We start from the raw sequence: 524,785 nt of genomic DNA, 5'->3' as shown, positions 1-524,785 counted from the left end.
TGGTACTTGCTGCTGTTAAGGGTAGCATTTTCAAAATGCTATACACTTAAAAATAACTTGGCATTCCATGTGGAGACTGGTACATATTTGATGTAAACTTTGAGAGTTTCTCAATACAACACTTTTGTTGTGTCCATATTCTTTAAAAGGTTACAAGGCATTTAGTATCCTTGTCTGTCAGAAAAAAACAAACAAACAACTAGGAATGTTTTTCTTCAGATTATATAAGATCTTTTAAAAGGTGATAATATGAAAAATATTTGCTTAAAAATTAAAGATTTATGAAATTGTGAAAACATAGCAGAATAAATGAAATAGATGTGTTATCTGTGGGGTGATAGTTGTTCACCATTTATGAACAGTCATTTTTTACAGAAAGATCACAGAGGAAAGAGTTACTACACAGCTTCAGCTGCATGTGTGGTACCTTGCAGTAAGTCACCCATGTTTCATGCAAGTAGCTGAGCACAATTATGTGTAATACTCATAGTTGTTAGATGGTTTGTTGTGCAACAGTAATTGCTTCAGACAGGTAGAGCCAAGTTACATCACTTCTAAGCAGATACAACTTTACCTGTCAAAGGTTTTCTCTGAATAATTGTCTTCATGTGGCAAATTACACATCAGATAGTATTTTAAATCGTTTTGAAGTCACTAGTTGCTTAGTTCCAAAGGTTCCTGTGGGTAAGGGTTATTTAACATTTTTTCTGATGAAATTTGCCATTTTTTCCTTTAGTATTTTTATTTTTACAGTCCAACAGTGCAGTTCTAATTAGTGTTTTGTTCATATTAGACATTTCATTTTACTTGTAAATTCTGATTGAGACCATTGCTAAGGCATTTTGTTACCTGCTAATCATTTAGAGTAGCTACATTCAAGCACAGGATTCAAAAACCAAATTTATTGTTGTATTGGTATCAAGAATAGTAAATCAGCTGGGCTTTAGATAAATGATTTATTATTAAATTTAAAACCTAATAGGTTTGAGTGTTCTGCATGTAGTTTACACTGGTTTGTTTTCCACTTAATTAGAAGCCTTACATTTCATCTTATTAATAATGAAAGTCCTCTTGTCAAATTGTGTAAGATCATGTTGAACTAATATGTATATTTTAGAGGCAGAATAAAATTTCCCCTTGTAGCCTTTCATATTATTTCATTGCATTATGCAAAAATTACATTCTGCTTTTAATTTTGCTACTGTGAAATAAGAAAACTTCTACTCATCTTTATTTCCTGCCTGAGAAAGTCCTGGTTTCAAGACCTGTGACGAAGATAGTTCAATTGCTGAAGCCCACTGTTTACAATGAAACATTAACTGTAAACAGAAATTCAGAATACCAGGCCAACTGAGCTTTATAAATGTAATGAATGTGAGTATAAAAGATAATAATCAGTCAGTAATCAAATCTAAATTTATATCCTGTCATATCAGTCCTTGTTGCAGTGGTTCAACAGTTCAGAAAGGGAGCAGGCTTAAACATGCCAAAGGAGACCAGATCTGTACTTCATTTGTCTTTTAGAGCAAAGTACACATTTCCCATGATACCACAGCATTTTCATCTGCAGAGACCTAAAATACCAATAGACTAAAATGTCAGCCACACAAGCCTTTGCTCATTAATGCCTTCACCAGAAAATGTCTGGCATTCTTAAGAAATCAGGGAGATACAGAATGTAGAATTCATTCATATTAAAAAAAAAGAGAAAAGCCATATAATCAGCTGTTTCAAAAAGCTCCAAATCAGTCAGCTAGGCTAAAAGGTCATGAATATGTAGCTAGATCTTAGTAAGCCTCGGTGGCAAATCATCACACAAGCTTGCTGCGGTTTCCCGAGATTGTATAAAACACTCAGGAGCACACAAGCCAGGCCAGTAGGCCAAGTAATGGCATTAACCATTCAGCCTGCACCATCTGTTACATGTACAGCCAAGCCGGCAGTTTGGATAGAGTCGTTCTATATGGCTCCTAATTTCCAGGCACTGGGTTTTTGAACTGGACTTCTTCACACCAGGCTTGCCAGCAAATACAAGCTACCCTCATCCACAGCACCACCATTCACTGCCAAGTGGTAGCATTGACTGGGACGTGACAGGTGTTTGCAGAGTCCTGAGCATACGTGTCAATAGAGCAAGGCAAGGGTGTGATGGTGTTTGTTGGTCTAAGCGTGGGACTGGGTATCGGGAGGTTTGATGCAGCCTGGCTTTGTAGCCAGTGGATTTACTTGGCCCTTATTTTCATTGCCAGAATTCCCATTTTCACAGAATCACAGAATATGCTTTCTGTTGGAAGGGATCCACCAAGATCATCAAGTCCAGATCTTAGCCCTGCACAGGACCATCCCCAAGAGTCACACCATGTGCCTGAGAGTAGCACCCAAACAGCTTGGTGCTGTGACCACTTCCCTGAGGAGCCTCTTTCTTCCATGTCACTGATATACCCAGGCACTAAATGACCTGTCATGCTAATAAATTAATCAGTAAAACAGATGCACATCTTTTCTTTCACTGAAAGATAGTATAAAATACTCTGTAAAGAATTACTATATAGAAATTGCTACATGTGGTATTACATGCATAAGAATGCTTTTCTACTTATGCTTAAACATGCCAAATATGTGTGCTGAATACCTTAGTTATGCAGTCCTTCAGTGATTCTTGCTATCAGCAAGAGTCACTGAAGGATCAGGATAAAGCTTAAGAAGATTTTTAAGTTTTCAGTGGGATCAGTTTCCCCATGTGACTGAATTGGAACCTAGATGAGTGCCAGTGCACTGGGGGGAGTGGAAGTGCACAGCTGGAGCTGGCAATCCCCTGGCAATCTGCGCTTAGCTCAGCTAAATATGACACTGAAATCACTACCTGAGAAAGCTGTTCTGAACGTGGGGGCATTTTACATTGCTGACTGTTGCCTGTTGGAATCTAACCAACCACTTCTCACCTTATTTTGAACAAATTGTTTTATAAATTGTTAGAAGTGAAATCCATAGGTGCAGGCAGAAATTAATCTAAAAACTTTTGAAACACCAGAGAGAATAATTTTAATGGGACAGAAATCACTACTTTGTTCTGACATAACGCATCTTTTAAACAAATCCATTGAAAAAATTCATAGCAGTGTAATAATTTAAAATTCTGTCCTTTTAATACAGTTGATGTTCCCCAGAACACTTGTGCCACAGCAGGACCCCCTTCAAGGTTGTAGGTTGTCCTTGTTATCTGACATGAGAGCCCCTGTGGAAGGATTGCCACTGCTGGTACTTGCGCCCCTTTGAGAGGAAGAGTGATTGTGCATGAACACGTGGGAACAACAGCACCACTAGGATGCTGAGAAAGAGCAGTTGCTGAAGGGAGTTCAGAAGCAGGTGTTTCCAGACAATGTGTAAAGATCCAAGGATGCTGGTACCTAAACCACTGCACATCTTGAACACAGATCTGCTCCTCCACTTCCCTTTTGGCTTTTCCATGAAATGGGGGGATCTGCCCTAAGGCAAGCCTTTCCAAGCCAAAAACGTTTCAAGGAATTGTTCTTCTCTGAGTGCGTATCCTACTCTCTCCAATTATGCGTAATATTTCACTGAAAGCTTTCTCACAAGGCAGACACGTGGCATAAGATCTACTGTATCAACAGCCTGAAATATAAAATACACCTAAATCATTCATTGTCATTCTGGACAAACCAAATTAAGCATCCCCAGAAAATGCTGCAATCAGAAGAACAAAAATGATTCAATGCATTTTTAGTCCATGTAACCACTCAATGACAAACATTTCTGCCTTGTACAAAGGTACAAATGCTGTCATTTATGCGAGGGGTAGATCTGAAAAAATGCTAATGCATCGTGGTGGTCTGCAGTTAAGATCTTCAGCCTTCACTTGTATCCACTAACTCCATTTGTCAGCGGATTTCTCAGCAAGTTATTCCACGTGATCTTTTCTGGATTATTTTCAGGACACAATGTGGAGTTCTGCTTTTCACTTTAATTACTGTATTTTTGTAAGTGCATGTTGAAACATTTAACAGATACTAATTTTGGTATATAGTCCTGAGTCAAGGGAGTATATTGATGTTCCTAACCTAACCCTGAAATGAGCCAGGGAAGATGAAGATGAAGCCTGGAAAGCTCTTTGCAGTTCAAGCCACTGCTGCTCACCAGTTTAAGGGAGGAGACAAATACATCAATCCTAATTTAATGGGAGAATTTTCAGGTAGACAGTAATTGAGTTGGAATTTGGCCAAAGCCTTGGGGTTAAAGAACCTACTGTTATGAAATGTGTTAGAGGATTTTAATGAATACAAACAACTGAGATCACAGTCTCTTCTGCAAGGGGCAGCAAAAAATGCTTGATTGCCTTCAGAAATACTCTGCTGCCTCTAATGAGGCTGGGGCACTGAAAAAAATATGCCACCTTCTGATACAGCAGGACCATTTTCTTACCCATAAAGATCTCAATGTGTTGACCTGTAGGAGGAGTAGCTGGCTCATGTATTTTTAGTAATAGCTCCCACATCAGTACTGGGAAATAGCCACTAAGCAAGTAAAGAAATCCTTAACTAAATGGAATTGACTTACATTAGATTCAGCTAAGTTGTTTGTTTTTTTTTCTCTTTTTAGTCTCAAGAATCCTGATGATTTGCAGAATAATTTCAAACAAGCTTATTAAGCTCTTCAGATAGACTGTACGAGAGGAAGGTCTCCAGACTTACTGGTTTCCATAGATATCTATTTCCATTTCCATACGTTCTTTTGGATTTCCTACATATATGTATTTCTAAATATAGCTAACGGTTGGAAAAAGAAGCATGACTGGAAGAGTCCTTGACAGTCTAAAGATGAGGGGAAATTGATGCTTTACAGATACTGGAATTGTTTGCCTTTGAAGCTCTCCAGGTGAAAAGAGTTGTGTCAGCCAGCTGAAGCCCAAATGTAAGTTACTGTATGCACAGAGAGGATTGCATTTTGTTATTTTAAACAACTTTTAGTGCGTGATACTTTATCAGCTGAATCATAGAAGTCTCTTTAAAAGCAACAGCCTCTAAAATGCGTATGAAGGTATTTACTTCAGAGATTAAAGAAAAAATATGCAAGTCAGACTTTACAGTTAAATCCTTCAATATGGGATTCGAAACACTGATGCATTATGCTGCCTTGCACCGGGACAGCCCCCAAAAGCAGCAGTGACAGGTAGCTATCTTGGTCACTTTCACTGATGAGAATGAGTAAAGAGCAAATCCAATCATTTAGGTTTTGTAATGCTACTTGTTAAAGCTCAATTCTTGCTAAACTAGCAGAGATAATGCTTTGGTTTTTTCCTTATTTAAGAGTGCATTTACTTTTGGTTTTCATCTGACAGTGGGTGTGCAGTTCCTAGCACAGTGACATGGAATGACCTGATGGACCAAGTATCTCCAGGTACTTTGTAATTATTAAAAGCTGTAACGTTTACACCTGTGTGTATGGAATGGCTAAAGTGGTGCCAGGTGAATCAGACTTAGGCTGCAGAGTATAGTGGACCTATATAGAGCGTGAACCCTGATTCCAAAATCCCCATTAAAATTTATGTATTTAACTTTGGGCTTCTATCAAAGTGAGTGCTTCCTCTGCACAAGCATACTTTGAAACACAGTGTGTGTTCTGTATTACCCAGATTAGATTTTGGGAGGTAAAATCAACTTTATTTAAAAACATACACAGTATGTAAACTGAATAAATAACTCAATTTTAGTGTCCTGCCTGAGATTCCCTGCATTCCCCTAATGCTTTCCTCTCCAGTCTCTGTACTTAGAGACAGCAAAACCTGGGCAAGTGGTTAATTCTTTCAAGATGACATGGACTTGGAATCCAATTAAATATTATTCTTGCTTTTTTATTTGATTTTTGGTTTGGATTATTCAAGAGTATTTATCCTTCTCTCTTGGAATAATTTTGCTTTTGGAATAATTTCAGACAACAAACATACTCCAAGGTTTAACTTACTGTGACCCACTCTGGCTCCCAGAATAACTTCTCCTACCAATTTATTTCTCAACCGTTGGCTATGCTCTGCTGTTCCTTAACTCCTTTTATGCCCCTCAGATTAGGAATTGCTGCTGAGATATTTTCTTGAGGACCTTTTATTTCTGATTTACTGTGTGCTTCTCTAAGTAAAGGAATTGCTCTCATGGTTGTAAAGTAGTAGGAAGCTGCTGATGCTTTTTGAGAGCAGAACCACACACAGGAGACCCGTATAATTTGCTTTGTAATTGAACGGTACTTTTTCCAGCATCCAAATTTCTGGCTGTTGGGATTTCTTTTTGAAGATGATATATCCTTCAGAGGTTGTGATCTATTTCTATTAAAGACAACTAGGATGGATTTCCCAAGCTCCTAATAATAAATTGCTCAAGCAGACTCTTGCCAGCGAATCTCCCTGAGAGTTCTGCGTAATCCTCCAGTAACCTTGTGCAAACTTGTCCCAGGCTGTACCAGAAACTTGGCACCTTGCTTCTGGCTGTCCCCAAGTTGGGCTGGTGCCCCTCAAGAGCTGTACCCTGCGCCGTTGCTGCGAGCTTGTTTTTGTCTTTGGACTGATTGGATCTTTCTTCTTGAGAGCAGGTTGTGCCAGCTTTATTCAGGCTGAGCAGTCCCCACTGCGCTCAGTGAAACTATTCATGGAGTGAGGTGAGCTTGAGGAACTGTTCAATGGGAGCTGGGCTGGCACCATCTGGTCCTTAGAAGCAGAGAGAGGGAAGTCTTTTCCTCCTTTTGTGAAAAGCGGAGAGCATGTGTAACTGAGAGGGACCATGAACAGGAATGTGTCAAGCAGAAGTAGACATGGGAAGGAAAAGACTCTTTGATTCATTATCATGGAACAGCAGCTAAGCTGGAGCTAAAAAATACTTCAGAGATTTAACATGAGTTCTTAATTTTTTTTTAGAGTTCAAATTGCAATTTCATTGCAATGACAAAAATGATTCAACTGAATAATTGAACCAAATCTGATCATTATTCAGGGTTTTTTGTGGTTTGATTGATGAACTGATATTAAAGCTTAAAAATCTCTCTCCTTTTATCAAAAAAATTCACTGTTCTGCTCCAGAGTGCATGCTTGAGAAGAGCTGGTTATATAGTGTCTTTGCCATTGCTGCTGGAGATGAAGGTGAAAGTGTATATGGACATTGGAGCTCACTCAGTATACTGTACAAAACTTGAAAATATAAAGGAATACACAAGTGTTTCTCTATATAGTCATTTTTCTGGTTTTTGAAATTTGGGGAACAGTGCATTTCATTGAAACCACGAGTATTTCTGCACAGGTTTGTTTAAACTAAAGCAATTGCCTGTCCCCAGCCATTACTCATACCAGTCAGAAAACTTCCCAGGACTTAGCTTAGGCATCTCCCCAGTCCCTGGAGCTTAGATAAAGTTCAGGACACACCATATGGATAAACAAGAGGGTTGACACAGCTGTTCAGTAGCTGTGAGGAGGTTTTGAAGCAGGCCAGCAGGAACAGCTTTGGGTAATTGCCATTGCACCAGATCCTGCTCTTAAAGTGCTGTCCCTCCCACACATGACACTGTCTTCCTTTCTGGACTTTGTAGGCTACCCAGGTCTGTGACAGAGGAAAGTTAATTCTCTTCATCAGTGTGGGGCCCAGCATTTTGTTACCTGTGCTACTTTTGCCTGTGTAGAGGAGGGGGCAATTTACCTGCAGGGAGCTGGGTTGCTCTAACTGGAGTTACTAACACCTCTGTGTTCCCCTTCTCCACACACACCTCCCGCCAGGAGCATGCACAGGAGACTCTACCAGGACACACATGGTTCTTCCTGCTCCCTGGGAACATGGTCCACATTGGACTGCACTGTCCTTATAAACAGTCCCTGCTCCTGGTAGTAAAAGCACTCCTGAAAAATGAAGTGTTAACACAGACCAACTGCCGGTGGAGGAAGAGCCACTGGTGTGAATCAGAGAGCTGCGAGTCCCAGCCTCCATGAGGACACATACCTCTCAACAGGTCTCTAATTGAAAACTGATGCTCAGAACAACTCCGAGCTTTTTTTAAGCTACTGTTCAAGTAAAAGGAATAATCACTTTCTGTAGCACCAGCTAAATAATTGAACGCAGAGCTTAGCAGAATATTATCAGTCCAAGGACAGTGATTGAATAATTATTTTATATAAGTATGTAGAGATTACTTTTCCCTTAGCTATTAAATCAATAGATTGGACTTAAAAACTGAATTTAAATTGTTTTATATTTTTTTAAACTTAGTATTTTAGGGTCTGCATTGTAAACTAAAACATAAATAAAACCTTTTCAATTTAGGTAAAGTTGATTTGTCTGCTTGCTTTTATAGATCCTAAGTGTTGAAGTCTGAAAACGGGGACACAGGCAAGGAGACTGAGAAATGAATGGGCAAAGTCATGTAAGTAAGAATTGATCTGAATGTCAAAATTCTCCAAAAAAAATTCAGTCAAATATGAACTTCTGCATCAAAACATGATATGGTCTCTTAAAACTGCAGCTTATGATACTACACCAGAAAGCCTGTCTCTGGGGAGATACTGCTGGAGCACAGAGGGGAATGACTAATCCATCCCTGCCAAAAGTATCTCCTACTGATTACAGGGCATATGTGCTACCCTGTTGCTTTATGAGCTACACTGTGCATGAAAAAAGGATGCTCAACAGCACTGCTATCATAATTTTATAATAATTTTATTATTTAGACATTTCTCTTTTTTTAAGGCATTTTATGTGCATTGCAAGTATTTATTATGGAAGGAAAACATTTTTAAACATGTTTTTAAATCAACCCCCCGTGTCCCACAGAAAGGTGGGCTTTCTCCATTCTCTTTCCTTCCCAGCTCCTCACCACAGTCATGCCACATTGTTGCAGCTGGGAGACCTTTATCCTGTAACTAAACTTATTTTTCCTAACCTTTACAAAATGTGTGAGAGTGATTCCTTGTATCTGTCCCTTGGAAGGTTCTTCCTGCAGGTGCCTCAACCCAGGCAGCAGGTTGGGCTATTTTCCCTTGTCCAGGTTTTGCAGAGCAGTGAGGGGGAGAAGCAGTGGTGCCTGAGCAGGATCAGATCCTGGCCATGCTCATGTGGCTGTGGCTGCTCTGGCTGCTTCGGGAGGATTCTGGAAAGCATGAAAAGCTGAGCACCACAGGAGGCTGAGAAAGGGTGTAGACAAAGTGATTACAGTGATTCTTGACTTGTGGATCTCTAAATGTTTTCTATCATGTGCTTGGCTTTATCCCTATGCATCTCCTTCCCCTCAGCAGCCACCACATCCCAGCTGATCCCTCCTTCCTGTCACTAAAATGAGCAGCCGTGTGATTATGAATATTAAAATTCACCCATTAACACTGTGGTGAGGTGGGGCTCAAGGAGCTCCTACCTCCCAGCCTGCTGTGCCACCCTGCCAGCAGATTCGAGAAGGATAAACCACACTGGTTTATCCTGGTTTCCTTCCCAACCCTGACAGCTGGTTATAACTGGTTGAGTGATGGCTGGAGTTCAGCACAATTCAAATGTCTCAGACAGTCTATACAAACATCTTTGCTTACTTAGAGGTCCTGTTGGAAGCTGTGTCTGTTGGACACTTAGTGAATTACAGGCTTTAGAAACTACCTGGCAATGCTGGAGACCTTGAACTAGACACAAAACTTCCACTAATGCAACCTTTAGAGTCTTAAGTAGGTACTTGGCTGCCAATTGCTTTCAGGCACACTGTAAAGGGACTTTCTGAAAAAAAAAAAACCTGACTCTGGACCAGCATCCCCATTTGTTTCATCTCGATTTGGAGGGGTTAAATAGGAATTTGCAAAGGAAATGAACAAGGGGACCAGCTTCTTTCATTTAAAAGGCTTGTCTAAGTAGAACCAAGCAACAAAGGAACTCTGTGTAAGGTTTGCAATTTTTGTCACTCTTGTCTAACCAGATTTACATCGTCAAAAACAAAACAAACAAACAAATCCCCCAAACCAACATGAGAGAGCGTGAGCGATTTAGAGCGTGTGCCTTACAAGTGATACAGAATATGCATTTATGATTCAAAATTTTAAACAGCTGAGAAATAAATATGCAAAGTAGATTGTTCTGTTTGCAGATGGTAATCCTGCCGCTCTGATTTTGCTCAGCTGCCTGATTTTTCAATGTCTGCATTCCTGGTTCCTGGGATTCCTGATTAAGAAATAAAATATGAGTCACGGTGCATGGTTACCTTCTGTGCATCTGAAAGGCTAACTCGGTGACTGAAAACAGATTATCAGAGGCTGATCTTGCCCTGCTGAATTCGATGCAGTGTCGGGGGATTGGGGAAAAAAAAGAAAAAAATCCCTCCTCCACTCTGCCCTTCATTTTTACAGCTGTAGGATAAAGGTTCCTGCCAGCTCTTGTAGATCGGCTTGTAGCAGATCGTCTGCCCGGCGCAGCTCTCCCGGAGGTCTCTGCGGGTGGGGACGGCCGGCGGGCAGCACGCTCCTCGGCAAGGTGAGGCACATCCCTTTCCCTCCCTCTCCCAAGGATGACTCAGTCGGTTATTAAAGATTTCCAGCTTCCAGCTAAAAATGGCATCAGCAGCGGTGCCCCAGAGGGAAGAAGGGAAGACGTGAGAGATGGGTTCTGTTCCTGTCTCCGAGCCCTAACACACACACAGGCACACACACACTCACACACACAGGCACACAAACACGCAGAGCTGATGTGCAGCTCATCTGGGAAAAGTTTATTTTGCAATAAGAGGGTTTAGTATTTTGCTAAAGGCTTTTGCAAAGACTGGATCCAATTTTCAGAGCCTGTTGCCAATATTTGTGAGTCATTTCCTTGGAATCCTACCTTTGGTGTTTATTTCCCTTAGAAGGAAACTTGTAAAAGAATAATAATAGCTCTCATTCTTCGTGGAAAGTAGCACACAGCAAAGTGGGAGACAACTCGCTCTTTGTTCCAAAACACTTTTGTATTAGTCTTGTTTACTTTCTTCAGCAAACAAAAAGTGAAGAAGGCAATATAATTAACTCCATAAACCATCTCATTTACGGTGCCAATGACATGCATGTGCTGCTGCACCGAAGCTAAAGTTAAGTGGGGAAGCGGTTTTAATTGGTACCTCACTTACAGAACAAGTGATGAGAACTGCCTGGTGATTTGGGAAGTCTTATGTAACAGCAGGGCTTTGCTTTTTTCTCAGCCCCGTCTGAGTGCTGGGACTCCTTTTTCCCTCTGACTTCAGTCCCAATTACAACACCGAGCACCTATTCAGTGTCAAAACCCATCACAAAGGTTAACTAATCTGAAATACTGTTACAGTTTGCAGCGATAGGAGCATCTTTCGCGCTCAGGATGTTGAAGCATTTTGCAAACTAAACTCCCACTGAGCTAAGCGGATCCTGGACGGAGCTTTGGATGTCGAGCAGGGCCACGCAGCCACCAGCGGGGTGGAGGCAGAGAGCATATGAGACATTTTGGCTAAGAACACTGGAAAAAATATTTATGCTTACTGAAATGAATACCATGGGGCTTTATTGTTCTCCCAGATCAGGCAGGCAAAGCAGCCTTTGGGGGATGGTTGCAGTAAACTTAATGGTACCTTTTCTCTTATCTTCCAGAGCCCTATGGAAAAAAAGGAAAGAAAAAAAAAAAAAAGGCAATTCTGCTTGTATGTTTATATATTTGCATAAATTCTGGTGTGAAATTTAACTATTAGAACTACCATTTAAAAGTTCATTGCATATTGTCTACTGAGGGTTCTGATAGGTGACATGTACCTACAAAGAAATAAGAGAAGAAGCACCTTTTCTGTCAGTATAGTAACCTCCTCTAGGTCTGCTTCACAGCCACCAGAAGCAGGACAAAATCACAACTGTTAAAAATTTAAAGGAACATTTTCTTTTATTTTTTTTTTTCTCTGAAACCCAAGGGACTCCAGCATTTTGGTCCAGAGTAACTCCATAAAGTGTTTCTGGGAAAAATTCAACTGAAAAGTATGTAAAGGGAAAAAATTAGCTTGTGGGAATTAGGAAAGTTAGAGAAATATTTGCTCAGAATTCTGTCTTGAGAAAGAGACACTTGAGCATCTGGTGTTGTATAATCTAAATTAGGGCAGAAGTTAAGTGATGGTACCTTTGAAACACTTCTGTGAAAGAGCTGCATCTTGATACAGAAATCAATTCCTGATTTCACATTAATTCCTTTTCCACCAAACAGTAAGTCCAGCTCTAGAAAAAGAAGGGGAAAAAAAAAAAAAAAGAAAGCAATATCAAAAAACAGTGGATTCCTTGAAATTCCCTGAAGTGAGGGCCAAGAAATACAGGGAAAAACACTAGACTTGGCAGGTCTATAGTTTATCTATACCTCCAAAGGATGAAAAGCTGAATTGACCCTGTTGGCACACCGACCTGTTGTTCTACCAGTCTAGTTATTTCAGTCAGCCTTAACCCTTTCATTTCACCCTTGTATCATGCTTCTGTTAGATGGTGTTATGCATTTCTGGTAGGAGGCACAGCTGAAGAAACAGAAAATCATCATTGCCTGGGGCTCACACACTCTTGCTGCCGCCTGTCCTCATTCCCCTCTTACCTCTGCCACCTCCCTGCTGTCTCTGGCTTTTGTGGTTCAGTATCTCCCTCACCGCAGATCAGGGACTGCTCTGCACTGCTCTTCACTGGTACAGTTCTCCTCAGCTATTTTATATCAACAAGAGAAGGAAAAAAATCTCCCTGTTTGCTCCCAACCATTGTCTGTCTCTTAGAAGTCCAATTTTCAATTTAAATCCAGCATGGTCAATTCTAGAGGCCTTTTCACTTCTTGCAGCCTTGCTGCTCATCCTGTCTCCAGAGCCCTGAGCGCAGGGATCATCTTTGACCCTTTGCTTTCATTTAATGTGACTGGGCTGTCCCAGTGTGCTGCGATTCAGTGTCCCCAGCATTTACCCTTCTTTATTCATAGCATTACTACAACTTTATGCATATCTATCCAGACAATAAACTTTTTAATCAAGGCCCTCATTATCTCCCATCTCTGTTTGTAGCTTCCTCCTCCTTGAACCTTTGACTTATCAGGCAGTTTAATCTATTTAAACACAAGCTACTAACATCCTCTTCCCTGTCTGCTGCTGTGGTCAGAGCCAAGCCACCTCCTGCTTTTTCTCCTTATTTGCCTCCATCTAGTCTTTTATTTTCACATGTGAGGTTGTGACAGTTCCGCCATAGCTGTCATCAGTCCACCATTGTCTCTACAGCATGGCTCTGCTCTCTTTGCCAGTAATGCTGGCGTCCTCATGCCTTTATCTGCTGCTCCCAGGGGAGCCTTTATGCCCTCTTCCATGACGCTCTTGTCCGCAGGATGCCCTGCCTCCCTCAGCTCAATTGGTGATGGCAAACTTTGTTGCATCAACCATAAGGAGTAGATAGTTTGCAATGAGGTTAGCCTGGAATTGTTTACAGGTGATGTGGTTGTGGTTTTTGTTTTTAAGGGAGGTACATCAGTCTGGGTATCTGATTGTGCCTTTCCCCTTCCTCTCACCAGCTGTCACTTGCTTTCTTCCATGGTGGGTCTGCACAGCCTCTGTGCAGTGGGATTCCTGATTGCTTCTGCATTGTAAATTTTCTGTAACACCAGAACAGTAACAGCTACCAAAACTATGGCAATTTTGTTTTCTAAGCACTGCAATCCAGATGTTAACAATGGTATAGTACAGCTAAGAACTGCTATTCTCTCCCCAAGTCATGTTGTTGTGCAATGGAAGCACTCCACGATATATGATTAAGGACTGAAACCACTGCAGCACTTGGGTACAAACCCAGGAGTTAAACAAGGAATAGCCATCTTATGTTTGTTCCCCTTGTTTTTATTGGTCTTGGTGAGACCTGCAGCTTTATAGTCATGGGCATTTTTTATTTAAGTTTGGATTTTCAGAGACATTCTGGAACTGTATAAAAAGCCCCTTTCTCTGACATCGGCATCAGGCTTGTTATAATGTGAATGGCATCATTACAGTTCTCTCATTAACATCATAATGGCTCTGGAGGAATTGGGATTGAAAACCCCAGCAAATGGAGTAGCGTGGCAATGTATAGTAGTCTTACTGTGTGAAACTGAGTATGGAAAAAGTTTGACATTTTAACCTTCAGGCTGCTATAGATGCCCCGGGGTGTCCTCACACTACACACATTTGGCTGACAAAATGGAAAAATTGTGGTAGCCTAAGGATGGAGGGCTGGGTTCAATAAAAAACTGCGCCTGGCTTCCATGCCACTGAAGCCCACACAAGGCTCCCAAATGGATTTTTCAAAATTGAATCCAGCCCTAAGTGTCAACCTTTTGCTGTAATTTTGTATAGTAAATGTATTGTGTGCTCAAATGTACATCTTTCATCCTTTATTTCCAGAGGTGCTAATGGAAATGTAACAATATGTGTGCTGTTCTGCAAAGTCTCATTGAAACCAATGGGATTTTGGATGAAATCCCTCCATTGCATAAGATAATGTAATGCAAACGGGTTGGGCTTAAGGCTGGAGGACGATGAGATTTAGTTCTATTTCTGGCTCTGACACTGATTTGCTGTGTGACTTCTGGCAAGATACTCAGGAATCGATTTTGCCACCCTTAACAGGGAAAAACAGCGGGCTGCCTCTTCAGGAGCCAGAGGTCCCGTTTGTGGAGTTAGGTCCGATGGTGCTTTCTCAGTAAACACTGAGTTACAGTTCTGCCATGTCCAACTTTACCTTCAAGGAGGCTGACTTTTCCCATGTGTTGAAGTGCTTGTAGCTCCCTTCCCACTCATTTGCAGCAGCTGGAAATCGGTGCTTCTGAACATCCAAGGGGAGCAAATAGCATGCCCAGAGTCACGAGCCCTTTTAAAAGCCTGGTTCTCAGCTTCTGTGTGATAAAGCAACTCCTCTGCTATAAAATGGGACCTATTTTGTAGCTAAGTGCCACCGGTAAAGCTTTGTAACACATGCTGAGACCTACAAGCATGGTTCGGGGCTTTGGTTTTCTGGTGGTTGGTTGTTGTTTTTTTTGTTTTTTGGTTTTTTTCCTCCCAGGAAAACTCTACAATTTATGCCTTGGTTTTATACGGTTTGGAAACACGGAGAATGTGCATGGACAGTAGCTGTTTATGGAAGTGAACTGGCTTGCCTCTATTCATTTTGCATGTTGTAAATAGCAGAAGCAGTTCATTTACTTTACTGGCTGTCCAGAGAGCTCAGTTTTTCAAGATAAATTAGCAGCACTGTGCAGAAGGCATCCCAACGCTTCCTTCCTTCCTTCCTGCATGTTTCTGCTTGAGCATAGCAAGACCTATTTGTGATGAAATATGGTAAAAAAAAAAGATGCACAGCTGAAATCTCTGATTCTCGTTACAAAAAAAAAAAAAAATCCACAAAGAGAGGCTGAATTCATTACAAGCAAAGAAACCCTGACTTTCCCAAAGCAGCAGTGAGTTTCTTCCAACCTTTATTCTCTCAGGACAAGCACTGAGTGTTGACATCATGCCAACGTGAGAAGATTGATGTATCCCTGTGAATGATTCCTCAGTGCAGATAAATGAGAAGAGTCCGTTGGTGCTTTCTAATGATGGCGTAATCTTTTCAGACACAAAATATATGACTTTTTAGCTGCTTCTTGGGCCAATTTTTGGCCCTGCTGTTAGGTCAGCAGACTGACCCACTTGTTTTGACCATTCCTTTCATGTATTGGTACTCAGCTGGTAACAAAAGGTGTGGGGAATAAATAATATATATTGTCTATCTGTGTCAGGGATAACTTCCAGTGGACCAGTCCAGTGGCTTGCCATTCTCTGTGTTGTTTCTTGGCCCAGGAAAAGTAAGATAGCATTAAGGGGCAACTGCAAGAAAGTGACTGAGGGCTATATGCAGTGCTTTAACAGTACATTAACTCTGAGGAAGGGTCAGTCCAATCGCAGTGAGGTCTGGTGGCCTGTACTCAGGCAAACTGCTTGGGGACTCAGCTGACTGTCCCTTCGCCTCCCATTTTTGCCTCAGCGAGCAGACCCATGCATGCATGCATCTAAGACACAGACAGTGCACGCTGGAAGCCGTTTCTTGATAAAGTAGTAGTCTTTTGCATTCTTCCAGGATTTAAGAAAACAACTGGCAGATGTGAAGGATTTATTTTTCCTCCCTCTTCTGCTGCGGTTTATTTTTTCCTCTTGTTTGAGAGCGCTCAGCTGCTAACACAAACAATTGCTGAAATTCCACCTGCCCACCTGCGGCCCCTCCTTCCCGCCGCCTGCTCGGGCCCTCGTCTTCCTTCGGGAGGGCTGCGCCGAGGAGAAACTACATCCCGCTTTCTTAGAGAGAGGAGGAGGAAGGGGAGGGAGGAGCCGGGCTGTGTCTGGGCGCATTGTTCCGCGCTCCTCTGCCAAGAAGTAGGTGACTATGATGAACTCATCCCTCGCCCCTCGCAGAAAGTTTGCCGCCTTCTCCCCCTCCTCCCCTCCCCTCCCGTCCGCTGGCGCGGCAGGAGGCAGCTCGCAGCCCGGAGCTGGCCCTGGAGTCCCCGCTCCTGCTTAATATTCCGCCCGCTCCGCCGATGTTGTGCTTGGCTCCGGTGGGACCGCAACTCACGGCGTGAAACCGGAGCCAATTTTCTGTCTTAGTCTCGCAGTGTTTTGACTGGAGGCAGATCCAGTTCAGTCCGATCGGGGCTAGTGGAAACAACTACCTAAGTCTCCGCTGTCTGTGTCGTTTGGGAGGGAAGAAAGAAGAAAGGAACGCGATCCCGGACTGCTGGGCGCGCTCTCTCTCACACACACAGGCTCACACGCACACCCCACCGCACACACACACACGCACCGCCGACACACGCACCCAGACAGGCAGACTCGCACCCCCTCCGGTGCCGAGCGCGCCGTGCCAGCCCCGCCGGGAGGAAATGGGAAGCCAGTGAGCGGATCCGTGCCGGTGTGTGAGCGCCGCCGGGGCCGGGGCCGGGGCGGCGGGGGCAGCGGGAGCGGGGCCGGGGGCGGCGCGGGGTGAGCGCGCACCAACTCCCGGTGCTGGGGACCCCGCGCCCTTTGTGGCAGAGGGCTCCGCTCATTTTCCTGCCGCAGGAAGGGGGGAAAGAAAACGTGTGTCTATGTGATACCGACATGCGTATGTTTTCAATATACGTGTGCGCGGAGGTCTGGCTGCCGGGGGCGCGGGGGCGGGACGCCGCGGGGCGGGGGCAGGTGGCGGGGCGGTGGGCGCTCACCGCGCTGCTTCGCTTCCAGGTGCCGGCGCCCGCGATGACCCTGGTGCTGCCCATGCAGCGGCTGGGCCGCCCCATCGCCGCCGAGGGAGCCGCCGACCTCGCCGCCTACCGCGCCCTCTGGGAGCCGCCCTGCTGCGGCCGCCCCGGCCCCGCCGCCCCTCCGGCCGCGGCCCCGGCCCCCGGGCCCCCAGCCGCAGGTAGGCACGGCTCCGCCGCGGGGAGAACGGGGCGGCCACCGGGGGCACGAAGGTCTGGCTGCGGAGGGAGGCGCGGCGGCGGCGGGCGGAGGGCGGGAGGTCTCCCGCGGGCGAGCGGGGCCGCAGGTGCGCGGGGTCCGCCGGGCGCCGCCGCACCGGCATCCTCGGAGCGATGGAGGTGGAAAGTTCTCCGGCAGCCGAGCGCCCTGCGGCGGCCCCGGCTCCCCGCGCCGCCCGTCACATCGGTCCCCGGGCGGCTGGCGGGAGATGTGTTATTCAGGCGAGGGTTTATTTCTGATCGCTGCGAATAGATGCGAAAATATGCGGCGGAGTTCTCCTGTAGCGCTAAGGGAAATGAAAAAGTATTTTGTTTGGAGAACCTCCGGCAAACCGCATGTCATTTGTCATATCTGATTTATTACCCACAGGATCACATTACAGGGGAATTTCAAATCCTGTAACAACATCCAAGATCACATACTTTAAAAGGAAATATGTGGAAGAAGAGGATTTTCATCCACCACTCAGCAGCTGTACACATAAAGTATGTTTTCTAATAGTCGTTATTTTTACTCCGAGTTTCAGATGCTTAGTAACACTCAATTGACCCATTTCCAGAAGGCTGAAATACTCTGCTGAAATTTAGGAGAGTGATCCAGCTGCTTGCTCAGAAGCAAATACTTGCCACTTCTTCACATTATTGTTGTATTGTCATCGAATTGCTTAAGAAGCAAAGGCTTTTCTTCATTTATAACAACTGTAAATGGAAATGCTGAGAATAACTTTTTTTCAGACTATTTTGTTCTTAGCTAGTTTATGTCATGCTTTCAGAAACAGCTCTCTAACAGTATTTGAACAGCAGAAAGGAAGAACATAAGTAAAAGATTCCCCACTCATTCAAAACTTTTTTTTCCTGGGGAGAAAATAGTAAGAGGTTCCATCACACCCCCATGGGCTACAGATCCTCTAGAAAAGCAGAGTGACTTGGAAAGCGAGTGCAAGTTCCTTCGGTGTTTAATCCTGTTTATTAAAAAAAAAAAATAAAAAGAACAGATTAGTAGATGAAAGAATATTTTTTAATGAAAGTTTTCAAGGAAGAGATTAGAACAAATGTTTCCCAGGCTAACAAATACATAAATTTAAATCTAGCTTTTTTTTTTGTGAGAGATTTTATGCTCTTCTTCTTTAAGGGCTCAGTCCTGTTTGGAGTGGAACACCTGGGGTGAAGTGCTTAGGGATAGCTCGTGCCATGAGACACCATCCTAACTTTGTTGGATTGTACCTGGCCCATGGTGGTCCACTGCTACTCATGTTTTATTGGTGATAGAGGAGGGGTTTCTGCAGAGCAGAAGTGAGCAGTAGTGCTGAGTTCAGTTCCCAAGGACTTTAGAGTACCTCAAGGCTACAAGTAAGAGTTATCTGCAAATGGTACCTGGACTGGGAAAGTGAAAAATTCCCCCACTGTTAATTTCAGAAAGCATCCAGTCTGCTGCCAGAGCAGTGAATAAACACCAAGGGTGTTGAAAAATGTGATCTGGTTAGTGAGCATGTCTCACGCGTCTCATCACTCTCCAATTCCAGACAGTTTTGGGTTTTTTTACTAGATTGTTGGATTTTTGTTTCAGTGATTAATTTCCTTGCAAAGAGGAGGAGGAGTAGTTTCTTAGCCCTTTCAAACAGCAATAAAAAAACAGTTGCAGAGGTATTGGTAAACTAGGCCCAACCACAATTTTGTTCTGTTATAAAGATGTATCACCTCAGAAACCCTGTGTCACCAATTTCTTCTGTTTGGCCCAAATACATTTTCTGCTTTGCAGCCCTAAGCTCTGGCGGAGGGAGGACACCCCCCAAGGTTTCTTTGAATTTCTTACATGCTTATACCTTCGCTGCCCAGTAACGAGTTATGTGCTGAGGTTACTTGTCCTGTAGAGGTTATGATGGTAGGGCCCAGAGTTGTTCTCCAGAGGACTACTGGCAAATACGTAGTAGAAAGCCTTTGACAGCTTGTACCTACTGGTGTCCCTCCAGGATGTATCTCCAGGAGAATCCCAGTTCAAGGCTTATTGGTTTGCTCCAGGCTTTTATAGCTTCGCTGATTGTTGCTGCAGTGGGTATAAAGGAATTAACCTATAGGCTTAATATAATTTAAAATGAGTCATTTATTATAGAAAATTACTCCCTCTAACAAAGAGCTTCAGCTGTGAACTTGCAAGAAATTATGGCCAATTTTTGTTTTTGTGAGGCACTGTGCTGCTTCTAAGCCTCGCAGACATGGCCAGGCTGTGGAAAGAGCTGGAGGGCTGAGGAGAGCTGAATGGATGTGAAAAGCAGCTGTGCTCCAAGCTCTTTTAGTCCTCATAGCTACGACTTCCACTCTGCAAAAATGCTGTAACCATGTGGGAAAGGGAAGAATGATCAAGCCACAGATGGGGGGGGATTTAGAGCAGTCTCTCTTTGTGCTGTGCTGCTCTCCTCCTACGCAAAACAAATTCTTGCTAAAAATGAAAATTAGTTAATACTGCTTACGGTAGCATGCGTTGCCCCCTCTCTTATTTTGATTCCCAGGGTAGCGATTACAATGCAGAATCTGGGGCCTCCTGGGGGCAGTAACCTGCTCACGCTGCCAGTGCTGAGAAAGGGAGTCCTGGAAGGACCATGGAAGGGAGAACAAATCTGTGGGCGTCGAGCCAGGATTTCTGCAAATTCCTATCCTCTCTCCATTTCCTGACCTTGTCCCTGCCTATCTGTGTTCCCACCGGTCCCACAGAGCACAGGGTGTAGTACACAGGCCAACAGCTGCTCTCCAGATGCTGTGATGCTTTGAGATGGGTTTCTCCCTGCCTCCCTCTGTGCCTCCTTCCCTGCATGCACTTTTGTACACAAGAGCAGTGTAAGAGAGCCTGGCAAGTGGAGACCTCCTGGCTGGAGGGCCCCTTCCACTGGCAGCGGATGAAATGCTCCAACACTTGCTGCATGAGGCGATGGCTGCTGGCTGTGTCTTGCAAACCTTGATGCTGCAGGAGGGACCCTCGCTTGGCTTCAGAGCTGTGTAGAAGCCCCACAGGGGATGGTGGAATCGGGTCCATTTGAAACAAAAATCCCTCAGCCATTACTGGAGCGAAACTGCACAACAGTTTTATGTTCTAACCCCAAATGTAATTGAAGAACCAGATGTGTGCATCTGGATTTCACTTTCCCACCCTGGATTCGTGCCCTGCAATTGCCTTTGTGGTGTAATGCTCAGTTACTTACCTCCTAAACCTGGGTGAATGCTGTGGCCAAGAAAAAGCAGGTCCCCAGCCACATGGGTGTGCAAAATGGAACACCAGCCCTAGGTTCCTCAGAAAGAGAATAGTAAAGTAGTGACACAGAGGGAGTACTTTGCTTCATTGTCTTTCTCCTTGTCTAGAACAAAACCAGTTGCCTTCATCTCCATATCTTGTATCTTTTGCATTTTCAGACAATCTCCGTGTTTGAGGAGCGGGCCCATATTCTTTACATGTCTTTGGAAAAGCTGAAATTCATTGACGATCCTGAAGTCTACCTGCGGAGATCCGTCCTCATCAACAATCTAATGAAGAGAATTCATGGAGAGATCATCATGCAGAACAACTGGTGCTTCTCTGCCTGCTCCTTCAGTGGCGCCTCACCACAAGAGTGGTTTGTGCCTCAGGACTGTCCATACAGAAAACGCCTTCGGATGGCAAAGGAGGAGTATGAGAAGCTCCACATGTGCTGCTTCTATCAAGAATGTGGCAGTCACTATTTAAATCTACCCTACTCTGTTAATGCTGGTACAGAAAATACTTCCTCCTCTTCCTCCTCCTCCTCTTCCTCCTCTTCCCCCCCCATTTCTTTGCCAAGCTGTTCCCAGCAGGTGGATTATGATGTTGGCAGTGCACCTTCTTACAGAAGTGATGACCAGATACCTGCTAATGAAATATTCATCACTAATGGCAGGTCTCACAGTAATCAGGAAAAGGCAAAATTTAATGAGGAGAAAGGAGGTAATGAACCTGAGCAGGAGAGTGTTGCCCTAAACTGTGAACCTGTAAGAGGCACCCATGCTCTCGAATGTAGAGGCAAATTTTATGACTATTTTGAGACTGGATGTAATGACAAGAGCAACGTAAGCGAATCTTGGAAAAAATCCTTAAGGAAAAAGGAATCTTTACCAAGTAATAAAATGTGCTGCAACAAAGGAAGTAAAATATGAGGCATCTTTCTTGCTCTGTTGAAGCATGCACAGCACGTTCTTTCTCTATCAAATTTTTATTTTGAATGGGTTTTTTATAGTTTTCTACAAATGGTACAATCATGCCACAGACATGGCGTGTAGTTCTAAGTGACTGGAGAGCAGATTGCGTAAAATACTCTGTGATCTGCATCAGCGGGCTATTTATAAATACGGTGACTTCATAAAGGACGCAGTTGCATTACTGCTGAGTCTGGTGTAGCTATGGTGTAGCTTTCGTTACTGAAAATGCCAATCAGCCAGATGGGGAAAACATACCGTTTTATATATCCCTGCCCCCAAGAAGTCTGCCATTAATTAAGAAGAACCTCCATTATGTTTACCAAGGAATTAGAAGTCTGGTAAACAAATTGATGCTACCAGCAAGGATGATGTGCTCCTTGTAACTCGGTGTTCGTTCTGGCAAAGGACTGTCTTCATGGACTAGGAATAAACCATCCTTATGTTTTGTACTGATACTCTTGAATTCTGGATTCAGCGTCTTGTTCAACTGACAAAATAGGACATAGCATAAAGAAGTAACCTGTTTATGGGATCTTAATCAGAATCAAACATGCAGCTCCAGTACTTGCGTGTTTTCACCTCGGCTGTAATAACTAATGAGGCTTGTTGTTATACAGGGCAGATTTTTTTTTGGTGCCTTATGTTTTGTCTTAATTTTTGCCAGCGTGAAAATTAAGTATGAATCAGTGATACAGCAGGGATTTAACCTAAACAGAGATTAAAAAAAACCCCACAGGGTGGATCAATATTATTAGAAACCTTTAACCTTTGAAGTACTGAGTTCAACTTCCTATTCAAACATCTCTGTTCTTCCTTTTTGATGCTCAATTGCTTTTTGATTTGCTATCCTTAGGAAGGGATTTAAGAAACAATAGAGAGATGTCTCTTGTAAACAAGCATTCGATGCTTGAGTGTTTCTATGGCAACTGTCTGTTGCTGGGCTCTTTTTTTTTTCCTTCTTCGTATAATGAAGTTCATGAACCAGTGGCATGTTTTATACTTTATTCTGTTTTGCATAATTTCTCTCTTTTAGATTGCAAAAGCATGCGGGAGTTTTCTATGACTTTTGCTGTTGATTTAGAAAAGGACAAGAAAAGAAGGCAAGAAGCACAATGTTAATTAATAATGTGACGATAAACATGGTTTTATCTGAATGAATGTAAGGGGTTTAATTTTAAAAAAGAAAATTTTGGAGAAATGAGCTGAGATTTCAGTGGCTGAGTTTAACATTTAGTCATCCCAAGGTAGACGGTTTGCAAACATGTGCTGTTTAAAATGCCCAGAAGACATTAGTCGGGGTTGGACCGAGAATGAGTCTTAGATCCACCAAATTAATTAGTTCCCACAGTCCCTATAACAACTGGCAGGATGTGCTCAGCAAAATAGCCACATCCAAGCCACAGCTGACTCATAAATAGCTGGCTGTTCCCACAGCATCATGCACTGAAGCGACATGTCCTCTTTCTTCTTGTCCAAAGGGTGGAAGGGTGGAAACCACCTCTCTGCTGGGGGAACAGCCAGCACAGCACAGGGCATGAGGATCACTGGGGGGACCTCCTGCCCTGGGTTTCAGCCTGAATCCTCCGGGGCCATGGTTATTTTGGGTAGCGTGTGCACCCTGCAGTCACGTTTGCAAACTGGATGGTCTTCTATCAGAAAGACCAGTGGTCACAGGAAAAAACTCCCCCCCCTTTCCAGCTAAAGTGACCACAAAAGAGAGCAGGATGTCAATTAGTGATAACCTTTATGAAGGCAGGTGAGTTTAAGCTGATAAGTTTGTAAGGGTAATCATTGTGAAGAGTGACAAATAAAGAAAGTATAAGTCCCACCTGATTTCTCCAAGACAGAAGCTTTTTTATTAATAATAATAATATTAAATATAGATCTCATTCATACAGTGTATGAGTAGGATCATAATTTAGACATTTGTCCACAAGGACCAATTTTTAAAAAAACCTGATTTTTCTTGTGTTATACCCAGATAGTCTAGTAATGTCTGCTCTTTTCCAATATTTGATAAACGCTTGATGTTTTAAGCTTAAATATTAGATGCTTGTATACTAATGTGTTGTTGTAGTAAAGTGAAATTTCCTTGATATATATTTATTAAAATGACCAAAATTCATTTTAATTTTACATCTCCAGTGGCTACTGGGTCCTTTCCCCCATATTCCCCTCCCTCACCAAAGAAAATGCCATTTAATCAAACTGCTCACTGCTGAAGAGGCAACATGGCAGTTGACTGTGCCCCTCAGGCTGGGTCCGTGAGGGAGCTCAGCCTTCTTGGGGTTTCAGGAGCCTTTAGGACAGTCTGAAGGTGCACTGAGAAGCAACAGATTCTCTGCAGACTTGCACGTTCAGCCAAGGAAAACACCTGGCCAAATGCTGCCCAAACCACAAATCACCTAACACTTTTGGGGGGGCTGAAAGCTTTCTGACCCTAAGGGGCTCCTTGGTCTTCAAGAACAAGCCTGCACACATAACCTGTCGCAGAGGCTTCTCAGTTGAATTTGCACAAGCTAGGGTGATGGATCAGCAGAACTCTGTCTACTCTGTCCTCTCTAATGGCTTCTTTAGTTCCAGGGACATGTAAAAATTAACCTGTTACAGCTCTGGACAGTCTTACTGTCATAAAGGTTGGCCTGTGGATAAGTGATCTTCTTCTGGACCCTGCCTCACAAAATACTAGCAAATCCTGAAGGTATATGTGTTGGACTCAGGAGTCCAGTGAGTTATCCTGTTTGCCTCAGAAGAGACAGAGGTATTTCATGTTAGAAAAGGGAGTGGGAAACACCCTTGTCCAATTGCCAGAAATGCAATAGACCTTGATAGGATTTCCAGCCTGGGCTAGGCTGAATGGATTTCCTGGCTTAAATTTGGGTTGATTTATGGCATGTGAAGACTGTAAACCTGATAGGCCTTTTCCCCACTGTGCACATCAGTACTAAGGACATTTTGCTAGTATCACAGATTTTCAAGAAATAGGTCTTTTATAAGATTATACTAATGTCTTTCATCTGAATGTCCCACACATAGCTGCTAAATGAATGTTCCTGAACTTGATCCTGGCTTATCTGCCAGGAAGAACTGGACAAAAAGCTTTTCTTTGGGGAGATTGCTTTACTCTCTATCATAAGACACATGATGGTTCTAGAGTGTGAGATTGTAAAGTTTTTGCCTTTCAGCACATGAAAAACAGCAACAGAAAAAGATGTTTCTGTTGTCATATCTATTTTACTGTCGCTAGGAACAGAAGTGTTATCTTCAGAATCCAGGTAGTACATTTCTCTTGAAAACGCACAGTTCATTTGAATTGAAAAAACTGTGTTCCTTTTTCAAAGCACGTGGCATAATATCATTGTGCTTCATACATACTCACTGTTTTTGGTAAAATTCTACTATTTTTACTGTATTAGCTAATCTGTTCAAACAGCTTAACATGGTTACTTAAGCATCCCCAGCACTCAGACAGCCTCAGCTGGCACCGATGTGCAGTGCCAGCATAGCAGCTGGTTCCAGAGAGAAAACAGACACAGGCTGAGCCGCAGAAATGAAGTGCTTCTTTCAATCCTGAAGGTGTTACACCCCAAAGCAAAGTTGTGGTAGAGACTTTTTTCACATTTTGTCTTCCTGTGCTCTCTCCATCCTCCTTTTGCATCCCTCATCTACCATCTGTCCTTTCACTGATGACCGTGACACACTGCCAGGGTGGTTTGGTGGGTGTCAATTCCTTTTGGGTTTGTGCAGGAGAAGCAGGGAGTTGGTTCAGAGCCACTGCATGAGCTAAAACTTAAACAAACTAACCAGGGTGCAATGTGTCTCACCTGCTTCGTGGCCCCTCTGGAGGCTCATGCCAGTTGTGACACTCCCCCCACCCAAATGACTTTTCCAGCTGCTGTGGTAGTGATCTGGTGATTAGAGGGCTATGGCCAAAGCAGAGATGTGAAGGTGATTTCTAGCCTGCATTTGATTTGAGTCCTTTAATTGCCTTCTTGAGCTAAAGGTGTAGTCAGAGGTAAAGCAAATGCAATTGCTGCTTACTCATGCCAGGAACCTTGATAAAAGAAGTATCTTGAGTTTTATCACAAAAAAAAGCCAAAAAAACCCCCCAAACAAACCAACCAACCAACCAACCAAAAAAAAAAAAAAAACACAAAAAACAAACCAAAACACAAAACAAATCAAGCAAAAAACAACCAAAAACCCCACAAAACCCCCCTGAAAACCCCAACCAAAAAACACAAACAGCCCCCCCCCCCAAACAAAAAACAAACAAAAACCCCACAAAAAAAACCAGTCAGTCACATCAGAGAAAGGTTTAAACTACTGTGGGGTATAGGATTTCATTTGGTGTTTTATTCAGTGAATATAACCCTGGTGTGGAAGCCTCCCAGAGGGACCTGACCTTTTTCATTGTCCATCCCTTGCTTTGTAACCTCGAAGAAAGGGGCTGCCCTTGCTTTCTGGAGGTCACCATTTGGGCTTCTCAGTACTGGTATGAGTTTTTCCACAGCTGCACAAAGCACCCCAGAGGCTTTTCCTGGCAGGGTGTGCAGAGCCTGCTAAACGATCGTAGCCAGGAAAGCGTTGCAAAGGATCCTGCTGGAAATGTTAGGAGATGCGAATCTTCCACAAGGCATCCCGTGTAACAGCCAAGCCGTGCAGTCATGACTGCTTGGAATACACAGTAATTTCCTGTGTTTTTTCTATCTCACTTAAACTTCTCTGACAGATGGGGAAAGATGACTAAACCAAGGGAGTTTACAAAAGTTCGTCTTGTGGTGTTTGCAAACTGTCTCTGTGAGGTCCATTTTCTCTAATGTAAACACAGCCGTGGCTGGGTGCCCAGTGCCTTCCCAGCAGTTAATCCTACTCAGTTTAAGGCTGCTAATATGAGGTGTACCCGGCCAGCCAGGTCCACACTGAGGGGCTGAATATGAACCAGCCCAGAGTTGAGGAGTGTGAGGGTGAGACCTTCACTCTCTAGGCTCTACACAGAGAGCATAAAGCAAAGATCAGACCAAATTTACTATTACGGGCCAGAGGCTTTCCAAGAGGCCTTGGGTCAGGTGTGGAAGGTTAGATTAAACTCCAGGGCAGTAATCATGTGAAAGCTGTTGCCTTTGGGGCTGTAGTTGGCTTGTTGTTGCTCTTCCTAGTCTTTAAGTCATAGGAACAGAGCCCACCTTGGGGAAGGTGGGGTTTCAGTTTCTTGGCTTTGCAGAAGTGGTGCAGACTGCAAGGTATGCAAAGCTTTTTCACCAGATCCAGGTAGGAAAGTATGTTTACTTCTTTTAATCTCTGCGCTCAAGTTCCCCCTTTGAGGAATGCAAGGAGTGTGAGGAGAAGCCATAAAGGGTAGTTTGTGTACACTCAGAAGTATGCAAGATGAGCAGAAAAACGCAAACACCAACAAAACCCCCAAAGCAGGGATGCACTGATTTTGAAAAGAAACTTAGGTTCTGTAGCTAGTAATTCTTCTTGATTAATACAGCATCATTCTCCAATTTACCAGAGAGAGCATCTAATCTGTCATACTGGGATTGTAGAAAGGAGATAAATGGTCTGCCTGCTCAAGGTCAGTCCATTTACTGCTACCTCCTGCAGCGGTACTTTCCCTGTGGAATACCCCACCAGGCACATCTTTATGGTGGTCTGTGTCTGCTCCTGAAACAACTAAAGGCCCTGGCCATCGCAGAGGATGATGATGGAGTGGCAACAGTTAGTTGTTGTGTCTCCTCCATGAGATACTGGTGTGTAGCCATCACAGCTGCAAGTCTCCACCAAGCTCAGAGGGACCCCACAACAGCCCTTCTACCATCCCCTCAGTGCCTTATATTCCTAATACAGCATTTTCACTTGTGAACTGTGACTAAACTGCTCTCTAGCAGTTTTCTGACTACTGTTTCAGAGAACTTTTGCAGCTGAGTGATGGGCAATGAGACCCTTGGCTTGCATGAGGTAATGCCGTGCTACTGATTTTTGGAGAAATTGGGCCTCTCTTCCACCCCATACTGTGTGGGACTGGCTGTTCTGTATTTAACCCTTTTGTTAGGAAAAACCCCTGAGAGTGGGAGTTCAAGCTGAGGACTGGGTTGTTTTCAATCCAGTTTTATTCTCTAATTCCAAAATAGTTTCTGTCTCTTGGTATATGTGTAAAGTCTGTGCTCTATTCCTTCATCAACCCTAAAAACCCATGTACTTTTTTTTTTTTTCCTGTCCATCCATTGCTCTTTCAGGGTGAAATCCTCTGTACTTTCGTCTATGAGTAGGCCCCACAAACCAGCCACATCCTCTTAGCCATATGACTGCCATGAGGACATTTATTCCTTTGAATAAAGGAGGTAGTGTGGTTTTGGCTCAAAGTGTAGTTGTCCTTTGTCTTACAAACCATCAGATAATGCACAGAAATCTAGGTGTTGCTACCCTTTAAGTGTAATGTGACCCTCTAACTTTCAATGTTGTTTTCTTCAAACATCTTCTGTGAGTCTCAACAATTATGGCCAAAGCTACCTGCATTTTCCCCATTTCTGTTGTGTTTGCAGTGAGAATTAAGGTGCATAGTGTTAATGCAATCTTTCACTGAAGAATCACTGCAATACTGAAACTTCAAAATAACCTGTATAGTCATCACAGTCATGAAGAAAATCTTAAAATATGAGTAGGGCATAAGCTACTGCCAGATCATTTTCTATGTTCTGCATGCAGGCTGAGACAAGGACTTTCATTGCATCAATTTATCTACCCATTGAAAGTGCCCATTTGCTAATTCTGAGGCTTAAAGATGACTGTGTAATGTCAGCGTTTGAGGTATTTCACTGGTGACCATTATAAATAAAGCATTCAGCTAATGAGTTGGCCTCCCTTCTCAGTGGTCTTCTGAGCCTCTCTAGCTGCTGGTGGCCCCTACAATACCTTTCCAGCTGCTAAAGATCCTTTTCCCCCTTTGAATATTTTCATGTGCTATCAATATTTCTAGGCTCTAGAAACACAGGGACAAGAAAAATTGTCTTTTAACTGAATATCAACATAAATAATGGAAAGGCAACCAGGCTGATAACTTTATTCTTTTAATTGTGAATATAGGAAACTTTTTTTTTTTTTAAATTATCATTTGGGAACTTAATTTTCGTTTAAATAATGCAGCCCTAGCATTTTTGGCTGTCATGGATCTGACACCTATGTACTAAAAATCCTTCACGATCACACAGCACTACCCTGGTGGATGCCAAAATCAGAACCTCGGCGGAGCCTCTGAGGTTTGTCTGGATGTTTTCCCACACTGCCTCATTTTTCCCTTTTGCTCAGAAGTGCTGAGAAGATGCATGTGGAGGGGGAGGATACCCAAGAGAAAAATGTAAATCATGGCAACCTGACTGTCAAGAGGGTATCACTTTTTAATTCCTAGCTCATGTTCCCAGTGACAGTGGAGCTGCAATATTAAATTGTTTTATTTTACCTCTCGGCCTGGTTTATAGGCGCTGGAAGAGTCACAGCCCTGGCCCCCTGAGCACAGAGGTAAGGGACCTTGCAACAGAAAGCCTGCCTGGAGGTTTTGTTCCCCTTTGATAGGTCGGGCTGGCTTTCACTGCAGGAGCAGCTGGAAAGAAATAATTAGCATAACAAAGAGCTATATTATAGTATTGCATTGTGCATGTGGAGCCTTCAGATACCTTCACATATTCGGTTGTGCGCTACATAAATCTGATTTCCAGCTACAGCTGGAAAAACACACACAAAAAAAAATAGATTCTCCCAACCCTTAAAGTGAAAACAATTTGAATACTCTAACTGCAAATATAGAACCCCGGAATGTTTTGGGGTAAGTGCTGTAAGTGCCGTCATCTGAACCCCGGTGCCAGTGGCTGTCAGTGTGGCTGTTTGGAATTTGTGGCCAAGGAGAGCAGCTCTCCCTGGTGCAGATGAAAGGTGCTGAGGGGGATGCAAGGTGAATTCTTCCTAATGTATGGGAACTGATGGACTTGGATGCACAGGGCATGCAGGTTTGGGTGATGGCCCAAGCTCCTCAGCAGCCACTTTCTGCCGCGCATGGCCCAGAGCTGGTGGGTTACCAAGGAGATGGCTGTGGGTGCAAGCACTTCATGTTTTGCTCTGTTTTCATTGTTAGCAAACTGCAAAGCCGCACTGTGGGAGCACTGGTGATTTGCACAGATTTAACAGGGGGTTACAAAGCCTGCAGAAAGCTCCTCTACCTGCCCAGGTGCCTCCTCTGTGAGCTCCCAGATGTGGAACTCTCCTCTCCTGCCTCACTCACAGCAGAGCTGTCCCATGTGTCTGTCCCTGCCCCATGACAGAGCCTGGATGGAGCCTGATATGGCCTGGGGTGTTTGCAAAACCTGTGGTCCCTTCCCTGGTTGGTGTGAAATAAGCTTACATGCACCATGCCCTCCCAGCTGCCCACTCACTGCAGTGTACCTCTCTCCTCCCTTCCCTCCCCCCTCTCTTTTGGCTGTTTTTTTTTTGCTGAGGAAAATTACCCAGCCTGGGAGCTAGAAGAAATGCAGAGAATGGAGTAAAGGGAGCAAAAATAACCCAGGGAAGGTTTTTCAAAGCTGATCCTCCCCTGGGTCCAATGTCTGTCAGACGTGCTTGCAGCATGCAGCTGCATCATGCTGTCAGAAAGAGGGATTTAAAATCTAACCTGCATATGCAACTTATTCTCTTCCTCCCTTGTATTGAGAGTTCCTGGCAGGGCAGGAGAGTAAATCCCAGCTTAGGAGGGTGGCTCTGTCAACCCTGCAGGCAGCCTATATTGCAGCAGTATTGTATTGTAAGCTCCGTCATCCATAGTGGTGATTTCTGCCAAACCTGAATATACTTCACCCAGATATTTGTATTCGGCATAACCTCATGAAGCAAGGAGATGTAAGCTGAGCAAAGAGCATGGAAGATCCTAGGACTCTGTCCTGGTTGTGCATGAGACAGGGAGGCTGCTGTGCCTCCAACAGAGGCTAGGGAAGAGCTGAAGGTAGGCTTTGAGGAAGGACAGAACCAGGGCAGTGCAGTAGCATTCTATGGTTCTTAAATGGTTGTGGTAGTTTTAGGAAGCCATAACTTGTAAGCAGTTACTAAAAACACAGCATTCTTTAGGCTTTATGCTTAAGATAATTATAATAAAATTTATCAGAGAAAAAAAATTGTCAAAACTAATGAGACTTTTTACATTTAAAACACACTGACATTGTGTTGTGCTTTCCTTCACAAGTAATGTCTAAAATAAGAGTTGTAGTTGAAAGAGATTTATGAGGAAAAATTACACAGATCTATTCTTTTGTTTACTTTGTGCACTTGACAGCCCTGAACACAGTCGGGTTCTCCTCTTTGCCTGTACAGTCTGTCAGTCAGTTTTCTGACATTTGTTTGAGCCTTTCACATAGTAGCATAGAAGACAGAACTAGTTTTTATAAGGAAAATATGTCTGTGGAAACACAACGGGTGCTGATGGATTCAGTGGCAGGGAGTGTCACTGGGTGATGCTTTACCTTCATTCATTTCTGGAAAAGAAAATTCAACAGACTGGGTTTTTGTGTAGTTTTTTATTTTGTTTTGGGGGTTTTGTTCGTTTGTTGTTGTTGTTTCTGTTTGTTTGGTTTTTTTTTTAACAGCAGAGAATGCTGCTTTGCAGCCCAAGAGCATAAAACACCACACATAGGCACTGCTGAAATCTTAAAAAGCAAGAGTTGAAAAAGCAAGAATCTCATCTAAGTTGCTGTAGGTTTGGGAGTGTGGGGCAGTGCCAGCCCATGGGGCTTTAGCCCGGTCCTCATGGTGCACAGTCGCAGACCCTGGGACAGTCTTCTTTGTCCATCGTAAACACAGTGCATCCCATGTGTGAAAAATTTCTTTTCTAGGATCTGCAATAGGACTTGCTTTGAGTCATGTAGAGGTATATCAGGTCTGTTGTCTCTCAGCCTGTTTCTAGCACTTCAGAAACTGGGTTGTTCCTTTCTATAACAACCATGTAGCTTCATCAGCCACATCCATCTACAGTGTCCATTTCCTGCGGCTCACACTGGAAAAACAGGCTCTATGAGTTCTCTCATCCTAATTTCACTCTTTCATAAGAATTGTGGTCAATTTAAGCAAAACATGCCCGACTGAGCAGAGGATGGGCATGTAATTGCTCTGGTACACCTCCGGTGGTATCAGTAATCTGGCACAGGGGCAGACCCTTTGGGCAAGGCTTGTCAGAGGAGTTCTGCTGGGCCACATACCATACCAGGACACCCACGTAGTTGTTATTTCCTTCCCCTCACAGAGATGAACTGAAGAAACAGAAATCAAGCAGGATTGAAAAGTTTTTGAGGTCAGTGAGAACAGTTGGCTGCAGCGCTTTAAACCCTTGATGCTTGCCAGACCCACTGTACTTCCTTCAGGCCAATACTGCAGAGGTCTGTAAGACATGAAAAACCTTCCTTGAGAAATTAGAGAAGATTAAAAAGACCAGAGAATTCTGTGTGTGGACTTTTGGTAGATATATATATCTTTATGCAGCTTCTCACACCTTCAAGGATTGGCAAATATTTGAAACTGTGTGAAGGACTTCCATGCCAGCCCTGCATGTGGCTAAGTGGTCTTCTCTGACTGTCCATTTGTCCTGGCATGTATTCTGGGATCTGACTTACCTGTGACGTGCAGATTCTGCTTGAAAGTTCTGTTCCTGTTTGAGTGAGACTTACTGGGGAAGAAACAGATGCCTTATGGCTCTCATATGGTTCTCTGGAGAAGAGCTGCAGTCTTGCTAAGGCTCCCAGAAGTGTGTCTACACAGCATCTAAAGGTGGCTCTGACAGGAAATGCATCTTTGACACAGTCCTCTGCTGCAGGTGACCCTATGGGTCAGCCCTCCTGCCCCTGCTCTGCTCCTCCTGAAGTCTCTCTGTTGGCTGTTAAGGGACACTTCCCATGCCTTTGAACCTGGGAAACTGGAGGTGATTCATCATGTCTGAACTACAACCTTAACACTTTTTCTTTTTTTGCTTTACATCAACACTTCTTTGACTCAAATTCTTTCAGACTCCACATCCTTGGACAAGAACTGCTGCCAGACCTTCTGCTTTGAAGCAGAGGAGAAATACCTCCAAAATTTCCCTACTTAGTGCCAGAATATGGAGGAAGTCTGCCACAGTGCATGCCCCAATCCTGCTTTGGGGGAATCACTTAGAGCTGTTCCTGTTTTGACAGAGCTCATTTACCTCTCCCTGACTGCTGTAATCTCTTAAGAGTGCAATTGAGGTTGTTAATGAGAGTACCTTCATAAAGAATTTCCATATGCAAATTCCCAGTCTGAACTTTACTACAACAAAGTCTGTGTTGTTGGAATATATTTCTCTGCACCCACAATCATTGTCTTTTATTCTCTGTGCTCCATACTCTCCTCTACCTGCTCCGAGCTGCTTTCCACAAGCTGGAAGTTGTGAGCGTGAGATTAATTTCACCCTTCAGTAAGCAGGGAATTCAGAAAATTTAGAAGTGCTAGGATCAACACCAGGCATTCACATTTGTGATGGCTCTCGGAGTTAAAGCTGCGTGTGAAGGTGCTACACTGTCATTGTCTCTAAATGGGAACCTGAAACCTCTCCGAAGGCTCTGGTGTGCCGGAGGGAGGAGGGAGGCTGGGCGTAGCTTGTCCCAGGACACGCACATGTGTGCACACATTCACCGGGCTGTTTCCTGGAGCCCTGGCCTTGTTCTGTCTTGTCTCTGGGCTCTTTAAAGCAAGGGTCATTAGGACTGTTCGCTCTGGCATTTGTTCATCCTACATCCTTCTCTGTATTAGACAATGTCTACCTTTACAATGTTTGATCCTGATCCAGCATAAAATATTCCATTAACATGACTTGAAGAGAGGAATGTATTTTCCCCGGTCTCGGTCTGTTGAAGTTAGTGGCAGTGCACTGCTTTGTACATTACGACCGAATCAAATTTCCTTTCATCGGCACCAGCTGCAGCACTTTATGCCTAAACCCAGGATGCAGAATAAAAAAACCTAGGGGTCTAAGTCAAGAGCAGGAACTGACCTAAAGCCATCGTGCAGCCTCAGGTCGATTCTGCATCTATCTCCTGCCATACTAAGCTGTCAAAGACAATTATATCGAAAAAGCCTTTCTTGTATCTTTACATCTCATTAATTGGTTAGTCCTGCTCTCTGTCATGCTGGCACCTCATGAAGAGTCAAAAGTGGGAGAAGGCAATGACATGATGGGTCAAACAACAGAAATTCAATGTCATTTAGCCTAAGAAAGACTAGACTGTTTAATGAAGGTTGGAGAGGGCATAGCATATATGGAAATGTGCTATTTACTCTCTGCTGATCTTGATCATGGGAAATGAAACCAGAAAAACAGATGTGAGTTTATGAAGTGACATAAGGGCGGAAAACAGCAACACAAAGACACCAGTGGGAAAGAGGACTATTTAAGACAGCTCTTGGCTATAGAATGGAGCAAGGTGAAATTATATATCAGGTAAACATCAGCAAGATCTGCTTAAGTGTTGAATAGCCTCGAGAAAGAAACTTGGGAGAGCCTTTGCTTGAGCCACTCAGAACTAGCCTGAACAAGGCGCTGGGAGAGAGACACGACAGAGAACAACTCTACAACTGCCATAGGGCTGCAATGATCTAATAGTTCTTTCCCATCCTTAATCTCTGTGATCCTACAGTTAATCATCACATATTCATTGTGAAATCTCTGCTCAGACCATTTGTTGAGCCTCTGTCTAACTAGTGAAAGTTTAACCTCTCTAGAAAAGGACAAACATAAGAGTTTTACTCCGAAATTATACCCGCCAGTGGGCTTGGAGCCATGATTTTGCAGGCAGAAATTTGGATCTGGGTCCAAACTTTGTGTCTCTACAATGGGCAGATGTCAAACACAGCTTCTTTGTTTCTGCCTTGTGCTACTGTAGAAGCTGCTGCCAAGAAATATAGATAGTTAATCAGAGACAGGTTCTTTTCCAGAGCAGTGACAGCAACTAGTAATTGCAAAGAGCTTTGGACCTTTGAATCCAAGGATCAGCATGGAGGTTGTTTTTTCCTTACATTATTTTTCCCTTGCATGCTACCCCACCACTTCTTTACAAGTGCAGAAGATGGGACTCGGGTGCAGTGAAGACAGAGGCTCCCAGGAGAGTCCAGACTATTTCGAGCTACAGGAAATGCTATCTCTGATTTGCTACCTGCAAAGTAGTGAAGGGGCAAGGGCAGCTGTGATCCAGAAATCTGTTTTTGTCACTCTGAAAGATGGTTATGGATCTGTTACCAGATTTGATACTACGTAGGCTTGTACAGCAATTATTTCTGCAATTTCTTCTACATCACACTGCTTGTTATAGACTTTTAGAATATCCCAGAAAGAAGTTTGAGTTTTGGGCTTATGGGTTCCCAAGCAATGAACTGTCAGATGAGCTGGGGCCTGTTGCTCTTCCTCAGCTATGGAGCAGGTCCAAAGGAAAGCAAATGGCACTGGTGTTTTCACTCTTGATCAAAGGCTTGTTGCTGAATGTTGCCTGTAAACTGGAGAATGTGGTGATGGCAAAAGGGCCACAAACAGTGGAATGGTAGGACATAGGGAAGGAAATGTGCTGTAACTGGATCATGAATTGAATATTTCTCTGAAATTTGCTGCCTTCCTTCTCTGACTCATGGACAAGTGAATTCTCATTAGAGTTTCCATTTCTCTCCTTTATTTAACCACCAGTTTCACACCACTATTCCTCTGTTTTTCTTTAACCTGGTCTTCTCCCTGATAGTGCTTTTCTATACAAATGGAAAAGCAGCCACAGAAGCAAAGAGGCCTGCCCTGTTCTTAACTTAACCAAAACTTTCTGAACATCTTTATTAATAATTCCCTTTTCATTACCACATTACCAGAGGGTCCTAACAAACAAATTGGGTCATTCTGACTTCCCTTACGAATCTTGTATTCCATGTTTACTACATGCAGCACAGATAAAAAAGCCACGTTTTTGCATAAAAGTTGATACATTGTGCTTTCCACAATGGACATGACAGGGTATGGTTCAAGAATGTACTAATGTCTTGATGGTTTTTTTGCATCCAGCTTATGAACATTAGTAACATGAACAAGTTCCTGGGTATGAATAGATGAACTTCTCATAGGATTTTTTACAGTGTCAACCATGGGAAGAAGGTGAAGCTGTAGGAACTGGAGGGAAGCAATTTTGCTTATAAAGACTGTCATTCTGAATTCAGATGGTTTTGTTTTTGCACAGAAACTTCATGCTCTGAAGTTTGCAAGTGAGTTTGGTATGTGGGTTCATTTTCTCCCCAGTGTTGCTTTTTGGGTGTAAAGGCAAGGCTTGGAGGAGCAGTTTTGAGGCTTTGAGGCAGTTGTGTCTTGGGAGACAGTGCAATGCTGGTAATACTGTCCACCCTCCTCAGCCCCAGACTCATGGCTGGTGGCTCCAGGAGGAAGAAGCAGCAATTGGTTATCCATGAGCTGTTTCAGGAGAGGTATTGCATATCATTCTGCAGCTTCTGCAGATTGATTATCTGATAAAAGGCTAGAAAGCAGCTCTGCAAAAAAAAAGAAGAAAGAAAAAAAAAAAGAGCTTTGTCTTACCCAGCCTTAATGATAGCCTGGAACACTTACTGGAGAGGTCAGACAACCCATTAAAAACCCCACAATTCAGTTATGCCTCGGAACAGAGTAAACTAAGATCAGCAATAAAGCAGCTTTTATACAAGTTTGGAGAATGCTGTAACATGCCAGGGTATTTTGCTAGTAGTGCCTTTTGGGGCTGTGTTATGGCAAGTTAAATTTTGCATGGGCTGTGGCCAGAGATGATCTTCCTTTTGCATTTCTTCTTTTTCCATTAATAAATTTTCTGCTGCTTGCCTGGCATTCTTAAGCAGTGGAATTGGAAGTCAGGTTAAAGGAGTCCTAGGTAGAAAGGGCAGAGGAATGCACTAGCATAATAGTGCTGCATTTGCCAACAGATACACTGGTTAGAAAAAGTTATGAGCTAAACCAGACCCAATATTTTGTACTGGCTTTCTTAGTGGCCCCAAAAAGAGATGCCCTTATACCATCTTTCCAATTATGATGCATCTTACTGATACCATTCCTGATTTCTTTCATGATCCTTCTTTTCAATAATATACTTCTCTTGTAATGCTTCAGGAAATATCCTATCATACTTGAGAATGCTGTCTCTGGGCAGGAGGTTGGTATAGCCTTCCCCTTGCACTCAACTCACTTCCAAACCCACAAATTCAACCTCGTGATGAGTGCATGTTGAAGTAGAGCTCTGTGTCCAGGGCAATCCTCAGATAGTGGCCCAATTCATCAGGAAGCATCAGCAGCACCAAGTCTGGACTGCATTGTCAGGGCAACTCTGTTCTCTTGTCCTCGCTTTATCTTCTGTCTCCCCTGTGGTTGGTCCAGTTTATGATCATGGTGGGTTGACTGTGATCAGCTGTCAGACCCCACCCAGCCATCCTCTCACTCCACCTCCTCAACAGGTCAGGGAGAGAAAATGAGATGAGGAAAAGCTCCTGAGTCAAGATAGCGACAGGAGTATCACTTACCAGTTACTGCTACAGGCGTAGTAGACTTGACTTGGGGACAATTAATTTCTAATATATTAAAATAAACTGGATAGTGAGAAAAAACCCCTGACAAAACAGTTCCTTCACTCCCTCGTTTTTTTAGGCACAACTTTATTCCCAACTTGTTCACCTCTTCCCCCCTCCCCTACCAGATGGTGCAGGGGGTTGGAAATGGAGGCTATGGCCAGTCCGTAACAGTTCCTCTGTGACACTCCTTGCTCCTCATGCTGTTTCCCTGCGCCAGTGTGGGTCTTCTCTGTGACCTGGAGTCCTGCACAGGTGTCTCTACAGAGGAATCTCTGCTTCAGCAGCTGCAGCATCTTCTTCTCAGACCTGAGTGTCTGCAGGGAACCTTATAGTTTTCCTCACATGCTTTCCCTGAGGTGCCATCAGCTTGGCTATGGAGCTCAGCTGTGCCCTGGCATGGGTCCACTGGAGCCTGATGGAACCATATGTGTCTGGCATGGGGAACACTGGCCTTTCCTCACAGAGGCTGACCCTGCAACTCCTGTGCCAGCACCTTACCATGGACACCCAGTGGAGGTGACTTTCACTACCATGGTGAGGAAGTCCCTTCTGAGGGGCTGAAGTCCAGCTGTGGCTCTCTGTAACCCAGTGGTGATGTGTTGTGGATGCCTGGGGGTGTCTGCTGCTGCCTCCAGTGGGTGCTGCCAAGGTAGCTGTGGTCGGAGACACCAGGCATGCCATGTGGCATGTGCCAGAGCAGACACTGCCAGGCAAGCTTGTGGCAGAGGCAGCCAGAGGTATGGCAACCAGATGTCAATGGAGGAGGGAGAAGGATGTTTGAGGGGACCTTTGTCACCTGTGTGTGTGGAAAGGGCCAGAAATCTTCCTTCTGAAGTCTCAGCTTGCCACCCAGGCAATCCCTCTCTGGCACTCACTGCTGGTCAAGCGTTGCCCACGCTGTTGCATCCCAGGGAATGTGACACTCAGTGGGGATTTATCAGCGCTGAGGGGAAGGAGGGGAGGGGTTTTTTTTCCCCTGGGCTGAAGAGACAGCAGCAAGAGAGAAGCTCTTGAACAGGAGAAGCATTTCAGGGAAAGGCAGGGAGGAGGCATGTGCGGCAGAGGAAGGCTGGGACTGAGGCATTTTGGATTTCCTGAAGCTGTGGGATGTGGGAAGCGCTGTGGGTGACAGACTTGGACGGAGGTGAGGAAACGGCCCAGCACGGGGTAGGCACCGGCCCAAGGAGGAGCGTTGGCTGCCCTGCTGCGGGAAGGGGCCCTCCCCGGCTCTGGGCGGCCGCGGGCAAGGCGTGCCTCAGCTATCAGGGCCGGCAAAGCTGGCACCGAGCTTTGCTGGCTCTGCGGGGCTGGTTCCACCATCCCACATGTCAGGGCCCAGACAGCCTCTCAGCCCCTTTGCAGCCCAGTGCAGCCTGGCTGCAGGACGGGGGGCTCCCAGCCTCCCGCCACAGTCTATGTGCACACCTGGGTGATGCTGCTTTCCCAGCTGCAGGAGCCAAAAGCACTAACTAACTGCTCACCAGCGTGTCTTCTGGCTGTGTTTTATGTAAGAAACACAGAGCTTTAGCTTTTTTTTCCTTTCTAATCAAGGATTCATCAAGACAGCTGCAGTTGAGCATGGTATAAAGTTACATGCTAGCATGGGCTGATGTTGGAGTTTTGCAGATGGTTGTGTTTTGTAACAGATACCGACATGAACCAAACTCTCAGTTCCAAATACCTCCCAGCTTTTAGATCTGGATCCTGTATGTTCAGAACACTTCTACTTAATCATTACTAAAGTAGAATATTAAAAATGGCATCAAAATGTGGCCATGAGCTAGAGATTTTGTTGGTGCGGTTTAACCTTTGCAGTTGCAGAGCCAAAGCTTTGCATAAAGGAGAAATTCTAGGGTAAACGTAAATAACACACACTTCTGGAGGATTAGCTGTCTCCTGTCCAGAAATGCCACACCTTGTAATTAAAGAAGAGGCTGTTAGTATGCGACATAGGAATGCAGAGGGTGTGGACCATCTCAGATTTACAGGCTATCAAGTTTATGAAAGAGACTAAATGCTGTTTAGTGTTACAAAGGTGGTAAGACCTTTGTTCAGCATTGCCCCCAAAACCTGGCAAGCCTCTGATGGGAAAACACTTTGCAAGTAAGATCTTGCTGGAAAAAGGAAAAATTCAGTAGGGAAACTCCAGCAGCTTCTGAAATGACTGCTTTTCTTCATGCACTGCAACAGGATAATGATGTATAGGCTGAATGTCAGTGTGTGTGTGCAAGTTGCCTACTGTGAACTGGAAAGTTTGACTAAGTATTTTAATTTAACTTTACAAGTATCCATTAAAATAAAAGTACGTGAGTGAACTTTAGTGCCAAAATAAGTGCAACAAAAGCATTTCAGTATGTGAAAAACAGTATCTGTGATGAAGATCTGAATGCAAGCACAGGGCTGAGGAAATAATTTTGGTCATGTCCTTTCTAGTGAGTTGCTATACCTCAGAATATTTATAGCTTTGTAGAATAATGAATATTAACACTTGTCATGTCACATCCAAAGTGTCATGTTAAAAAAGGGATTTGAACTCTAGAGATTATTGCAGCGAAAATTATGACAACATTTGGCTCTATGAAAGAAAGGCTTTGAGTTAACCATAAAAGGCTCAAAATAGAAAGGTTTTTTGTTGTGGTTTGTTTTTTGGTTGGTTGGTTGGTTTTTGTTTTTCCAGACCACCATGGTGACACTGTGCTTCCCACCATTATGTCCACATCTGGTAAGGCTGCCTCCAAGACTCTTTACAGGGCTACAGGTTGTAACATCTGTCATTAAATCTGGAAAGTTTTATAGCAGATTTGGATTTTATAATTGGACTAGAGAAGAAAATCAAGTGCATTAACAGTGTACCAGGAGATAACCAGAGTCCTGCTTTTGCATAGCTGTGTTCACTAGAAGTTTGCATCAGGTCTCCTGCAATGAAGGCAAACCAAAGAGACTTGATTGCCTGATATTTCTGCCTGGTGGATATGATGTCTTCTTCATTCTTGCATGGGTGAAAATTCCACTTTTCTGAAAGAATCGCAGAAATTCCTTTCTCTCAAGGCAATTACTTTTAATGGGATAAAGAAATGTTAGCTATAGTGCTCTGAGCAAAGGGGCAAGCAGCTGATAGATAGCTGGAGACTGGAGGGGCACCATTGTAATTCAAAGCTTGACCTTCAGTTGGACGGTGTTTCCCTTACACGCTGGGACTGGATTTGGTGGTGTCATTACAGACACACCATTGTGAAGCCAGATTTTGCCCAGCTGCTACACGGGCACAAAGAGCTGAGAAAGCTGCAGGGAGCCTCTTAGTTTTGTGTTCCTGGACTGCGTCCAACCTACCATCAAAGGTTGCTCATTCCTTGAAAAAGCACAGGACTTGTTCCATCTCCCAGCAATGCCATGACTGAAAGGTATTCCGAGAGAGTTGGGAAGGGTATTTCCAATGTCCCGGTTTGTGGGACAGTGTATTATTCAAGGTGGTCTGGAAAGGGAAATCTGGAGTGACAGAGAAGATAAGCATTGCCTGTATGGGAGGGTGTGGAAAACCATCTCTCAGGGACAAGCTGTAAGGCATGATAGAGCTTTTAATGAGTGAGCTGTCGTCAAATGTGTAGTAATCTTTAGCAGTGTGTTTCAGTATGCCTTTGATTTTTATGTGCATTTGCAAAAACTCCCAAAACTCATCTATAAGCTGGCCTGCCTCTGACCAGCACAGTTCTTTGTTTGTGTGTGCAAGTTTGCAGCAAATACACTCTAATTCTTATGTAAAAATTCCATGGGAAAATCCAGGAATGACTGCATAACTGATTTGGTATGGCACTGGGCTTTAATTGTTTTCAGATTTCGGTTTGCAAGGCCAAGAAACCAGAACCCCAAATAATGTTTCGTTTCTATCCCTTTGCAAACTGAGTCTCTGTGGAATGCACAACTGTAGCACTCAGCCCTGTATATAGAAAAGCACTTCCAGTGTCCTGCAGATGTCTGCTCAGTAGCTTCCATATGGCAAATTACTTGTTATTGGACCAGACTCTGCTCATGCTTGTGCAATTCTGTTGCAGTTGGCGAGGAGCTAAGGCAATCACAGCTTGATCTGGCCCGTTGGGTCAAATAAACTCTGCATACTCGAGTAGGGGTTTCAAGTTGAATAATGTTGCTGGAATAATTTCCATCCCTCGCTCAGGCTGGTGCAGGCCTGCCTTCCAGAGCACTTGAAAGGATTATGGGTTCAGTAATAGGTTAAGGGTTTTCTGCTACCTGAGTGCTGGGCTAGGGTGGAAACTTTTGAATATTCCTGGCACCAGAGAAGCCTTTCTTGGCCCAATGCAATAAACTGGTGGTCTTAGTGAGGCAAAGGACCAGATAATTATAGAAACAGAATCTTCCTCCAGAAACTGTTCTCCCTGTCAAGGCTGAAATATTTTGGCAGGGGCAGCTTCCTCAGTGTGTCTCAAGCACTATATTTTTTGTGGCTTAAGAGAACACTGAATTCACTCAGGCTTTTGAGCCACCTAACTCCATTCTGTTTTACATTTATAATATTTTCCATGTTTTTTGTTTGTTTTGTTTGTTTGTTTGTTTGCTTTTTGTTTTTGTTTTTGTTTTTTGTGTGTGTGTGGGTTTTTTTGTGTTGGTTTTTTTTTGTTTTTTTTTTTTTTTTTTTTTTGTGAGACTTCTGTGTGTATTTCTGCAATGAAGACCAAAATTTGAATTTAGACTCTGCAACCCAGTTTTGTCAGTACTGGTGTCTGCACAGCCTGGCTCCATGCCCACTTGGTTTCATGCTGGTGGCACTAAGATATGATACATTTTGTGTTGGTACTGAGTGACGGCTGGAAATTGGTTCTTACTCTCAAAATCTCATTTTGAGGTATTTTTGATGTAAATGTGCTGGCTTCAGGTGAGTTGCACTTGCCTGACTCAGGTCAGGCTTAACAAATTCAAGCTCCTGAAAGTCCATCTGATGATACCCTTTTAATCTTTGAAGATCCGTCTTTCTTTATTACAAACTTTGCAGTAATTCAAAGTTTTGTCCATTTAGAAAAGCTGAATTTGACCCAAAGTGTTTAGATAGGTGCTACAGTTAAAGAAGAGTTCAAGCAAGGCATTAGGGCATTGGAGAGATGAGGAAGAAATTCAGTCATCATAACTTGTCCACTTTTGCAATATGTCAGTGGGCACACATAAATAGGAAGGTCAGTTCTTTAGGCTAGCTTGTTTTGGTTTGAAATTTGCAAATTATATTTGTAGCTCAGCTAATTTGCAAATGGCAGGAAACTCCAGTCTAGTTATGAAGAGACACTCGCCATCTGCAGTCTAGCAATACTTGCCGACTATACGTTTAGGACACAGCAGTCTAGGCAACAGTGGTATCACCTGACCCTAATATATCTACTTCTCAGTTTATGGTGTTGTAAGCATGTCAACAGAGCAACCCTCAAATATGGCACATTTTGAAACAAGTAAATTATAGCACTAATCTAATGCCTGATTTTGTTTTTCTGACCTACTTAATTAAAAAAGTGTCTAAAAATGGAAATGCTGTTTAGCTTAACGCGAAGACAGAACTGCCTTTTTTTACTCTCAACATCTGTGTCCAGAAAGGAAGAAAAATCCTGTTTTGACTGGCCTTCCTCCACCAGTCTTTTTTTAATTTTTTTTTTTATTTCTTGTGCAAAGCAAAGTAAGTTACATAAACATTCCACCTCTTTCCATAAATTGGCTGCAGTTTCTGAACAATAGGGTTACTGTGAAGAGAAGAAAACCACAGACACACCCCACAACTGTTGGTCACACAGCCAAAGAGAACTAAAGACGCATTCTTTGAAAGTACCAAAAAGGAAATCCATGGTCTTAAGGCAAGACCTTTTATGTTATGTTTGGAAATGTTTCTCATTTCTCTCTTTCATTCCCCACCCCCGCTTCTTCTTTAGCTTTCTTCGTTCAACATGTTTGAGGGAGTGAAATGACTCTAGACAGAACTTTATTCTTTGTCGAGATGTGTTGATAGTATTTGTCAGTACTCACTAACCTGAGACAGGATAGTGAAAGAAAACTGAAAAGTGGGATTTTAGAAAGAGGAAGGAAAACATGTTACTAATAATGCCTTTGAGGATTCCTCAGTATAAAAAAATACTTCACTTACAAGAAGAGAAAGGCTAAGGCAGAAATCTCTGTTTAAAGCTGATAGTTCTCAGTTGTAAAAGTAATAATTCTTTGCAGAGAACAATAACTCTGGAGAAGCAATTGTTTGTCTCTCTGAAGTATCTCAACATGCTTTCCAAATGGGAATTCATTGCCATCATAGCCTGTGTTTCCCAGCTGGGCAAGACAACACACTAGGAGGTTAGATGGCCCTGTCAGAGTCACGCTACAGCAATAAATACCCCCTGAATTACTCTCCTCTGCTGTATCCACCAGCCTGTACAGCCTTCTAAACACAGAATACCAAGTGGTTTGGCACAGTCTGTTGATATTCCCTCTTGGAGGCTCTGGGATTATGATCTCAGTGAAGGCAAAGTTGCTGCTGATCTTACTGGGAGTTAAGCAGGCGTAAAGTCAGCAGAATCCCGCAGGCACCAGGAATGCACAACAAAGCGATGCCTATAAATCAGCGGCAAGGTGTCTTCTCACCTGCTGCTCGCTGGGACGTGCTGTGGATAGAGCAGCAGCCCTGCAGCTGCAAAACCCAGCTGCTCTCCAGCCAGCAAGAGGGCACAGTGCAGTTCTTGGCTCGCCTTCGCGGCAGCCCACACTTGAGTCTCCCACTCGGCAGACCCAGCCAGGCTTCAGCATCCCCCCTGCTCTCCTGAGGGCAGCCAGGGCTCCCTGCTGCACTCCAGCCCTGCCATCACAGCCCTCCCCAGCGGGGACACTTCCCCTTGTGCCCCTGTCTCTCGCTCCAGAGCAAGTCAGAGGCAACGTTCAAAGAATCTGCAAGAAGTGTGCAAGTGTTTCTGAGTGCGTCTCTGTATGTTATGGAAGGTGCTTTCTGCAGGAAAGCAGCTATACCATGTAAGGAAGAAAACAATTAAAATAGCTGTTCTGCCAAGGTACTGACACATTTTGACAGGATTGGGCCCCCCTAAAGTACGCAGTATACATAAGCTGCTTCCAGGCCTCCAGTTTAAGACAGAACACAAACGAAAGAGGAAAGAAAAATGAAGAATTATAATCCCTTGCATGCTATTAAATCCAGATATATGCAGATGCTGACTGGTTTTAGACCCTGCAGTGACCAGTAGGTGCAGTATGCAGCATGTAGACTGAAAAAGGTTAAATTTTCCCTTTTGCCTGCCAAATAATTTCTCTACTCCATACTCCACCCTTGGTGTCCAATTTTCCAATCCCTGAGTCACTGTCTGAAGTCAAAACAACCAGCTGGGCCTCACTGAACCTTTCACTGTGGGAAAGCTCAGCTCAAAATGGTTGTATTGTTTCTCTGTAATCTTATCTTCACTGTTTAATATCCTCAGCAATTCACAGAATTTTCAGGATTGTGTTTTGGCCATATGGGAAATGCTGACCTAGACGGTGCAAAGTTTTTGCTCTTACGTTATAAGAGAAAATATTATGAAAAAGTAAATTATCCATTTATTATCTCTGTTGATATAACTTCCCTACCACTTTGAACAGAAAGCTGCAGCATTGTGCTACACACACCTTTTTTCAGAATAATTCCTTAAGCAGAATCTGATGACCTGCTAAGATGAAAGATATTGCACTTCAAATCTCCCTGTTATAAAGAATATGTCATAGTAGTAATATGCTAATGAAGTAGTAGAAGTAAAGGAGTTTGTCCCAAGATTTTCAAACCGCTTAAAAAAATTACTCATGGGCAAAGCATGCAGTATCTATTAATGTCCAAAGATCCTTATATAGGAAAAAAAAGGAAAAAAATTATGTAAGAGTAAGATTACAGGGGCACAGGAAGGAATAATCTGAGAACAAGAAGACAGATATTAATTTTGAGGGTGTTGTTGTGTTGTAGCAACAGTTTCACAAATTCCAAAATTTTTAATATTGAGGTACAGCAAACAAAGACCATAACCAAAAAAAGACACAGGATGATCTCCAAATGTAAGGAAATAGAAAATGTGGCACTCCAGTATGAGTGGTGTGATCCATTTTGAAGGCTGGGAGGAAGGCTCTGTGCATATGTGCTATGTCTTGGGCAAACAAGCGTGCCTCCCATTGAACAGCAATTTTAGTGGTGCTAGCTAGTTTCACAGGTGCACTTGTTGGAGCAGATGTCAAGGCAGGTCTTGTGGGCTGACCTCAGCTTTGGCAAGGAAAACTTGAGGAGAATCTCAGCTGCGAGCGGAAGGCCAGAATTCCTACCTTTGGTGGAGAGGTTTTAATACCAGGCCAATATTGTGACAAGGTCTTGGCAGTCAGTTGCACAGCGAGGACCTGTTCATATACCTGTTGTACAAATTGCTCATGTGTACTTGGCATGGCAGTGGTCAGGCAGGCTGGGAAGCAAAACCAAGACTTTCCACAGCCCAGGTGGAGGGTTGGGGTTGTGCAAACTCCTTAGGGCTTGGTTGCTCTAAGCTATCTGATTTCTTCATTAAGAAATTGTTGTTGATGCAGTATCACTTTACCATCACCTTCCTTATGATGATGATGCAGGGAAATCACGCAATGGAGCAACTCTGAAAATCTCTGGAGCTTCGCAGTCATTACAGGTGAATGAGTACTGCTGGAGAATAAGTCTCAGAGCAGACAGCTGTAGCCTTCTGCTGCTGGACCTTGATACCCAGTCTTTGTCTCTTTTCATCCCATTGCATAGTCTACTCCTATATATGGTCTTCTTTTAGTGGTAAGCACTTTTTGTCTATGGGACATGTAAACATCCCATATAACTTATATTTAACAGTGCACACTTCTAATCTAACCTTGGGAATGGAAGCCCAGGTCTTGAGATATCTGATGACTAGGTGTTGTGTGTTCAGCTTGGAGAATTAGGCTATAAGTACAATGCTTGTACTTGTGTATGTAAATTAGATTCCTGCTGTTAAACATGTGTCTGTGAAAGATTTGGCTCTCACATTTGGGATTCCATCCCCTCGCCTTCCCACCTTAGGGAAAGGAACACATTTTAGAAAAGGTATCACAATATATCCAGATCAAGTTTTTACTATTACCTAGTGTATGTGTAAATCACCACTGACTCATTCCTCTGCTATTCAGTGTTTGCACAGCTCTCTTCCCCACTGATTGTGAGGGGATCCCTCCTCACCAGCCACAAATTCAAAAGATCAATTGTATTACAATTGCATACAAAAAGGAATGTTGCAATTGTGACCACAGCAAATTATACTAAAAGGTCTGTTGCTGATCTGTACAAAGAATGTCAAAGCCCTTGCACAACTATTTGCTTTGGTGTTATTTGCGGCACTGTCCTTGGGCACCACGTGAGGAACATGCAGGCGCCACACAGGCAATACTTGGGCTTTTGGCTTTCTTACGAGCAGTCTGCCAGACAGATCACAGCAATTGTGCAACTGAGAATTCAAGCAGATTAGACATGTGTTTTTAAGTGAAATTGGAAATGAGGAGATCAGTGAAGACAGATGCTGCATTATGCATAAAAATCTGCAACTTGGTTAGACTTGAGTCTCACATGACAATAGGTCCTTATAGTGATCTTAATAGTGGAGAACTTTCCCTTCTGTTGACTTTTCCCACTTCTCCTGGTCTTTGTACTGCAACAGCCCTAAGTTTTTTACTGTCTGAATCCATGCAGGTTTCAGGCCTCAATTCATACAAGGCCTCAAATTCATAACAAGGCTTTATCAGAGAGTGTAATCCTTAAATCAAAGTAGCCCACCATAAAAATCACAGCAACAGGTAAACCCTTGGGACTTGTGTGCTGGCACAGCTGACACAGCGTCACAGCACAAGGGCATGTCCCACCCTGGCGATAACTGGGCACTCTGCAAGTACTAGGAAGGACATCATGTGATGACCTTAGGGCCATCACACTACTGAAAGATATATTTAAGATCATCCCTTCCGGTCAAAGCAGATTTGTGTTTGTAGTGCTTTGCCACTCCTCATTTAAAAAAAAAAAAACAACCAACAAACTGCCTCTCCTGGTGCAAAGTTGCAGCCTGGTAGAGAAATATTCACCTAGGCACAGGTAAACATTCTTATCTTTTCAAAAATTTCTTTAAGTGTTATAGGCTGCAAGCCAGTCTTGAATATCTACCTGAACTCCTGTTACCAAAGCAAGAGATGTACTCACAAGTGAATCAAAACCACTATTTTTAAGCTAAATTATGCACAAAGGTCCTTACATAGTTCAGGGTTCCACTAAATCTTTACTCCCTTTCCTTGTTAGTTGAACCAGGCAAGTTTGTGATGCCCTCAGCTGTACTGTAATCTGCTTGTATTTCTCACTGTGTTCATTTTTCTCACAGGTATGTTATTTTCATTTAAGAGTGTTTATATTTTTACTTGTTTAGCTTTAGCCAGAAATGTCAGCTCTTTCTAGTTGAAGTCCCTAGTCATGCACTTCCACTGTTTTTCCTCATATCAAAACTTAAGATTTGTAAACCTTACTACCTTCTACAGCAACAAAAACATGTTGTATTTTCCAGTAAAATGTCTCAGGTGCCAAGCACAACCCAACTGGCAGCCTGAAGAAACTGTCTACCAAAAAGGTTGGTGAATATGTGCAAACATGAGCTGTTTTCCTAAAGGCACTTGCCAGAGCTCTTCTGACACACCAAGCTCAGAAAAATATTTGGCATCAAGCCCTTCTTCCAGAATTTCTCCATTTGTAGGCAGTGGAAAATGCTTTCTTTTGATGTATTCAGATCTTCTGGGTCAATACATAAGCAAAGCCTTCTATCTTTAGTTCAGCAATAGCTGGCAAACACACCCACTCTTTTAGCTTTTACTCATGATACCATTTTTTGTTCGGTTGGACCATTGCAGTTCCACAATGCTCCCTTAAAAGGATATTTCCTAGGGCAGGAACTGTAGGACTGGTGAGCTCTTTTGGTTTTTTCTTTTCCCTGGAGGTAGTGTGGTCCCCTGCATTTCCAGTTTTCTTTCTGTGACAAGGAATTTAGAGCATTCCATAAAAGAGATTATAAACCTCTGCATAAAAAAACCCTGTGTACTGAACAGGTTCAAAGACTGGAAATGAGGATTTCTGAAAGCCAAGCAGATGTGAAGACTCATGGAGACGAGGGAAGAAATGAACTAAGGTTACTTTTTGTGCCGCTTGGCTGTCTCAGCAATCTGATTGTATTCTTTCATTCTGATGTATTCTTTCTGTTCCTTCCCATCTGGCTTGCAGGTCTTCCTGTAGACTTCCTGTTGAATTTCATCAGTTACCTATTATAAAGTATATCCCACAGCGTGGGCTTTCCCTGTATTGCAATGTGTGAATTTATTAAGTCAGCATGGTACAAATTCTAGAGCAGGTCATGGTATGTCCCCAACAAGCTGGTAAGTAGGTCAACAGAGCAAGCCAAGCCCATATGAAGGCTTCTCCAACTATGCTTTCCAGGTATATCTGCCACCCAGTTCTGAATTATAGCAGAATGTCACTTGGTTTTACAATGCTTTCATGAAAAACCCAGTGTTGGTCTCTGTTAGAAGCCACTGACCCAGCATACAGACTCTCAGATTAGATTGACTAGATAAAACCCAAAAAATATTTGTAACTTTTTGCTAGTTTCATCTCTTGCTAGTCACATTTAAGTCATTACAGCAGTTATGATGAAAAACCCATAGGTTTATTTCTGCAGAAGCCAGGGTGCAACATCAAGTCTTTTATTGCTAGAATCTTTATGCAAAGCAGCTGATCACATTTTTTTCCCCATAATATCCTTATGCTGGCAGAAACAGGCAACCAAGAAATGCAAAAAAAAAAAAAAAAAAAAATTTGGAGTTAAGTTCCGCAGAACAATTACTTAAACAAGCCATTTATAACTCAAGCTACTTTATAGTTAATGTAAATCATATATGGCCATATATCCCACATGCACTGGGGGCAATGTGATTCCATTTCTTAAACGTCAGTTAGTTTATAATTATAGATCTTGAATATTAACAACATCTGTTGGGTTAAGTGATCTTGCAAATATTTCATCAAGATCCTTGATGTTGTAACTGTCCAGCTACTACATAAATGCACCAAGGTCGAAAGGCTTTGCTGCATCATTACAGCATTTAACAAAAACAAGGTTCTTTCTCTGTAGAGAAGGTAAATCTTCATACCTATTCATACCAGCTAATAAGGCTCCCTTGTCAATTAGGGTCTAAAAGATGTAATTTAAAAATTTTATTTGTTGAATTGCTGAAGTTGCCCACAGTTCTCAAATGCTGAAGGTCTGCTAACTTGTGTCATGTTTCTCTACTAAAATGAGTAACCACACAGGCAGGTAGCAACATACTCTACTATACTCTAAAATCTTGGATGAAAACTTGTTCCATGAACCTAATTTCTGGGAACAGCAGAAATAATTACTCAAAATTAGAGTTGTTACTCTGTGCTCTGACTGATAGTAAATTAATAAGAAGTGGTTTTGGTTTCTTTTCCTTTCACTTGTGGCTGATAATGAAATGTAAAGTGTCTTTCTGAAAAGTCTCTTCATAGCTATATAGAACCGTAAGAGATTATGAGATATGATTCTTCCTTCCTGCTTTACACCCACCTATAGTTTCTGGCAGCTGTTTGTCTAATTTGTTCCTAAAATTCTACAAGGATGGAAATTGCACAGAATCCTTTGGTAACCTGTACCAGTACTAAAGTATCCTTTTAGCAACTGCCTGCTCCCTGGTGCAGGTTTGGCTCTTCAATTTGTTCACTCTCCAGACACAGCAGGACACTGGTGACTCATCTTAAAGCATGCAGATAATACATGCTTTTCAGGGAAGGACATACTTGGAGGAACAATCTGTAAAACTGATGTTTCTTCCTTTTTCAATTAAACTGTTTGGCAAAAGTAGGTATTAACTTTGCTTTCCTGTTAAAAAATCTGTTCAGGACTTCTGTGGGAAACTGGTCCCACCCAGCTTGCAGTGACCAGCTGGTTGTCAGTGACTCTAAGTCCTCCCTGGGCCAGCTTATTTTTCACATCATTGCAACTGTCCTCCTTTGAGTGCTTGTGCTGTCTTGAGCACAGGTTGCAGCCAGGCTGTGTGCTTTGTCCCTCCCATGTGCCTGGGCTCAGTGCCCATGAGCTCTGCCCAGATGCGGGGCCAGCTGCGCTTCTCCTAGGGGTGTGCGGATCTTGGATAGGTATGGACAGGATAGCCCCCCCAGACAAAAAAAATTCCATGCAATTCTTAATGGAAAAATAAAATAGAGCATAACAGAAAAAGGAGCCCTACGTGCCTGCCATTTTGTCTAGTAAGAAACAGGGACTGCCTGTTTCACACAGCTCAGTTGGAGTCTGTGTTTCTCATCTGTTTCCCATAGTAGCTCCCTGACAACTACCAGATTCTTAAAAAGAAAGTTACTTTTGTCCCTCTGTTTCTGTTTCAGAGGCCTTTGTTGTACCCTGAGTGTGGAAATGGGGATTTTTGGCTTGAAACTGGAAACTAAACCAAACCAAACCAAAACAAAAGACTTTTCCAGAAATTAAACCACCACAAGTAAAGGATGTCTGGAATTCTTTTATATGGTCTTTATATATGGATTGTTATGTGACCATACTTTAAAACTGTTTTATTTTAATAAGCTGATTTCTTTTTATAGAAAAGGTATACCCAAAACTCTCAATAGGCTAAAATTCATTTAGATATTTCATCACAACTGGCTAAAGTAAATTCAAGTTCCTGCAAAATACTATTTTCCCTGGAGATTTCTTTCTGTTAATGACAGCTAAATAAGTAATAGACAAAACAAGTGCTTCAAATAAGGTTTCTTGGGGATTCTCTCCACAGGCAATATGAAATACAATGGCCTCGGGAATTTCGTGTTAATTCCTCTTAGAATAATCATGATAAAACTGTGGGCCACTTATCAAAGCAGGAATTTCCCTAAGTGCAAATAGATTTCCAGTCATCTCCCAGACAAACTGAAAGCCACAGGGGAGAGAGAGAAAGTAGCTTAGTTGGTGGGCAATATGTGGCCTCCCTTGCCCCCTGCAGCCAATCCATAGGGATGGTCGGGGGCGAAGGTTTCCAGTGGTACCTGAAAGAGTCAGCACCACAAAGATTGGGTTTTGAGATGGCATTTTGGTCACAGCCATTGCAGCTCGATGCAAAGGTGGTCCATAGAGAGGTGTGTCAGCTTCTCCCACAGCAGGCAGCCTGCCCACTGCCAGCACTTTGCAGGCTCTGGCAGAAGGAGAGGGGGCACACTGGGCTGCTTGGAAAAAAGAGATATTTGGTACAAATCTAGGCTGGGAGAGTGTCTCCTGTGAAAAGGGGTAGTGTAATGAGAGAGGAGGGAGTCAATTTTACTGAACAAGCAGCTGGGATAAGGGTGTGATGAAAGAGATTAAATACAAACCAGAGGCCTGGCTGGCAAACTTTGATCCTCCTCAGAGATCTGGTCTGTTTTCTCTGCAGACTCAAGCACTGAAAAGCTTTGTGTAAATGAAGAGCCATTTCCATTTTTCTGGAGATCAGGAATCTGTACAGTATTTGCAGGGAGAGAAACCCCTAAAAACATTTATGTTGCGTGTGTTTGTTTAATTTTGTTTTTCCCAGGGGGGTTACAGTTTCCATTGCTATGTGCTGCATTTAGTGGTTGTGATCTATGGCAGTTGTACAGTTTCACTCCAGCAGAGTTTTATTCAACTGACAGATGATACTTTAACTTAATGGACATGTTTGAAACCTTAGAAGTACTTTTTCCCCTATATCTTAAGTTGACATTACCATGCATATGTGTATCCTGCGTGTCCTGCCATGCATATGCTTTTCCTGTCTCTTCATGCATATCCTGATGATGTGCTATGATAGCACGTTCTAGTAATAGACTGGAATACTAAAGCCAGTTCTTTTTTTTTTTTTTTTTTCCTTCTTTCTCTCTTTCTTAGAAAGAACCGTACTCCATTAGTAAAGATATTGAGTTTAGTCTTTACTTCAGTTGGTCCTTTCAGGCATTTGTCTAATAATATAATCAGTTATTGGATGACATTCCCTTCAGTCAAGGTACATGCTTGCCTTTCTAAATTTAAAGCTTGGTCAGTGAGAACAGTCTCTGGTAGGAATCCATCTAGTTTGTTAAAGGTGTGTGATGTTATCAGCAATTCGGTTTCCTAATTTTCCATGTGCTGCTGTATTGTACAAGGAAAGCAAAGCAGCAGGGGAAGTGTGTATATTAGGGAGGATAAGAGCATAGCAGAAAGCTTCCTCATTCTCAAACAAGTGGGAATTCCTTCTGATAACATGGGATTACAGTGGATTTGCAACTGGGACATTGGGTTTTACTAAGTCAGTGTATCAAAGCTTTTTCTCCCTATTGTCTGCTGGTTCGGTGACGTTTACCTGCTCTATTTCAGATGAGAGATTGGAAGCTGGTGTAGGACTTTGCCTGCCAAATCTTGTAAAGTGACAGCGACTGCAAGGCACAAGGCTAAAGGAAGGGGACTATATGCACACTCTATTTGTACTGTGGAGTAGGGAGGGGCTTTGTGGGGAGATAGAGACCTGTCAGGCACAGCACATGTAGGCAGGATCCAGGCTGTTTATATTTGTGTGGCATAGTGCTCTGAGGTACTCACTCAGCATCATCCATGAGGGAAATTGGGCTAGAGAGCACCCATTCTGACTAGAATTTATGGTGAGATCTTCATGATCCACTCTGTACAAGATGCTCCCTTAGCTTTTTCGGTCTCTGGATCCCAGGACAGAATAGTTCTTTATATCCCATTGCTTAACTCTGCAAAGTTAAACTAAATGAGCAATACAAAATCAAAAGACAAAATGACGTTATTGCTAAGTTGTGCCTTTAATTTCAGACCTACATGCTGTGGCAGGTTGTGACTGCTCTTTTGTCCAACAAAAGATTTAGGAGGCTAAGTAGTGGGCATGTGTCAAGGGCAACAAGGAGCTAGAGGTCAGCGGCATTGATATCACATTCACTTTGCCTCTGTAAGAGAATTAATTAGGCTTCACACAGGCAGAAAAGTGAAGGGTTCAAATGGGAATGAAACCGGAATGAAAGGCAACATTTACTCATGTTTGCTGCAAATCTAATTGAGTAAAAGACAAGCCACGTTCTCTTCCCTTTGAAACTAGGAACAGCTGAGGGAGTCACACCAGAGGTTTGCCTGTTCCAATGTCTCATGCATAATATGGGTTAATAGCAGAGCCCTGGGTAAAAAGTTTAAATACTAGACAAGCATACAGTCTTCTGTTGGTATACCCTCTCAGTTTCTGGCAGTGTGCAGCTAGAGGTTTCTTCAGCCAGAGGCTTTATCCCCATGTCCACACTGAATAGTTTTTCATGGAGTTTCGTAGAGCTTGAAGTCACTTCATTCACAGAGCTGTCTTTACTCTTAAGGATGGGGCACAAAAAGGCTGTAGAAATACAAATGAGCAGTCCACCAAGAGTTGGTACTTACCATTCTGTGTTGTGGAAATGAGTTTCACTTCTTTGGTGTTACTCACGACTCACTTCTTCAGTGTTATTCATGATTCCTACAGAAGTAAGAAGAAAATTGGGCCTTTTTAGTATATTGCTTAATAGGCAATGCATGTGCACACAGCAAAACCTTTAGATTTAGGATGTGTTTTTTTAATCAGAAGCTATTAACCTCCACCTGTTAACTGAAACTTTTTCTTAGAAACTAAACTGAAATTAAAATGTCCTGAGCATATGAAATCTGCAATTGGTGTGAAATGAGGATGAAGTGCACTTTGCATCACTTTCTAAATGGCAGCTTCTGGTACTTCTTCTGACCAAGGTTTCAATGGAAGCAAATATCTGCAATGGAAATGTTTTTTGTAAGTAACCAGAGTACTGGGTATGCATATACAATATTTCTTATCAGAAGTATATCTGTTTAGTTCATTTGTCCTTTCTCAAGGGAGGGACACTGACCAATTTTGATTGAATAGCCAGATAATTCCATCAAGCCAAAAACAAGGAGAAGCAACATTTTGTATTCCTTAATTATGCAAACCTTCCTTTTGGCCACATATTAGACATAATTTTGCATGTACCCAGAAGGAAAATATCAGATAATCTTGCATAGGTCCCAAAGCCCCCATTATCCTGATATGGGTCTTTTCCAGTTCACCCTACAAATGACTTTTAGGGCACTACTTGTACACTGTACATTATTCTGGCACAGGAGCATGTTGTGGTTGTACTTTTGCCCAGTTCCCAGAGATTTCTTTTCAAATCAGATAGTGTGATCAAATTCTACTAAAAATCCTCAGCCTCTGTATTAACATAAGCTCTGCTCAGGTTTGAAATATTATTTAGTCCTTTGTAGAAAAGCAGAATTTTGTAATGCTATGATCTAATGATTTAGACTCACTATTTTAGTAAATCGTAAAAAATTGGCAGTATCCTTTCTTTGGTAATCCTTTCTTGGAAAAACTAAGCTTCTTAATAAATCTCAGTAGTCATGGATGGAAATCCACCAACTGCAACAGTGTTTATTGACCTTTCCAAAATGTTAGATTTAATTAGACTTTCATTAATACAACTGCACACAGATTAGTCAAGTCAGCTCTTTTCCATGTTTGCGCAGAGGAAGTTCCCAACTCCTTTTAGCCTTGACTGTTTTTTTGTTGTGAAAGACATGTTTGCACTTCAGTCTGGAGCATGTCGTGGAAACACCTGGAGCTTACTCAGATACTGGGATGAGTTTAATTGTGGTGGAGATGAGCAGAGGGTTTACCCAACTTCTTGGCAGGCTAGGCTGCAGTTTGACTATGTCCGGCATTTGAGCAAGCTCATCTAAAGCCAGCTTAGCCATCTCTGCACTGCCCTACAGTTGTAGTGCAGATGCACAACTCAGCAGTTTAGTGGTGCTTGATCCTTTGCCCATGTGCTTGTTCAGCCAACCTGCTGAGGGAGCATCTTGCACCAAAGGAAGTGAGTGGGGTCTTCCCTGTATGCTTTTCTGCTTTCTTCCACGCTTTCAGTGTCATACCACAAGCAGCTGTGGTCAGGTCCACTGGTTTTCTCCAGCTATATTATTAGAGCAATGCAGCTATGGAAACATGACTACAAATTTAGGAAGTCTTGCTATTTCTGTCTTATGGTGGACACATGTCTTTCCACATAAAGGGGAGCATGGAGTGAGAATCAGGGAAGAATATCTGATGTTACATCAAACTGAGGTGTTTAAACTTTTAGTTGGATTGACATATTTCTTATGAATACTTACCTATCAAATTACTTATGGTACCTTTTCAGGATTTATTTTTTCTATTAATGACACTGTCTGAAGTTGCAAAAATACTTTTTCATAGTTAAAAATACTGGCTGGAGCCATATGCCCATGTGCCCTAATATCTACAAATTAGTATTTCCACTATGGTTTATTTAATTCTAGCAATGAAGCACATAATGTATTAAGGGCTACCAACACTGATAAAGTACTTTAAATAAATTTTTTGTTCAATTATTTCTTTCATCTGTTCAAAACAAAAGACTGCAGTGCTTTGACAGACATTTTCTTGCTACTGAAAATCTTTATGTCTGCATGTTGGAGAGGATGTGTAAATGTATACAAAGGTAGTTATTAATATATATAGTGCTCAGAATGGAATGTGCAATGGGGAAGTCCATTTGACAGCTCTTTCCCCAGAAGACCATACTCTTAGATGTTCTAGGATTTAAGTTGAAAAATCCACAGAATTTTCTCACCACATTTTGTCACAAATCAACCACGTGAATGTGTGCATACAGTGTAGATCCCTGTGAGCCATTCAGCCTCCCTACATTATTTTCACACACTATGAAACACTCATATAGATTTTCCTAGCTTCTGCCTCAGAGGCTTTATTAGTAGATTAATTGAATCTGTTGATATTTGCAATATCATTCTTCAGACGGTACGTCAGAAAAAATTCCATTAGGAGGGTGTAGTATTTCTGAAATAGGTTACCCAGAGAGGTGCTGAAAGCTGCTCACTTGAAACTTCCCAAGACTTGGCCAGGCAAAGCCATGGCTCGGCTGAAATACTGCCTTCCTTTCCACTGGTTTTCTATTTTCCTAGGCAAAATACTCTGCTTTTCCCTTGATGGTATATATATATATATATATATATATATATATACACACCATAATTTTTAGTATTTTATGTAGTTTAAGACCAGACTTGATGAGTACAACAATTCAGTCTAATCATCTGCATTACACAGACTGCAGAACTTTACCAGGATTTCCTGGTGAAAGCTGTCTTGTAATCAACTGACTGTGTACCCTGTAAGGAAGCAATTCAGTCTTGCTTTAAGGATTTCAGGTAGTAGTGCATGTCCCACTAATGTGGAGGGTTGACCCAATAATTATCCTTACAGCTGCTAATTTGCACTTTATCGCCTTTTGTGCATTGGTTTCTCTGGTATCTGATAAAATCTTCCTCCGCAATGTTTACAATCCAAGTTAAGACATAGTTTAGTACATTTAATCCATAAATAACCCTTATTATAGGACTCTTCAATTTTTTGCCCTATGATTTTAAGGTGGGTACAGGATCCAGGGCTCTGTTATGATCTGTGTTGATACAAGTCTGCAAAAGGATAGCTAAGGGATATTGTTTGTTTACTGCTCTGGTATGAAGCATTAGAGCAGGATTCTTGAAAAAGAATTTCCACATATATATAAGTAGTATAAAATGAGCAAAACACACATATAGATATACATAAAATATGTATATGTAAAATATATACATAAAATACGTGTACATATATATATTTTGCAGAGCCATGGCCTCAGTAGGAACTTTAGGGTACATTCTTTGGAAAAAGATCATCAGCTTAGTTCATTTTCTACTACCTACATTAAGCAAGGTTAAATTGTACTCCTCAGCTATTGACATCCCTTTTTTTAACTAAAAAACTCTTCATAGCAGGGAGCATGACTCTTGTTTACATATGAAATTCTTTGCTGCCCTTTCAGGTGCTACCAGATAGATAAGAATGGTGGTTTGCAGAGAAAAATCTTTAGAAAACAATTACTGATTTTCCTGATTGTAGGTTAGTAAAAATATGCAGTAAAAGTAACAGGAGAGAAAGCATTTCAACATTATAAACAGATTTTTTTCACTCCATGAATGGGGATTTTTTTGTGGGTTTTCTTAATCTGAACCAAGATGTACATAAACGTAATTCCTGATGTGATTCCAATGACACTGCCAAACATTACCATTATGAGGACTACCATGGCCATACCTGAAAACTGGTTAGCTGCACAGTAAATTCACCCCTATATTCCTAAAAGTAGACAGGTTTGTTGAAGGTAACATTCCATACATTTGTTCACCTAACACCTAAGCTACAGGCAGGTCAAACCAAAGGCTACAATACTGGGACCTTTCAAGCTCCCACAAGCCACAACAAACACTTTGACAGGAATCAGCTATGCCTGGACAAACACTGTGATGCTGAGGGAAGGTAAGGACAAATCCACTATGGATGTGGTACCTTGATTGGGGATGGGAGTTACACAGTAGTGTTCAGTGTTGTGTCACTGTACCATGATGAAGTAATGAAAGTTTAATATAATGCTTCTGATTAGTTTTTTCATTGATTAAGTACACTGTCATTTGATACCCTGATGGAGATATTTTTGCAGCGGAGGGATTGAGCCTTGTGAAACCTCAAAGTACTTTCTTTCCATTGTGGGTAGCTCAGTTAAGCTCTTATTAAACTCAGCTTTTTCTAATTTTGTAATTCACCTCCAGACATTTGCTTTTGCTCCAAACACAATATTAGCTGTAGATGTTTGTCTGTGTTTATGGTGTGGGTTGTTTCATTGCTTGTTGTTATTTGGTTATCCTTTTCTACTGTCAGGTATCAATTAAATATTTTATCCTTCTTTGGCTATAAAATAGCTTGCTAATCATCAGATTAATGCTCTTGAATTCAGTATTTAATTGAGGTTTACTAGTGAAAAATACATGTATTTAGATATATTGGAAGTAATGTGTTCTTATTGTAACTTTTGTTTACATACAGCTATCCATAAGCTGTATAAATCTTCTGGCACTGACGACAAAGTTAGTTGAAGCAAATTCACTTCAGTATTATTTCTTAATCCACCAGAACATGCTTCCCTTTCCCTGGAAAAAAAGCCTTTTCAAGTCAGTTGCTGGAAATGTATGAAGTGATGAACTGCAGATAGCAAACTGAGCATTTGTTGGAGTTCATGCTTATTACAACAGTGTTCTGGAAAGTGTTTGTGCTTAGGCTTTTAATAAACTCCCTCTAGAGATCAATTACCATGATTTGTCTAGTTACTATGGATAAGAGGTTTTGGGGGGTTGTTGTTGTTGTTGTTGAAATGGTTTTTTAAACTGAAAGAGTCTGGAATGCTTTTATGCAGGCAGAATAAAAAAAGAATGGGAAGCAGAACACAGTACCTCTAAGGAAAACTAATAACTGAAATAGTAAAAAGACCCTGCAACACTGTCAGGTCTTGTAGGACAATTTTGTCTGTGTGTTTTAGGCTTGTTCACAGGTAGCCCAGAATGTAGGTCAGCAGCAGAAGATGTGTAAGAAGGAGCATAAGCACTGATCAGTTAATACTCTTGACAAAGTTTTCTCACTATAAGGTTTCAGTATAATCAAAACCAGTTTACCATTTGAGGAAAAGCACCATGAAATGGAGTAATGGAATTAGCTTTTATGTTTTTCCAGGAACCTAAACCACATTTCCTGTCACAACTGTATATTATTAATACAAGGCATCTGCTAAGTCAGAGCTGCCCTAAAATGTGTACAAATATAATACGTCTGGTTCAAATCATTATTTTTTTTTTTTAAAGTTTGTGGTGAAAAACTAAAGCAAGATGTTGCCTCAACCCATCATAAAAAAAAGATTATGATTTGGAATACGGCAAGTTTTCAGCATGGTCTCACAGACAGATAATATAATTCTGTTAATTTACCATCCAGGACTGTTACTGCCTGCATTTTATGTCTTGCTTTCCTTTCATTTTGTATTCTGTGGTTGCAGCAATTCGTTTCCAGTCAGAGGGAAATAAGTAGCTATCTTGAAACTCCCTCCCTTTCTCAGCCTGCTGTCATTTAGAACTGGACACGGAAAGTTGTTTGTTTTCTGATTTTTGGGGGACTGGTGGTGGTGAGACATGTCATCTTTTTTCATGTTGTAACCAGCCTTCACAGGCATAAGGCAAAAAGCACAAAGTCTGCTAACGAAATGGGATCATCTCAGGAACATAATGTCCAGAATATAATTTCACAGGGGACTAATGCCCTACCCAGATATTTTTCCACAATACTACCCACTCTGAAAAAAATATATTACTGCATTTCCTTATATATTGCTTCAACATATACCAAGAATGAGTGAGACTTCTTTGAGAACTGGAAGTCTGGCATTGAGTCCTGGACTGTGAATCAGGACAAGAAAACTCAGAAATTCCTGTGTAGCTCCCCCAGCCCAAAGGCCTGTGTGAAGGGGTCTGGATAGTGTCATAGGTATCTGCCTCTGTGTGCTGCTCGTGTCACGTTAGTCTCATCAGTATGAGGAACAGTGGGAGAGTGTATCTGAAATTCCACTTGATTACATTAGATGATCTACCAGAGGCCTCACAGACCAGCATAAACTTCAGCCAAATGTAAGCCAGGATAACCCCAGAGCCCTGTCAAGGAGATCAGTTCCTTTGCAGAGCTGGTCAGCTGATTTTCCAGCCCTCATGGATTTGTTTTTTTGCTGATGCCAACCACATCTTCTTCCTTTTATGCCCATGGTGCCAGTGATGCTTGACCTTGGTCTTCGCTCTGTTCTTTCTGAACAGTTCCCCTTTTTACACCAATTGTGCCATGAAAAAAATTCCCTCAGCAATTTAAAGGATTTGCTCTTATGGAAAAATGAAAACTTATAAAGCAAACAGTGTGAGGAGCCTCTATTCTGTTCTTTTCATTATTGAACTTCATATTTTTTCATCCTTGGTCTGTTGTGATCCTCTGGAGGTGTTATGCCTAATTTAGGGATTTTGAGATTAAATAGACAAAAGTGATAGCTAGTTCATGTCTGTAGTGCTGTGAAAGCTTATACCAGTCGAGCATCTGGATTTGTGTGTGCTAAAAACCCTTTTTGAGACTAATCAAGTGACATTTCACGTTGGAGGGAGTAACATGCTGCTCCAGCTGTACAGCTGGTTTGAGCCCTGAATATTTTGGCTTTAAAATGACAATGGTCCAGAACCCAATAGTGAAAGGAGGATTTTGATAACCTATTTTTCAGATGCAGATTGGAGGATGTGAAAGCCAACCTGGATGTTTTAAGGTTCAAACATCCACTAGGATAAAGATTTTGCAATTAGAACTAATTAATAATTTCCTTGGTTGGTAAACCAAAACCAAATCCTGCTCATACAGTTCAGATTGTGTAAAAAGAAAATATTGTTTGGAATTTACTCTCCAATGGGACTAATTATTCTATATTTCACCCATCACATTATAATCCTCTTCAGAGAAAAGAGAGAAGAAATGTTCTCATTAAATTCTGAAACAGGCATTTTTTCTGACAAGTTGCTCTTTCTTTGAAGAGGCTAATATCCAATGATGGAAATTGTAAAGAATAAATAAAAAAGCTTTGTACAGAATGATTTACTTAAAATTACACTGTCAAAAAGCTTTTCATAATAATTAAAAAAAATTCACAATGTTTGTGATGAAAACACTATTGAAACTGCAACCTGCTTACTCACTTGGTGGTATTTTCATGTTCTTACTTAATGAACACACTCTGTGTTTTGTTATTGTTAGGCTGCCTGGGAGAGTTGATGTGGTAGCATTGATTCTTTCCTCAAAAATGGAAGTCTCAGCTGAGCAAATCAGTTCTATTCAGCAATGAAACAAGAAAACTTTGCATGCTCTCAAGGTTCCATTAATTCGAATGATTTTCTGGCCTGGGGACTAAAAGGTCCCTAGTAGCCACACGTGGTTTTACTCTCATTGTTTGCAGTAGGACCAGATGTTTTGGGTACTCTGTATTTGTGTCAGGGTGAAACTGGATGGGAATGTTCCCCTTGGTAGATGTGTACACACAGTTTTGATTTCCCTGTGAGAGCAGTGTGTTGTTGATATCCACAGGAGAATGGACTTCTTGGGTGAACATGAGTCACCTCTTACAGAGGATAGAGATCAGTTTAACACCTTCAAAATCAAATTTTTCTGGTACTGTGTCAACTCAAATGAGAATTCCCTTAAGAAGGTAGACATGGTCAAATGAGGCTCACGTGGACCATCATGAATCTGAACTTTTTCTCTCAAACAGTAATTTCATCTTTCCTGGAAGCCCATCATATAAGTGTGCCTGATGAAATGCACCTCTTGACTGCCAGATGAAGAAATACCTTTTCCTCAGTTAAAGAATGTCTGTCCAAATGAAGAAAAGCAGATCCACACTTAGCATATCTATTTACATATATGAACCGCTGTAATTTGGACCTGGAACTTCCCTCTCATAACTAGAAAAAACTTGTCTTAGCTGGGAAGTAATTAATCTGGAGAAGTATAGTCTGAAGTAGGGAATAGTTATGTACTCCTCCAGGCCTGCCAAAGTGTTACTGACGGGCAGAAAGTGTTCCAGAGTTCATATCCAATTTTGGTGGTACTGTGCTTGTAGGGTTATACCAGCTATATGAGGGCAGCTGTAAGATTAAAATGTGATTGTACCAGTTTGACCAAAGTCCCCAAAATATATGTCAATGTTTTAAACATACATCCCTGCCCTGCTGCCACTGGCTCCTGCTATCTGCTCTCCCTCAGCTGCAGGACTACTCATTCTACTCCCAGCCTCGTAGTTTGTCTCTCTGGGTACCAGGTCTGGATCCATGGACTGTTGCTGTGTTGTCTGTGAGTTGTTCTGTATTATAGCTAGTATTATCCATCAAAACTGGAATTACTGCTTTTTCTTTTGATCTACATCCCTTTTCAGACTGACTTACTTTTCATGTAATTTTCTAATACAGCTAATATCTGATGTAAGTAAGGTATTAGAACCTCTGGCATGTTGAGATTCTCTTGTTCAGACACTTGACTTGCTACATGGCCAACACAAGCTGTCAGCCAACTCCTAAAACAGTGTAAGAAAAGCACTGCATTTCCCTGGGAAAGTGGCATTGTTCTGTCTTAATTTTTTAAAACTACACTGCACCTATTCTTTGTGCTGTTAAAAAAATGCTGCAGGTCATACCCGCAAAGAAGTATGTGTCCTTCAGCTAAGTCCACATGATTTTTTTTTTTAACACACAAGTTCAGACATGGTTTTCAAGCATGATGAACAGAGAACAATGTCCTGTTTGTGTGGGTGTGTGCACTGTCAAGCAGGCAAGGTTTAAGCGACTGCAGATTTTTGAATGGGAATCAAAAAAGGTCATTTGGAAATGGACAACATTTGCTCCTGCTCAGTTCGTGAATAAACATCTGGGATTCACAGAAGACACTAGAAAAAGATATTAAACAAGATTTTTGCTGGTTTCTTCCACACAAAAAGGAATGCCAAGAATAAAAGTGGTAGCAGAGTAGGGAATTATGAAATTTTTGCTGTGTGCACTTAAGCTGCTTAAAAAAATTACGCTCTTTTTTTTTTTTTTTTCTCCCCTACTCAGAGCCTCAAAAATTGACTAGTTCTAATGAAAAGAAAAGATGGTGATATTATACAGTAGTGGAAAACAAACCAATTTGTTGAAAATTACTGTTGAAAAGTATTCTTCACTAATAGGTCACATTTATTCTCTTGAAACATTGTGCATTTTTTTAAACTCTTCTGAGGCTGTAGTGAATGTTTTTCATCTTTACAATAATGTTTTGGGGAATCACAGATAGCAGACATCTCAGAAGGGGAATGTAAGTACCTTCCTGAAGCAGTTTTTTACCATAATATACTTCTCTACCTATTTTCTCCCCTCTTTAGAAAATACAAAAAATAAAATTACTTGCTTTCAAGCTATAATAACTTAACAGTTTCTTCATTTATGCCCTTCAAGAAGGTATATATCATACTTACAGTTGTTTCATCTGCCTCTTTTCTGTTGATTCCCCCCATTTCAGAAAATGGACATAAATGAGAGTAGTTATTGATGTGAAGAATACTGATGCATTATTTTAACATATTTATTCCACGTAAACATTCATTAGTTAAAATGGAATGCTTTTCTCAAAGCACTTCCCAGCGCATTCTTAAAACACAATTATCCAAATAGACTACTCCAAGAGCAGGCATTGCCTAGGCATTAATAACGTGGTAGTTTGTTGGCAGTCTTACCAGAGTCATTCTCCCAGCTTCTCTTAGTTTGGGAAAGCAAATGTGCCTTGCAGCATGCCCTGGAGAATGAGAAAGTCAGATGATTATTGGCAATAGTTAGTCTTCAGAGGGGAAGCATGAAGTATTGTTCTGAGCACAAGACAAAACCTGGAACTGCCAGTCCTGCCTCTGACTGTGATTCTTTACAAGGTTTTGGATAAACCACTTGGTCTCTTCACCTCAGTTTCTTTATCTGTAAAATAGTGACAATATCAATCATTTTGCTGAGTAATTTTACAAGATGTTGGGGAAGTAATGCTTGGAAAACACTTTGATGATACAAAGGGCATTTTTATTGTGAGATTCAATACAAATAGCTCGTAAGAATGGTGTTCTGCACTCTGTTACGAAGTAATTGGGACAGATTAAATGTTTAAGTTATACCACAGGACCTACAATTGTGTTTTTAGAGCAATCCACAATGGCATTTCCTTAAAAAAAAGCTATAGAAAGTGGAAACCAAAAATGTCCCCACTGTTTCCTCGTGGTAAAAATGTTGCAATAGAAATGATGAAGAGAGATATTGTTCAGAATATTTTACTCAAAATGTCCACAGAGTGTTTCAGCTGAAAACAAACTGACAGCTCAGTGTGGAGAGTGGTACATGGGACGCAGTTGCCTCTGTGTAGGTCAGCAGCAGTCCTGCAGTTCAAGTGTCTTTCTGTTGTGTGGCAAAGTAGACACAGATCAGCTGGCAGCAAGTCTGAAGCAGGACAAAGCAGACCAGTCAATAGCAAAACATAGCACTGAAAGAAAGAGTTTTCTCAAAGACTGTAATTTAAAACAAAAAGCAATTTCAGCCATGACTGGAATGAAAGACCATTAATTTTTAGCCTTATTCTTTAGATATGGGCTGCGACTGTGAATGATGAGGCTAGTTGAGGCAGATCTATTGTCTGACCCTTATTCTAGAAACTCCCTTCTGGAGAAAAGGCTGTGAACAGCCATGTGAATGATGGGCTAATTCCTAAGAAGGACGGGTTTCTAAAACCGAAATTAGGTAAACTGGAAGTACTAACTAAACACTGCCACTTAAAACAACTTAAGGCTAAAATACCATTTCCCTGTTTGACACAAAACATCTTCAGGCACCTGGAGCTCTGCTTCATTTCTTGTGCAGACTCCCTGTATCCTAGGGAGTGCTGTGAAAACTTGTAGAGTGACTCTGAGTTTGGTGTTGGTCCCTCTGTGCCCCCCAAGGACTGCAAGGAATATGCTTGCCCCAGCAGCCAGAGCAGGTCCTCATTTCCACACCCTCAAGGCAGCCAGTACCACTTCCTATTTAAAATACAAATGGTTAGTCCCCTCTGGCATGACCTAAAGCTCAGAGCAAACCTCAGGATGTGAATGTAGCAGGTCTTGGATTCTCTTCAGCCTCAGAGTTTCCACCTGTCTCCATAACAGAAGCAAGCTCAAGAAAAACAATGTGGTGGGGAAAAAGGCTTCTCTATTTTTCCAAGGAAGGGTAAAAAAAGAATGCAGGATACTGGGCTGAAAAAGGAGGAAAAAAATGCAAGTGTGGTGCTGTACCTAGTTTCTGGGACACACATAAAGGAAAGGATTTTTCTGGTTTTTGGTCTTCCATACAATTTTTGGGGGTTGTTTGTTTGTTTGGGTTTTTTTTGCACTAAATCTCAATTAACTGAACTGTGTAAACCACTGTTGAGAGATGATGACTCTCAATTATGTTTCCAGGCAGCCCAGAGGACGATCTGTCTTGTAGGTTTGCATCGTTTGGGCTGGCTCTTTCTCAGTTCATTTGCTATGTCAAGGTGCTGTTTTAAAGAAGTGAATTGTCTTATCATTTTCCAGTACAAAGCTATAAACTTGGACTAAACAAGGCAGGAAGATGGTAGCAGTACATGGTGGATGTGAGGTTTGAAACCTATGCTGAATCTACAGTAGTCAATGAAGACACTGTGCATTAGAAGCAGCACCTTGTCCTGAGGCAGCAGTTTGATGTATTTGCAAATCATGTTGCAGTTATAAGCCACAGTTGGCAATGACCCACTTTTTTATTGTACACAATGTTACTCAGTTGATTTGTGCTAGTTGTGGAGCAAAATTTTGGTGTTTCAAATAGCTGTAAATATTTATGAGTTAAATGCAATTTTTGCTAGTATTTTAGCACCATTATATGAAGAGATTATCCTCAAAGTGTGAGATGTTGTCGGCATTTTGCACAGGGACCAAGAGAGCTTTTGAATTCTTTTTCCTATTGAAAGGCATCATCTCAAGAATAATCTAAAAAGTGTTTAAAGTATGACAGAGCCCTTCTTATCATTTTTATATATTTAAGGCCTATTACATAAATACACAAGGAAAATAAAAGATATCTGCATCCTGAAGTTCATTTTTTTATGATTTGAAAGCCCATCCTGGGGTACTACCATCTCTTCGTGGAAAGGTGAAGCACAAAAGGGAGACAAATTAGAGAGAAGTCAATGCAAAAAGCAAGAAAGTTTCTCCGAGAAAACATAAAAATAATTTGTTTTCTGAAATATCCTTAGAGGAAGGCTCCTCCTAACCTGTAATATAATATTACCTTACTTTTTAAGATGTCATTCATGTACTCAAGTAGGAAATCAGCTCTAAGCTTTTTATTTACAACACAATGTAGAGGCAGGTGCAGACTGATCTAAGTATACATAAGTGTAAATGGAATAGGACCCTGCAGCCAAAAGACCACAAATGCATCAGGTAGCCAAGGAGCATGCATGACTGTGGTCACAAATAAAATTGCACTGACTTGAGTATTCATTGAATTTTTGTTATCTGTGTGGTGATAGAGCTTAGGAGGAACAATTGGCAATCATTGACTAGGGTCCACACAGTCATGGAACAAAAATACAGTCCCTGAAGAGAGGGCAGTCTGTATAATAAGGGAAATACTGGAATTTGTTCATGAAACTAAGATGTGGCAAAATCCATTTGTAAAAGATGTCAGAATCTATCCAATCCACTTAGAAACATTTGTAAGAAATAATATTTCTGCCAGAAAGCTGATATAGAAGACTGATGTCTGTATCTTTTCCTGATTGCTCTGAGGGAGAAGTTCCTGAGTCCTCTGGTTGTTGTGACTGAACAGCTATCTATTTGACTGGGCTTTATTGGCTCCATCTGTGAACAGTAAGATCCACTGAGTCCTTCTAGTTTCACAGACCTTAAAAAGACAAAAAAAAATTTTCTCCCAAATAGAAGTAATCAACCTGGAATATATTCCCCCTCTTTCACAAGGATATCATAAACAATAGGAAGAAAGGGATAAATCAGTAAAATACAGGTGATTGTGATAGCTGAAATGATCCTTTACTGGTTGTTCATATAGTGAAGCAATGTGAAGAGATGGAGAGTTCAGAAAATCTGCTCAGTAGGCAGTGAGAGAGGCCATTCTGTCTGAATATTTTTTGTCAATTATCATATAGTAATCTGATTTTTTTTTCTACATTTATTCAATTCACTGAACTGAGTAAAAAGTCAATGTTTTCAGGAATATAGCTATGGATTAAATATAGATGTGCACAGATAGGAGTAATTTCTTATGCCACTGAAAAAGATGTGTATAATGTGGTATAATAGAATGAAATTTGCATCTGATTTACAATCTCAGTATAACTAAATTTAAAACACCTTTTGGATCTCTTACAGTTTGTCAGCTATTTGCCCTTTTGGAGGTCAGGTGGGAATTTTGCCATTGTTTGTAATAATGTAAATTATAATACAGTAAACTGGCTGTGATCTGCCCTTTTTTTAATGAATTTCATTCTACTGTTACTTAAAAATGGTAAGAAATACCTAAAGTAGGGAGTTTTTTTAAGCTTTCCTTCTTCCATGTTTGTACTGGACTATCTGTTCTGCCTATGGATGACTGAGGTACTGAAATACTGAGGTGCCTGAATACTCCAGGAGTGGATTACCCACTTCCTCGCTAGGAATCACAGGAGGTGTCACTATGAGGACTAAGGTATGTAGGAGCTGACTTACCCCTTCACTCCCATGATTTCACACTTAAAGCCAGACAACTTCAAAGGAGTATTGTGAGAAAAAGAAAAAACCTCACCATTGTGTTTAATAGCTGACTACTTAGAAACTAAGATTCAAACATAATTAACTAAGGCTTAGACATGATCAAGGTAGCACAGGTGAATCTCAGCTCAGCTGCAGCCACCACACACAAGTGGACTCTATCTGTGGTGAGAGCAAGGCTGTATGACCTCTCTTACAATGCTGCTTTCATTGAAGGGAAGAATGGGCAATCAGTAAAGAAGTTCATTAAAAGGCTCTGACCAAGACTCATGGTTTTCAGAGCTTTAGTTAAGAAAGGTAGGTAGTGTTTTGAGGAGGACACCTCTGAGATGTTCAGCTTGAATCCAACAGTGAGCTGCTTAGTTGCAATAGTATAATAATTTACTGTACTTTTTCCAAAAGTAATTTTACGAATCCCCAATCAAAAGCATGATGGTAGTTTTCCAGCCTCGGAGCATGAAGTAAGCCCTCAAAGATGCAAGGAGTTCATTAAGCATACACAGAAATAGTGACTTTGTGCACTGCAGCCTCTCTTTCTAAACAATTTCTACATAAATACAGCTAAAAAAGGTGATGAGGAAAAAAATGCTTGGCTCTTCACAAAAAACCAGTTTCAGGGTTGGGAGTCAGAGGAGAGAGCAACCTGTAAAGATGTAATGCTGTAATATTCACTTTTCATTAAGCCAAGCCAAACAAGCCAAAAAGGGCAAACTTGCATGTTGTCTCCCTGGAGTCCGTAACTCTGTGCCTGAGATCTCCAAAGGGAGGGTTCATGTTAACCTCAGTTGTGTCATATTTAACTTGGCTCTCTTTGTAAATACCACACCTTTTATATTTCTGACTCTCCCCATTTTAATACTGCTGGTTTGCTACGTGGAGATTTCTTGTCCTACTTGTGATTTCTCTGAAATATACATAGCTTATCCTCCTGTCTGCTGCTGAACTTCTAATCTGCAAACTCTCAGTAGGTGCTGATTGTGTCCCATCATTTAGATGTTGCACACAGGGGCATTACTGCATGGTTTCCAGAGGGTGAATGGAAACAAGAGGCTTGAATCAGTGCTGTGAGATCTCAGCCTGTGAAGGAAAGCTCTAGGGCACTGCTTGTAATTCCCAGGGGGACTTTATATTCTGAAAAAGCAGTGAGAAGCCCTATGCTGTAGCCTGCTTGAGGGCTCCACTGCTGGATTCAAATATACTCATTTTGATTTCTTAACCCCATGTGAAACAAATGACTGTTGAAAAAAAAGGGTTTCCTAAAAACATGACCTTTGGTTTATTTTCCCAGCTGCAAAATACCTCAGTTGTCCATCTCATTGCCTTTTACACCCTGCCTTGTCTCATGACCATGATGAGGTCCTAGAAATAACCAGGCTCTACTCAGCCCCAGTGAGGCTATTTCTGGAGTGCTGTGCCCAGTTCTGGGCTCCTCAATAAAAGAGAGACACAGAGCTCTTGGAGTGAGTCCATCAGAGGGCAACAAAGATGATTAGGGGACTGGAGCACCACCCTTATAAGGACAAACTGAGGGAGCTGGGCCTGTTCAGCCTCAAGAACAGGTGACAGAGAGGGGACCTCACCAATGTATATAAGCACCTGGAGGGAGGGTGTCAAGAGGATTGATCCAGGCTCTTCTTGGTGGTGTCAAGCAGTAGGACAAAGAGGCAAGGGGTGGAAACTGATGCACAGGAAGTTCCACCTGAATGTGAGGAAGAACTTCTTTACTGTGTGGGTGGCCAAGCACTGGAACAGATTGTCCAGAGAAGTTGCAGAATCTCCCTCACTGGGAATATTCAAGAACTGCCTGGATGTAATCCTGTGCCATGTGCTCTAGGATGACCATGCTGGAGCAGGGAGGTTGGACCAGGTGACCCACTGTGGTCTCTTCCAACCTTACCCATACTGTGATTTTATGATAAGGAGTTTTGTAGAAGCTCACTTCAGAAGAACTTGCACAGAAAGGCCCCTTTAAAGAGCCTCCTGCTATATCTGTCCTCCTTGGTTCTGGAATTGTTTGCTTAAGCTTCTGATGATCATATCTATAGCTAATCACATAAGAAATGCAAACTTACACCAAATGGCATTTTAACTTTACAGTCAAAACTCAACACTTTCAACCCAGTTGCAATACCATCTTCAGAAGTAATAGAATTTAAAAAGGTAGATATGAACATCTGTTAGAGACAGACTCTCTGCTGGTAATGCTTGAACCAAAGTGCAAGAGGTTGGCACTGCATCCTCCAGTGTTCATTAAGACCATTGGGGGACCAGACACCTTCCTGCTGCCTCCTAGTAGTGATAGATGGACATGGACCTCTCTGGCAGGTTGTTGCCTCTGCATTCTATAGCCAATCTGGAAGGGAGTAAGAGTAGTGGAAACCTCCAAGCTGAAGTGATGCTTTGAATTTGTCCCAGAGAAACCTCTACCATCACAAATCATCATTCTGCCCAAAGTTAATTGTTTTATTTGGCTTTGGAGAAACCTGCCACATGTGTACATAGCATACCACTTTCTTCCCAAAGGGCAGATGTCTTGAAGAGGCTGCCAGGCCTCTCTAGCTGCTGGGATGCAGGGCATGAGACGTGTAAAAAACGTTAGCTCCTTGCTGATCAAATGAGAAGTATTGCTTTATGCTGCTGCTTTTCTAGGGTTTTTGCTCTCAGGTTCCACTGCTGTTTGTCAGTGACTATAACAATAGTAGAATTTTCTTTTCATTCGTGCCATCTAAAATTGTGAGGGCTGTGTCAATACAAGGGTGTTTGTGCCAGTGATGTTTAGCAGCTTAGTTTACAGCTAGTCTTGCAAAGTCATTCACCGAGACTCTTGTCATGTTTTATTGTACAAAATCCTTTGAATAAGAGTGGTGGTGGTGGGGAAATCATTTAATGTAGAAGTCCAGACAGTGAGAACTTTCAACTGGGGCCATTGTCAAGAGTTTGTCAGTGTTTCTGCTTCATGGGCTTAGCAGTGACTCTTGTGGAAGGGTAGCTGCTCCACCAGTCCCAGACCATACATGGGCTTTTAAATGTCACCACGTAACAAGTGACAAAGATGTCCTTTTCAGTGTAAATCGACGTAAAAGGTGTAACTTGTTATACCTCTTCCCTTTTTGAAGCTGCCTTACTGCTCCCACAGGCATACTGTTGGTGTTATGCAGCCATCTAGAGGGCCTGCCGCCTGTGCCAGCTTAACACTGTTGAACAGAAACCACAAAACTGTAGGAAAACACAAACTCTGCTGACCCTTAGTGGCCATAACTTGGCTGCAGTTCTGTGGGAATGTTTTTACAAATTCAGGACTGCTGTTCCGGTGCTGTTATGCAGTGTGTTGTCATATTTTTTGAGCACGAAAGGTACTGACTAACCTGTCAGGGAAAAAAGTTGGGGAAGCACTGTCAGTGGAGATGAGGATCTGGGCACCAGAGAGGAGAATGTACCTAACCTCAGGATTTTATGGCAGTTCCACAGAGCCAATGAAATTCGTACATCTAGGAGTTATCACAACTGACACTGTAAACTGAAGGTGAGACATCCCCTGGCAATGAGAGACAGAAAGAAAAACTGGAAGCAGAAGGCAAAAATTACTAAAGACCACCATGTGGCTCTGATGGACAGATGTGATTGCTGGAGACATTAGGAGATGTATGTCTGGTTCAGATAGGGAAGACAGTTTCTTGTACTGATGAGACTGATAGCATTCCCATACAGCATTACAGGCTTGGGCCAGAGTGCCTGAAAAGTGGCCCAGTAGAAAAAGACCTGGAGGTGCTGGTCGTCAGCCAGCTGAACATGAGCCAGCAGTGTGCCCAGGTGCCTAAGAAGGCCAGTGGCATCCTGGCCTCTATCAGCAATAGTATGCCAACAGGACTAGGGAAGTGATTGTCCACCTGTACTTGGCACTGGCAAGGCTGCATCTTGAGTACTGTGTCCAGTTCTGGGCCCCTCACTTCAAGAAAGACGTTGAGGTGCTGAAGCTGGTGAAGGGTCTGGAGAGTAAGTCCTATGAGGAGCGGCTGAGGAAGCTGGGGCTGTTAGTCTGGAGAAAAGGAGGCTCAGGGGAGACCTTATCACTCTATAATGATCTGTAAGGAGGTTGTAGCAAGGTGGGAGTTGGCCTCTTCTTCCAGGCAACTAGTAATAGGACCAAAGGAAATAGCCTCAAGCTGTGCCAGGGCAGGTTCAGGTTGGACATCAGGAAGAATTTCTTAATGGAAAAAGTGATTAAGCATTGGAACAGACTTCCCAGGAAGGTGGTGGAGTCACCATCCTCAAAAGTGTTCAAGAAACGACTGGATGTGGCACATAGTGCTATAGTTTAGTTGACATGGTGTTGTTCAGTCAAAGATTGGACTTGACCATCTTGGAGGTCTTCTCCAACCTTAATGGTTCTATGATTCTTTGTTTCTATGCCTTGACCTGGAATGTTAGACAGAAGACTGGCTTTCAAAGACCTGGAAACAAAAATTTGAGGAAGCAAATAACACCTCAAACTGATCAGGGGAACTGAAATACTATTTTATAAGAGGTACTGAAAGATCTAGCAAGGTTACATCTGAAAGGATATAAAATGTTTCCCCCATAAAAAAATTACATCACTGATATCAAAACCAGAGAAGGTTAAGAGTCACAGGGTGCCAGATAAAATGAGCATAGATTGCCCAAACTTTTCAGGTTGGAAAATTAACGTGCGTTTAACACTAGGAGTAGTGAGGTTTATTAGCTGTGTCTGCAGTGCCAGGAGGTGGGGACTCTTGCTAAAATGCAGGTAAACCCAGGAGGGAGTTGTCAGCACCAGTACTTCCAGCCCCACGTTCCTGCTCTGGTGATACTGTTCAGGCCTGCTGATTTATCAAATTGTTTCGTGGTAACTGTAAAAACAGTGTCCCTGCGTTAGTGTGCCTTGCACTCTGGCAAGGATGGGGGGGGAAGGCTGTGAGAGGCTGTAGGTGTGTGCACCCTGTAGCGTGTACACCCTGTAGGTGCCTGTGCACCTTGTAGGTGTATGTACACCCTTTGGGTGTGCGCACCCTGTAGCTGCGCGTACGCCCTGTAGCCTGTGCTGGCATTCTATAGCTGTGCGCATACCCTACAGCAGCGCTCACCCCGTGCCGCCGGCAGGGCTGCGGTGCCGCCCGGCGGCCGGGAGCGGTCGAGCAGGGCCGCGGAGCTCCGCCCTCCCTCAGCGGGGCGGGGCAGCCCGTGAAGGGGCCGGGCGGGAGCGGGGCGTGGACTGCCCGTGCTGTGGAGCGGCGGGAGTGGCCGGGCGCGGGGTCAGCGCTCGCCGCGGGGCCGGAGCCTCTGCCCGAGGCCGCGGCTGCCGCTCCTCCCCCTCCCGGCGGCTTAGCCCTCCTCAGGTACAGGGGGAAGCGAGGTCCCCACTCCACTCGCCTCGGTGCCGGGTCGGCGAGAGCAGCCGGGCTCCGGCCCCGGTCCTGTTTGTGCCCCGAAGGTCTGGCCAGGTATGGGCTGTGCTGAGCCCTCGAACCCGGGGCCTCGGCGGCCGGGCAGGGCTCGCCTGCCCTGCCGGCAGAGCGCGGGGGCCCGGGGTCGCAGGGCCCGGTGCGGGCTGCCCCGCTGCTCGGTGCCCGCCCGTCCTCCGCGGGGAAACCTCTCCGGTCCTCTCTTTGCCCGCAGGGAGGCGGCCGACGGGAGCAGCTCCCGTGCCGATGCTGCTGCCGGCCTGGGAATTATGGCTCTACGGGTTCCTCACCGTGGGCTCCCACCTCTACGCGTTCTACGAAGCGCACCAAGTGTCCCGAAGTAAGTGGGGGACGGGGTCGCGCTTGCTCCGGCGGTTCTTCCCGCCCGTAGCTGGCGAGGCTGCTTAGCCTGAGTTCTGCTCTCTACTTAGTTAGTTTTTTGGTTTCTACTTAGTTACTTTGCGAGGAGCGCCTGTGCTCTTCCCAGCTGCCAGCCAGCCCTTTGTGAGGAAGCAGTAGGCAGGTGCCACCTGGGCAGAGAGCTTTGTCCCAGGGCTTTCTTGCCTTTGAGTGCTAGGAACACCCATGGCAATCGTGTCCTGGCAGCTTCCTGTCAAGGAAAGGACGGGGAGACCTCTGAAGCTCAGCTACTCAAATGAGGAAAGTTCAGGCAAGTTGGGTTTGAATTATCTTGTTTTTCCTGGCTAGTCACCTGCAGCCTGTTGCAGGTGGGTGGTTAAGAAGCATCTATGCCTTGTGATGGTGCTTTCCAGGGTCTGAACCTGGTGAGGCCTCAGGACAGCTGGGTGCTCCCTGCCTGGAACTCTGGGTTCTGGGCTTGGAGCAAAGGTTGGGTTGTCTGTGCAGCTGTGGAGTCATTTTGTTTCCAGACACCTGCTTGTGCCTTGTGTTACCTCTTGTTGATAGCTGCTGTGGAGACTTGGTTTGGATTCAGTGGAGCTGTGTAGTGCAGAACCTGTGTGTGAGTGAATTGTATAAGTGGGTCTGTAGGTGGGGTTTTAGATGATTTAAGTACAATTTGTAGATGAAAAGAAGCAGTGTTTCTGCCATGTTGGTATTCTAATGGAAATAAAGGTGGTATTATAAAAGTATAAAAAGCTAGAGAGGCTCATTAGGAAAATATGTACTGCATTTGTTAGGCTTTAATCAGCAAGGTGTTCTACACTAATGACCCAGCTGTCTCTTAAAAGAGCTCAAGGGAAGGAGTGCCAGAAGGGCACTTGCAGAGCGGTGGAGGAAGTGTTAGGTAAGTGCCTACAGGGCTGTCCACCCATGTGTACAGCAGATCTTCTGTAGAGGTGGCAGAATGTGATGGCAGCAGGTTCTGTAGGTGGCATCTCTGAGTGGCTTTTCCCTGCTCTGGCTGTACTGGCCACGCTCAGGTCTGTGTGTCTCTTTTGCTCTGGTGGGAGAAACCGGGCAGTTCTGAAAAAGGGGAATGGAGGGTTAGTGCTGGTTTTATGCAATAGAAGATGGGTCATTCTGTGGTACTGTTCCTGTTGCAAGGGGGAATCAAAGCACAGGTTCTGGGAATTTGCTTTGCCATTGCTATGGGGCAGAGCTGTGGCCTGGTTGGGCAGCTGGTGACATGCCCCTCCCTGGATCTGGGTACCCCCATTGGTGGAGGCAACATGGGAATGTGTTACTCTTGAGCATCAGAGGACCCATCCCTGACTCTCTCTCCTCTGGCTGCTGTGTCCTTAGCAAACGTTTCCTTTTCCCTGCAGAGTATGAAGCTGTGATGGACAGAATGTTTGGGCTGGACCCAGGAACTCTCTTTTGGGGCCTCAAAAAGGTAGGATGGGTGACAGGTACCAGCATCTCTAATTTTGAGGCAATAATATGAACATTGTGTTTTCATACCCATTGCACATCCAAACTTCTGATTTAGCTTCAGAAGTTTGTGGTAACTTGCAGATTTGGATATTTATAGTTAATTTTAGACTCCTTCTGGTGAGGTAAAGGGTTGGCTGGGTGTGTCTAGATCCAAGAATCATAACCAGAGTTTTTTTGCTTTTTTTGATCCCTGACTTAAGTGTCTATCCTTTGCTACATCACTTAATAACCCTCTGTTTTGCTGTTTGGCCTTAAAAGGTTTAATCACCCTTGACACTTCCTGAAGCCTTTCTCCTCTTTTTTTTCCTGTCACTGGGTGATTTGGATAACGTGTAACATCAGTGAGCATATCATTTACTTGGTTGGCCTGTAGTCCAGGATAAATTAAACAGATTTTTGAGTGAAAAGGTCTTAAAGAAATGTGGTTAGTATTAAAAAAAAACACCTAATAAGAAAACAAAAAAACAACTGCACACACCCCCACCCCCTTGCTTGCATTTCTTCAAAAGTCTGTGAGATCAAAAGCAACTAATGTAACTAATATTGAGGATTACTTGTGCAAGACCAGGAATGCATGTGTGTGGAAGCGTTTTGGTGTTTAGGCCTGCCATCACTGCTGGTAAGGGAAGCCATGCTTCAAGAAAGCTGTAAAGCAATTCTTGAACTTCTAGTGAGGCTCTGCATTTGACAGAGGGCTATCCTCTTACCTAATTTAGGTAAAAACCTCATATCACAGGAAACTCCAGATGACCTGACTCCATCTGATTGCAATTAGGCATTGTTAAAACAGGGAGTTAAACTTTTCTTCCGGCAAAATGCCTTTTCACTGAAGTTCTTGATTTTTCAAGGCAGAGCAGAGTTGCTCTCTTAATCCCTCCTGCCTGCTCAGGTTCAGCATCCTTGTTTAGGAGGGGTTTAGGAGTCACAATATTGTCTAAAGCTCTTTTTTTTTTTTGAACTCTGTGCCTTTGGAAATCCAGATGGTGCTGTCTGAGTTCACTGCTTTACTCAATCCAACTGGATTGCTGAAATGATGTTCCTCAAATAGAGAGTTCTGCTGGGTAAAACACACCTAATGTGTTACAGAGGTGTTCTCTTGTCCTGTAAGAACATGCATTTGTGGGCAGATACACATTGTGACCAATTCCTTTCATGCCACAGGACCCCATGGACTTTGAGTGGAGCTACTGGATCGAATGGGGAAGGGAACGTATACTGTGGCTTCTGGCTGGTCACCTGCTGGTATCACAAGTGTCCAGGCTCCTGGTGGAGAAGGTATGCATGGATTTTCTTCACAGCAGGGAGTTTCTGTGACTTTCAGTTTATTCTGGACATGGGAAGCTTGACACTGAGGCCACTGAATGCAGTAAATCTCACTCTGTGGGGTCAATTGTGTGAGTGGGTCTGTAGCAATGCACAGGTTGACTGTGTAGGGCAGTTATCTTAATGTTTGGAGACTTCAGCTGCCAACCCGTGAAAGCCTCTGCCTTGTTGTCAACCATTAAACAGTGTCATTTGACTTGTAGATAAAAGAAGGGTGTAGTTTTTCCTTTCCAAAACTGTAAAGTGATGGCTACTTGGGTTTTGGCGTAACTGTTAGGTGATTGCATGATTATGGGAAATGATCTGTGTGGTGTCACACCTCCTAGTTTGGGGGAGGAAAGGAAGAAGTTATGTTCTCCTGCAAATTAGGGAGACTCTGGATTTCACATGATGCTATTACAGGAACACCTTCCCCTTCACCTTTATGGATACTGTTGGGTTTTTGTGTATTTTCAAATGTGTTCTTAACCTTGTTGATTGTCTTTATCTCTACTGTAGACCCTATGCAGGACTGCACAAGTATTGAGTGCTTTTTTTCTTTCAAAATAACTAAAGGTTGTTAATTTTTCTTTTTCTGACAGTATAAACCATGGTGCTTGATGGTTTATGGAATGGCTGCCTGCTGGTTGTTACTGGGAATCAAGGGTTTTGCTGTCATTTTGTTACATGCAGCTGTTTCCTTTGCTGTGGCTCAGTTTCAGCTGTCACTCCTGACATGGTTGTGCTCCCTTATCTTGCTGTCCACTTTACGCATACCAACTGTGGAAGAAACCAAGGTAACGTGAGGAGGACTAATTAAGCATCAAATTAATTTTGGTTGTGGTTGTCTGTAATAGCATCTACCTTTATGACAGCGTATTGTCCCTTCAGTTAATGTAAGCAGGGTTTGGTTTGAAAAAGTCAGGCAGTAGAGCTGCAGTGACTCGTGCTGTAGCTTCTCCAGTTAGAAAGGTCGTATTTCTTGATCATGGTGGCCAGTGCATTGAGATAGAAATATGTACCTTAATGTGTAAGTGGTATTCAGTAGAACTGGAATATGATAATACTTTACTAGCGCTCTATTAAACACATTTCATATTCTTTGGAACTCTAATCATAGCAATTTGAGGTGCTGCTTTTTAGGGTTGTATATGGGAGTTGCTCAGTCAAGCCTGCCTGTACCTTATTGGTGACTGTGGACTTCTACAGGGAGGGAGACTGTTCCTCTGACACTTTGATTTGTACCAGATGAGTTACTTGCTCACAACTGGTTGATGTGAGCTCAGTTTTGCTCTTTCTCTGGGTAGTACAGATTTTGGAAACACTGTTGCTCAATTCTAAGGAATGTCCTTGTTGCTTTTACTTGGACCAAGGGGAAAAACTGGGCATCTGTTACAAGGTTTGTTTCCAGATGTTTGGGGAAGGGGAGATGAGTGTGTAGGGTCTCTTTATGTGGTGTAGTCAGGTTTGTGCTTGCCCTGAGGAGGAAAGGGCCCACTGCAGTAGGATGTAATCAGCCAAACTACATTTGCTGATGTTTCCAAGTTTATGATGATATGTGTCTGTTGTTGGAAACAAGTGTGACAGTAAGTGTCAAAATCTCAAGGGCTCAGTAACATTTTTTCAGCCTTAAGCTTTCTTAAGAGTGGCTGATTCTTTTCAGATCTAGCATTGTCCCTAGCAGTCCCTTGGCTGTCGGTAGTGTTGTCAACTGATTTGAATATTGTATTACTGGACCAAATCTGAGGGAGATAATGACATTTCTGTAAGAAAAGCTCTCCTGCTGTCATAGTTCTTCACAGCCTAATCTGTTTCTGAAATCAAGTTGTCTCTATGTTGGCTGCAGTATCTGTGGAGGACCTTTCTCCTTCAACAGCCGGTGCTTGTTCATGTGTTTGGTGCTGTTCACTTCAGATTCTTATTCCAGCTGCTGTTAGCTTTAGTTGCTTCTTGCTGATGCTGACCGCAAAAGTTAGGATCTGAGAGGACATCACTGTTTTGCCATACAGAAAATACAGCATTGCACCATCATGATCTGGCTTTCTGTCTTGCAGCGGAAGTGGTACGACACTGAAAATGAGTATTATCTGCTGCTCTTCACTGTGTCAGTCCGCTGCCTCTTCTGCACTAGCTTCAGCCTGGAGTACTGCTGGCATGGACCTACCCAGAAGTCATCCCACTCATTCCCATGGATGCTGGCATATGTGTTTTATTATCCCACATTCCACAACGGACCCCTTATGAATTTTGATGAATTCAGTAAGCAGGTAACAGTGGTTGTTGTTTGGGTGTCTAAAACTATCTTCTACAAAATTTTGAAATCATCGAACAATATTATAGGAATGTGACAATTTTGAGTGCATCATTCATCATTGGGAATTTGGTGATGTCCTGGATAAGACAAACCTTCCTGCCCAAGTTCTTCCACTTCACAGGATGTTTTTGTCTGACATCAGATTCATCCCTTCAGTCAGGGAGCCAGTGACACGCTTTGTTATGTTTGGAAAGTGTTTGTAGTTTTAGCATGCAGCTGCTGGCCTTGATTTTTTTTCTTCTCCGTCAGGTGGAATAAAGTAATGTTTTCAGGATAAGCTTGCTATTAACTCTGAAACAGATTTCAGAGTCACAGAAAACTGATAGTTTGTATTGGAAATTCCTGAAGGCTCCAGTTTCCCCTCATATTGAAGTGAAAACATGATTGTTTACTTGGAGCACTTTGCTTCAACTAGGAAGCTTGTGTAAGACTTACCAATCTTAACAAATGCTTTTCCTAGTCCCTTGCAGGCTGCTTTTCAAGCCTGCTTCTATGTGACAGCGGAAAACTCCATATTTTCTTTCTTTATCGCTTTCCATATTCGTTGGAAAAGGGTTTCAAAGTTTGCAGTGCCTAGCAGTTGATTCAAAGTGAATGATACAGAGTATTTATTGCTGCTATTTGAGAAGACTGCTCACAGAACCCTTTAAATGAAGCTGAGACTGAGATGAGAGTTCCTGCTGAACACACTAGAAAGTGGAAGTTCTGGAGTTGGAGACAGTGAAACTGCCGTATGTCCCAAAGAGTGTACTACCAGTTCTGACAATTGGCATCCATTGCCAGGCAAAAATGAGGCACTGACACTTGATCAGTGGCCTTGCTGAATTTCTGGCTTGAAGCAAGTCATATCATAGCAATTCTAATCATGGGGTTGGAGGCTTGTTGTGCAAATCCCTGTGATAAAATGGTGGTCTTCAAGCTTTCATCTGCTTGGTACAAACAAACCCTCCAAATGAGTGTGCATGTTGGCTGTACTACACGCCTGTGATTGAGGGTCCATGCAGATGAGTTAGTTACTTCTCTTGTATGTGCATTTTTGGTGGCCAGTTAGAGACTGGAGAAGGAAATGTTGCACACAATAATAGATATACAAAATGACTGTATTTTTAGGCAATCCCATGTTTCTGTTGTTTGATCCTATTCTCTTTTCTTGCAGAAAGAAGGTGCAATAATAATATGCCAATGTGTTTATTGTAGTTAGCAGTGTAAGAGTTTGGGGCATCCTGAGAAGCATGTCAACTGCAAACCTTGTCTTATCTGGTATTTAACTTGCACTTCCATTTGCTCATAATGTCATGTAGGTCTTGCTGACTTGGGCAGTGCTACAGGAGAAAAATTAAGAACTGTCTTCAAGTAATCAATTCCCTGGAGTTGTTAAAGTTGGAGGTATTTAAAGAGCAAACAGTCATGGTCTCTGTGTTTGAAAGGGCTGCTGCTTGGAAAACCTTCATAGCTGTGGTTTCTTTAATCTCTTTAGATTATCTCTAGAGGTTAATCAAGTTACAGGAGTTTAAGTCTTGTGTCTGGATTCTGTTCAGGTTAACAGCACTTGACCTTTCCTACAAAAGTTTGGTGCAGTGTGTTTGTGTTTGGCTTCTTGTTGGTTTCTATGGCTTACTGAGATTGAGAATGGAGAAACCAGTTTTTCTCAAGAATATGTCTAGAGGAATTTCCAAATGGTGTAGTCAAAAAGTTCTCAGGATGAGTATTTTGATTAAAACAGTCAGTTATGTGCTGGGTAACCTCTTTGGATTTCTTCTGCAGATGAGGAGACAAGAAGCTTTCAGTGTGAAGAGCAATCTCAGCATCTTAATCGTGGGCATAATTCGTATTTTCTTTTGGTGGGGCCTGGCTGAGCTGATGATTCATCTCATGTATATCCACGCTCTCTACAGTAGTGCTCTGCCTTTGGAATCTGCATCATACTGGGCCTTGGGTGAGTATAGAAACAATAGCAGAAATCTTTCTTCTCTACCACTTCAAGATCCTCAGTCTACTTCTCTTTTATGTCTATCTGTAGATGCTTATGAGTAGTACATTATAGCCAACCACTGTCAGAGAGGTAGGTGCTCTACAGACTCTTAATATAACATGTAGGTGCTTTATAAGCTTAGTTGAATGTTACTGAGCTGCTTCCTAAATTAAAAATGTTCTATACTTTTTTCACTCTAAAGTATGTCTAAACTGTGGTCTAAAGTGTTTCTCCTCCTCGAGTCATAGAAGTGAACACTTAAGAGGTTTTTTTAGTGTGGGGATGGAGGAGGGGAGATGTTAATTATTATTGATCTCCTTCTGATTGATGTTTCTAGTTTATATTCATGTTGAAAAGTAAAAATGACAGAACTCATGAAACTAGTAGAGGGAAGGACTTGGAAATACAGTGATCTGAAAGCAGCAGTCAGTACCTCTCAGTTATGTTTTCCTACTTGGCTTCCCCCACTTCTGCCCTTGCTCAGTCTCCTTGGTATTTCAGTAAAATGCCCAACTGTGAGGAAAAAGTGCTGATAAATGCAGCATAATCCAGCAAGAGCCTTGGGTGATGGTATGTAAACAACTGTCATATGTAGTCCATTTGATTCCTGCCCCCCTTCCCTTCCCTTCCCAGCTCTGTGTATCACCAGGTAGGAGGAACAAAAGAAACTCCAGACCTTAAAACTGGGTTCTGAAAAAGCCTTCGTGATTCCTGAATTGAAGGAGGTGTCTCTTACACCAGGGATATTACACCATAATATAACTCTGGTATGGTCCTGTCCAGCATTTGTTGAAGATTACCTATGAAGAGCAGTGTGTGTTGGAGGATACCTGTGCATTGGACTCTGGTCAGCAGAGGGCAATGTGTGCACTCTGTGCTTATTTGTAGGTACATAAATAAACAATATATATTTCAGTATGATTTTTAGGTATAAAAAAGGGCAAGGGCAAATGGAAAGCAAGAAAGTGAGAGGTTTGCCTCTGTAGTTAATTGTTTGTTCTACTCCTCACTCATTCACTGTTTAGAAAGTGGATTCTGAGTTTTTCTGTTATAAGTGTCAATTCATTGATGAATTAAATCTGTTCACTCCTGGTGTTTGTGTATGTGACAAAAAGCTGGCCACTTGAAAAGGCAGGTGGTGCTACTGAGTTAGGCATGAAATATTCCAACTGTGATGCTACTGGTGGATTCCTCCCTCCTTTCAAGACTACCAATGTTGATTTTAAAGGGGAGCCAGAGGTGAGTTACTTCACAGACAACACTGTAGGCTGTATATTTATTTGATGAGGAAAAAGTGTGTAATCCTGAAAATTAAAATGCATTTTGAACAGATGATTAGAAAAGGTGAAAATACCTCAAAGCAACAGATGGTGAAAACCAGTGTTAAAGCAAGTTTGGACTGTAAAGCTGTCTGACTTCAAGTCAAATGACTATATTTTAATGAGTTGCCTGTGGAGACCTTGCTTTTAGGAGAGGTGTATTCAAAATGTAACCATACTTACTGAGCTTCCTCTTCATATTGAAAGCAGCTGTTTAAAACATACTACAGGGAGATTTTGAAGCAGTTGGTCACTAAAAGTGTTTTTTCTACGTGTTTATCATAGTGATGGGTTGACCTTGGCTGGATGCCAGATACCCATCCAACTGCTCTATCACTGCCTTTCCCAGCCATAAAGGGGAGAGAAAGATGGAAAACAACTCGTAGATTGGGATAAGACAGTTTATTAAAGCAAAAGCTTGTGCATCCAAAAGCAAAGTGAAAAATGACAGGGTTTATTCTCTACTTCCCAATCAGCAGCAATGTCTGGCCACCTTCCCGAGATGCAGGGCTTCAGCACGCACAGGGGTTTCTTAGCAGGCAGCCATTGGAGACAACGAATGCCCCACCCCGCCACCCCAGCCTCTATATCTGAGTTGATGTCATAGGGTATGGAATATCCCCTTGGCTAACCCAAGTCAACTGGGTCTACCTGTGTCCTCTGCCAGAAAGAATACCACAGCACCGACGCTGCGCTCAGGAGTAGCCAAAAAACTGGTGTGCAATCAACACCCCTCCAGCCACCAATGCAAAGCACAGCACTGTGAGGGCTGCCATGGGGCAAACAAACTCCATCCCAGCCAGACCCAACACAATGATAATGATTATAGAGGTCTCCTTAGACTCCAACCAGTGGTAGGCCACTGTTGTGACTTGCTTTAGGGAGCCACTAATATATGAGTAATAAGGGTACTAGTAATACTTACTGGACCCTTATGGATGCTTCTACACCAGTTCTTGTACAGAGCCAAACACCTCTGTTATTTTGCATTCTGTTTTATTAAAACCAGTTACATCAGATAACTGAGTCTTGAGACCAAGAAAGCATCCTGCTGTTGACTCAGGAGGATTAACCACATGCTATATAAGCCTTTCTGCACTGATGGGTTTTGTTCGTTTTGTAGTTTATATTTAACTACAACAGCTTCAAAGAAGCACAGAACATCTACCACAATGCCTGACTGCCGTGATGGTCTGGTAAACTTAGGGGAAAGACTGTGAGGCTGTTCTGCAATTACCAGTTATCAGGGAGGTTATACGTGCTCCTCCATTTTTCTTCCAGGATGACTTTGAACAATGGCCAGTAAATGCCAGTAGTGCAGGTAAAGACAAGAGTGTTGTGAGATTTTGCTCTCAACATCCAAGGGCAATGTCAGTACAACACATGAGTGTGAAGCTATAGTTGTGTTCTACGTCATTGTGTGGTGTTCCTGTGAGGTGAGACAGCAAAGAAATAAAAAAACCCACAAACCCTAAACTAAACACGGACTGACTTACTGTTTTTGTTTAAAAATGCTTATGTACAACATTGTCATTTATGGCCGTGTAAAGCAAAAATGCTAAAGTGACCTAAAGTAACATTGTTGAGGGCACACAGTTATAAAATTAAGAAAAAAATAATAGCTGGGAGAATGTTAATTACCCAGCAGTAGGAGAAGTATTTTCTCTTGTGTGGATGGAATCATAGGCACATGAGTTTATACAAGCAGCAGCATACCGAAGTGGTGCATATATGGTTTTGATGCCTGTGTATTTTACTGTAACAAAGGTGCAAGCTGTCTTCAATATTGCTGTTCACGTGCATTAGCTACCATTAGTATATTCTGTGAATTGTATGTTTTTTTGGTGGTTGTTGTTGTTTTTTTTGTTGTGTTTTTTTTTTTTTTTAAATAATTCTAAAATTTTTAGACTTGTGTGTTTTGGCAACTGAACCAAGGGTCTTCGTAGGTCAAATGTTGTGAGATTCTTTTCTCCATACCCTTTATGAGCCAGTATGTGCGTTACTGTAGCAGCCCTCTTGACCTATAGGTTATGTTACCTCATTCCTTGCATTTCACTTGCAAATGCCTTGTTCTGTGTGTTCTCCTACTTGTCTGAATGTGAGCAGTCGAAGTCAGTGTGGAGCAGAGCTTCTCCCTCTCTACAGGAAATTACCTTCTGTCCCAAATAACCCAGCTGGGTTTTTTGTTTGGTGTCCCTTGGGACACATATTACTATAGTGTCTTAAAGGCACAGAGGGTATTGTAGCCTTGCTTCACCCTTTGCTTCTCAAATGAGTATCCTTCAGTCTCTTCACTGGCTATGTAATTTGGATAGATGAAGCCTATCTCTTGAGTAAATAATGATGTGTGTTGTGGTTTAGGAATGTTATTCTCTATTTTAGTACTCCCATTGAAACAATGTGCTGCTTTCCCTCTCCAATTGGAGATCTAAAAGGCAAAGATCACAGGTTGAGATAAGAACAATTTACTGGAAATGGCAATGGAATAAAAAAATGAACAGTAGTAATATCACAATATTAATAACAAAAGTGTACAAAAGAGAGAGTGCAGAGCTCAACCCAACATCCATGCCACTCCAACTTCTCCATTTGGCTGCAGAACAGCATTGCTCCACTGCTCCATCCACCACACTTGCTCAAGCAGAAGGAGCCCCTTCTCCTCAGAAGTGAGAATCCCTTTCCCCACCCCTGGCACTGACCTGAGGTGGTATAGAATAACTTTGTCTTAGCCATGCCCCCTCCTGGCTACTGCAGAAATTGACTGTGTTCTGTCACAAACCAGGACGTGGCACATGCTTTCCAGCACTTTGTGGTGCTGTGGATGGAAGCATTGCTGTCACTGAAGTATCTGTGCAATCTCTTTAATTGCTGCTTTATGCAGTTTATATTCATAACTGGTATGTTTCAAAGCAATTAACTGAGTGATAAGAGCACTGGGAATTGTGAACAGCTTTGGGAAGAGTGAAGACAGTGTATGTTTAGGTTGTCTAAAGGAAGGACCTTTACTTCTCTCCCAGTGACTCCTGTTTTCCTGGATTACTATTGTCCCTATGTTAACTTGTGCCTGGCAGTTGCCAGTAAAGACAGCTTCTGTGCCTGCCCTGTGGATCAGTATGCTATGGATGTACATAGTCACCAACCTGTCCTGAGAGAGTGCAGGTTGCATCCCTCTGTGCATCAATCCTTTAACGGGTAGAAAGTGTCTTGTTGCACTATGCCTCTTGGATTTTGGGGGGTTTAAAGGAAAAATGGTTGGAGTCCTAACTGGAGGGTCCTCTGAAAAACAGCAGCTTTCTTAAAGCTATTCTTCATGTTATGTAGAGGAACTTCTCTACCAGGAGAGAAAATGGACATTCATTATTTAACCTCTTCAGCTAGAAAGTATAAAGTCTACTGTTAAATTTTTTTCCATGTTAAAGACATTTTACTGGCTTTCTGACCTTGATATGAGAAAAAGCTTGTTGCACCCACATCTTACATGGACTAAATACAATAAGAAAGTACTATGGATCTGTTTTCAGAGTATCCCCTCCCCTACTCAGTACCAAAATCCCCACATGCCAAATAGATGTCAGAATTTCTTCTATCACATATTCTTCCTCATGTTTAAATTATTTCCTTTAGCATTCTGCATGTACTTCTTTAAACTTGCATGTTTATATTGCAGAAAGGTGTGACCATAGTACTGGAGACCTCATGCCATGTGCATTAACAAAAAACTGTATTACATGGGTCTGAAAACAGTATCATTTAAAACTGAACATGCAGGTGTGTTCTGCTTCCTCAGTGGCAAGGAATGTGTTTGGTAGCAAGAATAACAATGTCAGTCTTTGGTACGGAGGAGGAGGAGGTGGTGAGAACTGGCTTTGAGTAGAGGAGCTTTTTGATTTTCCAGTGCTAAGTCTTTTGGGTAGCTTGAGATATAAATGGTTTTCAGTCATCATCCACAGCTCTTTAATCTTCTCTGTATAGGGACAGTGTGAATCTTACCTGGATGTTGGGGAAGGCATTCAGCCATATCCTCCAGATAGTATGAGACAGAGAACACAAAATCCATGTGAAATCTTGCACTTGTTTCTTCAGTGACTCTTGTATTGTCCTGTGCGTTCCTTCAACGCAGTGGGTTCCAGTGGTGTACCTCTCTTTTCCAGCAGAAGATATTACTGCTCTCCAAGACCCCCACCAGACATGATAAGCACCTGACAGCACAGTACTAAGGATTACTCATAGGCTGGGCTTTGGTGCTCTCCTCAGAGTGCCTCATTTTTAAGAACTGCTATTCCTAACACCCCTGTCATTGCAGCAAACCTGGTCTTCAAATAGTTCTCAGCAATGCTGATCTTCTGTGCTAGGAGTTAGATAAAAAGCCATGTGATAACAGGCAATGTAGCTTTACAGAAACCAAATGTGAAGTCCCACACTTGGAACAGAATAAGGAATACAATGCGACTGTATCCAAATGTGTGCCTGTTTGCCATATCTCTATGTCCCTTCAGTTTGTGGAAGGGATGTTAATGCCTCAACACAGAATTAATTTAAACATTTCAGCTGTGCAAGAACAGAACTGCTATTTATTGGTCCCAGGAAGCCATTGTTTGGAGAATGTGAGTGTTTTCCAGAATTCACAAATCATTGTGTCAATGTTCACAAATATTTGTCTGTGGATAGTTAGCTATTGACATATTGAGCAATATTAAGGCATTTGTGCTTTTTTAATGCTGAACATCAAATGCAATGTTTGTAGCAATTCCATGGTTTTGTGTCAGTGCTGCATCTCTTTCTGGTAGCACCAGTCAGATTGTCTGAAAGAGTGGGGTGCTTTCAGAATTAAAAATGACACAGTAGGAAGACCTGTATACTATGTTAATGGAAAGCATGATATATCATTCTTCTCAGTTTTTAAATTTAATTTGGATTAATTTGCTGCCTTTACATTTTACACTGTAAAATGAAGATTTGCAGGCACCAAGAATAAAAGCCACTATGAATTCCAGCAGTCCAGTATCCTGGTGAACTGCAGCATACCAGAGGAATAGCTACACAAGGCCAGATCAGAGGTGGTTCTGTTCTACTGAGTAATATTGGATACAGTATGTAATAAAGCCAGGGAAAAGAAAAAAGAGTAAAAGACAGGTAGATTGGTAAACCTTTTTTTTCAATGTATGTTTTTCAGGCTTCTGTAACTGAATGACAAATTTACTGACATATAATGGGGAGCTCAATAGCATTAGCTGAAAGAGCTTAAATTGAAACAAGTGATTTTTTTTCTTCACTATAGCAATGTAGACTATAAATGGTAAAATTCACTCTGCTGGGGTACATTGTATTATATAGAAACTGAAATGAATGTTGTATGTCACTAGTTCATTTCTTTGTGAAGTTTGATTCTGATAAGGCAGATATTGAAAAACACTGCCTATATTTCCCTTATGAGGTTTCACATTTGTCCTGTGATGGTGATTCAGCACCATCTACTCATCTCTGCTCATGTGAGCAGAGCTTCATGTACGTCTTGCAAGGTATAGGGAATGACGAAAGTCAGAATTCTGCATGAAAATGTATTGTTTAATGCAATTGTTGCACTGGATTAATCCAGGATATTAATAGATAATTGTATATCTGAAAATATATTTGACTAGGAGTCTATATGTGCTTTGTCAGGTGTGTGATGTATAGAAATACATCTGAGATGTACACATGTATTATAGAATGTTGTGAATGCTCTGTGGGTTTAATGTATTGGTCTCAATCATGTGTTGATTTTTTGTTCTAGTGACGTATGCACAAGTTAGCATCAATTAACTGTCATAGTTTTAACTATTAACTAGGCTCTAGTACTTCAAAAGGTTATTTTCATATGAGTGGTTTGTAAATCAGTCTAGAATATGATCTGTTCAAGATGGAACCAAGCGGTTTAATCTGTAAGTGCTGATTCTGTTTTAATTTGTTAGAAGAAAACATGTTACATGAGTTCCTCCTTGGAACTGAGACCTAGTTGTGTAGTCTTTGTAGGTTGGATGTAGGATGCTAGTTTTCATGTGTTTGCAGTTTTTTCTGATAAACTCATAGATAGAAAATGGATTTCTGAGTTCATTTTAAGAAGCGTGCAGTGTTTTGCTATTGAAATGAGGTGTCTGCCCACTATGAAATACTAAGAGTGATCTGAGACTTCTTTCATCCTGCAAGATTATAGGGAGAAACTGATAAAATATTTGGCATCTTGATGTCTGTTTTGAAAACTGGAAATATGAACATAAATCAGAAGTCTTAGTTTTTATTTTCTAAAATATTAAGTAGTTAATTGTTTTAGAGAAAGAAATGTGTGTCTGGGAAAGTAAATTTTTTTCTAATCTCTCCTGCAGGATAAACTTCCAGATAGTATTGTTAATTAACCTACTTCTATGACTACTTTTTTTACTTGTGTGTTGTGGTTTAACTCCAGACAGAGACTGATTACCACACTGGTGCTCACTCCTTTTGCGGTTGGATGGGAAGACAATTGGAAGGATAAAACTGAGCAAACTTATGGGCTGAGCAGTTTAATAGATAAAGCAAAAACTGAATGTGCAAGCAAAGCAAAACAAAGAACTAATTCACTGCTTCCGTGGGCAAACAGGTGTTCAGCCATCTTCAGGAAAGCAGGGCTCCATCATGCACAATGGTTACTTTGGAAGACAAATGCCACCACCACGAACATCCCCTCTTTCTTCTTCCCTCAGCTTTATATGCCGAGCATGAGCATATGGTATGGAGTATCCCTTGGGTCAGTTTGTGTCATCTGTCGTGGCTGTGTCCCCTCCCAAATCATTGTGCCCCACCAGCCTCCTTGCTGGTGGGGTGAGGAGCAGAAAAGACCTTGACTCACTTAGCCCTGCTGAGCTGTAATTAGAACATCCCTGTGTTTTCATCAACTCTATGTTCAGCACAAGTCCAAAACACAGCCCCATACTTGCCACTGTGAAGAAACACACTTTCCACTAGACCTGGTTTCTCAGAGCCCTTGGGAATATTCAATGTAGGTGTCTTTAAGGCATGTGTGTGCTTGAAAAACCTTCCGGTTTTCTTTAACCTGGAAGAAATGTCTATGCCTTGACTGAGAGTCCCTTGACATCTCAGTTTAGTCTTGTGTAAGTAATTTCATTCTGGGATCTTTATGTCAATTCAGCTTTGTCTAAAACTAAGCACTTAGCCTCCAGGAGAAACACTGTGATATTTACTTTTCTGCCACTGCTCCATACACATCAGAATGTTTCTTGCTTCTTGTGTGCTACTGGGATATTTTGAGCTTGATAATATGGCCCCAGATTCTGAGCTGTTATAAATCTCTGCTTCCTATTAGACTTCTACCACTTGTTAGTAACTCTTTTGAAATGTGACTGCATATTCAGAGGGACCCGGATAGGCTGGAGAGTTAGGCTGATTCCAACAGGATGAAGTTCAACAAGGCCAAGTGACGACTCCTACACTGTGGCCACAACAACCCCCTGCAGTGCTACAGGCTGGGGACAGAGTGGCTGGAGAGCAACCAGGTGGAAAGGGATCTGGGAGTGCTGATTGACAGGAAGCTGAACATGAGCCAGCAGTGTGCCCAGGTGGCCAAGAAGGCCAATGGCATTCTGACCTGCATCAAGAACAGTGTGGCCAGCAGGAGCAGGGAAGTGATCCTTCCCCTGTACTCAGCACTGGTGAGGCCACACCTGGAGTGCTGTGTCCAGTTCTGGGCCCCTCAGTTCAGGAAAGACATTGAGGTGCTGGAGCAGGTCCAGAGAAGAGCAACCAGGCTGGTGAAGGGCCTTGAGCACAAGCCCTGTGAGGAGAGGCTGAGGGAGCTGGGGTTGTTTAGTCTGGAGAAGAGGAGGCTCAGGGGTGACCTCATCACTCTCTACAACTACCTGAAAGGAGGTTGTAGCCAGTGGGGGTCGGTCTCTTTTCCCAGTCAATCAGCAATAGGACAAGAGGGCACGAGCTTAAGCTCTGTCAGGGGAGGTTTAGGTTGGATATTAGAAAGTTCTTTACAGAGAGAGTGATCAGGCTTTGGAATGGTCTGCCCAGAGAGGTGGTGAATTCACCGTCCCTGGAGGTTTTTAAGACGAGACTGGATGTGGCACTGAGTGCCATGATCTAGTAATCACAGTGGGGTTGGATCAAGGGTTGGACTTGATGATCTCAGAGGTCTCTTCTAACCCAGTTAATTCTATGATTCTATGATTCCCTGTTTTCTGGTGGAACCTGTCCTAATATTTGACAGAAACAAGCATATACAGTCATTAATGTCATACGGTCAATGTAGCTACAAAAAGGGTACAGTTGTGATGTTGTGCTCATAATAAAACTGCCTTCTGAGTTTCAGTTGACCATGAGTTTTGGTGATGTTTATGGACAGAAAAATGCCGAGTATGGTTTGTAATACCTGGATCCAAGTATTTTGTTGCTTGCTATTTTTTAACTTCTGTCAAAAAAATACCAGGCAGAGTTTTGAGAATATGTAGACTAAAACAAATTAAAACTTGTGAATATTCTAAATTCTAATTATCCTTGAAACAAAGCTCTACGAAACTTAGGAAATGCAGTTTTGCAGTAAATTTAAGGTTAAGGAAAATATTTGAAGGTCTATAAATACAGTTTTAAAGCATAGGAAAACCTAGAATGTTTTGAGGATTGCGAGATGATAAATTGAAAATACCAACTTTTATAAAATAATTTACTTTAATCTGGGATTTCAAACAGCTTGACTTTTGAAGTCTATGGGGTCAAGATTGGGTACTTTAACTATTTTATCCCTTAACACATTTCTACTTAAAAAAAAAAATTATCCTTGACTCTGAATCCTTTGAACTAATGTATTTTGGGGAAAAGATAATTCTGGCAATACTTTTCCCTTAGGTGTGTTTTAATATACACTTAATATAACTTATTTCCAGTTTCAGATAATGGTCATGTGTGAGGAGGAGTTCTTAAGCTTTCTATCAAATGCTAGAGAACAAATTACGTTATAGTGTTAATGATTTTGAGAAACTTGGCATTTATCTTAAATTTGTTTTTGATTTCATGTTTTTAAATCAGGTGAAGCAATGTATTCTGGCTGCTTTGTACTAGAATGGAGCAAATGCAAAGCAACTTAAATATCTTGGGTATGCAAGAAGGTTTAAGGCCTGTGCCTGTTACCAATGCAGCCCAGCTATTGTGTGTGGCTGTGAATCTTGCCCTTGGTTTTCCATGTGTGCCCAGAACTCATACTTTTGGGGTGAATTCAAGACCAGTGAGAACTTAATCTATGTATTTTGACAGGGACCTTTGTGTTGCTGCTATCGTGACTCTTAGAATTGCCACTCGCAGAACAGCTCGTGTGTGCCAGGTAGTGATTGGTTTTGGGATGTCTGTGTTTAAGATAGCACTGCTACTGAGCTGTCAGTTACAGTAATGACAACTTACGTGTGTGTTATTGGAGATGGGTGAAATTTTTTTTCTAAAACTTGCATATTTTTGTATCTGAGAACTCAAAATCTTTCATCTTTGTATTTAAAATCAAATGTATTGATTTTCAAGTCTCAAGAGAGTGAAAGTCTGTTTCCAAATATCTTTCCATCAAGCACAGCCAAAGGATTTTGAATTTTACTACTGCACAGGCAGCTGTGATCTTCATAATTGGTTTGTGTGGGTGTTGGTGTTCAGCTCTCCAATGAAATTTGCCAGAAGAGAAATTAGATGCTTAATGAGATGGGAATTAAAGCAGAAAGTTGATGGTATAGATGATTTAGCAGTAATCTAAAGTGGAGCTAATTGGCTAGTATCTAAATTGTGCTTCTGATTGTTTGTTTCCCTCTGGGGGAAAATGTTATTGAAAAGTAGATGGCTGTTCGCCTGAAGTAAAAAAAAACAACACATAAGCTTCATGTCTTGGTATTTTGTTCTAACATCAATTTTTATCTTGTGTGTCACAACTGTTTTCTATTATGTGCATGGATCATAATATTAAATCTAAAAAGGTTGTAGTAGCAAAATCCTAGTCATGTGTAGGCCAGCAGAAGTTTTGCATTTTACATCATTAGTGCCAGAATTTCACTTTAGTTTGCTATGCAGTAGATGAATTTTTAACGTTTAAGTTTTGGTTGTCATCCATAGTATACTCATTAGTCAGCAGAATGCAAAAGGGATGTTTTGCCACCCAGAAAAGGAAGATTATTTATATATTCATGGACTTGTACTGCTGCAGTCAGAGTGAAAACTTTGTCTCCAAGGAAAACCTGCTGGAAGGATTTAAAATTAGGCTAAATATCTAAAGTACTTCAGTCAAATTAGTTAATATGACTGAGGGAAAGCAGAACACTAGCATGGAGATATAAAAATTGCATTTTTTAGGTTTTTTTCTCTACTGAAGGATAGTAATTTTAGTTTCCCTTCTTTGTGGTGAGATTTTCCTTTTGTCAGTTGTCAGTCAGATGGAAAAGTTCACCAAAGTCGGGTCTTTTAGGAGTGAACTCAACAGTTTCAATAAATGTGTCAGCCTCTGCTTTTTACTGGATTTCTACTTAGTTTATTGGTCAATACCATTTTGTTAAGCAGAAAACATTTAGAATATTAATGTGAATCATATTCCTTCATAATGCATTCAAAGGTTGTTACTTGCATCAGTAATAACTCTGAGAATATGTACGATTTTCACCTCACACCTGTGCAAGATGCTACATTTTGTACCATACCATGAGGCTGAGTTCTGAGCAAATACACTGCCAAAATTTCTCCTTTGGAAATCAGGCAGCTAGAGCACCTTAAGGAGACCTTTGTCCTGTGGGTTTAAAAACTGAAATATGATTTAAGCATTATCCCGAGTGGAGTTCCAGTCTTCTATGCCTTGGCTGCAGCAGAAGGGACCTTGTAGGGGATAGTTTTTGGGGACTCAATCTGACAGGATGTGGGATGTTTGTGGGGCTGTCAGGGTAAGCTGCAATGATAACCATTGTTTATATCTGTTCTGGAGCAAAAAGTGTAGAGTGCTTGGATTTTTATGATTTGTTTGGTTGGTTGGTTTTGTTTGGTTTTTTTGGTTTGTTTTTACAAAGATAAAATTTATTTTCCCTCTGGTACATGTTCATTGCTTATATCATTATGTTCTGATTTTAACTCAACATGAGTCAGTATTTATTTTCTTCATAGCAACACCCACAGTCCAGAGATTTTTGAAGATAGAACTATAGATGCATACTTGTGCCTTCATATTGGAATGATGGTATTATTTTGTGTGTGGACCTAATGTCATAAGTGCACATGCTTTTGTCCTGTGGCTGTTGCAATTTAGCTAGTGAGTATCCCATCAATTGATGATGCTTGCCTTAGTTCTTTGAATAATTGCTGTTTGGAATTAGTCAGTATTAACAGGTTTTAAAAAATATTTCAGGCCTTGTTTAAGGTATGTGTATTTTTTTTTCTTTTAGGTGGCCTGGCTCTAGCTCAAGTACTGTTTTTTTATGTGAAGTACCTGGTTCTATATGGTGTTCCTGCCCTTCTCCTTCAAATGGATGGACTCAAACCTCCAGCTCTGCCTTGCTGTGTGAGCCTGATGCACAGTTTTACTAAAATGTGGAGGTTAGTCCTTATTGCTTTTCAGACAGTTTATTACTGATACATGGCAGTCAGTGTATAAGAACATATGCGTGTGTTCATGTTCACATACGTGTTTGCTTTCATGTGCTTGTGCTTTTTCTCTTAGCCCCATGATTTTTCTTTGGTACTTTTAAAATGAACTTCACTTCAATGGTTACTTTTTTCACTCTGTGGACAGATAAGGCCAAGCATCTCTTTCACCATTTTCATCCTCATAATTTTTTTCCTTCCAGAGAAGGAAGATAAATGCTTGATTGATCACATGAAGAAAGATGTAGCTATAATACTTCAGTATGTAGAGTCATATGGTAGAGGAAGTCTTCAAGACACTAGAGGTACTATGAAAATGGTACTTGTTTATAAAGTAGGATGAATTTCTGGTTCTCTTTTGTTGTTAAGGAAGTTTCAGAAAAATATTTCTCCATAAACCTATGAGTTTTGAATCATGTGGTTGCTTTAAATCAGTGTTCACTGAAGTCTTTTCACTGAAAACTGTCTCCCGAGGGGATTCTGCTTAATATTTAGCTTCTGTGTAGCAGTGGATTCACTTGACTTCTCTCCTCCCTTGTTTTTCTCTGCACTATCCAATATTCTTTCAGTCTGTGGGATTCTGTGCCCCAGACGTCTAAAAACGTTCCTGAAATGATTTAGACTTGTCAGCTTTTAAGTGCAGAGACTCCTCATGTTATGTTAATGCAGAGCCTCTCAGAATGGTGCTCACCGTCTTGTCTCTGACTGCTTTGCAATATGAATAAAACTTTTCATTTTAGTCATAAAAACAGTTGGCCTGCTGTTATCAGTTTTATTGGATGAGATTTTAATTTTGTTTTCAGCTTGAAGCTAGCTGTAACAAGAAAGCTTTATAGTTTATAATAGTTAGCTACTGTAGATCTGTAGTATTCAAAGAAATGCAGCAGGCATAGAGTGCAGAACACAGGTGAACTATTAAAAATTATTTGTGCCACTAACAACTGCCTTGGTTTAAATGCTCTTTCAGGGTTTGAACTTAAGACCTGCAGAGTCAATATAGAAATCTGTCATTTTTACCAGGCACTCTCCTTAGAGTGGCATCTCTTGACCTGCTGGCCCTTGCAAGCAGAGTTGCAAACAGTAGCAGTTTTTCCCTGTTTCCAGTTCTTATTCCAGGGAATCTGTGTGTTGCTCTGGAGTTGCCAAATGAAAATAAACTTCACAAATACCAATGACACTGTTGTGCCAGGTAGTTGTAACAGGCTGTGAAAAGGTAGTCGGCACCTGCAAATATGTGGGGTGTGTCACAGTAAAAACACTGGGTTTCCCTTAAAAAAAATCATAATACCTGTTAGGAAATTGAAGCTAATATCTTAAGTGGAAAACCTAGTATTTCTTTATAAAAGCAAAAAATGTCAAGTGCTGATATTTACCTCTTGCCTAATTATTTAATTCATATCAAACATTCACTATCAGAAGTAAAAAGTTATCTCATAGATTGAACTTGTTTGTTTGCTTTGAGTGTTGAAAAAAGTCAGTTAATATATACCTGATTTGATTTCTTGCTCTCAAAGTCCTGTAGGTAGGAGAGCTCTCTGTAGCTGCTAGTGTTATGGGTCATTCACAATTATCTAAGAAGTTTTGTGAATGCCCTGAATTATGATGCCCTTATGCCTTTACAGTTAAACTCTTCAGTCACACTACCCAGAGGCTTTGGAGTCTTATATGGTATATTGCCACATTGTTACAGCAATGTCGTGTTAGAAGTAGCAATAACATCCTTTATTTCTGAACTGTATTACCCAATAGGACAGGAAGTTAGGAAATTAGGGGTTTAGCATAAAAGCCAGCAAAAAAGGGGGAAAGTAAGTGGCTCATGTTGTGAAGCCTTCAGAAAAGTGACACTGTTTCCTTAAGATGCTAAATAGGTTTTTCTGGTTTGTGAATACTTTAATGTGGATGTTTGTGACAACTTTATTAGAGTGGGTCAAATTTACATGTTAATAATGCAGTGCCTAGTTTTAAGCTGGTAGAGCGAGATGTGTATCAGACTTTGTTTTCATGAAACAGTAGTCTGGTAAAGCTTACTAAAGGCTTCTAATGGCCAGATTGGGAAATGGAGTGTCCGGGAATGATCCAGCTGATACAGAGTACACCACTGTTACCTGGCTGGCATCAGCAACACCGCTCAGGAAAAAAAGCACTTGTGTATGCTTGGCTCACTCTTACCCTTCTTGCTGGTGTCCACTTGGGAATACTGTCAGAAACAGGGTTTTATGCTGGCTAGGCTTTTGAAGACCCGGTTGTTGTTGTTGTTTTTATGTCTCAAAGCTCTTAGCAGTGCAGATCTTGAAGGAGAGAAGGTAGCCTGAAGAGAAAGGCAACATGAATGTCACAATGTAAGGAATGCAAATATGCTACTTAGGAGTCTTCCACCACCACCTGGTGTCCTTTAAGCATAACAAAGCTTTTGATCTGACCCATCCAGACCAATGTCACTTATAATTGGTACATGCTGACATAATTCACTGTGATACAGGAGGTGGAAGAGCTTTCAGTCAGGAAGGTAAGAAAAATACCACAGTGTGTCTAAAGTTTCTCTAGAGCTGAAAAGCAAAGCAGGAATCAAAGGACCAAATCAAGTATTCTCTCTCTCTGTTTATGGTACTAAACAATAAACTAAATTTTGTCCGTTCAGACCTAAAAATTAAAGACTTTAATTAAAAAAGTTATCAACCTTATAGTAGGTTCTCCCTAAGTCATATTTAATGAAGACAGTCTCTCAAGTCAAAAAATTATCAATCTTGTTTGCTGTCTTGAGACAAATACAGGTGTTGAATGTGTTACTGTGGCTTCATTTTACCAGGATATCATTAACTTTCTAAATATGCAGCTGCATAGCTAATAAATGCATGATAAATGTATTGCTATTCAAAACCTTTATTATAGCTGTGAAACAGTCTCTGAGCTCCTGATTTCCAGAGAGGATAGCAGTTCAGTAGCACATGAACTTAGTTTTTAATGTCTGCTTTACCTTAAGTCATAAGGAATTCAAATTTACTTTTTGTCACCAAGGTTAAAAGCAAGGAAGTGGATTCTGGGAGATAACCAGTGTTGCTGGAAACTTGCAAGTGCTTTTAAAGAATTAGCCAAAGCTGATGCCTGCCATACAGCTTTTCAGGTGGGCGTGTGAATTGTGTGGTGCAACTAGAAAAAGTTATGGAAATTTGCAAATTACTTCAATATGGAAAAATATCCTTGTGGAAGAGTAATGGTGTGGAAACTACAGAAACAACAGATAGTACATAACTAAATCCTATATCAGTTTTGACATTTTGGTAAATGACTTTGGCAATTTATTCCACAAAGAAACTTGTCAGTTTGTAAATTAGGACAACAGACCCACTGCTGTTTATGGAAAAAAAATTCGTGCTTCTATTTTTATGTTTCTATGCTTACACTACTGAGTGTGACAAGTGCTCTTCTGCAAAGATGTTGGACACACTGACTGGATATGTTTTGACATGCCGTGGGAACAGCATGGCATAAGAAACCAATTATCTCTGGTCATAGACTGATTTGAAATGTGCAGAAGCACAACACCTCTTGATGAAGATGTAGCGCCTCTCCTGAGAGAGCTGGGATTGTTCAACCAGGAGAAGAGAAGGCTCTAGGGAGACTTCATAGCACCTTCTAAGTTCTTAAAGTGAGGCTTACAAGAAGGAGGGAGAGAAACTTTTTTTACATGGGCAGATAGTGATAGAACAAGAAAGAAAGGCTTTAAAGTGAAAGATGAGAGGTTTAGATTAGATGTTAGGAAGCAATTTTTTACTCAAAGGTAAAGAACTGGTGAGGCACTGGAACAGCTTGCCCAGAGAAGCTGTGGGTGGCCCATCCCTGGAAGTGTTCAAGGACAGGTTGGACAGAGCCCTGACCAACCTGTTAAGAGTGGAAGATGCCCCTGCCCATGACTGAGGAGTTGGGACTAGATGGTCTTTAAAGGTCCATTTCAACCCAAATGGTTCTATGATCTCTTCTTTGTCTTTCCACCTTCAAATTTGCTCATTCCCAAGTATCTTATCCCAAAATAATTTGTAACCCAGTGTTTTTGGGACAAATTGTGCTAAATTTTGATGCATGTTTAATATAAGTTAGTCTCAGGAAGGGCAGAGGCTTTTCAGGAAGGCAGTAGGAAGTAGTGTTCGGAAAGTAAATTTCTCTGTAAACAGAATTTCATCTGGGATAAAGAACATGGAGTTGAAGAAATGCTGACAGAGAAAAATAAAAGATGCAATGATAAAGATCTGTCCATTTTCAAGTACTATGCTATAAATTCTAGATTCCACCTTGTATTTAACACCCTGATACTTGACCAGAGAAGAGTCTGACATGTCAACCCCCCATATTCTTGCATGTTAACAGGTGGACTAGGAGGGCTGTATTTTGGATGTACGGACACATATTCACACTTCTGTATGAACACATTTCAAGTTTATCCCATAGACATTTTGGTGGCATCCAAAAATTGCAAGTGGGTTATGATTTGCAAGAGATTGTTTGCAATTCAGTCTTGTTACCTGCCTCATTATTCCTAAAGCACTGTTTGTCTTACGTGGAAAAAATGTGCAAGGTCTCAGTGAATTGTTCCAGATTATGGATTAGCGTTTTGCTGGGGGCTAATCACATTCTTCGCTATAACCAATCTGTAGAAAATTCATGTACAAATGATATTTTAACTTTATCTGCATCTGTTTCTTCCTCATCCTGATACTTTTTGTCTGCATTTACTGTTGTTCCTGAAACCCTCCTCCCTCTGGAAATGGTTCCTTGTGTATGTCTATCAAAAAGGACTGTACCATGGATTTTTCCCTTAGTTTCAGATTCTTTTCTGGGAAAAGACAAGTCTGATACTGATGTTATGTGTGAGTGTGAGCACAAGAGATCACTGTGACCACTTGCAGTAATTTTGGAATGATGAATAGCATGCAAAAACTTCTCATCTTTTATTTCTGACTTAAACTCCTGATAATATTTTTTCAGTTGCCTATTCTTGGTTTATGGTGAGGACTGGAATAGATTTTTAAGCAAGGAAAATGGATTTTGTGACCTGTAGAGGAAAGGTAATCACTTCAGTGCATTTTCACCCGTGCATTTAAATAAGATCAGAAATGGTGTTTCTGTCAATGCATGATTTGGGAAGCTTGCCCCCTTAAATTCCCAAATAGCCAGTGTCTGGCACAAGTTAATGCAAACATAATTACCTGTAACAATAACAACTTCAGCTGTGCTGCAGATGTGTGTAGTCAGGATGACATCCCTGTCTCTGGGCTTGGAATAATGTGCCTTTACACGTTTAGGGGCTTGTACTGTAACAAACAGGCAAAGGCCCTTTTATTTGGGTGTTGTAGTGCTCTTTTGTTGTGGTGTTTCTGGATAGTCTGATGGATGATCTGAAATTGGAGGTAGCAGATTCTCTCCCTAAATTTCTCCTTTCTGTGGATTTAGTTCTCTGATTATATGTTAGTAATAACAGCAAATTGCTGTTTTTGTTGTGCTTTCATTTGGAGGTAATTGCAGGGCAAAAAGGAAGGATGCTAAATGATAGGTCAAACTCCTTCACATGTCAGGCATCTTCAGGAGTCAGTGAAGTTACCAATCCTTGAAAAATTTACATGGGGGAAGGAGAGGCAGGCAGTCAAAAGAAACTCCACATCTCCATGGCAGTTTGAATAAGGGATTCAGTGTGAATCACCCAAAGCCTGGTAAAACATTTAAATAGCATATCCAGATCTGTGGCTCAGACCTGCTGCCCACCTTGCTGTGTAAAGGGTTGCAGCAGCAGCAGCAACAGCTGCTTTCCAAAGCTGTAGGAAGACTTTTCTGTGGTTCTGTGCCTGGGGAGAGGATGCTGTCTGCAGCTTCGAGCCAGGGATGCTGGACCAAGCCTCCTTGTACTGTGAACAGAGAATCTCATTTTCAATGCTGTAAATGGCCTAGCAGCCAGCTTCAAGAGAATCAGGTATTTTCAGGTGATTTGTGTTTATCCTATAGTTCTAGACAGCTATATTTTTGAAAGCAGTCTGTGGTGGGGAATATGCTGCAGCTTCAACTGAGCGACAAGGAAAGGAAGGACATGCTCATCCATGTTTCCCTTTCTTCTGGAGTTTAGGTGTCTCTTCTGGTATATTTCCACCCTTTGATATCTTCAAAGAAAAAAGTTGTCCAGTGTGTTGTAGACAGTGTATCAGGTAAAATAAAAATGTTTTTTAATTATTTAGTGTCTCACTGGTTTTGATCTGAAAAAACTGTTAATGCTGCAGATTTCTGTTTCAAAACTAAAAGGCATCTTTTCCCCATTCTATATTTTTAGAGACGATATCTTAAACGTGAAAAGAGATTTAAAAGGATAGTTGGACTAAGTCGTGTTGAAATGGCCTAGTGCTTGTGAAGTAAGGGAAAATTGTATTGAAAATTAAGAATAGAATAAATCAATATTGCAAAAATGTGCAGAAGCCTGTGTTTGGAGACTTTAACACTGAAATCATAAGATATGGTTTGTGTCCTGTCTGCATAAGTAGACTGAAATTGAATCCTGTATCGGTAGTAGAGATAACATGCATAAGAACAGTTTCATCATGGCAAGCTTGTGGAAGCTTAGAGTGGTGGCTTATGTGCTTTAAAATGCTTAATGAATATTAGTTTTCATTCTTGAGAAGATTTTTGTGTGCTCTTTGAGAATTCTGCGTGTGAGTCTTGGAAAGGGAAAGGCTTTTTTTCCTTCCATTGGTATGTAGGAACTAAGGTTGAATGTGAGGCAGGCCTCCCTGCGTGTCCTTGCCACCTTCAACCCCTTGGTACCCCTCAGCAGTAAGATTTGGTGTTAAACACATAGCTCCTGTGTGGAGTGGAAGCTGAGGTCTGCGTGGGCTTTTGCAGAGAAGAGCCCTCCTTAGAAAGGCTGTGGAGTTACATGTAGCCTTTAAATGTTGCACCTGCTTGCCAATATCAGACTACCTCAGCTTCTTACCCCAATGCTGGGCATTTAACTGCGGAATTACTGCACATCTTTAGTATTAGAATAGCTTGTTTCTAAAGTTGAAGAATAACACTCTCCCTGATTTACTGTATTTTTTTATTAACTGTTGTGATGCTTGAAGCTGGGTATTGATCTGTGACATACTTTTATGTAGAATGTCACTTGAATATGTGAAAGTCTGTAGTTCTGGACCAGTTAGTTGTTCTCTCACTGATGGAGACAAAAGATTCAACTGCTTTTTTGAAATCAGCTAAATGCTACAGTTGCATGCTACAGTTATCTACTGTACAGCTCAATTTGCTGTTTAAATTAAAGCTTTAAAAGGCTCCTTAAATCTCTTCAGTAGAGAAAAAAAATCTATTTGTTTCTTTAGAGCGTAAAAAAAGGCACAATAATGAAGCACCCTAATCCTTCTTGGATCTAAATTACATAATAGTTCGAATTTTTTTTGTGTAATGACTGTATTGTTACTGTAATTTAAAATTGCTGGGCTTTTTTAACAGTCAAGCTGAGTATCCCTACTGCTAATCATCCGTGATGCCCATTCTTCACCGTAGTTGACATGAACTCTGTGTAGATACAAACTATTACTGCTGTTCACATTTAGCAAACAGCACTCTGTTGGCTCACAAATGCTGTAGAAAATGAGTAATGGCTGTTAATAAACTTGTTTGTTCTGTTTGCAATAAGGAGAGAGATCTCACAGTAATTGGACAATCACACTGTAGTGCAAGAGTCTTATGTGAGAAAGACTGAGGGAGAACTTACCCTGTGGTAGTTTGCCACTAACGGGCATTAGGTTTCATCCACTCTCCATGAGCTACCACAGGCTTTTGAAGAATCGAGGAAGGTATAAAATTAAAGCAATATTTCTTCTGAAGGCTTATAGGAGAGATTAACAGAATACAAATGAGACTTGCTCTGTTTCAGAAAGTGTCTGCTGAACTGTATCACTAATATCCAATGTGATTGGATATATGAGAAACAGAATTAATTTATTTTAAAGCTTCCAAAGTAGGCAGACCTGAGTGTAATCTTACATTAACACTGGCAATGACTGATGCCTGCTGAAAGTTCTGCTTCTCTTTCTGGCCAGGGGATTACAGGGATGAGAGGGAGTCACTGCATAGAATCATTAAAACTTTCCTCAGGCTTTCTGATATATTACAGGTTCTGTGTTTTGAATTTTTTTTTTAATTTTGAAATAAAACAACAAAACATATTAGGTTATGGATCCAATTTGTAGGCTGGAGACCACTAGCATTGCAAAGTGTCTGTATATGGTCCTCAAAAGAACTTTCTCCTTGCAACTGTCTTATTGTAGTTTATTTTTATTATGCATGTCTCCAGCCTGAGATCCCAGCTAATAACTGAAACTGTGCAGCTGAAGCTTTGAGACTTACTGATGTTTTCTGCTTGGAGGTGAAGGTGTGTCTAACAAAATATATACCAAAGTTGGACTGTATCCTACCTTGTACAGGCTGCCCAGAGTCAGTCCACATGTATTTCTGTTTCCATTAACATTAGTGAGGGTTTTGCTGCTGATTTTGATGAGGTCAGGATTTCACTGTGGATTTCCATCACCCTTATGGCTTCAGGAAGCCCTAGCTTCTTCCTGTGATGCTATGCAGTAAATACTTCCCAAGTAAAATGTTTAGTTTTACTTTAAAGTGATCATATAACTACAGAGTGTTCTTTTTGTGAAGTAAGATGAATGTCTGTGCATTGACCATGTTGGTACTGCAGAGCATTACAGCATCAAGCAGAAAACTCCATGAGGAGGTGTCCAGCATAGGCTGAACACAGTGGCAGCTTTGGTTGTTCTGACAATGAAGGAAAGCAAAATGCAACTTGACGTACTGCTGAATCATACCAGGAAGAAACAGAACACAGATTCAAAGTGTTCTATCTAAGCATGAAGTGTTAAAATTCCAGTATGTCCTTAAGCAAGTGTCAGAGAATATGATAAAAAGATATCTTCGTGTATATACAAGTCCTGCTTATTATTACTTTAACAAGAAATTGTTTGTCAAAAATATGATATGAAAGCATTTGACAGTATTCATATTTTTTCTTTCAAATAGCATAGTTTTTTTTTTTTTACTTTTAGCTGTGTTTTTACATTGAAATGAAAGAAAGCGACTAGTTTGCTGCATTGCAGATGGTTAAAATCAAAGCTTGCAAACAAAAGACAATCCATTGAAGCTTGATATCTAGGCTTAGCAAGATCTTAAGATCTTGATGTTTAAAAGAACATTGAATTCACTTAAACAGAAATTTTCTCATTGGGTTGAGAAGGATTTTTTTTCTAGGTTGGATGGTAAGAGTGGAGATGCATATGAAATGAAAGGATTTGTTATTCTTTATCTTGAAAGAATGCCAAAACAGTTCCATATATGTATTTGTTCCCAATTCTGCTACCATATCAGTGGGCAGACTAATATCTATATGTGGGTGGAATTCACCAAGTGTATTGCAGTAATTGAAAGGCTGAAGTGAAAAATGATAGCTCCAAGAACATGCTTGTATGTGGCAAAAGAGTCCCCAGAAAAATGTTACAAGGCGACTTTAAAGGCTCAGTGTCCAGAAGTATATTCCACAGTTTGGGTTATAGATAAATCCGAACAGGTTATTATATTGGATTGCATTGCATTTTTCATCATGCATCTTTCTATCTTCATTTTAAAAACTAGCAACATTAAATAATCTGGGCATTTTAAGTGAATATTTTGAGTTTGCTTGCTGTATTTATTTCTACTGTAAAATCAGTGACAATTGTTGTTTTTCTATTTTAAGTTGTGCATCAACATTATAAATAATGTATGTAGAGTATGGTGGCATTTATACTATTTACAGGACAACTTGTGCTGATTGTCACTGAAGTGACAAACTTTGCTAGAAGGTGCAAGTTTCAGGTAAACCTGTAGAAAACTGTCTGAATCAATGCAAGCTATAGACAGGCAAAGTGTCTTTTAAAAATATGGCTGGCTTTCCCAGATGTTTACTTAATAATGAAGATACAGTGAATCAATAGGTAGCAGTAACTACTTGGAAAATACTTTACTTGGTGTGTGTGCCCCCTCTGGGGGAATTTGCTCTAGCAAAGTTTTATAGTTCATTGAGGCATTAAATAATAGCACTTACAAAATCTGTATATAGACTTTATCTGCTTTCCAGGTAGTAATCTTACTCTTCAGACAAGACTCTTAAAAATTGTTACAGATTTACATTACAGACTTGTGATTACTTGTAATTTGGAAGCATACATCTTTGAGGGATTGCCTGCTGGGAAGGTTGCCACAGGCAGCATTGGAAAAAACATGAGCAGATACAGGAGAATCCAGAAAAGTAGTTTGGAACTGCTAAATAGTGGGGCATCTGTCAGAGGAATTCTTGTGTTTACACAGCCTTTTGTGCATTCCTCCTGTAAGATATTGTTTGAGAATTAGGAACAATGAAGTGACTTCAGCACTGTGTCAGTGAAAGCAGCTGTCACTCAATGACCTCTCAGTCTCCAGTGCAAAATGTTCTGTTGTGGGAGAGGCTCTTGGTCAGCAGCTCACTGGCTAAATGCCACATTTATTTGCAAAGACAGCTAATGGAAGTGCTGGTCTTGCAAACACAGTTCTACAATTAAATAGGGCAGGCTACTCTGAGGATATGGGAATGAGTTAGACTTTCTGTTGTCAAGTTTAGCCATGTTTTAAAAGGAGTGGCAAAGAATCGTTGTTGAAACATTGCAGCAACTACAATGCTATTTTTGAGATGGTGAATATCCAGCGTACTAGAACTATAATAAGTAACCTACTTGTTGGATTTCATCATTGCCATAAATGGCAACTAGGCTAACTGATTCAAAGAGATTTAAGTGCAATTATATTGTTTACTCCAGGGAAATGTGGGGTAGTGCTGCTGCTTGAACTCCTCTCCTGCTAATAGAAGTTAGACTACTTCTTTCTGCATTCAGAAGTGTTTACTGGCAACGCAACTGTTTTCAAGGTGTCTGGGATATTTCTGCCTATTATACTATATAGTCTCTGGGTACCCAGTATCACATTTACCTGTCTTCATCTACATTCATCTACTGATGTTTTATTTATTTACTTTTTTTTTACAAATGGCAAACTATCTGTGTAGATCTACTCCCCTGAAGGTAGGGCCCAAAGTAAGAACCATGCCACTATCTACTTTTGAGTGGTCATGTACTGCCTGCTTGCAGTGGACCTCTTTGCTGAAGTGCATGATTAGCCAAATCTTCCCAGATTATGCTGCACATTGCTTTGTTTCCAGGAGTAGTGTGCAGCCCAGCAGTCCTGGGGAGGAACTGGCAGAAAACAAACAACACTGGTTTCTCTTCAGCACGTGGCTTAAAAATATGGATATAAAAAATCAGGATTGGGCAATTAAAATTTATTGCAATTACTTTGATAAAAATTGTCTCTAGTAGTTAGCTTAACTTTAAATTGATTCTTGTGATCCTGATGTGCCCTGTACTTCTGGTTTTTATATCACTGTAAATCATTAGGCATTGAGGTCTCAACAGTCAAACCTTGGTGTGATGTGGGAGTCCTTTAACCATCATACTGGAATTGTGAATTGTTATCCCTAAAACAGCTAATAAGAAGCAGTTTTCATTGAGGTAAATGTGGGGTTAAGTCCTTAAATATAATAGACTGGCATAACTTGACTGAGTTTAAAAGTTGTATACTAAAAGCTCACACAATTGCTCTTTTGACAAACCAGAGTGTGGACCTCAGTTAAAGGAGGGCACAGCTTTGTGGGAAGTGGGACCGTGAACAATTCAGTGGATGACATGTGCTTATAACTTTTTAATTTCCCCCATCAGCTTTGTACTGAATGCAAATTTGGAGGCAGGTTGTTGCATTATGCATTTAGCTTTCAGAGCAGAAGCTACACGTCTGTGAAATAATTTGGAAAATGTACCTTGAGGAGAGAGATGTATGCTTGCAGGCGGAAGGTCTTTGTTGGTGTAGTGTAGCTGATGATGATGGATTGTATGTATAACCATTTGTTGAATTGTATCAAACTAGATCTTCCATGCTTAACAAAAGCATTGATAGGTGTGTATAGAACTGTGATTCAAAACTACCCTTCAGAGGAATAGAATTAGGGATGTTTTTATAAAAAACAACACCCTATCAAATTGTCTGCAATGTGTAATTATGATTATGAAATTGAGGTTAAATATATCTCCCCTTTGTTGTTCCACTGACTAGTCAAGATTTTGCTCCGTCCAAAGACCGTTACTAATTTAATAAACTAGATTTTACTCACTTCTCACAAATTTTAAATACTATATTGCTACTGACGTTTGAACAGAATAGAGAATCTAACTGGTAAATCACTCGCATTACTATGGGTATCCTTTCTCTTGTTTTAGATTTTAATGAGAACATTTATTTGGAAAAAATTGTGCTCATTACAGGATTTCTGAAAACATTTCTGAAACTTTTATATAACTGAGGCACCCTAAATTGCAAGAACTACCAGATAAATCATGTATTTTGCAGAGAACTATAGGATTTTACAAGCTGTGTGAAGCTCATTTTAAACTATATTGTAATATCATGTAAATATGGATGTATTTTTAATGGCAGAGGTAATTCTGTGTTAATTGTGAGGGACACTCATGCATCATAGGTGGAGTCCTCTGATGTTGATGGGATCGCCATGACATTTTTAATGCCAGTACAGTGTGATTATTTGTTCTCTTTTTTTCATTTAATGAAGGTGCTTATTCCAACCCCAGGTTGCAGTCTTAACATTGTTGTACAAACACTCTTTACCCCTTTTTAACTTTTCCATCAGAGAATAGATGCATCTATCAGATCTGCTGCCACTGCTATTTCATTTTATTTTCACTTTATTTGTAGACTTAACTGCAGTATGTATTTAAATATGAACAAACAGAACTGTCAAAAATGTCTGTAGTAGTTTTTTGTCAAAAAAACCTCCCATAATCCTATCTTCTCAGTATTTTTGCCTTGCACAATGTTTCTGTTCATTAACCAAGATGTATGTACACAGTGTCCATAAATATGTACACAGTAGCCTTAAGTGATACAACCATTTCTTCCATTACAATTTGAAATTGTTCAACCTTGTTGTTCTTGCTTTTGGAACTAATCAATGATACTGTCCTGAGGGATGTTTAAGATGTACGTGCACAGTCAGATGCTGCTGTATATTCTCAAAATTTTGTTGGATATAGCACAGTTGCACTGTTGAGGATCTTGAGTAGACTGTTGAAATGTATCAGCACAAAATCAACTGAGGAATAATGGACCTTGTCTATGTATGCAGAATTATACCTAGTGAGGCTCTGATAATTTTTCTTTTTATTCTAATAAATTGTTTCTATGCATGTTCATTTTTAATACCTATTAAAATATTTAAAAAAAATTTAAAAAATTAATAGCTAAAGCCCAGATGAAAAAACTTATGGAACTTTTTTAATAGCAAGTGCTATGTTTTGGAAAGAGTGAGAAATGAGAGAAGACGTGGCATATCATGATATCTACACAAACTGTCTTGTTTTCCCTCCCTGTCTGAACCCACTCAGCCTTGGCTTTGTCCACCCCAACCTCCTTCAGCTCTTACCATCTCAAGTTAGCAGGACCTTTCAGTTTGCATGCTTGTGGTAAGCAAAGTCCTTTGGCTTTTGGTTCAGTGTCAAAAGCAGTGATATTTTTGTGCTCCACGTCCCTGTCCCTTCTGTACCAGACTGGTTACTGCCATCAGAGAATAACTTGAAGAACTTGAGCAGATGAGCTTGGCTGAAGAAGTGCAGGAGGGCTATTTAGCATATAACTCTCTTCTGAAACTGACAAGTTTCTTCTTCTCCTCATCTCAGCACAAACATACTGAATGCTTGGTCCTAGGAAGAAAAGGTTTTCAGAGCTATAAAAACAGACTGTGGGCAGCTCTGATACTGCAAACTGTCTGTACAACATAAAATATTTTAAAGAGCCAAATTACAGTATGTGTCCAGGCAGGAGGAATGAAGAAAGGTAACTCGATACACTTCATGCAGTTTAATTGCACAGTAATGTAACATTAATGTAAAATAGGGAATGATTTCAGGAAAGGAATGTGAAAAATACAGGTTTAATGATGACCAGCTACATGTTGTTGACATACTGTTTTTCTGTTGCAAGGCAGCTTTTAAGTGAAAAATTTTCTCCTCTTCACCCAGCTGAACCAGTGGAATTTTCTTCCCTGTTAACTCCTAGAATTTCTGCAACTCATTATCTATCTGCTGATATCAGGATGCAGTTAATTATCTGATGATTTCTCTTGCACTTTGAGTTAGAAAGCAGCACACTGCAAGCAGTACTATTAAAATAAGACTGTGTTGTACTCAAATGACCAATTATGGTTTTTGGAATAGAATGCTGAAGAGCTTAGTATATGCCAAAATGTTTTCTGTGTACCTGAAACGTAAACCCATTTCAGAGTGAGTCCAGCACCGGAAATAAGACATTTGCATTTTTCAATTGTGCTGTTATGCACACAGTTAATCTGGGATTATATTGGTAGTCACATAAAACTGACACGTAATTAAGATATTGGGTAAATGTCTCAAATCAGCAGATACCTTCCTGTAGCATCAAGGATTTGCTGGTAGTTGTTCATGAGCTTGGTTCTCCTGAATTGTCTGAGCAGTGGAGGAAATGGAAAATGGAAAGAAACACTGACAGTTACTGTCAATGTATGTTGTTAGTGCTGAAGATTTCAGACATGGTTCTTGTAATCTAATGTGATCTAACTTGTACTTACTGTCAGAAGGCCTCAAAGTCAATTTCCTCACCAAGCTGAGCGGAATGCACTGGCAAGGTCTGCTTCTTGGTATATTGTATATCTATAGGAGACATAAGGGGTTTTTTTGGTTATTCTTTATCATGGAGAGAATTCCCAGCTATCCCTTGTGTTTTAGTGCAGTTCAGAGCAGAAAAGGGGAAAGAAAGATTTCCACAGTAGTTTTGCACAGATCTACTTGCACGTGACAAAATGTGCAGACTTGCTGGTCATCAGGATACTTACATTATTTCCAGTAATAGAATATACACAATTTATGCTTTACGTGGGTTATAATAGTCTGAATGTTAATAGTTTATTGAATAAATACTCCAACAAGGAATTTGTGAGCTTCTTAACATGCATCTAAATCTTACCATATGATGATTGTCTTAAATGTCATGTCATTACAGAAAGGAAATTGTGTATTACACTTTTGCTTCTGGTTTTATCAATTCCACTAAATTTGTATTTCTTTGATATTAATGTTTTGAAATACAGTGTTGGTACAATACCCAAGAGAATAATATTCCTTTAATAATTAAAATATGGTGAATCTTTTCTCTTACAGAAGTTTTGATGTTGGGCTACATCGCTTTCTGGTCAGGTAAGCTAATACTTATTTTGAATTGCAATTCCATATTGTCACGATTTAACCTCAGCTGGCAGCCAAGCACCACACAGCCACATGCTCACTACCCCTGCGGTAGGATGGGGAGAGAATTGGAAGGATAAAACTGAGAGAAGTCATGGGTTGAGATAATGGCAGTTTAATAGGCAATGTAAAAGCTGCATATGCAAGCAAAGCAATACAGGGAATTCCTTCACTGCTTCCCATGGGCAGTCAGGTGTTCAGCTGTTTCCAGGAAAGAAGGACTCCATCATGTGTAAGAGTGATGTGAGGAGACAAACAGCATGACTCTGGACATCCCTCCGCTGCTTTCCTCTTCCCCCAGCTTTAAACACCAAGCATGACACCACGTGGTATGGAATATCCCTTGGGTCAGCTTGGCCCAGCTGGCCTGGCTGTGTCCTCTCCCACCTCCTTGTGCACTCCCAGTCCCCTCATTGGTGAGGTGAGAAGCAAAAAAGGCCTTGACTGTGTGTTAGGGCTGCTCAGCAGTAACAAAAACATCCCTGTGTTTTCATCAACACTGTTTTCAGCACAAATCCAAAACATAGCCCCTTATTAGCCACTATGAAGGAAAGTAACTCTATCGCAGCAAAACCCAGCAAACGTGTTAAAAAGTACTTCTGTTGTTGTAAGTAGAAATGTCCATGTGAATTCAAGACTACTTTATACTTTCTGTGGCAAGATCCTCTCTTGTCTTCTGTTTATATACTAGTTTGAGAAACTTTGTCTTGGATATTGTGACCCATTATCACCCTCTAAGGAATCTCTTCAGGTGTCCTTCAGGAAAACCTTGACTCAGGAAATTTCAGTGACAGTGTTCCACTCATTCCTGAGAAAAATCTTAATTTTTCTTGAACTGAAGAAAAGCTTTAAAAAGTATTTTCCACTGGTAACTCAAGTACTCTCATACCTTCTAATAAGGGCTTGAATTTTGTAGAAAACTGTGAATATGGAGGGGAGTTTGATATTCTCCATAGAAAACTGAATGGATTCAATGCATGGGATGGTCTATGTTCTGAAGATGAATAAGGAAAGTGGAATAATTGTTTTTACTTGCTTACATTAGAAGAATAAAGTGATTAAAGCAGGGCATTTCAACTAGAAAAATGAGGTAAATACATTTGAATGATACACTGAGGAGCTGGTTTTGCTGTTTGGAGTTTTTTTGCAGGGGTAAAATCACAGGTGTTCACCAATACTGTGTTTGCCTTCATTTTTAATAAAATACCTATTATTATCTACTGATCTTTGCAAAGAATTGTAATGTGTGCCATGAAAGGTTAATTTTGCCATGGTCTTTCGGCACTTAGAGAATTAATTAGACTAAAATGTTGAAATACCTATCAGCGAAGAACTCTACCTTGGAAGAATGAACTCAGTATGTATGAGCCAGAGTATGCTGCTTGAGTCCCACCATAAGAATTAGGTGGTGTTAGGTGTTACTTGATTTGGCCTTGCTACTGAACTCATTATTTTAGGCTACTTTGTCATATTTCCTGGGTAAAGACTCTGTTAAGTCTTTACACATGAGTCTTTTGGCCTTAATGCAGTGTTTTTTTGCACCAATTCACAGACTCCCAGATTGATCAATCTTAACAGGTTGATTAATCCTGATTACTTTTTGTTCCTCTGGTCACTCACTTGAAGCATGTATGTTCTAATGTTTTCAGAACCCTTCTACTTGTTGTTGACTGTAGCTAGTAAAAGAAGCATACAGCTCTAGACAGAATCATAAATGCCTAAGGAACATTTCTCTGCCTTAGGCTCAGCATCACTTGTAAGTGTTCTCTTCACTTTGTTTTCTGCTTCTCTAGATTATTAGTACTATGGCTAAATCCAGGAAGAAATGGAAGTATTTATCCAAGGTCTGGGTGCCAATTGGACAATAATACAAAGGGTATAAAAAGTATAAAAGATGTGAGATCACACAAAACCTATGTCACAGGGAAAATCTGGTTTGCTTTCAGGTTACACAGTTAAACTCACTTCTTGATATGTCATAACATTTGAGCAGTATGCTATGTAACATTTGGGTTATTTTGTGTATTTCTTTGCATGGAACATGACAACTTTTAACAGACAGCTCTCTTCATTAAAGCTATAGTGTTAATATTTCTGAATATGTTTGTATTTCAGTGTGGTTTAGAGTTTTTAGATGTATAAGTTCTAGTATTGTTTCTACGAAATTCATTGCATCTATATTGTGACCAGCAGATTTTTTTTTAAATAATCATATAAGAAATTGAAATAATCATTGTCTTATTAAGAAATGGTTTAAAAATATACTACTGTTGTAAAGGAAATACGGTGCACAAGAATGTCTCCCGGGAATGCACACAACTACTTAACCAAGAGCAGAATCATGGTAAGCATTGATGTACTAAGTTTGAGTCCCTGGTAATGGTTCTGCTATAAAATGTTTTCATTTGCTTTATACAAAGAATGTAATAAGATATTATTCTCTCATGTGGCATCATTTTACATCCTGTGGGGACACAGTATTTGAGTTATATGCTCATGCAATCCCAGACTGCAAATAGCCATGGAATTCAAATGACTTGAATGTCATCTTTGACTAATGTATCATTTTTGCAAAGCCAGCTGTATCCTATGCAGTGTGGTGTTCTAACCTTAGCTTTAATATTTCATTTTTAGTCTGTTACCTACCCCTGTTAACTACTTGGGGAAACATCATCTGCCTTCTCTGTAACTGTACTGCTGAGGAGGAAATCTTTTCCCCTTCTTTTGTAGCAGAATGAGTTTTGCTTGTGTTTCCTTAACTAAAAAAAATGTTTGTTTTAGTAGATGTTTTAGTAGATGGTTTTGGACTAGGAGACAGAAGACTTGGTGTTAATCTCTGCTGTTGGTTTACCCTGTGAATTTTAGAAAATTATTGCCTTTTTTTTTGCCTATTTAGACAGTCTAAGCTCCTGAGAACTTGCAGATCATCTCCTTCTGTGTTCATAAAGTATCTGTCATAAATGGTCCTCTTCACAGTTTCAGTTTTCATATGAGATACAAACAGTGGGGAAGGAAAAGCCTGAGCCCCCCAAAAATCAAACAAATCTGAGTTGCAGAAAGTGTTGAAATCTATGAATTGGGATTTGAAATGCTCAAGAGATATTATATTTTTTTAAATATAACAACACTACCCCACCATAGAAGAGGAAACTCACTATGGCACTTTCAGCGATAAAATATGGGGCCAACAAAACTAAAAATAGTCTCTGCCAAAAGGACAATCTGCCTAATTAAATGCTGACTGAAAGAACTAGGACTGTACTGGCCTGGCACAATCAATCAGTGGCTTCCCCACGTGAAGCACGACACAAAGTATCACAACAGAGAGATTTACAACTACAATTTTTTTTTCTTTGTTCTTAGCAAAAAAATAAATAGAAAATAATTTCTGTCAAACTGTGTCTTGAACTGTGGTTCTGACACTGCTTTTAAGATAGCTCAGAAAAGCTGAAAAATCCCATATTTTTAAATGTGTAATTGATAGGTCATACTGTAATGGATAATAATGTGTTGTTTACTGACTTGGGCTGAACTGGATTCTGGGACTAGATTTCTAATCACTGTACTTGATTGCTGAAATCAGATGGCATCACGGAACTACTCTTTGTGAAAGTAAAGTGCAATTAAATATGTGGGGAGTGTGGGTTTTGAAAACTTGTTAGCTATACCATCATGTTTGAAGCAGGGAATCTGAGAATTCATAGGGGAAAGATTAGCACTTCTGTGATGAAAACTGGGGTTTGATAGTACTCATGAAAAATATACTACTGTACTTGGTCATTTACCCACTGTGTTCGCACAAGTATATAAAAGAAACTATTTGTTACTACTTCTATGATCAGCAAAATTATTAATCATGTATTTAAATCACATGAGTGCTATACAAACACAGTAATATTTTTCCAGTGTGACTCCAGGAAAAACAACCTTTTTTCTCCTTAATCTGAACATTCTAAGAATGGGCCAATGGGTGTATTTTCAGTTTAAAATACATAGAAATAGCCTTTGGGCTAGCAGTTTAGAGGGGAAAGAGCAGGAGAGGCTGCCTGTTGCTCTTTGCTCACTGCAACTATTTTATCCAAGCTGAGAACAGGGCATTGGATGAAATAAAACTTGTGAACTTGTGAACTTGTGAGAATATTTACTGTCCTAATGCCAAACAGTGCTTCCTTTAGGGCAGCACTGATGAGGGCAGTGGGGAAGAATGACAGTTCCTGCAGGCAAGATTCTTTTGAAAAATCTCTACACTTCCAGCACTGCTGTGCCTTTGAAAAAGTGTGAATCATACTCATTTCAGTACAGATCTGGCTTTGAAGAGAGCTGCAGGACCATGCACCCCCAGTGTCTCCCAGAGGTGTCCATCTGTTAGCAGTGCTCTCAGCTCACCCCATGGTTTGCAATTACTTTAGCTTATTTAGGTTATTTAAGGTTTAGCTTATTCCCTGGTGCAAAGGTGTTCTGAATACAAAACTTGAAAATCACTCCCTTTTCAAGTTTTCTCAGGTGAGGCATGGCATAGTTTACCTCTAGGATCAAAATCTGCTATGTGTTGTCACATCTCCTGATTTTTAGTTAGGAAAAGGACACCTCTGTGTAAGAGCAAAATGGTTGCATGGTGAAGGAGGGATTATGGTTCTAACGAAGGTAGGATTATGAAAGAAGATACGGAAAAGTCTGTTCATCATCTGGCTCAACTCCTGTCTCAGTTTTCTGTGGAATCCCCTGGGACCCCACATATTCAAGTCATCCCAAGCCAAAGAGATCTATGCCCCTGCTTAAAAAAAAGCCCTTAATCTTTTTTATCACTCTTTATGTTAAAAAAAAACAAACACAAACCACCCAGAAAAAACAAACAACACAAAACCCAAACACAACAAAAAAACCCTACCCAATAACAAAAGCCACCATTTCCGAGCTCCCCCTTTCTCTTTAATGCATACAGCTCTGGGAAAATCACTGTGTGGTGCAGCAGTTCTCTGACTTCATGGCTAGGTAAGCTCAGTGGTGATTTAGACACAGATGGTGTATGAGGTGCAGTGTAAAGCATGGCCCTCTCTTGGGAATTAAATATCAGTGCTAATGCTATACAGGCTCTGCTGCTGCTTTGAGTGTAGCTGCCCATAAAATATATTGATGTTCTAATATACTGTAGCTGGGCTAGGCAGCACAGTATTAATGAGATTCCACTTTTTTTTGCAACAGCATTGGTAAAAGTATTTGGAGAGACATATCTGCTTTGGGAAGTGCTAGCTGTAAAGTCTCTCAAGGATTCATTCTTTCTTCTCTGCTTTGTTAGGAAGTTTGGCTTTTTGGTTCACCCTGTGTCTTGGTCACCTAGTCATCTACAGTGCATGCATGTCATAGAATCATACAGTAGTTTTGGTTCTAAGGGACCATTAAAGATCAGCTGGACTGCCCTGCCCTGGAATGAGCAGAGACTTCTTCATCTTAGTTGGGTTGCTCAGGGCTCTGTCTAACCTGACTTTGAGTGTTTCCAGGCATGAGGCATCTGCTGCCTCTCTGGGCAACTTGTTCCGGTGTTTTATCAACCTTATATCTGTTTGAATCTACAGATGTAATCTTTAGCTTGAAACTATTATGCCTTGTTGAATTGCAGCAGGCCCTACTGAGCAACCTGTCCCCATCTGTCTTGTAAAGCCCCCTTTAAGTATTGAAAGGTCATAATAATAAGGTATCCCTTGAAGCCTTCTCTTCTCTAGGCTGAACAGTTCTGACTCTCACAACAGCATGTACCTAAACTATCCTCTGGAGCTAACCAAAATGTTTCCTTAAGAGCAGAAGTCTGAGTGTGATTTTTGGCATCATTCACACCAATTGGCCTCTTGTTTCCAATAGGGAGCATGGATACAAGTACACCAACTTTGTCTTCCTGTGCCCTATGCAGTCATCTAGTAGTTTCTTAGTAGCTTTGAGACTTCTCTTTTTAGGCTATGCTTTTAGTCAGCATGTAAGCTCAGTCTTTTGCTGATTATGACCGTACTAAAATGACCTCACTTTCCTTCAGACACCTTGAGACAAAATGGGTGCTCTAAGGAGCAATTTCTTTCTGCATTGTGTGAATTTGGCTGGTCTGTTCCAAATGAGGTTAATCCTGACCAGTATTGCCAAAGCTCTAATACTACTCTGCCTGAGAGTCCTGGATGATTGGTTGGAAAAGATACATTTGACTTTTGTATGTTGCCTGTCTGTCTATGGGAGACCCACTTAGTAAACAAGACTCTTTTCTGTAATATAACTTGTGTTATGTCTGTGACAGTTTTATGTCTCTGTCTCTTTTTTTCTCACTTGGCTCAGTGCTGGGACAAAAATGCTGTATTGATTAAACAGAAATATATCTGGATGAAGGAAAACAATATCTATCTTTAATCATGAAAGTAACGTAGAGAGTAAAAACTGCCAAAGATGCAGGTTATATACTGCATCATTCCACTAAAATCTACTGGTACGGTTTTGGGGGAAGAATTCAGCAATGCTGGTACTTAGTTTTCATGTGCAGGTGTGACCACTGTGTGAATATGTGCAACTGCTGTACTTGCATTTCTTTTGGGTCCTTTCTTCCTCTGCTCCCTAGCCTTTAAACTAAGCAAGGACTAGTAGGGCATGAGACTCTAGCAAATACCAATCTTGACTGTCTTGGATCTCTGTACTCGGAGCAGCTCAGATAAAGCCAGTGGAAGTAGCAACAGCAGTGTTTTCAGTCAAGAATGTCCTGATGTGAAACAAGGTTCTAGAGCAGACTAACACAGAAACAGGATGTTTCTATGTTTCAATTACAGAAACATCTCTTTGGGGAAAAAAAGCCCACTGTAATAATGCCTCCTTAGCTGGGGAACTAAGAACAACAAAAGGGGTTGTTTGCCATCTTTTATGAATGCTGTGATGTGCTGGAGAAGGCTTTTGTAGAGACTTACTTGAAATTTTGTGATTAAGTTACTACATACTAAACCAAGTATGTAGTGTTGTTGCTAGTAAACATGATTATAATAATCAGTAGATGTGATATTTGTGTGTCTAATATTGTGTGTCTAATACGTTGTTTTAAGGTTTAAAGTGTTTATTTCATTGCTGTGAAGAGGTAGCGGTATTAACTTAGGAATTTTTTCTTTTACTTTCAATATGGGGCCTTCCTTTAAGTTGCTGCAAAAATCATTTTAAGGTTCTAAAACACAGAAGAGAACAGCAGCCAATCCATCCATAGAGACTTCTGCATTGAGGAGCTGAAAAATATAGCTCTTTTTATAAAATACTGTGGCTACATCCAGCTGCATTGCATATTTTTCTGAGCTCTGCTTTCAGGCATCCTGAAGGTTTTGCAATGTTTGCTGCTGTTGGTGATTTTTTGAAGGGGTCAGCACTGGTCTAATTGTGTTCCTGTTGAAAGCAGTGATAACACTGAAATGATATTAAAAAAACCCCCAAACAATAAGCTGGATAGTGCTTGGAATCGTCTAAAATTTTCCCAGCTACGAGATCAAGCCTTACCATTGCTAAAAGTCCATAACAAAACTCCAGTGGGTTGTGTTGGAAGGCTCGGTGACTCTTCTGTTGTACGTGTACTGGGCGTAAGGATGAACTGTACAAGTGACCATGATGTATAACATCAGTTGGGATGTCTGTTTTAGCGTGGCACAGTGTCCAAAATATCTTGTTTGTTTTAAAACAAAAAAAACCCCAGAACTTGATGAAACAGTAATGAAGACTAGGTGATAAATTACTTCAGAGCAGCTGAGGTTTCTCAAACACCTTCTCAAAATTCAACCTTTTATTTTTTAAAAGAGCAAACAATCTGTTGTTACATAATGAATTAGCATCGAGCATGTTGCAAAAATAAGGCTGGGATTTGTATAAACAAAACTGAGTCTTTATGTAAATGTTCTGTAAATGTGACATTTAACTTAAACTGTTGGAATGGGGAAGTGGGGATTAACAATGTACAGATCTCATCATGTTTATGTGTTGCAACTGTGAATTGAATATTTTTGTTGCAGGGTGTTAGAGTTACTATCTATGAACAAGAAATACACCATTTGTGAAATGTGAAGTATTTAGAAATTCAGTTCAGGCTGCTTTTAAATAATTTTACTGAGTATTTTAATGGAGCTGCATCAAAGGTTGTATTTCAGTGTAATAGAAGAAAGTGCGTGCCCAGCAGTCTTGAACGACCTGAGATTGTAAGGATTCTGGATTTATTCTTTGTGTAATCCTGGAAATTATGTCACAGGAACTTTTTTGTCCTTGATTCTGACTGTAAGTGCCAGAATTTGGCTGGAGTTTACATGTGATTTCAGAGACTTTGCATCTTTTATAGCTGAAGCAACCTGTATTTCAGAGTCACTAAAGTCAATATGTAAGAAATATTACATAAGAAATATTATTTATGTATTACTTCCAGTTCCACCAAGCACTTCTAGTTAAAACTAAACATGTATAAAGTTTCATATGGCTTGGAGTATAAGTTTAGAGAATTCTGCTTAATTTTGTGTTCTTTTTTATTAGAATACTTTTAATGTTGTCTTTTTCTCTTCTACATGTTGTGTTCCATACTTGTACTTTGGCATGCTAAGAGGCATGATTACATCTCCCAGATAGGAGGTTATGGTTGGTATAAACTTCACTTCCGAAGTTATTTCATGTCTTATGTTTTGGATGTGTTTCGGAAAGCCGTGTGCTATTTATATCAGAATTGTTAAGATGTGGATCAGAGCCGGGGGAAAAAATAGGATGAGAAAAACATTCTTCTCTACTCCAGCTGGTAAATTAGTTGTATGCAGCACAGTAAATGAGATCGTAGTCAGGACGCGCCTCGGACTAAACTCCTCAGTCTGCCCCGCTGCTGCTCTGAGCTTACTGTCCGCCCTCCCGCTGGGAAAGGACCGCGTGCGGGAGAAAATAAATCCTTCAGTGCCGGCGGCTTTTACGTTTCTGTCTGCGGCTGATTCGGGGGCGGGGGAAGCCCCGGCAGCCGCGGTGCCGGGGAGGAGGAGGAGGAGGAGGAGCAGCAGCAGGAGCAGCAGCACCGCCCGTCGCTGCTGCCGCCGGGGGGCGCCCTTGCTCCGCCCCCCGCCCGGTCCGGCACCGGCGGCTCCTGGAGCCCGGCGGATGTTTCGGGGAATGACACGGGAGGCCATGGGACTGCCTCTGTGCTTTGTGGAAGACGGTCCCATTCGAGAAAATGCACATTCCGGAGGATGCAATCTCCTCTGCTAAAGTGCCTTGTCTTCCTGAAAGCACCTGTTTAGGCAGCAGCTAGTTCGTATAACGTGGGATTCTAGGAAAAGTGGCTTAGAATAAATTAGACAGAATGATTCCCATCATAGCTGCTCGGAATAACCTGCACAAAATGATTCCTTTCATTCTTGTGGGCATGTGTTATGGAGACTGCAGTGTTCTGAATCATTTCCTGAAGATCATGGCTTTTCGGCTCATCTTTGCACTCAGGGTCAGCTTACCTTATCTTGCGTGGGTCCATAAGTGGTTTTGAGGTGGTTGTGATACCATATGTCAAAGCAGTAACCCCATTACTTTAATCTGAAGTTTTAAGTTCCAATGTTTTCTCAGATGTCTGAATGGTACATCCTTAGATGTGTTACTGAAGTAGGTAGCATTACTGCTTCTTTTATGGCTGTCCAGCAGTTTCAAGCAATGGATACGCTAGTAAACTTTGTTTGTATGCAGTCTGCTTTCAGTCCTTTTCCCTCTATGCTTGAGTACTTTGTTCTGTGTTCTCTGAATAGTCCAGAAGAGTTTATAGAGTTAAGGAAGTCTGTGAGTTTAAACATCTAACTTAGAGCAAGGGGTAAAGAATGAACATGAGAAACAAATCTAAAAGAGGGGAGGAAAGGATGAAACAGGAGGCTTGATAACTTCCATCTAGTTACCCATAGACTGGGTGGTTTCAGAGTTTGTGTATCGAGGTGAAAATACTTTGAGACACCTGAGTGGTGGCATCAGTCCTTGTTAGCAGTGTATCTGTCTGCAACTGTATTGATTTCAGTAGTAAAGCCCAAATAGAGAACTTGACTCAGTTATTTCCATTGCTGATGAAAGCGTTAGTGTGTTCAGAGCTGTAAGCAGGATACTCGGAGAAGGGTAGGGTACATTGTTTAAAAGTGCTGCCTCTGTGGGATGGGAGGCATTTTAGTGAATGTCAAACTGAATAAGATACTCTATTGAAAGCCATATTCTTTCTGTATTAATCCCTAAGTGGTGTGTGGAGTTGCTGAGTGTAAATCACAGGCCAACTGTTAGGGAAGGCTCTGGAATCCATCTGCAGGTGTGGATGCTGCTCTGGCTGCCCAATGGTACTGTGATGTGAGGTGCAATTCCAGTTTCTCTGGACTCTGGGAATTAATTCAGTGAGATCTGAATTTCACCCTGAAGATCTCCATGTTTTTTCTTTTCACAGATGAACTAGGATAATGATCATCCTTTGTAAAGTACTTTCAGATCTATGGATTAAGAATGCTATATAAGAGCTCAGCAATGTTTAGTATAAGCACTTTATGTAACACCAAGAACAGATGATAAAACAGGACAGGAAGTAACTATTGGATTTGGAATTGTTCTATCACAGATATAAATTTAAGATAAAAAGGAAATAACAGGACTTTTAAAAGTCTGTATGTACTCTTACTTGAATGGATTATCAATGTCGATAGGGAACTGTAGTAAAAAACAATCTTTTAAGCAGCTAAGGTAAAATCAAGAAAGCATGTATAAAGTATGTCAGTTAATATCTTTGCAAATATATGTTTTTTATGGTATGCAGTTTAAGGGGAAGCACTCCTTCCTTACCTCCTAAAGAAATTAGGCCATTTGACTCAAAATCTTAGGCAGATTTTCATCTTAGAGGTCACAAGTAAATAAATGGGTAAAATTCATATGTTTTGGAAGGAATGAGGGGTCAAAACCTTCAGGCTTCTATTTATTTTGCTGTCTGAAATAAGAGTAAAATAACATGCTGTAGGCTTCCTAGTCTATCCCAAAAATGTAATTGCAGTTCTGAAGAACGAGCTAAGGTCATGGCATCGAACAGATAATTCCTACTGTTAGCTGTCACACGGTTCTTGCTTCCTTTCTCCTGGAGGAGATTTAGGACTTTCTTGCAAGCCACATAACCAGATACTTGAAAAGTTGACTCCACTTTCCAACCAGCCTCTGCTGTTTTGTTCTATGTGAATAGCAAAATGCCATTTGCATGCCTGAGTTACGTGATATAACCCCAAACTTAAAAAAACCCACTAAATAAAGAAGAATTCCACCTCGACTGAAGTAATCAGGATGTATACTCTGCAATTTTTTGTGAATACTGGTGTTACATAATAAACATTATCTCCTGTAGCTATAGGGATAACAGTATTCCATGTGCTTTCAGAGACAGTTTTGGTAGATTTAGAGATTATTTTAAAATGTATCTAGCATTTTGGTACAATGAATTGCTTTTCAAATCTGGATTAGACTCTTGCTCTGAAAATATTAAGTATTGGACATTTACAACTTCCTAGTGAGGCATGTAAACTACAGTATATATATTTTTCTTTGAGTTCTGCCATACTCATGTAGATGTAAAATATCTTTTATGGATGGATGGATGGATGGATGGATGGATGGAAAAGGGGAGGCAAAAGAGGCCGTGACTTGCTCAGGTAAATTTTCTCATTTGGATGCCCTTTAAGTGTAAGATAAAGTCAGGAGCCAATCTTGGTCCAGAGTAACCTAAGTAGAGTTGACCCTGTGATGGAAAAGAGATTAGCTGATCCCTGCAGAATTCACAGATTGTCTAACAGAATAGTAAATGTGTTCACTGACAGAAATTTTTGCAAGCACACAGCAGCAGCGAAATATAGAAGTTTGCCTGTAAGATGGTAGACAGGCTGATAATGTTTAAGCTACACAACAGTTTCTAGGACACTCTTTGGCTAGGACACAGCAGGAAAAATGTTGCTTCATTAAAAAAAAAAAAGTCTGTCTCTGAATGCTACTTTTGTAGACTGCACTGTACTACTTGTCACCCTCCCTGACAGTGTTTAAAAGACACATAATGTGGTACTTAGGGACATGCTTTAGTGGTGGATTTGGCAGTGTTAGGTTAATGGTTGGACACAATGATCTATCGTTCTACTTTATCATCTTTTGTTGAGATCAGGACTGTAGGACTGCTTTCAGTATTGGAATGAGCTCATTCCTGTGTGATGGATGTGCATACTGGATCTAAGGCCAAGTGCTGCCTCTTAACTGAACGAAGTTGATATCCAAATACCAAGAACTCCGGAATACCTCCAGAATTTTCCATGCTAGGTACTCCATATAGAACTTCTGAGCTTTTGATTGTGAGTCTGGAGTCTTCCCAGTACTAGTGATGTTGCAGTTACTTGTCATTTCTCCCTCAAGCAATAAGAAGCCTAGTTAAAATAAAAATTTATAGGAAAACAAAATAAAAATGACCTGATTTAGATAATGTTTTTTCTGAAAAGTGCTTTTATGCCGAATTAACCTTTCATTTAGGGTGATGACTCAAAATAAGAGGAACTTCTTTTGCATCAGAAGTAAATGATTAAAACTGCAGCTGTTGAAATGGATAAAGCTGGAGAGCAGCCTTTGGTGATCAGTAAGTTTTAGCTGATAGCCAAGAAAAGGGTTTTACTTATAGGTGAGAAACCTGCAATTTTAGCATTGGTTTCAAGGCAAGGCATCCTCTCCTACTGAAAATAAATTACTGATGAAATATTAGCGAGTGAACTTGGGTCAAGGGCTTCTTCTGTGCATGTTCAGGAAGAGTTTGTCCTGTCTCATGTACCTGATAGTGCCAGAAACTGCTAGTCGGCGTGTCTTTTAGGGCTTCACCGGACAGTCAGCTGTTGAAGCAGACATGACATATGGTGGGAGCTTTCCGTAATGTAGATCTTAATAAATATTTCATTTCTTCTTGTTTATAGTGTCTAGTTTATAAAATATGTAAACATCAAAATGGAGATGGCTAAAAAAGTAACCATGGAAACCTGTTTTCTCCTTTTTCTCTCCAGAAATGTGCTTTGAAGATAGTTATGATTTCTTCTCCTTACTGTGATTTGAACTGAACTAACAAAATAACCCATAAAAATTGTGTTTTAAGTTGTTGGTTATCTAGTGACAACCAATAGGCCAGTATTTGTATGATCATTATAGAGAGAAAATTTGCATTTATACTCTTCATTTGGGGTAGCACTGCAAGAATCAAGTACGTGGCTCCAAATAACTGTAGTGCTGGTAGCAAGCCATGACTGGACAAAATATATTTCTGAAGAATGGGAAGTTCTGACTTGCAGTCACTTAGTAGTGTTTATATGGGAGTGTGTTGCATACTTTTTGGATGATGCAGGCTATTGTCAAAATACAGACCGGTTTTGCAGAACTATCATCTCTGAATCTACAGAACTGACAAAATGGAATGTGAAAGGAAATAGTGTTTTGTATTTAAAAATCGTTGGGATTCAGCATTAGAAGAAGAAAGACCAGTGTTGGTTGTAACTTACCTTTCTAATTAATCCCTCGCAAAAATAACAATTGCAGATACAAAATACATATTTTGCTTAATACGAGACAATTTTAAGAAACACATAATTATGTTAAAATTTTATAATCTTCAGATTCATATTTTAATTCTGGACTATTGTTTTTAGATGATTCTATGTTGACATAGCAGTAATTAAGCTTCAACTCAACAGAAAGGGTTAGGAGTCTTCAGTTTCTGTCAAATGAAAAAACTGTTTCAGTAATATAAAACTGAATTTTGTATCTTGTATTAACTTTGTTTCAGTGATTAGATATAATGAGACATCTATTAACTGGATGCTTTTATTACCTCTTACTTAGAGCTGGAGAATAACTTCTAGAATTCTGAAGCATTACTCTGTTTTTTATTACAGTACTGGTTGTGCTGTATTCTGTCTGGTTTTAGTAATTTCTGTTGCCAGGTTTTCCATGACTTCTTTTCCCTGCTTTTATGGGCAACAATCCTAGTTCATTGAGATACCCACCTCTGGAAGATTATCTTCTCTGATTCTGATTCCAGAACTGAAGGTTTGTTAGTGTTCTGAACTGTCTGATCAGAGCTTTGCATGACTCAAGAGCAGAGATCATGGAACAGAAGTTACAATGAATAACTTTGCAATTTCTTAATAATGTTTTTACCTTGTTTTTTGTTTTGTGGTCCTACAGGGCATTGTCCTCTGCAGCTGCCTACAGGAGTTGTAACAGGTAGCAATTAAGACCTGACTACAAGAAATTGTATAGAAGCTATCAGTATTTCATTTCTGAATAAAAAATCAGCCTTAATAGGGACAAAATGTTATATATAGCTGGCAGAAAATGCTCCAACAGACCTATCTTTTGTTATTTGTACTCTTCCTGTGGATGATCAAACTACTTCTTTTGGTTTTTGAGCATTAAAAATTAATAGTTAATTTAAAAATTAAAAGTTAGCATACTTATAACTAAGTAAAAAGTTGTGATTGAATTACCTTTGATTAAATAGTCTGAAATATAAATCCCAAGGAGCAGCTTAGGGCACAAGGGTTGTTCAGTCTGGAGAAAAGAAGGCTCAGGGGAGACCTTATTCCCACATACAACTATCTGAAAGGAAGTTGTGGTGAGGTGGGAGTTTGTCTCTTTTTACAGGTAACTAGTGATAGGACAAGGGGAAAAGGCCTCAGGTTGCATCAGGGGAGGTTCAGGTTGGATGTTAGGAAAAATTTCTCCACTGAAAATGTGGTTAAGCATGGGAACAGGGTCACCAAGGAAGTGGTTGAGTCAGCATCCCTGGAAGTGTTCAAAACACAAGTAGACACAACACTTCACAGTATGGTTTAGTGAAAATGGTGGGTTTTGGCCAAAGGTTGGATTTACTGGTCTTTTCAAACCATAATGGTTCTATGATTCCATGAATTTCTGGGAACAATCTGTGAGTAAGAGTTACGGTATGTGCCAGTAAAACTGCAGATGTGACACAGTGATACATAGATTGCTGAAAGAAGACATGGTCTTATTTGCTTAGTGTTACCAAGTAAAATAATATTTTAGTGCCAGGACTGAAGTTATCCATATTGTGGAACATAACTCCTTTATTGCTTTTTGCATAGTTCTTATAGAAGTGTGTGCAGATCAGAGGCAAAGTGCTCAAAGGGGAGTTTCAAAAAGCGAGAACCTAATACCATGCTTTCCCTTAGTTCCACTCAAAACTATTTTGTGCCTAACATTGCTGTTTTCAATGTATTTTTTTCCTCCTCTTGTGTTGAACTAAGGAAAGATGAAAACTTTATCCACCTCAAACATGGAGCAGTGACACAAGGTTTTACAAAGTGCTGTCATGTGCACAGAACAAATCAACAGGGAAAGCCTGAAATTAATTTTCTCAAATTTCTTTCACCTCAACAAAAGGCTCAGAAAGCAATATTCAGGCAGAAGTGTCTTGCTTCAGCTGATGGTAATTCTGAAGAGTTCAGAAGTAAATTACAAAAATAATGATTGCTTTCATTAAGGTGTTTCAGCTGTGAAAGCAAATGTGTAGGAGTTGCATGTTTTTGCTGGAGCTATGGATGCACAGATCGTTTTGGGGATCAAACTGACAAATTATTTAATCAAAGAAAGCTGACAATCTTTGTACTGGCTAAGATCAATGTCCCTGAGGCAGCTACATCTTGACTGGGTCGTTATTATTTCACTGATGTAGCATGGACTCTCCAGAAACTGTGCACAGTGGTCACAGCATGCCAACTCCTCTCATGTGCCCTAAGGAGTCTCTAGAGGGCAGTAGGTAGGAAACATTGATATTACTTATTTTGTAGATGATAGATATTTAATCATCAGTTCACAGACATTAAAATTGGCATTTTAATTCCAGTTAATATTAATAAAATAACTTTTGAAAAGGTGTAGTAACGTGTGAATAACTGTGCATATGTGTAGGTAAATTTTAGTCCGCTTTCTACTGAATCACAACATTTAGGTTGGAAAAGACCTCCAAGAACAAGTCTAATCTTTGACCAATCATCTCCTTGTCAACCAGACCATAGCACTGATTGCTGTGGTCTGGTTGGACAGTGCCATGTCCAGTCATTTCATAAGCACTTCCATGGATTGTGACTCTACCACTTCCATGGGCAACCCATTCCAGTGCATGACAACCCTTTCTGTGAAGAAATTCTTCCTGATACCTGAACCTCCCCTGAAATTGCTTTTCTGGAATAAAGTGATTTTTTTCTCATCGGTATTAAAGAACAAAGTTATTAATGCCATGATGTTGAGTCAGCATTTTGTGCTTTGTTGGTTTTGTCCTCATAACTTACAGCTTCAGACCTTGACAATACATCTCTTCCAAAAGATCATGGGTTTTTGAGATCAACAGACTTTGTTCTGTTTCTGTATGTTTTAGAGAAATAAAGTTTCTCTTTTTGTTTCTCTGTGAAAAACCATGTGATTTCCTGATCCTGCCCCCAAGAACTGCTGATGCAAAAGTCTGCCCAGCAGTTCATGCAGTAGGTCCTGGTTGGAAAGTTGTCACTAATGCACTCCAGAAGTCTGCTAGATTGCCTGAGGGCTGCTGTGTTGTTCTTCTAGCAGATCTTGGGGTGAAGTCCTCCATGGGGAACGGGTTCTATGAAGATAAGGCTCATTCTGGTTGTTTGAAGAAGGCCTTATCTTCTTCTTCATGACTGGGAGGTCTGTAAGAGATACCTGGTACAGTGACACCCATCCTCGGGTGTCCATGCACTCCAGCAGCTTTCTCACATATTGAGCAAGTCTCTGTCTTGACCTTCCTGTCCTGTCCTTCCTGAAGAGCCTGTATCCGTCCATCGCAGTGCTCCAGTCACGGAATTGCACAGAGGCTTCTGGCTCCTCCTGTTTGTTCCCCACACTGCCTGTATTAGAGCAGAGGTGTTTCAGAGGGCTACCCGAGCATGCTGAATCCCCAGAGCAGGCTAGAGAGCTTTTCCCGTAAGATCATTCCGCATTTATTGCTGTCTTTTGAACAAAATGTCCTGTAAATTATGCCGACATGTATTGTAGTAGTCCTAAAACAAAGAAGTGTTCTAAGTCAGAATTCTTTGTTGCACATGTCTGTTTATTTTTCCAGCATTTTAATTTACGATCATTAAGGAGACATGGAGTTCTTTTCCTTTGTAATCAATTTAGTACTAGCCCTCAAAAAATTATGTTAATGAAGAAAGCCCCCAAATATCTCTGTTTAGTTGTGCATTGGATGCTGAACATGGCTTTCTCTTTTTTGTTGGTTTAGCTTGGTTGTAAATTTCAGAGAGCAGTGTGATTTTTGTGGCAAAATGTCTGATTAACATTTTTCTTAATACAAAGAAATGAAAGGCAGCTTTAGAGAGAGATTTATTTGCATTCTTTTATATGTAATAAATTAGTTTATGATCTTACTAATTTATTCTGGGTTTAATATCATTCCATCTGTGCTTTTTCAAGTTGTTGCTACTAAACAAAAAGGTATCAATTAAATATTTATAAATGAACACTGGCAACCAGTTGTGCAGTGCACAGTTCTGCCTACTTTTTGAGAATTCTCAGGTCAAAGTTGTTAGAGACAGCCAGCAAGGAAGGGAGCATTGACACAGCAGTGCCAGTGGTCTTCCAGTCCTGATAGAAATGGACAGTACATGCTGTCAACCACTAGACCTAGAAGAGAAAGCAGGCAATACAAAATGGGGGAACAGTAAGGGAGAAGGAACAGAGGGCAGAAACTAAGTTTTACTTTTGTCTTACATTAGTACTGGCAGATAGTTCTGCTGGAAAATGCTCCTGTATTTTCAGTAATTTGATGATTAATGATTATCTGTAGCCTTTTCACCTTTGTAGAAGCACTCCTGTCTCACAGCTGACATAACTGGAATCAGGATTGAGTCTATTAGTTCGAAAATCACTGTTTGCCAAACATAGGGACATAAATATTGTTTCTCCTTATTTCTGCACATTTACCTGTACATGACCTGTACAGCTTACGGTTCCAGCTCTGCTGAAGTGCTCAAAAGGGAAAATACTGTTTAGTGACTTTAACTGTTTCTTAAATACTATTAGTTTCTAGTTGATTTAATCTGAAATGTAAACCCACACTGTTTCAGCTTCTCACATCAGGGACAGGAGTACATAAGTTGCCCAAGACAATTCTTTGTTTCTCTGTGGTGTATGTGCTTCTTTCTCTTTGCTGTTTCTGTATGCAAGGAACGGGAAGATAAGATCCTCAACTAATCCTGTCTGACTGAAGGCACTTCATAATTTCATTACACCTGCCCCTTTTCTGATTTGAGGTAAATGTCACTAGAGGAGATTTTTCCTCCATTGCCATGGGGTGAGGAGGAGGAGAAAACAGGACTGCGCGTTATTTCCGTTGCATGTGCAAATGTCTTGGAAGACGTGATCTAAAGGGATTTGGTGCTTCCAAGAGCCAATGGGCTTTGATTCCTCTTCGCTTTACAGAAACCATATCCACAACAAATACTAATAGGCTGAAAATTGCTATCATTTGCTTTTGGTAGCTAAGTCATGCTGCCAAATGGCAAATCATAACACTTCGCATTGGAGAAGCAATGCCTCTGTACTCAGGGGAAGAGTGAAATGGTTGGGAGTAGGAAGACAGTGTGTGGATTGAGTTCTGACAGTGTATCAGGCTGGGCTTCTTGGAGGCAGATGGCATTAAAATGTCAGAACATTAAAATATGCATGTCAGGAATTGGATTGGGCAAGTAAGAGGTAATTATTTCACAGAAATGTCATATTCCTGTGAAACAGATTCTGAGAGGATTTAGGATGGTTGCTGCTGTAATTACCTATGTTAGGCTTATCAACCTGTCTTTCAGCCCTGGCAGGAGACTGCCACAAACCTCTTTAGTTAACAGACTCTCAATTATTTAAATAAAGGTAGAAATGAATGAATGAATTTTCCAATACTACCTTTATGATCTGGAAAGGAAAGCCTTTGCTTGGAAAAGGTATCCAGAAAGTCTCTTTCATTACTCAAGAGTTGCTCTGAAATGGGTGCCTGTTGATCAGTTTAGGTAAGAGTATTCTTCCTCAGCTGATTTCTGGCATCTTTGCACCATTTGTTATTATAGCACAAACATCTATTTTCCTGTTCTTAAAGAAAAAAACCCCAAACATTTCCTGAATAGTGTTCATGGACTTTGCTGTTGGTATTTTGCTAACATCTGTATTCTGCAATCCTGGTAAATGAAAACCAGTGAGTAAGTACCGTGTGCTGAGTCCTAACTGTCTGTGTTTCTGGACGCATTATTTACATATTACCAAAACTAATGGCCCTACTGACTATTGCAGTAATAGGTGTCCGTGTGTGAAGGTAAAAGTACTCTGTAATATGTTGCCTATAGATGCAGTATCTGCTTTACTTAATTGCTTATAGATGTTCTTTTTTCTAACACACTGCACTGAAGGCCATGATTTTGCATCTGAATCTAAACCAGGTTTTTGGCTGTGAGTTCTTGTCTCAAATAGGTGCAATGGGATGGTTTTGTGTCAGGAACACTTGGCTCTTGTGTCCATTTTTCAGTAGTCTGGCTGTTAAAAAATGTAAAAAATCTAAACTGCTGGTGCTTAATTCATTCTACTTATTAGGATGGCTCTTTAGGCCATCTTGTGTGTCTGCTCCCTAAACCCTTGTTTCGAGACAGAAATCCTGTATGGTAAGGCCAGTGCTCTGGCCTGTGTAACCATCTTCTGGACAAAGAAACAGGAAAAGCCATTGGAGTCTCCCTGACCCTGCATTCCCAGCTACTGTGGATGCTCCAGAAGAATTTTACAGAATTCATAAATGGTTTAGGAATTTTTCTACAGACAGGTCTTGTATGATTTGATTAAATTTAGTATAAGGATCTCAATCCATGAGTTACTTGTAACATTTCTCTTCTAAAACTTCTCAATGTATTCTAAAGAAAGTAGCTTCCAAACAATTACTGCATTAGCCCACGTTAGTTTAACTCAGTGTTCATACCAATCACTTCTGCTATTAACTCTATACATAACTGAAGTTGAAATTTGCATAGTCTTTCAGTTCCTTTACAGCTGTTTCTATTAAACTGTCTGGGAAGTCCTCCAATGACCAACTCTCCTTTGGGCATCTGTGCACCCTCTCCTTGTTTGGCCAGCAACTTGCACAAAAAGGGAAGTTCAGTCACTATAATGCAGCAGCCACTGTGAGAAAAGGTGAAGAAACTGATAACATGATCTTTGCCTGCTTCCTAGATCACTGAACTGAATTCAAACTCAGATTTCTCAGGCTTGGCTCTTGACCCTTTTCATGCTATATATCTTTCTTAGAGTTTTCTGGAAAACTGATAATGTATATTATAAATGGAGGTTCCTATTCAGTACCTTGGTCTGGGTTTAGGAACTGTAGGTTCTGTATCCTATTTTTTGATGTGTTTACATAAAACAAATATCTGAAATTCTTAATGTTGGAATAGGTAGGCCATTTCCACTTGGGTGCTTACATAAAATTACAGTTACATAAAATTTTACCCCAGTCATATTTTTCCGGTACAATACCAAAATTTTCCAATATATTATTTGCAGTGTGTACATCTAATGAATAGAATTGAAAAAAATTAAATGCAGTAAGTTTGGACTGTGGAAAAAACCCCAAACATTGCACCATGTTTAGCTAATAGAGAATTTTGGACAGCCAAATATTACCGTCTTATGCTTCTTTGCTGTCAATCTCAAATTTAGCCTGAGATTTTTCACAGGTTTTGAGGCTCTTTGCCTAGAAAATGAAAACTGCTTAGGAAAACTACTGAAAATTGCTGAAAATTACATGTTTGTATTATTACACCTGAACTGACTTTCCTCTTGCAATGTGACCTCTCTTTAAGTTGTTTCTGTGGCTTGTGTTCTGCTGGTCATTGACCTCTCTATGTCTAAAAGTTTTAATTCTTTAGTGTAGCCTTTTCTATTCAATGCCCTTAAGGCTTTGAAATTTTAGGGGCAATGACTAAATTTATTTTGTCTATTTTAAAAAGCATCTATTCATGTTATCTCTGCCTTTCTCTTTTTTTCCATTCTCAGTCAGATGGGTTTTTTTATAACCTTCACAGTTTCTGCCACTCTTAACTTTCAGGGTTGCCCATTCAGCTTGCCTCCTTAGTGCTGCAGTGACCTTATCTAGGCACTGTCTCAGGCTAGTTCTTGATGTTGATGTGGTAAAAAACCAACAGTAGCAAGGATGACAGTTAAATCCAGCTAATTACAATTTCTGCTCCATGTCAATGAGTTCTACTTGGAATTTTCCCCAGTCTGCTTCCTTACTTTCCAAAAGTCTGTCGTCTTAGTCTGTCTTGTTAACTCCTGTGTAGGTAGCTGGAACAGACGTGGCACTAATGGACGCCTACATGGCATTGTGGCTGACCTGAAAGCATTTCTTATATCCCTGTGTTTCTGTGGCATCCTATGGGAAGGGTTCCTGTATCCTGATGACCTGTTCAAGGTTTCTCCAAAAATACCTGTGCTGAGCAATGCATGCACACCCAGTGCATACAGAAACACTGAAAATACAAACTTGTATGTTCATGCAGATTGTTCACTGTTATTTAGTGCAGTGGCTTCTTGTGGGGGGTGCATAATGGGGGCAAGCTCTGCTCGTTTTGTCAACAGAAGGTGATGCACATTTTCTTGCTTTCAGGGTAAGTGTGTTAGATGCAGTTACAAATTATAAACAATTGGCTTTACCCCTGAAAGGGTGACTTTGAGGATGGTTCTTATTATTCCTGCAATGGATTGATTTAGGTTGTTTACAACCTCCTTGTCATCTTTGTTTTTTTCTCTGGTGACATATTATGTTTGTAGGCTGTCATTATGCAATGTTTCATATCTATAGATGGCATCTGTATTTTCATACATAGTTACAGAAGTATAATGGGAAATATAATAAGCAATTTCCTCCTTTGGTGCTGTCAAGTACTAGCTCATATAACTCAAGTGTCAGGGGAGGACAGGACAGGATTTGGAACTGGATTCTAGGGCAGCACTACTTGATTTTGTATAGTGGTTTGTGTTTTGTTACTGATGGCTCTTTATGCCCTGCAGATAGTCTTGAAAGTCTCTAGCTTAGCTATCTTCAGCAGCACAGCGTAGTGTGTCCTTGAAACCTATTGTTACATTTAGAGAGTGCTCTGTCTTTTATAACTTTTGTGGCTGAGAATCTTTCTAGATCGAGTGCCACAGTGTGATGATGTACATGGAATAGTCCAGTTGGCATTGAATACTGAATTCTTTTCACTGCTGTGGGAAACTAGCAGTCTGTATACTTCTGCCCTACTAAGTACTAATCAGGTTCAAATTTTGGGCCCTGTGGGGCTCAGAGACACAAAAAATTTCATCCAAATTAAGGCTATGGTATCATCTTTTAGTCCATAGGCAGAGCAGGGTTCCAAACTTTGTTTAGTTCATTTCCAAATGCACTTTGAAAAGTGTATGCATAGTCTCCCTCTGTGCCATACTGCTATGCTATATTGCACACACATTTTCCCCTCTCTGATAAATGAATAAACCAGAGAGTATCGTGGGTTTGGTTTTGGATTTATTTTTTGTGGTGTTTGTTTGTACTTGTATATATATATATATATGTATATATATACATATACATATATATGTGTGTATATATATGTATATGTGTGTGTATATATGTATATATATATATGGGACTAGGATAAGCATTTTGCAGAACAAGCAAGAACGTTTGACTGTTTTAAATAAAATACAAAACACCAATGCCAGAAACTTACTTTGGAACAAACAGAAATCTTTTGAGTATTGTTTTTAATGGTATCCTGTATCACACATGACATGCAGATAAGAAACTATGTTAAGATGACATTCAGTGTAACTTTCTTGTCTGACAGAACAGAATCTGCATTTTAACCATGACAGTTATGACAAATCTTGTTTACCTTGGTATGTGACTTCATATGGCTTTCCATGTATCTGTTTCATGCACCAATGTATGGGAAGCTTTACTGAATCCTACTGAGAGAATGTGGACCAGCTGAACCCTATTAGATCAGGTTGCATGTTTTAAAGGTATTTTTCTGTGCATTTTAAGTCTGATTGCAGCATGTAATTTATCTGCTTTCAGAATTTAACTTTCCCTTCCTAAGTACACAGAAAAAAGTAATATCTCTTTAGAAAAGTCGAAAAACATGTTAAAAATAATCTTTAGCATCAGACATATCAATGCAGAATTCATACATAAGCTGAAGGGTCTAGAGAATAAAGAACTACTAGCTGTGTTCTTCTATATGTTCTTTCGTCCATGGAAGGATATATATTCATACATTGATAATAATGACACTTTAGACTTAAATCACGTTCTAATTTCTAGGTGCTGCACAGACTTTAATTACTGTCTCACCTTGTTTCCAGTTCAACTCATTCTCATTGAGTCAGAACACATTGTTCTTCGATATGCAATGTTTCAGCATAATCAACTTTCAGCTTGTAAACAGTCTCAAAGCTGATTTTTCTACTGTACAAGCAGTTCTTAAGTTATACATGGCAAGGTCAGTTGCATTTGAATAATTATGATATAATTTGAAAGCATAATTACCATCTGGGCAGTAAAACCATTTCCATCATTATCGGTCAAATGGCAAATTTCTCAGATACACTTAATTTCTGTCTCTCTTTCCTTCACTCCGCTTTAATTTTCATAAATTGAGTCTTGTATTTTAGTTGCATAGGAAGAAAAATGATACTGAAAAGGAACAAAAAAGCATGGTGGGTTATTTCCTTCTGCATTTCATTTCCACATTGAATTCTTTTCATGATCTTTTCTCCATTTCTGCAAACCTGCTGATGAGAACAAGTAGGGTGCTTGCAAATGATGCCAGCACAGTTAGATAGATCCTTGTCTGTATTTGCTTTGAAGCCTATGATTTCAATCACTTAGCTGTTAGGTGAAGCTGATGCAATGTAGTAGGGGTTAAAACTTTGTGTATATATAAAATGGTTTGGTGACTTTGTTTAGTCATGGTTTATCTGTTGTTAATGTCAGAATCACGATAACTTAAGAAAGCCTAGAATTTGAAGGTGAACACGTCAGGCAATTATTTTCTTATTACAATAAGAAAATGGTCATCACCAACATCTTGGTCATGTTTGAAAACTTGAATATTTTGCATGTTTGATCATCCCTTGCCAGCAGCAAACACAAATGAGAGATACTACTTCATGCTCGCCTCTGAACTAGTCAAGTGCTGTCAGTCTAACATTCTTTTCTTTCCTTTTCTCTTTCACATATACATGCAAAAATTCCCATAGAGTTAGTGGAACGATCGGTGGGGTGGGTGCAGACCTTGCTGTGCTCCTTAGAGCTCCTATAAACCCAGTACAGTATTACCTGGTGGCAAGCTACTAAGTCCTTCCCAGAAATGAAACCAAGGTAGCATTTAAAATCTGCTCAGGGCTTACTGGTTTCCTGCCAAAGTGTGAGACGTGGTGAATGTTGAGTCCGTGACACTGGATTTTGTCTTGAGGATGGTAGAACTGCACTTTGCAAGTCATGATGCTGTCCAAGTTTTTCCTTTTCCAGATGCAGGGGTGGGATAGTAGAATACTTTGCACCAAGTGCTATCTCAGTTTCTGTGCATTAGATTTGGTGACTGGTAGTCCTAAGGGGGTTTGGTTTTTGAGAGTGTCCTCCGGTCATGGTAAATAAGAGACAAATTTGCAGTAGTGCAGCAGGGAATATGTTGGAAAAAAATAGTATGTCTATGCAGTCCAGGAGCCTGTGAGAAGCAGAAAAAAGTGGTGTCAGTTACTACTTGTTTGAAAAGAGGGTGAATATATAAATGGAAAGCTCCTTGGATCACTTTAAAAGGTTTGGGTCCTACATATGATGTAAGTACAGCATGTACATACTGTCCAATTAAGCAAGACAGGTTTGTGCCTAACATAGAATCAGTAGAGCTTAGATACAGCATTGGTATGTAATCACATCACTTGTCTTGCTCATTCACATAACAGCTTTCAATGCCAGTAACAGCAGAACAGTGTTTAAACTATAATGATTTTGTCTGAACTGGCAGAATGTTAAATCTAAGTAGCATTATCAACTAGAAAATTTTGAAACACGGACAGGACGGGCTTGTCTCACTTGTCAAGCACTCTGTATAGGCTGCTGTCTGATTTTGGATGATATCTGTGGCCAATCTTCTGCAGTCTGACATGGCTGTTATGGTGTTGTTGACCCTTGTGGGATTATGTACAGAGAAGATAAAATATATGGATTCAGCAAAAGGTTCTTTGCTGCTTTATTTCTTGCTACAAGGAATGTGGAAAGAGAATGCTTTCTTAATTGCTGGATCTCAAAGAGTAGACTAGAAGTGATACTGAAATAATACCAGAATGTTGATTTTTAGTATTACACTTCAGTTTTAACTAAAACAGGACTGAAGTGAATCAGTTACTGTTAACAGATTACACAGTAAACAGGTGATGCAGTTCATTTCTTCATCTTGTTTTCACTCAGTGCAAAACAACCTCAAGAGGCAGGAGTCATGCCTGAATGATGGAAGACTTCTCTGCCTCTTTTTCCAGCAGACTAACATAAAATAAGCAATGTATTTGTGTCATACTGCCAACTAGAGTCTTTCCTGCAATGGTCTGAATGGTATTAGAGTTCTTCAAGCACCAATGGTTGCTACTTTTGTTTTCCTTCTATCTTTCTTGAATAGCCTGTACTTGGACTTTGCAACACAAAAAATATATTTGCTACATATTTTGTTCGCAAAACCAAAGATTGGTAATAAACACATTTTCTCGATCATATTACCTTTCAAAAATTCTAAGTTAAAGTGGAACAGCATGGTGTTTTTTCTTATGGCTATTTTTCTTTAGAAAGTGAAAAAGCATAGTAAAGGTAGCTGAAGGTAGAAGATGGAGAAGAATGCCCTTGCTATTGATTTAAACTCTACCTACTCAGCAAAGTGGGTCATAGAATGACAGCTAGGCTTCCTTCACAGAATATACTTAGATTTAATATTGAACTCTATTAACAGGGTCAAAAATGCTGTGTGATAATTATGAGCAGGTCTTTCTCAGATACAGCTAGCAGAGAAAAGTATCTGTCCTGTGCAAAGATTCTGTTGATCACAGGAGTTATCATTGTGAAGAAATGTGTATTACACAACTAGAATTAGGTCTAAAACTCAATTTACAGTTTAAATTTTGCCTACCTTTACTGTAGTTCATTCTCTGTGCTTGTTACACCAGGAGCTGAAAATCACCTCCTGTTCTGAATGGCAGCAGCCCCCCCTGAAATCCTCAACCTTCTCCCAGCAGTGGATGCTTTAGAGGGTTTAACACCAACTATTATAGTTGGTTTTATGCTGTCCCCTATGGCTTTAAAGGGGTGTTGGAGCTTGCTTAAATGAGTCTGTGATAGGATCCTTTGATTTCCAGCCTTTCTCATCATGCCAGGCTGGAGCAGAAAAGCCATTACCTATTGGGATCTCAGGAGTAGCCCCAGCAGCTTGTGCTTTCCAGCTTAGAGGAGAGGTGATAAGGGAGTGAGGAAACAGCAGCTGTCAGGAGGGATTAGCAGCTGTCCAAGAGGGTTTACCTCGGGAGGTTGTGTCATATGCTCAGCTTGTCCCATAAAGGAACAGAAGAGAGTCTGAAATACAGAGAGGACAGTGTTTGTGTGTTTGTTCTTCAAATAAATTGGAGCTTAACACTGATACTTCACAGCTTAACTGCAATGTTAGTACTGTGCATGTGCTCAGAAAAGGATTTAACTGGCAGGCTTAATGTTAAATACTGTAGTTTAGTTTGCACTGTATTTTCTTAATGGTTTCTCCACCCTATGGAGGTAATTACTTCTCAATCAAAATGCAAGTAAAAATACCAATAGATTGTGGAAGCACAGTAAGAGTTCTCATGCAGGAATGCATAGATGATGAAAACTGGAGAACCAGGTCATAATTATGTACAGTTATTCTTCCCAGAGTATGAGACGAGAAAAGTGTTGTATCTTTCATGTGGTGTCAGGTTTTTATAGAAAAGAATTTTTAATGTAAGAAACTGTTTTTAGCAATAAAATGGAAATCCTTTAATGCATATGCTCTGGAAATGGAACACAGTGAAATAGCATTCAAATAGAAAAAAATAGCTGTCAAGTTCACTCTGCTAAATCCAACCTCCAAACTAAGTTAGTGGTGAAAGAATTTCTTTTGTCCTGCTGCTCTGTTAAATGTGTGCGCTGCTTAATGGTCCCCCCCTGCATCCACAAATCTCACAAAACACACAGGGGTCCAGCATTTGTGTGAATACATACAGAAAAAGAAATATAAACACACAATTACTAAATGCTTTTTTCTTTTGAAGTAGCTGTGAGTTGTAACATCATCCCTGTAACTAATAAAGGTTAAGAAATCGTTCTGATATTTGAAAATATTTGGTTTGGCTAATTTTAGGGGTGGAGCAGAGGATGCTTGGTGTAAAAGGTACTTAGAAATGAAAATAAGCACAGAATCTAGATCCCTATCCGTCTAAAACTGATGAAAAAAAAATCTTACAATAAAATAAAATATAGTCTGGCCTTTTCTTTTAGGAGCAAAGAAGTGGATATTGGCTGTCACTGTACAGGACAGAATAGAGACTGAGGCAATCACAGAATTGCCAGATAATTACAGGAAGAGGATGGAGTTGCTGGTGTGGGACTAGTGGGTATTTAGATGGTAGAAAAAGGTGAGAAGCAAATGAAGGCAGCCAGCATCACTAATAGTCAAGTGGGCAAGCAATTAAAATGAGGAAGTATCATTTTATGGCCACTCAACTTCACATTAATTCTCACTGAACATTAATAAACAGTACTGTAGAGATGGATCATGGTTATCAATCTCTGCAGTGTTAAACAAAACATTTGCAATGTAAACAGAAGAAGTTCCAGGACATTGTGAATGCACTTGACCCCAGATAATTATATTTGACTTTTTGGTATGCGTGAATTCTGTGCATATGGCTCTGCCACTGTAGGAGTTCATAATTGAGAGCCATGAGGTTTAGGTGGGGGAGAATGGGAGAATACTCCTTAACCTGGCTGAGCATTTGTAGTCTAACTTCAGGGCCAAGAGTCAAACCACTGGTGAGGATACATCTAATTCAAGTACCTTTTTGTTGCCTCTTACCTTGTGGTCTCAACCAGGAGCTGATGGATGCTCTATCCCTGCATCCTTCCTTCTGAAGTAGTTTCCCTATCTGTGGAAAGGAAAGATGCTCTTGGAGGCAGGGTTGGCCTCAGCATGGAGGCAGAAAGCATTGGATGATGTTACTCTGTTTGCAGCTCTGCAAGCTGAGTGATAGCTGTGCGAGTGGTGACTTGTGACAGGGAGAAGCTGTTTTCCAGTGAAGGGCTGGTCTCTGCAAGATGGTGGAAAATCAACAACTGAGAGCAGCAGTTGCCTGCTACCACCCAGTTGAGGCTGAAGTCAATGACAAGTGGTCCATCTCCATCCAGTGTCACCTATGGTTTGTGGATGCAGAGCTTTGTGGTTGTGTTTACTGTGGTGGGACATTGTCTGTTTGTGCATGATCTTTCATTTTTGACATATTCCTGCCATCAAGGCAAAACTGCAGTAGGATAGATGGATTTTCTACTGATACTCTCCCAAGGAACTTGCACCCTCTTGCTGAGGGGTATGAGTTATTGAATATTGAAACAGTTTAAACACTCTGTTCAATATTTGGTGAATAATTCAAGCAGTTCTAGAGTTAAACCACAGCTTTCTTACCATGATGTTCTTTAGATTGCTGTCTAACTGACCGATTCATTTCTTCTTGAGGTTTTTCAGGAAAACATGCCAGTTTGGTGTTGCTGATTCTATTTAACTGTTTGAAGCTACCTGATATTTCTTAGTTGGTTAGCACTGAGTCCTAAGGATTGTGAGAGCAATTTGCTATTTCATAGTGTGTTCCCAAGTACCACCAGGGATTTGTTAGGCAGTTCCCAAGCTGGATGAAGTTTTTTTATTTCTCCTTGGTTACCCCCACTTTTGAAGAAATAAAAGGAGTTTGTTTGCTTTTTACAGTCTGTTGAAATTTCAAGAAGCAGAAAACAGGAAAAACAATCACGGATGTCCCAATGTGTAAACCAGATGCTTCCCTGAATACCTTTCAGAGAATTTCATGAAGGCACACTGACTAGAATGCTGCTGACAGACTTAATGGTCTTTAACCTGTTTTCTGTCTTTTCTGACCTCCATTTGTACTTACCAGTTAAAACTAGTTTTGTTGATTTATCGCCTTATGGCTTTTCATGAAGATCACTGCAAAGTCATTATTTTATCAATCATTATTTTTTCTCTCTTTCTAACAAAAAGATTACCCTTAGACAACTGGATAGATATACAGCTCAATGTTGTAGCAGAGTAAGAAAATTTATGGTACACTTTCTACTTAACCTTCCATGATAGTCTAACAGATGATTTTTCCCTGGTAGACATTTACTGTTTCTTTTTCCTTGAACATGCACCTTTTACCCACCACCCCCTCCTGACTTATATGTTTACATTTCCGGCTGTAGCTACAGCATTTCTTTCTCAAGTTTTACCTTTGCATTGGAATACTTTAATGCTGTATGTTTAAAACTTAGTGGTTTGTTTAATTCTGGTACCCTGTTGCTGCTGACTTCACAGGAATTGACATTTTTCACTTAAGCTTTTATCTGTATTGTACCATGTTCCCAACTGCTGTTAGGAGAGTATGTCTTCTTTCTTTACAAATGAGAAAAAAGGAGATCATTGTTATTTAAGGATGCCACTTCAAGAGAAGTAAATATTTTCCTTTACTCTGCTTAATTAAATTTATATCCATTCGCACTTTTTTAACAATTAGGCAATGTTGATTTGGGCTGATAAATGTGGATTGTAGTCTACATAAGAGGAGATTTAATCTGCCGGTGTTTAAAGGATTTTTGACACAGGAGAGTGTGTAGAAGTTCTTTATGGTGGAAGGTACTGTATAATCTTTAGTCATCCCAGCTTTGCCTAGACATCTCAATGCCTTGGCTGTACTTTATAAATAGTCTTTTCCCAGAACTGCAGACAGTATTTTTGAAGAAATGTGAGCTCAGGAGAGGTGACTGAATTACTCAGTTTGGAATAATGTCAGAAGTCCAACTCTCCAAACTTTGTGCACATGCAATTTGGAGGAATATGCATTCCTTAAGCAGATACACTGATGTTAATCAAGTTTCCTACCATATTGAAGCAATGTCTGTTCTGTATTTCTGCTTTTCATTAATTACATGCCTTCATTTTATTTCAGACGTGCAGTTGAAGTACATTTTATTGATGTTGCTTTATAATCTGAAGGTTGTAATGCTTATTGAGTCTTCAGTGACTTTGGAATTTCAGATCTTGAACATTATTCTGGTCTCACAAAAATTTGTATTTCTGATGTACCCAGGTGAAAACCTTCTGACATCTTGGTTTCTGCTTGTCTATAGAGCTATACAGCCCAGTGACACAAAGGTATTGCATGACTTGGTGAACTTGCTGTGTGGTCTGTGGATACTAACAATGCCCTTTGACATGCATGTGTACAAAGGGATATAAAAATGCAAAAGAGTCATCCAGCTCTCCATAAAGGAATCGGCAAAGATTAAACAGTCTTTCTGTTACCTAGCAAATTGCAGAGGGCTGTTTAACTTTATCATCTTGTTTCTAAGCAAAAATGGTTTAATAAGGAAAATAAATAGGTTCTGTTGTAGTGACTGCATTTCATGCACTCCTTTGTCAGAGGTATGCTGGGCAAGGTAGCTGTTAAGTGCATGGTGATGAATGTATTTTAAACATCTGAATTCACACGCTCAGATCAATCTGCATTTTTTTTCGTGTACCTGGCATATTAAGATCAGCAGAATGGCTAAATAACTTGTGCTTACACCTATGGAATTTAAAGCAACTTTCTAAGAGGAGGGAGAAAACATAGTAATTTGTTCTTGGTCATGGAATGGTCAAAGCAACAAATGACACATACTTAACAGTTTTTCACTAACTGAACCACAAACAGTTCAATATGTGCCGTCACACGCGGAGGAAGAATTGGTCTCTGTTGCTTTAGCTGTAGTTGAAAACAGTAAAACGTGCTGTTGTGAATGCACACTTATGATGAGGAGAGATGGCAAATTCAGAGCTCTGAATTTGGAGCTGGGCCCTCCAGTGTAAGTGAGGAGAAGTAAAGAAAACGAGTGAAAACAGTTGATTCGTTTGTTCATGGTGTTGCTTATGCATTTTGTCCAATCATTATTTAGGGCACAGTGAGTAATGCCTTGTGCAGAAAGCAGGACTGCAATCTTTGCATGTCTCTAAGGGATACCCTAGCCACAGACTTGTTTTCTCTTGCATATTCACTCTTTGAATCGCATTTTCTTTTCTGCCTGGTGGCAGCCTGGTAACAGACAGCTGGAGCACTCCTCTGAGAGGCAAGATATGTTGGTCTCACTGGCAAAGAGCCTGATCTCTACCATTTTATAAGCAAAGAGTGACAGTAGTATTAATAGATCCCTCCTCTAGCTGTGTTTTCAAAGGAGAATGTAGCCTGATTGTTGTGCTGCTGAGCCTAGATGTCAGCAGCACATGGGAGGTGTATTATATCAGGAATGAATTGGGCCCCTGAGGGGAATTAAGTTCAGAGCAGCTTCAGGAAGCTCTGCAGGCTCTACACGGGAGGAGGCAGGAGTGCCTGCTTCCCGGCTCCATCTGCCAGCTGGGGACACGGCCCCCTCCCACTCAGTAGCTGAGCTGTAGGCACTTAACTCTGGGCTGTTTTGGCAATAACATCTAGGTTTCTAATGTCAGCAAAAGGTTTGGGGCACTGAACTTAGTGATTTAACCAACGTTTTGGCTCTTTGGCCATCTGGAAGCTCTCCCATTTCCATTGTGATCAAAGGTATCTGACGGGTGGTTTTGCGTTTGACTGCAAACAGGTGGTGGTAGGCAGGGTTTCTTTCTTTCCTACATGCAGCTGGGAGAAAACTAAACACAGCAGTCCATCAGTAATAAAACTTTTTCTATTAAAAGGAAGCATTATGATTTAGATTAAAATTTCATTTGAGATAAATGAATCTCTTTGAAAACATGAGCTTCCTTGGAAGAGTGAATTAAAAATGATTTCTTCGGTATTCCCCAGTTATCTGCCCTTTGCCATTTTTTGTGTTGAATGCGAGGGAAGAAAAGTACTTTAAACAGTTCTTGGTTTTTGAACGGGAAACTTCACACTCAGCCTTTGCTGGGAAACATGCTAGCAACTGGATAGTGAGAAAAAACTCAGGTCACATTTGTAAAACTGAGTGTTCTTGCATATGAATATTCTCATTAATGCTCTGTAACCCAAATGGCTTAATTTCTCATTAAACATTTTTGTGGTAATGTAACAAGTCTTGCCTGCAGCCAACATTAGCTTAAATATTTTAAAGGATCTGAATTTGTCAAGATCTCTCTAAACATTGCATTAAGCTGGTGAGGTGAGAGAATCTTACAGAGCTTAAAAAGCTTTGCCAACAGCCCAGCAGAATTGTTAGATGACATAAAAAATTGACTTTCACAGTAGGAACAAGACTTTCATCTCCTAATGGAAAGTTTGCCAAATAGTATTCCAAATACCTCTGGTTATTTCTTTATTTCAGGTGCAAATAAGTGTGGCTTAGCCTTCAAAGTCATGTTTATGGGAGATGTTTCTGTGATTTAAAACAGATTTATTCATGCAGGACCCAGTCTTGCAGAGACTTACAGGTGTGCTTTATTTATGCACTCTGCCTAGCTCCATCCAAGTCAATGACAGCTTGAAATGACAAAACAGGAATTGTAAGAATTGCCCCAGAAGTAAGAATTTGCAAAACTGGGCCTGAAATCTTTTTATTATGCAGCAGAGATGTGGTTTGAAATCAATAGTCTAAGGTCTTAAAGAGAGGATTAAAAATAAATAAATTAAGGAAGCCCAACCCCAGTTCTAGAGGGAATTCCCCTCTAGTTCTCACCCTGTGTCATGCTACACTTTTCATTTCAATGAAATTTTTTTGTAGTGACAGTTGTTGGGATAATTTAGAAGCAAAATGAATGGTACCTTGACTATTCAGATTTATCCTCAAAATTCTTCGGGGTCACATTCAGCATCGATTTTGCAATTAATAACCCCGAATGTTTTATTGACTTATAATTCTCCAGGCATAACGCTACCCTGACAAAACTTTTCATACATGTCCACAAATGAACACCTCCTTGTACAGAACCTCAAGCGATTTCTGTTGTCAGGATGTAAGATGGAAAGCTATTATTGCTTTTTTAACTTTTACTGCGTTGTCTGTGTAAATGCCCAACTCAAAACACTGTAACAGCAAAACAGTTAACCCTTGAATGCTTTGAAACGTAGAGAGGCATTGGAATTTTAGGCATCTAATGTTCCCTGAAATAAAACACAAAGTCTTCATACATTAATTGTATGTACAAGAAGTTTGCCATTACATGCAAATTAACATTTTTTTTAATATTTCACCTGGTTCTGGATAAGACATTCCAAGACTGATGGCTAAGGAAAGCGGGGGGAGGAAATCATGGACTGCACACATCTTGCTGTATGACCTTACTTCAAGAAGAAATTCAGGCATGTGTTGAAGAAAGCCCCTGGACATAACAACAGTTAAACAGGTGCTTTACTTGCACTTAATTCAAGATTTAAATATGTTTAGAATCACATGCATGTGGAAGTAAGAGCAGTGTATGGAGGCCTCAAGTAATAATAGTCCTTCTGAGGGATTCTTAACTGGTTATACATGCTCCTCTTAGAGGTTTTTTGAAGTTACCAGAATAAACACTTTTTAATGTAGAGTCATTGAAAGAAAAGAAACCGTATGTTTTCCAGGGAATGGTTGTCAGATCTCTTATGATTTTTCTGTAGATTACCACTTCAAGAAAACTAACAAAATGGTTATTGGATTTAAAAGGTATTCTCTGTAAGTAAATGTCACTGTTAAATACCTCAGCTATTATGTTTGTGTTTGCATTACTTTAGGGATTTAGATGGTACCATTTGCATATTTTATCCAATTCTCTAATGTTCACTTTGTGAGTTAAAATCAAGATAAATTGCGTAAATGGAACAGCTTGCTGGCTGTGGATAAGCTGATTTAAACTACTGTACACAGGATGAAATGTAAGGTGCTTTGTTATTTGGAAGACACATACACAGTATGCTTTGTTTGTTAAAGTAACATGTTTCATGGTGTGTAAGTTTTAATTTGAAATTAAAGCGGAGTCCATAGAAATATAGCTAATACTGACATCTTTGTGTTGAGAGGGGAAGGCTAAAAATGTATGTATAGTTGTGTCAGGTGTGGGAGTGTGCGTGCAAATAATTTTGCTATATAACATCCTCTCAAAATTTGTATTTATGTGCTTCAAACTCACCCCAGATGTTTTGAGGTATTTATTACAGGATGTTCTCTTGCCCCTTCTTTTCTCTCCATCTAATGTGCACAATGTTTTCTTCTAACAGTGTACCTTTCCTTGTTGTCCCTAAAGGAGGTCTAGCCAGCCCAGGAATGGTTGGCAAAACCTGACCTGTGACATTCAGAAGTTCCTCTCTGATAATCTACCTAGAAATCTGTTCTTTCACCTTCAAATTTCTCCTTTAAAGTTTTTTAAGAGATTAACTTTTGGTCCCCTAAGTTGATGTTTTATTTTTAAATACTCACCTAGCCTGTGTTTTTTTATACTAAGCATCTCCCACAGGTCTAATCTTCCTGTTTGTAATTTTCATGGATCTTAAGGGAGACCATGTTTGCCTATACTTCTAAAACAACATGGAGGGACATGACCAATTAATACCCTCAGATCTACTTAACTTGAAATCCTTTTCTCTTTGCAGAGTATTTTGTTTCTTCCTTTCAGTTGTCTGCCTTTGGTTCATTGACCACCAAATAAGTGCTGAGTTTTCTTCTCCTGTGTGTCTGTGAGTTAAGATAAATTTTTTGTACAATGGCACCACATTTTTCAGCTAAGTCTGCCTTCCTTGCATGTCTGGAGTAAAGGTGTAATCTGTTTATGAGCTGTTAAGAAACTTGTCTACAAGGGTGTTCCTTTGAGATGTGTTAGGCTACCATGAAGATCCATGGTTACTTTTATGTGCTAGTAGTCCCTGAACTGGGGATTTTGAGCTTCTCCGTGGATTTTCTGTGATTAGAAATTAGAATAGTCTTAAAAGCTGCATGAAAGCTTAAAATGATATATTTATGTAATGCTATTCTACATATCGTGCAGCAGGTCAGCATGCTTTATAAGAACTTCTCTGTTTGTGTAAACCCTGGGTACAGTACAGGGTTCACAGTACAGAGGGACTGGAGGGGTAGATTGAAGGCAGAGAGTAGTATTGGTAAGAAGGAGAAAAGTTAGGAAGCATGCAGATAAAAAAGGCATCAAATTACAGTCGCCATTGCCCCTTAAACTCTCTGTCTCCCTGCCTTCTTCCTTCCCTCCTCACAGATTTTGTTAGCAAACTGCAGGGCAGAACAACTTTACTAATGTACTATAAGAGACTGCTTTTCTTCCCTGTACCACCAAGGGAGAGTGAGCGAGGGGCTGTGTGGGGCTTAGTTGCTGGCCAAGGTTAAACCATAACAAATTGTTAGTTATGAAGTGTGGGTTGTGTTGTAAGTGATAATACAGAAGTAATATTTTTCTCCCACATCTGCCTTAATAATGTATTTTCCTGGTTTATTCTCTGTCACACTCAAGTGTAAGTGTAATCAAATGAGTACTCTTCTGTGTAAACACACAGGAAAAGTATTGAAAAATTAGATTCTGAACTACCAGGATGCTCAAAAATAAGCAAAATGCATTTTTGTAACAAGAGCTCTGTCAGTGGTTCTTTTGCAAGACAATTTTGGTTATGTCAGAGAGCACAGTGTCTGGCATTGAGGCAGGCTCTGCCGCTGGCTGCACACTGAGTTACCTATTGCTTGTATGCAGCCCTGCCAACATAAGTATGTATGGACAAGTACATCACATGGATAGAATGTGCATGGATGAAGAGGTAGCAAAGTTTTTGTCCTTCGTTTGTTCTGTAATGTAATAATGAATTTTTTCACAATGTTTTTCTGTGTAAAAAACACAGGAACTTACAGGATTGTTCTTCACACTGATTGTTAGAAATGACTCAACATCAGTCACTCCTTCATACCCACTTTAAAATTGCCAGTGGGAATGCCCTGACGGGTGGGAGGCAAGACCACACCATCTGAGAGTGGTTACTGCTCTTGTGACAAGGGATGGCAGCCAGCTGCCTTTGCATTTTCTTATAGCATTAGCAGGGAAGGAGAGGGGCATTGCTTTCTGCTTTGCATTTCTCTCCTGGGAAGGGAGGCAGACTCCACAGTACTGGAGGGAAAGGTCAAAGTGTTAGTAAAGATTTTGACTAATTTTGGCTTCTGTCCTTCTTCAGACAGGTTTTCACATAGATAGTGCAAGTGTGTTTTCCATTGCACATTTGGCATGGATTTCACTAGGAGGAACTTTGCTAACCTTGAATATTCATCAGAATTATGAGTTATTGCCACTAAATCATCTAGCTGCTGCTATTAAACACTAAAAATCAGAGAATAGCCTATTTTTCTCTGCACAGTAAACTGAAAGCCCTTCAGGCCAACCTAAACTGAGCTGCAGTTGGAAATGAACAATTGGAAATGAACAGGTTGGTGCTCCTGAGCTGTTCCAGGCAATGCCAGTGCCAGTGGAGGTTGCCTGTGCTGACAAGATGGCTGGAGCCTACAAAACAGTCTCACTGCAGGAAAGGGGACTGTACAGAAATCCAGAGCTACTTCTGCAGTGAAAGCTACCTTTTGTGCCATGGATTTAACACAGGGTCTTTTGAGGTCAGCAGAAGGGTTTCTGTGGGGATTAGAGTCAGGTCTCTGTCACAGAGAATTGTCTTTTCAATAGTGTCTGGGTTACTTTTAAGTGCTGTGTTTCAATAAATGTACAGCAGACAGAGGATGAGCTTTGCTGAGCATGGCAGGGCTGGGCAGTGTCCTATTTTGGCTCCTCTGGGTGAAGCTCTGTGAAACAAAGCACTGCCGTAGGGCCATAGAGGTGTTCCTCTCAGGGATGTGGTTTCCCTACCACGGAGCAGGGCTGCCAGCCCTCCTCCAGCCAGCCTGGAGCAATGGGCCCTGCCTAAAAAATAAACCAATTAGCCTTTAAAAAGGTCTCTCTCATTTCTGTAATCCTTCTCGTAGAAGGAATTTGCTGAAGCAGCAGGATCTGTGGCTCTGCTCTTTTCACCGTCCATGCCACAGTCCTGCAGGGAATTCACCTGGTTACAGACTGTTAAGATGAACATCTCTGCTATGAGATTAATTGATTGCATCTGCAAGTGTCTGTTATTGTCATATTGTTTAAACATAGGAAGGGGAGAGAGAAGAAAAATACAACGTAAATAGAAACTATTGATCTTAATTTCTATTTATTTTCATATGCTTAGTGAAAAAGCACACCTATGCCGAAAAACATTATAAATGTAATCAGATGTTCCCTGTAGCAGGTTGAAGTAAAAATGTGTATTGATGTTATGCTTAAAGAGCATTTGACAGGTTTTTTAAATGATTTTTCTGTTTACCCTTTAATTATGCTCATCACTTTAATTTACCCTGTTACTTATTTTCTTACTTCCTAAGATTAGGAACAAAGTAGTATGTTAATTTCCCTTTTAAATTTTTAAGCTAATATTTTTCTCTGAATGTGAAAACTGATAACCAGAGAGAAAAAATTCACTGCAAAAAATTTCCTTTAATTATCTTAATAAGTAGGAATAGTCTCAAATATGCTGAAGGAGTGGCAGCTGAGGAGAGCTGTCACTGGTAGTTCTCATATAGCACATCTCCTCGCTGGTACCCATGAGCTGGATGGTGACTCCAGTGCCTGATGGGCTTCTTCAAGGTGTTGACAGAAATATGCAACTTCTTCAGATAAATTCTGGCCAGTGGCCATGCTTTACTTAGAAAATGCCAGGAGTGGATTTAGTTCTTTAGGAAGGATAGAAGTGAAATGACCTACAAAACAGCGTCAGCTTTCAGAATCCCATTGCTTCTGGTATTTCTGCTGAAGGAGCACTGCTTTCTGGACACTTATAAGCATCAAGTAATGACTAAGCTTCTGACTCTTGGATTCAATTTAAATACAGAATGCATGCAGAGTGCTTCATATAGGTTTTGGGATTTTTTGGTATATGTGCTCTGAAGGTCATTAGGATGACATGATCCAGAGAGTATAAGACCAAAATAGGAAATATTTTCACTTCCTATAATGTTTAGTGAAATAAATAAAAAGAAAGAAATTACAAACTTCTAAAAATAAACATGTTTGCATGTGCCTCTATTTCTGACAAAAGGAAACCAACCTATGGGTTATGACTATATATAATGCTTTAAATTTTTTGTTAAGAGTTCTGTAATTTAAGTTCACAGGAAGATTACAGGTAATTTCTGTAGTTGACTTAGAACTATTCCAGTTTAAATAACCTGAATATTTGTCATCTGCAATTTTGAGAGTATAGCTTATGCTATGCATTTGCCAGTGGAGAGTTCCCAGGACCACAAAATTGTCTTTTTGCCAAATATTACATGTGTGGATTTCATGAAGTGTGGTCTGTAGCTTTGTGGAAACTAGGGCAAACTCTGTAAGTAGAGCATGTCAGGTAATTATTCAAATTTTTTTTTATGCTAGAAATTAACAAATTTGTTCTGTGGTTGGATGTTTTTCTGAGATTTCAGTGAAATCTCTAACAGAGTTGCTTATCTGTTGTTTGACCTACAGGTACATTTATGTTCCAATGGGAGGATCTCAGTCCAGTTTGCTTGGAATGCTATTTTCTACAGCCCTCACTTTTGCTTTTGTAAGCTATTGGCACGGAGGACAGAGTTATTTGTGGTACTGGGGCGCACTTAATTGGTTTGGAGTAATTGTGGAAAATGGCATCAAGAGGATACTTTCCATTTCACTTATTCAAGATTTAATTGTAAGTTGAATCTCTCTTTATTTCATGTTCTTGTTTCCTGGCTCTGTGCTTATCTGAAGTTGCTGGTTACTAGTTTGGTTTAACCAAGATTAAAAGTCATGAATAACAGATAAAAGAGTTAACACTCCCTTGCCCACCCTCCATTCCAACTGGAATTTTGCACAGTATCAGTAAAGCAAACAGTGGAAATATGCATGGTCTTAAAAGCTTCCTCTGCAGTCCTAGAGTAAGCAAATGCTTGTCACGTAGTATATGGCTGAACAGAAGCCAGTTTTAACATTTGTATTCTGATTTCACTCAGGATGGCCTTAAAATATTCATCTTCACTAAAATTAGGAGTATATATTTCTAACCATGTGTTTCCTGGAGAAATGAGCATGTAGCAGCTGCTTGCATCTGGGAACAAGCTTACACTGGGAAATGTTATGCAGCTAAAGATCCAAGTAAAGAAAGTATTATTTTGCCTTGAAGTCCTCTGATATTTTCACTTTGCTGATACTTTCGACCTTCTTGCTGTTGTTTGCAAAGGACAAAATTGACTTTGACATGCAATCGTATGCAAAAAGCACTATTTTAAATTTTAAAATATTTTTTAAATGACTATTTTTTAATGTTGATGGTCATTTTAATCTGCAGGTTTGCTCTCTACTTAATCCCAAATCTTCTAATAACTGTTTTAAAGAATAAATAATTCATATGCCTTGCTTCCTTCCTGTGATAAGGCACAGAATTTCTACTCCTATATAATGTTGTTTTTGTAGAGACTCACTCTCCATTCTGATAGAATCTTGATGCTCAAGTAATGATGCTTGTTCTCCATCCCAGCCATTTCACTTTTCACTGCCGTAGCATCCCATGTGTGGCAGCTGATGCAACTCAGCAATTTAGGAGCCAATAACAGCCAGTGCTACCTTATATCACCCAATTGTCCATCACTGCAATTTCAGTGATAGTCTGGAAGCAGCTTTTTACCTTCCTAGAGAAGGAGTTTATCAGCTCTGTTAATCTTCCCTCTAGGGTGTAACTGAGCTTCACCATCTGATCAGCTGCATTTGTTTGTCTCTAGACTGGAAGACAACATAGCTTTTTAGGCATCCAGCTGTGTGTGGAAATGTAAGTGTAGGGGCTTTTTATATCTGATGTCACTATAGTAGAAATTTTAAAAGAACTCTTAAGGAATTAAGTGCTTAAATATCACAAAAATTATAATGGCTGTGGCATTATGAAGGTGGGGTTTTATTTGTTGGATTAATTTCTAACACATAGTTCCAATTATAGTTAACTGATTCTGGCACTAGGGTTCTTTTTTGCATAAATGAACTCCCTAACAATGAACCAAGTGCATTTTACTCTCTTTCCTGCTCTTTGTTTTCATCCAGTGTTTTTATTGGCCTGTCTAGTGTCTTCCATGTTTCCTTTGTTGTTCATTTCTGTTTGGAAACATAGCTGTAGACCTTCCTTAGAAGACACTTTCACATCTTACCCTGAAATATTTCTGAAGCCAATATTTTTAATATGAATAGTTTTGGCATCTGAATTGGTGCCTTAGACAGATCTTGCTGCATTCAGTAATGGCTGAGTCATGATTTGCTCTGTACCTTGAAGGTTTCTCTACAATGATGTGAGCTACAGTCTTTGCAAACCACTCCTTATTGCTCTTTCCTCACTCTTCTAACTAACTCCCATTTTCTTCTTGAATGCTGAGACTGGGGAGCAGATGAGTAGTTGGATTTTGACATTTCCTTATCAAGGGGTGGAGTGATATGACATTCTCTGAGATGTACCACATTTGAAAGAAACTGAAAATTTCTTAACACCCTGTATAAATGTCCCCCATGTAATCTGGCTTTCGGAAATATTCCAATAGTCCTGTTTTAGTGAGAGGTGTGCTGCAAGCCTAGTCACTGTGGTGCTGAAGACTCCCTTCTGGGGGCTGAGTTTTTCACTTAAATGTCATCTGTTGACAAGCTGAAATCCTTTGCATTCTTGTGCTTCACTCAGTGCCTGTGTTGGCTTTTGAGGGCTATTTTTGAGAAGGAAAGTTTATTTTTGTCCCCAGAATAGCAGATGAGTTTCTGAAAATATACAAAGCACAGGTTTATGCTTTTTTTTAACTCATTCTGTTTACCAAACCTCCTCATATATTATTGTTAAATGGAGTTACATAGTTCAGTTGAGCAGGAGGTGTTTAATTAATAAAATATATAAAAATCTAGAAGTGTAAGTTAAATTTTAATTCTGCTCTGTTTTTAAGATGGAATTAATGACAAACAATAACAAAAATGATATCAAAACTACCTCCTTCCCCTCCCACACTATATGGTCTCAATTCACTTGCAAAGGGAAAATTTAGAAATATAAATAAAGCACAGTCAAATCTCATCCTTCACTGAATTCTTGTGCTGACTATATATATATAAAGACCCTATATTTATGCAGATTTTATGGTAGTTTCAGTCTCAGCACTTCAAACCTAGTGTAATATGAGGAAATAACACTTTTGTAGCAGTCTGACAGGCTTTTAAATGTCATCTGAGGCATATTGAGCTAGAATGAACAAAGAAACATGGGCATTATTTGTGATAAGTAAAATCAGCATATAAAGAAATATTTACTGAAAACAGTAAATTTCCTGGCCCTAAAAAATTGGTTCTGAAACTTTTAATTTATACTAGTTTCAAACCAGTGCGTGGCTTCCTGATTTCAACTTTAAAAGAGCTGATACTCCTTATGTACTTTTCAACTTACACTGTTCTGAACTTTCATGTTTCAGTAAGTTGTGTTATGAGAAGTTGTCTATGTATCTTTTTTCCCCCTAGAGATTACTTGTTAGTTATCAGTAAATGAGAACTGAATTAATTAATATTGCCTTTTCAGCAAAGCATTACATATAAAACATCAATAAATGCTATGCATCATAAGCTAGGGCTTATCTGGGGACTTTATATTAAACAGGAGAAGTTCCGTTGTGTTTCTATCAGGCTTTTTTTGTTTGGTTTGGTTTTGTTGGTTTGTTTTTGTTTGGTTTTTGTTTTGTTTTATATTTTATTTTTTTCAAGTAATATTTAGGCCTGTATTGAGCAAAGTAGTGCTTTGATTCACTGATTCTATATTAATTCCTTACAGATGAACAGAGACTCCACTGGTAACTCATTGGAAATCAATGATAGAATTTGTATTGACTTTTAAAAAATAATGTGCCAGACTTCTGAAAGAAAATACTAATAGCTATCATTCTTGCAGTGTTTTAAATTTTTTTCCTTAAGGAAAATGAGATACAGATCTATTAAAAAAATTAGATCTTGGTATAAAAATAGATTTAAAATTATTTAAACCTTAGAATAGTTGGCAACACCTTAAAATCAATGAATTTTTGAAAAAGAAATATTTGGAAATCATCCAAGAGGAAGATGTAGCAAGGGGGGATGAAGTTGGCAGATGGATAAAATTAATGTTTTAATCTAAATTGAAACAGCAACATTTATCTTTTTAGTTCTTTCTTAAAGTGAAAACATGTCGTTCAGTTTAGTAAGATTTCTTTTTTTAATTGAGTCGTAAAGGTCTCTCTTTTAATAATCATGCTATGATGAATTTTTAGTTTAAGTTCTTTTTCTATTTGTAGATTTATTTAGTAAGAAGCTAAATATGTCATAAACAATTCATTTTGAGAAATCAACTAATTTTAAGGAAGGCTTGTTTTAAAGCAATTTGTACTATTTTTGTAAGTGTTTTGGTTTTTTTAAAAGTATAAAATACTTTGATTTCTACGTTTTTTATTTATGGCTGTAATGAGGTGCACTAATTAATTCTCTTTCAGTATGATGAAATTTCCTACCCAAACCCTCTTTGCAAAAGGGAAAATATTTTGTATATTTGTATGTTTCTGATTAGTGTGATTAGAATGTTAGGTTATCTTTTTCCTCAGAAGAATGAACTCCATACATTTGTCTCTACAGTTAAAATATCTCTATTGTTTTGGATAACAGACGTGGTACATCTGAAAATTGGTATCCTCAGCTTTGCAGAGAGCAGACTTTTAGATGGCTTTCGGAGTTGAGGTGTGGTGAGGGGGCATAAAAATCTCTACAGTTGTTCCTAATAAGCTATGCATTTTACAGTGGTCCGGCAGAAAGCTGATGTGGAGCATGGAAAGGTTCTGACTGGTGAGCTTGACCTCTGTGGTTCGAAAAGGAACTAGCTGATCTAAACAGCTCATTGCTACTGAAGAGGGAAAGGTTGAATTTCTCTTTCCTCCCTTCCTTGTAGTCTTGCTACTTCCTCCTCCACACACCTTTCTGCTGGAATCTTTGCTGAGCTGACTTAGCTCTTTACCCCAGCAGAAAGCTTTACTTCCTCTGGTTACTTTATTGCTAGATGATTTGACTAATGAAGAGGAATCTGAAAAGCATACGAAGCAATACAATGTAAGAGCCAAAAACCAAGGAAAAGAAGTGGAAGAGAAGGAGCTTGACTACTTGGAACCTCCTCCTCGCAAATGTACCTAAATAGTACAGGGTAGTAGATTGAGCCTCTGTGTTTAAAGGCAGCGGGACAAAGAAATCGATTAGGTTCCACTGCAGTAATTATTCAGCCCTATGTTAGGGCCCAAATTCAGCCTAATCAAGATCAAGATTCCTGTGAATTTCACAGCCACTGATCAAATGTATAACTATTCCTTTAATGACAGAATTTCTTTTTGCATGTATAACTCACTTTGAACTGTTGTGAGATAAGTAAAGTTTCCTTCTGCAGCTGAGGCAAGATCTGACCAAACATTAGGAAGTCATTTGAGACAGATACATTTGTTGATCACCTTGTGAGATAAAATCTTTAATAATATCTCTGCAATAAATAAAGACCCTTCTAAGCTGTTCTTCACTATACACTAGGCTTTGATCTTTGCTTCTTTTGGTGGAAAAAGTATTTATATCACTTATTTACTGTTGTCAAGCCTGTCTGGCCTTTTCTTTTTTACTAATAGTTTTGTTTAATTCATACATATTTTTTGTTGAAACATGATGATTCAATTAAGTGACAAGTGTTGCCAATGATGCTTTCTTCATAACATTTTTATATACTTGCTCTAGACTTCTGTTGAGTTTGTCGCTTGACTCTCTGAGAATGAACAAATTGCCTTCATCAAACTCATATTCTGTAATGCAGAATTGTTTTTTGAGATTAGGTACTACCCATAATGTCAAAACCTAGATCACTGGAAGGGGCTTGCCACCCACTCCGTACCCCCCACCTCAACCTTGAGTTCAGCCATATCATTGCTCTAACCAGAAATCTTTACTATGCAAAGTAGATGTACTCTGGCTCAAAATTGGCAGAAACTTCTCTTCCTAAAGGTGAGGGAAGACTTGTGACAACTGGTCTTTGTATGGCACCTAGAAGCAGCAAGCTGAGTTGTTGAGGTGCTGTTTTGTACCAGGCTGCTGAATGATCATCAAAGGTAAATAGGGGCTGGCTGCTGCATCCTCATCATTCCAGTGACTTCTAGCTATGCCAACAATAATTCTGAGTCAAGAAGTTCTTGCCATGTTTCTCTTTTTGCTTGATTTTATTATTTTCTCTCTTCTTCACCTTCTTGATAGCCTTCATTTGTCTTCACAGAAGTGAATCCCATAACACTTTGAGAGCCCTGCTAAAAATGCACGCGCACAGACACATTTGCATTGGGATACTGGTTTTTTTTTTAACTGGGGGAACTTTTTGCCTAAGACTCAGTCATAAAGACTGAAAACATAGGAGTTGTTTTGTGTGAGGGACAAGCATATGCAATATGATACAGGCTTTTATATGGTGAATGACAAAAATTACTGCAGAAAGATTTGAAAGATATCATTCTGTTGTTTCCTACCTTTTGAGTACAAGCATCCATTTTTTGTTCAATCTCTGCAAAAATTATTATTTTTTAAGCTAACACTGGAGAAACTGTTGCGATTTTCTGCCTGTCTTTAACCATTACTCCTCTGTTTCAGACCACAAGGTCAACTGGGAAGCCCCTTGCGTAGCTGCTAAGTTGTCATAATGAAAACAACATTTCTCCCCACCTACCAGAATTATTTACTCTTTGTTTTGGAGGTGTTGGAAAGTTTTCTGGTGGCCAGTTCATAATGCAGTTTCAAAAGGAAGTTAATCATGCTGTGGTTTGACAAGAAGTCAGACTGATGGTGGTTATGTACTGCTTTGTTACAATTACTTGAATACAGCCTCCCCCTGTAGTTCACCTCAAAAATTTGTCCACGCATTAGATGTCAGCAGTTACAAAAATACAAGTTAAAGCACTGAGGAGTGGTTGCACTCTTGATTTTTCTGCTGTGCCTTGAGCTACAGAAACTTGCCACAGGGGAAGTGAGGTCTGTATTTGTTGGGAGCGTTTATCAGATAGGAATGATTACTGTGTATTATTTATTTGATAATAGTCTCTTGGTGGCAGTGTTGGGGGATCAGGGGGACGTAAGGGCAGGATGAAAATGTAGCACTCATGATTGATGAAGTTAAACCCCTTCCCGACTGGATTACAGTTTAAAAGATAAAAATGTTAAAATGTGGATGAGGGAGCTGAAAGAATCAGAATGAGCATAATGGGAACCAGAAGAACAAAACTAGGGATGCCAAGGACCTGGACACAGAGGAGAATGCGCGTCTCTCTTGGTCAGTCCTCCCTGGTGAAAGCTGAGACACATTTATAGGAGTATGTACGCTGCCATTACACAGTTAAATCCCCTGCTTTAAACATAAAACAGAAAAGAGGATGGTGCATTTCAGTGCTGTTCATTTCACACTTTTTACAAGCTGCCACTTTAAAAAAATAAATGTTTGGGCAGGTTCTTTGATGGTGAAGAGTTAAATGTAGGAGCAAGTATAGAAATTTACTTTTGTGTATGTCAAACTTTCACACATGCATCTGTAAGTGTAGTGGATACATATGAATCGGTAGGAGGCTTTCTTCAAACAGAAGGGGGAGTTGGCTCTTTGCTGAGAGAGGCTATAAATGTAGATCCTTCGGAAAATCTAAAAATGAAATGGTGCTAGTGCAAGACAGCGTTTTGTTGAGTGAATGTTTAGTAAGACATCAATAGAGAAGATGAGTATCTTCTCAAATGCTATATATAGCATTTATTCCTAAATTCAGAATCAAGTTCTATTTGTGAAAATAGACCTTAACTGACAGCTGCTTGATTTTAATTGTGTAGTCCTCTTTTTATAGGAGTGATGTAGGGAATTACAGGTTGTTTGCATCATCCTGTCTCTTGGTAAAATGCTGTCAGTTCCTGCCTTCGTGTGTGAACTTTCCAGGAGCTAATTTTTACCTTTGCTTTGGAAGGAAAGTATATACCTTGAAAAGAAACAGGATATGACCTCAGGCCACAGTTCAGCTTGGGCAGAAGGAAGGGAACAACTGCAAGCAAAGTAAAATGCAAGAAAAATAAAACAAAGTGAAGTAAAGGGGACTGGTTCTGGGTTAGAGTTAGCTGAAGAACAGAGTAAACAAGAATAACTACTGTGATTACTGAAGGGTACAGTGTATGTTGATGGGGAAGTAAATTTATTCTTCTGTTTGGTGTGGCAGTTATTGATGGATAAGATCTGGTAGCACGTCTGGTTCCCTTGCAGACTTGTTCTTTATCTTGTTACTGTTACAGCCCTGGGATTCCACAGTTTCTTTGGGATTATTTCATAAATGAATATTTTGTGCATGTATTCAAAGAGAATTCTTTATTTTTGTTGTGTTTCTGTTCTGTGGTGCAGTCTCTACTCTCACTGTATTGAGCGTCTGTCCCTCAGCTTCAGAGTGCAGGAGTGTGTATCCTATTGAGATGTCAACCTCTCATCAGCTGACTTTCCCCTGCTCCTGCTGATCTTGGAGCCTAACTTCTACTATCATTAATGAGCACACATAGTCCCTCCCTTTGTTTCTGCAGTCTCCCAAACACACTTTTGTCACCATTACCCGCTGACAATGTGTATTAACAAACATAAGATGCCCTATTGCTTGGACCCAACCCATCTTCATTTCTGCTGCTCACTTTAAAAATTAAATAAATTGACATTCTCTTCGGCAGAGCTTTGTCACAATTTTCAGCCTTTCCTCCGTCCCATCTGCTTCCCCAGCTGCTCAGTCACACCCTGCCCTCCATTTTCAGTGCGCCGAACTGTAGATAGATAAAATAGTCGGTAACTGTTAGTCAGGATGTGTTGCTTCCCTTCCCACTGTCCCATCTGCTCCTCGCTCTCTTTCAGCTCTTCACCCATGCTACTGTTTTTATGCTGTCCTGTTATTTTTGGCAAATGGCTGCATTGCGGATGACCCAGATTCAGGGTATGCGTTGAGGTGTTCACTCTTGTGGTTATGTGGTGATTCCTGGGGTTAAGGGTTAGACACTGAAGAGTTGGCTTGTCATTTACCTGAGCACATTTTCTGAAAGGAAGCCCTTTTAATATTGACTGGGTGGTGTCTCTTGCTTCTATAGAAAAGTGTCAAAATTGGGGCAGGGAGGGGCTTATTCTTCAGTTATGGTACAGTGGAGGGTGAAAACCGAAAACTGCACTGGCCAGAGGAACTCCAGCAAGTGATTTGGGTTCTTTTCCAAACCTTTTGCTGATATGCATAAAAGCACCACCCATGCTCTTCCTGTACTGGTCACCTTTACCCGCAAACATTTTACCCATCCATGTACTCTCCCAAAAAATCCTTGTAAACCCTAAGTAACTATTGCAAAGAATTTAGTTTTTGTGACGTAAAGATGAGTCAACATTGTATTAGTTTTTAAGCATAGTTTATCTAATAAAAACCATCAGGAAATAGAAAAGATGGAATTTTACTAAGTGTAGAAAGCACTTACTCTTCTCTCATACTCTAGGAGAAGCATTGAAAGACAACGCAGGTCTAGGTGTTATATTCATGTAGTTAATTTGCTTGAGGAGCCCCTGGTGGTCTAGTGGTAAAGGCGCGGCGCTATCACCGCGGAGACCCGGGTTCGATTCCCGGTCAGGGCCACTCCCGGGCAGGTGGGGCTTGTTAGCCCTTAAAGGCAACCCACCTACGTCCTAAGGACCTTGCTGCCACCGTCCAAGCTCGCTTGGCCCCGGCAGATGAACCTTAGGATTAAAGGGTGGGCTCAGTTCCGCGCACACTGTGTCTCACCTAAAAAATCCAATGCGCAGGCTGGAAGGTGTAAAGACCTTCCCCGGATCTTCGCTCGCGAAGACTGGCCAACAATAATTTGTTTGATTTTTTCAACACAACAAATAGTACAGTTTCTGTATCTTATTTTAAAATTATTATGGATAAGTTGGTTGATAGGTTTAAGTGAGAGAGAATGAAATCTGTAGAACAGATAGTAATACAATATTGTATGTTTAAAAAAAGAAAATTCTTCTGAAGTTGTTGTAGATTATTTTGGCCCTTAAAGATCAAAGGCAGGTGAAAATAGAATAATGTAGTCTCTAATTTTGCAGTTCATAGTATTAAGCATGTTTCACATCACTCTGGCCATAGCATCTTGACAGTCTTATTCCATGGTGCACATGTTCACGGAAGAAATAATTCAAGTGCTTCTTCAATTTTATCATAGGCACTTGTTTTGCCATGTGCTTGAATTATCAATTCTCTGGATGCGTAGCTCAAAAAGATATAAATGTTGTGAATATCTGTTTTACTCCATGAAGATGGACTCTTGTTTAAATTGTGGACAGTTTAATTCATTTACATGTACTTGTTAAAGTATTTTTAGTATAAGCAAAAGCTCAGTAATGTCACTGACTTGATGTTGAATCTGCCTCAGAACAACTATATAAATGAGATGTGTTGCAAATGCAGCATGCTTAGATGTTTTCCATCTTCTGAGCATTTGCTAAGAAGGTACAAGCTAATGTCTCTCAGGGGAGGCTTCTTGCTACTTGACACTCTGTCATCAGGCTGGGTTTGCAGTGTGATAGAAAACATGCACCCCAGTTCCTGAGCCCTCCCCAAACCAGCGTGATGCTTGTGACCTGCTCCCAGAACAAGCTACTGCAGATGGTTTCAGCAGCCCTCTGAATAATGAGCCTTTGGGACATGCCAAAACCCCATGGTGCCACCACTATTGCTAGAAGAAGTTTAGGAATGGTTGCTGTAGGAAAATGTAGGATTGCTTCCCTAATGAAATACTGATGAATATATTTCTGTAAAAGGCTTGAGTGTGATATTTAGTATAGGATTGCCTAGGATTCAATGCTGTACCGAGTTTGGTCTTAGGTGTCTCCTCAACTTCACAGAAACATAGAATGGTTTGGGTTGGAAGGGACCTTAAAGATCATGTGCTTCTAATGCCCCTGTCGTGGGCAGGGACACCTTTCATTAGAGTAGGGTGCTCAGGGTACCATCCAACCTCCCCTGGAACACTTCCGGGGGTGGGGCATCCCTGACTTCTCTGGGCAACCTGTTCCAGTGCCTCCCCACCCTCACAGCCAAGAATTGTTTTCTAATACCTAGTCTAAAGCTGTGCTCTTTCAGTGTGAAGATATTCCCCCTTGTCCTGTCACTACATGTGGCTTGTCCTGTCACTACTAATTTCCACATGGAAGGGAAGATGACTTTTTCTGGTCAGTATTCCCCCAAATATTTTCTCTGTTGTTGGCTAACTAGGAGAGGTAAATGCAAGTTTATCTGGGCCCTCAATTTCATCTTTCCATGCCATTCAGTAATATTGTTGTACACAGTCCTGTAAAAATACATATTTATTGTTGATCAGCTCTGAATCACCTTAGAGAGAAGTTCCTTTAGACTGTGGCTCTCTGAAGCCTCTTCTGCCATCTTTGTATGTTTTGCATATGTGATGTAATTACGTTGCAAAGCACATGAAATAAGTATTTTCTCTCTAACTCAAAATTCCTTTTTCCATATCCTTTACCTTTACTCTTAGTTCTAACCTAAATGATTTGTTCTGCTGTGTGTTGTCCTTCATAAGCTATCTTTCTTGAGAAACAACCATTATACAAACTTCCCACTTCCGACTTGATTTTAGAGGCTAAAGGTGATGTGCATGCGTAACTGGAAAAGGATTTAGGAATGAAAATGTTTGGACCATTCAGTTTCTTTTCATGCCTCTTCCTCCACCACTCTCAAACACATACACAGATTTACTTGTCAAGGTTCCCTACTAAATGATAGTATCATTTATTTTTGTAAGGTGGCTGAGAAGGCTCAGTTGAGAGAGATCTGATGGCAACCAATTTTGCTCTACCCAACAATGTGCAGAGGGAAGTTTTCCCAACATCTGGCAAAAATGTCTGAGGCCGATCTTCATTTACAGCAGGAATAGGTTTGGAATAATAACCCAAACTCCATTCACTTCCAGGAAAGGTAGCCTGAGCCAACCTTTTATTAGTCACCTTCGATGTCATGCTGCATGCCTTTGGGCTGAGTATCCTGATAATATGTCTATTTTTTCTGTAATTTAAATGCTACACTCCTTTTATTTCACAGTGTGTGAGGAGGTTTGGTGAAGTACTGAAGCAAGATGACAAGCAAGATGGAGCATTGAGGGGGGATGCAAATATAAGGGTTTCAACCAGGCAGCCACAGCTTCATTGTAATTTTAACACTAGGTGCTCTTTTACCCCTCTACCTAATGGCCTTATTTCCAACAGGAAAAGAGGAGAGAGACAGCAGTAAAGTCCAGAGAAACACCACAAATCCACAGCAGTTGTTTTTATTGCTGTAATGGAGGATATTGTTAAAAGCATTAAGTGACATAATGAAGTGGATGTGGAGGGTTTTTTTAATTTTGCTTTGGTGTAAACAACTTGCCATACATTCAGAAAAATCTACGTGCTTGTACATATTTAAATCAAAAAATGTTAATATTGCTTATCTAGATCAGCCTCATTTCTTCTTCATGGCTAAATAATGCTTTCAGTGTATTAATCTGCTCACAATAGCTGCTTGGGTACTTCCTATTTAGCTTTTTCTAGATGACTGAGATGTTTAAAGAATGTGGTCTTTTACCTGCATTGCAGCTGAGTAAAAGTGGCATTGACATCAAAGACTGTCAGGAAAATGTGTACTGCTTTTTTGGATCAATGCCTAGCAAAGTTAATGGAAATTAGCTACAGCAAAATCCGGAAAAGGTTCAGTGTTTGTATAAACTGTTTCTGTCTTAAACTGCTCCTTTATACCTTATAAATTGCTAAAGGCTTTTATGGTCTTTACTGCAGTTAACTTGCATTGTTTAACATGCAGCACTTTGTAGCGGGTGATGTACTGTATGTGACAGTTTAATTTATTTTTTTAGTAACTCCATTAAAAAAAAAGTAGAACTTTTTTAGCTATTCATATTGTTTTAGCCATACTGCTTTGGGTTGTAAAACAGGCAGACCTTTCAAACCTACTGAGTCTGATCAGTATGTTGATGGAAAATGCAGTTCAGCACCCCCTGTCTGATGGGTTGTCCATCTCTATCTACAGCTTGAGCAGCAGATTTTTTACCTTTTCTTAATTAAAACTGTTTTCACTTAGAGTTGACAAATAAGCTTGATAGATGGAGGGAGAGTGAAAGATGATGCTCTTTTTGAGCTGCAGGTTAATCAGAATTAATTAGCATAATGCAAGAAGCATCCAAGTTTGGTGACTCAACAACAAAGTTCAAGCTAGCATGATCATAACTTCTCCTTATTCAAACTTGGTTGTTAACATGGATTTAACAGCAAGATTTTGGATGTTTTGCTCTGTGTTCACACACATTCTGAAATGGCTTACATTTCTTGTATGTGGAACCATACATTCAAACTATGCATTTCAGGAAGAGAAAAACTTAAGATGTCCTCTGTGTGTGTGTGAACAGAAGGAGAATGTATTGGAAGTCCTTGGGCAGCTTTGGTGATGCAAAGTACTAGGAAGGGAAGACGTTATTTCACTGAGTAACTGTCTGTATCCGTGAATATTTATACAATTATGTTATATTCTCTACTTTTCTCCTATCGTGCCCTAGTTTTCATGCAAAATTTTCAGAGAAAAATCTCAGTCTCTGTTTTCATACATGACTGTTTTTCATAGTGTTGTATGGAAGATAGACTATTGCTGTATTGTACATACAGCCTGATGCAGAGCTTTCCTTAAACCTTATTTATCCCCGTTTTTGTGCTGAGTCAAACTGACTCATACTAGACACAGCTCTGACTGGGGCTAACATTCAATTTAGCAGAGATTTACTTTGCAGTAATATGTTGAAATTGTATTTTTATCCCTGTAATTGTAATTTATTTGAAGATTTGTCACTAGCAGTAGAAACATTTGTTTTGATGTTTACAGAACTAGCAATTTAATTTTCTAGATCTGTATTTTTAGGCTTGTTTTGAGCATGTGTTTATGTTGTTTCAGGTATCTGAGCATGAATTCTGGTCTGGCTGTAGCTATTAAAGATTAATTACTGCTCTTTTTTTTTTCCTGATGCTGTAGTCACAAGACTTTGTTTTCTTCAACGTCACCATTTATGACGTGCAGGCTGAGCAGCCCCTGAGACTTGCCTTAGTTTTCGTGCCCTGGCAAATACTCATCACTTCACACAAAGCATTCAGTCTTTTGTAGACTTAAGCACTATGTACAGAGGCTTCCAGCCCAAGGCCATGATGAACAAAGTATTTTTCCTTGTGCAGTAATGAGACAATATTTCCTTGTGAAGTCCTGTAATGGTCTTTAAAATTTCTTCTAGCAGCTGAATATTGGATGTAGCTAAAACTCTCAACCTTCTTTTACCATCTTCCTATAGTCTCCATGCTGCACTCACACCTCAGGTGATAATGCCAAATACAGATTAAAAAAAAAAAGTAAACTAGTATGTGGTGGAGAGAGACCTACTTTATTTGTATCATTAGAGCAACAGTACCAAAACCTTTACAATGGATAATTACACTTCTCGAACATGAGCAGTAATGTTTGCACTGACAAAAAAATTTGGGATTGCATCTGTATGTATTTGCTTTTAGATGTATCTATTTAAGAGTCATTGCTATAGTCAGTTCTGATCTGGCTGCAGAATCTTTCAGTGATGTCTTATTAATCAATTAAAGGATTCATGACTTCTGAAGTTGGATGATGATGTTGTGTACTGAAGTGCTTTATTCCATGTTGGAACTATTGGGTAGTATTCTTCCTAGAAGCATGTTGTTACTGTTTGTGTCCCTCAGCGAAACTTCATCAAGGAGAACATTTAATAAGAAAATAATTATGACATTGAATGTGTAGAAATGTGTCCAGTTCTGGACTCCCCACTAAAGAGACGTGGACATACTGGTGTGAGTCCAGCCAAGAGAATGAAGCCTCTGCTGTAAGAGGAGAAGCGGAGAGAGCTGGGACTGTTTAGCAGGGAGAAAAGAAGACTTGAGAATCTTATCCATGTGTATAAAATACCTAATTGTAGGGGAGAAGAAATCAAAGGCAGACTTTTCTCAGTGGTGTTTAGGGACAGGACAAAAGGCAGTGGGCACAGACTGAAATGCAAGAAATTCAATTTAAACCTAAAAAAATCTTTTTTACTGTGAGGGTTTGGCCCAATGACGTTGTGCAGCCTTCATCAGTGGAGATATTCAAAACCTAACCAGACATAGTCCTGAGCAGCCTGCTCCAGCTGACCCTGCTTTGATGGCCTTCCTAGGTAACCTCCAGAGGTCCCTTCCTACCACAACTATGATTTTATCATTTAACACCATTTTTTTATTATAAAGTCTTACTCAAACTAAAATGGCATTGTTGAGAGCTTGTGTTAGATATTTTAAAATCTACTCCATAAGGACTTGAACTTCTGTATAGAAGTACAGAAGTTGTTTGTCATAAGGGCGATGTCTTTTTCTAATGTTTACTTGAAAATTTTCAGGGATTGTTAACTTCATCTGCACCTTTTGTTTTACCCCTCAGGAACGTTTCATCTCGCCAAGAATTCGTCGTCGACTTCATGCTGTCCTAGCATCTGTTAGCACTTCAATGTTGATTTTATCAAATCTAATATTTCTTGGAGGAAATCAAGTTGGAAAAATCTACTGGAACAGGATCTTTATGGAAGGCAAGTTTACTTTTATGTGCTTTCTAGATAATAGAAATTTCCAAATATTACCTTGGGTGGGCTGAGCAAGGTTCTTCTCTCAGTCCACTAACTGGAAGTAACTTTTTTTCCGGTCCTGTTCAAAACAATCAAAAATCTGTCTGACAAAATCTAAATAACTAGGCAGGCTGCATGACTACAAAGACACATTACCATTCTCCCATCAAGTCTACAAAGAAAGTGATCAGACTTCTATGTCAGTGAAATCACTGAAGATTAAATAATAAATGTGTGACAAGTTAGCAAGGTTGGATTTCTTCCCCCCCACTCTGCATTTCATGTACATCAGTAAGAACAGGCATACTAAAGCCAGCCCCATAGATGCTGTGGAAGGTTAGTGGATGAGATCTGCATGATATAGCATAATTGAGCCATTGTTTTTTTCCTGGGAATCTAATGTCAGGATAGGGACCTGCTGACTATTGAGGACGAGTTTGAGGACAGGGGAGCTTGGGTGACAGTATCAGCCTGTGGTGTTGCTCAGTAAGCAGTTAGTGACACTGTGCTGTGAGCTGACACAGGAGACAAATTGAGCTTTATTTTTTCTCGGAGCTCAGTGTAAGTAGGACCAGTTTTCTTTTTAGGTTGTTATTCCTGCCAGAGGCCCATATTGTCAAATAAGGATCTCATGGAGGAATATTTCTTTCTCATGAGGGAAGTACTAATAGGCTTCTGTGCCTAGAAGCATTCTCCTACAAAAACCACACTGTCTATTGCTCCTTCGTGAAGTGTTTTCTCCTCTTGTTCCTTGCAATGGCTTAGAAGTCAGTTCTGGAGATCCAAGGTCCTACTTAAGCATCGCAAAACAAAGAAACTCTTTCATTGTCATTCAAGAGTAAGTTATGTACATGAATGAAATGGTTTATCTTCTGTACTAAAGCAAAAAACCATTCAAACAGCTCAAAGAAAAGTATTTTTTTAGCATAAAATGTATACTAAGCTTTTTGTTAATACTGAACAGGAAAGATGGAGTGAAGTATTAGTTCATGTTTAGTTTTTACTCTTATATCATAAAATATTTGTTCTCTGTTTTCATAAAAGGCTTTATTTTCTCTTACCTTGTTTCCTTCCAATTAATTGGCTAATAGTTTCAGTGGAAAAATTAGCTGAGAGAAAAAGTTTGGAATTAAAGTTAGACATCACTTCTTATCTATTAAAAAAAGGGCACTAGTGAATTGTTCATTTCAGGTTTATAGTTTCATACAAATTATTTTCATAATGGTATTTTTATACTATAAATAAAGAAGTATTCCTTCCTCTTCGGAATGCTGGGGTTTGAAACTGATGAATGACAATGTTTTATTAAGTAGAATGGTATTTAATTAAACCAGATCAATTATTGATTGTTTTTCTATGTTTGGTTTGGTGGTGGTTTTTTTTAATAGGCCTTTGATTTATTGTTCTTGCACTGGAATACATAGTTACTTCAGGATTAGGTACCAGGCATCTAAGACAGGAATAGGAAATTAATTTAGTCATTTGCATCTTTGTTTCCATGATGTGTTAATCAAATTAACTTTGTTTTTAGAATGTGAAAGCCTTTGCTTAGTGCAGCTCATACTCTACTGAAGAAATTTCCGGTGTTTAGCTTTATACGCCTGTGTTCTTAGGTCACTCAGATTACTGTGACCATATTCTTTAGCGGCATTATTGTTCTGACAATTCACATGTACAAACTGAAACATACACTAAGATTTTACTGCATCTGCACACCTACTCCATTGTTGCTCCATTGTGGTTTTCTTACTATGGAACAAGCGGGGCAGCCCCTGGTATCAATACAGACTGGGGGATGAACAGATTGAAAGTGGTCGTGCTGAGAAGAACTTGTGTGTACTGGTGGATGAGAGGCTGGACATGACCCAGCAATGTGCACTGGTAGCCCAGAAAGCCAATTGTGTCCTGGGCTGCATCAAAAGTAGTGTGGCCAGCAGGGTAAGGGAGGGGATGCTGCCCCTCTGTTCTGCTCTGGTGAGACTCCATCTGGAGCACTGCATCCAGCTCTGGGGTCCCCAGCACAGGAAGGAAGGACATTGACCTGTTGGAGCAAGTCCGGAGGAGGCCACCAAGATGATTAGAGGGATGGAGCACTTCTCCTGTAATGAAAGGCTGGGATAATTGGGATTCAGCCTGGAAAAGAGAAGGCTTCAGGGTGACCGAATTGCAACCTTCAGTCCCTGAAGGGAAATTACAAGAAAGATGGAGAGGAACTTTTTAGAAGAGTATGTAGTGACAGCACAACGGGGAATGGTTTTAAACTGAGAGTAGCTTTAGATTAGATAATAGGAAAAAATTCTTTACTATGAGGGTGGTGAGACACTGGAACAGTTTGCCCTGAGAAGTTGTTGATGTCCCACCCCTGGAATGCTCTAGGGCAGGTTGGACGGGCCTTTGAGCAACCTAATTCTAGTGAAATGTGTCCCTGCCCATGGCAGGGGCATTGGAACTAGATGATCTTTAAGGTCCCTTGCAACTTAAGCTGTTATACGATTTCATAATTCTATGATTGAAGGCCAGTCAAATCCGGAAGGACTATTCAGAACTGAAGTCTTCAATTTCTAGTAAATTTAAGTATTGGTCTGTAGGAGACACAACAAAAATCTACATTTGGAGTGTAGAATGCTAAAAGATAAAGTTTAGGAAACCTAAGCAGGGTTTTGCAACACTCTAAAACCAGAGAGAAGACATTTGCATTTGGAGGATGTCTCTACATTCTCAGCAACTCGGGCAGCAGGATTTGAGATTGGTTGATGGAGGTGGAAGAAGGCTCTATACCAACAGTGTGACATAAAATCCCTCTCAGGTAAGGAATAGAGAGCTATGGAAAGAAAGCTGACCGCTCGCACATCAGCTGCAAAGAATAGTCAGTTCATTTCCTTTGTTCAAATCATACAGAATTATGTCTACAAAGATTTATAAGAATAGGAAGAAAATAGAAGATGTCCATTTCACAGTTTGTAAATGTAACTGGCATTTGCAGATCACTAACAAACTTGATCAAGAACATATATGCTAAATGCCAGCGATAAAATGCATCTCAGAGCAGAACTCAGATCTGCAGGTTTAGGTGCAGCATTAGGTGTTGTGTGTGGCATTTTCAGGTCCAGCATGATCCTCAGAATATCAGTATTTTAAAGCCCTAAATGCTCAGTGTATACCACCTTGTAATCAGAAATTAGAAGTTCTGTTGTATAATATCTAAAAACAGTGCTTGAAGAGTAGCTTCCCATTAGCACGTTGCGTGACAGTGACACAAATTTAAAACAACAAACTCTTGAAAGGAAGATTTACTGATGCTTAAGATGTGTGAAATGGGCTTCTAGTTTTGCTGTTTGATTACTTAAGAGGATCTACTGTGTTCTTTTGCAAAGACTGAGTAATATAAACTATCTATACAGTTGTCTGAAAGCAGGGAGGAGAAAACATGGATATGAAAGCAAGTTAAACCCTAGAGCCAACACAGTGCAAGGAGAACCATGCAAGTAAGGTACCTTTATTATCAAAGCTTTGTGGATTGCTTTCTAGGAACAGGATTTAGATGAGGATTCCCAGAATTTCTTGGCTGATATTTGAACTGTTTTGCAGTGCTTTGGCAGTAGTTTTCACAGGTCCTGTACCACTAACAAGGAAATTTGATACCTGAGCATGTCAGGTAACAGTATTTTTAGCATTTATTTGCTTTCATCTTACAAAAAATAGATTGAATTTATCTGGCTTTAAAATTAGTTTCTGTGCATCATTAAAATAGCTATTGCCAAAATTACGAGAGGAGAGGTCTGTGTGTCTCATATGGATAAGTATTTGTTCTTAGTTTTGTTCTCAGACTGTTCAGACCAGCCTTAGTGCTTGTTTCTAAAACCTAACTTGTCCTGATAAGTTATTAGCAAGAATAAAAGGTTCCTACAACAAACATTTGCTTTGACTTTTCTTTAGTAAGATTTTTCTCATGAGGGACAGTGTCATTCTAACAAGAAAATAGCAGAAATGTCTTCTAAATAACAAGACATTTTTAATCCTGTATTCAGAGTAATTAATCGATGCTTCACCTCAAAATGAGAAGCTCCAGTGAGAGGGGTTCTCTTTGAAAGGGCTCAGTGCTCCAACTGGCACTGTGCAGTACTTTTGGTTAAGAGAATTAGTCTAACAAGCATGGACAGAGGCATTAAGCTGGGACGGGACAAACGTATATTGGTTGGTAAAAGTATGAAATTCTTCCTGATCTTTCTCTGGTTAACGAGGAACAGAGTTCAGATCAATGAGGAAAGCACACAGTGCATGTCAGATGTATTTTACATTGAATAGCTGTCTGAAAATTGCACAGCCATCATTTAACTGTAAACCAGTACTTTAGCTATCCATTTAACCTTGCTAAATTGTGAGAAGTGCCTCTCTCGAGTGCAGTTCATCCCACGTACATCTGTCTTAGCATGGGATGAGATGCATTGTCACTCTTCACTACGTTCAGAGGCATTTTGTACAGCCTAGTTTAGATTAGATTGGACACCCAGCATTTGAGAAGGTGTCCTTTAGTAGACATCCAGCAAAGAGTAATTTTCACACTTGGTTAGAAATGATTTACTGCAGGAGTACAGAGCAGCTGGCTGGGCAGAAGTTCTGCAATGAGGGATATCTGACTGTTCTACCAGATTGCAAACTTTGTGCATCAACAGCATCATACCACTTACAACAAAAATAGACCTTATGCCAAGATGCATTGACAGCAGTGCAAAAGACATAAATTAAGCTCTTCATTATGTTCTGAAGGTTAAAGTTAAAATATGTCCACTTTTGGTTGCTGCAGTGTAAAAAAAAATTAAAGCTGTCAGGGAGAAGGAAATGCAGCAACATACTTGGAAGTCTAGGAGCCATGACCCTGAAATAAACAGCGTTGTTTTGTTTTGAGAGGAAATTACTGAGGAGAGAAATAGATACCTAGGAGTTTCTGCAAATAAAATGTTAATAAGTTATTCTGATCACCACTGGGGTCAGGAGAAGGAAAAAACCCTGTAAAATGTAGGAAGGAGTTGGACTTTGATGATCCGTGTGGGTCCTTCCACCTCAGGGTATTCTGTGATTCTATGATTCTGTTCCATTATCTAGGTAAGCTGATGAGCTGCCATCTTTGGGGGACAGTCTCCAGGTAGACTAAAATCTCTCAAGCAATGTAGAAAATAGTGATTTCATTGTGATGTAGAAGGAACCTGTAAATGGCCTCCAGACCCATTTCAAACCCTGTTTTCTCTAAGTGGTTCATCAGCAAATAGAGCTGTTTGCAGCAAAACTAAAACTTATTTCTCTATGTCTAATATTTGTTAACTAGTTTAGGATGGTGAAGCCTTTATTTTGGCTCCAGTTTTCCCTTCAAACTTGCTTGGAAGCAAAATCAGGTTTTATGCTACTCAGAATTCAGTTATTTGATTAGTTTATAGGGAAAAGATTTTATCACCACTGGATGTTTTCCTGACCTACTTTATGGAGGCAGAAAGCCTGGACTTCTTCACGGGTGTGCAGCACAACAATCTCAGAGCATCTTTCACAGGGCATCTTAGGCACTGACTTGCAAATGGGAATTTCCATGATCATGACATACAAGATTCAGAGTGAAGCAAAGAGTTTGGTATGACACATTTGCTGTAGCATGTGTATATGTGGATTTTTTGGCTTGCTTTGACAGAAACAGTAGACCATTGTCTTCTGATCTTAAATTAAAATGATACTGACTGGTAATTACACTGTATCACAGGATTGAAGATTATTCTAATAATCTATATTTGTCTCATTTTGCGTAAATCACTTAATGCATGAATTGAGAATTGAAATGGTATTAACATCTTTGAAGGCATCATCCTTGTTACCTTTAGAAGTTTTGTCCTTGGTTTTGAAAACATTGAAATTAGGTTGTTATTCTATGAAAAGTAATTTGTATATTAGTAGTTGAGATGCCTTTCTATGTTCAACAACCAAATAATTTAAAAATTATGAGTTACCTGTTGTGTAGCTCCACTGCTGTGTGAGATGTCAATAAATAAGAAAAAAAGATGAGAGATTTCTGTATTGTTGTATGTTCTAGTCCGGCTGATGTAAGATAATGTCTTCCCATTAGATATGTTGTTGATCATATGCCTCATTTCCTGCAATAATGAGTGAAGGAAGGAAGTCTTGGGATGATCAGGAGTTCATAAAACAGCATCTCATCCTTCAGAAACTATCTGAGTATTGCTAGTTAGCATAGCTAATAGATTTAACACATTTTAAGGGCTGAAGGATGCTAACAAAAAGAGATGGAGCAAAGGAGTTAGAACTTGTTATTCAACAGGGGCCAGCTGGACTTTTTAACTCTGAGGTGTTGCCAGATAGCATACATTGATGTATTAGGAGCCACATTGCACTTAACAACTTCTGAGATGGGTTGCAACGATATCTGTAAACGATATCTTGCTGTGAAGGCATTTGAAGGTGCAGAAGGAATGAAATCATGTAGCAAAGGAACTCAAAGGAGTCCATAAAACCTGTCATCTGAGGCATCCCCATGAATGTCTTGTAAAGTCTTCATTCAAATTTCTTGGCAGCTGAAAGAAAAGGTTTCAATGATTGACAGATTGACAGAGTTGTCATCATTTGGGTTTTCAGATGGCCCTTGTTTTGGTGTGGAAGTAGAGGTGTAGAGTAGCTGGCATATGGTCTTCCAGCATTCTTGTTCCTCCAGATTTTCACTTTCACTGACAAATCCCACTTGCTGCTGTTACACACAAACTTACTTAAGGTCCTTTTTTCCCAAACATCCATTTATGAATGCTATATTGATGGATTGCATAATTTAGAGAAATATTGCATAGTGGCAGGAGTAGTACTGAAGATGTCACATTTTCCAAATGATTCATTCCTCTTCATGCACAAAGGAAACTTGTTTTCACAATCATTTATGTGACCTTGCTTGGTGGGTGCAGTTCATTGGGATGTGAACTGGCAAAATACCAAGAAAAATGAATTTTGGTCTGCAGTAATAAGGAGGCAGGTTGTTTTTTTTTTTCCCCCTTCACCTCCCAAAGGATGACAGCTGTATAAAAGCAAATATTCACATCTGTTTTGGAGGATTTTCTTTAGAATTGAAACAATAAATTGTATTCTGCCATTGTTTGGGGGATTTTCTTTAGAATTGAAACAATAAAGCATGCTCTGCTATCTTCTGTTGAATCATGTCAGTTTGAGCCTCTATTCGATATGAAAATGGTTGGAGCATTGGTATGTTTAAATTCAACTGTCGCTGTTGAATCTCATTAGGTTACCAGTTGTCTTTCATTTGTCTTTACAGTCTTAGAACCTGATCCTGCAACTATATCAATGCAGAAAGATCCTTCTGTATAGAAAGTTCCAGAACATGTTCAGACACATCTGCTGGGATCAATAGGATTGCAGAGTCAGAATCGGTCACAAAAAACCTATTCTTCTTATGTCTTACTAAAGCCTTTATTTTGCATAGAATGTGTACAAGTGAAAAAAATGCAAGACAGTCCCCACCGTGACTGCATGTGAAGTTCGTTTTTGTCCCTTATGTTGTGTGTGACTTAGCGCACTAAGTAAACTACGTTGCACACAGAAAACAGGGAGTTGTTCCTACATAGTGCTGCCTTCTTGCCAATTTGCAGCTCTTTTTAAAAAAGACAAATTTGCTCCTCAGTGAGCTTTGCTGATCACAGGCAGTGTCCCCAGATTTTCAGTTACTTTGGCAAGGTACATACAACTTTTTAAAAATCATTGTAATGTTGCCAGTGAAGTCTACTATGGTGAGAAGTTGATATAGTGGGTTGGTCAAATCCATCTTACAGATGTAACCTTGCTGGTAGCAACATGCTTAGTGTGGAAGCTGGAATGAATGATGCCACCAAACATGCTTGTTCTGCTGATGTGGCAGCAGTCTGAATGTGTGGACTCTTTATGCCTTAAACGTAAAATGAACATAAAAAATAAAAATAATTTTTGTGTCAAAAAGCTTAAAATTGCTGTGACCACATGACTGCTTGTCAACATGTGATTCAGCTTTGCCTTCTTGTTCCCCTATATTTTTGCCATACATAGCAAAAGCCTCGCAATGACCCAGAGTAACATAGCCTGGTATAGAATACTTGAATTGCTGTTTTATTGGTCTCCGTGTTTATTTGGCAATGCACGTGTAAATGGACTCATGGATGTGGGGGCATCTATGTAAGAGCCATTATTTCAGCTCAGACTTGCAACCATCAAGAAAAGTTCTCTGAAGAATGATGTAATTTCCTTTTCTTCCCACATTCAGAAATTTCCAAGAGTCTTGTAGCTGCTACTTCTTCCTCATCATTGAATCCCATGTCTTTCTTCTGTCAACTCCATTCATTTGTCTTCAGATTTGAACTAGTCCTGATTCACCCTTTTTTTCAAATGCTTTTTGAGAGAACAGGTCCCAAATGCAGAAAGTAACCATCTAAGAGCAGGAACTGGCACACCAGCTGTATTTAGCTTTGCAGTCATTGAGACTTTCATGACAACTTTCTAAGTTGTTCATTTCCTGAAAAGTAATGTTAAAGCAGCGTTGCAGCATTCCACAATTACTGCTGCTTGGAGTCTGCTAGATTAAATTTTCTCAGCTTATAGGAAAAAAAGGCAGGTTTTTTTCCCGAAAGCCAGCCCTGCATATAAGTTTGAGGTCAAGAATTTAAGCAGTGTTCATTCTGGGTCTTGTACCTCTTACCAGCAAAGTCAGAGGTGTTAACAGTTCTTTAGTAAAGATGCATGGGCCACAGAGGAGGCTGATCCTTTTCTAAAACTTGTATTGCTTTGCACAGGAATGAAAAGCAGTAAAGAGCTTATTTTTCTCATTCAGGAAGCCTGAGAGCAGTTTTTACTACATTATAGCACAGCTCTGCTGCATAAGTAGGCAACATTTCTACATTAATGCTGTTTTGCCTGTAATTTTGCTCTAGGTTCACTCACAAAAATAGTTGTCTCAGACTATTTTAGCATCTTTTTTTTTAATCTCTGAATTAATTTATTTTGATGATCTTTAAATAGCTGCTACTTTAAAGAATAGGGAAACTAAACCACAAAAATCATGAAAAGAAATGAGCTGATTTGATTAGGCTTTGTCTCATTCTGTTGACTGTTGGATTTTGGGATAGGGTTTTGGTTTGGTTTTTTTTTTTTTTTGAGAGAGTGAGACGTACATTGTACTTATATTTGATAGAATTTGTAGACTTACACCCTCATGAGTGCTGACAGTTCTGTAAAATGTCTTCTAGTTACTGTCATTCCATCTACTACTGAATTGCACATTGGGGTGTATTTCCTTAGTGCACTTTGTACCAGCCAACAAAAATCTGAAGCTGCGCATAGTTGGAATTTAAGTTCATGCCGAACTTGGAATATAGCAAACTTCACGTGGACTTCGTCAAACCATAGGAGAAATGGCACCATACGATGGAGCAAACAGCTCTGCTTTTCCTAAGGACATGATGCAGAAGTGTGTCTCCTTCCTAAACAGTTGGATTTTTTTCTCAGTGTTGTACCAGTCGTTGATAATCTTGGTGTTTAGTGTGGTACCTGCAGAGTAAGTGAAGCAGGGAAGCATGTGGCTCTAATACTTCTTTCATCTTTTTGGGCACTGTCTTCCCCTGAGAAAATGGAGAGATATCTTTTGTCTCTGACTCCTAAAGCCTCGGTTCTGTCCCCTCCACTGCACTTCTGGGACACTGTGCTCTCTAGTGCTGTCATGGATGTAACCTCTGATGGCCATTGGAATACATGGTTTTGAGGTATGTGGTTCAGGTCAGCCTAAGCTCTGTGAATCCAGATAGAATTAGTATACTAAATGCCACAGTTCCCAGACTTAACTTCAATAATCCTAGAAATATTACAATTTTCTGTTAGTGCATACACACATATGTGTAACATAATGTACCTGAGACATGGGACTGAATAAATGCAAGAAATATTAATGCCTTAAATCCAGTTTTAAAGTCAGAGGTAATGATAAGCATTCACAGTTACTGAATATATATTGAATATATATATATACAGATTACATCTGATGCTTACTGTTCATTCTGTAGTGAAACAATTATAAATTTCAGAGCAGAGAAATCCCTCAAGAATGCTTCTTCCCAGAAATTTATGGATTTCAAATATTAGGATATTTTTTATTTATTACACTGTCTTCCTAGGTTTGAATTTTCACTGTTGGTAGGTTAACTTTAAAAGCCTGTTACAAATGTCTTAGCCGTCCATGCTTTAACAAGATCCCTTTTATTTCTGACAGCTGTTGAGATACCTGACAAAGATTTTCCACAAATCTCTGTCAAGCTGCCAAACCTGTGCATTCCTGTCCATTCTGTGGGTGAGCAATAAATGGTGTGAGTCATTTGTAGTTACAGAATAGCACACCTGTATTTAAGCATCTTAAGCAGAAAATAGGCTCTGTTGTTAGTAACTGATTTAGTTAGTTTGATTTTTTTCTTCTAAAGCTGCTTCCTTATTTTTGCAGCTTGCATCAAAAACTGGTAAATAACATGATGGGGTTTTTGTATGGCTAACATCCATGCTCCAAACCGTGTAAGAACACTGGACTGATGATTTTTATTACTTCTGCTCTCTTTCATGTGGTTTTTATTAGACCCAAAGCTAAGCCTTCTATCAAATATAATAATCCTTCTGCAAATTCTAACTTAGTCTTTGAAACAATCCTGGGAGAAGAATGACTTGTGTATTATGATACAAAGTATCCATAAAAATTCTCCCAATGGTAGGACTTTTATGTCTGAATAAAGATTTATCTTTCATCTTGATTGAACAAAAAAAATCTTTGTACTTGTGTGGAATATTGTTGTGGGAGAGGGTTTTTTACCTCTTCAGAAAAAGAAGCCAAGTGTTATTAAAGTAGTTGCATTGTTCAGAAGGAAAGACATCTTCTTTAGTAGTTCCTAACATGGAAAGAAAACTGTAAGTATACTGTTCCACTACCAACAGGTTCATATGTATCCTGCGGTAAGGAATAGTTTGCAAATAATTGAAGATGTTTTAAACGTTAATCTTGTGACTATAATGCTTTACCAACCTCTGTCTACCATTTAGAGTGAAGGCATCTTTTATTTCACAAGTAGTTTGTATCTAAATAGTTGAAAACCAGCATATCAGAGAATATTAATGTTGTCCCATTTGCTATTACCTTTGTTTTAAAAAACTTGAAACAGTGATCCTTGTTCTAGCATGTCTGTTGTATGCAGCTGGCAATGTTTTATGTATGCCTTTGTTGCTGTGTATAAAAAACTGCCTCAGTTACATTTTTAGTGCAGCAAATAGGAAAATAAAACATACATCTGCAACAAGATAATCTTCAAGATAGGGGCACCATTCATCACAGATGAAGTCCAGTTTGTGGATATCTTATTTTTCCCCTCTAGCATTGAGACGGGTGACAATTTGCTCATTCCTGGCCAAATGTCATGTTTAAATGTTTAAATACAGTCAACCTGTACAAATATGGAAAATGAAATGCTGAAAAACTCTAGAGAACTGCTAATGGCATGTACAGTCTTTCACCTTGGTTTAAGTTCAAATTTTTCCAAGTCAGGAGCGATTAAGAGTTTGTAGCACCTGATAGTTTTTTCCCTGCCTCTCGTATAGAACAGGGAAGAAGAGTTTGGATAAAGTTGCTGTTGCTTAGCATGAACTCAGCAATATTAAGGTGGATCTGCAGTCTGCTCTAGCAGTGGAATAAGCCTGGACACTGAACTCCTGTTCTTGTCAACAGTTTGGCCACTTGAGACCACAGCGATATCATGGAAGCTATGAAAAAAGTTCAGGTTTTGTCACACCCATCTGGATGTGCCAGGAGGAGTATTTGTGTGGCAGTTTGTATATTACTTACGGTAGCAAGAGCAGTCTCACCCTGGCTGATTTTATTCCTAGTCTTACTAAAGATATCCTAGCAGAATGAGGTTTGCTTTTGAAGCATTTTCTTACACAGATTGGTTACCACTTCATCAGAAATAACAGATCCGCATGACTAATACAAGAAAGTGCCCTGTAAGTTGACGCATAGAGCCAAAAGGAGCAACATCAAGATCCTCAGGGGAAAACTGTCACTAAAGCCCTGATGGAAAACCATCAGTATCTGCCCCAAAACCTTTCAACATTATTTGACTCATAATTAAGTGATAGCAGATGACTGTATTTAGCACCTTCTTTGTGTCCATATGCCAGAAGCCGTCACAGTGCTCACTGAGGTGTGTAAACATTATGGTGACCGATATAATACAATCTCCAAAATCTGATTTGGTCAATGTTGCATATTAAATCAGGGACACAAGTAGATGGAGAAATCAGGAGTCACGAATACTATTCATAAAATCCTCCTTCCATGAAAACTTAATGGTTACAATTTGAACTCTGTAATTAATATCTTGTGGCAGAACAGCCATGTGATACGCTGATAGTGACTCATCTTGCCAGCTGAGAAGAGGGGTTTCATGCTAGACATGAAGGGTCTGTCTTCATTTTTCTTGGATGAGCATGCAGGAGAAACAGAGAAAGCAGTATTTGTTGTTTAGATGGGACTAATTTGGGTTTTACAAGCAAGCTTGTAAAGACCCTCAGGAGTCTTAAGTGCAAATATACTTTCAGCATTGTGTCAGACTGTCATGTGGACCAAGTTTTATTACATTGTCACACTTGAAGGTCAGCCATCTTGTGGTAACATGTGTCATGTTAGCATCCAGAACCAGATGCTTGAGGCAAAAATGTGTTAGGAACAGTCCAGATCTGGAGAGTTCAGGACAGCAAAAGCTTTTTTACAGTTAGAACTAGTGCACACCTCAGTCTGAGAAGTGTAAACTGGGAGAGGCAAGGCTGTGCAAACGTGGTCTTTTTGCTTCTCTTTTGGTAGGACTGGGGAAACTCTTGACAGGGATAAAAGCTTCTTGGGCCTCAAAATCTGGTCACTGAGTGTGTTGCTGACTTTGATTACGGTGAATACCCTCAAGGGTAGGGCAGGACATAATTGCTGGGCAATACTGCATGATTGTGTAGGGTTGTACATAATGTTACACCTCCCTGAAACAGCAGGATTTAATTTTCATTATGGAACCGAGGAGGCAGTCATTATTTCTTTATCTTACATATATGTGTTTGGTCTCTGCACTCTTCTGCTGTTGACAAAGGAGTCAGATATTTTGGCTTAACTACAACTAAAGCGTGAGAACAACAAAAGACAAAAAACTAATTAGTGTTCTTTTGACTGCTGTTCTGAAGGAATAGAGCTGCATTCTCAGCTCCTGCTTAAGCTCCAGTGGAGATTAAAAGTAAACAATGGCTATAAGGGAGGATAGAAAAAAGAAAGGAAACAAGGCAGATCCAGCTAAGAAAAAGGTCTGGCCTAAGCATTTCTTCACAATTCAAATTTATGCAAAATAAACTGTAAAGAGAGACCTTCATTGATGCCTACTCTGCCTTTGCAGATTTCCTCGCCTAGGCTCGCACTCTTTGCTTGGAGAAAAGCTCTTGTCCACTTCCTTTTTCTGGGATGGTTTGTGGAGCAAAAAGTCCAGTTGTAAAGTAGCATAAGGAATGTGGATGGTGTGTCATGCCCTGCAAGCTATCAGTGGGATCAGCAGTTTGCTGCAAGACCACATTGTGTTGAATGAATAACTTATATCTACTTAAAAATGTAATGCAGAGCAACGCTTTTAATTTGTGAAAGCAGAGTGCAAATTCACATTTACCCGTGGCTGCTTTTAGCTTGTGTAGCTGGTACTGACACAACTGCCAAGGATAACCCCAGCAAGGCAGCTGACCTTGGCACTGGAGCACAGCCAGTAGAAACTGTAGAGTTATGGGCTCCTTTCTTGGCATTTTGGTTTTGTGGGGTTTTGAGGTTTCTTTGGGGTTTTTCTTAATGCATTGTAAAAGGTTGGGTACAAATCAGCTTCTCTAGCACCAGGAGCAGTTCAGAGCTTCTGGTGAAGATCTGATCCTATGCAATTATTGGTATCTGGAATCTGAGATACTAATATATCCTAGGAAGTGCTGTTCTGACTTTGTATGAATTCTTATTCATCCCCTCTCCTCCAAGTTTTAAAACAGCTTTTGTTACCTTCATTTCTTCTTCAACACTTTCAGTCACCATGGCTGTTCTGGCTGGCTTTGCTGGCAGGTCTCTCTTGATAGCTGACAGTCACCTGGAAAGGACATATCCTGAGGGTGTAGGTTCGTGAGGCCAGAGTTAAGGAAATGCATCAAGGTAGTTTATAATTTAATCCTTTTTAATACATACAGCAGCATGTAACCATGAATTCCAGTTAAGAAATCCAATAGATATCCAAGAACATTTTGTTTGAAAGACCACTTTTTATTGTAAAAGCTTTAGTTAGAGTTAATACTTGATTTTGTTGTAAGTACTGAGAGGCCAAAACACAGAGGGTGCTAATGCACCTTATGAACTGTGTGCGTGCTGACTTTTATTTCAAGTGCAAACATAATCTGTTCTGATTTCTGTTAGTGTAATCTAGGTACCTAGCCTGTGACTTCACCAATTACAGCTGGAAACAGATAGGGTTTTTCTTGTCAAAGTTGTTTCTGTTAAAAGAATTTGGGTGGACAGGAGAGAAAAAGCTCTTTGGACTGTCCAGTAATGAAAGCAATTTTTTGATTGCTGATAGAGGTTCGTGCAGCTGTAAAGCTTTTTCAGTTTCTGCTGAAATTTGTAACCTACAACAGCTGTCAGCAGGCTGAATACTGCAGAATGGAATAGACTCTACTGTAGTTTAATATAGTCCAACTAAGGCCTAGAAAAGATGTAAAGTTCACCTACTCTGCTGTGCTACCTCTGACCATTTGTTCTGTATTACTTTATTTTTAAACCAAAACATACTTATTTATCATGTGCAGGTTGACTTTTTTCTCTGCTAGTCCACCATTTTGAAGTGAAACATCATAAAGTAAAACACCTTTTGGCTACGTTTCTCTTTCATATACCTTAAAAAGAATGCAACACTCTTAGAAAGGGTAAAAAAATATGTCTTTTCCTACAAATAGTGTAATCTGGAATAAAAGCCAAATCATATTCAGTCATCTCAAATTTTTACAAATATATACTGTCCTTAGAAATACATCTTTCTGTATGTTCTTTCTGTAATTCGCTCAACAAATAAACTAACCAACCAGCTAGTGGATTGAGCCCTTATTGTCGTTATTATTGGTAGAGCTGGCTCCAAGAAAAACATACATGAGTTTGACTTCATCAACACCTACATTTTACTGAAATAATGCAAGACATTAGTGACGCTTTTGTTTAGCAGACACTGTACTTGCAAGGCATGAAAGCAAGCACGTTGCCCTTATTTTGTTCTTTTGCTCATATTTTAATCCTCTTAAATCCTTTTTCTGAGTCTTTTCCAAGGAGGACTTAAAAGCTTTACTGTTTGCAAACTCTTTTATTTCTGTAAACTCTTTGTTAGATCATCCCTTTCGACAGTTTTGGCTTTTACTGGTGGTCATTGAAAGGCATCAGAATTCACTCTGGGCTAGAGGATATGTGATGGGTGGCCCATCAGTCTTGGCTGACGGGCAGACTGACAGTGACATTACTCTGCAGTACCTGTCATAAATCAGTGACTGCTTAGGATATCATGAGTTTTGTGGATCATCCCCCTCCCAATCCCAGTATCGCCTTGAACATCTCCTTGATACAGCAGAGTCAGACTAGTTTGGGGACATGAAAGAGCAGAAAACTGCCTGAAGAGGCTGAGTAGCATACAAATGATTAATAAAATGATGTATTTGGCACTACTAGCATCATTTTTTAGATAATGTATTCAGAAGGAAGTAAATCAGTAATGGGGTTTAAGAAGCACAAAAGGAGATTTCAGTATAATGAATTACACTCACAAAGATGTTATTGAGTATGTGTAGATATTGGAGGAGCAGGGAGGACTTTTGTTGAACTGCAAACAGCATACTCAGATTTTTAACTCCGTTGAGCACTGGATCAGTGCAATATCTGTTGAAGATGGCATTAGTGCTTTATATTACTTTCCTCATTCACCCTGTTTCTGTAGGGAACTGAGTAGGTTTCTCCACTGTTTTAGAAATGCTAGAATTTAGTCCTTTGATGGCTCCATGAAGAAGCTGATAATGTCTTGGCTCCTGAAATTATTTATCTCACTTCTTACCAAATTTCCAAATTGTTTTACTGCAGTGAACAGGACCAATGTGAAATCTTCAAGCCAGTATGTCCACGTGTGCAGTGATGCTGCAGAAATGTACTATTTATATTTCATTAAAATCTCTGTGACGTAATTTGGCTCCAGTTGAAGTGGGGTAATTTGAAGTTCAAAGTTTCCATTTCAAGTTCATTTATGAAACCCATGCAGAACTGGTTTGAATACAACTGTCTTCCCACTGACTAAAGAAGGAGGGTAAAATGCTTGCCTGACATCATTTTACCATAGGCTAATTTCAGGTAACGAAGATAAACAAGGTTTATTTTACGAGTGTAGTCAGGTACTTTGATTTCAAGAAGCCCTAATGACAGTTCCAGAGCTTTTGTAAAGAGAGTCTTACATTTCAGTTTATGCTGAACAGTTTAGGAACGGATTTGCTTATGCCACTGTTGCCATCAGTTTTACTGAGCTATAGAGTAGGAGTGCTCACATGGTCATTACTGCGTTTGCTTAATTGACATGAATCGAAACATTCTTTTTCATTAGACCAGTATCAAACTACAGTTTTGTTTAGGAAGAAGCAGAGCATTAAATAGGCATTGAATATTAGCACTGATGTAACTATGATCCAAACAGATACATATGTTTATAAACACACAAAAACTTAAACTGAAAAGTTAAATCTAAAATGGGAGTAGTTGTCAATGGTAAATTCACTGTGCATCTTGCTGTTTCCACTTAACTTATCTGAAATGTTATGGGCATATTCCAAGTTTTCATCTTTTTCCTTTATGACAGTGATTAGTTTTCTGGGGTTTTATCTCTTAATTTGTCATGCTACCAATTTCTGTTTCTTAAAATAATCATTCCGTTGCAATGTTTCTAATTTTGGTGATCCTTACAGCTCATCTGTGTAGAAAAGTAATGGCAAAATTCCAAACTAAGGCATCTTCAATTTAAAGTACCAGAATTACTACAGAATAGCATATTCCTGGTTGATGCCACTGAGCAGACAGCCTCTCCATTCCAACCTCCAGATCATAAATGTAGACTGCTTGTCTGGCAGTTGAGTTGTGGTTTCTTTTAATGTAGCTCTACTAGCATGGCATTTTTCCCTTGAAAAAAAAAAGAAGATAAACCAGCTTGTTGGAGACATGGCATAGAGCTTTTTATCTCAACAAAGAGTTTATACCCTGTAACACTGAAGGACAGGTTATGTCTTAGACAGCCTGGATGCTTCAGCAAGTGAAAAAACAGCTTGACAATGTTAATTTGAGGGAGGGGCAGGTGACTTGCAATTTCTGGGGGCTCTTGAGTGAGTTCTACTAAACCCCATCTATTTTAAAATATTTTCCATTAGAAATAATCATCTTTTTCACTTTAGATAGAGGGCAAGTACATTTTTTTTGTAAAACCAAGTTCTGTTTTGACTTCTGGAGCAATATTGAAGAAGCCCTGTAGCTACACCACAAATCAGTGCCCATGGAATACAGCAGGTAAGTTTGTGTTCTAGTTTTTATCCCCTAGTGTTAAAAATCTCTAGAAGTCTTTTTTTCTTGACAACTCAGATTAAAACTCATAGATGAAACTGAATTGAAGCTGAAATAGAATTTGCATTGAAGGGCAAGATTTCATTCCATAACTTGAAAGAAGAAGAACAGAACAATCAGCCGTACAGCTTTGCATAACAATATGATTATTACTGTGTTGCATTGTTCCAGAACACTGTATTAGCATCTGAATTTTGAGGTGCCTGTCATTTATTCCCTTCCCTTAATGGCAAAGTTTAAGAGGCAAAATTTGCTTTCCTTTTACTTTTGCCACCATCCTGCTATTTGGTATAGTTTTGACCTGCAAAAACTAATTATAGTTCTTTAAGGACACTTAGGAATTCTTCTTCCAAGTTTCTGTTGTTTGCATTTCCCCTAGAATGTCAAGTATAACCTTGTGAGGATAGTTTGACATTTCTGCAGCTGCACTCCATCCCACTATGTTTTGCTCATGACCAGACTTAGTAAATTTCCTATGTTCTTTATCCAGAAAAAGAATAGATTTATTGGACATAATTAGTTTGTTTTAAATCATGGCTGCTTATCACTCTTACCTTTGTCATCACAGAGGTTGTTTGTAGTTTTGTTATCTAAATATTTGTGGCATTCCTTTACTAATTATACATGCCAGCATTTACAGCTGCTCTCCATTAAAATGAGCCTAATAGCTCTGCAGCTACTTTTTCATCGTTTAAGAAAAATTGGTTTGTGGTTTGGAAGGGGGCTCAACTCACTTGGCATCCCTGCAAGTGTATTACATCTCACTATTTGGAAACTCTGAGCTAGTGTCAATGGAGAGGCATTCGGTATGTTAGCAAGGATATGCCTTTTGGATGACAGGCTGGGTCAACCAGAGGAAGGAGGAGTTCTTTTTACTGTTGCCTGTCTTGCTAATCATGAGTGCACCTAAGTAATGCAGGATCTGATGAATGGGGCGGGGGGGTTTGTTGCCTTCATGAGCAAAACATAAAGTTGAGCTATTCAGACTGTCTGACTTAGAGGTGCTCCCCCCAATATAGCTGTCTGCTCATGATATTTATCAGTACAGAGTAAAGAAAGCCCTGCAAATGCAGCTAATTCTGTACACTTCTCAGCATTTTTGCAAAGGTAAATAAATCTGGGAGAGGTATTCTAACAGTGGAGTGGATTGCAGTTATAAATAGTCCCGAAGTTCATGATTGTGAGCTTCATTTACACACCTTTCCTCCCAGTGACAAAATAAATTGAAGGGTGACAGGAAGGTGATGGATGAAGAGTTGATAGATGCAACTGTCCTCTTTCAGCTTCTTTAAAGAAAAGGAAGAATTTTTTTCTGTTACTGTCTTGCACAAAGTCGATATCTTTCCCGAGGACCATGGGAAAGGTAGCACAGAACTCAGCTTTGTATTTGCAGCTCTGGAGCTTGGGGGTCAGTCACTGCTTCATTAGTTCAAATACAGGAGTGATAATTCAGGGCAGAAAGCAGATTAGCTTCTATTAATTACTATAAATCCCTTACAGCATCTTCTGTGGTGGAATTAATAAGCAATTAGTTGCTGCTGGAAGCTACTGAGATTTTAAACATAAAAAAGTACTGATGACTCAGAACTGCATCACGTCAGCTTTGTATGACTGTTGAGGTTCAGGATGACCATGAAATTGTGACAGTGACAAAATCCCACCAGCCATCTAGACAACTGTCATTTCAGACTGGTGTTTGTAAGATCTGAAATAATTTTAATTCTCCTTGATTCCTATTCAGAAACAGTACTGAAACAATGAGTTTGTATTCAAGGGCGTATTTGTTGGCTGTCTGCTGGAACGGTTTTGCTGAATGACTTATTTGGGCTAATGTAATTAAGCTTCTTAGGGCTTCTAGCCAAGCCAAACCCCATACCTGTGTAAGTGCTCTGCAGTGCTCCTGGGCACGCTGCCCTTGTGCTCAGTGCACACAGACTGGCAGGGCAGGGCTGGGTCTGCATCAGCAAGTACCCGCGTGCGGCGGGAGCGGCTCTGTGCAAGCAGCAGCTGACACCAAGGGTCTGCTGATTACAAAATGCTTTTGACAAGAAAATTGAAAATGTTAACACGGTGTAACAGTCTGAAAGTGGAAACTATTGCAGGTGCACATTTGAAATTTCAGGCTTCAGGAGGGAACGCTGAAGGGGATCTTTCTGCTCTCTTCAGCTGTCTAAGGGGGAGGGTGTGGAGAAGACAGGAATAGAGTCATCTTAGAGTTGCATGCTAACAAGAAAAGAGGCAAAAGTGATAAGTTGCTAAAGTAGAATATGCAATTAAATTTTATGGAAAACGACTGGCTTCAGAATTAGGGTATTTAAACACTAGAACAGGTTGGCCAGAGAGGCTGTGGAGTTGAGCTGACAAAACCCTGAGCAACCTAAACTGGTGGTGGTGGCATCTGGAGTAGATGACCTCTAGAGGTCCCTTCTGACCTAAATTATAGTCTGTAGTCCTAGACTACATTCACAAGTCCATAGACAGTATGCTTTCTGAAGAGGTTACTTCAGATTGGATTTGTTGGTTAGCATTGTAGGGTTTTAATTTCAGCAGAGAGAAGTCCAGTTCAGGCAGATTGTGTTGCTCTGTTATGCAAATCAAAGAGCTATAAGCAGAGGCAATCAGAGGATTCACTTCCAAAGCAAACGTTTTGGTTTATTAATTTTTTTTTTTTTAAATAATTTATTAATTATTTTGGTGTTGTTTTTTTTTTTTAAACTCTCCTTTACGCACTTTGTCAGGAACATTCAGCACAAACTAGGTAAGTAACTCTTCTGTAGGCTCAGATCTGTTGTTTAAAATGAATCACAGGTGAAAACTGTTGTTGCAGAACCACTCTTTGTAACAGTCTGGAAGAGTCAGCAGTCTGCAGCAGATTGGAAAAGCTCCAACTCACTTCTCATACTTGTGTTTTCATGCTCTCTGGTGCTGTGATAGATTTTTGGTTTCTGAGATTTCAGTTAAACTTTCAGATTTACTTGAGCTGCTCTAACAGTAAAATGTGGTTGTTTGGTGAGGCTTGCAGCTGAGCATGACAGATAAAAGGCTTATCTTTCTTCTACTGCATTGTTCAACATTTTAAAAAGTTGCTTCTAATTTCAAATGGGAACAATACACAGAGGATTAGCTTTGTCTTAACAAATGCAACAAAACAGTGCAAACGAGATGCAAAGGCACCCAGGCTGAAACTCTTACTGTTTGATGTACTCAAAGACAGGTGCAGTGTAAGGATGTTGATACACAGTTCAATTTTCCTCTCTATTCTGGGCCACATATCTGCTCTTTTGGCTTTTATTTTTGTTTATGTCTCCTTTACTGTTTTCATTCTTATTTTCCTTCTTCCTTTGCACAATCTATTTTCTCATACTCTGTCCCTAGGACTTCTGTTTTGCTATATCCTTATCTGCTTACCCTGCAGGTCTTTCCTCCTTTCCCTTTTTTGTTTTGTTTTTGCTACCTTTTCCCTGATGTCTTCTCTGCCTCAGCATTAGCCATGCCCAATCCCAATTTCTTTTCTACCTGTACTTATTACTGTAGAATTGTCTATTCTCTTCTTTATTCCATTTTCAAGAATGAAAGGGTTTGATTTTGCTTTTGCAGAAAAGTAAAGACCCCAGCAGTTCACTGAAATGGCTGTTTGCAAACAGTAATGATCATACAGACCCCAGGCCTCCTGACTCCAGAATAGCACTGAAACAGGAGCAAGCACATAACTGGCTGCAGGTCCTGGGAGTCTACAGAGACTGAGGGGTCTTTGGAGCAGGGAATTACCTATGAAATGTGTTTTGCTGGGCTTTCCTGACTATGCGCTTGCCACACAGCAAAGAGTTGTGCTGATGCCTCTCTAGGCTTTCTCTTGTGGCTGTCAAGGGTGACCTGTTCCAGGAGTCCTTTCCAAAGCAGGTTTCTCTTCTTTGTCACTTCCAATTGGCCTTATATGAAAAGATGTCTTCTGTCTGACACTGATTGATTCTGGTCAATGACAACCTTTTGAAAGTTTCATTGCTCAACTTCATTTTTGCATGTTAACTTAGTTCTCTAAATCACTGCTTCCCCTCCCTCACAACTTTTCATTATCTGGTACTTTTTGCTTGGAGCAGTTATCTTCATGACAGGTCAGTAGTAGACCTTGAATGAGTTATGGCTTTGACTCCTGAACTTGGTGATTAGAAATATGGAAGCAGAGAAGTACAGTGTGTTCAGCTCCTGGTTTTCTGGCTGTTGTTTCAGCCATTGTGTGGGCTGACTCAGTGTCAGGTCCAAAGACAATACAGTAATATTGAAAGTTGCTAGAATCCTATTGTCAGTAGTGCTTCTCATCTTCTTTGTGAGTTATGTAGCTTTGCATTCCAGAAAACCATCTACTTTTTTACTTGAATTTCACATATTAAAAAGAGAAATTGAAAAAATGTTTTATTTCCCAAGTTTCTTTTTTTTTTCTACAGTAAAATTGATGATAGAATGAACACAATCTACCTGCCTTTTTCATCCTGTCTGCCAGTGATGCATCAAGTTACAGGGGTTGAACTTAGGAGCAGCTTGTGATGGCATCCAGCCAACACACAGTGAGAGAGGCTGCCTCCAGAGTTCTGTTGCTAATTAAATAGCCCATTTCATTGATGGGTATTTATCAGCATTGATGTGTATTCCTGGGGCTTGTTGCACAGAAAGGGTTATAGGGAAGGGAATAAGCTGTACACTATGGTGGGTTGACCCTCATATCCCACCAGGTGCCCACCAAAACAGCTCTGTTGCTTCCCTTTCTTAGCTGGACAAGGAGTAGAAAACAGAACAAAAGGCTTGTTGGTCAAGATAAGGACAAGAGAGATCACTCAGCAATTACTGTCACAGGCAAAGCAGACTCGGAGAAAAATTAATTTATTGCTAATCAAATCAGAGTAGGCTAGTGAGAGATAAACCTTAAAAACACCTTCCCCCCCCCCCACCCCACCCCGTTTGTTCTTCCTGGGCTTCACTCCTGATTTTTCTACCTCCTCCCCACCCAGCAGCACAGAGGGATGAGGAATTGGGGTTGCAGTCAGTTCCTCGCGTTGTCTCTTCTGCTCCTTCCTCCTTGCGGGGAGGACTCCTCCCATTTTTCACCTGCTCCACCATGAGGTCCCTCCCACAGGAGACAGTCTTCCACAAAATTCTCCAATGTGAGTTCTTCGGACAGGGTATCAGCTCTTCAAAAACTGTTCCAGGGTGGGTCCCTTCCATGGGGGCAGTCCTTCAGGAATAGACTGCTCCAGCATGTGTCCCCCATGGGGTCACAAATGCTGTGAGCAAACCTGCTCCAGCATGGACTCCCCTCTCCATGGGTCTACAGGTCCTGCCAGCATCCTGCTCCCCTGAGGCTACACCTGCTCTGGTGTGTGGTCCTCCATGGGCTGCAGGTGAATCTCTGCTCCATCATGGACCTCCATAGGCTGCAGCTGCTTCACCATGGTCTTCACCATGGGCTGCAGGGGAATCTCTGTGCCAGTGGCACCTGCTCCCCCTCCTTCTTCACTGGCCTTGGGGTCTGCAGGGCTCTTGCTCTCCCATATTCTTGCTCTTTCTCTCTGCTGCAATTTTGAAGAATTTTCCCCCATTCTTAACTTTGTGGTCCAAAGGTGCTGCCACTCTCTTGGAACTGGCTGGCCTCGACTCCATCAGACACAGGGGAAGCTTCTTACAGAAGTCACCCCTGTAACCCACTGCTGCCAAAACCTGGCCATGCAAACACAATACATTTGGGTTTGCATCTCGAGCTTGTGCAGACTTACTGTAAGGGCTGAAGCAGTTGTAAGAAGGTGTGAGACAGGCATGAGCTAAATTCAGGTCCTGTTATGACAGGCAGTGGCAACTCCTGATGTTCGTATCAAGCCAGGTGCTGAGGACAAGGAGAGAAGTTGTGGCGTAGTGGAAGGTGCAGGGCCCTCATGTGCTATCAAAGGAAGGAGCTGAGGAAAAGCAAGGACTCTGAGTGTCTCAATACTGTACGTCTGTACTGTTGTAAGTGATGGGGGGAATGCTGTGTTTCTTTGTGCTTAGAATCAGCAGAATGGAAGACAGCTGTGCTGCAGGACTTCAGCAAATGCTGTCACCCTGGAAACATTTCTTTGTCCCTGTCTCAATTGTGTCTTGCCCATGAGATACACGTACACGGTCATGAGGGCTGTTCCATAGTCCTGTGTCTGATAGAGGAAATTAACCTTATAGAAATCCTTCCTTCTTTGTAGAAAAGCAAACAAAAAATGTATTGACAGTGTGCGTGCAGCACATTGAATGCCTTCCTAGACATGGGACTGGCATCGTCATCCTCAAAGGTGACTCAAACTGCAGAAGTTGAAGATAAGGAGAAATGGAATACTTGGAAACACTGGTGATTATTTTAGTGACTGGCACCCAGGCAGAAGAGTAGGATCCATAAAACTCATAGTTCAAAGAGCTACTGGTTTATTACAGAATTCAGAAAGTTGCTGGGTAAAACAGAACAAGGCCACCCGATGTTCAGGATATTGAACCCAAATTATACAGCTGATAAAATGCAAGGAATCGAGGGCTTCACATTTATTAGCACCTAACCAATAAATCTATTCTGAGAGAAAGAGCAGGAGCTGCAGAAGTTTTGTTGCTGAGAGTCACTGAACTGGCTACATGGAAATTAGTGGGATTCTGCTCACACTGCTATTGAGTGACAAATAATCTGTCTTTCATGTAGGCAAAATAAGGCCGTGCTTCATAGTGTTTCTGTGTAATGATGGGCTCCCTACTTCTCTTTACTCTTCTGTATTTGAACTAGTTATAATTATTAGCGACATACATTTGGCAGGCAGCAATGGGCAGGTGGCCATGCCACTTAGCAGAACTGGAGCTTAGGAAGCAGTGACTGCTGTCCTAGCGCTTCTCTGCCAGCTCAGGTGTAGCAGCTGACCCTGCTGAAACCTTTGCTCCCCTAGCATTTGATTTTTTAAAATTTTTTTTATAGTATTTGGCAATGGCTTTCCAATATCATTCAGCACATCTCCTAGTTCTTCTATATTTAAGCAAAATCAGGCGTTGAGAAAAGAGTAGCTGTATCATGATGTACAGAGGAGTTTATCAGCCTGTCTCATACTATTTTCATGATGTCCCTCATTATCTCCTTTACTTCTTGTTGCCATGCAGTTTTATTAAAGGCCAATAGTGAACATAATAGTTTATTAAACCCGGTATTAGTCAAATTTGAAAAAAATGTGGCTAATTACAAATTCACCTGGAAACCTGATGTGATGTAAAGCAGAATTACACAATTCCCTTTCCTCTATTGTTGTTGTTAAGTGTTTTGCCTGCCAAATATACTAGCCTGTTTTTTCTAAAGAACAGCCTCTCCTTTTTCTTTGTTTTAACTTTCCAAAGTAGCTACCTTGTATTTTCAGTGGTGATTCAAAATAGAGACCAATATTGCAGCCATTATTTCAAATGTCTGAAGCTGTCCCTATCTACCTTCCCCTCCTTATCTGAGCAAGCACTAAATGTTAAGTTATAACAATAAATATTAAAGAAAAAATGTTACAAAAGGATTAATTTGGCCACAGATTCAGACAGCCTCATTTTACAATGAACAGCAAACTGGTGTCATTTGGATCTCCTCCTCAACATTGCCAAATGAAAATGTCGAAATACCAAAAGTCTAATCACAAAAAAAATGTGTTAATGCCTTGAAAATAGTTTTAGAGCTTGTTTCATTTGCATGTACTATCATAATTTTGATTTCTTGGCCGTTGACTACGGTCCAGTTGTATTTCAGGTAGCTTTCAACAAATATGATGGCTCAATACAAACTCTAGTTTTAGTGAAAAGCGGATTTTTTTATGCAGCTCTGGCACCTGGGGCTTTTTTAAAATCTAGTTTAGCCAAGATAGGAATTTTGATTGCTATAGCTTCAGCTAGAAGTTGAGTCTTACTGTTTCCTTTTGTCTCCATATTTGAGCTGATTTCCAGCTTAAGAAAGACAATATAAAGTTTAAGGTGGGAATAATCATATCAGGAGGACTCAAATGGACTTGCGGAGGCTGTAGGGGAAATGTATTCCTTTCTACGTGCCAGTGTTAAGTTCTGACTTTTCTGAGTACGTATTTTTTTATGTGCTTCTTAGAGTTATTTTAAGAGCAATAGGGTTTCTTTGTTTTGGATTTGGTTTTGGGGTTTTTTTTAGGACAATTATGACCTGCAAACTTTGCTTTTCCAAAAATGTTTGGGGTTTTTTAATCTGGTCGTTTCATGAGATGACAAAAATTATTTAATGAAGATGGACTCTGGCCATCACCTTTTTTTATCTGATAGGCTGAGAGTTTTAACCCGTTACCTTCCTGCATTTTGCAGATATTACTTATGTGAACTTTCTTTCTTTTTTTTTTTTTTTACCCACTCCTGCAGAGAAGTTCTAATTTCAAAGACTTCACACAGATGTGAATGATTTCTGTTGCCTATCGATACTGTAGTGGAGCCACAAAGGAAATGTGATTTTCTGATTCTGGTTTAATACTTCCTCCTTTTACCCCAGTTTGAATTTTGCAGTTAAAGTAGTATGTGCACAGTATTTCTGGGTATGTATGTATGTATGGGGCATCTACCACCTCTTTGGACAATCTTTTCCAGGGCTTCACCACCCTCACTGTTAAGGGTTTCTTTTTTAGATTAAGTCAATATCTACCTTTGTTTAGTTTAAAACCATTACCCTTTGTTCTGTCAAAACACGTCCTGCTAACAAGTTTGTCCTCTTCTTTCTTATAAGCCCCCTCTAAGTACTGGAAGGCTGCCATAAGGTCTCCCAGGAGGTTTCTCTTCTCCAGGCTGCACAATCGCAGTTCTCTCAGCCTGTCTTCATTGGAGAGGTGCTCCAGCCTTCTGTTCATTTTTGTGGCCTTCCAGGTGGGGTCTCAAAGAGTGGAGTAGAGGGACAGAATCATCTCCCTTGCCCTGCTGGCCATGCTGGTTTTGATCTAGCCCAGGACACCACTGGCTTTCTGGGCTACCAGAGCACGTTGCTGGGTCATGTCCAGCCTCTCATCCACCAGCACCTCCAAGCCCTTCTCAGCAGGGCTGCTTTTGATCTGTTCATCCCCAGCCTGTATTGATGGGGGTTGCCCCGTTCAAGTACAGGACCTTGCGCTTGGCTTTGTTGAATCTCATGAGAATCCCATGGGACCACTTCTTGAGCTCGTCCAGGTTCCTCTGGATGGCATCCTGTCCTTCAGGTGTGTTGATAGCACTCTCTGCAAAGTTGCTGAGAGTGCCCTTGATCTTGCTGTCTTTGTCCATAATGAAGACATTAAAGAGTAGTGGTCCTCCTACATGGAGCCCTGCGGAACACGACTTGCTATGGTCTCCGTCTGGACATACAGCCATTGACCAGTACCCTCTGGATGCAACCATCCAACCAATTCCTCATCTATTGAACAGTCCACCCATCAAAGTTATATGTCTCCAATTTAGAGATAAAGATGCTGTGGCAGACCATGTCAAAGGCCTTTTAGAAGTCCAGAAAAATGACTTTGTAGCTCTTCCTTTGTCCTCTGGTGTAGTCATTCTACCACAGAAGGCCACTGAGTTGGTCAGAAGCAGGACTTGCCCTTGGTGAAGCTGTGCTGACTGTCTAGAATCACCTCCATGTGCCTTAGCAGAGCTTCTTGGAGGATTTTTTCCATGATCTTCCCAGTCACAGAGGTGAGGCTGACAGATTGGTAGTTCCCAGGTTCCGCCTGTCTATCCATTTTACAGATGTATACAATGTTTTCCTTTTTCCAGTCACGAAGGACTTTACCTGGTTGCCATGACTTTTCAGATTATCACCGAGGGTGTTTTGGCAACTTCATCAACCAGTTCCCTAAGACTCTGGGATACATCTCGTCAGGTTCCATAGACTTATGTATGCTCAAGTTCCTTGAGTGGTTATGAACTTGATCTTCTCTTACAGTGGGACGGGCCTTGGTCCCTGCCTTGTGATCTCTAAACTATAAGGGACTATATGGAAAAGTGGTAGAAAATGCTCTCATGCAGAACATTAGGAGCTCTCATTGTATGTGAGACAGAAACTATCCTTTATTCCTCCCTTGATTTTGGTTGCTTATAAGAAAATGCCTGATGCAGTTATGGCACAAGCCACAACCATTCTGAACTCTATATAGGCTGCATAAAAAACCCCAAACCCCTATTCTCATACATGCATAACAAAACTTGCCTTCTGAACCTGTGCTTTTTATATCTTGTGATGACTGTGCTTTTTTGCCAAAGTAGTCTGTGTACAACACAGGAAATGTGACCATATGTTATATTGTTGGGTTCCAATAAGGTTCTCCTTGAGATGAAGTACTTTAAGCATCGATAATGAACGGTGGGAAGTGAATGCACTAAATAAATAAATGGGGTTGTAACAAAATGATGTCATGCAACATCCATATGCGTGTATTTGTGGGAATTCAAAGGAAAGAAATAAGTAAACATGACATCCACAAGCATCTGAAGCTTGTGCCAGATGTCTTATTCTTGGAGTGAAGTCCTACACAAGTCAAGAAAAGCTGTTGAGTTTAATTGAAAGTCGATTCTGGTCTACTTAGCTTGACCTCATGCTCAGTAGAGAGCTCATCAAATAAAGACTACATCTGTGAAAGTAGGAAAAGCTCTGTTGTGTTGTCTTCAGTTTGTGGTTCCCAGTATTTAAATCCCACTGCACTTAATGAGATAAAGGAAAAGAATAGGCAAAGTTTTAGTTTTCTTTAATTCCTACTGGTACCCAAGGAGCTATCTATGCTGCAGAACAGAAGTTCTCTAATCCCTCGAAATGAGAAGTTAGGAAGTCCTCACTGAAGCAGTGAGGGAGCTGTTGCATGCCTGACACCACACATTCAACCTTTGAATAGAAAAGGGGACTTCCAGGGCTGAACTACAGACTGATGTTACAAACAGGGCAAATCAAAATGCCATACAAGTGAGAATGATAGTGAGGTCTGCTTTTCATTATGCACATTATCTGTGTTTTGTGATCATTGCCATTTTCTCCTCCAGAAAGAGAGCTCCAAACCAAAAATCAGATCAGAGCTGTCAAAGGGAATGGGAGCAATGGTAACTTGGGAAGTCTTCCAGGAACAGCAATCTGTATGGACCACAGCATACATGATTTTCTGTAGTGTGATGTTTATATCTTACGTTTCATAGAATCAGAATGGTATGAGTTGGAAGGGACCTTAAAGACCATCTAGGTCCACCCCCTGTGCCATGGGCCAGGACACCTTCTACTAGACCAGGTTGCTCAAAGCCCCATCCACTCTACATCAAAAAACTTGCATCTGGTGCAAAAATTCTTACAGTATTCAGTGAAATGGCTAATTTATATCTTTAATTTTATGGAAGAGGAAACAATGAGTTATTGGAAGGTTTCTGCTCCCTGATGTGACTACTGCAGAGCCAGAAGGAGAACATGAATGGCTTGTTCTGGTTTTCCACTTTGAAGTACTCAAATTCTGCAGGGCAACTTTGAAACAAAGCTAAGAGGGTAGTAGGTGTTTGAGCTCAATTTAAAGTTGCGCATATTTAATCTAGGTCAAGATATGTAGGTACTCTGTTCACAGGTCAGGTAGGTAGATACCTAGTTTGTGCTACTGTGCCTAAAATGACAAGGTTGAATGATGGGAATGAAATTTTTACAGTTTTTGGTGATGTCACCTACAGCAATGGTTTTCAAAGCAGATAGAAAAATATGAGGCTGGTTTAAAAAACTGCAAGATCAGTATCTCCCCTACAGTATACGGAGTGGCAACAGCCACTGGAGTCAGTTCCCATGAAAAGGCAAAGTTACTTCTGTTTGATGTTGGGGGCTCAGCTCTTGGCTTTGTTGATATACCATAGACAGGGAATTACTTTGGGGAGGGCAGTACAGGTGTGGGAGGTTTTCCTTCTGTCACCTAAAATTACCTCCTTAGACCATCACACTTCTTGTGGTGAAACTGCCAGAACAAATAAACCTAATTTAAATGCAGAGATGTGTTTCAAACAATGCTTCATTCAGGAACCCTGCCTGGTTTGCTCCATGTGCTGTGTTGTAAACTTTGCAACCATTTGTTATAGCAAATAGGCAGGATGGCAGGAAGCAGCTTGCTGTGCATTTCTTTCCTGCTTAAATGGCTTGTTGACCTGATAATTAATAAGCAACAGAACATTAGGTTTATTGTAACTTTGCTGGATGGATGGAAAATTATTTATCACTGGAGGTAGTCAGGAAGTACAGTAAATGTGTTATCTGTCAAGACTTTTCACATCTATAGGAATTGTAGCCATTGATGTATAGAACACTCCATAAGAACTGTAATATGCACGTGAATTACTGTTGTGTGGTAATCATACATGGGTTTCCTTATTGTTCTCATTTTCTTCACCTGAACACCAGGTACAATATTATCATGGGGTCTTACAATTGAATAACAAGAAACTTTGGGTTTGATTAGCAAAGTGGTTTCTGTGCATGCACCTCCATAGAGATGCACTTAAACGGAAACAGTGGTTCAGGACTACCCAGAGATGGAGGTATTGCCTACTGAATACTTAAAAGCTAAAAATTCCTGAAATATCCTCAAAGTTTTCTTTACTAATTCTGTTCAGATCTGATTCTGTTTAGACGTGTAACTGTCCAGTGTCTCCTGCACACACACACAGTGCACATACACACAGTGCACAGTATAGGCAGTAGCACGAGGCACACTTACGTTCAGTGGGACACCATGCAACACATATCCTGTGGGCTGGGTCCTACTGCAAACAGCTGGATGCTGAAGAGGGCTGCTGAGCCTGGTGCTGCTGTGGTACGTGTCCTCCAGGAAGATGATGGGGAGCAGGTGCTGCTGACTTACAGGCTGATGAGAGTGCGGATGCTCATCATAAGCAGCTGGCTATGAGTAACGCTGCTGCACAGGAAGCTTTTCTGTGCCTGTGGCTGCCTTTCATAGCAGTTTCTGTTCTTGTTTTCTCTTAAGGTCAGCTCTTCTGTTAAGGTGATCAAAGTGCAGCTTCAAGACAGGAATGAGAAAAGCTTTGGGCGATGAGCACATTGATCGTGCACCTACCTGCACGCTTGTGGATCGCAGCACTGGGCCTGTACTTCAACAATGGGCTGTATCAGCAATTCCCTAATGTGTTGATGAACCCACCTGTTCATCAGAGTTCAGTTCACTGTGCATGTAGGTGATTGCTTATACAGTCAATCACTCCATGCAGTGAAACTGCCTCATATTCTGGAACAAAAGTAAAGCTGGGAGACAGTGCATTGCCTTATTCCTCCCTTTTTGCCATTGCACTGCATCTAGTGGGAGCAAGTTTTAAGTGTTGTCCCCACTGAAAGTACAGTACTAGAGCCTTAAGGTGTGTAAATACAGAAGACCTGTTAAAGCTATAGCACTCTAAACTTATTTTAATGCTTCTTTTTGCTGCTATAGACAAATAAAAGAACTTGGAAGATTTTCAGTCCTTTGTGAGCAATCCTCACTCCCAAGATTTTACTGGGGCATGGACTAGAAAGGGCACAGCTGCAAATTGAAGGCCTTTTCCAGTTCATGCTTACTTAATGCACAGCATTATGAGCGTCACTAATCAGGAATGAAATTCTTGCATTTGAACTGTTTAGTTCTTTGAAGAGGCTCTTTTTAGTTCATCTTTAAAAGCTTGAGGCCATTTCTTCATGGTAGTCTGCTAATGCAAGGACAGTGCTTCTAAAAGCTTGTCACGTTTATTTATATACTTGATGGAAGGAAGCACTGCAAAAGGTTCTCTACTAGGGCTGCAATATAAGAGAGGTGAGTAAGGAATGGCTGTGAAAGAGCTGCATGATCAATCAGATAGGGCATTTGCAACACTTCATCCTCTCTGCTTTGGCAAGTACCGACTGCTTAGCTTCTGGGAGGCATCTTTGCAGCAACACCAAGTGCTTTGTCCTGGATGCAGACAGCAAGATTCGCAGCAGTTAGGAGGTAACACCCCTGAATTTTCTACCTCCTAATAGGCAGTGGGCACTCTTTCCCTTCAAATGGACAATCTTTGGCCAGTGTCCTGTGTTGGGCTTGTCCTAATCCAGCAAAGTCTTTCTTGGAAACTAGAGCAGGACAGGAAATGGTTTTCTTTTCTCAGGGAGGTATTGAGTCTCCAAAAAATTTCCTGTCATAATATGGCATAAAACCAGTCAAGAACCGTTTTTCCTGACCTAGCAGATAGGGTCCAGGGAGATGTGTTTGCCTTGGGTTTAAATTTCATTTAGACTTGATTTTTTAATTGAAAAATAAAACCTTAGCTTGCATTTCAAAACAAAAATTTTGGGGCAGGCATTCCTCTTTTTCCCTTCTATAGGAAATGGTAAAAGGTCCTATTTTATTGGGATTTTTTCTTTTTAAATGAAAGACCACACACAGAAGGTTTGTATAAATTTCACTCCCTGTCTAGAGTTGCAGATTCAGTGTGAGAATATTTTTTGGGTGAGGAAAATTCTCAGCACGTTACTAGTATCTAAATACCTTGTGTTGAATACCAGGACTTTTCAGGGAGCATGTTAAGTTTGAATGTTTCATCCTGTAAGTTGAGCATTGGATTCTTCAAAGGGAGATAAGTTCAGTCAGGATTGCAAAGAATTAGAAGTCTTGGATGGAGACAGTAGACTGCAAAAACAGCAGGTCACCTTTAGTCCTCCAACTGCACTCCTTCAACAATCTTTGCCTCTTTAGCCATTGGCAACCAATTCAGTGTTTTACAGCTCATTGCATTCAGTCTGTAGCAAAATGTAGTAATTTCTAGTAGCTCTGTAGAAGACACAAAATTAGTCATTGTCCCAGTTACAGGTATATAGTGTAATAAAAATATATCTGTCTATAATTGGTTTCTTACAATCTCACATTTGGAAATGCTGCGTATGGCTAGTGTTTCCACTGTGTGCCCTCAGCTCTGACTCAAGTAGCTGGATGATTTCTTGTCTGCTTAAGGCATTAAATGATTGTCTGATGTGGAAGGATTTCAGCAGGGCTGAAGCTCACTGCACTCTCTCTGATTCATACATCTTGTTATCCTCACTTTGCTAATTTTCTGGCAGACAGATGTGTTCTTCTGTTCCTGTCTATGTACAAATATTTAATTAAAAGAGGAAGTGGTAATGCTTCTCAGAGGCAGCTGTTGTCCCTATCTCTAAATGCAAAGAGTCAGTTTAACGATGACTTCAAACTGCCAAAAACCGAACAGTGACCTGGTCAGTAAGTCAAATCTGGCAGCTGGTGCATGTGCAGCAGATCAAGGAAAGATGTATCAGTATTTGTCCATCAGTGCACTTGGTAGCATGGCTGGCTGCAGCCTGCCTCAGGATCACACAGCAGCAGCCAGAGCCTGCTGGAGAGCAAAATGTTCATGAAGGTGTCAGGCTTTCAAAGAAATAAAGAACTTACGCGTGCTGAGAAGCTGGTTGGACTTGAGTTTTAAAGCAGAGGAGTTGTGATCACTCACTGGTGAATGTTTCGGGGAGCAAAATCAGTCTGGTGGCTCTGCTGCAGCCCTCAACTGCCCTCCAGGCCCCTTTGATGAACTAGCACACTCATCACCGTCCTCACTGGCATCGAAGTGCAGTTTTCCTTTACCAAGAAGGTCACTAAACTGTTGCTAATTGTTGCTAAAAACTTCAGGGGTTTCTTTGATGCAGCAGAAGCAGTTTTGGTGTGTTAAGGTGACAGCATTACACCGACTCTGCTGCTTTTCTCATTAAAATATCTCAGCAAAGGATGTTGAACAGCTTCCTTGACCTGTTCATCCCACAAGCATCCAGGAAGGGTATTCAGAAATAGAACATTTAGAAAAAAACCCAGATGGAGTTTTTTTATTTAATAATGAGATCCATTTCTCTAAGTTATAAGCACAACTCAGTGTATTTATATAAGAAAAAGTTTAGTATAATTATCACAGAAAAGACTGAAAATATACAACTGCAGGAAGGAAAGTGTTGGGGTGAAAAAAACCTTCCAGCATTGTCTTCCTGTTTTGATCTTGGATTTTTTGATCTTGGGAATTGTCTCAGTTAAAAGCAGAAGTTACCTAGAAAATCTGTGTATACACTAATTTGTTAACTTGCCAGCAGGTGAACAAGAGCCATAGTTGGAGAATGAATTGTCAGTTCTCTATTAATCTGTTGGTTTTACCAGAATACAATATTCCTGACAGTGACGTAGAAGAATAAAAATTCTTTTCAGGACAGTATATTCCATGCTGTAGATTTAATAAAATAATGAAATAGAACTGAAAGGAAAATGAAGGAAAAGAAAATGAAGAGAGAGAGACAAACCTATACTCATTGAAGACTAACATTGAGGACAAATATATGGAAATCAGTTTCATCATTCTTATTTGTCATTTTTATATGTAGTTTTAAAGGAAAAGTAATTAAAGTAATTGAAGTTATTTCTCTTGGACTGGCATCTATTAAAATCACCTTGAATATGTAATGAATGTGGTTAATATAACAAAAGATCTGAAGGGGGCTCTTACCCTGTCTCTTGCCTTACTGCTTCACCCTGCTGTGTGCTTGAGCATATTTTTTCCTTAATGTGGTAATGAATACACAAAATATTTGTTACAGTTCTTCCTTTAAAGTATAGTGTCTTACTTTAGCAAAGAAGGAAAAGCAAGACTGTTTCACTCTTGAGGTTTGCTCAGCATGTTTTAAAAAGTCAGTAAACATGGTCAAATGCTCTCTTATAACAGAGTGCATTAGCATTATCCATACACATGCACACACTTGAATGGATGTGGTATTATGACAAATTAGATGAAGCATCTGATTTGGAGGTGGAAAAGCTGTTTGTGATCCCAAGAGATGAAATGGTGCAGGCATATGCTCACCTGTTTCAAACTCAGCTGGCAGTGGCTTTCTCCACTAATGAGAAAGCAGCTTGCTCTTGTGCTTTGAACTGTTATTTGTGGTGAGATCTTGTTCCAGGTAACACTGATTAATATCAGGTGGACTTTTCCTTTAAGAACTGGAGAGAGAGCATCCCTAGCTTATTCCGTGCAAAAATAGCTGGTAGGTGGTAATGAGCTTTTGCACAAGCTCATGAGAAAAAAGGAAGAAAAATTCTTGATCCAGCTGCTTCTTTTTCTTTCTTCTCCTTTATCTGATCAAAATCCATGGCATAGCTTTATCTAGACAATGCATGTCTCTCACTTCTGTTTCTGCTCTTTTTTCAGTAGTTCATTTCTAGTGGTGTTAATGAAACTCTGAGTTTAAATAGATGAACTAAAGTAATAAAAAGCTTAACATTGCAAGTGCATAATAACTAGTGATGAGTATAGTATCTTGCTGCTCAAACAGGACAGAAAATCTATTATTCTATTTACACATTAGATTTTTAACAAATCAACTCTAAGACAAGTAACCCCTTGATTTGATGCCTGAAAAAGAGAGAAAAATGATAACTGATTGTATTTGCTGCCATACTTAATAGTATCCACTCGATAAGAGCTCTACTCTTATACATGACTGTAAAGTGTCTGTGAAAATTAAATATCAGGACAATCATGCCTCCAGCAAATATTTTAATAAAAGTGCCTTAAGAGAATGAGAACAGCTGGGATGTTTTATCCTTTTATAATCCTTTCAAATCCACGTAATTTCTCTTCAGTGAGGCAATTTAACTACCAGCGTTCTATTAAGTTTGACATTCCAGTCACACCAGTTGACTGCTTGCAGTAATATTTATTGGTTGCCTCCATTTATTATAAACAGAATTCTCCAGAATTGCTTCAGACCTTCTGCCTGACATGGGAACTCAGGCTTTTGGAAATCAAATGCTGAGATTCAGCTTTCTAGCTAAACTTTTCTTACAAGACAGTTTTCATGCATTTTATGCAGAGAGTGCATTAAGTTATATGAGTTTGGTCAACCAAACATAGTTAGCATTGATTGTGGAGATCCACTTATTATTGAAAAAAACAGTCTCTACTAGGTTTGATTAAAAATAGTTTGAAGCTGTCTTCTTAGAAGTTATTGAGCGCTATGTTTCAATTCTTGGGCTGTTTAGTCAAAATCTAGTTATGAGTTTGAAATTAACTAAACAGGACGTTTGTCTTCCATAAGTGAATTAACAAATATTACATATCACCTCCTAGAAGAGAGTAGAAGTTTCTTCCATGGACAACCTGTTCCAGTGCCTCATCACCTTCACAGGAAAAATTTTTTTTTCCAAATACCTAATCTGAACCTACTCTCTTTCAGTTTAAAGCCATTTCCCCTTGTCCTGTCATTACATGCTCTTGTAAATTGTCTCTCTCCTTTCCTGTAGGCTCTCTTCAGGCACTGGAAGGCCACAACTAGGTCACTTGAAGCCTTCTGTTTTTCAGGCTGAACAATCCTAATTCTCCCAGCCTTTCCTCATAGGAGAGGTGCTCTACTACTTTGTAGTACCTACTTTGTAGGTGATAAGAGGAAAATGAGGAACGTTGGTTTTAGATTCACATTGTGTTTCTAACTTTAAACTACTTTAAAGAAAATCTTCCAGAATATATCCTGAGAAAATAGAAACTGAAAACTAGTTAGGACAAAATGTCCTAATTTTCATTATCCAAATTAAAAATACTTGCATTTATGGTAGAAACAGGGAACAAGTTCACTTTAGATACTTCTTTCACATTATTTATTGCATAGAACTTGAATTGACATCCAGAGCTACGGCTCTTATTTATTCCATTTACTCCATTTATTCCATTTTTACATTCATATAAAATCATTACCTTTTAAATTATTAAACTTTACAACATGATTCAGTAATGCAATATTTCTTATATAAATTACTTGAATAGATTACAAAACAATCATATATTCAGGAAAGTCATCACTGGTTCTTACTAAATTTTAAACAAGTCTGCTTAAAAGGCAAAATGCATTAAGATGTAATTTACATGCTAAAAATTAATTTAAAATAAATTTTTTCATCTCCAGCCAATCATGGTTGCAACTTTTAAAAATAACAGTTCTTTCAGTGTTGGACTATATCTTTCATCTTACCAGCTGTGCTCAAGCTCCTGAGTCTGTTCCTTGTGCCACACCATTTACATCAGGATACATTGATGCCCACTGGTTTTGCTCCATTGCCACCTCCAGTCCCAAGTCTGAACTGCTCCTACTTTGACTCTATGTAAGTCTTCCTCTCCATCACACCTTGTGCCTGCACCTCCTCTTTCACCCTCTAAGATCCCTCACATCTGCCATGGAAGCAAATTCCAGTAAGAGTCTCTGGCTGCTTTCTGCCAACAGACATATGTATTATACATGTTCATTGTCCATTTGGATCCTCTTTCTAAATCCACATTTCACACACAACAATTGCTCAGTTACTTACGGAGTCTGAAAGATTTTTACAGGGAAATCTGTGAGTTTAGGAGTAAGCCCTCAGGGGAAGCTGGTGGAAGTCTCGTGAATGGCATAGTTAAACTGGAATTGCTGACACGGTCGTCCTGACAGAGGAGCATTTTATATTTCCCGAGTCTTTTATTGCAGCATATGTGGGGTCTGTAAAGCACTTTGATGTTGGAGCTGTATTCAAGTGCCAGGCATTATTGTTTTGAATCTTTCAGGTTAAGAGTTCTCGTGGACATGGGGAGGCTGGTTTTTGTTAAGCTTTCTATTTTCTCTTCTTCACACATGGTCTCCTGCTGCATGGACTTGGCTTAAAATTATAAAATGCAGAATTAAGTATTAAAAAGGATTTTGGGAACATCAGTGGGTGGCTGGTGAACAATCTGGATTTACCATGTAAAACCACACATGTAAAATGTTCCTAACATGGAACTGGAAGAACTCTTCTTCCTTGCTCTGTACTGACATGCCATTTGCCAGACTGAAGAGTCTTCCTCCCAAGGTGGGGGCTGAACTAATGCATACCTGAATTCACAAAACTAACAGAAGTTACCTCTTTTTCTCAGTAACTGAAAATACAGTTTCCATTTTGACTGTTACAGTATTGTTGTCATGTAAATTCTTGGGAAATAATCCTGGTTAGAAGTTGCTTTGTACAATTTTGTGATATTTCCTGAAAAACCCTTTTCCCTTTGCTATGAGACATCTTTTAGTTCTGTCTATTTTCCCAGGGCTGTTTGTGTCAATGTATTTCTGTGTTCAACAAAACTTCAAAAGCCTGGAGCTGCTCATTTGAGAGAGTCTGATGGTGATTGCTCCTGCCACTTCCAGAGATCTTTTAAAGTGGAAAGAAGATTGGAAAGATCAGAAGGAAAAATTAGGGTTTAATGGCATTTCCAAGAGCACATTGGAGAAGTAAATCTGAGGTGCTCAGTTGTTTTTAGCTGAATTGTGTTTTGCATACACAGTGAAGGGAAAGCTGAATTCACAAGACTGTATGTCTGCTTTTCCAAGGCTGGCCAGTCTTCTCCACTGCTATTTCCTCATCAGTGACTGATACAAGTGATAAAGAAAATTCCAAAGAGGCTACAGGTTTTGGTTCTTGGAGAATTATTTTTTGTTGTTTGAGTCCTGCTTAGGCATCCTGGGACAGCCTTCCCTTTTGCCATACCAGACCTTTTAGAAACTCTGTGGCTTTCAAACTGCTCCAGTGGGATGAGCTTGAATATAACTATGAGCAGTTTTCCCACCTACTAGATGGGCACTGAACAGGTACTGAATAAGAACTGAGAGGCAGAATAACTTTGAAAGAGTATGTTTATGTTTAACATAAATATTTCTATGCATTTGAACCCTGAGCACTTATTCATGGCAAAATAAGACTGCATGCTCTTAGTTTTTTCTAAAAGTGATATTAGAAAACTGAAGAATAACATTAACATTTCTGTATTACAATAATCCTTTAAAAAATTTCAATCGATGTATTACAAATGCAGTTGGGAGCACCTCAGATTTTTTACTACAAGTCCATTAATTTTTCATTTGCTTTCTGGGGCTTTTTTCTTTAATTTATTTCTACTTTCCCTCAGACCAATTCCTAGAAGCAACCACTCAGCCAAAACACTTCAGGCATCTCCAGGTATGGGGCTGAAGTATATACAACCAGGTTGGCAGGTTTTTTTTGAAAGGCTAGAGGCAAGACTTCGTATTTGGTCAGAGATGAGGAAAAGGAGAAAAGAAGTATAGAGGGTACATAGATTTGTGCCCCAGAGGTGAGGAACAATTGCCTCTCTCAGGATTTGGCCTTTAGTCATATGAGAATTGACCACTCTTCTTATTCAGGAACTCCTGCTAAAGTGAACAAGGACAGTTGTGCTCTTTTGATATGTAAATATTATTTATTTATGGAATCTGGTCTGAAACTGTGTCAGGACTGCAGGACAGAGCCTTAATGTTGGTACATGCTGACACTTCTTTGCATCCTTCTGTCTTGCATGTTAGTGCTTGCAGGTTGTGCACTGTGGTCTAGACAGAGATGCAGCCTGGAGCAGCACCACCAGGCTTCCCCAGGAGCTGAACTGGACTATAAAGGAAACATAACTCTCACTTTGTCCTGCTATCTCTCTGGTTTGGGGGAAGAAGAAATCTTTGCCAGGTGCCTGGGAGGCACATATTACTTGCCTGGTCACATCCTATGCTTGGTGGTCAACTTTGCTCATGATAGTGAGTATTAATGGTAAAAGAGCATGTAACAGAGCTTGGCAGGTTTTGGAGAAGAGTAGTGGGGAGGGTGAAAGGGTGAAACGGTTTCCATTCACAGAATGATTCTGCAGATAGGTAAGGTGGTAGCTGAAAGGTAACCAAATGCTGCAGCGAGAAAGTTGATAGATGGAGAAATTAGAGCAAAATTCATTCAAGTGAAATTTGCAGATTCAGAGCAAACAAAAGTGTCAACTTCTGTTTTTTAAATGCTTTTCATGAAAGTTAGGAGATCTAACACTTTCCAGAAGTTTGGTAGTTATTTGTTATACAAATTCATTTTACAGAAGCCTTTTGATCTGTCTATGCAAAACTGTGCCTTCTTTTTTTTCACTGAAGTACTCAAAAAGCTCTGTTTATTTTCCTGTCCTCTACGTCAACTATTTTACTGGAGAGATACGTAATTTTAATACTCAAGTGTTACTATTTATTAAAATATTAAATGTACACATTTTATCAGATGGGAAGGTGTGAGTGATAGTTTGGAGGGTGGGGCCAGGGAGGATTGTGAGAGAACTATTCATAAATGTGAAGTCCCGAAATAACAGTTGCAAGCAAATGGTATATTTCCAAGCTGAGGTAGGCATCAATATTTCAGCTACTTCCAGGCCAAGTACCTCAGATTATTGAGTTCCCAACTCCCAGCTGAGTTGCTGGGAGTGATTGTCACTGTACAGCAAAGAGCATCATGCTTTGGCAACCCGGTCCTATTTCCTTTAAAATTGGTGGCAAAATTCCCACCATTTTGTCAGTACCAGATTTAAATATCTGGAACTTCTTTTCACACATAAACCCATTTTTTACAAAGACCATAGGATTTAAATCTAGCCTTGTTATGTCATACAAAAATTTTAGTAGGAGCTTATCCTAGATACATTAAACCTTACATTTACAGCAGTCAACCTTGTTTCTTTCACACTCTCATAGCCTAAGAAAACACCATCAAAGGTGTTGTTTTTGAGAAATCTTCTCCAAGCAGTGAGGCTGTCTCACAGAAACCCAGAAAGATAATTTGGGTAAGCTGCACGCTGAATGTTACACAGCCTGCATTCGATACACTTGCTGCTCTATGCTGGGCTGAAGATCTATTGCCTGACTTAAAAAATGAGTTCAAGTTTTGTCACATCAATACTCTGCAGGAAGCTGCTGTTTTCAGCTATTGAGCTGCTTCAGCTTGTAAAGTGGCAGTTGTGTCTTTTATGACACATTGCCTTTTATTCTGGGTCATGATGCAGAACAAAACAAACAAACAAAAAAGAATCTAATGGAGCCAAAAGCTATTTTATACTTGACAGCAGCATATAATGAACTGTACTTCCTGGGGGAAAATTACTAAAGGCTTCCCCTTGGTGCAAGGGACAGAGGTGTGCTCTAGTTGGACAGAAAGCCATAGTAATTAGGCTCTAGTCCACTGCATTTAGGAGAGGTTAGCTGTGAGAGATGCAGAATAACTTCAAGATGCCAAATTTCTCAAGGACTTCCAAAAGAGTGTCTGGAATTGGTCTGGAATTCCTTTGGAGGACCACTTTTCAAAGAGGGAAAAAAACCATGAAGGGATTTCTCTCTAGCTGATGCTTTTTTCTGAGTTCTCAATTCATATGCTTGGGGCCATACTGATGTAGAGGGCACCTTTGCAAGTGCAGCAATATCTACAGGCTGTACCACCAGGACATCTCACATAGCTCCCTGCTTTGTTCCAGTTCAATATAATTCTTGTTTGAGTTGAAAGAGCGTATAGTGGCAGGAATACACTTGTAACTTTTACCAGCAAAATGTTGTAGAACAGGGATTCAACCTCATTGTATTGTTATCTGTGTGCAGCTTAGCTGTAAGGGACACATAGCTTTGCTGTAGCATTTGATACCATCTTGCTGCTTTAGGCTGAACATAAATGCTTTCCCAATTACAGCAACCAGGGTTATAGCCCATTCCTAGTAGCAGCAAGATGATTCTGTTTTTTTAAGACATCCTTTCCTAATGAGCCTGATGGTGGCACTGTCATGGAGCTCTACGCACATCACTGTAAGAGCTAACCTGTCTGATAAGATGCAGATTTTACATCATGATGATGTTGGGAGGGGGGAAAAAAAAAAAAAAAAAGGTAGCACCTGTCTTATTGAGTAAAACCTGTCTCGCATTTAGCAACGTTAGAAAAAATTGCTGAAAAATGTACTGAAACATCTATCCTTATAAACCTACTTTATTTCTAATTGTCACTCTAATTTCTAAGGAGCGAGCAAGCGTGGTTTCTTCTACTTTTGTTTGAATCTGGTCACTTTAAGGTTGCCAGGCTCCTGAGCAGTAAAATACGGCAATAGATATGTGTATCCTCTTGATGTCCTGCATTGTGTTTTTTACCTAAGCATTTGAAGAATTTTGTGATTCCAAAGCTATTTGCTTACAAATAGCCACGGAAAATATAGGCATAGAGAAGTAATAAGTCAGCAGCAGAACTAGATCTTGGCTCTTATGCCTGTTGTCAGTCAGTAGTTCATGATCATTCCTCCCTGCGATGTGCTTTTTCACAGCCCTGCTGTGACACCAAGTTTTTTGGTGTTTGTGAACAGAGCTTGATGGCACAGACAGAAGAGCAAGAAGTGATCATGAAGCAGAAACACAGTAGTGTTGGAAGATCCTTTCAGTTCCTTGGTTTCTGTGCTTCTTGAACTGACAGTAAAGTCTTCAGGGGTAACGGCATGAAAAATCCACTGTATTGTATATAGAAAGGGTTGCCATAAATTAGGCATGTCTCAATTTGTTTGACCTATGCCAGGGTTAGGAAGGTGAAGTCCTTGTTTAAAAAACCATGATCACTCACTAACACAAAGGTGTCTCCTTTTCTTTGCAAGAAGCATTGCTGATCTGTCTCTCAGTGGAGCCGGCTCTTGCATTACAAAGATCTCTTACTTCTTTTTGAAGTAACATTATTGCTGATGAAAGGTTGTGCGACCAGGACAGGAGAAACTAGAGTCAGCATTTACCTGCTTTGACAGTCCAGAAGAAATGTCAAAATGTATCTTTTGAGATGAAATAGCTCTTCCATCCCCCTTTTCTCCTCCAGGAGTGTCTGTCTTAGTGTATATGTCTGTCATGCCAAGGTTAGGGGTACTTTATGTCTTGTCTTGTCTTTATTTGTGTGTTTTTTTCTTCCTCTGAAAATCTGCCTTCACCCTTACTGCCCACTGCTCAGGTAAAGTAAAGTAGTGACATATTTTTCACATGGTCTGAGGTCTTGATGCTTCCTAGCGAATGCTAAAGACAATCTTGAAGCATCTGCAGGATGTGTTTCATTTAGTTTCGGACAGTTGTGGGCCATACTGGAAAGTCTGTTTTACTTCAAACGTTTACTGGATGGAAACCAAATGTAGTCTGTGGAGCAGGGAGAGGACCATTCTCTTCCATTTTGCCATAGGGGAGCATGCAAGCTGTGAGGATACAGAAAGTCTTTGGGGTGTTTATGCAGTGACTCTGACTGAGCCATGGAGCAGCTTCCAAAGGAGGCAGAGAGCTGAGCCCAGCACCAGAGGAAGCTCCAGTGCAAGCCTCCAGCTTAAGCTTTCTGGGGAGAAGTATGTTTCCCTTTGGGAATCTAGTTCAATATAATTACTACCCCAGCAAATGCAATATGTATTGTTGCTATAACATGGTGTGCAGGTGCTAATGTGAGCGTGGCTACTAAGAAAGTAAAAAACAAAGAAGAAAACCCACCATACTGCCTGATGTCACATCTTAAAATGCTGAGTCTACTGCGTCATTGCGAAAAACTAAGGATGAGGTTTAGGATTTTTTGTCTTGATTGCACTTTGCAGTTTCTGTATCTTCCCACTGTCTGTGGTGTTACATAATGTATCTATGATTTCATCTCAGTGCAGGCACAGGAGTATGTAAAGCAGCTGTACAGGTCTGCCTACAGTAAATCTTCCTGTGCTTCTGTTACAATAGTAAGTGCTGACCCATCAACTCTCTTGAAACTGAGACCGTGGCAGTGCTATGCTTAGCCAAGGACTCACAGTTTATGAGCATTTTAATCCTGAAGTTAATTACATCAGAACCTTGTATTACATGTAGTACTTTGACAAATTTGCACTGGTTTTGAGATGACACAAATTACTTCCATGACGGTTCATAGATGATTCCAAATTAATGTATAGTCCGATTAGATCTCCGTTAATCAAAGACAGTGTTTATTTTGTTGAAAATCTTAACATTTACTCAACACTTTTTACAGTTTAACATCATGTGAGTGCTGCAGGAGTAATTTAATTAATAATTCAATTCAGCTTTATGTACTGCTGTCTTCATTAAAGAAGTTGGCTACTGACAGCACTAATATTTAATGTTCTGTTAAGCCTGATTGAGATACAAGATTATGTCCACTTATATCTCCAAGAGGAAGCCAATAAAAGTTTTCTCCATTAGTGAAATTACAGCTATAATTAAGCTGCTGGCCAACCTGTACAAAGCCAACTCTTCACTGTGGACTAATTAAAGTATTCAGTCTGAAACAAAACTGGCATCATTAGCTCTGAAAGAAGGCTCAAAATACTGGACCTGTTTTTATTTGGTAAAGGCCACCCTAGTTAGTACTAACTTCAGTTTACAAATCGATCATTTTTTGGTGGTGTCTTTTGCCACATGACCTTTGGTGTCTGTTCTGCACTTATGGGATACATGTAGGCACCAAAGGCACAAGGCAAGCTGACCTAGCTACTACCCCTGCTGAGGCACACTTCTCTGCAGTTGGGGAAGTTCATGTTGACATACATACTTCGTTTGCTTTTACAACTAAAAATAACCACCTCAGATTTGAAAAGAAATATATTGGTTTTGAATCTTTTTTACAGTGTACTTTTCTAAACAACAAGTGAATACAAGTGAATACGTGTTGTTTTAACAAGAGTGCTCGAGTGTTTTAGTCTCATAATGTACTTGATTAAGACCCTTTGTGGTCTGTGGTAGCATACAGTGCCCATTCTTTGCACATATTCTAAGTGGATTGCTAGATCAGTACTGGGGAGCTGAGGAAGCCTCTCACGGCTTCTTTTTTAGTGAAGAGTTAATTTTTTTCAAATCTGTGATTTTGATTCTTGCTTCCCATCTTTTTCTGTTGCTGTTTCCCTTGTTGAGTTCTCAATCCACCTGTGACATTTCTTCCTTTTTACTGGAGATTGACTTATCACTTTAATGCTTTAGTTTTTCAGAGCCTTCTTCTAGAGTGATGCCAGTGCATTTGAGTCAATCTTCTGCTTCTGTCCCTCTTTGTACTTCCATTTATTGTGTTTTAAGGCATCCAGTAACAGATCCAAAAATGAAGCTACAGCTTCTCAAGTATTCCACCCAACAATTACAACATCTGTTGTAGTTTGGGTTAGGATTTAAAACAAATTAAGCTACATTACTCTCTGAAGAATAAAAAATACTTTATTATTCTAAAGCCATAGAAGTTACAGAGACTTCAGCAAAAGGGAAGGTAAAGATGTTAATAAATTGGTAATGACCTTGGTCCATCTGCCAGGGTAATTTTTCTGCTCTGTAATTGAAATGTATTCAAATGTAATTTAAAGGTCAACAAGGATGCAAGTCAAAGACTTAAGCACAGTTTCTAATCAAAACATTAAGTATTATCTTTGACTTTTATGAACGGCTGAAGGACTCTGCCAAATGGTAAATTTCTCTTATTTAATCAGGCTGCTTTGTTATAACAAAGTTTGACTGCAGCTGTGCTCTTCACTTGAGGCCAGTACTCACTGAAACACTGAAGGACAGAGGAAGGACTTTTATCCATAGTTATGTTGCAGTTCTGCAGTAAAGTGAACATTGAGGCAAATCCCCATGCAAAGTAATTCTTCAAAGGGAAAACAGGGTTATCTGAGCAGCTTTGACCCATATGATGAATATGGTGTGAGCGGATGTGAAGGATGCTAAAACTTGTGTCACAAAATTTGATCCTAAAACCAGAACTTTCAAAATCTATGCCGGGTGTGCTAGTATCCATTAAAAATACTTTTTGAAAGGAATTAGTAAGGTGGAATATGGTGGCTGGACAGCTAGATTGTGCATTTAAGATTTTTAAATAGAGTAAAGAACCAGTAATGTAAACAGGTACTTTTCTCTTTAAATGTCTATTTCCTGTGCAAAATCAGCTGCATTCAGTGACCATGCATAATATTTTGAGACACTCTTCCATGTCACTCAGAGTATTTATTTCAGCATGAGGCATTGATTTTTAGTAATAATTCATGTATAACCAGTGAAAGATCCAACCAAAAATAAAAGGGAAGAAAATGAACCTTCTGTCCTCTCTGTTAGGTATGCTAATTATTGCCAAAGAAATTGTCATTAATCTCCTTGTCAAGATCAGGAGTAATACTGCCTTCAGAAAAAAACCAGCCTATTTCAGCAGGGCAAGCCATATACTCTGTCCCTCCCCCTCCACCCCAACAACAAAAAGTCAATCTTTGGATCTTCTCCAGCTAATCAGTGTAAATTATGGATACCCTGCACTCCATCCTTCTTCAACACTGGCTTCATCCATGCTCAGCCAGCCTCTGTATCCACCATGCTCTCTTCATCAGGCAGGTAACTTCTCCACCTTGGTGTTTTAATTTAAAAATGAGGACTTGAGAAAGGCTTGTTTTGACATGTAGTGATTGTAAGTAAAGATGTTTGATCATGGTCTGGGCCCACTTGAGATGAGGCATTGATTAGTTAGCCCCAAATTGTATTTAATATGACTCACCTCTGTGGCCACACCATTGCACGTGAGCTGCGATCTTCAAAATCAGATCAGATTCAGCTCTGTTGTATCAGATCCTCTGAGCTGATGTGATGGTGCCTAGATTAATTAATTATTCTGATTGTGTGGCTGATCCCGTAAAGAAGGCAGCATGCACCACACACGCTGTTGGAGAGATTTGCCGAGATGATTGTTTAGCAGAGACTGTACATATGGAAATTTGTTCTGTCCCATTTACAAATGGAAATGACTGCTTTGTAGCCAGTTCTCATTATATTTCTCTCCCATGAGATGTGAAATTAGGACTAGGAGAAATCCCACAGTGGTTGGGACTGAAGCTGTCAAGACTACCCCATCAGGAAGGGGGAGCAGGGAGGCAGTGAGGCCGACAGGACCATGCCCCCTCCAATGTGTCTCAGCAAGGGGCAGAGGCAGTGCACTGGCATCAACCAGGGTCAGCCAAAGTGCCAGCCATGGCTTGGCAAGGTGCTGGAGCTGAGGCAGGGTAAAGCTGGGAATTCAAGTTGCTGTCAGGCACAGTGTCCGTACAGTATATGCATAAAAAATACGCTTTTATGTAGTTAAATACAGGGGCAATGTGGAGGCCCCTGTTAAGTCTGGTAGGGTAGTGCCCTCATGTCCCCTGCATCCACATATGGCCCAGCCATCTTCTGGTGAGAGAGTCAAGCAAATCCACCCCTCGCTGCCCTTGAGGCCCACTCCTGACCCTTGGTCTGAGGTTGTACAGCTGACTGCTTTACATCAACATCAACCATGACTGAGGCTGTCTCTCCATTGCACACTTGGGCAAGGAGACAAAAAACTAGTTGAACACCACAGGGTTCATGTATATAAATGGGTCACTACTTTCCCCAGAGAGGTGTAGGTGTGTGTTGGGTTTGAGCAAGAGGTGTGTATTGGTGTTATCAGCAGTCATGTTAAAGATTCACAGCACTGCTTTATAACACTGAATAGCAGAGACCAGGTGGGACAGAGAGTGTAACAACCATGCATTAGATCATGCTACTTGCTAATGTTAGTGGGCCAGAAAAGCACATGGAAAGATTATATCTCCTTGCACTAAGCTGCATATTGTTAAATAAGGCAATTTAAATATAGGCACAAACTTTCTGACAAGGCTTAGTAGTACTGGTTTTTGCTTGGTTATAGTTCTATGTAATGTAAAGGTAATGAGGATTGTCTTTTTTTCCTTCTAGAAAAGGAAATATGCTGCTAAAGATATAACAATAAAAGAAAAGGTATTTTTTTATAAAATCCTATTGCAGTTGCTGGCTTGTTTCTGTACATGCTTTGCTCCACTAGTGCAGCCATCTTACCTGAAAGGAACATTGTGAGTGATCCTATTCAGCAGCTGTTCAGGAAGCTTTCTTAAAACAGGAAAGCAAGGAGAGCAGTTAGGCTGTTAAACAACATTTAAGTCTTTCCATCTGCATTCCTCTAAGCCATCTACAAGGCAAAGATGTGCTTTTGCCCCCAGTAGGAGAAGGGGCTCAAAGGTTGACGGAATCATTTTGATCTTGGTGACCACGCTGGTGGATAGCTCACTCAGATTTGTGCTGATCAAACTTCCTCTCCTTGGGTGGCTGCTTAGTGGCCTGAGACCAGATCCCAGGAAAGTGGAGCAGGGCTTAGGAAATGAGATCTCTTTACTAGGCAATTTTGCATGTTGATGTAGCTGCCTGGGTATTTCTAATCTGTTATTTTCTGACACAAGTGATGAATGGTTTGCTAGCTTTTCCTTCAGATGACCTCTGTGCTCACACAGCTCACATAGGTAGATGTGTATTTTCAGGTACTCTCTGTGTCGCAGAAACCGCACTCCCAATTCACACAGAAGCAGCAAATAAGATATTTCCTCTCCAAACTCACTAATTTTACAAGTAAATTGTCTAATTTTGACCTTGAAGTTGATTAATTATTGATGTCTTTGAAGTAATTTTAAGTTAAGGCTTTTTTCTTTGGTCTTGATGATGGACTAACATAGACTTTTGTTCCCAAAAAAATAAAAATTAATTTAATCTTATCCACAAAGTATCTGTAATTGAACTGTTTTACTGATAATTCCTCTATTTAATTGCTATGACTCTGTGGGCTGCAGTAGGGTCAGGCCAGCTTGCGCAGATGAGAAGTGAAACAATTGTTTTATCAAAAACTGGTCAACCGAGGTCAACCCTGTAGGACCCTTTTGCTCCAGACAACTTGCAACAATTCCATTTCATGGTGATATGCCACCAGTGGGGCTGAGATTGTTTGCCATCAATGTTTTTGTTGGCTCCTGGCCACCTTCAGGCATCACCGTCCTTCCAGGACTGCCTGTCCTAACTCTGCATCAGGCCTTTTCTTTGCCCTTTGGTGATGCTGTGAAAACAAGAGACAACCAGAAGGGAAGTGAGTAACTTCATACAGGCTGAGACCAGCAGTATTCAAAATGTCCTAGTCCTGAATCGATTGCTACGGCTCGGTAAGCCACTGCAAGATTGCCTGGTTACCTTATCTATGTACTTCCATCCCTTAAGATATTTGGATTTCTGTTAAGTGAGAACTCAGTTCAGTGACCTTGCTTGTAGTGTTAGCTTTATACTGATATAGCAATTATCAAAATGCAGTGTTCCTGTAAATTAACACTGTGCTCTCAGCCTTTCCCTTACTACAATAAGCTCTAACAGGTAATACAGTTTTTATTACACAGAGCATTTCAAGTACCAGAGCTCTGCAATAAGGAATTGAAGTTTGTTTGTTGCTAGCGTAGCTGCTTGTAAATACTTGTTAAATTTGTTACACTGTCAGGTTTTTTTCTTATTCTTAATGCTGTGAAGAGAGATGGTAGTACCATCGAATTGCTGCAGTGGTCTGGGAAACGTATGTGTTTTTGAGGAAGACAATGAAAAATTGCAGATTAAAAAGTTGGTTGAAGGTAGGAAGGGGATTGTAAATAATTAATTAATCCTTAATTCTTCATATTTAAAAATTAATTATTTTATAGTCATTTAAGCATCTTATATTCATGACCATTTCAGGATACCTTAGCCAGAAATCAGGTTGGGGAAGGAAATTAAAGTGCTTCACCTTTTTGCCCAAATGTTTTCTTGCTGGTGATTGATGGCATGTGTTTGAATCCCTGGTTTAAATCCTCTTCTTATGAGAGTATATAGCCTTGATTTCTCAAGAGCTCCTTAGCACTAAGAGGCATGAGAAGGAGCTTTGTTGTATGTGAAAAGCCTGACATAGAAACCTAAATCCAAGAACCCCAGTTAGACTGATACAGAAATCTTCCTGAAATTTCAAGCTCTAGTAGAGGGGAAGTTTATTCACCTTTCTGCTCAGCATGTCTTTCTATTTATAACATGGGTATCTCTCAACTCAGTGAGAGGCAGATGCTCACCTCAGGATCCTGCCAGGCAACAGCAATATTCCCAGCTCTGCCTTTGGGCCATTCCTGTTCTCCTGGGGAGTTAACTCTTCATTCTTTTGTTTCATCTTCCAACTGTAATGAAAGAAATAAAAGTAGGCTTGTGGCTCTGGTGTTTTCATTGGTGTATATATAATGATCTCAGAGTATAATTACAAGTGAAAAATGTAACATCTTTGCAAGTGTCATCTTTACATACTTGTTCCTACCATATTCAAGAAGGTTGTGTTGGGAATACCTGAACAGACATTTAATGATGAAGATAGTGCTGCCCTAAGCCAAATATATTACTCTAAAATGTAGGGGTTTTTTGCATTTTACCTTCAAAGAGGTAGCTCTTTTGTCTTGCTTCTCTGGGTGAAGATGCATCTTGGTTTACAATAATGCTTTTAAAAGCTTTTGTCTCTGTTCTAAAAATAATGAGCATTTAGATTTCATATTTTGTGGGCTTTGATTTCATATTACCTATGTGTAGCTCTCAACTAAAGACCTAGGAAGAGAAGGAAGGTTGCTTCTGATTCACCCCTTCATAATCTGAAAGCTAAAGCTGGTTGTTTGGGCTTCTTTTTCTTTCCAATTAGCAGTTGTGGCAGGAAGATTCCAATAGACAGTTTTCATCAGTCTTCCTTACTGTTAATTCAGATTAAGCAGTAGCACAAATATGATTCTTTTGATTTTAGTTGAATTACTCCAGAGTCAACTTGATATGCATGAGACCACAATTACTGCCTAAAATATCAGGCTTTTTTACACTGACTAGCTCTGCTGGGAAAACCAGTAGAGAGTGAATGTTTATTTTAAGAGATGAAGCAGAAGGCATAATTCTTGCGATTTTTTTTTTTTTTTTGCTTTATGCAGGTTTAGAAGTAAAAATGCTTAAGGTAAAATTATTATCAGATAATACCACAAAAACTCACCAAGAAATATAGAGTGAAGTTGCCTGCATCATCCTGCTCACATCATACAGGGGAAATAATTCTTTCAATCTGCATTTTGCAGCATCTGGAGAACTGCTAGTGTCATGGTTAGTTAGCACTTAATGAGGTTCTAGCTCCAAAGACAAAACAGAGAATCCATGCAGGCAAGTGTATCCTGTATGGATACCTGCATCCACAGAGCATTTACAGCAAATAACACAGTACTTATGTTCTTTGCTTTGTTTTTTTTTGGGGTGGGGGGTTCTTTTTGTCTTTCATGTACATACTTAATGCAATGCATATAGTTTTGGCATCACAATTGAATTGTGTTGATGGGTTCTTTATAAAAGCTGTAGCACAGACCTATCTTTTGAGCTCAACCTATGAACTTGTTTATTTGTGCCTTATCTAATTAACAGGGAAAAGTGTGGTCAGCATCCGTAGCCCTGACGTAGATTGCATTGATTTCCTGTTGTTTAAGAAAGTCCTTGTGAGCACACAACTTTCTTCAATGCCATGAAGCATAAAAGTAAAATTATTTTAGCTATGGTAAAGTGTGGTTCCGTGCACAGTAAGAACACAGAAAAGCCAAAACTTTTGTGACTTATTTCTGCTAAATAAAACCTGTTTGCATTATGAAAACTAAGAGACTGTAGCTTTTTGCTTTCAGGAATGCTGATCTGAGTGAGTTTAGTCATCCTGTATTGCAGCTGATGGTTTTGGACTGTTATCTATCCATTTTCAGTTTTTCTCAGCAGTGATAAGTACTGCTCAGAAAGCCACAGATGTAAGCCTTCTTCAGGGTGGTATGATTAAAATTCACATAAATAGAATACCATGTTATACATTTGTTAATGTCTTTAGCTGGAAACTACTTCATGTCTACTGAAGAGGAAGGTTTTGCGGTTACTGCCAGTGTACTGTCTGAGGTTTAGCTCTAGACCTGGAAACTTAGAATTTTGTCCTTCTCAGTCATGTTTTCAGATGCTGCATGGGACAGATCTGAGTTATCCTTACAGTATTTCCCCGCTTTTTCTTTGAAATACTACCTGTTGTACAGTAATGTTTTTTCTGAATATTTGCACCTTTTCCACACCAATAAGCTAAAGTGTCTTCAACACTTGGAAATCTATAGCAATAGGTCAGGTCAGCCCTACCCAATCTCCCAAGCTGGTTCCCCTTGGCTGAGCTGCCCTGCTCTCAAGCTGCACAGCGGATGGAGAGGGAAGATGTGAGAGCAGTTAGCTGGGGGCTGACAATGAAACAAGGTGACATCTTGAATTTACAGACCCCGTGAATCTGTGTGCTGCTTTACATGGGGTGGGAGGATGGAGGTGCCCAGCTGGGACATCGAGAGCTGTGAGAATTTATTGCCTGTCCTTTGCTACATGTGCAATGTGGAGGCTGAAAGCAGCAAAAAGCCCTGGTATGAATCAGGTTATGGCTTTGCTACAACACAGTTGAAAACAGGAAGGGTTTTTTTTTTCCAAATACCTAAAGAATAATTGGGTATCAGACTGCACCGTGTTTGTAATATGTGCTGTTGGATATGCCCTGCTCTAATGGTCAGAGGGGTCCACCTGGAAGTGATAGACACAAAATTAAAATTTTAAAAGGCAGAGTTTATAGTTTCCTTCAAATGTTGGGCTAGATAATAGGGTTCTTTCAACAGATCTTTGGTTTTGAATGTATTATAATTTTTTTTGAAAATGTGGTAGTTTTACTGCTCTATAAAGATTTGACTAATTATAGGTAAGAGATGTCTTGGCCTCAAATACTAGTTTGCTTTGGCTTTTTATTATGCTTGACAAACTGGTGCTTCTTCCTCCTCCTTCCCACCATTGTGTCTCCTTAATTCCACTCTACAGAGGAGTTGCTTCAGTGTCTTGTCACATTTGAACTTTTGTTTAAGGATAAATTTTCCTGAGTGCTAAGTCTTACAGGAACTTAAGCACTTCCAAATCAAAGTCAGAATAAGATGTATGCTCCTGAAGTCAAGCTTTTCAGAGAGATTACTTTTCCTGACTTCAATTGATTTAATAACTACTCTGCACTTGAAGACTTCTGAGTACTGTACAGCCAAGTCACATCTAAAAATAGCATTAAGGTTCAAAAGCCACTAAGGCAGTTTTGAAAAATGCAAAATGTAACTACTGTCCCTTTCTCTTACATCTCACAGGTTGGAAGGAGCAAAGGACTCTTTCCTAGTGTATTGAGGACAATGTGAAACCTGGGTATGCCCAAAACATTGCTGGTGCGATTCTTTTTCGTTACTGGAGGTGATTAGGAAATTTGAAAGAACTTCCTTCTGGATACATGATTAAATGTTGGTTCAAATTATTTGAACTGAGGTAATAAGGACATAACTGATCTTTTGAGACCTGTGATCCAGGGTGTTATTTTTGAGTTGAAAGCTTAGTTTTGGCCCACTCTCATTAAAATCCAGAGCGTGCAGAAACATTACCTCTTCCAGATGTTTGCAAAGTATCCAGAAACATTTTGGAATAAGTGGTAGGAAGTTGAAAGGAAAGAGTAACTCTAAAAGCTGTTCCTGTTGCAGCAAGTGTGTATTAATTCTGTCTTGATCATGTAACGAAGACAAGTCTCCCTTCATTAGGCTGAAAGCTGAGTATGTAATGTGTTAAAATGTGGTTTTAACCAGCAAGACCTCTGGACAGTCCATCACGTGTCTGTGACAGGAATGGTGCCTCATGCCTAGCTGGGACTGAAGACTTCTTTAGGAGGAGGTTGTGTGATAGATGGAGAAGGTGCTGCTGTTCCCTCTCCACAAAATTTGCAGTCCTCTTCACAAAGGAGTTTGATGTTTTGTGGAGCAGCATACATTGCAATAAGCAGAAAATTTGGCCATGATTCTCACCCAGCATTCCTTTGTTAAAAGGGACATACAGCTGTCTTAGAAGAAATTTGTGCAGATAGAGCTCAAAAATATTGCTGGATTTGCAAATAGCATATGAATTTGTCGTTGTATTTACAAATAGCACGTGTTAATGAATACAAATTAATCATCCCATGAAAAAACCACCATGAAAATCTGAGTTGTCTTATGAAACTTGGCCTTCAAGCCTAAAATCAAATTACTGAAACCAGTCAAGAAACTGCAAGATTTAAGGGGGTATGTGACATGTTTTTGAATAAACAAATTTAATTCAGTCATTTCTTAACAGCCTAGTGCTTGATTTGAACCCAACAATGTTTCTAAGAGTACATTTTATGTATGACTTATCTAGAATGCAGGCAGGTACTTTTCCATGCAGAATTTGGAGAGTGTTACAGCATAGGTAAGGATGCAGTGTTTTAGGGTGATAAGGCAAAGCTGGGGAGCCACCAGAAAGAACAGCCCCTTGTCTTGAGAGTAGGAGCAGAATGGGAGTCCTTGGGACAGCGGATCTGAGACCATAAGTACTGTTTGATTGTTCACAAGGATTTGTGAGGAGAAACAAGGTTCCTGTGAACTTACCTTGCGAGGGAGCAGACCATGCTGCTTTGGTTATGGAGATCACATACAAGGATGACACCATAGGCAGAATTTAAAGTTGTGCCCCGATGGATCAACACTGATCTGTGTGTACTCCCTACTTCATCACCTTCTGGAGACAAAGTGCTTCAGACTTTTCAACAGGTTTATTGTATAACCAGTCCTAAAATGGAAGAGATGCATGAAAACAGTTTAAATATCCCCCTCTTGCTTCAGGCTGTCTTTGGACTGCTGCTCAGGTCTGGATGCACTTGTGCAAATCTGCCTTGTGTGGACTGGAGCCAATTTGGGATTGCCTTGGAGCAGAACGTGATGCCTTTGCTTCACTCGCTTGTGCAGCACATGCATTTCCCCACACCCAGCAGCAATGCTCATGGTTCCAGTATGGCAAGGAAGGGCCAGTAAGGCAGAGGTGCTCTCTTACCCTTGCTTGGAGCTACCTCCCACCTGTGCAGCAAGAAATGCTTTCAGATCTGTGCAGCTCCTCCTAGAATAGCTGTAGAAAGATTAAATTTAAAAATTCCCCTTTTCCCTCACCCATGTGGTCACTTTCTCTCCCCCCTTCCTTCTCATCTTCATTAAATTAGGAGAAGATGATGTGCTGAATGCCACCCTGACACCTGTTACTGTTGCAGGAGGATTACCACAAGCCTGATTATAGTGGCTGAGAACCCTATGAACCCAGGTTCTGGGTACTATGGAGGAATCTTATCATAAATCTAAGACATCTAGAAAATATTTCCAGTGCATACTTACGTATACTGACAAGATCTCTAATACAGTGGCTGGGGATAGCAAACAAGTCAGACTAAAGACTACTGTTGACACATTTTCTGTGTGCCAGAGCTTTAAAGTATTTGGAAATTTGCTAGATGTTTGCATTTTCAAAGTGCCCCTTCAAAAGAAGTACAATTCTACACTCAGTCCTTTTTTAATTTTCTGGCTCCATCTGTATAAAGCAGCCACCACAGTATTGCTGCCAGAAGAGGTATGTTTTTATTACATCTATCGACATATTTTCACGTGCAATTTTAGCAGAGACAAAGCACAGCTGGGCTTTAGCTTGCTATCGAAGGTAAAACCCAATCTGCAGTAGCCTAATTTCACTGAAATAAAAACAAGACAATTTTATTGTTAAAAATCCCTTTGGAGATACCTCAGCAATTTTGAAACAAATAATTAAACAAAAAGTATAATTTTGCTTTAGGGTGTTGTGAGGGCAAAGGATTAATATTTGTAAATTTTCTCCATGGAAATTAGTCAGGTTACAAGACTATATTTCACCACAAAGCAAGGCCAGAGCAATTAGAGGTTCATGAAGCAGACACACAGCTGTTCACAGGGCAAAAAACACAACTCTTTCTGAACCTGTTCCAGAGTGAAGTGTGACACTGCCTGAGCTCTTGGAGCAGAGAGGAGGGGTCCCAGCACTTGTGATCCCTGGAAGTGCAGGACCCAGCCTGGGGCTGGGAGCCCTGCTGAGGCCATGGTGTTAAGATAAGGCTCAGCTAGAGGTGAGCACAATTAAACAGTCTCCAGACTGGAATTAGATTGAAGCCTGGACAAAGCCAGCCTGCAAAACACCTTGTAAATATACCTGTGGAAAGAGCTCTTCTTGGAGTATCACGTGATGAGGTTACACCTTCTCTCCATCCCTTCTCCAGGCCAAATGGGAATCTTACATCTGCCAGCGGGTTCCTTCAGACCAGAGTTTTCCCCAGGAAGGAGCGCTGAAGTTTTTCTTTCAGAAGCAAGTGCTGGTAGTTCAAGGACAGCGTGCAGAAAAACAGTCACATGTATAACCAAAATTCTTACGTCAATAATAGCAACAAAAAGCCACCAAAAAACCCTCAAAAACCTTCCTCCCTGTCCCATTCCCACAGACAACACACACCAAAAAACATTGAGGCTTAATACTGAAGGTTTCAACATATAAGATCTAAATTTCATAAATTCTAAAGAGAGGAGGAGAGTGAACAAAGGAAACAGAGGTGCCAGGAAAGGGATCAAGGAAAGCAAAATTATTTACTTGATTACTGATTTTTCAAATTGTTTACAACTCTACAGGAAAGCAATAGACCTTTTGGCTTGTGACCTCCTGCTTACTGCTGTTAGCTGTGAAAAGTTCCAAGTGAAAAGATGGTGACTTTCACCAGAAAAAAATTTGAAATAATAATGAAATGTCATTTCTCCAGGAAAGGTTATATATATTGGAGGAGTGAGTCTTTTTAGTTAAAAGATAATCTGGGCATCAGGCAAATCAGGCAGATAGGGCTGTCTGTTCTGCGCTGACACAATTGTGTTCTTACCCCATTCGCTGTGAGTGGGCTGTAGAGTGCGTACTTAGGCTTTACACCCAGCTGCAGGATATCCAAAACAGCCCTAATCAGAGGTTTCTAGAGGTTTTCCCAGACTCCCTTTGCAGAACAGGTAACTGGACTTGTTCATATTTTTAATAATGGCTGTGCATCCCTTTGTGCCTGGGAAGCACCACAGCCAGCTTAAAGCATCAGGGCTCATTCAGGGAATCTGCTTGATAGACAAACCCACTACAAAGGAGAAGATTGAAACAGACCTTTTTAATTTGACAGGAATAAACCTGGTCTAGTTCCCTGAAAATGGAAAAGACTGGAGCCGGCAGCGGGTCAGGCATCCCTGAACCTTCGACAATCCAGATTTCCCTTTTCAAATTTTGTGGGTTGGCTCTACTTACTTATGAGACTGAGTTGCTAATAAAATTAATTAGGACCATGATAAGTTAGTCATCCCAAGAGCATTTCTACTTGAAGTAATCATTAATTATTCTGACTAGGATTGTCTGTCTTTTCTGGTTCTAGGTTGGCCATGGGCGACACTGACTGTTCTCGGGTTCCTGTACTGCTATTCTCATGTTGGAATTGAATGGGAACAAAAGTATGCTGCAACTTAGGAATGATGCAAACAATTATTTTTAAGGCAGGTTTCTGACTTTTCTACACTGGATATCCTATCTACAGAAGGGTGTGCCGGACCAACACTTCAGTCGTTGTGTTAAAAAAAAACAACAAACCTTATTTAATTGATTCTGGATTCCAAATGCAGAAATTGAACCAGAAACAGTAATGGTGGGGAGAAATTATGAAGCATTTGAATTATATTATTTTTGTAAAACAGCATCTCTGTACACTGGAAGCATGCTTGTCAGAACAGGTATTTTTATATGTTGAAAATTGTTTTAATGTTTTGCTGCCTATTTTGAGATACTGAAGAAAAAAAATTCTTCTACCTTGGAGAATTCAGAAAGCCCAATCTCTCACAGCCGCTGTCTAGGGGCATGGAGGGCTGTGCCCTCCACTTACACTACTCCATGAAGGGCATGATGCTCATCAGTTCTTCTTGATTGCTTTCTGATATAAGTGAGAACATTTTTGCATTCTCACTGGCTACAGTAGTTCTGCCTTAAGCTTCTTTTCTATCTCCTGTAGCAAAGCCAGCTTTTTCTTTTTAATGTCTTAATTTAAAGTATTGCCTTTAAAATAACACCCTTTTTAGGTAATCTTAGGAATAGTTTTATTTCTTTCTTTAAAAAGAGTGAGTAGGGAGGTAGGCCTTTTTTGAAGCTTTTCTTTTTAATCAAATACGCTCTTACAGCTTTAAGTGCTCTCTGCTTTATGTTTAGACCTAAAGTATAAAATATTACCGGTATAATGAGGCAAGACGCACCTTCAGGGGAACTGTTCAGTCTGCCTCTTGTATTGTTCTGTTACAAAAGGAGATAACCCAGGCCTGGGTGAATGGTAAATTTGTTCAGTTTGCTTCATTCTCTGGTGTCCAAGCAATCAGCTCCTGCAATACTGAAGACACTCTAAGAGTAACTTTTTAACACCTTTAGAAGAAAACAGAATGGTCCAATACAGTGACACCAAAATAGCTGGAACTCCATGTGCTTTGCCCAAAGCCAGACCTGTTACAGCAGCATCTTTGCTAAAAGACTGAGTTGCCCAGAGCTGGGAAGGTCCTGCCTACCTGCAAGTGTCTGGGTTGCAGGAGTGCTTCAGCACATGCTGTTTTCTGAGGGAAGGAGAGACCCTTCTCCTGTCTGGCACTTGGGGCGTCTCCTATGCTGTGCTGCTTTAAACTGATGTTGAAGAGCAGCCAGAAGACCTTTAGTCTTTCTAAAGTTAGATATTCCCCCTATGCATGGTAAAAGGCTACCAGTTCTGGAGAGGACTTCTTCCAAAAGCAGCTTCCTCCACCCAAAGCAGAAGGACACGTGTCAAAACTTGTTCCATGCCCCTGGCAGACATTTCAGCCTGTTGGGAGGCACATTTAGTGACCTACTGCATCACTTCTGCAGCTTCAGCAAAGTCTGATATAGCTTATCCATTCAACAAGAAATTCAGTTCCTGAGACAGGCTTCAGTTTATTGCCTGCATTTCTGATGTCTCTGCTGCTCAGAACTCCAGCAGCCTTCTTTTTACCCTCCCTTTATTCCTGAAGAAGTAAGGGCAGAGGCTTCAGCTCTCTGTCCATCCGGAGACAAGCACAGCTCTTGCTGTTTCAAAGCAGAAACTCCAACCCTTTATGATAAGATTCCCCCCTCCTCCCCTGCCATGAGAATGCCATGATTTCCTCTGGAAAACCTTACTAGGAGACATCATGGGCTGTTGAAAATAAGATTTACCTTGAATGCTGCCTGGCCAGAGACGTGGTCCTCCTGATCAACTTCAGACAGTTTCAGGGATTCTGTCAGCTGCAAAGAAGACAGCTTTAACCCTCTAAATTTACTCAGAGGATCTGATATTGGCCTCTGTTTTGGGGTAGCACTGAGCTAAGGGCAAGAACTTTCTCAAACTTTACTCAAACTTCGTACTTAAATGGAATTAGCATTAGAGCAAAAAGTCATGAGTTAGTTCTTCAGTCTTATTGATTACTGTTATTACATGAAACGAGGAGCTACTAACTAATTGGATTCCAATTTGTATGCATGCAAAACTTCCAGCTCCAATATGGAAATGACCTTGAAGGTCATATCATTATTTCTGAACTAAAATTGGTTTGGTTTTTTTTTTTCCAGTGCTTTATATATATATTATAATTTTGTATCTTTTTTCTGTTTATATAAATAAAGCTGAAACGGACTGTTGGCTTGAGAACTGTGTCTTGGAAAGCTGCGGTTTGGTGTAAGAAAATAAAGTGTTCCACTGTCGCGAAGAAACACTGCAATGCACTGAAAGCCTGCAGGATGGGTACCATTGCAGACAGGTCACATTTTTCCTTGCTATGCTGGAACATGCATTCCCTAATGGTGTGAGTTTAAAAAGCGAATACACCTTTTGTAGATGGGCTAAGGTGAGACTTCAGCACTTGAAGCTTCTGAGAAGAATAGCATACAATTAAAATGATGTTTCCCGCTCACAAAGTTCCTTCTCAGTCCTGCTTATCCAGCAGCTGCCAGCATGGGGCACACTCAGTCACACACAGCTCTCTGCCTGAAGCACTACAAACATGCATGGTTAGCTATGCCTTCAGCTTGGAAACACACTCCTCAGCATGACCTGAGAAGTGACCCTTTGTTGTCAGATGGCAGCTGATATAGTTGTGTGGTAGCCCAAAGTGCCATCCTCCAAGCAAGTCCTCTGTGACAGTCTAGAGACGGGAGAGTTTACAGAGACCTAGAAGAGACTGAAGAGACTGAAGCAGCCATCCCACATATGAAAGGAAAAAGTAGGTGAGGGGAAGAGGAGAGAGAGAATTCCAAGCACTGAGGAAAAGCTAGTTAAGGGATGTAGGAAACAGCTGACAAAGACAGAAATTGCCAAGGTAAGACATTGGCCATTTTTGAACCAAAGGGGAGCACTTCTTGTCAGGTGTGGGGGGAACAGCAGACAATGACTTCTACTGCTAAGAGACCCTAAAAGTCACGAAAGTGCAGTGACCAAAAAAAAGAAAAAACTGAAAGCAGTAGCTCTGAAAATGAGCTGGACAGACACGTTAATGGCTACTGACAAAACCAGTACAGAAGTGATTTCAAAAACTGCCTGAGAGACTGGCAAGTATAGCCTGATCTAATTTATGGCTTTAATGGCTACCACAAACCTCTAGTAATCAAGTCTCTTGCGTACACACAAACACATACCCTTCCTCTAGCCCCTCCTTGGCTAACAGAGCCCTCCCAGCCATCCTTATTACTGGGGATGGTAGGATTACGCTAAGTGGCTCTTTCTTTAATTCTGCATTGATTAGTGGGTGAGCAAGGCTTTGCTCACGTATCTCTTTCACATCTGAGGGCTAAAAGCAGCTTAGTTGGAATAACCAGCTTACCACAGGTCAGAAGAAAAACAGTTTAACTGTGAAAACCTGCAGCAATTTTGTTATTTAGTCACAGCAATAATGCAGGGCCTGTCCTTTCTCTTGCGCACCCAATTTCCTTTGTCACTGCTAACCCTTGAGCTGGTCTCAGCTCGCAGTTGCTGAAGGGGGGGCTTGCCTTCCCCTGGTTTGCCGGCAGGATTGTCCTCAAGGAGCTGTGAAGAGCAAGGAGATTGCTATGCATGATGTGTCACAGCTTCTCACGGTGCTTTATAGTTCCCCCCCTCCCCCAAGTAGCACAGCCCATTATTGCTTTGCAAAATAACACTCTTGGCACATGGCCACTTGTTAGTCAAGGCATATATTTTAATCCAGCAGGGACAGCTGAAATACTGCTCTATGCAAAACCTGTGAAGAATGGCTTCTCCTGTTACACCTTTGAGGAACGAGGGGAAATCTGCATTACAATAGATCGTTTCTTGTATTATGGGACCCCTGAGAGCAACCTTCTCTGGTGGGCATCTCTGCTGACCCCCACAGATGCACAGCGCTGTTCTGTGCACGTGCACTGAATTCCAGCGGTTCCACCACTCGCTGCTTGTGGAGTGGTTCCTTTGTTAGTCACACTTAAGAGAAAGAAAAGAAGACGAGAACTATTTTTTTTTTAAAATTTCTGCTTCATGCACAAGCACTCACCTCCAACACAGTACTCAGATGCCAGAGCACCTGAGAATGAGTCCCAGCTGCCCATGCGTGACTCACCTCCACCTGAGCTTACTGGGGAGGGACCAACTCAGCTCAGACATCCCCAGCCTGGGAGCAAGCACTGGCAGCTCCAAGCTTCAGAGGCTTTCAGGGAGGCCACCAATGCCCAGAAGAACAGGAAAAGGAAAAGAAAGTGTCTGATGGATCTGACCCATATACTTCAGACACTGTGCAAGAGATGGAGCTGAAGAGTGTCAAGGCTCGACTTTGAGGCAACCTCTGCACCGCTCTGTTCAGGGCAGTTCCCACAAGCTTCTGCAATGTGAGTCCTCCAGCCAGTGTCAGCATTGCTAGCCCTCAGAACTACTGCTCTGGGATGAAAAAGGCACGTGCACTCTGTACCCAGTACAGATATTGGCAGGATTAAAACTACATGGCAGCATTAGGGAATCAAACACACATGCAGATCCTCAAAATTCTCCTCATTCCTTATGCTGGGAGTCACAAAGGTCTATGTGAGAGCAGGTTAAACTACCATCAGCATGTAACAGGCAAATTTTGACCACAAACTAGGCTGCACCACCTTTTATCATACCTGGGGCAGCTCAGTCTAAGTGTAAGTAGCCCGCGTACCAAAGAGCTCAGATGAAATGGGCTACCTGTGGCCCATGCCTTCCCCAGCAATGGTCAGCCTACAGTTAACAGAACTGCACTACTGTCCACAGGGATTTAAGAAAAGCTTTATATATGGTTGGATAGCTGAAGTGAATCATTGCAGACAGGTGCATCAGCCAACCACTGAAAAATTAAAGTTTACTGAAGAAATAATACAGAAATATAACTTCAGTTATTACCTGTGACATTTAAATTGTATTGGCACTCCCTCTAGATCTTTCTTGACAAAATTAATTAATTTTTATGGACCGCAGCATTTCCATCCCTGTGTTAGAGCATTTGAGTTTCCAAAATTAAGTGGCAAAAATAGAAGAACTGGAAATGATACTAGCAGACCAGAAACAGCTACACTGTTGGTAAATTAATTAAAAGGTAAGTCTTCAGGAAAAAATAGGATCCTGTTGTGGTTTCTTTTTCAGGCTGTTGCTGCAAGGTTTAAGGTTGGTTTGGGGGCTCAGTTATATGGGGGGATTACCTTACAGTAAGCCACTTGTAGAGATAAAAATAAGCATTTATGAGGCAGTTCTTTAAGTGATGTTACTGCTAATTTGTAGTTATGGGCTTCTTTACTCTTGTGGTAATACTTCTGTGCTGAGGTGGTAATTCACGCTGAAATTACAGGCTAATAACTTTCATTTGGTCATATCTCTGCTCCAGACCACTTCAGCCACCTCTCAGCTGCCTTCTACCTGCTCTCAGCATCCTGCCTCAAGGTCACCCCTTGATCAGGCTCAGTTCTCATGACAGTGCTGCAAACACAGTCAGGGCATGGTCTGAGTCTTGCCTTGGAAAGCATCAGCCCAGGACCAGGCTGCCTAATGAGCAATCCAACACTTGCCCAACCCCACTGCTGCCTGCCAGGGCCTCCAGGCAGGTTTTGAGCCCCCAGCATTCCAGATAGTAATACCACAAGATCACCAGGAATCTGTGAGCAAGTGGGTCTTGAGCTCAAAGCTTGTCAACTGTGACATCTCTTGACTCACACTTCACACACCACTGCTGGTGCCATCTGCCCAGAGTTTAGCACCCTTCACTCAGGTTAATTATTCTCAGAGTTCCTCAATCTGATCAAATCCTGCCAAACATCACTTGGTAAAAATACAAGACCTACAAAAGGTCTTCAGTTGCCGAAGATGTCCTGCTTGCCTTGAATGGTTATGCCAACAACCACTGACACCATGAACAACTGCGAGTTGGGTATGAGCCCTGACATAAGCAAAAGGCTTCAAAAAGCATGACAATCATTCAAAATGCAATGCTCCATTCAAAATGGAGGCTCTGAAGTGCCTATTACTTAATGCTGGTTGAGGAAACTTCCAGTTTAAGAAAAATGACATTTTCGTAATAATAAGGTTTCCAAGTTAAATATTTAAAGCTTTAGGGCTGCTGGCAGCCTTAAAGGGCACTCTATGGCACTAGGAGAGACAACCAAGGCAGGATAAAGTATCTCACGGCTCCTTCAGCAGGCAGATGGTGACTCAGTGGGCTAGAGCCCGTTATAACCTCCAGCCAAAGGAGCCTCCTGGGCAGTCAGTCCCATTTGCTCTTGTGCTAGTGTTGTGCTTTCCTTTCCCGCTCCCTCCCTCGTGTCTACCCCTTTGGTAGTAGGTAGGTTGCACCCACCCTCTCGCCCTTTGTTTTCTGAGGCTTTCCTTGGATGCTTACATGAGACACGGATATTTCTCCAGAACTGATTTTCCTGGACAAAGGAAAACCACCAAGACAGGTACCCAGGACTGTACTTTGGCTACATTATATGCTGCTTTCATGTGCTGCCATGACCTTAGACTCTTTTCCCAGGGGTCAGAGCAACCAGCCTGCAGCCTCTGAGCATGCCTGGCTTACAGCTGCTTTATTTGCTGAGAGGCTCCCACCCCCATTTTACAGAGCTATTTACAATTCTTGTTGGCAGAATTGTAATTTCATGCAGTAGTTCACACAGAGTTTCTGTATACTTTCCTAAAGGATGCTTTTCTCTATTCAGCTTTCAGCTGAACTGCTTTAGTTTGTATTTCTGTCTCTCCACTTCCACTAGCCAGGTTCACATGGTTGCATGGCAGTGTTATCATTCTAAAGGAAAACCAAAATAAATACTTTATTTTGACTTGGGGCTACGTACAGATTATCTTAGCTTTCTTTCCAATTTTCACGCCACAGCTGAGAATGTTCAATAAACTTTCTTCTAAAATACCTTCTGCTTGACCGTAAAACTCAGCAAAAAAGGTTGCTGTAGAGGTTTGAAAGCAATCTATTTCTCCTCACTGTAAGCCACTGCTTGCAGGGAGATGTTTCTTGCTGAGCTGTCTTGGTCCTGTCGCTGAGCACACAGTAGCTCCCAGGCTTAACAGTGCACTCAGTGTGCTACTGCTGCTCAGTGTTTCCCCCCCCATGGTAGTCCCTGAGGAGGCCATAATCTGAAGTGTTATGGTGGCTGAAAAAGAGACCATCATCTTCCTTTTATAGAAAATTCACGTGTGTAATAGGTACTCCAGCACAGCTTCTTTCTCCCTGAGTTGTGAAAGTTAGCTGGGAGATTGGGGATGTGGAAGGAAATACCAGTAAAAAAGCACGCCCCCCTCAGATTTGCACACACAAAACTGCAGTGACATTCGCAGGGGCAAATGTGTTTCCCCCAGGGTAGGGATTAACAGCCAAACCCGCACCTTCACCTCATTCCTCATCTGCCTGAACAGAAACATCTTCAAGGACATCTCTATAAGTGAACAAAGCTCAAAAACCCCCAAACCTCTTCAAGATTTCTCAGACAGTCCTGCCTCTATCAGTACCATGTGGGATTTCCAGGGAGAAAGCTTGGGAGTTGGTCATGATGGATGAAGCTGCCAAAATTAAGCTTGTTTTAAACCTACACCTGTGCCATGGGGCAGCTTGAATATGAACTTGGCTGTGCTACATGATTTTCCTACTTAATTAGGAAAGGGGAGAAGGAATGGAAAAAGAAAAAAAAAGTAAAAAGACAAGGCTCAAGCACATGTATTTTGCAGATACGGCTGTGCACAAGCGTCTCCGTATCTGCTTCTGACAGATGACAGGAGTTCAGTTACTCTAATGCTCTCTTTGGATCTCTCACAGTTTTTTACTCATCCTGTCTTTCAAGAACAGGACAGGTTATTCCCACCAGCTTCCACATGCCAACACTGAAGTTGTGGTGAATTAGTACGAAAAATTCGATCTTCTATCTGAAAAATACTTGTATTGGCTGATATTTTTTTATATCCCGTATGCCTATTGCAATTAAACCCCTCACACCATTGGCAGCAATAATAAATACCATAGCAAAGCCACTTCCTTCCCAGCATATTCTGGTTGGATATGCAGCCTTACTAACCACCCTACCTCCCTGGAGCACAAGGCAAGCACAGACAGCAGCTCATCAGCCAAGGTCTCCTCAGCCTTGGTGCCCACTGTGGGTGGGCAGGTTGGAGAGCAGCAACTGTGTCTCACTAGGTGAGGGGGCACGTGGCTCTTGGGCTCATTGCTCTCCCCGAATTTTCGTGGGCTGTCCTGTACGTCGTCCCACACCAGGCAGACACACTGGTGGCACACACCGAACAGAAACAGTTTTGATGTTCCTTTGGTGCTGGGGGAGAAAATAAAACATATTGCTATTGTGCACATGTGTGAGAGGAGGGAGATTAGCTGCAGTTCAGTCCCACTGGTTCTCACAGCACAGAAGAGCTAGTTTATGCTGGTCATCTTTACTCCAATTCAAAAAAGCACCGGAGCTGGAGTGCTTCCAGCCTTAACAGAGATACTAAAATGATCCACAGGGCAATTAAAGAACCTCCATTATCAAATGCAGAATTTAAAACTGTGTAGGCAGCACTCACCTCTCCACAAGCTGCCACACTGCACACTGCCCTGGGAGTCCTTGCTGCTGCCCTGGGGCCACAAAGCCAGCCAGGTAAAGCCACCACGTCCCTGGCAGAGCTCCCCAACAGCTGCCACCCAGGCAAGGAAGAATCCATAGGGCTCCCTGCCATCTGATACTACCAGCAAGGGGCTCCTTTACAGCCCCAAGGAGGCTGTACAGCACTGTACAGGCTCCAACCCCAAGCTTTCCTCGGGATATTCACCTTCAGGCATCTTGTAGGTGGTACGCTTTGCACACTAACTCTTAACCAAACAGAAGCAGCAATACCTGAAGCTATTCCTGAGAAAAGTCAGGAGCCATAGAACACACCCTGTGCTCTAGAAACTATTTGTTCCTGCTATGAATGTGCTCCCAGGTGCAGTGAATGAGGAGCAGGGGCTGGTGCAGGTGAGCTAGGGGCTGCTCACAGCTGCTGGGGCAGCTGCTGCCCAGCTGAGCCCAGGCCTGACGGGTCAGCAAGTGGAACATGAGCCTTTGCAATTTGGCACACAAATCTCAGCAAAGAGTGCTGTAATTAAGAACCTTTGGTTTGAAATGCTGTGGGGCTGCTGAGGGAAGGGAAACTGATGGGGAACATTGTGCAGGCAATGCTACTCCTCTATGCACTCATTGAAGCTTGCAGCATAGCCAGGGAGGCTGCTAAGAGTGCAGGAAATGCCTGAGCAGGGAAAATAACAGATTGTTCAGAAAACAAGCACAACAGCCTCTAGAGACCTCAAAAAAAAACCCCAACATAAAGTACATGCCTTCACTATGGTAATTTTCCCTTTTCTAATAAGTATAGGAAACACTGCAGAATGTTAGGCAAAAGAAAGCTGGATTTTCACACTGGCCAGGGAAGCCATCCTAGTGACAAGAGATCCTGTCACACCACATATGACAGAGGATGCAGAAATGGTGTTAAAAATAGCTCCTCATTGTGCTCCTTGGCTGCTTTGTACAGTTCCGCCTCAACTCTGCAGTCTGAAAGCTTGTGCTTTATTGCTGTTCTTTTGAAGATGAGATTCACAATGCCATGTAGTGTCATAATGCAGGTGACAGGCACATTCACCAGACCCTTGGCTGAGAGGATGGAGAACGAACCACAAAAATGGATGCAAAACTCACGGGGGCCAGGCTGACATCCTGAAGACTAAAACGTCGTATAAACTTCCAGAGTGCCTCCTGGCCTGCAGGAATGGCTGATGACTGTGATCCTGTCACATATGTCTATTCTGACCTGAAAGGATCTCCCCTTCCCATCACCTCTGGTTGTGGATTCCTTCGCTGTGGTAGCCAACAAAATAATACTCATTGCCACCTGTTGCAGTAGTGTCACTGACAGGTGACACAACACTAGGGGCTTCACTCCTGTGGGGCTTGTCTTTGTGTAAGGCCATAGTACTGTCACTTTCTTCTGCAGCAGATGACAGGACAGCAGAAGCTTCTTTGATCTCCCTCTAGTACTGTGGTTGCTGTAAGTTTTGTAATAGTTGTCAGATATTGCAGTAGTGAACATGGTCTAAAATACAGACCAAGTACAGACACATGTACCCCCAGGATATGGAATGACCGTTTCAGACAGGTCACAGGTGATCTTATTCCTGCTCAGCAGATAAGTGGCCCAGACTGGGATCCATGGTGCAGGACACTGCCTGGGGTGCCAGGATATTCACTTTACAGAACACCTGAGTTCAGTTTAAAGTGATGCTGGAAATATAAATCCCAACTGCACTGATATGCAGCAGATAGAAATCTGAGGAAACAACCTGAATTATTTACAAATGGAACAATAAGATCACACTGCTCCACTGATAACACTTCAGTTACAAACCAACAGCAACAAACTGCTAGCCTGAAGTTTTAGAGGGCAATTTAAAACCACCTTGTTGATCTTAAAAGCACATATTCAACACATAGAAAAGTACACCAAACCAACTGTAATGTATAAAATAGTTTATTACTATAATAAATAAAATTAAACTTTTTTTTTTACAAATATTATTTGTGCTTGTTTAAAAATGTTGACTAGGGATATCATTAATGTAGGTGGCTGCATTTGTAACAGAAACATTCCCAGACAGTGTGCATACACACATACACACGCTGTCTATCTACTGGCAGCTGCTTTGCTGACCACAAAAATAGTATCTACTCGTTCTCTTTTTCTAGTCATGCTTCATTGAACAAAGTGACAAATGCAAAGAAAAAGAACCAAGAGTATTTGGTGGATTTCTGAAAGGATAAAAGCAAGTGAAGTACATTGAAAAGCGCCAAAGCAACTGCATTAGCTGCATATCAATCAAGTGTCCATGCAGTGGTTGCTAAATATTGGAACGCAGACAGGTCTCCAACAGATGTACAAATATTGATTGTATGTAGGTACGATAATATAACACATTCATTAGAAAACTTGGTATTTCTTTATATAGCAGTTCATCCTGATACAAGATTATTGAACTTCTTTCATCTACAGCTAAAATGATTCTTTTTCTATGTTAGTGGTCACAGATTTAGTGGGAAGAAGAAAGAAAACCATTAGCCTTTCAGAACAGTTAGTCAAAACCCCGAACTGTTTTGTTAACCTAATGTTATGCATTTAGATCCAGTTACAGAGGTGTTCTGGGATTACACATCAAATATGTTTACACAACACTCAACAATCAGTTTGAAAAAAATTACAGTTGCAGGTAAATTCACATTAGCTTTGTTGAACTGTAAAAAAACACCTTTGAAACCAACACTTTTGCAGTATGATGGGTTGTCTCCCTGATGTACAAAAGTGTTTAGACAATAGCTGTGTCTCTTTACTTTATGAGGGGAGAGGGCTATTGGAGTAATTCATTATCCTAATAAGAAGGCAATCAGTGGAGAAAGAAATGTGATTACCAGCAAGTGATTTCCATTAGATTTAGAAAGCTAATCAAAGTGCTTCATCTTTAGGCAAAACTGTAAATACTAAAGAACATTAAGAAGGAAGGAGAATGGAATCACAGTTTGAATTATATCACTTATGAAAGGGTCTTAAGGCTAAATGCTGGATATATCTTATTGCAAAAAAAGCTTTATTTTTATTTAATTGAATCAATGCTTGCCACAACAATGTGGTCAAAACTATGTTGGGTTGGAGGATACAGTATCCTACTGTGCCTCACCTCAAATTTCTGGAGGTTCCCCTGGATGGGACTCTCTCTAAAACGTTTGTCTTAATGAATCGTAAGTGCAGCTAAAACACAGACTTTGTTATTGCCAATACACTCACAGGAGACTATGTGGAAATGAAGAATTCAGTAGAAGATGCTTTTTACCACCTAACACCAGGACAGGAAAGCAGAGGTGCAGCAACCATGTGTTATGCTGCCCATGAGGAGAAAGATAGGCTCAGCACCTTTGAGGCAGCCCCTGGCACCAGGAAAAATAACTCCATTTATTCCATCATCTCTCTTGCAGAAGCCATGAGAAACACTACCAGGGCATCTTGGCTTCAAAGATACTGTGAGCAACAAATACCGGCTTATGAGCCTTATCCCCACCAACTAGAATACAGTGTTTCTCCAATTTCATGTGGATTTCTCTTCCTGATTATCATGACCCTTTGTCAGATCTTATCTCAGTCACACTATTTACTAGACTCACTGTATGAATTAGAGGCCAACTAGAAAATTCAAAAATCATGGCCTTAAAAGTTCAACAGTTAACAAACAAGACACTAACTAGGACATTCTGTGCATGTCTACTGGGAAGATTTAAGCTCCCTTCTTGAACTGGAATCATAAAATGAGGAACGTGCTTTTGCTTAACAGAAATGCAATCCATAGACTCACTGTACACTGATATTATATATATATGTGTGTATGTACACGCATCTGCACAAGCGTAATCATACACGTCGTTTATATAGTAAAGACAAATTATGTACTGAATTTTTTCACAGATTGGTTAAGAATGACTGAAAATATATCACCAGATAGTCACAGTAAATATCTTGTTCAGGTCATTAAAGGGAAGTACTGTAGAAACAGAACGTCACCTTCCAAGCTGTTAAACAGGGTATTCGCTGGGATTCAGGGCAGCACTGTGAAAGAGATTTAAAGCAAGAATGGTGTTTTCAAACGTATACATGTAATACTGGACAGAAGTAAATGTATTTGAACACGGTAGGGATGAGGGCTGGGGTTTGCTTTTTTAATCCTTTTTTTTTTTTTTTCTGTGCTGCATATTGGTATTCTTTCTCACCATTCAAGCATGTACTTTCAGAAAGTTCCCATTTTACCAAATCATAAACCAGGCTCTTTTTCTCAGCTACCTTCTTTTGACTGAAATTTAATTACACCATATATCAAAATGGAGCACACCATCTCTTTTAGAATGGTGCAGCTTATTTAGCAGGTTGTTAAATGGCAGAAGCACTGTGCCAGAACACAGTTAAAACTGAGGCTTTGGGGTTTTTTCTTATAGTATGTACAAGCATTTGCTTGTGAAGGGGCAGAATCTTATGTTCAGAGAGCCTTCATTTCTAAGCTGGAACGTAATTTAAGTGAAAAGGCTTAACCACCATGTACAGAGGAACAAAAGAAAAAGGAAAGACTGACAAAAAAATGAAAGAACAAGTAACAATTACAATGGGTACACATGCTGTCCAGCCACAGGCATCCAAGTGTAAGGCTCAGTGGAGAAAGACAGATTTGTAACACAGGTGCTTTCAGCCACTCCTTAAAGGAAAAGTGTCGCATCAGCGGTGCCTGGGCACCACAGCGCAGGTCCAAACTAGTCCGTTTCAAAAGGAGTGACTACTCCCAAAGTGGGCATGGCCTCATTCATTTTTTTAACCACTCAGTAGCCCAGGGAATCCAAACATCAATGCTCATCCTAGATAGCATCATTTTTCAAATTGTCTTACAACAAATACAGGTTACTGAGAGATGATGCACTTTCCTACAAGTAGTTTTAGTGCCTAACAGTTCATAAAAATGGGCCTAATCTCAGTTACAGCTGTACAAATCTGAGTGACACTGACCACTGTCAGGGCTGACATGGAGCAGACACTCTGAAGGTGTCATTGTACAGAGTTTCTCTGCAGTTTCATGACCACAACAAAATTGAATTTGGTCATAATCTTCAAAGACATTAAATTTTCAGTGGAATTTGAGAGCGTGTTACAATCTTTGGAGTCTTTACAAATGGATAACAAATGCCTTTATAGGCCATTGCAAGAGTCTGAAAAAAGCCTTAGAAAAGGACTTGGTGCTGTGCCCACCCACTGTCACATGGGGTGTGCAGCAGTTCAGTATCATACTGAGCATCAGGCTACACAAGGAGCACCCTCAGAAAATGGGCAGTTGTCTGCCTTTGTTCACAGGAGTGGATTATTATTATAATTATGGGGCTTCTAGGGCTAGTCCTGTTGAGATTCCAGGCTGGGCAATAGGCAACACCAGAATAACCTTTAGGATATCCCTGAGGGCACACAAAAATATCACCGAGAAATATCAATTCAGTATCAGCAACAAAGGGCCAGGCAACCTGCAATTGCACATTTAACTCTATGTCTGCACTGCAATTCTGGAAATAGTAGGCACATACTTGGGAGGTTGTAAACATTTCCTCCCTCATCCACCTGGGATAAGCTAATGTCCATGTTTATCCAAGTGCAGGTAAATGGATGACACTTTCACAAAGGACTTGCTAAGACTTTTGGCCTTTCAAAAATTTTATGAAGGAAACCAAGTGTCAAGAACATCATGCTGGTGAAAAATTTGCCTCGATCAGGAAACTGATTCCAAGGCAGTCTTTAAAAACTTGCTGGAACTTTGGGAAATCAAATACAAATCCTTGTATATCAGTACACCCAGGGTTTACTTAGGTGGAATTTACTGACTAAGGAGACCAAAAAGAAAAAAAATCATTCAACAGTTTCTAACCGAAACCATGGATGTATGGGTCTCTTACAGCAGCCATGCCATGGCTGTTGCTGGTAACTGCTGTCACTTACAGTGATTAAAGCACCAAACACACAGAATGGCTTTGGTCAAAGAGAGCCTTCCTCAGCACTGCAGGTGTGCAGTGCACAACTGTAAAAGACACCAGCTACCACTGGAAAAACCTAAACATGGAATTGACAATAAATTAAGGAAATGGCATCTTAGTTTCAGAGCAACTCACCTCCCTACTGCCTTTTGCTGTGGGAAGGAAGAAGGTTTATCCCGAGAGTTGTTTCTCAGGAATGTTTCGGTCCCTGGATAAGAATTCACAGTCTGTGGGCACTTCCATATTGAAACAGGGTGTAAGACCCTTGAAAGCCAATCCTAAACCATCTGCCTCTGGACTTGTAAATGGTGGTGCTGCACTTGGAATAATCAGCATCTTTGAGAGCAAGGGCAGTTACTGCAGGAACAGGTATAAATGCACTGACCACATGACCAGAGCTGGTAGCTTTGCACAGCACGGCCTCACCACTGTGCCAGTCATCAGTGGACCTCCCACCTCCCAGGGATTTCTGACACTGCATTGCAGTGTGCAAGCATCAGGCCAGCAGAAATCCTTTAAACTCGTCATTTTCCTTGCCTCTTCCATACACAAACAAAATCTTCCCTCCAAAAAATCATGTGTTTCTTTGTAAATGACTTAGTACCATGGAAAAAGAATGAGACTCAACACATACAGTGTTAAGACCTATTGCCATTAAAAATGAAAACCCATAAAAGTGTGGCACCCTACTTCTGAACTCTAATCAACTGCTAAGCAGTGAACATACCAGATCAGTGAAGTGAATATACTGTGAATATACACCTATATTCCAAGGTAAGAACACAAGTCATGATACCAGCTATGCTACCCTATATGAATAATGAAGAGTAGTTTTGGTAAAGTGCTTCGATCATCCTCCAAAAAAAGTTATGAAAATATAAGTTTTGGAAACATCTCCTTCTTTAAGAAGCAGATCTCTTTGTTTCCTTGCTACAATAGCACTTGCATACAGTAAGAACTGTATTTCTACCTCTACTATCCATTTGCTTTCTAGCTAGATTAGATCAGGAACATTACATCTGGATGTAGAGGAAAATGCCATAATCTAAAACTGTTAAAAATTCTGTGAAAGCCTTTGGCTACAATGAATGTTATCAAAACAGAAACTTCGCAATAATAATTTAACAAGAATTAAAAGAGCAGATTCTTAGCAAAACCAGGACATGAATGCCACAGTATATTTTCATCAGGAGGCAAATCTGCAGGACCTGTTAGTGACGTTCACAACACGTTGTGCAGTGGGCTGCATTCAGGTACGCTGCACACCCAACTCTGGTCTCCAGCAACTGGAGTTAAAAGCAAAAGTAACAAATGTTGAAAGACATCTGAGACAGAAATTAAGTTTCTGAAATCAGTATCCTTGATCCAGTGAATGACAGTGTGGAAGTTCCCATTTATTAACAGATCTGAAATACTGTGGCTATTTTTGAAGATGTTGCTAAATGTAATTGCTAGTAATGTCAGTTTGCAATTAAAAAGTACCATTTTTTTTCATCTTATTAGCCCTTCCTTGACTACACAAAAGAAACTTCAGTACCGAATAGCACACAATCTATTGACGTGGAATACATCTGCTACTGCTCTTTGCATTAGTACAGATAAATGAAAATATACTGTGACATCAAACATGCTGTACAGGTGACTGAGACAGTGACAGCAGCAGCAGCAACAACAAAAAAACAAAACCAAAAAACAAACAACCCACCAAATGCTGAAAATATAAGCACCCTGGCAAGTGCTTATTCACATAGGCAAAACCCGAGCGAAGGACGTAAGGCATGCTCCAAAAACCTCAGAGGTCACCTGGGGCTCACAGGAACGGCTGCTGCTGTCAGAATTCTTATTCCAACATCCCGAGGGAGAGAGAGGGAGTCAGGGGGAATGGGCACAGAGGGAGAAAATAAAAACTTCAGAAACTGTACCCTTGCTGTCAAAAAGGCTTCGAAGTCAGCTGCCATCTTGACATGAGGTTGCAATTCCTGTTACCATACCTTTTTAGACAGAGGGAACATGCTTAGTGAACTGGCCCCTCACTCGTTTTCTAGAAAGGTTAAATGTAAAGTGTTAGGGGGCTGTTCCTTTGTTTATTGGTTTGTTCGTTTTTTAAAAGAAACACCTCAGCTAGCTCCAAACATGTCTTTTTCTGATTCTGGAGACTGGGGCCTTGATATTTCAAACAACTCCTGTGGCGACTGGGAGCTTCTTCTTGAGGTCAATATCCTAAGTATCTCAGCAAGCTGGTTTTCTATATTGGTCATTTTTGTGTTTAAAGCCTTGATGTCCTCTTTCAACTCATGTTTCACTTCTAGCATGGTGGCCTGAAGAGTCTGTTCTGGGATGGGATAAAAGGAGTGCTTGACCTCAGTGAGGACCGGACTGTGGTCCTGGGGGCTTCTCGTCTCCCCAGCGTTATCCAAGCGCAAGTCACTTTTCGTAATGCCACTATCACAAGAGTCTGTCTTCTTCAGGGTAGCTTCTCCCGAAGCTTTAGTTCTCTCTGGTAAAGTCTCCATGGACTCTGCTTTAGAGACCTTGTTCCAATCTTCACCTTTCCCACAGGCTTCCTTGAATTTGGCCCAGCCTTTTCGTCGGGGGTAGTCCCCCGAGGCCTTACACCCTGCATGGTCCAGTGTTGGGGCCTGCAGCTTTGCCTGGTCAGAGGTCCCAGAGGTCGACGCGGGCTGGTAGGACACAGGGGTCGCCGGACTCTCCCGTACAGTCACTATGCTGGCTTTGACCACCGAGCGAGCAGAGGATTGCTCCCCTAGAGCATTGCCCTTTTCCACATCCAGGTCATCCGGATCTCGGCCCCTCTCTGCTGCAAGCCGCGCTTCCTTCTGCTGCCTGAACCTCTGGAACAGCCGGCGAACCGGGTGGTCCGGGGGTAAGATCAGAGGTGCTTCGTTCTTCCTCTTCATCCTCTCCTCCTCTTCACGTTTGACGTCGCTGATTTTCCGGAACACAATCTACAGGGGGAAAGAGATTTCAGTCTGTGATTAACTGCACATTTGTTAAGGGGGAAGAGTTGGAGAAAGAACCATTTGAAAGAATCTGTTTTAACTGAGAAATGCACAACCTCTGCACATTTATAGCAACATTTTCAAATGTCTTATGTTGTGTGGAACTTGGCTTATTTCATTATTTAAGAGCAGGCACAATCTGTCTTATAACACCGGGAAGAAAAAAAGAATAGATTTCTCCAGCTCTGAGAGGTCAGCAAGGCAGTGCCATTGTAAACATAATGATCCAAGGAAGCTCTATTTTTGTTAAAAGTGACTTCTCACATTTGTTTTCCCAACTCCATTCTTTCTAATAGTACAGAGATATTCCCATCAGTCTCATCTCAGAGCTCACTCACCACAAAAGATCTGATATAGTTTCAATGCACCTTGGCCATTCGTGGTGTCAGTACAGCAGAGACTATCCTGGACTCTTCAATGGCAGTTTGCAAAGTGCTTCTTGCCACTCCCTTCCTTCCCACATTCTTCTAGAAGCAAAGTGCAGTTCAGGGATGAGGCAAAGCTCAAGTCAGTCCCACAGCCAAGAGCACAAGGACAATGGGGAATGGGCTTTGCAAGACATGGGGAAGCTGTTCATGATTACCTCAGAAGCTTGAAGAGCTTCACATCTTGATTTATTTCTTTATTTCTACACAAAGGGTAACATTTTTTGCACAAAGAAACATTAATTTTCCATTTACCCTCCTAATTATATCTTCCTGAGCCTTTAGGATAAGCGATCTCTGTAGGAGCAGCCTGTGGGTCTCACAGGACTGATCAAAGCCTCACAGTGTCCCAGTCTGTAGCCAGGCAATGTTTCTTCTTTGTATGCAATGGCAATACATTCTCTTCAAAAACTCCTTGAATTTTACATTGGTATTGATATTTTCCAAGCAAAAAAACCCTCCAGTGTGGCATTAAATGAGAACCAGTAAGTAGTCTTTGTTTGAAAATGAGAGGTCCCCTAAGCTGAAGTTTTCAATAACAGAGTGTAGAAGAGGCAGCCCCTAGCTTCTACTGAACACTGATACCTAATCTCTTTAGCTGCTTTTGGGAAAATCCACTCAAAGACCTTACACTCCTATGCAGAAATAACTTTCAGATTCAAAGCATTATTAGGAAATGTGTAAATAAACCCATCCCTCTGCTGCAGACAGATTTAAATTAAGCTAGAGCTAATAAGCACTGCTTCACTGGCACACACAAAATGAATGTTTCTCCAGACTCCAGTGCTTTTTAACAGTTCTGTCATTGTGAAGCGAGGAAAAAAACATCTTAACAGTGCATCTTTGAAAGGAAGAAGCTGTCACACTTGGCAACATTTCCCAAATACAAAAGAATAAAATTAGCAGGAAGGATATTTTATTTCCAAGCTGCAATTAGAAAACTAAATATGAGATAAGAATAAGAAAACATGGTACTTGACAGTCTTTTTATTTTTTATCCCCTCAGGAAACTCAGTCTGAAGTGAGCTCAGTAGAAAGTGGACAAAGCAGTGTAATCCTTAGAAGTGAAAGAAGAGCACTCTCTGGGAAGGGAGATTCAAGGCAATCCTGCAGGCTAATGGCTTCCCACACACTGGCAGTCTTCCACTTTACCTGACGGACACGTGTCAGCCCAGCATTAGGGCACCTGCCCTGCATGCCCTGCTGGAGCTGAGCGATGCCAGGCGCGGTCTTGGGGGGGTCACTCCAGCAGCATCCTGAGGCTGGCTCTGGGGGCACAAAGCCAGCTACAAGGCAAGTCAATCTGTCTCTGCAAAATTCTGTGTCCCCCAAACCTTCCCTCTCCTGCAGTTTGTGTGTTTGGTCCTGGTGTGGACATCCACATCCTGTGCCAGATGTAGTTAACAGGGCTCGCATCACTTTGTACATGAGCAGGTCATCTCAGTCTGACTTATGGATCAGGACTGTGTGCTTTCCTTAAACGCTTGGAAGGGCTGTATGACGGGCTGGTGCAATGGTCACCCTCACAGGGTTGGCTTGACAGAGATAGAGGCCAGATTGCTCTGCCGCGTCTGTGTCTGAGCCAAGCCCTGCTCCACACAGCCCGTTCAGCACCTTGTGCACTGGGGCACTTCTCACTCTTTAATGCAACATAGATGGGTAACTTATTTACAGAACCTGCCTCTGCTCCAGCACCATGCAGGTGAGAGAGCAATAAGCAAGTCTCAAGCAATCACTTATTAACAGACTGGCCCAACCCATAGTAACCACTGCACCTCAGGCAGCTAGTAGTATGATCCTCCTATTGGAGTACATGATAAACAAATCTATTGGCAAACACAAAAAGGTGAACACTGACAGACAAGCTGTTGGTAGCCCTTATCCATCCACAGCTTCCACTGCTCTCTATGGCACTGCCTGGGTGAACCCACCAGCTATGAGGGAAGGATACCACAGCAGCAACAACCTGCATGAACACAGAAATGCAACCCTCAGGTCTCCCATCCTGCCTGACATCTCTGACACGTATGCATTTATGTGACAAGCTGCACTCACATGGTGCAAATCAAACCTACGCACATTTGCCAGGGGACATCACCTCCAACTCTTGGGTTGGCTCCTTTTAACTCCTAAGACAGTGGATAAATAGCTGTCAGAGAGCAACTTCTGTTTAGGGAGCCCAGGCAAAGCTGTCACTTGTCTCCTTTTTTGCAAGTTCCCCAATGCCATATTTTCTTCAGATAGCTCCATATTTATGTATTAAGGAAAAATGTTATAACTATGCAAATCTCAGAAGTAATTGAATAGACTTTAATTAACTCCATTTTTGAATGTTTCTCTGCCTATTTTAAAGATTAAATGCAAGTCCTTATAAATAAAAATACAAACAAAAATTGTGTTTCCCTTAACATTTGTAAGAAAACGGTCCATTTAAAAATTAAGTTTTTAAACAGCTTAAGCAGCAGCTAGGCTATTCTGAAAATGTTGTTGTTATGCCACCATATGCCACCTGCTCCCACAAGCAGTAAGAGTACAAAGGAAAAGAAAATAGATTTCATTTGTTTTAAGGAAGAGATGTTTGGACCTACACAGACATTTTTATGTGGAATTTGATAGGGCTACACATATGGATCTTAACGAAAGTTAAACCCCAACATATTATGGCAAAGATCCCAAGACAGCTTTTAGAACAGTCCCTCTTTCTCTCTATCCAAGTATTCATTTCTGTCTGGGAAGGGACAGTGCTTTGTACCCTCAAAATCCCCTAGCCCATGTATTATACACTGCAGAAACAGAGGGAACTTTACAAGCTATGTAGTTCTCCATAACATCATGCTCTTCAAGACCTAAGTACACAGAAAAAAATATAGTGGGAGCATTTTAACAGTATGTCAAGAGCAAAATATGAACAAAGAACCAGAATTGAGATGAAATAACATGAAGTTTAAACACCAGGCCTAAAACTGTATATTTCACATGCCCAGTCTCAAATTTCATTTCATAATTCTATTTTTATTAAAAAGACGTTGAATCTTGTGCCTCCAAAAGGAAGCTTCCCAAGATACCAGAAATTTGAGTGTTGTGGAGATATCAGCCTAGGTTTGCCAAAAACTTGAAAAATAGGTCTGTTAGGCACAGATTCTTGCAGCAATCATATAAACACTTAACCAAGACAAGCAGTTCTGATGACACAATAACAATCTTATTTTTATGATAGTGCACTCAGAGAAGTGGAGAAATGTGAGGACACATTCTGGTGCACTCCTGCTCCCATATGTCCCCACAGATGACAGCATGCTCTCTGTGGCCACATTCCTGCCTGTGCATAAGCCCTGTCCATGGAAGAAAGGCTGAATTACATCTGGCATGTTTCCGTTTCCTCAGTAGTAACTAGTTGTGAAGGCTTAAGTAAGTTTTGGGAAAAGACTCTGTCTCTTTTTAATCATTGTGGAATTTTCAAGTTGTATTTGTAGAATCAATGTTTTTAGAGATTAATGTAAAAGTATTAAAAAATTAGGTGGACATATATGAATACTTGAAATACCTTACTTGGTTGTGAAATGTGGAGTGCCCAACAACTGTTACACAAATTTTACTGTGCTCAGCACTGAAACCCAAGCATCATTTAAATAACACAACATGTACATTATTCATGAATATGACTTTCATAATTTCTTTGTGATAAGACCAGAATAACAGATGGCAATGTGACCTCCAGAATAAGGCAGGTCACAGGATTGCTCTGAAGGCATTCCTTGAGGGGAATATTGTTACCACTAGATTACATCTTTTAGAAAAACAACTGGTTTGATGGTAACACAGAATCCACCATTACATCTTGATGAAAGATACCTTTATTTTTTGATTCAAGACTTAGTTTCATAGAATAATAGAATCATAGAATGTCTTGTGTTAGAAGGGACCTTAACGTTTATCTAGTTCCAACTCCTCTGCCACAGGCAGGGATACCTTCCACTAGACCAGGTTGCTCAAAGCCCCATCCGCCTGTCCTTGAAAATTCTGGGGATGGGCCACCCACACCTTCTCTGGGCATCCTGTTCCAGTGTCTCACCACTGTCATAGTAAAGAATTTCTTCCTAATATCTAATCTAAAGCTATCTTCTTTCAGTTGGTAGCCATTCCCCCTTGTGCTGTCAATACATACTCCTGTAAAAAGTCTCTCTGTTGTCTCTCTGTCAGGCTCCCTTCAGCTCCTGGAAGGCCATAATTAGGTCACCCAAAGCCTTCTCTTCTTCATGCTGAACAATCTCTCAGCCTTTTCTCATAGGGGAGGTGCTCCATCCCTCTAATCATTTTGGTGACCCTCCTCCGGACTAGCTCCAACAGGTCTATATCCCTCCTGTGCTGGGGAACCCAGAGATGGATACCAGAATCTCACCAGAGCAGATAGAGGGGCACCCCCTCCCTTGACCTGCTGGCCATGCTGCTTTGGATGCAGCCCAGGACACGACTGGCTTTCTGGGCTGTGGGTGCACATTGCTGGGTAACATCCAGCTGCTCATCCACCAGCACCCCCAAGTTCTTCCCAGCAGGGCTGCTCTTGATCTGTTCATCCCCCAGCATGTATTGATGCCAGGGTATCAATATCAAGGTATCAAGGTCCTGTACCCTGATCTAGGTACAGGACCTTGCACTTAGTCTTGTTAAAGCTCATGAGATTCCCCTGGGCCCACTTCCTGAGCTTGTCCAGGTCCCTCTGGACAGCATCCCACCCTTCAGACGTGTTGACAGCACCTCTCAGTTTGGTGTCATCTGCACATTTGCTGAGTGTGCACTCAATCCATATGTCTATGTCATTAATGAAGATATTAAATAACACTAGTCCCAATACAGACCCCTGAGGGACACCACTTTTCACAATGTCCTCTGGGGATCTGAGCCATTGACCACTACCCTCTGGATGAGACTGTTCAACCAATTCCTTATTCATCTAACAGTCCAGCCACAGAATCCATCTGTCTCCAATTTACAGAGGAGAATATTGTGGGGGACCATGTCAAAGGCTTTACAGAAGTCCAGATAAATTACGTGATCACAGAATACTCTGAGTTGAGGGACCCACGTGGATCATCAAGTCCAATTCTTAAGTGAATGGCCTATATGTGGATCAAACCCACGACCTGGTGTCAATAACACATCATGCTAAAACCACCTGAGCTAATCTCAGGGTCATCTATAATCCTTACCTTGTCCACTGACGTAGTCACTGTACCGCAGAAGGCCACTAGGTTGGTCAGGCAGGAATTGCCCTTGGTGAAGCTGTGCTGTCTGCCCTGAATGCCCACCCTGTCCTCCTTGTGCCTCTGCACAGCTTCTAGGAGGATGTGTTCCATGATCTTCCCAGGTGCAGAGGTGAGGCCGACAGGTCAGTAGTTCCCAGAGTACTCCTTTCTATCCTTTTTTAAAGATGGGTACAGTGCGTTTTCCAGTCATCTGGGACTTCACCTGACTCCCATGACTTTTCAAATATCATGGAGAGTGATGTGGCAACTACATCCACCAATTCCCTCAGGACACTGGGATACATCTCACTGGGTTCCATGGACTTATGTATATTCAGGTTCCTCAGGTGGTCATGAACCAGATCTTACAGGGGGAGGGATTTTGCCCCCCGGTCCCTATCCTGCTGCCCATCCACTCAGGAGGTGTGGGTAAAGAGGCTGCTATTGAAAACTAAGGCAGAAGTTGTTGAGTACCTCAATTTTTTCCTCATCCATTGTGTACCAGTTTTCCAGCGTTGTTTATCAGGGAGGATAAACATTTTGGTTTCTTGCTCTCTCATAAACCTAAACATTCACTTTTAGAAAATGATTCTGGGGTCTTATGCTTAAAATCTCTAAAGGAGTATTACATCAATTCAGTTGTGACTGTGAAGCATTTAGAAAGTAGTTTTACTAATATGAAACAGGTCTTTAGAACTTTTAATTGAACTCTAAACCTTCCAATTTTAACTATTTGCAGATGTTTGAATTATTTCCTACCTTCCAGAATCTTTAATAGGCAGTGCTCAGTGCTTAAATTCTCTCTCTTGTTCAGAGCTAGAATTAAATTGTAGAATTTAATTAAAGAAATCTGCATGCATTCAATACCCAGGCAAAGTCTTGTTGGAGAAAGCCATTAAGGGTTACCAAACAGACAGAACTGGTATCCTGCTCAGGAGTTAAAAGTATTTGAAAGCAGCAAACAAATTTGTAGCAAAGTGCCACATACGAAAGCTTTGTTCTTATTGCCTCCTTCAACATCCCTAGGCAATCCTAAATAATTACATAAATCTGGAACAGATGCATCACTCACTACTGAGGAAACGTTCCCAATGCAAGTGATAGAAGAAACACCAGAGGGAAAGACATCAGAAGAAAATACAATAAAGGTTTGGAAATCTGAACCTTAATCATCTGAGCAGACTGCTCAGCTATTTCAGACAAAGGTTTGCCGTTATTACACCCTTCACTTGTGTATGGGGAGAGGCAGGACCAACAAGCCACCAGTGTGTAGTACTATGTAGATTTGACATCACTTTGGAACTTCCCTAGGTTTGACTGAAACACCTAAAAATGACATGTTGCTTTGGTACAATAGGGAAGCCCACTTGGTGCACACAGGGAATTAAGAACTCCACTGACTGTAGTTGTTCTTGTAATGAGCAGCCCACTGAGGGGTTTCACCACCTCTGAACTGTTAGTTGTTCACGAGCCCAGCTAGAACGATGCTGTCTGCCCAATCAAGGCAAGTCACCTTTCCTCACGCTGTCGAGAAGGTAATCAACAGAAAGGCAAGGCAGAAATACTGCAGCAGCAACCATATTTTTGCCCTGTGTGCCATCACTGCATAATACAGGTTTAAAGACCAGGGAATGCATCATTTAAACACGTTGTGAATATATTTAAAACCTTATCCTGTCAAATGCTAAAAAAGACCTGCCTGCATCTGAAATGGAAAGGATCTTTTGGTCTTGTGCGAAAGCATCCAAATTTCTTTTCAACCTTGATTTGTAAGAACTGATCCAAGACCCACAGGAATAGATAGAAATACAGATTTCATCATGTTTTTGAATCAGACTGTCATCATGGAGTTACAATTATGATGCTCCCAGCCACAAAGCTGCTGCTATTATTAGCTCTGCAAACTTCCCTTCTTTCCCCCTCTATTGCATGCACAAATACTGCAAGATTTGGCAGGTCTTCCTCAACATTAACAGCAAGTAGCATGGCAGCATTTTTCTCTGGTGCTTAATATTTCTCTTTCAGAGGTACAGAACATTCACAGTCTGGAAGTGCCAGATATCATAAACAATTACAAGCTCAAAATTATTTCATACAGTGCTCACAGAAAATGAACTTAAGCGTGAGGAAAACAATCATGAAAAGGCATTTATTATTACACAGTCCATCTAGGATCTGCCAAGAACTGATGAAAATATCTTCAGGCTGATGTTAGGCCGATGAAAATTGGATCCAATCTTCTTCTAATTTTTTTTCTTTTGAGCAAGAAGGGGGGAAAAGGAAAAAGACAGAAGACTTGGCAATAGAAATGGTTTTGACACTGATGTTAAAGAAACCAAAGCTGCATGTGATCAGTGTAGAGTACAATGATGAAAAATCCCTATTGCAGTGTATTAGCAGGTGTCAGGGAAAAAGGTGGAGAAAGAAGACTATGTCTTTTGCAATTATATGAGATGGCTTGTCAGAAAGGAGGGAATTACTGGTTCTACCTTCTTATAAAATGTGGGATCAATATTGCAGGCTTATGAAGCTTCCCACCAATATCTGCAAGGGGTTTCACTTCCATTATCTATTGCCATAAACAATTGCTGGGTTAAATGCCACTCTTGGTAGTACCTCTGGGCTGTAGAGGTGTAGAAGTACACAGGTCACATTTCTGACAGGTGAGAGTGCAGATCCCATTATGCAGCTCAAGTTTCAAGGCACAATCCTCAAAGTCCATATACCTGTTAAAGATCTGATGCAGATCACCCATTGTAATCCCATGTTGTTTTGTCTTTGACCCTGGCCTTCAGCACTGTGCTGAAATGCATTGGTGCATGGGACTTAGGGTCACACAAGGAAAACACAAGTAATAATGTTGTCAATTGCATTAAGTGCTCTCTAGTTTTACTTGTAACAGCAGTAGAATTTGGTTTCTGCTTCTGAAGAGGAATGGTTTCTCTCCAGTTAATGCCACATCCCTCCTGGGCAATCCCAAACATCTCTAGTTTTGATTAATAACCTGAAAATTTGAAGCAAACTAAGGTTCAGGAGGTCCTGGCAGTGGGGCTGTAAAGGTGTGCTGGTACCACGAGTGCTGGTACTGGCAAACTTCAGGTGTGCCTGGGAGACAAAGAGCCCAGGAGCCAACCCTTCTGCTCCTGCAAGAGGTCTTTGTTGTGTGGGCAGTCACCTTGCCCTTCAGCCAGAGACTTACTTTCCAAAAAACTAGACTTTGGGATCATTAAAATACAAGTATTTGGAAGAGACACAATTTCATAATTTCATGAGCATCCATGCTATCCAGCTGAATAGAGGAAAAAAGGTTTTTAGTCTACACAGAACAACATCTGGGCTAAACATTACTGACATGAGCACTATCAGCTTCAGCAGTACTGAAGCTCTTCTCTGTGACAGCCTGCTTTGTAGCCTAATAACAAATTCTAGAAATACCAACTCAAATATTAGTGTTTAATCATGTCACTATTAGTTCTTTAGAAGTTCTGCACAACTCAAGACTTTACTCCTCTATGTCAAACTCCTCATCTTAATCCATGCTTACAGGTTGTGCTAGTGTTGAGTGAAAAGAAAAAGCTTTCGCAAAAATACTACTGAAAATGAGACAGAATTCTGTCCTAAACAATTAGTGAAAATAACAGAGAAATCCTGCCTTATCTGTAACAGACTCACTAGCAGGTTTTGAGGCATCAAGAGATGTCTCTTCCCCCAAAAAGGCTCCAAAACATTGCCATTAGTAAACTTAGACAACTACACAACTAAAACTAAAAACCACACTGGTCAATAGTTCAGATAGACACAATTATAGCTCATTTAGCAACCTTCATGACTAACACAAAAAGAATGCAAGAATAATATGAAAAAAAAATCCTCTAAAATATATATTGCTAAAGATCTACTAGAAATTCATTATTTCTGAGATGAAAAGTAGCTGTAACAAACAAATACCTGATATACAGACAAGAGCTTTCTGGAAATTACGCCAGCTGAGTGGGGGAATGCTACACCCCTGGAGAACTACTATATCCATCAGGATGCAAAATGCTCTGTAGAAATTTCCTTTTTCCAGTAAATGAGGAAAAAAAGTATGTTTATTCTTTTTGACAGCCAAGTGTCAGCAGTTTCTAGCAGCAACTCCTATAAAATACTGTTTTCATGTTTGTTCAGCTGGGTTTGGGTTTTTTTCTCTTTTTTCAGCACACGGAGTATTTTTCTAGCCTTGTGCACACGTCAGACACCCAAACAGTTCATGTAGTGTCATCTTTTATTCCAGATCAACATAATACCTGCATTCTTGGGTAGACAACGCTACCTCAAAAACTGCTTTAAGAAGAGCCCAAGGCACAGCGGGAACTTGCTTCTCTGTCACCTAAATTACAACTATACAAAATGTCATATAATCTGTACAACGTGCCTTCTCAAGAGTCAGAGTCTGTTTCTCCAAGCTCCCTGTGGCTTGCTGCCATTTATTAAGTGCTTCCTGAAAGAAACCAGGCAATTTGTGAGAGTCAAAGATTTGGGATTTTTTTTCCCCACCTCTAACTCAGACATGATTTCACTTGAGATCTGAAATGGATGCAGAGGTTGTAGAGCTGAGAAAAGCAATGATGTGTGGAGGGAACAGCTAAATTATATAGATTGTTTTCTGTGATTACATTTTAGACACTAGCTTGCCATTAAGATAATTTCCTCTTAGCCACTGTCTTCCTTTCATGCACTTTTTTCCCTCTGTTTTCATTTATCTGCTTTCTGTCATTAGGGTTACAGTGATTGACAGGTATTTTACTTTCCAAGAGAGGAATCAAATGTATTTTCAAATGTATTCAAATTAATCAGAGCTTACCGAAAGCTTACGAGTCATTCAGCTACCTTTGAATGCCCACTCACAAACCAATCTACACAAATACAATGCTTACTGTCCCCAAAGTATGAGGCTTGTGCAGCTCTTGAAATTATAAACTGAGAATTATATTATGCTCAGATGAAAATTCCCTGCATAAATTGCCTAAGTAACGTGAACTCTTCTTTACCTGTCTCTCTCTGAGTTAACAGACTTAAAGTTTAGCTATTATATTGAAGAAAAGCAAACTAACCTGCAGCTTTACATAAAAAGAGAATAAATCTACCCAAGTAGGTGGGCCAGTATGGCTGCACAACCCAAATTCCCAGTGCCACTCAAAAGGTCTGTCCTTTTCCTGTTCAAGAGTTTGGATAACATTATGTGAGAAGGAAACAAACTATTATTAACTGAGTGAGAATCGCCAACAAAAAAATACATTGTTCGCTATTTCCCAAAGCAGCTGTCAAATCCCTTCAGCCCTAACTAACAGCCAGGAGCTTAAAACCTTGAAAGGAAGAAAACAGTTGACTGTAGTGAGGTGTTTCAGACCTTTTCATTATGGGCTCTCCTCTAAGCTAGCAGTTCCTAGGAACACATCTCTGCCAGTTTCCCACAGTCCAGTTGCAGCTGGTGATAAATGATGGCCCTGTCTTCCTTGTCAATTGTCAAAACCGAAAGCTGTCTCCCGTCTGCTAAATCCACAGGTGAGCTAATTAAAATAGCCGAGAACTGCCTGATCCCTCCAAGTAGCTTCACAGAGAATCATGTAGAACTGTATTTCTTGATTTTGTTTCAGGTATTTTTCTTCTGTGAAAGCAGACACTTAGATCCCGTGGTAAATATACATCAAATACTGGCAGAGGTAGATGCTTTCTGTCTTATCAGGATATTTCACTCACACCTCTCCAAGAGTTTTACAAAAATTTCTCAATCCTCTGAATAAGGCCAATGCCATTATTTTTATTGATTACTTACATAGCAGCAATGCTTAAGGTTGTGTTAGGCTTTTAGTTTATTCTGTTATATGCAGTTATATTTCAGTTATATTTCAGTTATACTGTTATATTTCAGTTATATGCACACAGCAAAATGCCATTATTCAATGAGGCAAAATTGCCTGTTTCATGGGAAGACATCACAGGCCCAGCCCATATTGCAATGTCTGATGTCAGCCAGACAAGTATTTATCAGCAGTTTGAATTGTTACTTGTGAGTGCCGCCCGTTTCTGTTACAACTGGTGAGAGTTCAACCTGATGAGTTTCAGATAGGAGATCCTCAAAATTTGTCAAGAGAGTTGTGATTTCAGACACACTTAACTTACACATTAATGAATTTCTCCTGAAGAAAACAACTGCTCTAGAAAAGGAAAACAAGGACAATTCTGCACGAGAGCATTGTTTCTTCACAAGCAGACTGAAATACTAATTTTTAAAATATTAATGATCATCTGTATTCAAAGAATGGCAAAGTTAGATCTGAATGTTGAAAACTTCTACATGCCTTTTACCAGGAGTGGTAGGAACTGCAAACTCCAGACTTTCTGACACCATCAAATGAGAGTCTAAAAGCTGCCTTTGACCTTCATTTGTATCACACCTTGCCCACTGCCATACAGATACAGGCAGATATGCATTCACAATGGTTCATTCATCCCCAAATGCCATTTCAATCATCATAAATACAGACTGCATTTGCAACCACTTTTGTTAAAAGGTTTTATTTAGAAAAATTGTGCTTGCAGCTGACTTTTGGACACCACAGTCATGGTGTTGTCTCCCTTCTTTTTCTGAGTAGTTGAGAGTACTCATAAACAACTGAAAGCAAATTCCCATTTCCCCTCTGCCAAAAGGATTTGAACACACCTTTCAGGAGCATGGCTCCAGTCACCAGCCAGCACAAAAACTCCAAAGTGCACAGAGTTGCTGTGAGAGAAGCTCTCCTTCCCCTTCCCTCCCTTGCCAAGGCTGTGTACTGTGATGGGGCAACTGCTGCAAGCGAGACACAGGTCAGGATGGCTGAGGTTACCCCGGGGAGAGGTGCTCTGTCAGTTCAGATACATACACAATAGGTCATTCTGCTTTCTGTGCTCCAGAGCCACTCAAGAGACAGTATTTCCATTTGAGTCAAACAGGATGGGCTTTTAAAAGCAGAGATTGGAACTGAGGTCCCCAAGCTTCCTTCAGGCCAGTGACAGAACTGGTGCTCCAGCCTGGAGACACACACCCTCACCAGGAGATGGGATCCCATGTTCTGAATTCTGCTTTAGTAAACACCCTCACCATTGGCTCAAAACAGAAAGTCTTGGCTGGAGAGGTGATGCCACCTAATCCCAGAATAGCAGTTTTACCATTCTCTTCATCTTCTCAAATCAGTGAGAAAAATGAACTTCACAAACCTGAAAACTATCCCAGTTTTAGCTAGTAGTCCTCCATTTCTGCTTTGCAACTAACCTTTCATTTCCCCAAACTAAAATGTTTAATTTCATCTTACAGACAGTTTTTCATTTAAGCTTTCTCCTCTTCTCCTGTTTTTCCACTTCACTGAGGCAATGCAAACCATTCAGTTTTAATTTGAGAGGCAGGCGGGTTTAAAGAGTTCAGCTGTAGCTTGAGAGGCAGAGCACAGACTGTATGTCGATGTGGCTACATGCTCTTAGGAGATCAATAAAACACTGATTGTTTAACTATCGTGTTTTGCCATCTCTACCTCTTCCATGTTCTAATGTTACATTGGACTAAACTTAAATACCTGGGTGACATCTCCTTGCTTCCTCCTAAGGGATACTGTTAAAACTGTTTTCTCCTTGATCCACTGTTTTGAGATGAGAAAACAGAGAGACATGACACAGAGCTTGCCCTTGAATAAGCTGCCTCTCTTCTACTGGTAATCCCAGGACAGTAAATCTTAACCTTTAAGCATCACTAAAATATGATATATTTTCAGTTTCAGAGTTGTATGAGTATCCAGGAGAAGCCACCACCAAAGCCATATCTCAGGTTAGGAGTGCAGCGAAGCTTTGTAATCTCAGTTTAATTCCTCCTCACACTGCGTCACAGGCTCTTTAGTTCCCTATGTGCATTTATGGTTTATATTTACATAGAACAATCTTCTTCAAAAAAAAAATCTGTTATGACAAGGATTGCATTTGACTACACTGCACAAATTGTTTAACTGTTCAGAATTAAGCAAACGAAACCAAAAATCTCTCTCCCTGACACCATGAGAGCTCTCCTCTCCTTTCTGCTCTTTCTTATGCCTTTGCAAGACATCTAGTCTGCAAGAATTACTAGTCCCAAAACTACTTAAATTTGTCTAGGTGAAAAGATGTATGATCCTATACCACAGGCATAGGCTGAGACATTAAAAACATATATCAAGAAAAGGAAACTATTTCCTTAGCAACTGAAGGGTGCAGCAGACACTTCAGCAGTTAAGTATGTCTAGAAATAATATGAGACTCCAAGAAAAGAGTATTTCAATACAGTGGAAACTGTCATCTGGTGGAGAATTCTATTTTGAGACCAAAAAAAAAAAGACAGTGTTATCCAAGATAATGTTAGTCATGGAACTAAACTCAAGAAAAGAGAACAGCAGGTATGGCTCACTGCATCACTCTGAATCTGAGTAAGCAACGCTTAGATTGACCTGTTATGTGTGCATATCTGACAAAGACCCAGCTGGGCAATTTAAGAGAGAATTCAGAGAAAATAAAAGAGTTTGCACTTGCAGCAAACAATGCTGAAGAACCTTTTCCTGACATTGTTTCAACTAAGAGGCTACAATCCTCAAAAACACAAAGCAGTCATCATTACACAACCAGCATCAGTGACCGAAAGCTGGATTTTGGCAATAGCTTCAGCATCCCACATAAACGAAAAGTACTCTTAATCTTTCACATAATGACATCCTAATCAAATGAACTGCTTTTAGGACTATCTCCCATACTGCATAATAACCCCATTTCTCATGGGAACTCATCCATCAGGTAGGATTTGCCACACAACTTCTGCGCGCCCACTTCCCGACTGCAATCACAGCTCAAGGTCAGGTGGACCTGAGCCATGGTCGTGTCTTTCTAATCACAGACTATCTGGGGGCTGGGAAGGACTAACAGATTTTAGAGGACTCAGAGGCTTGTCAAAGATCCATCTCATCCCCCACCCCTGCTGTCCTCTCAAGTACCTCTGAACTCTCCCAACATGCATCTTTATCACCACTCTACCAACAGTACAAATTTATATCAGGCTTTATCTGTCTCATGCTACTGATGCACAGGGGCCTCACCGCAGAGGTTTTGGCAACAGATTCATAATAAGATGCTACAATGTTTTCAGAGTTTCAGCAGGTTTTTCAAAAGGACCAAACATTTTCTCTCGAGATGAAGCAGCACAACTCAACTCCTACTGCTCCTATCATGGGGACTCCACACTGACCCTGCTGAAGTACGACTATGGCATACACACACAGCTGGGCTCATCTGCACAAAGCAAGTTTCCATTGTTTTAATTTATCCGTTTCCCAACAGTTTGAGTTATTATTATATACAAAGTAAAATCTAGAAAAACTTTAAAGTTCTGACTTCTACCCTTCCCTTCCTGATTTTTATCTAATGCTGGACTTTCTAGCAAATATTTGACTGCAAATGCACAGAAGGGGCAAAGAGATGGTGCATTCATTACATCAGCACACTGGCAAATTTGCTTCATATTCAGATGGAAACCATTTGGCTCAGAAGCATAGTTGCATAGTAAATCAGCTGTAATTTCCATTATTCTCATTGTGCTATAGGGGCATTCAGCCTGAAACGCCTGTTTGGCTGAAGTGGATGGAGCCACCATGCAACAGCCTGGATTCAGCTTTTGTTCTTCAGTGACAGAAGGCTCTAGAAAATGCTGTCAAGGAGGGCTTGGCAATGCTGGCAGAGATCATTTAATCCCCCTGAACTCCGAAACCTGCTCACTTATAACTTGGATCTTATGCCAGCCCTCAGGACAAGAGTCCCCCCGGCAGGATGCCAGCACTGGAGCATCTCTTGATGTGCCACATACTTTCTTTACAAGGAAAAGCTGTCCTCTATCTCAAGTGGTGAGTAATGAGCTGACCCACTGTGCTCCTTGCCTGGGTGGCTGTATCCATGCTCAGAGCAAAGCCCTCAGGATAACCAGACCCACAAGCAGAGGGTGACATGTCAACATGCAGAGTGGTGTCCTTGCTGCAGGGCAACACTGCAGGGAGAGGGGAGACAACATGCTCAAGTGCTCTCACTGCCTCCAAAATGTGGCTGAGAACAGTAAATACACTGCCTGCCTTTGCTCTCTCAAAGACAAGTCTTGCATCAAACGAGGTCAAGAATTAAAATACTTGCCAACTGCCCTCTTCTCTCTCCACTCCCCAAGTTCAGCAGCACAAAAATATTTTTCCACCACACAAAGCTGAACCTGCAAGGCCTCTCTCTCATGGACAGACAGTAGAAAGTGCTGGATATCACCAGTTCCACCTGCAGTCCATTTATCTCTAACACAGTGCCAGACCCGAAACTTCTTAAAAGAGCTTTCCCCCAAAAAAAAAAAAAAGTATTTGACCTCTCAACTCTTAGAAGGCCTTAGAGAAGATTTGTCAGAAATGTCCCTGATATCTGGTGCCTGGATGGGTGTGATGAACAGGGTGGTGGGAGGTCTGCAGGCAGATGTGTGGACCTTGGTAGAACATGAGCTCAGCTGCTAACAGGCATCCCCATGTAGACAGATGCAATAACTTCTACAGCAGCTCCAAAGGTATGAAGTATGTTTCACTCATGATGTTGGACTAAGTGAAAACACTCTTTGAACAAGCGGTGCCCAGGAATCTTTTCAATTTTATTTCCAAATTCACTTCTTTCCCCTCAAACAATCTGTCTTACCCAGTTAGAAAAAGCCCAGTCCAGCTGCTATTAGACATTTCTGCAACAAGAGAGTTTGCCAGATCCAGCATTTCAAACAGATTTTGTCTTTTGTACTCCTTTTACTTAGCATTTGCCATTTCATACATGACTTCTTAGGAAATAAAGCATGTGGTTTATTAATAAAGAGGATTATTCCTAGAACATTAGTTTGCAATTAAAACAGCTAAATTTCAAACTGATGCTCTTCAAAATCATCATCCTTGGAATACTATAAGTTGAAAAGCTGTTGCTTCAGTAAGTCATGCAATTTTCCAGCATTTATCTTAAATATGACCTGTTCTGCAAGCCAGCTGCCCCCAGCACACTCTGACTGGAACTCAGTTTGCTGAAAATAAGAGTTACAACAGCATCATCTGATTTTTCTTGCTTTGCATTTTAATACACTTATATAATCTACATCCAACCTTCCAATCTTGTTCAGGTGCAGAAGATCCTTTTGGTATTAACACTTCTCCCTTGTGAGAGGCCCAGGTTTGCTGTTAAGGGGTGAAGAGCTGGCTGTGAACATCTGGCTGCCTGCTGCTGCTCTGATATGCAGACCCAGAAGGACTCAGCAGAGGCTGCACTGACTGTTAACTCAGTCAAGTTACTTCAGAGGGCATACTGTAATCAGCACACAAACCTCATCTTTGCCCAACTCAAGAGAACAGGATTCCCCAGAAGGAAGGTAGAAGTTTTTCTGTTTTAATAGATGTCTGGCATATCATATTTCATTTGAGTATCTTCTTAAATCCATCATTTTCTGGATACATCTACCATATTGGAGCTTTGAAGAAGCAGTCATCAGGCAGACAACACAGTTTAGATAAACAGGAGAATACTTTTAGCCTGTACCTTGGAGGCAGGGAGAAGCTAGGCTCATCTCTGCATCACATCCAGCTCTGAAAACACTTGGCCCTTGTGCCTGTACTGGTTATTGAAAGTGCATCTTGCCAAGTGATCTCCAGCGCTGGTGCTAAAGCAATGAGTCACTCTCAATTGCCCGAGAATTTCCAAGGCATTTACACGCTTCAGTACAACATGCTGTTCTTGTTCCCAGGAGGCTTCTTCACATTCAAAACCTGTTCAAGGACAAACCTACAAGCAGCTACCAACAGCAAAGCAGTGCTGAGACACCCCAAAAGTTGTTGTTACTGTTGGCTTTGTAGTTGGTTCTATTTTTCACTGTGTCAGAGACTGAGCACTACCCCGTTAGTGCTGCATCCAGAACTTTAGCTGTGCTCACAATCCCTAATGGGAGGCAGAGCAAGGAAGCAACGCAGCTACTCTGCTGCCAGCTTTATGCAGCAATTCACTGACCAATCACCACATCTCAGATGTGACCCGGCTGCTCTGCAGCCTCTAGTTCAAACCCAATGAAATGGGAGTATGATGGCAAGGCTGCTTTGTCTCCCTTCTGGGTAACTCAGGAGACACAAACAAGCCTCCAGAACTGTATGAAAACATTTTGATGACTGTGGTGACACCTGCCAAAGAGATGAAATCAAAACTCGGAACAGACCATGTCATCCTTTCTATACACACAGACCACTAACTCTCCTAGCTGCAGTCTGTCATGATGATGCCATATCTATTTTATAGAGAGGCAACAGAAGACAAAAGAAAATAAATTATTTCTTAAAGGCTACAAGAGAAATCTTTTTGCAGAGGAGAGATGTGGACTAGCATTTCACAAGTCTCAGATTAATACACTATACAAAGGTTCCCCCTTCCTCTTGTAGCCTTGGGACTAACTTTCTCTGCTGCTTATTGATACCAACCACTGCAGAGGTGCTACAGACTGAGATGTCTACAGACTGAGGTACTAATACGATGATCCAGCTACACCTCACTGGATTTGTAGATAGCCACACAATAGAAGTCAAACTCAGAAGTTTTCTGGGTAACCAAAATGGCTCCAAACACAGTCACAATTCACAGACCAAACACCCAAATGGAAACTGGCCTATGTCGTCACTTTGACTGCAGGAACAAATCGGGCAACAAATTTGCAAATGCATCACACACTGCATTGAGATGTGTTTTGCATGTAAGCGAACCAGGACAGGGATACTTTAGACTCTCTGTGGTTGGCTCATCTATTTTTATTGCTTTCTAATCTGCCCTGACCAAAGGCCTGAGGGTCAGGAGTCAGGACTGAGCTGCGCTTGCTGCTGGGAAGGTCAAGCGCTCCTGGGCAGTGCAAGATGCAATGGGAAAATTCACCATCTCTGATGAGGCTATTGCTCCAATTAGGTCTTTTAAAGTCAAATGGTTATAAAAGGAAACTTTAATGCCTGCACAGGTGAGAGTGACAGTTCTACTTTCACCTTTACTTTTTCAAAGCTAAGATAGGGTCTGGACTCAGATGTATGTCTTCCCTCTTCCCACACTTCAATGCCAGATTGAGGCCTAAATTTTGTGTCTAACTATAGCTGATGGCACCCTGTTAGCACTGGTAGTTTTAAGCAACAAGCAGATGTCACTACGCCTCTAACACATTGCTGGACATAGCTTTAAAGCGTCATGATTTTGTTGAAAACATTTCCAGTTTGTATTAGCATTGCAAAACCAAACAAGTAGAAGAGAGACAAAGTTTGAAGTGTTTAACTGATAACAAATTCTGCTTCATAATACGCAGAAAATATGTGCAAAAGGCTCTGAAAATCAAAGCCTGGCCTCAGCTGAAGAGCCATCCATACCATTTCCTTTCCTGGTCACTTTCTATCAATTCTGTAAATATCTGACAACCAAAATGTCTCCTGCACTCTGTCATATATAGGAAATGGTCTCAGAATCAACACAAAAATAACAGTCAAAAGGCAAAAAAACCCAACAAATAAATCAACTAAAGTAAGCATCGAATTTTTACAAGAGGTTTGCTATTAAGGTGAATCACCATAGTTAAACTCCTCCACAGGACAGTTACACCACATCTCTTAACTTTTTAGGTCTTCTCTCCCTAACTAAGAAGATCTTTTTCCTGGATTAGATTTATATTTAAGTCCAGTCTCTAAGTCACTAGAGATGTTTTGGTATGTTTCAAAAGTTCCAGCAGTCACAAAGGGCTATGAGAGCATTCAAAAGTTCCCAATGATGTAATGACATTGAGGGGGAAGACAGAAGGTGTTGTTAAGCCCTTCATTCCAGATGGAAAACTAAGCACTGTCAAAACAGCAAGGTTTCTGCACAAATAAGAACCAGTTAAAAAAATCCAGTAAAATCTGCACTTTAGGATTTGATTCAAATTTTGTAAGCAAAAATAGTCAACCTCATCTTTTTGTGTTTGGTTTTTGGGGGTTTTTTACTACCTATCTAGGCTGTGGAATAAGCTTTAGTCTTTTAAATAGTATCTGTCCACTTCAATATTACCTTTTACCTGGGAATCTTAAGTTGATTCAACTTCATAACAGCTTCTGAGGAAAGGAAAACATTGCTTTTGCTGCCTGGCTGGAGAGTGAAGAGAGTGAATAATCAGCCTAGCCTTTGTACAAGATGCCAGCAGTAGAGAGAAAAGCGATCTTTGTTTTCCCAGCAATATAGGATGTTCAGTGTAAGAATAAATGTTCAGAGGAGTCATAAATGCTTGCAGAACAATTATATACAGTGCATTTAACTACCAGTGCAGTAAACAAATGACTTTGACTTGTGTAACACAACAGGAATAAGTGGTCCCAACTTTTAGTTCACTGCGATCGATTGCTTTCAGGCAAAAATGAAGACATAGTAGTAAAGCATCTCACTGCTATCATCATAATGGAGAAGTTAGTTTATCCAAGGGCATTAATTTGACCATGCTCCACTAGATCTACGTACAGATTAAAAAAATTCACTTCACGTAAATACATATTGATTTCACTCCCACAATGGTGGGCAGGTTCCATGAATTTCCAAAATTGTAAAGAAGCTCATATTGCCAGGTTAAGTTTTGCAGGTAGAACACACTGCACATATATAAAGTATGTAATTTTAGCGGATTGTAGAATTGGTTTAGCTTGGAAGGGGCCTTTAATGGTCACTGAGTTCCAACATCTTTGCCATAGGCAAGAACACCTTCCACTAGACCAGGTTGTTCAGAGTCCCATCCAACCTGGTCTTGAAAATTTCCAGGGATGGAGCATCTACAGCTTCTCCGAGAAACCTATTTCAGTGCCTCACTACTTTATAGTGAAGAATTTCTTAACCTACTGTCTTTCAGTTTAAAGCCATTGCCCCTTGTCCTATCAGTACCCGCCCTTCTAAAAAGTCCCTCTCCAGCTCTCTCATCTGCCTCCTTTAGGTACTGGAATGTGCTCTGAGGTCTCTCTGGAGCCTTCTCTTCTACAGGCTGAACAATCCCACTTTTCTCAGCCTGTCTGCACAGGAGAGGTGTTCCAGCACTCGGATCATTTTAGTGGCCTCCTCTGGACTCACTCCAACAGGTCCATGCCCTTCCTATGCTGGCTGTCCCAGAGCTGCAAGCATATCTTTCAATCACCAGAAGATGATACATGCAGAACCCTGGGAGATTCCAGCAACTGCAAAATCAAAACCAGTTTGATTCTAAAGCCTTAATAAGCTTTAAGAGCTAAATTCTCAATGCAGCTGAGACACCCTCAACCTCCCCTTAGCTCAGTGGCTACACAGTGCTCAGCACCAGCACTGACCTTGAGCATTGCTTGTCAGCCTCTGATCTGAACCCCCCCACACAGCCCTCCCTCACACACACATGCAGGTGCTCTCAGAAATCGACTGCACTGGGGCGAGGCTCAGGCAGACCTGGAGTGTTAAGAAACCTCAAGCTCTGGTTACCTCTGACAAGCCTCCTGTTATGCCATGATCATCAGTTATGAATGCCGTGCCCTCTAGCCCAGGGTTCCTGCGTTATGAGCAGTGCTGGGTTCAGCAGGTGCTATTTCTAACAGGGTCCTGCATGACCTGCTCTATCAGCCTCCAGAATATGCAACATCCAAACCCTGCACAGCCAACAGTGTAATTTACTCATGGAGTTTTCTTCTTGCAGTAGCTTTATCCTTTCCAAAGATTAATGAATTCCCTTTTGCAATGCCCTGTGACATTTTACTGCCCATTTACCCAAAGAGAAGGATTGCATGTCTGCTCCTAGTATGGACTCATGCTTCATAACCAAGCTAGACTCTTTCTTTAATATCAATGCATGCAGTTCATCCTTTAACTTAAATCAATAAAGATCAAAATAGGTTATGACTTCTGTGCATACAGAAAGGTTTGAGACAGTTTGCAAACAGTTGTATGGATTTTGTTGAGCCTGAAGGATGACTTTGTTGAGAGCATGGAAAGTTGCACATTTTCAAATAGTCAGAAAAGGAGGGAAATGTCATCAGCTAATGTCAATGGAAGTACACTTCTCAGGAATGCCAGAAACTACATAGGATTGGGGAAATGATTAAAGCATACTGCAATGCAACACTTACAAAGACACCTCAGTTCATACTCCTTTATATATACAAGAATTTAGGAAGAATCCATCAAACTATACTGTGATCTGTCTTCTAGTAAGATAGGTGTTTGTCTTTTTTTTTTTTTTTTCCCCCTAAGCAGCTCCTTAAGGAAGAAACTGCAGCAGGAAGAAAAGGATTTCCTGAGAATAAGAATTCTATTTTCAAGACACTCTGAAAACACCCAAAAGAAGTAAAACTGTATCTGCATTGACTTTTTTTTTTCGTAATGAGAACGAACCCTAGAAAAATAAGATAATTTTAAAAAACCTCTGCAAAAACCTTTGAATGTTATGGCAGTAGAATTTTTTCTTATCTCTGAGGAAAACTGAGACAGAGAATATTCAAGAAAATGTGGCTTCTGAAATGTCTGGTTTACCAGTTTGATACATTTGCATAGAAGAATGTTAAAAACCCCATGCAACGGAACAGAAACATAAAGAGGCATGAGTCAGCAGTAGGACAGGATCATCTTTCTTTTGATTTAAAAGAGTATGAAGAAACTCTGAAACACAGAAGCATTCAGAAGTAAGCAATTTGAGGAACATTATACTTTTTTCAGTCCATACAACAGGGACTGACTGGACAGAATTAATGGCTGTTTTGCAAAAGCCCTGCAGTTATAGCAAGATGATTCATGCTACAGTGTTCTTATACAGCATATGTGCATGGAAATCTGTATATCATCTTTAAATGTTACAATATATTTACATTGTATGCAAAATTCAGAACAAGAAAGTTCTTCCTACACTGTAAAAATTGTCATTTGTATTCTATTTTAATACAGCTGATATTGAGCAAAGAACAGTCTGAAATGCTCACCCTGGGTAAAGCCACTCTCACCCTGAAAAGAAGGAATTTCCAGCTTTCCAACTCTGCACTATGGAGACGAGATGCCTTAGCTAATGGGGATTTCATTCAAAACAGGCAGCAAGACACCTCTGAGCTCCTGTGATGAGCTGCTGCTACTGCTGACAAGAGTATAATGGAAGGATATCCTGGACAGATACCTCCCAGGTTTTTTTCATCATATAATCACGGGGAATAACTGCAGTCAGCTCATTTCATACACTACAAAGAGGTTATATTTCTGAGACTGGACACACAGAATCCGAAATGTCACAGGTTTGTTCAGTCTCCAGACTGTTTTCAGCCCCATTAGCATTCATAGATTCATACAGTCATAGAATAGTTTGGGTTGGAAAGGGCCTTTAAAGGTAATCCAGTCTGACCCCTGACTGAGAGGCCACGTGCTGCAAGAGGCTTGTAGTTAGAGCCATACTGGATTTCTTAGGATACCTGAGACATAGCACTTACAGGAGTAAGTTCCTTACGAATCAAGCACTTCTGTTGAAGTGTTGTGTACCTTTATAGCATAAGCTTTTAAAGTAAAAAAAAGGTTCAGTGAAACATTAAAAGATTTAAAAATTGCAAGGATCTGACAGCATCTTACAGCGATGTTCAAAAGTTGCTTCCACGCAGTAATTATTCTACCTTTATTCACTGACCCACATCACTTCCTTACTGTGCTGGATGTTAAAGCCAGTGAGAGTACAGCCTTTCCACATTCATGTTTTGCTCAGCCTGAATCCTTAATGTCCCTATTTTACCATCCAAGATAAGTAAAAAAGTCCTACTGGATAGCAGTGCACAACTGAGTAATACTACTGCCTATTAGATTTATCTTTGCTTCCCTCACCTGAGGGATACTTTAAAGCATCAGTCTAGTCTCAGACCTGCAGTGCCAACCTGCTACAAATTTAATGCACTAGGGTTCAATGCAAGCACGCAGCCCAAGCCTGCAGTTTTGACAGATGTAACTCTAGGGAGTGAGAAGTAGTCAGGAACCAACATAACTTATTAACATTTTGTCCCGTGTTTAAAATCCAGTCAAAGCTCGAGAGGAAGGCAAGTACATGCACACAGGTGCTGTTCAGGGTCTCCAGTCCTTCCTCGTCTTCCATGAATGAGCTCCACTTGGGTTGGGCTGCTCCAAAGTATAGACGCAGATGTTAAAAACCTGGCTTTTAAAGTGGGCTACCAGCAATCTCTGTATATTGGTCTGTGTGCCTCTCGCAATGACGAGTAGGCAAATTTACAGACCATGTGTTTTTCACATTTATGTTGGAAGATGCAGTGAAGAAATTGATTGACCTGAAGTGGGACTAAGCAGCAATGGTATGACACATTCTAAATTCAGCAGATTAAAAAAAAACACAATTACTGACCAGAGGAGAAAGATTTTAATACATTAATGCTAATGATAAATAGTAGAACTTGTACTGCATGAGCTACCTCATATGAGAGTGTCCTGGGAGTTTTTAAAAGTGCATTCATTGAGGAGCTTTCTTTGGTTTTGGTTTCGCTCTCGGTTTATTGGGGTTTAGCATCTGTACAAATCAGACTCAAAACCAAAATACAGCACTTGAGAGGCATGTGGATTTATCATGTGCTTGTGGGTTCAGCATCCAAAAGACTGCATTAAAACATTTCTAAGAGATACACATAGGATTTCCTATGCCTTAGATAAAATCTTATTCCGCTACTGTTCAGGTGACTCATGGGAGTACAATGCCAATTTTCTTTATTTCAGTGCTTTGGCATTAGAGCAGGTAAAAGGTACTGCTCAGGCTCAACAAACTGGGGAATAGAGGCCTTACTATACATCCACAAGCAGAATGAGTACAACTTTTAAACTGTTTTTATAACACTGCATTTGATCAATCACAGCTGAAACAAAAGCTCTCCTTCAAAATCTAACAGATGTGGGGTTTTGCATGATTTACCCTCAGTTTACACATAAGATAGAAGACATGCCATTGCAAAAAAAATGGCTGGGAGAGAAGGGACATCACAACTGAAACAATAAGATTATGCCTTGCGTGCATGACCCTTGTGTAAAAATACTTCTGCAAGACACTACCCTGTAAAAAGGTCAGATCTACTGTATTACCATCCTATAAATAATTCAGGGTTATAAAGCTTCTTATCTGATGTTGGAAATTCAGAGGGCACACAAGAGTGCTTTTTGAATAAAGTCTTCATAAACCTTACAGATCAGAGTATAATAAACTGTGCTGCCTTTACCACAACTCTGATGAACGATGCATTATTCCCTTGGCCTACAACATGGCAGGTCCCTAGGACTGTTTACACAAGTTCCCAGTGAAGACACATTGCAAAGCAGTTCAGCCACCCCAGCTCCTGACTCACAGGCTGAGTGCCCAGGCTAGTCTGGGCTCAAGAGCTAGAAAGAAAACATTAATTTGCACGTGGGCTTTTTCATGCTAGACTTCACACGAGCACAAAATAAGAGGTCATTGTTTTCCACAATGAGCTTTGGTCTAAATACTCAGGAGGCAAAGATACACTTTCTATCACTGCAGAGCAAAACCAGATATTTATCAGAAATCAGGCTAATACTGACTCCATACATTGCTGCACCCGAGACTTAAATGTGAATACATTCTGGTAACAGCTCTGTTGCTGCTATCTATACATTGCAATTTTCATGTAATGTTGCATCTTGCTCTATTTCTCTTAGCAGAGAGATTGTTAATAATAGCACCAGAATTTTTTAGTTTTCACAACTATTCAGAATATTTTAGCAAATGGCTCTTCAAGTTGTTGAAGTAGACCTGACATTAAATACCAAAACAACAGCCTTTTTAGAATATTTGTCATCTTCTGACAATTACTAACAAGAATTAAATACTTTCTTTTTCTCCTTACTTACAACTTAGAAAGTTCATTCTGCTTCTGTATAAAACAAAGAAGGAAAGAGATGATTTTGAAAATGACTGGATTTCATTAGCTAAATCAAAGCTAAATGCTTTTTTTCCCCCTAGATGATACTTTAAAATATTTGCAATAAGGCAGAAATATACCCTTAATCTATTTGAACCATTTTGCCTCTTTATATATTTTCTCACTGTTTTTATGGATTAAAAAAAAAATGTAGAAGAAACATCTGTTTAACCTTAAAACATACAATCTGTCCATTGTCTCCTATGGAAAACAGAAACTATATTGATTTTCCACGGTTTTTTTCTCCTCTACAATGGAAAATTGAAAATGACTTCAGCATGCTTAGACCTTAACCTGCATCTGTATGGTCCAGCTGGCAATTCTGTAGGCCAAATTGATTCTTTGGGATTTTTTTCTACCTGTGCAAGTATCTTCTCCCCAGAAGAGATTGGGAACAGCTGCAGAGAATGGCTGGTCAGCACTGACAGATGACTGTCTCTGCCTGTATCTGTTCCTATACCCCAAACTACGGTCACACCATTCACTTGGGTGGCAGGCATGGGGTTATGATGCACCTGAGATGCAGCCCAGCACTAAAGAACAGTTACCAGTAGGAATATGGGGGAGATGGAGGGGAACCAGCATCCATCTTTAACAACTCATGGGGATGGATCTGAAATACTATTGTCTGAATATGCCACTATCATTACTGGTTGTTTAAATATCAGCCCAGTGCATGCTGTGTGCTATACAGGTGTGCAAAAAGAAAAATCCTTGGCTTAAAGGAAGGCATGCTTTCCTGTGTTATATGGCTACTGCAGAGAGACAGCCTTGAACTGTTTCCTCACATCTTTGAGCACACTTGTAGAGAACTAAGCTACCTGCCTGTCTGATCAGGAGCACAAGATGAGGGAGCCAGCCCTCACCTCCTGCTCTGATGAACCAGCCATCCCGCATAAGGGAAAAAAGCCTGCTAGTAAGGGCAAGCAACAAATGTAATGCTTCTCATGGAGGCTGCAAATTACAATTTTCTCAGAACAAAGTGGTGAACTGATTAATTTTTTGGGATGGCAAATCCTTTCTAAGGTGCTGTGAGGACCAGCACAGCTATATACTGCAATTTACAAAAAGATGATGAACTGTGACTGAAGCCCATTCTCCCCGAGTTAAGTCATTCCTACAGGATTGAATCTTACCAGAGACCTACTGCAATCAATCACATCCTTATAGACTAAGAACTACAGAGCGTATGGTGGCAGAGCAGCATCTTGAATGGGAAGAAAAAAAGGAAGAAAAACTACAAGAAAAAATTGTCATGACTTTCTTTTTCTCAGAATTATTATTCCTTTTCCCTTGTTTATCTTGTTCCAAAATTCTTATTTCTCACACAAAACAGGAAAGCAGGTCCCAAATGCATTATATAAGTGCCTTAGTAATATAGTCTTAAAAATTTAAAATGAGTGTTTACAATGTTGTTTTCATTTTATTTTGGCGAGAGAAATAATTAATATTAATGCAGGGAGCACAGTATCAATTTACATTCATTTTGTTAGCTGTTAAATTGCTGTGCATTCCCCACTCATTCTTATTACTCATCACTATTTTCCTGCTCCCGTGGTAGCTGTAGGAGTGAACTCTTGGCTGCTGTCTGTCCACGGCATGTAGCTGTCTCTCAGTCAGCTTTAGAGCGTTAGCAGTCATGCTCTGATAAATCTGTCACGGTAGGAACAGGATTAGGTCTTATGTTACTTTAGCAGGATCAGAACTAAGCCTTGAATCCTTGCATATGTTACACTCACGCGCGCGCCAGCAAGCAAAATACCTTACTCTGTAATACCTCAGCTTTGCACCATTTGTTATGAAGACTATTAGGCAAATCAATCAACAGGAGTCTTGTGTCCTGTGAGTCATGGCAGAGGGGTGGACTCGTGGTTCAAATGAGTGATAGCAAAGGAGCCCCACCAAGGTACCACGGCAGAGCCAAGGTGAGCATGTCTGCCCAGGGCAGGCACAGCAAGGGATGCTGAGCACAAAGCATTGTGCCAGCAGCCTGACCTGTCTCCTTGGCTGCTGCCACACACCAGAGACTGGCTAAACTAAAGGTCATGCAACACCCAGAAAGCAGCTAAAAAGCACTGACCACTGAGAAGAGTTCAGTGGATGGCAGCTGTGGCTACAGCACAGACCAGCTCATGTGAGGCTTTCTCCTCACAATCCCTACACTGAATGCCCACTCTTGCAGTCCCTGGGCAAACCACCTGCCAGGTGCATGGGAAAGGAGCACAAAGGGACAGAGCCTTGTGCATATGTACCCTTAACACATGGTCTGGGGAACAGGAAAGCTTCCTGAGTTTGCATTAGCCCATCTGGTAATCAGTTTTGTCTAAGAGAGACAAACTCTCACTTATCCAGCTGCAAAGATGTTGCCCCTTCCACACACTACAGAAACGGTGTGAGAGCAAGCAGTAAGTACTCTGAGATCCCACAACATAGGACAAAATTTGTCTTGAGGACTTCCATTGAAGTTTCTTGTCATTATTCTTCAAAGACAACTCTGGCTTCAGGTCAGCACAGACTAGGGTGACTCTCAGGTGGGGCAAAATTGCAATTACAACATGAAATAACAAGCAACTGGTTATAGCTACAGGTATCTCTTACTCTACTAAAACAGAGTTATACGGAGATAAATTAAAGCAGCAATATATAAAACAGAAAAGTCTACTTTGTGCAAAACATACAGTAACAGAAGGATGTAATGGGCACATCTATGTCTTTGTTTTCAAAGGAAATCTAATTTTCTGGCATCTTTAAGTACTTCAGAAGGCAAAGGTAAATCCTCTGTCACCCCTAATCAGCTGCAGACACAACTAGAGAATGAGCAATGAATGTAAAATATAGAGCGGTTAACTGCTTAGATGAGTGGACAGTTCACTTGAACATTTGGGAATCATGCTCTTTTTTCAAACCTAACTGATAACAGGTACACAGGCACATGGGAAGACATTGAAGGGAGGCCTCTCTTGCTCTAGATATATGGCTAACATATTAGTTAATAATAATGCTGCGGGGACTTGTAAAAATTAAGATATCGGATTGGTTTGAACTTTGGTGAAACATTACAATATTGGGAAATAACTGTTTCTTCATTATAAGGAACAGTACTATTAATGTATTTTCTAAATTAAAAGGGAGTAAATAGATGGAAGTAGTTATTGTAACCACTATTTAACATTATGCTTTAATTTGTCTTGATCTAATTCCATATTAATGGAATTATTAAAGAAAAATAAACCGTCAGAAAGGGACAGTTTTAGAGTAGGACAGATAAAACTTTTCTAGGCTTCCTGTCCTTTCCCCAAAGCTATTTCTGTTCTTGCTTTAAATCTCACTGAAAGATGTCAGACATGCAAATTCCCTCCTTGCAGTAAAAGGAGGAGCAGAGACCAAAGCTGAGCATCTGCTGTGTTAAGTGGGAGCTCTGCAGCCTCCATAGCTCTCCTTGCTTTCCAACCCCACCTGCCCTGTACCACCCCCCTCTCCTGTGAGCCATTGCTGTAAGAGATGGGTCCTCATCCTTTATTTCTCCTTCTCTCCCATTTAATTCAGTCCTGCATCAGCCTTTTTGGAGCAGAGTCAACTTCTCTGCTGGAAGGTGTACTGCTCTCCTGAATTAGGGAACACCCACCTCCCACATGGCTGTCAGACAAAGCCTTAAATATCCTAGGTACTCTCAGTGAGAAAACACTGAGCAGTTGGCTATCACTGCTATCACAGAAACTGCTACTGAATTGGGGAAGCATTTAGGAAAATCTCAGAGGGTCAGCAGAAAAAGGGCATGCAGAAAAGAGCTCTATCTCATTTATAAATCCCTGGGCTGAGTGTTGCTGTATTTGCTATGTTTTTCTTTAGGGACCTGTACGTGTGAAAAGATAAGTCTATGATATATATGTACCTTTCTCCAGAAGGCACTTCTTCAGGGAAAATGCTCACTGAGCTCAAAGTTAAGAAACTGTGTCTTCATTTACTATCACAGTCCCAAACAACCTTCATTAAAACATTTGTGCAGTTCATCGTGTCAGCTACTGGCTGAACATCTCCTCCTACCTCTTCAGAAAGCACAAAACCCTCATTCCGTTTCTGGTGGAAGCAATATCAGTGTTTGAGTTCAACAAAAGCAAACAACACCCATGTGAACATGCCACCCGTGTAAGCATGCAGCATCTAACCATCTAACCATTAGGTAACACACCTCCTTCAGTGCGTCCCCACAAAAAACCTGAAGCCTGCCCCAGCTTTCTAGTGAACAGTTCTGCAGACACTGGTAAGATGCTTTCCAGACTTCCCACAGAATAGGCAAGCTACTTTTTTCAGATAAGTGGCAGGGGTTTAGATTATGAAAAGGCTTTAGGCACTGCCTCTATACAACAGAAAGGACTATCAGTGTCCTTTTCCACATGCTGGCTTCTCAAAGACATGCTACATAAATGGTATCAACAAATAAGGACTGATTCATTTCCCTTCAAAAAATGAATGAAAAATTCTGATTAAAACCTGTTTCTGCTTCTCACAGACAGCATTTTTGGAACTATCGCACTACTGTGGTAAAGCTGTCCACAGTGAGCTTGCAACAGAAGCAAAACAACAGGAAAGAGTATGTTAGTGAAAAACCCCACAGTAGATAACCTTCCATGACAGGCAATATCCATTTGCGTGAGAAATTGCAGTTATCCCTTTAGTGCAGACCTCAAAGAAGACAAGAAGCCTGGTTGGAGAAAACTGAGTACCTCTTTTTGAAAGGTCTAGAGGAAACATCCACTGACACATACCTCAGCACAGGGTCATTACCTGCCACTGAGACGTCATTCAAATAATTTGATAAATAACTGTATATACGCAATTTCTATTGCATTAGTCAAGCTGACAGCTCTTGCTTAGAAAATATAAATAGGATAGATAACAACAGGATTAGTTCAGTTTCATCTAACTCCACACTGTTAATATCTTTTCATAAAAATGCACTCAGGAGTCTGCCTTGCAATCATCCAGGCATAACTTTGTTATCATGAACTAATTATTATAGACAGTTTTCAATGGCTACACATTTCTGTCTCTAGTAAACAGATTAAATCACTGCAAGATGTCTGCAGCAATAATCATTCAAGACTGTTACAGTGAAAACTCCATTTGCTGGTCTTTTTCTTTAATGCTCTGAATATCATAAGCAACTGATGAGGTTGCCTGCAGGACTACCTGTGAACATTCTAAGAACAGGTCATGGGGAAAAATGCTGATGTCTTTCATGGAAGAACAGGAAATGCATAGCCTTAATTTCATACTTTTTTCCTCACCATGAAAAAACAGTATCTCAGTGCTACAAGATACACCAAATTAAAGAAAGTTCATCATCTCCCTCTACACATGTGATTAGAAAGAACAAGTATGAGTCAATATACAGGACAAAAGAGAGTGGACAGCCCTACAGTAATGCAGCAACAGCATTGCCAGTGATCTATCTACCAATGCACAGTGTTGCAAATGAAAAGCCCAATCTCAATTACAGTTATTTTTCTAGCTGGGCCTCACCACTCCACTATAAATTTACTGGATTTGACACCAGCCACAGAGGCAGAAAGCAGACACACCACCCATCCAAACCTTTTCCAAAGCAATTCTTTGCTTCTGGTGCTTTGGCAGCTCCAACTGACTGACAATAAATCACAGCTGTTGGCTGAGTCAAGGATTGTTTTAAATGCCATTGTCTGTAAAAACTCATACCAATTTACTGGTGCTACGGTCTGATGAATGGAAGACAGCAGTGTTGAAATCCATTTGAGAATGACACCTTTACTGACAGTATTTTGTAAACAACGTAGAGACTGATCTGGGGATCAAAGAGGAGTATGTAAATACTTCGTTACAGCATTTATTTCAGGGATTTTATAAATAAATGTATATGGAAGTATACACATAGAAATTGCAAGTAAAGATCTTGGTTGATTTTTTCAGTCCCTTTGTTCTTTGAAGTAAAATTCAGTGTTGTAGCATAGTACCTCACAGTACTATCACAGCATTTAACTGGAACGGTTATTTTCCACCATTTTCTTTGATTTGCTCCTGGTGACAAGATAAACTTGGTGCAAAGTTCCAGAAATTAGTGATACACATCTGCAGAGCCTCAATTATAGATTTTGCCAGTATTCGAAAAGAAATAAGGAGAAGTGGATTATGTACACAATGAACTAGCAACTTTTTACCTTGGTATTAACCTGAGGGTTAGAACCAGACTGGCTGGATAATCCAAGATACACAAGACTTTCCTAGAGCCACTTTTACGAAGAGGACAAAAAAATAAAAGCAATTGAGTATAATAGAACTTGTTTTTATCACTCAGTTGTCTAGAAATTACCAGGTACATTCATACTACAGTTGAGAAACTATTATCATTAACAACCATATCGATTTCCTCTTACAAAGACATCTTTGAAAAAGATAATTGCCCAGTTTGACTAGACAATTCCCTTTTAACCACATATAGAATTATGTGGCATTACAATCCTCTACTCAACAGCCTCTTCTCTACCTTTGCTATGAGTGAAGATGTAGTAAAGAAGCACTCGGTCCTTTTGTGATCTGTGGTATAATTCAAGCCATGGCAGTGCTTTTCCCTTTACTGCCCTCCCAATGGGACTTAATATTGACTTGGAAGAACAATATGCATTATTTCTGTCTGCTCAAGCTTTGTGTAAACAAACTACATCCATTAAAACTGCATTTGTTAGGCTGACAACCAACTGATGGTTCTGGTTTTGTGATTGTACCCTTCCCTGGAAAAAGGGGCTGTTGCTTTTCTTCTGCTGGTCTTTTAAAAGAGAGGGCTGTGATCTCTGAGGTGCTTTGCTGAAGGGGAAAACTTTGTGTAAGTTATGAGTCCTGCCTGCTCAGATTTCATCAAAAGCTTGGAACAAATGGCAACATTCTGCCATGAGTCCAGTTTCATGATGGAGCAGATATCCAAAGAGAAGCAGGGCTGATCGGGGGTGATGACACAAAAAAAGCACAGAAGCTGTTGATGATCTTGTTGAACTTGTGCCTACACCTTAGTCCTCAGATTAGTCTGTTCTGAATTACCTGAGGGAGGAAGAGCAGCTATCAGGTAAAGATTTGACCCCACCTACGCTAAATCAGCAGACAGTATACTTTCTTCTAGAAGCAAGTTTCAAAGAAATTACAGCTCTCCCTGTGGCTATCTCTTTTTTAGAAATAAAGCTTCTGATGCATGAATGTGAAAGCATAGACCAGCAACAGCATCACTATCTTCAACAAGGATAATTTGCCAGCAACACCTAGACTGTAACTTGAGAAGGAAATAATATATTTAAATTACATTGCAGGTTCAACAGTTCATAACAGATTTCTCTCAATTACTATGAGAAAAGGCTTTTCTCTTAGTTCTTTTATAATGCTTATTTGCCTTTTAACTAGTTTTCCTGCAGGCATATACTAAAAAGCCATAAAAGCGGATTTTTATACTGCAATATCTTAAAAGTTGTGTGTCGGCAGCTACCTTAATGTTATTCTTTATTGAAGTCAGCACCATTAAACTTATCCTTTTATCATTTGTAACGCTCAAATAGCTGATACAACTGCATGAAGATCCAAATACATTTATTTCCAATGCATCCATGGTCGAGCCATTTATTTTGCTTGACTGCTGACAGTCCTACACAGTAATAGAAAACATTTTTGATTAGCTGAAATAAAGCACCCTTCTAGCAAATGAACTCTTGATGAGGGTGTCATTTTCTATCATTCACTGAATCTGTTGAAGTTCTCAATATTTAAAGTTGTTTAGACTGATTGTTCATTTAGGCTGGAATTTTATTCTTCATATCTATTGTACTGCAGTTTATAAATTATTATTTTGATCCTGAATGGAACAACTAGAATGGGGTAATAGAAATGTTTCAGTTGTTGTAGATTCAAGGATTTACCTCATCTGCTTCTCTGTCCGATATGGAGCCAGAAAGATATTACTCTTTAGAGTTTCTGGGATTACATTTTTTACTATTTTAAGCCAACATCTTGATTTCTGCCCTTCTTCTGTATGAAATTTCCTAGTCATCCTCCTATCCATTAGAGTCATTCACTCACTTGGAACGGGAACGCACTTTTCCCCTTCCCTCAGAGGAAAAGGAACATTTCAAACACAAAAAGCAGCAAAGAACTTCCAAAGTCCCCCTTAAAAACTCATGGCCTCTTTCATGCTCTCCCTGGCAAATGTCATCAGTGAGTCCAAAGAATCAGGACCGCATGCTTCAGGGTTGCTGGTGCGTGGTCCTCAGGTCCTCGAGGAACTGAGGTTCCTAGACAGTGGCCCACCATAGGGAACAATGGCAGGAGAGATGCCATTTGTGATTAAGGGATATTTTAGTTTCCCTGGACATTTAATTATCCACAGTCACCTTTTCTTGATTGTGAATTCTATTCACATCAAGCTCCTTGTTGCACTAAATGACTGTCCATTCCCAGCACTAGCAAGCTCCTGCAATGTTCAGCTTCCAAGGCAGAGAGAACACAGATTCTGTGAAATAAATGGAAACAAAGAGCATCCCAGGGGTGCAGGATGGAGGAGGGATAGGATGTTCCCTATCCTGAACAGTTCTGTGCTTTTGCACCTATAACATGACAGCCATGCTTTGAGGAGCACTAACAAGGTCACTGTTAAAAAAGGATTGGGAGCAACATCACTTTTCTTTGCTGGGTCATGCTTTATATATGCTAAATAAAAGCCAATTAATTTTGTAATCAATGGGGAGTTCAATCACAAAACATCTTTGTATCATCTCTTCATCATGAATACTTCTGCATCAATAAAACATTACAGCATACCCTCAAAGTTAGCAAACAAAACCTACCATTTTTTATAAATGTTGTGCTAAGATTTTAGCAGGGCATAATCACCAAGATAAAGACACTGTTACTGTTATGGCAGCTATGGTGTAAATCAGAGATTCCTTTCACAGTGACTTTGCCAGTCACGGGTAAGTGACAAAGAATCATGTAGACTTTTAAATGTCAGCTTTCTTAAAATCTGAACTGGGGTAGTTGCTTCCTCTGGGATATATTTGAAATCCACTGCAATAAAATCATGATTAAAATTAACCAGGAACACAACTCTGCCACAGAACCATAAAATCATAGAATGGTTTGGTTGGAAGAGACCTTAAAGATCATCTAGTTCCAAACCTGCTGCCATGGGCAGGGACACCTTCCACTAGACCAGGTTGCTCCAAGCTCCATCCAGCCTGGGTTTGAACACCTCCAGGGATGGGGCATCCACAATTTCTCTGGGCAACCTGTTGCAGTGCCTCACCACCCTCACAGAAAAGAATATTCCAAACCTACTAATTCTTCTCTCTCAAGAGGAGTTAGAAAAAATTCCTGCATTGCAATACTATAACCTTAACAACAAAGCTTATTCTTACTAAGCTGTTATTTTTACTGTTTGAAATCCAGTAATACCACCATTTAAAAAGAACATAACCTATTTTTTGCATTTTAAAATGCTGCTTTAGATAAATAATTAGGTTATTGTCAAAGGAGAATTAGCCCAGGCTACAGAATAGACTTGGACAGCAATATGGCAAAGACTCAAAACATACTAATTTACCTTTCTATTCTGTAAGAAAAAGATTTCACTTATTTAATGGTCTCAAATTAAAAGAAAACAAACAAAAAGTCCCTTAGCTTATTCTTCTTGTGGTAAGGAATCACATTAGAGGTAGATACAAATCAATGTTCCCTTCTGTTTTCAATGTCCAGGCCAGACAGTCCATTGGCAAGAGGCAGATTTAGCACAGGAGTGTGACTTCAGTGACTTGCAGACACCTCACTATTGTATAATCATGCAGAAGAAGGTGCAGTGGCTTCAGCTCAAATTGCTTATTTATGGAAGCAATTATAAAAAAGAGCAGAATAAGAAAGTTGGTAGAGACGTTTATGCAACAGTTCAGGAGTGATGGATGCAAAAGCACAGGGAGGACATTTGGTGCATAAGTCACTTGACTTGGTGTCTCAAGACTAACAAAAACAAGTACTGAGATACACAGAAAACAATTCTGGAATAAACACTAGAAGTGGAGGGCCTATAGATATCTCAAGCCAAAAACTGTCCCGTAAGTGTGTGTAAACATTTGTACACATAGACCTGTCTGTGTAATAACAGCAAGACTTCAGAGGGCAAAGGAAGGGGCTGGGAAGAAGGGAAATGCCAAACGTACTTTTTGGTCCCTTCTGGCTCTGCCAGTGCTTCTGGCACAGAAATGCTGTGAAACACGGAACAGACTGAGCAGGTTGCAGACTGTGCACCTCACGCATAAATCCCTTCACACAAGCACAATCCTAAGCACCCATGTGATTCCTCCAATAATATGAAATAAACAGAGCAATAAAACAATTATTGTCAGCAGAACTGGGGAACGTAGACTTGGAGTGCAATGACAGCTCTTCCAAGTCCAATCCTGTGCTGTCACAGACAACTGCAGCCTCTCCATTGGCTTAAAAAGTTCTGTCTTGAACTTAATTTGATTTTTTTTTCCTATTTAAAAGGCAATTTCAACATCTTAGCCCTTCTATATTAAGAAACCTGATTTTGAATTCCATCTAAATTTATCCATGATCAGTGTAGATCTATTTGGCATAAGCCTTACTCTTTCTTTAGCAAGTAAATAATGCTCCTTAAGTCCTATTTTATTTCCTCTTGAGGTTCACCACTATAATATTTTATATCAAAAGCAATGCTATGCCATTCTCTGCTTTCAAATTAAAGAAAACATATTTTCAGGAAACTATTTTCCCACCAACACTGAAAGAGTTGGAAGAAAAATATCTCTTAACAGGTCAGCACATTAAAACTAAAGATTACTCATGGATGCCATTTTGACCCTGCAGCAGCACGTGAAGCATCCATTATGGCCAGGAAAATATTTTCAAACAGCCAATTTTGGCAGTGAGGGCAGGCTCCCAGCTGGCAGGGAGGTTGCTCCATATCTGTTAAGAAGGAGTACCCTGTTTCCTATTACTTCGAAATTGTTGGGAATTCTCCATGGTTTCTCCAAGTAGCTTTTGGGGTTTTTTTTTGTTTTCTGTACTATTCTTACTTATTAGTTATAAAAAAATGATCATATTCCTAAGAAAAACTTGCCACAACAACTTTGTTTGTTATTCAAGTAAATACAGTAGGTGGAATTAAAAAAATATTTAAGGCATTTACTGAATTTAAATATATCAGTAAATCTACTGGAATTTCTATTTAGTGCTGTAATCAGGTGCCTGCAAAAGTTAACTGCACATGCATAGATGTATACATAATATAAAATATGTAAAATGTAGGGTTTTTTATGTGAGTGTATGCTTACATCTTTGGAACACGACAACAAAATACATTTCTGTGAAGACCTTCTCACATCCAAAATCTTTAATGAAAGTCCTATGTCTTGTGACTAGATTCATTTTCCTTTCCTCTATTTTATAATCAAGCAGCTGTTTTATAAATAGATGTTATAGCAAATATTATTTTTAAAATATTTTTAATGCTTTTAAAATTACAGCCCAATTTAAATGAAAATAAAATCATTGATTGAAAAGATATTGGTTATATACAAAACAGGATCAATGGAAGACCTTGGAAAGTAAAGCTAAGGTGAGTATAAAATAACCTAGTTGCTTTTTATCTCTTTTCTTCAAAACAGGGAGGAGATCATGATATCAACAATAGCACAGCTTATCATGCAAATAGCTTTGGAATGCACAAGATTAAGAACCAAAAATACCCTGCTTTTTAGGTTTTGTATTACACATTTCCAAATATTTATAACCGTGGGATTCCTAAATGTATGAGTTGGGTTCCTTGCAATTCCTTGTCTCCAGGAATTGTGCCATCAGAATTAAAAACACCAAATGGAGTCTTTTCATGAAACTACAGGAGCTGGCAAGCACTGTTTAATCTTGCTATTTTATTGTGAATTTTAAACTGTAAAGTGTGGATTTGTAATGTTCTAGTTCTTAGAAGCAAATGGTGCCTGTAAATGAAAATACTTTTAATACACAAAAAGAAGGAACTGGCTGTTGGTCTACAATAGTAGGTTGGGTAGCACTTAGAGGTCCTAGTTTAAATATGTGGGTTTAAAATTCTTCACCATCATGTGAAATGAGATTTCTGACCCATCCTGACCCCTTCATCTTATACCATCTGCTCTACCTCTCCTCTCTCACGAAGGCAGCTCTGTCCCCACCTTTGACCTCAGTGAGGCAGAAGAGGTACATGCTGTTGAACATTGGGTAAATGCCCCTTTTTTTCTCCAACTCTTTCAGTGATATATCTCACTTTCCTAAGACTGTAGTAAAAGTAGAAAACCAGTCAGATACAAGCCATTCATAATCTGGAGTCTGTTCACAGAATCAGTACTGGAAAATTAGAAAAAAACAAACCAAAACCAAACCCATGCTTTTTTAATGGGGAGAAACAATATGAGTCCATCAGAAAATGGAAAAGCCATTGAGAATTATCACAGCTTCAGAATCTGAAAAATTCAAAGCAACCAAAGGGCAAGAAGGAAATAGCTTGGGGAGTGTGTCTGCAGATTCATTACACCTCATTCAAGCTACTAAGGCAGCCCCAAGTGGGTTTAGAAAAGGGAAGTGCAACCTTGAAGTTAAAGGTTGTTCAGAGAAAAAAGTATTCTGCATTAGGATTAGATTTCATGCAGCATTCACACCTCAGCAGAACCTGGAGGCAAAACGGCAGCAGGCAACAGAAGCAAACAGGGGAAGGAAGAGCAGTAAATCAGTTAGAGTTTTATGCCATGCCACTGGAGTGCTGCTGTCAGTCTCTGGCTGCCTCACAGTTTATCTGGCAGATCTCAGCCAGGATCAGACTTTTCTAGAATTCCAAGTACGTCTTACCTTTTTTCAAATTTGAATTTTAAAGCCAATGCCAAAAAAGCAAACCGCTTATATTGCAATAAGTTAATTCTATTTTTCTCTACTTTGGGAGGTTCTCAGCACTGAGGCTTTTAAAGTAATATCAAGGAGAATTACAATGATATAAGGAAAATCATGGGCTTCACTGTAGAAAAATGAAGTCAAGTAAGCACCTGAAAAATGAGCTGAGTGTTGAGACACTAAACTGCACAATGAATGGAACAGAGTAAAAGTAGGTTGCTACACAATTTTGAATGCCACAATGAGGCACATTTGGAAAATAAACTAATTAAAGCAATTTCTATTAACGTCAATGACTTCACTTCCACAGGAATTACTCAAGGTTGCTTATCCATTGCCTAAGACTAATCAGTATCTCTCTAATGTATCTAGAAGTCACCATGGAGAATTCTATTTAGAAGACAGACGTGCAAGAAGGGAAGAGGGGCTGGGAGTGGAAGAGGGGGAGCCAGTACTGGAATCACTGCAGTTGTGAGAGAAGGAGGGGCATCAGGGTCAGGCCACAAGGAGTAATGAAGGGTCACTGGCCCCAGGATCTGAAACCTGGAGCATCTGAATAAGGGTGTATCCCAAGGATACTGTGGGGGAAACTATAAAGCATTTCTCAGCCAAAGTCTTACAACCACCTTCCTGATCCCTTCTTGTTGTACAGCAAAATGTCAACAAGCCCATACTCCACCCAGCTCTGCGTGGCAGGGGACCTGACCATTTTACACAGTAAAAACTAATATTCTCCAAAAATGCTTGAAGCATCTTGTTCACTTCATTTCACCCTGTTCCCTGTGTTAAGCAGTCCCCCAAAGCTCCTAGTTTAAGAACAGTAAAAAATAGTCCAGGTCACCATTCATTTTTGTGCCCTTTTTTTCAGTATTGTTGGCAAAATAAGTTTGATTCTAATATTACTGATTGCAACCAAATACAATTAATTCATAACAGATTTAATTTCATAAATAGCTATTTTGCTCTTGCATTATTAGGTGCTTTCAGATGTAATAAATCAATTAATAAACACAGCAAGTGTCTTCTTTTTCAGTGCTGACAAGGTACAAATTTTGTTAATTTTAGATGTCAAAGTCTGTTATTAAACTAGCTGGCACACTCTGCATAATGAACACCCAACAATTACCCTTAATTCTAATTTAATTTTTGCACTATGACACTGCATTTACATTTGGGAGGAAAAAACAAGTTGAAAATTATGCCTGCTATGATCAGTTATCCTGAAAGAAATGAGGGGGGGAAAAAAAAAAAGCAACTTGTTATCATATTCTTTTAATTTCATTATCTATGTTTTAATAATTCTACTTTCTTTTTCTTAACAAACCTTTTTTCCTCACTGGAATGTTCTGATGGGAAATCATAGAACATATAAATTGTAAGCAAGTTGGTTGAAAAATTGGTAAGAACACTAATAAATAGGAAATTTAATTGCAGTGCATGCATAACTATGAAACGTTTGCTTTATTCTGACTGGAAATGTTGATTTGCAAACATTGGGCCAAGTAACATGGCTCTAGAAGGACACTTGTATCTCATAGAAAAATGGGTATTCACATTGTAGCAAGGTAAAATATTTTTTTCTTTGGTATCAGAGGTAGAAAAACTGTAATCCAAGCACTCAAAACTGGAGGGAAAATAAGCAAACTTTCTCTTTTTGTAGGTAAGCCCAGAAGACTTGAAACAACCCATGCTGGGAGAAGAGTGCAAAATGGCATGAAGTTCTACTGAAATGCTTACATTTGAGCCCTTTGTTCTCTGCATCTCAGTTCCCAGATATATTTCAGAAAGCATTTTTGAATTTGCAAAGAGCTGAGGTTGCACTTGGCTGTTAAACTTTCTCCTCTATACTGAAGAACATGTTTCTCTATTAAAGATTTTTAAAAATCACCTCAAAAAGGTTGACACTTAGCTGCAGTATGTTTAGCTTCCCAGCACACAGTAATATGAACAGAAGTATAATCTGATGCTTTTGTTTCTGAAACTCTCAGTGGCATAACTCAGACACAACCAAGAGAAATATGAGACATAAATTTGCCCATCATGAACATTTTATGATCATCTGAATTTTGTGTCATGTAACATGCCACGTACTTTCCAGAATCCAAAAAATTAAATAGTCAGGTATGTTCAAAAACATTGTAAAAAATTTAACTAGTCCAGAATTAATTTGGGCAAGTAGTGAAATAATTTTTTCATTGAGAAGACATAATAATGAGTATGTTGGGGAAAAAACCCCTGCAACTTCAAATAATGTTTTTGTAGTTTGAGAAGATGTTCCCTGTTAGTAATTCCCTTTAAAATTTCTGCCCTACTCCTTGTAAGATTTATGGAAGGAGTCTGGATTGATGGGATTTTAGGTCAAAAGGAAGAATAATTAATATATGTAGCACTGTCTTGAACTTCTAAGTGCTAACTCTAGTATTAAGATTTATTTTGAAGTTACTTTACAAAACTGGTTACTTCCTAATTCTGCTGACCAAAAAACAATTGAACATGGGAAAAGGACACTTTTTTTTCCCTTCCAAATTCTTTTTATGTCAGCATTTCTGTTTGTTTGTTTTCTATAACAAGATAATCCTCAAAAAGATGTTTTCAGCTAGAAATACTTTTTTTTCCCTTTGGAGGCTTCCAAGGAGTTAAGTGACCTTTCAGTCCTTTGTACTTTTGAATCTCTGAAGAAAATGCTGTGTTATAGCTGCAGCTACTGTCACAGATCAGACCAGGTTTGATTTCTGATATCTGCTAATAAAGCACTAACTTCCCAGAAGAGATCACTGCTTTAAATTACACTGTTCATCATCTCACAGATTCTCAAAGTGCTGACTGAGCTCTCAATTTAATGAATGGTGACTTTAAAGTAAAATATGTTTCCAATTTAAAAAAAAAAGGAGTAATAAATGAAGAGGAGGTGCAGCGTCTGTACACTTTAGTTCTCCGGTATGTGCTCTTCACTGTAAGTTGTTCAACAACCTTTGGTTTTTGTTGCCTAAAACATGTTGCCCTAAGCAAAATTGTGTGGAATCATAAGGGAAGGTCACTGCAATGGTGGTTGAGCCACCTTGTCTCTCCATCGAGAAGGAGTGCAGATCCACTGCAGGGAGGAAAGGGGGTTGACTCGGTCCTGCCAGTAAGAAACACAGAGCTATAACACGATCTGGGGAAGCACAGATTTCCATTGCTCCCACCATGGATGAACTGCCCAAAGTGCACACAGCTCCCACATCCACAGTAAGCAGAGTCAAATGGTTGCTAAGCAGGGTCACTACTGACTGCACATTTATGACAAAAGCAACTGAGAGAGCCAACCTTTAAATACAGGTAACTGTGCTCACCAAGGATAAGATTAACAGCAGCAAGGAAACAAATATTTTATGTACATTGATCATCTCACATATTTCGTCATCATGTTATGGAAACTGAAGTCCAAATCTAATTTCAATTCTCTGCTAATACAATTCTGAATGATATAGAGCTGTGATATTCCCACTTCAGCCTTCATATGTACAAAATGAGTTACATTGGCTACCATCTTGATGTTAAAAATAGAAAGGAGAGAGAACTGCCTAACCATCTATTCCATTTCTGAGCCAAGGAAACATTTTTATTTGCTTAGTTTGAGGGTTTTTTTTTTACAGTATATACTTCAGTGATCTACCAAGAATAGATGGGCAATGTGATTTACATTTCTTTTGTCGTACTTTTTAATGAACTAATTAATTCTACCAGCAATGACCTAGATAGTGCTTGAAATTCTTCTTGCTACAGGAAACAATTTACATAAAATAATAAAGCAAAAGAATTTTTTTCTTGTTGAACCTGCACTGAAGTATGACCCACAGAAAATCTTATCATCTAGCATGTTGCAGAGGAACATCTATTCATCTAGGAAATAATTCAGACCCCACAAAGTAACAAGCAAAAGTGCTTGTCCCTTGCCACTATTGCTATTTGTGAAAAAGCAAACTGGGAGAGACCCAATAGTTGCAATCTGCTGGCTTTGAACTACCCACTCATCGCTATTCACACAATTACCAGCCAATATGTGCATTTCTATTTCTCATTTCTCCTTGGAACTCATCTCTGGGCTGAATCATAACCACATGAAAGATGACTTTTCCAAGGCAGCAGCATTTCAAAATTTGGTGTATGCATCAAACGTGGCTTGCTGAGTTTGATCACATTGCTTTTATGAACACTCTCTGAATTACTGCAAGCAACAACCCCACCCTCTCTGCTGTTCCTATAGTCAGTGGATTCTCTGCAAACCACCTCATGGTTAAAAAACTAGAAAGAGTTTGATGAAAATGTACTTTCCAGGAAGTCTGCCAGCCTTCCTCAGCTATAGCAAACAGAGTTGGTTCTATACATTCACTTAATGATGTGCAAAACAAGCCATACAGTCTCAACACATCGTGAAGAAGATACTGGTTATGAAGGTTTCAGGCAATAGTGAAAATGCTTTTTAACTGGAAAAGCAATTCCAGTATTTTAAAAGCAGTGAAATCCAAATGTTCCGGAAGGATAGAAGGACTATATGAAGTTCTTATGAAATATAAAACAAGGTCTGAGCTTTGACATACCTACTCGCACATCCCACCCAGACACCTCATTCTTCTATTGAGAGTTAAGAAAACAGTGACTGAAAGTCAGTCAGGCAGCATAATCCAAAACCAGAATACAACATCCCTCTGTCTTTTCACTCTTTTAAAGAATACAGGCACTACTGTAGAGTATTATTAGGCCTACAGTTGTACTACCCTTGTTCTGGGTTTAAAAACAAGAAGTAAATTAATAAAAACATAAATCTGAAAACAACAGTGGGCTCCAAAATTATTCACTGTTATCCTGCTGACACACAGATTATTTATTTTTAATTTCCACCCAATGAGCTGAAAGCACAACATCTTTCAGAATTTCTTACATGCACATCCAGCATTCAGCAGCTCACTCCTCTGAGTGACTTTGCATTGCCATCTCTTGTTTTTCAAAATGCCTCTGTTGTGTGAAAAATAAATAGCTTCCCTCCTCTACAGCACTATTCACTTAACATTGTTGTGTTAAATAAATATTAATATAAGACGAGACTCAGGTTTTTTATTACAAGTAAGTGCTACCTTACTCTGCAAATATTTCCATTCTCTAACAGAGGAAGGTATTCCTCTGCAGATGGGAAGAAGGTAGAGCCTGACTCAGCCCAGCATCATTTACTCCTCTTCCCCCAGCTCTACTTGGTCCACTCAGTTAAAAGCACAGAAACCTCCTGCCTCCAGGGAGGGAAACAGAAGAAGACAGCCCTGAAAGATACCACACTCAGGTCCAGAGCACACTGACACCCAAACGCATCCACCCTTCTGCCACACCATACCACCACACAGTCCCTCTCTGTCTCTTTTCTTCTTAGAGAAGTGCATCTAAGCAAGACCAGCACACAGCTGGTCCCTGGCCCAGGGACTCCAAAATTTAAAGCCTAACTCCCTTGCTTTTTGAGAAGGGGACAAAATATAGCATGGAGTTATCCAGGCTCGTAGCCACTTACCCACCTAACTAATTCACCTTGCTGCACATTGTCATTTTGTAAAATATTCCTCTTGCTTAAAAGACTCATCTACTATCTCCAGTTGTACCTTGTGGTATTAGAATAAAACACCAAATGTCATGCTGCTCTGTGCCATTTCTCCCCAGTAAAAAAAATTCAAAGCTGCAGCTCATTTTATGCTGCTTGATTTTTGTTTTCTTCCATGACTCTTGTTTACTATTTGTATTTTAATGTATATTGGATTGAAAGACTATATTTTTTAAAAGAAAATGCTTAAAGGTATTTAATCATGTGCCACATTCCATCTAATTCATATACTGAATTTCTACTGAGCTTCCTTCAGTTTGTCTTCCTACAATAACAAGATGCCAGCAAATAAAAGCAATATTTAAGTTCAGCCCACTTATATATAAAAAAGCACATAATTTTCATCTCTGTATCTGCCATTTAGTGCTATTTGCAGATTTTCTTCTCCATTTTTATTACACTAACTGCTCTAGGATTTGTTGACCTTTTTTTTTTTTTTTCTTAATAGAGGGGCTCTAGCTTGCCAGTTTAAGCTTTTTGATATACCTGTGCTGCTTTGGGTTGGAATAGCGTTAATTTTCTTCACAGTGCCTAGTAATGGGCTGTGGTTTGGGTTTGTGCTGAACACAGGGATGTTCTTGTTACTGCTGAGCTGTACCCACAGACATTCAAGGTCTTTTCTGCTCCTCACCCCACCCCACCAGTGAGTGGGCAGGGGGTGCACAAGGAGTTGGGAGGGGACACAGCCAGGACACCTGACTGTCACTGACCCAAGGGCTATCCCACACCATATATAGCATCATGCTCAGCGTGTAAAGCTGGGGGATGAAGAAAGCAGGGGGAGGACATTCAGAGTCATGACATTTGTCTTCCCAAGTGACCGTTAAACATGATGGAGCCCTGCTTTCCTGGGAATGTCTGAACACCTGCCTGCCCATGAAAGTGGGGAATGAAATTCCTTGTATTGCTTTTCTTGTGCATGTGGCTTTTTTTTTTACCTATTAGATTGTCTTTATCTCAACCCACTTCTTAGTTTTACCCTTCCAATTCTCTCCCCCAGTCCACCACGGAGCGGGAGTGAGCGAGTGCCTGTGTGGTGCTTGGCTGCCGGCTGAGGTTAAAACACAACAGTGCTACATCATTGAAGAAACTTTACAAGGAAAAAAAGATGTGACTTACCTTCAGCCTATTTCCTTGGGGCTAATCTCCTAGATGCCCATTGTCCTGAGAGGTGCACTGATGGACCTACAGAGCACAGCCATTTCCCTACATGTACGTGGAGTACTTTTCTTCTCAGTCAGGTTTCTCACACTTCTCTCCATTACAAAGAAAACTGAGCAGTAACAGCTTAACAAATCACTCACTATCAATCCCCATATCACTTTCTCAAATGTTCACCCTCCACGTACCTCCACAATGTTACAAATGGATAAAGTCTGTTGAGAGTCACCAACTAAAAAATTCTCACTACCCTTGTTATGTTTGTTATTGCTATCTAAAACATAATTGAGCATCAGAACAGTTACTCTGCTGTGGAACAGATGTCATAATTTTTCTCTGTCACCTGTTTGTAAACTGAATCTGAGGAAGGACAGTCAGCATTTCCACAGTCAGCATTTCCACAGAGGTTCGTGAACAGATCATGAACCTCTGTTCATGGTGCATATCTATTTTAGACGTCTGATTGTAGACTGGCATAGGAGGACCTGCAGATATGTTCCAGTTTCTCTGATAACAAGGTCCAAGACATCTCAAATTGGACAATCAAAGATTGGGTCACCTTCAAATCAGAAGTATCTGGCCATGAGTTTTCAGGTAATCTCTAGGAACAACACTCCTGTAGTAGGTAGGAGCCAAATAATGTACTCAAATGCTCAGAAATTCAGACTCATCAGAAAACTCATATATCAGAATTAATTAATACTGCAGAGAAGTTTTGATGATTCTGCAGGTTAGCTATAAAAAGAGATTAAAGCTAAGAAAAGGACCTGATGATGTCCTTGTGGTTTCTGAAGTTGACAGTTTGTACGTAAGAAGACTGAAATTGCCTTATGTCCTTATTTGTCTGGAGTTTTGGGTAGCATCGTAATATTAGCAAAATAAATAAATAAAATTAAAAAATAAATATATAAAAACAAAATACTTAAGATGGGGGCTCTTTGTGCTTTATTTTTAACTTTCTAATAAGCAGTCAGACTGAAATTTTCAGAAGTAAACTAATGATTAGCCTGAGACCACGGTTATAACAGTCAGAAAAGGTATGAATACAAATGAGAAACAGCAAAACCAAAAACCCTTCTATCAATATTTGCATAAAGGCTGCAGGGAGACCAACTCCTTCACAGTGAACCTGGTTTTTACAGACCCTGTGCATCCTGGCTAGAAGATGGTGTCTCCCAGCTGGGGTGGAGACAGCCAGCACTGACGGTTTGACCTGGCTCCAACTGTGGAACAGGTGCAGATCTGACAGCTGGGAGGCTGCAAGGCAGAGCAAGGACTGGGAGAGGTGATTCAGTTCTTCAAAAGAGAAAAAAAGGCCCTGCTATTTGCCTTGCACACTCAAAAAAATGATGTTTTATCATGGAAGTAAGTTCCTGAGTAGACCCTTAAAAGATGCATTTTGAGACTGGAAAAATCCTTCATTTTCTTCTCAAAGATTTTTTTGGGGGTTTTTTTGTGGTTTTTTTTCTAATTATAAAGTTTTGTGTTTTAATGCGTTTTGTGGTTTAATTTAACCATTATCAATGAAACACCTGACTTTGAAAATGTGAAAATGATTTCACATCGTTATTTTTTCTCATCATGCTTTATTAGTCAAATTCAGCATGAAGCTGTGAATGACAAGTAGTCTCACATCTACCTTGGGGGTAGGGGAGAGGAAGAGAAGAGAGGGAAGAAGCAGAATAAAGAAAGCTTGGAGGTGTCTACACAGAGCTACAAAATCATTAGTGCCACGTTAGGACAGAAAAGTGTTGCTCACCCTCCCTTCTAATAAAAGAATTCAGTGGTATCAAATGGTATTGGTAGGTTCAAAACAAGAAAGGCAGCTTTTCCCATGCAGCTGGCTACTAACCTTTAGATTTCCTTGCCATGGACCTTAAGAATTTTTTAATTTTAGCTTTAAGAGGACTCAAAAGGTACCAGGACAAAGTCACAGAAGTAAATTGCACAAAGGATTATTAAACACAAACAGACTACTTCTGATCTTTTCCCCTAATTGGTTGAGTGCCAGGAGACAATTCCATCCTGTACTTGTGCTGTCTCCTAGGCAGTACTGCTAGACACTGTCTAACACCGGACACCTGGTTAGGTGGACCTCCAAGAGGAGTAATTTCTATCTGCTTGCATCTCTGCTCTTAAGAAGGTTGAGTAAGTATTTGTTGTAAGATACCATGCCAGCTAGAGCCCCATAACTGCTCTGTTACTATCCTGGACCATGCTCATTTCCCCCCCATTTTACTTAACTGATAGAAAAGCAGGTATCTTCACCAAATAATTCCACTGGCTTTGCAAAACTGCATTCCCCCTAGATGAAGGCAGTTTAGAAACCACAGCACTCAAGTATATTCTCAAAAGATGTGCTGGTAAAAATGCAAGCACAAGCACTCTCATTTATCAGGACAGACTGAATGACTGTATGCACAGTTCTGGAGCACAAATGCACCAAAGCCATGCACACCAGTCCTTGCAGGCAGAAAGGAATATGGAGCAACCCTGGAGCTACCTCCACCACCGAGTGTGAATTACAACACTGTACACCAGGCTTTCATCAGGCACAAGTTTGTATATCTTTAAATTTTTTAGGGTAAATAGTTATTTGCACTCACCGTGTTCAGGCACAATTTACTTTGCATAACTATTACATCAGAAATTCAGCAGACTGACAATATACTTGGGACTTCATAAGAAAGAATACATATTTTCTAAGAACTTAATAGAAGCTTTTAAAAAAGGTAGCCAACATAAAACTCACAGACATCAGTTTCAGCAACAGTGTAAATTAAAAATTCTAAACAGTCTCAATAAGGAAAGAAAGAATCCAAAGTCAGGGATTTAGACCTCACACACACTTTATCTTGACATGCAAAAGGCCTTCTATGATGTCACTCTGTAGCTTTGAAATTCTAATACAACACAAATCCTAGGCAAGAGGTGGATGTAGGCATCATATGCCCCTCTTTGGACTTTACTCCAAATCTGCTCCTTATGTGCAGAAGCCAGAAAGAGATGTGATTTATTTCTAACAGTTTACAGATCTATTCATTCTTACTAAGCTAGCATATTACCTGAAAAGCTACATGCACTCTCCTAAACTTTATCAAAATCCTTCCTTACGTCACTGCCTATAGGCAAGGCACTGCCACCATACAAAGATCTGAGAGAAAAGCAGAAAGATGCTGCAACAGGCACAAAATTTATACAAGTGATTGTTATTTGCACTACAAAAAAAGAGGTTCAACATAACGATGAAAGATTACAAGAGCATCACAATGAGATTTTTGGTAGAATAAGAAAGACTTAGTATTCAATCAGATATCTTCACTGTAATGTGAAAGAATGCAACACAAAGGTGCAGAATCTCACACTATTCAGGCTGACGCACAAGGTTAGAAAGAAAATCACATTTCTATTTTTGGTTTCTGTGACGTTAAGTACATGAGGTGAATGTAAGCCCAACAAGTACCATTTACGGATTGCAAACATTTAGCAGGCTCGCTGACAAACTCTTCATTGTAGCTCTGCGGAGACAACGCCATGAAGGAGACACAACACAGAGTGAGAAGGAAAAGCTGGATTGAGTGAAGTGAGAGAAGAGTCACCAAGGTAGAATGGAAGTTAGCACATTCCCATATGTTGTATCTGAGCCTGTTATCATAGATGTAGCTGGAGGCACTTTCACACTGTGGAGAACAGTGATGAGTAGAAGCTCACCATGGGAAAACCTAGCCAGCCCTTAGTCTGCTCCTGAGGGGCCCTACAGGAAACAGAGTACCACAGTTGGGTATGGCACCAACCAAACTGTCCTTGGAGATTCACAGGTTGGACACATCTGCTCTGGGGAATTGATTTTCAATCTAACAGCAAGAATTTTAAAAAAATATATATTTTAATATAGTGCCTGCACTGGAAGCAGCCAAACTGTGGTGCTTGGAGCTCCTTTACGGTGGCAGAGCTCTGCCTCACTGTCTGAGCTGTACCCAAACCTGGCAGGACACTCCAGTCCCAGCCAGCCCATAGAGAAACCTCTAAAGGGCAGAGTGTCCCACTACGTCTTAAGGCCAAAGTTGAACTGCCACAACAGCACAAGGCACAAGTGAAATTAAATTGCAGTGCCTCACCCTCTGCAAATTTACCATCAGATAAATGACATCACCACAGATTAGTCACTGTGGGTGTATATAATTAAGCCAAGGTCAATCATCTCTACACTGGGCTCTCTAGCTAAGCAGAGGATCGAGATTAAAACAAGACCACAGAGATTTCTATAATTCAGTATTTCAAATGAGAGTTTTTAGTGATCTGTCATTAAAAGACACACTAGGACTGGTAAAAATGGTTACAAATGCAGGTCTACTTTGTAGGTTTAAACTTAGAGCTATTATAGCTTGCTGGAAGTAGTACTTGACTGACAGGCTCTTTTTCAGGATCTAGTTTACAGAGAATCCACCCCAGAAAGTGCCTAAGGACCTGGACTAGGAATCTGGCCATCTGGGGTTAGTACCTGTGCCTGTCGGAGATTTCCCATGTGAACTTGGGCAAGTTCACCTAATGCCAAGGGATGAAAATTAAGAAATAAGTAGAGTAAAATTGTTAATAAGGTTAAGTGAATTTTATTGGCAACTGGACTGTGACAGCCTTGGGAAATCCCACAAGGTACTGAGTTCTTTTGTAACTTCCAACCTGGCAGAAAGAGAGATTAATTCTTCAGCACTGCAAGAGGAATGCATCCTCTGCCTTAACCTGTTTTGCTTCAGACCAGTATCTTTGACGTGCTGACTGCTCCTTGCAGGATGCAATAGGCAAGTCTGAGGGTCTCAATTTGCAAAGAACATTTTACTGTTACTGAACTGAAATCATGAAATACCATCATCGCAACCACTGTCCTCAGCGCTCAGTGGGGGTACAGGTAAGCAGAAACTTTTCAGCACCTTCCAGTAACACTCATCACAGCCCAAGCCCAACCTTTTAAAAGTGAAATCTGGAGTCAGAACAGCGACAGATAAGTAAATAGCCATCACTGGCATATTTTGTGTTCTGGGACAGATCTTTTCAAGTTGAAAAACAAAATAAGCGTATGATGGTTGGCATAGCAAAGTCAATTCAGGAGTAGTCTGTGAGCAACACTTTGACCATCTCAACTGTCTGACAGTTCCTTTCTGATGCTGAGCTTATTTACTCATCTCAATTTATTTTTAATTAGACTATAGATGGATACAATTTCTAATTACTGTAGACTACCAATGCTAATCCTCAATACCATGATCTTTTGTGATAAAACCATATGCAATCTCAACTTTACACTGAATTCCCAAGGAATGCAAAACCTTGTTTAGTTTCCCATTTTCTCCTCAGCTCCATAACTTCCAGGTGTATGTTTAAACTATTTCAGTTCTAGGGGAAAATCCTCATAAAGTCTTCCATTCATTGGTGTGGAATCACTTTGTACCGTAAAGGCAGACTTAACTCTTCCCCAAGGGAGAAGAAAGAGAAAAGGCATGTTGGTCATGTTGCCAGATGGCTAGACAAGAGGCAGACCCTACACTAAAAACATAGTGCAAGAAACTACCCAGAACCAGAGAAATGGAGACAGAGGAATGGCAGCATAACCCACAGCTCACTGCAAGACTCCAGAGAGCTGGCGGACCACAGAGGAGAAAAAGGCAGTAAGGGAAAACAAACCCTTTTTTTTCATAGGGAGAATTAATGGCCAGTCTTCGCAAGCGAAGATCCGGGGAAGGTCTTTACACCTTCCAGCCTGCGCATTGGATTTTTTAGGTGAGACACAGTGTGCGCGGAACTGAGCCCACCCTTTAATCCTAAGGTTCATCTGCTGGGGCCAAGCGAGCTTGGACAGTGGCAGCGAGGTCCTCAGGACGTAGATGGGTTGCCTTTAAGGGCTAACGAGCTCCATCTGCCCGGAAGTGTCCCTGACCGGGAATCGAACTCGGGCCTCGGTGGTGACAGCACCACACCCTTAACCACTAGACCACCAGGGGCTCCATAGGGAGAATTATGTGCAACATAACAGGTGAATCAGTTTGTTGCTGCCAAAAAGGGGAAGACATCACTAACCTGCTTTCCACTCCAGCTCCTTCCTCAACCCTGCTTCCCAGCCACCTCTTGTCCCTTGCTGATACCCAATAGCACTCATCAGACTGGAATTCCTGTGTCACATCCTCTTTCTTTTTGCCATAAAATCAGTGAACTGAATGTGCCTGCAGATGGGGTCTGAACAGTGTCAAATTTATGGACATAAAATTAGGGACAGAAGTATGCAGCTGGAAACAGGGAGGAGGAGACATCAGGGGTTCCTCACTCTCTGCAACTGAGGTCTACTAGATTCAGTCAAATCACCTTATGCAATGTTAAGTTACTTGAAACTAATCAAGCTTCTAGAATATAAATTGTCTTTCAAAAGAAGAACAACCTGAGAAGACTTCTATGTTACTTTTTGCATTAGTGGTATGTTCCAGAATAGCACACAAGAATGCATTTTTAGAAGGTTGCAGCACTACTGGAGTGCACAAAGACTATCCCTCTGAAAAAGAATACAGAAAATCTTTCTACAGTTATGAAATGTAATCCTTTTGTCATTGTTCAGTGGAGATGCAAAGCTGGGTTTTATTGTGAATTACTAACATCTTTATTTCTACATATACAGAAAAGCTCTATTTTTCTCAATACTCACAAAAACTCCTCAGGTATGAGATCTCATAGAAGAAATTGCATTAATGGCTCCTTATCTGTCCCAGAAAAGTGGAATGCCTAACAGGGCAATAAGAATGCTAATAGGTCTCAAGCATTGAAGAAATGATCACAGCTAACGAAGAAGGACTGTTCTAGGAGAAGAAGGCAATTCAGAGAAGACTTCAAAGTGACTTCCTGCAGTTCCCAATACTATTAGGGGATGATAAAAAAGCAACTTGAGTAAAGACAAGACAGATGAAACAAAGAGGGTGAAGATTAAAGTGCTACTAGGAACGGAAAGGACAGAAGTTAAAAGCCAAAAGAACAGTGATTATCTACATTTCTTAATGCACAAAGCACTGGGAGATGCATTGAAAGAGGATGTGTCAGTCACTCCAAGAGACACCACCACTGCCGTGCTTGCACAAGAACCAAGCTCATTACGAGATGGAAGTACCATTAGGAAGAGGAGGGAGGAAGAGCCCACAGGCTTTTTCCTGTTCGGCTCGGCTCGGCCAGTAGGTGTCACAGCAGTCAATGTTATCGGTGCACAGCGACTCCAGGCCACAGAGGTGCTTAGTCTGGAGAGAACGCTAAATTACAGTACTTAAAATAAATTGGGTTTAATTAAAATTTAAAAAAAAAAAAAAAAAGGAAAGGAAAAAAGTATTAGTTATTTCTATGACTTGCTATCAGATGTTTCAAGTATCCCTAAAGAGTTTGGGGAAAAGGCAAACCAAACAGATTGCCAAACGTCAGCAAATACCACAACTCTTACACTTGCACTTAGGGCTTTAGTGAGGCATTAAATACTCCAGGCTGGCACAGGTAAAAAGAACAGAGATGCTTACTGACCCCTCCCCAGTTGTATTAGGCAGCCTAACCGGCACACAAGGCTGAGGTTTGTTCCCAGACATGCCTGGTCTGAGAACTACAAGTAAAAAACGTCAGGCTGTCACAACATGAACATAAAGCCAGAGCAGTACGAGTTGCAGAAGCAAGGGAATTTTAAATCAATTTTTTTAATTCTCTGCTTCAAAAGAAATGGAGAACAAATACATCTAAGAGAGCTCCCTGTGTTTAGCTTCTTTTTTTCCTGGTGTGAATACTCCAGCAGCAAAACTTCAGGCTGAATGTTTTCTTACCCTTCCCCAGCACCAAGGGAAGCAGATGGGCTCTAAATCATGCTCTGATATAGCAAAGAGAAGAAAAGCATATGATGGCATCCCCCATCATGAGTCTGCCTTTATGCTTGCCAGTCAGCTGTGCACATATAAAGCAATCATGACTTTGTTTGGCATTTCCTCTGGAACATATGGTGATTTACTATGCAGTTTCCAGCATGTATTGACACTGTTTTGAATTGCACTTAAATCCTTCTTTACTACACGCACAAACATAAATAAATGTGTTTTATGTTTAGGGTCGTGCCTATCTGATAGCAAAAGAGTCCTACCAACAGCTATACAGCAGCTGCTGGAAGCCCTCCTGTCCCCAGAGACCAGAGGTTTCATTAGGAGGAAACATCTTTGTGTTTTGGGGAAGACCGTGGCAACTTGCTACAAAACAAGACAGTTTTAAACAGACCAACTGTGCCCAGAGGACCCCCACTGCCTGCCTGAGAAAACCAAATGGTTTCTGTTTATCAGTACCAATCCTGGTCTATGCTTTTCTGCCTAGTCCCACTGAGTAGTGGGTTGCATAATGATCCAAAAAAAGATCACTAAAATATGAAAATTATTAGACATGCTTAATAATAATCCCTGCAGCTAAATTTTTCAGAGCAGGCAATTGGTTGGCAGGTTATGCAATTTAGCATCCAAGATGTGAGTCAGACCAAAAAAGAGGGAAGCTATCAGAACGTCAGTTAAAAAAGTCCAACAGATTTAGGCAGTTCTCTCAGTTCACTATCAAGATACATCAACTGCAACAACTGGATCTTCAAAACCTGTGCAACTTTGGAACAAGTAACACTTTTCTCTCTGGTAATTGAACAGACCATCCAATAATTAATCTTCTCATGCAAGAAAATAAACTTTTTTTTTTCTTTTTAAGCAGTATTAATTTGAAGAACTTAAGTTAGATTTAGCAGAGTCTGGGATTTCACTCAAATTTTGTAAAATCTAGAGAAATATCAAACAACGTGATCTGTGAAACATCAAGACTGGAATATTCATTTATTATATGTTTTCCTTAAAACGAAAAAGGGAAGCCCATTGGACTGCTACAGTGCTGTCTGCTGATCTTTACACAGTCATATTTGTAACACTCTCAAAACATTTTAGAGAGGAAACACAGCTCGTCTTTTAAAAGACAGAGGTAATTCTGGTGAACAACCCTTCAGCCCTTCACTCCTAGGGAAAATAACTATACTGCTCACAAGATGCATCTCACAGAGAAATGTAATTAGGTATAATAATAATTAGATGGGGCTCTACTTCACCTTACTTTTAAAAAACTATTACCATGGTGCATAGGCTCTACCTTCTTTAATGCAGACATACTAAAAACCCCTATTAAAATAAACCATTATACTGAATAAACATTCACTTCTCCAAGGAAAAGAGATGAGAAAGAATAAACTGCATATGACAGATGTTCAGATGCTAGTGGTTTTGTTTTATGCTTCACCAGAAGACACTGGGATAACATGGTGATAAAGGTGGAATGAGAGCCTGCATAAATAGGAATAGAACTAGAAAAAGAAAAAAAAAAGAAGATTAAATATTTTAATGGCACAAGACCTAAAACTAACCAGGTGAAAACAGGTTATTAATAGCCTGAAAAAGAGCCTGATAAAGTGTCAGGCAAGCAAGAAGTCTGCCTTTAAATGTTCAGTCGTACAGCACATTAAGCAAACCAGATAAGAAGCACTCGTGATTACTCAAGGCACTTGGGTGAGTGGTTCGCTCACCTGAAGCTCCCACACTTCTGTGAAAAGCTGCTGACTACTGGCTTTGAGATTGGAGAAAACTTACTAAGGCCCAAGACTGGCACAAACAAGAGTGCTTCAAAGTAACACAATCAAAACCTTGATTTCAACAATGGCCTTATCAAAACAGTTAGATTTAACAGTTAAAATTAGGCAATCGTTGTTTTCCAAAGCCCCTGTTCCCTGTTATTTTACAATGCTAAACGGATGCAGATCCCCACTTAAAGGGGTAAGAAAAAGCTTGGGTGTTATGCCTTAAATTACAAACTTTAAATTGTGAGCTTTCTAGAGCTCTGGAACTCGGGCTCTCACAATGTAGAGGGAACATGTTCTCTGGAAAGCACAGGTTTCAAGGGAAATCAAAGTGGGAGCTCCTCCCTCGGTGGCAGCACTAGAATCATAATCAAGGAAATAAAAGGAGCTTGATGGCACCCTAACAAGGATGAGTCAATGTATTTCATGCTTGTCTGCCATCAGGAAAGGCAGAGACTCTTTACCAGTGCCCAATAAAAAGAGCAGTTTAATTTCCAATGTCTAGCAAGCAGCTTGTTCCAAATCTGTTGTTTGCTTCAGTGGAGTATAAAACAAAATCAAAATTAAATCATTTGTCTCTTTTTCAAAATCACTTAGGATGTCTAAAGGCAATTGAAGCTTTTTAATAGTAAACAAAGAATATTTTTATTGCAAAACAATCTTAAACAATTAATATTATGCTATTAAAGTGTTACTTTTTTTCTGCAGTAAGGGGAAGTTACAATATCAGTACCCTAAAGAAAAAATAAAATGGGAAGCTTTCTAATGCAATGATGATTAACATGTCCTAAGACAAGCATGTGTGAACTAAAGAGTCCCTGACCCAGGAATAGCCAAATAGCAACTAACATTAGCTTCCTTTACATTACAAAGGTAATTTCTCTAGCTTATTATTGTTACTATTGTATTAGAAGAGTTTTTTACTATCTCCTCACTCTTGCCTTACTGACCATGCAGAACTGATTCAGAATTTACAAAATTATTTATATTATTTTAAAATAAATTTACAGGAATTTCTTCAATAGAAGTGTTCTTCACTGGTGTCAGATCCATTTCAGGAGGCTCCCAAACATAAGAACTATTCCTACTTGTCTGTTTGTTGTACAATTCCATGAACCATGAAATACCCTGCACTGAACTCTACTAGATTTCAAAGCAAGAGTTTATGCCTTGAACAGTTAGTGCTAGAAACCTCCAATAAGCTCAGAAGAACAGTAATTCTTTGGAAAAATCTTATTTTCCTCCAGAGCAATTAACTTTGACCGTTCTATGGTAAAATTATCAACATATAGTGTCAACTGTGCTTTCCGAACCTTCCTGAGTACTGTGTATGCAAGATAGTCTCAGGCTGGAGCATGAATGTTTTCTTTTTTGCTGCTGCCCAGCCTGGTTCCAGCAGGCTCTAACTGTTCTTCACTGCATCCTTCAGAGGGGACCTGCTGCCACAGATACCACCATCCCTTGGCAGCTAAGTCCATACCACGCACACTCCCACAACACAGTGTACTCTATGGAAGGGGTCCTGCCTAGCTCTGCTACCTGCCAGCATCTCTTCAGCAAGGTGAGGGAAATGGAGAAAGAAATCAGAACCAGGAGAGATCCAGACCTCTGAGAGATCAGCCTTCCGTACCTACTCCTTAGGCTCATCAGGGGCTGTACATGAAAGGCCAACCACCACTGACCTCTAGGTACTTGTCCCAGCAGACCTGTCTGCTCAAGTGGAACAGAACCACCCTTCTCCCTGGTTCCTCAGGCTCTCACAGGCTTCAGAACTATCTCCTGAGAAGGTGCTCTCCCAACTCAGCATATGACGTAGCTCACAGAGAATGAGATACACTGGCTGCCTGAACAGATGCAGCTGGCCCAGGTCACCTTCAAAGGCTGCTCAGAAGGTGTAGGGCTCAACTTCTGCTGGTGAGCAGAACAGAGCAAATCACACATGTAGAGTAAATCTCAAAGGAAAACATGACCTGGCATCATGCTCAGGCAGGGGTAGGCAGCATGCACGCTGTGCCAAGCCAGTCTCAGCACATCCCAAGCACACACACAGTTGCTAAGTGAGTATGGGTAGTTTGAGCAACTGACAGTTGGCACTCCCCCAGCAGCCACGGAGCAGCAGTTTGATCACATGTTTTTTCTCTAAGGTGGGAGGGCTGCAGGATGCAAGCGTTATATCTATTCTGGGCCTTAAAGCAGCTGTGTCACCCATGTTCACATGGGAGGAGCAGGAGCAGCAGGATCAATCACAAACCATGATCACTGATCCATGTGGTGTCGCGGTTGAGGCGGGACACGACACAGAACCCTTGTGGATCCAGAGGCTGGAACACTTTATTGCACGATGTCTGCTGCTTTTATACACTTTTTAGGCTACACATGTCAACTCTCCACTGGTTCCCACATACATAAATATTCTTCCATTGGCCACTAACGGTGTTATATAACTCTGCTTACTGCGCATGTCACGAAACACATTTTGCTGTGTTCAGCACATTTTACCCGGAAAACCATATTGTTACAACTTCCGGGTCCGGGCGTAATTCTCCCCTGAACAAAGGTTCCTGGTAACTTTAATTCTTCCCGAATCCCCCAGGCCAGCTGGGGGAGAGCCACCACAATGTGGAATTAAGATCACTTTTGATGGTCACCATGGCAGAGGCCCCAGCAGCATGACCTGCCCAGTGGGAGAGGTGGGCTTCATATCCATGTCATACAACTTTTGAAGCAGCATTTTTTACGATGAGTGTGGTAAAACACTTGAACAGGTTGCCCAGTGAGGTGGTGGATGCCCCATCCCTGAAAACAACTTGATCTAGTTGAAAAGGTCCCTGTTCACTGCAGGGGGGTCAGACTAGATGACTTTTAAAGGTCCCTTCCCACACACACTATTCTATGATTCTATATTGGTTACCCTTGTTTCAAGGATGCTTTGTGGTAGCAGTAAGACGTGATGCAGAGCGTACCACTGTAATCTCATGTCAGACTTTTTATAAGGCACTACGTTGGGAAGGTTAGACTTGTGTATTAGAGCAACCTTGGATACTAGGTCATCCAGAAAGCTGAAAAAGGACATCAAGCACAATACAGTCACTAAACGATGCTCCTGACTTCATCTCCTTTTTCTGGCTGCTTTAATAGTATTCCTTGGGGATTATGAGAGACAATTTGAGGTTGCCCTTTATTCTTTTTTATTGTGTCCACCTGGTCTAGGAAAACACTGAAACACTGAGCAGTCTGTCCCCAGTCACCAACTGCTGTCCTATAGCCTTGTGGCTCACACAGCACCAGCTGCTCCATTCATCCAGGGTTTTTTTCACCCATCTCCACGGAGAGATACCAGATGCTCCACTCCTCTCCTGCCTCTTTCTTTGTTTAACTTGCTTATCTACTGAGAGGCTCTCTTGGCACATGCAGCATTCAACAGGGGAAGAGGGACAAGCCTGTGTTCCAAGTACCATTTTTCTAGTCTCTCTTGACAACATTGTCCTTGCTTTCGCTCACTCAGTTGCTTCCTTTAGCACACTTTCATGTACTATTAAATACTTTTAGGGTGTCTTATGTTTCAAAGCAGCACAAAATTAGAGTCTGTTTTTCCACTTCCCAAGGCGTAATTCAACATACTACACTACATGCTGCAGACCTTCAAAGGTCTACACAGAAAATCTTGGTTCCATTCTTCATTGTCACTGAGAGCCACAATATAGCAAATCATTTAATCCTCTACAGTTCAGTTTCCCTTCACATAAGGATAATAAATTATTCAATATCTTATTAAGAAAAAAAAAAGAAATATAGCTTGATATGAGATCTTTGGATGAAGTACTCCATTTATATACCTTAAAGTGTTCAGTAAGGAAATTCCAACATGTAATAAAATTACAATATTATTAAAGGTAGTCTGGGAGGGGCCCTATAATTCTACAAAGTGTGCCTTTCTGAACAGCTCTCTGAAGAGAATGATGGGGCTTGGAAAATCTTACTGACTGGAAAATGTGGTGAAACAAGCAATATGCAATATTTAGTGATAGATTTTCAGAGAGCATAAGAAACACCTCTTCAGTATTCTTGAAGTTACGCCTTCACATCACTAAGAAATATGCTAGATATAAAAATAACATAGCAATTACAAATCTAGACAAACTTTCATAAATTTTGGAAATATATTACAAACCAGAAGCCACAAATTCTCCAAACTCCTTTCTTGGCTGCATCTTCATTACAGGATGGTTTGGGTATGAATGATGAAGGTCATTTACAAACTGTTTTGATTGTCAAACACAAATGACCGTTTTCAAGGTTGCTGACAAAGACCATCATAATGCTTTTATGTTAAAGGATATAACTGATCCCAAATGACATCCCAGATAAAAGCTTTTCATTATTACTTTTTCCATTCACTCCAATGAATTTGTCATTGGACTAAATGTGAATCTCCTCTTTCGGAAAGGGTACAAGACAATCACAGAAAGCATGGAAGCCACTCAAACTTTTACCGCTACAAGACTTGCTATCTGAGCAATTTGAAAAATGCAGACAAGGAAAATCAAAGGCTAATGTTTCTAGACTATACCAAATTTCTAATAGCAAAGCCAATATCCATTTCTTAGAGTTAACACATTTTATTCCTCTGCTATTGCTTTGTATCTTAACGTGAGCAAAGATCACAACATCCTCATATTTCCGCTCTAGCCTAAACCATCTGATCAAGTATGGGATGGAAGTCAACAGCAATTTTGCTTTCATTAATCAAGATAAAAAATGGCCATAAATAACATCTTTCCAGTTACTGTGAAGTAACAGCAAAACCTTTAAAAACAACAAATCATACCCTCATCCCCCCCCCCCCCCCCGGTAAAGGAAGACTGCAACATGCCTCACTTCTGCAGCAGTACAAAGAATGCTGGAGTTTATGTGACATTGAAATTTTGTACAAAAAACAGGTATCAACCTGGAAGGTGGGAAACACACATGTATCTATTCTGGTCAACCTGGGTATACAGTTGGCTCTTTTTAAAGAGTAACATCTTAAGAGTTTGTGGGTATTTTGTTTGGGGTTTGGGTTTGCTTTTTTGGTTGGGTTTTTTTTTTAAGAATCAAGGTAAAAAAAAGGTTTCAAAAGGAGAACATAATTCTGTATTTTCACATAAACATAATGCTTACAAAGTACATCATCCAATGAGTTACAAAATTATTGTGACAGAAATTTTCTTGGATTCTCTCATGTCAGCTGTGTAAATGAATCATGAAAAAAATTTGTTGTGTGGTATATTTTTTACAGAGCATAGGGGAGAAATGACCAACTATGAAGTATATCAGAATGGTGAAAGCACATCCTCTGGAGTTTTAAGATGGAGGCATAGTACCTTTAGATGAAATGCAAGGCAAAGCCAGGTTGGGAAATGCTGGGGAACTGGTGTAGATGTGGTTGGCCAAAGCCATGAAGACTTGGAACAATGCACGTATGGAGTGTTTTCTTTCTGTATTTGGAAAAGACCCCAGAAGATGGTGACAAAAATAAGAAACACATAAGCATATGGTAATAAAAGCACATAGTATTCAAGTGCAAATACTACTTTAATTGAGTGTTGGGTTTTCATGTTGAAAATGCTGTACTAATTAAAAATGGATTTAGCAGACTTAGCTCCTGATAAAAATCTGGTGAAAACATTATGCAGTCTCACAGCTGCATAGAGAGACAATGGATTTGGACCTGTGGTTACTGAAGATGTCCAGCTGCATAGCTGTTTGTGGACAGTGTGATTCCCAGTCCAAGTCCTGTATGGACAGCATTTTGGGACACTGAGTATACTCAGAGCAGCCTACCACTGTATGTTCCTTCTTTGATTGAGGGAGATATTACTGAACACAGTGTGTGTATATATATATATATGTCCTTATACACCCATATACATATTTATATATACATAAACACACACAAGATGCTGAAGTTCACACCCCATCTTGTAATGTGATAGGCAAAAGAGAAAATGAATGGGAACCAAAACTAAAGCAATTGCAAGAGGGAGAATTTTAATATTGACAGTGTCTTCAAGTGGAGCTGAGTGCAAGTCCCCTCTGCAGTCTGCTAATTTAGAAAAATTACTGTAAAAACACTTACTACATTCATTTGCATAGGGATTTAATATTCTACATCAGTGTCAGGTAAAACATTTCTGTTCGAAAATCTGAATCCAAACAGGTGTTTGACATAACAGTGCACTTCCTTTTGGGGAATCGTTCACTGCAAGTATAATACCAAATTAAGAGGGATTGATTTGTGATCCTACTCTCAATATATTTCTCAAAGTAAGCCCTAATACGAAGCCACAATCCAACACAATGCCCTCCTTAACACTTTAGCTGAGGCAACAGTCGGTAGCTACAATTAGAGCGGGCAATTGGCAAGTTGCCCTAACAAGTTTTGTTTGCAATTGGTTCATTCCCACGATGGTAAAGCGTACTGGATTTCAAGCTCAAAAACTTCCACAGGGCCACACCTAGTAGTTACTCCACTTCACATCCAGCAATCAAACACTTCAATGTCACTCTGGAACGGGCAGTAGCCTGTAAAGCAGGTTGACATTAAACACCGTATTACCTGGGTGGTCTAGTGGTAAAGGCGCCGCGCTATCACCGCGGAGACCCGGGTTCGATTCCCGGTCAGGGCCACTCCCGGGCAGGTGGGGCTCGTCAGCCCTTAAAGGCAACCCACCTACGTCCTAAGGACCTCGCTGCCACCGTCCAAGCTCGCTTGGCCCCGGCAGATGAACCTTAGGATTAAAGGGTGGGCTCAGTTCCGCGCACACTGTGTCTCACCTAAAAAATCCAATGCGCAGGCTGGAAGGTGGAAAGACCTTCCCCAGATCTTCGCTCGCGAAGACTGGCCATTATTATTATTATTACCTGGGTGACTCTCTTGCAGCAGGCTTGGGACTAAGGAATGTGGTACGCTCCTGGCTATATTCTCCCAGCAAGATCCTTGTTGACAGGCAACTAAAAGGCTGATTCTCAAGGATGGATACAGGAAAAACATCAGTTGTCTGCACACATAAGTTAGTTTTACATAAACACTGTGGGCACCTCCCAGTGTTCAAAGATCAAGATGGGAAACTGCTCTGTTTCAAACAAAATCTTAACAACATTTGTTGCATTTAAGGTGAGATACTTGTTTTATGCCCATCATGGTGCATAGCAAATAGAGTCTTCAGAGGAACTGTGGAGACCTGTCTCAGGTATGCAAAGAGGGAAAGGACTTCCTTTGTCTCACTGTCCAAGGGCTCATAGTTACAGGAAAGGTCAAAAAATTCAAGCCAGAAAACTGAGGACCTGTAGTAGGGTTTGGCCTGGAGCCAGGATGACAGTCTCTACACAACATTAGCAGTAGTCTCCATAATATTTTCTTTTTTTTTTTTTCTTTTTTTTTTTTTTTTTAATAGGGGGCAGTTATTTCAGCATTCATTGGAGAGCCAAAGAAAGGATCAATCAGATCACTTAGATTATAAAGTCTGACTCAAGGACGTAGGTTTGCCACTGTAACTCAGCTTTTATATTGCACAGCCATCTACATTCCCTTGAATGGACTGAGTATTTGGATCTGCAATCCTATGACTTCAGCTTTTAGTGACCACAGAGAAGACCAGAAGGTCAAAGCTGTTATGCCAGGAAATCATACCCTTTTAATATGTTTGTCCTGGACCCAGACCACAGAGATCATTTTTAGAGTTGAAAAAAAAATGATATAGGAGGTTATTAAGTCACTGTTCTGTCTTTTGCTTGGTCAGTAGTGCTCCACAGTGTATGAAGCACCAGGTTATATCAGAAGACACAAACACCAGGCCACAGAGGTTACCAAGGCATTGACATAATTAGTGCAGTTATAATAAATTATAGAACATGGCACATACATGCAAAAAAAGCCTGGGTAACAGCATGCATATATTAGAAAGAGAGCGTTACACTGGAATTAATTGAGAGTTTCAGCAATAGGCCAGTCATGGCACATATATATATATATATATATACATATATATATATAAACACACACACACATACACAGAGAGGGATGGCAGGCAACAATAAAAAAACATAGTTTATTTTCTTACTTAGAAACACAAAGGGATTTTCAGACTCTAGCCACTCAGTCATGGTAAGCAGTAGAACACTAACTTCAAGCTTTGGAGAAAGGGTAGGAATTCTTTGAATTCCCGTGGAACACCCCCTCTTCACAAGTTTGGTGCAAAACTGGACTAAGGCACCTCAGTTGACTTAACTGTGAACAGGTGGTAGTACACTACGCACATACTGAAAATAAGACTAATACACTACACATATTGCACTTCCATTTTTCTAAATCAACAAAATAGTAAGAAAAACATGAGTCGTTCCGACTGTAAAAATACTAGCGAGAATGTCACCGTTTTCACAATGAAAATTAGATTCCCAGACTGTGTAAGAGCAGTTGTCTTTTGGATTATCATCTTCTGTCCCTGGTGGTGGGCCAACATTTAGAATTTCCTCAGTTCCTAGGAAATTCATTTTCTATTTTAAAAAGGCTTGGGGAAGCTATTCTGGGGAATCCTCATTCAATCTGAGTAACCTTTCTCTGTATTAAAATTATTTCTATGCTTTTTAGTCTACGTGGGTGGAGGAGGGTAAAATCAAAGTAATGCATTTTCTTCTGTTGAGATAAACAAGCTGGTGGAGGCGGTTGTGCATGTAAAAATGAGACAAAACCCTTTTTTAATGTTAATTTTCTATTACTCATCTGCAAATAGCTTCACAAAAGCCATATGTGTCTTTGTTGTAATTATTAAAATAGTATGAAAACACATTTTATTCTAATTCATCATCAACCTTGTTAACTGTATTTTTTCATCTGCTTGGAATAGTTTTCCCATATATGGAAAGACTTCATGAACAGTCAACAAATTTTAAAAAGGTCAGACTCTTTTTCTTTTATATTTAAGGCTGTGTATTCTATAGGTCATTGAGGGGAAAAACCCTTTCAAAAACAATTCAAGTGGGTCAAGTCAAATGTGATAAAACAGACAAAGTATCAATTCTGTTTCTGGATTAATGAAGGAAGTGCTTAACCTCAATTTCTGGTTGACCAGAACTTATTCCATTTACCACATTTTTTTTCCAAGTACTGACATATAATTGGAATGTTTTCCATATTTAGAAAACACACTGGGAAACAGTTAAAACTCTGTTTTTTTAAATTCACTCTGTACAAATTTAATTTCTAATTCAGTGATCAGAATGATAGCTAAGTGTTTAGCGACCAGTGTGGGAAAACCTACAATATATAAATCTACAATAGCACAGAACAGGAAATAATCTCTTAATGAAGATGCCTCAAGGCAGTTATGGTTTTAGTATCAGCTTCATAAAAGAATAATATTCTTCCATATAAAGGTGAATTGCAATTCAAAATTCACCTTCACCAGCTCTTCCATCAATTTATTGTATTGACAATTATTAATACCTACTGATGACTAAGTTACTTTTAATAGGACTTACTAGTGAATGGCCTATCAGAATTTCAACAACTTAATATTCCTGTGGGGAAATACACATCTTGTTTTGTATGGTATACTAAGTTACCTCTCTGTAACAATTGTATAGACATTACACTAGAACACCTAAAAGCACGAAAAATTACTCATTATTCATAGTAGGAGAAGGCATCTTAAACACATGATGAATTCATTAAATCAGTTTAGAAGGGATTAGTCATTTAAGAGTAATTTAAAGAAGCATTTTGCTACTTACCCACATAGTTTAATCTAAGTTACAGATAAAATTTACATGAAAACGTATCGTGCGGAATAAAAGCAACAGAACGGTTTTGTTGTCTGTTTTGGGTATATGTGGCAATGATTTGATACCAGAGGTGGTTTCTGTGAGAAGGGACCAGAAGCTGTCCCCATGTTGAACAGAGCAAGTTCTAGTTGGCTCCAAGACGGACCCACCGCAGGCCAGAGTTGAGCCAATCAGTGATGTTAGCAGCACCTCTGTGATAACGTGTTTAAGAAAGAGGAGAAATCACTGCACTTCAGCAGCTGAGAGAGAGAAGTGAGAATATGAGAAAGAAACAACTCTGCAGACACCAAAGACAGAGATTTTCCTGCAACCCATGGTAAAGACTCTAGTGATGAAGGCTGTTCCCCTAGAGCTCATGGAAGCCCATGGTGGAGCACATATCCACCTGCAGGTCATGGAGAGGAGCCCATGAAGGAGCAGGTCTTCTGGCCATGATCTGTGGTTTCCGGGGCAACCCATGCTGGAGCAGGTTGTTTCTGAAGGACTTCCCCCCGTGGAAGGCACGCCTGCTGGAGCAGTTCTTGGAGAACTGCTGCCTGTGGGAAGGACCCACGAAGGGGAAGTTTGTGAAGAACTGTCTCCCAGAAGAGGGACTTCACACTGGTGCAGGGGAAGAGTGTGAAGAGCAAGGAATGGCAGAGACTGAGCATCATGAACTGACCAGAACACCCATTCCCCAAATTCCCCTGCACTGTTCAGGGGAAAGAGACTGAAGAGTTGGGAGTGAATTTGTGCCTGGGAAGAAGAAAAAGAAAGGATGGAGAGAAGGTGTTTTTTAGATTTTTTTTTCTTGTTTGTCACTATCCAACTCTGATTAATTGGTAATAAATTAAATTCATTTCCCCAAGTAAGTTTGTTTTGCCCACCATGGCAACTGATAAGTGATCTTGTCCTTATTTTGACTCATGAGCTTCTCATCTTATTTTTCTTTCCCTGTCCTTTGAGAAGGCTTGGTGGGCACCTGGCAGCCAGCCAAGGTCAATCCACCACAGTGTCTTGAAACCTCTTAGTTAATTATGTCTTCCACTGCACATATACATCCCCACTAGGTAAACTATTTGTAGCCAGATCTTCCTCTGTATAAGCACAGGAATGTACAAGGCTCAAGACCATATACATTAAATAGAACCGAAATAAGTTCAGAATTGGAAAGTTTTGGAAAATAAACTTTAAGATGAATCCTCTGAAAGGTAATGAAGTTACTTCGGGGTGAACACAATCACATATTTCACTGTAGAAACAGGAGCGTTAAATGCTTGCAGTTTGTCAGATCCTCTCCAAGTCTGGGTATTAAGGCTTTACCTGGAGGGGTCCAACAAACTGCAGGGGAGGAGAGGGAAGAAATCCAAGAGCAGATCCTCCTAAGAGCATGGGTTTTCAAATCATTGACAGAGATATCACTAAAATTATCTGCAGAAGATGTGCAAACCTAACAAGATGCAACATGCCCCAGAGCACTTTCAGTACAGAGTGTAAAGCCTATTTGCCTAAAAATCTGTGAGCTAGCTAAACAGTTTTCATTAGATATAGATAAAAGTTAAGATGTTCAAGGCCAGAGAAAAGATGCAAAAATGCGATATGGAATTTACTAATGATGAAACAGAATAAAATACCTTTTGTTGAGGCTGACACAGAGAAACAGTGAATGCAAGAACATTCAACTACTTGAACTGCTTTTAAAAAAGCAGCATGGAAAAGAACAGAATACTTAAATGTTTATCTGCATTTGGACATTTTTTTTTTGAAAATAAAAACTTTGCCTCCTGGACAGCTAATATAGCATAATTCCCAAGTCATCAGCCCTTCTAGACATCTCACTCATGTCCAAGGTTCTCAGTTTTCAGTGCTGCAAGAAGCATGTCAGTCAAGCATCAACCCCATCTTCCCACAGAACTTGTGGGATTATTTTTGGGAGTACAAACACAGGAGAGATAAGTAAGCTGTCATTTAGACCATTATGAAATCTATCATCAAATGGGACAATATTCTAAAATTAAAACCTTTCTCTTCTCAGTGTAAGAAAGCTTTGTTAAAACCTTCCAGCACATCAGAAAGATTCTGGGATAACATTTTGAACTTCTTTCATGAAAAAGAATTGGAAAACTTGCCATGTGGAAAGGCCATGGACTACTCTCTGAAAACATTCTGCTGCCAAAACCCCCTGGGATTTAAAATCAGGTCTTGAAGCACTCCTAGCTGAAATGTATGATTTGAGAGAGGTCCTTTCTCTAGTTAGAGCTTACACTACAAAAAGAAGAAAGATTAATCTAATGTTGAAGAGGAAAGCAAAATTACATTTTAAAATCGCTTTTCAAAAGAGATGATGGGGTCCTGTCCACTGGCACAGTTGGAATACCATAGAATAAACACACCACTACACGTACAAAAGCAAGTAATCTTACATAGGCAAGGAGCGAGTCTATTCTGTTCCAATCACTTTTCTCTCAAGAAATATGTTTTGACTGAGAGCTTTGGCTCTAAATCACTAAATCATGTTTGATTTGTAAAAATGCAGAACATTCTTTGCAATTTCTTTCAGTCTTACAAAATCTCAGTAACATACCTGCATCCTATTGCATTCCTTCTTTTATTTCAGGACACTAATTTCAGCTTCTGGAAAAGCTACTTGTGCTTTCTATCATGATACTCCAAAGTACTCAGAATTAGTAATTTAATCTCTATCCAGTCTAAAATGGCCTACTAGAGAAATCTCAGCTTAATAAATTATGTATAAGAATTCTCTCTTTTCTGTAGTGTGTGCGATCACGTGAGCTATAACATCATTTTCAGCTGCAGAAGAATGAACTGAGAAAATACACTGTGATACAACCCAGTGTAAGTTAATATTGGTCACAAAGCTCATACACATGGAAAGAAGCAACTGCAAAACCAGAACACTTACAAGCGCTGCCAAAGGCCTTTCACATTCCTGAAAAAGGAATGTGAAACTTGCACCTCCTCACAAGCAAAAGACAATGACAAGAAGCTATCATGCAATCCAGTCTGGAGACCCAGTTGGAGGGGAAAACCAGATCTCCATCCAGCCTGTGAATCCTGATGCCCTCCAAACCTGCAATATTTCTTTCATGTAACATATTTTCTGTAAGGGTGTTTGTCACTTGACTATCCCACACCCCCCTGATTCTCTCTGAAATTCCAAAAATTGAAAGAAACATTAAGTTAACCTGCTTCAATTTCACCACACTGTTATAGCAGGAAGTGCTCTGAGAAACCCTCTATCTGCTTCCTTTCAGCTGCAAAGCCCTTGAGTCCAACATACAGCCACCTGCAGCCACAGACTGCACTTCCAGTTTCTTAAGATGGTGGAAAGAGATGCAGCAGATGATTCTCCCCCTGCTCCCATATTAAGATGAAAATTTCAATGACTGGCAGCAGAAAAAGTTAACAAAAGGTCTCCCTTCTCTTCCCCTTTAGGAAAAAGAAGAAGTTTTCCAAGTCTGAGCTCCAGTCAGAGATAACTAGATAGCTAATAATTTCAGGAGGGATTTTAGTCACTTGAGGAAACTGATCAGTTTTAGAAAAGAGGATATTTCACTGGTGTTTGTGAAGAAAGTGAGTGAAAGGAAACTTTTCACAGCACAGACAGGGACAGTAATGACATGACAGGGACAGAGCACTGGAAACTTTTCCCTTGGCCACAAAGTCTTTAAACAGGCAGTAACATTTCATAACTGCAGCCCTGTCCTAGGAAGGGTATAAAGGGGATACTGGACAAAAGTTTCCTGCCCCCCCAGCTCAGCTCAAACCACATTCAGGATAAGCAGGAAGAACACCACAAGGAATAGAGGGAAGTTGCTTTTCACCTAAGTCCAGCTCAAGGATTAGATAAGGTCAAGACCAGTTGACCACTTTTAGTACCTTTCAGCACACCTGCATGTCTGCTTATTTCTGTCACAGACATCAGCACATGGATCCAGAACCTAGTAAGTGAGGGGAACATCTGTAAGGTCACCACTGTTCTCTGGCACCGAAGGGCCTGGGACAGGGAGTCCCATCTCCCCCAGGGATCACTACAGAAGACTCAGCAGCCAAGGAATATGCAAACATGGATCAATGTTAAAGCTCACTTAACCTGAGTGAAACTCGGCTACAAAACACCTTGCACTAAGTAGCGAGACTTAGTACCACAGCCAAGAGAAGGCATATGCACCCTGGAGATGGGAACACCTCAGAGGAATAACCCAGTCTAAAAACATATCCATGAGAAGCTTCTGGGGAGAAAAAAAATCCCCAAAGCTGCTTTTCATGTATTTGGAATTTGTATGAATATATTCGGCATGAATATACAGTATCTACGCTTCAACTGGTTGAACACTTTTGAAGCTAGAGATGAAACTGTTTATGGAAATGAAAAGTGTAATTCTGGTATTTATACTCCAAAGAGTATGCAATACATCACAAATGTAACTCACAGAAGGTACCAGTTCATCTGAATTCTACAAAATTCCATTTGCAGAAATAGACCAGGAGAAGTGTTAGAAGCGACAGGTTGGGGAGCTACTTCTATTAAAAAAATCACAGACAGTTAAACCAGAATAAATTCTAACTCTAAAAAATTGCCCTTTAACGTGCGTTACCTCCAATCTCTGAAATATTGTACCTTCCATGCATTTCCAAAAGCATATACTATTCACAATATTTAACATTTGTATTCTGATTGCAATCAGCCTACTTTCAATAAAATAAATAATGTTACAGCTTGTTAACCTAGAACCATCAAACTCTCGCTTCCATTATCAATCAACATCACTTTTCTGCTGACTGCAACTCAATTAAAATCCAATTATTTGAATAACTGGATGGAAATTGCTATCATAAGATGTACCTTTTTATTAGGAACATTTTGTGTAGAAAATTGACAGCACAGGAATTATGACACTGTGGTTAAAAGATGTTTTGTAACCTGGGCTGGGAAAAGATATGCCGATAAATGTGGAGGAACAGAGTGTCACTTCTGGAGTAGGTATTTGATTCTAAAATTGAAACTTTAGGCTCAGAGCAGATCCAAAATTATTAGACTTTGCTAGCATTGCTATGAGCTTTAAAAAAGTTTGTCTTCCTATTCCTCAAAACTTGTTTTTACCTATGTTAAAAAAAAAAAAGAAAAAAGTATTTATGTATTCTTAGAGCATCTTACCACATTACCCACGGAATTAATTACAAAATATGCCAGTCAGCGATACCAATTCTTTAGGTAATCTCAATGTCAATTTTTTTCATTTATTTTATTTCTTATATTAACTGACACCAGGCAAGTAGCTATGTACCTTAACCTTGTCCTGCAAGAACTCAATGTCATTTGAAAAAAAAAGTCCTATGAGGAAACCCTCAAGTATAACTTGCTTCTTAGTTTTCTTTGATATTGCTCTTAGATGGAAAATAGCATCATACTATTTTCATTTCAGTATGTCAACTCCATAAACAAACAAAAAAATTGTTTAAAAATATCTAGTTGCAAAGTCTAATTTTACAAAACAGACTTAAAAGAATTAAATATTTCTATTTTTTCAGGTGTAGTTGTCTAGGACTTATTGGCACCTGGAAGTTAGGAACAAAAAAATCTCCTATCAAACATATTTCTTTAGTTGATCTCAGGTATCCTTATATCATAATATTTTAAAGCAAGTACAGGCTCTCCAGTGTATTTCTTTTCAATGTAATAGTATTGTCTTCTACCTTGCATCATAAAATCATATCATCTGAATTATACCTACTACAGTTTTAATAAATTTCTGCAGAGGTTGTTCACTGAAGATTACACAGAGGATTTAAAAGGAGCTATTAGATTACGATGACTTGCATTTGACAAAATAACTTGACAAAATAACACAGCAAGGAATGAAATGAGCCAAAAAATCAAGGATAAGAAAAAAGAAACATTGCAGATAAGCACAGTAATTCCAAAATGTGATTGATTCTAAAAGAAGCAACTCTGGATAGAATGTCATGTTCATATTACTTTTCCATTGTGATTACTCTTCTTGACTTTTGCTCCATATATTAGATTTTATATCTCTCCTGTCATTTTCTATGTGATTTCAGGCAGCACCCCTAAAATATTTTTAGCTGCTTTACAAACTAAAGTTGCATTAAGTGGTGAACACTGTTTATCACAGGTCCATGACAGTTTGCAAAATGCTGGAATCTGTCTCTTTCCTTGAAATGTACAATACTTTCACATACACACAGTCTACCTCTCTACAAAGCTAGAACAGGAATAAATGCTTATGGTCTTTTGGCTCTACACACCAGCAGTGCTTTTTAGGCAAGCTCTGAAAAATCTTCTTATAAAGAGAGTCTACAAAAAATGCCAGAATTCAAGTAATTCAGTTTTTTTCATGCAGACAATCCTTAAAAGTGAGATCATTTGTAAGATGTATGTTGAAATCAAAGCTACTTACCCTTTTTCTCAAGTTGTAGGTCAAAATGAGATTTCTAGAGAAGGAGTGGGAAAAGGCTGTGTAGAACTCCAGCACTTTCTGCAAAGCATCTCTCTTAATCACATGAAGATCACAGTAAGTCAAAGCCCTTACATTAGCACAGGACTGGGCGAGGGTAGACTCCTTCCAGAACACATCACCAAAAACGTCTCCTTTGCCTAAACAAAAATAACAGCATTTCTTTCAGTAACAGTACTATTTCCACCAAAAATATAAACCAACAAATATCTCATTTATACAATCAAGCTTCGTCTATTCCATGTGGTCAGAAAATAATTCTGCCTGAAAAAAATAACTTTGAAACATTTTGTTAATAACTTTTTCTGCTATCTTTTTGTTAATTACAATAGCCTAGCAAAATTTCATAAGAATAACTCATAATCAAAAAGTTTTTCATGTGACAAGTCCCCTTTAAATATCAATAAATATCAATTCTTTAAAAATTCTTTAAAAATCAAGAAAAGTGATTAATTTTTGGTTCATGTTCTCTTCTTATCCCTTTCAAAGAGATTAATTAAGATGAAATGCTTTTTCCCTTTCTTCTTTTAACTTTCACGCAAAGGATTTGATTCTTACATCTATGTCGTTGAGTTTTCTTAGTCTGGCTAACAATTACCCACTGTTATGTCAATAAAACCATCTTGTATAAGATGTCAGTGCAGTTACAGGCTGCAGTGAAATAGAGTCCAAAACAAGAAGAGTACAAGTTAGTTATCACCATCATAGCAATGGTCAAACATGAATGTTTAGCTGTTACACACTGGAAGAAAGAAAACAGCCACTTCCTTACAACCTTTCCACGTGCATGTCTTTGTGAGCTTGGGGCAGCCAGTGAAATCCCTGCTGTAGAATACTGCAATGAGGGCATTTGGGCCAGCCTGCGCCCTACAGTGCAGGGCAAGTTTACCAAAACACAGCTGAGGAACAGCTCCCCATAGGGATTTTGCTGGTTATAACCCAGATCAGGCTGGGCAAAAAAGGGAGTGTGTATAGAAAGTTACGAGCCCATTTACAAGAGTAATTTTTTTTTTCTTATTTTCCAACATACACTGCTGAGAGAATAAGAATATTATACTGTTCTTGTTTTGAAATGTGTTTTCCTCTTAAACTTCTGCTGTGTTATATAACCATTGCATATTTCCCTTAAATACAAACAACAAGGAAATACATTCACAATACCTATCAAGTTGAGGTAGGAATGGACCAGATGGTACCTTGTCTTATAGGTAATACTTTGCCCACAGCAATTCTTAAAGCCAAAGCATCAAAATAAATATTAGTTTATTGACTTCAACCAGGCCCTTTTAGGTTTCATTCCTTAAATAAATAGTCATGTATAAAAGGCTATATGAAAGTCAAGACAACTATCATGAGTATAGAGCTCAAGAAAACTTGTAAATTAAACCCAGAATTCCCATCTTAGCCCTTGAGCTGTACTTCCACCCTTACCTAATCTTTCCATTAGATGGTAAAAGTTTCTCTTTGAGGAGAAGCTATCAGCTTGATAGTAAGCTAGTGCAATAAGCTGTTGTTCACACTGATGTGTTCCCAGTCTTCCACAGAAGTCCTGTGCAGCCCACCTGCCATGGACCAGTTTAGTCCCTGATCACTTTGGAGGAGCATAGACTCCGTTTTAATTTTAAATGTGTACATACACTGAAACTACCCTTTCCATTAGTGCATTTTTTCCTCAAAAAATAGGCAAAGACACCATAATGATAACTCTTCTTTCACCTCAAGTCTCCTTACATAGGACAACACCAATATCTGGAGACACTACAAAGGTTGCACATCAATAAGCATGGTGGTAGTCCAATAGCCCAGTACAATAAGTGACTTTTCATTTTAATAGCAATGACTTTTCACAGTTTCAATTACTTAAATGTATGTTTTTTAAATAGGAACATCAAAAATGGCTCAAGAAAAATGCTTTGATGCACTTAAAGTAGATCCTCATCTGAAAAGCTTTTAGACAGACAAATACACAATATATTCCAAACTGAAGTGAAACCATTTTTATGCACCATAAAAACTGATATGCTTCACTGGGTAAAAATGGATTGTTTTCCTTTGGAATAAATCTGCTTTTACTCACAATCTTCCAAGCAATTAACCAAACAACTGTTTTAATTAACGCTCTGGAATCTATCAAGCATTGAAATGGGCCATCACTGACGAGCACTAGTTAGAGCTGGGAGTCCAAGCACAAGGGAGAGGAATTCTAGCTTTGTTCTAGGCATATTTCTTAACATTTCTAGACAAGTTTCCCTACCTTAAAATGAAAATAATCATTTTACTGTCCCACAGTAACATGAAGAATAATTAGTACAATGCAAGGACAAACAGCATGGTGCCGCTATGCCTACCTCAGAAGTCAGTTGTCTTGCTCTTTTTAGAATTTAATTCTGCTTTTCACAAAAAGACAAGCAGAATTAAAGTTGTGTCAGAAAGACACAACTGTGTTGTTCACCTGTGGCAGCAATGACACTTTCCCTTTGCTATTTGTAACTCCTCCCTCCCAAAAAACTCTCCCTCCTGCAGTTTTTTGCCACCCCAGGGAGCCACTTCGCATTAGCAGCAAGAACAGCACAGGAAGGAGCTACGTCTGCTGGGTGCCTACTGAGCCAAACCAGAGAAAAGCAACATATGAATCACAAACTAAGTCAGATCACAGAAGCCTCTGTTTGAAAGAAACAAACAAAAAAAACCCCAAAAAGTTGTACCTGATTTCATTAAAATATTTCCTTGAAGTTAACAATCAATGATTTAGTTGAAAATCAATCCTACATTATATTTTGGTTTCCAAAGCAAGGCACACATACAAACACCACACTGCTTTGATTCTGTCAATTGCATTCCCTAAATGATGCATATCAAAAGTATCAATTTTGATTGTCAGATTCTAAAAAAACCCATCTTTGATATTCATAGAAAAATGGGGCACGGGTTGGGCGGGGGAGGGTAAAGAGCAGTAGAAAGTCTTTATAGCGAGAAGGAATTAAAATTCCACCCAGGAGTACCTGCACTGGATTAGAACAATTGGCCTCTTATACATAGTAAGGAACTGCATACCATCTCCTTTTGTCTATATGTTCTCCACATAGTAAGATCAGTCACTCAGGAAAAAGGAACCAAAAAAAAATGGGGGGCAGATTAAGTGGGTGTTTTATCAAAACCATCTGTAATCAGAAAGCAAGAGGGGCAAGGAGATACTTCTAAGTGTGTCAGAAGGAGGTTGGCAAAGTCTAATGGCTGCATTAGGGAACCTGAGCCAAAAGCCTTTTTTTTACATATAACTCCAGGCTTTATATATTTCACCTTACCTCTGAAGAAAGATTAAAAAGCTAGAGAACTGCAGATGGCATTTGTTTGTCAGTACTTTGCATTTCTCATTCCCAGCATGCTGAATTCCAGACGTTTGCCAAGAACATTATCTGTCAATCACACTTAAAGTGGATGATCTAAGCTTTTACCATCAATCATTTATATTCCCTGCTGAATTTGTGGGCTGAGGACCTTTTCCACCATCAGCTCAGCATGTACTTGAAATCCAAATAGTTTTCTGCCTTTTATATTTGCTTGTTTGTTTTAATTATAATGACAAGTCCCAAAACAAAATTCTTAAATAGTGAATAATTATTTTATAAAACTTTCTGTTTTCATGTTTTTTCTTTCCCAATTTCTTTTCACATCAATTTTGCTATTTATGAAGCAAAAAGATGATTTCTCTGGTACCACTGTAAATTCAGCCTGAGTCAGGCATAAGGTCAAGCCACATTCACTCTGTCTCCTGAAAGCATCATCAGTAATGAAGATGTGGTTATTGCTGCTTAGTCAGGTGTTTTGCTGATTTTGTTTGAGAAAAGAACTACATTCTCATATTACAGCTATACTGTCTTGATACCACAAATCTTGGTTTTTTCACTCCTACAAAGCGGAAGCATTGAAGAGCTCTCAGACAGAAGATATTCCACTCCAAAAAAATCTGATTCATGTGTGGAATATGTGCTTGACTGATAACCTACTCAGTCCACTTTTGGGTTCTGGATGTCTGGAAGTTGTGGTGCAGTTTTGGTGTGATAGCAGCTGGGTGAGAAGATGAGGCCATAGATTCATATGCTGAAGGCCTTCCAAGTCAGTAAGGATTTTGAAGGGATTCATACAAATCCACAGGTTTTCAGTACATCGGACAAAATATTCATGTTAGAATCATCCCTGAATCAATAGTAATTGTTGTTACAGCAGCCAACACCAGAATCTAGGTTGGGTACCTTCCTGATCTGCCTTCATCTGCATGTTTAAATGATAGAATTGGGATCTGACATAGTCTCAGCAGATCCAAAGATAAGCTAAAATGACCAAACAGTGTTCGATGGTACCTCAGTGGCAATGCAGCACTAAGCATATCTTGGAAATCAGGTGTTAGCAAATACTGTTATCTGTGATGCTGCTCCACAGTGGCTGCCACAATGACTTTCCCAGCACAGCTCCCTGGAGCACCCACGCTGGCCTGTGCTCTCAGGATTTGTTTGCCACCTCCAAGCAGTGGGAGACACCAACTGCTATAAAGGCAAACGCTGATTCTCTCTGCATAGTGACTGCTCAGATAAAATGCTGTTGAAATTTAAAAACAAACAAAAAAATTGGCCTGATTTTTTCCTTTTTTCCTTCCTTCCTCCCTTCCCTCCCTCCCCGGAGGAAGAAGCTAGTCCCTGTCACAGGCTCCTACCAATTCTATTCAAGCATAATTCCACTAAGGACAGTGTATTTACCCCTGGTGTTCAAAGCCAGTGATGTGAGACTTGGGTCAAATTCCCTCTGTGATCACCACATGTTTATTTGGCTTCAAGTGAAAATCCTTCCCTCTACTCTCTTCCCTCATCACCTCCTAATCTAAGTAAGGCATGCAATTTAAATTTTACCATTTTACAAAGCAAAGAAAGGTTCAAGAAAATGAGAGGCATTAGAGCAAAAAGAATTTTTCCTCTTGGTGCATTGTTTTAAGGCAACGAATATCTGTCAGGCAATAAAAACAGAGCTACCATTTGGCACTGAGGTAGAGTATTCAGTATCTGTCCTACAGATAAATCGCACAACTTGACAGCCGCTGAATAGCCTGTAGTTTGGTCCTCCAACACAATACAGCTGCCAGGAGATGATGCATGGAAGTGATTTGCTGCTTTGGATTCTCTTAAGATTTCTGAAGTGGAAACTGAGACACATAATGGGAAGTGAATGACCAACTGCAGAGAATATACTATTTTTCATTAGCCAGAGTTTTAATTAATCTATTCCTTACTAAGACCTTAAAAAAAGCCTGAGTATCAATGCCACAGAAACTAAAGTAAGAGTTACAGACAAAACAAACTGAAGTTGCACTTTCAGTGATTTGCCTGGTGCACAAATAGAAACACAGTGTATCTGTTCATGTTGTAAAACACAGCCTGGCAATACTTTGCAGACACTTTACTATACAACTGCATCAATTTTCTCTGTTGAAGCAAATTACTGTACAGACAAAGTAAAAACATTGATTTTAGAGATGAGTAGCAATAATATGTATTAGTTACAGCTAAGATTTGTAGTATTATTATTATTAATGTGTTTGTCTCTGCAAATAGAGCATAGATTATATTTCACTACTTGACTTAATGTGATGAGAAGAAGAATTTTAAATGTCAATTGGGCCCTACCAGGCTTACTCACAGAAAGCTTGGAGGCTTCAGCAGAATCTGATTCATTTATCCTTATTTGTGTTTTAATGGTTACTGTAAAACAGTTATGAATATGTGTCCAGTTTGTACAAACTCAGATGACATGGAAGTTACCAGCTCAAGTAACTGGGGTCACAAATGTATATGAATATATTTGCATTGGTTAACTAATAGAAAAAACACAGCTCAATTTTTGTTGTCATTGCATGTGCTAATTCTCTGCTAATTGCAGAGTGATAATTCTCTGATTAAAGAAATCCTACCTGAGAGGATCAAATTGTATTATCCTCTAAGTTATTTCTCTGATTACTTAGAGACAGGCTTTAGGTTCTAACTATTGCTTCAAACATACACTGAAACCCCCAAATTTTATTGTATTTCAGACAAAAAATGATTCACAAGAAATGAGTGTTTCATGCAGATTTTTAAATTTTTTTTTAACCTGTCTTTTTAGCAAAAATAATTTATTCTTCCTCCTCCAAAATTCTGAAACAGAAACAAAACCCTACCCAAAACAAAAATGAAAATTTATTCAGTGGTTCACCTGCCAGAAGTCAGGGTCTTTATAGAAAGCCGACTTTTTTGCTAAATTGCTAAATTATAATTTTTACCTCTTCATACCTCTGGTTGGAGTATGCACACGAGCACGATGTGCAAGCCTTCCCAATACAGCCTGAGATATCAAGGGACATGCTGGAACAGAGAACCTCATCTCCACCATATCTCAGGGGCAGCTGACAATGTCATGGATCTCTGTTGCCAGTGGCCTCCCAGACAGTAGCATCTTCCAAAGGGGACTTCTTCCACATGTGGTGCTGTCAGACTACTTAAGAGCACATCATGCAAAGCTGCATAAATTTTCAACAATAAAACACAAAACACGCCAATAAGTTCACTACTGGGGCCTCTATTCACAGGGAATCCCCCTCTTCCTCAGTTATTCCAGCAAGCCATTAACTAAGTATTTTAAAAATCTGTTTTTCCAATACCCTATGCTCTCTTAGACCATCTACAGACAGCAGTGGATAAGAGCTTTGCTGATTCAAGCTTTTAATGCTCTATCAGAAGCTAAACATAGAATAACTAATGTCTGGCTGAAGTCTTAAAATTGGCAGCTCCTGATACCAACCCACCCCAGGTGTCAGGAGCACAGGAATATGGAATACTCTCTGTCCAAACTCACCATTTGGAATAAACACATATTCCTACAGAAAAGTTTTAGTGCTGCTCCTACATCCACTGTGAAATTAAAATTTTGTATTAACGTAGACCCTTTTATGCCACAGTATTTTAAAAAGTTTAGCTGGATCTCCATTTTTAATACTTTTGCTAAGTGTGTCTGGATGGGCATTGGGCAAATCAAACTCTGAAAATTGTTCCTTCAGCTGATGTTCATTGAATCACTTCACAGAAACATGCAGTTTGTACGATCTCCTATTATAAGTCAACCTAAAAAAACCACAAACCTTTAAACTATAAATAGAAAAAGCACAATAGAACTCCTGAGGATAAAGATGGATTTTAATTTCAATCATTCCTTTTTGAAAGCACTACTGGTCACGTTACAGTCTTATTCAATAGCACAAACAATGCTGTGACGTTAGATACTGTCAGAAAACTCTAATGCCATCCATAATCCTGCATTTCTTAAGCCTAAGAGCATAGCAGCTTGGTATTTTTAACATAGGGAGGTGTGCCTATGTTGAAAATTCAGGTGAAAAATGAAGCAGAGAAGTAAGGGACTTCTTCAAAGAATTGGAATTAAATAACAGTAGGCCCTAAAATACAGAATTAAGTTTTGAAAATGGGGTAGTACATAAAGCAGCTTAGTTTAGGGAAACCTGAGTTAGCTCAGGTACTAGGGACAGTCTAAAGATAGCAGTCTGGGTTCAGCACAGTTCACTTATCCAACATCTTCAAGTCTGCTGAGAAGCAGTCCTCACATGACTGTGTGGAAGATGCAATGCTTTTCACAGAGAAGGTATAAGGCAGACAATACTTCTGCACTGGTATTTTCCTGCCTCTAAAATAAACCATCCCTGTGGTGCAGTTGCCCTTGCACTTTGCACTGTCCTATCTGGATGCAAATCTGTCCCACCAAAATCTGAATCACTCCTCTTGTGTCTACAACGGAATGAAATGCTTACGGCTAAATGAGTAAAGGTAAAGTAATTGTAAAGAAAACAAACAATTATTCTTATAACATTTCTTTAAGACTGCAATTAGATCAAATTAAATCAGCAGGAATTTCTCCACACAAAGCAAATGGAGCATTTAATATCCTGCTGAAACAAAACATGGCACATCAAGCTCTCCTACAATACCATGTTAAAATCACAGTCTCCAATCTTGTCAACTTTACAGCTTTGTAAATAAGGATAAAAGATCTGTACTTCAGGGTCATACAAATTTCACTTCCTCATCTCATGTGTGAACTTTAATGTAAATCTATGTGCATCCTTTGCACACTCCCTGGCCTCCGCTCCCCCCCAAAAATTCCCATTCTTGACATTGCATTACTGCATACTTTCATACTTATATAATATCTACATTCTGTTATTTCCTTTCAGCTTTGATAGCAGCAAAAAGAATAGCAACAGCAAACTGTTGACCTTGTGGAGAGCAGTGATATTCCTTGCTCACAACAAATTCCTGACTTGATTTCCCTTTCTATCTCATTCACTTTACTTGCCCTTTGTGAAGTCAGGAGGTGGACTCTACAACTCTCATACCTCCCTTCCAACTCAGGATATTCTATGGTGCTACACCAACAGTCAAGAAAAAAGTGTATTCTTTTGAAAGTTTTTAGTTCAAATAAAGATAGCAGGAACATAAATGCAGAACAGCTGTTTTGTGTGGGGTTTTTGTTTTTTCTTTTTAACAAAACCTTCTAGTAAATGTTATTTTTCTCATCCAGTGCTCAGCTCTGAGCTGTGCTTTTCAAGGCTTTGGTTTTTAGTTGTTAAATAAAGGTTTAAAGCTCCCTGTCTTTAATCAAGTCCACAAAACTAACCTCCAGTCCTACCATCCATATACACAAGGCCTCCTTCCAAGAAGTATCAAGACCATTCAGCAGCTATGAACAATTCATATAAGTAAAGATCTGCTGTTCAGTCAGGCCATCTAGCAGTCATTAAATGACAAATCAAAGAATATGACGAGTTGGAAGGGACCCACAAGGATCATTGAGTTCAACCCTGCACAGGACCATACCCATACACCACGTGCCTGAGAACATTGTCCAAGTGCTTCTTGAACTCTGTCCAGCTTGGTGCTGTGACCACTTCCCTGGGGAGCCTGTTCCAGTGCCCAACCACCCTCTGGGTGAAGCATGTTTTCCTAATATCCCCACTAAACATCTGACACAATTTCAGGCCATTCCCTCAGGTTCTGCCACTGGTAACTGCAGAGAAGAGATCAGTGCCTGCCCCTCCTCTTCCCCTCACAAGAAATTGTAACTGCAATGAGGTCTCCCTTCAGTCTCCTCCAGGCTGAACAGACCAAGTGACCTCAGCCACTTCTCGCATGCCTTCCCCTCAAGGCCCTTCACTGTCTTTGTTGCAGCAGTCAGAAAATTTAAAAGACATGACATTGTTTTCCCCACTGCAATCTAGAAAAAAACAGTCTGCCACTCTAATTTGCAAGGATCTTCTTCTTCTTTTCTCTAGCCTTTTTCTGGAATGTTTTCATAAATTTCCAAGATTACCCCTATTGCAGGCAGAAAGGGTTGGAACCAACTTGGGTCACAGAATCACTTGCTTCCTTCAGATTTCCTAGAGAAGAGGGATTTTTCTGCTCAATCCTGGAGTACTATTATGTCAGTCATACCTAACCCAGAATTGATTATTTCCTAGAAAGGTCAAAAGTGGTTTTCTAAGTCATTCAGATATTTGTACATTCACACAGTATAAATCCTTCACTAAGAAGGCCTTCTATCCAGTCCTTCTTTCTATTTCCAGAAAATACTTACAAAAGGATACTTTTGCTACTATTTTCATGAAATTATCTAAGCACACATGCAATTGGAGACATAACACAAGAACTAGCACTTCCTCTAGGAATGATGAGGAGAGATTAAAAAGGTTCAGATTAAATGGCTGGAGGGTGAGGGAAGTGCCCTGTTAGCCCCATGTTGTGAAATGACCCCAGGAATGGCACACATCTGCTCAACTGGACTTCTGACATCAGTTTCTTGTTTACCACAGTTCCAAACAACCTACATTCTCACACTTGACTAATGAAACACATACCTTCACAGTAGAAAAAAACCATAAAAAGTGTAATGAAAGACAGTTTAGGTCTTCAAGCTTCCTTAAATAAAGAAACAACACCTAGCCACGTAGGTTTATTTCATACTCAACCCCTTTTCCCCTGCATATTGCAAAGAAAGTTTCAGTCAGACTTTATGTTCTGTGCCTGGAACTCAATCAATTCAGGAGGAATATTTGATAAATTAAAGAGGTTATTTGATAAATGAAAATGTAGCCAATCTCCTGAGCATGAGTAGATTTTAACTTTTCAAAGACCTGCAACAAGGTCAGGTTTTCAGATGGTCAGAGGCACAGCCTGAAATGTCTGCTCCAAAGCAGGGAAACTGAGCAGAGCTGCTAAATGAGGTACACATAAATGCCTGATTGTTTTTAACAGCAAAAAACCAACCTATTTTCTCTAACCACATTTGGATAAATGGGTAAGTCTTTAAATAAGAGTAGTTCAAAGAGACACTGTCAGTCTCAGGTAGATAAAGCAGCATCGGGCCAAGTGGGAGGGCTTAGAAAAGTTAAAAAAGCAAAGCCAAGTTGAAAACAGTCTCTTAACGGAAGTCCTGCATGGCCTGTGCTTTGCTCAGTTCTCTTCAGGGGCGGGGACTATGTGATAAAATGCTTACATCATCACTTCATCTTATGCATTAACAATGGTGTAAATGGGAAGAACGGGGAAGAATGGGAAAACAGTCGTATTTCATCCAAGCAGCTTCCCACTAGCTAAGTTTCCCTTTTACATAATCCCACTCTCATCCTTACATGTTAAAATAGTAAAACATAGTAATACAGAGGCTTTTCTTGCTAAGTCTTCTTTTTCTAACACATTTATATTGGAATGAATCACAAATAAATCCATCACCTGGCTTAAAGGTTTTTGTTTCTTTGCCACATCAAGTCCAAAGATTGCATTGCATGGACATTGGTAATCTCTGTGCTTTAGCAGAAATTTTGCACAGAATTCAAAAAAAATATGTCTTTCATTGCAACAAATCAAAGTCCATACAAAATGCTTTGATGTCTTTAAATTTGGTGGTTTTTTCAATCTATTTATTTTTGTGTTTGTATTTACATCAAAATAATGGGGAAGGCAATAATATTAGGAGACACACGCAAAAAGAGCACATTTTTTCACTGCTGGTCGATGTGCAATTTCTTCCAACTCAGTATTTGTATTAATCTAAGTCAGTCAAAGTCAGTGCTTTGTTATAAGAACTTAAGCCTGCACTGAGAACATACCTGTCTCTGTGGTATTACACGGAACTGATCTGGAAGGATATTATGCAAGTGTACACAATACACTCCAGGGCTACACAGTATACTGTTATGTGCCAGTCTGCAAGGTTAAATGTTTCAGAACTTGAAAATGTTTCATGTGAATTGGATCCTTAAAGGATTAAATGTAGTTTGCCTTTGGTTTATGTAATGCTGTATAGCAGTCACACAGACTAATTTAGGGATGCAGTTCCTTTCTCTATTGTAAGGAAGATACAGGATACAGATACATTGCAAACTGTGAAGACTGCTTTATTACATGACAGCTAAAGCTGAGCAAATAATTCACCTTGAATCATTTGTGCATTTACTTTTTTCATTTTTGTTTCAAGAATGCCTGAAAGAAGATTACAGTCTCTCCAACATACCTCTTAACTAAAATTACCCTGTAGAAATGCTCACATGGTTTGCTCTTACATGCCTAATGTTCATAGCTATGCTTAGTTGTGACTGACAACAAAACTTATCATAGGCTGTTCAGGCTGAGTGATCAGCAACAATCGTGTTTCTTGTACAATGCGCTTTTTTTTTCCTTGTAGTACCTTGTTTTATCTGGTATACTTTTCATCAAGAGCTTAACAAGTTCAGGTAAATATGAAATTAAACAACAAAACAACAACAACAACCCCCCAAAAGTATTGTTATTCTACAGATAAGAAAACTGAGTACAAAGAAGTTAGGTAGGAAACCCTGGCCCATCTCCTGCAGCATACTTCATTAATGTGGTGGTTAAATTACTCAATGTGAAAGGAGAAGAAAGTCCAACTGATTTAGAATAGCGAAAAACTTAGTTAAACACATAATTTCTTATCAGGATAGAGAAAACTTCAACAGAAGACTTCACAGCCTGGGAGGGGGAAGGTAGACATACCTGTGGAAGGAAAGGAATTTTTTAGTCCAGAAGCAGAAACACAAAAATTGAGGTACATCCAAAAAGAAATCTTACAGAATCACAAAGAGATCCCACTTAATTTTACTTTCCTCTTCACTTACAATATTCACAAAGAAAATGACAGAATTCATCAAGTTTTGTGAATGCCAGAGAAGCTCCTCCAAATGAAAAATAAATAAAAAAAATTAGTTGTGGAGGGAAAAGGATCAATAATTACCATCCCAGGAGAGCAGTAGCAACAAAATACTTCTATTCATCCAGATACCAAGGAATCAGCCTCATTTATCTGCAGCTATCACTCTGCAACTGCAGAGATTAGGTTTCTCAAGTAATCCAGGCTGAGTGTTTTCTAAAGCGAGTGTTATGACAGAATGCAGAAGTTACCAGTAAAGATGAGGAGAACGTTGTTATCTTTAAAGGACATTTTAAAAAAATTCTGTCTCAGTGCTTTTTACCTATTCTCAAATAGAGCAGCAAGATGTTTTGAAGTTTTCTTCTTGCAATGAACCCAGGTGGTGGCTTTAGGGGACACAAACTGAGAGGTTTCAGTTTGTTCTACATTTGCCATGTTAATTCACAAGAGTTCAACACGGCAAAAGGTAGTAAGTTCTTGATGTGCAACTTAGCAAGCAGAAGTTGTTAGTATCATACAGCACTGAACAGCACAGGTGATTCCAGAACAAAAGAGAATCAGTTATCCTCCAACTTTTCACCTTTTTAGTTTCTTATGTGGCACAAAATATTATCAACTTGATTCCCCAGGACACTAAATTCACCCTTTACTATACATGTTTAGAAACAGAGAAAAATCAAACTCAGGATATTTATTAGCTCCCTCATTTTTCAGTAGACATTCCTCTTGGGAGAGCTGAGTGTACGTGTTCAGAAAAAGTAAGATTACCAAGCTCTTTTCTTCTCTTTTTCCTGGTTTCTGTGATTGTCAGGTACTGGATTAAGCCACCATGAGAATTTACCTTATTACAAAAGGGTCTGACAGAATCAAATGATAAGTATCAATTCCTCAGTGCTCCAGCCACAATTCACCTATTGGATTATCCCACTCTTTTCTCTTAGCTTTGCCTCAGAATATTGCTCACATTACTGTTAGCTTCTTTTTAATGCCTCAGCACAAAGCTGCCATTCCAAGTTTGCGCAAATTAGCTCTAAATTTTTTAATTACTAAGACTTTAAAATGGATAAATATTATTTTAACATGAGATCTAAATAAATCTAATTGGAAAATTTCCAGCAAAAGTGGATTATTAACAGGGGGTGGGAGGGAGGCAGGGAAGACAGGCACTTAAAAAAAAAGTTTTATGAGTCCTAAATGGAATTTCTAACAAAAAGAGATGTGTCAAGACAGGGAGAACTTCAAGAATGACTGGGATGCCAGTGCTCAAGTAGAGTTTCCACTGAGAGGAAACAGGGTTAAAGCAATCTAGAGATGAGATGATTGCCCTTCTATTTACCTGTGTGGAACAGGAAGGACAATAAAATATACTTCTCCATGCTGTAGTAAAGATAACTTGACTGAAGCTTTTAAAAGAATGAGAAGAGGTTATAAAAACGCTCCGTGCATCGGTATTTGTGCACACTGCATATTATCAGCTGTGAAACTTACCTAAAATAGCAACGACTTCATCATCCTGGATTACTTCCAAAGACCCTGAAACCACAAAGCAAAGGCTGTCGACGCTCTCTCCAGCGTGGTAGATCAGGTCCCCTGGAGCACAGTGCACTGTCTGAAATTCCATGGCGAGCGCTCGCAGGCACCCATCGCTCGCCAGCCTGAAGGCTGGGTGCTCCTTGAAGACTTTGCGGTTCAGATGCACACAGATATCTGCTCTCATGTCCTTGGGGCATATCTGCAAAACCTGAGAAGGAAATCAGACAATCAATTCCTGTGTGGGGCTTTTATGTGCCTATTACTCCTAGTTTACTACACAAGATTTAAGAACTACTTTCCTCCTTCTTGTAAAATTTCTAATCTCAGTCTGTACATTTATTTTTATATTATTTACACACATAAGCCGTAGTGCTAAGTTAGTCTACTTTATAATGCCTGAAAGAAAATACTCTTTTTATCTCAGCAACATGCTGTGCTGGATATTGAACTACCAGGCGGTCTCAGGTTTTTAAAACAATAAAACTGAGGGCACAGCAGTACAGAAAGTGTTGAAGAAAAGCTTCCTGAAGGATTGTTTCTAGAGGGTAGGTCACTTTTTTGATAGGCAGATTCCACTAAAAGCCTGCTCAAATTATATGCTCCAAGTCATAGAATATTGTCTAGAGGAGAAGCGTGATCGCACATCTCTTTAACACACAAACAAACAAAAAGTTATTTAAAGTTTAATTGACTCATAATATTGAGAACTGCAGGTATTCAAATTTACCCCTCAGTGGCACTAACAAGATTTTGTTTACACCAGAAAGGGATTTCAAGGTATGGTGCTATGTTGGGCAAGCTGATCTTCCAAATGCAATGTTCCTCATGGCAATTCATGATGTGTGCTCCTAAGAGAACACAAACTGATGCTTAGCACAGCGGGTACCAGGTAGGGCCATTTCTAAAGCTTTTAAATATAATAGAGACAGCAGAGTGGAAAGAATACAAAATTACTACCGCATGTACAGATTAAAAGTTCCTGGCAAAACCACTGGAAATACGTAACATGAACAGGGTTTGGAGATGACAAAAACCTTTGGAGGATAATCTATGATGAAGTACATCCAGGACATATTTTTTGAGGAAAAACACTGAATAGTCTAAGTCTGCCTTTAATTTTTTCACTAATAACTATTCCATCCAATTAAGGAACATTCTGGTTGAGCTTCAGAGTTACTCCCACACATTTTCCTAGATGGTAAGAGAGGAGAAGATGAAGTAGCCTTTCCTCAATGGAAATATTCTGGAAAACATAAAGGTAACACTGGAAGCAGTACGGCTATGTCTGCACCTTACAGTGGGGCTCCGTGCAATATCTGAGCAGAGAACCAAGCTCATAATTCATGGCACTGGTTCCAGATATTATACCTGGTACTCCAAAGGTAAATGACTCTAACAGTAATATCATTATCTTTGTCCCACCTCCAAGTAGACCTGTTACTACAGGTACTACTTCCAAAAAGATATATCTCTATAGTACTTAAGTCGTGATCTTTTTTGGGTGCCCCACATAGAGCAGCAGCTAAACCCCCCAATTCTCACTTTTCCAGGCTCACAGAAGTGGGCTGGGGCAGCAAGGCCAACATTTAGCATGGAACACAGGTAAGAGACATAGCTGTTTATTTATCTCATTTATTCTAGCAACAAAAACATTCTGTACTGGCAGATTCTTGACAAATTTTACTACAGGAATTACACACACCCTTTGCAGTTACTTAAATATAGTACACAAAAAGGATTGCTGTAGTAGAAACTGGAATATAAAAGAGAGTATTTAAAATTATGTTCTTATCCAAAACCCTTGGTTTTCCAATCTAAGAGGATGTTAACTCAGTTTCTATTATCCACTTACAGAAGTTGTCTCCAGACTTCACAAAAATTAAAGGGATTAAAGACATTTGAGAGTTACAAATGGCAAAAGACTTTCATTTGTATGGGAGGTAAGAAATATATATTCATGGATTAATTTTAGAATCTTGCAGTAGCTCTTGGTTAAATTTTGTTAAACTGGCATTTTCTAGACTTTATGGTCTTTGCTTTTAGCTGACTATTCACTCCTTAGTATGTCTGCAGTTAACACTAAACTGACAAACTTGTGGCCTACAAAACAGTGACAAGAGCAATTCTGTGCTAAATCCATATTTAAATATTTGCCTCATCTGCAGGAAGCTGCACTGCATTACACAGTAGCACAACTACCACTGTTCTATCTCACAAGCAATACATGTTTTATTCATTGCATGACATCCTAAAAGTTAAACACAGGCATCAAACCAACAGAGCTCAGGCCTGGGAGTTTATGGATTGGCAGAGCCGTTAGTGAGCCTTACACCTGCTGGCTTTTCCTATGCAGATGAAAGTTTGTTCTTGGTTTACCAGCCATCACCAGTGGCAGTTCAGCTATGAACACACCAGCTATTGAAAACAACTCTGTATTAGGCTCTTTGCTGTCCTGACAATTGGAGACTTTTCCCCTGTTATTGAAATAATTATCAAAGGCTACAGTGAGAATTGTTGTGCTTGGTTTGGTTATTCTGCTGTCTTCAAATGCATTCTTAGAGCATTTCTCCCTTTACCAGAGGAAGTCAAGAATGAACTTTAAAGATAACAGAAAAAAACCCATGTTTTACATAGCAATTTTTTCTTCTTGCTTTGTTAAAATGATGACAGTAGCTTGTAATGGGGGGTGAATGAAAGTAGCAGCACTCACTACATAATGTATCCTCAGATGCTCTCTCCATTTTCCCTAAAATGTACGTACCTCAAATCTATAATCCCACACAGCTTCCAAACAGCACTATCCAGCACTAAAGTACCACTTCTTTCTGAAAGCCAGTATGAGAGCCAGTGCTTACAGAGTCATGGTCTTGGATCTAAAAATGGCAGATAAGCTGAAGACATTTCGGAGAGCAAACAGTACCTGCTGTACCTCTTGGTCTCCAGACAGCCCAGTGCAAGGCCACATCTGTTCTACTCCTTCATAATGACACTTTAACAGCTATACAGAAATGACACTATTTGCTCTTTAACTGCATCATCTACAGTTTAGAATACTAAATTAAGCTGCCAGCCAGAAGGATGGTGACCAAAGCATTAGTATATTTTTGTGAAAGATTCACCGCATAAATCACATCTCTTTACAAGCAGAAGAAAAACAGTATCTATCTCCATAAAAGCTGGAAACAAATATAAAAGAGGGAAGTAGTTGCTTTTGTACATTTGTTCTAGCAAAAGGCCATTTGTCATTTTAAGATACAGTGGGAAGTTACTTGTAAATTCAATGAATTAAAATGATAACATTTGCCTCACATAAGGTAGATTTCAAATAATACATTATTAAATACTTCCTGCTTTCATTAATATCTTTAATCTGCACAGAGAATGTTACATTCAAATTCTACAGACATGTTTTCAGGCCCACAGAGCTGCAAACAACCTCACTCAGAAATAATACAAAAAAGTCTCATTTGGAGAAATTGTGAGATTGTTATACAATTCGGAACCTGTTATTTAGTTATTGTCCTTATTTACTGAAAACCAAGCTTTTTTTTCATCATTTTTTTACAATTTCATGCCATATCACTAGCCAAACACACATACTTTTACCACTAGCATATGCCAGTATGACAGAATAGCTGAAATACTGTATTTGAAAGTTTAAAAGTAAGGGAAGCTACTACTTAGAACTATTTAAAGAATATTTGTCTTTTTTACTAAGACAGTACCTCCTGTTTATTTTAATGGAATACTTTCAGGATGTGACTTCTTTCCTCGCAGTTTAATTTACTTACCTTTTCAGTATCTATTCCTCTGGACATTGACCAGGTGGAAACGATGTAATCCATCACACGTTCACTCAGTCCTTTAGGGACCTGGTAGAGCTTTAGAAAGTCCCGGACACTGTTCAGCATTTCATGGTATCTGTTTGTATTAGCATACATTTGCTGAAATATGGTTGTCACATTACCAAAAATGGTGGCATACAGAAGGGCTGTGAGAAAGAAGAAAAGCCATAGAAATAATACATAATTAGCAACAGCGATCAGTCTGTGTTCCACTGTGCTTTATGACTGGAAATGCCAGGTCCTTAAAAAACGCATGCAATATCAGTGCTGTATTAGGAAGGCCTGATGAGCACAAGCATTTTATAGGTCACCTTCAGCATTACCAACTTTTGGAAGGGCAGGTCCTGCATCATGGAGTTGCTGAAAAACAACTATTTGTCTTTATCCATAAAACAATTCAGTAGTACCCAAAACCTTAAGAAACCACAACAGAAGACAGAGGAATTTTAAGACAAATAGCTTGACAGCAAATACTTTAAATTTTCATCTCTGGTTTATAGCGCCTGTGTTGAAATGACATCAGTGACAGATCTCTAAGCTTTAAGTGCATTATCAGAGTAGTAAGCTGAGTCATCATTACCCACCTCAGTGTGACAACGACAATGCATCAAAGCAGAAGATGGAGTATGTAATAAACAGCTACCATGGGTCAGTAATTTATAGATGCAAGTTTAATAGTATATAAAAACTCACATTATGTTTTATATTCTTCAGGCAAAAGAACTGCAAGACCTGAGGCAAGAGCTATAGCCCTCAGAGGTAGACCACTGCACAGCCCTTCTGACTTCAACACAGTTATGGAGCCAGCTGGTTCATCAAGATGGGTTTAAGAATAAATATGAGAAAGAAAAAAAGGCAGTGTTTCCAAGTGCAGAGAGAAGCAAATGAAAACACACAAGATTTGAGAAGATCTGCCTGCTGAAGCCAAAGACAGAAGAGTAGGCTGGTGGCAGCCTCAGTGGTCATGTTTTGGTATCTTTCAGAGGCTGGGGCTGAGGGTCTTCCAGCCAATCCAGCCCTGAACAAAGGGGATGGACAGGGAGCCTCAATGGGAGCTTTCCTTTTGTGAATCAGGCCGGTGATATGTGACAGGCTGGCTGTAGAGGCAGAAGAACAGACAGGCTGCAGATGCCATGATAACCACCAGTGAGTGCTCTGGATTGCTGAGTAAGTTCTTCCTCTTTATCATTTCCTGTCCCCCAAAACAGGCATCAGGTTATCAATATCATATCTCTTCCACTCAAGATAAAAATAAATAACTGAGAAGAGAGTATTTTTCCTTATCTAAATACCCCTTTTTGCTGTTTATTTCCTCCTTCACCACCTATTTAAAAAAAAATCTCCATCCCATTCCTTCCTTTGAGAATGCAGCTATTTATTCAGGTCAGTGTTATAGGTAGATATCCTTAAGGCAACTAAGATGCTTTAGGGTTCTATGACCAACAAAAAACCTTTGATATTGTGCAACAGAAACTTACAGTACTGTCTTTCCCCGATCATCAAGAGATGTAATTTAAATTTAGATTTGCTCAAAGCCTTTAAGCAGCTGATTCTCTACAGAATTCCTTCTTGATGCTGCATGACTTCTTTTCTTTTTATGAGTTTTTATAGAGAAGAGTTTTCCCTTTTTCCAACTACCTCTCTGTACAAATGGGTATAAAAATGTACTGAAAAATGTGCAGACTTAGTTTAAAGACAAGTAAAGAATATGAATAAGGATACAGTGACCAGAAACATATATATTATATCTCTGTTTAACCTTAACTTGTGCCTGAGCGAAACCTTACCAGGAAGTCTGATGCAATGTGTAGGGAAGAATGATAAAATGCTTTAAAGAAGAGATTTACCATAGTAGTTCCCTAGTCCACAAGTTTGTATTAGAACAGCATTACCTTTCCCTAAGTCCTGGTTTGCTCTCTGCTATGCAGATGCAAACACAACCCAACAGGACACTGCAGTAGCACGAGGCAACCACAAATATTGCTCTTCTGCCAGCCAGCACAGCACTGAAATAGGTGACAGATTAGGAAGAGGGTCACAAGCACATCCCTATCTGTAGATTTCTGGGCAACCGTACTTGTGTCCATACAACTCTCTGGCAAACAACGAGACCTGGGGGCTCGGTGCCTTGGCATGTACAGCTCTATGCCAGCAAAGGTAAAATGGAGTTACTGCTCCGTCCCATTAGTTTCATCTAAATGAAGCCTAAAGGAAAAACCAAAATTTGCTTTCTCCATTTTGATTATTATGAGGCAAGCAATTTCCACAGCAAACTGCAGCTCCAGTATGACAATTATCTTGACAAGAAAAGTTATTCCTGCCTAGATTAATTTTTCATTTTTAAAAAATTCTCAAACTTACAATTCTTAACTTATCATTAGCTAACCATTTTATTACTATTAAAGACACATTAAAGCCAAGGATTTTTGCAGCCTAATATTGGGTAGATACATTAGCATATTAAACATTAAACTCTTCTGCATGGAAATAGCTGGCTACGTGCCTTTCCTTCTTTTCAAAGGAATAATGAAATGAACCCACTGCAGTAGACTGCAACCCCAGAATGATTTCAGAAACATACACTCTACTACAGGAAGAAAGTTGGGCTACTTATGACAGAGCAAAATCGCCAACGTATCCTCTCCATGAATGTCAAGATCCCTCAGAAAAGACAGCCCCCACACACACATTAATATTCGTTTCTAACAATAGATAAAAACACATTGTCCCCAACAATGTGGCTACCCACTTACAATGCAGTCTGTGTTACCCCATCTAAACCAGTGTTTGAATAATGTCAAAGATAAAAGCACAGCAATTTCCACAGCAAATTACCCACACAAGTGAATCTTGAAGATCAGACACAGGTTGGAAAGGTCACCCAATCATCTGCTACTTTTAATGATGTAACAAGTAAGAATAGAGACATAAATACAAGTCAGTGCAGGTCTCAGCTACCACAGTAAAAGATCTGGGATCTGATTTTAGAATTATAAGAGGAAGAATTTCTATCTGTAAGAATGAGAGGTTTACAATTACCCCAATTACAGATTTAAGTGTGGCATGTGGTTCCTGAGATGAATCATCAGATTGATGATGATTTGTTCAAAATGCACTCATCCAAAGCCCTCGCATACAGAATGTGTGCATGAGAACTACACAGCAACAAGTGAGACCAACATCAACTAGTGAACAACCTCTTACATCTTGCCCCAAAGGCATGCAGAGCTTTCTGAAACCAAACTGCCTTCACTTTCTGGAAAGCTGATTCAGCTGATCCAGATTCCATCTATCTGCATATAAGTTCCACTTAACAATTAAAAAACCAAACCAAACCCCTCTTACATACTGTGCTAACCTAAATATTATTCAAAGAGCAAGCACCTGAATTTACAAATAGCAGATGATTTAAATGTATGATTGCACTTCTGTTTCATCAACAAGTTCCTAGTTTACAACAAATTATTCAATTCATGGATGGCTGTGAGAAATCACAGCCTTGAAAACCTGTTGCACTACATTACTTCTCACTGAATATGAAACACAATTGTAAATTAACAAAAAAATTGTATGTCTCAAAGGCATTTTTCAAATAACACATTGTGAGGTCACACAAAATTAACATTGATCAGATAAAAATAAAAGCAGAAATTAATAATTGTTTGTATCATATCATAATTATACGAGAAAACCACATTATTTTTAAATGTGCAATTAGAACAATGTAAGAGCTTATAATTGGTTGAGATTAGAGGTCTTGATTAATGGTAATTATGCTTCTTATGGGTAGAGAGCATGCAGTTTAAAGGAAACAGCTGAACTGTTAATTACAATCTGCAAGCAAATACCGAACTGAACAGGTATCTATCAATGAACTCTTTACAGAATTAGTTTTGATAGAATTGTTGTTTGCAGTCTTGCAACTTGAAATCAAAGCATCTAAAGTAAGATCTACTGATTGAATATCTACGTAACCTTCTAGAATTAGTACAGAATTCAAATAGGCTGCCCCATTTTCTATCAAGACAGAGGCAGAATTGTTTAATTTCCTACTTCTTAGGAAGCTTTGTGTATTATAAAGTTTCCTATTTGTAATCTTTCATCTACCTTTTGTTTTTTACTATTACAATGCATGGAGATAACATTTCATTCAGTTGTTAAAGAATAAATGTAAGCAACTTAGCCATAATGTATTAGTTCAATTAATACTAACACTTCATTAATTTTAACAATATATTTACAGAACATTTTCCGTGGTAGAAAACAAATTACAATTGCTACTATCATCTTAGCATGTACACCAATTCCTGAATTTCACAGTTTGGGAAAAAGACATTTTTTAAGTGAAAGTAAATTCCCAGAGGAGCTCTCCCCCATGTTGTCCCAGTAACTGTTAGATCCTGCTCTTCCCACAGCTCCCTATTCTCCTGGACTAAAACAACAAATACGCTGCACCACCTCCCTCTTCCATTCCACCAGTTTCTAATTTGCACCTCAGAAGAAAGGCAGTAGCAATGGCAAAAATCAAACTGGCACACTACTATCAATGGAGCAAGTCCAAAAATCAATCCAACAGTGAAGAGCAAAGCTGAAAGCCTAAATATGCCGTGAGGGACACGCGCATCAAGCTATGTGGCAGAACCACTTGACTTCTAGGACGAAAGATGAGAGACCACATGCAAATTTTATTAAAGTCTTAGTCAAATCCTACTGCAAATCTTCTCACTTTCATCATCACGTTTGCTAAAATCACCCTGCTGACAACAAAACTGGGACACAGAAGGACTACACTGGGCTCCAGCTACAATGGAAATGTAAACCAATGTAAACAATGTACACCAATGTAAACCAATGTAAACAATGGAAACCCTGCAGACGGACAGGACACCAGTGAGGTCACAGCTGACAAAGGCTGAACAACAGAGCATCAGATACATAATCTTTTTTCATCTTCCTATCACAAAAAAACCCAAGAACTGCAATGACATGAAAGTCAGCAACATAAACAAGGGAACAGCTGCTCCAAGAAGCCACTTAAGCAACTACAAAGGACTAGAGTAGTAGAAACATCTGTGCACTTAAAATAGGCTGTCTGCAGTGTGTAAGGGCAGAAAAGGAAGAGTTAAGGACAGCTATGGAACAAACACCAAAACCAGCTCCCACTGCTTCTCTCCTCAGACCCTTTCCTAACTCTACAAAATAAAAGCAGACCGCTACTGCAGTAGCACAGATGAATAACCTCCTGTTATCAACTTGCAGTTTTGCCAGTTTGAGGCTTAATATGGAAGAAGAGAAGAAAGTGTTGGTAAACCACCAAACCCTCCAAAGATGGTGAACTCTGGCATCCCTTAGGATGCTTCAAAACCGAAGGAGTTTTATTTTGATTTGATGTGGTAGCACCCACCCAGCTGGTTGCAGCAATCACAGGTGTTTTGGCTCACAAGAATTTCACAAGGCCAGGCAGCACAACTCTCCAACAGGTTTTGCTTTTGCCTTCAGCATGTTTGGACTGAGATAAACAGCATGGGAAAACACACAGACCAAAACTGATCAGAGCCAAAGTGAATAAAAGCCAATAAAACAAACTTCAGCATCAGCCCTGCAAGAAAGCTCTCCAACACAAACAGCTCTCTCTAAACTGAAGGGCCAAAAGCACTCTGCTCTCTATGAAAGCCTGTATCTTGGATCCAAGACCCTGCTTATGAAAAGAGAGGATGAAGGGCACCCTGCCAGTTCCATACAAAGGAAGAGGGGTAGCTATTACCTCCAGGGCCAAGGCTCCTACCTTTGCACAGCAGCACCTGACTAATTAACAAAATCCCATTAACACTGTAAAATCTGGATTATGACAAATTAAGAAGTGTCCAAAAAAGCAAAATGGTAAGAATCTTGATTCACAAATCTCATAATTCATTTGTTTTAAGACCTACAGTTTAGCATTATATTTACACTGAAAGGCACTAACAGTCATCCAGAGGGGGATTTAATGGCAACAATAGACTTCACTACAGCTGCAAAAAATATCTTTTTTCCAAACATACCAGTCCAGACTCACCAATTGAATACTTTTATCAACACAGGATGATTTCAGCTCAATGTATTCACTAACAGGTTTTACCATGATGAGAATTAATAAAATGCCAAATCTGATTAAATCCTCTGCAATTTGTGAGAAAGGACACTCTTTTACTGTTTTGTAGAATTTTACGGACAATAAAATTTAAATTGTCTAGAAAATTGAAATAGATTTCCATTTCATTTCCCAGCACTAATGAACAGATCACCATTTAAATGACGACTGAGCCATTTAAGGGCATAATTTTTCTTCTACAGTTTATACAGAGTAATGCATGGCCTTTTCAATTACTTGGTTAAAATTAAATCTCCAGATACTGCTTCTAAATTTTTGCTCATTTGCACCAATGTGAAGGCTTTTGCTTTGAAGCTCTTTTTAATCTACCCTCAACTTATCTGAAATTGTTTCCTCCAATTAGAAGCCAACTCTCTTCTTTTTAAAATCTATTACTGAAGTAGAGCTACACATATTGAAAAGAAATAACCCTAACAAACCACAACTAGGAAAAGTTTCCTGTGAAACTACTTACCTACACAGTTTTTATGATTCCTCTGTTCACTATATTTTCTCTGTGACATGTATGATCCTGTCTACAAGGTCTTGCAGGAGGGAAAGCTAGGGAGACTCAAGGAGATCATCTGTTATCCAAACTTTCTAATCCTTTCTCTACAATTCTGATGCATGAGCTGCTGGCTCAGGCCTGTTCTGTTGGCAATTACTGAGCCTTATTTTTTAATAACCAACCTGTGGCTTTTGAGAGTCCGGAACTGGATCTGAATTTTGCACACCAAAGCCATGATCCAGCACTTGTGCATGCAGAATTCTGAACCAAACCATGACTGTTGCAATGCAAGAGTTTGATGGCTAAAGTCACTTGCAGTCTCCAAGCAACATTATCCAGTCTGATTCCTTTTAGTCATTGCTCCAACCTCATTTAATTAAGGTATCTTACATTTGAGTGCAGTCTTTGGAGTAATTCTTTGTCACAAATGATAATTGGATTCAGGTAGCTTCCCTCTACTCCCACCAGAGCACCTATGTGGGAAGTTGATAGCTGGATGCATTTCTTACCAAGTACATTCATATCTGAATCCCTCAGTGAGACCACAAGGAGGAAGGACCCAATGCCTCTCCTGAGCCTGCAGTGTTCTCACTTCTCATTAGGTTTAAAAACTCTACTCAGCTATGCACATAAACATGGGCTTTAACACTACTCCACAGGTGCGAGCACGTATGCCTGTGATGAAAGTTAAGGACACAGTTAGGAGAAATACCAAGAAAATGCATTTCTCTTTGACCACTAACTTTCATCCAATTACTTATAAAAGCTTTTGCTGTCTATGTAGCAAGTACAGCACAGTCTTTTTTTAGGTTTTGTCTTCCCTGAGAACAAAAGAAAAGGTAAAATTTTAATGCCTATAAATTACCACAATATAAAAGCAGAGTGGGATGGAGGTAATATGGTTCCATTGTGAAGTGAACCAGAGGTGGGTGGTAGAGTGCTGGCCTCATCCAGTCAGCTGATGTAAAAATTGCATAATCCTCATCTCATAGATTCCAGACAGAAGTAACTTCTCTGGATTAACTGTATTGTCCCTGGACCAAAAATTAGTTAAACAGAATCCTGAAAACAACATCAAGCTTTTAACTGAAACCTGTGTCTTCAGTAGCTCACCTGGCTTATACTTACCAGCACCCTTCAAGCTGACTTTGCTCCAAGTGGTCGCACTGCAAAACCACCACTGAATTTAAGTGCTTGTGGTAATCATTGAGGAGCTGTCAAGCCTGTTCAGTTGACAGACCAGCCAGCAAGCTTTAAGAGAATGGCTGCATCTGACAGGATGAATGGATACTGGACATAAGGACAACAATTAATTCTCAGTTCAGATCAACTTTGCTGTGAAATTAAGCCCCTAAAGCTATTGCACTTAACCGGATTGTGCTGTACCTGTCTGCTTTGCTTCACCACAGCTCACTCTGAAGCTTCTGATGCAATAACCTCAGCAAGCCAGACTGCTGGAGTGTTGCTACTTCAAAAACCACATCAATACTGTAAGATGTTCTTCAGCTCACAGTGAGTAACCTGCCAGTCCCATCTTGCACGTGAACAACTTTTACTTCTGGGTGCGACAAGTATAAACAAGTTATGTGACTATATTCCATGCAGAGTTTTCAAACACTTCCCAAACGAACATAAAGACAAACTGTTCCCAAACCTTCCCTTTTCTGGTATCATTAAACAGTTACAAATATTTAACAGTGCTCATAATACAAGCAAAAATAATGAAGTTTTGAATTATATTGAGTAAACCAACAAGGTCAGAGATAAAGATAACATTTACAGATGAAGACTAATTTGAAGTGGTTAAAGAATAATTGTCACTGGAATGACTAGGTTTGAGTCATGCTCCTCCCACACACTAATCAGAGGTGTGCTTGCAGACCAAAATCGATAGGTGCACACAGTATGTACAGGAACGTGAAATGGGAATAGCTCATAGACAGTGGCTTCTCTAGGGGAGGCTGCTTTACTGACAATTGAAATGACAGGCTAGTGAAGACACATATGGCTTATCAAAAAAACCCTGGAACAACTGTGTGTTTTTAGTGAGAAACCATGTATGGTGGCATGGGAGAGGAATACTTTCCTTTTGAGTAGTGAAAAGTGTTACAGCCTAACTTTCCGAAATGGGTATTCATTACTGTTCCTATAGCTCCAAATGAAGATGCTTCTCTTCCAGGCTGAGTCTGTTGTTTTATTAAAACTTAGCAGGACTAAAAGCAGCAGTAAACATGCATACAGCTGGGAGTTCCAAACCTCACTTCTGAACAGGATTATATTTATCATTATATTCAGGGGTAGATACTGTTGCATAAGAGATACTGCTAAATTATTTTTGAAGTAAACATTACATGTAAATCATCTGACATCTAAAAAATATCAGGTAGCTGCACTTCATGCTTTGTTGAGTTTGTTAAAAAGTTATCACAAAACGCAAATATATTTGTGCATATACAAACATATACAGTAAAAAATAATGATGCGGTAATATCCCACTGGGACCTTTTCAGAGAACTATTCTGCTTGTGTAGTGCCTACACCAGTGAGGCACACAAGAATGCCATTTGCAGATGCTAAAAAGCTGAAGCTGGCCAACAGAAAGTACAGAGGACTCTCAAAGGTAATGAAATACCTTTGTCAGTAATTTGCAGCTACAAATCTCATCCAATACTTAGGCACACAAAGTTTTTCCTTGCTTAGGGAAGAATGATTTAGGGAAGACTTCAACTATGCTCCCCTGCAATCAGTGTACATCTGGGATACAACAGGCCTGTGTTTCAGGTATTAGTGCAGGAGAAGAGACCTGAACTCACGTCTTCCATTTTCCTGTAGAGTTCCTTCACCTAAAGTTGATTGGGTAGTTTGAGAGAAAGAAAAAGGAGAGGAAAAGAGTTTTTACTGTTACACCTGTTCCAGTCTCTGCAAATACAGCAGGGGTATGATCCCAACTTTTCCACATCCTTAGACCATGAAATAGTTGATTAGAATGGAAGAGGCAGATATATCTGGCATAAACACAGACTGCTCTGCTCTCACCTCCCCACAAAGCAATGCATTTTCTGGCAGGTTTGCTCAGGGATACTTGGCCAGCCACAGTAGGTTGAGAACACCTCCTATCCTAGCATTCCCAAAGATCCTAGGAAAAAGGTAATTTCTAAGATTGGTTTAAGTGATTTTAGAGCCCCTGGTGGTCTAGTGATTAAGGGTGCGGCGCTGTCACCACCGAGGCCCGGGTTCGATTCCCAGTCAGGGACACTCCTGGGCAGATGGAGCTTGTTAGCCCTTAAAGGCAACCCATCTACGTCCTGAGGACCTCGCTGCCACCGTCCAAGCTCGCTTGGTCCCGGCAGATGAACCTTAGGATTAAAGGGTGGGCTCAGTTCCGCGCACACTGTGTCTCACCTAAAAAATCCAATGCGCAGGCTGGAAGGTGTAAAGACCTTCCCCGGATCTTCGCTCGCGAAGACTGGCCATTATACATTATTATTATTAAGTGATTTTACATGTGTATATCAACAAAGTCTTTGGAATCACAGGGACATAAGGTGGCTGTGGCAACTGGTAAAAGTAGCCAAAATGTCAGTTTTAGTAAGTCCTAGCGCATCATCAGGGGTCAAATCTCAGAGTAAACTGTTCATCAGTGAGATCTGGGGCACATAACACGAAAACAATGACTCCTCCTGAACTTAAATCCTGATCTTTGAATTCTAAAATGAAAAGTTTACCCATATCTACACTCTCTGCTGACACAACACTGATCTAGCTTAATCCTGCAGCAGTCCCAAGGCAGTCACTAAGGAACCATTCCACAATAATTGTTGTAGATCATGGATAACTCTCACAACATCAGAGGACTTCCAGAAGAGTTTCTGCAGCTATCACAAGTATTTTCCTTGTTTAAGCACTGCATAACTCGCCTTCTGTATTTCTCTGCCATATACAGGATCACCTGGGCAGCATCTTAAATCTTTCACATCTTAAATTCTCCCTTCCCACCAATAGAGGCAAAAAGATCTTACAGCTCCTTGGAGACAAATAGTAAGATATGGTCAAACAATTGTAAATATATTCCATACCATTTACAAGCATTGAAGTTGTCAAAAGATAAAGAAATAAAAATGCAGGAACTTATTTTAGCACTTAAATTGTGGCAATAATCTGCATTCTTACCTTTTGAAAGATATGTGAGGTAAAGAACCATTTGTTAGCTGTATGTGCTACCATAAATATTCATTTACTGGTCTTAGGCACAAGACAAGGCTAGAATGCTTTTAAATAGCTTGAATTTTTGATATTGTATAGCTACTACTGGCTGACAGATATTAATGATTCTTGACAGAATGCTTATCTTTTATCTCTTGCTGTAATCAATCAGCACAAGAGCAGCAGGCTATTAAAATATTTTTCTGTCATGCTCACTTGACATGCTGTGAATGGTGCACAGCATGAGTATTGGGTTTGGATTTTTAGTTTGTTGCGGGGCTGGGGTTTTTTTGTGGGTTTTGGATTGTTGGCTTCTGTTGTTGGTTTGGTTTGGTTTTTTAATAAGAGAATCTACCTGCAAACCACGCAGCTGGATTCCCTAGATCAGTTTCTCTTGAAGCTGTCCTTAAACATCACTCCTGATGCGGAGTACTCAGGATCCAGTCACCATGATTTCAGCTCCCTCTGAAAAATGTCCATCTGTCTTCCTTCTATCCTGCCTTTCTCCATCTACACATGCACATGCACACTCATTTTTAAAAACCATTTCTCCCTGTCAAATTCTTGTCATCTACATGGCCAAAAATTACTCTTCATACTTCCTTCCAGAAGTTCTGCCCCCCTGTTTTCTCTCACTTCATCCAATTTTCTGTTCAACACCCTGTCTTCCTCCGGCCTTTCAGTAACCTGTCATGGGAGCAGTGATTTAGCAGCCTCTCTGCATCACAGAGCCTGCAAAATTTAAATCAACACCTTAGCAAACCCATCAAAGAGGCTGCCAGACCTTCTTGGCCTCAATAGAGAAGCCTAATGACTAGGAGGGAATAAAAGTTAAATTAGACAGCCAAGAGAATAGGGAGTCTTCAGAGATTAGAGGAGGGGAAGAAGGGGAGGGACAGGGATACAAGCCTAAATATGTAAGAGCAGGGTGGAAGAGCAGAAAAGAACTGCAGGTGAGGTTAAGAATGCAGAACACAAAGCATCAGCCCATAACTGAATGGGTGAAAAGAAATACAGAGAGGGCTTAAACATCCAGTTTTCTGTCCAGGCTTGTCTTACTGATATCAATACCCTCAAAGTTAAAAAGGCACGCCTCAGTAGCACTGTAGAGGGAGGGAATAGCTACACAGTGGTATGGTATGTGCAGAGCACAGTGAAAGTACACATTCTGTACTAGTCAGATGTGAAGAATTAGAGTAGCAAGATAGGCAAAGAAGAGACCGGGAGCAGTTTGCATAAGGCCACATGGGAGAGTGTGTGACAGAGCTGGGAACTGAGCCCAAACCTGCCGGCTAAGGTCCTCTCTCCTCTGCACTCACCCCCACTGGCTTCCACACTATATTTGCAATATTTTTTAGCACTGATGAGATAAGCAGCAGGGTTTTTTCACATTTTGCTTTGCCCTTTGCCTAGCAGCTTATTTCTTTTGCAGGCCATAACATCTGTTTGCTGTGTCCAGAACCTTCTGCAGATTCTAGAGGTCAACAAGCACCAATTCTCTCTGAATGTTTGATAATCAGATCCCAGGAGAAAAGAATAACACTGTCTCTGGGTGAATCTACACTACTCCAGTAAAATGATATTGTACCAAAGGCCTGCTTACTGAAGAAATGGTTTAAGACCTTGTTAACTAAGACCAATAAGTGAAATGCAGCAGTAGAAGGCTGAGCTGTGGCTTTACATGCATCCCTGAAAGCTTTGTTTGAAGAGTGCGTCAGCACTGTGACTGTGATGCAAGACACTTCAGACTGAGCAAGTCAGATCAGAAGAATACAGTGCCAATAATAACAAATACCATGGTGAGAATGTTGTCTTTGCTAGAGGCTAACGAAAATAAATTCATCAATTTTTATATCTTAAAGCAAATACTCTATGCTCTTTATTTGCTTTTCTCCATTATTTCAACACTGAAAGCTTAGGCAATAAGCCAGAAAGATGAAAGAATAAACATTTTAGAACAAGCCAAGGGAACTAGACAACAAATCCAGAGAGATTATTGCAGAGGGCACTAAAGAGAACAAAAACATTGGATCCAAACAGTATCCTTCATACAAAGCCTAAGTAAACAGGTTGTCACAAGCAAGGTGTGAAAGAGAGGGATAAAGTCCTTTGTGCTAATCTGCAGACTGACAGGAAAGAGCTTCAAGAGCTGCTGCACAGTCACAAATCTCTTCACCGCTTTTTCACTTGCCCAAGTTCTCCTCATCACTGTGCCATCAGAGACAGCATCCATCCATCCATCCATCTATCCATCCATCCATCCATCCATCCAGAGATCAGTGCTCTGCAGCTGGGAGGAGAGGAGATAGTGGGATTGTGATTCTTCTGAGCATGTTGCCAACATTTTGAACCCTGAACTTCTTTTCCTCCTCAGCTGTGTGGATCTACCCTATGTGACATTACATTTCTATCCCTAACAAGGTTAAATCCTGAACAATTCTAGAGGCTACACCATTCCATACTTCATATAAGTGTGGTCTGAAAAAGGCACAGAAAAGAGGCAAATTGCTTAGAAAACCATATTTGACTGGAATCACTATGAAGATATTCAAAACTGAATACTGAGGACTGTGTTTTCATATTCCTAATCCAAATGCAGGAGGGAGAAAACACATATGTGTATCACACAAAAAGCAGAAAATTCATGAGGGAAATCTTTTTATACTTCACCCTACACATTTAAGAACATGTTTCCCCTTCCAGACGATGACCACTGTGATCTGAAAATTTCCAGCGCCTAATGGCCAGTCATGACTCCCTCTGCTGGCACTTGGGCACAGTCTCCTCTTCCTCAGCCATAGAAAAGAAGCAATGTCCTTTAGCACTTCCAACAGCAGTGTGATAGTGTGAAAGTGGTATCTTTGAGTGTTCGTTATCACGGGGTTTTTTTCCTTCCTGTATTATACTGCCCTTGTACTTACTGTCTGGTACACTTAGACTTCCAGCAAGACTGAAGGTAGAACAGAATTAGGTTGTAAGGAATATAAAACCTTTACTTGCCTTAATCCATAGTTTCATACTTTATGAAAAAAGGACAACTGCTAATAAAAGTTTTTTTAAAAAAAACCCAAAAAACTTTATCAACATTACAGTAAGAGTGAAAGCATGAAGAAAGCTTTAAATACTAAAAGCTGCAAGCTGGAAGTGTGGGAGCTCATTAAAAAAGCACTGCACAAGAATGCTCAAGGCAAATGCCATTCAAACTTTTTCTACTCCAAAGTTACTTAATCATCACAGAAATCACAAGGGATAAAGCAAAGTATAAAGGAACTGGCTTCCATAGGCTTGCTGCTGTCCAGTCTTTGGGAAAGGTATTCACTGTAAAAGTGCCATCAATTTAAAATTCTCCTTGGTTCTGAGAAGCAATCTTTCTCACCTGAGGCTTGATACTTCAAGATGCAGAGCACACTCAGCTGAAACAAACCCAATGACATGGGGCTTCTGATTGACCCAAAAGACCAGAGCCACAAAACAGGGGCAAACTGAAGTATTCTGCAAGTAGAAATACTTATTTTACACACACACAGAGCCAAATTTATCCTTTTGTGTGTGTCACCAGTTCCAATAATCCAGTATGAAGACAGCATAGTTTCTGCATTAGTACTTTGTCCTCATTCCCTGAGCATTAAAAGCTAAGGTAGTGATGCAGTGTCAGGAAAGTCTGTTTCCATAGAATAAACCTTTACATGGAACTGCCCAGTTTCCCTTTTCACTGCATTTACAGTCACTTAGAGTGTTCTGCACAGACTGGATGAAAACATGCTACAAAATCAGCATGGAAATTTTCATAGGTGTATAAATTATCACAATTGCCACAAGGCTGTGGACAAACCAGTCTGAGGCATGTGCATAAGTACTCAAATTTAAAAGATCTGAGTCATTCTGTAAAAGGAATTGCAGTCTCAGTGTTGCCACAGAAGTCAATACACCAGAGCTGGAGTCTTTTCTCGCTGAAGTATACATTCTTCACTGTTCTTTGTCAGCTGACAATCCTTTCACATGGAGAAAAAAACAGACAACACAATGAGTGGGGAAGAACAGGTGTTTCTTTGCTGACCAAGTCATTCTCTCTGTCATACATTCTTCAAGAAGCATCAGCCAGGCACCCCTCAGCTGACAACCACTGAACCACTCCACTGACTCTTCTGCAATGAAAATTAATAGCCACTGCAATATCTCTGTGCAGAAGATAAAGGGTAAGTGACGAGAATTAAGAGTGCGAGATTTAATCAGTGAATCTCTACCATTATCTACTTCTAAGAACCTAAAGATGCTACATTTCTTTCTACCTTGAAGTAAATTTGAAAAGTGCTTTCCACTGAAGCTCCACATCCTTATTGATTTGCACCAGATTTCTGCAGACTTTCTAAACAGCATAAACACAAAAATTCACTGTTCATTTCAATACAGCTACCCAGGTCAGAAAAAGTACCTTCACTTTGCTATCACGCTGTGCCACTGCTGGTCCTGCCAAAGCTGATTCTGCAGTCCATTATGGCCCAGCTCCCAAATCCTGCTGCTTTACAAGTCAAGAGTTCTCCAAACCAAGCTGTGATGCAAAACAGTTAACTGTAGTGGGGGGGAAAACCCAACATATTAATGCTACAGCAGCAAAGAAAGACTTGGTTTTTCTTTCATGGTCTGTGCATCCAGCAAAGCATCCATAAGCATACCAAAAAGTGCACACATGCACCAAAAGGTAAATTGACATAAACTGGTGCGACAGGCTCTCTCCCATCACCTTGGAGAAGAGTCACACTAGGAAGAATTTCCAAAGAACAGCTGTATAGAAGGTGATCACTTACATTTAAATTTTTACAATAGGGTTGTATCATGAGAAAGTTTAAGATCAAGGGGAAGAAACTTAGCACAGTGTAAGTGCCAACACTTGTGTTGGCATCATACACGCAGTTCTCAACTCTGCTAACCCAAACCATAGGTTTCAGAATGACCCCAGCTGAGGGAAAGCCAGAAAGCAAATGATAAATCAGTTGCTGTCCAGGACAAGACTTTAATTAATGTTATCAAACCCACTGTTAATTGTGGCACACAGACAATCACCAATTAACTCACTAAGGGCCAGTCCCACATAACTAAAAATCAGTGCCTGAAACAAAGCACACACTGCACTCTCTGGCATCACACTGAACGGGAGAGGAACACAGAAAGGAATCTACTGCCCAAAAGCAGACACAAAGGAGGATTCTTTTAAGGATCTCAGCAAAAAAAAAAAAAAAAAAGGATACAGAAAGCTCCAGCTTGTATAAAAAAAAGTAAAAACTCACATGTAGCTGAAAAACAGATATGCTAACAAGCAGTTATGCATAGTAACATAGCTTGGGCAAGGTCTAGCACAGAAACCACTGCAGAAATACATGGCTGTGCTGTTTGAGATGAGCTGGCAACGGCACAGTTACCGAAAACCAGTTTAGTTACCCCAATAGGTACATAGTGTCCACTATTTAAGAGTTCAATCTGTCCATCATGTACCACTTTTACCCAGATGCTCCTAAGTTTCACACATGCCCTGGGCTCCAACAGCACAATTTCTCCACCAGATCCTACTGCTGCCACAACTGGGGGCCAGCCCATGCTGTTTCTTCCAGTGGGTGCTTCCCCATAGCGCGTGCCGGTGGTCAGCCTGCCAGGCTGGGCTGCAGGCACAGACAGTTAAAGGGTGCCAACACATCTTAGTTTGTCCTCAGAGCCGTGACTTTCAGGAGCTAAACATGCCCATCTTTTCTTGAGTCACACTAAAGTCAGGTATCTCCCTGTCGTTTCCATGACTCATTCTCTTGTGTTTCATCCAGAGAAAGCAATACATATAATTTTCATTTCTATTCAGCGCTTCCACTGACATTAAACTACATATATGGCTATTTCAGTAATTGCATAATCTTGCATGTCTTTCAAGTTCAGCATTTTCCAATAGGCCACTATTAAGGGTCCTTACATTGTTGGTACCTTTCTTGAAAGAAGGGTTTTTCTAAGAATTCTCTTCTACGAATATTCTCTTTCAATTTCCAGCCCTGCTATTCTTGTATACCTGCTCTGAACATCAAAATCTTGTTTTTTCAATGGACAAACACCACCCTTGCTCTCAGAAATGGCTGATCTTGATTATCTCAACTTGAAGATTGGAAGATTCAGAAAGTTACAAACATGAGTCAAATGGAAAATAGAGAGAAAATGTGTAGACAACCCTAATTATAGATCTTGCTACATTTTGTTTCTAATGCTATCATGATGGCAGCAGACAGATAATAACAGTAAAATCATAAATGGTAGGAAGGACTCGGAACACAAGCAATAACACAAAGCACATCATCAGCCTGTGGAATGAACAAAGCCATCAGTAAAAAAAGCTTTTTGTTTTTGGTTGTGTTTGTTTTCCCATTCTAATGAGAAGACAGTGGTTCAATCAAGCTGTTTTGAACTGATGATCACAGAATCATTTAGGATGGAAAAGACTTGAAGATCATTGAGTCCAACTGCCGTCCCTGCACTGCAAGGTTCACCGCAGAACCATCCCCCTAAGTGCCACATCTACACATATTTTAAATACCTCCAGGATAGTGACTCTACCAGGGCTGCCTATTCCAAAGCCTGGCCATCCTTTCCAGAAATCTTTCCTAACATCTGATCTAAACCTCCCCTGGTGCAACTTGAGGCTGTTTCCTCTCATCTGTCACACTCCCTAGACTGACCCTCACTGGGCTACAACCTCCTTTCAGGCAGCTGTAGAGAGCTCTAAGGTCTTTCCCGAGCCTCCTTTTCTCCAGGCTAAACAACCCCAGCTGCCTTTGACACTCCTTTTAAGACTTGTGCTCCAGACCCTTTACCAGCTTTGTTGCTGTTCCCTGGATATGCTCCAATACCTTGAGGTCTTTCTTGTAGTGAGAGGCCCAGAATCGAACACAGGATTTGAGGTGCAGCCTCACCAGTGCCAAGTACAGGGAGATTATCACTGCCCTAATCCTGCTGGCCACACTACTGCTGATAAATAGTTATCATAGCTGTTATGCTCTGTTTGCTTGTCTGGTCGTAATTTTTAAAGTCCGCAGTCTGAATGACAGCCTAGCCAGTGTATTCACCACGAAATGACACAACACAGAAGGAGCGCAAAGATCACTCAAGCCATACAGAAACACAGTATGGTTTTGTTGCTGCACAGATATCAGTGCCAACCTTATCAACTGACACTGGGAACACGCAGTCACCTCTCTTGCTAGAGAGACTGTGTATCTGTGAGTTGCAGCTCCTTCCTGACGGGACCAGAAATACTACCACCAGCATTGAAAGTGCAGTTGTTTTCACAAATAAACAGAGGATTTAAGCTGGTAGAATTAGCCTATGCTACTAGACTTCTCTATTTTTGTTTTTCATTCACATTTTAACTTTTACAGTTCCATCTATATTTCCTCTGTTAAGAAATCTGCTTAGGTGACATAGATATTTAGTTATGTACATCCTTAACTCGAAAAATCACATACTATTACATCTGTATTCTCTCCTGTTGTCCAAAGTCAGAGTTTTCCAGAGTTTTACTGGTTGGTCACCAGTACAGATAGATATAATTCTTAATGCCAGGTTCATTGTTTTTTATAGGTGTGATAATGATAAAGGTAATAAATTATAAATCTATTCTGACTCAGAGGCTTAGCAACAAAGTCAGGTTTGCAGTGTACCAAGTGTGGGAAATCTGAAGCTAAAACACAAATTATCAAGCACCTGTGAAAGTATTGGTCAAAATAATTTGCCAAGGGTTAATATAAAAATGATGTGACAGCATGCAAAACAGTCTTCAATTCTGCCAACATGCAATTTTTTGTTTGAACATTCAAAATTGACATATTGGGACACGAAAATCTGCCCCAGTAAGGTGATATGATGAAGAATAAGTGCATTTACAAGTAGAGATTCTGAGTCAACCTCAAAAGACAGCCAACCCTTCAATGAAAGGTGTTTTGCCTTCCTTTACTGCAAAAGTTCTCGAAACACTGGAAGCTCTCAAGGGGTCAAAGTCTTTGCAACTCCACCCAGAACACTTCAAGAACAGCACAGCTTGAGTCAGCAGAAGAGAAGCTGGTGCAAAAGTAAAATCTGATCTTTGGGGTAAACGGGCTTTGTGGATTGTGTGTTATTTTCTTCAGCGGAAACATTTCTGTGCTGCCCTACCTCTCCTAGCGGGCCTGACCATTCAGAACTGGGGCACTAAAGAACCTCTTATCTTCCCTACCCTCCCTGGACATGGGCTCAGCAGAGACTGGGGAGGAAACTTGCTGTTTCCCACTTATAATTACACTAAGTGCTCTTTCTTTCACTTCAGATGAATCTACAGCCTGTTGAACTGGGAGAAGCAAGAAATCCTGCAGCATTTAAAATGGCCTACAACTTAAATAATAATAATAATGGCCAGTCTTCGCGAGCGAAGATCCGGGGAAGGTCTTTACACCTTCCAGCCTGCGCATTGGATTTTTTAGGTGAGACACAGTGTGCGCGGAACTGAGCCCACCCTTTAATCCTAAGGTTCATCTGCCGGGGCCAAGCGAGCTTGGACAGTGGCAACGAGGTCCTTAGGACGTAGATGGGTTGCCTTTTTAAGGGTTAATGAGCTCCATCTGCCCGGGGAGTGTCCCTGACCGGGAATAGAACCCGGGCCGCGGTGGTGACAGCGCCGCGCCCTTACCACTAGACCACCAGGGGCTCCCCTACAACTTAATGGGTATTTGAATCAGCAAGTTGTTTGGGAAAGCAACACTGCCTTACAGGGAGAATGCACTTGGTCCACCAGGCAGCCAGCAACTGACAGCAAAGCCCCGCAAAACTGTTAAAACAGAAGTACTGCTGTGTAGCTACTGAAGGACAAAAGTTTCCTCTTAGCAACCAACCAGCAGGAAATTTGGCTGTGTGGCCTCAGGCAAACATTACTGCCTATTGACCATTTCATGCATTGCTGCATAGAAAATGGTACAAAACCAGATACTTTCCTCTAAAAAGTATAAAGCAGTTCTCTCTGGCAGCATAAGAGTAGAGACAGCAACTAAAGGAGGATAAAGCAACTCTAGCAGCACACACCAACATAGCAGTCTCAGATTTAAGTTCTTTCTTTTCCTCCATCCCTATTGCCTTCTTCTGGTAAGCAGCTCCTTTCACTGCCCATTTACCCAAAATTAATCAAGCTCTTCAGCCATCTCCAATGTTATGTGAAAGCCTGGCCTGCAGATCCTGCTCCCAATGCCTGGTAATACCCAACATCAAAAGCTTACAGGAAACATTTCTCCTTCATGTGCAACCACCAAATGCTTTCAGAGAATTCTTCACCGCTGCTCTCCCCTTTTGACATTGTCTCATATTAAATCTCTGCTAGAGAATACAGCCATGATGTGGCTTATAGAACAGCTGCAGGAAGGAAAACATGTAACAGCTACTAAAAGGACAATATTGGTGTCATCAACACTGATTCTCACATGTTTGTGCAGAGTGTGCAAGGGTAGGAAGTTAGTTCTGTTCCTGATCAGTTCTACCACAGCTACTCCTCCAGTGCATGAAGAGAAGACAAGCTTCACAGCAGACTGTTGTCCTTCCAACAGTTTGCAAAGCATGGTTGCCCTCAGGCTCTTATCTTCCTTGCTTTTCTGAATGTCTCCTCTGGCCCAGTATTTCACTATTGAACTGCCCATTTCACTGTGCTTTGGGCCCTTGCAGTTGTACCAGCACTCTGTGTACTGAATCATTCATACCTTTCAGCTACAGTTGCCTGCTGTATCATATTTTCCATTTCAAACCAAACTGGTAATGACTCAGAGCATTTTCTTCTGTCTGGCTGCCCAACAATACAACACAATGGTCCCATAAAACACTAGTCTTCCCTCCAGTTGTCTGTATTATTGGAGGCTGCATATGAATAAAAGATAACTCCATTCTGGATCTGAACTTCTCTCCCATGAAGGGAGATGTCTTTTGTATTGGCATAATCACAATCTAAAGCTCATACGCTTTGCACAGTACAATAATCAAGCCTGATAAAATCAGTACAGTCAACTGGCCATACTCACCTTGTGCCTCACCATGCACTTTTCCTCACATAAAGAAGTACCTCAATTTCCATTTTCAAGTCTTTGTCTTACTTAAAGCATCATGCTTCAAACCAAGCTCTTTCAGCCACAAGGGTTGAAGAAGAGAAATATTGCTCATCTGTTGGACTACAGGTCTGTAATTAGAATGAGGAAACAACCATCTTAAATATGCACCATGTACATTTCTGTTTATTTTGGGAAACAGTCAAAAAAGAAACTGAAGGGTTTGTAAAGAAAAAAGGAGAAACCTTAGTTTCAACTTCAGGTTCCATTTCTCTCTCTCAGTACCTGTTCTCTCTTTTGTCCACCTACACACACCTCAGCATAAAATAAAAAAAAGCGAGGGAATCACAGTAGCTACATGCTTCCAACTCACACCTGTCAGTGCACTTACTAACAGACCAGAAGCAGCCCAAAAATATAGGGATGCCATCACTGGAAAACAGGAGCATTCATCCACTTGGCAGCTTCAAGTCATACCCCAGAAGGTACTTGGCAGTGTCATATAGATCTCTGCCTCACTGGTACTGCTTTTCTCATACTTTTAAACACAAGTGAAGAGGCTTTGATGGATTTGTCTCTTGTCACAAGGAGTGTGCTGTCTTGTATCATTGAGAAAAAAAAAATAGTTCTGACTCACCTGCCTCTCTCTTTTTTTTCCAGAAAGCTCCCCTTATGGTCAGAGTGTGTATTTCAGTGCAATTTCCAGCATGTACTGGTGACTCATTATGCTCAGGTGCCCCTTGGAAACATCTACACCAATGCAGGCAGCATCGGGAACAAACAGCAGGATCTAGAATGACTAACAGGGAGATGACCTCACTGGGATCATGAAGACATAGTGGGATGGTTCACACAGCCAAAGCCCTGCAACGGATGGACACAGGCTCTTCAGAAGGGCAGGCTGGAGAGTGAGGAAGGAGACTGGCTCTTTATTTAAGACAGCTGCTGGATGCATGGAGCTGTGCATAGGGATGGTTCAGGAGCCAGTAGAGAATTTATGGCTCATGACTAGTGGATAGACCAACACAGGTGCCATTGTGATGGCTACCCACAATAACACCTATATGCATTTTAGCACAGCTTCAAGCTCCAGTCAAAACTGATGCTCTTTTGAGAGGCAGACCCTTCCCCACCTCCCTGCACAAAGTCTAAATACGTAAGAAGGGCAAAGAAGGGAAAATAGGTCATGGAAGGTGATACCACAGGTCAACACCTCAGCTGGGCATGGACTCAGCTCCCCTGCATCACACCACAGGGCACTAGCACTGGACTGCAACACCCCTTCCGGACAGTTTCAGGCACAGCCTCCTGTCACTTAAGTTTCCTGTATACACGAAGGTCCAGAGCACTAGTAGACATTATTTTCTCGGCATGAGCAGATCAGAACAGCATTATAGGCCAAAGGTGGCGCACAGCTAGGTCATCGTCTCCTTTTAGCTGCCCGTAGTCAGTGTGGCGCCTATTTGACACACTGATTTGCTCAAAGTAATTTGTCTATTTCGTAATTCCTCTATGATTACCACAACAGGTTGCTAACTTTATGTGGAACAAACCATCCAGAAAAGTGTTCATTTTCCCCTCACACATTCTGTAGCTGCTATCTCATCATTAACCTGCAGTCAACTTATTTGCAAGGAGTGTGATAAACACAGTTCCTGGAAATTTTAGTTTTGGCATGCTTATTTCCTGATAAAATTGATTTTATAATTTTCTCAGTCTTTCAAAGAAAGGTTCTTATGAAGAAAGAATAAGTAGAATCAAAAATATTAAAAGCAGAAGTAAATCAAGAAATCAAAGCCTATTTGCACCGTTGAAATACAGGAAATCACCTATCTTTCCCCTCCCTCTACATTTAAATGCACCAAACTGAACAAGAAGCCTAAAGCCCAGCAAATGTTTAAGGAACAAGAAGCTCAAAAAATTACATTTTATAAAAACTTCCCTCTGAAAAACCAAAGGGTTAGAATAGGTGAAACTGAATATCTTTTCCAGTTCCTTGTTTCTTATAAATTTCTCATGAAATTCTCTCTGTGAAGAAAAAAATAAAAAATAGGATAAAGCTGCTAATGTGAGATGGCAAAGCTCAGAGTGGTGACAGGCCCAGAAATGAAGGTTTATAGAGGGAAGTGAGAGAAAAGTAGGAGGAAGGAACTAGTAGTCCACTGTAGGAAAGAGAACTGGAAATAGGAGAACAGCCACATGAGATTTAGGGTGCACTTCTGTGAACTATTCTCAGTGGATACTGAGTAATTTCCAACACCAAATCATTGCCAAATCTGTATGTTTGATGCAAAAGGATGCACTCTGACCACACACACAAAGTGCTACAGTAGGCCTGACTATTAGGAGATAGAATTCTTATTTGCCCTCTGAGTGTGAGAGGGATGAAAGATTTTGGAAAAGGAACATTAAGATTAGGTTGGTTCAAAACTGGAGCAAGTGTGCTACTTCATATTTTACAAAAGTTGTACTAAAAGTACAAACTGCCAGTAAGTGATACGACTGTAATAAATAAGCTGATGGTTTTCAGAATTCACTTAATGAACTGACTAGAAGTTCTGAGACTGATTAAGATCTTTGTGGACCAGGACGATCGAAAAACCCTAACACTATTTTCCATGCTTTTCCAGTAAATCTTAATTTTACCAGAAAATAACTTGCAAAAAAACCCTCCAAAAAAACCCCAAAACCAACCTCATTCAAGTTTAAAGACAGCAATTAACTTTTTATCTTAAGTCAAATTTTCTCCCCTTCAGTTTGGCCTCGGAACATGTAGAAGATATCTCCATTTCCCTCTTATTTTGTAGTGAAGATCACCCAGGAACCTTCCATTAACAATGAAGAAGTACTGAATCACAACCCTGAATAATCCCTCTTACCTGCACTTATCAAGCAACCCACTTTTGCTTTTGAGATGGTGACAGGGAAAGGCAAGATTTGCCCATTATCTCACCAGAGGAATTTACTTCCACACCACCTAGTACAGTTACTGGTTTGATTTCAAAGAAGAAGGAAAAAAGCATTCCTAATTCATGTTGAGGTGAGTAAGAACAGTCAGGCCTTAATACCTCTATTATTTCAGTCTTTATAATAAGACACTTAGGACCCTACTGGCTGCTGAAACCCTTGGGTTAGAAGGATAAATTTTCTACTTTTCTTCCAGGCAATAGGACCTATTAGTATATTAGTTATCTCCTTCCACATCTTTCACACCCGTCGCAGCAAGAGTTGCTGTACTGTGGATAAAAGATACTGATATTTTCACTTATAGTCCACATTTTCTCAGGATATCAGAATTTCTTCCATCAGGGTGCTGCTTATGATAGGATATGTCTTCAGATAATAACTCAAGTTCAGATCTAGTTTATTTCAGAGCTCTCAACTTCAAGAAATAAACTGCATATGATCCACAGCAGTATTTGCTTCCTCTAAAGCATTGCCTATCGTTTTTATAAACAGCCAAATCTTGCTTTAAAATGTAAAATCAGCCAAATGCATTAAAACTCACTGATCTGGTAAGCACAACTAATCCTCATTTATTCTCAAGATGTCGTGAGACAGCTCATCTAAATGGTTAGGGACATATAATGTTCTATAAACCACTTAAATATCACAGCTAGGTAACCTGTTTATACTCCAGAATTTTGTAACCTAGAGCAGGCCTGTTTGAATACAGTAGCAATTAGATATTAAAATAACTATATAATTTTTTGAAGCTGATGCAGAAGTGAAAAGTGCTTAGAAGATGCTTCAGAAGTTCTATCATATTCCACATATTAGTTGACAAATGGCACGATGTGTCATATGAGTAGATGTGCTATTTTACTATTTTTTTCTTATGCCTATCTAATTGGATTTTTCCTAGTCAGAAATGCACTTTGAAAAACAGATTATTCTTGTGTAAAACAAAATCTTTGTTCAGGATTTCTATCCTTCAGCAATACAGTTGGCTGCTTAAGGAAAGGCCTCCCAGGACTGCAGAAAGAAAGAAAAATTTGTCATGCTTTTTGTATGCTATATATATTTAGCCAGTTCCACAGGTGGAAATCCAGAACATAGTTCCAACAGATAAACCGTGCTCTTCTAGATTGCACTCGTGTACCTCAGTAATTTAAGAATAAAACTGTAAACTGAATCCCCAGCTTTTCTCTCCTGCATACCAAAGCAAAATATCTCTGGCAGATTCTTGTTTTTTTCTTAGGAAATAAAATATTTATCTTGTATATTATCCTCTGGTTCACCTGCCTGAAATATTCTTTCTTCTTTTTACATTCCTTCGCATCTAGTCCATGTTCTGGATGCACCAGGCTCTTCTTTCTCACAAATTAACTTGAGTTAATTATGTTCTTTCAGATTTTAAAACAAGTTGGTTTGCACACGCTGATGAAAGTTTGATAAAGCCAGCCCACTTCAGTGTTTTAAACCTACTTATAGGAAGAAATGTTAGAAATGGCCTAAAGCAAAATCCTGCACCAACAAGGTGCAGGATTGAAAGACATGAAAGACATGGTATGAAAGACATAGGTGAAAAAGAGAGAACACCCACAGCTGAGATACCCATTTATTTTCTTTATCCTCCTCAATCCTATCAAAAAGTCAAAATTTAGAAACGCTGTGCAACAAAAAGAAAAAAGGCAATTATCTATAATATTACTGTAGTGTGAGCTGGGAAAAACCAAACCATTAACACTTTATAGCTTTCATCTTCTCTCCAATCAAACAGAACTTTTTTTTTCTCCATTTGCATTTACAGTCCTTTCAAAAGTTGTCCAGTGTCTTGGAGAACAATGTTAAACTCTGCAGGAGACCAACTGGATTGTAAGAACCTTGAGAATTAGAAATTTTTAGAAAAATCTCGCTTCAAAAATAGTCCTGATTGGATTTGCACAATACTGACAGAGATTTGGAATAAAATCTTCAGGGACTACTCTAGCAATTAAATTCTAGTATATTCTGAGGTAGGACAATTCTCTAGATCCATTAAGCTCAAGTACAGCCTGAAATTTTTAATCATCAAGGCAAGATGACATACCATGAGATGATTCATAAAGCATATATATGTGATATAGCTCTGAAACATGTTCTTTTTCTCTACAACCAAAAGTACATGGGCAATTTACCCTTGCCCTTTGCAAATTACATCTTGACAGAAATTTAATAGTAATAATTTAAAATAGCTTTAATCTGGTCCTATACTCTTTAAATAACAAGAAAAAGAATACTCATTATTCACTTTTGCATACTAAGAAATAACTCATACAGAGTCAATTTATGTTTCCCCAAACCAGGCCAGGAATCAAAGTACTATCATATTCATATACTCAAAAAACCCCCAATATTTTCTTTCTTCTATAAATATTGAAGTGTGTTGAGATGAGATGACTAAGCCAATATGAATGGGCCACTCCTCATATGGCCATGGTCATTAGCTCACACAGATTTATTACAGCATTAGAACTGGTTTTGTGAACCTGAAAAAACCTTCCAGTCCATCTTAGCCTGGAGATGATGATGTTTGTAAAAATTTGCTATTTACATTAGTGTCACCTAAAGGCTACCCTTTCATTGGCTTTAACACCAGTGTTTTATCACAGAATCACAGAATTGTTCCAATTGGAAAAGACCTCTAAGGTCATTGAGTCCAACTGCCATTCCTGCACTGCCAGGTTCACCACAGAACCATCCCCTTAAGTGCCACATCTACACATCTTTTAAATACCTCCAGGATGGTGACTCTACCACTTCCCTGGAACGCCTGTTCCAAAGCCTGGCCACCCTTTCCAGAAATCTTTCCTAACATCCAATCTAAACCTCCCCCAGTGCAACTTGAGGTTGTTCCTCTCATCTGTCACTTTTTATTAGGGAGAATAGACTGATCCTGGCTACAACTTCTTTCAGGTAGTTGTAAAAAGGGATAAGGTCACCTGTGAATCTCCCTTTCTCCAGGCTAAACAACCCCAGCTGCCTTAGCTGTTCCTTATAAGACTTGTGCTCCAGACCTTTCACCAGCTCTATTGCCCTTCTCTGGCCACACTCCAGTACCTCAATGTTTTTCTTGTAGTGAGAGGCCAAAAACTGAAGAAAGTACTTGAGGAGCAGCCTCATCAGTGCCAAGTACAAGGAGATGATTCTGTCCCTAGCCCTGCTGTCCACACTATTTCTGATACAGACCAGGATGCCACTGGCCCTCTTGGTCACCTGAGCACACTGCTGGCTCATGTTCAGCCACTGTCAACCTCATTCCCACGTCCTTTTCCACTTGGCTGCTTTCCAGGTACTCTGCCCCCAGCCTCTAATGCTGCATGGAGTTGTGACCTGTAGGGGGTTGACTCTGGCTGGACACCTTGTACCCACTAAAGCCACTCTCTCACTCCCCTTTGCAACTGGACAGAGGAGAGAAAGTACAACAAAGGCTTCATGAGTTGAGGTAAGGACAGGGACAGATCACTCACTCACTAATCTCCATCATGGGCAAAGCAGACTCGAAGTAGGGATATGAATTAAATTTATTATACAATCAGAGCAGAAGAATGAGAAGTAAAACAAATCTCAGAAGGACATTCCTCCCACCCCTCCCTCTTTCCAAGTTCTATCTTCTCCCCCTCTCCCAGTGGCACAGGGAGATGGGGAGTGAGGGCTACAGTCATTTTTTCCATGGGGTACAGTCCTTCAGGCATAGGCTGCTCCAGCATGGGTTACCCACAGGGCCACATGTCCTACCAGGAAAACCTGCTCCAGCATGGGCTCCCCTCTCCACAGCCCGCAGGTGGGTCTCTACACCCCCATGGACCATCATGGGCTGCAGGGGCACAGCTGCTTCCCCATGATCTGTGCCACGGGCTGCAGGGGAACCTCAGCTCCGGCACCTGGAGCACTCCTCCCCCTCCTTCTCCACTGACCTTGGTGTCTGCATTGCTGTTCACACGTTCTCACTCTGCTCTTCCCTGGCTGGAATTTTCATCAAAAACTTTTTTTCTCCTTCTAAATATGTTATCACAGAGGTGTTACTGTCATTCCTGATTGGCTTGGCCTTGGCCAGCAGCAGGTTCATCCTGAATCTATCTGGCATTGGCTCTGCAGGACGTGGGGAAGCTTCTGGTAGCTTCTCACCAAAGCTACCCCTGAATGCCTCCTGCTACCAAAACCTGGTCATGCAAATCCAATACATGACCCCAGTGCAGGACCTGGTACTTTACCTTGTTGAACCTCATACCACTGGCCTCAGCTCGTCGACCCAGCCTGTCCAGATCCTTCTGCAGAGCCTTCCTGCCCAGCAATTCAAGACTCCTGTATAGCTTGGTGTCCTCTGCAAACTGACTGAGGGTGCATTTGATCACCTCATCCAGATCATTCAGAAAGATATTAAACAAGACTGGTCCCAGCCCTGGGTTATGTTTCAGTACAAGCAATACTAAAAAAAAGGTGCAGGTGCTGGATGTCCTTATCCAACTTTTTAGAGCTACAGCTCTGGCTTTGGGGATTACTGTGTTGTGAAGTCTGTCAGCACTGCTCACATCTCTCCAGCATGCCCTGTCTGTACTGAATATCAGTGACGTGACTCTGTTTGGCCCAGATGCCCCAGCTCATCAGTGGGTCTGAGAACACCATGACGACCTGGGGCAGCCCCAAGTTTACTGATGAGAAATAACGATGGCTTCACTGAAAACTGCATCCCTCGGGACTCAAACATCTGAAGGACTGTTTATATATCTAAAAAGCCAAAACTAGTGTTGTCTATCCATTTTATTTTTACTTATCACAGTGACTTTGGGGGGTTTGTGGGTTTGGGGGGGTTTTTTTTGTATGGTAGGGATTTTTGCTTGGTTTTTACTAATTTTTTACTCTTTTTTCCCCAATTTTCTTCCAGTCCTACCTCTTTGCTGAAACTTGGTGTAGCACAGAAACATATCTGCAACATTTCTGTTAGTTCATTCTAACAGAGAAAGCATCCAAGCATAATAACATTCAGAAATCCCAAACAATTGCTTAACAATTACAGCAATAAGACAACAGCTTTCTAAATACCACAACTAGCAGCAAACAAGAAGTAATAAAGCATAGCATAGAGGGGTGAAGGAACAGAACTGCAAATTCCACTTCATACTTATTAAAAAGAAATTAAAAAAAATAAAAATCCAGGCCCTTAAATGAGGAATTACTGGTTTTGGTAGTGTTGCTGGAACTAAGCTAGATGAGAATGGAAAGAAATACAAAACTACCAAACTTACAGAAAGCATGCTATCCACAACTTCTGGGGATAGCAAGAGCTCTGTGGCATCTAAGAGATTTTTGTCATCTTTGCTGGGGATGTGACAAAGAGCAGTATCCAAGAGACCACTTTCACAAGGCAAGGTTTCTTTTTCCTTTCCCAGCACGTCCCATAAACCAAAACACTGCACTGGCAATACCCATGAATACAGAAAAAGTTTGAAGTCTCATAGGCCTTTATGCTCAGCCTCTGAATGATAGTCTCAGCAAACTCAGCCAGCACTTGGCATGTGGCTGGCCCTTGGTTTCAGGTTACCAACTTGCAGCAATAACAATTTCAACATGTTCCCCATCCCCTAGAAGGTGTACTAGTGGTACACTTGCTTCTCTTATGATCAGATATGTGTTTAGTAAGTATACAAGTATACACAGCATGGCCACATCCATTTGCTTATCCACTGAAGACTTGCTTTATGAGGGGGAAATCATGCCCCAGGAACATCATCAAACATGATGCTGCAATGCCTCTCTATCTTTTTCAGGTATTTTGGTAACAACAGTCTAGTTTTCATCAGCTCCTAGTTTCCTGTCCTCTGGGGATCGCCAAAACACACTAATTCTCTCTGAGGCTGTGAAAGAGCAACACTGACCCATGTGTCATGATACTTGCCACCAAGATTTTCTTACAGTTCAGAGGGATGGTCACACTACTGGGGAAGATTTCTGTTCCTTTCAGTAAGAGTGCTGTAAATAAAACTGCCTATGTTTTCAAATTTATTTAATGTTATCCTGATTTCTGAGTTGTTTAGGGTGGTTTTTTGTCTAATGAGAAAGAAGCTATTTACAGACAAAGCCGAACAAAGCTGAGACAGCTATTCCATTCTCCCAGGATTGTGTCTACCTTAATCAGAGAAAACAACTAAAGTGCTGAAGGACTGCATGATGCCTGTGTTGCATACCATCAATTAAGATGAGTGGTTTGGGTTTCCAGTCTGTTCTGATTGATGAACTGAGTGGATGACAATTGATTACAGTATGTGAGCATATCCTCAAGTCTGACTTTTTAACTCCTACTTTTGTTCTTTTTCCATGATCCCTCTCAGGGATAGTGTTCACAGGGGAATTTATGATTTACAGAATTACAGAGTGTGCTGAGTTGAAAGGGACCCACAAGGATCATCAAGTCCAACTCTTAGCCCTGCACAGGACCATCCCCAAGAGTCACACCATGTGCCTGAGAGTATCATCCAAAGGCTTCTTGAACTCTGTCAGGCTTGGTGCTGTGACCACTTCCCTGGGGAGCTTGTTACAGTGCCCAACCACCCTCTGGGTGAAGACCCTTTTTCTAATATCCAGCCTAAACCTTCCCTGATAGAACTCCAGGCCATTCCCTCGGGGCCTGTCACTGGTCACCATGGAGAAGAGATCAGTGTCTGCCTCTTCTCCTCATGAGGAAGTTGTAGACTGCAGTGAGGTCTTCCCTCAGTCTCCTCTATTTAGTTCAGCAATCAAACATGTGCCCATTCCTCAATCACCTTCATGTTTTGGATGAGTCAAGCCCTGTAGTTCCAGGAAGCTCCTTCCTAACAAAGGAGAATTTAACATGAACAGGTACCAAAAGCTTGGGATGTTTCAATGTAACTGAGAACACTAACAAAAGGCTCCCAAAATGATGTATTTTGCTCAGTTTCTCATATTTCGAATAGGCAAGCACCCATCAGTATTATGGCATGTTAAAAGTCAAAAATGCAAAACATTTTTAGAACTGTTCATCCCTACTCCACCTGCATGGCAAGGGAATTGCTAACACAGTGCCCAGATACAAAAACTGCAAATGAATGTCCTCTGATTTCTGCTAGTGCTTAGGAAAAATAAACAACACACAACCCAACCTGACAGCATCACTGAACAAAGTATACAAAAACTGTTATTTCAAGGCATATGCCTCCACAGGGAAGAAACTAAAAATTGGAAGAGCTTTTTTTTTTTTCTCCTAAGGTATTAAAAATGGAAAATATATGTCTTTCCACAGACCCAGACAGTGGTTTTAAGCCTGGTTTTATGTAACATCAGCCTCTCTGAAAGATGTCTGCAGACATATTCCCTATTAATTAGCAATTTAGTGGCCATCTGTGAAAAGGGATAAGCAAATATGTTTTGATTCTTTTAAAACAAAGCTGAGGAGTTAATTGCTTTTACTTCCTGTAGTAACACTCATCCTTCTCTCCATATATACACATACACTCAATAAACAAAGTGAGCCAAAACCATGCAGGTCAGTTCACAGATGTGAAGACAGTTTACTTTGCAAAACTATAATTTACCATATGCTCAGAAAAACCTGCTACATAGTGATATGAAGTATGAGCCTCCACAGAAAAAAAATCCTTAAAAGCAGCCACTGGATACTTCATCTCTATTTTAAAATAATTTGTTCTTCCCAAACACGTGTGCATTATTTAAGGTCCAGAATCAAAGGCATTTTTCACCTACCCACGTTCCCCTCTGGTGGAGCTGAGCAACAGACCCTATATCCCCATGGTTATGAGTACACCACAATCCCTCATGAATCTAATTAGGGGTTGCACCTTCCCATATCAAAATTACCAACAGGAAAACACTTTCTCCCTGAAAACTGCAGCCACAATGAAGTCAGTAGGACAGAGTGTGCAGTCATTACATTTGAGAGCACAGGAACACCTCCTTGCAGAAGGTGGCCCTGAAGCAGAGATCAGGGCTGCTGATACAAAGCCATGCTTTCCTATACTCTGTCCCAAGTTTAAATCCAACCAACAGAGTCAGCCCCACAGGCTCAACACCCCCATACAGCTTAATCATCCCTTCCTGGGGTCTATGCACAACTAACATGAAATAACCACTCTTCCTTCTACACACTACATACATTAAACTTTTTACTAGGTCAAAATCTGCACCCAACTCAGACAAAATTCCCAAGACATCTTCACTAACATATCACTACATTTTTAATGTTACCTGGATTTATTATTTACCATAGTGAACGATTGAATAAAAAAAAGGAAATGGAAGTGGTCTTACCTACTTTTTTAAACAGCTATCTGACATCACAACAAAGTACTATTACTAATGGCCAATGGGTCTACAAAGAGTTAATGTAACACAAGTGTATTTCTACCACAGGATCAGCTTCACAGAGGGTGTCAGCAGTGAGCAGAAGGGGATATATCAGCGGCTGAGCAGCAAATAAATCCAGATTTTGTCTTATATTAATTCTATCTCTCTGTGCAGAAGCACACGAAACATACATGGAAGTACACTAGTTATGAACTGCTTATGCTTTGAAATAACTAATATTCTCAACCCTTCTGGCACAAACATCCTGTTTGGGTGTCACCACAATCCTATGCTGACTGTCCTAGAAGCCTTTCAGACAGTTTGCTAGTGGATAAGACAGAAATGCATCTCTTAAAATCACTTGTTTACACAGTAACACCTCTCTGGAAACAGAGAGGCTCAACATACAACACTCCAAGATCAAAGAAAAAAGTATTGTTGCTCTTCACAACTTTCCTCCTCAGAAATTATTCAAGATACTCAGCCAGTAAAGCAGAACAAAACTAAAAGCCAAGTTTGCTAGAAACAAGAACCTGAAAGCCTTGCAAAGCCATGTTCACCACCATCTCCATTTCAAGAAAATCCCAATTTCTATTAAAAAGATCAAAATTTCAAATGGGATCTTGGTAAAGAAATCATTACTGTAAGCTTAGCAGGCCACTACTTACTATTTAAGCCACTAGTTTTTTTACACAGTACTTATTGCTATTCAAAATGAGCAGAGGATAAAACACCCAAAAAGAAGGTACTGTTACAATTTGCTTTCCAGTCACTGAAATCTGTCCCCATCAGGCTGGTGAAAGTTTTACTGTTTAATTACAGGAGGTTAATCAGCTCAAAGGGGAAAAAATAACCCTCCTATGGGAAAATTTCCAGCCTATTTAAACTAAAATTTTGCTAGAATCACTTAGAAATATTAATTCTGACTGTTATACATTTGTTCCCAAATATTGGGGTGTTTTTGATAACGCTATAGTGGCAGTTTTGGAATCTCTTACTCAACTAAATAAAAATGGTAACATCCTCACAGAAAGTGATAGTGTTGTTTCCACTTCATTTAAAAAAAAAAAAAAAGTAAAATTCCTTTACTTATTTCATACGACCATTTCAATACACAGCTACGCATTTTTGCCCAGACTACAGCTAGACGTGTCAAAAACAAGATAAATTCACACAGTCCTTAAAGACTTATCCTCTAGCAGGGAAGAAATTAATGGAGTGATATGCTGTGCTTGGACTTAGCAAATCCCACCTATTTACAACTGAACTTCTAGATAAACACCTAGGCTCCTCTCTGCCTCCTTCATGGCAAGAAAATGCTATTCCCTCTGCTAATGAAAGATAGCAGGAGATAAAATAAAAACAATGTTTATGGCAAAGTATGAATGAGAAATCATATACCCTTTCCTTTTATTAGTGGGCAGTAACACATTAGCAGAATTGATTTGATATTGCTTAGTTCTGATTCTCTGAGGATCTACAGCCCCTATCTATCCCATGCACAAATCTCTGTGATCTGACATCTGCAAAATGAGCACCAATGGAACACATAACCACCAACTGTGCTATAAGTGAGTAGCTCAGCTCATAAAAAACATGTTACTTGGTCATGGCAAATATGATTTTTTCTGAGTGAGGTACAAAAGCTTTACCCAAGAAACTTCTTCTCCATCTCCCCTGTTACACTTGCTTTGCATCTTTCAGGTACCCAGATCAGACTAGATCAGATTAAATTCTTATAAAATCACCCTAGTTCAAGCTCAGATCAATGTTTGGGAGCTTAATTCTACAAAATAAGGTCATTTTAACATAAAATTCTATGGTGGAAGATTGTCTATCAACAGCTAAGCTCTAAATAACTGCAAATGAAACAAACCAGTTTCGTTCCTCCCATCTGGAAGAATGACCACAGCTCAAAACTTCAAAATGTTGAAAGAAATCAAGACCCTACAAACTACAGAGAGGTAAACTCAAAGATTGGATCACTTAGTTGTCATTCCTGCAAACGCATATTGTGAATAGTCCTAATGGTTTTCACATAGGTGTCCACAGGATAAAGATGTTTAGATACACAAACAGTTACAGGGTTAGAAATTGAAGGTTACAGAAATCAAAAGAATTCAAAGCAGATATCTATCAACACTAATTATGCATAAATTCAGTTTCTTTCTGCCACATTGTCATATGAAGAGTTTGGAACAGGTATAACTCCAAAATACTCCCATGTATATTTGTGACTTTATGAAGGTTATGTTCATTCAGTATTCATAGTACTAAATAACAATAGTGAATAATACCAGCTATTCTTGTTGTAGTTAGTGTCATGGTCATAAGCCAATGAACAATACACCAAAGATTAGGATATTTCCTATTAAACTGGTACCTTCATCAGGAAATACATTTAGAAGTCTGTTTTGTACTACACCGCTACATTGTGTAATGCACCTTCTCATGAGCAAACTGCACAATTTCACCCATGTTTTATATAGATTTCTGCTATGGGGGTGTATTATTAGGATGACGGCACTCTAGGCACTGGATAAAGCTAAACGAACAAAATTAGCAATTTTCATAGCTAAAATATCCCAACCCTGATGCAATCAAGGATGCTTGTCTTTATACTTCTTCTCACTAACCTTCAGCCTCCTTAACACTGCACATCATCTCAGTACAAAACTTCAGAGTTGCTATAAAATGACACATCACAACGAAAGGTTCACATTTCTACAACAGGCACTGTGCTGCTAATTGAGTTTCATTATATATTTGGGTTTAATTCCCTGCACAGCAAGGACTGACTTTCTCTTCCTCTAGTTGGAATATTACCATACAGAAGCTTCTGTCTTTGTCCATATAATGATAATCTCTTCCATGGACAAAGTAGATTTTTTTTTTCCTTATTTTGGTTCCAATTCCACCCTTATCTAGAAAAACATGACCTAGTTTAGCAGTGGCCACCATATGGTTCTTAACTCCAAGTAGCTCTCAAGGCACTTTGAGTGCATATCTGCACTGAAATGACAATATGGCCAAAAGCTGGACAGCTTGGCAATATGTATCCATTATAATAAGGAAATGTGAGCCAGAGGTGCCCAAGGACAGCATCACCCCAATTGCTTTAGGATCTGTCTGTATGGTCAGCTCGTAGTGGAGTTTGTGGTTTCTAGAGAGCCCTTGTTCTCTCTCCCTGAAAAGATGATGCTCCCTGAACTCCTCTCACACATCAACCCATTTATCCAATATATACAGTTCTTAGACATACAAAGATTTTGCCACATAGCAAATTTAGGCACAAAGGTTGGTGCATTAATTTTTAACAGTTCAAGCTTTAAACATTTTAAGGTTTACTTACAAGAGAATATTGAAAGGATATGGACAGAATACGCCTTCCAAAACGACTGAAGTTTTGATTGTCACAACAGTACTCCTACTTGAGATTTAAAACTAATTAGTAAGAAAGCGTGTAATACCCATATTGCCATCAAAAATATTTTTAGCTGCATAATATTTGCCATGATTCCAGATGTTCTTATGAAATCGGTATTCATGAGATGCAGCTATTTGGCATTGCGTGTGAGAGAGAGAGAATCTCTAATACTTACAGCCAATCATCATCATAGCAACAGCAAAGATCTTCTCCCCATCTGTAGTCGGAGCGATGTTCCCAAATCCAACGCTGGTGAGGCTGGTCATTGTAAAATACAAGGAGGAGATGTAGACCGAATCTTTGCTTGGTCCGCCTTCCCATTTGCCAAAGCCTGATGTGTTAAAGCGGTAGGGAGTTCCTATTGACGCCCCCAGCTGATACAACCAGCTCTCCGTTCGGATGGTGTTCGTATCCTCATCAATAACTTCATAGTCTCCTATGCTGTACCAGATGCAGGCCAGCCAGTGTGCAGCAAGACCAAACACACACACCAGCAGAACCAAGACTGCTGCTCCGTACTCAATGTAGTGGTCCAGCTTCCGAGCTACACGACCCAGCCGAAGTAGCCTGACCACTTTAAGGGAACTGAAGAGGCTACTGATGCCCTGGAAGGATAAAGCACAGTGACTGTTAGAATTTAACATGAAAGCAACAATATTCCTAACTGTGGTTTCCAAAGACACAAGGTGATCCATAATGAACAGATGGTCACCAGGTAACACCTGAAAACAGAGACTGTGAAATACAAAAAGGTTATTGACCCTTTCCAGGGATGCACACAGGTGCTCTTGTCTTCATCCACTAACATTTTGTGAGTTACTCTCTTAATTCCCTTTGTAGGTTATTTGAATAAGTTTACAAATACATTTGTAAAAACTTCGAAGCACAGGTTGTCTTTTGCACATCCAGTTGTGCATTCCTGTGCAGCACATCAGATATAAAGTCTCAGATAAAACACAGATTGAAATATTTAGCTTAGACATACCAGAAAGATAAATAAGGAAGGCCAAAAATACTGCAAGTACCTAGCAATTTGTAGTTTTTCAGTGTAACAATGTATTTCCTATGACTTCACTTTCCTATAAGAATTCATACACTGATAATCAGTCCTTTGACATTTCTCACATTGACTACACAAAGCTTAACTATTTCAAATATCTCAATAATCCCCAAATCATATCCTTTTAATGGCAGCTTTGGTATCAATGCAGCATTTCTGTGCTGAAAATAACATGGCTCACATAAAACAGAATTAAGTCAGCATGTAGGATTTTGTATTATTAACTTTTATACAGATTTGCACAAGAAGTTAAATTAAAAAATTCAAAGCCATTTGGGGTATGAGAAGCATCTGAGCAGCCTTTCATAAAAATCCTTTTTTTTTTCCCCTACTTCCTCTTACCAATACTGTTTCATACATAGAAGTCTGATTAAAATTTAAACAGACTGGTTTAATGAGTATTTCTGGAAATGCATAATTGCATAGTTCTGGTCACCAGCTTTTACTGGAAGTTTGTTTATTCCTGCATAAATACAACTGCTTCAGTATCTTAGGCTGTTTCAATGCACTAGAAGAGATGTTTTATTAAATAATTACATAAAGCATATTGACTCATGTTCCCCAGGACTCTAGCAATATATTTCTCCTTTATTTCATGAATTTGTCATGATTACGTTGCCTCATTTTCAGAGACAGATGTAATTTGTTACCTGGGAACACACTATCAATTTCTATTAAGTATCTGGACAAGATGTAACAAAACCAGGGGAAGGGAAGTAAAAAAGACAGAAAGAAAAAAAAAAAGAGAGAAAAAAGTAGCCTTCCTTTAAATCAGGTATTTGCAGAGATCTAGAAGAGAGCAAGTAAACTATTCTTTTCGTGACTATTTGTGCCAAACTTTTCAAGTCACTGATGCAAAAATTGCTACACAAAATAAGTTAATTTGCATTTCGCATTCATTCCATACACAGCTTTGTTTTGCAAACATTGGAGCAAAGCCTCTGTGCCAATTCAGAGAACACAACACAAAGGCCTTAATTTCCAGGTGAGGGAAAGCAGGTATTTCTGAACACTCAGTATGGAGAGGAAAAGCAAAGGGGAAAATACAAAAAATTATAAATTATAACCATATTTTAGAATTGGATATGCAAGTCCCTGAGTGACAAGCACATATAGCCTCTACATTCTAAACATTCTGACATAACAACACAGCCTTCTGGCTTTTTCACTTAAGACCGATGCCCATTTCTCCTTTTCCTTTTTACAAACTTCAACAGTAAAACAGTAATTTTTTTTTATATTTTGAGAGGTCTCCAGCAATTGTCTGCTTTTAGCTTCAGTCTCAAAACCAAGCTTTTTAATCACACAGTGCTTCAAAGTCTCAGGAAAGGACAGAAACTTCTCTATCCCAACATTTGAAAGAACAGTTCTATTTTTGTTCAAAAATAGTGGTGCAAAACCTGTTCTTCAAATAAAACTCATCCCTGTGATTAAAAAAAAAGAATGTTGTTTGTCAGTGAGAGTTCTACCAAAGCCAAAAACTAATAACGATTCAGGGAAGACTTAAGAGTTTCGAATTAGGGTAATTCTCAATTAATAAAAACAAACAAACAAACAAAACCCCAACAAAACAAAACACACACACTCAAAAAAAGTTGAGGACTAGAAATATCTGGGGAAAGAAAAAAAAATCATAGAAGGGAACACAAAATAAAATATGCAAAATTAGATTTAAAACATTCAAGGCAAACTACATTGTTTTCAGGGTACTCTTAATTTCCCTTGTGAAATGTACTTTAAAAAATTTGTTAAAAATATTTAAAATGGGATTGAGCTGCATCATTTAGGAGAAAGTGATTCTACCAAATTCTGATCAGAGAGATAGAGAGAACTGGCCTTTTTGTACAAAAAGAACTTGCATATTTGCAGAAAATATGTACTTGATTTGGTTGCACTGAAATGTGCAATTAATATTCAAATTACTTATAAATAATTGTAAGTAAACTTCATCTGACTGCATTGCCAATAAGATTGTAAAAGTTCAGAAAAAGTTATATTAAAAAAATAATTTATTTTTATTTCAGCATTAGCAGTATTTTCACTTCTATTTTCTCAGAGGAAAGGATTTGTCTATTCTGAATGGATCAATATCAAGAGCAACACATGCCCAGATTGTTCATAGAACTCTCAAAAATTTCTAAGTGACAAAATTTCAAATAGGTATAAACAACGGAAACTTAATAGACTGTTTCATAGATGATAAATTAGAAAAAATACAGATGATTCTCCAATACTTTAAAACAGTACTTTTTGACACTAGATTTACCAAGTTATATTTTAATGTATTATTCACTGGAATAGATCTGCTGGATTCAAAGCGGACAATTTTAGATTACCACTCTCCAAAATAAAGCTATACTTTCAGATTACTGTCCATTTTAATGCTCTTATCAGTGCAGATTATTTTTATGCTTTCATCATAGAGATGGCTCCACGATGTCACGCAAGGGAGCCTCAACTCAATTTATTGTTCTTGATGTGTGTCCCACCCTCTTAGCTCTGTTACTCCCATCAGCTTTGAGAGGCAGATGAAAAGACACCCAGATCTCCTTCTTCCCAAAGGATATAGATGAAACTCAGTTCATAAAGAGCTAGAAATTGCACTATGGGTCCCAGACAGGCACCCCCAGATCCTCTGTTCTAAAGGACCACCATAAGGAAAGTCTATGTGGCAGTCAAGGAAAAGACAGGACTATGTAATATCCCATATGTAAGACCTACCTGTGTCTGACTTAGTCTGACACAGTTGCAACTATTAGTGCTGTATCCAACAGAAACTTTCCCTTGGGGCTATGCAAAAGCTAAGAAATCTGTTATATGGCCAGACTAGACACATACTACATTTGTATTATATTTTATTACAGAGAGAACTTACGTAAATGTGCAGCACTTAGCAAAGTATTCAGAAAATGCTGAATTTCACACACAAATGTATTTCAAATTGTATGAAGTTTAACTGAATGGCACTAAAAAAATTCTACTGCTGATACCTTCATGGAGATGTCGATAAATGTTTCATAGGTTGGCAGGTTTACTTTCATTGCCACTGATGGCTGATGTATAAAAATGGAAGACAGTGTAGCGAATCTCCTCCAAACCAAAGGGCAAGCTCAAAGCCCTGAAACCCAGAAGAAATACTCTCTAGTCACTGATGGAGCAAACTTGAATGTCAAAAGCCCTTAAAATAATAAACACAACCACTCCCCCTTCACTCCTCCTACTCAATCTTTGCAGAGGGGAACTGCACCCCAAACACAACAGAAAATCAAACCAGTCTCAGTCCTAGAGGAAAGTAGGACCTGCATTTTACATTCAAAGAGAATGCTTCATAATTTTATCCATGAAATACTGCCAAAAGTAAATTTCCATATATAATTTGTCATTAATTAGACCTACTCATTATAGACCATGCACTTTTACACAGGTTTTCTTCTCTAACTTCTGCTTTTCTGCAAGATCTGATCTACTGTCAGTGCACCCCTTGTCTCACACTGGTGTCTCAGCCATTAAGTAATCTTCTTTCCAAACATGGGATCCAGGATATCTATGCTTAGGCTCTAGCTCTGCATCAGACAACATAAGATTTGTGCCATTACTTCCATATCCAGAAAAAGAGATAGAGGCACTGTGAAGTGTTTTTAAAACACAAGGGAAGGGCTGTAAGCAGAGTAATTATTATTACTTCTGTCATTATGGTCCCCAAGAACAGTAACAGTAGATACTACAGCATTTTGTGCAAATAAAAAACAGTTGCTGCTGTTCATTTGCCATGCAAAATTAAACTAAACTCAATTCATTTAATAATAAAATTTCACCTAGAAAAAGCAAAATACAAATTGTTTGAAGAACAGCAATAAAAATTAAGTGCAGTCCCCCTCCTCCCCAAAAAATAAAAAACAAGGAATAATTCATTTTCTCTTTCAAACAAGATGTAGGATGAACAACTTTAGAAAAGAACTAAAATGCAATGTTCACCTCCTACAGCTGCAGTAACACTAGTACTTTAGTAAAAGATTCAATCTGCATGATGGTACTTAGTTTTTAGGCCATTATTCACTTTCTACATGCACAGAAAGAAAATGCACTTAACCCAAGCATTAAGATTTTTTTTTTTCTAGGCTCAAAGGAAGGATAATTTACTTCCTACTTACTATCTATTTTTAAAAAGAGAAAGATTCAATATTGGCGCAAAGTTTTTCAGCACTTTCCTCTCATATGAAACTGCTAAAGTTCAGGCTTCATCTTAATTAAAGGGAGGTGCAGGAGACTAAAAGCTAACGATTAAAAGAGAGAGAATGAAACAGACCCAAAAAAATAAATTATTTATTCCAAAAAGGGAGGCAATGAACCAAATTTATCACTACCATAAGTGAGGCAAGAGCCGTGGAAAGCACTACCTTCTTTCTTGACATTTGATGCTGAAGTCAGCCATGCCGCACCCCGGCTCTGCCTATCTGCAGTAACATGGCAGCCCTGTCAGGTCATTATTAGGAGTTCTCATTTCTGTCATTTGCCTCTTCTGATTTTCTTAATTAGGTCTGAGAACATGACCTTTCCTACAGATTGCCACATTTAGCAACCAAGAGATGAGATAACGTTATGCACACAGGTTAAAATCAATATCTCAGCCCTATGGATACTGCTGTGGTTTTCTGCACTGAAGAAAACAGATCTCCAGACTCCCAAAGCTTATTTTAGTCAGACATCTGCGAGCTTGGTTAGAATTGAGGGAGAAACAGCAATAATTCATGTATAAGAGCACAGGGTGCAAGAAGAGATGGGAAGGCTGATTTTTCATTTGTAAAACTATGGGCATGTGGGACTTTCATGCGTACATGCACACTCAGAAAACCAACAAAACCAGGAAACAAACTTTTTTTTTTTTTTTACTTTGAGAAGAAAAAACAAGAATAAAGATAACACATAAGTAATCTAAAGAAATCCCAGTTTCCAAAGTAGTAAATAAAAAATTAACCCCTGGTAGACAGCAATCTGCTTTCCAATGCTTCTGATTCAAAGAAGACATCAGTTCCATAAGATTTTTACTCATCTTGAAGAGGCAAAACACCCAAATAAGATTTAGTGTTACTGTCATCTACTACTACTCCATCTTTCCAATTCTGATCCCATCCCTAATACGAAATAGACTACTAGCAACCACTTAACTACTCAAATAAACACCTTCTGTCATCTCATCTGACTTTTTGCCTCAGATCAATACAAGTATGCTGAATGGGGAAAAAAATAGAGTAACTAATCCCTGTCTCTGAGACATTCTTCCCTTTATATGCTATGTAAGGCTAACTCTAACAGCAACTTTTTGAAATAATTCATAATCTAATATGTTCAATTAGCTCTCCTTCTTGGACAAAGGCTATATCACCATACATTTATCACTGAAAACGTAATTCAGCATTTTAATTCTTTAGCCTTATACAGATTGAATAGCTTATGTAGATTACTATTCTCCCTTTAACAGAATGATAAATCATGTCATGCCTTTCAAAGCCATGAAGAAGTAGCCCTGAAATCCAGTAAGATCCTTACTTATCTGTGACTTAGCAAAAAGACTAATCTGAACATCAGGAGTGCAGAAAAAGAGGAGTTAACTGGCATCTTAACAGCCACAGCAGAACCTACAGAGTAGGTGAAGACCAGGCAGGGACACGGCAACACATCCTAGTCTGATATTCTCTTCTGTGAGGAGCTCTCTATCAGCAGGCAGAGCAGATGTCTCTGAGTCAACAAGGTGCATGAACCTGGGCAAGAGCAGGGAAGGTAGCAGATCTTAAATATACTCAACAACTTAAGTAGGTTTATAAAAAAGGAGAGAATTTAACCCTGAATAGCTTAAAAGGCATAAGACCTCTGTAGCACCTATATACAACACCAATACAACTTGGGAAACTGAGGATTTGGGGGGAAGAGACAGCCTGCCCCTTCGTAGAGTAGCATAAAAGAAGCACCTCATTGGTAGCATGGAGGTTAGGTTTTTAAGGAGGGAAGTTAGAGAAATCCATATTTGACTGGGAATAAAATGGGGCATAGGAGGGTGTGGAACAAAGCAGACAAAGAAAAGAAACACCCTCACCCAAATCCTCAAGAAAATGCAAAACAAGTGCTTCTTTGCCTACCTGGTTCGTATCCTGGCTGTCCACTTTACCCCAGGAATCTGCTTTACTTCATTTGCATTTCCCCAAATACTCCTTCCATCTACCTGTATGTTAAGGTATTATTCCTGCTTGGCACAGCCCCCTGGGGCCATGCTGCAGTACAGAGGCACTTTTAGAAGTCAGACAATCAGCCCTCCTTCTCCACCACCACCTTTCCTTTCTATTGTTCTCTCTTTCTTCCACAGTTCAAGGTCCCCAAGATCCCTCTGAAGCTCCAAACACTATAGCCACACCAACAACCCTCCTAGCTATTCTCCAAGGGTCTCTGGCAGGCTACAGCCCACAGCACACACCTCCCATGGGTTTTGTCCTATTTCTCAGGGGCCTCTCACAAAGGGACACACAACCTAGTACAGCTTCTTCATCACCACACCCCCAATCCAAGGCCCATGTTCCAGCCCTCCCACTGCCCCACCTGGGTACAGTAACCCAATTTTCTCCAGAAGCCCCCGTAAGGAGTCACCCCCTCCACAGGGTCTCACTAATCCTTTCTCATCTTCTTTGTCTCATCCAAGAAACAGTTTGCCAACATCTCTGCTATGACTGGATCATACATGATACACAGCTGCTTTGTTATAGACATTACACAGAAAGTAGATTATAACTACTTTATAATTATAATTAGCCATAGAAAAATATTCATTCATTACTAGATTCATCAGTAGACTTACACACAAAACACAGTATTGCCTAATTGGACATATCCAAATAAGAGTGGTGAACTACTGTTGCAAACAGATTTCATATTACTCAGATGTTTACGGTTTAAAAATACTTCAAAAATTATATTTTCCAGTTTGCAAAATTCATCTAACTCAAAATCTTTCTTTATAGGTCCCTGTTTATTCAATAAAACTATAAATATGATAATTTATTCCATTGCCCCTTTTTGCATGCAATGGTAAAAAAAAGTCCAAGGATGTTGCATGCTTTCCAGTGTAGCTACTTCAGTCATTCCTAGATAGCTAATTTGTATAAGCATGAGAGATTATTCCACTAATAAGGTTTAAATTAATCTATTGCAAAAGTAATGCCTCAGAGAGTTGCCAACAATTTGACCAACAACACATTCATTTTTTCCTCTCTTGACTCACTGTTTACTTTCCAGCTACACCATGCTCACTTGGCACTAAATAGCTTAATTTACTTCTATTACTTCTGTATTATGGTTTTTTTCTGGAACTTTTTCTATCCTTGTAAATGTTGTCCTTTCAAAGCTGTATATCTTCGTTGCCTGCATGCTAGCTTCTCTCTTATTCATTCACTTAAGTGAACATTAGATCATTTATATTAAATACATTTTCCCTGATGACCTTTGGCTGTGCATTTATTTCTCTTCTACCTCAGCTAATAAAGTGATATATGGTTTTCAATTTGGCATCAACTAACAATTGATCATAGCGTTCTGTTCAAATACACACAGCAATTACTACTAAAAACTCCCTATTTCAGAGATTTATATGGTGGTGACATGACTGGATTCCACTTCTACCATGAGATTTCACAACAACTGAATCACATGTAATAGGTCAGATTTTTTCCAATATAAATTACATCTTATGGTATTATGGCCAAAAACCACAGTATAAAATTGCTCAAGCTGACACTGCAAAAATATGCTTTGGAATTCAAAGCCTTAAGTTGCACTGTTCTTGAAAAAAATTGTGGAATTTTCTTTAAGCCTGTTTTTTTGTTAAATTTACTGATTGATGTCTGAACACAAAAAGATAACGTTATCCCCCAAAGTATGTGGTATTTCCTTAAGTGAGGAATAATACTAATTACTGTAAAGGATTACTGACAAATGTTATTGTGATCATTCAAATTTGAAAGAGACTAACACCACTGGTTTTTAATAGCTGTGTAAATTTTAGACCAATATTTTCTTTCCTTACTCAAACTAAATTACAGCATGATGTATTGTCTTAACAATAGAAAGTTCAAGCCTAGCATTAAACTGATTCATCAATCAGTGGTATATTTTCTTCTCTTGAAGTTCTATGACAGATAAAGAAAGTAATTAGTATTTAACTACATAATTAGCTTCCCATATATAAAAGCCAGGAGAAACATTTATAACTTTTCTTTCATTTGAATTAACAATAGAAATTTCTCTACAGTTATTAGTTTCTTCGTTTGTTGAATTCTGTTCATGTCTGAATATGAGATGCTGTACTGTCTCTTTGAGCACAGAACTTGAGGTCAGAAGCTTCAGACAGTCTCATATTTAATTATATGGTCATGAACAAAGACACTAACATTTTTTCTTTCCTCTTCCATCTGTAGAATGTGGCTATTCATATTTAAGTGCCTCTTGAATTAATTGTAGTTATTAATAGTTGTATTGATCAATAGTTAATGAATTCAAATTATTTTTGAGGACAAAAATATTCTCAATCATGCAGAGAGGAAACTGGAATTTCAATTATATTGAAAAATGTAAATTGAAAATATACTAATGTTCCAAACTGCAACAAACCCAAAGAATTTTGAAATTGTCTGAAAAACACAGAAGTCACACTTAATTTTGTTTCAAGAAAATATTTTCTAATATATCTTGTACTGGAATAATGAAGTAAATTGCAAAAAAAAAGGTACTTCAAAATAGGAAAAAATCCAATAATAGAATTTTTTTTTAATTTAGTATCTACTTGTCAAAAATATTGATCAACTCTAGTTTCATCTATTATAATTATTCTTATATTAGTGGATCATTTTAAAGATGACAAAAATGGTTTCATCATTAATCTATCAAAAGCTAAGTGATGGGACAGTCCCAAAATTGTCAGGAGCCAAAAAAACCCTCAGTACCCTATTATACAGTTTTTTACTTGTTCAGTGCTCCAGGTCCCGTGTCCCTTGCAAATCAATTAGTCTCCATCACAGTAATTACAGCATTCTTAAAAACAAATTGACTTGTCAAGTTAGTTCCTCCATGACATCCTCAGTGTCTTCAGCGTCCCTTTTTTTAATGGAGAATGACAGCAGATAGAAAAACAAGTGAGGTTCCACCTGCCTCGGTTCCCCTTCACTGTGGGGACTGCAGCAGAGCCAGGATTCTGTTTTCTGCTGTTTAAAACCATATATGGAAAACATCAAAACAGGAAAACAGCAATTCATATTCTTCATCTCATTTTATCAGCACTGTTGACATTGGGTATCATTTCATCTCTGGCAATTTTTTCAATGGTATTCACATTAGGACTTTTAAAAAAATCCCTGCAGCAGCCATGGCCACCTACTAACTCCAGTGTAATGGCTCCAAGGGAATTCCTTTCAGCAAAATTAAAGTGGCACAGAGATAACAATTCAGTTTGGTTTCTTGTAAATTGAGCAGTGCAGCCTCACACCTAACTTAATCCAATTTGAAGTAATACAGTGTGTAATCCAGGGCAAGAGACAGGCAAAATCTAAAGCAGTAAGAAAGGAAGGGAGCTAGCCCAAAAGGGAATGCTCTACACAGCAGAAAAGAAGATATCAGGCAAAGATTTTCTACTTTCAAGATTCCTTGAATGTGGCTTTTATTTTTTTTCCTCTTTAATAAAAGGTTATCTTTCTCTCTACAGGTAGGTCTTGAGTGATCAGCATATACTGTCCTAAACCCCCACCTGATATGCACTATGTTATTCTGTCAGTGAATTTGCTGGCAAATCCCTTCAGGTCCTATAAGCCAGTATGAACCCTTAATAGAAGTATAGCAATTTACACCAGTGGAAACTCTGCTCTAATGACTCTACAATGATTTATACCAGCTAAATGTCAGAACCCACTAAGGGAAATGGAGATGAACAGTCTTGAAAGGACAGCATCAAGAAAAATGTTGGTTATTTTTTTTCCTTGGGCATGATAGCAGAGTAACTAAAACTAACATTGTTATGCTGATTAAGGAGACTGCAGAAGAGCCATAGGAAAACTGAAGTACCAATCTGCTTCTCATTGTTACAAGGCAACACTGAGATGGAGAACCTGGAGAAATTCAACCTCACACAAGTATTCCTCTGCAGAATTTCTACCATGAGTTCAAAAGCACCTGTGCTCAGCTCGAGGGCTGTCATAGCCACTGGTATAGACATTTCCCTCAGGGATGTTCTGTAGGTCACATCACCAGTCTAAAGTTACAAAGTGTTCCTCCAGCAAAATCATCACCAGGTTGCTACTATCTGCAGTGGGTGAGAAAAACTTCCTTCTCATTTTTTGTCTCTTGCATAATTTCTTTCTTTCTTTTTATAATTATTATTATTTATTATTTTTGCTCTTTCAGTCTAAATGTCAGAAACTGACATATGGCCACTGCTTCCATCACTTTATCAGTGGCACAGCAAAGTAATATGGAAAGCCCTGCAGAATAATCTGCAGTCTGGGCCCTCTCTATGACAAACAAGGGCAGGTCTCACAAGGCTTTTTCGCTTGATCTCGTTTGTGTTATCTCAGTCTGTAGCTTGATATAAAATGAAAACTTCTCTTGGGAATTAAATATCAGATAACATCATGGTTTTTTCCACTACATTCAATAGTTTGCCTGCTTGTCCTTGAGCCATTGAGAAAATCACTTTAAGTACTTTAAATTTTATAAAAACCTGAGTAGTCTATTTTTTAAAAAAGTAATGTGGTTTTGGTTTTGCCCATATATTTCACTTGGGCAAATCAAAAGTTTTCTTTTGATAGCTAGGTTGTCCTCTGTAACATGATCATACTTTAAAGGAACTCATAAAATTTAAATTTTGCAGGCTAAAAATTAAATATTAAACCCTGATGAGATATGCATATCATTCTCATTCTCTGGAGTTATTCAAACCCACCTGGATGCAATTCTGTGCAACCTGCTTTGTGTGGATCTGCCTTAGCAGGAGGGCTGGACTAGATGATCTCCAGAGATCCCTTCCAACCCCCTCCATCCTGTCATTCTGCATATTACATCTTTAGGATGTGTAAGAGATAAATTTAGACACATAATTAGTTGATGATACATATTTTATAATATGTAACCAGAAAGCAGACTGCTGGAATCCTATTTAAGATTTTATTAACAATTCATTAATTCTCTGAACTATTTAGGCATGGAACCCTAACATATTTAATTTAGGAATATTTTCTTGGCAGACTGATCCAAAAGAATAAGCAGCAGTAGCATTGTGGTTTTAAGTGTCTGAATGGTCATTCTTTTGCTGGATTGTGATCTGTTCCTAAAGAAATGAGCAAGAATTGAGGAGTCTAGATTCCCAGATTTCTCCCTACCCTTTAATCTAATCATGAAATTACCAAAAAAGCATCTCCAGTTGCTTCACCTTCCTCCAAAACAACTGTTGCCAGACAATGCTGCATGGATCACCAGGTATACACACACAGTGCTTTCTGGTGGTCTAAGATTTGGTGAGTCACTGCCTGCCTCTTATTCACCTGCTATAGTGTACTAGAAGCAGCTGAGAAAAGTGTATTTTACTTCCCAATTGGTCGTGAAGAATTGCCATTAGCAGATGCACCCTATTCAGTCAACAGTGAAAGCAAGAGAAACCTGCCCCAAGAAACTGTCCTGACACACCCGTTCAAGCTATTCATAGTAAGTCAGGCAGAGCAGTTTTCCTTAGTGCTGTACAGAGGTTCTGCTGTCTGCTTCTGTCTGTCCTCCTGAACTCTGAGGATGCAGAATGAAGTAAACACGGATCTCTAGCAGCAAAAACTACAGCCTTTCCCAGTGCAGCTAGAGAATGACACTTCTGCCTAGAATTCATAAGCAAACTTCCATGCATGCTGTGGGTGGCTACGAGAGATATGTGTACAGTAACTCAATATATTTAAAAGCATACATTTCTTTCTTCTCCCTCCCACCTCCCCCCAGCCATTAAGTAATAATTAACGGGTGGAAGTGGAACCAGTATACTGACCTCATCGACATTCTCAAATGCATTGATGACATCATAGGGCAAGCACGAGAGCAGATCGATCACAAACCAGGTCTTCAAGTAATTCATGCGAATCAGTTTGGGGTCAGAGATCACCTCTCCTGCCGGCCCCACAAAGGTCGTATGGAAATTGAGCACAATGTCGACCAAAAAAATGACATCCACAATACTGTCAACTACTAGCCATGCCACGTTGTTCTGTTTGGTTTTAAAGGAGACATTGTAAGGAACCAAAATAGCAGTGTAAAAGGTTAAAATCAAGATGATCCAGTCCCAGGTGGTCTTGAAAACACAATAATGCAAAATTATATGTGGCGGAGTCTTTGGTGCCTCTTGCTTGTACTGTGGGAGGATTTCAGAGCCCAGCTGCAATACCTGTAGTCACAGAGATTTCAGGAGAAAAGGAAAATATGCTTAATTTTTTCATTATATTTTTCACACCGTAAATTCTCAAGCTCAGTACAATAGTTGATAAAAATACATGCCCATTCACTCCTTTTATCACCACAAAATGGTAAGCATGTCAAGATAAGTATTCCATTAAATAGATCAGCATCAAACTAAGAACAGTTGTTTCTTGTGATACTATTAATTATTTTTTGGCACTAAGTCTAATGTGTCAGGTGTCCAAGATAGCTTCTTCGGTGATCCGAATGGGTAAGACAGATAAATGATAGGCAAGAACAGGCAGGAAGGCAGTTGTGAATGGAAATCAATGGTAAAACCAGGAATAATACCATAACTTCTGAGTTGCAATCCAACACCGGGACAGCTGGACCACATTGTTTTGCAGCACTGGCTATTTAACCCCACGCTGTGTCTGAAATAGTCTTATACTACAATCTGTCACGATTGTAGTATAAGTATGGGTCTTTCTTCCTCTTCCTTAGATTGTGCAGGTCCAAAGACGATGGATAATTATAATAAACCTCAATAAACTCATTTTGAACTTCAACTTTTCACTGAGAGAAGTTAAGTATCTAAGCTACCTGATGGTTTAGAATCAAAGAAAGATAGAGGACTTTCTGAATCTTAAGGATTCTAAGACCACTGAGTCCAACCATTAACCTCTTACCACCACATTCCCCAAAAAACCACGTCCCCGAGTACCACATCCACACACCTTCTGAACACTTCCAAGTATGGTGATTCCTCCGCTTCCCTTGGGAAACCTGTTCCAATGCTTGACAACCCTTTCAGCGATGAAATTTTTCCTAATATCTAATCTAAACCTCCCCTGGTTCAACTTGAGGCTGTTTCCTCTGGTGCAGTCACATGTTATCCAGAAGAGAGCAACCTCCCCCTCACTACAACCTTTTTCCAGGCAGTTGTAGAGAGTGATATGGTTCCTCCTGAGCCTCTTTTTCTCCAGGCTAAACAACCCCAGTTCCCTCAGCTGCTCCTCATCAAACTTGTTCTCTAGAGCCTTCATTGCCTTTGTTGTCCTTCTTTGGACATGCTCCAGCACCTCAGTGTCCTTCTTGCAGTGAGGGGCCCAAAACTGAACACGGTATTTGAGGTGACCTGTCGGAGTGTACTGTCCAGTTACAGTGCAATTAGGTCTGAATTCAAAAATGCACGACTGCAAAAGATGATGTTTTAAACCCTGGACCTCAGGCTGAGCATATGCTGACACTGAGTGCTGTTTTGCATAACTGCAATCTTGATCAATGCTGCCCGTTTTCTGTCTGTTGTCTCTACAGTTCTCTCCACTCGTGTGAAAACAGTATTATCATGCATTTAATTCTTGGGAAATAAAGTTTCTTCCACATAGCTATGAACAAGAATGTATTTGTTTATATCTATGGATATACATGAGAGTGAAATCAACATGAAGAAACTGTGTCCAAACAAAGACAAGCTAAATTTTAAAATTAAATTTACCCTGGACGAATTATGGACAAAAACTGAAAGGAAGACGGAGATTTACTAGAGTGAAATGTGTTTGCTAGTGCCAAACACACAGAACCTGGGAAAAAATTTAGGATCATGGCTCCTTTTTCACATTTATTTACACATAGTTCAGAACAATAGGGAGCAGAGAAGGAAATTAAATGGCCATCTTTCTCAGGGAGAAGATCAGACAGCATAGCTGCAATAGAAGGATGTCTAGGATGTCTCCTTTCATTCTTCCTTCCTTATCTTAGCCTTTTTAATGTCAATTATTTAGGCATGGATTTTTATCTGCAGGCTTTTCTGAGTGTCTTTTTTTTTTTTTTTTTCTGAACTGGTTGGCTTTTTTCCAACAGTTTAAGCCAAAGGGGACAAAAGAAAACAACCAGCTACAAAAGTCCTATTTCAACAAAACAGTCCTAGATCAAATTCCCTGCTGCTTTGAACCTCACATAATGACTTAGTCTTGTACACAACAGTGGTCAAACACTGTCAGATCACAGTCCCTTGCACATGTGTAAATGACAATGGGAATTGCAAGCCTGCTGACTTTGAGTCCAGTGTGTTCTCCTGAAGAGAATTAGCACAACCTGCTCACAGAGACCTGCACATTAACACAGAGGCACCAACAGTTTGAACAAAAATTTTAAAAAATAAGAGAACCTAGTATTTTTGTTTCACCGAGTTCCTAGAATGACAGCAAAGAGGAAAAAGGAACATTTCCTCTGTAGACCAAACCAGGAGTCAGACATCTCCCCTGCAGTATTAAGTAGTCTATGACTCCTGACCCTGATTCACGTAGTTTCTTCATATCACCAAAAAAAGGCAAAAAAAAACCCAAATAAAAAACTGCCTTGTGGTGAGAGCAGCTGCAAGCAGCACAACAGAAGTAGTCTCTATTCTCTACAGAAGGCACTGGCCAGTCTATTCAGTCCCCAGAAGTCACAGGTAGTGACTGGAAGAGGCAGAGGTGATGTATTGAGTTAGTATGGGTACACAGTGTCGCTGCCTTCAAGGCTTGTTTGCAATCCCAGTGACAAATGTTAGGACGTCTTTTCTCAACAAAAGCTCTAGCCCACGATCAATATTGCAAATATCTCCTGCCCTCCCTTTTGAACACCACAGCTGTACCCACAATCAGTGGGAAAGCAAAGAGCTACTACTGGCCTTTTTGAGGTCTGCATGAGTAGCAGCTCTAACATAAGATCCTAAGCCTGAAATATGCTGAAATATGGGCAAGGAGAGTCCTCTGCAATACTCACTCACTGGAATAACTGATCAGCAAATCAAGCATCTCTATCACATAGTAACATTTATCACTCAGTTAACTAGATTTCAGTTCAAATGTTGAAATCTTACTACTAGGGAGATGGCACCACCTCATAAATGCAGGATGAAAACATAATTGCTTGGTTTGTAATCACAGGTCTATTACAGCTTATTTTTTTAGCCTCTGTTATTATATGAATAAGTCAAATTTTTTTGCAACCAATCTAATCAGCACAGGAACCTCAACCATGAAACTCTGAAAAAAATATTTTATTTAGTTCTTGTCAGATTGGTTCTCATACATAAATTCATAAGTTCTAGACTGAGAATTTTATAATGCACTCCATTTTGGCCATTGCTCATCTCTTTGTACTCCAAGAACTTGTGGAAATTTTGCATCAACTAAATTATAGGTGCTGGAAAATGTACTAATATATTCTTGTATACCCAAATAATAGGAAAAAGGTAAGAACGCTCTTTTTTGAAATAAAGCAGGGTCTAAATTATGGAGTCCATTATTTTGCTGCAAATGAAAACAAAATAAAGTCAAGCCAGTGGAACTGCGGGGATGTAAGACTGAACTGAAAGCAGAAAAAAACAGACTTCTAGTTTCAACTTGTTAAGAAAATAAACAACTTTGCTACTTCAGTGTTTAAAAATGTCATCATCAAATACAAAGCACTCTCTCCTAGCTTGTTTGAGATTCAAGGGCTACAGCATAGAAAAGTAAAAGGATTGGTGTCTTCTTCCTTTTCTATTTAGAAAGGAAATGTGCTCTAAACTATCTGATTGGCTAGGGACTTTATTATTAAGTCTTTTCAACTTCTGTTACCACACTGGAGTCTGTACCACTGGCCATTTGAAGTAACCAGGGGTCATGGCTTTTACTGTCTCCAGCAGAAGGGTGTACACCCGCACTATGGGAGTGAATCTTGAACGGAGGGGCAGGGACAGGGCAGGACTGGGCATCAAGGAATTACATGGGGATATCAGTCACTCACCAGGTGGAGAAAGCCACTTGCAGGAAGCCTGAAGTGCTTCCAGTCCTCTGGTAGGGTGGGGTGAAGGTGACAAGTTCTAGCCCGGGCTCTCTCCCACTACATCATTTACACGCCCCCTGTAAAACCACTCCACCTTGCTGGCACTGCTAGAGATGAACCATCATATCACAGCTTGGGATGGAAGAAGGGCACTGTCCCAGCTCACACTATGTCTCCCAGAAAAGGTAACTTGCTTTACAGCCTGGCAAAGGTCTTGCAGCATCTGGGACTGCCAGACAAGACCTTTCAAAGGCACCAAATTCCTCATTTCATTGAAGGAAGAGAAACACACCTATAACAAAGCTTAATTATCTCAGAGAGCAAGCATGTGCCTTTAAGCATAAAGCACAACTAAAGAGCTCAGTACTGCACAGAAATCAAGGAATAAGGTCCACAGAGCTTCATGCTAAGGATCTAGGTTTTGTCAGGTCACTTGCACTGGAAGTTATAAGAGCTCCTTTCTCCACTTTTCACAGCAAGGGCCCCACACAATCTATTTCCTCATCATCCTTCCAGACACACACACCACCTCTGGATCATCTGGAGATTAAGAGCTATAAACTCCATTCTTTCGGCACCGTATCTCAAACCCAGGTAGATGCAAAGAAAAGTACCTTCTGCCCTACTCCAAGGTGCTCTTGCTGCACTCCAGCCTCTAGAGAGAGCAGCACTAGCCTGAGACAGGTTTGCTGAAGTAGTAGTGTAGTTACCTGCCCATAGGGACTAACTAGATTCAAACTGCTTGTAAAGGTACTTCTCCTGGAGAGGAAAAAAAGAACCCCAAGAGATTAATATAAAAGTAATCATTAAGAAAACGTATACAACTATATAAACCAATATGCTGAGTTTCCACCCATGTGCACTGTATAATTTCATTATTATACTTTTCAAAATAACTGAAACAGGCTTGGGTTCAGAAGACTTTTCACTATTATACAGTTTTATCATAGTAAAAAAAGTATTTTTTCAGATAGTTATTAATGAAAGTAATATTTCAATTACTTATGATTCATCAGATAATACAGCTGTATTATCTGCATTTATTATTTGTGGTAATGATGCATGATGTTTTAATAGCTTTCTAAAGCTGTGGAATTTTATTTCAAGAGCAGAAATGCCAAATTTCATCATGGTTTTCTCAGAGTTGTGGGGTTTTTGGCAGTGTTTTTGTGGATTTTTTTTAACATAGCAAAATTAAAATTAAAAAAAAATCTCCTAGATTTCTTAAAAAATGGTGAATATATCCTGAACCATGACTCCTAAAAGTGCATCAACAAGTGGTTACAATGACTTAAGATTGCATGCCTGGGGGGAGGTGAAAAAGCCAGCACATACACAAACAATCACTCATTTCCAGCTTAATCTCTTGTTTCTGTGTTTTCAGCTGCACATATTTGCTTTCTCTCACTCTCCTTTTCTTTTGTTTTCACAGGCACCCACACAAATTGCTCCCAAGCTAAGGGCTAGGTGCTAAGCCTCAACTTGGAGTAGATTTTAATGGTAGTGTAAAGTTCCTGGTAAACAAGGTTTGGGGAAAAAAAAAAAAAAAAAGCAGAAGTTCTATTATTAAGCAATGCTGCTAAGCATCATTATAATTTTTCTGCTTTTATTTCTTATAACTATCACATTTTTTTTACTTATGACACAATCTTGTTTACCCAGAACTGCCAGGTAAATGTGCAGAACACATCAGCTAAGACCATAGGTGCAGACGATACACATACTATGCAGTGATCAGGAAGAATCGTTCCTACAATCAGCTCCTTGGTGATTAAGCCACAGAAATGCATTAATTACTTTACAGTCTTATTGCAAAATGTAGCCTCAGAGTTACCTGACAACCCTGTGTTAATTGCATAATTTATTTAAGTAGTTTTCACATGACTGCTATTAGAGAAGTCAGGCTAAGAAAAGCTATTCCTACTGGCAAAAGTCAAAGACTGAAGCTTCACAGACACTGCTATTACCCATGATCTGAGGATGAAACAAAGTAGTTTGTCACTAACACCTTTCTTAAATTATTTCATAAACAATAAAAGAAATCATAAGCTTTTGTGGCATGCTCCTGCTTCATATTTGTACAACACCTTGCTGCACTCAGGTTCTAGGACACAAATGACTCCTCACATATTCAAAAATATAAGTGCTAAAGAACTACAAGCAACACAAATAATATTCCAATAAATGAAGAGCCTTCTCATGAGAACAAGATTGATGGTAAATGTCATAATGAGTTGGAAAAGAAAAAGGATGGATTTTTATTTGAACTTAAAATTTCAAATAGGCTACTGCAGGGATGAAGGGGACAAAAAAGAAAAATATTTGAAAATACAACAGGGAACAGTTGGAGATCCAGTGTTCAATATTATGAAGAGATCTTTCCAGAATAAGAAACCTGGCACCCCATATATCTTCAAAGTAAGAAAAGTGGCCTTGTCTGTATGATTATCTGCACTCTGCTTTTCTCCAGTGTAGTTTTATTGACTTAAATGAAATTACAGCAGAAATTCAACAAACTACCTAACATCACAGTTGGGGCTAATGTTCTTTGTAAAATAATGACTGCAATATTCAGTCAGCAATTAAAAAAACTCATTTCAGACATGTAAACCATGCATTTGCCCTTTATTATTTATAATTAATCAGCTGGCTGTGCCAGTTGGAATACTTGCAAAGATTTGTTGAGCACATGGGCTTGCAAGAAATTTCAGTTACATGTGGTCATTGAGGTCCAGGCTGAGGTTCACTGAGCCAAACAGAATAACCTCAGACCCTTTGCCTTACACTCTACTGACTACATTTTAGCATGAACTAAAATTCAAGGGCAGACATCTAAAGAGACAACAGGATTATTTGATGTTAGCTTAGGCCTTGAGTAGGATTAGGACTATTCCAAATCTTAGGACAAGAAAGCAACCTCAGAGTGGACATGTGCTAGTCTCACAGTATTCCTACATTACAATGTCTGTGTGAATGGCTGCCCCTCCCCTGTGCTAGGATGATCTATGTTATTTCTGTACTTCCAACTTCCATTCTGGAGTTCTGTATTAAACATTGGGTAGGTAAGATACTGTCCATGACAATTTCATCATTATCTGTGATAACAGTACAGGCCTGGACAGGATGTTTTTATTTTGCATAGAAACTAAGGTGTACACAGGCAAATCTGACAGAGTACTAACTATGTGGAGACCTCATGGAACCCATCAATGCCTTACACCTCCAGCTACACAGCAAGATCAAAAATTTTTGACAAGAGTCACAGCTGCTGCCATGGCTTTCACAGCAATAAGCAAAACAGGATTGACATGTTATATTGGCCAAGCTGTCATTAACACCATATATCAAGCCTTTCCCTAAGCTGTTTTTACACCAGGGAGACCCTGCTACTGGCCCAGGAGACAGCTACAGGAAACTTGGGACAGTCTCTCCCCCTCGTGGTGAAAGCCTTCAAACCCTAAGTACTTCAAAGAGCCTTCTCTGACTGGAGCTTTTCTCAAAACTTTGAAAGACTATCTAAATCACAAGGTTTCATTTTCCTGATCTGTCTGCAGTGTTACTTGTGACATCTTACAATTGTTCTGTCTGTAAAGCCAGTAACTCAAACATACATTTTAACCACTTTGTACAGTAAGGCTGGGATCCCACTGAAAAGTAACCAGACATAAATTAATTCAGAGAACAACCATGTCAAGGATTCTCCAGAATTTCCTTGTGTATTAGCTTGAGTTTTTCTCACTCAAATTTTTTGAGTTTTTCTCACCTCAAATTACATAGTTAAATAGTCCAAGATCCTACTAATGTTGAGATCCTCAGAAGAATAAAAACAAGGCAAGAATTATTTTAATAATAGCACCCTTATAAGACTTTGATAAGATATGGAACACAACATGCAATTAGACTACATGAAGTCTGTTGGATCTCTGTTTCCATTCCACTGTCATGGGACACATTTCACAGCACACGTACCGTATTCTGAGCTCCCATGCCTGCCACCAGGCTTCGGATTCCCAGGGCAAGGGGGACACAGACACAACATACCCAAAAAGGCTAAACACATTTCTTTACAGCTTCTTATGGAAATAAAACGTTACCTCAGCAAGTCTCGAATGCTTGTGAACGTTCTCTCCTTTCTGGACGCTCGGAGCGAGCTGCTGCAGGACACCTCGGCTGCTCGTGAGGGCACGAGTCAAGCGAGCAAACTTCCCCCAACCTGCAACAAAATATGCAAGATTATACGCATTACCCAAAAAAAGCTGCAAGGGTGCCATATAAAACCTCTTATAACTAAAGGAAGGTGTGTGTGTGAAGTTCAAACAGAGCAATCTGCTTCAGTACTGACCGCAAGGGACTATAATTTAAGCAAGTACCAGATAAAAGTGAGTCACAAAATAGGTGTCAGCATGGTACTGTAATAAAACCCATTACTGCAGTGGCTTTGTATTCAAGAGTGCTGTTACATGAACTGCATATTTTGCAAGGATAAGTGTCCACTACACAATAATCTTCTATTAAATCCAATCATCAAATTTGGATCTCTCAGCACTGCCGAAGACACTCCAGACTAATCAAGATGTAAGACTAGAGTAACATACTATGAAAATTACAGTTGTCTGTAGCAGAAGTGAATCTGGTCTCAGATGCATCAAGCATAGATCTGGCATAAGCAGAGAAATACACAAAAGATAATAAAAAGCAGAGCAGAAAAGCAAAACAAAATTATTAATTTTATCCTCTCTAAACAAAAGGGGGAATATACTAATAGATTTTCTCAAACTCTAATTATTTAGCAGCTTCTGTCAGAGAAGTCATATGCTGAATTTTAATTCACAATATTTTTTACAAATACCCCCCAAAATAGAAGACCTTGAAAGACAGCCGCAAGAGCTAGCTACAACTATAATCTTTATGGGCAGTACTTTGCCATAACAGAAAATTAGGCAGAGTACACATCTGGGTATTTTTGGTACACTGAAAGGAAAATATTGGTGCATTTAGTCCCAATCTTGAAAAATGACAGCACCACCTGGAAACTATTGAGCAGTCTCATCTCCTACTCCAGCTAAGGATGCTCAGCAATTTGAAGACTCAGTTTATAATAAGAACTTGGTTCTGGTAAAAGTTCCCTCCACAGCTCTCTTGTAGACCCCCTTTCGGGTAGTGGAAAGTGCTATAAGTTCTCCCTGGAGTCTTCTGCTCTCCAGGCTGAATAACCACAAGTTTTTCAGCCTGTCTGCACAGCAGAAGTGTTCCATCTCTCTGAGCATATTTGTGACCCTCCTCTGGACTCACTCAACAGGCCCATGTCCTTCTTATATTGAGGGCCTCTAAGACAAATGCAGTACTCCAGGAGGGGTCACACAAGGTTGGAGTAGAGCAGGAGAATCAGATCTCTCGACTTGCTGGCCACACTGCTTTTGACACATCCCAGGATACAGTTGGCCTTATGAGCTTCAGATGCACATCACCTAGTCATCTTAAGCTTCTCGTCCACCGACAACCCTAAGTCCTTCTCTGCAGGGGTGCTCTCAATCCAGCCCGTAGTTGTGTTTAGGATTGCTGCGACCTAGGATTGCAGGACGCTGCAGCTGGCCAGACCGACGGGGCCCGAGAGGGCTGTGGTCCAAGAGGACATAAGCAATCGCCCCGCCTGCAGCCCCGGCGAGGAAGGGCTGCCGGGGGAGCGGGCGGTCCGGCGGAGTGCGGAACCTGGCGCTGGCCGTGGTGCTGAACCGGAACGAACGGGGCTTGTTTTCAAACGGCAACCCCGGCGACGAACAGAACAGACCACAGAGTTCCAGCTTCACACAGGAACTCGAAATCTGCCTCCCTTGCCAGACATAAAATATTTATAACTCCAGATAAACATAGGCAGTTCCTTTTACTAAGTCAAACCAGACTGATGGGTAGGGCATTTCCCCGGAAGATTCAAAGTTTGGTTCAAAACCTGAGGACAAACTTTCAGTGTGCATTTTCTTCCTAACACTGAATGTTCTACGATTTGGGCTATTCAGATGTAAATAGAGATATGAGGAAAAGGAAGCACCTCACTTGAGCTTTCTTGTACAAAAGCACTGCCAGACAACTCTGTGGCATGATTTGTGGCTATGAGTGCTGAGCACCTTTGTGTACCTGCCCCTCTTCCCAGGAGTCATCTCCTTTTGAAAGGTACAGCCTAACCCATTCCTCTCTCGCCAGCATCCCCAATAAGCATCTCCTCTGCCCTACGTGTTGCAGATCTCACTTGTGGGCACTTAAATGGGGCACAAAAGAATTGTTTTCATGAACATTAGATCTCTCACCCCATACTCCAAATCTGATCTGAAAACAATACAACTGTTTGTTACAGGCAAGAGACTGTGTCAAGAGGCAAAGCTTTTTCACTTGGCTTTTTAAACCAGTGCTGATATGAAAATGGTAGGCTGGGAGTACATACCCAAACCCTCCCTTACATAGGGTACAGCACATGGGAACCCAGTCTGGAGTGGCACATGGCCCCGTGCAATGATATGCCTAAAACCAGTCACAGAATCAATGTGCAAATGCCCCAGCTGTACAAATATAATCATTAGAACAGAAGACCCTCCTCATTGTACTGGTTTTTGGGTTGTTTGGGTTTGTTTGGTGCTGTTTAGTGAAAGAAAAAGAAAAAAATGTGGGAAATTTAACATAAAATTAGAGTAGACCAGTAGACTGTGGAAAAAGAAAACGAAAATGAGAGAGAATGCCAGTACTAATATTATTGAATAATAATTTCTTCTGAAAAGACAGCAGTTGAATTTATTCCAATTTTTCCTCCAGAATCCTAGGGACAGACGCAGCCTACAGCAAGTGAGATATTTGTCCAGTGAAGACAGGTCAAGTAATGGACTTAAGCCACACAACTGAACATAAACACTAAATTTTAAGGGTCATGGATCTATCCAAGACAAGAAACAGTTACAGAATGGTGTAAGAATGTAGTGGTGTCAGTCCTGCTAGAACAGAGGGACCAGATAATACGCATTATGATATGACTTATTCTCATTCAACACAAGAAGTTGTTATATCCTTACATCCATTCTTTTCCTCCAGAAAGAGAGAAAATATAAATTAAATTGAAATATACTGAGCCTATGTGATTCTAATATAAGCATATATGTTCCTCAAACAAGGTAAGAGCTCACATAGCAGAGAAGTCAGCTTGGAGTTCAGGACCCAAACATAAAGCTGAATATCAGCTCCATGGTTGTTCTTGTATGTGCCCATCTTTGATTCTAACCCATTTTTATCATTGTTTAGTCTCCTTTTTCAGTTCTGCAGAAAATATCATTCAGGGATAAAACAATAAGATGACACTAAAACACCTCCAGCTTCAAAAGCCTTCGAGATTAACAGCACTGATTTCAGCGCTCCTGCATTCCATGATGCTCTTTTAGAGGTTTCCACCATTTCTTTGCAAAAAGCTGAATAGAAATTGCTTATGGAAATGCCCAAGACAAGATGCCCACAAGGAGGACAAAAGCTTTGTTTCAGGGGGAAATATTGCATTGAAACGTACTTTCGTGATGTGATATTTAACTCAAACCTTTTCACCATTCAAGCACGAAGTTTCATTTAACAATGGTCTCAAGCTGAAGAAACCAATTTTCTGTACTTTGAGGTGAGCATGATCTGTTGATACTCAACCACAACAACATTTATTATTTATTTGTAGGTAGTTATTTGTTTCCTACCACTCTCCTCAGTTTGATCATGATGACTCGTAAATTTAAACATTAGGAACTGTGGCAGTTGCAGAACACTTGTTATCAAGTCGCTGATCCATGACTTACACAATGCCTGGAATTAGATTAAGGAGCCATTCCCTGCTAGAGAACAAGCTTGTTTGTCCACAGGTCTATTGTTCACACAAATGTGTAAACGTGAGTAAAGCAGAATTCCAGCAGTTCTTGTCTTCACTCAAACCACCTTTGTATTCTTGCACATCAAAGATCCCTGCTTACATCCATCATGCTTCTCTGCAGTGCTCCTTCCCTTTGAAAGCTCGTGACTAGCACTGTATTATTTTTCCATCTGGACTGGGGAAGCATACCAAAGTTTTTAATATACTCATCACTTCTCTTTCATTTGTTTCCTTTTTAAGAAAACATTTCATCCAGATGAAAGCAGAGTATAACTTAATCAAAATATTTCAAACACTGGCTCTGTCCATATAAATACATATTTAAAAACAGAACAAAAAATTAGCAACAAAAAACCCACATACACTCACACAAAACAGAAACAAAAAGGAAAAATAAAAAGGAAATGTGGATTTTCCCCTGAATTAAGATGAAGGAGGCAATCAAAATATTTTTTTGGTGTGTAGCCCTGCTTGTTATGCAAAGGGCAGCTTAGCTGCAAAATTAAATAAAGCATTTTCTGCAGAGGAGATAGCAAATGATAATTGCTACAAAGCACAGGAGGCTACAATATCTAGGAGGCTAATAACCATTCTCCTATATGATTCAGTGATGTTTAATTTTATCATCTTTTTGTATAAAAACAAAGTATCAAAAGCAAAAATTACGACCCAAAGCATCATTTCAAAAGTTTTATAAGGCAGCATAGATGCAGCTGAATATGTTCCCATTGTATTCATACATTCAAAACCTGTTCAGGCAAACTTCTCACAAGCTACTTGGAGGGCAAGCACAGATTCTGTTTGTCTTCAAACATAGTTGATTTCATAAAGTGATGCATTTCACTTTGTACACTATTCTCAGACATCTCATAAGTGGTTTGTTAGATCTCAAACAAAGAGAAACATACAGACAAAATGCATTAATTCTAAATATAGCATATACTCTAAAATTCAGCTAAGAAGGTGACCTACCACTTGACAAGCCAAATTTAGCTATGATACAGCTTGATTTTGCCTACTTCTGTTCAAGTAAACCTAGTTTCCCTGATTTTTTAAAGGGGTAAGCATACAGGAAAGAGTGGAAAGAGGTTGTTTAAAAATATTATATCATCCACATCACGGTCACACTATTTTTAAGTAGTTTTATTTAGAATGTACTATTTTTAAAGCTGCTGCATTTAAAATCAAGCCTTCCATGGCAGTCATAAAATAAACATCTTGTAAATTATCTGAATCAATTAACAAAGACTACAGTGAGAAGCCTACCTCTTACATGACTTCAGAAATATTTTCTTGTTTCATCTATTCCAACATCTAATATTATTAATAAATTAAAAAATAATTAAGATTAAAAATGGTACTGGACCTTCTGTCTCTCTGACTCACCTTCAGATAAAAGATGCCAATTCACTTTTGTGTAGCAAACACCTGTCATTAGAGCTCAACTCTTCTCAATCAAAAAGTCACTACATCATTTGCAGCTGAACAATCAGGCTTGAAATTGCCAGCAGGTGATAGAAAACTAAGACATACCACAGGTAAGCAGGTTTAGCCTGACAGATTATTTGCTCTTTAAATTGATCATGTTCTTGTACTACATAATGTTTTTCTCTACATAGACATAAAAGCATTGGTTTTGAAAAACGTGAATATTTTATATTATGCCACTCTGAAATTGTGCAAATAGCACATATGTTAATAAAATATCTGCTTCTACAGGCAACCTATTACATATGAGTGGTCATATGCATAGAAAACTAACTTCACATGTAAACTTGGTAAAAGCAATAAAATCTGATTGAAGGTGAAAGAAGGAAAAATAGTTGTTTTAGCAAACAGTTTTCTATTGTTTCAGTTAAACAACAAATCTCTAAATTCACAGCTTAAGGTTTTCAGAATGAGAGTTCATTTGTGTTTAGAATATGAGAAACATTCCTTTGAAAATTGCTCTTTCAAAACCAAGATGCAAAATGAGAGCTGCAAAAGAATAGGCCCCCTTCAAAGCTCACATCTGTTAAAACAATGATTCTCAGAAGCAGCTAACACAATTTTACCTTTTTTTAATCTTCCAAAAATGTTTTTCCACTCTGTAAATTCTAGAGCCTACTACAGACAATTGTCTGACATCCATAAGTACCTTTCCTCCTTCTCCCTTCACAGTATACAATTGCACAAAGAGATCTAACATTAAAGTCATGGATATGTATGTAAACTTCTGTTTGACCAATCAGCTTTTCCAAGAAATTGATTATTTAGCCATCAATCACTTATACAATATCACCTTCTTAAATGCACACAACAAAATTTCAAAGCTAGCCTACAGCAACTAACTCACAGAAGAAAGGTGTAGAGTTAAAATAAGGATGAAAATAGAACATGCAGTTTCATTTATATCATGCCTAGTGTGTGTATACAGTGACAGAGAAATCATTACCAGCATGAAACTGCTGCAACTTTATTAATTTTAGGAGATCCAGAAATTATCTTTGGAAGACTCATTTAGTGCACAAGCCCTTCTGTACATAAAGAGATAGCTCAGGGAAGGAGCGCAGAGCTGTGAATCAGTGGCCTCTAAATAATACATCCAGTTCTTCGTTTGCAATCTTTGTTAGTCACTTTACCAGTTTCCATGGGCTAGAGGAAGAAATTTTGCTTATCATTAACTCCTCTGCAACTCCTCCCTTTTATGTAGTTTTAGTGCTTATATTGCTGTAGATATGCAACTGCTGAGAATTACCACGATCACTGCAAGAATAACACGATTTCAAGCAATGACTTTTAAAAAAAATAAAATAAAATTAGCATTCTCTTTTTTAACATAGTTGAAAACAAAAAAGTTACAGTGTTTCTTTGTGTTGAAAGTGAAGGACAAACTGCCTACCTCTACCACATTTGCTGTGAAAGCAAAGAGAAAAGACACAGCTACCACTTGTGACTGGAAGTCCTGCTTATCAACTAAGTGAAACAAAGATCTTCACTACCAGCAAACAAATGAACGCCAGTTTTACTGTATTACTCTGATTTATCTTTGCTGTCAGTCCTCATCAGGATACAGTGAAGACCACTAGGCAGGGAAAAAATTACTGTAGACTCAAAGTTTCTGACAAGGTAAGTTTTTTAGTTTTATTAAAGCAATAAAAGCCCAAACAAATAGCATTAAAACGAGAAAAAAAATTACCCACATAGCCTGGGAGAGGGTATGTTTGTCAAGGTTGTACTTCCTTTTTCATGGTAACAGGTGTTTCCACTTTGAGAAACTATGTTTTTAAAGAATAACATTATGAAAACAAATGTAAATCAGTTCATCTTCACAGTAAGTTTCCTGTTTAATTTAATACTACAAATATTATTAAATACTACAAAAATGCAAACAACAGAAGGACACGAGTCTCTGTAATGCTTCATATGGGTACAAAAGGTCTATTTCTGACAGGATCTGAACCTGAGTGCAAGTTTATGCTGCTGTCACAGCTGAGTTTGCTTTCCAGGTTTCCAGGCCCTAACTCAGTGAAGGGTTAACAGCAGAACACTGCAATGCTACTTCACACACCAGGATGGCTTAAACCTGATTCAACTTCAGATGAGTCTCTTCACATAGGTTAAAGGGAACTAGTCCAGAACTTGAATATAAGGAATCCGACAATAATGGCAGGAAATGTCAAGCCAGGCAGAATGAAATTATTCAGATCTTTGCCAGATTCCGCCAGGTTTAATTCCTCAGTTTTTGCATACAGTTTCATGCACAGTTTGTACAGAGCTGCTTAGCAACATTATGAATCCCCGAAGGCTATGCTGGACTGTGGGTTAATAACATATTTAAAAGGAAGAGCAGTACCTATTTACTAAATAAACTGTGCTTTCTGAAGCACATTAGCAATGACCCTTTCCAGTGCAGGCCAGAGCAAATTCGCTTAAGAAACCAGCAACCACTCCTTGCACAAATGCTGTCCCAAGTGGCACAGCTACATTTAATTCTTTGGCTTTGGTATTTAAAGGACTTCAACTCTTTCAAGACCAGGGCAAACAAACAAAAGCATCATAAATACATAATTGTGAAAAAGACCAACCTTTACATGAATCATCCTCAATGGGCTGCTTGAAAGCCGTTATGTCATTGAAAGTGCAAAGAAATAAAACCACTTTATCCTGCTCATTTCGAATTGGAGCAATTTTCACAAAGAACCATACAGGTGTTCCTGGAAACAAACATATCAAAAAGTTGGTCAATGGTAGGCAGAAAGTAAATGTGCTAGTTCAGATGATTACATCTCATATCAGCCATCTGTAAGTGTTACTTTAATGTTGGGGTTTTTGCAAACACCTATTAGGAAAAATGACAAAACAGATGACAAGAGTGTTATTTAAGTTCTCTGCTCTACCTCTGATTAGTTTTTTAATCTTCAGCAGTCACTCATATTTCTGAACTTCACTTACAAAGTGAGTACTTGAATTTATGAACTGCCTTGTGATCTCCCAAAGGAAGAGTCCCATGTACATGCAAAGGCTGCACACAACAGAATGTTGCTGGTTATGTAAAGGACTTGAGAACAGGCCAACTGTGCCTAGACCATGACCACAATACAGAGTCTCAACCCAAGAGGAAGACCAGTTTTGTTAACCTTATACTTCCCTGCAAACACAGAGCACCATGCCCACAACTCCAGCCTATCTCCACCTTCAAGAGCCAGGCTCTGGGAAATTTGGTCTCGCCTGCAAATCCTCCCATGCAAGGGAAACCCTTTCCAAACTGCCTTCCAGCTTCCCTTGTCATGAGCCTCCTCACAATCACTCTAGTGTGACGCAAGACCCCACTGAATTCAGGAGAGAACAAGTCATTAGGACCAGACCCTGAGCTGTGGATGGGATCCATAAAACTGCACTTTTCTAATTACTGCAATAGATGAACTACTAAAGAAAATTGCTTGAGAGTTCAAAGCCTGCACATCACAGAAAAAGAGGATCCCATATTATGACCCTTCAGACGCTGCTGTCAATTTTCCTTGACATCTCTCCACACAGATCACCTTGAGGAGAGAATCTGTCAGTCAGCCCTGCCTTTCTACATTTCTGGCAGTTTTACTGAGACTGCTGAGAAGACCCTCGTGGTAGCAATGAATTTCCATGTAACAAGGTAGTGTCTACCACTCGTTTCACAGGTTTCACCACACTGATTTTAGTGATACTTGAGTATAAGCTAATTGGAGGGCTCAGAACAAAGCACTTGGTTTCTGTATGCCATAACATGGCTTCCCTGAAGGCACCATTTTTAAGTCTGCAGTCTTAATTTTAGACATAAAAAAATGACTTCTCCAACTGTGAGGTACATGGCAATAGGGAGGCTCCAGCCCCAGGCCTTCGGGAAGCTTGTACATTAGTTTTCAGACTGTCCCTACACCTTCAGTGATGATGAAAAAACTCGTAATTGCTTTTGCAGGCATAAGAAGTAAGAATCAAAGACAGGATTCAGGCTTGCTTGCCATGAACAACATTTTGCTTTTGTGTCCCTTGTAAGCTATGTTTGGAGAGAAGGATCTACACAGCAGGGGACAAAATAACATCAGGATTGGCAGGATTTTGAAAATCTGGGAAAGCCATAATAAAGAGCACCATACAATTTTCGTCACACATGCAGCGAAGTCTGTTTTAGAAAGGGTAGTCTTAGAAGACTATTTCTTTTCTTTCTCAATCACAGGACCCTCCTCTATGCTAATGATCTGATTCTCTTTCACCTCAATTCCTCAGTATTTTAAAATGCACACTATAAGGTATATTTCATGCAGTAGTTTTTAATAACAAGGGTCACTTATGTTTCCTGATTGTCAAAGAAATCTCAGGTATTTCACAAGTTACTGTTCAGCAAAGCAAACAAAGGCAGCTTTTTTTCCAGCTATATTAATATAACACAGGTTGTTGCTTCCAGTGCCTCACCTGGCTGTTTCCCAGCCTCAGTGCTGAGCAATCTTTTCTGGCTACAGAAAGACAGGGCATCTCCAAAATCCATGGACAACTTCCATAAATGAAGCTCAATTCCTAAGGCTCCCACTGTGCCTGCATAGCACAGGCAGTTTCAAACCCTGGCTGAGATTCCATGCCATATGTACAGCTACCTCTATAAACAGCAGGGTATATGATGCATGGAGGCCTCTGCTCAACAAGCAGAGAAATCCAGATGGAATCACTGGTGGCCGTTTCTGAAGTGTGCCTGCATAGCAGAAAGTATTCAAGGGTCAATATATCATTTTTTTTAAGAGTTCACATTCCTGAACAACCCCTTCCGATAAACTATCAGCAAATTAAAATGCAAAGTGCGGAAAAAGATTCAGCAAAGTAACTGTGCCAGTAAAATCATCACTAACTCGCTAATGAGCTTAGAAGACACTGCCACGAAGCAGCCAACAGCAATTTTCTAGACAGCAACACCCTTTATACTACCCTTTTTGTCTATCCCAATTTCTTCTTGCCTACTTGTTTTTCCCATCTTCACATGTGAACTATTCTGAGGCTGATCAAATCTGTCCTGCTTTTACACAGACTCCTTGGTGACTAATTGCTTTTCATTTTACCCACTTCACTCTTCACTAACACTGCAACGTTTTAATTAGCCAAGATCTCCATCTACAGCCTTCCTTTTTGATCTCTATCCACATGCACTTACTTTTTTTGATTAGGGAATTTTTTGCCCCTCCCCAAAACCACTTTGTATTGTTTTGCTTCTTCAAGCTACAGTTGTTCTGCTATGGGCTGCTCACAAAATTAACCTTCATAGCTCAACTACATACTCAGCTTCATCTCTGCTGCTCGCAGCTATAAAAACTTACTGCAGTGCTTTTGAAGATGCTGTACACAACAAAGAAAGAGAAAGGATGCAATTCACCCACTTATTCTGCCTATTTGTCAGGTGCATGCTGTCATTTTCTCTTTATGACTATGCTATAGGATGCTGTTGCAAGATTTTTCTAACATGTTCTGAATGCAGACTTTTCCCAAAAACTTGTTAAGGGCTGCTGCAGGACAAGGAGCTTTTATCAGCAGGGTTTTTACTTTCTGACTCTCTTGACTCCCACTTCTGTGCTGCATTGTTTATAACAATAAAGAAAACAAAACACGTTTTCATCTAGAGCCAAGTGTAGAACTTAGTGATGTGCCCAACAGGCTGAAAGAAAGAGCCCGATATCCTTGACAGCTAAAAGTAGGTGCATTTGCTGAATTACACTATTTGGATACTCTTATAATTTCCAGAGTGCCACAAACAGGGCAGAATGTAAAATCAAGGTGGTATGCATGGTCTGCATGAATCATCTTCCAGTTTGGATCTACACAGTAATATTTGCAACTGCAGAAATAAGCAGATGGAAAACTCTGCCAGGCCATGTATCTGCCTCCACAACATTGTATTTTCCTGCAGTGTATTCCCTAACGTCTTGTCAATCCATTTTGTGAATAAGAGACAAGTGGATATAAATATACAGTCCTGAGGTGAGTGCTCACAGTGCTGGATTACATGAGCTTTCCACAGTGCTCCACAACCAGGAGCTCTTTCAGAGTAGAACTGGGACCTGAACTGTGGGAACACACTGAAAGGCTCAGCCAAGATGTGACCATTCTCAGTTTTTTTCCTGCATGCTGGTTTAATTATCAGAAAAATTTTACTTTTTTAAACATTAAACAGTTTATTTAACTGCTAAACAGGAAAGCTTAAAGTATAAACTACTTATAAATCAGGTCAGAAACTAGAATTTCAATGTTCTACAGGCACCCCTCATGCTCTTGGTGTCAAAGCCAATGTCCCTGCTCAGCCAGGTAACTACTATTGGCAAGAGGCACAAACAAGGCCATTTTAATGAAAAATGTGATTTTCAGATTCAACCTATAGGTTACGCAGGCAGTGGAACTGCAGCATGTTCCAGAGTTCTCACAGCAAAACGAGAGTAACTTCCCAGTTTGCATTGATGTACAGCCACACAGAAAGTGTTTACCAGTGTTTCCAACAATACATCTACTTCCATTTACATTTTGTGTTTAGTCCTGGCAACCTCTCTCCCTGGTAAAGTTCAGCGATAATACCAGTGCACAAACAAAGAAGTAAACACTCGTGAGTTACGTTGGCTTCTGTTAGATTTGGAATCAACAGTGAAAGAATCCAGAGTTTGTCTAATGGCATAGGACCAATCATGCTAGAAAAGAGAATGTCACTTCAAAGCTGCAGGAGAAGCAGCGTGAACAACTGGGAAGAAATAAAAATCTACAAACTATGTCTGACAGTAGCCACAGGACCAGCCTGGCTCATGGTATCAAAGTTATGTAGCTAATCCCAGAATTAACAGGTGCAGCTCTTAATAGTCTTTACTGGCCTGAGCACAGTACTTACAGTACCTTAAAGGCAAGATAATTTTAAGGGCTGTGAGTCAAGTCCCAAGTCTTCTCCAGAATAAAACACAGTAAATGTCTGCACACCTTTCAATTAAAAAATGCCACTTGTAACATAAATACTACTGTTTCTTCCCTAACCTTATTTCCAGTTCTGTGTATTTCAACAGTGATGTGTTAAGCCCCTTGCTAAGCAGGAACACCAGCTATTTAATTTCAGTTGAGGTCCTTCAGAAATTCTTACAGCATCAAAGTGAATGAGAACTTATGGGTCTATTCAAGCTTCTCCCCCTGAGCATGCCATTGATCTCTCCTAAGTTTTCCCTCCTGTCAAATAAAAATAGGTTATAACCAAAATCAAAATCACTGTTTAAATATGCTCTTTGCCCACACCTTGACCCATCTAACCAAAGAGGGCAGCTGTTTTTCAAAACTACAAAAATCACACTGTTTAAATAAACCTGCAACACAAAATTTTCTTTTTCTTTTCACAAACTAAACCAAAATTAATTTACAAATACAATGAAAAAAACATGTTTTGACAACTCAGCTGACATCTTCCCTGCCCCTAATGAATGGGGCAAGTTTCCTCAAAGCACAGCCTCTGCATTACTTGATAATGCCTCAGTCAAGCAGTCATCAGACAGGTACTGCCCTGAAGGTAAACAGTCAAGCAATATGGAAAAGGAAAGGATACAAGCCTGTACCCTGTCTCCACCAATTCCTACCTGCAGTGATGCAGATAGCAGGACTTAAGTTATATAAACAGCATGGCTGGCCATTACAGTTACCCCTTTTGGGGTTCCACTTATGCCCAGGTACTCCCTATGAGACTGTTTCTCTCTGTCTCACACAGTTTGAACAGTTTGTCCAATATCATATGAGAGAGAAGCAGCAGATGAGGTGTGATCAGAAAGACTTCGGCAAGCCACAATATCTGCCCAGATTTTAACTAGGTGCTCAGAGAGGCCTGTGACATTTAACCATGCAAGACAAAGAGCAAAAGTTTCCTAAAGACTCTACCTTTGAGCAGAGAGTGTGTACCAAAAGAAAACACACCAACTCAGTATGCAGCTCACCACTCTGTGCCAACACGAACAGATCTTAAAATACATTCCCAGCACTTTAACCGCTGTTACCTTCAGGTCTCCTGCATCTGGTGCTCGGATGCTCTGGCAGCTAATGCTTCTAAAGGTCAGATCTTTACATGCTAAGATAAGGAAAAATCAATTTTAATCCCCAAAGGTGGAATTGCTTCTCACAAGGGTTCTTCTATGACATTGAAAAAACATAGTAGGAAAAAGCTTCATCACACACTCTTGTACTGCAGTAGTGTTGATATGGTTTACCTGTTTCTAAGTTCTCTGAAGAACAAAATGTGATTATAAGGAAAAGGAGGACACAGTTATGACTTGTAATCTTCTATCCATTTACCTCAGACAAAATATTTAAGGATTACTACTGGTAAGTCTTACTGTTCTGTATATGTTTGAGGAGATGACAGCAGATCTTGCTTGCCAACTCATTTTAAGTTATCAAGATCAATGGGAATTATCAGTTTAATGAATCAAAAATACTTAGATCTGACCTTGCTGAAAGTGAATCTGTGAACTCACACAGATGGATTTCACAGGAGATGCAGGCATGCACACCGCTTGACAAATATGGAGCTAGATTTCAACGGGAGGCCCAGGAGGATACCTGTCACTTGACTCCAACACCTCCATTCTTTCCTGCTTCTGGTCCTATGCTAATGATATGGTTTAGCAAAGTTTTCCATCTGGAGACTCTGCTGGAGGCATAACACACACCATATAAATGGTTTTAAATGTTATTAAGCAGCAACAGTTATGAGAAACTCTCCTTCTAGTGGTGGACAACCACAAGTCTACCACCTTGAAATGAATTTTGCTCCTTATAAGTTAGAATGGGGATGTTTGTTTTTTAACCTCTATAGAAAGCACTGGTCCTAAAAATAAATGCAAGTAGAATCTCCCAAATCACTCTTTTGGGCTTATTTGTCATTCTCTGATGTCTAAAAGCTTTCTAATGCACTGGGGGAGGAAGGTAGGGGGAGATGGTGGTGCACATGTTAAAATAAATTAAAAAAAAATCAAACAAACAAAAATACCATATTCATGGTAATAAATTTGTTTAACATTCAAGCACCCAGAAACCAGGGAAGTGAACCCCAGCACAAACGGAAAGTGAATACCAGCCTTCGGGACTATCACCGTAATTTATCTACTTAGCAAAGAGCTACCGATTAACCAAATTACTTTGCAGTGTGCAAAACAGTTACCTACAGCCAAACCAGTATTCTGGCAAGCATTCTGCTAGCCCCATCTGTAGAAAACCTCTGAGAAAAAAATAAAAAATAAAAAAGGTGTCATAACACTCTCTGCAGCACAGCTGCAGACCATAAGCAATGGGAATGCCTTTACTCAGACAGGGGACACTTGAAGGCTCTTTGTAACTCTTGATGCACTTTAGTTTTGAAGAGTTCACCCCAATTCAGATATTCTTCCACTGAAGTAGATCAAGTACTGCATAGAAAAAGGGGTTAGATTTCAGATGGGCACCACCTCTTCAGAGGCAGACAGAAGTAAGTAAATTTGTATTATTACCAAAAATTTACTTCTTTAATAATGGAAGCAAGTTCATGTAGATCAAGCCTGCTTTTGTACTGCTTGTAACCCAGATCTACATTGTAGATATAAAACTAGACAAGGAACATCCAATTTTAATTTACTCAGCCATTTTTAATCCATGAGGCTGACCATGAAGTGTAAAAACCTAACAAATGGCTGTCAAGGTCTCATAAGAAGTTAGATGTGTAAACTGCATCAATTCAGATAAGGTAAGATATGACTAAGGCTAGATACAAAATATTTTCTAATACATTTGGCTGTACCCTTCCTCAGTGTAAGTTAACATATTTCCACTGATTTCAGACTTAGCAATGTTTTTATTTTCCCATATAAAAATAAACAATACTTCCAGCCTCACTCTCCATTCACATCTAATCAAACAACGGAACTGAAACTCTCATGTGAAATTACTGTCAACCTGTGTGTTGTCATTTTGCAGTCCAAACTAAAGAAAGCTTTTGCTCTGCCTCTTTCCAGGTATGGCCATGAATCCCCACTGAATGCAACTGGATGGTATCAAAGCAACAATGACAAAAATCTGGTGTCTGTGCACCTGCTTGTTCTAATTGCTTCCAATTATCCTGAAGGAGCTCTGCATTTCTGGGAAGCAATTATTCCAGAGAATAGAATAACAATGATTGTCACATATCTGTTAGGTAATCAAGGGCTTAGCCCAAGGAACCATCTTAACATCAAGTTCTGAAAACAGGGAATATAGTCACTTTTGGATGGGGGGAGGACTGGACAAAGAAAGGGAAGGCCAGGGTAGAGACAGTACCCATAAATGCAAATACAATGAAGGCAGAAAATTAACTCAAAACTCCTATTTTGTTTTTCTTTTTTCCTCCAGAAGGACAGAGACTGTATTGTTAAAACAACCAGAATTACATTAAATGTGCAGGCTGTGGAAAATGACCAATTATCGAACAGCTCAAAAATGGAAGAAAAGCTTGCTATTTATCACAACTGTTAGTTTATAAGGAGGTAGTAGACAAGTAAAGAATAAGAAAAATCCATTTCCTGTCTGTTTTACTGGCTAATTTGAAGAAGAAAAATAGAATGAGGAAAGAACAGAGAGACAAAACAGAAGAAACAAACAGCAGGAAAAAAAGATGTCTAACAAAATTCAGGTTCCTTTCCAAAAGCTTCAAACTGAGAGTAGGTTGAAACCAATCCTGTTCATTACCTGAGCTGGCAACTGCCATAGTTGCATGCAGAAGTAAGGTGACCACAAAGGAAAGGCCACTTAGCAGTCTGGGTGCTAAGTGACTGGTAAATATGACAGTATTTTTCTATGATGTGGCCTATTTTGAGAAAAAGCTGCAGGATGTTCCCTTTTTGATATTTTTCAGTTACACCTCTCTAGTGTTATTAGGCAGTCTCTGTAACAGTAGTTAATGTATCTCTAAAGCTACAAATCTAACAAACATTAAGTGCCCTGCGTTTTGTTAAACTTAAAAGCAAACTCTGTGCTTTCCTTTTTCCCATGCCTGTGACCCTCTGTGTACAGAGCAGAATCACTGCAGCTCTGTCTTTTGGCATGTCACACAACACAGCTACTGCACAGCTGGACTTTGTTCTGAGCTGCCTCTCCTCAGGGAAGTGCACAGCAGGGCAGGAAACATTCCTCACTCCGTGGTTACCTTGCTTTAAATCTGCATAAAAGACAGAGAGGCCCCAGGCTCTACTGCAGGCCATATGCTGCAGCAACAACAGAGGAGTAGCTGCACAGTCTCTTGGTGCCAAGTCACTGCTAACTAAGAGAAAATTTCGGACCCTCCTAGATCCCATGACTGCAGCTTATTTACTTGGCTTTAGACGCACAGATGTGAGATGCATATGGTCCCCACAGCCACTAGCTAAGCTAGGAACAGAAATTGGCTTTTAAAAATAGGTAAAGTTTGGAGGTAGGAGGAAAGCAGCACGAAACAAGTCCATTTAGATAGTGCTAACAGCTTTCCAAATTAGTTGAACAAGCAAAACTGTACTCCAGAAGAGTCCTGAGCAATGGCATCATGTTGAAAGTCATGATGCTTTCAAAAGACTGAAAAGAGAAGACGATGACTAAAAGAGAGATTAAACTCAGGGATTTTTTTTTTTCTCTCTGAAAGGTAACAAAAACCAACTCCATGTACTTTGGCATGAACACCTGTTTAAAGAATAGTTTAATTATGATAGAAAACAAGCAGCTCCACATATCCAGAGATCAGCACTAGCATACATAATTATTATCTTTTAGCCTTTATGAAGTGCCTGTGTTTCTCTCACCAAACTCCATCACTACTACCTGGTCATTCCAAAAGAAATATCAATCATTCACACATACAGATAGATTGGATAACATTCCCCCAGAAAACGGATCTAACAAGAAACAAAGCAGCAGTAGTGTTAACTGTGAAAGATGACATCACAGCAGTTTAAGTTATATTTTGTGGTTAAAGTACCCCATGCTTACTAATGTGGAACTGATCAAATTGATCATCACAGCTGTAATGGGAAGAAGCTTCTAGCAGGATGCTTCTGCAAGGTACACTCCCCTGTACACAGGCAGTACCAGTTTCATGATTAGAAGGCAAAACTTTTAAGAGCAAAATAAGTTATAGAATGCAAACTTTCAGCTTATTCCAAAACTACTGAATACTGGCTTTGCTATATCAAGTTTTTAAAAATTGAAAAAGTATGTTCTCTATAGCAGAAACTATTTGCACAAACCTAACTTGTGTATTATCATTGCTGATGGACTCTTCAGTGTTGTCTTAAAGCATCACATACAAATTACTCTAAACGTCAGAACAAATTAGAGAGCTTCCTCTGCCTCCCTGAGTGACTTTCATCTCTAATGTTCTCATTTCTCCCTTCTAGATCAAGTGGCAGAACTGGGGCTCATTTAGCCCTAGATAAAGCACGGTCCTCCAGGCTGAGAGAATCACAGTTTACACTATAATTTAAAGCAACTTTACTCACCTACATTAATGAAAAAAACAATCAATTACTTACTGTTCTTCTTGTACATCAAGATTTCAAAGGAGTTCATCTCATAGTTCTCAAATGTTTGCCGGACCTTGTCAATTGTATCCTTGTCTGTCAGCTCTCCATACATAAAACTGTGAATAAAGAAAGAGGTTCAGTCAGATACTAAACAAAGACACAAAGCAATTTATTTACAGTGTAAAAAGGACCCCGTTAGAAATAGCTCTTATTTGATTTTGTTTCACCTGGAAATCATATTTGACAGATGTAGCCCCAAAAGATAAAAGACAAAACTGGAATAAACAGATTACTTTTCTCCTCAAACAACAAGCACAACACTACAAGCTATTTAACAGAAAATAAATCTGTTCTCAAATACCTGCAGGTGCTGCTTTTTTGCATAACTTCTGCTCTGTGATATCCTGATAACTTGCAAAATCCATCGTTGCTATAGACAATGGGCCAATCCACTATCTGTGCATTACCCAAGACGAAATTAGTATCTGTTTGAAAAAGCACATCAGTCAGACATTAGACAAGGCTATGGTTGCATTAGAGGAAATACTCATTTCAGGACCCAGTATCAATTGCTTCAGTCCCTGAACAATTTTTCCCAGATATTCCCACTGCAATCAACATTATTATTCTTGGTTTTAATTTTAAGTAAATTCTTATTTTTAAAAAAGTATTAATTACTTATACAAGAGTATAAAAGCATAAAAGGATAGGTTTATGCAAATGAAACACATGATGATCAAGCGGGTAAAATTCATCTCTTGACAGAAGACGCATTTCCTCTGTGCCACATGCACTGATCCACCACAATACTCAGTTTGAATGTGAAGGCTTTAACAGTGGCCAAACCAACAAATGAGTAATACTTCTCCTCCCTGAATGCAGACACCATGGCCCCTCTCAATTGCCTTCACTGGGGGCCACACAAACTCAAATACTTCTTGTGTGACGGATACAGCACAGCACTCCCAAAGAGACACGCAGGAACCAAGGTTAGCATTTACACCAGTAGAAGGCACTTTCTGTTTGCAATACAAGCCATAAAGAGTTTCAATCAGTAAGAAAAAAAACTAAGCAGGATTCACACCTCTATTCTCACTAGATCTGCCCATGACACTTTTTTTATGACTGCTACCTCAAAACTACACCTGTGCCAAGACAGACAGCAGCATTGCTGCCTGAGCACTGGCAGGCAGGAGGAGATGGTGGCTCTTCTCCCAACAGCAAAGACCCTCTGGCTTTTGAAAGAAAGGCTGGGCAGTGACATGAGATCAATAGGCCTTCATACCTAAGGGGAGCTTTTAAGGGAGTCCACCTCACTGTCTACTTTTCAGGATCTGCCCCCAACTGCTCAAATATACATAGTCATCATCAATGCCTCCTGCAACCACAAGCAAGACATTTTACCTATTAATTGCAAAGAGTTCTGTTTATTTTAACTTCCCCTTTCAAAATCTTTCACCCCATTGCAAACTTCAAGTGGGTATAAATAAAACATTCCTGTAACTATCTAATTCCATTGCTCAATTCCATAAGCATGACCAAGTACATCTTTATACACTCTTTAGAATGAAACACACCAGTAGTATAACTTCAGGACATTTTAGCTGCTTTGTTTCTCACAACCTCTTTTAAATGCCATGGTTTTTTGCTTTCTTCTTTGGAAGAAACATTTTCTTCCAAAAACATTACATATCTTTTACCCTTTCCTAAGAATAAGCTGTCATTTCTCATGGCTTAAGCAAGTGCTTTTGAATGTCTATTATAAACACTATGTTATACTATCTTAGGATATTTTTAAATTTCATCAGGAAGTACAAAAAGAAATGACAAAAAAGTATGTAAATACAAATGTTAGGCCAGGTCCTGCCATGATCTGAATGGTGTTATTTCATGCATTAATTCCTTCTCACTGTCTCCCTTTCTCAAAAGGTAACTTTCACCTCACTTCATTTCCGAAAGAGTTTCCATTAAGCATTTGCCTGCCATTCACTTAAACCTCACTGTCTTCAGATAAATAATCTCTTTTTGTTTTTATTGAAGGCTACAGTAGGGCACATTTTTGATGGCCATCACTGTGTTAATCCTGCTTTCATCTAGCCTTGCAATGCTTCTGTGAGGTACAACAGTGCTTTTGCCCCCTTTTTACAGGTAAAAGCAAAGACCTAATCCATAAGGGGATTTAAGTACCAAATGGTGAGACTGCAACAGTCTAGCCCCTAAATGCCTGGCTATCAAAGACTTTGTAGCTGGATGCTCTGTGAGTAGTGATGGAGAGGAGAGCTGAAAAAATTAACCCAGCAAATAGAAACCTGCCCAAATTAAACAATGGAAAACAATGGAAAAAAAAAAAGGGATATTTTCAGATTGGGTTTTTCCCCCTTTCCTATATTACTTATAATACCTAATATTTTAACATAAGCCCAGATCTCACAGACAATACAAAGATTCTTTGCCATTACTACAGAAGCTAAAGAATCACATTCCCACTTGCTTACATTTTGGCCAATTGAAGCCCTTACTTTCTCGGACTGGCAGTTTCCAAAGGATGCACAGAGACCATGTCCACATTTCCCTCCTCCAACAGCAGTTAGGACATTCTCCTACAAGATGCAGGGCTACCTGAGGGCAGTGACAGCTCAGCCTTTATTTCAGCTCCTGAATGACTAATTATCAAGCTACCTAAGAGGACAGATGTCAACATCCTCACCATATGAGTTTTAAGTCAGTGTGACTTGGCCACTGTATTTTATGCACCCCTATTAGGCAACCCTGTTAGTCTACAGTGGGTGAGCCTCTCTGGGAGGTGGAGGTACAATGCTTCATCAGAGAGTTCAGGCTGGGCTTAGTTGTGAGTTACAAGCAATCTGAGAGATCTTTACGTACCTGCAAAGCTTTAAAGAAAAGATCTCGGGCATCAAACAATTCAAAGAACAAGGCAGAGGTTTCCACAGTCCCATTGTTTCCTAAGTGTCTCTCCCTTCCAGCTAGTTCCCATTTCAAGCATCTTCACCTTTCTTTGATCCAGGCTTTACATAGCTGACAAACATACTGCATTTCTTCAGAAGGAGTATCTCCAACAACGGTGTTTTGCCTGTGTGAACACTGGCAAGACACAGCATAAAATAAGGACTCCCACTTATACCACCCCTGCACAGTTTATTCTGACAGATAACCAGAGATAAAAGGGCTGTCCTCATTGCTATCATTTACATTCAATTGCATTGACATTCTTGACAATGTGCTGCTTGGAGACAGCTCATAATCCGCTAAAAAATTGTTCCTAACATAAGAAAATATTAAATAACATCCAGTGAGGCAAATATTGCCACTTCACCCACAGGGACATGGGGTCCCAGAGGCCAGGAAACAGCTGTGGTTTTGTTACACAACAAGCACGAGGGATGTTTCCAAGCATCACAGGGAAGAGCCTCTTGGGGACTCACAAGTGGGTCAACAAGGCCAGGAAATGAGTTGATTGGGAGGACCATGAAGAAATCCACTGCTAAAGTCTCTTCAAAGACACTGGTGAAATGGACATGGGATAGTACTTAAACTCTTTAGTGACTTTAGGCACCTCTTTGAAAGGACTCAACGGACTTCCTTACCAGGAAATCAATTTCTATCACAATGGCAATTGGATTAGCAGTATTGCCTGGCCTGAGGAGAAGCTGTATCACTGGCCCCTCTTATGAGCTCCAAGATGAACTGAGCAAGAACTGGAGAGGGCAGGCTCCTGTAAAAGATCTAGGGTTCTGGCTTATGTTGCATTTGGCACAGTCTGAGCAAGACCATTGGGAGGCAAGGAAATACGTAGAATTGCAGCACAGAGTACATCGTGCTCTAGAAACACAAGTAAGAACTGTAGCACCACAAAGGCAGCCCAGTTACTTGCATGAGTAGGGCAGGCTTCTGTGATGAGGGTCTGCAGCACTGGTTACTTTGTGAAGTGCCTCACACTTCACATTTTCTAGTCTGCATTTTCTACAGGTCAGTTCCGCTCACTTCAGTGTACCCTCATGTCAGTCTTTACACACTCAAATGTCAGATTCATTTTGGATTATCACTTTAAAGTAGATATGGCTGCTTTAAAGCAGCCAGAAAAACATTTTAACTCCTTCCAAAATGTAAGAATGGATTTCACTAAGGCACTGAAACCAGTACTTTCCTCCACTCAGAAAATAAACCCTTACAGACAAATCAGAAAATGCCTTTCCAAATAACCTTGGTCCTTTAACAACAGCAATAGCAAGCATCTAGAACAACTATCTTCACCAAAACTAACGTGCCTACTGAATCCTATGTCACATATAGTACTTTGTTTAACCAAAACCGTCCATCAGCTCAAACTTCTAAAATGCCTGAAGACAAGATGCACTCATAGACGCGTGTCTGGCCAGAACTAGCTGCCTGAGGAGAGGTTACCTTCTTGCAAGAGCAGGGAGCAAGTGCTTCCTCCCAACCATTCCCCTGCACAGCCACACATTCACATCCCTTGCATACCAGCCTCTCCTGTAAGGCGGAGCTTGCCAAGACAAGATCCCCGCCTCATTCTGGAGGCCAGTTCTGTCCTCCCTGTCCCTTCAGTGATGCACAGGTCCTCTTCTGGGACACACTGTCAGAATGTCAGAGACCAGCACCCAGACATATTCCCACAGCAGTGCCAGACACATTCCCTCCCACATTGCAGACATGTTCCCACATTGCACAGAGGAAGCCAAGGGGAAACCTCTGCTCAGCAATTTGTAGTGCAGACCTTGGTAATAAGAAAGGCTGCTGCCCACTGCACCATCACATATGTGCGCCTGTCAAAGCTCCCACAAGTGTGCTCAGGTTTGTGTAGTGCACAAATGTAATTTAAATATATTGCTATCTTTTCCCCACAGTCAGCACACAAATACAAAACTCAAAAGGTTTGCTCCTAATTTATCCCCCTCTCAGTGAAAGGAGATCCAGGCTCACCATGGTGGCAAGACCTGTTCCTCACCAAACTTGCTAGTTCTCCCATCAGACTCCGACAGAACAGGAACTGCCCTCCTACACAGCACTGGTTACTGAGACCAGCAGGTCATTTTTTTATCAATCCTTTTATAGATCTTGAGCAGAGCAAACCTAGACCTCCAGCATTACCAAGCACAAATCACTTCTACAGCAGAACTAAAAGAACTGCAGAGTACATATGTTTCTTACCCTGCCCATGGTCATTAGGAATGGTGGTGGAGGATACAACCTCCTTAGCTACTGCCCCCTTAGCTGGGAACGAAGCTGCACAGGTGCTATGTCACAGCCAGCTTAAGAACAAGGGGCAAACGAATTCCCAAACAATTCTGCTATTTACAAACTTGCGACTTTGCATCACAAACAGCATTATTTGGACATGGGGAAAAGAGACACTGATTCATTTCTGTTTAATTTTTGCCCAATGCAGGAAAATCAAACTTTGTAAGTAGGCCTGTCAGAGTTGATACCAAAGGATAGATACGTATGTATTTTTGCTCATGTTTAGTCTTAGCTTTGAAAAAAAGCAGTATAAAAAAAAAAAGGTGTTTAGTCAGATTGATTAGTTACATTGTTCAAATGTAATTTCAGAAAACAAAATATGGCCCTCAATCAGTACAAATAAGTCAAACTAAATTTCAAGTTCTTATTCGATCCTTTCTTTCCTTCCATGGGATTTGAGGCTTGCACTTCAGAGACCGACCACATTTTCATCTTAACAAAAGTGCTGTAACTGTAGTCAAAGCAAGTACAGAACTGCTCAAATGACAGAAAGACCATTCATATGGTAGAATAAGAAGAATAAATTCTGCTCTTCCATCCACATCTTCCTGTAGAAGTCAGTGGTTACATGGATATATGGTTACATGGATACTCACATCCACTCAGTATCCTCTTGATTTCATTCCTGGAGTGGAAGTGCATAGTTGTTTCAATATTCCATTGAACACCATCTCTCTACAGAATAATGATATAGTGGCCTCAAAATTGTACATCCTTAGTACTGAGGTCAAAATTTTTAAGCTGTATCCTCACTCTGATACAAAAAACATATCATAAAACCCTATAGATAATTTCATTTGGGCTTACATGTTTTCTATGTTAATTTACTTTACAAAACCAAAAATGGATGTAAAAGCTCCTTGGTTGCCAAAGAATGAACGCAAATCCTCTAAATGCAGGCATTTCATGTTTATTCAAATATGACTTAAACTGTCTTGTGTACTCCAAGGCATAGTGGAAGTACAGGCTGAAGAGAATTATTAAAAAATATATTTCATCATATTTATCACATATAAACAAGAGAGACACTAACTCAAACAACAGCTTCAACTGACTCAGTTTAAATCATTATAGAAAATTAATGCTAATTGCAAGCAGCAGTATAGATAAAAACTACTGGTTCTATCTCAACATTTGTTACTTTGGATTGTTATAGGAAATATTTTACTGCAAACCTCTACCATGAGAAAAGTTCAAATTGAAAATAATATCTTTCCAATACTAGTAGCTGTAAAATCTTCATCATTATCTGTATTTTTAAAAAAATAAAACCAACTACTGCAGAATAATGGAACAAGAATAGCTGAAATTGCACTACAAGTGCACCAAAGCTGCCATATGCATTTTATGCATAACACAGTTCTTCACCTATCCTTGATGTACTGTCCATACTGAGGAACTAACAACAACAATAATTAAAAACAAAACCCAAACACAACATTTACACAATTATGACACTATCATGAGATAATTAGATAACTTTCAGAGAGTTCATCAGTTGCTAAGAGTCGTATATTGCACCACTCTTATTAAAGAACAAAAACACTGTTTAGCAGTGAGACTTCATCGTTCGATTGGTCAGGGTTTCTTTTCCCCTCCCATCTGATCTTAAAACTAATCCAGGAAAACTCATGCTTTAGTTGTATTGATTATATGAGTCTTTCTTCAGTTTAAAGAAGCCATTTGATTTACTGATTATAGCCTTAAAAGCATTTGACGAGACCTTACTCCCTGCTCACTTTTATCTATGTGAATTTCAAAAGTGCATTAACAAATTCTCCAGTGAATGGGTTTCATTAAGATTTGTTTTACAATCTTGTTCTAGGATTTAACTTAGAAATGGATTGATCTGTTGAATTATCACAGTAGAACTTCTTGAGCTTTCAGAACATTAATTTTAAAGCATATTACCCATCATGTCTGTGTTGTACATTTTTTTTCTTGCAATCTATAAAAGCAATTTTAAGGAAATCAGGTCTTACATTTCTAAATGCATAAAAGTGCACACACAAAACTAGACTTCCAGCCTAGTAAAAAAATTTATATTCAATTCAAGTGAAATTGAGAAAAAAAAAAAAGTCAAAAGACATTTCAATGTAGTGACCAATTATATGAAAAGCATGGATGAAAATATATGAGTCTCCACAGCTGTTAACATAGAAAAGAAGGAAGATCAGGAATAACAAAACCCTTTGTTTCATTCTATTTGGGAAAATGTCCTTAATGAGGAAGCTACAATTTGTGCCCTTGCAATTTCTGAAGGTTTGCTGCTTTTATGGAGAAATGTCTTGTTTTAATTAATGCCAACAGACAGACCTATGCCAGTGGACTTTACTCAGACAAAAGTAATTTTACAGAAAATTTTGAAGAAATTGGGCCTTTTGGGATTAGATACAAAAAGGTACAGACTCAAGTTCAATCACTGGGCACCAGATTTGTAGAGGATAACACTCACTTTGCCTTTCACAGGGCAAGTCATACTAATGACAAGAGAAACAAAATCTTCGGCTAAAGGCACTCTATACATATAGCACCATCTTATTACTGACCCAGCAACTTCCCGTGCACTTTTCACAAGGCAAAGAGCTTTTCATGCAAGGGAAGAGGAGCATTCTCCAGGCCAGATCCCTCTATACCATTACAGTGGGGGAGGGAGGGGTATGCTGAAATTAACCCACTGAAGTTTGGAAGGTGGAAGAGATTTTAAACAGGCAGTGTGGACTAGAGAACCTCCTGCACATCTGCTACAGCCTTACAACTCAGCCCATTTGAGAGCTGCCATCACAGATGTTGCACCTCATAAGGAATACCTCAATATTGTCCTTCCCTATGCAGTCAACTTTGTCCTTTTCAATACTTTCATGTCCAAAACAGTCACTAAAATGCATTTCCCTATTCAGCAGACCCACACTAGGATTTAATTTACCTGCAGCACAAGGTTTCTGAGCTGTTCCTCTGCAAATAATGAATTTCACCCAGTGCTGCCTAAAGATTCATCGAAAATTATGGAAATTTATGAACTGTCAGGAAACCAAACATATTCTATCAAAACAGGAAAGTATACTCCACCTCAGAAATGTGTTTGCTAATTTCAACAAAAGCAGTCCAGTTCTCAGTATGAAAATATTTTCTGGACCACTTATGCTCTTTACTGAAAATGTTGCGGTGGTATCAGGTGATACCCAGCATCCGACTACCCTTGGTGCCTCTCCTAGGGAAGATGGTGCAGAGGTTGTCACATAAATATGTGTTCCTTACCAACACAGCAGCTCAACAGTCTGAAAGCAGTTAAACCCACAACACTTCAGATACCAAACCCTACCTTTGGGGAAGCACAATCTACTTTGCTGCTTCTGCACCCAAATCATATCAGTTGCAGCCAGGTCTGCATCTCCATGTCACACTGCTCACTGCTTTAGGCTTTGAAGGGAAGGCAGACAGAGCCAGATTGCGGCAGACACAGCACCGTCAGGTTAAGGATCCTTTGCACATTGTTAATTTAAATCAGCATGTTATTCGTTTTCGTTACTCGGTTTTGTTCTTTGTTCTCCATTAAGTTTCTTTGTATTTCTCTCTGACCAAACATAAAAACAACTATTTCAGTTTCAGAAGTGCTCATAATAAAGTTAATTTCTCTACCAGGTTTCAGGTGATGGTACAAGGCTAGCATGCCCAGGTTGCAAAACGTTTATTGTACTGGGACTTTAGAGTCTCTAATGAAAGCAATGTCCTAAATCATGGAAATGTCTCTTATACTCAGGATCTGTGTCTGAAGGTGCTTTTTCTTTCCCTCTACAGAGAACTGTCTGCATTCTCCATCAAAAGGTGCAGGTTTGCTTCCACACCTAACATTTCCTCAGGGTGCTCCCAGGAGACTTAGTGAAAACAAAACTAAATTCACACAAGCCTTATGCCTTCTAACTTCCCCTTCTTCCAACCTCCTCATTTTGTCCATAAATCAGAAAAGCATCTGTGACTACCATTGAAATTCCAGAGCCATGTAAACACAGGGCTTACTTTTGCCATCCTTACACATGCACAGCTATCAAACACCTCGGTGAGAATTTTGACCAAGGAAGGACTGAAGAATCCAGCTGCCATTTACATAAACTGAGGATTGGGGTTGCCTTCAGTTATTGATAAAGTATTGGAATATTACAAAGAATTAGTATTCTCTACAGTATATTGCACCACTTGAATCAGGTGCCCTGGCCATGATCCAGGTTTATAACTGTTATTATTACAGTGCCTCTATACTGTGGATGTATTACATTACCAAGAAAAACATTAATACCACATTAGCAGTAACCATCAGGGCTACTGATTCTTTATATACTGCACTGTTTTACAGCATGGACTCATTTTCTGTCCCAGTGGGTGTTCTGATCTTTAAATATTTCAATGCTTCAAACAAATTTTTGTCAACCAAGCACTGCATGCAACATTTATTTTTCTAGCTCTGCATGGCTAGTAGAGAAACACAGCCTTTAAACATTAAATACAAGAAATTAGAATTATGATGTCCCTCACTTCAAAGAGGAACAAATCTAAAGTTCACACTTCATCCAAAAGATCTTGTGAGATAAAAATCCCAGAGGACCAGATGAGGTCCACAAGTCTAAAAAGATGACATGTAAAGTATTCCTTCCTGTGTGTGCTACCATAAGGCTATCTTATCCCAGGGTGGGTTGAGAAATTCTCAATTCCTTCTTTACTCCAATGTGTAGGAAGGAAATACTGTGCAGCTTCTAACCCTAGCACAGCTCCTTTGGATTGCATTCAGTGCATGAGAACCCATCTCAGCAGATTTGCAACCCCAGAAGAAACTCATCCCTAGTAACTCTAAAGGAGATGATTCAGACCAAAGGAGTTTGAAATGCATCTTGCTGCAGATGGTGTGATGTAAACATGAGCAAAATACTAATCCTAATGGAAAAAATCTGAACTTGCATGCCTACAGTCTATTACCGTTAGCCATTAAATGTGCATCAGCTTACCAGTCCCACATCTAATATGAGAGGTTGTCCAAAGAATTCCTTGTTAAACTACCAGTAAAAAAAGTTATAATTAGTGCTGTCCTAAAAGCAATGCTTCCAAAAGAGGCTGCATGCCAATTCTTTTGTCATTGCCATACAGCCTCTTTCAAGAGTTAACACCCCCTGCCTCAAAACATAACACGTTGCGAGAACATGCTTTCCTCAGTTCACCTGTGACTGATGATATGCATATCATATACAAGTTCCTTTAAGTGAAGCACTTATTCAGTACATATTTCTGTTCAATTACCAAATTCCTCTCCTTTCAAAGGGAATCCTCCCCAAATCAGGAACATTCCTATATCTGTATGAACTCAGTATCTGTTGGCACTTCTTAACTTACTTGCATGTGCCAGCAAATATAGTTTGACAACAAGCCCAAGGTTTATTTAGCAAATCCCAAATGGCCTAGATAGTTTAATTGTGGGTCACATTACTACCCAACTGAATGAAACCAAGAAAGGGGAGCCAAACCTCAAGCTTTATGAGCCCATTTAAGCACTCATCCTGTGGGCATCCCAAATCATCTCAATGGCCAAGTAGGCAGGCCAAGACAAGACAGGCAACAAGGAACCTGTACATTTCCATACTGCCCCCATGCTGGCCAGCACAGCCCCATCTCATGAGGAGAGAAAGGAATCTATCCTTGCCTCCTGAAAGAGACAGAGGTTAATGAGGCTGATGGTCACACCTTAGAACTGATTCATACAGCATTTGTATGTGCCAGTATCACATTTACAGCAAAGCTGGACTGGGTCAGCAAAAACTGCAAGGCACATTATGGAAGAAATGGGCTGCTAAACCCAAGTCACTCCCCTAAGCTTCTCCCAGTATGTCTGAACTGTGCATTGTTTCCTACCAAGCTTAATCTAAAAATTTTTGTTGATTACAGCCTTCAGGACTTGCTTAGCATTTGAAAACGATCTACTGTCATTTTACCTGTGCAGTCTATCACCATACTGTGTTATGACACCTTCTTAATAATGGGGGAAGAGAGGAAGAAACAGAGCATAGCTTCTGCTGTATGATTCCCCCCATCTCCAAGCCTCAACTGATTTATTGCATCAAGGTTTTGGCACTGAAAGCCAAATGAGAAAATTGGTTTTTAATGAAGAAAATCATCTACAAAGTCAAGACAGTTTTAAGAAAAGCCTTCTATAACTGTTGTTGGAAGATTAGAGAGGCAGTCCAAATGTGATGAAATGTAACATTCACTAAAAAAAAAAGTGCAAGATTCACTGTAAAACTGGTATTTTTTTCAAAAATGCAGCTTTGAACCCCTTCTCTTCTACACAAAAGTTACAGAGAGAAATAACCTATAAAAAGAGCCTCACAATTTTATGTGAACATATGGTCTTATCAAAGGCTATTTCTCCAATAATATTGCCTAATTGGAAAAAAAATTAAAACCATTCTTGGAATCATTTGAGTTTTTAGCTGCTTATCAAGAGGGTTAATTGTCTTTGCCTTATCAGAACAAACTGACTATGTTTTTAATAAATTAACTTGTCTTCAAAAGGAGCTTGATCCTGCATATTCTCAATCATACTACAAATTTTTAATCCCTTAAGTAACCCCCTTGAAGTCAATGGAAGCATTAAAAATGGCACAACTTAGACTCGGGGTTTTAAAAGAAACGCACATGCCTAGGTTAAACAAATACACGAACGCTTGCATGGTCGCCGGCTCACTGAGGAGCAGCTTTTGGTAAGTCCCCTAAGTGAAAGAATCTGGATAACATTAATGCATATTTGCATGCAATTGTGAAATTCGAGGCATTTTCCACTCCAGTTTTCCAAGAGACAGACCTGGTTACAGAGTACTAGGGGGAAAAAAAAAAAAAAAAAGGAAAAAGAAAAAAAATATCTGCCCTCAGCCTTCAAAATGGTAAACTCTCTCCTCACTTATGACAAACCTTCCATTTCAACCGGGGCAGGCAGCCCTCGCCGATGCCCCCGCACTGGGCTTTCCGTGCCCAGAGACCATCTTGAATCCCCGCACCTTCTCCCCGGCCGGAGCCGCCGCCGGCCCCGACGCCCCGCGCCCCCCGCCCCGGGTGCGGCGCTGCCCCCGCTGGCCCCGAGGCACAGGTCCGGCCCCGCCGCAGCCACCGGTTCTCTCCGTCCGCCCCGCCGTGCGGGTGCACCTGCAGCCCGAGTCCCGCCGCCCGGGCCGGGGGCTCCCCGCAGGACTTGGGCGGAGCAGCCGGCACCGGCTCCCGCACCTGGATGTGCCGCTCCGGCGGAGCCGCCCGGCGGCTGCCAGGGCTCCGCGCCCCCCGCCCGGCGCTGCCCCCGCAGAAGGAGCGGCGGGGCTGCTTCGCCCCGGCGAGGGCTCGCCCGCCGTGCCCCTTACCATTAGACCTTCGCACGATGTTCTCCAGGAACGTGTTCTGAGGCGCCACCAGCCCTCGCCTTCCCCCGGCCATAGTCGCTCTGCGGGAGCGCAGCGTGGCGCGGAGGCTCCGCTCAGGGCCGCGCCGACCCACGCTCTGCTGCGCCGCCGCCCGCCCGCCCCGCGCTCCTCATGCCTCCGCCGGGACCAGCACCCGCGGCTGTGCGGCACCGCCGCTCCCGCCGCCGCCTCCCCGCACCGCAGCCCCGCGCCGCCGCCGGACCGCTCCGCAGCGACCCCCGCCGGCCGCCGCCGCGCCGCAGCCACGGGGCTGCAGCGCCATCGTCTGGGGCCGGCACGGCGGCGTCCCGGGATGCGCTCGGCCCGTCGCGGGCGGACAGCGCATCCCGGCGGCCTCATCCCCGGCTCGGCGGTCGGGCTTCACCCGACATCGGTGCACGCCGAAGGATGAAGAGCTCGGAGTGCTTAAAAACCGCTCACAAACGACCGGCGGCAGCCGTGCGGGGCGGCGGGAGGCACCACCGTGTCCCTCCACGGGTGGGTCGCTGCCGCGAAGCAGCGGACACTTCACTCGCTGCCCTCGTTCTTCACGCTTCCCTACGATGACTTCTTTTAGAAGGCCCTTTAGTATTATGTGATCAAACTGATTAACAGCTCAGTGGGAGCAGCGAGACAAACTGAGTTCAAGAAGAGTTTGGACAACGCTCTCAGGCATATGGTGTGATTCTTGGGGTGTCCGATGCAGGGCCGGGACTTGGACTTGATGATCCTCATGTGTCCCTTTCAATTCCTCATGTTCTGTGATTCTATGAACCTCTGACAGGTCCTAAACTCCTTGAGATATTTAATTTACAACAGTTTTCCATTGAGAGATGAATTGACTTATTTCTTTCCCCCTTACCAGCCTATCAGTAAACGGAAAATTCTTAGATCTTTTAAATTTAAAAGACAGATTTTCTTGCTGGCATTGGCATGTAGTTGCCATAATGCCTCATTAAGTGTAGCACCTTCAGGCTCTGCAGCCCAAGGTATATTCAAGACAAGAATATGTTTCCATATGATCACGTGCCTGAGGAAAAACTGTTTCTCACAGTACCAGCAAATAAAGCATGGCAAGCACAATGATCCGTGTCACTTGCACTTTTTAATCATTAGCACTGCTCCCACAGAATCCTGGCACTGCCCAGTTAGCTCTCTCCTGGGTAAGGCTTGGGCCAGGAACTGCAGCCAGCTCCAGCACAGCCACACGCCCAGCCCGATTGAGGCACACAATTGTGACCAAACACTGCCTGTAACACAAGCATTGCCGCAGAAGTCCAATCTCCCTGCTGCCAGCCTCCTGCCTCCCACACCATTTTTAAGTGAAGAGTGTATGAGAGTCGAGGGGTGGAGGCAGGTGAAAATTTCATTGCAGCAGGAGCTGCAGATTAAGTCCCTGAGCAGTGCCAGCAGTCACTCACACAGTCAGACACCTGGGAGACTCCTAAAGCCCTGCAATATCCCAATCTCCTGTGAGGCATATGAAGTAGCTGTGCCATGGAAGCCGCTTTCAAACTGGTGATGAACTTTATGCTGGGCATCCCTGCATCTGCTGCCAAAGAGAAGAAGGTTAGGAGTTGCAAAAAGGCTACTAATTCTCCCTGAAATGTTGCTGGGTTTTGAAAAATCCCATAGAACCATTTATTTGTATCTTTACACATCTGAATCTATCACCAACAACACATAAAAAGACCACAAGTTATTTAGCTCCTGCTAGCTTCAGCAGCACAGCCAAACTTGAAGAGATCTTAAAGTCTCTGGCAATTTCGACAGAAAAAATTGTAACTGTAACCTTTAACACTGAATTTCCACAACTCCTAACAACCAAGAGTGAGGTTTTGAAAAACTGGGATCTGGAAGACTGTTCTGTTATCCGTCAAAGCCACTGCACCAGAGGAATAAGTGCATGCTATATCTCAGTTTCTGCTGGGCTCTGCAGGAATATCTATGACTTGGAGACACCTGGCAGTTGACATACATTACAGAAACTTAGAAGCTTTTAAAGAAAAAATATTTTAAACTGAATCAGCAAGTACACAGAAGTGGGAGCAAGGTCACACCAAGTAAGAAAGCAAGGTCACACCAAGTAAGAAACTAAAGACTTTTTCTGGAACTCCATGAAGGGTGGCCTCGCTGCAGTTTGTGTTGCATTGTGTGGTTCCAGCCTCTAATTATCTAATTTTTGAGATCATCATGCTTAATCCTATGTTCCATGTCAAAGGTACTATTTTATCTAGGTTGGGGTTTACATCTACCCTGTAACACTGCAAATTACTAAAATACTATAGCAAACTGCAGTGGGTTGGTCTTATCCGGCCGGATGCCAAGTGCCCACCAACCCACTCCATCACTCCCATCACCAGGAAGATGGGGAAGGAAAATAAGATGGAAAAAAACCCTCATAGATCAAGACAAGGTAGTTTACTAAAGTAAAAGCAAAACATGTGCACACCAGCAAAGGAAAAAGATTTTATTCTCCACTTCCCATCAGCAAGTGATGTCTTGCCATTTCCCAGGAAGCAGGGCTTCAGCACGCATAGTGGTTGCTCTGGAAGGTGAACACTGCAAATAACGAATGACTCCCCACATACACACCTTCCTTCTCCTTCTTAGATTTTATATCTGAGCAGACACCATATGATATGGAATATCTCTTTGGACAGTTTGGGTCAGCTGTGCTGGTTATATCCCCTCCCAAGATTTTGCCCATCCCCCAAACCCACCCTACCAGTGAGGGGAAGATGTTGGTGGGACAAAATGCTCAACAGTAGCCAAAACACTGGTGTGTTACAGGCACCTTTACAGCTGCCAATGTAAAGCACAGCACTCAGGGCCTCTGTGGGGAAACTAACTCCATCTCAGTTAGACCCCATACTCAAATGGAAGATTTTTTCCTTAATCTTCTACCTCCCTTAGATTTTCTCCCCCCTGCAAAATATGATTCCTGCTGGCAGTATGATTTTTTCACCTCTAGTGCAGAGGGACCCTGTGATAAGGTTTTTCTGTGATTAGTTTGAATTCTATACTAATTTTCTTACCATTACTGACAAATTCTGCAAATGATACAAAGCCCCACTTGAACAAACACACATATGCTATCTGACTTCTTTATTAGATGGTTATCTCTCTCCAGCTATCACTTTTTTTTGCAAAGTTGAAAACTGGAATTGCTTCATTTGGTTCTTTGCTAAAGCCTATTGGACAGAACTCAATACCTAGCACTTCCATTTAATGCTAATATAAAAGGTCAATGCTTGCTGCATTGCTGTCTTGCATTATGCCCCTCTTTCAGGCCTGTTGTCTTTTCCTCAAAAAGGACCTAGGTCGGGACTTGTAGTATCAATTGGCCCTGTAACTGACCATCCTTGGTTGCAGAGCTTTAAGCTACTGTTCCATAGTCACACTGAGCAGCTGCTGCTGCAAAAGGGACAGATGTGCCTTCACCTAAGTTGTCCATATTTGTCACCCCAATGAACTGAAAACCAGCCTGAAAAGAAACCCAGCACTGGTGGTAAATGTGGTAAGGCAGTGGAGTCACCTCACAGGCAGAAGCCTGTATTTACACCAACCCATTTCATAACATGCCAGAACTTCAAGTGTTTATACAAACACCTTGAAAACTCTACCATCAATAAAAACATTATTCCAGGAAACAATGTGAGAATGTCACTAAACTCCATGGCATCTATGAAATAAAAACACTGTAACAGGACAGAGCTTACTTCTTTCACTTTGTCACAAGGTTCATTCCTGAGAGATACTACGGTAACTTCCTTTAAAAACTTACCCTTAGTCAGCCATACAGTCTTTAGGTAAATTGTTCCACCACCTAAGAAATCTCATAAGAAAGTGTTTCCTAAAACACCGCAAAGTCAGTGGGTCTTTAAAGCCAGTAAAGACGCTTTCCTCTGCAGGCACAAAAATCACTGACTCTTTTGCAAGTTCTCAAATGCATGAAAAGTTCCTGTAATGCTCCTCTGTCAGCTCCCGCTGCCTGTAAGTCTGAACAAACCCACTTCTTCCAAAGTTGCACAAGACTTCTGCTGTTAGACTCTGCCAGTACTTTGGGACTTGTCCTTTCATTGTCACAGTATCAAATCAGTAAAGAAATATGGCAGTTAGGGACATCTCATACGCTCAGAATTTAGCTAATTTATATTGAAAAGCACTGGTTTTATTCAAGGGTGAGTTTTTTTTTAATTTCTACTCTATTTTGCATGCTACCTTTTGTTCTATGTAAAAAATAAACTGTCAAACCCCAGAATTATAACGAGTTATAACTACTACCAACTCTCAAAATAAAAAGAACATTCAATCTTTACATCAAGTTCAATTTTTATCTTACCACATGGCTTTTGCCAAACTGTCAAAATAAAATACATACATTGATAGAATAACAAGTTACAGAAGATAATGCACAAGTTACTCTGACATACAGACACTAAACAAAAAAAAGAAATTCTGAATTCAAACTAAGATGGAGAAACAATTATAACTTTATTTATTCATTTTTGCATTAAAATCAATAAAGCAATCATTATTCCACAGATTCTTACCCCCAAAGTTGAATACTTACTTGCTTGTGATTAACAATAAGTTAGCTTGTGGGGAAAGCAATGAGAAACAAAAGTTAGTCCTTAAAACTAAGGCAAGTCAGTAGTTTAACAAGTACATGGTGTGTCTATCAAAAGGGAAGAATTTGGGAAGGCATCTGTGCATCTTAATGAAACAGTTTAATTTATTTCTACAATGCATTTTAACCAAAATGCTCCAGACATTGGCAAAGTTCAGCCTGGCATTCCTAAAGGTCCAGTTATTTCTGGGGTCTAAAATGAAAAGAAACTTTTAACTCATCAAAAAATCCAGTTGCCCAGCAGACTGTAGACCTAAAAAATGAGATATGTTAGTATTACTGAACAGCCATAACAAATTTGTCAAAAAATAAATATGGACACTTTTCCAGTTTTAGAATTACTGAATTTCCTACAGACTTTTTATGGGTAACAAATATGGAAAAATAACTAAAAAATATCTAATGTTCCGAAAGGAAGGGAAAAAAAAATCTCAAAATAAAACTGGTGAGAGAGTACACAGCCAGTCTTTTATTTATACATCTAACATTTGAAGTGTGGGCTAACAGGGAAGAACTGTTCCTTCTTAAAACACCTCAAAAGGGCATAGAAAATTTTTCCCTGTTTGGACAGCATGTCCATCTCCATTTATTTCAACAGGAGCTGGCATGCTGACTTTCCAGATTTAGAGAGAAAAAAAATCAAACAAACAAAAAAAACAAACAAAACAAAAAACAAACAAAAACAACAACAAAAACACACAAAAAAACCAAAAACCCCCAAACAAAAACAAACAAACAAAACAAACAAACAAAAACAATACATTCCAAAACACAATACCAAAAAAGTCCTCACACAGCCTGATTAGGACAACAGCAACTATCCCCATTCTCCTCACTGCAGCACTCTCTGCTCAGTCCTCTGGGCTCAACCCTGTCCTGAGCTGGCCACATCTCTTCCAGTCTCAGAGTAGAGGCAGTGACCCACTGAAGTGTTATTACTGAGACAAAGGATAGAAAATAACTACAGTTTTTTTGGTTGCAGGTCTGGTAGGATTTTTTATTAACATTTTTATTGTGTGCTTCAGTTGGCTTCATTTTTCCTTTGTCTGGGCCAATATAAAACAAGGCATAACTAAGCAATTCAGGTGCAGTTTGCTTGAATTCTAATGGAATGCAGGGCCCCTGCTAAGTAATTGTAATAAATAATTTTATTTGCATGCTCTGTCCACAATAAGTGTAGGAATCCATAGTTATGGGTACTGTTTTTTGTTAATTAGCAAGGAGCTCTGCAGGCTGAATTACTGTGTTGTTACTAATGGCAACTTTATTTCTCAACTGCTGCCTAGTAGTCCCTAATTTAACAATAGTTTAAAAAGCCACTTTTAATCCTACATTTTCATTATAAGCTGTCCAAAGAATAAACCCAAAAATTAGCTGGTTTAGGCTCAGATTCAGAAAAATAACTAGTTAGGAATCTCTTTTTTTCTTTTTTCCTGTTTTGGCCCTAAAACATCCCTTTTTAGCCACTGCCCTTGATCTAAACCACCTGATTAACTTTCTGAACAAACCTTGTATTCTACTATACAGGAGTTCCCAAGAATGTAAGAATACCAAGAATTCCCAAATAACAGAGAGTTCAGCTCCCCAAATTATAACATATAACCTAAACTCTATAGTTAAATTTAAGAAGCAGAACAGTCTTTAAAGCCTCATTGCTTTTTCTCTGGACAGAAGCATCCTACCTGTGATTCTGCAGTGGTAAAGGCACTGCTAAGTGCTTTTTTTACAGCAGCCTCTCCAAGAAACACACCTCACACAGCACCCAGCATAAAACTATCCTCAACACAGTGAATAAGTTTCTTGCACAGCGTTTGTATTTTGTAGCTTTTGCCTTACATGTGCTCAGAATTCCTGCTTTTGAGTTACATATTCTGTAAAGTTGATCTCTTACCTCACAACTTTACTGACCATACCAGTTCCTTCTACTTTCTCCATTTTAGAAGGTTTATCAACAGACAGAAACCCCTTCTCCAAAAAAAAACCTCCCTAGAATAGAGAAAAAAAAAAAGTAAAAAAAAAAAGGTTCTCACTTCATTTCATTGTTTTATTGAGCATAACATCTCATCACATATTTCCCACTTACTGATCTTATTGTCAACAGGCTGGATTACTTGTAGCTTTTGCTTTCTGTGTAGACAGAACTTTGTTGCATTCTTTGACAGTGGGAGGGATACGCAGAAGCAGCCAAACAACTCAGGAACACAAATCTGGATAGGAAGGAAGGAAGAAAGAAAGAAAGAAAGAAAGAAAGAAAGAAAGAAAGAAAGAAAGAAAGAAAGAAAGAAAGAAAGAAAATAACCCAAACACTTTGTTACTATCTTAGTACTGTCATTTTTTTAAATTTAAAATTTAAATACAGTGATTACATATTTTCTCATTCTAACTAATCTCTTATTGTTATCTCCTACAGTTGTACTGAGAAAAAATTTCTAATTTTCTAAATTTGATCATATCTTAAAAGTGTTTTTTACATGGCCTTTATCAGCACTGGACTCGTATCTATTCCTAGTGACTAGTATCACGTGGGCTATGATTTTCATAAACACTTGTATACTTGCTGTGGGGGAGTGGGTTATGCCGTTTCTAATTTTGGTTAATTCTTTTACAATCCAAGTAGAACAGGATTCCTTTTTGTGCTTCCATCAACTATTATGAAGCAAAGATCGCTACCAGCTAATTAATACAAAAACTTCTGAGTAAGGTATCACACAATACAGTGATATATCAGGATGTCCTTTAAAAAAAAGATGCAGCATAATATTCAGACTTATCTGCAGCCACCTAACCAAAATACAGCACTCGGTATATAGGAAGGTGAAGTTAGGGAACGAGTGGATGGGCTGGGACACACACTTGTTGGAAGTGAGTATTTACACATGAACATCAGCAGAAGCAACATCTATCAAAAATACCCTTGACAGTTCTTCAGTATCCATAGGGAGAGGATCTCTGGCAATGGGCTCAGAGTGCAGCTCTGAAACCTGGATCACCTCTTTGGTTTTTCAGAACACTAGAAGTCTAACACACATGGACCTCATAAAAGGCTCTCAAACTATAACATATTTCAAGTTTTAATTAGGTAGACCCTTAAACAGAAGATAAAAGCCACCCTCACTAAAAGGGATGTAATTTAGATGAAAGATAGTGAACTATATATGAGCAAGGAAAAACTTTACCTCCAGTGTAAAGAACTTAATGCACTGCCTGAGAATGAAGTTGAGTAGGTATTTTTCTAAAAACTCTGTGTAAACCAATGATAGCAAGGTCCTAGTGGTATCCAGCATTTTCACCCTAAAGTTATATAGGTGTGAGCTTTTGTTCTTCCTCTCTGTTTAACAAACACTGGCAGAAATTTTGTGAACTGTTCAGTCTTGCCAAGGAGAATTTTCCTCCTGTAGACTGACCCTTTATGTATTTATCCATATCTTCAAATGCAAAATACTGTAGATTTCAGTTTTATATTTATGTAGTTTTATCTGCCTCAGACAGGAGAAGAGAGAATATAATCACTGGAAACATTATATAATACAACCCAAAGAACCAGATGCATCCATACTGATTCATTTGTTGTTGAGTTGTTGGGTTTTTTTAACAGAATACACTTAAGAGGACCATTTGTACTTGTAGAAAAATACAGTAAAATTGTATTATAATAACAATTTCCACGTGCAAAAATAAATCTTATATATATCAGAAAAAAATTAACTAATTATTGTATTTTTATTGCTTGCAATTCCGTCTGACAGATATTGTCAAAATGCAACCTCTTGCTGATCCATCCTAAACTACATAGCTGTACTGTGGATCATTACATCAGCCAAACAATAGTTACAGTAGGAAAAGATATGATACTTGAATGTTTTGGTATCTACACAGTCCAGCCACACTGACCTCCAAAATCCAGCACAACTCAATAACACAGGGACTTCTAAGAAACAGTATATGCTTTTCTATAGAAACAACAAAGTGGAAAACAAATACAAACTCTTGTAATACCTCAGGGACTTTCTTATGGTCATACACAGTCAGAGGGGTTTTCTACCTTATACCTCTTCTCCCCACCCTTAAACCACACAAAGACAGGTAAGAGAAGCTATGGAGAACAAAACTTAACTTGTAAAAAGATGCTACCATTTCGGCCATGTACACAGGCTATTCATACATAGTCTGAGAACATTCACTGGCAATACTGAATGTCAATGTTTTCATTCAAAGGCATACTGCCAGCTATTACAAAAATTTACTTTGAAGAGGGTATGCAAAAATATAAGTGGTTAAATGGTGTCTCTAAAACAACTTTCTGCAATGACCTACTGTCCCGAGTTGCCTACATAAGATTAAGCCAGCTAAACTCAGGCTTTTCCCACAGTCTGTCATGATAATCAAATGGACACAGAACCCTCTTTAATTTTTCTAAACAGTACAGCTTACCAGATATTTAGATTAACTGCAGAGAAATGAAATAATGATACTGAAAGGGCTGATCAGGAACACCTGTCCCTCCTGTCAAGAAAAAGAGAAAAAACCTTTCTTTTAAAGGAAAAAAAAAAATCATCATATAGCGTCAGTAGAACTCACTGCTATAGAAAATCACTGAGACAAGAGTCTACAAATATGTGAAGGTGGAAGAGACATTTTCATAACACAACCAGAGGAACCAAAACTGGTTTTTTTTCTTCAAAAGATAGCAAGCTTTATGCTTCAGAGCTTCAGCAAATCTTTACAAGACCAAGAATAGGCTTCTTGCCAACATGGAATGGAGATTATGGCACCGGCCCCAAAATTAGTTCCTCTGTAGCCTTTGCTGTTGTAACTGTCAGGATCAAAGTACTGGACAAGATGGATGTTAGCACCAACGCATTATGCTCGTTCCTGAATAAGCCTTCCTGCAGTTCAGCAAATAATTTATTTCAAAATACTATTTTTAACACAGTGCCAAGTCCTTACATTCCCAATTCCATTCAACATATCTACCACCAACACTGTACAAATCAAATTTTGGCAAAGGTTTCAGAAGAGTATGATTTGATCAGCTGGCAGAAGGTATTTAAATAGGAAAAAGGGTCTACAACTGCTGAAGTCATTGGACTTCTAAAAGAATCTATAGTGTGACTTTCTGCATCTCCCAAGAATAAGTTTCTGACTGTCCTGATGTAGAAGAAATTCCATTCCGATCTGGAAAGCAGATAACTCTTGAAACCTGTAACTGGAAGGCAGCCCTACAAAAAGAAAGAAAACAAAGAAAAAAAAATCTCAACTCTCAAGTGGGAGATAGTAACAGCAGCAAGGCAGTTAGTGAATGCTTTATTGTTGCATTTTATTGGTCAGTTATAGAACAAATTTTTACTAATTTCTGCCTTAATAAAACATTATAATTCAGGAATACTAATAAATGCCAGCTTGAGACTGAAGGCCTGATTTTCTAGAACTGTAGTAAACCCAAAACTTCCACCATCTTCCACTGGTTCCACTAAAATGAGAAGTCTTTGGAAAATTCGAGAATGTTGAATTAAACACAGCAAAAACCAACAGTCTAAAAGAAATAATAAATCTCATCCTGTCCACTCTAAGCCTCCCACTTACCACCCAGCAGGCCTAGTTGTGTTTAATATAAAAGAAACACAGTACTTGACAGATGACACCTATATATTTTCCAGCAGAGGACCGAACAGACTCCAAGAGGTGTAATTTATCTGAAATTACCTTGATTCCAGGCAAGCTTTTCTTAATATGTTTATGAAGACAAAGAGCTTACTTTTCTTTATGGAACATTCATACCAAAGGAAATTATAAACCTTCCCATTAAAGCACAAGTTTCCAAGCTGGATATTGCCAAAGAGGTCATCCCATTTTTTCTGTGTTCCACACAACACACATTATATATTCATAATTTTTTCTGAAAAAGCATCACAAATCTGTCTGACCTGTTTCTGAAAATATCTAAAAGAACCCTGATTTTAAATGGTGTAAAGTAACATCGCCAATACAAGCAACTGTTAAAATGCTCTTTCCAAAAATACTGAAAGCATGAAACTGTCACCATAAGATAAAGAGGCCAAACATGTGATCAGCAATACTTTTCATGAGCTAGAATTTCTTGAGCTAGAAATTTCATAGGTGAGATGGGCATAACATACAAGAAAGACACTGAGGTGCTGGAGAGCATCCAGAGAGCAACAAAGGTGGTGAAGGGTCTGGAGCACAAGTCTTATAAGGAGCAGCCGAGGTTGTAACAAACTGGGGGGTGGTCTCACGTCTCAAGTAACAAGTTATAGGATGAGAGCCTCAAATTGCACCAGGAGAGGCTTAGATTGGATGTCTGGAAAACTTTCTTCACAGAAAGAGTTGTCACAGATTGGAGCAGGCTGCCCAGGGAAGAGGTTGAGTCACCATTCCTGGAGGTTTTCAAAAGATGTGTAGATGTGGCACTTAAAGACATGTTTTGGTGATGGTGGCAGTCCTGGGTTAATGGTTGGACTCCATGATTTTAGAGGTCTTTTCCAATCTAAACAATTCTATAGTAATATAGGCATGTAAACCCACACAGTTTTATGAAGTTATTTTCTTCTGAATAAACTGTCTTTAGTTTCCCATGGCTCACCACTCAACAGTTAATACTGTCATTATCCCCACCACTCAACAGTTAATACTGTCACTATCCCTGACTGTAAGGTAATAATAATGAATTACAGAAGTCCACAGTTCAAGAGCCTGATTTTAAGTAATGAATTCCAAGAACCTGCACTAACGAAGATGGCTGCCAGAGTCAAAACCTGTGTGGAGCAACCTCAGAAGCCATGCGGGTTTTAAGCTGAGTTAATTCCTGGATAGTGAAAGCTGTTTCCTTTTTGAGCTTCTCTTTCTACTAAAGCCTTTTAGCAATTTCATTAAAAGGGAAGAAGCAACTGCTTTGCCTTCCTTGTTTACAAATTCTCCACTCCTTAATTCCCTTCCTTCCTGTTGCAATCCGCTTTGCACTCCAGGAATCCCTCCCCTCCTGCCCAAACACGACCTTTTCCCCTGAAACTATGACTTGGAAAACAGGCTTTTTTAAGAAGAAAGGCATAATCTCCAAGAACGAAAACCTCGTAGGCTCCTAAAAAGAATCTTTAGACTGGCCCAAGTTGCACCGTCTGAATGCATTGGTTACAATGCTGCGCTCCACAGCTTATGTTTAGAAACAAAAATTATGAATAAGGATACACAGAAGGAAGGATACAACCGAAGAAAGGATACAGAATACAATAACAAGAGATTGTGGACGCCCCACCCCTGGAAGTGTTCAAAGCCAGGTTGGATGGGGCACTGAGCAACCTGATCTAGTGAGTGGCATCCCTGCCCTTGGCAGGACGGTTGGAACTAGATGATCTTGAAGGTCCCAATCAACCCAAGGCATGCTACGATTTTATGATTCTATATGCTGATATTAGTCTAAGCTAATTCCTTATACATAGTTTCTAGAACAAATGCTGGACCAATGTCAAACAACTGCCTGCCTTATCACATCACATCTAATCCAGAAGCACCCACATACTTAATGTGACATGGGAGTTAACGAGATAGGGGTAAAAAAACAATAAAAAATAAAAAATTAAAAACAGAAGAGAAGGATAACACAGGAATACAAGAGGAGGAATAGTCCAAAGCAACCCAACTGTCAGACAACATTGGGGAAAAAAATCACTACATGCACTTGCTAATATCTAAGAGCACCTATGCTCTTTTAATGTAGCCTCTGAAATGCAGTTTTATCAGCAGTCATGTAATTAACAGAAACAAAAGGTCAAGTGCTTTAGACAATTCTCCTCCCAGCCATGCTGACAAGGAATCTTTCTTCCTTTCAGGTGGTTATCTTCATGACACTTGTAACAACTCAGCATTCCTGAAAGCTGTAACAGCTTACTAAAATTTTCAGTGGCTATATCAGTAGTTAAGAACTGTCAGACATGTGCAGTCACAATCCTGCACACATGCCCAAACTTCACACCTGTACAAAACAAATCTAAAAAGCCTCAAATAACCAGCTTTAGGAGAACTAAAACAACAAATACCAACTTCCTTCCAAGTTTTCTTACTGATTTCGTGTCCAGAAAGTACAAATATAGGTTCAAGATTTTCCTGTGGCTCTGGCACTTGCGTGTGTTTTCTTATGTGAATTCTTTGGTGTACATTAAACTGTGAGATTGCAATTCCTCAATTGTTGAGGCAATTGCAGGCAGTCAACCACCTTTGCTCTGACCTTCCTCCTACTGATCTTTCTTTCCAACTCTTGGAGAGAGAGACCAGCATGCATAAAGGAGTCACAGCTTGTTTTCTCCCATTTTTGATAGTCATCGGCCAAAAGTTATCACAAAAGTAGTTCTTCAAAGACCACAATATTCCCAAGGCAGGAAGAGTCTGGACAATATTATCCTGACATATTCTAGGAAGTGCATGTAAATCAAAGATTTTTCAAAAGTATATAATTTGACCATAACAGGCTGATTTCAAGACAAGGATCAAGCAACAGCACCCTGCAAACATAGCTAACTTTGTTATGTTACAAATTTACTATAAAACAGTATGAACACTTTGTAGTCACAAGTAGGGACACAAGTAGTCATCTCCCTTTAATGTCACTGTAAGAAAGCAGCTGTACCATTCCAGCTAGCATTCTTCAATCAATCAGCCAACCAACTTGGGGTAAACAGCCGACAGGGCAAAGTTTGGGAAGAACTGCGGAGATGTGACAAAGGGTAATGGATCGCGTCAGACAGTCTTAGTTGGAACATGAGGCTTAGCTACAAGATATAGCAACGGTAGCTTCAAGTTTATACTTTTCTCCCCCTACATCCAGAAATCAGATTGACAAGTTATCACTGCACCATTAAAAATACCTTTAACACATACTTGAAGTATAGCCACAACAACACTAAATGCATTCGCAGAGAAACAAACCACTCTAATGCATCTCCAGATTTAGCAGCAAGACTGCTGCCACGTTGTAACTCAGCCTTGGCCTGATGCTCCTCTCAGCCTTTTATTCACCGGATAAAACGCGAATATTATGATACAAACTGGGCGGTGACACAGAGCACTTGGTAACACACAAGAACTGCATTAAACAGGTAAATAAATATCAGACTGTAAATAAACAAATATTAGAATTATTAGAAAAAAAAATAGAAAGAAAAACGAGCACCGGTTCACACATCGTGCAATTTCATCGATGTGACAGCATCGGTCTTCACCGTCGGGGCCCGGCCCCTCCGGCCCCGCTCCGCCCCGAGGTGACCGACCACGGCCCCCGCTCGGCCCCTGCTCCGCCCCCGAGGTGACCGGCCACGGCCACGGCCCCGCTCCGCCACCGCCCCGGGCTCCACACCCGCTCCTGTCCCCGCGCGGCCCCCTCCCGGCCCCGGCACCACCGCCGGCCGCAGCACCCCGCCCCGCCGGGATCCCTGCGCCGCCGGCGGGAAATAGTCCCCTCTCTCCTCCGGCCCCGTTCGCCGGGAGAGCCCCGCATCGCCGAGGCGCGGCAGCGGTCTGGGAGCGGGAGGAATCCTTCCTTCTTCCTTCGGCCGCGCCGCCGGGGCTCCACCGACATCCCCGCCCCTTCGGCGAGATCCGGCCGGGCAGGCGCGGAGGGATTCCCGGCGCCGGGGGAAGGGGGGCGCGACGGGAGGGGGGAGGAGGTGCCCGAGGGGGGGGCGGGGAGGGGGCAACATGGCGGCTCCGTATTAACTTCCCCCCCCTCGGCAGCCAGCGCTGCCGCCGCTCTCCCTTGCTCCCAGCTCTGGCATGCTGGGCACGATGGAGAAGGGAGCAGAGCTCTTGGGGGCTAAGAGCCGGGCAGCCCCCAACGGCGCCAAGAGCAGCAGCCCCTCCAACGGGCACTACTCGGAGCCGGAGAGCGGCGGCGGCGACAGTGGCGACGAGCACGGTGCGAGCCTGGGGCCGCCCCGCCAGCGGCGGGAGGGGAGTGGCGGAGGCGGAGGCGGCGGGAGGGGCGGCGAGCCGAGCCGCGCCGCCTCCCCCTTCCCGGAGCCGGGTCTCCGCCGCTCCGTCCGTGCTGCGGCCGAGCCGCGGCCGCGCGTGTGCGGGGCGGGGGGCGGGAGCGCGCGGCGCGGCCCCGCGGCTGCCCCCGCGGTACTCAGCGATGGGGAGGAGTGTCTCCGGGAGCCGCCGCCGTCCCCATTGTTCCGCTGGAATAAACTCCCCCTTCCGCCTCCTCCTTGCCCCCTCCTCGGCGGTCGTCGGGGCTTAATCCGCGGCGGCGGCGGGCGGGGGGACGGCGGCGGGGGAGGTGGCTTATTCCGCACGGCCGCGGCGGGGCTCCGCCAGCCCGCCCGCCCGCCGCACGGCGGGAGCTGGGACGGCGCCCGGGGACACTCCAGCCCGTAATTTCTCTCCCCTCTTTGCCTTGCAGATGTAGGAATGAGGGTCGGAGCGGAATACCAGGCGCGCATTCCTGACTTCGAGCCCGGTAAATGGCTTTTTCGGCTGTAACCTGACATCTCCCGAGGCGGGAGGGGTGGGCTCGGTGCCGGGGCTCGGCTCGGCGCTCCCCGGCGGCGGCGGCCGCGGGGTTGTATTTAGGTTGCTTTTGAGCCTTTGTGTCGCCGATGCGGTGCCGGCGGCGGGAGGCTTCGCCGGGGCAGCATCTGCGCTCCGTGCGCCCGGGGGCGGGGGGGGGCATCGCGGGGTGGGATTCTCACTTCATTATCGGCCTCATTATGTGCATCCGGCGGGAGGCGGTGAAGCAGAAAAAGGTTGGGTTTTTTTTTTTCCCCTTCCTTAAACCATAACGCACATAATACATTAACGAGGTGATTTTTAAAATATTTGATGAGGGGTGATGGATGTTCTCGGGCAAGGGTGGGAAGTGATGCGCCCTGCCGGAAGCGGAGCAGACCTTGGCTGCGTGCTGGAGGCTCTGGGTGGAAGATGCGCTTGGTGGGAAACTCCTGCTCCTGGTTTTGTGTGCTGTAGTAGCCTCGCTAGCCCCGCCGTGGCAGGCTGAGCTGCTCTCCTCTGCCTTCCTCGTCCCCCCAGCCGCGCCCCGAGGAATACTGGGTACGCTTGCATAGCCTGGTACTCGGCTTTAGCAAGTCAATCGCTGGAATACTGTCTTGCCTTACTACACTGAGCAGGGAGACCGGAGGAGCGTTTATCAGTTTTGCTGTAGTGGTCAGATGAAGCCTATCTACTTTCCTCTTCTCCAAACGGGCTCCATTGGTGCCAGATGATTTCTCACCGGAAGAGGATTGCTCACATAGAGCCTCCTAAAGCTGGAGAGAGCCCCTCTTGATGGGCGCAAGCCCCGCAGGCCAAAGAAAAGGCCGGGAGAAAGAAAGGAGGAGGGTGGGATTAAATGGATGCATGATCTTGGCATAAGGGAATGCCTTTCCCCTAGGAAGGAGCACGTAGTCTAGATCTCTTTGTTAATAAGGCTAACTGCTTACACCCTTTACTTTTACATTGCCTACATAAAAATAAACACAGATAAAAATTATTGTTTCTAACCTGCAGCCAGGGCTTGTTTTTCCTACAGGCCACTTAAATTAGAAAAGCACATAGTGTTTGTTTTTCTTTTGATTAAAGGAACTCTTCAGCGCTTGTAAGACAACTGAGGTTTTGTGGTTTCAATTTTGTAAACTGTATATGCAATAGGATCATTAACTGGCATCATTGTAACTGCAGAACTAATTTTATGCTCTCTTATAACTGGATCTTTTAGAGCTTCCAAGCATTTCTGGGGGATGGAATTCAACTAATGCCCCCTTCCCCAATAACTGGGACTAATATATATTCACTTTATCGATTTCTTTAATGATGGAGGTGTTTATTTAAGAAGTCCTGAGTTAGAGGCATAATGTATAGTATTGTCCTTCTTGGTGTGTCTACTTTGATTATTAGGGCAAGAAGGTAGTGACTTTTATTGGAATACCTAAGAAATAAAAAAGTCCAAAGTTAGGAGTATAGCACATACTTACCAAGTTAACGGATTGGTTGTCTGAGATGATGTCAACAATATCTCATGCTTTCATCTGATATTTTTGGTTGAGTTTATTCTTCCAATGAGTCGTGAGGTATTGTTTCTTAGAAGTAATGGCAGGCAAATCTGAGCTCTTAGAGCTACATTTAGGTTACTTTTTTGTAGCAAGTGAGGTAGCATGCACCATTGTACTTCTAGGTTGCACAGACACTATCTCTGATTAACTATGTTTCTTCTTGAAATCATTTTAATACCCTTTTTTGAGATTTTAGCTGATACTTTAGAGTGTGTGTTTATTTGTGATACTCCGAGTGCTGTTTTTTTAAGCCCCTTAAAGCAAATAAGTGGGAGAAGGTAATCAATGGTGGTTGGAACTAGACATAACTCTAAGACACAGTCAGTCCTCTGATAAACATAGATGACTGAAATGAGTAGAATAAATACCAATCCTTTAGTCTCACTTTGCCTGTGTTGAAAAATACTCATAAGCAACGCTCTGCAGCAATACATTGAGGAACAAAATATTCATGGTCAAGATAAGATGGTAGTGAACATTTGGGGTTTTTTTTAAACTGAGTTTATGTAAAAAATACTTTTTTAAGACAAAGCAGATCAACTGTTTCTCAGTGTTTCTTGGAAGAAGTAGATTGTGGTTGGAAGCAACAATTAGGAGAAGTTAGTTTAAACCATTCTTTCTTACCACTTCCCACACCATACTCTTTTTACAAGCAAGCCTTCAGACAGGGCTTAAGGGAAATAGCATTTTTAATTGTTACAAGGTATTACTGCAATTTTGTCACTGCAAAAACAATTTTAATAAGGAAATTTAGGGGTTTCGTTTTATCTAATTTAGTGAGTTAATACACCATCTCCTGCCCTCCAGATTTGTCTTCTCCTGGTTTTCCTATAATACTTTATATTTTCAGTAAAAATGCTTCTGCTTGTACTTTCTGACCCACCTATAAATACAGCAGAATGTTGCAAAACTAGTATCCTTATGTTGTGGGCTGCTTACATTCTCTTGGAAAGCATAGTGGAGAATGTACCATCCTGCTGTGTCATCCACATATAAGATAACTGCTAGAGAAGTGTTATTCCGCTTGGATTTGGACTTCCTAAAGGTTTCAGTATGAATTTTACTTACTTAATGCTGAAATACTTGTTTCCCGTTTATCCTCTTCTCAGGAATGAGGTTGGGGCTGTCAAGAAGAATATTTTATACCATTTAATGTCACTTATGGAATCCATTTCTTTGTGTGTCCTTATAACTTTTCTCCCTTTAGTCTTCTAATATGAAAACAAGCTTTCCTAAATTGAAATTATATGGTGTGGTGAAGTATACAATGTTTTCCATTTCTTCCATGCTGTCTGTCCTCATATTCCCTGTTTTGTTGGGTTTTTTTTTTTTTTACTTATTTGTTCATTTAATTATTTATTAAGGTTTCCAATCCTTAGTTTTAGAAATTTGGAGTTTCTTCCAGTTAGTTTCCATGGTTTTGTTCCTAGCTTAGTTCAAAGCTCAGTCTTAAGCAGAGGATGGTACATTGTATGCTGGAAAACAGTATACTTTTAAATTTCCATGCCGCCCCATGGTGCCCTTACTATGTCTTGTATTCTTCTGGATTATCATTTTATTCTTGGTCCTTGGAGTCATGCCCAGAGCTGCATCATCCATGTGTACCCACCTTCTAATGTAAAGCTGAAGTTTACAGAGTGTCAGTTTGCTGCTGTAATTTCACTATTCTGGAAGCGGTAGAGAGTGCCTGTTGGTCATCTTCAGCCAGCTCCATTTCCTAACTGGTACTGTTAGAGGAGCACGGCAGCTGGAGTTCAGAAGCCTCTTCCTAAGGGACTTGAATGAGGAGTTTGGTCAGAGGGAGATGTGTTATACTTCAGATGCAGCTCTTGGCCTTTCTCTTCCTTACTGACTTACAACTCTACTCTTCTAACACGCTCTGGTTTACATGTTCCCTGGTATTTCCAGCCACTGTCCCTAATAAAAGCAGTTCTCATAAAGGTGAGTTATGGTCCTGCATAGGCAGAGGGAGAGATCCCTGTACTGTAGCTAGGGACATCCTGTGTTGAGGGCAGGATGCCTTCCTTTGAGCTACCTGTATGCATCCCATTATTCCTTTGTCATCCTTGCTTTCCTCTTGGCAGTGTAAAGGTGCCACCTGAATGGAAACAGTTGTCTGTCTGCTGCTGGGGTAACAGCACTGCTTTGAAAAGGAGTGTTCTGGTGGAAGCTGCTTTTTCATCACATGAGTGTGGCATCTCAATAGGGAAGTGTCACTGCATACATGGTCTCCTGCAGGCATGATTACTCTGAAACTTTTTTTTCACTTTAGTACTTGAATATTCAATACCTGATAATATCCACAATATCAATTTTTCTGAAAGTATCTTAAGTTTAGACATTTCTTGCTCACAACCAGAAATTCTAATAAGTTCTCTAGTGGTCCTGCTTTCTGCTCATTTAAAAGTGGAATGCAGAGTAGTGACCATTTACTTGTGATAAAGAGTCTGTAAGAGAAATGTTGTTCCTGTAACACATTTGCATTACTCTTCATGAGGTATTACATTCCTAATGACTAAAAATGGCATGCTTTTTTGTTCTAAAGTGGAATGTTATACTAAGGAGTTTGTTTTTATATACCAAAACCCTTTCAGAGTTTAGAGCTTATGCCTCAAAACTGGTGCTTTATGAATGTATGTACATTTTTGACCTGTTAGAGAGTTTATGCTGCATTTAGGTTATATGTCTTGCGCATCTCATTTTGGAAGACACATGAGTTCTTTTAGTTTTTCTAAGTAACTGCTTTTAAGTTCACAATCAGAATGCACCTAAAGATTGCAAAGATGATAGCAGATACAGAACACTGCCAAACTAAAGAGGGAAGAGCAACAAAACATAGTACATAAAGGGAAAGCACTACGCTGTTCTCTTTTCCAGAGCATTGATTTTAGTTTTTTGTTTGCTTCAACAAGATGTAGAGCCTAAATATCAAGCACATAAGCTTAAAATAGAGTGAAAAGTTATTTGTTTCACTGAAAAAAAGCTTTCTCCGAGAAGGATGCACAGAAAGTTCCACTGAGGGTGATTGCTCAAGGAATTCATACTAACGTAAGTATAAATGCTCTAATTGTTGAGCAATTTCTTAGCAGGATAAACTGTTGAAAACAAATAGACTGAGATGTTTTATTTAGTAGCCTATATTTGTGAAATAGGAATGGAAAGTAACAATTAATGTTTTTCCAGCATTGGGCAATTTTCTTTACTTTTCAGCATATTTTCAAAAATCAAATAATCTGTGATTTAATGCTTCAGTATTTTCATCAATATTGCTCTGTCCTCATAGGTTAGGTAACTTGTACTGCTTCCCTTGCTACGTTGAGGTGGAGGTGAACCACAAACAAAGTAAACTCAAAATTACTTTTATACCTAACTGCTTTCTAAAGCTGTGCAATTCAATTGGCTATGGATATCAAAATTGTATGGTTAGGAGAATCAAAACGAGACAGAGAGAGATGAACAGAGTTGTTTCTAGTGTAGCTGTTAGTATAGTTCCTTGTTGAAAGAGGGATCAGGGATGGTGAGTGTATCCTACTTCCCATCTATTTTTTGATTTGTTTTAAGGAAGCCTAACTTAACACAGTACTAGACTAATACTCATATAATAGTGATAAGCTTTAAAGTACTAATAGACAATAAAAATTGATGAAGGACAAGTACCTCTAAATTTTTTATCCTTGCCACCTTTAGAGGGTATAGATTCAGATTAGATATAAGGAAGAAATTCTTCCCTATGAGATGGTGGTGCACTGGAACAGGTTGCCCAGAGAAGTTATGAGTGCCCCATCTGTGGAAGTGATCAAGGCCATCTTGGATGGGTGAGGTCTTCCTACTCGTGATGAAGGGATTGGAACTAGGTAAGATTCTTTCCAACCTTAGCAATGCACTTGAGTGGTTTAACTGTGGTAACCAGGATCCTGTCCAGTATTTAGTTATGCTTGAACCTCATGAGAATAATGTTCAGATTCAACCATTCAATGTCTTAAGATAATGTGGAACTAATGATTGTGGTTTTCTCTTCCCCTTAGTAGCTCGGCTGGACTTCTTAATATGGTTGAATTTTGCTTACTGTCACATAGTTGTTCTCTAGATCATAATTAAAAATACTGAGACTTACTTGTTTTCTTACAGGTGCCACAAAATATACTGATAAAGATAATGGAGGGATGCTTGTATGGTCTCCATATCATAATATTCCAGATGCCAAGTGTAAGTCCTTACCTACTTAGGGTTTTGGGTGCTTAAGTATAACTAAATTGTTTCTGGTGTGCCTGTTTGCTCTTCGTTTTATGCACAGTGAAATTGCAAATTAGTAAATTACACACAAAGCTTCTCTCTCTCTTTTTTTTTTTTTTTTTTTTTTAGAAAACTCCAAGGAAAGGAAAGATCACCTTCTCTTATTTTAGTTAAGTCTGTTTCAAATCACACTGCCTGTGTTGTATTATCATCATCAGTGTCTGTGAACCCTTTAGTTATTAATAAAAAAATGTCTGAACACAAGAACTGGCTGCTCTAAATTTCTAGGAGAAGGAGTTGCAGTGGATATATTCAGAGAAGATACATTGAGGCCAAGTTTAAGGGGAAATTATTGTTGCTGCCATATAAAGAAAAATTGAACATTTTCTCCCTTCAAAAGGGACCTGAAATACAGGAGCCATCTGACTAAATGTGATCAATTATCTGTTAAATATAGTTTAAACCTGTCTCCTATGCTAGAATTTCCCAAATATAATATAGAGGAGTAAACTTTGAGCATGGAGCCATGAGAGTCCGATCCTCAGGATAGTTTCTACCTAATACCAATAGTTAGAGGTTTGCATCCCTCTACATATGAGAGAACATACCTTCAACTACTGCAGAACAGTTAGAAATAAAATACTCTAAAACTATGATTATTAAATGCTTTGTTTCTTTGAATTACAATTAACTCTTCGCTGCAACACTTTGTGGCAAGGACATCTCTTGTGCATTTGAATAAGGAGAATATAATTATTTCCTTTTCTCCATCATGCTTCCTTTCAACTACGTAGTTGCCACTTAATTGTGAACTGTAGAAGGTAAATGGGAAGAGTTTTTGTTTCTTTGAAAAAAACTAGGACTTAATTGCAAAATGATGAGAAGTGTTCAATTCAAAGCTGGCTCTATTATGGCTAAATATGGTTTAAAAAATGTTATTGGTGAATTTGAAGGCCTAATTATTAAATTTTTATATCTTCTATTGGAAAGTGACTTAATGTCATAGTTAAAATCAATGTTGGTCATTGAAAACTATGTTGATATTGAGGATACGCATATATAGGACCTCTTTAATTTTTAACGTGCTTGGGAATACGAACAGTAGAAGTAGTTCAATTTAAAACTAACCCAGGAGTAGGTTCCAGGAAGGCATAGCCTTTCAATAACCCGCCAGTCTTTGCTTTAAATAAATAAATTGAACCACTGTGGTTATGTTGTAGTAAAAATGTGAAAGAAAGCAGATTTAGCTTGTGTAAAAGTTTATAAAATGTTGGATTAAATTCAGTGTGTTTATTTATTATTAATAAAACTATGATTATAGTTAATGTTTTGGGGGATCTGGGCCTATGTGGTGTGTTAAAGCATGGGGAGACTGTTTTCCCGTGTTAGATTCTGTGTCATACAGCAGAGCTAAAAGTACCGAAGAATAATTCTGACATTGCTTTGTTACAGTGGATGAATATATAGCAATAGCAAAGGAAAAACATGGATACAACGTGGAACAGGTAAGTGCTATGGAATGAGAGTACTCATTTAAAGGATTTTTTTAAACATAAAACTGTAACACAACTCTTTTTGGGTTTTTTTTCCCATTGGTTACTATTAATTAACGCTGTTTCTCTTCAGGCACGGCAGCAAACACTGCAGTTAGATGGATCTGCATACAGTTGTGGTCTGGATTCTCTGCAAAAGATTGAGCTCTTTGTTTTCATGACATGCTCAGCTTGTAATGTGCACTTTTGAAAGGTTTGGTATGTTTCTTGATACACTGGGCATGTCATGCAATTGTGTGTGTATATTTAGCTAAGGAATTTCTTAGGGAAGCAGCTTACAAATTTAATGTTTAATGTTAGAATACAAATATGGTATAATTTTGAACCATTAATTGTGATAGGGATGGTACTGAAAAGGTTTCTTGCGTACTTTAAAAAAAAGACAAACCAATTTTGAGTGTTTTTTTCAGAGGCAGAAAAACAGAGTCAAACTCTATGTTTGAAAGTAACAAATTCGCTTCTCATTTAGCAACCTTCAGTCACCATTCCTTAAAAATAAGGATAAAACTTTGCTGGTCTGCACTTAGTTTTATTGCAATTTTCTTCATCAATTAACCGATTTATGTAAAAGTGAGGTTACCTGTTGTGAAAAATTATTTGGCACACGAGTGGAACCAGGTTGTATGATCAAGTTTTGGAGGATGGAAGCTCATAATAGCAAAGACTTGCTCATCAACTGCTGTCTGAAAAAAAGGCTGCTAGTGTTACAATGTTCAGAATACCTGCGGTCTGGTGATGTTCATTTATGGCTTGACTTTTGTTAGGCAAGAGAGAAAACTGATGGATCCCGAGTCTAAAAGAGATGAATTTTCAAAATAACTTTTGGTACAAAATACTTATGGACTGTTCACAGTGGAGTAGAAAATACCTTTACAAGAGCTGTTTGTCACTTGACATTTTAATAAGAAAAGAGGTTTACTGTGTCCAGGTTATTGGAAGATGTGAAATCAGGGATTAGAGAGACAAATGGTGATCATGTCTGTGCTGGATGATTGAAACTGAGTGGATTACATTTCCCAATTCCCATGCCATACTTGGCATCAAATCTGTCAATGGTTCTCTGTCAGAAAGGCTAATGAGCATAAAATTCTTAAGAATATCAAGAAATGAAATTATGTGAGAAAGTATATTTAAATTTCCATTCCTTATTAGGTGCACATGACATGGAAGTGGCCGTGCTGTTATTTGTGGATTGGAGAGTTGTAGAAAGACCACTCTCACTTTGAACTTTCAGACTTGCATTTTGGATGATCCTCTGGCTGCTGAAAAGTATTTTTATTTTCTTTTTTTGAGTGGGCTGGTAAAAAAGGCCTGTAAGGAACTGTGTAGGTGATAGATGCTTGTCAAGTAAGAAAACAGGTCAGAATTGAGCCTCTCGGCCTAGTTTATGCTACTCTAGAATTACTGCTGCCATGCCAACCCTAAATTGTCTGGCTTTCATACCATACAGAAGTGCCCACTGTCTCTAAAGAGAATTTTGTAACCTGCAGTAAATAACCAGTAAAATTGTAAATATATTTTGAGAGGGGGTTCTGATAGTCAAATTTTAAGTGAATAAATTGCCTGAGTTTTATTTAACTTGTCTCAACATTTTAGAAAGTTGACTTAATCCAAAGAGGGACTATTTCTTTTCAAAGGCTCTCGGCATGTTGTTCTGGCATAAACACAATATTGAGAAGTCCCTTGCCGATCTCCCTAACTTCACTCCTTTCCCTGATGAATGGACAGTTGAAGATAAAGTCCTATTTGAACAGGCATTTAGCTTCCATGGAAAGAGCTTTCACAGGATTCAGCAAATGGTAAAGTAATATTTTAATCAGAAGCACTAAATAGCTCAGATGCGCTAGAACAAATGCTCCTCTTGGGCTGAAACTTCATGTTGATTTCTGTGTAAAAGCTTTGAATAAGTGATTTAACTTAATTTCATTGTGTCTCTTGGATGTACAGCTTTTGCACCCTAATGAAAAAAGCCTTCCCCCCCTTTTTAAAAATGTACATGAAATACATCCTTCCTTTCCATCTTATCGATGCACTTAAAATATTTTGTTAAAGGTGGCTGTAAACAGAGCAGAATTATAATTTTGGGTGGAATTTTAATTTTTAAAAGTGTTAATATGTTAATGAATTCTTTTAGCTTCCAGACAAGACCATTGCAAGCCTTGTAAAATATTACTATTCTTGGAAAAAAACTCGCTCTAGGACAAGTTTGATGGATCGGCAGGCTCGAAAACTAGCTAATAGAAATAATCAAGGTGACAGGTAAGTTTTAGGTTCTTAAGTAGCTAACCAGAGACTAAAGTCTTCCAAAGTAGAGAGCGGAAGTAATTTCTAGCCATTATGTTTCAGTGTGAACCATGTTTTTTAGGTTTGAGCATCTGTTGTGATGTCTCTGATTTTACCAAGGGGCTTGGTGCCTGTGCTTTAAGAACTATCAATCTGTGTGAGTTGTAATAACAGATTGGAGTGTTTTAATGGAGAAGTGTAAAAACAAGGATTTAAAAAACCCTGAAGTTTGGGAATGTGATTTAGAAATAAGGTTAGACTTCTCAAACTAAGCATTATATTTCTGTATAGGGAGGAGAGTGGTTTTTGGGGGGATTTTTTTGTTGTTGTTTGGATTTTTTTTTTAACTAAGATGGAATTAAAACTGAAAGATCAACCACTGTAAAGAGATGTAGTGATTAGAATGTCTAAGTATTGTTTTATAACAACTTTTATGAAACTTTTTTATGTAAAATCTCCTTTTAGGAGACTTAGAAGTGCTATTGGGCAGAGAGAATTGGAGCTCAAAATAGTTTTATGTTGCCTTGTGTAGTAGGGAATAACATTTCCCCTAGTTACTATGAAATTCAAGTTATATTGTGCTTACTATAATTGAGTATTAACTTGCAGTTTTAAAAAGGTGATATAATATGTTGAATATATAAGTAACATAATCTATGTTTTATATTGGAAAGTATAATTTTATATCTATGGAAAACTGCATAGCTGGAGCAAAAGGGTCTTTCTAATAATATGCTATTGAAAATAACTCCTGAAATCTAAAATTCATGATTTTGTTTAATAACCCTATTTTTGAAAAATTACAGGCTAAAATCAGTTTGCTTCTACTACAGCATTTTGGAGGGTTTTAGTAATAACTAGAATTTTTTATTGTGCATTTAAAATAATTTTTGCATTAATTTATTTTTAAATTATATGGTCAGAATGACTGCATTGGACTCAACTAAGCTGACTGTTTTCTTTTCAACATTTTCTCTTTGAGTTCAGCAGATTTCATTTCCCTCCCCCAGATTGCTAGATTTTGAGCAAGCAGTTTTGAAAAAGCAGTCCCACACTTTGCCATCGTATATTTTGCCCTTTTGCTTCCCACAGGCTTAAACAAGGATTTATTCACCTGGTGCAGTGGTTTGAAAATTGATCAATTTAAACTAATGAGGCAAATGAAAGATTATTTCAAACCTTGGTATAGCTGACCACGTAAGTGTTCACACTGGCACAGGTGGTCAAATTATTAAAGAAAACTGACACAAAAACTTATGGCAGTGGTACCAGCACTGCTTAAAGTAACTTTGAAACTGTAGTTTAGGATTGTTTGTTTATCATAATAATTCCTGGAACTTAATGAAGAAAATATATGTAACAGCTGTCTTCTGAAAACTGCAAGTAATTTTGAGATGTCATGTATTTAGAGTAGATAATTCTGTCTTACCCTGCTACAGATATATATATTTGGGTTTAAAAAGTAGATAAAATGACCTTTCTTTTTTTTTTATAATCTGTCCTTAGTGATGATGATGTAGAAGAAGCTCATCCCATGGATGGAAATGATAGTGATTATGATCCCAAAAAAGAAGCCAAAAAGGAGGTAACAGATTGCTTAATGGTGAATGTTGGCTTGATTTCTGTGAATGTGTTGTTGAGAAGAATACGTTGTAGTACAGAGATTTGGCTTGCAGCCTGCTGAAATTTCAGGGTCTTTAAGTGATCAAGATCTTGTCAACTTCTTATTGAAACAAGATTTTATCATATATTTTTGTTTTGTGGATGTAAATGCGTCCCTTGTTACCTCCACTGTTTCATGAGAGATCTTCATGTTTTAAAAGAGGTGTGTGCTCTGGCAACCTGGTAAAACAGTATTTGCCCTGCATCAGTCTTGTTAGTATGTCTACAGTTTTATTGGTGGTGAATTATTTGAATGAAAATGTTTTCTTTGAATTTTAAAATTAAATTACACTTTTCTAAGAACAACTCTTGTTGTTTGTTCAAAGCCACAGTGAGGCGATGCATTTCAGCTTAATATGTGGCTTTACTGAGGTGCTTTCTTCTCATAAATGTAGAGAAAAACATTTTTGTCATCTTAATGAGCACTTACTGCTGGCTGTACAGATAAATGTAATGTTTGGTGTATGTTCAGGTTTGGGAGATTTTTTTGGGTTCTTTATGAAAGCATATTTGTGAACAAGACTAGAAGAACACACTGAAGTGTGTAAACATTTGATTGTTTCCTTGATCAATTTAAAACACAGATTTTCCTAAATGTGACAGTCCGTGCTTCTTGAGAACAAGAGGAGAAGTAGTGCAAAACTTCAACACTCCCAGAAAGTGGTATCTGGGATCATTAATAAAACATTGCAGTTCTAACAAAAATGGTATTGAGCTGGGGACTGATAGGTTTAGATTCTGTTCTGAGACCTTCAGTGTCTCGCTTTATCTAGCTGCCTCAGGGAGAAAAGAAAAGGACAATTACAATTACCCCTTTCTGTAAAAGAGTTTGAGATTATTTTTTTAATATGTGGGGGTATGTTTTTTTAGAACTTGAAAATGTCACAAGGTCTAATAATGAACCTTCTTGCATTTCATTCTGCTACTGTAACAATGTCTTTGCAATCTAATGATTGGAGTTGCTGCCTCAGCCATGTCTAAATAAGGGCTGTTTTGCTCAATTTACTTCGTTATTGTTTGAATCACTACATGCAGTCCAGAATGATACTGTGTTGATAAACTTCTAGGAACAGGACAAATAGGTTTGTAGTTTCTGATGAACTGTTTTGCATTTACATAAGATAACTTTGTGATCTGGTATTTCTGTAAGACTTGTGTACTTTCACTTCCTAAGCAAAATATAAACTGAGTAGGCTGCCTGAGCATACAAGAGCAATGGAAACTTTGTTACCAGAGAAAACTAAAATAAGCTAAATTCTCTAGCTTGGCAAGTCAAAAGCTCGAGAGAGTATTTTCACTTTAAAATCCAGATTGAACAGACAGAGAACTGCAATTTCGTACTGCAAGAGCAATGCAGAACCAGAAAAACAAATGGTATAAACGGGGCAGAAATAAACTGAACCTTGGGACTTTTACATGTCAAAGATGTAAGGCTCTATATCAATTTTCCAAGAAAAAGCACATATCTTAAGCACTTTTAAGATGGCCTCTGTGAAGTCTGTGGACTGGATTAAGATGTTACATTAGCTGGGAAGAGAACATGGCAGAAGGTCAAGTGTAGTAGAACAAAATACCATTTGCTGATCTGTACTAATGCTACAGAACATAATAATGGCTGCTGCATTTTGTGTTCTGTTTGCTGTGATCAGATGACCACCTCCTCTTAATCTTCATGGATGCCAGCAGGGAGGAGCAGTAGGGAGCTGCTTGAAGTACCAAAAAGCCTGAATCCCATCTCTGTTCTGGTACTAAGCAGTGCTTTGAATTGGAAAATCCTTGCAGAGAAAGTAATTTTTGTAATTTTTGTCTCTGCTCCTGGTCTGTAGAAAACCTGATCAGTTGCTCTAAGGGAGTCACATTCATGCAGACTAGCTCTTGTGTATCAATGCTCATTGAAGATAAAGCTGAAATGTTTAGGTGTCCAAACATATCAAAACAGTAGTTACAGAGACTTTATCTCTTCTTTGCTATCACTTTCATCTTCAAAACAGCAGACAACAAATGCTTAAAGTTTTCTAAATTACATGGATTTTTATAGTAACTGCAAAAGTACGTCCATCCTCTCTTCCACATCTCAAATCATCTCACCCTCTTCCCAAAGCAAACAGCATAAAAAAATCTCTTTCTGTAGGGTGCTTACAGCAGGTAGAGGTGTTATTTTACACATCTTGCCTGTTCTGGTTGACTTTATTATTTTTCCCACTTAATCTTTACCTGAACTCTTCCTATCTGACCAGAAATAAATGTGTAAAGTCACTGATTACTTGTTTTAAACATGAGATATTGTTTACCTTGTCTGCATATAAGAGATTCTCAATTTATGCCCTCTTTCAGAGTATTCAGACTGGGATTTCTATAACATTTATTATATTTGCAGTCACGTTAAAAAAGTTTTGAAAACTGACCTTGCCTAGACTAATGCAGACTTATCCAGCAGATGACTGATATGCTCCATCAACTCATCTGCAAGACTTGTTTGGATACTACATGCAGAGGAGGATGTTAGCTTAGGTTTTCTTTGTCATAAATTTGACATTACAATGCTACATGGTACTTTATAAAGTTGTATACAAGATACTGTTATTCTTTAATGACTTATTTCTTGTAAATTAAAGGGCAATAATGAGCAGCCTGTTCAGACCAGCAAAATAGGTCTGGGTAGAAGAGAGTATCAGAGCTTGCAGCATCGCCACCATTCTCAGCGTTCCAAATGCCGTCCACCAAAAGGCATGTACCTGACCCAGGAAGATGTGATAGCTGTTTCCTGTAGTCCCAATGCAGCCAACACAATTCTTAGACAGCTGGATATGGAACTAATCTCATTAAAGCGACAGGTACCATGGGTTATTGGTCTTGGTTTTTTTTTTTTTCATCTCAGATTGTTCTGATTGTAATGGTTTTGAAGATTATCTGTGAAGATTCTGAAGCTTCTTTAATGTGAGTCTTCCTCGTTTTATTCCACAGTTATCACCAGAAATGCTGGACACTAGCTATTCTTCGGTTTTGTTTTTTACATTCATCTGCTCTTTTGGATAAAATGAAGCAAGATGACTTCTTTTTTTGATTAAGAAAAAAAGGGTGGGTAGAAGTGTGGCATAAAAACAGTGCTACAGATTTGGGGACAGGAAAAAATCTAAAGTCACATTTTATTTGAATTTTTTGTTTGTTTTGTTTTGTTTTTTTTAGCTTTATTAAAAGTATTTGTGTGACAAGTGAGAATAAGGCCAGTGACACAGAGGAAGTTATGTTTGTTATGCTTTAAATTGTGGCTGTTTTTCTGGATGCCCTTCCCTACATACCATGAAAGTATGGGAGGTGTATAGAAATCATGGGCCTAGTTACTACTCTGTTTGAATTGATAACTTTTCTACTTACTAAATTTAGAAAAGCTTTGTAGTCTTCACCTTTAAGAGGACAATTGCCTTTATCCTTTGCATGAAGAAGTTAAATTTTGGCACTTAAAGTTGAACCATGAAATCTATTCAGCTTCTAAGGGTACAGCAGTGTGTGCATGCTTGTTTTCTAGGAGCGAAGGGGCTAAAAGTGAAGGCTTATCTCCTGGAATTTTTGCCTCCTTATAGAGCTGCCATATTGCAAAATCATGGAGTGAATAAAGGGTTTCATGGGGGTTTTGCTCCCTTATATTCTTTTACAGGAGAAATATGCTGCTTTCTGTCACAGCAGGACTCTGGGGCTAAATAGCATAGGTGGGTTTCACTCTTTAGCATAAGTGTAGGTGAGTTACAGCCTTGAGGTTGTGTTTTCTCTTTTTTTTTCTTGCAGTGATCTCAGAGATGCAGCCTTTGGAGTCTCCCACTGAGTTGTCTACTTTTGTGTCCATACTTAAGAACACTTGTAATAGCTGTGCACCATAGTATGCAAAACTATTTTCTTACCTATGTTACCTTGTGTGCTTCACTGTCAGATTTAAGTGGTTCATAGATATGTATATACGCAGTTTGGAAGCTCTATCCTTTTTATAGACTAAGAAATATTTAAAATAATGTCAAGAGTCACCTTTAAGAAAATCAGAATGGTCTAAGGAGTTAACTGTCAGAAGGAGTTAACTGGAAACATCTCATGAATTTTTTTTTTTTGAGAAGGAAGAAATTAATAAGTTAACATGTGCAGTCCATCTCATTTCTAAGAATTAAGTTTTGTGTCTAGAGTATTCTGCATTCTTCAGGAACATATACATCATTATCAGAACTTGCTCGTTATGTCCAACTTTTAATATTCTTGCAGACAAACTGTTCTTTTGAAAGACTGGCTTAAATATTTTTTCTCCATAGTAAATTATGCTGTGGCTTTTTTTTTTTTAAACAGTTAAAAGTAGTGAAGCCTTAAACCATAATATTTCTCTTTCTAACTTAGGAGGTACACTTGTGGCAATCCTAGTGAAGATATATGTGTAAAGTGACCAACTTTCTTTGTGGAGCTGATTAACTTTGTTGTTTTTGACCAAGGTTCAAAATGCTAAGCAAGTAAACAGTGCACTTAAACAGAAAATGGAAGGCGGGATTGAAGAATTCAAACCTCCTGAGGTAAATCAGAATAAATATTAAAACTTGTGGCCTTCCACTTACATTAGTGGGAAGCTGTAGAAATGTGTTTTGCTGCAGTGCAGTGTTTGCATTTCAGCAGCAGCTTAAACAGGATCCATTGAATTACATGTAGGGGGTAGTCTGGCTCCTTTACAAGAAATTAGTTGTAGGCCGTTATATGGTAACTGGCTGAATAACGAAGCAGAAAAAACTGAAATGTCATGTCTGTTCATAATAAGAGGGAGCTGAAATCGAGTCCTGATACATGGGGGGAAGGGGGGAAGTGGGATTAAAAATAGGTAGTATAGATTGCCAGCAATAAATTCTATGTTCTATGGGAAAACATGACTATATATACATTTGGGCATCTGAAGTGAGTGGTTTATTACTACTGAAGTTCTCTCCTGGCTGGTTTTAAAGGCTTGGACATGGAACATAAATGCAAAACATTCTAGTCACCAAGTCCTGATAGTTTAGATAAATGTAACTATAAATTCAAATTCTGTCTGCATTAAGATCATTAGCTTGTTGCAAAAGTTAGGGTATTGCTGATACTAAGAACTCCAATAAAACAGAGGAAAAAGTACTGGTATAGTTTTGAGCTCAAATTCATAAATACTACTACCTCTTCATGAAAACAATCCTAAACTATAAATTTATGGCTTATAAGCAAGAGACTTTTATCTGTTTTGCAAAATGTAGTGCAAGTAAAATATATTGCTTAGGTATCTTGCAGCTGTTGAAACAATTTAATGATCTCTGTGCCATTTTTCTAATTTTAATAGTCTAATCAGAAAATCAATGCCCGTTGGACAACAGAAGAGCAGCTTCTTGCAGTACAAGGTATGTTAATAGTAGCAGCAAGTTGAAATCTGATGCAAAGGATTTGCAGAGGTACTCAGGTTTATGTTTGTATTTCTCTCTAATGAAAAGCTAAATGTCATCTGGTCACTGGGAAAGTTGTAAAACTAGGGAGAATACTTAGGGCATTCATTCAAGCAACATGACACTAGTCTTTCTGTTAACCCATATTAAATCCAAAGAGAAAAACTAAGCAGGATTTAACAACTTATAACTAAGTCCCTTCTAAAAAGTCATCTTCTAAATCACCTTACATGATTTTCTCTAAAGTGGAGACAGAAGTAATTGTTGAAGTCATAAAATTTGAAGCAAACATTTAAGACATTTCCATATTCTTGAAGTGGGAAAAAGCAGAAGTAAATCTGCTTTACAATTGCTCTCTCTTGGATAACTGACTAAGTCTTATTGGGAAAAACAAAACCAAACAAACAAAAAAACCCACAACATTTTCTAGTAGGCTCTTCATACAGCTAATTTGCACTTATTTCATTTATATGAAGTAAAACTGACTCTTGTCTTGCTGCCCAATCAAGGAACATGTAAGGGAAATACCTGGAGATTCTGTCTTGAAGACACTATATATTGACTCTCTTCTATGAATCATCTTTTATAAAGATGATCTATCTGCTTTATTTCTCTGTATTCTCTACCTCTAAAACAAAAAACTGAATTTTAGTGTAATATGTTCAGTGGATCAGGGTATCAGTGAAAAGTTGTCAGGTATGCCATACCTGGTAGTTATTAGTCAGATAACTGAACCTAAAGTTAGGTTTATTTTGAAGTGTGAATGGAAATGTGGAAGAGCATGGTGTGTCTGAAGTCATGCCTTTCAACTTACATGCCTCAGACTTGGATCTCCAAACCATTCTCTGTCCCAAGTTCATCCTCTCAATATTGCTAAATCAATCATAATTTTGTTCCCAAATGCAACTGAAGGAGGTGCCTGTCTATGATAATCTAGTAAGTGGAATGTTTGCTGGAGAAGTGGGGGAAATCCAGGGTCATTGTACCTGCCTTAGTGTGAAAGGTTTCAAGCCGTCTTGGCTTTTCATAGTTTAGTTACCAGAGTTCTCACTAGGCATCAGTTTGGAAAGTTGTAAGAATACATTCAGCTTTTGTTAAGCTATGGCATTGACAAATAATAAAACTGGAGGATGGGTGAAAGAGAGCAAGGGTTGGTGGTGACTCCTTAGAGAGTTCTAGTCTTCTGGTTTCTTCCCTAGGGGATGTTTTGTGTTTTATAAAGCTGGTCAGCTGCAGTACTTAAGGGTAGGGTGAGAAATCAGGCCTTGTGGAAGAAATCTGTTTTCATTGAATTTACATGTGTTTCTTATATGTATTGTTTCCCTAATAGTCCCCTTTCTTTTTCACTGTCTAAAATGGAGATGGGACAGAACCTTAAGGTCAGAAACAAAGTATTCTTATTATCCCTCCCTTACCTACTGCCCTCTAGTAGTCTCTTCCTCCTGGAATAAGTGTGCTGTAGGTTATTAACCTCTGTCCCTCAGGCTAAAGGACCCTGATCTCTTGCTTCATAGTAATTGCTTGTTTTTAGAGAAGGTAGTCATGGTTGCTGTATCAAAAGCTACCATAATGTGTGTTAGGCTTGAACTTGGAAGTTAAGTTGAGCATGGGGACACTTAGTTTGTACATTTAAAATAGACTTATTTCATCAAATGTATTGATACATTTTGGCATATGTTTTTAATAATTTTACAAAGATCATAAGCATTATGCAGGTAGGTGGCACTTCTGTGATTTGTTCACTTGAATTTGAGCATTAAGTTCAACTATGGAAATCATAAAAATAAGCTGTAGTAATATAATTTTGATACTGTTTTTCCTAAACATTAAAAAACTCTTATCTGTGGGCTAATCTTAAGACATGCCAGTAACTGAAGAGGGAGTAATGAAAAAGCCATCTTCAAATACAGCTGTGTGTCATCTTAAAAGCAGCGTGGGTGCCTGCAATGGGGTTGTGGACTCAGGATTGCTGAGCCAATAAATTATACTACAAATATATCAGATAACAGTTCAGCTTTGTCTGTATAGTTATTGAATGTAATTGAATGAACACTAGTTCATCAGATGGTGTTCTTCATTTACAAACTTCATGTATAGAAACGTATGAGCATGATCATATTTTCAAACTAAGATCTTGGCCGTGCAAAAACATAATTACAAAAATGTTTTAAGTCTTGGTCAAGACAATAAAATTTGAATTGAAAAGCAGGACATGGCTATCATGGCATTGCAGTGGAAAACAGCTGGGACAACTGGGATCTAACTCTGTGTGAGATAGTTGCTGGGAGCACTGTAATTCCCATCACAGTGGAACTGCAGCTCTCATGACCCAGAGGTTACCATTAACTATTTCTGCCTCATTGTGGTGCTGTATTGTATTGCTCTGGACCCAGACTAATATTCTGTGTGCCTCTTGGTGTTTGCTGTGCTGTACAGCATTAAGCAGTTTAGACAGCATCAAACTTAGATTTATGAGTTTTGCTGAGTTAGACATTGAAGATGAAACATTGTAATCAATCAAGAGCATTCACATGTTCCAGTCCACCTTTACAGCTGGGTGAAGTTTTGAAAAGCTTGAAGGATTCCCATGATCAGAACTACTTTCAAGTGAGCCGGGAGAAAAGCATTCATACATGTGAAGTGACTGTGCGTTCATCCTTTTGGAGCTTCACTTTCAGCAACCTAATAAAATTATTTTTATTGAATAATGGATTAAATGCTGGAGAAATAATTTGGGTGGTGTTTAGCCCTGAATTTGCATAAGGATGCATAAGTAACATGCACCACTTTGACAGGGATGATGAGTTGGCATCAACTCTTACAGATATGCCAGCACCTTATACATAAAACTTACACAAACATGCAGTGAATTTCCTCTATTTCTGATGCAGCTTGAAAGGATTTTACTACATCATTGTGTGGCAGTCAGTGTTAATGCTAGAGCAGTAGTAAAGAACACTCTGAAAACAATCCAAAATGAGTGGTACTGCATGTAGCTAAGCTAAGGAAATTTTATTTCCTTTAGGTTTTTCCTTAGTGAAGGCAAGATACCTTGTTTTCAAGCTGTTTACTCAGAAATAGGCTTTAAGACCTTATTTTTGACAACTTTAGTTGAAGTTAGCCAACAGGCTCAGCTGTTTTGCAGATTAAGGAAGGGAAGAAGTATAGACAGCATAATAACACAAAAGGCTGAAATCACTGAAAGTCTGAACTAAGTTTCAAACAGAAATATGCTTTATTCTGCTAGGCACTTTGTTCACTTGATTAACTGTACAGGATGTTAGATTTGTTGCAGTGAGCATTTAATGTTCATTATAAATTAGTAAGGGTAGTCATGGTAGGTCAGTCAGAGAATATTAAAACATTGGAGGGAGTGTTCCCTGGGTGCACACAGCTTTTAGGGAGTATAGCTGGGACTTTGTACAAGTGATAAAGCACAGAGCCAAATCTGTCTTTGCTTTGCCTGGATACATGCCCTCCCATGTGGTTCTGACATCTTTACAAGGTTCTTGCAATCAGGATGGCTGTATTCTTTTATATGCCTCAGAAAATATCTTAAATAATGTAGCTGGGCTCTTGACAGTTGAAACATCAGCTTCAGCTACAGAAATCGTTACTATCCTGGAGCTGAACTTCTCTTTTAAATTGCAGTGAGTGTGCATTAGCACATCAGAAATACCTAATAATGAGGACAGTAGAAAAGAGCAGAACAAGCTGAAGGTCACACTCTTCACAATTAAGTTGAAAAGGAGCATAGCTTTCAGATTTGAAACAACTCTCACTTTCTGAATCCTTTGCTTCACTTTCTGAAGTGAGTCATGAAATCAGGCATAAATTTCTTTTCCTGTAACGTGACAGAGTGCCTGTCCTCTGAGCACTGTACTGTGTTTTGAATGAGTTTAGTTATCAGGAGCTTCACAGGAAAAGTCAAATTGTAATTCATTCGTGTAGCTGAGAGCAAAAAATGAGTCTTCTGTTTACTCACTCTGGAATAAAACTGTTTTATTTCTTTTAGTCTCCAAACTTTTGGACATTTCTAATTAAAAATATACTTTGTACAGCTAAAAGCTATGTTCTAGGAGGTGGGAGAGTCTGAGGATTTTTTTCTCTTAAGCAGGAGAGGAGGAATTAGACCCATACTCTAAATATAACAAAATCAATATACTTTGTATTATAATTCCAATTTGGGGTTTAAAATTATGGAACATTATACTCAAGGCTTGCAAATATAGGTTTAGAACTCTTTTTAAGGTACATGTTGGGATTTTCTTGTGAAGTGCTTGTAAACAAAAGTGACTCCTGCTGTCAATACAAAAATGAATGAAAAGAATGACACAAAGACCTCTTCTCATGCTGCTGCTCCCTGGGGCATTTGGTTCTGGAGGCTTGTGCTAGGCCATCTTATAAACAGACACCAATATATTTACATTCTCCAAGGTGGTTGTCCTGAACCCACACATTTTTCTACTCAGTTCAAACAGTGAATGAAAGCTTCAAGACGACTTTATCAGGTGAATGCTTGCCAGTTGCTCTGCATAGCCTCACAAGTGCAGGAAGGAGTAGTGTATTGTGATGTAACTGTGCCCCCCTGTTCTGCCTTGTGCCAGTAGCTGCTGCCCTGTGCCACTCCTTCTGCTTTGGTTGTGGGAAAAGAAACATCTGCGTGCAGCTCGCATGTAGGGAACCTGTAGAAGGTATCAGTGTTTGTCACTTGACACTTCTAGGGTTATACTGTGTTTACAAATGTACACACATGCTTGGTCCCCCTTCCCCTCATTTTGAGCTTGACATGGGCTTCTGCCCTTACTGCGAGCACGCTGAAGGACTTGATATATTTGTTCAAGGCCAGACCTCTGTGGTTTTAGGTTGAGAGAATTGGTGAGTAAGCCAGGATCTTTTAAGAAGAATGGGTAATGACCTTTTAATGAAGTTCTTGATTTGTATGTTGGTAGCTGTGCAATTAAAAATTACTTTGTTTTAATGGAAATTGAAGCCCTTCTTCTAATTGACAATTCCTCCTAATTAGTGAGTCCTTGCAGGTCCCATAGGTTCTCTCTATAAATACATCACACGTAGCTGTGTCTGACTGATTCTTCACAGCTATGTTATTTACTTTGCCTTCCAGGTGTCCGAAAATATGGTAAAGATTTTCAAGCTATTGCAGATGTAATTGGCAACAAGACTGTTGGCCAAGTGAAGAACTTCTTTGTAAACTACAGGCGTCGGTTTAACTTAGAGGAGGTATTGCAGGAATGGGAAGCGGAACAAGGAACCCTGGCTTCTAATGGTGATGCTTCTGCTTTAGGGGAGGACACAAAAAATACTTCTAATGTGCCATCAGGAAAGAGCACTGATGAAGAAGATGAGGTGTGTTTTGTGTACCAGAAATAAGTAAGCATGGGTTGAGGAACAGCATTTTATTTAGTGATAAAATGTAAGGTTAACTGGTGTGGAGTGGCAAACCACATTCTAAAGAATGATGATGAGCTTGCATAGAACTTCAGCCAATGTCGTTAACCAGCTGGGAGCAGGACTGCAGCTTTGATAGTGACAATCACATTACTGTTTTATTGTTAAAATACAATTCTTGTTCTAGAAGAAGACTTGCTTCATAAATATTTTTAGTTCTGCTGTCTATAATGTTTTGGTTGGTGATTTCAGTAACTTCTCAGTTCTTTGGTTTTATTTTTTTAAATGCTGTTTCCTGTGTAGTGGACAGTGGCAGCCCAACTACGTCACGTTCTGGCTGGGATGGCTGTTCACGCAGTCTTGTCTTTGTCCTTTGTGCAGGCACAAAGCACTCCGGCCACTCAGTGTTTAGGCCCTTCACCTCCAGCACAGGCATCTGCTCCAGCACCTGCCGCTCCCATGGCAACTTTAAATCAGCCACCCCCATTACTTCGTCCAGCACTTCCTGCTGCTCCTGCTCTCCATCGTCAGCCTCCACCACTTCAACAGCAGGCGCGATTTATTCAGCCACGGCCGACGCTAAATCAGCCTCCCCCTCCGCTCATCCGCCCAGCTAATTCCATGCCTCCTCGTCTAAACCCAAGGCCAGTGTTAACCACGGTTAGTGGCCAGCAGCCACCCTCACTTATTGGAATTCAGACAGAATCTCAGTCTACTCTGCACTGAAGAAATAAAGCAGAATTATGCTAACTCCCGCATCTGAAAAATTGTATCAGTGTACTTTTTTTTCCAAATAATGAAGGGGAGAAAAGAGCAAGCCTTCACAGGTACCAGACCAGTTTCCCAGAGGAGCAAGCTAATAACTAGAAAAGGAGCAACATGAATGACCACCTGTGTAAAAATATTTTTATGCCGAAGACTTGTACAGCAGAACAATGCCTACAATGCAGCCCTCCTCTATACGAGTAACTGTTGAAGGAAGCTAACTTCTTAAATGAATAAATATTCAACACACCAAGATTTTGTTTAACTGATTTTTACTCTATTTATTTTATTACGGTTCTTTATAGTCAAGCATCTAACTACAGGAAAGTAGATTGGCAAATCTAGGAATAGGTAATATTGTAGGAGACTTAAATGTAGTGTTGGGTTTTTTTGTGTGTGTGAATTTTTTTGTTTGTTTGTTTGGGGTTTTTTTACCTTTTAGTGAATGAAAATAACAGTTTAGGTTCAGAATTTTTGGCCCTGTTTAGGTAACGGTAGAAGCATTTCACACACCTGTAAAATGTAGATGTTTTTTCTCTTCATGTTTTTCCCAGAACACTTTTTCTTGTTTAAAAAGGTAAATACTCCTCTTTCAGAGTATTCTGAAGGCTCAATAAGCTGTTGTACCAAACTTACTAAATCTCATGCGTGTTCTCATAGAATTTAACTGAAAACAGGAGTCCAGTTTGCTGCTGCAATTGCTCTTGTAGGGTCGGCAGAGTAGAGAAGCAGCAGCTTACACCACCCAGGGGGATGACAGGAGAGGAATCTCTAGCAAGAACTATTAATTTAATTTGTTATTCCACTAATTCTTCTAATGTAAGTACAGTAAAATTTCATTCCTCTGAGAATGACTGTCTGCAGTTCGTGTATGTTAAATCATTAATGTCTTGCCTAAGAATTAATGAGGGAAGTATAGACACTGGTGGTGCTGGTAGAATACCATGCAAGTAGTTACCTCCTGCCAACCCAGTCTTACTGTTAAGTGGTTATCTCTGATTCCTGATTTCTCAGCAAAAAAAGCTGAGCTGAGAGTATGGAGGAGGGGTGGAGTGTTTGTTTTATTTATTGGCTCAGTAAAACCTGCATTTGGGTGTTAATTAGTGCTTCCAGATTTTAGGAGTTTGATAGAAACTCATTTTACTGCATTTTTGTCTGAAATCTTGGTGGATGCCCAGCAGTGTTTGGGGTGGGGGGAGGGTTTGTTTTGTTTTTTTTTTAAAGTAGATGCCTCTACACTTCAAGTAAACCAGGCTCCAAACTTGAGTAGCACTGTTTGAAACTGTGTGATCCGAATTAAGCTATTGAAAAATAAGGCATTCTTGACTATGTAATAACATTTATGTTGACTGTCATACTATTTAGAAAATTATTTTTGCTTATAGCTGAAATGGTGTTTGAAAATTCTTTTAAATCCATTTTGTTATTAACTAGATTTGCCCTTGACTTAAAGGAGACTTTACTTGAAAATAGAATGTGCTCTCCCTATGCTTTTTCGCAGACAAATTGGATGGACTAACAATCGGTTTAGCAGCTGGGTAATGTCTTTATGTGCAAAGGGAAGTTCTTATACTATCAGATCCTATTTAATTTGAAAATGTAGTATTAAGATTTGATAGTTGTAGTCTGAATTGCAGTTAGTGTTGACCTTTATGTTTTAGTTCTTCATTTAAAAATATTTTCAGATCAAACTTGAGAGATTTTTCTTTCTGAACAGCTTTCACTGGTGTGCTGAGGTGTTGTACAAAAGGTCGTTCTTATAAATTTTCTTTTGCATCAGAGAAGATGCTTAGCCACTTCATGTGCATCAGATGACCTTCTGTGTAAGAAAAGCAGCATTGTAAAACAAACATCAAGGAATTCATGGCCACAGAAATTTGTGTTCTGGGAGTCATAAGTCTTAAGTGTCCCCTACACGCAAATCTGGCTCCTCTCTGGTCTTTAAAACCAATACAAAACTAAGCTGGCACATTTTGACATCCTAAGTATCTCAGTTTAATTGTTAAGAGTGATAAGATTCATCTTCAGGATTTTTTTTCTTTTCTATTTTGTTTTTATCATTGAGTCTCCCAGGTGTGTGTATTGTACCTTTGCTAATTTTTGTCTTGTCTCTTGTCGATAGACTTCAGTATGCAGAATGTTGGGTGTTACGGTACAGTTGGCCACCACCAACTGCTATAAAACTGTTCAGTACATTGTAATTCCGTTTAATCTTGTTTAAATATTCTATAACTGGGCAAAGGTGCTGTATTTGAAGGGGGGAGGGAGGGTCAGAGATAGGTAGGGTAGTATTTCTTAATTTGCATACACTGTAGCACACAGTAGGGAACTCCTAGCATTTGTAGTACTAAATAAGTATGTACATAGCAAAATGTCTTTATTGTGTGCTTTGCAGAATATGTGCATACAGTTTGCACGTCCTGTTTTGGGGGGTAGGGTTTGTTTTAAGCAGTGTTTGCCTGGAGAGTGATATGCTTGCTGCTTAATCAAAGGATTAAAGTTTCAAAGAAATCTGTGTCTTCTATTTTTATGTACCTTGTAATGGTCTAATATGTTAGGGCCCTTATACTGTGATTCTCTTCTAAATTCATTTATATTTTTTTAAGAATTAGAAATAAAATTATACAATGGTGTTGATTTCAGTGGGAAATTTCTTTTGCCATATCTGGTCTCCTGTTCTGTAATGTAGTAATGAACTCTGACTTCAAGGTTGGCCTAATTTTGTCACTTTAAAAAATGTAAAATGTTTGCACACTAAAGTTTGGCAGAGAACGTGTATTCTACATTGTTCAAAGCTAATGTAACTACAGCTTTTTGTACAGTTTATTTTAGTTAATAAAGCAAAACGGTACTAAAAAATGACATTTTACAAATGCAAGGCATAATCTGAACGACATGTATTCTAGGAACAACACTTGCAAAATATGGATGTACAAGAGCTATCAGATTTAATTGTTGCACTTTAAATCAGAATGGGTACGAAGTTGAGCAGATATTTCTGCATTTAATAAAACAATCACTAAACATTGCATATCATAGTAAAGCAGTTTAATTTGTTGATCGTGAGCAAAAGGAATTAGTTACTTTTGTCCTTAGGTTTTTGTTCATCCTTATTTTATTGGGATTTTTCTTTGTTCTGGAAACCTCTCAATTCATAGAGAACAAGACAAAAACCAGTAGCTTTATATGTGTGGGAGTTTGTGTATGGATAGAGTAGAATTGCAGAGTTTAGGCTGAAGGTTACTAGAACTGTGTTGTGCTTCTTTATAGCAAAAGAAAGGAACAGACTGAATTTATAGTTGGTACCAGACAGAAATGTGTTGTCAGACAGAAATGTGTTGTCAGACAAAAGCAAAGCCAAACGTGAGAGTGTTTGCTTAGAGATGTGTTTCAAAATGCAAAGGAAGTTGTAGAGAAGTCAGACACTCACAACTCCAGTGGAGAATGGTGCACTGTAAATGGTGCTGAAGCAGCTGGGTAGTCTTGTTAAATGGGACCCTCCAGCTTCTCCTGAGGCTGAAGTAGCTAAATGTCAGAGTCTGCCTTTCTCAGAGCAAGTGAAAAGCAGGCTTGTTGCGACAGACATCTGCTTAAAGATCCTAGGTGCTTGTATGTGAGATAAAGGCAAATATAAACTCCACCACTTACACTCCATTACGGCTGAATTAGGCATCAGGTAGGGAGGAGAAGCAGAATATACAGGCAACAGTACCTGGACTGTTCAATAAGCAACTGCCCCCTTTTTTAGAAAAGACATCCTCAAAAATAATGCTAAAGTACAACTTAGGAAAAAAAATTTGCTTCATTTTTCATCACTAGTGAAGGCTGCTACTCTGCAGTTGCATCAATTCTTAAATCTTTTCCAGTACAGTATTCTACACTGTAATAATTCTAGCAGCACAGTAAATCCTCATTGCTGTTACTGACTTGGAAGTTTTCCCTTTGACTGGCACAAAAGGAAGCACTGAGATTCAGGGAGTGTGATCTCTACTGCAGTTTCAAGGATGTAGCTTTGTGTTAATGCAGACCAAGCCTCCTCTTATGCTTACTGAGTTTTAGGAGTTGTGATTTCTAAATTAATGCCTGCACCCTGATATCTGATGATCCTTTTGACAGATCCTTGTCACCACAAAGCACCATTCTGGGGAATTGTCATGTTCTGCAGTAGGAAGACCATCAGTGCGGCCAATGTTCATCTTGGGAATCTGATCCCATCTCCAAGCTATTCATTTACATTTATAAATATTTAATTACAGAAACATTATGCTCATTGTTCTGATGGATCTTCCTGTGAACTTCCCAGACAAGTAGTACCCAGAGTAATCAGGATATTCCTAAAGGCTTAAAAAAAACCAAAAAAATCTTCATTTTTTGCAAGAAGGAGCGTTTTAAGAGGTCTCTGTTGTAGTAATGCCTTTGCTGGGTTCCCGGAGTCAATCCAGTGTGGACTGACTCCCTTGGGAGTGACAAGTCTGAATCATTGTAGCAAAAGAAGAATCTCTTTTGGTACCATTTTATTAGTATTGTTTTTAGAGCTCCTCTGAAGACTATCCAGCTAACAAAGCACAGTTGTTTCTTTTTTTGTTAGCCTTAGTGCTTTAGTGCATGTTCTAGTGTAGTATTTTCCTTAGAGACTCGTTTTCCTAGAAGTGGTTTAATGTGAAAGACAGAACAAAGTGCAGCAGCAGGTGACAGGGAGCAAGCGGCAAAGCCATTGAATCTGTACGGTTGGCTGGAGATGGCTGTGTTGCCTTCGCTGGTAAAGAACCCTCCGGTATGTCTCGAGTCGTTAGCCAATAATACTGGCATGTGGTAATAGTTATATAATAATAGCCACTAATAACTGTCATGTGGCACGTCCGTGCCCTTTGCTTATTTAGCGTGGGCTTTGTTTCTCTGTTCCAGTCCCGCAGATGTGAATAATGAAGGAGTAATAACTAACTGCCTTCCAGACAGGCAGGTGAGGTGCGAGCAATGGGGTGTTGCTATCCCCACCGGCGGAGCGGACACACCCTGCGGAGCCTCACCGCCGCTCCTCGCCGTGGGCTCGCCTCAGCTCCTCCTCGAAAACTAACTCCCTGGCCTGCGTGGGACTGCCCTCTCGACCTTATCAAATCTCACAGAGCGTTCGGGAGGCTGCGGGGCGATGTGGTGAACCCGGAGCCGGCTTTGGTGGGAATGGGCTGCCGGGGGAGCCCTTCCCAGCCGCGGGGGCCCGGAGGTCACGTCGGTTAAGGGTAAGCGGCGCTGCTGGGGTGGGAGGGAGGCGGCGGCATGCCCCCACCGCCTCCTTAGGATGCCGCCGCCTCCCTCCCACCCCGGCAGCGCCGACAGCTCCCTGAGCGGGGCGGTGCCGCCGCCGGGGTCTCCCCGCCCGGAGGTTGCCATGAAACCGAAAGCGGCTTCCTCGCCGCGCCCCCAGCCCGCCGCCGCGCACGGAGCCGCACCCCGCGCAGCGCCCGCACCCGCCCGCAGCGGCGGCCCCGGCGCCGAGGGCGGCGACCGCCGGCACAGGTGCGGCGGCGGCGGCGGGCGGGCCGGGGCTCCCGCCGGGGCAGGGGCGTGTCGGGGAGCGGGGCCGGGCCCGCGGGTGACAGCGGTGGGTGCCGGCCGGGGGCGGGCCCGGGGGCGCTGGTGGCTGTCGGCTGACGGTGGGCGACACCTCCCTGAAGTCCCTTTCCTGCCCCTGCGATGCAGAGGGAAGTCTGCGCCGGGCGGTTCTTTTTTTTTTTTTTTTTTTTTGCGGCGCGTTTTCGCTCGGAAAGGAGGCCCGGGTGGCAAACCCGAAGTTGGCGCCCCGGGAGTTGTGCCTGGCGCGGCAGAGCCCCTGTCCCCCGGCGCGGGGGGTCCCCCTGCACAGGGCTGAGCCCAGCCCTGCCAGGCGGGCCGTGGCGGGCGGGCTGCAGGAGCACCTCGCTCCCTCCGCGAAGGGATGCGCTGCGGCCGCCGTCCCACGGGAATGCCGGAGGGAAAGGTAGGCCCGGTACCCGCCCCGGAGCTTGGCAGGGCCGAAATTTTGGAGGCTGGAAGGGAAACAAACCAAGGACTGCTCGGGTGAATGAAGAATGCCTTTGCAATGGCTCTGATCTCTTCAGATTGCAGGGAACTGTAACAAGCATCCTTGCTGGTGTCAACTGAATGCTGCTGGGGAGAGGGAATTTCCTCTCTATTCGTGGTTAGGGAGTCCTCTGATTTTGCCTGATTAACAGCACTCTGGGAGCATCCTGAGGCAGCAGGCTTTAACCATACACTTTCAACACTTTTCACCTTTTAGAAGGAAAAATAAGGAGCTCCTATTGTTGGCACTTCTTGAATTGCTTTGCCTATTGTTAGCTTGGCTGCTCTTTCCTGGTGCCAGCCAAGAACAACTTTCCTCATAACTTCCGTTTTATAAATATGGGATCGCTGAAAGGAGTGCAATGATACACTAAAAATAGATGGGTGTATTCAGGTCAGGCACGTCTCCAGGCTGGCAGCAGTAACACAGTTGTATTTTTAAACCACCCCAGCTGATTGCACACAGAGCACGCAGGTTGAGTGATGAAGGTAAAATTGAGGTGCTCTGGGATGTCCTTGTGCAGGAGCACCAGCCTGGCTGGTATTACACTTCATCTTACTTTGTCCGAGGACTGCGTTGCGTTGTTGCTTTTGATCTTAGTGTGAACCATGGTGGTCGTGTGTTGCACTCAGCCTAAAACCACCCAGGGTAACTTCCTTTGCTGTTAGTCTTGATTATCTTATTTCTGTTGCGTAGAGCAGTGTTTGCTGTGGTTGAGGACCCCGGTGGCCCAGGAGCTGTGCGAGCAGAAGGTAAAACCACAGCCCTTGGCTGAAGAGAGTTTATAGTTCAAGTCAGGAGGGCCAAGGAGACAGTGTGACCCCCTGGACTTGTGTGATAGTCAGAAGCTAGTTGTTTCCAACTTCTTGGCAAAGGACATCTTGGAAAAGAGATTTGAAGTAGAATAGCTGGCTAATATCCCTCAAAAAATCTGCCCTCCCAGCACGCACTTGTTCAAATACATAACAAGGAGGCAGTGGAGCCTGTTGTCATCGTTTGGCCAGAGATAAAAACAGTCCTTCTGTATCATTAGAGGGGTGCAGGGGCAAGTGGAGGGAGACTGGAATAGGCTTTGAAAGTGAAGAGGTTTTGATGCAGTGGGAAAGTGGAGGGACAGTGAGAGAGGTGATGTGGTTATAGCTGTGGCTTAGCAAAATGATCCCTGTGGCAGCACCCAGGATGAGTAACTGAGTAAACATTTCAAGATAAATAAGTGTTTGGAAATGAGTATTTGTCCCATTCCTGGAAGTGTTCAAGGCCAGGCAGGATGAGACTTTGAACAGTCTAGTTTAGAGAAAGGTGTCCCTGCCCATGGTCGGAAGGTTGGAACTAGGCGATCTTTAAGGTCCCTTCCAACCCAAATCCTTGATTCTGTGAAAAACCAGAGGATGATGGTGACAGACAAGGTTTATTTGTGTTAGTAGAAATACTGTATCATACAGAGATACGAAGCAGGAGTGGTTGATGAGATACTGTGAAGATCTCATGGTTCAAGCCTGAGAGAGAGATGATGGTTATGGAGTTTAGTGGATTATGTGCTGGTTGTGTCATGTTGGGGCACAGAGGCTGCGCAGAAGAAGGCCTGTGGGGGGAAGGTTGAGGGCAGCATTCCACCCACCTCCAGGCTGGTAGTCATCCATGGCCCAGATATCAGAGGAGAGGCTGAGAGGACAGCCTATGCAGGAAGATGGTCTGTGGCGATAGGGCACATCTGTGAGTAGCTGTCAGGAAACTTCAGCTGAAGAGATGTAAGCTGCTGAAACATAAGATTCAGAAGAACATCCTGAAGGAAGAAAGAAAAGCTTGTGGTACTCGCAGAAACTTTGGAGGGTATAGGAGTAGTTATACAGCTTTTGAGGGGGTAAGGAATGACATCCAGGAGCAGAAGTGCTTTGAGAGGGTAAGGAGTGACATCCAGTAGGGGACAAGATTTTAAAACTAGAAAGCTGCTGTTGAAGACTTTGTCCAAAAGAATTTCAAGTGCAGATAGCAGAAGCAGTTCTTTATTTCACCACACAGGCTCCCTAATCAGGTACCCTAAGACAGGGGTGCAGTTCTTACACAGCTGTCAAAGCTTTGGGATAGGTCAGCAGCTCTTTGTTCTGTGCCACGTATTGCTTCAGTCACTTTGCCAAATCCCGTCAGTGGGCAGCTGCAGACTTATAGTTACTTCATCCCCTAGACTTTATTTGTGTCCCACCTTTGAGCTTTCCTATAGCCCTATATTTTCTTCAGTTGTCTGACCCTTTGATTTTGCATAAATAGACGCCATTTATCATCAGTAATTATCTGACTGTGGAGAGGTGTTCCTCTCTCTGGCCTTTCAGGCAGTTTGTATGAGTTGTAACTTTTCTTGGTCTCCTGATCCTTTTGAGGCAGTTGGTGGGGAAAAACTGTGGAGGGTTAATAATCACACTCTTTGTCGTCAGTCCCTTATCTGTACCAGTTCAGGCTGCGACGTGCAATTGTTCCACTCTCTTCTCTCAGCCCAGGATAGAAGCCAACCTCTTTACCCTGGTGCGTGGCTGGGCTCAGGAAAGCGAAGAAACTTGAGTCATGCTGTATTGTTAATAAAAATGTTGCAGAAATTTCCACAGTCTCAGCTCGTCTTGCAGCAAATACACAAGTGTATGAGAAACTGTCTGCAGCCTAAACCACGGTGGTTTTGATATGGGACTGCCCAGAGTGCTCTGTAGTTAAGCATGTTTGTCTCCAGGAGTGGGACTGATAAAGCAAGTTTTTGTGTGTAATATACTGATGTTTTGCATACAGGGATTCTCTAAGGGTAAGTATGTTACTGTGAACATACGATAGCAACACTGCAGAAGATGATGGTTCTCAGTCTTGTCTCCTGTATCCATGTGCTTGAAACTGGAAAGTGGCTCTTTATAACTAAGAAGGAAACAAAAAATCAAGGGTTACACTTCTCAGTATTGCCTTAGAGACATCAGTTACAAACAGTTGTCAGATCACATATCCAGTGAAAGATATTATGAAAGGCTACTGGACACTCTTTGTAAAGAAAATAAAGCTTGTGCATTTGTCTTTCTCACCATCATTGTCATTAAACCTTGTGTCATGGCAGTTTTTCACTGAGGAATTTTGAACTCGGACCTTGATGATGCCTGAGATGCACCTTAATGTCGCTAGAAACAGCAGTGTTGTTAACTGCTAGAAGAAATAAAGCTAAAACTGGTGCCAACACTGAGAGCGGGGTTGGATGCTGCTCATGGCGTGTTCAGCATCTCTCTTCGTTGCATCTTGCCTGATGCCAAAAGGGTTGGTTCTGCCTTCCACCCCTCACAGCAGGTCCATGTGGCATACTCCAGCATTCACCCAGGCCCATGGCAGTGCCATGAGGGGCTGCCAGGGGCTTGCTGTGCTGCTGCCTGGCTGTGGCAGCGAGCATGGGAAGGCTTTTCAGTGCTGATCGCATTTAGAGAAGGGGCCATGTGAAAGCACTGCTCCTAGTTCTTACCTCTGTAAATCTGTCGTAATGGGAAGGACTTCTTAAAAACACATCCTTTCTCCCGATTGTTTGTTTGTTTGTTCTTTTGCAAAAGAAAATGGTGACAATCTTTTGCTCTCACTGCTTTCCTAACAGGAAGTTCATGGGATCCCCAATAGCATTTGGGTTTTGACATTAGCAGTTACGTTTTCAGTGATGACTGTGGCTAAAAAAAAGTGTGTCTATATGTCACCAGACATGTGTGTTAGAAAAAAATTTGAGCTCATCCTAGTAATTCAAATGAATAACTGTTGAGTTGATTCATAGATTTCTGTATAGATACTGGTAAAGTTCTTTATCAAGACTGAGTCAAAGGGTTGGGGCGTGGAAAATTAACACCAAGAATCAGTTAAGCCTAGCAGATCTCTTCATGGCCAAACGAACTGACGTCCTGGATAGTGTGTACCCATGGGGCAGAGAAAGAAACATTGGCTTGAAAGCCTCAAAGACTTATTTCTTAAAAATGTGTAATGAATATTATTTGTTAGGAAAAGTGGCTTCAATACAAAAAAAAAAAAGATAAAAAATTAAAACCTGTTAGTTGTTGTGTTCTCCGTCTGTTCCTGTTACTTTTTTTCAGTAACTTTTGTTTCTTATTTTGTTCTTATGTCTCTTCCTTCATTCTCTTTCCTAAATGCTGTTGCTATCTGCCTTTTCACTCTTCATCCCCTTGAATCTGCTTGAAACTTGGTCAGGGTTTCAGCACTGAAGTTGGCACTGGACTTATTGCAAACAATAACACTGGCCTGTTGCTCTCTACTCATCTGCAGAGACAGATTGTTTAAAATTAAGATCCTGTTCCCACTCAACTTCTCCATTTGGGGTTTTCCCCAAAGCTTCCCAGAAGCAGATGGTGCTTCCTGGAGCTGTGCTTACAGAGCATTACACTTTATGCAGCACTGTCTTCTCCTGACAAACCCAGCCAGATGTGTCCTTCCCTCAGAGCTGCCAGGTTCAAGGAAAGTCCATGTACCATCTCTTGTGCTGTTCTGATGTCAGCCTGGTCTAAGTTGGTGTACAATCTACAGCTTGACCAGGAAGCACTTTGAGGACAGGTTCATACAAGGATGAAAGGATACCTTCTGGTATAAAAAGCTTGACTGTAGAAGTGAGCTTAGGCTGCTCTTAGAAATGCATCTTGGATCAATTTAATTGATCCCACAATGAAGCAGCATGGCTGAAACTTCATGCCTTTCCTTTTCCCACTAGTCATGATGCAATGACTAGTGTGTTCCAGAGCTTTAGGGAAGGTTCACGAAAACATGCCATAGGTTGAGATACCTCCTGGGAGGGCAGATGGAAATTGAAATAGGTTAGAAATGCTCTGGGAGCAAGCTTAGTTAAAGGGAAAAGGCTAAAGAGGGTATATGTTGCATTTACTACAAGATAGAAGCTTTCTTTGGAAAATTAGTATTTTAAATAAGATACTTAAAAATTATTGCTTTTATAGAAAATAAGATACTTTATTTTAGGGGATGAAGAAAAAAAAGCCAAGAGACAGAAAGCAAGGGGAGGGGGCAGAGAAGGATAAAGAAAGAGTGGGGGAAGAGATGGAATCACTGGCACTGCTGCAAGGGCAGCATGTTTCGGGCTGACAAGGGAAGCTGATGCAGAGTCAGTGGAGATGAAGGCTGGCAAGAATCCTGTGTGCATGATTAAGTTCTGCCTACAAAATCATTAGGATTTATGGTCACTTAAATGATTGCAACCCCAAATATAAATGTTTATTTGCTTAAAATGGATTTTATTTCAGTTTGAGGGTTCTGTTTAAATGTGAAATGCCTGTGCAGCCTGTAGCATGAGCTGATATGACTGAGCCAGTGCCGTTTCCTCCTGCAAACGCTTCACTTCCTGAAGCAAGTGGGTTCACTTGGGCTTGCCAGGGCTGCCGTGGAGGGAATCACAGGGTTGGACCCACATTTTCCATATGTCCTTATGTGTTTCCTGCTGGCCATATACTTTTTCTTTGATCATATCAATAACCGCTTTTGTGAACGGTGAAAAATATTCTGTATCATGGATAAAAACCGTGAGAAACATCCTTGGTACCCTTGTGTTGCTCCAGATGGTAAAATCTGCAGACCTCTCATCATTTCAGTAAGGCAAAATACTTTTCAATGGCTTGCCTTTTATCCTAACACTTCTAAAACATTTTTATACATGATCTTTTTCAAAGGTACTCTGGGGGATTTCCACTCCCTTGCTGTTTTAAAATGCTCACACTGTTGTGTTAACCACAAAGCTTACGCTGGTGCACTCTCTCTCTCTCTCTCTCTCTTTCGTTTTCTCCCCATTGAGGACCAGCTACCATTTCCAGGTACAGCTTTACCAAAATGTGTCTTGTTAATGCTGACAGGAGCTTAACATTGCTAGAATTATTTCTCATTTCTGAAGGGCTCTTCAGGGGTACCCTGTGGCACACAGGAGTGTGAGTGGCACAGGGCTGCATTGGGGGAGGGCTGCAGACCCCAAAACATCTCAGGAACTGAGTTCACCCCTGAACCGGCAAAGAGGTGCCAGTGTCGTAGGGGTGAGTGGCAGAGCCTTCTTACTGAAATTTCTGTTGGTGCTTGGGAAGGTACAAGCCAGGGATTGCTACAGAAGGGATGGGAACAAAATTATTTTCCAGCTCTATGATTGTTTTAAAGCAAAAGTTCTCTGTATTACTGTAACAATATAATGTTGATTAGACTTAGATTTCTTGATAATGCAAAATTAATTCATTATTTTTAGAACATCCAGGGAAAACAGTAGATGTAGCAAATAAATAAACTGGTTTTAAAATCACAGCTGCTTCAGCACCAGACAGACTTCATTGGTTGTAAGACTGTATTTTTAATTTTTTTTTTTAATGCTATCTGTGTTGTAATCTATGTCTTAAAAACCTCTTGAAGTTTAGTTTTATGGGAATTCATTGTAATGCTTGACTGTACCTCTATGCAAAAGAAACCCTACTGTCGTACTCCTCTTAGTGAAAATTTGCCTATAGAGATAAGCAAACTGATGCTTGCTTAGTAAGATTTTGCTGTGCCTTGGCAATAAGATAATAACTTGAATTTGAATAGGATGGTGTTGTCTATATCCAAAAGAAAACGTTTGTTCTGCTGTCCTCTGCAGCAACATCCCCTGTAGGTGCTCAGGCACATATCCAATAGGAAATTGTTGCTGTTAGAAATATTCTCTCCTGGGTAACAGCTGGTCACTGCACTGCAGTTTTGAAGTGATTAGGACAACAGGAGAGCACTCCTGAGACTGACTTGGTGCCAGGTGAAGTGAGAGTGATCCCTGAGTATCAGCAGTGGGTCTGTGTTGGTGCCGTAGGGGATCCTTTCCCTCCGCAGTCTCTGTGCTGGGGTGACACACATGATGCAATTGGGGTTCTTCTCCCCCACAGGGACTCTGCAAGTGTGTTTTGTTGTCAGCAGTCAAAATGTTGTAACTCTTCTCGTGTTGGAAGCGACAAGGATGATCCCTCAGTAATGTCAGAGGTCATAATCTGCTGTTTTCATGACGTCATATAATTTGCTATATCTCAAATACGTATCTCAAATTGTATAGATATTTTTAGTCATTCTTTAGCAGACTCTGTTACCTCTTCCACTCTGTATGTTGAGTTGAGGCATATATTTCTTCTCCCCAAAATACAGTGTTTTTGAGGAAGACATTGTAGTAAATAGTAAATCATATAACTTCATTATTTTAATTAAAAAAATACTGGAGGCAGCTAATCTACCTAGTTTATAAGGCAGCTTGGAAAGGGTCATTTTAATGCAAGGTATGTTCCCCTCCATCATGTTTCTGCCTGTCACCTCCCAATGAAGTGACTTGATCTTAGACCTCTAAATTTGGCAAACTTCTCCCACTGTGACTAAGACAGGCTTCCAGTTCTGATGTACCATAAAAGGTAGATAATTTGAGAGAGAGGGACGGGTCATCTTCTAAGACTTGTCCCTACCAGGTGCCTTAGGGCAAAGCAATAGAGCTGAAGTAGAGCTATAGGAAGATAGGTGTATAACTTTGTTTTCTATTCCCTGTTGTATTTCATGGAAGTATGGTGAGGAAGTAATTACAGTGTTTTTTATTGAGCACTACTCCAATCCTGGAGGGTAGCTGAGCATTGCCTTCCCCTCATGCAGTGAAAGTGGCAGAAGCCATGCTCTCAGCCCCCATTTGCTGGGCAGCAGGACAAAGGATCCTCTCTTCTTGTCCATGCATGGTGACCAGATCTCTGATAGCAACACAGATGTTTGCCCTTCTCAGTCTAAAAGACATGGTTGGCACCCAGTGTCTGTGCCTCAGGTCTGCTGTCCTGGAAGTTTTGGTGCTGTAGCCTGCTGCAGTGGTGCAGTCATAGCTCTTATGTGCTGACCTTTCAGGAGGGACTGGCTTCATGTGAGAGGAAGCAGGAGAAAAATATTCTCTTTAAAAAGAGCACCCACATTATAGGGAATGTTTTATCTGTGTGCAGAAACTATGTTTTTCTGGCTAAAAGAAGTTAATCTGTTCACAGTAGTTCAATGTGACATTGGGTTTGCATATGGCCTTTGTCCATTCTGACTCCTGGTGCCATAAATAGGCAGCAGCACTGCTGGAGGGGAGCTGTTTGAACATGGCTTTAGAATGTTAATGCCATTTTATATCCTAGTAAGTCATGCCCATACTGATTTTTCTCCTTATTATTATGTTCTACTCATGTCTTGCTCAGTTTCTAAATAGTTAGAAATACTATAATAATAATGGCCAGTCTTTGCAAGCGAAGATCCGGGGAAGGTCTTTACACCTTCCAACCTGCGCATTGGATTTTTTAGGTGAGACACAGTGTGCGCGGAACTGAGCCCACCCTTTAATCCTAAGGTTCATCTGCCGGGGCCAAGCGAGCTTGGACGGTGGCAGCGAGGTCCTTAGGACGTAGGTGGGTTGCCTTTTTAAGGGCTAACGAGCCCCACCTGCCAGGGAGTGGCCCTGACCGGGAATCGAACCTGGGTCTCAGCGGTGATAGCGCCACGCCCTTAAATGGAAAATGTTTGGGCTCAATTTGGTGTGGTGGTAGTTAAGATAGGATAGCCCACATTTAATAAAGTTTATTTTTGTTATGAAAATTCTCCCCCTTGGATTATTTCCAGTGAAGTTAAAGCATCTGTGTATAAAGAGTTGTTCTAGAACCATTTTGCTTGTGCAGCTATTGGTGCAGGCAGGGCTGGGATGCTGAAGTGGTAGGAAGGTGCAGCTGGGAGCTCTTTGTACTGTGCTGCCATTGAGCTCCCACTCACTGGTAGCTGTTAATAGGACTTGGGCTTAGCTTCTAGTGAGTCATACTACTTTTTTTTTATATGTGGCCAGAATTAATTCTATTTATTTTAGTATATGGAAATCCAGTTTTTTTAATGTGTTGATTTTCATTCTCCGTAGACGGGGGGCGGGGGGGGGAGAGGGGGGCATGTGTGCTGTTGCAGTGGAGGTGCAGTGAAAATCCCTTTACTGCATGCACTGTGTGCCTGCCACAAGAGCATCATTACGCAGCATAAACCCACCTCTCTCTGCTATTTTAAAACAGCATTACAGTTCACACGTGTGCTGAAAAATCTGAGAGTACACAAAGACAGGACACCTTCCCTTGCTGTTAGCTGTGAGCAGGCAGAAGTGAAAGCGTCCCCCATCTCCTACCTACGCTGGCCAGGCATTAGCGTAAGCAGGAAATTGATTCAGATAACCCTGGTGTGCTCTCACTGTCACCAAGAAGCACTTTTTCCCCTGATGGTTTCCCTTTGGTTTCAGTTCAGAGAGCCCAGGTGCTGGAAGCTGGCAATGGAAGAAGAGCTTCTGCGACCCGCCTGAGTCACTGGTGAGCACTGGGATGGGAATTACTTGCTGCCTGTGGTGGTTTGGATCACATCCCACCGAGTGCTGGCTGGCACTAGGTCTGGCACAGGGCTGCTGTTTCTCAGTTCCTCTCCACAACTGATTCACATGGGCACCTCTCCAGCTTGGGCAAAGCGTTGCCATCCACAGGCCCTCTCCTGGGGCAGCCCATTTCCTCCAGCAAAACAGCTGCAAACCCTGCAGCAAACCTTCTGCAAGGCTGTCAGCAGTGGCAAACATCCCTGATCTTCTGGGCACCCAGATGTTTCTGTTCTGCCCTCTGAGCAGGCTGGCTCACCTTTCACATCAAATGCTCTTTCCTGTGCCCTGAAGTGCCCTTAGCTGTGCAGTGCAGTGCAGTCCTGAGTGAGGCTGAGGTGGAGGAGGTTCTTTCATGGAGAGTCTCCATTTTCTGGGTTGGGTGCATTATGGAGGTGTTTAAGGAGATAAAGGCTCTCATTTCAACAGGAGAATTGGAAGGCGTTGTACCACAGCAGAGTGTTCCTTGCAGAAAGAGATGGGAATGATTTTGGTTGATTTAATGAGCAGTGAGAGCTCTGAAGGAGTTTCTGGATGGGATTTTGGGCTGGTGACTATATTTCTTCTTAATGTGTCCCATAACTTTTTTGCCTAAAACATCTGTTCACTGCAGCTGGAAGAAATTCTGGAGTTAAGGAAGACTCTTAACAGCAAAATGGATAAAACACTGATTTTTTTTTTTTTTTATGTTTTTAGACTGTGTGGCATTAGCTTGCTAAACCATGCCATTGGATGATACAAGTAACAGAGTGTAATAGGACTCAGGAAAAGTGGATGCCACGTAAATGGGAGAGAGCACTAATAAGAAAAAAGAAGGAAACTTGTTTCCTTCACCTACCGACAACAGAATGAATTCTTAGGCAATTCATCCTGTAGATAATCTGTGCTGTGGAAACTGATGGTGACAGCTCTCCATCTGCCTCCAAAGCAGCAGGAATGCTCTGCTGCTGGCATCTGCTACCGAGGCAACCCAAGCATGAGGATGGTAATCCCTCAGGCTGCATTTTGGCATCTCTGGTTGACGTGAGGAAAATAGAATTGGTCCTCATTAAATGTCAGGGAACTGGGAACCCCATTTTCAGAGAAGAAAAGGTCAACTGTTTAAAAATGAAAGGAGCAAATGGACAACCATCTCTGGTTGGAGGAGGCTGTTCATGTGGAACGACCAAACAGGGTAATTTGCAAATTCCAGTTGGAATAATAAGTCTTTTTGCCTGAAATATGATTAGAGTTCATATTTCTGAGGGCTGTCAATGCTAGGTGATCAGTTATGCTGGAGTATGTCAGACATTTAGCCTGGTGGATAACAGGGAGTCTCTCACAAGCTGCAAAGGGAAATACTGTGTACAACCATGAACAAGGGTGCTGAGTTACAGGAGCACTCAGATGTTTGCTGTGGAATACATTTTAATTGGTTAAGTGCTTTGGCTTGTTTTTCAATCAGGTACTCTACCTGTCCACAGGATTTCCTTGCCCAGTGTGGGTTGTTAGAATAGAAAGGAAAATGGATGTTGCTTTCTGAAGCCTGAAGTGGTCTGTGGCAGTGTCAAGCTGTGCATAGCGCAGCACTAGTCACTGCTTCCATGGGCCAGGAGCACACTGCAGCAGGGAGGCAGGGCAGTGTATCTGTACTTGCTATGCTGTTTCATGCCAGCCAAAAGGTTGGTGGTGCGTTGGCACTGCTTCCCTCCAAAAGCAGCAGATACCCTCAGCGACCTTACAGGAGCTGAGTGAGAGCTCTCAGAGAGCTGCTGATGCCACTAAGAGTGACTTGAATGTCTGACAAGGTGGGTGGTACACACAGAGGAGAGATAGCACTGCTATAAAATTGAGCACTTCTCCCGTGAAGCCATCTGAGAGCTGTGTTGTGCTTTTGTACACACCCTGTAAGGAAAACGTCTTTTGAGTGCAAAGCTACAAGAAATGCAAACCAGAGTGGCTCTAGGTCTTGAACTACTTGCCAAAAATTACTTGAGATTAATGGACTGCTGACAAATCTCAAGGTTTGTGTCTTAAGGCTGGAAAAAACTGTTGACAGTTTTTCCTACTGGAAAATTAACATTGCATTCCTGTGCCACGTATGAACTTTGTTAGGTTGAAAGAAAAACTTACGTCACACTTCTGATTGCAATCTTGCTTTTCATTCTTTTTTTTCCACCACTTCTTTCAGACAGGATTAATATAGCCAAGGACTTGTATATAATCTAATAAAACTTTGGAAAAGTAGGAGTTTACTGCTATAAATGAGGGATCAGCAGGAAAAAGATGTCAAGTTAAGAGGCTTCAACTCCTGTAACACCTAAACTGAAGGTAAAATCCCCTTGCTGCCTTTTTTTTGTATGCTGCTTGCTGTGAACCACAAAGCCACCTCCTGCTTGAACCAGTGCAATGAACTTGTGAAGTCATGTGGGTGGGATCTTCCTTAAGTGTAGACTTTCCAGGTGAACATTAGGGTGAAGACTTGGCCTCTGCTTTCTCCAACCGTGTCTGACTATTGACTCTTGTAGTTTTTTTGAGACTAAGAACTGCTGCAAAAAAATAATTAAAAAAACCCCAAACATGAAGATCTTTGTTTACAGATTGTGATACTCTTTTCCAGAGGAGTGCACTTTGGTGCTTGTCACATAATCATTGTTTTGCAGTTCTCTGAGCGTTTTGGTTTTCTTCCATAGCCTGGTGCCGTGTTTCCCTCTGGAATCTGTCTCACCCCTCTGCAGATGCCAGCCCTCCCACGAGCAGCACCCTGCTGCAAGCAATAGCTGAGGCAGCGTGGCTGCCAGTGAGTATTTGAAGAGATTCCCCCTGTGTCTGGTTCCCAGTGCAGCTCCCATGGCCTGTGACGAACCCGCTGCTCTCTCAGGCATCTTCACACGCCAGAACTCTGCCAGCACCATCTCTCTGGACTTTGAGCCTGATGCCGACTACAAGTTTGTTGAAACCTTAGAGGACCGGTACAAATGCGCCTACTGCCACCTTGTCCTTCACAACCCCCACCAGACGGGATGTGGGCATCGATTTTGCCAGCAGTGCATTCTTTCTTTGAGGTGAGTGCAAACTCCTCCTGTGTTCACAAACTCCCCATATTCCCTTTCCTTAAAAAAAAAATTCAACATCTATGAAACAGCAGTGAGTACCATAATAATATTACTGATCCAGTAAGACGCTGAAGGAGTCAATGAAAAGACTAATGAACTCAATGACTGCATGCTCAGTGTTTTAAAGGTGTACTTAAAGACCACATACCCAGTGCTGATGAACCACAGGGAAGTCAACATTAAGGAATTGTTGGTGTAAACTGGAGTGCTACTGTGTGAGATGCTGTTTCAGTCTGTCTGTCTGGCACTGTGCTCTGCAGAGAATTTGGTTGCGTTAATGTGTCACAGTATTGGCACTGGTGGTTAGATTAGGCTGTGTTCACTTTCTTCTGTAAAATTTCTTTCATTTTAGTGGACTTATAAAATTGTTGTTAGTATTACCTGATACTGCAGTCAGATCGCAAGGCTGCTGGCATCTGCTTGGGGATCATCTGCTATAAATGACTTTACCCCACAGACCTTATGCACTGTTACCCCACAAACATTATGCACTGTTTGCTGTTCCTGAGGGCAAGATTTCTCCCAGCCAGGCTTCAGAGGAGCCTGTTTATGTGGATGGATGTTGCTAATTACCTTCTGTGAATTTTAGATACTTCATATTTGCTGCTTTCGCTCTGGGTTGCATCCCTTTTGTACTGCCTCAATAAGTGCTTTCCTGCCCCTTATTACAGGATTTCTTGAAGCCTTCTAAGACAGCAGCCATTAGATCTTTCACTGGTGTAGCAAGGAGGGCACTGCTTCTGCCAGGCAAAGGCTGGGTTTAATACACTATGGGATTTTTTGAGATACAACATTTGAGAGCAGCAGATGGCCAGAGAGTGACAAAGTCCTCTTAATTTAAAACCATCTTATTCTTTTTACCATTTAACACTCATAGGACAAATTCTCTTTTCTCTTACACATTCACATTCAGATTAATGCCCTCTTAGAACTCTGTGCAGAATTTGGCTGTGTAGTTGCCAGATTAAAGTGGTTTTGAAGCACTTTTTTGTTTTTGTGGTATCTGGTATCATATGCCTTATGTCAGAGTCAGATTATAGCAAAGACCAATTTCATAAAATAAATCAAATTTTCTGTGAGTTAATATGACTCTTCTTATGCTCTAGAGAGTTAAATGCAGTACCCACCTGTCCTGTCGACAAAGAAACAATAAAAATGCATGAGGTAAGTGGTTATAGCTTTACTTCAGCAGGCAACATCTGCATGGAAAAGGCAAAAGTGCTGGGAACAAGGTACTCTTAGTCCTCAGGGCAGAGCAGTTTTTTGTCTCTGAAATGATGCTGAGGGAAATAATGTACTCAGTGATGCTCTCCCAGAAAGGAAGTATGGCTGTATACATAAAGAATTATTTCATACCTCATGTTCTGAAGTTATTTCATTTTAGTCTTCTCTATTTTCAGTAAAGTGTCAAAGAGTTTCACAAAGTGCTAAATCTTTCCTAATCATCAGATGTTTTTCTTTTTACTGGAGAGTTTATTGACTTACTTTTTTAATGCCCCATCTTGCTGGGTTATCTTGTCTATTTAGTTGTCTTTGTTTTCACTTGGCTATAATTTGCTCCTTAACTATCTCCATTAGATCTCACTAACTCTGCAGACCTAATTAACTTTTGGGTGACTTTTAGAAGAAAAGATAAATTCATCCTTTTTATTTTACAAGCTACTGTTGGTTTTGATTGTTTTGTTTGGGTTTTGTTTGTTTTCTTTTCTGGTTGGAGGGTGTTCTGTTTGGTTGTTTTTTGGTTTGGTTTGGAGTTTTTTTTGTAATGGATTACTTTATCCTTATGTATATGCGAAGGTTGAAAAGTATACTATATACTTGGTCATATCAGAATGCATTTTCTAGTGAAATCAAATGTCTCCTTCCTCTCTGTCATACTCCTGAAAGGAAGCTGTAATCAGACTGTCCACATGATTTTTGTTTTTCCTTTGCCGTCTTCTACTTTGTACAAATTTTGATGACAACAGTGCAACATTTATAGTGCTCCTTACAGGAAGGTCTCTAAATAAGACTGAAAGTTTGCTCCGAGGGCTTAATTTGCTTCTGCTCACACAACTGAGAACAGTAGAAAGGATGTTTCAGCATCATCTCCATCCCAAAGGCACGCTGCACTGCTTGAACATCATGGAGTGTGCACAGAGCTGGATGGCTTTGGGGCCTGTTAGGTCCAGCTGCTTTCTTCTAGGTACAGGCAGGCTTTGACAGTGGTTGTAAAGCTCCTGTGCTACTAGTCCTGCTGGCTGTGGGATGGATCAGCATCTGTGAAATAAATATATGGTGGGAAAGCCCTGTGCTTATTAGAAATTAATCCATGATTTTCTTTATATTTGTAATATACATTTTCAACATGACTTATCAAGAGCCATACTCACAATTATGGAGTCTACACTTGCATGCTTAGGAGATCTGTAGTGTTGTTTTGCTCTTTTGTATTATTTATGACATTCTATGTGACTGCATACAAAGGCTGGTTTGCTTCCTTTACAGGTATTCAAAGACAACTGCTGTAAAAGAGAAGTTCTCAATTTGCATGTGTTCTGCAAGAACTCTCCTGACTGCAATTCAAAAATAATTCTGGGACGATATCAGGTTAGTTTGCTTGATCAGATTTTGAAGCCTTTGATTTTCATGACAATTCTATGTTTTATGATCAGCTAAACTCCAGTCATTGTCTTCAGAGTTATTGTAGCAATTTGGTTTAAGTACAAAGATTATGACTTAGCTATACACCATAAGTAACAAATATTATGGCTGTTACCTTGTTCAGCTTTGACTTTGGTTGTGTTTTTTTTTAATAAGAACCATTTGCTTTATGTAGTTTTAGTATATCCCATGTCTGTACATATTCTGTATGCTTAGGCACCATGTGATGGTTGAATCAAGGAAATTTGCCAAGTCATTCTGGCCATTTGGGCCTTTTTTTTGTGTATCAATTGAATGAAAAGTGTAAGTCATAGAAAGGACTCTGCCAACTGTTTCTGTGGGTCTGCTGGGTAACTGGAGATGCCATGAAATACTTTGGGGTTTAATTTGCTGTTGTGTGATGCAGGAGCATCTTCAGCAGTGTTCGTTTGAAAGCGTGCAATGCACTAATGATGGATGTTGTGATCAAATTCTTCGGAAAGACTTGAAAGAGCACTTGAGCCAGCACTGTAAATTTCGAGAAGAAATGTGTCAGTACTGTAATACGTATGTGGTGTTCATTAACATAAAGGTAAGATTATGAAGCATTCCCTGGGAATCCCTAGTACGTGTTTCCTCTTGATGTTACTGAGTGAAAAGTTTCCAGCATTGCAGTGGTACTTAACAACTGCTGAAACAAAATTTGGTTGGGTAGCTGAAGAAGAAAGTATAATAAATATACTTTAAATAATACCAATTATTGATGCTCTCTTATGAACAACAAGGCAATATGTGGCTTGCACATGTATGTTTGGGATTACTTTTGCATAACTTCCTCTGCATGTATTACTTTACAAAAAATGCAAACCATTACCTTGTTCTGTTTCTTCTTCCCCAGAATCATGAAACAGATGACTGTCCTAATTATCCTGTGCCTTGTCTCCAAAATTGTTCACAAATAATTCTGAAAAAAGAGGTACTATTATTTTTTCATATACTGCGATTCAGCAGATCACACGCATTTATGAAAACTGAAAGCTGCATTGCAGACCACGTTGGCACATGACAATAAAATTTCATTGCTCTTAATATTTTCTTTGTTTGATTCTGAAAGGGATATATCTCCCATCTTTTAAGTGTGTTATTTCATCACTGTAAGCCATTGGTGTTTTGTAGTGTGGAAAAATACCTATCTTGCTTATTGACTCTGAACTCTCATTTTCCTGTTTAAGTGGTTTGCAGTTGTCATGACAGTGGCCTTTATTCACCCCTGATGCAGGCTTTCAGATTTTATAAGTGCATCAAATTACTTAATGTTTCTTTCATCCCAAACTTCTTTGTTAATACATGCAGATTGAAAATCACCAGGCTGTGTGCCCTGAGGCAGAAGTGGACTGCCCATATAAGCAGTATGGATGTCTTGCAAAGGTACTGTTTTACAGATCCTTGTCTGTACTGGGACTGGACTTTGTCTCCCAAGCCAGTCAGAGTCATTAATCAAAATAATCATTTTATGTCCTTTCACAGTCATTTCTAGCATTGGCTAAGATGCTGTGCTAGAGAATCAGGACTGCCATTCCCTCACTTGCAAAGCACAGAGGAGACATTCAAAATGTCTTCATCAATAAATTTTTTACTAACAGCTTCAAAAATCGGCTTATTATTTGATTCTTTCACTTCCTCCTCTACCTCACTAAGGTTAAAAGAGGGAAACTTGCTGAACATGAAAACTCTGCCCTGAGGGAACACATGCTGCAGATTTTAGACAAGAACTCCCGGTTGGAAGAACAGGTAAGTCATGTTTAATGATCACTCTTCAGTGGTTCTTGACTGGTTGGAGGATGATATGATATTCTACATTTGTTGCCTGATTTAGCTCAGCTACATTTTAAAAGACTGCTTTTATGGTCCTTGCACACCTCAGAAGTCAGAATAAGCTCTTCTAGTGAAGTCAGTCAGTTACGTGGAAATCTCTCTGTGCTCAGGCACGTGTATTCTCCACCAGGCACGGTGGGAGGCTCGTTGCCATACCCCACCTCGTTTGCTTTTGGTCTCTGTTTACAGTGGATATGAGATTTGGAGATAAAGTATTTTAAAGTTTCATTGGCTGGTCAGGTTGCTCCAGAAAGGAGCCTTTACATGCCCAGATCACCTGCTCTGTGTAGAGGTAGCACCAGAGCCGCTGCAAGCACCTTTCTGCTCATGATCACTTCTGCAGCTCCCAGAGGGTGACACTGGGTGTATGCCAGTCCTACTAAGGTGATTGCATCCAAACTGGTGGTGGACTTCCTCTTTGCTTGTTTATGCAAAAAAACAAGTGTCCCAAAGCGCTATAACTTGGTTTTGAAGTTTGTATCCCTCACTGACTCGTCGCTTTTACTGGTTAGACCTCAGTCTAGGGGAAGAAGAATAGATATACATACACACAGAAACACACATGCACATGTGTGCATAATATAAGGATATATTATCCCACTATAGAGCTGAAGGGGGCGGAGGTGAGAGATATGAACGTCTTTGCATCTGTAGCCACACAGATCTATTCAAGAGTCAGCTTACCTTATGGTCAGTTCTTGCTAGTGCTTATCCACAAATTGTGAATTTAGTAGTGCTCTATCTAGCTCAGTTAGAGGATTTGCATTGTAAACTTTTCCACTGCCACATATGTTTTAATTTCTTTATTGTATATTTTGGTGTCCCTTAGCATTTATACTCTGCTTTTCCCATCTGTAGATATCTGACCTATATAAGAGCCTGGAATGTAAAGAGATTAAAATCCAGCAGCTGGCAGAGGCCATTAAAAAGTGTGAGAAAGAATTCAGACAGTATACACAACTGTTTGGTAAAAATAGCAACTTGATGGTAAGCACACAGGTGAGACATTGATTTTACCATTTTTACCAATTGCTTTCTTTTATCCTGACATGTTTATCCAGCACTAGTTATCATTAATAGCAGGGCGAAAACGAATCTCCACAAGCCCTTCTTGTTTTTTTACACTATGGGATCATCTTTTCATTTTAATTAGTAATGATGGTTGGTTACCTGAAGTGGGCAAAAAAGCACTGCACAAATCCTTGTGGTCAGGTGCCCATGTCAAATACACTGGTATAAATTCGAATAATTTAGTTGGGTGGAGTGATGCAACGTGAATGGGTCCAAATGAGGGATGGCTTCTCAATCTGTAAATGTGCTGAATTAATCACGAAAGAGCACTGGGATAAGTTCCTAAGCCAGCAGAGCACTTTCAGTGCATCATATAGATGATACTGCTGACATGCTCAAGACTTCATTATATTAATTCAAAGAAAATGACTGGTTTTATGGATGTCTCTTGTATTTCTACTTCCCACCTTTTTCCAATGGCATGAACTGGGAAGGCTTTGGCCAGTCACCTGGATAAGTCTGCACGCCTGGAAGCACAAGTGAAACAGCTAATACAGATGGCAAACCAGCAGCAGAGTAAATTAGACTTGCGGCCCCTGTTTGACACAATCGAAAACATAAAACAGAAGATTGCCCTGATGGAGACATACGATCAGCGCTTGGGTATGTCAGCACTTGGGGTTCTTTTCTGTGGGAGGCGGGTTTTGCTGATTTGCTGGTGGCTAAGTAGAGGCTATGCTGCTACAGTCAGTCAGTTGCAGCTCTTCACTAGAAACAGCTTCCTTCCTCTTGCGTTCTAAGACCAAACCATGATGGTGTGCTCTGTGTTCTCCCACCTTCCCCTAATGCACAACGTCTCCTGAATTCCTGTGGTACTGCCAGGGCCAGAGCACTGGTCTTGGTCTGGCTGGTGCACTGTGATGAAGGCCATGGTGCTGTCCATATTCAGGCCTTGAATCTGGTTTGCAGTTACCAGTTTTTCTTATTTCACTACCAGCTGCAATTATAATTTTGAAAGTTAACAGCTGTAGTAACACTAGTTCATAGCCTGTACTGAGGCTTGGGTAGTTGGGTAGTTAAGTTTTGTCACCTTGACTCTGGGTGCTCAGACAGTTTTATTTATGTTTCTCTCTCTTTTTTTTTTTCTTTTTCTTTTGTTTTTCTATTTCTTTTTTTTGTTTCCTCTTCTCTCAGTTGTTTTGGAAGATCAATCCAGCAAACATGATCTCCAGATCAATATTCACAAAGCACAGCTCAATAAAAATGAAGAACGGTTTAAGCTTTTGGAAGGCACGTGCTACAACGGGAAATTAATCTGGAAAATCACAGACTACAAGATGAAGAAAAAAGAAGCGGTGGAAGGCCGTGTCCTCTCCATAGCCAGCCAGCCCTTTTACACCAGCCGCTGCGGATACAGACTGTGTGCAAGAGCCTACCTGAATGGGGATGGCTCAGGGAAGGGAACACACATCTCTCTCTACTTTGTAGTGATGAGGGGGGAATTTGACTCGCTGCTGCTGTGGCCTTTCAAGCAAAAAGTTACACTTATGCTTTTGGACCAAAGTGGGAAAAAAAATCACATCGTGGAAGTCTTTAGAGCCGACCCCAACAGCAGCAGTTTCAAAAGGCCAGATGGGGAAATGAATATCGCCTCTGGATGTCCACGCTTTGTGCCACACACGGTCCTGGAGAACACAAAGAACACCTATATCAGAGATGACACTCTGTTTCTGAAAGTTGTCGTGGATTTAACTGATTTAGAGGAATTGTGAAAAGTGTTCCCAATCAATGGGACTTCTTTAACCATTCAGGACTGCTTTAACCATTCTGAACTGCTTTCTTGGTGACTACCACCCATGCAATAGTGAATTGCCACCAGTCAAGCTACTGAGAATGTTTCACAGCTTTTGGACTCATAAGAGATAATGAATTGCCAAAGCATCAGCCTTTCCTTTTTTAACCGTTTTTTCAAGACTGCATTTTTGAGGCAGCTAGAAGTCCAGTTTGATGCAAACATGCATTCAATCCAGATTGGCTCAGCCCAGGCTGGGGGAATGCTTTTCTCTCATCACCAGACTGGTGTTTGGAGATTAAACTCCTCCAGTAACCTCCCTGGAGCCCAGGCAGGCCTGTGGGCTTCCATCCCTCACACTGAACTGAAGCCATGCCCAAACATGCAAGTGTGTTTCACCTGTCTGCAATGGAAACATTTCAACATTAGCAAATTTGAATCAGTGTGTGTTGATCCCTCCACCTCCTGGATTTTTGAAGAGGGGAGAATGGCTTCAGCTAGGCAGGGAAAACATTTGCCAAGTATTTTGCATTTTTTAAAATTTGTTTTAATTATGGTTTTTCCAGAAAGCCCAGAGGAAGGCACCAATGCCTCTTACTTTTTTAGCCTGTTTTTTCAGCTGTGTAGAGTACGTCCAGGTCACAACAGCTTTCTTATGTCCTTTCCTTTCCTGCCTAGTGCCTTGGGACTGATTTCCATTAGTGGTAAACATCCACAGTCCCCATCTGAAGCCAAAAGCTGCAGGCACTTCTCACCTCTCAGGACATGGCCAGAAGCAGGGCACTCAGCCAGCCTGCCAGCTCTTGGCTGCACTGTTGGAAGAAGGGCAAAACTCCTGTTCTTTTTCTTCCATATCTGTGCAAAAGAGATGTTTTCTGGCCTACAAGCTCTACAAAAGGCAGGAAGAGCTTTGGATATCTGCTTGGGAAAAAGCCCATGTAACATGCACTGTTCCTCTCTCCTAGAAATTTGGATGTTTGGGGAAGAAGGGGGAAAAGGGATTAGGGAGTGAGGTTGCAGTAAGAACTCTATTCTCACAGGTAGTGCAGCTCTAGTGTTCGTTAAAGGTCACACAGCCACAGAAATAATTGCTGACTGTGTTGTCTGAAGATCTTAATTTTCATTCCAAGTTCCTTTCATACTGCAAGGGAATGTGTGCAATGTACAGGGCTTTATTGGAGAAGCACTAAAACTACCAAGATCAGGCACTGAGGAACAACTGACACAGAATACACGTGCCTTTTTAAAACGTTCTGGGTGCTTGTAACAGGGATGTAATTTTGCATTCTCAGGCATTTTGTTATTACAAGTGGCAGAATTTTGCATCTCTCGTCTCTCACAGATCAGGTGGTGAAACACCACAGCATTATCCATTGCTCGAAAGCTTATCAAGAGACAGCAAGAACATAAGATGGATTTAGAGTAAGAGTAAACTAGGCAGGATAAAAATCAAAACGGGGCTTGGACTTAAAGGTATAAGGCAGAAAAATCAAGAGGGCAAATATGGCAAAATGAAAAATGCCCTCTCTGGGCAGGATGTTGATATCAACTAAAATAATTCAAGGTTTGGAACTAAGATGAAGGCAAAATACTGTATTTTGTATCTGCAGTCTTATTGCTAGACATTTGCTTTCCCACGTGGTTTTCAGGATGTAACTCAGACACAAATATTTTCAAATTCGGGGGTGGAAGGGAAGAGACCTTAGTAATCTATACCTCATGGTGGACTAGCACATCTGAAATCTTTGTTTCATCTAGAAGTCCTTTTTGTTTTACAGTGTCAGGATGTACTGAGCCACCATAGGGGCTTTCCGTGTTCCCAGAGACAGATGGCAAGGAACAAATTTTATTGTTTTGTACCACCATGATTGACTTCAAGAGTCATTTCAGCTGTACAGCATAAAGAGTTAGGACTCATGTTCCTAGCACTGTTACAGAAAGAGCAAGCTTGGTTTGACAGTGGTGTGGCATTCTGTGTCATCAGCCCTGAGCCTCAGACGTGGATTTCATGTCGATTATTACTTCAATATTTATCATGTAACTTTCAAAGTGACACAACTTGCATAATAACCACTAATAACTGATGGAAATGTACTACCATGTGTCCTGGGACTCCCCAGTACATTGAGTGTAAAATACAGAAAGTAATAAAGAACTTGGACAAGCAAGGGAGGCAAGATAGAAAGGATGGGGTCTGTAGCCTGTCAAATACCCAGCCCTCTCCGCCTCCACCACCCCAAGTGTAAAATGGGGGTAATAATACTTGCAGAAGTGTTAGGGCTATTTAAATGTTTGTGAAGAAGTTTGAGCATGAAGAGAGCTAAGTATTATTAAAACTCCATTTCTAATTGTTAGAGTAGGTGATGGCATAGTGACATGGATAAGTGCTTAGTGTTTTCCTGGACAGATTTTGAAAGCATGTTTGGTTTTAGCCAGTTTGTACTGCAATCTCTACCTACTGGTTGGGTTTAGGTTTTTGCCACAAATATTCCTTTTAAAATTTTGAAGCACAAGTGATTCATCCTGGGTGTTGGAAACATCCCTTTTGAAATACTACCTGTTTTATATAGAATTAACTGAGAAAACTGGTTTTTTTTAAACACAAGACCTTCTTTAAATTGGTTCTTTTTATTACAGTAATTGAGAGATTTATGTTTAAATTTTCAGTGATTTTTTTTTTTTACTAATTGTAAACAGGATTTTAAATTTCATCTCATTCCTAATAAAGAAAAAAATATGTTGTATAGCATGAATTGTTAGGAAGAATTTTGATGTTGCATGGAAAAAATACCAAAAACCTTTTCAATAATATTGTACTGGATAAGTAACCAAAAGAGCTTAGGGTATTTCTACATCAGCATACAGTATGTTTCTAATGTATTTATTGACAGTTTCTAGTTGTTTGAATATCTCTTACTACAATGCAGGCATTTTTCTAGCCAAATGTCTTCACTGTGTACATAAACTAATGTAAGAATAAATAATTTTACCATCCTTCTGTAGTGAGTGTGGCCTAATACTCATTTTGGCTGGATTTAAGGAGACTTTTTACAAGGATGTGGAGTACGGGATACTTGTTTATGACGACCATGATGATGATTACCCAACAAGCAAAAACACTTCTTTAGATTAAGAATCAATGTATGTCATAGATATTTTTGTTTATGCTTGAATATCGTAAAGATAAAAGTTTAGTGAATTCTAAGCTAGACCGGACGGTCCGAGGATCCACTGCAATCAGAACGGGATGTTACTTCTGCTTGGAGCAGCTTTGGGCTCCGCAGGGTTTGGATTTGTTTCGGTTCATACCAGAAACAGGAACTGTTTCAGTATCCCGTGATTACTTCGTGCTTGGGGACACGGTATTTTAAAACAGGGGGGCGCAAACCTTGGCAGGGTAGAGCCCAGAGCGCTGGAGAGGGGCTTGGGAACTGTGTCCGCCCCTGACCCCGTTGCTGTGCGAGGGGCAGGAAGCGGCGGCGGCGGCTCCAGCCCTTCCGGGTCGGCGGGCGGGCCGGGCCGGGCGCGGAGCGGGGAGGCAGAGCGGGAGCGGCGCCGTCCCCGGCCCGGGTGGGTCGGGCAGGGGGGTCGGGGCCGGCGGGGTCGGGCGGGCCGTGGGCGAGGTTCTCCGGCGGCTGAGGGCGGTGCGTGGCCCCCGGGGCTCCCTGCGCGGCCGCGTCCCGTGATACAGCGACAGCCCGACACGGAGGGGATGTGGGGCGAAACTGCCTTTGCGACCGCGCTGGCGGTGGCACGAAAACAAGGGGGCTGGCCTCCGGTTCCTGATGCGAGAGGATGCGGCTGAAGGCGCGGCCCCCCCGCAGGGTGGTGCAGTGTGAGGGGAGGGGGGACGTGGTCCTGTGCCGTGTGCTCAGGGACGACCCTGTTTGGGCAGGGAGGTTGGACCTGGAGACCCACTGTGGTCCCTTCCAACCAAACCCATTCTGTGATTCTGAGGGGCTGCCCTCAGGCGTGTTCGCAGATTTCCTCGGTTTCTCCGCACTGCCGTTCCCCCCCTCCCCCCCACCTTTCCAGAATCTTTTGGAAATTACGTTATTGAATGTATTTTTGCCTCTTGACTAGATATGGATAACAGCAAGGATGAAAAAAGTAGGACGCTGTGTGCAACTTCAGAAGAAGGCTGAAGGTCCGAGGTAGGCACTGCTGGTCTGTTGTGATGCTCTGTGTCAGTCACCAAGTCGGACCCCAATACTGGGCATGATCACTTGCTAATAGTAATAAAACCGTAGCACGTAGGGGCTCACTGTGTTTAAGTTCTGTGAAGAGTCGTTTTTGTAGACCACAGTTACTAGCATGCTTGTCACTGTTACCTTGTGCTGTCTGAAGGAAAAGAAAAAAGGAAACAAAAACGCAGTAGAAGCAGATCGTCATCTGTTTCATCCACATCATCTTCTAGCACCACATCCACTTCTTCCTCCTCGTCACGCTCTTCATCAAGGTCATCTTCTTCGAGTAGTAGAGGTAAGCTACCTCCGCTTGTGCACATGATTTACCAGTTTTGGTAGTACTCCTGGAAACATTTAGAGCTTGTTTTAAATGTGACTAAACCACCACAAAGATGCCAATGCTGCGCATTCAGTGTTTCTCTCTTAACCTTCTCCTATTGCTGTGTTAAGGTGCCTCTTTAAACACAATCTGCAATGTTCTTTTGTTAGTTTAAATAACTTAAAAATAAAAACATGCCATTTAAAGAATAGTTACTTTGTAACAATATGCTGTGTATATTTAAACTCCTCTGTTCATTACACTTTCAAAACACGGATCTTTTTCTACTTCACCAGTCTATTTAGACCTGAGTTGGGGTTTTTTATTCAGTCCTGCTTCATCTTAACATTTCAAGCATTTGCCTTTGAGGACTCACATGAAGTTGGAATGTCTGCAGAATCAGTAAATCGGGTATTTTCAGTTTCAGTGTTAGATCAGTAAGAGGCAGTAAATTAATGTGTTGCTTTCATTTCGGGGTTAGTTTCAACTGCTGTCAATATATGTAGCTAAATTAAGGCATTTTCTTTTTAGGTTTCACATTTCTGTATGCCTTATCTGTAAAACCAAATGCCTTTTTCAAGAATGCTAAACTTAGAGGATTTGATTTGATTTTGTTGTTTGTTTTTTCCTTTAGATTCTCCTAAGTCTAAATCAAAGAAAAGGAAAAAAGAAAAACACAACAAAAAGGTAAACATTTTACGAAGAGAAATAGGGAGTTAACAAACAGGAAATAGTTCTTTATATTGCAATAACCTTAAAGGTCATGTGGGACATAATGCTGTTGTCTGTGGCTCTGTAAATTTGAATCATGATTTTAGGGTTATGGTAGCTGAACTGTAAGGTTGGCATTTACTTGACTTTATGCAAAAAAGGAAATAATTTAAAAGTTACTTCTTCCAGTCATTACTGGTCCAGCTAGAGTTCAGAGTAGTCTCTGAAGAAAAGAGAAGTGGGGAATTTTAGTAACTTTATAGAATTTTTCAAAAAACCTGATTTTCAGTCAGTGAGAGAAGCAGGTAGTAGATTCTTGCTGTACTAATTTTTCTATTTCATTTTATCAGGACCTTCTGTTCAGTAATTTTATATATTGGGGTTACATTAAACAAGAGAAAACAGGGAATCAGACCATTTCTGTTTCTCAAGGTCCTAAGGGTTGCTAACCCTGCTGTGTTACTTTCTGTACTTCAGCTACTACTTGTCTGGCAGGGGTAAGGGCAAACAGAAGGGCTGTCTTGACCAGTCAGGGCCTTCAGAGATACTTGTGGGTTTGGTTTATTTTGCCCTTTTGAGTCTGTAAGCCTAAGAATGTATGTCTTACTGTTGTAGAAAAGGAAAAAAGAGAACAAAATGAAGAAAAAGAAAGAAAAGAAGAAAAAGAGAGAGAAAACAGGACCTGTCCAGCTTTCCAAGGTATGCTTGTGTGAATCTGAAGCCCCATTATATTTCTTATCTAAATACTTAATCTGTCCTGTAATAAAAATGTGTATAACATCACCAGTTTTGTCATAAACAAATAGAAATCTGTCTATATTGTTTTGAACAGTTAGGAAATATAAAATATTATCATCTATAATTGTACTTGAGATTTGTAACATTACAAAATAAAGCAAAGCTTATGTCTTTTTAATGTGTGATCTCATTTTAGTTCTTTAAAAACAAAAAGAAGAATGAAAACTACAGCATGATAACAGGAAAGAAAATTAAGATGAAAATTAAGAAGACTAAGGAAGATATAGAGGTAAGAGTTAAAGTAGTCTATATATTCCTAAGAGAAAATACCGTATCTTTTAATATTTTTGCAATAGTACTGTCTTTTGTAGAAAAGTGGGTCTTGCAGTTGGGGGTTGTAAATTGAGTGTAGCTTTTAGTGTGGCTGTGATTCCATCTGAGGCTTTTTAATTCCTTCTTTTGGCAGGTTTTGTGTTATCAGTGGGCTTGGAATACTCATGCATGAGTAGATAAACTAAAGGGTGCTGGTGCAGGTTCTTAAAATTTCAGTGTCTAATGGTTAGCTGATTCATAGCTTTCTCTATTGATATGATTTACAGTTTTTAATTTTAATTGTACTCATCTTCTTTCAGTCTCTTGTGATCAGTTGTGGTAATTGCTGCTTTACTGTGTTTTTCTAACACATGCAGGACTAGCCATTATTTAGAGAGGAATTAAAAAAAAGACAGGAGTAGTATTAGGACCACATGCCCATGCATTCTCTCAAAGCAGTCAAATGTTTTTGCTGAGATACCCAGGGAAATTGATATAACGAACGTGGTTTGTGGTTTGTGCTATTTCTATGGGTGTTTGGACTCAGCACTTAAATAATACGTTCACCCTTTTCAACAATTTCTACACCTTAGAGTGGCCTGCAGAGGGCTCTGGTGCTAGTCAGTGTGTGTTAGAAGTGCTGCTTCGTTGATGTATATCCAGCCTAGCAGATTCTGGTTCAGCCATAACAATTCATTCTATAGCTACTGAAGCAGATTTTTTATAAAAAAAACCACTGAAACAAGTGTTTTGACTGCTTGGGCTATCTCTCACGTGAAGAAAATAACCTAAATTCAATGTTCTGTCATGCTGCAAGCTGCTCTTTATGCACAGAGAAAACAATTATACTTCCCAAAGCACAAGACTTGCTGTGTGTACAGTGAAAGCGGCCTCAGACACCAGAGAATAGCACCTATTCTGCTTGTGAGTTCCCTCCTGAGCTGTGAGCTACATGACTACAGCCCAGTGGAGCCTCTGCAGGGAGCCAGTTAGAAAATGTACCATGAAATAATGACAGTGACAACTTGTCTGCAAGGGCATCTCTCCCCAGAACCCATTGCCTGGTGCTTCCCCTGGGCACTCACACCCAACTGATAGCTAGTTAGATCCGGCTGTGTGAGTGTGAAAGCCCTACAGAAAACTGGGATCTGCAGCCTTGCTCCACTGAGTCTTTTCAGCTGTTCAACTGCTGCCTTTGCTTCTCTGCTCTACAGAGAGACCGGAACCGTGCACAGCTCCTGGAATTTCTGAACTCTGCCTTGTAATGGGAAGAGTGCTGGCCAAGGACTTGTAGATATACCAAGTCAATAATCATCATGCCTAGCAAAACACTAAAGGGAAACTCAGGGAAAAGGATGCCAAGTTCCACAAGACCAGACCCTCCTGCCGAGAAGACAATCGGGTTGTCCTTTTTTAATGGCAAAACGAAGAGTAGCTAATAACTTGCTAATGAAGATCCATGTCCTCCTTTTGAGATCCTAAGGTAATAGCCAGGCTGTGGTGTTTTAGAAAAGCCCAGGAATGTGTCATCGACAACATATAAGATATGACACACTGAAGTCAAGTGATATAATTTCTATCCTAACTGCATGCAGAATGCACTCTTTATTTCAAATGTCTTAATTTTTCTAGTAGTTTAAGCAGAGTATTTGTAAATGCCTGTTTTAAAAGATGAGGTGTTTCTTATACGGTTTTTTTTTCTGGTAGTAGTTGTACTGAAGAGCAAATTGATCTCTGTAAATAGAACATACTTTTACATAAATGATTTTTTTGAAAGTTCATTCACTAATATATTATTTTCTTTCAGAGTTTGAGATATGATCTTTCTCTGGACAGTTTATTGCTCTCTCTCACTAGAAAATGTAAAACCAAAATACTCTAGAGCAATAATGGTAGCAAATGGTGTGTATCCTAAAAGAGAAGCAGGAAAGGTCTCCGATTTGGTTTGTTTATCTCAATCAGCTATTCAAAGGCAGCTCACAATAAATCGTTTACCCCCCACATCTGGAGTTGCAGTTCCTAGACCTAAAAACTGGAGTTCTGGCCTACCTTTCTGATCCCGTTTAGCAAATCCTTCTCTGTCTGAAGTGCAGCAAGACACACCACATACCTTAGTCTAATGGAGAAAGAGCTGTAGGAATAAAGCAGAGGCAGGCAGCGACAGTGACTCTCTGGATATGCTGACAGTCCACTGTGAGATGAGACAGATATGGATATGCAGCTGGATCCCAGCATAACTTGTGTGTTAGCTGTGGTAGTTTGCTCAGTGCTTGAGCTCTTCCTTCCTTCCAGAGCTTGAGTTTTGATTACCCAGCAGGCCCCTGTATACATAAACCTGATGTGGGAGTCCCACTTATTTGCTCATGAAGCAAGTGCTTCTCGGGAACTACAGTTTAGGAGTGCCTGAAAAAAAGGAGTCAAGGGTAGTTGACTTTGACAAGAACGTCAGGTGTACAGCAGTCAGAGTGTGAGGAGTTCATTAAAGAGCAAGTGGAAAACTCTTTGCATCTGTGTCTGCTATGGTGTTTTGAAGTAAACCTGGAGATCTGTACCATTGCTCAAGAGATAATTTTATAACTGTTTTGATGTGTGAAACCTTCTGAAGATGCTAGAACCCTGTCTTTTCGCTAGTTTTCTTTTATTGTGAAGCATTTTGTAGTTGTTGCAGAGATGTAACTCTTTGGAGACTAATGCTCTGATCCAGAAAAGGAAGTCTTTACATCCTTATCAACATAAAACTTGGAAAAACATTGGTAAGAACTGGAGTTTCCTTGACTTGTAATCTGGCAATGGAAGCTTTTTTGTGGAAGTACTGTTCTGAAATGTCTGCAGGGGGAAAAACAAACAGGAAAACACCTCCTTTCCTTCATGGGGATTATGCTTTGATTTATGCTACTTTGGTATCTTCTAGCTAGTGATGTCAAAGGATCTTGCCCAGATAAGCAGCTTTTTTCTCTGGTCTTTGTGTAACAAGGTCAATCCCAAACACTCTCCTAGAAGACACTAACATCCTTCCAATTCCTTAGGTTTTATTTTATGTAAAGATAGTATAATTTCTGAAAATTTGTCAGGGTGGGGAGGGAGTAGAAATTTGGAAGATGGAAAGCAAATAGGAATGGGAAACCCAGAGGTTACAGTTGTAAAGAGCTGCATTGGTTGGAAGGTTCAGACTTAACTGAAATAATTCGCTTTTTGGTGCCTTCGTCAAGACTGTAAAAACTCCTTCCCTGTTCCACATTAGTGTGGAAAAGGCAAAGAGCCTTTAGAAATATGATGTGATCTGTTCCTCTTTTAGGGTTTTGGTAGTTGCCAACTCTAATGATGCAAAAACAAGTCAAACCACTTTTTCTTAAAAAACAAACAAATCCTTTTTCTTCTTCTTCTTTTTTTTTTTTTTTTTTTTTTTGGTGTTTCAGGACAGGAATTTTTCCTGCTCACTTCTGACATGCTGGATATGCTTTGGTGGTGCTTTAAAATATTTCTATGCCAGCATATACTTCTAAGTGATCGTTTCTTTCAGAGAGCCAAGCTGCTTAAGCTCTGTAGCAGTGATTCAGTTTTATTCTCTCCTGCCCAGTAAGTTACAGGTGGTGCCTGAAACTTCCCAGCAGTTGCTGCGTTTATAAACCTCCTTTTTTTTCTTACCCATCTCCATGTAGATTCTCAGGTTTCTAAAGTGATTTGAGTAATGTTGCATTCTTTGCTTCTCCCTCTTTCCCCATAAGAACTGAGACCATGTGCTTTTTGGGACTGAGTGTCTTTGAGGCTGCTGCCTGGAGCTGGCCAGCATATTCCCGTCCTCCCTAGTGAGCCAGGCCCTTACAGCCAGAATAATTGTCCATGTCTTGCTGCCTCAGGGAAGAAGTTCATTTTGTTGACCTTTTCACTAAAGCATAGCTTCTTAATACTGCTTCAGATCACTATTGTGGCAGCTGAACCACAGACAGACTGAACCAGGTGCGAGGGTTACAACAGTAAGAATGTGGTGAAAATCAGGTTGAGGAATTTGCATGAGGGAGCTGTGAAGCAGCATGTAAAGTCAGCCTGATAGGCAAGGGGCTGATAGAGAGACTTGCTACTAGGTCTCAAAAAGGTGCATACTGTGGGTGAAGATGTAGGCTGGAACAATAGAGCAGTAGAAAAGGTATGAGGTAGGCATGAAGGGAGACTGCTGCTATCAGAAGTCATGGTGTGGGGCAGAGGTCAGGTGATAAAGAAGGGGCTGCAGAAGCTTACCTTGCTGGGCAAGTTGAGATTCTTCCTAAAATGATGAATAATTGATGAAAATCTACTTTGTGTGTGTGTGTGACAGTCTTCCTTATCACACTCACTTTCTGTGTCCTGGCACCATTTTCCATTCTGGGAATCATGCAGAACTCAGCTGAATTTTTCTAACAACAGAAATTCCAGAAACAGAAGTCACTGTGGCGGGAGGGAGGGGAAGGAGCTGAGCTGCTGCCACCATGCCCATCTTCCTTTGGCACCATTCTTTCTAAGTGTTCTGTCCCATTTACAGTAAGTTTTACCATGAGCAGCAGAACTGGTTCGTCTTAGTCCCTTTTGATTTGTGCTTGTTGCTCTTTTAGCCACTGCTCCTGCCTCCCAGCTGTGTGCTGTAGTTAGGCAAGTACAAGTGCAAATAGCTGTGTGGTTTTCATTAATGCTGTGGTGGAGGGTGCTCACTCAGACCTCCTGGGTCCACTGAGTAATTGTCATGAAGCAGGAAAAGAACTGGGTGTTTCTAAGGATCTCTCCACAGTTGATACAAGTGGTCGTAGTCCCAAAAGTTAGTGGAAGGTGATGGAACACAGTTACATAAGTTTCTTTTCTTAAGCAGGGAAAACAGGCAAAAACCCAAACATGAAAGAATGGTTAATGCAAGCAATGAATTGATTCAGCCAGTTTTCATGGGCAGTGCAATTCTTTGTTACTCATTTTCTTTATGGTTTGCTTGAAATTCACTCTTTTGCCCACACAAAAATGTAGAAGAGATGAAGTTGAGGAAATGTATATAAATGCCACTTTGTCTTGGAAGTGCCTGGCTCCATGGAACTAAGGTGTATTATCCTGCAGAAACTGAGCAGGGCCTGCAATTGTGGTAACTCTTCAGTATTTAGTATGATTAAACTTGGGCAAGTTGTGCTGTTTTGATGTACCTGGGTGTTTCATGCTGCAGAAATGTATGAGCTTCCCAGTCATCCTCTGCAGCAAATCTAAGTGAGCTCTATACACAGGGGAAGAGCAGAGGTCAGAGAGGCTTAGTGACTTGTCCTGGGATCACCTGCCAAAGCTGCCATGGTGTGGGCCTGGGCCCTGACAGCTAGATGGAGCTTTGATGTCCTTTGGTGTGTAAAACTCATGATCTTTGCTGTGCATATTTAGTCTCCAAAGTTCCAGTTCAGCTCTAAAGGTGGGGAACTCCACTGTCATCTGGGAACTCCATGAAATGGCTGAACTTCACATGGTATTGGGTTCTCCTGAAGGAGTGAGGTCTTGGGCACACCTGAGATTCCTCTGGTCTTCCACTTGGTTGTATTTGAAGCTGTAGGGGGATGAACTTCTGAGGAGCTGTTTCTTAAAATTATTGGCAAGCACCCAGCCACCTAGTTCCATCTGCAGACAAAATTAATTATCAAAATTACTATCCAGAGTAGAGATCATGATGTATTTGGCTGTTGACAACAGGGGTTATTTTCCTGCCTGTTCAATTTTGGTCCTAAATTGTGATTCCCAAGGAGTATGACACCTCTAGTGTTGTCTGAGGGACAAGCAGGACATGGTGCTTAGGGGTCTAAGGAGGCATATTTTGAGCCCTTTCAACCAGCATGAAGAACACAACATTAATATCCACTCTGAGAGGCACAGTGTTTAAGATGACAGCCGTTCCCATACCAGCACGCTGACCACTGTTACTGTCTCCAATAAGGCACTAAAAACAGGGCTAACACTAGCTGTGTTCATTTTGCTCTCTGTTTGTGAGCTGCTCTCTGGGTGACAGCCGTGTGAGACAACAGTAATGCCAGAGTGAGGAATTTGTATCTGTCAGGAGAGGCCTGGTTAGAAACTAGCTGCTGCCTTGTTCCCTGGTTAGTCGGTGGTGGGATATCCACCGGTAGGTGGCATTGCTGCCCAGCTGGAATGTTACGGAAATCTATTTATTTTTTACCTTTGGACATTGGCTTTGCACTTTCTTTTTCTGAAACCCTATAATTAGCCTGCAAATACCTAATTATGCTTGGTTATGGGGAATATTTGTTTCTGCTGTCTTATGAATTAATCCAATCTTTGTTCATTTCTTGCCCTTGGCTGTGCTGAGGACAGACAACAGTCTCTTCTGCTGGCACTTGCATGCCAAAGGCAGAAGGAAGCCTTTAACCTCTCAGTAGCTGAATGCAAGAGGAGCACGTTGCTGAGAGCCAGTAGGGACCTGGAAGGACCAAGTGTTCTTGCACCACCCTGCCTGGGGCTGCTGAGTTCTTCAGAATTTGCACCTGGCTCTTCTCCATCTCTTAAATACTGGTGCCAGAATACAGAAAAAAAAAGGCCACCAACTTGAGTATTTCACTGTTGCTGCTTCGTAGCATATCTGGTTATTTAAAATAGTCTTCAGACCAAATAAGGTGCAATCTGTTGCTTTAGGCAACCTGGCACTGGAGAGAACGGGTTTGGAAAAGGTACTGCACATGGACTGTGGCATGATAGAGGCCTTTGAGAATGCATCGTGGTCACTGAACAGATGTAATAGTAATGGCACTCTGAGAGTAGGTACTCTGATGTCAAAAACACAGAAGCTCTTTCCCCCACTTCTGTATATCTACTCTTGGGTCAGATTACGTTTATTTGGTAGAGGCAACATGTGATTTTGACTGAAATAGAGGAAAGATGCTATGATCTGGTTATCTAGCCAGGACGCTAAGAATGTATAATTTTATGAAGTGTATAGTGTACACAGATCACCACATAATCCACTGCGCTTCTTGTATCCCTTTTCCTCACCTTTCTGTTGTGTTCTTAAGCTCCCAACCTGTAAGGGTTTTCCCTTAGTCTGAGAATATCTTTGTGCAGCAACTGCACAGAAAATACATAGTAGCCATTGGGAACCTGGGCCCAAGACCCAGCGTTCAGGGCCAGCATAGTATCTTTCTGATGTAAGCCAGCTCAAAACATGGCTTCTCTGATCATGCAAAGAGAACAAGAGGTCCTTGTACCAACAGCCTACAGCACAGATGGCAGTACCAGGGAAAGGCAGGCACTAAGATTATGATGTCTCTGTCTGGCACAGGTAGGTGGAACTGAGGGAGGCCTAATAGCCCTTCCTCTATGGCAGGGCACAACCAAAAAGGCTGTGACTGTGCTTCTCAGAATGCTTTTTGGGCATAACCACAGTGCCATGTCCTTCATCAGAGAGGTGTAGCAGAACATCAGAATGGCCATCCAGTCAAGCTGTCTGTAGTTTTCCTTCTGAGAGAGACCTATAGCAATGTTTGAAGGAAGTAGTGTAAGCAACAACATAGATTTGCTTGTCCACAGCTTCTGTCAAGGATTAGTTTAAGCCCTGTGCTATAGGCTGCATCTACACCACTGTGGTTTACTTACCCTCTGTACTCACACAGTCCCCTTTTGGAACCACTCATCTATCTGATGACCAGAGTGTGCCAAGCAATGCAATCCATACTTCAGTAATACTTTGTGTGGGGAAAAAAATGTTCCCCTTTGTTAAACACATGCATCCTTTGCATGTATGATGCATAGCAGAGGGAGTCCTGAGTCATCTGGGGCCATCTGCTGATATTAAGGTGTTCTAGTACCCAGGATCAGGTATGGAATCAGTGGAGTGACTCAAAAGTACCTGGAGACAAAACATGCCTTTTGTCATTTATATCTCCTCATTTTGTGGTAATACTGGTTAATGTAAGATGTGCTTGGAAGCATGTTGATGATTTCAAGGTTGTGTCTGTAGACTATGTAGGTTCAGAGAATTTCAGACCTTTGCAATTGCTTAATCCCGGTTATTTATCATCTTGTATCTTCAGATCTGTTTGTAGAGGTAGCAAGATGGAAGATGGGCAGTTGCATTTGTAGCCTGTAGAGAGAGGATTGTTTTTTTTGTTTAGATCAAGTACCTTTGCCATTCTTGCCTTCCTCTTCTGATACACACAGAGTTCCACTTCCAGGGCAGTGGAACAGCAGTTGTGTTTGGCTAGATGCAGACAGATTATATTTCAGGAGATCTTTAATTAAAGACAACAAGTACAAATCAGTTGGTTTATATTCCACAGCTTTGCTTTAATTCTCCAAGGTTCCATGATGAAATAGATAAACAGTGCAATGTCAGCAGACAGGTATTTCGTGCAGAGCTCACTCCAGTTCCCTGTAGCGTGACAGCTGCCTGAACTATGTGCCTCCTGCACTGCACACCTCTGCTGGCTGCCACAGTCTCCGGACCAGGCCCCTCTGTAGAAGCCCCAGAAGCAGAGCTGCACAGCCTCCCTCAGGTGAGTAGTGCCTCTGAGAAGTGTTAGCCCTTGGAAGCCCAGCAGTGCAACTGAGCTGCTGCCATTATTTATTGGAATGTATAGCAAGTATAGGACTGCCTTTCTGCTGGGTGTGACAGTGTCTTTTGGGCAGCACAACGCCATCAGCAGTGGGCCAACAGCAATGCTCTGAGCTTATACCGAAATCCTTGCTCAGTTCCAAGAGAATCTCTGAGGATATAGAATGGTTCTTGTTCAGTTCACTCTTGTACGTTGATGGTGATGTGCTGCTAGTTCACTTTTTATTCTTCCTAAAGAATTAAACACTGTACTAGCTCTAGGGAGGTGCTAAGAACAGATCAGAGAGTCCCTTTAGAAATGTTTTATTTAGTTTTTCTATGCTAGCAAGTAGTGCAGCCCAGGAGGAGCGGAGCTGTAGTCAGACAGTTATCAATGATATCCTGATGTTCACTCTACATTTTCGTGAGGGTTTATTTCAGACCACCATTAGTCCAGCTTTATGGAGCTGTGAGCCACCTGGATCATTTGGGTTAGCTTCAGCCAAAAGCAATCTTGTTTGCCCACTCTGTGTGCCCAGTGCTATGGACCATAACACAGTAGTTGGGGACAGTCAGGAGTTTCATGCTCCTGGTTTGAACTGAGACGCTAATTTAGCCACACAGAAATGTGGAATTAGGACAAGGCAAACATGAGTGGGTAGTTGTTGCTACATGCTGTGGCCAAAGGATCTTTTATGGTTCAGTCTACAGCATTCCTAAGGAAAAGGAGCACCACAAGCAGAGTGCAGCAATCATGTGTCCAAACCACTTCTCCAGCTCTGTTTCAGTGCCTGCTGCTGCACACACAATGCAGAAGGTCACAGTCAGTCTCCAGATGGCTGGCTACAGGTGAACATGGTAGTACTTCTGTCCCTTTAAGAGTACTAGATAACACGGGGTAAGAATAGAACTCTCATAGTTTGGTATCTGAATATCCCTTTGTCATCAGATCCTACTGTGAGCCCAGTGTAATCTGCAGAAGCAGTACAGGGAGAGTGATATGGTTTAAAAGTTTGGATTACATTTTGTTGTGGAATTAGAAATGCTGGGTAAGTTGAAACAAAACAGCTGTCACAAGCACTGCCACAGCCTGGCCTCCATAACAGGCAGGGTTTTTGCCAAAGGTCAGATTTGTCTCCCTTTGCTAGCTCTTGCAGGAGAATGGTATCTGCTAGCTAGAAGTTGTTAACGAAGGGCACAGCATGATCACAGGCTGCTGTGATAGTGTGAACATCCTTCAGGTGATTTCCTTGGCTTTGTACATTGGTGTAGGGAAGTTACTTACTCCTGATTTTCCTTAAGAGTGAGCATGCTATTGACACTGTACTGTAACGAAGAGCTTTATGTCAATGTGTCAAAATGTCCCGTGTCTCCCAGCACTCCATCAAACATCGCATCAATACAGTCAATACTGAAAGTGTCAAATAGAACATAAGTGCAAATAAAATGACTACAGCGCTGTAGCAGGAAATTCATGAACTCGTCTCGGCCTTCAGTACCATACAGTGGCTTGCAAATATAAAAAAAAATATGGCTGACTTTTTTTCCAAACAAGAATTTTTCTGAAATTTGTGATGATCCCTTGCTAGAGATCCTACATCTTCTAGACAGCTAAGGCTATGCTAAGTATCTCAATCCTTTGTTTTTACTTCATATACACAATCACATTACTTCACAAGGACGTACAGCTGAAAAATACTAAGCTGATTGTTGGAAGGCTTTAAACTCTCCCTCGCTGACCTAGAGTTGAAATAGCTTGTCCCAAACTGGATGTTGTATTTGGAAGCCCCAAGGTGAGCTTCTGCTATCTGCCCCTAGGAGGGTTGCTGGCAGCAGTGTTTACCAAGGGACAAGAAACTACAGCCTGATGCTAGTAAGAAAGCCTTGTCTTCAATCTTACATAGCCCAGAGGGAAGAGAGGAAGAGCCAGAATCTCACAGAGAGCTCTTAAGGGTTTGATCTTGATCTTTGTTTTATTCTGCCTTCCCCCATCTCTGGAAGAAACCACACATTTCTACTCCAGGATAGATTTCATGCACTGGAATTCTTCCCAGAGTTGGCACAGCTTCAAAGGGTTTTCTCTTGGCTGTAGAACCCCCACGCTGTTGCAAAGATCCCCAGGGAAAAGAGCTGGAAACAGACAAAAGAACAGCAAAGCTACAGGGTCCTCCAAGAGGCTATACCCCACTGGGATGATTCCCCAAAAGCCAGTCATACATGCAAATCCTTCTTTTCCTTCCCCATCTTCCCTTGGTCACCACAAAGCATCCTAGCCCTTGGGTTCTCTTCAGGACCCATGACTTTCCCAGTGTGCTGTCCTGTTTCCTTTACTGGTAAGAGATCTCCCTACGGATGCTGACTTAGGACCCTGGCAGCTTTTCCTTAATGGCATTTTCCTGCTTCTTCAAGCTCTCAGCAGAACGTTCCTCTGCCAGAGCCCTTCAGACACTCACAGCAGCAAGCTGTTCATATGATCTCACCTGTTGCTGCTGTACAAAGAGCCCTGGGGATGAATGCTGAGTCCCTTCACCCTTCTCTATACATGGATACTCTACTTCAGTACTCTTTCAGGCTTGGCCATAAACATTAATTTCAACCCGCTGATTTATTACTGAAGTGTGGGGTGGAGCACTTACCTCAGCAACAGCACTGAGGACCCACAACAGCAATTGACTCAGCTCTGAGGTATCCACCTGTATATCTACATAGCCAGGTTGTTCAATTTCTGTCTACTCTGCAAGTGCAAGGTTCAGGGGGTTCTGCTTGCACAAAAGAGAAAATCCCAAGAAACCTGAACATGCATAAACTGGTTGTTGTGGAATAATATTGGCCTTTAATCTCAAAAATCTTGGGTCTCTTTCTGCGCAGGTTGGATTGTGAACTGTCAGCAAAAAGTGGATCAAGAGCAGTGCTGAGGTTACCTGTGAAGTTTGTTGTAGCACTGAGGAAGGCTATTAGTTGGAAAAGGAAGTTCAGTTCCAAATCAGATACTAGCTTTACCTCACAAGCCTGATCCTGCAAGCCTCACTCATTTAAGTTGCTGTCTTGCTTTCAGCAAGATTGGTCCAGGCAACAGCTCTCAGTAGTTTGAGCCAAAAGTTTTTATAGATAACTAAGTCCAGGCTAGAGGGGAAAGGGAAAGACAGACATAGCAAAACTAATTCATTTTCCACAAAAGAGCAGTAATAAAAATGAGATAGTAAGTGAGCCTTGCCCTTAAGGTTACTGAATAGCTACTAAATTAAAGGAAAGGCTACCATGTTTGGTAATAAATTGTATCATCTACTGCAGGCATCAGCCGCAGTTACTATGGACACAGCTTCCAAGACAGAGATAGGCAGGAAGAGAGAGCTGGAAGAAAGAAGAAACAGTAGAGCTAAAAAAGGGTTAGCTGGGATTTTGGAAGATCACTGTCTAAAAACCTTATTCAGTATGGAGTCAGAAATCCTTGGTGCTCCTAAATTCTGGCATGCTCCAAACCCTTCTGGTGGGCTGAGTGCCCCGTTCCACATCCTCGGAGATGGTCTTGATATCACTGATGAACGGGGAAATCCTGGACCGAGATTTAAATGTTGCTAAGGAGAGGCTGGTTTTGTTCTTTGTATTCCATTGCCTGGCAAGCTTCTTGGCCTCTTCCTCCTCTTTGATCTTGTCGGCAGCTTCCTGCAGGACAGACCGGAAGAGCCGGGATACTTCCTGTGCTTCTGGTTCATATTCAGCAACAACTTGCCGGAATCTGAAAGTGCAGTCAAGGCACAGCTTTGATTAAAATCATCAAATTACGGATTGCTGCCAAATCCCTGTGCTAAGCTTGGAACTTACACTTTTCCTGCTAAATGGGACTCCCTGAACTGAAGGGAACAACAACGGGGAGGGGCCATAAAGATATATTCAAGGTCTCTAAAATCACAAGCAAGCCATGAAATGTAAGGAAGCAATTAATCACTATTTCTTATAAGCACAAGAAATACTTGGGAGAACTAAACAAAGCTAGAAGGCAAGTTTGAAACAGAAGGAAGTGCTCTTTCACACAACACCTATTAAACCAGAACTCAGTGCTATCAATAGCTAAGAAACAAAATTATTAGACAAGTTTATGGAAAATGTCCCCATCAGTGCTGATTAAACATGGCTGTCCAAATGCAAATCCTTGCTTAAATAGCCCTTTAACTGCACCTTACCGGAAGCTGAGGGTAGACCAGGGAAAGGCCCACTAGTTTCCCTTTTTCCAATTCTTGTTCCCCATAACGTTAACCAATGGCCACTAGACAAAGAAAAATCCAGTAAAACTCTTCTTTGTTTGATAGTCTTTCAATATTTAACTTTCAGTAGAGTGGTATTTCATCTTCCAGTGGACTTCTGTAAGAAAATGAACTGGCTCAGTTCATTAGGCACTGTGAATTACTTCAGTGCCTTTTTTTACATTTAGTAAGCTAGCTTAATACCAAGGAAGTGAAGAATCACCACTGTTTATTTTGCAGGTGAGGAAGATGAGATGCAGTTTTCATGAAGTCACTGAGTGGGCCACTGGCCGGGCAAAGAAGAGAACATGCCATTTCTGACATTTAGTTGGGTGACTTGGTCCCAAGCCCGGAAAGTGAGGGATCCACTCCCCAGGCTCACACAGTAGTCATGTAGATATCCTAATTGTTCATTTATGCATTTATGATAAAGGGTAATATGGGTACTCTTCTAATAAATATTCACTTGTTACTATAAAAAATACACCTACAAGCAGACAGAGAGCTGAACTAGTACTTCTTTAGAATCCAGGTATTTGTACTTCATGGAAGCTAAAGTATATAAGGTTTGTAAGCATTTTGGTATTTTTCTGCAAAAGAACTTAACAAGGATGGAAAACAGTAGGACTGTATTTAAATAGGCCTAATACAACAGAAGTAGATAGCATAAGATATTGCCTCTTTGGTTTTTGCTAAGCCCTAGGAATGTAACAGGCAGTTTAGTGCATATGGCATTGCACTGCTTAATAGTGTGCCAAAGGGTACCCACAAGATAGTAAGGACAGAAAGAAAGCCAGAGAGAAACCAAAAAGACTTTTTGTGTATTTATGTATTTTGACTCTTACTGCAGAGGCCTGTTACTGGACATACACCTTGACATTGTGCTATATTTCAGATAGTTCAGTGCCTTTCTCTCCCAACAAGTACTGGCAGCTATATGTCCAGCTGTGGAGACACCAGTCAGTATTGCTTGCTGAGGGAACTCAGTGTCTGCAGAAGTCACCAGCCCCTTTCAGCATTAAGCTAGAGCAGCTTGACACAAAACCTACCAAAGTCACCAAAATGCCCCTTAACTATTTCAGTCACTTTGGATGAATTCTTAATCTCCCTCCGCTCACCAAAAACTTGTAAACTTTGAACATTTGGGTGCAAAAAGCCTCTGGGGCACTGTAGTTCATAGTGGTATATAAGTACTTACACAGTGATGCCAAACAGAGCTTGTAAGAGCAAGAGACTAGACCTTGCTGAGGGTTAGCACACAACAGCGGTAACAGGGATTTGCTGCACATTGCAAACATCCTCTCTGCCTTTTGAGAAGGCACTTCAGTTGTGTTATCAAAGAGCCCAAAATGCAGTTTTCACAATAAATACATTTTTCCTTTTATCCTGTTTGAAGTATAGACAGATAAGTGCATGGAAGCCCAAGTCTTCACAACATTATTATTATTATACCAGGGAAAGCCACCTTCAAAGGATTTTTATTGCAGAGGTGAACTGAATGAGTCATTCCATCATTTTATCTCCATGTGTATTTTAAAGAGAGATGCTGTCATATTTTATATCTATATATATCAGTACATCCTCCTTTTTTCTATTGACAATTGTGCACCCAAAAGGCCTCATCACTGCCTTCAGTTTTTGAGGCTGTGCTGGATTGTGGCTCCTGAGCAGATAGCAGCATGTGTCAGGCTATTACTGGACCAGTGACTGGCTCTGAGAACCAGAGAGAAAAGGGGTGGTTTGACAGCGAATTGACAGCAAATTTACCCCTTGAGCACAGAGCTCTGATGCTCATGCCTTGTGTTGCTAATAACACTCCCAACCAATTTAGCTGAAATAGGTTTCTAGAATCAGAGTAACTCTCCGCCTTCACAGCTATCTACCTGTTTGCACTCTTCTTAGCTAGGACAGCAAGAATAGTTTTGTGAACTCTGCAGTTAAGATTTACCTCTGACTTTTCAGGACCAACACTGAAACTACTTCACAGGGATTTGAGCAGGTCTAAGAATCAAAGAGGAAACAATCCAAAAGGTTGTCTGCTAGTCCCCCAATGAAAAGCCACTCACATTCCGCTGGAGAAGGGAAAGGGAAGCCTTTTCTGTCCCCTAATAGGATGAACTAACTTTACCACTTTATTAATGCTCACCTAACTTCAGTACCAGCACATTTGTGTAAGGGACAGCCCATGTAGGAAGTCCAAAAGGTGTGCACACCACAAATATCTCTCAGCAGAAAAGATGGACAGGCTATGAGGGCTGAGATGTAGCTAAACCAGTCTGTGTATCAAAGGACAGATGATGTTTGCTACAGGCATCTACATGTAACCAAAGCCATCTTACCTGCTTATCAATGAAAGCCAGTTGGTGTGCTGGAATATCCATCAGTCTGCTTTCTGCACAGAACACCCAACTAGCAAAACCACTGGAATCAAGGGATATGGGCTTTCACCTTGGGAAACAAACTCCACTCTAAGCTGCTCAGTGGAATTTAGCACACAAAATTGCACAAGGCTCACCTGTCTTCTAGCACAGGTTAACACCCTTAAGCTTTTGCATGGAACAGTTTCAAGCTAGGCAACTGCACAACCGTATCTAGAAATGCCTCAACAGGATTTTCTTATTCATCATAAAATCATTACCTATCTGTCTGCCTTGTGACACAAGCTGTGAGAGTGCTGGTAGCCTGTAAGACATTATGCAAGTCACGCAGACATGACTGTCAACAAAACTCACCTTGAACCAGCACAGAAGCCTGGGGCAGATCTACAGGCATACATAGGGATGAGCACATTCCCCAGTCCAGGCAACGTTTTAATCCCAGTTCAAACAAATTTGTTTTTCAAATTGTGACCCTTCCGTTTCCTTTAAGATTTTAAGGATCTGACTGCGCTTGGCTCATACTGGCACTGCTCTTTTAAAGCGCTGTCACCTGCCTATGTTATTCTGTAGGTCCCCGGTACAGAGGGTTGCCTAAGTACAGCCTGAACTTTAAAACCCTGTTAAATCCAATGGAAGTCCATGGACTTAAACAATATGCTTATAGTTCAGTGTATTCCTGAGTGCCTGTCTGAACTGGGAGCTCTAAGTGGATTTAGTAATCCAAAGAAAATGTGGGGTGCTTAGTGCTAATAATTAGCTGCTGACTCCCGAATCTATATTTTGAACAGGAATCCTGGTTATAGTGTAACACTGTGAACAGCTTTGCTAGAGAAGGCTCCTGGACTCCTAAAGAATTATGGCATTCACACTAATTGCAACACTTACATCACCTCAAACTTAAGTTCATAATTGTAAATAAATCCATTTCTGATTTTAGTCATTTGTCTTCAAGCATACTAGGAAAGCTGCTTCAGCTATACACAAACCTTTGAAAATTATAGTCCTTAGCCTGTGGTGTGAATAACAACCTGGGTCACCAAAATGCAGGTTTACATTTCCATATTAGTAGGGCTTTTTTGTTTCCCTCTGGGCAGAGAAGGACAAAACCCAACTGTTTCACTTTTGCTGAAACTGAAAGAAATTAGAGACCTTCACTAACTTCGATTAGGGCTAAAGCTCTGAGCAAAGATGGCAAAAATCTAGCATTTTGTACTGGTAACCTGCTAGTTTACTTGTTCAGTTTAACCATGGCAGTCAGATACCAAAGGTCTCACTGTCGTTTCCTTCAAATGGCTCCAGGATTTAATTTTAAATCGTCAGTGATCTCCAACCCAGTAACCTAAAGCTAAGTTACTCTTGAATGCAATAGCTTTATTAACATGAGGTGAATCAGAGTCTCCAGATATCTGATGGTATTTGCAGTGTATTTGAATCCCTCCAGAATTCCAACAGACTCAAAGAGAGGTTTCTATTGGCCTGAAATACAAAATTAGCAAACTGGATATGAAAAAACCCCTCTTATTTGTGAAGTACTCCTTTCCAGCCTCCTCCACATTTAAAGAAACAAATTTATAGGAACTTTACCTCTTAGCAGATGAGACTGTAGCCACAGAAAAGGACAATTTGGATAATCATTTAGACCTTTGGAGAATGAAGTGACATCTCTGACAACTCATACAAAAATGTTTTTTTCTAGCTTTGACTCTGAGCTCAGAGTCTCACAAAGAAGGAGACCTTGCATGACACAAAAAAAAGCAAACTCTGCAGTATTGCAAGTTGCCTGCTACTTGTGTTATTTAAGTATTACGTGCTTGCCAAGTACATCAAAAAGGACTTCAGCTCTTGAAATGTCTAAAAGGGAAGGGAAAGGATCAAGCTTACTATTTCAGTTAGAACCAAGGGCTTCAGTAGGGTACACACTCTGCATTTCAATTTCCAAATGCAAGCTTATAGATGGTGGAGGGGTTTTGTGGAAGATTTTTCTCTAGAAGTTGCTGCGTATTAGGAAGTCACAGAGTATTCAAGAGGAAACATCAACGGTGCAATGATCTTGTTATTAAAGTATCCACTGGAAATGTGAAGGTTTCAGTTGAATTCCTATTATACTCATCATGTGGAAATTTGAGGAAGTTATTAAAATCTCCATCTTCCTTTCTAAGAAGAGAATTTGCCCAATTTTGGCTGTCTTTTAATTAAATTGCATGCTCCTTCTTTCTCCTATACATTTTCAGCTCCTAACATGGCAAGCCCCATTCTTTTTGTTTTTGTGTCAGTAATGAGGATTTCTTGGAATCATAGAGCTCTTGGTTAGAAGGTTATAAAAGAAGAGGGGTCAGCTGTTTACATTTCCAACATAAGATAAAAGGATTATTGAGTAAAACTAGGACACACTAGTTTAAGACAAGCAAAGCACAGATTTTACAGCAGAGTTACAGTTCAGGAGTGGAACTCTTCCACAGGGTGCCACAAATGCTAAAACTTTACCTGTGTTCAAAAAGAGAAAAGCCCCAATAACCTAAACAAAGTACTGAAAGAAAAAGCTACATCAGCCAACTATGGACAGGAAGTCCACTTCTGGCTCCAAAGGTCTCTCAGTTACAAGGCACAATAAGTTGGATGCTAATAAATAATGCCTGTACTATTGGATTTGCTTGCCTTGTTCTTTGATGCTACTGGCCACTCTCTCACATACAGGCTGCACATCAGACCATTCAGACCTTTGACCCAATCCAGTTCCACCATTTTTGTGTCTGATTTTCACTTCTCAATCACGGAATTGAACAAACTAAAGTAATGCAGGCCTCATTTTTTTTATGTGACTCTGCTAACCATGTAAACTCCATGTAGTATGGAACAAAAACTGCCACTTCTGGAATCATACTGTAATACAACTTATGATAGCCTACAATAGCAATTTGTAAGAGTTTTAAGAGGATGGTTTTAGCCTTTTTCAACCATGCCCACATAGAGCCCACCAGCATTGCTGAGTATGTTTATCTACTGCCAACAGTATGCTGAATCCTGAACAGGGAACGACACTAAAAGCTGCACTGAAATCACACATCTTGTGTGATCTGTTTCAGTTAAAATAAAAATAAAAAATTAAAAAATAGCAGAGCAGCAGCAAGTTGTATATGGCTCAGCTCAATGCTTTTCCAAAGCAGATGATGAACCTTGGGGCCTCCCAGCTCCAGCAGCTGATGCTTGCTCTCATGGAAATAACCTGTTTGCCAGACAGTCCCTGCTCAGTGACCCTGGGGATGGTGAAAATAACTCTGAACCCCAAGGGATTTGAAGTGGCTTGTTTACAGCATAGCTTGGAGTTATACAAATACAAGGGAGGTGCTGCCCAGCAAACTTTCAGTGGAGAGAACTCAGCCACCGAATGATCTCTGATTCTGACACCATGGCTATCCTTTCAAGAGTCCAAGGCCTGTGCCAGCTTGCTTCTAAGGTTCAGCTCCTGGGAAGATAAGGGCTAGAGAGGTAGCTTTGGCATACTTAACTGGCTACTCCAGTGGTGCTTTTACAGTTGTAGTTCAAGCACTGTAGATTCATTTTTTCAAGGGAAAACAGGTGTCAGCATATACAGTGAGGGACTGAAGGGTGCTGAGACCCCCTGCAAGGACTGTCTTCTAATCCTAACTGAAGAACATGTTGGAACAGGGAAATTTGATTATAAAGGTCCATTTCAGAACTTTGTTTTGGCTAAGGTGGACTTCAGAGTCACTATTCCTCACTTGCACTGTGCTAAATGCGAAGGTTTAACTTACAACAACTACCTCAAAAGGAAAAGAGCCACACCTCTCCCTTCCAGTTTGGATGCCAAGGCAGACTTAGTTCAGTTGCTAAAGGCTTTTCTACAAAAGGTCACTCCGCTGGCAAGCAGCAGTCCCATGTCTAGCACTTGGAAGGCTCAACAGCAAGTCCACGAGGCTGTGTCTAAGTCCACACTGCAGAAGCCAGAAGCATCACTTAGCTGTTCAATCCAACTGCATGACCCACTTGCATCCCACTCCATGTCAAGGGTGTGGAGGGGGCAGAGGAGGGAGACACAAGTCTCTCCTTTCTCTGGGAATACCTGGCTCGCAGGCTGGAAAAAAAAAATAGCACCTTTTGGCTAGTTTGAACACTGAGGACAAGTGCCTAAATAGACCTGCTGGACAGCTTAAATCAAGGAATGAAGGCTCCAGTGAGAGTGGATAAACGCCAAAGGAGTTTTTCAGAGACAGTGGAACCTCTACCCTTGGAGATATTCATCAGTGGACAGGACAAGGCCCTCAGCAACCTAACTTTGAAGTTGGCCCTACTCCAAGTAAGAGGTCAAAGTACATACCTCCAGAGGCCTCTTTCAGCCTCTATTTCTCTAAGATTCTGAAGTCTGAAGCAAAAGCCATCACAATACTGAAATGGTGACTGTTCATCGGGCAAGACAAAGCTGCTCTGGCTGTTCAGGAGCATAAAGTACTCCAGCCAGTCTCAGGGGGAGATGGCACTTCGTAACTTGGAGGAAATAATGTCATGTTAAACTGACTTAAAACATTAGATTTCCCTTCTTCCACTAAGACACTGTCCCAACAGGGCTTATGATACAGGATGTCAAGCTTTGATTCTGTTGGTCCTGGCAACTCTCACTCCCTCTTTGCACATCATATGGAGGAAAAGGGGAAAGAAAAGGTCTTGAGTCATCACATCTTTCACTGTACCTGACTATGATAGGCCCACAGTAGGAAGGATGTATTTTGGTACACATATCCTCCAGCTGCAGCCGCTCTCCTGGGCTGATATCATAGCTGTGCTTTGGATAGCTGACCAGCCAGCCGTAGTCCACCCCAGTCTTGATCTTGCGATATTCATTCTCCCGCTCTCGCTGCTGCTTCTCGGCCTGTTTGATCTGCCAGCTCAGCTCCATCATTAGCGTTTCCACCACCATTTCTGTGGGGCTCCTCTGGGAAATGCGGCTTGGGGGCTCATTCCACCTGAACCAGGATGCCAGTGACATAGTGCTCTGTGTGTCTTCCCTGGAGTGGGTTGAGAGTACGGAAGGAGAGAAAAAGAACAGTGCCATCATCAACAACCTCAGCTGAGAACATTCTGCCCCACAAACCCCTCAGTCTGTTTTTCACCTAAAATTGCTCCTGCATTAGCCACTTGGAACTAATTAGTGCTGGACACCTTGAGAAATCTCACCCACAGCAGCCAACTTATGCAGAGGGTGAGACAGAGGGTGAAGAGGCACCGTCCCCTTAACTTCAACTCACTGTGTAATTAAAATGAGTCACAGTTCTAACACCTTAAATCAGGTTACAAGGATACTTTTCTCCCTCCAGGCTAGGCTGGGACAGCCTTCTCCTGCCCACAGAGAAGAGCTGGGGCTAGGGCTTGCCTGTCTGTACCCTTATGGGAGGACACAACCTTGCAGCAATCCTACATGTGAAAAATCAATGCATGGAGCCAAACTATTGCTGGCAGGTATGTTCTAGCCAGGAGATCCTTAGAGAGGAGGCAGAATAGGCAACCTGTGTGGTGGGTTGACCCTAGTGTCTACCAAGAGCTCACCAAAGCTGCTTTATCACTCTTCAACTAGGCGGGGGAGACAGGCTTGTGAGCTGAGATAAGGACAGGGAGAGATCACTCAGCAGTTACTGTTATGGGCAAAACAGACTCAACTTGGGTAAATTAGTTCATTACTAATCAGATCACAGTAAGGTAATGAGAAATAAAATGAAAAAATACCTTCCTCCCACCCCTTTCTTCTTCTTGGGCTCTACTTTACTCCTGAATTCTCTACCTCCTCCCATCCAGCAGCATAGGGGAATGGGGAGTGGGGGTTGCTGTCAGTTCACTACATGTTGTTTCAGCAGCTCCTTCCTCCTCAGGGGGTGGCTCCTCACACGCTTGCCCTGCTCCAGCATGGGGTTTGCCCCATAAAAGGCAGTCCTCCATGAACTTCTCCAATGTGAATCCTTCCCACAGGCTACAGTTCTTCATGAACTGCTCCAGCATGTGTCCCTTCCACAGGGCGCAGTCCTTCAGGAACAGCCTGCTCCCATGTGGTTGCCCCCCATGGTCACAAGGCCTGCCATCAAACCTGCTCCAGTGTGGGCTCCTCTCTCCACGAGGCCACAGGTCCTGCCAGAAGCCTGCTCCAGCATAGGCTTCTCACAGGGTCACAGCCTCCTTTGGGCATGCCCCTGCTCTGGTGTGTGGTCCCCCAGGGGCTGCAGGTGGATATCAGCTCCACCGTGGACCTCCATTGGCTGCAGGGGCACAGCTGCCTCACCATGGCCTTCCCCATGGGCTACTGGAGAACCTCTGGTGCCTGGAGCACCTCCTCCCCCTCCTTCTGCATTGACCTTGGGATCTGGAGAGCTGTTGCATTCCTATATTCTTACACCTGTGTCCCAGCTGCTATTTTTCTCCCCTGCTTCTTAAATCTGTTATCCCAGAGGTGCTCCCACCTGGGCTGATGGGCTCAGCCTTGCCTAGTGGTGGGTGCACCTTGGAGCCTGGCTTGGGCTTTGTTGGACATAGGAGAAGCTTCTCATAGAAGCCACTGTTGTAGCCCCCCCCACCACTCCCAAAACCTTGCCACTCACGCCAAACACACCTGGGTAGGTTTGCTGCTGTAACATGAGCAGCAGAGCTCACCCATACCTGGGTAGTACCCACAGGAGCATTAGCTACAAGGCCAGGCAGAGCTTTAACCATTATTTAGCAAATTTGTTGTTGAATGTGGGGGAGGCTACACCACCTTCTGCAGGCTGAAGTCCAACTATCAGCTTTGCTTCCTCAGCACTACCACCAGTGCCAAGGGAATGGAGGCTGGCCTCAGATGGAAGTACAAGCATACCAAGGTTTAAACTGTTATTACTTCTAAGTGAGAGGTTTCTACCTCTGGAGAGTTACCCAGCACTTAGAAGACAGAACAGATTGCAGCAATCAGCTCAGAAAAGGATGGAATTAACTCTCCACCCAGCCAATCCCTTCATGTTGTCCCTTCAGGAGGACAATGCATGGAACAAAGTTATTACCTATTGTATTTGTATTTAAACACAATGGAATCCAAAGCAGGCACTAGGGACCTGCACAGGAGCAGAACAGCATCTGTTTCTTCACACAGTGCACTTACGTGCCTTGTTGCTCCCTTCCATTCGCCCCCAGGGAGAAGGGGTGGCACAAACAATGATTGCAGCTGGGATTACAGAAAGGCCACTCCTGGCAGCAGTCCAATCAGAGCATGGCGTCAAAAGTTAACATGAGGGCAACGGATTAAAGAGTCTGATTCTGCAGAGCCTGAGCAAATCCTCACTATTGAAACACAGACACAAAGGCAAACATAAAGTGGAGAAAAAGATACTTTTAAGTTTTTGCATTGGGGTCTAGGGCCTTTAGGGACAATGCAAATCACCAGAAGCTCGTAACTACACACTACTCCCAGTAGAGCTGAGAGCCGCGAGCTCCCAGACTCCCTAGATGAGAAATGATCAATAGGATTCTGCCCTCAATGTGAGGAAGAGTTGCTTTCATGCCTTTATCACTTGCCATAATGTAGCCTTGTTCTGTTTCAAAAAATGTTCATACTATGTAAATACATCACATCATTAAAGAAAAATGCTCCAAAACCCTGAATAGTCTGTACAAGGCCCAAGTCTGAAATTATTTCAGTCTAATGTTTAGGCTTTTCCAGAATCAGGAAGTTTGCCAAACTGCATCAAAGGACTAGTTTCCCTAATCCTATATCCTACCTCTCCCAGCAAGTAATACCAGTTTCTTCAGAAGGAAGACATAAAAGGGCTGAAAACTTTGACAGGTCACAGATGTGGCTACCTTGGTGTGTAAGGCCACAGGTACTCTCCTGAGACTCTGTAAACATTAACACCTCTGCTACTTCACAGTGCTTACACATGAGAGATAGCTGTAACTGGCTTTGCCCTGGAGCATCAGCTATGATTATCCTTGTGACAGCAGCCACAGTCAGCAGCTGCTGGAAGTAATCCTGCTCCTGTCTCATTTCTGTGCTCTGGTGGAGGAGGAGCAGCAGGTCCTTGCGTTTGTTTTTATCACCAGAGTGACTCCAGTTAACAGCTCTCAAATCACCACACAACGCTCTGGCTGTCTGCCGCTGACTTACTTGTCCAAGATGCATGAACACACTCAGGTTGGAATTGATGTGCTGACAGCTTCAACTCCATGATCCCACCATTCCAACATGTACCTGGATCTTGCTGCATGGTGGCCTCCGCTCACCATTACACACTAATAAGGATGAAGATCTTTAAAACTGAAGACCTTTTCCTTGATCTCGTCACCCCTTGTGTATCACATAGGTGAGCTCTGCTAACAAAACTGAGGAGCATAACAGACCACAAGCTGTTGTAAATAATTCAAAGTCTCCTGTTCCTTTTCAACTTCTATGACGACAGCAATATTTTGTAAGCTTTTGCAGGTGCCTGGCCAATTAAAGGACCACTATTATTTCCATTTGTGCCTTCATGTGATGAAGGTGAGCATGCCCTTGTCTTTTTACCAGCAAAGAGTTATCTGAGTTTGGGCTTATTCTGGCTATGACCTGGTCTCACACTGGTTTAACTCTGTTAACTTCAGGGGCATTGGGGGTCAATCAGTACAAGTGTGAAGGCTGAAGAGTGCCCTTCCCACTATTCCTAGCTCACCAGCTGTTTCATTATAAGAGGAACAAGAGGGGAATTTGTTGGTCAGACCAGAAAAGAGAGCAAGGAGACTTGGGCTCTAATTTGACATCCCTGGTTTTCATGTGATTCTGAGCTGTTCTTGCTGCCTTTATGTGTTTTTTTTCTCATAGGTCTCTCTCAAAGCAGGGCATTCCGCATGAAAAACATTTCACCTAGCACTAGTATTGCAGAAGCTAACAGAGAAATATTTTGGATGCCTTGTCTGAGCAAGGCCTGCTGAGCCTGAGCCTTGCCCAGGTACAGAGCTTTCATAAAGTACAGGTAACAGGCAGATTTGCTTTTGGTGTGGGAACATGAATGCCACAGACTCTGAATGGGGCTTCCACTCGTCTGACATTAAAAAATCTGCTTCCACAGGAGATATAAAGAAAGGAAAGCACCTCACTTGCAGCTGAAATGGCCTGTTTTCAAATGAAGGAAAATCCCCTGCAAGCATTTCATGCACACTGGCAGCTTGTGCTGCTGTTCCTAAGGGAATCTTGTTTGTATGAGATTGTTTCCCTCCCCATCTCTCATCCATCATCTCTTCTCTTTGAGAGCTGGCAAGTGGCCATCTCTATTTAGCAGGCTCAACAAGCCACCACTCTACCCACTACTGCCCTTTGCAGCCTGCAGAAAACACTGTGGGCTCCATTAATTGCGGCTGCTGTTTTTAAATTAAAGTTCACAGGCAGACTAATCATTAACTGACTCAAAATGGCTTTCCTATTTGGAAAGACTGGAAGGACTGTCAGCAGGATATGGACAACAAAGCAAGGCGAAAGTTACAGCCTGACTGTCCTAATGAGGAAAAGGACAAATTCACACTTTGCAAGCATCCACATTAAAATTATTTTTAAAAAGAGACATTGCCCCAGCTGAATACACATCTTTCTGTTGTACAATTAGTCCATTTCCTGATTCTTTGTAAGAGGCTATCCTGGGAGGTGACACAATCCAGCTGATTAACTCCTCTGGTGTTATTTAAGCAAAATTTCAAAGGGGTTTATATATGTTCCACTCCAGAAACAGACCTGGATTTCAAGACTTTGGTCTTATTGACCCTTGACCTTTGCCTAGAAGACAAGCCTTCCCCTCACACTGTGGTTTGCAAGTCTGGACAACCACCTCACAGAGTTAAGCACACATTTACCTTATTGAGGTCTGGAATACCTTGCTTTCTCTCACAGCCTCTGGAAGGTTGCTTCAAATATTAAAAATTGTTAGTAAGTCCCTCTGAGACTTTTTCAGGGAAAAGTTTCCTGTTAGCTTTGCCTTCCTCCAAAACTCCTTTTTGTTCTCTACACTCTCAGCAAGTCCCATGTTTTTCTCCTCATGTACTTTACAGTTTTCCCATTTTTTTCTCAGGGCACGTTCTGTACAATTTCACCTCATCTTCCACTTTTTTACCTTCTCCCATATTTGCCCAGGTGATTTCTTCTTGTTTCAGAGAATGCACCAAAGAATCATCAGAAATATCAACATTCACATACCTTATCTGTTTTTTCACCTTCCTAGCTTTTTTTTTTAGTTTTTCCTAGCTCTTTTTCCAACAAGGAGAGTATGTTTCCTTAGCCTTCTCTCTGACTGTTCTTTGGCCAGCAAGAGGCTGTTCATACAACCTGACAGACATCAGTCTCCTTCAGGCTCTGATCACTACTTGCTAAGACTTGTCACAGCAGGGCTGCTTTCTGTAAAACATGAGTCAATCAGCAGGGCCTGTTTAGTGTATAGGAAATTAACTTCTGAGAATAAAAAAATTCCTTTTCCATTGATCCATTTCCTGGTTTCCACATTGCAACATCCTCGAGGACAAGAAAAGAGTAGGCAGAGGGTGGGAAATGTGCATTTCTGGAAAAAATGAGAATACAGCTGAACTCTCTGTAAAGGTATGTTCTTGGTTTGACAAGTCTCCTGTGGTTTGTCTTTGCCTTCACAGTCTGTCAGTCCAGAAGTACTCCTGACCATCCTCAGTGACTCTCGAGAGCCTTAGGGGTGTGGTAGTTGTGTCAGAGCAGGAGGAGAAGTCTTAAGAGGGTATGGGGGGAACAAACCTAATCCAAAGTCCAGGGATGTCAGTAGAAAGATTGTCACTCATCTGGCTATAGATAGATTCCCAGGAAATCCACTATCATCCAGTAAAAGCATACCAGCAAATGGGGCTGAGGAGCTGGGAAATGCTTTTCCTCCCTTCTTGTGGGTGGTAATTCCTTATTACTACAGTCAGAGAGCAGAATTTGTTCATGTAAGATACCCACTTAGCCTTTTCCACACATGCCAGATTCCACACATTACCCGAGGGTAACAAACAATGAAAATTATTTTTAAAATAAGTGGGACAAGCTCCATCCCCAAATTGTGCTCATAATTGTACTTTTTAAAAGACATACAGTCACAGGGAAAAGAGATAATGCAAAACTGTGGAGCATATTAAAATTTATTTTAAATTATTTACTTCTGTAGTAAAGTTTGGATTACTCTATCCAGGAAAGTCCAGTGTCCTTCAGATAGTGAAGGGTATCTAATATCTACCTGGACTGCAACTCATCGGTATACTTAAGTTGGTTTGGCTACACCCATCTCTGAGTTCTGTATATGCTAACTGATGCAATGTTTAACCAGCTGCTCAGGCAGAAATTGTGGTCATGGCTATGCTGCTGGACATACCTGCATGACGTACCAGTAAGTAGTGACAGCATCAAAGATGAATCTCAAATTCTATTTCTCTTGGGATAAAGATATTTTAATTCTGTTCCAAAGAAACTTAGCAATTTCTGATTAAGAAACTGCTGCCAACACCTTCTCAATTTTATTTATATAGTCCACCACAGCTTTGTGAAAGAATCCCCGTTCTCTCTTCACCACTTTCTGGTTTGTTCAGCCTGGAGAAGAGGAAACTGAGGGGAGACCTCACAGAAGTTTACACCTTCCTCACAAGGGGCAGCAGAGGGACAGAAACTGATCTCTTCGCTCTGGAAGTGACAAGACTGGAGGGAATGGCCTGAAGTTACGTCAGATGTTTAGTGTGGATATTAGGAAAACATTCTTCACCCAAAGAATGGTTGGGCACTGGAGCAGGCTCCCCAGGGAAGTGGTCACAGCACCAAGCCTGACAGAGTTCAAGAGGCATTTGGATGATACTGTCAGGCACATGGTGTAACTCTTAGGGATATCCTGCACAGAGGCCAGGAACTGGACTTCAGTGATCCTTGGGGGTCCCTTCCAACTCAGGATATTATGTGATTTTTTTATTTTTTTTTGCAATTACTTACCATTATCCTCTCCATACAGAGACTTCTACCATACCAGAATCATACAAATAATCCTACTTCCTATCTGTCCTTCTTGTTTAGTGACATGGAAGTCTAAGGTGTTTACAGCTACTTGCCATGAAATTGTAATCTCAATGGAAATTATTATAACCTCAGTCTGAGACGCTACAAGGCAATTAATGCTGGAAAAGCAGTAGGGAGAGCTTTTCAATCAAGAAATTTAAAAGCAATGCAAATATCATGATATTAACACAGCAGCATTCCTCATTCTGACCTGCAAAACAGAGAGAGAGGACTTTTGAGGACACTCAGGGGTCTACTTTTAGACCACAGCAGAGAACTTGTGTTTTGCTTTATAAGCATACTGATTCCCTGTTGTGATGGACACAAGCTATTTCTGGACTAAAAAACCTGAAAAATCCCAGTGGTTGAAATGTATCCAGGCACAAGACCCTGTTACAAGCAGCAAGGAGTTTTGAATAACAGAAGTGCAGGGGATCAAGCTAAGGCTTTAAATGCAGCATTATTTACTGTCAAGCCTTCATGGCTGCAGGTGTTTAAGGGCAGCAAAAAGAACCTCACAGCAGTGTCCAAGAGTGAGCCAACTGTGACAGGGCACTGTGGCAGCCTACAGGCTCTTGCATGCCAGGTAATACCTGTCTGCCCCTAGCAGGGCAGTGCTCATGGTCTGACCTGCCTGCCACAGGCTGACAGCTCCTGCTGCTCCTGGGTCTGCTTCTGAGGGACAAAGTGTGCTCAAAAATGTGTGAGAACTCTGCTGCCCTTCAGCATGCAGTCTCATTCCTGCATGCACTTTTCTCCAGCAGACTTTGCATTGTCAGCACAATAGAAATGGGCTAGCTCTTTGTCTGGTGTAATTGTCACAGAGAATTGTCACCTAAGCCTTTAGTGAAGGTGAGTGACTTTAAAAATCACCACTAGGTAAATCTGACAGGAGGGCAGTCAGAGAGTACCACAAGGTGCTGCAAGACTAAAGAGAAACAAAACTGGTACCATTTCTACCAAAGGAAATGTTGAGTGGCCTCCTGGAAATACCACGGCCCTCAAAAGATAGTTTGTGTTTGGTTTTTTTTTTTTGTGATGAAACTCTTTAAAATTGAAAACACACAAAAAATACTGCTCTCACATCCCAGCATTTATGTAGTTTGTAATGCATTCTTAGAGCTTCAGTCTTTTAGCAAACAAGTTTATCTGATGTATTTTACATCTGCATTTTGCTTGTAAGAGGGGTAAAGAAGCAAGAATTCAGCATGAACTGCACCCCAAGCTCAGGTATGAATAAGAAAGGTATTTTTCAATTACTAGCCAAAACATTATGAGAAAAGGTAACTGGTCAACTGCTACAGCTTTGTGATCTACAGTAAAGCTGCACTAATAGAAAACAGATTTGCCTTACTGAAAGAAATGAGAGCTGTGTTGATTAACTCCAGATGAAAATCCAGTCTGCAGATCTTAAAGAAAGAGTGAAGGAAGGGCCCAATAGCCTGGAGCTCTACTAATGGCTGGGACTCTCTACAGAAGATAATCTTTGTGTTATCTGCAGAAGCAAAAGAGTGGGTGCTACTCAAATGTGCTTATGAAGCAGAGCAGCATTTTACAGTTTGTCTACTTATCAGAGCAAATGAGTTCTATTTGTTAAGAAACAGGGCTATAATCATGCCAAATTCCCACTCATGCCTTAAACAATGTTTCTGGTAGCAACCATAAAAACACTCTATCATATACAACTTACACTAAACTGTTTTCTAGACTTACAGAAGCCAGGAAGTTAAAACACACTGAATTGCTCTGTTTGCCTAACTCGTTATTAAAACTCCTATATATTGCTCAGGTCTTGCCATGATGAATCAAATACACCTTCAATTCTATATCTTGCTTTGATCTCTGCAGACTACAAAGCCAGGTTTCCAGTCAGGACAGAGGGACCTAAAGTATTCTTCACCATTCATTCAGCCATGTAAATGACAGTTCAGAAGGTAATACACACCACAAAAAGAAAAGATATTACTGCAATAAAGTAAGTATAGCATCTGATGGAAGGCTCCAACACAAAAAAGATTTTCAGAATTAAAACTTTGAGAGCTCCACAGCTCATCTTTCTCTATTCTACTGTCATTGTAACTACACAATGTTATTAAAGGGTCAGTAATGTCGCAGATTGGAGCTTCTAATACTGTCATCCACTGTAAATATTTATATCTATAGAATTATAGAAAGAGTTTGAAACTCAGACCCAAAAGGATATTTCACCTCTCGTCAGGTCCTCTGAAGTTCTTTTTTAATCATATATTGTGGCGTAGACCAGACTAAGTGCTGTGAAAACAGGTGGGTGAGACATGCATTCTCCATCCAGATTGAGGACTGATTCCTCTGTGAAAGCAGGAGTAACTCATTGCATCATAAGGTGAGAATCCATTTTAACAGACTTCTTTACATTTCTGACCAGTACTGAATCTTAGTTACAGTATCTGTCAGAAAGACGATTAACTGGAGATCCCCAAAGTCTCACTCTGGCTCAATTCACTGCAGAACTAAGCCTCTAGTGAGAGTTTTCTCTGTACTGGAGAATACCAAGACCAGTGTTAAAGTTTGATCCTTGTGACAGGAGTTACTTAACTCACCATTTAAAAATTGACACACAAAAGAAGAAATCTAAATTTACAGTTTGAAAACTTAAGCCTGTCTGTGTCAAGATCACTTACAGCATTGTGAGCAGCTCTGGGAAAGCTCACGCTTTTTGCCCCGCAGTAGGTGTATGTCCCAGCTGTGGGCACAGAGACAGCTGTCAAAAGCAGTGAACACTGGTGTCTTGAGACAGATTTTAACTAATGTGTTAGCTTTAAGAGATATACAGCATAGTCTATTCTTAGTTGCGCTGCCATAACACCAAAGCTATCTTGCCTGATCGTAGTGCTACCTGGCTGGGTATCCCTAAATATTGGACTTCCCCACTGAAGACACTTAGTAGGGCAGGTGTCTAATCTGAGACTTTTAAAAAGTGTCATAAGCAGAAGGCAGCATAAATCACACTTTCCTCCTCGGCTGCCTGTTCTTTACGTAACCAGTTACCCAGTGCTTATCCATGCAGGCAGCCGTGCCCGAGCCCAGCCTCGGAGAGCTGTTGGAGCACCCCGATCCCCTTCCCTGCCCACCCATCCCTCCTCACCTTTGGCACCAGCGCTCCCGCTGCTTGTGCGGACAGACGGACGCGGAGCGAGTGGAGAGGGTACCAGAAGGAGGACGTGGCTTGAAGTCAAGCCCTCTAAACTGGCACAGCAAGCTTAAACCCACACTGGGGCATGGATTAGCCCTGGTGACGAGGGATAACAGCTGGGCTTACGGCAGTGCTTTTGAGCGATTAGGGCTCTGTCCAGTACTTCCACAGGCACAGTCACCCGGCAAAGAGATGGCACCTCTCGGCTTAGCCAGACTTCGGCACCTGTTTAAAAGTCCTTCCAAAACATGAAAACTTTGTGGGGTTTTCTAACCTGAAGCTGAGCCAGCACTTCGAAGAAATGAACGGACTTCACAGCACCGGGACTTTCTGAATGCTGTAACGCGGAGTTTGCTCCTTTCGCCCCGCGGCCGTGGCCCCGCCGGATGGGAGTCCCGGGGCTGTCCTGGCGCTGTCCCCGGCGGAGGGCGGCGGGCACAGAAGCCCCTCGGGCCGGGCGGCCACCACCCCACCGCCGGCACGGGCGGGAGCGGGGACACCCAGACCCCGGACTCTTGGCGGCAAAGGCAGCGGTCACCTCCGCTGGCACCACCTCCGTCCCGCCGGGCACCCCGCCCGCCGCCGCCGGCAGCGTCCCTTCCTCCTCCTCCTCCTCCTCCTCCTCCTCCTCCTCGTCCTCGTCCCTTCTCCTCCTTACCGCGGTCACCGCTCCCGTCCCGCCGCCGACGCTCAGGCAGCGAGCGGCCGGGGCAGCCCCGCCTCGACGCCGCCGCTTCGCCCAGGTTGAGCGGAGCCGTCACCGGCTTCTCCCTCCGCTCCCCTCCGGCTGCCCCCGCTCCCCTCCCGCGGCGCTGTTCCCATAGCGACTACGATAACCCGATTTGGTCCAGGGGCGGTGCGCTCCGACGGGGCGTCCGCACGGCCCCAGCCCCAGCCCCGGCCCCGGCCCCGGCCCGGAGACGGCCTTGACCTCTCACAGGGACTCACCTCTGTAGATTGAATTTGCACCAATAAATAAGGTAGTGGTAACTGAATCTGTTTAATTTTCACCACGTCCTTCAGTAACAGATAAAGCTGTCCAAGGGTCTCCTGCCACAGAAGCCACGCAGGTTTCACTGGGTTTGGAGGGACGAAGGATAAGGGGTTAGCATGGGATCTGGAAGGGCATGGTTGAGGCAAAGAGAAAGAAGTTTTCTACAGTGAGAATGGTGAAACACTGGCACAGATTTCCCAGTGAGGTGGTCCCTGGAAACATTCAAGGTCAGGTTGGACAGTGCTCTGAGCAACCTGACTTACCTGACGATGTCCCTGATTGTTCCAGAAGGGCTGGATTAGATGGTCTCAGCCACATGTGGCCAGAGTGACCTCTGTGAGCCCACAGCTCCTCATCCTACCTCTTACTACAGTATGAAAATGCATAGAACAATCCCCAGTGTCATTAGTCAAGCTCCCACCAAATTCAAGGAAAACCAGTCTGCACCAGAGAGTTGCTGACCTACAGCCTTGGGTAAGGAGAGCACATGGACTGCTGGCACTACTCAAGGACATGTGCAATGTAAGCACATGTGTAAAGTCAATCATGTCCCCACCGAAAATCTTTCATGAATTATGGTCCAAATTCTGACATCTTGGTATTTATGCAGTACTCACACAGACAGAGGACAGTGATGTTTCAGAACATGTGATTCTGTACAGTACACACATAAATCAAAACAGGTCAGTTAAAAAATTACATATTAAAAGATGCCCAGTGCAGTCTAAATTAAAATGTATGAGGGTGGATTTTTTTAAAGTTTAGTTTATTATTAGATCAAAAACTACAGGTGGACTAACAAAGAGATTAGAAGCATTTTCTGCTTTAATTACCTGTGGAGGATTATATGTCTGTCCTGAGCTTCAACACCAGCCCAGCACACTATCCAGTTTGCAGAGATGTATTTCCCAGGTTATATTTCCAATGCAGTGAGTTCCTGGAAATTCCTGCCATGAATCAGAGACAACAATGACTGGGGACTACCTTCAGGAGCGTTTCTTTGCAGATATATAAGCCTCACAATGGAAAAATCATTCATCTCTCCTATACCTTATTTATCAGTTGAAGCCACGGATTCTTATACTGTTGTAGTGATATGACTGATCAGATCAGTCGGCACTCAAATTGTCAGTTGCTTGGTAGCAACGCTCTGGTAACACAGGTGCAGGAAAGATTTATTCAACAGTACATTTTTCAGCACATGCCGTGGCAATCAAGTTTCACCATAGTGCAATTTGTTTAATTAAGGTTTAATGGCCAGTCTTCGCGAGCGAAGATCCGGGGAAGGTCTTTACACCTTCCAGCCTGCGCATTGGATTTTTTAGGTGAGACACAGTGTGCGCGGAACTGAGCCCACCCTTTAATCCTAAGGTTCATCTGCCGGGGCCAAGCGAGCTTGGACGGTGGCAGCGAGGTCCTTAGGACGTAGGTGGGTTGCCTTTAAGGGCTAACGAGCCCCACCTGCCCGGGAGTGGCCCTGACCGGGAATCGAACCCGGGTCTCCGCGGTGATAGCGCGGCGCCTTTACCACTAGACCACCAGGGGCTGCCAGTGCAATTTGTAGTGCTGTCCATTTAGGACTGCTAGTTTTCATGGTTTTTCAGATGCTGCTCTGTCTCACCTCAGCACACCACTAAAGCTGCAGATGTTAGCTGCAGAGCCTTCATATCTCGGTGTCAAAGCCATGGACACTGGCGCTAAAGGTGGAATTCTTTAACCAGTAGCAGTCATGCTGCTGCTATCTTCTGCATGGGTCCAACCACAAGCAAAGAATCTCACTGAATCAGTGACAAAACCCAAACATAATATGGTAGGGTTGTATACAGCCTGCTGTTTCTTGGCTTAGTTGGTGAAGTGTGACAATTAATATAATGGGGCTCACAGAGGGGATGTTGCATTTTCATAGGCTTAAAACCTTGCTTGGAAAAGTGCCACTTTCAGAGCTATTTGCTGTATTTTTTTGTAATGCTTCTTTTCCCTCAGCAAAGTAGTTTTTCATTCACTGGGCAGATTGTTTTCCTGCTGTTTACTTCAAAACCAGTCAGCCCACCCACACAGAAGTGCACTATGAGCAAAAAAAGAGAAAGTTCATTCAGTCTCTGTCAGCAGTCCTCAGCCTTTGCGAGGCTGAGGCTCATTTAAGAATAACTGGTAAAGTTGTCATGTCTTTTCTAGCACATCTCTCTCTCCCCCCCCACCTCACTGTGGGGCTATACCCTTTCTCCCTCCATATGCAATGGTTGTGTCCAGTAAGGCTTAAATGCTTGGATTTGATACCTCAGCTGCTGTGGGCTGTGACCTCCAGCAAGAGGTGTGCAGAAACCACCAAACCAGAAGGTTAAAAAAATCAACTCAGAAATTAGTTTTCTAAAGATAGATACTTGGATACTGTGTTCCAGAGCACAGCCGGATAGTGGACATGGTATACAGGTCTTTCTTGGGAAAAGTTAGATTAAACTGTTCAGAGTGAGTTGTACTTTATCAGGGACTCTCGGATAAACTCACCATGTTGTCACAAAGAGAGCTCTGACTAAAATGAACAGCCTTTCTCCTGTCACCTTATACAAGCTCCTGAGCAACAGGCCTGCTATGATATCTGGGTAGGCTTTGATGTTGGTTTTTCCTCTCCTTTCCTCTTTTAAGAGAAGATGACAGTTGCTATGGTTTAGTAAAACTGAGAGATCCTGAAGCCATAGAAAAGAGAATCACAGGATGCCAGGAGTGGGAAAAGATTGCTTAAAATCTGTATTAATTAGAGCAAAGGAAGAAATACAAGGAAAGAAAATTAGGCATAAGCAGTGCCTTCAGATAAAAGATTTGTATCATGGCCAAATATTTATTGTGGATGAGTCCCCAGGCTAAACATTTTGGAGGATTCTAGGAAAGCAATAGAAAACTCGCTTCACTGTAGGGAGATGAAATGAGCTACCTACTAGGAGCACTATACCTCTAACCCCAGTGGCACTAGGAAATAAAAACCTACAAATGTCTCTTCTCTGCTGCTTGCACTGCCCACTCGGTGCAGTCATTTTGAACTGCTTTTTCCCTCTGATAGATTGTAATGGGCAAAGGGAGGTTGGATCTGCACTGCTCCTTGTGTATGTCAGAGCACCCTTAACCCTGATGCACTGGGTGTAGTTTGCTGTGGACCTCAAAAACACATACTCGTGCAGACTACCCAGAGCACAGTAACCAAATACCCTTCCAGCCATGACATATCCCCTTCTCTCTGAAACATCCTGTGAGCTGGGGATTCAGAGCCAGCATCTGGCAGAACCACTGATGGTTTTACCTCTGTGTGGCACCAGAAAACCTGATACGCAGTTTTTAAACTGCTGTCGCTTCCGTCTTGCCTTTCTGTTTGCCATTTAAAGACTCGTTTGACACAAGTGTAGTGGTCTGTTTAAGTGCTGATTATCTTAACTGAGCAACTTCACTGGGCAAATTGAAGTTCTGTACTTTTAACACTATGAGTGAAAATGATGAAGTGCCATGAAATATTCAGCCAAAAAACAGATGTAGTAAGGCAAGCTGAGCAGCAAAAAATACAACACAGATGGTCATGGTAAATTAATTGAAGACACAAGGGGGGGAGATGCAAAAAAATGCCATGGAACCTATAAGTAGACAGATGTCAAAAATATCTGTGATTATGCACTTAATTGCATTCTCTGTGATTGCTTGATTCCTAATGTACACTATTAACAAACAGTAACCTTCAAAGACATTGTCAAGGTGGTTTTTTTAATGATCATTTTTTTAATGGTTGTTTTAAAATGACCACATCACAAAAGCTGAGACAGTACATGATGTCATCTTTATAGGGTTAATAATTTTTTAAACATTAATTTTCACTGTGTGATGAAAACTGCTCTAGTACTAGACATGTAACTACTTTCACACCATATCTGAAGGGGGTTTGTCTCTGTCTTACCAAAATACATATTATTTTATTTTACAGTGATGTAAATGTGACAGCAATTGACAGATTTACATTAGTCCTAGGAGGGTTTGAATTGTTTGTTCTCTTTCATTCAAGAGTGACTTTCTTACTGTTCAAAATTCAGTGCAACAGGAGTTTTGCCATTAAAATCAACAGGACCAAGGCTTTGTCCATGCACTGAGTTTGTTCCAGAGTCTACTGAAATCAGTGTCAGAGTGGGTGGTGGGGTGGGGATTGAGAGGGGTTGGATGGGAATTCAGATGATTTCAAAAGGAAAGGGAAAAAAAAGGGGAAAAAAAAGAGGGGGGTGTGTGTAATGATAATGTTGTCATTTCTCTGAATACAAATACAAAGCACATAAGGAATCTAATTATTTCTCCATACAGTGCATAACCTCATTATATCACTGAAATTTCATGGGATGTGTTGGGTAAGAAACACTAACACATAAAACCCCTTCAGGAGACAGCAGGAGGAAGAAAAAAGACAAGGATATCTAAGAAACTGCTCTGGGGATTTGGGACTAGAGGACACAACAGCAGTAAGATCCTCTGGAGGCAAGAACTGAAAACTCAAACAAGTCCCAATGGGATCACACTGTTTGTGTAGTGGTTCCCAAAGAAAGCCAACTCTTCCCACTCTGAGTGAGCCAGACAGAGCTCTGGAGCGTGCCTATGTCCTCCTCGGGTCTAACAGGTGCTTCTTTTAAAGAATTAGGAAAAGATGCAGGGTACAAAATCTCCCTGTTACTTTACCCTAAACACTTAAAGCCTGCATACCACAGTTAGGGTAGTAGGATCAACACTTTCTCTTTGCCAATAACTGCTTAAGAATGAAGGTTTCTGAAACGGTGGTGTTTTAGAGAGGGTCACCCTGTGGACATTTGAATTAAGCCCACATTTCCTGGGATATCACTTATATCCACAGGTTCTTTCCTGGGTCACCCACACAGTACGTGGAAAGCATTTGTATCTAAGTTTCAATCCAGCATTTGAGGTGCCCCTTGCATTGGTCCACTAACCTGCTGAGCACTCTAATACTGGCCATAAGAATCAAATAATTTTTGGCGCAGCTGGAAACAAAAGTTGGCATACCACAACACTCACACTGCCTTGGGCCTGGGGAGGACTTTCCCTCTGGGGAGGCTGCTCCCTGCTTTCTGCATACTTTCTTCACTGGAGCTGGCAGACAGAAGGGTCCAGTGCTGCAGGAGGTGCAAGAGACACTCCAGTTCAGCTGGACTGGGAAAAGCAGAGGGCAGTTACAACCATTTACCCATTCTTGCACGTAGTGTTTTGGACAGAATGAGTGAATGTGTTGCCTCTGTTGCCTCCTGACTTCATATCTAAAGCCTAAAGAGCCCAAGTGTTGCAGGGGCAAGGGGAGACTTTAGTTGCTCCTTGTGGTTCACAAACAAGCCACTAAAGTAGGATCACAAGGGGAGGGTGGGGAACTAGGGAGCCCTAGCATGAGTTTATTTTTCCAGACTGTATCTAACTTGCTCTCTTTAAAATGTGAATTCTTAAGGTAAATCTTAAATGTCTTGAACATAATTCCTTCATTTAAATGTCTATTTTCCAGAAGACACGTAGCATTACCCACCCACAGACTTGTATTTCTTTCAGTGTGGGAGGTCACCATTTGAAACTGTAATCCCACAAATGCTGAGATTTATTCTAAATCAAGAGCCCGTAATTATTTTTTATTTATTTATTTATTTTTATTATTATTTCATTTAAATTCAACTGAACAACTGTTCTTTCCTTAAGGCCAGCCCCAGGCCACCTCACTCACCCATTACCTACCATTACACTGAGAATATCAGAGCCAGGGCAGTACTTGCCGCAGGGAAGCTTCACTGGGGAAGGTGTTAAATGCAGTGATTTAGCAATAGCGCGTTTCTGTCTCTTAAGCAGACGGTGATCTGTGCAAGCAGATGCATCTAGTAAATTGTATTCACAACACGTAGAGAGTCTGTTCAGTCAGTTCTGAGCCTCTGTGCCCACGAGGGAGTTGTAGAACCTCACTGCAGCACAGTCCTGCACTCCACTGGCAGGTAAAACTCTGTAGCCATGGCATGAGGCAGCAAATGCAAGAGATCATGCAGAGGCTGTTCTCTGCATCAAGAGAGCTATCAAGATATAGCTGAAATAAATCAGGCTCAGCCTAGATGAGATATTCTAACATGGTGCTTATCTGTCACCCCACCCTTCTGTATTGTGAAAAATTGAGGAACTGATTTTATTCCAAGCAAATTAAAATGAACAGGGGGTACTAACAAAAGAACTATTTCTGTATATTTACTAACTTATAGGCGTACCATGGAGACTGTAAGGTGAAGGGTCCTATCTGGACCTCTCACCAGGGATCTTTTGCGGCCGGGAACATGGAACAAATTATGAATAAAAATACATTCCTCTGTGCCATGTGGATACACAGAGAGACCCTCCATGCCTTGCAATGTGAGGATGATGCAAGACCCCCCTGTACGAGCCCAGGGGAAGTATGTTGCAACCAGCCAAGAGATAACACCCACTTCCAAAGCAGAGAAATTACCTTTTAAGGCAACAAGTGGACAGTAAAATGAATATTCAACAACTGATATCAAAGGGTACAAAAAGCGCGGTTTTCAAACAGCAGTGTGCTCTTTGCATGATTCAAGGGTGCACCCAGTGCTGGAAATGGGTACCCAGCACTGCAATAAAAATCTCTTGCTATATTTCTTTGTCCTGCAGGTATTTTTGCTGTCTTCAAAATTCCAGAGAAAAAGTAACTTATCACAATTTGGGGGCTCGTCCGGGATCCTCGTCCGGTGGCTCTGGGTAAGAGGACCCATGTACCAGGAAGGTGCACCCCGCCGAATTTTGGTGGTTCTGGGACGGGGGCCTTCTGTTCAGAGCGACTGCGACAAAAGGACCCTGAGACAGACGGCTGCAGAACAAAGAAAGCAGGAAAAAATTGGACACATGAAAATTGGTAAGGACTATTTTAATTCAAGAGGGCTAAAACTACGGGGTGTGTGTATGTGTGCATGTGAATGAGACGTGCAACTGAGCACGGGGCGAGAGTGGAGCTCTTCTAACTACGTTTCCAAGCTTCCGCGAGGAACTTGGCCAGTGAAGGAACGAAGCGCTTGTTGAGACGTAAGAATGAAATACTCTCTGGGGTAGAAACGGGGAAAAACATGAAACACAAAAAAAAAAGCATAATCAAAACCCAGTGAAAATAGCATGATAAGAGAGGCCGGGGCGTCCGCGGGGAGGGCTGGTAAGAACCCTTAAGCGGCGCCGAACTAGTGCGGGGATCCACGCGGCGTTTGGGGCGAGGCTGGCCCGTGACTGAGGCCAGGCGGCGCGGTGAAATCGGCCTGGGTGGGGGCTAGACACGAGTAAAACAAGCAACAGCGCGGGGCCACCCCGGGGCCGAGGCCAGCCGAGAGAAGGCGGCGGGGTCGGCCCGGGAAGGCCGGTGGAAACCCGCGGCGAGCAGTGGGGCCGCCCAGCAAAGCGGTCCGGACAGCGCTGGGCACAGGCGGTGTGTGTGTGTGCGGTGTGCCGGTCCGGACAGCGCTGGGCACAGGCGGCGTTTGTGCGCGCCCGGGGCACTGACCCGGGTGGGACTAAACAACGGCTGGTGGAGCCGCTCCGAGAGGGTGCCGCAAGTGGCGGCGCCGGACAAAAGCTAGTGCAGGGTGGCTGGGCCAGACGAGAGAGACGGCGGCGAATACCCCAGGCTGGGAGGAGCCAGGCGGCGGCCGCGGAGAAAAGGTCAGCAACAGCCGGGCGGGGGGGGTCCGTGCGGTGTTGTGGCGAGCGGCCTGCGGCAGGAGCCCCGCCGAGACGACCGGTGTGAGTACACACGGCGAGTCCAGGGGCAGCGCTGAGCGGCGCGGACAGAGTGGCAAAGAGTTCCCAACCATCTGAGGGACTTGTTAAAAAAAAAAACAAACAGAGGGAGTCCCAGTCACGAGACACGGGAGCCCAGGAAACCTCAGCCACCTAACACAAAAGTTTTAAGTTCTTTCTCCCGACCAGCAACGGCGAGGGGACAAAAAAAAAAAGTCCCCCGAGCTAGAGGTGGCACGGGAGGGGGGGCGTAGCCCTGCCGAAGTGGCGGGGGGGAAGGGTCCCTTGCCTGAGCAGGAAGCAGGGCAGGGGTCCCCTGTGCAGGAGCGATAAAGCGTTAAGAGAATGTAAACAACTGAGGAGCTCTCAGAACCTTCCAAGATTTTTCAAGAACAATCAACACTTTTAAACAGTGTATTTGTTGTATGTGGTGTGTGTGTAAATGTGTAAACCTCATGAGGATAACTTAAAAGTGAAATGTGTTGTTTAAGTAGTAAGAAATGTGAACTAATTTACTAACAAATTATTTGTTGAAATAATTGAAGTGTTAGAACCTCTCATTGCGTGCAAGAGGGGGTGGGGACAAATGTGTAGACATTTTTGTGACGAGTACTGAAAAATGAAAATTTGCAGAGACAATAGAAGAGTTTTTGCAGGATCTATGACAGGATAGTTTTTATTAGTTGATCATGTGAAAAAAAAAAAGTGAAGAACGGAGTGATGCAGAAAGGGGAAGCATTATTAAAACAGGATGTCTGTGTGCCAGTCATGACATAAACCAGAACTAACTTGAGAGAATTGAGGGGGAGAAAACAAGAAGTAATAAATTATTGAGATAGTGTTGTAAAAGACTAAAAGACAACACCCTGAGCACTGGATAGTATCAGAATCTTTGGGAGTGAAGGACGTCTAGATAAGAGATAAGTTGTTAAATGAGAAGAGCCAAAGCAGAGAGAAATGAGGAGGATTGTTGTATGGAAGATGAAAATGAGAATTGGAGTGTTGGAAAAACTTTGTTCGGGATTTTAGGTTTGACAAAAAAATTTGGAATGTGAGAGTCCTTGGCCACGCATGAAGAGTTGAGTGTGAATCGAGTTTACCCTGCTACCTAGAGTGTACTGTGGAATTTCACCTACAATGATGATCTAATGAGACTACAATTTACCCATGGGGAAGGACTCAG

The 524,785-nt window shown here is 40.5% G+C and overlaps 6 protein-coding genes and 1 long non-coding RNA gene across 22 annotated transcripts; 5 read left to right on the top strand and 2 right to left on the bottom strand.

Moving 5' to 3' along the window:
* The first annotated feature begins 16,494 nt into the window (after positions 1-16,494).
* SERTAD4 (SERTA domain containing 4) lies at positions 16,495-23,799 on the top strand. Its single transcript, XM_050314385.1, has 4 exons — positions 16,495-16,921; positions 17,233-17,410; positions 17,839-17,954; positions 20,871-23,799. Exons 2-4 carry the CDS (start codon positions 17,248-17,250, stop codon positions 21,624-21,626), a joined length of 1,035 nt encoding a protein of 344 aa, XP_050170342.1. The 5' UTR covers positions 16,495-16,921; positions 17,233-17,247; the 3' UTR covers positions 21,627-23,799.
* Positions 23,800-73,036: 49,237 nt separating this feature from the next.
* Positions 73,037-222,266, top strand: HHAT (hedgehog acyltransferase). 2 transcript variants are annotated; one of them, XM_050314382.1, is made up of 12 exons: positions 73,067-73,199; positions 73,375-73,500; positions 74,909-74,976; positions 76,179-76,292; positions 76,922-77,116; positions 78,374-78,586; positions 80,398-80,569; positions 93,357-93,507; positions 108,921-108,956; positions 147,893-148,094; positions 162,997-163,141; positions 219,977-222,266. In XM_050314382.1, the coding sequence occupies exons 2-12, from the start codon at positions 73,407-73,409 to the stop codon at positions 220,066-220,068; spliced, it is 1,482 nt and encodes a 493-aa protein (XP_050170339.1). In that variant the 5' UTR covers positions 73,067-73,199; positions 73,375-73,406; the 3' UTR covers positions 220,069-222,266. The 2 variants fall into 2 exon arrangements, with proteins under 2 accessions (XP_050170340.1, XP_050170339.1); XM_050314383.1 differs by lacking the exon at positions 108,921-108,956 and having other exon boundaries at positions 73,037-73,199.
* On the bottom strand, positions 207,964-428,224 carry KCNH1 (potassium voltage-gated channel subfamily H member 1). Of its 4 annotated transcripts, XR_007628818.1 has the most exons (15): positions 414,284-414,455; positions 401,977-402,100; positions 401,625-401,731; positions 391,677-391,805; positions 383,819-383,937; positions 375,505-375,897; positions 362,565-362,994; positions 326,685-326,884; positions 322,849-323,101; positions 309,046-309,242; positions 236,414-237,674; positions 218,737-218,896; positions 217,122-217,302; positions 212,700-212,801; positions 207,964-211,675 (listed from the first exon to the last, which is right to left on the bottom strand). XR_007628818.1 is itself a non-coding variant. In XM_050314366.1 (14 exons), exons 5-14 carry the CDS (start codon positions 401,997-401,999, stop codon positions 236,826-236,828), a joined length of 2,700 nt encoding a protein of 899 aa, XP_050170323.1. In that variant the 5' UTR covers positions 402,000-402,100; positions 418,899-418,923; positions 420,847-420,941; positions 421,039-421,162; positions 423,387-428,224; the 3' UTR covers positions 230,623-236,825. The 4 variants fall into 4 exon arrangements, 2 of the variants coding, with proteins under 2 accessions (XP_050170323.1, XP_050170322.1); XM_050314366.1 differs by lacking the exons at positions 207,964-211,675; positions 212,700-212,801; positions 217,122-217,302; positions 218,737-218,896; positions 414,284-414,455 and adding exons at positions 418,899-418,923; positions 420,847-420,941; positions 421,039-421,162; positions 423,387-428,224 and having other exon boundaries at positions 230,623-237,674; XR_007628819.1 differs by lacking the exons at positions 207,964-211,675; positions 212,700-212,801; positions 217,122-217,302; positions 218,737-218,896 and adding an exon at positions 230,623-232,756.
* Positions 428,225-428,636: 412 nt separating this feature from the next.
* Positions 428,637-455,373, top strand: RCOR3 (REST corepressor 3). 5 transcript variants are annotated; one of them, XM_050314376.1, is made up of 12 exons: positions 428,641-428,877; positions 429,364-429,420; positions 435,137-435,214; positions 436,694-436,746; positions 438,432-438,593; positions 438,929-439,053; positions 440,584-440,662; positions 443,355-443,573; positions 445,206-445,283; positions 446,069-446,126; positions 451,294-451,535; positions 451,959-455,373. In XM_050314376.1, the coding sequence occupies exons 1-12, from the start codon at positions 428,736-428,738 to the stop codon at positions 452,301-452,303; spliced, it is 1,638 nt and encodes a 545-aa protein (XP_050170333.1). In that variant the 5' UTR covers positions 428,641-428,735; the 3' UTR covers positions 452,304-455,373. The 5 variants fall into 5 exon arrangements, with proteins under 5 accessions (XP_050170337.1, XP_050170333.1, XP_050170334.1 ...); XM_050314380.1 differs by lacking the exon at positions 451,294-451,535 and having other exon boundaries at positions 428,637-428,877; XM_050314377.1 differs by lacking the exon at positions 443,355-443,573.
* Positions 455,374-457,521: 2,148 nt separating this feature from the next.
* On the top strand, positions 457,522-481,203 carry TRAF5 (TNF receptor associated factor 5). Of its 4 annotated transcripts, none has more exons than XM_050314373.1 (11): positions 457,522-457,579; positions 470,479-470,850; positions 472,008-472,065; positions 473,389-473,490; positions 473,951-474,115; positions 474,422-474,499; positions 474,877-474,951; positions 475,222-475,314; positions 476,257-476,397; positions 476,904-477,072; positions 477,604-481,203. In XM_050314373.1, the coding sequence occupies exons 2-11, from the start codon at positions 470,636-470,638 to the stop codon at positions 478,179-478,181; spliced, it is 1,674 nt and encodes a 557-aa protein (XP_050170330.1). In that variant the 5' UTR covers positions 457,522-457,579; positions 470,479-470,635; the 3' UTR covers positions 478,182-481,203. The 4 variants fall into 4 exon arrangements, with proteins under 4 accessions (XP_050170330.1, XP_050170329.1, XP_050170332.1 ...); XM_050314372.1 differs by lacking the exon at positions 457,522-457,579 and adding an exon at positions 467,361-470,116; XM_050314375.1 differs by lacking the exon at positions 457,522-457,579 and having other exon boundaries at positions 467,361-470,585; positions 470,667-470,850.
* A 484-nt stretch (positions 481,204-481,687) lies between these two features.
* Positions 481,688-486,249, top strand: LOC126639528 (uncharacterized). The gene is made up of 7 exons (XR_007628824.1): positions 481,688-481,771; positions 482,285-482,355; positions 482,549-482,683; positions 483,342-483,394; positions 484,034-484,117; positions 484,353-484,445; positions 485,683-486,249. It is a non-coding gene; the product is annotated as an uncharacterized LOC126639528 (long non-coding RNA).
* Positions 486,250-492,633: 6,384 nt separating this feature from the next.
* On the bottom strand, positions 492,634-516,705 carry RD3 (RD3 regulator of GUCY2D). Of its 5 annotated transcripts, none has more exons than XM_050314394.1 (3): positions 516,648-516,705; positions 504,327-504,641; positions 492,634-496,737 (listed from the first exon to the last, which is right to left on the bottom strand). In XM_050314394.1, the coding sequence occupies exons 2-3, from the start codon at positions 504,620-504,622 to the stop codon at positions 496,440-496,442; spliced, it is 594 nt and encodes a 197-aa protein (XP_050170351.1). In that variant the 5' UTR covers positions 504,623-504,641; positions 516,648-516,705; the 3' UTR covers positions 492,634-496,439. The 5 variants fall into 5 exon arrangements, with proteins under 5 accessions (XP_050170351.1, XP_050170350.1, XP_050170347.1 ...); XM_050314393.1 differs by lacking the exon at positions 516,648-516,705 and adding an exon at positions 515,479-515,586; XM_050314390.1 differs by lacking the exon at positions 516,648-516,705 and adding an exon at positions 514,773-515,259.
* Between the last annotated feature and the right edge of the window lie 8,080 nt (positions 516,706-524,785).

This window comes from Myiozetetes cayanensis, unplaced genomic scaffold, assembly GCF_022539395.1.
Source record: "Myiozetetes cayanensis isolate MyiCay16 unplaced genomic scaffold, myiCay2020 scf2-11, whole genome shotgun sequence".
Classification (NCBI taxonomy): domain Eukaryota; kingdom Metazoa; phylum Chordata; class Aves; order Passeriformes; family Tyrannidae; genus Myiozetetes; species Myiozetetes cayanensis.
The sequence above is the reverse complement of the archived record's forward strand: the minus strand, read 5'-3'. Positions and strand labels throughout refer to the sequence as shown.

Excerpts from the sequence above, each read along its gene's own strand:
- KCNH1 (XM_050314365.1), bottom strand. The coding sequence starts at position 414,356 with ATGGCCGGGGGAAGGCGAGGGCTGGTGGCGCCTCAGAACACGTTCCTG. Across the intron at positions 402,101-414,283 it reads CATCGTGCGAAGGTCTAATG|ATACTAATTTCGTCTTGGGT; the intron begins GTAAGGGGCACG and ends TTTTTCAAACAG. Across the intron at positions 362,995-375,504 it reads CATTTGAGAATGTCGATGAG|GGCATCAGTAGCCTCTTCAG; the intron begins GTCAGTATACTG and ends TTATCCTTCCAG.
- RD3 (XM_050314394.1), bottom strand. The coding sequence starts at position 504,622 with ATGTCACTGGCATCCTGGTTCAGGTGGAATGAGCCCCCAAGCCGCATT. Across the intron at positions 496,738-504,326 it reads TGTGGGCCTATCATAGTCAG|ATTCCGGCAAGTTGTTGCTG; the intron begins GTACAGTGAAAG and ends CTGCACTTTCAG.
- SERTAD4 (XM_050314385.1), top strand. The coding sequence starts at position 17,248 with ATGACCCTGGTGCTGCCCATGCAGCGGCTGGGCCGCCCCATCGCCGCC. Across the intron at positions 17,411-17,838 it reads CCCCGGGCCCCCAGCCGCAG|GATCACATTACAGGGGAATT; the intron begins GTAGGCACGGCT and ends TATTACCCACAG. Across the intron at positions 17,955-20,870 it reads TCAGCAGCTGTACACATAAA|ACAATCTCCGTGTTTGAGGA; the intron begins GTATGTTTTCTA and ends TTGCATTTTCAG.
- RCOR3 (XM_050314376.1), top strand. The coding sequence starts at position 428,736 with ATGCTGGGCACGATGGAGAAGGGAGCAGAGCTCTTGGGGGCTAAGAGC. Across the intron at positions 435,215-436,693 it reads TAATATTCCAGATGCCAAGT|TGGATGAATATATAGCAATA; the intron begins GTAAGTCCTTAC and ends GCTTTGTTACAG. Across the intron at positions 445,284-446,068 it reads AAGAATTCAAACCTCCTGAG|TCTAATCAGAAAATCAATGC; the intron begins GTAAATCAGAAT and ends TAATTTTAATAG.
- TRAF5 (XM_050314373.1), top strand. The coding sequence starts at position 470,636 with ATGGCCTGTGACGAACCCGCTGCTCTCTCAGGCATCTTCACACGCCAG. Across the intron at positions 474,952-475,221 it reads AGTATGGATGTCTTGCAAAG|GTTAAAAGAGGGAAACTTGC; the intron begins GTACTGTTTTAC and ends TACCTCACTAAG. Across the intron at positions 476,398-476,903 it reads ACTTGATGGTAAGCACACAG|GCTTTGGCCAGTCACCTGGA; the intron begins GTGAGACATTGA and ends TGAACTGGGAAG.
- HHAT (XM_050314382.1), top strand. The coding sequence starts at position 73,407 with ATGCTGCTGCCGGCCTGGGAATTATGGCTCTACGGGTTCCTCACCGTG. Across the intron at positions 74,977-76,178 it reads TCTTTTGGGGCCTCAAAAAG|GACCCCATGGACTTTGAGTG; the intron begins GTAGGATGGGTG and ends TTCATGCCACAG. Across the intron at positions 77,117-78,373 it reads CAACTGTGGAAGAAACCAAG|CGGAAGTGGTACGACACTGA; the intron begins GTAACGTGAGGA and ends TCTGTCTTGCAG.